The 460,257-nt window shown below is 46.6% G+C and overlaps 2 protein-coding genes across 5 annotated transcripts; both read left to right on the forward strand.

The window, feature by feature from the left end:
* Positions 1-40,857: 40,857 nt before the first annotated feature.
* Positions 40,858-44,092, forward strand: LOC115396533 (homeodomain-interacting protein kinase 1-like). Its single transcript, XM_030102437.1, has 6 exons — positions 40,858-41,010; positions 41,101-41,266; positions 41,430-41,561; positions 41,703-41,860; positions 43,221-43,399; positions 44,089-44,092. The coding sequence occupies exons 1-6, from the start codon at positions 40,858-40,860 to the stop codon at positions 44,090-44,092; spliced, it is 792 nt and encodes a 263-aa protein (XP_029958297.1).
* A 51,784-nt stretch (positions 44,093-95,876) lies between these two features.
* grik2 (glutamate receptor, ionotropic, kainate 2) lies at positions 95,877-351,821 on the forward strand. 4 transcript variants are annotated; one of them, XM_030101914.1, is made up of 18 exons: positions 95,877-96,051; positions 98,511-99,012; positions 167,750-167,917; positions 170,516-170,773; positions 192,804-192,985; positions 199,380-199,433; positions 203,760-203,933; positions 237,222-237,365; positions 241,816-241,923; positions 247,494-247,607; positions 260,680-260,886; positions 266,713-266,936; positions 272,853-272,971; positions 279,672-279,889; positions 297,239-297,464; positions 314,635-314,885; positions 315,103-315,130; positions 350,482-351,821. In XM_030101914.1, the coding sequence occupies exons 2-18, from the start codon at positions 98,895-98,897 to the stop codon at positions 350,733-350,735; spliced, it is 2,847 nt and encodes a 948-aa protein (XP_029957774.1). In that variant the 5' UTR covers positions 95,877-96,051; positions 98,511-98,894; the 3' UTR covers positions 350,736-351,821. The 4 variants fall into 4 exon arrangements, with proteins under 4 accessions (XP_029957774.1, XP_029957776.1, XP_029957777.1 ...); XM_030101916.1 differs by lacking the exon at positions 315,103-315,130 and having other exon boundaries at positions 350,482-350,736; XM_030101917.1 differs by lacking the exon at positions 350,482-351,821 and having other exon boundaries at positions 315,103-315,226.
* Positions 351,822-460,257: the final 108,436 nt, after the last annotated feature.

Raw genomic sequence — 460,257 nt, forward strand, 5'->3', positions numbered from 1 at the left:
CCAAAGCCCAACAATGTTCAGGGTTTTGAGCAGCTTTAATAAAATGACTTTTGTCTTTTTTTTAATCTAAAAAAATCTTTTATTGGCTTCCTCTCTAAAAAAAAAAAAGATATAATCTCATTATTTTGAACACTTTTTGTCATCAAGTTAATGAAATTCATTTAGATATCATTGAAACAGATTATTAAAATATTCTGCAATATTAAAATGTTTTATTTAATTTTTCTCAAAGCTTAATTTGATCATGATCACCTATTCCTGACTGTAGGCTTTAATTCAGTCTTCTCAGCACATTCACTGCAATCATTTTACTCGTAATTTAGTCTATTACTGGTAGAATTATCAGAATGAGCTCCACTAAAATGATGATCACACTGTGGGAGATAATATCGCAGTATTTGTGGAAAACATTCAGAGCTCAGTGACTTTGTTCTCCCTCACCTCCTTTGTCATTAATAATGTACCTGATGACGGAACAGAACAGGTTTGGACTTTTAATGTGTGTTCTCCAGCACATGACACACTCCTGCATGTATTCTGATCATGTGTGACATGGCGACTTCAGGAATCTGTAATCTTTCCTCATCAAGTCACAGCTTTGTGTTTATTTCTCTATATTGTTGGAAGCAGCATTATTTCTTCCCCAAGTCAGCATTTCCTGAGAAACAATAATAACAAAGCTGTGACTCCTCCTCAACCTCCTGGCTGTGCCTGCCGTGCACCGGGAGGGGTGAGAGAGGAGGGGTGAGAGGTGAGGGTGAGAGAGGAGGGGTGAGAGGTGAGGGTGAGAGAGGAGGGGTGAGAGAGGAGGGGTGAGGGAGGAGGGGTGAGGGAGAAGGGGGGAGAGGGGAATCGTGGAAGAGAAGAGTTATAGGGGAGGGGTGAGGGTGGAGGGGTGGGAGGCTAGAAAGGAGGGTTGAAGGACCCCTAAATGAAGGTACGTTGCCATGGTAACTGATGCTGAACACCAAACCCTCAGCTTCACCATAAAGTGGCAAATCAGGGTTTTTTTTTTTTTTTTTTGTACGCTGCTCAGAGCCAATGAAAATGGAACATTTTGAAAAAAGCTCTCAGGGTGGAACTTTGTAAAAACACTTTGACCTAGTGTCTGTGAAAATGGAAAAAGTAAAAAACAGTTTTTCTGCTGCTGTGCATCCTCACGATGGTCGGAGTAAAGAGTTCTTCTGCACATGCTCAGTAGGACAATAAGAACAATGTTTATCTCCACATCATCATGAATCCCAGTCCATATATTCCTGGTCCTGGTCCTGGTCCTGATTCTGGTCCCAGATGTGAAACCTTTCTGGAACGATGCCTTTTCAGTGGGGTGTTGTGGAAACGGGGTCCAGGTGTGAGACGTGCTTCGGGCCAGATCCACAGGATGACCTTAAACGCCTCCACCGTGTGCGTTTAATCAGACACTCTGGTTCTTAACTCACCTGCTGTAACTTTTACTAATGCAGCCGACGCCTCACCTGCTCTCTGGCTTCATTTGCTTTTTGATGTGGGTACGGTTTGTCCTCACGGTGGGGCCGGAGCCTCCATCTACCCTTTAGCTGCATGCATGAGTGGTGTCCAATGAAATGTGGCTGCGCCGCGGAGAACAGTGTGAGTGAGAGGATGATTCACACACACACACACACACACACACACACACACACACACACACACACACACAGAGTCCCTGGGACCACACTAAAGGGCAGGGCTTGTTGAACACAATGCATCAGTTTGAGTTTTATTTATATGAATTTCTCATGTTTGACTTGTCATCTCTGATTTCGTTGCTTCGCCACCGACCGCATTCCAAGTGAATGCTCCTCGGATGACATTACCACGGGCAAAGACAAAGCAAAAACAAGCCAAACGGCAATGAGAACCAGCAGATCTTAACACGGAGCGCACGTCTCGTGCGAACAGCACTGCTGAGAAAACCAATACCAAAGCTAATCGGCTCTGCAATTTGCTTTTAAATGGGAAACAAATAGTTGTAATTCTGTTTGGGGAAAACTTGATGAGATTTATTCTGCAATCGGGTTTTGGTACATTATATTTACATGTCATTATGCTAACACGTCTACTCAGTAAACCATAGTTTGCTCTGTAATGATGCATATTTGTATCTAATCAGGACTTGAATTAAATGTGCCATTAGTCACCATGGGGATTGTCGTGAAGCGAAGGAAAGCATTGAAGAGATCATGAAAGAATTTATAAACTGTCCTTTGACGTGCCGACTGTGATGAACTTCACTCTCATGAAGCCAAGCGTGGCATCCATCCCCGAGGTCGCCGACCCCTCATACAGCTCGCTGCTGGATGGACGGTGGGCGGAGTGGAGTGGAGGTGTGAGGAGGTGGAGAGCCACGGCACTGCAGCTCCTGTTCCACAGAGAGCACATCATGAACACTGATCAACCCGTCACACTTAATCTGACAACTCTCCAGCTTCCCGTCAGCGTTTTCATGGCTATGGACCAGTCCATCTGAGCTGCTTATCAAAGAGTGGTGTGTGGACACGGGCTCTCGTCTCTGAAGCACTTTATTCTACCAGTGTACAAGGAAAATACGGCTATGTGCACAGCGGTCCTCGATGCAGAATCATACATCTGAGCACTCTGAAGTGCCCTGCCAGCACCTCTCTGCTGCAAAATCGCTGTCGGGGAGGGAAAACGCGGTGCGGTCCCGGCGGTTTCTGCACAGGTGCTGCACTGCACTGCCGATCTGAAGTCAGTTTGAGCCTCGTGGACAGAAACACAAACACGTGGACTCAGGTTTTCGCCGCAGAGCAGCAGCGAGCTGACAGAACAACATCCTGGTCCCGGTCAAACAGCAGCGCCAACCAACTGCCCAACATGAGAACCACATCGTTTTCAGTGTTTCTGCTATTTCTACGTTCAGAGACACGGTTTCCACAACGCTGCTCTGCCTTTCTAAAACAACACAAACTATGTGTTTTCACCTCAAACGTCGTGTAAACGGGGCCTAAAAAACTGTCCGTATGTCTGTTTGCTATAATCTTCTCGACAGCAGGAGGAAGACACTACATTCACACCCTCTGAGGTGGGACACAGGCCTCATTCAGATGTGGAAATAAATCAGATGTGTGTCAGATATGCTCCAGTGTGACCATGCCACCAGATTTTCTTAACATAACATCTGTAACGTCATTAAATCTGTCTCGTGGAGCTAATTTTGGCTAAATGAGAAGCATGGAGGTTATGTGGCAGCAGGAGAATCCACGGGAGAGGTCACATGACTCAGTGGAGAGGAGGGGGCACAGCAGCAGATGCAGAACGTGGTTTTCTGGTCCTTTTCCTCGATTTCTGCCTAAAACTCCTGGTAATGTTTGGTGAACATCTAAGATGCGACATTAACTTCAAACATGTCACCATCCCGTTTTCTTTTTTTTTAGCTTTGCAGTTGGAGCTCGATTTGGGAAATGCTGGAGTTAATATCAAGACAAAAAAAAGCAGATTACAAGAGATGTTTCAAACAGGACGTAACAACAGACGATAAAATATACAAGAGGAGCTGCTAAGAATTTAGATGACTAATAAAATATGATTTAAAAAACAAAATAAAACCTTTACTAATAGAAAAAAAAACATGGAGTCAACAATCACAACTCATATTTCTTATTATAATTTGCATTAAAAATTCCCCACAGTCATTAACAAGATCTTAACACAGTTCATAAAACGTTTTCTGTGTTCAGTCTTGTAATTGTGTGGAAAACGTGCATTTTTATTTGTCAACATTGGATTTTTCTGTTTCTGCCACAAATGTTGGTCAGATCTTCTAATCAGATGGAGGATATCAGTGTTGGATAGGTCCAGGACATTTGATCATTTTAGCATTCTGCTGCAATAAATCTCTTAAAATACAATGTGTGTGTGTGTGTGTGTGTGTGTGTGTGTGTGTGTGTGTGTGTGTGTGTGTTATGTTGCGTGCAGCCCAGTGATTCGTCGGTGTCTCTGGACCCGGCGCCGCCGGCGCGGGGCGGGCCGAGCTGCATGTGGCACATTAAAGGAGAGTGAATTCAGCAGAGTTTAACGGAGAGACTCTTCTGGCTCTCAACAGAAACAATAAGCGCTCCTCGGCATCTCCTGTGGCATGCGGGGGCCATTTGTTTTTGTCAGAAGGCTTCTCAACACCCTGCTAATGTGCTTCCAGGATGCTGCTGCCGGCGTCTCCCTCAAGGCGGGAATCCATCCTAATTATTCACATTGTGAAGTGAGCTGCACGGCGAGGACCTGCTCCCACGGCGCATCCGCCGTCACACACAGCTTAATAACTCACCTCCCTGAAAGCTGCAGCCAGTCTGCTACACACACACTCAACAACTCTTTGCATAGCAGATCTAGTGTGTGTGTGTGTGTGTGTGTGTATGTGTTATAATGTTGTCTGAGTTGGACAGAGCGCGTCATCTCCTTCCATCTCTAGTTTGCAGTATGCTTGTTTGTGCTTATGTTCCCAAATTGGACACAATATTGATTAGTATCACCAGTATTTGTAACGAGTGTGTAAAAACATCCGCTAAACATCATTACATCTACTTCTGCTTCACGCTTCTGAAGTGCAGCCCCCCCGCTGTGAGCGAGCTCTGCCTGTACGTCGGTGTAATCATTGGAACAGACTCATGTAAATGAGTCGACCGTCACATCAAACCCACTCAGCCCGAATGAGACCGGCGCTCCTCATCCCACTGAAGCAGCCCATCAGGCGCCGTGTGCCGTTTAAAGCTCTTCCATCACACTCTGAGGAACAGGGAGAACTGCTCAATGTGGACACGGCGATGTTCGTGGACGGCGTTGGCGTCCATTCTGACACGGAGACCAGTCGGCCCGGTTGTTGAGTCGTTGAGCTGAAGCTTCCCAGCTGAGAACGGGTTGAAACAGATGTTGCTGTGTGACTGAACCGTGAGATCGGAGCTGGGTAAAGTCCGGCCCGTGGTCCAGTCATCTGGCTGGGAGGTCAGGGGTCATAGAATTACCTGATGCATGCGACAGAACTGCTTTGCTATCGTTCTTAAAGCCCCCAGATGGAAACAAGTGCATGTTCTCCTGCAGAGTTTGGAGATCGACTGAAGACAGAAGAGTTTTTCTGACAATTCATCACTTTGAAAAACGTGTGTCTCCACATGTGATCCAGATGTTGTAGTAAATGCAGTTTATTGGAGAAGCGCTGTTAAATTCAAGAGTGACCAGCATGCATCACGTTCAGCCACATACCCTGGCCGCAGTGCACGTGTGCAGAAAGATCTATCTTCACCCGTTACCATGGAGACGGATTCAGAACATTTTCTAAAAGTTCCACCTTTGGAACTGTTTTCAAAAGCGAGTTTTCAGTGACTGTGATCACAGCGGATACCCAGAACGCTACGAGAGCTTTTCCTTTTCACTTTTAACGGTGTCAGCTGGAGAGCCTTCCTTCACTGGACTGAACCAGAAACAGGCATAGAAAGCACTTCTAACTGACTTCCTGAATCTAAAATAAAATGTTGGGAATACGTCATGAGAACCTTTACTCCAAAAAAACCTGGTGTGAAACACACTGAAATACGAGAAAGCCCGGCCCTCCAGGTGCTGAGGTTTGCTGCCTGCAGTTTGCTTCGTGTTAGAAAAGTGACTCAGTGTGACTCTGATGCAAACGACGGTTTTTCTGGAGCAGATAACGAGACAGCTCGGCCTCAGTTTGCTGGACCAACAGCTGGAAATGGTGAAGTCCCCCGAAACGCGACAAGACACCAGAAAGTCACCAGACATGGAACAACATGGCAGGAACAGCAGAAACAGAGAGGGAGACAGAGAGAGAGCATGAGAGGCAGAGAACAGGCCAGGCAGACCTCAGGCTCTGTGTCATATGTGGACGAGGTGAAATGTTTGAGCTGCAGTCATCTAAAAGCATCTGCAGCAGAATGCTGAGTTACAACAAGGAATTGAAACCTTTATTACCGAAGTCAGTCATGGTTTTTTTAAGCAGAAAAAATGTGTGAAGTGACAAAATGTCAATAACTTTCAAAAGGAGGATAGTACAGCTCGTGAAGTCTGTTATATAACTTTGCTTTGTTGATCAAATCTACATGTTATGTTACACTTGAGATTTTACCATATTTCAGCTATATTCTATCTTGATCTGACTTTATCTGTACTACTGTTTTTTTTTTAAATAATCATTTTTACTTTTTCTCGCTGTTTCAACAAACTGGTGTTTTTTTCCTTTTTCCTTTTTCTAGATAAACAGATGTAACAATTCATTGCCATTCTGCAGTCTAAGCTACATTTTTTATGATAACTAGTTCATTTTGTATTTTTTTTCTTTTTTTTAATGAGTATTTTTGATTATCATTTGTATCTAAATTGATTCAGTTATATCCATTTCAGCTCTTTTATTTTGGAGCAAACCATTTGGTGTTTTCATTAAGAAGTGAGTAAAAAGACTTCAAGCATAAAAACACCTGAAAGAAAATTACACAGAGTTCACTCTGGGTCACACTGCAACAAAAAACAAAACATTTCCAATATGTTTCTGTCGGTACACTTTTCCACGAGGCTGCACCTCTCCTGTCAGGAACAGTGTCAGTCTGTGGGGTTTGGTCATTATCTGAGGTTTTCTTCAGACATGAAGCCTTGAAACGTTCATCAGGCTGAAGCTTCTGAGTCGTCGAGACTCATTTATCACTGAAACGGCAGCAGCTGGCTTTGTGCCGCTTCATTTGAACGAGCCTCCCACCTGTTTGTGTGCATTGTGCGTTTTCTATCTTGGCACCAAAACAGCACGAAAACAAACAAACAAACAAACAAAGTGAGCATCTGCTGTGGTTCAGCGGCTGAAGGCGGACGGGGCGGCTGCGCTGCTCTGGCCGCTGCTCCTCGTCCAGAGGCCGAGGCCAGCTGTGGCGGCCAGCTGCTGCAGAGGGCGGGAGGCGGCCAGGCTCACCGCCGGCACACGTATCGCACAATTCATTTCACTCTGCAGCAAGGAACAGACGGATGACAGCAGACCGGACTCCTTCAAGAGAGGGATCGTCAGAGTAACAGCCAGGAGTCATCCAGCATTTACATTCATTCATTCATTCATTCATTCATTCTTTCAGCTCTGACCTTTTGGTTGACTTCTGATCTTACAAAATGTTGGAAAATAAAACACAATAACTCTGCATTTGGAAAATTTATAGCCTCAAGGTAGAAAATCTAGAACAAGAAAGACGATTTATTGTTGTGTTTTTTGTTTTTTTTTTGGTGGAGTAAGTTTCATTGCTTGAATTATGAAGAAGCAACTGGTGTATTCTCGTTTCATTGACAAAAAGGAGTAGATGTCAGGTTTATGGCAAGAAAGACCATCCATCCATCATCCATCATCCATCATCCATCATCCATCACCCATCATCCATCATCCATCATCCATCATCCATCATCCATCATCCATCATCCATCCATTCGCCCTTCTTCTAAACCACACAGCCCTCTTCACACGACCAGCTTACTGTATCTGAGGACATGGACAGGTGTCCAGTCCATCAAAGGACACACACACACACACACACACACACACACACACACACACACACACACACACACAAACACACACACACACTCATATTCGCGCTTACAATTTTAATTCACTGTTTCTGATGTTATAATAAAATATTTTTTAAAAACCAGAAAAGAAGACGACAACTCCACTGAAACAACAGAAAACAAGATTTTGCTTATTATCCTGCTTTTTATCTGACTGTCTCAGTTTTGTAAACACTGCACTCGGAAATATTTATTTTTTTCCTGAAGGAATCCGTCTCATCTCATTAAAACTGAAACACTGATTCAATCCTCCCAACACCTAAAAATCTCTTAGTGCATGTTCATTCTAATAATGTCCCAAACACTGATTTGTGTGACTGAAAAGGATCGTTCCTAAATTATAGGACTTTGCATGTGGCATCCTGCGATTGGCTAATATACTTCATGCAAATCAGCTAGAGAGCTGGGGGTGGTCTCAAAACTGAACTCGGGATGGTCTGGACACCATGGGACCCTCCTCAGGTCAGTGTGACCTTTTGTTTCCAAGTTGTAGGACTTTTGAAGGTCAAAGTCAAGGGCTGGATATAACTAGTTATGTAAATGAGCTAGAGAGGCAGGTGTTGGACTCAGTGTGTTCTGTGGCTGCCTTCTAGACAGTGCAAGAATGGTTTGACCCTCTGGAGACTTTTTCACCTGACATGACATAATGGCAGCACCTGTATACACGTAAAGGGCTCGTCAGTTCAGAACTTTGCTTAGAAATGAGCTGTCGAGCTCGGGTTGGTCTCAAATGAAAGCAGGGGTCGAAGTAACTGCAATGACACCCTGGCTCAGTCAGTGTCACCACTGGCTGCCAAGTTATAGGACGTGTCATGTGGCATCCTGCGACTGGCATCTACAGTTTAGGCAAATCAGCTACAGAGCTGGGGGGGGGGGGCTCGAATGAAAGCCGGGGTTCGTCTAAGTGGTATAAAAGTCGTTTCGAGTTCTAAGTGAATTTTTGAAGATTTTAGAGGCGCAGTGCTGAATCTGTCAGTGGCTGACAGATTCCGACATTCCCTGACAGATTCTGCAACATGAGCGGTCAAATGACCTACGAAAGGCCTGGACAGCTGGTGTTGGGCTCAAATGAAAGCTGGGTGTCGTCTGAGTGGTGGAAAAGTGATTTCAAGTCTCTAACTTGATTTTTAAAGATTTTAGAGGCCCAGTGCTGAATCTGTCAGTGGCTGACAGAATGTGACATTTGCTGACAGGTTCTGCAAAGTGAGCTGTAAGTTGACCTACGAAAGGCCTAGACATCTGGCATTGGGCTCAGATGAAAGCTGGGGGTCGTCTGAGTGGTATAAATGTGGTTTCACATATCTAAGCTGATTTTTGAAGATTTTAGAGGCCCAGTGCCGAATCTGTCAGTGGCTGACAGAATGTGACATTCGCTGACAGATTCCTCAAAGTGAGCTGTAAGTCGAATTAGGAAAGGCCGAGAGAACAACGAGTGGTCTGAAAACATAAATTGGGATGGACTGAACAACATGGGACCTTCCTCAGGTCAGTGTGACCATTGGTTGCCAAGTTAAAGAACTTTGCATGTGGCATCCTGCGATTGGCTATTACTGTTTATGCAAATCAGCTAGAGAGCTGGGGGTTGTCTACGCCGTGTAAAAGTGGTTTCAAGTCTCTAACTTGATTTTTGTAGATTTTACAGGCGCAGTGCTGAATCTGTCAGTGGCTGACAGATTCCGACATTTGCTGACAGATTCTGCATCGTGAGCTGTAAGTTGACCTACGAAAGGCCGACACATCTGGTACTGGGCTCAAATGAAAGCTGGGGGTCGTCTGAGTCGTATAAATGTGGTTTCACATCTCTAAGTTGATTTTTGAAGATTTTAGAGGCCGAGTGCTGAATCTGTCAATGGCCGACAGATTCCGACATTCACTGACAGATTATGCAAATTGAGCTCGAAGTTGACCTAAGAAAGGCCTAAACAGCTGAGCGTGGCCTCAAAACTGAACTCGGAATGGTAGGGACAATATAGGAGCCTCCTCAGGTCAGTGTGACTTTGGGTTGCCAAGTTGTAGGACTTTTGAAGGTCAAAGTCAACGGCTGGATATAACTAGCTATGTAAATAAGCTAAAGAGGCGGATATTGGACTCAATGTGTTCTGTGGCTGCCTTCCAGACAGTGCAAGAATGGTTTGACCCTCTGGAGACTTTTTCACCTTACATGATGGCAGCACCTGTATACACGTAAAGGGCTCGTCAGTTCAGAAGTTTGCTTAGAAATAAGCTGTCAAGCTCGGGGTGGTCTCAAATGAAAGCAGGGGTCGAAGTAACTGCAATGACACCCTGGCTCAGTCAGTGTCACCACTGGCTGCCAAGTTATAGGACGTGTCATGTGGCATCCTGCGACTGGCATCTACAGTTTAGGCAAATCAGCTACAGAGCTGGGGGTGGGCTCGAATGAAAGCCGGGGTTCGTCTAAGTGGTATAAAAGTTGTTTCAAGCCTCTAAGTTGATTTTTGAAGATTTTAGAGGCGCAGTGCTGAATCTGTCAGTGGCTGACAGAATGTGACATTCGCTGACAAATATTAATTAATCAATATTTTTAATTACATTTATATTTATCCTTGATATAATACAACATATTTGTTTTATATTCGTTATTATGAATCAAATTACATAATTCCTGAAAAGAGGAAGCAGGATGAGGAAAGATGTGTTTTGGAGAGAATAATGACGCTTTGCTTTTTTTCTCAGTGATAGGTGTTGTTTAAACATGTTGTCCAGGGGCTCGAACTGGGTCACCAGATGGTCCAGTCTGGCCCCGTGATGACCTTTTAATGTATAAAGAAAATTAGGATCAAAATTTTAATGAAAGCTAGATTTATTTATTTAATTTTACGGTAGCACTTTACTTGAAGCCCCTCTTTATAACACATTATAAGTAGTTATAAACACTAATACATGATCACAATGCTTTATAACTCACTATACAGCAGTATACAGCATAGGATTAAGGTTAGGGTTAGGGTTAGGGTTAGGGTTTGGTCCTGGCATTGTGATCATCTATGAATGTTTATAACTACAGCTACACATGTTATAATGGCATTATAATGCTTTATGAATGTACTTATAATGTGTTATGCAGGGGGGCTTCAAGTAAAGTGTTACCAATTTTACTTACTTACTTATTTATTTAGATTTCCCCTGGTTTTAGAAACGCAGTGTGTCGGGTTTCCAGAATCTCACAGGTTTTATATCTGAGGGTGGATTCAGTGGATTGATGCATCTACAGACCATTAAACTCTAGTTCCCGGCTAAAAACTCAACATTCCTTAAAATCAAAGCTTTTTCTGAACTAAAAGCTTTTTAAAACCTTCAAGTTGCCAAACAGTGAATGTTTGAAATAAGAAAAACACTTTGACCCAACTATCGGTATCTGCATGCAGGTATCTGTAAGTATATAATGTGTATGAACTCATGTGGAGTTTTTTACATTTTGTGATTACATTTTGTAAAATGGGAAATACTGTATTTTAAAATCTTATTTAAATTAAAAAGGAAACTTCATCCTACTCTACTGAATGAACAATTAGAGTTTATTGAAATTGTTTGAATGTAATTTCTGAAAATTACACACACACACACACACACACACACACACACACACACACACACCTCTGTACACCTACACATATGGAAGAATGTATTCCATGGTGTCTCAGAGTTGAAGTGAATAAAATGCATTATGTAATGTAATATTACTGGAGAACACACACATTTTGTGCAGGAACGGCTCAAGTTTAGATGTTGAACAAAGTATAAAAGCAAAATGTTGGAGCTTCAGAGAAAAAGCGCTTTGGTGAGAACCTGAGCTCCCTGTGTGAGAAAACGTCCTGAGCTCAGGAAACACACGGGTGCTCGTTTGTTAAAGTTTGTCTGTAAAATCAGTGGAACAGGAAATATCCCCTTCTGACTGCAGAGAGCTCAAGCTCTTATTGTGGAGGGTCCAACAAGTCCGTCTGCACCGCTCTACGTTCACGTTTTCTGGACATTTCACTGCATTTTACAGCAGAAGGTTTCATTACAATTGGCTTCCCGTTGAGACTGGACTCATTTTCTGCAGGAATTGTTTGGTTTTCTGAAAATACAGACATGTTGATGACCTATACTCTACACTGCACCAAGGAAAGATTTAGATTTAAAGGCTGTTATCGCTCTTTTTTTTATGTAGCTCCTGAACTGAAACAAGTCTGACACCACCGACTGACGAGCTCATGTATGAAAATGCTGCTTTTAACACTTTAACCAGCACTCTAAATGGGAAAAAGACGTTTTATGAACGGATGCATGTATGGAGCTTTACATTTCTCTTTAATTCTGTTATTTTGGTCTTCAGGGTTTAAATGAATGAACAGTTTTTCTTCTTTTGGTTTGTTCTCAGCTCCACATGCAAACTGAGGCATGTTTCTCCCGGACAGAGGACGGTGTAACCTTGGTGCGCCGCTGCAGTCTTCGCGTTGCAGTCCAGTCGGAACAATAATTGTGATTGATAGAAATCCAATAGAAGAAAAAGAAGCCATTCTTTCAAATGAGCCTGTGTGTAATTGATTTTCAGCTGCGACAAAAAGCCTCACATCTCGCGTTTCTTTTTCCTTTTCACTCGTCTGAAGAGCAGAAGCAGCGCTTCAGCGTGTGTGACGTGAGATTTAACAGCACTGAACTTCTCAGGAGAAAATCAGTTTGCTTTCTCAGATGATCCGTTTGACGGAGGCTTCAACGGACAGATTGATTGGAGCCGGCGAGCCGCCAGACACCGCGGCGCTGATAAACTTCATCCATCAAGCGGCACAATTGCTTTCTTCGGCGTGTCGCAGGTGAGACGTCCTCCATCACCCTCCACGGAGAGAGCCGTCACGTTACCACGCGGCTGGAGCGCCGCCCGGCTCAGACCAACCCCCTCCATGTGAGAAATGAGCGTACAGACCTGTGAGTGCACGACTCCAGAACAATAAACTAAACCTTTCTGAGTCGGTTAGTCAACTACATTTATTTCTGCTGAACACATCGTGACCAAACTTGTTGGCCTGACTGTGAATCTGCTGATAATTTAATCCAATACAGATAAAAAATATCACCTTTTACATACAAAAAAAGAAGGAATTTCTTGAAGTTTTCAGAGGTAATAATTTTCAGTGACCTACAGCTTCTTTTCAGTGTAAACAAAAGGCTTAAAGGCATCGAAATGAGTCCTGTGCTGAACTGATGAACCACTCAGCCTATTAATGTTTCTTTGTCTTTTGGAAATCCAATTTGTATTAATAAAAAAAGTGTATTTTTTTTCATCAATTAATGAGAAAAATGATTCAACTGACCCGTTACATCACCTGAAAACGTTCCTTTCGGTTCCCAAAATAAATCATACTGAAACAATTTGACCATATTCAGTGTGGTCAGTGCTCTATATCCTGTTATTGACCTAAAGTACCGTATTGGCCCGAATATAAGACGATGTTTTTTTCCAGAAACTGCATCCTCAAAAGTGGGGTCGTGTTATAATCACGGACTTACGGTAGATGGTCAATACGCATTCGTGCCGCTAGATGGAGCCAAAGTATCACTGACCAGAGAGCGAGTGGAGCGATGGAATGAGATCAAACAATCTGATGAAAAATGGCGGATCATCTGGGACAAAGGGGCTGAACGCTGGACAACTGAGCAAACAACAGAGGCGAAGTTATGATACCAACTTTAAACTGATGGTGATCAACGCAGCAGAGTCATCAAACAACTGCCAAGCCGCCAGGAGATCTGGTGGAGCAGAGCCTTGTTCTTATTGGAGAGCACAGAAAAAACCCCTGTAGATGCTAACACTATGAGAAAAGCTTTCCGTGGTCCTGAGAGTGACGCTTCAGAGAGACTGATAGAAGGGTGAGAGAATACGTCTCTGAAAGACGGAATGCCCACCACCAGAGCCTGATTCAGCTGAAGGCGCTGGAAAGTTATTTACATCATTTATGCAGTTTGGACCCCTTGAGGTTCTTATTTTTTCATTTTATATCTCGTGAAATGTTATCTCAGTAGTGAGTTTTTGAGTTTATAATAATTGTATAATAAAAATGTCTTTTATGGGTGACCTTATTGTCTTCAGCATTTTTTTTTTTCACAAAATGATCTTTGAAAAATAGGGGTTGTGTTATAATCGGAGTCGTCTTATATTCGGGCCGATACGGTAAGTTCTGACTCTTGTTTCCATGGCTTGCACAGAGCTCAGCTGACTCTGTAAGTCTTTTTTTTTTTTTTTTTTTTTTTTTGTTTTGCTAAATTGTTGGATTTTTTGTTTTTTTAATACGATGAACACATGTAGTCTGGCAGCTACTTGGATTCCCGCCTCGCCTGTGAGGATATAAAGCAGAGTCTCTGAAGAGTCTCCAACAGTTCGGACTGGCTGCTCTGCCTGTTCGACCACAGGTCAGCTCACTCACACCATGAAGCCAAACCAGGAAACCTCCACAGGTCAGTGTCATTTCAGATCGTGTAAAATAGAAGATTCGTGCTGGGAGGATGAGGCTCGTTGTCCTGACGTCCAGCGAGCTGCTGTCACAAACACCCAGGAACACATGATGAAACTCAGCACTTCTGCTTTCTTTGATTTGTCTTCAATGTCTGTTGTCTTCTTTGTTCTTTCTGATGGTCACAAATGAGTTATACTGTAGGACACTGCCCCCGCAGGCCATGAGCGGTACTACTCTGCTCCACGGGCAGAATGCTGAACTGCATCCTGGATGGGCTCAGTGTGAAGCAGAAATGGACGTTCTGCTGCATCTGGCTGATCAAGATGCATCACTTCCACGTGCAAAGCTGCCGTCAGTGCTGCTGTCTGTCCGCCCTCATTAATGCTGCTCTGCTCTCTCTCTCTGTTTGAGTCAGTTTCTCTCCTTGTCCCTTGAAGATTTGTTGCTTTCTCATGTTTTCTTGGGTCAACATTCACGTTTTCCTAAGCAACCACGTATTGGACTTCCCTGATTTCCGCCGCGCTGCCATTCCTGTGGAGTTTCTATTCTGACGTTGCCTTGGTATTTGGCTCTGCTATTTCTGTCTCCTGTGTTGTGTTTAAGTCTGCCTTGACATAATTGGACATGTTTATCTGATCTCGCCGACTCCTGCTCATCTCTGTCTCTCTACATTAAAATATCTTCATTCTTACTAAAATCCTTTACTTTTTGAATTGCATCTGATTTTAACCGCTGTTTCACTTTGACACACTGAATGCTTCATCTATTTTCTATACAAGTGTTTTCTTCCAGAATGGCAGGAAGACAATTATCTTTTCTTTCCACCTTGGTTTGGGAATTGTTGCAGCTTGTTTTGTCACACATCTGGCCAGAGCTTTTTTTATGTGCATAATCGGGAAACTATTTTGCAATTGATCAGAAATTAGAAGTGGAGATGGTAGAAAAGCAGAAATATTGTCTTTTCTGCTGCAGCGGAGGATATACAGAGATGGATGTGTTTGAGGAACAGCTGGCAGAGGCAGTGAGGTGGATTAAAAATCACTATGAAAGTGTCAAATATATACAAAACGCCATGGAGTGGTACTAAGCACAACATTTCTTCTCAAAAAGAGTTTTCTTTTGGGAACCTCACCCAAACGCACATGTAACCCCTGACTGACGTTAATAAGGTGAAAGTATATAGACCGGTTGCTGGGTTCAGCAGGAGTACAGGAACAACTGAGGTTTGAGTGAAATTAAATGGCTGGAGGCAAGAAATGAGCAAGAACGAGTATAATATTTCAGGAAGACAAGCAAACAAAACTATATACAATTAACAAAATTCACAATAAGCCGGCATCTCAAAAATAAAATAAAATAAAATAAAACCCCACAAGTCTTTTCTGAGCTCAGTGTTTTGTTTCGTCCCTTTTAGTCGTGTAGTGGTGATTTATCTCAGTTCAGTTCATTTCCCGGTGTTGTGGTCGTTGTGTTGTTACCACTTGGTTGGAAGTTGTGAGAGAAGACTGATGCTCCTCGGTCCAAAGGTTGGTTCAGTTCGGGCTTGGCTCGCCATCTCTGTCCACAGAAGAATCCAGGTATCCAGCGTTCCAACGTCCAATCCGGAGGTTTCTTAGTCAAGCTATAATCCCTAGCCTGCACACAATAATGATAGTATTATTGTATACAACCTAACAGTGTTCATTATCATTTCTCTTTACATAGCTATGCTTTTTGTTTGTCTTCAATCAAATTATATTACCAATGTACCAATATTCAGCAATATAACATACATGCATGTTTTAACTCAAAGTATCTCTGTTGTACATAAATTGACTTTTTAACTCATGTAAGAAAATGAATTTATCCCTCTCACTAACACTGATTTAACCATGAATTTATGATTACTAGTGTATATTTTTAACCAATGAAATTATTGATTTTTAAACTGTTCTTTAATCTATTTGTAAATCAACAAATGAAACACAAGTTTGTTTGTTTTTTTTCTTTCTTTAGGGATACATTGCTGGAACTTATCCCTTGTGGCAGAAAAAGCCTTTCTGAGCTTCCACTTCAACATCACAAACAGCATTTCACAATTTGGAACAGAAAAAGTACATTCAAAATCAATATTACCAACACATTTACCAGAAAACAGTGCAAAATGAAAATAAAATACACTGTGGTACTACTATAAACTTAAATCTCCATTGGCAGAACCAAAAGTTAAACAAAAGCTGCATTTCTGTTGCCTTGAAACATAAAAAGTCTGCCCGCGATTAGCTTTAGCGTGTTGCTAATGAAGCTAACATGGCGTCTGCAGCAGCATAGTTCAGAACTCACCAAGATGAAGTTTTACTGCAAACACACGGTCGGGGAAACAGCCTCGTGGTCTCACAGTTTGTGCTCCCATCCACTAACAAAACACATGTTTGGTGTTATCATTTGAACAGCACAAATAGTTGTTTACAACGCCTGCTGGGATGGAAACTCACCAAGAGGAGGTTTTACTGCAACCACACGGTCGGGGAGGCAGCCTCGTGGCCTCACAGTTTGTGCTCCCATCCACAGGATGACCCGTGATTTGCTCTTGGACCCTCTGAGCCGCTAAACTAATGCGCAGAGGTCCACAGCACAAAATAATTTGTTTTCAAAATAAAATGACAAATACATTTAAATAAATAAAAACAGAAAATAGGTCATTTGTACTGGGTTACACACAGCTTGGCAACATCAGTGACGTCTGTACTTCCGTCCACTGTGATGCTGAGATCAGCCAACAGGTCCCGTCTGTCCTCTGATGTCTTCTGTTTGCCTCATTATTCTGGAATCAGAAAACTTCTGTTTGAAGATTGCGTCCTTGTTGGAGTGCGAACCTTTAGCTGCTTGCCGATGCTGAGTGGTGATATGAGTACTTATGAAAGGCCCCAGAGCTGAATCATTTCTCCATATGCTAACGATGCTACCCACCTCAGCACAGCCATGGTATCAACGCTACGTCACTTCCTGTCATGGTATCAACGCTGCATCACTTCCTGTCATGGTATCAACGCTACGTCACTTCCTGTCATGGTATCAACGCTGCGTCACTTCCTGTCATGGTATCAACGGTACGTCACTTCCTGTCATGGTATCAACGCTACGTCACTTCCTGTCATGGTATCAACGCTACGTCACTTCCTGTCATGGTATCAACGCTACGTCACTTCCTGTCATGGTATCAACGCTACGTCACTTCCAACAGCCTTGAAAGCTCCAGTATATGCTTCCAAAATGTATTGTGTGTGTGTGTGTGTGTGTGTGTGTGTGTGTGTGTGTGTGTATATATATATATATATATATATATATATATATAGTCACGCTTATTTGAAATAATGAGTTACAATCCAGTTTTACTATATCTGAATCGTAATGCATTACACTACTTTTCCATTACTTTTGAGTTACATTCACTGAAATAACCACAAAAATATGAATATAAATTCTAACTTGCTGAGATGTAGTTAATTGTAGCTGGTTAAAGGTTCAGTGGAGGTTCATGGCCTCTGATAATATTGATTTACTGATCTGTGCAAACTGCTGATTCTGCATACAGTCACCTGATTATCAAAGAGATTAACAAAATGAGCTGAGATAATATCTGCAGCAACTGAATATATTACATCAATTTGTAACATTTAAGAAAGACTGCTCAGTCTGTGTGACGATCCCAACAGAGAAAAGAGTCCAATGATTCACTGAGATGAGCATTTTTTCAACATTCAATACTTGAACCTGGAAACAGTGATCACTTGTCAGCTTCATCAGGTTATTCCTTTTCACAAAGCCACATGGCTTTTAAACATTTGCTTTTTGTGGAACATTTGCGAAAACATTACTGATATCTCAGATTAGAAGGGATGAAAAGTGCAGAACTAAATCAAAATAGATCAGCTGAGTATTCAGCTCCCACAGTGACCAAGTCTGAAGCAGCAGGAGAGTCATGTGTTCATAGTTTCTCCTGGAAGAGAACAGAAAGCTGAAACAATAAACACATTAGTTTCTCTGTTTTCTGCTGTTTGTGTTGCTGAGGTTTATTAGAACCAGCAAGCAGAGTACTTGTCAGGAATTAGTCAGATTAGAAGATTACTGTGACACACATCACAAATACTGTGATGAAATCAGACACTGAAAAGTTTATCTGCATGTACTGGAAGGAGAAGAAGAAGCGTGAACATCCAAAAGGGCTGGAGGCATCTTGGTTTTAGAAAATGCAAAGAGAAACGCTTGTTATTCTTGTTGACCTGACCTCGAAGACAAAAAGGTGAACATAACTGAAAAGCATTTTCAAAAGAAATCTATCGGTCCTAAGAGTAGTCGAGCTCCTGAGCCCAGCCTCTGTGGACACGGCGTGCCGGAAGAGGCAGCATGAGAAGCCTGTAGCTTCCAACCACGACCACCTGGCACTGCTGAGACTGGAGAAGTTGTTTGAGTTGTGATTAGAGCGTGGTAATTTAGGTAAGAGGATATTGCGCGTAGCATTTGCCCGGGGACGTTAGCTTTAGCATTGTCAAGACTCAAATAAACAGTCTGTGTTTGCTGAAAGGGCGAACTGCACCGTGTCTTAAGTGAGAGCGAGCTGCGGGAAACCGCAGAGCTCCGTTAAAGCTCCTGAAGGTGTCGGGGGATCAACCTGTCTCACTCACTGAAGAACCCAACAGACTCACAGAGCTAGAGTTCAAATCAATTCAATTCAGTTCCATTTTATTTCTATAGCGCCAAATACAACAGTCACTTCAGGCAAAAACAACAGTTCCACCTGAGCAAGCAGAGGAGACGGAGGAAAGGAAAAACTGTCTTTTAATAGGAGAAACCTGCAGAACCAGGCTCAGAGCAGACTTTCTGCTGTTCTGGTAGGTCAGGGGATCGAGGAGAGAGGAGTTCAGGACAGTAAGACGGACTGCTGGATCTTATGGGACCATATAGAGTCTGGCTGTTGGGGATTTTAGATTCTATCCCAGATTCAACAGGAAGTCAATGAAGAGAAAGTCACATCAGGGTGGTGTGATCTCTCCTGTTGGAACTTTCATTGCAGCACAACTACACAGAAGACAGATGGGAGGAGGTTCCCGCCTGATCTGAATGAATCAGCAGGTCACTCATTGTTCCTTTTTTCACACCAGACTTTACTTCCTTGCATACATCCTTTCACAAAGCACACACATCTTGTGTCTGTCAAGTTTTCATGTTGAAAGGGTGACTCTAATTTCAGTACTTGAGAATTTAACATGTTTTCTTTTTCTTTTCATTTTGTGCTTCCGTGGCTTTGGAGAAACAGTATTTGAGAAACTGAGAAGATCCCGTGAAGGAATCAGGTGAATTCCACATAGAAGTGTCCATAAACGGTCCAGGAGGCTGCAGACATTGTAAATGTTGAAGAATCATCCGTCCTCGTTTCCCCAGAGAGTTCCCCCTATTTTCAGTTTGAAACTTCAGTCTGACTTTATTCAAAAAACCGTAGGCTCTTCAGACAAAATCGCTTTCTTTTTCTGAACAGTTTCATCTGTTCTTGACTTCAAACAATGTTTTCAGATCACAGACTGAGCTGGTGAAACAAAAACACTCCTGAGCATTCATTATGCTCCGCGAAAATAACAACCAACTTTTCCAGACTGGCAACTACACAAGGAAAACTTTTTAAAGATTAAAAACATTTTAGTTTAGACAAACATTGGTACAACTTTATGCCAGATGTCCTTCCTGAAAAAACAAAAGGTTAGGACTACCTGAGAAATCTGAAAAAAGATTAAAAAAAACAACAACAGGAGGCAGCAGTATTCAAACCTCATCAAGCCATTTCATGACTGTGGAACCGACGGACGGTTTCTGCTTCAGCATCTCTCCTCCTCTGTGGTTCTGGGTCACCTGAGTTTTTCCATTCATGTTCACAAATCAATCATTTCCTGCAGAAATCAAACTGGAACATTCTGTCTGCTTTTCAAAGATGCACAAAGTTCTTAAGTGTGCCTTATATTATTTCTTTGAAACTATCAGATTCATTTTGAGCAGTCGTTTTCTCTGGTGTTTCAGTCAGGGCCAGTGGTCACCGAATAGCAACACCCCTCTCCCAAGCATCGCAGACATATGCTGCACAATATAAACACATTCTGAAATCAATTCAACAATACCTTAGAACATGTCAGCTGATCAACAAGCCTGAAGCATCAAGACACCAGATCTCCCCTCACTGCCCACTTCACAGAGTGGGACAGGGTTTTTCCTCCAAGAAGCAAAATCAAAAGCACATATTAGCCCAACAGAGAGAGAAATGAAACAAAGCCTGGCACTCACCACCTGATGAAATCCATCCTGCGATCCTTACTGATCAATCGCTCTATGGCGTCCTTATTAAATTCTGCACAAAGCCGTGTTTTCAGTTAGTTTTTTAAATTTTAGGATGTTCATCTGCTTGAAATTTAATTTTCTTTTTACAATCTGCTGCTTGAAAAAGGCTCCTGAAGCAGGTCCACAGTCGTATCAGTCGGTCAATCACCCTCCATCAAGTTTTCAGAAAAACAAACGGCGCTTCAACGTCAACATGAGCCAATTGCCCATGAGCCAATCAGAGAAGCTCATCTGAAAGACCCCAGAGAGAATCTCTAGAAACCTCAGCTGTCTGTCAAGAACATCCGAACCTGATTGGCTGATGAGACTGCCACTCAGTGAGACACAACCCGGCAGCATCCAGCTTGGATCCGAGTCAGCTGATGAAACTACAGCTGACCTCTAACCCCAGCTGAGGGACGGAGCTGTGATATGTCACTGACATATCACTGACACTGGACATTTGAGCTCTACTAAATATAACCATTTGTTTTCTGGATAAAGCTGCAAACTGAACAAGTCATTGACCCCAGGAACATTTCAGAATGAGCTTTAATGGAGAAAGAAAATCATTTTTGACGCCCTAACAGCACAACCCTGATTTTGAAGAGCTATTCTCGACCACGGACATCCGGGTAACTAGGCACGTTCGGGTATATGAGGTCCTTAGCAACCAGTGCGAGGGGGCAAACGATCACGGACAGTGCTGCAGGCGGAGCGCTTGTGTGGAGTTTGTTCTTGCTCAGTATTTGTTATAGATTGAGAGATATAGATATATAAAACTATGGTGAAGAATTGTTGTGTTAAACGGCACCAGCAGTGTAGCTCGACAGTCTCACTTGTCCTTTTATATGATACCAAGCGAGGCTCCTGAACCAGAAAGGAGGTGAAAGTGGCTGTTATAAACAGAACCGCCGACAGCAAAACACCGGGAAAACTGGCTACCGAAATCAGACTATACTACATATGTATGTTCTGCACACTTTGTAACAGGTAAGAAAGGAAAGTTTAGAGCTGCCATTTCTAGTTTCTAGACTAGCGTTATATGGGTGGATGTGAGCTGAGCCTGTTAGCCCGTTAGCCTGGCATGCCAGACTTTATGTATTACACACATATAAACCATAAAGAGATCCGTGTTTCCCCATGTATCTCTGACCATGGAGAGACAGTCTGGCGTGCCAGGATATGAGCCTGTTCCTTTAAGTGTAGTAACAAACAAGCGCTAGCAGGCGAGCTAACGCTAGCTTGTTAGCGTCCTCATTTTAATCAAACTGTGTTCGTCAAATACATTTTTTTAAATAGACACCTTTTATAGCAACATGTGTACTTACCAGGAGCTTTGATGAGGTAGTGGTTCACATCTGGGTACCCAGACTAGGCCATTGTTTTGGATTAGTTTATTTAGCCAGGAATCAGCTGTGTGCTGTATGGACGCAAATCCAGCCCGACTAGTGGTGTGTATCGCCTAGTATCTGGCGATACGATTCGTATCACGATTCATGGGTCACGATTCGATATATCCCGATATATCCCGATACCAATGTTCATGACGATTATTGCAATACTTTAGGAACAATAAATTTGTAAACTAGTAGTACTTCATGAGAAAACTTGTATGAAACACATTTTATTCATCCCAAATGCAACAGAAGCACTCAAGCAACTATATTTAACAGCAAACAAGTTGCAGGCTACTTTTTCATTTAAACAGTAAATAAAAATAAAGGCTACATATACCTTCAATAATGTAACATGTTTTGAGAAAATAAAGTGCAATCATTGTAAAACCTTGAACTGAATTGATTTGAAATTCCTTTATTTGTCTCACAGGGGGAAATTGCAATGAGGAAAAAAAAAAGAAATGCAAAATATGAGAATTTACAAGGTCCAACCATACATAGAAAAATTAACTATAAATTTAGGATAAATATAATTAAATAACAGATACAAACTAAATGACATAATTTAAATATAGTTTAAATATAAGTTTCAGAAATAACAGATGTACACTAACAGATATAAATCAAATATAAATTAAATATACATTTAAGACAGAACACATATGTAAGACAGAACACATATGTAAACTATAATATTAATAACAGATATGAGTTACATATTATTTAAATATACATATAGGACAGACACATGCACAATATTATAGAAAAATGTGAGAGACGTGAAAAGACAAATACACAGGAGTGTCATTTAGAACAGTGTGTGGTGTGTGTTTGGACTGGTTGGAGCAGTGCTGGCTGTAGAATCTGATGGCAGCAGGGAGGAAGGACCTCCTGAGGAGGCAACGCTCCTTCTCACACCTGGGGGAACGCAGCCTGTCCCTCACACTGCCCAGGGCCCTCAGGGTGTCCTGCATGGGGACATCCTGCTCAAATGCATGTGGGTTGGTGGTATTTCCGCGGTATTTGACTTTTGCAAAGCACATTTTACAAATGGCGTGGCTCTTATCTGTCCCTCCGTCCTTGTTGTAAAAGCCAAAGTGCGTCCAGATTCCGGCTTTATAAATATTTCTCGGAGCGTCTCCCACTTCCTCCGCCACGGGAGACTGTCGTGTGATCCAATTACCGCGAGATGGTAGTGTAAAGAAACCACCCGGGAGAGCTCTCGCGAGATGCTGTTCTTCCTCTGGCGGACTGGTGGCTCTGCAAAGCTCTTGGTGTGGTGTGCTGCCAACTAGTGGCCAGGAGTAAAAGTGCAGCACACAAATAGACACCTCAATGGATATTTGCCGTGTAAATACATAATTAAAAATCGATATGGACGTATTTTGAATCGATGCGAGAATCCCGTGACGTCATATCGCGATATATCACCGAATCGATTTTTTTAAACACCCCTAAGCCCGACCATGTGAAGCTTTGCCTTATATCTTGCTAAAAGCTTCAGGCTTCAGCCCATCCTGATACTGGTGAGCCACACCTGGCACCAGGGACCAATAATAAACTTGTTCTACAACACAACAAAACGCTTAAAGTTTTAATAACTGTGCAAGCCCTTACTGTTGCTACAGTCCCTTCCACGTTGTTTGCCCCCCCGGCCCGGTAATTAAGGAAGATCACGTGGTGCGTGACGTCACGCCGATATCGAGAATGGTCAACAACATTTTCTTGGTGATTCCAGTCCACCTTGTATGTTGTTCCTTTTATTTTACTCTGTGGATGTATGTAGACACGATCTGTAAATACAAAGTGAGAACATAAACATGGAACAAAAAAGCTGCAGAGACCCAAAACAGAGGGACTAAAGTGGCTCCTGTGGCTCCAGAGGGCCTCTTCCAGACCTCTGGAGGAGTGAGCATTCCAGCTTCCATTCAGGCATCTCACCGTCTGTCAGCATGGCGGCCGTCTTCTGAATGTCTGTTCACAGGACAACGGCGCTCGGAGCCACTGAAAAGACAATTGTATGAAAACGGCTCCCAAGGTGGAACTTTCAGAAAACACTTAGACGCCGTCTCCATGGCTACTGAGCAGAAACGCACCGACTGAGCATGTGTTGGATGGCCGGAGTAAACAGTGGTTGTGCACATGCTCAGTAGAGGGGCAAACAGGCAACGTTTTCCTCCAGAGTGTCTTGAATCCCAGTTGGTTTTCTCCTGGTTCCAGTCCAGATTCTCTTGGTCCAGGTCCTGGTTCTAGTCCAGATTCTCCTGTGAAGAGAGAAATAATAAAATAATATAATGAAATAAAAGCAGTGTTTACAATAGTAAACAGATAAATAAAGAGGCGTCTGATGTCAGCTTAGGTTAACATTTTAACACGAACATTGTCGGTTAATTAGTGTAATTAGGCTTTTATCTACTGTTTTGCAGGATAACAGTCAGCCTCCCACTGCGAGTCTAATTCAGATGAAGACGTGATCGGCGCCGGACTGACGAAAGATCTGCACTGAAGCTTGTTTGTGACTTCCATTACTGAACTCCATCAGTATCTTGAGCACGCGTGGGCTTTATCCAGCTGAGTCGGTGGGAGTTTGTTTCCTTTATATATTTAATGTAACTGCTGAAGTGTGTGGCGCAACGGAGGGGAATTTACAGTAGCTGTCAATCACAGAAATATCAATTTCAACATATCATTTGGCCCTCAGATATGTACACTGCTCCCGCCACACACCGGTGCAATATGAGTGACTGAACACAAGACTGAATTTATTTTGGATTAATAATGTCTCATGTAGCAACTGTCATGCATCGGTTGTCACAGAGAGTCTCCATCTGCATAAACAAAATACCGCTGCCAATTAGATAGACAACTGGCATTCCTCCCTGCAGCTATTCTGTGAAACCTCACTTCTTCCACCAACAGACAATATTTGAATTTCTCCAGCATGTGAACACTGTCTTCACATGACTCACAGGGCTGACAAATCTGAGAGACATTTCCCTGCATTAAAGCAGAGAAACAAATTCTTTTCCACAGCCTTGCTCCTGTAATTAGACGTCCGTTTTGTGTGGGATGAGCTATAATTGTGGATCGCAATGTATTTTTCTTTTCCACTAAATAAATAACGTGGCTCATATTTACAAGAATTGTCTGCAGCTTTTACAATATTATCAAGTGCATTTAATTATTTCCTCAGCTCTAAATGGCACAAGGTTGTGTTTACTGCACCTAATTCCAGCGTTAAGGGTTGAGTCCACCAACTGGGCCGTTAGCTTTAACCCGCTGAGGGTCCACCTCCCCAGAACCATGCCGCTCTCCCGGTGACCTGCCCCTGCATCATAAATGTTTAATGAACCAATTTACAGTTGTGTTACCCAAACAAAGCTTCTGTGTGTAGGTGGGCGGCTGGCCGAGGGGGTGGAGAGAGGAGAGCTGTGGTTTGAATTTGAAGTGTTAGTGGAGCTCGGCTCAGCTCGGAGTGACGGAGACCACAAACCCAACGTCTGCTGCTCACTGTTCAGCCGACTGTAACTGCAACAGGAGGGCTACGTCCTGAGTTAGACCTGAAGAAGCGTCTGCAGAGTGAACTCCAACACTTCGGAGCAGTTTGTTTCTTAAGACATGCACACGTGAGGAAACCTGTTATCCCCCAATGGATTGAGAACCCTCCAAGCTATTTTTAGAATCACAATGTCATTATCATTGCCGACTGTAACATGAGGCACTGTTCTGTTCCTTCAGGTGGTTTTTCCTCGGCTGGAGTCCAGCTGAGCCGACAGAGCGTGAAGTTTGTTTACAGAAAGAAGGAACCTTATTGGTACCAAGTGCATCACATGACATGATAGAAACACAGCTATAGAGCCCTCTAGCTGCATGGCTGTATGGCTGTATCTGTATAATGTGTGAAACATTGTTGCAAGCTAAATGACATCATCGTATAATTTGCATATCTGCTCATTTGCATATCTAGGTCAAATTAGATGGTGACATCATTTCAACTGACACATTGTTGCAACTCAGGAAAGTTCTAAATGACTCATCATTAAGAAAGAAGGAACCTTATTGGTGCAAAACCTAACAACATGACGTGACAGAGATCCAGACACAGAGCCCTGATCATTCAAGGACATCTACGTACTGACGTAAATCTATTATGTTTTATTATTCTTTTACAAATGCAGAAATGCTATCTACAGTCACAAATGAAATTTGATTGGTGTCTTGCCTCATATCATCACACAGAATTATCTGAATAATTTAGATTAATGTAGGGTTTCCTGTTTGCAATTTTTTCTGTTAAATGTCTATTTACTTAATTAACCACATATTCAATTTGATAATAAAAAAAAAATAGTTGAACATGCATGAATATTATAACTCAGTTACTAACTCAGTTACTTTTTTGAAGAAGTAACTATACCTAATTACTTTTTAAAAGTAATTTGCCCAACACTGCTGAGCACTGAACATGTGTTCACTGAGCCTTGTTGTCAGTTCAGAGCTGCAGTAGGCCACCCAATCAGAGTCCGGCGAATCAGGTCACACATGTGACACTCTTGTCATTAACCTTCCTCTCCTCCCGTCCACATGCATACGTACAAATGAAGTTTTTCCAAACTCCACGTTGCGGCCCTCACCAGCAGTAACAGGCAGTGGGAAGAACAGAGCAGCTTCACAGTGGCAGACTGAACCGATGAGCCAGAGGTAAAACCAGCCCTCGATCAGCTGTTCTCAATGATCTCGTCATGTCCAGGTCACCCAGGGTGCTGAGAATGCTTACAACTTGAACACACATTGCTCACATCCTTCAGTCTGTTCTCAGTCTGTTTTCAAGGTCAAGAGACCAACAAACCATGGAAGATGATTCAATCAAACAACAATAAAACACTCTGGTAAAAAGTTCGACACGCATTAAAATTCTTCTTTCATAAGAAGAACATGTGCTGGTAGGCTTTTTCACGTTGCACTAAAGGAGGGAATTCACTGTCAATATTTGTGCTGAGGTATTGCAGTCTTGTGCTATCTCTCCAACCTGATTATCTGTGATGACAGGTGCGATAGCAGAACACTTCGCCCTCAAATCAATCTGCATTTCTTTGATTTTTGACACAGTGAAGCTGAGAACAGGACTTATTGAACCACAGACCGAAATCTTAGAAGATGAGTGATAAAGCTCGATCTAGTCTCGGCTTGACTGGAGATGTCCAGGTCCGAGACATTTTACACGACTGTACTTGCAGATGAATATCCTTGAAAATGATCATGACATTCACAATCCTTCATCTAATGTTATTTTCTCCAGCCTTCATTCAAAACTCATGTTCCTGATTGCCATAGCAACCTTCTGTGTGGTACGATCACCTCAGCAAGGTCACCCGGGGTGCGATCATTGTGCTCGGTGCCACTTCTGAGTGACTCTGAGGAGGCAAATAAGATCAGAGGAGACTTTCTGCTGTTCCGGTTGGAGTTCATGCGATAGAAGGAAAAAACAGGACAGGACAGAAAGCAACACTCAAACAGACGTAAATCCCCCTGCTGCAGACGGGACGGAGGCTCAGACCACGAACTTTCAGTTCCACTGTCAAAATATTCAAATGACTCCACTTGTCAGTCCATCAGCGTTGCGATTCTGACCTGAAATATCCCCGATCACGCGGCTTGTCGGCTTGTTGGCCTGAAACCTGTGTTTGCCTTTAATGAGCTGCTCACCCCCGGAGCAAAGAGGTCTTTAATCCAAACAAAGCTGCTTCTCCAGCCAGGTGGACAGTCTCAGCTGAGTTCAGACACTCTGCAAGCCAAAGTTTCACATCGTGAGCAGAGGAGAGCAGCAGCTTTGAAGCAGCTTCAAACACTTTCATGCTGGACGAAATGGGAACCTTCGTTTTCTCTCAAAAGAATCCAGGGAGATCAGGACGCTTTGATCAGGGGCGGATGATAAAGGTTCAGCCAATACTTCATTGATCTCCAACAAAGCTCCAAGCTCAGAATGACCACGATATTACCTTGACTAGTGTCATTTACATCCACCGCCAGCATCATCAATGAGGTCCGACGCGTTTTCTGGAACATTCGTCTCACTCCTCTGATCGAAGACTCTCCCAGTGTCAAATGAAAACTGGAAAAATGATAAAAACCCTGCTAGACTCCATTTTTGATGACGCTGATGTAAAGGGTAACACTGTACAGCTAAAGCCTATACTATATTTTAACATTATATTTTCTTTTCAACAAAAGCCTTTAAAATAATAGCAGAGTAATTTTGCCTGTTAGCATTAATCACTTTTCTAAAGCACTTACTATTCACCAGAGACACCTTTCACAAATAAAGTTCCTCATCTTTATTTGCTTATTAATCAGGCCCTCCTTTGAAATGTTTGCATAACTAGAGGCCAATATAATCTGACACCGAGGTGGGAGTAATTTTAATTCTGAAGATTAATTGACGCTGAGGGCACAAGCTGTGAGTGATTGTCCACAATCTCACAACAAAGCTGCTGAAACTTCAGACGCTTCTCTCCAGTCAAAGCCTGGCGTCCCGGGAGAGGTATTTATTGAGCTGAAAGATGGTGCTTGTCCTATTTTTGGGCGGTTTTGTTTCCTATGTGCTGGCACTCTCTTGTGTTTTCGTGCTGCTGTGTTTTGAAGTCTTGGTGCTCCGTCTTCAGCTGTGATTACTCACCGTGGTCCCGGTGGATTCAGGGGTCAGGAGCCGCTGAGGAGCTGGAACCGATTCCTCACAAACAAACACAGGGATGTGCTGCTGAAGGACAAGGCAACTTCACTCTACAGCGCGTTTCAGCAACCGTGCAACTCAACGTGCTTTAAGGTACAGAAATGGAGAGTTTTCATGCCGAAGATCATGAAAATGGAGAGTGAAACACTGGCGTGGTGGTGCTGGAAAGAGAGTTCTGCTGGACTGAACGGCAAGTTCAGCTTTTAAAAACATCCAGGCAGTTCAGTGACAAGTCAAAACGTGACCTTTGTCAAAAGGAGCTTAACTATTACTGGAACACCTCCACCCTGACCTGATGACCAGCTCCACCCTGACCTGATGACCAGCTCCACCCTGACCTGATGACCAGCTCCACCCTGACCTGATGACCAGCTAAACCCTGACCTGATGACCAGCTCCACCCTGACCTGATGACCACCTCCACCCTGACCTGATGACCAGCTCCACCCTGACCTGATGACCAGCTCCACCCTGACCTGATGACCAGCTAAACCCTGACCTGATGACCAGCTCCACCCTGACCTGATGACCACCTCCACCCTGAGCTCCACCCTGACCTGATGACCACCTCCACCCTGAGCTCCACCCTGACCTGATGACCACCTCCACCCTGAGCTCCACCCTGACCTGATGACCAGCTAAACCCTAAACACAGAGCAGCAGCCATCGACCTTTCGGACCTTTCGTTTGGATGTGTGTGTGTGTGTGTGTGTGTGTGTGTGTGTGTGTGAGTGTGTGTGTGTGAGAGAGAGAGAGAGAGAGATGTCAAATGTACAAATCAGTGAGACTCCTTCATTTTAGGAAACCACAGAACATCGTCCAACCTGAAACAACGGTAAAATAACAGCAGAGGTGATACAAACGTTTACTGTCTGGAGGCCGAGGAGGAACAGAACATGAAGGGAAAGAGGAGAGAAGGAGGAGAGGGCAGAGAAGACATCACCAATGCTAATGCTAAGCTAAGCTAGCTAACGAATAACGAATCTGTGGGGATTTATTTGGTGCTTTGAGGAGAACTGGTCTCTCTGCTGGACGAGCCTCAGGAACATCGTTTGACCACGTTTAGTCTCAGAGGACTTGAACAGCCGACTGCAGCGCTGCCGTCTGCTCTGACATTTCAAATCATGGAGAATGTCTTCCGGTTTTCCAGCAAATCAAGCTTGAGATAATGCATTTTAGTCATACTTTATTTCCTGACTTTTGTTCAATAAACATATAATAGAAAATCTGATTTTCCGTTTCCTCAACAGGACCAAAAATGAAATTCTCTCTTTGTGTTCATTTGATTCCCAATTCAGACACTCTGGTAAGAAATGCTTTACATTACGGGCTTAAAACTGCCTTGAAATGCAAAATAACAGGATCTTAAACATGCAATTCAAAATGCAATTTATTGTGATTAACTATGGAAATGCGGCGATTATTCACGATTACATTTTTTAAAGTTTTGACAGCCTCAGTTAATACATTCCTGACATCTGCTTCGTCATATTGAGACGTGGAGGTATTGCAGACACATTGATCTGTCTCCAGGAAATCGATGGTCCTTCCCTTTCAAGTGGCATATGGACCTGGTAAATGGACTTTACTGATATATCATGATAACATGACTACAGACGTCAGTATCAGCGGCTGATATGTTTCTTCTCTCCCTCTCAAACACATCCACACATAAAGAAACGGAGATGAGAATCTAACAGCTGAGCTGCAGCCAGCCCTAATGCGCTCACAGAGGTCCAGTCTACAAGGCTGTAACTCATTCTAACAAAGGCACCTATGTCATTTGTGTAACATGTACAGACTACAGATCTTCCTCTGGGACAGTAAAAACCACTTTGAACAGATAAACACGTGGCCATCGTCTCGGCTTGACTTTCAGCGGAGAAATGTGACGAGTGAAAGGAAATCTATTGTTGTGGTTCATTATTCATTGCTCCTGCTCGCCCGTCATCTCCGACATGCCTGCTGTCGTTTCAGCTGAAAGCCTCAAAGACACTGTTTCCATCACTTCCTGAATGATCTAAAGACTATTTATTGGGCCTCTGTGTCATTACTCTGAAATAACACAACAGAAACGGTGACAGTTGTACAACATGGATCAAATGTTTCTGGATAGAAAGTCTTCACTAGATTCTCGCTGTGTGACTGACTTCAGGCATCTGAACAACATGAGATCATGAGGGAAACAGGAATATTTAAGCCCCAGCATGGAATCAGAAGTATGTGATTTGATAAAGACCTGTATCCCCTGTGCTAAATCTGAAGTCTGAGATATTCAACCATCTAAAGGTTCCTCCATTTTTAGTGATTCAGCAGTGTGTGTGCATATTACACTGGATCACTCCCATTCATCCATTCATGCACAAATGTACACGCCACTGTATCTGCTTGCCCGATGACTGACCAGTGATCTGTCCAGAGCATGTGCTCCCTTCAGTTCTGGAGGAAGTCTGGATGAAACGGTTTCAAAAGATGCTGAACGGTCTTTTCTGTCAGCCCATGTGTATTATCACTGTGAGAATGAACATTTTTATCACTTCTGACTGGAGAGTCAAAGCCGTGACTGACAACAAAAGTCAGTCAAGAATCAGAATCACAATTATTCATATGTTTGTGAGCTTGTAATTAACACACGAGAGAACCTATTCAGAGCACAAAAATGATTAATTCTGAATCTTTCAGCTAGATTGGAACCTGGAACATGATGCCACAGGGTAAGCTGTTGTTATCATCTTCCTCATCATCCTCATCTTCCTCGTTGAGAGCCCAACAGGGAAAGGGATGGGGTTTGAACCAGGGAACAGTAACATGTAAAGTTTCAAGTCCTTTTTATCCGTTTTTCATCGCAAAGTCCCACTCAGTACCTGTGATATGTTGAAAATGTGTCTTATACGGTGGTGTGTGGACATGTCTGTACATGTTGCTTTGAGGCAACAGTTCTTCAGTTATTCTTCCATTTCTTTAACCAAGCAGGATGATGGGTTTGGTGTTCATGCAGGTAATACTCCTCTAAAACCCCTAATCTTTACTACACTAAAGTGGCACACAGCGGTGGTGATGATGAGGCTGGAGACAAGTGTTGGCGTTCATATCCACCCCTGAAATCCATTTGGATATTCAAATCGGTGCCGTCACTCCACGATCTTGCAGAACACCGCTGCTCATTCAGAACCTCCATGACGAATCCAGCCCTCTTCCAAACAGGAACAACCTCTAGCCTCACCTATTAATGTTTTAATGCCAGGAACCACAGTCGAGGTAAGCATATATCTCTGTGCCCAGACCTTTTTAACAGAATCTTAATGGAGGGATGATAAGCACTTTGCGTGGTACAGCTCAGTGTGCACTAAAGCGGCCTCATCTCTATCAAATTTCACTCAGCAGTAAAGATCGCCTCTAATGAGAGGAGGAAAGCTGTGAACTGGACTAAAGAATTGCTCTCAGGTCAGGTGCAAGTCTTGGATTTGAGATTTGTTGGACATCACGGCTCAGTTTGCTCCTGTTTAATGGCATTAAAAGAAGTTTGGTCAAATGTACACAAAGTCATTAAGTGAGGTTCCTGTTGGCTTGCCGCCCCATTCTGAGGAAGTATGGACTTATCCAAACCTCTAAAAGAAGGTCCTGGCAGAGACAGTCATGTATTCATCCATCTTTATCAAGGCTGGGACGGCAGCGAGCGAGAGCTCATGCTAAACAGACGTATGGCACAGGGCAGGGTGCGCACGGGGAGGGTCACCCATCACTGACAAGAGTGATTTATCCTGTTATGACACCATATAGTCACAGTACATGAACGCTCTGAGACTGAAAACATCACTGTGAAATAAAAAGACGACTTTGTGATGTACTGGGTTGGGTAGCTGTAGACCAGTCAGGGTCTCACACATTATGAGTCCATAAAAGGAACTATATCGTAGTCACTTCTCACATCACACTGGATAAAAAGGATTACACTGTACGTCAGGGTGTCAAATCGTGCAACCTCTGAAGCTGTCGGCAGCAACTCGCTACAAAAGCATCGCTATTACAGTAATATTTTTTTCTGTAAAATCATTAATAACTAATAACATTTGGCCGACTGAGGGAGTAACATCACTAGCGGATGGTTTGGGTGACACACACACAAACACACACGCCCTGCTAAATACAATGAAGAAGCGCTTTGCGCTGATACAGACACAACTAGCACAGGGTCAGGGTAGATCTTGAAAATACAGACACATTTTTATCGACTGGAGCACATCTGAAATTTCCCATGCCAACACTCATGATAACAGGGAAACGTGTGGACTGTTTGGTTGATGCTGGTATTCCAAATTCAGTCTTGAATCCCAGATAATAAACACATAGCCTACAGTTCAAAGTTTTGTCATTCAATATCCGAATCCGGCCTCAGAACTAAATAACTTTTTCCACATCCTGTTAGCTGTGAAAGGCTCCACACTGGAACACGTACGTTCACTCATTCATTGCTATTGTCTAAACTTTGCCCTGTGAATCTGTTGGGGCAGATTTAATGATCAGATTGGGGATTGTGGTCACATCAACCCAAGACGGCACCAAAGTGACGGAAGTGTTAAATTCTGACATGATGTTTCACACAGCCATTATTTCTCCACTGTATGTGTATCACTGGCCCAGTTTACATGGGTGTTTATTCAAACCGAATGAAAACAATGGTGTTAAATGCATCTGTATACGTACATGGACGGCATACGAAGTGATCCACAATCAATCCTGGTTTACCAGGGCCCTGGGTGAAACGGCGTCCTGTGACAAAGTCTCTCGCGGAACTTTCAGGTCTTTTTTACCTTTGCAGCCAGCAGTCCTCAGCGCCGAGCAGAGTGTTTTTATCTGATGAATTTAACGTTCCAACATTTCCATGAGACGCTGCTCAGAGAGCGAGTGCTCCCCCGGCCGGAGTCCCGCCCCGCCAGCACATCCCGGTGTAAAGCACCGGGACTCCGCTCCGCCTACCGATGTTTCAAATTAAAGGTGCTGTAGGCAGGATTCGGTATTGGTGATTTGACCCATCTAAGATGGCGATTTGAAACCCAGCACAGCCAATCCTGTCCTGTTTTCTCTGACATCACGCCCTTATGCAAGTTAAACCCCTCCCACAAGAACGTGTGATGAACACTCCTCGACCAATCACGGTTAGAGGCTCAGGGGCTCTTCTGATTGGTCAAAGATACCTGGAGCTGTGGAGATTCCTTTTCAGCTCAGAACAGAGACAGATGGAAACGCTGCGCCCTCGCGGTAGTGCAATTATGCTACACTCCTAAAGGATTATCAGTGGATACTCTAACATTTAATCCAAAGAAAACACAGAAAAATTAGCATTGACTAGCAAAATCCTGCCTACAGCACCTTTAACTGGTGTCGGTGTTAACTTGTGACCAACAGATGTTGAAATACCGACTGAAACTTGCAGTCGTTCGAGCGAACGTCGGTTATCTACAGTTACAGTAAATTTATACGTTTAGATTCATTTGTGAGTCTTAATTTAACATCTGCTGTTACCAGCATGTGTTTACACAGATATCCGTCACTTGTTAACAAGGGAACCAGTTAATCCAGAACACCGGCTGGGCAGTCTGCTAGTAGTCTGCCTCGGAGCTCTTTGAGCAACTCGTTGTGATCTGCATCCATCTCTCCTCTCCAGTGTTTGTTCTCTCATGGTTTTCATTAAAAAAGTGTTTCTTAACCACCATCCAGTTCTTCTGCTTGTTTATGTTTTGTGAAGTGGATCCACTTGGATGTTTACAGTATATGACACATTTGCAACCCGCTTTACCTACAATCCCATTATACGGGGGATTTTTGGGCCCATGTAAATGAGGCCCGTTGCTTTGAATAAAATGAGCAGAAACAAGAAACACCTCATAAAATCATATTTCATGTATCTATTCGTAGCTGACACAAAGTTGCACAACAACAGGCCCTAAACACAAGATCAGTAGAGGCCGGGGTGGATCACACTGGACCAGACCCCAGGAGCAGACTGAGACAGGAAGCCCCTGAAACAGTACAGTACATCACAGCAGGGGGCGAGATGCTGGCAGGAAAGGCAGACATGGAACGCCATAACCGGGTTGACGCACAGTGTACAGAAACATCTGTGGTGAGTACGGACTGGAGAACCCAGAGTCTAGATGGAGAACACCCCAGAAAGTTACTCGTTATGAATAACTTACCAATACACTTTGCACTGAGAACTGTTCTCACTCAAAGCACTTTAAAATGCACACAGCACTTTTAAGGAAGCTAATTTGCACATAAAATAATTTGCACAATCATTGTCATTTTAAATTATTTATCTGTTGAAAAACTGTTTGTCTGTGGGTCCAGTCGAGGTACGTCACCTCGGACCGGCAAGACAAAGATGACAAAAATCTAATTGGGGAATGTGCAAAATATGTGCCTGTTTTTAATTGGCTTCTCTTTTAGGTGTTGGTGTGCATGCAGTGAATGTGAGGAGGTGCTGGGTGTGAGTGTGGTGAAGTGTGTGGTTTTTACTCACCTTCTGCTCTTGTGTCCAGGTGTGGTGTCCGGCCAAAAGATTCCCCGGGGGACCAGACGTCACTAAAGAAGGTTCCGGGCTGGACCAAGAGTGGGAACAGGCGGTTTCACAGATTTTAAATATGGCTTGGTTTCATTTATTTATTTGGACTATTTGGGCCCGGTCACACCGCCCGAACTTTGCCAGAGCGCTCCTTGAACGGTAGGGAGGGGGGCCGAACGCTCGTCACCGCGCACAAAATGGGAAAAAAATTGAAAACACGGGCGTTGGCTTAGTGGAGCAACGCTGAAGCCAGCGTTGCTTTAGCGCTGGTTTTGCGGTAGAGAGCTGCAGAGAGCGGTAGCGAGCGTTGGTATAGCGGCGTTCTGTGACTACGGAGCTGAACGGACCATTTTGATACAAGTTCTGATCAATTTTTGATAGAAGTGGATAGTTGAAGTTCATCATGCGACATGGACAAAAGAAGAGGAAGGCTGGAGAAGGAAAGGCAGCAGCCTCCAAGAAGATCATTCATTACTGGAGAGACAGCTGGATTCCAAAGTGGCTTGTGGCCGGCCACTAGGCGGCAATGCCATATGGCCGTTCTGTTGTGCCACAAGCCATTCAGGAGTGGCTTATGACAAGACCACTAGAGGGAGTAGTGTGTTAACGCTGGTCGTCTTGACAACCACAAATTAACTTTACGGTACAGGAAATTTGCGACGTGTTTTTTTTTCCTTTATTAACAAGAACGACTGGAACATTGTAAACATATGAGGAAATGTTATCATTCAATGTGCTTTTAAATTAAGTGGAAATGCGATTAAGGCTTGTTTCATTTTTTTATATCTCACACCGACATCTGTAGACGTATGGTCGCCGATGATTGAACAATTAAAGTCAAGTGACCGTCTGTGTTACAGTAGAGGCTATGGTGGTTGGGCTAACCGTTGCCACTGAAGTGTAGTGTGTGTGTGTGTGTGTGTGTGTGTGTGTGTGTGTGTGTGTGTGTGTCGTAAGACTTACACTTACCGTAGCTTACATATGTTTTTATGATGGACTGTGCATTATTTATAGTGTCATATTGTAACTATTATAGTTGATTACCTTTAAAAAAAAAAAAAAGGTCATAAAGTCATTATTTTACTTTTGAAAGCATCCAGCATATATGGGTGGCGGTGGTTGTGGCGTAAGGCAGTGGTCCGGGCGTGGGGGCGGGGGGCCAGTTGGGTGGCGGCTGCGTAGGGCAATACACCGGGGACCGGGAGGGGCGGTGGTGGCGGCTGTGTAGGGCAGTGCACCGGGGACCGAGGGGGTCGGGGGGTGTGGCAGCAGCGGCACTGGCGCGACCGGGGTGGTGCATATGGTATTACAGGTTCGCCACATGGCGTGTCATATTTACCATATGGCATCATTGGCTCGCCACATGGCGTGTCATATTTGCCATATGGCAACAGGGCTCGCCACATGGCGTGTCATATTTGCCATATGGCATCAGGGCTCGCCACATGGCGTGTCATATTTGCCATATGGCATCAGGGCTCGCCACATGGCGTGTTATATTTGCCATATGGCAACAGGGCTCGCCACATGGCGTGTTATATTTGCCATATGGCATCAGGGCTCGCCACATGGCGTGTTATATTTACCATATGGCATCATTGGCTCGCCACATGGCGTGTCATATTTGCCATATGGCAACAGGGCTCGCCACATGGCGTGTCATATTTGCCATATGGCATCAGGGCTCGCCACATGGCGTGTCATATTTGCCATATGGCATCAGGGCTCGCCACATGGCGTGTTATATTTGCCATATGGCAACAGGGCTCGCCACATGGCGTGTTATATTTGCCATATGGCATCAGGGCTCGCCACATGGCGTGTTATATTTGCCATATGGCAACAGGGCTCGCCACATGGCGTGTCATATTTGCCATATGGCATCAGGGCTCGCCACATGGCGTGTCATATTTGCCATATGGCATCAGGGCTCGCCACATGGCGTGTCATATTTGCCATATGGCATCAGGGCTCGCCACATGGCGTGTCATATTTGCCATATGGCATCAGGGCTCGCCACATGGCGTGTCATATTTGCCATATGGCATTTCATTTTTGCTACATGGGATTTCGTGTTTGTTGCATTGCCTTTCAGTTTTACAATGTTCTATTTCTGTGTAATGGCAAGACATGTGCTTGTACTTGTAGACCACTGTAAGGGTAAATACACATTTATTTGATCAGAAATAAACAACAGTTAAGAGATAATGTTGTAATCACTTCCAGATGATTGCAGAACCGTCTTGGTTTCCATGGTGATCAAGACGCGCAGTGCAGCATCGGAGAAGCTCCAGCTGTCTTCTCTGGTGGCAGATCATGTTGGAGCTATGCTCTAAAAAAAAAAAAAAAAAAATTCCCCCCAAAAACAGGTATGTTAGAACAGTTTTAATATAAAACTATTAATAATATACAGTAATTTGTAAAAATACAAGTACATGTCTTGCCATTATACAGAAATAGGACATTGTAAAACTGAAAGGCAATACAGCAAACACGAAATCTCATGTAGCAAAAATGAAATGCCATCTGGCAAATATGACACACCATGTGTCTGCTTTATTAATGCCTCAAATCAGGTTTTAAAATTTATTTAATTTTTACGGTGCGCATTTGCGCAGCGTCACCTCTCACACTCCGCACACTCATTTCCCTGATAAACACACACACACACACCAACACACACAAAATAGTTGTATTATTAACCGTCAATAATAATCAAGAAAATATTAAAATTAGTAAAATAAGTCTCCCCGGCTGCGCACCAGGACGGACACCTCCCCACACCGTCCCGTCCTTACCCTGCTCATTTGATTCTGGGACTGCAGGCTCCACAGGACAAAGGTATTTATTCAGAAAATATGTTCGTTCTAAAATTAATTTTTGGAAACGAAAAACACTGGTTTACTGTACTTTGATGGAGGATATAATATTTTACCCGAATCTGTAACTGGCACATCTGGAGACGCTGCAGTGCTCCAACTACCGTGTTCACTGTTGTGTTGAGATGAGATTTATTACATTGCTTTATTAATTTTTTTCACACCATTTTATGTTATTATAATTTAGTTGTAAACTGACAGTAGCCTACAGTAATTCTCTACCTGGAGGTGACGCCTGAGTGCTTTCATGCGCCACTGCAGGTTCTGCCTGGACTTTCCGACACGTCTCCGCCATCCGATTCCCCCTCACTGACCTCCTGTATCATTGCTAAAGCTTCTTCCACCTTGTATCTCTTAGGCCTCTTTTTATTGTCTTTTTTTTTGTTTTTTTTTTTGGGGGGGGGGGGGGGTCTTTTTGATATTTTTGGCCGTCTGTCTGATTGTCTGCTGTCAGAGCTCGCTCCCTGTTCAGATGCGCGCATATGAACCACAACAAATCAATCACAGAAAAAAAAGCAACGCAAAGTGCGTCTTCTTTATCTTTTGGAGGTATAAATGCTTTGTAATATTATGTGTGTCATTGTTAGGACCTCATTTGCTTCAGAAACCTTATTTGCTTCAGAAAAACATACAAGACACATATTTAGGAAAAGTCAAAGAGTTAGAGGACAGGGGAATTATTTTAACAGATTTATTTGAATTATAAAAACCCAAAGGGTCTGACAGAACGTCTTGGCTGTTCTGGTGTTGACAACTGTGAAAAAAATAGTTTTATATATATTACTTCAACCTTTTTCATTTATTATTCCATTCCACCGTTCCAGCAACCCCGTGTCCGCTCGTAGAACGCTTCCCACCGCTCCACCGACGTTTCTGCAACGTTTAATCGCCGCCCGGGCAACGCAGCGAAGCGGTGATGGAATTTTTTCACCGCTCCAGGGACGCTCCAGCACAGTTCGGGCGGTGTGACCGGGGCTTTAGTTCAGTTTATTCTTAAGCTTGGGTTTTGTTTTCCTCAGATGATTGTAATAGTTTTGTAGTGGAGGATTTTAACATAGCTTTAATGAACTAATATTATGCTTTTACACCTCTGGAGTTTTTAGGGTTTTAGGTGAATGTATTTAAGGGCCTGAAGACAGTCACTCAGGGCTTGTAGCTGTAGTTGGTCATTGCTGGGTTCTACGCTGCTGCTGGAAAAGCCACAGTCCTGTGAAATCCTCCTATGCACTTTTTTGCACTTTATTGTTGGAGAAGAAATTAGTTGAAAAATACATATATATTTATTTTCTGTACTGCCTTTGTTGATTTTAATTAAAGTCAGTGTCATGTTATCCATGTATCACTGTAGTTTGTCCATTCTGTCAAAAATACCATGAAGAAATATCATGCGAAATAAAAAATGTGAGGACCAAGCAACAACCCCAGGTTCTCCCCTGAGACCAGACCAAAAAAGTTATGTTCACCCCTGTTTATATAGGAAAGCAAACATGAATGACTATTTTTTACATGTTATACTAGTTTTCCTTTATACTCCTGGATATAAACATAACATATTTTTCTTTTGCTTGTTTTTGTTTTAATGGTATTTTATTTCTGAAAACATCAATAAAATAAACAAATGGAAAAAAGTGTGCATCCACAGAAATGGCCAGTGAACTCTTCTGTAAGTTCGACATTAACCACTTAGTCCAAACCAGAAAAGTCCAGAGGAACGTCTGTTGCTCACGAGTCACGAAGAGAAATCTAATGCTAAAGTAGCTAACGAGCTGAAGCTAACATCAAATGGTAGAACATTCTACACTCATATAGCTCTTTCTACGCTGCTACAGCAGAGCACAACGCACTTTACACTGTATTATCACGTTCACACAGACATTCACACAGACTCAATCACACACCAGTGGAGACAGCTGCTTATCAAGGCGCTCAGTCCATCCACTGGGAGCAGTTAGGGGTCAGGGCTTCAGTGTCTTGCCCCACGACACTCAGCATATGGACAGGGAGATGGAGACCGATGAGGTTCATTAGGCCTTTTTTTGTATTCATGTTTGATTCTTATAAACAGGCCAATGATGATCTTGCTTCGCACAGAATGTGAAAAAGAAACATCTAAAGCATGCACACGCTCCTCCAAACGACAGGCAGAGCAGGAACAGCTTAAGTCTGCCATTTCCGAACATTGCAAGAGGGAAAACCACCTTATGGACTGGGATCATGCCCAGATCATCGGCACGGAAAGCAACAAAGCTGGATCAGGGAGGCCATCGAGATCCGGAAACGCGCCCCCCAGACTGTGAACCGGGCGGAGGGGGCATATCAACTTTCTCACACCTGGGACACTGTGCTGAAGAAGTCGGACTGCAGATGGCGCTGTCATCCAACTGCACCCAGTAGGAAGCTGGTGCCAATTTCTGTATAAATCAGCTGACCAGACACGTCACAACAACATCACGTGACACTTCTGAGGAAGGCTGCAGGTTGACAGCCGAAACATGTAAAGGTAAGCAAGATCATCATTGGCCTGTTTATAAGAATCAAACATGAAGGGAGATGGAGAATTGAACCAACAACCTCGACTCTACCGGCTGAGCCACAGCCGCCCCAAACACTTGTTTCATATTCAGTCACATGTTTTTCTTCAACATAATTCACTTCAGCTTCAGTTTCATTTAGATTCAGCTGCTAATTCAGACGTTAGGTCTCAGTCAGGACTTCTCAGTCACAAATTCCCCGTTAGCTGAAAACAGACTTTTTTCTTCACTCTCATCAGTTGTTTTTTTGTGTGATAATCTTTTCTAACTGAGCCTAGAGCGACTTTAGCCTCAGTTTCATTTAGATTCTGGATGTTTCTATGTACTGAACTCTTCCCTTCACTCTGACCAACAGCACCTTGACCTCCATGAACACCATGTCCTCCTCCACCTCGGCGTACCGGGTGCAGGAGATCCTGGGCAGGGGCGGCTTCAGGACCGTCGCCCTCTGCAAGAAGAGGCCAACCAACCACCTGGTGGTTCTGAAGATGAGTAAAGGCGAGAAATCCATCGCTGCGTCTGAGAACGAGGTATCGTAGTAGAAAAATCCCTCACAGCTCACTTGGATTATCTCCAGAAACTCTGTGTCTAACATGAGATTTGATGTGATCTGGTTTCAGGCCACGTATCTCAGCAGGATGAGGGCGAAGGGCTCTCAGGACTCCAACATCGTCCGGTACATGGACTCCTTCATGGTGGATGATGTTCACTGTCTGGAGTTTGAGAGGCTGGATATCAGCCTCTCCCAGGACATTGAACATCATCGGCTCACAGTGAAGGAGATTCGTCCCGTCGTCCAGCAGGCTTGACCTTCTCATCATCACTAAAACTCCCATCATAACACACTTTTCATTTCAGAGTCAGAGGAATCATTGATCATTGATCCATGTGTGTGTTGAAATGTTTGGGGCAGGCAGGTGACTGTTGCTCTCGCTCTGTTTGCTTTCAGCTGGCCAAGGCTCGTGGTTTTCTGAAGCCGTCGGGGTCGTTCATGCTGACCTGAAGCCTGCGAACGTGATGCTCGTGGATCACGTTCTGCAGCCGCTCAGGGTCAAGCTGATCGACTTTGGTCTGGCTCACGGTGACCCTGAGCGGCGGACGGCTCACAGTCCTGGGACTCTTCGCTACAAGTAAGTAACCGGACTGCTGTGCAGATGTGGCCCAGCTGTCGGCACTGCCAGCTGACATCTCAGATTGTGAGTTCGGCTCATGTCTGACCAAGTCATGGTGACTAAAGTTAGTTTGTGTCCTCCTCAGATCTCCAGAAATGCTGCTGGGAGCCCCTACAGCCACGCCGTCGATACATGGGGTCTGGGCTGCATCGCAGCCGAGATGTGGCGTGGAACCAGCCTGTTCCAGGGACTCAGTGCGGCTCATATGGTCAGTATTACTTCGATGATCTAACGCAAATGTCCGTTTCATCCTCTTGGAGTTGCAGAAGTTGATTTTTATTGCAGCTTACCCTCACTGGTTTCAGCAGGTTAATGTATAAAAGTCAACTTCTGCTGATAAATATGAGAATCGACTGATCTTGAAATGAGAGCTTCTCGAAGTTGGAGAAAACATGAACACAAATAGTCTCTGCTCCGTCTTAAAGCTTGTGTCCGGAGTTTCCGTTCGTTTCCAATGTATGTATCATTTTTTAACAGAGCTTAAATGTGTCAGTCTGGTTCAATACTACAATATAATATTAGCATAAAGCAATATAAAAATGTATTTATGAGCCCTGCCTTCATCTCAGAGACCCCCATGTTATCCGAAAAAGCACCGGTCAGCGTCAGCCAATAGACTTCGAGCTTCCGCCTTGTCGCGCTGTCGATCAAAGTGGGCATGCAGCCAGAGAGCACAGCCACTCGCCCAGGCAGAGGAGAGTTAGCTCAGCAGCAGCCGCCCCGCTTACCTCGGATATATCCACTGTCTGCTGAACATCCACCGTAAACAGCTAAATGTAGTGGGCAGGAAATCCACAGTAAATTTAAGTTTATAGAAACTAATCCCCCCCTATTTTAATTTTTGTTTTAAACCAAAACCAGAACTGATCTAAGGCAGTCCCCCAAACATGTCAGTAGATGGCGCATGTGTCATTGAGGACCTCTTGAGAGGATGGATCGCTTCAGTTTTGGCTCAGTATTAAATGAGCACTTTTTGGAGCAACACCTTAACGTCTGTCATCCATCCTTTCGGTCCACAGTGCACCCTTGCCTGCGTGACCGTTTGCACCGGGTCCCAGATTCCCCTAGGTCTGGGGCCGGTAACATAAACATGTAGGATGCTGTAGGACTCGGAGGCTCTCATTTTCACCCGACAGATAATAGCGTGCACAATTAAAGGGGCGTGGCTTGGTCGCTCATGAAAGCAGAGGGAGGGCGGAACCTGAGACGTTGGATTAAAAAAAACCCTCTCTCTTTCAAAACTCCGGACACGAGCTTTAATGTATAAACCAGCATTGTGTTTTGTCCACAGTTGAGGGGTATCGGAACCAGCTCTGAAGGTACCGTTCATGATCTCTCTGTGAACAGTGTTGATCAGAGGAGATTGTTTTCTTTTCTGTGGATTTCCATCATCTACATGTGGACTCAATGAAATCTTTCCTGTCTTCAGTCAGCAGATGAGAGAAGGTGTGGTCCAGACCCCAGCAAGACTTTGGCTGAGCTTTTGGACGTGAGTGAAACCAACAGTTTTCCTGATTTGAACAACAAAGTTCATGTCTTTCCTGACTTGTTTCCTTCTGAACCTGCAGTTTTATGAAGAAACTCCACCAGAGTTCAAGGCGGCTGAAGAGTGTGACGTCTCGAGCTTCATGGATCTGGTCACTGAGATGCTCAGCATGAATCCTCGGGAGCGGATCACACCTTCAGACATCCTCCACCATCCCTTCCTGGAGCTCAGCCACCTGGACAGCAGCAGGCACAGCAGCTCGTAGGTGTCTCTCATAGGTTTGCTGCTTCATCAGTGTGCAGACAGTGGAGTTGTTGAACTAATGATTGACTGTCTTCCAGTGTCCAGAGGTCCAAACAGCTGATGAGGATCTGTCCTGACTGGCGTGTGGACGAGGAGGAAGATGCTTCTGACAGAGGGAAGAGCCTCTCTGGTCAGGAGTTGAGATCCGTTCCGTTAGATGGGAATTATTTCACATAAGCTTGATCAATACCCAACCCAAACATCTGTTTTGTTTTTTTTTTTTCTTTTTCAGAAGACGGCAGCAGTACAGTCAATACGACTGAGGACTGCCTGAGGAAGAGGAGGAGAGAAGAGACAGACAGAGAACCACAACCACGGACAGATCTCTCTCCACCAAAAAAAAGAAAGAAATCCTTCCAAACGGAGACAGAAAGAGAAACAATTTCCTCCCACCAAAGAAAAGAAGTCACTTCCTCCCATATCCACCAGCATGCCTGTGGAAAAGGAAGAGGAACGAGACAGAGACAGAGACAAACAGAGACATGCTCGTCCTCACCAAGGAAAAGAAAGCACTTCCTCCCAAATCCAGGAAAGTGTCTGTGGAAAAGGAAGAGATGATACAGAGACAGACACTGAGAAAGAGTTCATCGCATCCAAGAAGAGGAAGTAGAACCCTCTTCTAACCTCTTCTTGTGTTCTCTCCGCAGATAAGCCAACTCTTCTCCTATATCTTTGGCCAACTACGCCTCTCTCACCAATTATTCAGCAGTCAGCAGTGGTGGGAAAGTAATCTATTACTTTCACTGGCCAGTCTTGTGCACTCATTGACTATTACTTTTCATCCTAAAAAATGTTTGTGTTAGAAGTAGAAAATACCTTTGCAAGGGCGGCATTGTGACATGTCAGAATTGTATGTTTCTCACCTACTCACAATGAAGTTGACTATCCGGATGATGCGATTTATTTCCTCAAACTCTTGTTTTGACCCTCAGACCCATTATTTGGAAATCCTTCATTGAATCTATCATGTATAAAATCCAATGCACTGTTAAAAGATCATTTAAAAAGTGTATTTAATTATGACAGAACTGAATGAATCCTTAAAACAAGTTCATTATTTTTTTTAATGGACTGTTTGAAAAGATCGTTGGAGGCATTCTGTTGCTGTTTTAACAACAGTTGCCTCAGAAAGCAGTGTTAAAACCAGGGATTCAAGCTCAGTTTCATGTTCCTGAGGAACCTGCAGATCCTCATCTTTACTGGCTTTAAACAACCAGTAGAGGTCGAGTCTGAGTCCTCATGAGGAGAGTCCCCTGCTGGCTCTGACTCCTGGAGGTCATAAGGGGAGTTTCTGGCTGGTTTTGACTCCAGGAGGTCATGAGCGGAGTTGCTGGCTCGTTCAGATTCCAGGAGGCCATGAGGCTGGTTGTTGGCTGGTTTTGTCTTCAGGAGGTCATCATGAGGGGAGTCGGATGGTTTTCACTCCAGGAAGTCATGAGGGGAGTTGCTGGCTGCCTTTAACTCCACGAGGTAATGAGGGGAGTCGGATGGTTTTGAATCCAGGAGGTCATGAGAGGAGTCGCTGGCTGGTATTTGGCTTCAGGAGGTCATGAGGGGAATCGGATGGTGTTGACTCCAGGAGGTCAGACGGGGAGTTGTTGGCTGTTTTTAACTCCAGGAGGTCATGCGGGGAGTCTGCTGGTTGTGACAACAGGAGGTCGTTCGGGGAATTGTTGGCTGGTTTTGGCTTCAGGAGTTCATGAGGGGAGTCGGCTGGTTTTTACTCCAGGAGGTCATGAGCAGAGTTGTTGACTGGTTGTGGCTTCAGGAGGTCATGAGGGGAGTTGCTGTTTGGTTTTGACTCCAGGAGGTCACGAGGAGAGTCGCTGGCTAGTTTTGGTATCAGGAGGTCATGCGGGGAGTCAGATGGTTTTGACACCAGGAGGTCGTTCGGGGAATCGGGTGGTTTTGACTCCACGAGGTAATGAGGGGAGTCGGATGGCTTTTACTCCTTGGAGGTCATGCGATGAGTCAACTGGTTTTGAGTCCAGGCGGTCATGAGGGGATTCAGATGGTTTTGACTCCAGGAGGTCATGTGGGGAATCATTGGCCGGTTTTGACTGAAGGAGGTCATGAGGGGAGTGGGATGGTGTTGACCCCACAAGGTCGTGCAGGGAGTAGGATGGTTTTGACTCCTGGAGGTCATGCGGGGAGTCGGTGGCTGGTTTTGGCTTCAGGAGGTAATTCTGTTGCTGTTTTAACAACAGTTGCCTCAGAAAGCAGTGGCAAAACCAGGGATTTAAGCTCAGTTTCAAGTTCCTGAAGAACCTGCAGATCCTCATGTTCACTGGCTTGAAGCAACCAGTAGAGGTCGAGTCTGAGTCCTCATGAGGGGAGTCTGCTGGCTCTGACTCCTGGAGGTCATAAGGGGAGTCATTGACTGGTTTTGACCCCAGGAGGTCATCCGGGGAGTCAGCTGCTTTTGACTCCAAGAGGTCATTAGGGGGGTTGCCTGCTGGCTCTGACTCCAGGAGGTCATACGGAGAGTCGGCTGGTTTTGAGTCCAGGAGGTCATGAGGAGAGTCGCTGCCTGTTCCCGATGGAGCCTCCAGCAGTCACTCGGAGTTGTTTATCCTGGAAGAGGAAGCACAGTCAGTGAGTCCATCAGAGACAGCAGGGCAGTATTCCTGTGTGAGAAGACAATCAGACACTTACCAGGGTCTGCTGTGGAGGTCCTGATCCAGGTAGGACCTGGTGATGAAGGGGTGTTCCAGAGCTGCACGGGGAGTCATTCTCTGCTCCCCGTCCAGATGTAACATCCCCTTCAGAAGGTGGATGAAGGCCGTCCTGTCCTCCAGCTCCTCATCGTCCAGGTGTGGATAGATCTGGATTTAGAAACACAATCAGGTGAGTGGAACAGCTCTGCCACGGATCACAAACGGAGTGTCTGTTTACGCAATTACAAGTGAAATGCAAAACTTCTGTTGCATTTTAGATGTTTACAAGAAAACTGTCAAAATATTAAACTGAAACGCTGAATAGAAAAACATCCATCGTCTGCTTCAATGAACCACCTTAACACTTATTGTAATCATGAATTAATATCTCCTTTTTAAAATGGTCCAATACTCAAACTGATTTATTCTGACATCCAAATGTTCTGTAATTCCCCAAAACATCACAAATAAGTGTTTAAAGCATTTAAAGAGCTTCAAATGATTAAAAATGTATGAAATAGCTTGACATATTCCAGTCAGTGGCCAGAATATTTTCAGCAGTGAAGACATGTCACTGTATAAAACTCTGCCAGTGATGGTTGAGTGGCAGCATCTTTAAAGACCAGGATGTCTTGTAGAAGTGAATCAGAGAAAGTGAAGAAGACAGAAGCAGTGAAGCAGCAGAGAAGACTTACGTGAACGAGCTCATCCAAACTGCGGGGCTGCTGGAAGGACGAGTACCGCTCTCGAGCCGGTGTGGTGTTCACCACATCGTACTCTTCTGGTGTCTGCAGGAACAGAAATATCATGACAGCAGTTTTAGAAATATTCAAGCAGGGTGATTAAAGCAACTCCAGACAGAAACTCTGACATTCTTTCCCATCAGCCTCCAGTCTGAGCTGGCGTCAGCCTCCTCCTCCTCAGCAAAGAAAAACTTTGTGTCGCCTCCTGACCACAGCAGCTGGTCTGAAGGCTGACCCAGCAGCTCCACAACGCTCTTCACCTGCAGACAAAACACACACACACACACACACACACACACACACACACACACACACACACACACACACACACACGTCAGCTGAGGTTCTGACAAGGTGTCCATCCGTTTCAGGAAACATGTTAGAAGAACTAGACTCACCATCTGATGTTCACAATGGACCTGGAAGAGGTTGTCTGCCAGGTAGAGGTAGGCCAGGACACACGCCACCCCCCACACGTCGATGGCCTCGGCGTAGTCTAGGCCCAGGAAAACCTCTGGAGCCCTGAGGAGGAAACACAGGAGGTAAATCTGTGAAATCTGCTGGAGAACTGCAGGACTGATCGACATGGAGCCTGTGACGGACACAGGCAGTGTGGATGAAACCAGGATGTGAACCTACCTGTAGCCAATAGGCTGCAGCATCAGCCCAGGATGGACGCTGGAGGCTGGAATGGCTTCACCGAAATCGATGAGCTTGATCCCTGAGGGGCTGCCTCACTGCATCCACGAACATTACGTTGTCGGGCTTGATGTCGCCGTGCAGGATGCGCAAACCTCTCAGGGCGTCTAAAGCCACCAGGAGCTGCAGACAGAGCATGAGAGGACAGGTTAGAGAGGACCCACACAGTTCAATCTACTGATCATTAATAGATATCAATAAGACAAACCTGCTGGGCAATAACCCGTATCTCACTGGGACTGACCGGCTGGTACTGCCTCATCAAGAAGAAATCATATAGATTGATGTCTAGCATTTCAAACGCGAGACATCTTTGTCCCAGGCATTCAAAGTCCTCGTGGAACTTCAGCAGGTTGTGCTGGTCACAATCAAGGACCTGGAGGGTCTTTAAGATGGACAGCTAAGGAGACAGAAGAGGAAGATGTAGTCTGGATGATTCAAACAACCACCAACTGAACCTGGAACAAATTCTGAAGTGGACTAAATGTGAGCATGGACATGTTGACAGCTCCAAACATTTACCTCGTTCTTAATGTGCTGGTCCTTCTTCAAAACCTTCACAGCCACCGTGCCAAGGCTTTTCAGGTCACGGCACCTGAGCACCTTTCCAAAGCAGCCTTCACCGATTAGCTCCTGAATGGAGTAAACCATAAAGCATAAAAAGGCGAGGAGGGCAACTTTTGAGAAGACATTTTGGATGTATAGTTGATGCAGCTCACAACCAGTTTTTAAGCAATACATTATATATAAACTGCAGTTATGACTCAGCCAAATGTGATCCCACTATTAACACAATCTAAGAACTTCAGAGTAGTCCATGTTAAGTCATTCTATATGTACATAAAAAATATTTAAACATATTTGCCTTTGTAAACCTGATTATTATGTTATGAATTGTTATCGAAGGATATGTAATTTGTCAGCCTCATAAACCAGCCCCGCCCACTCCACATTTGGATTTAGTAGCTGGGGTGGACCACCCCAGCTACTAAATCCAAATGTGGATGTGGAGTGGGTGGGGCTGCTTCATGAGGCTAGTAATTTGTAACTCTGTAACCCCTTGAAAAAGAGGTTTTTAATCTCAACAGGACTTTCCTGGCTAAATAAAGGTTAAATAAATAAAAAAAATAAAATATATGTGGTATTAATTGTAATGATAGAAACCTTGAAAGAAAATTGATCTCGCTTTGCAAATAACACTGAAAAACTACATTATTTTTAAATTAAATGAAGATTGCAACTTGTGTACAAAATACAGAATCATTTTCGTATTCCCACTGAATTGACATTTGGTTAGAAAATATTCCGTATTAAAGGGAGGTTTTGAACTGATGCCAGAAGAAATGCATCCTAGGTTCTGAATAACCAAGACTGTCTTGATTAAAAGTCCATAATTCTAATGAAAGATTTGTTTTATATAACTTATAGGACAATGAAGACCCCGGCACCTACTTGACGAAGCGCCCTCTCTCCTGTCCAGTGCTGATTGTGAGTCCATGCAACGTTCTCCTGGCCGTGGGAGACGTGCCAGTGACGACGTTCCAAAAAGAGCAGGTCACCGAGGGTGCTTTATACCTCATGGTCTACTATTACGCTCTACACCTCACTTAACCCCAAGTGCATAGCCACACTGCTTTCCATCATACAAACGGAGGTCCTTCATGGCGCCACCCATGAGAAAGACCTCACACCAGTTACAAAAAGAGCCTGGCTGAATGGAAAGATTTTATTGGCAAATAGAGCAGAGCACCACTGTGATGGCGAGTTATTTGTGTTTGTAAATAACGAGCCACATGTTCAGACCCTGTTTTTTTTTTTCCCATTGATCAGAAAATTCACAATGTTATTTCATTCTCTGTTGTGCTGGGGTTTTTTTGTTGTTTTTTTATTACTGTGCAAAAAAAGCAAATTTTCAGTGATGTTCTATTCAAGTTATTAATAAAGTGTTGTTCTAAACGTGTTTTACATGGTGTTTATATGGTATAGTTATCTGAATGGGGTGTTAAGAATAATTTTTCAACTGCATTTTCAAACAATGGTATCTGAACTATTCAAAATTAACACTTTTTAATCTTGCTTCAGGCATTATGGAAAATGCATTTTTTCTCAACGTCAATTGGGGTAAAAGCAAATGTCTGTTTTTGAGTTAAAAACGCCTGCTTTTAAGCATAGCTGGTTTATCCTAAAATACAACTCTTCTGCCATAAAGTGACTAAATATAAGTATTTCCAGTTTAGTGTGATTAGACATTCAAGCTCAAAATGCTTAAAGGTGCATTAAGGAGTTTGCACGTTTTATGCGAAACAGCGCCCCCTGCAGGCCTTGGGCGTAATGCAGCTTAGTGAAAAACTCGTCCCTGTGGCTCGTGTGCACGAAAGAGGGGGACTTCGTCTTCGCTCGTTTAGTAGCTCAAGTAAGATTTAAGTTTCTTCTCCCTGGTGCAGTCTGTGTGGAGCTGTGGCAGTGCTAGAAGCCAGTCTGTTCTTACTTTCTGGAAGATCCTGCTCAGTTGTTGCTCACTAAGCATCTGGCGGAGTAATGGTGGACAAAACGAAACTGAACCAGCCGGAGCGTGCATTACGTCATTCCTTTCAAATTCTCCCCCAAAAAATTCTGGTGCCGGACCGGCACTGTGACTTTCAAGTGACAATTTAGCGCTGTTAGAGGTACTGGTAATGAATATGTCAGGGCACATTGTACACATCATTAAAAATGTGGAACATATTTATGGTGGAAAATAAGTATTTTTAAGGTTGTAAAACTCCTTAATGCACCTTTAAATGAATCATTGTAATCTTATTTCAACAACAAGGCAGTCTTAAATCTGGAGAAAGTGCCACATAATACAGCTCAAATTTAGTTTAATGTATCTCAAATGGAGAAGCTGAGACGAAAGTTATGAAATCAAAAATCTTTTTCTGAGTGAAAAAATACCTCTTTTTAGCATTTGTGACTTATTCTAAGATTCCAACCTCAAAAATTCTGATAAAATATGGCTTAAAGGGCCTGTATCATGCTTTTTTAGCTCGTCCAAACCCTATTATTGGCATTAACATGGTAATAATTTATTTTTGCCACTAAGGAAAAGTCATTTTGTGTGAAATAAAGGATTTTCGGAGGGTAATTCTGAAACGAATGATGATGCGAATCAGCAGCGTGCTGTTCAGAGGACAGTGCGTGTGTTGTCTGCGGGGTGGGGTGGGAGAAGAGTGGTGGGGAGGAGTTCAACTTTGTGACTTACTTAGCTTTGAAGAGTTTCAAACGAGCTGTTTTCTACCCGAAGGGAGGGGCTGCTGTAGAGAGCAGCAGACTGAAAGAGATTACTTAGACATGCGTGGATGAAGGCAAATAACATTTTGGGGGTGGTTTTTAAGGGAATTCAACTTTTGGGGCATGCTAAAAACCTTAAAAAAGTGGATTTTGCATGATATAGGTCCTTTAAAACAAGTTTTCACAGCTAATTTTAAGAGTTCATTATTCCGAATATCACATCTTATTCCAAGATATCTTACCAAGACAATTTTCACTTGTTCTATTGGCAGATTTTTTTCACTTATTTCAAGGTAAAAGTGCCTTGATATAGGTTTTTTTTTCTTGTTTTGAGAGGGGCATTTTTCCCAGTGAAAGCTTTTGTGATTTTTGAAGTGATGTCTGTTAAAAGGAATAAAACTGAATATGGCAGCACATAGGAAGTGTGTCAGTCAGTTCAAACATCACAGACATTCACGTGTTGCCAGCATCTTTGAATGTGTTGATCTCATTTCATCCTCCACTTCGAGTCTGTTGGAGATATACTGTCACTGCAAAAACAGCCCTACTAGAAATAAGCTAAACATTCTTAAATGTGGGCAAATTTTCTTGTTTTGAGCAAAAAAAAAAAAATCTGCCAATGGGGTAAGCAAAATTTACTTAAAAACTTCTTAAAACTAGGCTATAAATCTAGCCACTTTAAGACCATAATGTGTCTTAAAACTAGAAAAAAATCGTCCAAAATGTAAGAAAATTTGCTTATAACAAGCAAAGAAACTTTGTCATGTAAGAAATATTTACTTAAAATAAGTGTTCTGCTTTCTTGATGAAGCTGACTTTACGAATGTGTTACTTAATTTAAGAATTTCAATTTGTAGAAAAAAAAAGCTTGCAATATGACCCAACCAGGATGCGAATCCACAACATCCCAGTTGTGAGGCAGATGCTCTACCACAAAGCCATCACTCTGGTTCCTTGTAGTATGATACTAAAAACAAACTACTTTTCCTTAAATTAAGTCACAAGAAGCCTTGTTCATTTATTCATTTTTTATTCAAGCAAATCAGGACAGCTGGGAGCTTGACATCACTCCAGTCCAACAACTGCGTAATAAATCCAACTAAGACTCTCAAGAAGTGCGTTTTCCAACTATTCAACATAGTAACACATAATGCTGTCACTGCTGAAAATGCATGTTCCAGATATTTTAACAGGATACAACACTGCAACTCTCAAAAAGTGTGTCTTCCATTATTCTAGCAACATAACAATCGTATAACATTCCAGCTGCCAGTGTCAAAAAGGATTCCAGCACCATTTATATATCTGCTGGTTTGGAAAGTATCTCAGAAGAACTCAGTGGAAATGACACCAACAAACATGTGACTGACATTTGACTGACTTTTTTTGAAACATCTTCATCGCATAGAGAAGGAAAAAAGAAAAGAAAAGCTCACTCAATGAATGATTTCCACTCAGCAAGGGCTTTTTTGTAGGAGGGGGTTAGTGTCTAAGTGGCATACGAGGGGGTACCGGAAAGTTCCCGGACTGTGTTTATAAAATAAAAACAAGAATGATTTCAGATTTCTGGTCACTCAATCTCGCTACAGCATGTTCTTGTGCAGATCTCTGCAAAGTATCATCTCACAAAGTTACACAGAGAAAGCACAAACAGCGCTGACGTCAACACAGCGGGACCGCTTCTTCGGAAAAGCACAAAATGGTGGAACACATCACTAAACGCGATCAGCGCGCAAGCATCCGATTTTGTTTTTTGCTTGGAAAAACTGCATCGGAAACACTCACCATGGTCCAAGGAGGCGTATAAAGATGATGCCCTGGGGAGAACGCAGGTTTTTGAATGGCATGGGCGCTTTAAAAGGAGCGAAATGTCCACTGAAGACCAGCCCCGCTCCGGACGACCCGCATCCTCACGCACGCAGGAAAAGATCCGCGAGGTGGAAGCCGTGGTCCTGGCTGACAGGCAAAGGATGATCGGGGAGGTTTCCACCTTGACGGGGGTTCCGTGGAGTTCCTGTCAGGAGATCCTGTCCCAGGATTTGGGCTTGCGGCGGGTCGCAGCGAAGATGTTTCTGCGCGTCCTCACTCCGGAGCAGAAGGCGGCCAGCGTGGATGTGTGCCGGGAAATCCTCCAGCACGTTGAAGAGGATCCTGGGCTGCTGGGCAAAGTCATCACGGCGGATGAGACCTGGCATCACGCCTACGATCCCGAGACGAAGCAGCAGTCGAGCCAGTGGCGACACCCGGACTCCCCTCGGCTGAAAAAAGCGCGCCAGTCCCGGTCAGCGGTAAAAGCCATGCTGATCTGCTTTTTCGACGCAACAGGGGTCGTCCACAGTGAGTTTGTGCGGCCTGGGCAGTCTGTTAACCAGGACCACTACATCCAGGTCCTGAGGCGGCTCCGAGAAGCAGTGAGGCAGAAGCGTCCGGAGCTTTGGCGGGATGGCGAGTGGTGGCTGCACCATGATAACGCGCCGGCGCACTGAGTCCTGCGCGTAATGCAGTTCCTGGCGAAAAACGGGATGATCCTGCTGCCTCATCCGCCCTATTCGCCGGACTTAGCCCCGTGTGACTTTTTTCTCTTCCCAAGAATGAAGAAAGAGCTGCAGGGGCGGAGATTTGAGGACGTCGAGGAGGTTAAACAAAAATCGAAAGACGCACTGCACGGCATCATTACGCACGAGTTTTCAAACGCCTTTGAAAGCTGGAAAACACGGATGGAACGGTGTATTCAAACCAGCAGGGATTACTTTGAAGGTGACAGCTTTGAATAATTGTTAAAATAAAACAAATGAAAAGTTATGACCAGTGTCCGTTTTTTTTTCCAGTACCCCCTCGTATAGGGCTCATTCCACTTCTACAGATTGCCACAATGTTAGCACTCTTGGCATTTGGTTGTTTGGCACCTTTTATCATCCTCCAGCATTCACTTCCATTGACACTTTGTTTTCCGACTTGCTTTTAAAAGTTCAGATTTTAGATCTGACTTTAAGATGAGTGTACATCAGGTTATGGTTCTGTTCAAAATGTGACATGTGAAGCTTGTTGTCAGTGTTGACAGTGAATAAAACAGATGAATTCAGACTTTAATCGTGTGAATGCCTGAGGCATTCACACGATTACATTCCTCTTCTGACTTCTTAAGCCGTTTTTTGGCACGCTTCTCCTCCTACAAATTTTGTCCAATTTGAACCATTCAGATATCAAAATGTGCAGCTTTTTAAGGACATTCTGGCTATGTTCTGGCTTTTTAACATCTCTTAAACTTTTTGAAATATTTCAACTTTTGTGCAACTTTTTTCCCCATGTTAACGGATGGAGATTTTTTCAAACTTTGGAACCTTATAACTTCTTCAAATCTTAACCGATTTTAACCATTCAACTTTTAAAATATTCAACTTTTTAAACTCTTTCTTCAACCTTTTTTAAACTTTTTCAACTTTGTTCAACTTTTTCAAATATTTCAACTTTTTAAAATTATTTTTAACATTGAAGTCAATGGGAAAACCCTTCAACGGACCTTTGAACTCCTTCAACTTTGACCCCTTACAACTTTGTCATACTTTGACGTAGACACTTCATTTTACTTGCAAAATGTAGGCATTTTTGTCCTCTATTTAGGTATGTTATATCATGTCCACATCTTTTACCAAATTCAAACTGTGAGCCTTCAAGTACGGAGAGCATTTCAGCCGTTTTTGGAGTTTACAATGGGTGTGTATTGGAAAAGCTAGAGTGGGAGAAAGGAATTTAGAGTGCGGGAGGGTCTGGATTTAAACCAAAAAAATAATTCTTTTCTCGTCCCCCTGGCCACATTTCTGGCTCAATCTACACAATTACCTCTCTAAACGTAGCCACTTTTCTTGTGACCTGTACAATTGAGTCACTTGGTCTCTATCTCAAACGGTTCTCTCTCCAGCTGCATTTCTGTGAGGAGAGCGCAGGATTTTCTCCCATCCGCTCCAATGCATTTTGGAGAGAGATTTTCTCACTCAAATCCAAAACTTCTCTCATGTTCGCACCATCACGGTGGCTGAATGGATGATTCTACAGACATGATTCCTGCACCATTAAATTCATGAAAGGCTTCTGAATCTGATTGTGCAAAAATCTTTTTCAATGTCACCTCTGGGTTCTCGAGGAATGACATTTTCTCAACCATGCGCACTCCATAAGAACTGCTGGTTCACTGTCATGGCTGCTGTGCAGCTGGTCTCCAGAGCAACAGACACACCTGTTGTGCTGCTGCTGCTTGATTAGTCTGGATTTTTCCATTAAGACTGGAGCTCTATTGATCCTCTGTTACTCTGACACTGACTCTGCTGCTTCTTCAACTTTCTTAAAGTTTTTTCAACTTTTTGCAACATTTTTGAACTTTTTCAATCTTTTTCAACTTTTTCAACTTTATACAGCGTTTTTCAACTTTTTCAATCATTTTCAACCTTTTTCAACTTTTTGCAACGTTTTTGAACTTTTTCAACGATTTTCAACTTTTTGCAGTGTTTTCAAACTTTTTCAACCTTTTTCAACTTTTTCAACTTTATGCAGCGTTTTTCAACTTTTTCAATGATTTTCAACTTTTTACAGTGTTTTCAAACTTTTTCAACTTTTTGCAGTGTTTTCATTCTTTTTCAATGTTTTTCAATGTTTTTCAACTTTTTGCAGCGTTTTCAACCTTTTTCAACTGTTTTCAACTTTTTGCAGTGTTTTCAACCTTTTTCAACTATTTGCAGTGTTTTCAACCTTTTTCAACATTTTGCAGCGTTTTCAAACTTTTTCAACTTTTTTCAACTTTTTGCAGTGTTTTCAAACTTTTTCAACCTTATTCAACTTTTTCAACTTTATGCAGCGTTTTTCAACTTTTTCAATGATTTTCAACTTTTTACAGTGTTTTCAAACTTTTTCAACCTTTTTCAACTTTTTGCAGTGTTTTCATTCTTTTTCAATGTTTTTCAATGTTTTTCAACTTTTTGCAGCGTTTTCAACCTTTTTCAACTGTTTTCAACTTTTTGCAGTGTTTTCAACCTTTTTCAACTATTTGCAGTGTTTTCAACCTTTTTCAACATTTTGCAGCGTTTTCAAACTTTTTCAACTTTTTTCAAGTTTTTGCAGCGTTTTTCAACCTTTTTCAACCTTATTCAACTGTTTTCAACTTTTTGCAGTGTTTTCAAACTTTTCATCATTTTTACAGTGTTTTCAAACTTTTTCAGGTTTTTTCAACTCATTGCAGTGTTTTCAACATTTTCAACCTTATTCAACTGTTTTCAACTTTTTGCAGTGTTTTCAAACTTTTCATCATTTTTACAGTGTTTTCAACCTTTTTCAATGTTTTTCAACTTTTTGCAGTGTTTTAAAACTTTTTCAACCTTTCTCAACTGTTTTCAACTTGTTGCAGCGTTTTAAACCTTTCTCAAATTTTTTCAACTTTTTCCAGTGTTTTCAACCTTTTTTAAAACTTTTTCAACTTTTTGCAGCGTTTTCACCTTTTTCAAGGTTCTTCAACTTTTTGCAGTGTTTTCAAAGGTTTTCAACCTTTTTCAACTCTTTGCAGTGTTTTCAACCTTTCTTCTTGAACTTCTTCTGCATTACAGTTTAGCATTTTCAGCTCAGCATTCACACTTGCAGTTTCTTCAGGAACTGCAAATTTTTCTAGTTGCTGTAGTTTCTTGAATTGAGAAATTGTGCAATTTGTCTTTCTCTTAAAATAGCAAAAAAAAAAATCTTGTTCCCGTGCCGGGATTTCATGTATACCATTGTTGTAGCTTATTAATTCTAGGTCAATATTAGCTGTAGTATCTTATTGAGAAAATGTTTGATATATTTTCTTAAAATAAGAATAATTTTCTCAAACAAAACTTGCTTGTCAAGATTATTTGACTTTTTAGACAAAAAATAAGAATAATTTCCCTGAATTAAGACTTTTTTACTTTCTCAGAAATCCTTTTTTTGCAGTGGTATTTTTGAATAAATCAATTTCACATTCAAATAATGTCATTTTCTGGCTTTGGGAAAAAAAACGATTTTGACATGAAAAGGAATATAATGTGTATTGAGGTATTTGTAGAAAAAGCAGGACTTGAACACACACTGATACAAATCTTTAAATCCTAGAAAAGCAATATAAATAGTCACATATACACTGCCCATATGAAGTGGATGTGCTTGTGGTCAGAGCCGGCCCGTGGCATAGGCAGTATAGGCAGATGCTGAGGGCGCCGTCCATTAGGGGGCGCCAGCGCTGCCGTGCCTACAGCACAAATGGGAAAGAAGAAGGGCGAACTGGGTGGCTGCCTCGGGCGCATGGGGCGCAGCTGACAGGAGGGGGCGCATGCGAGTGCGAGGTGGCGGCTGCAGTCCTCCCCCCTGGCACAATCCAGGTCATCCAAGACCCTTGCTGAACAGGGAGCACATCAGGCACCGGAGAGGCCATTCCAACATCTCATGATAGATTTCATTGAACTTACTCCATGTGAGGGAAAGGAGTTTTGTCCCGTCATGGTGGACATGCTTTGAAAGTGGGTTGAAAAATTTCCCTCAAAACACAAACAAATATCTCCTCAGTCGCTAAAGCACTGCTAACTGACATCATTCCCAGATGGGGGATCTGGGAAAGACTGTCATCTGATAATGGGACACCACCTTCCTGATGTACGAGGGTTTGACCTCGTGCAACACTGCAGTTACCACCCTTGATAAGGTGGCGAAGTGGAAAGAGAAAATGGTACACTAAAAGGTAAGCTGGCTAAATGTTGTCACGAAACACAAGTTCCTTGGACAAAATGTTTAGCCATCGTGTTGATGTACATTTGCATGCTACTTATACCAAGACACGGTCTTTCACCTTTTGTATGGGCGGCCACTAAACACAGGTATAGGTCCTCCAGGGCCTCAAATGGATTCCACGCTGTGTGAGAATGATCTCTGAAATTACTGTCTACAACTGACCTTTCCTCTCTCTCATATCAGGAAGCAATTAGCACCGGTCTCCCACAGGCAGCTGACAGACATCTACACTCCTTCGAGCGATGTGACTTGGTGCTGACAAAGAACTTCCAGAGGAAGACCTGGTGACAGCAGTGTTGGCTTGGACCTTACCAAGTGCCTCTCACCGAGCACACCGCTGTGAAGATTGCTGAGAGTGCCGAGTGGGAACATGTATCACAGCGCAAGGTCAGTCCACAACCTGACGACTGGCCAAAGGTGGGGAGTACATCACACAATTCCCCTCCTATGAAGAAACACACTTTGATGAACACTGTTAGCTGCAGAGTGGTCGGGTGCTGGTAACCGACACTCTAGGTCATTGAAGAGCGAGCTATAGGTCACAGACATACCAGCTGGTCTCATCTCCACACACACTCAAGCAGAAGAAGAGGTGCCGGAAAAAAGAATGATTGGTGAAAGAAACACATCATTCCACCTTGTCACCATAGAGTGGCCCCACTGATGGCATCCGTTTAGAAAGCTAGGAATGTGGCTTGACAGGAGCTTCAGTATGTCTATTTGTAACAGCCTTGATCGTTGTTCTTCCCATTCTGTGGTACGAACTGTGGCCGATCTGTGAAGGACGGATCTGTGTTCTCACCCCTTCATCCGGGGAGGGAGCGGCGAGGCGCCGCGGGGGTCCAGCCGAGGGCGGGCTGTTCCAGCCGCGGGGGGGTCGGGAGATCGGTGACAATATTAAATACTGGCTATTTCCAGTCAAACATGAAGCCATAATCATGAAAGCATAATGACAGGGTGACACGCTGCGCTCTTGTCAGCTGATATTTGGAGCCGCATGGAGCTTATTCACACTGTAAAGAGACCCTATAGAACAGGATGCAGAAAAATACGAGTGGAGCGAAAAGCAGAGGAAAGAGTGAAAACCCAGAGAAGAAAAAAAGGAAATTAATCTCAACCAAATGTGTGTGAATGGCACCCAGTTTGATGAAATAGAAATGATCCATTGAGCTTTCAGTTTTTGAGTTCAGGTGAAACTACATTTATTTTGAATAGAAATGACAAAAAATATATATTTAAAAAACTGCTTAATAATTAGGAATGTAATAACTGCAATCAAAATGGCATTTTTAATGGGAAGAAAACATAAATACAAGACGAAAAACAGTAAATTACAAGAAAAGACCATGACAGAAAAAATATCCTTTTCAAGCTTTAAATAATAATTACTTATATTATTAATCATTTCAATGATTTGCCTTTTAAGTATAAAAACCTGGATATCAGGAGGTCAGTATATCTTCAGTTTGTCTTGAATACTACGGCTCTTTAAAGGTTTTCAGGAAAACATCAAGGCTGGTGGTGCAGAAACACTGAGGTCCAGAGCAGCAACCTGGGTTTTCAGCGTCAGCGCTAATTCTCAGCACCACGCTTCTCCCTGCGTTCTTACGCCATGCGAGCCGCTCACGACTCCTCCTGGTTGGACTTTCTGAGCCCAGTTGGCCTCCGACGGACTCTGTTTGGTTGTGTGGGCGATCTGATCAGATGAAACACTGATTTATTTTGTTTATCTAAAGCTGACATTTAATTCTAAGGTTGCACTCAGAAATCAATGTTACAACGGGGAATAACTTAGTAGCTTAGATTGTAAATTGTGGGTTTTCGCATATGTTTTAAATGCAGGTCATTTTTCCCATCTTACATATGATCCATCGTAAGTAGAATAAAATCATTACTCTGTATTGAAATTCTATTTTGTAGACTCTTTAAATGATTGTTTTCCTTTGTGACAGGGTTAGTACTGACAGGGGTTTTAATGCATGTTTCAATTGCGTAACTGCATGAACTAATCGATCTATTGTGTTTGAAGTTGTAGTTTTCAACAAGATGTTTCATGGAAGTATTATTCCCCACTGCCCCTGAAGGCAACAGACACACTCACCAGCCCCAAGCAGCCATCAAACAACAAGCAACAGGTGTCGCTCTGGAGGCCAAAAGGAAGAAACCAGAAGCAGAGAGAGACACTCAGACCATGTTTACACACAAAAAAATTACTGTTCTGCTTTTGAAAAAAATATTATTTTCCAAAAACCCACAAAAAAAAACTGGTTAATAGCTACTATTAGCGTCCCAGACCTACAGGAGGCAGTGACACAGGTCAGGGAAATGGACTGGCAGGGGTCTATCTTGGGCATGTGCTTGAATTTTTTAGGTATTGTATACTTTTACTTGTTTTACTGCAATAAATGTGTAAATGGATGTTGCTCTTAGGATTGTTTCTGAGGTCTTATTTCTACTGCCAGTGCAATGGGGCACAATTCTAATTCTAATTCTTTGTCCTTTTGTGTCACAGATTGGATCTACTTTTAGATGAAGTAAGCATATAAACACATGCGCATTCAAATATTTGGACATGGGATACAGCCCTCATTTATCTGAGAAAAAAAAAACTGATTTGTATCACTGTATATGATGTCTGGTTACTTCGGCGATCTAACAGCTTGAGAAAACACTGTTCATCAGTCTCCTCTGAGTCTGGTTCTGCAGGTTTCTTCCTGTTGAAAGACTGTTTCTTTTTGTTTCTGTTCTTTCTGTTTCCTTTTCTCCCTCTCCTCTCTTAGCTGATGTGGAATTGTCGGTTTTTCTCTGTAAAGGTGATTTGAAGTGACTCTGCTGTATTTAGAGCAACAGAAATACAACTGAATAGAATTAATTAACATGTAAAATTGAGAAACTTTGTGCTTTAATGAAGTCGCCATAATGTTTACCAGTTATCTACTTATTGTTTTTTTTTTTTTTTTGTATGATTTCCTTAAACTTTAAAGACAGATTACCTAAAACCCCAATAACCTCATTCACTAGTTTGCCATTTGACTTGATTTCTGTCCCCCGAATCGCTCAAATCACTTCTCTGAAGGGGCAGAAGTTGTGGTCAGCTCTCCTTTCAGAGGCGATTGACTGGAACAATCCTCCTTTTTTTCCCTTTTGTTTTTTTCTGTCCACCCCCTCTCTCCTCTTCCTCCTCCTCCTCCTCCTCTTCATCGCCCCTCTGGCTGTATCTCATCTCTGCCTGTCCGCGGCGTACACCTGAATTAAACATGGCTTCATATATTGTAAGAGGCGATTGCACCGGCCGGTCGATAGGCTTTTAATCCCTTTCCTGCTCTCCTCTCATCTCCATTCTGCCGTTTTCGTCTCCCAGCTAAACGCACAGCCTCTCATCTGGGCGTCCTTCAAGCCTTCTCTTTTGCACCGCCCGGGCCGGATCAGCACGGCCCTCCTTTGGTTCTGTCCCGGCCTCACGCCGTCTCCCTGCTGCTGGGCGTCCCTCTGCTGTCCGGAGGAAGCTCTTCTGTGGTGCTCTCCTAATCGGCCTGTGTGCGTGTGTGTGTGTGTGTGTGTGTGTGTGCTATCTGATCCAGCGTGTGGTTTCAGTCTAAAAGCTCTTCGGCAGGCTCACAATTGACCCGCAGTCCTTCTGCTTCCTGGACTCCCGTGTTTACTCGCCGTGTTTACAGCCGATCTCCGGAGCCGCCACCTGACTCGCTGCTGCAGCTAATCAAACACCCCCCTGGCCTTTCTTTTTATATCAAAGTTAGAATAAATAACCCTCATTTCCCCGGTGTGTGTTGTATAATGGTTGATGCGGATGCAGTCTCACTGTAGCAAAGGCTAATAACTTTCTACTTACCGGGCGGGTGACTGAAAAGGTTTCTGTCAACCTTTCTACTTAATGAAAACACTCCATGAAGAATTATGTTCACACTTTGAAAACACTCTAGGTTTGATGTATAAAAAATGGAAAGCCCTGCTGCAAAGACACTGTGCAGAGCACAAACAGACCAAATGCCAACACAGCCATTCTTCGCGTCTGCTGTGTTAAAGTGAAGGTCTGAGACATTTGGGGAAAGGCAGAATTTATCGCAAACAAGTCAACAGTTCACTCCTGCAGACAGCTTTCCTGTAATACAGCAGTCCTACACCTTGTATTTACTGCGAGAGATGCAGATCAAACAATGAGACTTCAGTGGGAGGGAGTTAGCGGGTTCTCCACAAGCTGATCAGCCTCTGGATCACATCCAGGCTGCAGCACCGTGTCTGAATCGGCCAAACTGGGGAAGTGATTCAACCGTTTTCAAATCTGCAGCAACATTTTTTCAATTCAGAGTCCCTTCCTGAACAATGTTTAGTTCTGCACTTTTTTAGTATCGATGGTGTGCAGGCCGTTTGCGTGTAGAAAGTGGGAGGCGGAGTTTAGCGTCATCAGCATGGTGTGTGACCTCTAAACAGTTTTCCAGCTAATCTGGCTTTTTGTTTCTGGTTAAACCGTCCGCTATGGTTTCCATGCGGGTTTGTGTAAATTATGTTTTTTGAAAACGTAAAGGTGAAAATAATTAACCGTGGTCACAGACGTGGGAGCAGGCTGGACAGACTGGTCAGGAATGTCATCTTATCGTATGTCACCAAATATCGTATGTAAACCAAAAAAAAGTATTGTGAGACAACAGGACCTGAAGGGATGAAACGTTAAAGCAACGCACTGGAGAAAGGACAAACCGCACACTCCACTCCATCAAGTCAATCTCGTCACCTGTTGCCTTTTACTTGCTCTGCTTGGACCAGTAATAAATCAACCATAAACAAAGCGCTTTATCAACGCTGTGCTGCCTTTCTGTTGTGCTTGAGGCCTTCGGGGTGTTCTGGTGGTTTAGTTCCAACCATTCGAACAAGAACTTGGTGCAAGAAGCACAGCCAATAAGTAAGTAAGTAAGTAAGTAAAGTTTATTTATATAGCACCTTTCACAGACACAAAGTCACAAGGTGCTTCACAGCATACATAAATAAAACAACAATTAAATACACATACATAAATAAGCAGCACTAAAAATGTGATCAAAACAGGCCCGAAAAACTAAGCAAATGCTTGAGAGAATAAAAAAGTTTTAAGTTGTGACTTAAAAGTGTCAACAGTCACAACTGATCGAAGAGAGAGCGGGAGATCGTTCCAGAGCCTGGGAGCAACGGCCTGGAATGATCGGGCTCCTCTGGTCTTGAAGCGGGTACGCGGCACCTTTAAGAGATTCTGGTCCGCAGACCTTAAAGCCCTCACAGGGGAGTAGGGTCTGAAAGTCTGAAAGTCTCATGCATGCAGAGTGATCAGCCTGAGCCCGGTTGTACTTCAAATCATACATAAAAAAACTGAAGCCAACAATGGCTGTGACTGAGAAGTGGGTCGACGAACAGCACACTGTTGCTGCACGTCCAGTTTGACAGTTAAACACTGAGCAGAGGTCAGGGCTGATGTATCACAACCGCCCACAAAGACCACATGAGTCACCGCAGCATGGAGCAGAGGAAGACTGTAACCTGGTCAGGTAAATGAGACCACACAGTCGGCCAGACCCTTCATTAGCCGAGGGAAGAACTGGAGGCAGGATGCTTTAACGACAGAAGGCGGTCCAGTGGAGGTTTGTTGTGAATGCCCACAGAGGGTACTCTGCATCACTTGACCCTGACATCTGTATAAATTACACCTTAATGATTGCACTGGGGGTAAACACAGAGGTGGCCGTGCACACGGATGATTCATAACTGTGAAACTACACACTAATGAATCATTAATTGTTTTTTTCTGTCATACAGTCTCAAGCACAACACCTCTTTATTCCACCTAGCCGTCGTTGGAGACCCAAACCTCCGCAATTACCTGTTGGCAGTGGCCTCCTTCAGCAGGGTCCTGCAGGCGAGAAAGATCGAGAGAAAGAAAGAATGAAGATAATGGATAGATAATAGCTTGACGACGTTGAGAAAGCATTAAAGAAGATGGCTTGGCCCCAAAGTCCGCCAATGCCAATCAAGTAAAGCTGTGGAATTTCCTACAGCAGTAGTTTGGCAGTGGAGGAGCACAGAGCAAACAGGGGATGACTAAGTTTAACATGCTCTGAGATTGTCAAATTTAGATTTACCTATGTCAGAAAAAACTGGAAACGTCTCGAGCTCAGAGCAGAAACAGTTCTGTGAGTATGCATGCCTTTAGCTTCACGGTAATGTTTTAGGAATTCAGAGATCTGACAGGGAAATTCCTCTCATTCAGGGTTGTGAGGCTGAAGAATTCCTTGTGCTGGAGGAAGTAGCCATGGAGGCCTCACCTCGTCGTCTTCAGGATTCGGAGGATGTGCTTTTGACTGACTGGTGTTGGACACAGCAGGGCTGTTTTAGAGGCTCACTGGAGCTGAACCGTCTTCTCATCGAGTCAACGGTAGGCAAATATGTTTAAATGTCATGACTCGAGAGCAGATATGTAATCAGACTCCAGGAGTTCAGCAAGGCAATATACCCGGCTGTTGACAGACTCAAACAGAGGCAGAATGAAATGACTGCTTGGAGTTTGAGCTGTTGAACTAAACTCTTTCTCGGATGCGGTGTGCAGAAACCTCACCTGTCTGCTGCGTCAACTCAACCTCAACTGATCCCAGGTCTGATTCTCTGACCTCCAGGCTTCCACCGCCCCTAAACCAACCACATCAACTATTCTAAAGGTGTTTAACAGACTTCCAAGATGGGCGTTACTCATTTTGGTGCAAAGCTGCTCCCTTTAATCACAAAGCTCATGTGCAATCATTGGAAAATGTGATTTACTCAGAGTTGTGTAGATTTGCTTTGAATGGAGTCGATGCATGCAATGAATGGAGGGATGGATGGAGGGATGGATGTGTAGAATGATGCAATGTATGTAGATCTTTAAAGAAACCAGTTCACTGTCCGATAATATATTTTGAATCAAGGTAAAATAAAATGATATGGTCTTGTAAATCAACAATTGTGACAAGCAATCTGTTTTTCTGCTATTGCCATTGTTGTGCAGAGTGATACAAATATATCTACACTTGAACTTGTCAGTTTAAGGAATGATCCCTGTGTGAAAAGATTGATTTTTTTCAGCGTGCTGTGGATTTGTAGTATGTTCAAGTTGTTACTGTTCCTTTGAAGTGCCAAAGCAAAGCAGAAAGCAAGGCGAACTTCAAGGACGGTTGAGATTTCAATACAGCTGTGACGTGTAGCTATAAGCACATTTTCAACGTTTTTTTTTTTCCAGAGGCTGTAGAAAGCATATTTTCATTTCCACTCAGAGCATGCTCCCACACAAAAAAAAGCTTTTCCACATTTCTTGACATATTTACTTTTTCCACCTTGCCGTATAGTGACCATCTGCATTGCTGCAGCCTGTCCCTCCATTACTCTTTACTATAGGTGTTATCAGAGACGTAATCTTTAGTTTTCCGTGGTATAATAGAGGAAATCAGCGGTTTCCACCTCCTCACACTGCAGAAGGACCCACATCATTAGTGTGAACACAGTCTGACTGCTTTCCTTCATGTGAGAAACCGTCTCGGGGGAGCCGCTTGGAGAAGGTCGGTCTGGAACAAAAGTGGAGAAATGGAAATGCCAAAGTTGGTGTGAGCTAACGACATGCTCTCAGCTCCGTGTCCTGCCAAATCCATCAGGAGACCCTTCTCACTGTCATTCCAGAATGTGTGTGAATGTGTCAAGGTCAGTTAATTATAAACCTGAAAAAAGGAGAAAAACTGATTCCTCACATATGAGGATGAGGAGAAGGGCACACCGCTAACAGCATCCCTTCCTTTATTCCTTCCACCTCCTCCTTTGAACCTTCTCCCACCTCTCTTCTATTACCGCCGCTCTCTCCCCGCCGCTCCTCATCCCGGCTGCTCGGTATTGTCGCCGGTGGACAAAAGCGAGGGCTGTGCGGCTGATCCGCTCTGGTATTTAGAAAGCTGACGTCAGATGCACAGCAGTGGCCCGCTGTCTCATTAAGATGGAACCGGCTGTTAGGCTTGAACCTCCGCCGGAGAGGAGCAGCAGTAATTGGTAATCAGAGCGGGATGGGGCAGGCCGAGGCTTGCTGGCTGTGTGACCTCTCCGTGCTGCTTGATGTCAATGTATGTCGACAGCTACACCTGGCTATGGAGCGCGAGTGAACATTGAGCTCGACAAGTGTCAGGCCGTGCAGCGACACACGCCTCGGTCTGGGTGAAGGATCGCAAAGATCCACGGTGGGGAGAACATGTTGTTCTGTGAAATTACAAAGACAAGCTTAACAGCCATAAAACACACTTCCTCTGAAGGTTGAGAGTAATATGAACAGTCTCAGGTGGATTTGCTTCTTCCGATCATTTTGTTGAAGGAAACTGAAGATACAGGTCACACAGGACGATCAGAACTGGACCAGAGCAGGTCTGAGGACTCAGAATTTGGTGTAAATACCGTGTTTTCTCAGATCCATCCTGCCCGGAGGAGATTTAAAGTCTACTTCAGGATTGTTTCTGGTCATGTTGATGGTCAAGGTTTCCAACACCCTCTTTCTTCTACAACGCACAAGAACTTCTGGCTGGAATTGGGATGAGCGAGTACACTTCTGTCTGTATCTGTATGTGTTCACCCATCCAAATGATTTGCGTCCATTCTGTTGTTGGGGTGGCTAAACAGGAAGTGGGCGTGGTTTAACTGGAAATGGTGTGGGGCAGAAGTTGATACACTATTTCAAGTCTGTAATTGATATGGATTGCTCTGAAGTTGCTATTAATTGTTTATTTGAAAACTATTTACAGGACACTCTCAAAGTACAAGTTTTTTTTCATTTTAGCCAGAACATGAATATTTTCAAAGTTATATAAATGATTATTTATTCACACAACAGCCTCAGAACTAAGATTTGAATGTTTTTGGTCATAATAGTAAAGGAACTATTTACTAAACAAGGGTTTTTTTTTTATGAGTCAGAACATCAATATTTTTAAGTGTATGAATTAAAGCTCGTGTCCGGAGTTTTGAAAGAGAGAGGTTTTTTTTTTTAATCCAACGTCTCAGGTTCCGCCCTTTAATTGTGCACGCTATTCTCTGTCGGGTGAAAATGAGAGCCTCTGAGTCCTACAGCATCCTCCATGTTGAGCTGTTTACGGTGGATGTTCAGCAGACAGTGGATATATCCGAGGTAAGCGGGGCGACTGCTGCGTTGCTAACTCTCCTCTGCTGGGCGAGCGCCGTGCTCTCTGGCTGCTCCACACTTTGATTGACAACACGAGAATGAGGAAGCTCGAAATCTATTGGCTGAAGCTGACCGGTGCTTTTTCGGATAACATGGGGGTCTATGAGACGAAGGCGGAGCTCATAAATAAATTTTTATATTGCTTTATGCTAATATTATATTGTAGTATCGAACCAGACTGACACATTTAAGCTCTGTTGAAAAATGATACATACGTTGGAAACGAACGGAAACTCCGGACACCAGCTTTAAAGGTGCATTAAGGAGTTTGCATGTTTTATGCGAAACAGCGCCCCCTGCAGGCCTTGGGCATAATGCAGCTTAGTGAAAAACTCGTGCCTGTAGCTTCCATGCATGGAAGAGGGGAACTCCTTCCTCGCTCGTTTAGTAGCGCTCGAGTAAGATTTAAGTTTCTTTTACCTGGTGGAGTCTGTGTGGAGCTGTGGCAGTGCTGGAAGCCAGTCTGTTCTTACTTTCTGGAAGATCCTGCTCAGTTGTTGCTCACTAAGCATCTGGCGGAGTAATGGCGGACAAAGCGAAACTTCAGGAAATCAGGTCAGCCGGAGCGCGCATTACGTCATTGCTTTCAAATTCTCCCCAAAAAAATTCTGGTGCCGGACCGGCACTGCAACTTTAAAGTGACAATTTAGCGCTGTTAGAGGTACTTGCAATGACAATGTCAGGGCACATTGTACACATAATTAAAAATGTGTAACATATTTATGGTGGAAAATAAGTATTTTTAAGGTTGTAAAACTCCTTAATGCTCCTTTAAGGAAAATGTTTTTTGTATTAAATCCGAACTTTGATATTTTAAGCGCATGAATGTATAGAATGCATGGAGTAAGAGAACGAGCAATTCTTATGAACTGACTTTCTGCAACCAGCCAAATAAATGGCAAGTGCAGCTTTAAAAAAAAAAACAAAAAAACAAAAAAAACCAGACGGGAGCGGAGGCAGCGACCGAAGTGAGACGAGTCGTTTACAGCTCTGTCCTGTCAAATGCACTCTGTAGATCTGCATTAATAGAAACGAGCAAAGAAAAACCTGACCGGAGTGGAGGCAGTGACCGACCAGACACCACCTACGCCATGAAACAAGTTCACCAAGTAACTTTAAATATCATAAAAACAAAACTAGAGGCGAAGTAAACAATACTGTAGTACTGTTAGCACCGTGAGCTCGAGTCAGGCCGAGCACGCACAGACAGATGGCGCTGTGACTGTCTGAGTGAAGACACTGCCCCTCTGGCTAGAGCCAGTCTGCAGGAGGAGGGCGCTGTGTGTGACTGGCCAATCACAGAGCGTCAGAGACTGAAGACAGTAGTTCTCGCCCAATGAGGGCTCAAGTACGAATAATGATGGACAATGCTAGGGCTGTACTCGGATTCGGCAAAAATGCATTATTCGTAACGAGTACTCGTTCAAAACGAGTATTCGGCTCACCCCTAGTTAGCAGTCTGGCCTTTTCTGTGTGGTTTGCATGTTCTTCCCAGTGTGTCTTGGTTTCCTCTCCACTCCGCTCCAGCACCCTACAACCCTGACCAGGACCAGACGACGGTGGATGAAAACCCAGACGGCTGTGGTGTGAAACAGAAGCAGGAATGGTGGCTCCTCACAGGAGGCCTGGAGTAAGTGATCTTACTGAACCTAAAGGTTCTGCAGAAACCTCTCGGTTGTTTGCTCTGAGTGCCAGTGAATGACACGATAATCAGCCTGTACACATGTAATGTTTCACTAACCTAATTACCGGTTGTGTGCTGTATCCTATTAAGCTGTGCTCATGCTACCTGGCTGAGAGGCAATCTTGTCAATCAAACTGGTGCCGGTGTAAGACTTTGTTGCGTCTCATTAACTTCCTGTGTGTCTGTTTGGAACCTGTGCTTGGTCTGTCATCTCTCTGAAGCTGGACGGAGTGTTTCACAGCCTGTAGATATTCCTTTAGCCCTGAGATGGAGTGACGATCTGTCCTGGATGTACCCTGCGTTCCTATTGTCAGCTGGAATTGATTGTAGTGCCCCTCGACCCTGCATGGATGGATGGAGAGATATTTCTATCAGCTGAAATAACTGCTTCCGTAGCTCAGTACTTCTATTGAAGAAATAAAATCACTTCACCATTATGTGACACAGCCAGAATCATACGTTTTACCAGGCGCAGACCTTTGAAACTGAGGCCTGTGTTTGAAAAACACAACAAAAGATGTGTCACACCGGAGGAAACTGTGTGTTTTCAGTGACGGTGACTCATCAGGTGAAATTCAGCTCCCAGATCGCTCTCCATTTGTCTGTCTCACCCTGCTGGTTTGCCTTTAATGAGGGTGTTGTGTGGCTGAAATGACATGAACCAATCTCCCGGGAAATACTTGTTGTCTGCAATCAACAGCAAGAAAAAATTGTTTATTTCTAAAAAACCTGCAATTTGACGTAATTATTTTGGCTAACAGGCCCGAGGTGCCGGCGTTGAGAGGGCGGCGGGGGCAGGGAAAGCTTTTCAACCTGATTTTGAGGCAGACGGTCTTTTCTCCTGCTCCCAGTGTTCAGGCCCTCCTCCTTTTAATCACCAACTCTGAGCTCCACGGCTCATTATCGGCTCCAGCAGGAGAGGAGGGATCACCACACCGACGTGAAGAAGGAACTTTTACTGCGATAGCACAGAATGTCGGAACTCTAACAGAAAATATCCTCCAGCTAAGGAGGTGGGGGGCTTTACCTGAATAATCCTTCAAAGATATTCTTCTTTGATTGATATTACACAATATCACACGTCTGGTGTTTCGCTCTGGGATCATCTCCTGTGAATGATTCCCTCAGTGTCTCTCATCCCTCCTTCTAAAGTCTGTTTGCCAGTTTGAAACTCTCATGTTAATGAGTGTGTAAATCCATCCATCCACCCAAATTCATCCATCCATCATTCACCCACCCAAATGCATCTGTGCAAATCACATTTACCCATTCACCCATCCACCCATATTCATCCACCCAAATCACATCCATCCACCCACCTATCCATCTAAATACATCCGTCCACCCAAATCCATCCACCTAAATCACATACATCCATCCGTCTATTCACCCAGATTCATCCATCCACCCATCCACATCACATCCATCCATCATCCTTCATCCATACATCCATGCAATCATCCAACAACCCTCCATCCATCATCCATCCATCATCCATCCATCATTCATCCATCTGCCCAAATCAGATCCATCCATCCAAATCCAATCTCTGATTCATGCACCATCCATCCGTCCATCCAAATTCATCCGTCATCCATTAATTCATCATCCATCCAGCCATCAGTTGCTGTCATGTCAGTGCAGGAGGCAATGCAGACGGATAAAGCTGCGTTCACACCACCAAATGCTTTCCGTTATTTTGCGTCAAAATACAATTGAAAACAAATGGGAACGCGCGTTCCAGTCGCGACGAGACGCAGCGCGTTGTTGCGACACGTCAGACACGTTTTCGCGGCGCGTCGGTGCATTGACGCGTCGGCGGCGCAATTTTGCAATGCGTCTGACGCTTAAGTTGGGAAATCTGAACTTTGACGCGTCGCGATTTTGCGGCAGACCAATCAGAAAGCGTGTCCATGGTGACGTAGGTCAGGGAGCGGGGACCGGTGAAGCGACTGTCATCCTGGCGCAGCTCCTGGAGCAAATAGTGAAACTCGCCAAACTCTGACCGTCTGTGGATCATATCGTGCATCCAGGCACGGAGTACTGTCTGCCAACGGAAATACGGCCAGAAGCCCCGTCTTCCCACCAGACGCTACGCGTTTGACGCGTTCGGTGTGAACGCGTCTTTTGGCCCTGCGTTGTTCAGCGTCGGACCTCAGAACTGACGCGCGTTCAGCTTCTCGCGTTGACGCGATTTTTGACGTAAAATCGTGTTCGCTGTGAACGCGGCTTAAGAGTGGACCCATTGCTCAGTGCCTCCACTGCATTCATTTTTATTGAGGTGCTCTTCACATTAGTAAACCAATCAGAACACGCTGAATGCACGGCACATGGCTTGGCTTGTGACACACAGCTGTGTGGGTAAATTCCTGCCAGCATTGTGAGTGTGAATGAGGTCCATGTGCACAGATGTGAAAGAGGGTATTTAACAAATAAATACCACTCAACCAGCGACATTAAATACTCCATGCATTAAACTGCCACTAAGGGGATGGATAATTAGCATGAAGCAACCTTCTACAACGCATGTCACTGACTCTGTTTTGACCAGGGGCCTCACACTCCAGCTGAGCAGGAGCCCCTGCTCACACTGCCATCTCAGTACAGTGTTTCAGCAGTCCAAAAACAATTTAATCTCTCAAAGCATGCTCTGTTATTTCAAATATTATATATTAATGCAAAATACAAGCAGTAGGTACAAACATTTTGCCATATTCCTAAATGTCTAACTGAGTCCTTTCACTGAATTAACATGGTGATATACATGGTTCATTTGGTCTGAAGTCAACTGCTTTCACGCCCTTTTCAGGATTCAACGTTGTTGGAGTTCACAGATTTCTGCAAAGATTTGTCTCAATGGCAGATTTAAAATGACATACAAGCTGGGGCGACCTCTATAAATGAGCCAGTGATTATGCTGGGGCACCGCTCATCTAAATTTATGAAGCACAGGACATATCTGGGGTCAGAACTTCCTTGGTGTGAGGACTGGAGCATCAGCTTGACCTGAGCCTTAAACAACAAATGCAATCGCAATATTTTTTACATGCGCTGCACTGAAGTGGAAGAAACTGTGCAAATTGAACATGATGGCACCCAAACTGTCCTCCTGCACCGGCAGCACTGACAGAGTGATTATTAGTCAGTCCATGTGCTGAGCCACTGCTTCTCTGGTAGACTTGACATGTACATACGTGCAGATCACATCCAGTTTGTGTCTCTTTCTCTAGGCACACTGTTAAATGTGCCGGGTAGCGACGGCTGCTATAAATAAATGACAGGAGGAGATCAGCTATTGAGTGAGGAGCTGGCTAACAGCGGGCTCCTCGCTCACCTATCATAATCATGTGGTTCTCAGCAGGTTGGAGTCATCAACAGATCCCACTGAGCCGTTCTGTTGTCGAGCGTAATGTGGAGCTTGTTGACAAGAGGCTCGGATTAGAAAATCAGCAAATCCAGTGTGTCTTTACATTGTTTCCTATCTTCAGCTGCAGCAGCGCATTTATTTTCATGTAAGAATGTCAGTATATTTGGTAAAATCACAGTAAACATAATCACAGCAGCACTGACATTCTCCTGGTATGTTGATGTGTTTGTAGCTACGAGTCAGAGTAACTCTGCACCAGAAGAGCTCTGCTCCTCTAACCAGGCCTCAGCGAAAGAGGGATTCACCAGTTAATTCATCTGATGGACAAATGGTAATCTGGACATGATGAGACAAGGTAGAGGACAAACTTCATCAGGAGGAAAAAAATTAAAAATCTGGAGAAATCACTTTATGGCGATGATGCAGTATTAAACTGGAGTCTGCATGACGGAAGCAGAGATGGAATCAGAATGTCAGAACCATCCAGTCAGCTTTTTGATCGATATCAATGCTGCAAATGAAAAAATAACTTCTTACCCGACAGGTCCCGCATTTTGAATGTTTTACATTTTGTCACATCTATTTGTGTCGATTGTGTTTGATTTAGGGCGTTTGTGAAAATTATGAGAATACATGGCACCACTGTGTTAAACTAAACTAAGTGAAATACCGATGCTGAATTCCATACTGGGCCATTCTGCAGCTTCCTACCAATCAATGTGTCTGATAGATGCTTTTAACTTGTTGTGAAACCACTGCAGTTGATTTCTATATATTTACTTTGTTATGATGGTTGTAATTGCTTTTGATATTCTTGAAGAATTTAACATATTTTTAAAAAATCATTTGCTTGGAACAAATCATTAAGTGTTGTCATGTGTGTACAGCTTTGATCAGATTTGAATATTTGTATATTTTGACTGAATTTGAAATGTTCAACCAACAAATAAAATGTAAACATTTGATCAAACACAACATTTTAGTTAGTTGCTAAAAAGTATTGAAACCAAATCCATCAGTAAAACAAGTATTTGAACAGTACCTTTGTTACGAATACCACTGCAGTTTAAAAACGGAATTCTTCCAGCTGTAGTTTAACTCAAAGTTAATGTGTGTTTTTGTTTTTTTTTGTGTTCAAACGGTCAATCTGTCCTAAAGTTTATGGTCTTAGTTGTCTGGTCATTCTCACAGTCAGCTTCTGCTTCTACATGATTTCTTTGATTATTTAATCATCCGCAGAAAGATGAGAAAAAGAGTCTTCTTCAGCTCTGAGGATAAGACGATGTGAACAAACCTGCAAAAAAAAAAAACTGTTAAGAAATGAATGAAAGCCAGGCCTCCTCTGACCTGGACTCTGCTTCTCCGTAATAACAACCAGAAGTTCTCTGATTTTTAATTACATCTTAAGGTCTCATAAAAATCTGTTAAAAAACTCAAACATCATGAACATTTAGTTCATTCTGATGGACGTGCTCCATTCCAGAACTGAATCTTGATTGTTCAGGTAACTCCAATATTACTCCAGTTCATAGCATTGACGACTGGCAATCACAAAGAAAGGAGTCAAGTGAGGATATTTTATGAAACATTAGCCATCAGTTTTTTGCCAATTTATTTTGTTTTCAATCATCCATACTTTACTTCCATAAAAGATGCCAGAACTCCTTCCACCACTGCACCTCTGTGTGGTTTTCCTTTAGACCTGACTGGGGTTTTCTATTGGAAGCACAGAGGACAATTATTAATCCTGTCTCAAACCAGTGCTGAAAATGTATATAGAAAGAAAAAAAGAGGCGTAAAAAGAAGTTGGGAAAAGTACATTTGTGTGTACCTTTGCCACAGTCTGCGCAGGCTGTCGTCTGCAATTTGCCTCAGCATGGAGGAAAGAAAAAACATACCAGAGAAAACACAGAAAACAGATGTCAAGAGGGCTGCACCTTCATGAAAATGACTGTTTCTCAAGTAGTTTATATTTAAAGCAATTACAGCCTGGAACAGCCCACAATGTGTCATTATACCTCCTGTACCTCTGCATTGATCCCAGGCTGAAGAAGGTCTGGCGTCAACACACGCTGACATGTAGGAATGAAGAAAAAAACATGGGAAATGGAAAAAAACTCAAGTGCTTTTTGTGTTTTCAACACCGTCAAGGCCTGGAAGTCATTTTCTGAAGCCGGTCACGGTGTTGTTTGTCCGGTTCGGCCCACTCCAGAGGAACCTGTGCTGAATGTGGCCTCTGAACTGAAATGTGTTTCCCTCCCCTGTTGAAGAGCTCCTGCATGTCATGACACCTAAAGTCACCAGATTCAACAGGTTTACAGCGACAGCATGTAGACCTCCATCTGCTCGGGTTTAACCCCGAAAGATACTTGTTTAGGTTTAGAAAAATGTAGGTTTTTGCTGTAAATGTGTTTGTGCTGTTGAAAGTGGAATTCGTCTTCAGTCATTATCAAGACATGTTGAAGTGGTCAGATTTTGTCACTTGTTTGATAAAAGGTTGATTATGGAGGTAAACACTCCTTCCGTATTTCACCAATATGGCCGTTTGATGAATCCCCATCATCTGATAACATGTCTAAAGACCAGAGAAACAGCGGGGTTCGGAGTCAGAGCTCACAGCCAACCTTCAATTGAAAGGAGGAAGTCTGCTGGAGTCCTTGAGCCACACACTGTTTCCATCTAAACAACATCAAAAACACCAACAAGAGCGAAGCTGAACAGAAAGCAGAGGATGGAAATCCTCGTTTCAAAGCAGCGAGATTTCTGCCCACTGTATCAGTGAACTGCTGAAACAGTGAAGCTGAACAGACGTTTCTTCTTCACACAGAGGACGGAAGAAGTACCTGCAGGCACTAAAAGATATGTTATTTATGCAGCGTAAAGAAAATATATCAGTGAGGAAGCAGGAATTTCAGGAAGTGCAGAGAAGATGACAATGTCTGCTCAGTAAAATCAAAGAACACGGACGGAGACAAGCTGATTTGAGAAAAACTGTCCTCTAAGTCGGTAAACAGTTTCAGTTATTTTCCCTGCCAGTGAAGGTTTAAACTTTAAAGCCTCTGAGCGTCAAAGTTGTGAAAATTCCAACAGGGTACTTTCCATTCACCTGCCCAGCGGCGGTAGCCAGATGTCCTCACTGCTTTCTACTGCTACATTTCTAACATGCAGGGTTTTTACATCTGGCAGCACTTGTAGGTGAGCGTGTGTAGCCGAGGTTAGCCTAATTTTAGCATGCTAGCGCATCAGTTCAATGTGAACGATACAACAAGATGTGGAGGATGGCTTCCACCTTGGAGAAGAGCATGGAGCTGAAATGACTGCAACGCCATTCGACTTCCAGCTTCTGCTAAAGAGTGAATCGGTCATTACTGAGCCACACAGCCTGACGGCTCACAGTTACTACCCTTATCTGTGTGACAGTCAGACGTAATTTGCTACCAACAAGAAATATATTTCATCCTTTAATCTTCATTAAGACTTCATCCAGTGGGGTCACGCGGCCCTGCAGGTCACATCTGGACAAGTTCTGGTCCATCAGGACAAACGAAGAGGGACAAGGTCGGGTTCTGCAGATATACGAGGACAGAAATGTCAAACTCATCTCAGTCCAGGGGCCACATACTGCAAATATCAATCTCAACTCGGCTGGATGATAAAATGATAACCCTCTAAATGATCAATATCAACAAGATGGAATATTTGTCATCAGTTTAATCTCTCAGCTGTGAGCATTCCTGACATCTGCTCCTCACTGTTGGCCTCAGTGTTGCGTAATGACCTCTACTCTAAATGGAACTATTTCTGCTGCTATTTCTAAACTATTTTTTTCCCATTTATTATGTACAGAGCCATTCAGTGCTTGATCAGATTTAACCTTACCAATATGTAAATTATCAGTGAAAAATCAGTGATACTGAGCTGAATTCCATCTGTTGAACTTCTTGTTAATAGAAATAATCAAACAACAACTGAGACATGTAGACATGGTCAAAAAAAAGCCACTGAGGTCCTGAAGAAGCATCAGAATGACAACAGTAATTTAACTCCACGGTTCCCAGAAAACAGTGTGGAAATCTCCAGTGACTGTAAAGAAGAAATCCTCCAGATGATGCCATGAATGGCATGAGGACAGAGATGAAAACATGACCACAAAAAACCTGGTGACAACCAATTCTGCAGGAAATCATCTGGAAACGCGAGAACAGGAAGTCCAGCGGCGGAGCGGTGATGTCCTCCGTGTGCAGTTTGTGTGTTTATCCTGTAATTGTGCGAATTCTCTCCAGGTAGTCCAGCTCCTGACCGCAGTCCAGACGTGCTCGTTAGCTTTAATTTATGTGTGTGTGTGTGTGTGTGTGTGTGTGTGTGTGTGTGTGTGTGTGTGTGTGTGGTTGTGCTAGCTCTGTGATTAACGGGGTGTACCCTGTCTTTCACCCGATGTTGGCAGGAACCCACTGCGAGCCGAGTCTGGATGGAGCGGTGAAAGAGGGAATTATGGGATGAATGGATGATTGTACGCCATCACATTCACGTCAAAAATACCCTCTGACGGCGAACTCATTATGGTCAACTGGTAGAACAATCACCCTCTCTTTCGCTCTTGTAATTAGCATTTCAACATTCAATTATATCAATCATGATTATATTTAATTCCCTCCAGGTCAGCGGTCGCCGGCTTTGTTTTCACATGATTTTCAAAATGGGAATTTTTTCATGCATTTCTGCCAGTAAGAAAATGTTTCTGAAGTTAAACCGAGGGGCAGGAATTACTTATTTTGTTGTATTTTAGAGGAATGTCATGAAACGTGTCGCGATGCCTCCGGTGTAAATTTTAAAGTTAATGTGTTCATAGAGAGTGAACACAGCGAGATGAAATGCCAGCCCGACAGGCGGACATCCCATCACTTTCAATCCGCCTTCGTTACTTCCTTCATTGACCGTGGCTGAGGACGTCGCAGGCCGGATGTATTTCAGTGAAGAATCCAGATCAGTACTTTGTGTCACTCCGTACTCCAGCAGAGTAACTGTGGAGTGGCTGCACGGTAAACACTGGCCGTGCCATTTATTATTACAGTTCTCCGTGTTTCCTTTTGGCTCTGCCTGCTCTGCTCAAGGCCTGAATCTTAAACTCTGACCCCAAACAGTTTGTAATTGATTAGTTTTACCCTGGCAGGAGAGGAAGACATGAGTTATCTGCTGTTAGAGATACTGAATCTGCTCCGTCCTCCCGGACGTGGAGCCCACACATCACTGAAAGTTACTGGAGTAGAACCATGTTTTGGATTATCAGGTCAACCGCATTAATAATCACCTCCAATCAGAGGAAACACATGAAAGGCCTCTCAGTTCTTACAAACAGAAATAATTCTGAGTTTCTGAAATTTAAGGGGTGATGGAGGGACTGCTGCTGCCATCCATGGTGGTGCTTTTATCTTTACATGTAGTGTTTTGTTAGAAAATGACAGTAAATGCTAACGACCCACAATGCTAACATAAAATGCCAGTAGATGCTAACATGTACCTACTTCAAGCTCCCCTTGCAAAATTGGCACCCAGAATTCACCTCACTTTTGAAGCCACGACTCCATCCAGATTCTAGTGGATCCATCTCCTCTTTGGGTGCTTTTCCTCCAAACACAGGAACGTCAGATGGGTGAGCGCTGCGGCGCATGCCGGAGATATTCCACCAGTCCGCGGAGCCGCCTGCAGATCGTGGGCGTGGGCTGCCTCTGCATGTGTTTTTGTGACATTGTTTGCTGGTAATGAAGCTTAAGATCTCAAAAAACAAACGTTATCAGCTGTCTGCCTGGGGATGCTAACTTCAGAGCTAGCTACACTCTCACCTTGCAGCTCAGCTCTAATAACTCCGGAGCGTCTTCTGTTAAGTCCTTGGCTGTTGTTAGAGGTCATGGGTACCTTTGGGGGGGGGGACAACACAGTGATGTTTTTCTACACCGGCAGACGACAGGCACCCTTCAGACTGCATTACACTAAACCCACAAACTATCAAAGCGTCATCTCTGTGTGGGAGGCTCTGAACAGGCCGCTTGGCAGTGAATTTGCAGTGACATTGAGAATCCCTCCCGAGAAGAAAGACACAGTTGTTTACCTCGGACTCGTGGCTGATTTGTATGGTCACTGAGTATTTGTTTCCCGGCTGATGGGCCTATAAAAGCTGATTGTCGGGGACAGTACAGTCTCGCCACAGGCACAGACGTGAGTGTCATCAGGAGCTTGCCGTCAGATGTGGGAACAGCGATCGGGGACGGTCTGAGTCCAAGGACGCCGTGGACGTTTGCTGGGTCGTCACGTGAGCCTCACCGGAGACGCTCGCCTCTCCTGACGGGCTGAAATACTCCAAAGTGTCATCATCTCAGCAAAGCGGACTTTGATGCAGAGCTATAATTGGCATCAGAGTCTCAGAATTGTTACTGGACTCGTTGATGTGAGAAGGAAAACAAACAAGTCTGACAGAACTGAAAATATCCCCTCTTTAATACCTGCATGAATATCGAATGACTCAGCCAGCAAATGTGCCTCATGTTAGTTTTTCAGATTTACCTTCAGCTAAATTAGGCTGCTGTGGTTCATGATAATGCCTTGTTGTACTTTACCTCGCAGAGATTCAGGACAAATTTCACCAAACAGCAGACGGGCTTTAAGGAGGCTTCCTGACCATTTTTTGAAGAGTCTTCACATGGTTTAGCAAACTTCATGTTTCTGATGAAATTCATATTTCAGTCATAACCACTGTTTCTGCAAGCTTGGTGATTTTGTGGTGAGTAAAAAGAGTTGCAGAGCCGCTGTCTCCGTGTTCCTCATGAAGAGATCTAAACCCCGGTTAGAGTGTGTGGTTCTGTTTTGGTTAAGTGTAGGATAATCAGGCAGGCTACAGCTGATAATGCTGATATACATGTCAACGATCCTGACTCTGCTGCGAGGGGAGAAAGAGGCCGTTTCGCTGACGGCTGTTTTATTTTAGCCTCTCTGCTTCAGTATTTTTTAATTTAAACTTTACGTAGACTGACTTATTTATCTGCTAATTCTCCTACTAATGAACTCCTCCACTAATAGCTAAGTTATAGAGCATCTTCATCACACTCTAGCTACATTTTTTTTGTAATTGCTATAAGTAACTGAGATACAGTAATCCTCACAAACTTAAATTACTCAAATGTACTGTTATCGTTACTCTCTTGAACCCATAGTTCCAGATTATTTCCTGTCTCCAGGGCAGAACCCTGCACAGCTCGTCCACAGGTCTGCTGGATCTTGAGAGAAGCTAAATCTGCTCAGTCTGATCTCGTGTCCAACACGACTGCAGCTCGGTGCATGTATTTCTGCTCATGTACGACTAAAGAACCTGTCAATTTCTGTCCATCACTCAAACTGTTCAAATAGAAAATCTATTTCCACACCTCAACATGACATCTTTCATCTGCAACCTGTCAGCTCTTTTGCAAATTTTGGATTGTGGATTTTTTTTTTTTTTGGTCGACGTTTCCTTTTTTAGCTGTGGTTGAGTCAGTCTTATATTGCTCGGTGAGCTTTTATCAGATTACATTGTTGCACCGTTTCCACAGATGAATGGGCTCTGTTGAACCAGGAGGTATTCAGTGTTCTGAAAGGACCGCTTGAGGCCTGACACCACAAAAGATGTGGTTTCTTTGCAGAATCTGTTATCATAGAGAACACTGTTCAGCCTCTACAGCCCCGTTCTTCCTCTTCTGATTAGTTTGTTGGTAATTCACAGGTTTTCATCAGATATTGAGACCCCATTAATGCACATTGTTTATTAATTTTCATGTCAAAAAAGTTTTAAAAACAGTGTCTGTTTCCACCGAAACATTGGAAAATTGGGAAAATGCAAACCCTAACCCATGTCCGGTGAGTGACAACACTTTGTGGGACGATTTCTATGTCATGATCTTCCACAGGTAAATGTCACTGCTGTTGAATCTGTTCACTGTGGGACCAGCTCACCTTCTTTCTGAATGAAAGGCCTCCTTCTTCCTGCTGACGCTCCCTGAATCCCCGCCTCCACCTCTCCTCATGAGAGGTGACCTTGCGATTTTTCTGCTTCACGTTTGTCTTGTGATCAGAGTGGAAGTGTCAGGAAATGCGTTTTCAGCGACTCGCTGCTGGAGATATGTTCTGAAGCATTGTGGCCGGCCTGTCTTGCAGAACGGATAAGCGATGCTGTTATCAAATACATCGGTGGCTCTGAGACACATGCAAGTGTCGCACGTCACTGCAGAATATTCCGATACATCCTCCTCACTCTGATTTCTGCTGCTTGTTGTTCCTCTGTGGTGAATTTATTGACGGTATCTGAGATGACTGATCAGACCCCGGGTATCACCGTTCCCTCCCTGTTTCCTCTATTCAGCCCCATAACTTACCCTCAGGACAGTTCTCCTACTTTTACTACGACTACTGTTTCTACAATTCTACAATTTCATTTAGCAGATGCTTTTGTCCTAAGCGACGTACAACACAAGCAAGAATACAGACATAAGAAAGAAAGAAACCATTAGTAAATGCTTCAATTGCGATTGGTCAAGGGAGTTGCCATCAAGTTGCAGAAGAGGCGCCGCTACCCCCCCCTTTTTTTTTTTTTTTTTTTTTTTTTGTGTGTGTCAACTTAGTCAGTGGTACATAAGTGCTGGGTTTTAGATCACCTGACCTACTCTTTCTAAGCCTTTTCATTTTCAATCTTTAGTCACAAACTTTGATGAATAAGACTGTATGTTCATTTTTAAGACAACTAATCGGAGTTAAAAGGTTGGTGAAAAGCCTACATCAGAGGTTAATTACAAACAGGCTGTCTGTCCAAAATAGCCACTCTGAGGAAAAACAGCCATGATGGTTTCTGCAGATCAACTGGTGGTTTACACCTAATGTCTTCAAGGGAAAATGCATTTTAGGGATCTGTTTGCACAACGATGGTGCTCAGAGTCCATGAAAACGCACCTTCTTGAAAACGCTCATGTGCACCATGACTACAGTAAACTGTTGTTCTGACATGCTCAGTGGAGAAACAATGAGAGGAATGTTTTCCTCCCAGTCCAGATTCTCCTGGTCCTGGTCCTGGACCTGGTCCCAGTCCAGATTCTTCTGGACTTGGTAGTTTTAGAGTTGACAGTCATTGTAATAATAATTTCCTACCCTGTACTTCTGCGGCCCGATGAGGTTTAGTGTTTGCCCTGTCTCGCCTGTTTCTGTCTGCTCCTCATGTTCTCCTGCCTCGTTATCACCCTAATGTGTGACACCTGTGTCTCCCCTATTTAGGCCCTGCTCCCCTCACTTGTCTTGTCGGCTCCTTGTGGGTCTGTCTGCGTGTTCCCACTGTGTTCCCTGCCTGCATCAGCTCAGCTCGTCTTTGTGTACCTTGTATTTGCAAATAAAGTTTTCACCTCTAGATGTGCTGCCTGCGCATGGGTCCTTCCACCGTGACAAATAACCCAGCTTAGTGTTCTGTCCATACGAATGTCTGTGTTCTCCATTGTTAATGTTTAGAATGTATTGTTCTCCCTGTTTTTGGAACCATTAAAGAACCATTAAAATCAAAAGTCTGAAAATCCCAACAACTCCTGATTTCGCTTTAGTTTTAGTGCAAGTCTAATATGAAACTTTTCACATTTTTTGCTCTTTCTACATAACCTATTCAGTTAATCTCTCTTTACAGGCATCACCACAGCACGTCGTTACAAGTTGAATCAGAGATGTGATTCATTTCATGCCTGATTCTCTTCCAACAGGAATTCAAACCACTCCAATCAGATGATGAATCCAAGTTTCGGTATTGGATTTACAGCTCAAATCCTCAAACATCATCTTATGGTCCTGAATGAATTAGTTAGAGGACAGGTTTTGTTCCATATTTGAAATCCCAGATGTATTTAAAGGCAGTATTTGACACTCCAGCCAGATGTACTGTGAACACTGAGCACTGCAGTGGTATAGATGTGACGGGAAGCGGTGGCAGTCTCCTCTCAGCAGGACCTGTTCAGGTAGAAGGAGGCGTGAAGTCGGCCAGCCACGAGCCCTCGCTTCATCCCTCAAACACCCACTTCACTTTGGGTGTGAAAACCTGATCCAGCAGCTCCAGCAGCACTTTGAGGAGAGAGCGTCAGGCGTGGAGTGTGTGATCCCGGATATCAGATGTATCAGCTCGGAGGCTGCAGAGCCTCACAAAGGACGGTTGAAGTTGCGTCTTTAACTCACTGTGTATTCAACTTTGAAATCTCAGCCTTTTTCCAGTGTGGGTCTCATCAGCATTATTTTTACAATTATGAATTTCAAAAACACTGATGTAATTTATCAGTCGAAAAATAACATTATTTCAACATCCAAACATCACGGATCAATTTACTGTTGAAAAAGTGTTGAAGCATCAACTCTGAATTACATGTTTGTTGAGTTGTGATAAAAGCAACACATCGACCGGCGTACCGAGAGCTGAACTGCCAATACCACGAGACAAAATGAGTTTGTACTTTATCTCTCAAAAAGATGTCAGGAAACGGTTCCAGTGGCTTAATTTCAATGCAAAAAGCCCAGATGAATGCATGTTTATGTGAATGTTAACCCCCGCCTTGTATTTCTTTTTCTTTGTCTCTGTCTGTAAGAGAGACGTGCAAACAGTTAAATTTAGTAGATCATTTGATAAAATGATGAACTGAATGGTGAATAAAACTAATATTTTACAAACCACCATTTTGTTTCAAGTGTGTTGCACCGTGTTTCAGGATAAGTAGTTTTCCACAAACTAATAATAATGTTCAATAATCTTGAAAAATTTTAAATGTCTCCATGTCTGCACTACACGTAGTTATAGTCAAAAGATGCTCTGTAATCTGGGTGTCAGAGGAGGAAGATGCTCTATAATCTGGATGTTTGAGGAGGAAGATGCTCTATAATCTGGATGTTTGAGGAGGAAGATGCTCTATAATGTGGATGTTAAGTCTTACTGAAGGAAAATGACGTGAACTAATGACAATAAGAAGAACCAAACAGCTGAGATAAACGGCTAAAACGCAGACAGAGCTGAGAGAGAGGGACGCTGACCCATTTTCGAGCTGCTAATCCATCACAGACACTGCAGATACAAGCTAATCATGCTAATGTTACTTATAGTGGCACATTTTTCATGTCTCTGTCAGGAGTTGAAATTAATGAGGTGTTCTGTCTTATTTAAACAGCTGTTTGGTTCAGTATTCCTGCTCCTGAGCGGAGACGACGCCCCGAATGCTCCTGCTGCTGGTGAAACCACGGCTAATAATGTCTTAGCAAAATATCTAAACAGAAACGGTGATAACGAGCAGACTTAATGAATTCAGAAAAGGCATTCTATTTCAGATAATATCTTTGAATTACTCCAGTTTACAGTGTTCTGCTTTGATCCATTCATCTTCCAGACTTTATCTTGGATTCTCTGAAGACGTTTGCCATAGAGAAACAGGCAACCACACACACACACACACACACACACACACACACACACACACTATTGGACTGGGAGGAAATTGGAGGAGCCCCACACATGCACAGGAAGAATATGCAAACTCTACAGAAAGGTCTGCTCCAGTTTTGAACCCGTGGCCTTATTGTTATGAAGTGAGACCACTATCCGCTGCACCACTGCATGTGACCGTATGTGGTCATTTTGACATTCATTCTCATTTATTTTTAATCAAACTTGATTGCGAGAGCTTTCTAAAACGTCCAGCTACATTTTCATGTCATTGTCATGTTTTTTTCAGCTACAGGTCGTGAACTGTTTTATGGCCAGGCAGGAAGGAACTGACGGAGGCTTTGGCTTAAATCAGGGACTCTCAGAGGGGTGAAGGATGAACGCCAAACCCACTACACCCTACTTCCAACACCTGAACCCATCCCCAACCACCCCCAACACCCCCTCCCCATGAAGAGTTCATTCAAAATGTTTTTTTTTTAATGAGAATCAGGAGGCAATCTGGGGGTCCAAGAATGGAGCCTTGCGGAACTCCACAGGGTAACTTAAACTTCCATTGATTCACTTTCCTTCATCTGTACGACAATTTTTATTCCCTTCCAATCTTTCTACCTAATTCACGGTTACATAATGGTCACGTTTTAATGTTTAAATCAACACATCCTCCTGGGGTGTACTTCCTGTCGTCTGGAACATTTATGGTTCTTATGGATCGACGTGAACTGGATAATATGCTACAAGCTCATTTTTATCAAAACTCTCTGTTTTTCCAGCAGCAGATATCATTGATCTTTGTGTGCAGTCAGCTGAGTTCAGGGACTGTTTGTAAATGGCGTCCTGCTGCAGCAGTGAAGACAGAGACCACAGAAATATCCACTAACGTCCACAGCAGTGTCACCAGAGCCGCTGCAGCCTTCGCCCTCCTGCTGCTGATCACCCCGACACACCTGGTTTCATATGAAAAAAGGCCTTTTCATGCTCACTGATGTTTCTTTTTTTTAGGCGACGTTTTCAGGTCAGTACACAAAACTTTGATCTTTGATCACAAAACTTTGGTCCGATCACACATGGAAGGCGCTCATAGCCTCTGAAAATGCAGCTTTTTGAGTCTCTCAATTTAAAAACTTCATCGTACTTCAGCATTTCTGCTGCTGTGGTGATAAACAGACATTATTTGCAAAACATTGCTGTGTAAACATGAAGTTTTCTTCACAGGAAAACGCAGTGTTTTCACTTGAAAAGTTGAGACGCAAATTGGGTTTTTTCGGCAGACTTTAAATCCACATTAACGCTGAATCCCATTTCACCCCTCAGCCCTCCCCCTCAGCCCTCCCCCTTGGCCCTTCCCCTCGTTTTGCGCGTTCACGTGGAGGGTAGGAGTGTCCCAATTGTCATTCTGATGTAGGGGTAGGGCCAAGCAGGAGGGCCAGTCACCCTCCAAAAGGAGATTCTCCCGAGGCTCACTTCAAACGGAGGGGTTTGATCCAGTGGCGGCCGATGGTGAGGGGCGCTTGTTTTGTCAGCCTACACCGTGAGTGGCGGGCGGGGTTAATTCACTTCCGCATTGGTGGGCGCGATCGTTTCCACACCCACGCATTCCAAACACAACAGATAGATGATTATTTTCAATAAACTGGTTTCTTCAACACTGCCCGCCTGGAATGTGCGGGTGGGAAACGAGCGCCCCCGCCAATGCGGAAGTGAACTAACCCCCCCCGCCACTCACGGTCTAGGTGAACAAAACAAGCGCCCCTCGCCACCGGCCGCCACTGGATGACAGATTTCTCAGAAAGCCTTCCAAGATCAGCAAGATGGCGGCGGCCGCAACGAAAGAATTTCATAAATGTCAGTATTTTGTCAATTAATAAAGTTTTAAAATGTAAGAAAAACATTCTTCCCTAAGTAAATAATTGTTGCATCTGCCGATGTCGTCGGCAGCGGCGACTACTGATGACGTACGCAATTTTCGAAGGGGTGTTCCAATTCAGAGGGGTTTACTTTCGGCCCTACCCCTGAGCACTGCATTTCATAGGGGTAGGGGCAAGGGGGGGGCTAGAAAGAGAAATGGGACTTCTCTACACACAAAGACACGCGAAAACGTCTTTTCCTGTTAGAAACTCACCAAGCGCAGACCCTTCAGACCCTTCAGACCCTTCAGACCCTTCAGACTCTTGCTCTTGCTTGACTGTTGCTTTCAGACGATGGTTAAAGTTTATCTCCGTAATCGGAGATACAAAAGGTGGCAACACTGATTGACGAGGGCCTGCGGGAAGGGAAGGGGGGGGGGGGGCGGAGTTCGGGGCGGGGGGTGTCCTCAGGGGAGCCATCTTCACCTATTGACGTCAATATGGGTTAACAGTCTGTTTTCATGGGTGCGGGAGGGGCTGCCTCTCTGAGCAGCAGAAACACGAGGAAAGCTCAGACACGCAGGCACGAAGGAAAAAACAAACGCTTTGGGGGTGTTTTTGGTGAGAACATAACTATATAACAAGGTTAAAACACACAAAAAGTGAATTTTGCATGATGCAGCCCCTTTAAGACAGGACTGATTCCTCTGTGCTTACATATGAGCTGAACGGATCCGAGTCCTGAAGCCTTTTCCCGTTCATCATCATATCGGCCTCATCGGCTGGTGGTGTGATCAGATTATTGTTTTCAAAAAGGAGAAAACTTGGCCAAGTTGGGGCTTCTTAAATGGAACAAGTCAAGAGCGTTAACCACTACATCCCTGTGAATCTGAGGCCACATAGCAAATCACCTCAAAGAACCTTTCCTCTGTGATGAAGAAGTGATTCAGAAATCTGTGGAATGGAGCAGTGACAGAAGTAATGCCAAATCCAAAGCAGTGTGATGATCAGTCTGCCTGGAAAAGTAATGAAAGAAGGACAATGTGTCGTTGTTTTTATTAGAAATACAGTTTAATGGGTTTTTTTTTTTAAAGTGTAATCATGAAAACAATCAAACAGCAGCCTCACAAAGACACTGAAATGATCTGCTCCTCACTCTTCATTTGATGTTTTTGTCAGTGAGACGCCGAGGTGGACTGCCACATGTGCAGGAGCTGCTCTCCTCTTCCTCTTCCTCCTCCTCTTCCTCTTCCTCCTCCTCTCAGCTTCCAGCTGCAGTGAAGCTCGTCTGAGATTCTGTCAGATTAAACACACGCTTCATGACGAACACCAGACTCATCAGTTCCTGTGGTTTTCAGGAGGACTGGAGGACGACGAGCTGCTGCTGGAGTTTGTTTCATCAGACGTTCAGGCAGAAACACCTTCATGTCATGAATGAACACGTCGTCTCCTCTGCCTCTTTCTCCTCACATTATTCTGTTTCTGTTTTCTCCAGCCGTAACACACACACACACACACACACACACACACACTGATGTGAAGGTCGTAACAAGCGCAGTGCTAAAATGTCATGATATAAAGACAGGAAGTGACTTTGTGTGTGTTGCTCATCAGTTTTATTGCGCGGCGTTATGACTCACTTTACTCCACTGCGGCCATGTTTTTTTTTTACAGCCCTGTTTATAGTAAAACATAAAGCGGCTCTTTATTCAGACACAGAACAGACAGTTCAGACATGAAAACGTCACAGACAGCATCGCGGAGAGACAAAGAAACAAATGTCATGCAGATTGTTTTATTGTCTCCGTTATAACCTTCTTGTACCGAACGTTTCTTTGTGTTTTATTCTCATTTAAATCCAGGTGAGTTTCATCCAGGTGCTAACGTGAGCACGTTATCGTTTTATTGTGAAATAATGTCTGGATTTATTAGAGCATTAGGTCCTGTATTTCCATCAAATCCATGTATATTTTCACCATAGAACACAGCTAATCGTGTTACATGATGACAGAAACTGTTTTATACCACCCTGTGCTGAAGACCATACAAAGAGAACCACTATGTAATGGATTCCACCAGAACTCCAGCCTGTTGTTGAAGTGCTTTGTACCAAATCCAGTGATTTGTTTTTCTCAACATATCACGTTCTTCAAGGTTCACAGGCAGATGACCACATGTGGCCACTTCCAGTCAATTTATGGTAAATTGATGACCTTTTAAACAGACATGACCAAGGCTGTGCTGCACCGGCAGTATTTCTCCACTCTGAGAAAAATAAAACTCCTTCTACAGATTTCCCGTATTCATGTTTCAGCCGTGACTTTAATTCCTGCCAGTCAGAGCTCCAGATGTCGGCGTTCTTCTGTAAACTCAGTGCACTTGTTTTTATGATTTTATTCTAACATAAAGTCACATCGAAGCGTGTTTACCCAGGGGGTTTATAAAGCATTATTGAAGTCATAAATCCTCAATTATCTGTTCAAAATGATGTTAAAAAACAACACTGGAGCTGTAAACGTCCACATTGCCTCAGACACTCAACTTTTCTCCTTTTTGCCCTTACCCCCACCTGGTGCACAAGGTCACCTGGGTGTTGATTACAACCTGATAAAAGAGAAGATTTATTTATTAAAGACAAATGACACTGATGCTGTGATTGTATTTTCATTTAAACTTTTGTTAATGAATTTAGGATTTTCACTAACTTCTTCCTTTCTGCCTCTTTCTTCCGATAAATTGAATAAAACGCTGCTGTGTTTACATTAGAAAAGCACCTCCAAGATATGAAGAGCTGTGACTGTGTTCAATAAACCCCCATCTGAGCCACATCGGGAGCCTTTTATTGCTTTTAACTCTTTACAGTGTCAGAAAGTAAACGTAGAAACTCTTCAAGGAATCCAGTGAGAAGTAAATCCCATCTAGGAAAAGAGAGAAAGCCTTCAAACTGAAGCTGTGAGACCAGAAAGGAGTGAGAAAAGTCAAACGGACTGTAAACGATGTGACGGGACATGAAGAGGAGGAGGAAGCTGCTGACAGACAGTTACAGAAACAACAGCAGGAACTGCATCAGCAGCAGAGTCAGAGCCGTGTTGGTCGTCAGTCTGGCTGATCGGTGAATCAGGAGGGTTTTACTCCCAGACATGCTACATGCTACATGCTACATGCTACATGCTACATGCTACATGCTAACGAGTGTCAGGACTCCCACATCTGGTTATTTTTATTTATTGTTCTAATATCGTGAGTGGCTTTCCTCTGGATATTGTCAGAGGGTGTGTGGAGTTGTGATGTCCAGCAGGTCTGATCTGGACCGCGGTCCTGGCCTCTCCGGCTCGGCTGGCGCTCACCACGGCGCCGCCCCCCGTGTCCCCCGGTGGGAGCCGCAGCGGCTGTTGGATCACAGAGCTGTCATTGACTATTTATTTGTAGCCCCCACAATTCAACTTTTCATGCTGCACACTGGAGGGGGGAGGGGGAGGGGGGAGGGGGAGCGAGGCGGGCAATCAAAGCCCTCTTTCATTTCTGCTCCAGCGTCGGGCCTCCATCACGGCGGGGATGTGCTCCTTCACCACTAAATTGTATATCTTGTTGCGGTTATTTCTGTGTGATGGCCTCACTCCGTCCCCTCTCACTCCTGATGCTGCATTTTGATTGGCCTTAAACGCCAGCCAAGCCCAAGAAGAAGCTATTGAAAAGAAGGCATTTGGAGAAAAGTGATTTGTGCAGAACATGGCAGATCGTTCCACCTGTTTCCATGATAATCAAGACGCATGAAGCTCTTTTTAATCCGGCTTCTGTCCAGATAGTGTCCCTGATTCCACAGCTCAGATTTAGCTCAGATTCCTCGTATCGATACTGCAAGAGGCTCCAATCCCAATTCTTTTTTTTTTTTTTTTTTTTAACCTCAAAACCTCAGAAAAAAACAAAAGCTTCAAATGATGCTTAATTCAGAAAGGCTGCAACAGTCCGACAGGGCGGTCCCAGAAAACCGAAGACCTGCAGCTCAGAGTAAATCCTGAAAGTCTCACATTTAATTCATTCTTTCAGAAAAGCAGCCAACCTGATATTTTCTTAAGTGTGAGCTGAGCTGGTCCTCAGCGCCTCTTCTCTGAACGCAGGAGGATTTCTGCACATTTCCTCCCTCTTCGGTGGCGACGCCGCTCAGTTAAGAAGCCGCTTCCTCTCTGATCTCTGGGCTTCACACGCTGCCGCCATCTGCTTCTCCGAGTCCAAAGTGACCAAACCACCAGCCTTCCGGCTTCTCTCACACTCCACAAGGTCAAAATGCTTGGCCGGGCTGAAGCCTTTTGCAGGCGGTCTGACGCTCTCAGCTGAACCTCTCTGGGACTCTGCTGGTCCAGATGGGTTTCTCTTAAAGAGATCAGCTTCACATCGGCGACACAGGAAGCTGCTCAGCCTCTGATCGCAGTCCACCATTAAAGTCCCGCTCGAACAACTTTATCAAGTGAGAACGCTTCGCTCTGGCATTTCTGTTTCAGAAACCACATCGTTTAGAAAGCGGTGTCTGTAGAAACCATGACGTCACCCATAGAGTTCCCAACCGCCGTTCTGAAGACTATACTATATACTATATATATACTATACTATACTACTATAGATTGGTCCAGCCTGTCATGTGACCGCATCACGTGGACAGAGGAGGCGCTGTGATAGGGCGATTTATGCAAAACTTTAACTCGTAATATAAAATCAACACATGATTTATGTGAAAATCAGAGTCTGGTGAAGCAGCAGGTTCTAGAAACTAGTGATACAGGCCGAAACGTGTTCTGAAACCAGGCGCTTTATATGTTTATTTGCACTCTGAAAATCGGCATTTTTTAATCAGTTCCAATGGGACCTGGGCTCTTTTTGAAACCAGCATGATCGCCCCCTGCTGGAATCTCTCTGGAATTACAGCTTTTTTGCAGTTCCGCATTATCTTCATGTTTTATGAGCAGAGGTTGACGCCTGGTGGAAACACATGAAAACCAGGCAGTAAGCATGCTGGTCCACTAGAAGGCGCTGTTGAAACCACACAGAGAAAAGAACACGGAGAACAAAACACTCTAAAGATTAATGATGGAGAACACGGACAGTCATGTGGACAGAACACCAAGTTAGACTGTTGTTACGGTGACTGGCAACCGTCAAAGTACCAAGTCCAGGAGAATCTGGACTGGAACCAGGACCAGGACCAGGAGGATGTGGACTGGGACTCCTGAGCGTGGCCTGGTGGACATTAGCAGTGGCAGCGTTTCTTAACAGTGGTGTTTTCCTCGGTTTCCATGGAGACGGGAGTCAGATAAAGTTTTGTTTTGTTCCCGTGGCTCCAGGAGCCGTTGTGAAGGTTTTCAGTCTCTGGTGGGCTAAACGGGCCCTCGGTCTCCAGCTCAGGCGTGCGGCGGCGGAATCTTGGTCTTTGGAAGAAAAGACGGCGTAGCAGCTGCACCAGGATGGTCAACTCCACACGGCCAGCGGCCCTGCTCAACATCCCGCGATCATCATCCGGACCGATTCAAAGCAGCTCAACAACATGAAGGACTTTTCCATATTTCTGCATGTTTCCTGCATTTGGCAGTAAAGCAGCCACTCCAGTGCTCGTGGCAGCAGCACTCGGTGTTTGGCGGTGTGGTTGAAGCCTGGTGGTGCTCCGGGCCGATCCGGGCCGATCCGGGCCGATCCGGGCCGGTCCAGGCTGATCCGGGCCTGGACCGTCTTCCCACAGGAGCTGTGATGGATCCGCAGCACTAGATAAACATTAGCTTCCCTTTGTGCAGCTTTCTGCCGCCGCCGCTTCTCGCTGTCATCCGTTCATAAATCCGTTTCCTGGGAGTGGCGGGGTTCTGCAGGACTGCCAGCAGCGGCGTTCTCCTGCAGGAACATGTGCAGCGGAGCGCTCCCTGCTATAACTCCAGATTTTAATGAACACTCATTAACTCTTCCTCAGGTAACTGACGAACATGCTCTTTGTTTTTACGCCTGATCGGCAAAATACAGAAGCATCAAGTCAGAGCATCGCAGGAAATGAACATATGTTCCCATTCACCCCGTTTACAGAACATATTCATATTAAAAACATTCTAAAACATGTGAAATGTGAATATTTTCTCTTCTGTTTCCTCTTTCCAGTTGATTTCATCATATTCAAACTGTATATAATGAAGACAATTGCTCATAAAACTGAATTCAAACAATGACTTCACATAAATATATACATTACATATTAAAATCTATGATTTTTACATTCTGGAGAGATAAATTTGACTAAAATACATAACTCACACATTAAATCCATACTTTCTTACTTACAGTTATGAAAAGGTTTGACAACACATTCAATCACATAAACCTTAAAATGCAATTAAATGCATGATATGCATGCATTTAATTATTGGACTTTACGGCTCAGTGACTCTTCAGCAATTTTTTTGCTTATTTTCTTTCATTTTGCCTCTGGAATGTGTGTGACTTTGTGACTTTTCTGAGTTTTGCGCTTTGAAATCGATGTTTTTATTTATTTCCAGTGGGTTCAGCTGGAGGAGCTCACTGTTCTGTTTTCATGGCATCTATTTTCAGAACAGGTCTGCTCACACAGACACACACACACACACACACACACACACACACACACACACACACACACACACAGGTAGCAGCTGCATGCTGCATCTTATCTTTAGGATAGAAGAGCTGCTCTGATCCAAACTGAGCTCAATCAGCTGATTTAAATAAAATCCTGAAGATGATTTGGTGACTCGTCTGCATCTTTCTGGGCTCGCTACTGCCCCCAGAGGCAGGGAGGATCAACCACGCCTCTGTCCTGAAAGACCCCAGAGGGTTTTCAGGCATTCAGAGGTTCATCTAAAACAGGACCTGCAGGTCCTGCCAGATTAACTGAGATTCAGTTATCTGTAGTTTGTTAGACCTCCTCTGAGCCAGGGTGGGCGGGGAGTCTTGATCGACCTCTGAATGTTTGTATTGTTTTCTTTTTTGCTTTTTGTGTTTATTTGAAAAAAAAAAATCTGGGGTGAAAAGAAAATTGTATTGCAAAATCACAAATTTTCAGTTGATATATTTTGCAATATTTAAGAAACAGCAAACATTTCTGTGTTTCACAGAATCTTGTGGTTGTGTTTGCAGATGCTCGTCTGATCAACCAGACCAACCGAACTGGATGTTCTGGGAATATGTGGTCATTACAGAAGAGTTTAGGTTCACAGAAGAGCTGTGAAGGAATACAAAGAGTGGAACTCTTCCTCAGGGTCACTGGGAGGGTTTACAGGACGACTCAGGAGGAGGCAAGAGGACCTTTTTAACATATACGCACACTTTGTTTAAAATATAAGTCTTAACATATGATGGAAATTCTGATTAGGTTTAAATTTTAATATGAATATAACTGATAAAAAATAATCATAACAACAATAATAATAATGAAAAGTCTAATTAGTGGAGTGTTTGAAATGATGTTTGAATGACAATAGATTTTGAGAAACTGTTGCCCTGAATGGAGATTTTGAAAAGCATTCTTTAATTCTTCTTTGTTCTCACTTTGTTCAGTGCTGCTGAGTTTTTCCATCCGATGCTGTTTTACTGTAAATAATTCTGATGACTCATTTGATGTTTTTGCCATATAAACCTGCTTTTGAGCTTAAAACTGTACTGTTTCTGCACTAATGAGTCTGAAATGGAAATACTTCTCACAGCTTGTGTCCGAGGTTGTGAAGTGTGGCAAGATATTTAGTGCAGAGGTTATGAAGAGGATCAGATGTGTGAGCTATGTAATAAATATTTTATTACATGTTTCAGACTCATTATTACATCAGACACATTTTTGAATGCAAACAAGGGAACAAGAGATGAGCCATTAAAGTGAGTATATGAGACAAAAGAATTCAAAATCCTTAATAAGTAGCACTGAGTTTGATGTGCTTCTCTCATGTGTTCTTATTTTGGAAGAAAGGAAGAAATGATCAAGTTTCCAAGTTGCCTGATTGGTGGTTATTCCAGCATTCCAATACCTGTCTTTTTACATGAGTAACTGAAACGTAAAGAGTAAAGAGTGTATTATCACTGCAGTATCTTCACATTTCCTACACAGGCTTGTTTTGAGGAAAACAGCTGATTTCTTCAAAAGTAAAAACACCAAGGTTTATTATTAATCTGGAAAATCTGGAAAAAGTTTAATGTCACAGAATTTAGTTTTTTTTTCATTTAATAAAATGTGTTTTTAATATGACTCAAAGTGAATTTGGTTTGTTTAAGGTTTGATTTGGTAAATATGACACTCCTAAGCTAAATGATGCATCTCACTTCTTCTGTTGTGTTTTTCAGATGCAGGATTGGTTCATATAGAGATCATTTAAGAGCCTGGTAAAAATTTCTTATGTGGAAATTTTATTTATTTATATTTATCCGTTTTTTCACATCTTGTGAAAAGTGGCACTAAAACAGTTTTCTGCAGATTTTTTATTTATTTATTTAATTTTATTTTTGGGTTTTGGAGAGGAAGTGGACGTTTTTCTTACATTAACATGATGCCAGAGGGTTAAACATCTCATTGAGTTGATTCTCTGAACTATGAATCTGTGGGACGTGCTTCGATCTGCAGGGGCTTTAGAGGGAATCACAGAGCGACGGCGAGCGCTGGGAACAGAGGAAGCTCGAGAGGTTTGTCTTCATGAGGAGTTCAGGGTCGTCAGCATTCAGTGATTTGTTTGAGCATGTTGATAACAGCCCCACCTTCGTGCTCTCAGGGGTTTTCTCCTGGAACTTAAAGGGCAACTCCGGTTTTTTGACACCTGCACCTTATTTCTAGGTGAGTCATGCTCATATACTCACTCAGACAAACCTCGTGCAGCTCGGAGTCCTCCAGAAGTTATTTAGATCCAACTGATTTAGCGGGGGCCACGGCAAGGAAGCTTCAGCGCAGACATAATCTCTGCAAAATCGCTTATTTCGGCTATATTTTTTCATCCATCAACGGGAGAGCTCAAGCTCCAGCCTGCTTCACGCGCCTCCGTGGGCGGAGACGCGCTCCGTGCCGGCCGCGGAGCGCGCGGGGACCCGCCGCATAACCACGGAGGCGCGTGAAGCAGGCCGCGGCTGCTGGAGCTCTCCCGGCGCCTCCGTGGAGCAGCTCCGGGCCGTTTACCCAATCGGCCGCAACTCGGCCCCTGGAAGTCAGGCACCCAGGCACCGTGACAGCCAGGCTGACTCAGAGTGCCTCTCTGCTGGGGAGAGGAGCTGCAACGTTCCCATCCGAGCTAATTGTGGCTAAGTTAGCGAAAACTGTCAGCTGACCCACCTGAAGACGGTAGACGAGCTGACTTTATGATAACACTGGCGATGGATGAAGAAATATAGCCGAAATAAGCGATTTTGCAAAGATGATGTCCTGCGCTGAAGCTTCCTTGCCGTGGCCCCGCTAAATCGGTTGGATCTAAGTAACTTCTGAAGGACTCCGAGCTGCACCATGTTTGTCTGACTGTGAGTACATGAGCATACATCTATAAATAAGGTCCGGGTGTCAAAAAACCAGATTTGCCCTTTAATCAGTTAAAGTTCTTTGTTTGTCTCTATCGGGTCCCAAACTTCTTTATGATGAATGCTTGAATTTAGAAGAGCAGTAAAAACCTGGATTTCGTACTATAAGGCAAAACATCCTTCATTCTTGCCAGACTGAACCTCTAATCCTGAGTCGATGGAATGAGGGCAACGTTTAGTGAATTATCAGCTGATTGTTGTTTTATCTCTTTTTTTAATTTTTACTCTATAAACTGTTGATTCTCACAGAATCGGTCGTCCCATCACACACACACGTTTTGTTCTCTGGTCAAAAACCTCCACAGATCACGTTTTTCCAGGAACCTTCAGGAACAAAAGACTCACTCGGTGTGTCCACCCTAGAAATGATCGAAGGAACACAGGACAAACTCCACAGAAAGACCTGGATAGTGTTTGAGCCGGGCTCGCCAGAAGTTCATCTTGATTCATTTTGTTATTCGTCATTTTTTAAAATTCTTTTAGATAAATTTGTTGTTCTAGGAGGACTTTGTAAACCTTATTTTTCTAAAATAAAAAACGAATTGTGAAACTGGATTAAAAATGGGGGGTTCCCTCTGTGTATTCTCTTGGTCCAGGTTGATTTTCCAGAGCTCAGAGTTTGGAGAAATGGTCACCTGGTTTTTGTAAAGCAGACGCAGCTTTCTGGAGTGAAAGGATCTGGAAACTCAGAGCCTCATTTTCTGTCCTCCACTTGGACCCTCCAGTTCTTATTGGCTCTCTCCCACCCTGCTCACCTTCACTCTGCTGAACCTGTGCAGGTGACGGCTCAGTCTTCTGTCTGATAAAGGTCATCCCTCCACCGCGGGCAGCAGGTCCCACACTGAGGCGCGCTTAATTGGGATTCCTACATTTGTTTCCAGCTGCATTATCATATCGGGGCTCACCCTGTCTGCAGCCCCGGCAGTCCCGCAGCCGCACGCCCGGTTGGTGAATCTCATTCTCAGACCGCTGTAATGTGAAAAGCATCATTTGTGCGTGATTTCGTTGCTGATGCGCGTAAAGGAGCACGACGCAGTGAGAGTCTGCAGAACCTGAGTTCTCCTGTCCAGTGTGTGTGTGTGTGTGTGTGTGTGTGTGTGTGTGTGTGTGTGTGTGTGTGTGTGCGCGCGCGCGCGCGCCCCCCCTGTTGCTTTAAGCAGTGCGTCCTGCCGTCCGACAGGAGGCGTGTCTCCCCTACGGCCGGAGCGCAGCGCTACCAGATGCGAGTGCGGGGGAGCGACTCGGCTCCTCCGTGGAAACGAACCAACTTCTTTGTGCTGCTCCGGTGACTCTTCCCCGCTCCAGCTCCGAGGTAAGCACATTTCTCTCAACTTTACATCGCTTTGCACATTCAACCTCGTCTTTTCTGTGTTTTGTTTTGTGCGCGGGGCGCAGCGTTTCCTGGAGGCGCAGCAGCGCACATCTTTGGACGCATATTTAAGTAAGGTCTGTTTCCACGTCCTTCCCGTGGATGGAAAAAAAAAACATTAGGTTTGAAGTTCGGTTATGATTTTTTTTTCTCTATGTCTTTGAGGGTCTGTGCTTAATCATCGCGCGCGTTCAGGCGAAGAACAAATCAGACGTCAGAAGAATCAGCACCGAGTTGTGCGTAAAAAGCCCGGAGAGACGTGACCTCCCGGTGTCTTTGCCCGACCTCTATCTGGAGATTATCTTTTCGGGTTCTCCTCCTGCTCCTCCTGGTTCTCCTCCTGCTCCCCTTCTTCCCGATGCCTTCACTTCTCTCCCCTTCTGTTCTGTGAGGTTGTGCGTAAAACAATAATAAAGAGGAATAGAAATGCCGGATCGCGGATAAATGTCTTTTCGGTGATCAGGCTTTATAAATGATCCTCCAGATAGCGTCTCCGGCGGAGGAGCGGCAGAGCCGAGCGGCTCATTTAAATCCCCGCTGCTTGATGAGCACGTTCAGCTTTTAAATCAACTTTATCATCTCTCGGCTGGAGGAGCTCCCCTCCGCTTCTTTTTAAAACGCCCCTTTTAAGGCGCACAAAGGGGCATTTGTAGAGCTGCTATCTGTGGAAAGGAGATGAATGTGAGAAAATCCAGACCCGTGCCAGCTGCTGCTCCTTGTCACCTCTCTGGCCGTTACGCACAGCTTTCAAAAGGCACGGCTTTGCGTTGGTATTAATAGCTGAGGGTTGCTACCCTTTTCCAATGACTTCTTTGTCATTTGAACTACTTAAAACGTTCATGAAATCCTTTCCACACAGACTCCATATTGAGAATATGATTAAAATAAATTAGGAAAGGCTGAAGTTCATCGCGACATCCTCCCTGCTCCTGTTTGCTGCTGTTTTAATTCCCAGCAGGACTGCGCTCTGCGGGTGTGTGTTGGCCACAATAAACCGGCGCTAATATGGCAGCAGAAGGTGTAAGGGAAACAATATTTAACCTTTTGGCTTAAACGGTATCATCTTGTGGCACGGGTCCAGCCGCGAGAAGCCCGGCGCTAATGAAGGAGGTGAAGGAGCCAGAGGGAGCTGGCACGAGGAGCCGCGAGCAGATGTGCGCGGCGGCGGAAGGCTGCGGAGCCGCGCGGCTCTGTCCGTGGTGCTGAAAACTCTTCACACAGCACATTTACTCGCATGGCCTCGAGTGCTTCAGGATCTTTAAAATCTAAAAAAAAAAAAAAAAAAAAAGCACTGAAGAATAATAAATCTAGAATTATAACCTCCTTGATTTTTAAAACGTGATTTAGAGAGATTTTTTTTTTTGTTCAGCAGCCATGATGACAATTCTTCCCTTTTTAACAACATCGTGTCAAGAAGTTCATAAAATGTACATCATTTGGCTCACTCTGAATTAAAACTGAGCTTAAGCATTTACAGAAGATGGGAAAAAAATATTCCGCATTTGAGGCCACGAGTCAAATGCTTAAATTCAGAGTCAATAATCAGGAAAAAATATTTCAACAATTTTCTAATTGCATTTTACAAATTCTCCCGGGACTTCCTCCCCACATCCCCTTTAATATCTTTACTTTTATGTAAAATAGTGAAGAATTCTGAACATGGGAATACCACAGAAGGTTAACTCTCCTGTTTTTCTCCTTTCACCGAACGGCGCGAGTCAAATAAGAAGAGAGAGAAGCTGCAGCTGCTCGACTGAGAAAGGAAAAGTGGAAACAGTCGTAATTCCAAAGATAGAACGTAGAAGCGCTGTGAAATCCAAACGAGGGAGTGAGAAGAGGCTATTCGTCAGACTGACAGGTCTTCCTCCCCTCACAGAGTCCGAGAGATCACTTCTGATTCACACACATTTTTTTTCTTATTTTTTTTGGGAGGGAAATCTGTATTTATGTGAACGAAGCGAACCGTGGCGCGAAAATGTGAGAGGTGAGAAGCGGGGGGTGAGGATGAGGATGAGGAGGGAGGGGGCACGGAGTGACAGTTTGAGGGAGAGGAGGAGGAGGAGGAGGAGGGGGAGGAGGGTGAAGATCAAAGGGCGAAGTGTGACCGGAGAGTCGCTGAGGAACATGCCCGATCCGTCCTGTGCGCTCGCGCTCCACTAGTGCGTGTCTTTGCGCGCGCGCGCGCTCTCTCTCTCTCTCACTCTCTGTGCGCGCTGTGCGTGCGTGTGTGTGTGTGTGTGTGTGTGCGTGCGTGTGTGTGTGTGTGTTGGCTCGACGTCAGCTCGCCTGTGCGGCAGTGCAGCAGGAGGAGCTCGCGCTGGCGGAGGTGCTGCTGCCGCTCCGCTCACTTCTCCTCCCGGTCCGGATCTGCCTCCTCCTCAGTCTCTGCCTTTGTCTTTCAGTAAATGGATTTCTTCAAGCCCTGCCCTGCCTAACATGGACGCCCCGCCACCTCCTCCTCCACCTCCTCCTCCTCCTCCTTCTTCACCATCACCATCATCATCCTCCCCAGCTGAGTCCGACGGCTGTTGTCTCTTCTTGGCGCAGTGATCTGGACACGCAGTGATTTTTGTTTTTGATTTTTTTCAAATGTTTTTTGGTTGTTTTTTCTTTTTCTTCCTCCAAATGGACGTGGGAGACGCGCCGCTCAGCCCGCCGGTGAAAACCATGCCGTGATCCCGAGAGCTCACCACGATTCACGGCACAGAGGAGACTCAGAGACTACAAGAGAAAAACAGAAACAATCTGGGGAATATACCGAGTCAGGGAATTAAAAACCAAGCACCATGAAGACTCCCTCCCGGCTGGTCTTGAAGGCGAGATGGAGGGGCTCCGTCAGGCTGCTGCTGCTGCTTTTCCACTGTGTGGGATTTAGTCATGGGATGCCACACGTCCTGAGATTCGGTGAGTCCTCTCTGCTCCTCAAACTTTCCCCGCTGCTGCCTGCCCCTCCCGCAGACCCGCTGGAGACCAACTTTCCTCGCAGGGCTGGAGTGTGAGGGTGAGGCTGAGCCGAGCTGCACTGGCTCTCTGGCTGCATGGGACTTGTTGCTATTGAGGAAGTTTTCAAGTGCAGGGTCGTAATGACAGCTCAGCGTGCTGAGATGCTGATCCCGCAGTGCAGGAGAAACACGTCTGTTTGTTTTGTGTTGCAGTGAGAGAAGTGAGATGTTTGGCAGAGAGAGGGGTGCATGATATTCCCTGCACGTTATCAACATGTTTCACATCTGCCATCAATATTTCATTGGGCTGTAAGAGAAGTGTGCAGGCAGCATTTCAGCCCCGGTTTGTCGGCGAAGCGGCTTCGTGGCCACACTGTAAATATCTTCCTCAGGCTTTAACAGCAGCGCTGCTTCTTTAAATTCCCTCATATCTTTTTTATACACAGTGCTTTTGAGTAACTCACTTTCTCTAATGCTTGGCACGAGGTGAAAGCAACCAGAGATGAGAAATGTGTTCTGACACGAAAAAAAAAAAAATCAGATAATGTTGTACTTTTATTTGGCTTGGCTTTTCAGTTATTGGTAAAATAAAAAAGAGAGATGAATCTGCAGATATTTACAGTTTTATTTGGATAGAAGAGAATAAAACCTGCAGCAACAGACACTTCTTTCTTTATTAATTTTGTTTGGCTGATGGAGCTCGGTTGAGTGTGTGTGTGTGTGTGTGTGTGTGTGTGTGGAGGAAGGCCCGTACTGCTGGAGTCCTCACACCCTGCCCGTGCATGCAGCCTGTTTGTCACCAGCTAGCGGCGGCTGCAGGTTTCTAACGCGCTGTGGAAGGTTTGGAAGGTTTTCTTGAGGGTGAAATGAGGGAGCGGAGCACCGGGTGAGTGAATCCTGGGAGATGCCAGCATGTTTTCCTCCTTCCACTCGGTCTGCGTCCTTCAGAGGTGCTACAAGGCGTCGCAGACCGCCCCCCTTCCAAGGCTAATGCGTCCTTCACTCTCTGGCAACAACAGATCCAGTGGTCGGATCCTTTTTGTGGCGTTCGGTGTAAAGACGTCCTTACTTTCCTGGCTCCACCACAACTTGCCTGTTCTCTGTACTTGTGTCAGCTGGAGGTTGCTTAGTGACAGGAGTTTCACTGCGTGATGCAACTGTGACGGCAGAAATCCTCCGGAGCCCCGGCCATCTCCTCCGAAGGCCGCGGCGCCTCGGCAGGCGGCTCAGTGTGGGGTTCTCACGCAGAGCCGACGGCAGGACGGCATCAACATCATGACGTGTTCAGGGTCTGAGTCATTCCCACGGTGGCGATCTGACAAGATCTCCAGGTCACTTCCTCGTCACCGTGGTGGAAGTTGAGCAGTCTGTCTCGGGTGTGTTTGTGCTTCTGTTAGACGTTAGAACCTCTTCCTCGTTTTGCTGCTTGATAAAACTTTCTCAACTTCCACAACACTGATGCGTGAAATGAGACAGATTATGGAATTAAAAAGAAAAGAAACCCATCTTCAGCACACACAAACACAATGACCTGCAGCTTTCAGACCAGTCTGTGGCTTGTTAGTTTTGATTTTCAGTGTGAATTAAATATTAACTCTGTATTGGACACATGACCGGCGCTCCCCAAAAGATATTACAGTTCTGTGTCATTGCCAGATCAATATGATAAATATAGATATGATACATGCTGTTTAATATCCATCTAAACTCTGTTCCTGCTCTACAAAGAGAAAATGAAAGAATTTCAAATATGAAGGAAAGTATTTGTGTTACTTGTGTGTCACTCAAAAAAAAAAAGTTGTACAACTGATTATTTCAAACCAGGAAGTCAGCAGAACACAATTCATGGAAAACTCACACACTGTAAAAGAGAATTTGAATTCAGAGAGCAAACCTCAACCTCATGTTACCGGATGGCTGTGGGAGAATTATCCCAGTGGAAGATATTCTGTATTTAAATATGTCTTCAGCACAAATACCAATTCTTGCAAGTAAAATGTCTTTAAGTGATATTTCTGAAAAAAAAATTATAAAACAAACAACATTAAGACAACTGCTGTTTTCTGCACTGTCAGTTATTTTGCTTCTACTGTCTTCAGAATTAGAAAAAAATTAAAAAGAAGTTCTGAAAACAGCCTTTAATGATAATTTGAAGGAGAGCCTTTAAAGGGTTTAAATGAATATTAACAGGTCAAATCAGAGTGTTTATGTACCACAGACTGAGAGTGACGCTGACAGGAGGCCATGTCTGTTGAACGTCTCCAGCTGGCCTGACAGACGAGCTGACGCCCATACGGCTCCAGTGAATCCGGTGAAAACAGATATTTCTGCTGCTGACCCAACAGGGTCTCTTAAAGGATCACATTCTCTCAGGAAGTGATCAGTAAAACCCTTCAGGTGATCTTCACTCTTCCCGTTTTGGACTGACAGACATTCAGGAGAAGTCTGAGGGAAAAACCGAGTTCCTGAGGAAACTGAAGCGACGAACAGGCTTTATCATGTCAGCCTCATCGTTCTCTCTGATTCCACTCCTCCCACAGCATTTCCCTTTACAAAGTCAGCTTTGCTGTTATTGTGCAGCAGCTTTGAGCCTGAAAACCGGCAGTAAAGAGCTCCATTAACGCCGTAATCCCATGATTGGGGTCTGCGGATGTGCTCTGACCGTTTGTCGGAGGTATTCTTCTGCTAAATGATGGAGCTCATTTAGAGCAGTAGATGGCTGAATGGAGCTTCTGTTCAGAAATCCAGTCTAAAGACGGAGAAACCAGCTTGAGTGAAGAATGTCCCAGGTGTTGTGAAGAAGAAAACAGGCCTTCCCTCGGCAGCCGGGCGCCGTGTGGCGAGACGGGACGAGGCGTGATAACAGAAGCCAGTTCTCAGCGATACAGATCGACAGAACGGACGGCGGCGGCGTGCGACCCGGCCCCGACAGACGCTCCGAGTTCCTTTAAAGAGCCGAGCAGCAGACAGGTGGGGTCGAGGAAATGGGATTAGCCGTGCGGAGGAGAAATCACACTGAGGCCCACTTCACAGGAGGATGTATTTCAATACCTTCACTTCAAAAGCTGCTGCTGGAAACCAGATGGCTCCCCCTCCTCGCTGCTTTAGAGCCGGTCAAGAGAAGCCATCCAGCTCCGGCCCCGGCGTGGAGAAGTCATGGATTAGCTGCAGAATTTCTCATCAGAGTCACGGAAACTCAATGCAATTCCTCCCGTCCCAAAGAAGCAGTTTGAGGCGGAATCTGTGTATCTATAACTGCATCAATTTATCGCGGCGCTCGGCTGCTCTGTGATCTCCGCCGAGTGGAGATTGAATTGGATGCGTTGGCGCCGGCCCGCCACGGTCGGCATTAGTATGAAGGTCACCGTCTAATGGGGCAGACGAGCTAAATGTTGCAGGTCGAAGCGAGAAAAACTCCATCTCTGGAAGGAAGCGGCTCCCCGGAAGCCGGCCTGTCAATATCCGAGCAGAAAAGTTGACATTATCCTCGGGGCGGCTCCGGCCTGCACTTCACTCATGACTTGTAAATAAGGAGCTTTGCAGGGAGAAAATGTGAAGCCGCTCAGAAACAATGTGTGGCTAAGCTGCTCGCTGCGTGGCGGAGAGCATTAGCTACCAAACGGGAGGTGGTAATCACGCCATCCTTCCATGGATACGCTCATTTGCCTTTGTTTTCCGCTTTATTGGTGGAGCTGTAGGTGGAGGTTGAACAAGACCACTTATATCTATTAAGGAATATTACAAACACCTGATTGTTTCATGGCTGGATATATGAAAACTGAGCAAGCCAATACTGGAAATGAACAAAATTAAAATCATTTCATTGATTCCGTGAAGGGAGCTTTAACAAAAACTGAAATGCAAGAATGTGGAGCGCCTGTGATGCTTCATTTGCTTTTCACTTCATTAACCTCATTATTTTTTACAATTTCGAATATTTTACAGCCTCAATGCAGCTCAGAAAAGGATTAACTTTCATTCCTCCTGGTATTTAAACCACTTTTAAAGCGTCTGATGGGAACTGGAGGTAAACCCAACACAATATCTCAGATTCAGTCGACCAATACGGAAAAAAACAAGATGGAAAACATCATGAAAGTATTAGTGATGTGAGATATCCAGACATTTATCAGTACTTTGCATTTGTTGACTGAAGTATGTGTTCGTGGTGTTTTCACAGCGTGGATGTGAATCTGATCCGTCTAGTTAAATATGCTAAACAACATCTGATGAATAACTGAATCGATAACTTGATTTCTCACTCAGCATTAAATGAAGGTGGAAGGATTTGGAGATGTGTTTTTTGGTATTCAGGCAGTATGAACTGCATTACAGTGAGAGTGTGTGTCTGTGTTTGGTTTGAAGACGATAACTGACTGCAGTACTGTTCAAAGATGTTTATGTGTCTGTTTTATTACCAATACCCTGATCATTTTAGGTTGTTATCAGATGGTATTAGTACACTTCTTTAAAATCCATACAATGAGTGGACAGTAAATGATTCTGGAAATTAAGCTGAGTTCATATCAGAACAATCTGCTGAAAAAAATAGTTTTTTTAGTTTGTGTTTTCAAACTTTTTGACAATTACTGCCAATCACATGAGATACAATTAATGCAGTATTCTGACGTTAATCTGTTTTTTTTTAAATACTGAAATAAGTAACATTTAAGCATTCAAACTGTTTTGTTTGTCCTTCTTTACAGTATGGCGCCACTGAGCATTTGAAGTATGAAAATTGTGTGAACGTATGCAGACGATGGCTTGTTGTGTTGAATGTTGGTTCACTCTCAGAGTCAAACACTGCGGCCACATGAAGGTTAGCAGTCAGTATATAATCATACATATGGATGAAGTGCTGAACCTCCGAGGCTGGAATCCTTCTCTCCTTCTTCGGCTTATGAGGGGAAATCTTTCAGTTTACTTTATGGCCAACGAAGCTATTTGCTTTGCAGCAAATGAAGCAGAATCTGCCAGAGTCTGGCAGTGACAGATGGTGGAAGGAGTGAAAGTCTGATTGAAAAATCACTCCCAACCAGCTTCTCCACTTCAGTGCAGACAAAGGAAGAGACAGAGCGGAACACATGCAGGACCCGGACAGCGGGGTTAAATACCGCAGATCCCAGAAATAACAGCCCTGATGCGTTCAAAGGAATCCGATCCCGAGGACAGAGTCTGGTCAGCAGTTCTGAAGAAGCAGCTAAATATATTCTCCTTCCTGATCCAGTCACAATGGAGTCAATGCTAAATATATCACAAAGCTGACTTCTAACCTGCTCTGACGTGAAGGAAGAGATGAGCTCGCTGTTTTCTTGACGTGCCACTCAGTGCATTGTGCCATTTTTTTCTCTGTTTTTTGGATGTTAAGACGTTCTGTGGTCTCGAGCCTCATGGTTAACGTTTAATGAAGTCAGACATCGCTCATCTGAGGAGGTTGGAGTTCTGGTTTTCACACTTTAGTCTGTTTTCTTAAGAAATAGTTCAATATTGCCACAAGAGAAGTTTGTGAGGTGACGAGGCTGGTGTCAAATTACCTGCACTGGGTGATGCTAATGTACTCTTTTAAAATGTCTTGTTTATGTATGGATCTGTGAGGGGTGATCAATATTTATCAATTTAAACTTCACAAAATGATCCAGCGACCCTGATTGATCCCTGGCAAACCGGTTTTGGGCCCCGGACCGTATGTTTGAGGCCCCTGACGTAGAGGAAGAGGAAGCAGGTGAAGAAGCAGTCCTGACTGAAGCTCAGACTTCACTGCTGTTCACACACTGGTCCAAGACGCCGGGAGTCATGGAGGAGTGTATAGTTCCGGCTGGCGCCTGGCGGAGGCGACGTACAGCAGAGCGAGCGCTCGGCCGCCGTGTTTACGGTCCGTGTTGTCGCACTTCTTAAATTTGCCACGCCACATGGGAAGCGGCGCTGCCAGCATCCTTCTCGTGTTTCCTCCCTCGTGGTCGCACGGACCGCCGTTCCCAGTCAGCAGACGCTGTTTACTGAAAACCTAATATGTCCCAAACACGCAGTCGCTCAAACAATAGGCGGGAGTTACGTAGCGGGGCGGGAGCGCGGGTCCCAGCGCAGCGTTTGCGAGTTTCAGCGGTTTCCATGGATTGATCTGTGTTCCCCTCCGGGTGTGTAGCTGCTGCACCAAGAGATCAAATCTTCAACACAATCAATAGTCATGATGGGAGAAAAAACAGACTGAAAACAAGAAGAGAAGCAGGTTAAGGATGCTGAGTCCGGTCAGAAAAGCTTACATCAAAGCAGATTGGATCATTTAGAGTCAGGAGGGCCTCGGCGCCGCTGATCAGGATGTGGAGACTCCGAGGGGATGCGATGGAAGCCCTCCAGGGTCCAGAACAGAACCCAGCAGAGGCGAAGCACCGCGGGGGGGGGGAAGGAAGCAGAGGATGCTGCTGGAAGCGTGACGTGAGCATTAGTCAAACATCTGAGAGCCACGGGCCCGTTGGAGGAACCTCAGAGCTGCAGCTCCGACGGAGGAACAGCCAGAATTCAACACTAAAAGCGCTTCTGAAGACGAGCAGCCGGCTGTGGTGGAGGTGAAGGCTCACAGTCATCCAGTCACTTGTTCTTGAAGCTGTTGACTCTCCTCATGGTGAATCTATAGAAATTATTCAGGAATTTTTCAATGAAAATGGAAACTTTCATTGCATTTTTTTTATGTCAGTTTAAACAGTGATGCTCAGATAGACGAACGTCCGTGTTCTCCACTGTTAATGTTCAGAGCTTCATTAAAGCCCAGCATTTTCCTAACTCTTTGACTGAGCAGGAGCGTTTTCTCCTGTGTCATATTAAAGTGGGAAGGTTTGGATTTCACTTCGATATATGGATGGAGGAGGCAGGGAATCGAACCTGCAGCCTTTGCGACTGAAAGATGACTTTTGATTTTTACCAGCTTCCATCGTGGCTCAAGCAGAGCGTCGTGGTCGCCGTCTCCATCTTTACGGGAGACGCTGACGCCAGGCGTGGAGGATGGCGGCGTGATTACCCTCGCTCTGGCGTTTCCTCCGCAGCCTCCTCTCGTCCTGTCAGTGGGAACAACAGGAGGAAACTGAGAACAGCAAACACAACCTGATCCTGGATCTGTGTTGACCTGATTTCTGCGTAGCTGCTTTGTAGAAACAGTCCAGTGAGTTTGTGGTTCCGTGTTATTGTCGCGTTTCCGGGAAGCGTTCGGCACTCAGCCTGATCTCCGGGAGGTCTTATCAACCCGCCACGGCCCCTTCAGTTGTGTAATTTCCCGACCTGTGATCTGCTCTCCTGAATTAGCAGATACAGTCGACGAACACACTCTTTTTCTCTCCTTAAACTCTTCTCGGCACCTAATTGTAGGTTAGCAAGAAATTTCCAGCACTGCTCTTAACTCTTCACCCCGCTCTGCTGTAACGCTCCTGTGGAGGTTAAACTAATTAGGTTTGGAGGTGAGCGGTGTACTTATTAACAGGCCGGCGCTCCTCGCTGCTCCCAACGACACCCCAACCGCCACTTTTATTTTCTCCCACGGCTTCCCTTGAATATGCATGCAGAGCAGATGGAGGCTGAGGCTGCGGACGGCGAGCTCGGTCTGTACAGTAAGAGAGGGACGGTGCCCCCCCCCCCCCCCCCCCCCCGGCTGATCTCACAATCTCCAGTCGCACTCCTGCTCCTCCAGCGACGGGCCCGAGCGCGGCGCTCCGCTCAGCCGGCGCTCGATACGGCAGATCTGCACGCTCAAATGGCAGATTTTCCGGTAATTTGTTTACCGGCTCCACATCTCCCCTACTTGAATTAGCGAGCTGAATAAGACGGAGTGTTAGGAGTCAAGGTTATCCGGCGCTGGCGCTGGAGCTATCATTTCAATTAGAAGCGTGCTGCTTGAACTGCGTTTGACCTCAATCACAGGAAACCAATCTGATTCGATGGAACCGCGTCGAGGAGAATTTCTTATTTTAAAAACAGAGAGACCTAAAAAGGGGAAATCAATTACCTGCCCCTATTTATTTATTTATTTATTCTTGTATGAAGCGATGGGGGAGTTTGATTCCTGAGAGACCAGCACACAGCAAATTAATTTCAAATTAGAGAAAGAGGGAAATATGCTGAAGACCTGAAGCCTTGGGCGGCCGCAGAGCGACAATACAATGATTTTCTTTTTCTGCTTCATTCAGTCAAATAGTATCTGACAACGATCTTGAGCTTTCTCTGCATTCTGATTATGGCGGATATGAAGTTGCACCCAAATCCGCTTCCTCGCTCCAGATTGTGCACCTATACAAAACCAATAATGCTGAGCGTGACGCTTTTGTATTTTTAGACTGAAATTCGCTGCTGCTCTCCTTCAAGTGCCTTTGTGTTCATTATCCCTCTCCGCGGTGGAAATGGAGTTTATATACTCCGCCATCAGCACTTCTCCCACCAGTAAGTGCTTCGCCGAAAAGGTCTTTCACTCAAACTCGCCGCAAAACGACTGGTTTTAAGAGTGTCGCCACATTTCTCTGCAAGCCAATTAACAGCAGGCGCCGCCGCGCAGGCAGAGGTTGCTGTGTTGACATTGGGGACGTCGACGTAACCTTTATTCCTCGCCGAGGCGCCGGGCGAGTGTCTCTGGACGTCATGCTGCAGCGGCGGCGGGGGATAAACCTGCTGTAAACCCGGACTCGGCCCTAAAGGCCCCGTTAGACCATCTGAATATGCATAATGACAAGGAAACACGGAGACTGCATGCAGTCGAGCACACAGCCGCTCTGGCACACGTTCAGATACGCTTCCCACTGCAGGCAGCGGCGTGTGATTAGAGCATTGAAACCTCAGCCAATGACGGCAGTTTACGGGAGCGGCTGGCATATTGCACGATGGCCTCGTCGCTCGTCCCCGCACACCCTGCATGGAGCACTAAAGATACAGGTTAGAGGAGAGTGACGGGAAACCGCTTGGAAGGCAGCCACAGGTCGACTGTCTGAACCGCTTCAGTCGGCGCTAAAGTCAACACACCTGTGTTTCCAGTCAGGAACAGCTGGGACGCTTAGACAAGTGCAGGAAGGTAAAGAGGAGCAAAGACTGGGACTATAAACACCAGAGTGGAGGCTTCGTCTGCTGCACATCCATCACGCAAATAGATGTGCAACCAGGTGATCTCTGCAGAGGAGAACTCTGGTTAAGGTAGAAAAACGTCAGAAGAACTGAGTTTATGTAGCGGACGCCACACCTGACCACATCGCGGCGTATCGGAGGGCTAGCTAATGCCTGGCTGGAGTCAAAGCCTCGGAGGCTGTAGTCCTTGGGAACCTGCTTTCCGCCGGTAGCCATGTTTGCTGAGACGGAAGGAAGTTGGCAACACTCAGCGTATCATCCTTCATTGAGGGCAAGCGGAGCGTGTGATGTGTCAGTGACTCTCTTTATGCCCTCGCCGCGGAGCAGGCCTTCCTCGGTGGAGGCGCTTCCCCTTCACTTGTTCTTCCCAGTTTACGATGATTTCCTACTAAGGAGTGCACTTTTACTGGCCTTATTTAAATAGATGTAAAAAAGTGTGCGGGGCTTTTATAAGGCTGGCGTTGTCGCCGCTCGTCTCTTTGTAACGGATGAAGTATAAAGAAGACACTGAAGCAGGGTTCACCCTTGTGCTAATCCTCCAGGTTCACGTTCTTATAAACACAAAAGTCCTTCGGAAAATTTCCCTGGAATTAGGATGCAGCGTGCGGCCCCGCCTCTGGAGAACAGCGAGGGTCGTGGATCAAGAGCAAACCACAAAATAATCCTCCAAACTCAGTCGAAGCAAAGTACTCTGTCATGAGCAGCTTCAATATTTCTACAGTCTGCTTCTTTAACGCTGCTAAAACAGTCAGCGTCAAACGGCCATATCAGGAACACTTGTTTCACTGGAGTATGTGTTAGCTGTTATGCGCAGGAATGTTTTTATCCCGATGACACCATTCAAAACACCGTTAGCGTTTCCTGTTGAAGGAGGACGTCAAAGTGTGATTTCTTCTGATGATTTCTGTTTAGTTATTGATGCTAATTTGCTAGATTTCTATATGCATTGCAAGAAAGCTTTTCTAATTGGCTGCCAAGCTGACAAACGGTGAAATGACACCTGGACGGGCTTGTAGACCGCCGAGCCGAGGCGTAACAGCCGAACGTCACTGATCACGTCTTTCATCACACTCACCACAAAGTCAACTTAACGCCCTCCTTTATTTATTTCACTGGTAAATTTCACAGCATTTCTCACCAAGACGCAGCAGTAACAACAGCCTAACTTTGACATTCGATTTATTTTTTCCTTCAACATATCCATGATATTGAATCAGTAGACATTTTTATAATACTTTGATCACTTAAAACAAAAGGTTTAATTGCTGTTATAAGGTTTTGCTGCACGCTGGCCGAGTATTTAGAATAGAATAGAACAGAACAGAACACCTTCCTTGTGTCTCATATAATGAAATTACAGCTTCTGCTCCTTTTTTGGATCAATATAAAAAGTGAATAAATTTCACACGCTATGAATTTTATAAATAAATACAGTTTTAAAGTGTAAAACGGTAGAGAATGAAACACATAATGAGGAGGTCAGGAACAGGATGTGATGCAGATTAAAACACCAGTGTCCATGTTTTTTAGTATTTTGAATGAATGTGGTTTTCGAGCCGCTCTTTCTGCGCTGCAGTGTTATCAGTCCCTCAGTGAAGAGCTCCGCGCTCACAAACACACACATCACTGGAATGGATGCTTTTCCGTGTCTTTGGTGTATTTCCAGCCGTCGCCGTTCTCATCCTTCTGTTTACCTCAGATTTCTCAGCGCTGCGTGTAGCTCTATTAATTTTCAAACCCCACTCTGGAGTACGAGCGTGAACGTCCTCAGATAGCGAGCAGAAAGGGAAATGACTCACTGCACTGGTCCGCCGGTTGTTTTTGTTGCCTAATTTCTTCTTTCTCCATGTTCTCTCCGTGTCTTCTCATATCTCTGCGGTTTTCTGTGCCGAGGAAATGAAATATTTTAGCTAAATGACTTTATTTGCCTTAGCGCTGTCAGTCTGAATTATCAGCTTTCTTAAATTGAGTTTAGCGGTGGTGGCTTTGTGAGCATTACACTGTGTCTTGGCCCACAGCCAGCACACTGCTGGTAAATATATTTAAATCAGTGCTAAGCTGCTTAAAATATTCACATTTCACTCATAGCTAGTTTATAGAAATTTGAAACTATCTCAAGCTGGCAAAATCAGTTACATGGATTTAATATTTATATATATATCATTGGAGTATTCTGGGGAACAAAGAGCAGAAGCTGGTGAAGCATTAAGCCCTGGCGCTGGGTGTGTGTGTGTGTGTTGTGAATTCCCGTGGCGGCGGCGGGCGTTCGGGGCCAGTGCTGCAGCCGTGCGGCTGTGATCAGCTGACGGAGGCTGCAGCTGGAGGTGACCCCACGGCGCCGGAGACGCTCTGTTCCCGCCGTCCCGCAGCTCGTCCGGGACGCCGGTGACCAGATCCCATCCCCGCATCGGTCCGGCGGTAAGACGAGCCGGGACGCCGGCGACACGCCGTCCTCCGGCTTCGTCCTGCTGTCCCTCACTGCTTCCCGTCACCCTGCAGGGCAGCGACTCTCCTCTGCTGATTCAGACTCACCTCTAAAGCTGATTGAACCTGCTGTGAATATTAGAGGCATCTTACTGGAGCTGCACTGAAGGTTTTGTGGGAACTGATCAGTCGCTGCTCCTCTTCAGTCCTGATTTACTGACACCCTGCACACGGCAGGCTAAAATGCAAATATCTCCCTGTGCTGCTCACCAGATCAGAATCACATGCAGTTTTCTTCAGATGATGGTTTTCATGTGTGAGCACCGTCTGGCGATTGGATGGAGCGCTGGCCCCCTGCTGAGCCGGACCTTCTTCAGAATATCACAGCAAATCAGTCCGTGTTCCTCAACGCTGAAGATTAACCGGAGTCTGTGGATAGAAGCGGTGGCGAGCCAGCCGAGCTCCGCAACAGCAGCGTCTCTGCCGAATTCACACCTCCTCCTGCAGGAAACACATCCAGTCTGTCTCCACATCACATTTCACATCACAGCGCTTGGTTTAATCATCATTAAATCATCATCATTAATAAGTCAGGAACTAAAGGCTTCACAAGTCAACTCGGGGTCTATATGTGGAAAACTGTCTCTGTTTCCAGCCATAATATTCCAAACAGAAAACCTTCTAGGAGGAATCAGTCACTGGTCTTTAAAAACTCACTATAAATTCACAGAGGAATCCATTCATGCTCCTTCATTAAACCATAAATGCTACCATTGATCAATAATCAATACTACTGTGGTTTAGCCACAAGCTGGTCTGTTCAAAGAATCATTTTCCTCGTTGAAAATGATCATTTGGTGTGAATGTTGACTTTCATCCTGTCGCCAACAGAACGAGATCGATGAATCCAGCTGATCCTCCTCCTGATCACTGATCAGGTCCTTCCTTCACTGCTGGAGGAATCTCACACTCTGCTGTCCCAACGTTTAAAGCTCAACCCCGCTGCCTCCTGATCAGAGTTTCCTTGAGGAAAGTGGTGGAACACATAAACATGGGTCTATTTTTAAACGTGTTTTTCAACCTCAGTGTAAATATATTCACCTCCAGCAGAACCCTGCGGTTCTCCCAGTGTCGTTCTTTGAGTTGAAGTCAGCTGCAGACAGTAGTCAGCTCCTGGAAAAGTCTAAATAAAGCAAAGCAGCCTGGAGTTCCATCCATCTAAACAAGCAGGAATAATAATGAGAAGAGGAAGACATGTTCTGCTGGTGGCCAGCCGTGGTTTTTTAATAGTGAGAACATGTTTGTTTGTGTAGGATTATTGATTGCGGCGGATCTCAGGGTTCTAGGGAGTTCCTTGGGATTTCAAAAAATCTCATGCATTGTTTTATTGATGGAAGCTGTGAGGCTCCTGGGTTGGAAGTATTGATCGGAAGGTTCTGCGGCCTGGTCCAGGTGTAAAAATCTCAACCAGCATCAGATGGAGAGCAGTCAGTGTTGTGGTGAAATTCAAAAGGTCCTCAGGGACCAAACCATGAATTCCTTTTGCGTCGTCATGCAATTAGAAAAACTGAAAGTTAAATGAAACGTTGATGTTTGGAGAAGGCTGCGTCTGTGTGGAACCTGGTTTGGCTCCTGTTGTTGTTATTGTGCGTTCCACCCTGTCCGTTATCGATCCCTACCTGGTCATGTGTGATCGTGCAGGAATTTGCATCTTTTTCCACATTAACATTTTTCTTCTCGGGTACTTTCAGGGCAATTTCTGATTCCTCTTTAAAGATGTGGCTCAGATGAATTACAACCTGTAGCCAGACAACAGAAGGTATTAAACCCTGAATGCAACATGAAGCACAGATTTGAAAACAATCTATTGTTTTAATTGTAAGTGAGTGTCTGGCCCGTGTTTCCCTGATTTGGAGAATTAAATCTGTTTTGTAGCTCCGGGCCGTTTGGAGCTCGGCTGCTCCGGACCGCTGGACCAGTGTAACAATTATTACACCCCGCTTGAACCTGGGAAGGCGCTTTCTCGCGGGCGAGATTGCGATCGTGCTCGCAGACTCCTGCACAGGCGGCTGTGCGTGAAGCGAAGCCGTGATGAATAGCGAGGCTGCGAGGAGGGCTGCTCCATCACCTGAAAGCAATCTCTTTCCATCTGAGCCTTCCAGATGTCTCTATCTGCGCCGCTCGGCTTGAGAGACAGGTGTTTGGAGACCAGAGCTGTGTATGTTGTAAGTAAAAGCCCGTGATTGAGAACGGCAGAGGAGCCTCTCCCAGTCAATAACTCATTTGGAGGGGGTTATGAATTAGAATGATCTTGCTGAGGGGAAGGTAGACTCTCGCCCGCATCCTGCCTCCAGTCGCTGAAGAAACTGGAATAATAATCCTGCAGGAAAATCGATGGCAGAACGCAGCGCCGCAGGGAGAAATAGCCCCCCCCCCACCCCTCACACCGACGCACCGACGACCCCCCCCCCCCCCCCCCCCCCCCCCCCCCCCCCCCCCCCCCCCTTCTCTGCATCACACAAGTCTTATCTGTCAATCGGTCCAGTTTCTGCTGATTCGCCATAAATCCAATTCTCTAAAATGTCATATTAAAATCTCCGGCTGTTCAGACGGGCTTGTGGATGGAGAGTGATGGCTTCCCTCCCCCGGGGGCCGGATTATCCGTCAATAAAGTCCTCAGTGCCGGGGCGGGCCTTTCATTAGCTCACATTTAGATTGAAGTGTCATCCCCGTCTCCAGCGCTGGCCGCTGCCGGGGGAGGTGGAGGTGGGGGTGGAGGTGGGGGTGGAGGAGGAGCGGGTAGAGGTGGGGCTGCTGATTCAAGAGTCCGATCAGTTCGGTGGGGGACGGAACCCGGAACCCGACCCTGGAGAAACTGGTTCTGACGTTTCCTGCTTCAGAGGAAAATCAGCTCCGAGCCGCTGAATGAGTTACGGTATGGATTTTATGGCATCCAAGATGAACTGCCGGTTTTCTACAGCGTGGCTGGAAGTTTAGAAGGTTAAGTGAGATTTGACTTTATTACTCATTGCTTTTCTGACCAGCCGTAACATTATGACCACCGGCCTAACGTACGGTCGCTTCTGCAACCTTGACTATTCATGAACATGAAAACAACGGTCGTTCTTTCCAACCCTCCTCTTCATTAAAAGTACGGTCCATAAGGTGGAAGTATTCCACTCCTGTGCACTGGGGGGCAGTAGTGAGTCGCTATTGGACATATGTCCTGCAGTTTGTTGATGAGAAAGAGCTTCAGCATTCTTTGAATTTCAGAGTTGTGGAATCTGTCAGCCTTCTTCTCTTTATAGAGTCCATGCGTGAGGAGAGGGAGAGTTGCATAGTGCTCCCCCTTGTGGCCCCCAGTAGTATTACAGGACTGATGAAGCAGTGGCTCGCTGTGGGAGTCGTTTCTGTACTTTCAAGCATGGGCTTCTCTGAACCCTGTTAATTAAGTTTTTCTCAGGAAAACAAGTAGAGTTACATAAACTATTTTCTTCGATTGTTTTTTTGTTCATGTCAAAAGTTCCAAATCCAGAATCTGATTTTATTGAATCAGCCAAGCGGCGACAGCCTGGTCAATACCCAGTGACTGCTGATGAAGTCGTGTTTCATCACATCTGATGTGTCGTTGTGGTGGGACATGGTTGCTGTCCTGGTCCGTCAGACGCTCTGCTGCCGGGAGCTCAGCATGTCGCCGTGCCGCCATAACCACAGTTAAATGCGTTCATATTATCTCAGAGGCGGCGAGTCCTCGGACTGAATCCCGTCCCGATCCTCACGGTGATTCCGGAGTGAGGCGAGCTCCGGGTCCTCGTCGTCACGGATCCGCGCTACGCATGCAGAATGTGGTGAAGCTCACGATCCCTGCAGGTGGCGCAGACGCTCCATCACTCCCTTCTTGACCAGCGTGTTTCATTTCTGATGGCCGTCATGCTCCAGCTGCCAGGGAAGTGCAATTTGTGGAATTCTGTCCGCTTTCCCCCAGAATAAAACCCAGAGCTGCTGCAGCTTTTCTCTGGGGGTATTATTAGGACTAACATTGATTGTTTCTCTTGGCCGTTGTTTAATTTCTCTATCTTTGTGCTATTGATCGTCACAACACATGAATGAGCAGGTTTTCTTTGAGATGCAAGCCGCAGCAGCTCATTTCCGTTCAAACTAATAAAGAAACCTAAATTAACTGTTGGACAAGACTTTGCTCTGGGTCATTTCTGTTTGCGGGGGTGTGACCGGCGAGTAGAGCAGATTGGAGGCTCTCATCTACATTAGCAGTCTGACCGAGATGCAGAAGCATCAGAGCATCCAGGAGGTAGTTTGAATTAATAAATCCGTTCTTGTCTTACTGTAAAACAGGGTGTGTGAAGGAAGCGAGACAGCTTCCATCGATCGGTGCGTATGAATACGCAAGAAAAAAATATGACAATAATACGCCACATTTGGAACGTCTGGATGTTAACTGAAGTTATGTGTGAGAAGAGGAAGATGCTCTATAATCTGGATGTTTATGCACCTTGAATGAATGAACTGACTGGACAGACGCCAACCTTTACACATTTTCAGACTTTACACTAATTCTTGTACGTTAAAATGAGTGTTTTTCTGGTCTTTCTCTCTGCGGCCACAGGGCAGACAGAGGTTTACTGACAGCAGCAAACGTGGTGCTTTTTGAGAAGACCACGATTTTCACCCTGGAGGCGGAGAACGAGGGCGAGCGTGTCTTATTTCCAGAGGGCGGACGTCGGCGCTTCACGGTGTTATTTCAGGGTGTGTGCCGACGCATCTGAGCCAGGTGTTGCCTCACATCAGGCCTGATGGGTCCCACGGTGAGCGAGGCTGAGCGTCTCGCTGCAGGAATCCGCCAGAGGCCCCGGCGGCACGTCTCCAGCCGGGCGCCGCGTCGCCGGGAAGGCCTGTCCCCGGGAAGGCCTGTCCCCGGGAAGGTCTGTCCCCGGGAAGGCCTGTCCCCGGGAAGGCCTGTCCCCGGGAAGGCCTGTCCCCGGGAAGGCCTGTCCCCGGGAAGGCTCCGGAAGGCCTGTCCCCGGGAAGGCCTGTCCCGGGAAGGCCTGTCCCCGGGAAGGCCTGTCCCCGGGAAGGCCTGTCCCCGGGAAGGCCTGTCCCCGGGAAGGCCTGGACGGGTGGAGCCGGCTTCATCCTGGTCTCCATCTGATCCCTGTGTCCCGGAGGTCCTGCTGCTCCGGCTGCGTCTGGACGCCTCCTGGAGATACACACACACACACACACACACACACACACACGCACACACACACACACACACACACACACACTCACGGAGGAAATACGTCTAACGTCACGGAGCCATCAGCTCAGTAAATATGCAAACAGAAAACGAGCACAGAAATCAGTCTGAGTGCAGACCCGGCCCCCCACTGTGGAATTTACCGATCAGAACCACGGCCTGACGGCTTCACAGTCACACACACGTCTGACGGCGGGCGGGAAGCGGCTGCTTCCAGGCACTTCCTCATTTTTCTTCGAGGTCTCTGGTTGCAGGTTGTTGCAGAGCGGTCTGAAAGGAAAGTTGCTGCAGACAGCAAATCCATGGCGGGGAACATTTAGCCGCCTTTAAACTCTCAATTTGTGCGTTTAAGAAGGATCTGTGCCTGGGCCCGGACTTGGCTGCCGTACAGCTCTCCGGCTGCGACCTTCAGCGCATCACCCACAAATGTATTTAGTCTGCCTCAAGCATGCATTCAGCTTCCGTCGCTTCGAGGACTCAGAAAAATACCGTGGACTCTCAGCTTCACGCTCCCCGTCCGCCCCGTCCGCCCTGACTCCAGCCGAACCCCAAGATTCGACACTGAAATCACCCAATATTGGACGATGCAGTTTAGTTTAAAAGCAGAGACTGGAGGGACGCTCAGCGCCGGGCGGCGCCTCCCCTGATGATGAGCAGTAAACCAGCTCTCTTCGACTTTCCCCTCATCAATCCTCCTTTTCTCTACAGCATGTAGAGATCAGTGTGTGAACAGTCCGGCTGCAGAAGAGAAATGGACAAAGACACCAAGCAAAAAAACCAAACAAGTCTTCTCTAACAACTCTGCTCTAAGCGTCTGATGAACGCTCACTGAGAGAAACCCTTCTCTCTGAGGTGCCGGTGGATATTCCTATAATTAATGTGAGGGTCAGACTTCAGCATTACAATAAAAATACTCCATTTAATGGAAAACATGTCAACAAATATCTTGGAAAGATATACGGCTTTGATCTTATCTAGATATAAATAAATAGAATAACAGTTTTGGGACAATGGAGCTAAAGGTGTGGCCGCTGAGCCTTGAACTTTTCACTTACATTTACATGTTGTTGTACTTTAAAGTGTTTCTACATTGACAAGTAAAATACAAGTAACAAGATCTGAAAATTTAATGAGCAAAACAGTTTTTTGAGCACAGCTAAAAGCACAAAACATCAGGTAACAAAACGTTACCTGACGTTACAGTTGTGACTTTTTAATGCATCTTGAGTAATGTAGGTATTTTCTGATTCCTCTTTTACTTTTGCCAGTGGTTTCAGTTCTATTTTTGCCATATTTACAGCTGCTTCAGATGACCAGTTCTACCTTTTTCAGATGCTTTCAGTAAATTAAACCACTTTTCCATTTATTTTTCTGAAGTTCAACGAGCGTATTCACCTTCCAATAGTATAATGTCTGTTTTCCTCTTGAACTTTCCTGCATTTGGAGTGAGTCCTGGTGTGGTTTGAATGGGATGTGCAGATGTTCGACGCGGACCAGCAGAGGTAAAGGCTGTTTCTCAGCTGGAGGAGCGGTCGCTGACACCTGAGCCATTTATTGGAATCTTCAGAGACTCTGATAACCATAAAAGAGTCTGGGCTGGATGAATGGATGAGATCCAGGGCAGCATGAGCGTCTGTGTTGAGCCCGGTGGCGTGCTGAAGCCGACACGGCGCCTTGAGGGAAGCGCATCCTGACCATAGCAGGCCATATCAGACAGGGACGGTGCGGGCAGCGCCGCGTTCACACAGGATGAAAGTGAAATGTGCTCTGTGAGGAAGTGTCTCACACACTCTGCTGACTGAAGAAGAAAAGAGAGACTCGAGGCGTTTCTTGGAAGTGCTGCGACATCAGTAGCGCCGGGATGACTGGAGTGGGAGGGTTTTATCTGCACGCGCAGCCCGCCATCGCCCGCTGATATCTTGTTATCTTCGCTCTTTGAGACTTTGCATGTGTGATTCTTGGCGTGTGTGTTTTGTGTCTCTTTTTCCGGGCGTTTGTCAGGTTTCCCCCCACTTCTTGAACTCTGCCTCTCCTGATCTGTCCTTTGTAAAGTCTGAGGGGAAATCTGTGGATCTCAAAGAGCCCCATCAGCTCACTGTAGCTCCTGATTGCCTGATTTGATTTGGAGTTTTCTCAAAGTGTGCGGCTGTGTGTGTGTGTGTGTGTGTGTGTGTGTGTGTGTGTGCCTGGCTGTGTGTACGCGGGTTTGAATTGGTACAGTGGGTGGGGAGCCGCTTTGATTTCCCAAGACGTCTCGGTCAGGCCTCATCGCTTTCAGACAGCAATCTCTACTTAAAGAGGAGGAGAAACGGGTGGAAGGAGGGAAAGTGCAGAGCGGGGCTGTGCATCGTTGCGTGTGTGTGAGTGTGTGTGTGTGTGTGTGTGTGTGTGTGTGTGTGTGTGTGTGTCAGAGAGGAGGACGGAGAAAATGGGATGAAGGTCAGTTGGGAAAAATTTGCAGAAAAATATAAAGACACTTTAGAGACGAGGGAGCAAATAAATAAAGGATGTTTTCTTTGAATTAAAGATGAGTGTAAAGCGGCGGCGGTGGCGATCGAGCCGGTCAACACGGCTCCAGCCCGCCGGGACGAGACGCTGCCGGCCAGGGCCGCCGCTCTCTGGTCCACGGCCTCCTGCTGGATGCAGAGTCGGTGGTTTGCGGTGCAGATGCGGCTGGCGGTCATTAAACGATGCTGTGGGCGCAGACCTGAGGCCAGCCGGCGTCGTGACATGGCGTCATGGCTACCTTTTACATGACAGTTTTAATCCCCCCTTAATTCAGAATGAAAATTAAATCTTCTTCAATGAAGAAAGATTGAAAATGACTGTGAACGCCTAATTCAGAATGAAGTGATGATTCTGAAACTCTGAAGTGAGCGGCTGGTTCATTCTGATTCTAACGCAGAACTGAATAATTCCTCCGTCATCTAAACCTTCACTCTGCTGCAAATTAATTCCAGTCGTAAGCATCGGACTGGAGCTGAGAATATTTATGTAATGGATCCTCAGAAGTGAGGGATGTAACGAAGAGGGGGATGACAGAGGCGTTGACATGAAGACCTTTTAAAGCTGCAGCGTCCATCCAGGGAGTTTGTTCGACGTGTCCCCCTCTGTCCAGTCAGAACCCCTGATATTAAGCAGAATTGGAAAACAAAAGGTGATTAAACTTCATTTCAGAATTCTTATTTGCTGTTGAATACTTTAATTCTGAAATCTTTGATTCATAATAATTCCTTCTGAATTCAAAAGCATCTTGTAACTGTGGTCATGCAGAACTGAACTTTTACTCTGGTTTTTTGGTTTTCTGGGTGATTTCCAGTCCAGGTTTTGCTTTTCTCAACGATTTTTCATTCCCTCCTGGCATGAATATTGAGCCTGAATGCAGCTTTTCTTCACATTATGAGACTGACTAATTAATGTCGAGATCCACGGGCAAATCGACATTATTCTGCTGTGCTGGTTCCAGCTGATTAGTTAGAAATCTGGTGAACAGCAGCTGTTTTCATACCTGTGGTTTAAGCACTGAAGTTCATTTTTCTGATTTTAGTTTGTTCAGGAGTCAAAATGTGTGGTTTCAGAGAATCAGGAATAGTTTTTATTTTCTTCTCAGTAGAATGGAGCCTGGTGTGAAGAGAATTTTTGAATATTTGCTAGATTTCCATCGATGCTATATTTGTCTCGCCCCCACCTGAAACACCTTTCCCTCAATGTTTAATGTTTCAATGATTTCAAATGGTTGTAATGGCAAAAGGAGAAGAGACCTGACATCCTGGAACGTGTTAAATAAATGTAAAAAGGTACGATGCCACAGAACGCAAGATTTAACTGGACTGGCGGTCCAAACGTTCTCTCGTGCCTTAATGTTGGATCCGACCAGCAGAAGCAGGACACTGTCGAATAAAGAAATGAAATCCTCTGAGGTGTTTAGGCTGCAGTAAACCTGAGCGCAGTACGGAGCGTCCAGGTTAGCGCTCAGTCAGGATCTATAGATGCTGAATTAAATGTCTGCTTCACTGCAGGAGAGCAGATTTATTCGTAACGCCGTGACATTTTAGGAATCTGAGACCAATTTTTTTTTTAATTCACGGGGAAATGAAGACTCTGGCAGTTTACTGGAAGACCAATTCTCCCGAACTGCCGTGAGAGTGAGACTGTGTCGGAGCTGAGGAGTCAGTGACGCTGCGCTGAAAGCTAGCGAGCTAGCATTAGCCTGAAAGCCATGCTGTCAGGGGGAGCGCTGCGCTAAAGGAGAAGTTCAGGGGACGATTAACTTTATCTTTAACACTAAAATTAGCTTCATGTTGAGATTGTAGTAACGTTAGTAACTAATATTTCAGATTTAGTTAAAGGTTGATGTTTTCTGCACCACAGTGAAGAAAGTGTTGAGGTATATCAGGGCTCCGTTTGTTTTTCAAGATTCAGCTGAGACCTTCGACAGAACCTCTAAGCCGGAGTGTCCTAATGTACACTCCGGCATTGTTATTCTCATCATTCAGCCCTCTGCGGTGGAAGCCGCTGCGCTGCACGCTCATCCGGCGCCGCGGCGTGGGGAAACCGCTCGCTCCTCTTCAAAGGCTTCCCGACTTCCAGGGGCCGCGGGAGGAAGTGCTGCTGGAGGTGCATCCTAATATCCTGAGCTGGAGCTCTGCTTCAGACTGACGGCCGGCTGTGAGCGCCGACACGCCGCCAGCTGCGCCATTTCAGCACGTTTTCAGTGATTTAAATCTGTGAGGGTTGTTCGACGCTAAAGTATATGGAAACGGCCTAATTTAACAAGCAAGCGGCCCATTTCCCCACGAGGATTACAATTACCTTAATTGAAAAAGCCGGACATGGATTGGAAGTGGCAGTCTAATTAATGGACTCTTTTACAAGCTTCCATGGAAACGACAATACTTACACACATGGCCGAGCCTATGCTAAGTTTGTGCATGCTTCTTTTTTAATATTTAACCAGCGTTTGTTGTTAACGGTGTGCAGTGTATTTAATGTTTAATTAATTAAAAATCCACACAAAAATCACTGCATCACTGTAATTGTGAAACAATAAAGAAAAAATAAAGAAATAAAAGTATACTGAGATGGTTTTACGTACAATAATTATTGCGATGTTGTGGCCAAATGCCTTAATCCTATTTTAAATTCTTCAAGGAGAAGTACTTGAAGCTAATGTCTCTGGGTGCTTTTAATCAAAATGTGAGTTAAAGTAATGTGACATTCCTTTATTGTATTTAACCTCATCCATGTGAATTTTAATGAATGATTAAAAAAAGACATTAAAGTGTCCTCACAAACAGTCTTAAATAAATGATCAGTTAATAAATAAATGAAGGAACGCTCATTCGCAGCAGCAACAATAATTCATCGTGTGGAGTATTTCACAGCCCACAACAGCAATTAGCCGCTGCTGCAGTTTTTCTTCCTGACTGTATCTGCTCCGTGACGATGGCTCAGCAGATGAATCTCTAAGCTGCTCTTCTTCCTTGCTGGAGGTTGTTTCAGCATCCTTCCCTCAGTCGCTGCTGTTCTTCGTTGAATAGAGTGAACTCTAATTCCATCAGTCAGCTGGTCCGGTTTCAGACATCAGAGACCAGAACCAGCAGAGTGGCATTAAAAACTCTTCAGTCCACCACAACATTCCCAAGCCAGTGTTTTTCCAGGTGAAGGCTCATATGCAGCGTGGCTCGCAGTCCAGCAGCAAACGGGCCAATAAAGCTGATTTAGTAGAGGACACAGTGAACGCAGCTCCGACACAAAGGAAGGGACGAGTTTCAGTGAAACACGATCTGGTCTGATTCACGAGGAAGACGAGCTGCTGAAGGTCAAACTGAAGAAAGCTGATTTCAGCCTCTTTGAACCGTCATGGTGGTTCATGGTCTGAGTGTTTGATCTGCTGGGATTTTCACCCACAACCTTCCCCAGAAGTCTGAGGAGTCTCCGCCAGAACTGGACCACCTGAAGGAGGTTTCTCCAGTCCTCTGGACCCCAAAGACCTCCGGAGCGTCAGATCCCGGTCCAGCAGGGCTCCTGTGGGAGACGGAGGAACAGGACGTCCACCTCATGGATGCTCAGCAGCTGTGTGATGCTATCATCTCAGTATCGATCGGATTCTCTCAGGCATGCTTCCAGCGCCTTGGTGGATCTATAACCACATCCTGCTGCGGCGCTGGACCTGAGGAGTGGAAACTCTGAGAGTGTCTGCAAGTAAGAATCCCAGTCTTAGGAATATTCACAGTGGAAGCACAGTAAAACAAAGTGTGTGTGTGTGTGTGTGTGTGCGCGTGTGTGTTATCAGTCCTCGTCTGTAAGCATCTTGCCCGTGCGTCTGTTTCTGCTGAACAGTGAGAGTGTGAGACGGCGGTGGAGCATTTACATATGTCTGTGACTAAGCTGGTTGGCGCGCTGCAGCGTGATGTGGCTGCTGCCGGTGTAGCTCTCCATGTCCTGGTTGTAATCCTCGGCGCCGCTGTTCCCCGGGGAGGCAGCCCGGGACGCCGGCGGCGGCCAAAAGGCAGGTTGCTGCTGGAGAAAACAGCAGGTCAGGCCGCCCTCCGTCCCCAGCGGCAGAGACAGCGCTGCGGCGGCGAGCGGAGTGTGGACAGCCCAGAGCGAAGCAGGGGACGACACCGCCAGCGTGGATCTACCCTTCATTCCCTCTGGATCCAGGGAAACACAACTTCCTCTGCCGTGCACGTGGATTTCCACTGACACAGCCGGTTGTGTTGATTAGCTGCAGAGCGCAGGAGGCTAGAATCTGTCGTGGCGCCATGCTGCTTCAACCGCAGACCGGATAAGACGCGTCTATTCCATCAGTCTTTCTGCTCACGCTTGAAACAAAAAGTCATTTCTGTTTTAATTCTGGAAAATTGTGTGTTTTGTCACTGGGATCTACAGGCGATAGAGACATCCTCTCATGTGAGCCACGTTTTATTTGAACCAGAGTGCAGAAAGCTCTTTTAACCTCACTTTGGTTCCGTCTTTCCGTGAACACGTTGCCAAGAAGATCCGATTGTTTGAGTTTTTAATTAACTCAGTGATTCAGTTCAGCGAGTCAGTGTGAACATTTCCCTCGATAACCCCGTAGAAACACAACAGACACAAAGCATTTCAACAGTGATGAAATTTATATTTATTGTAGACTCTAACATTTTCTCAGTGGTGATTGAGGTTTTTTCGTTGTGTATCTGCGGCGCCTCCATGATCTCAGCCTCCAGGTGAAGGTCTGATCACCGTCCACAGGGATAATAGAGATGTCTGACGTTGTTTGATGCCGTCTAAAGCAGCTTTAGCTGAAGGATGTTGGGTTTAGGATCAGAAGTTCGCGGTGTGGAATCCCACTGTGAACCCCTGAGCATGACCTTTGACCCTGTAGATCCCTGAGCGCTGCACCCTGGTGTATGTGGTTGAGATTAATGATCAAGGGGATCGGTTTCAAGCTGAAGAATGATTTCCCCGAGTCGATCAATAAAGTATTCTTTCTATATAACACTTTCCCCCAGAGTACAGCAGAACAACGTGACGCTTCTCTGGAAACAGAGTTCAACCACAGTTTGATTAATCCAGTGAAGCTGGTGACTTCTAATGAGAAAAACAACGTGATGTGATAATGTGAGTGAAGGGTTTTCCTCAGCCTGTGTGACTGTGGAAAGTCCCTGCCGCTGGACCGTGGCCCCGCCGCCGTCCCTCTGATGGCTCAAACCTCTGCCCTCCTCTCCGTGTCTTCCAGTGAGTCAGACAAGGAAGCGCTGCTCAGGTCGCCTCGCTCGGGATCTTATCTTATTCATTAGGAACATGGATGACAATCGGACGCTAAATTATTCATTCGGAGTTGGCAAGTCGGAGAATCTGTGCTATCTCGCTCTTTCGCTCTTACCCACCCTCCTCAAGTCGGCCGGTCCTATTAGGAAAAGCGATTAGAGCCGGTGAGAGGAGGAGGACGGCGATCGAGGCAAACCGCCCTGGGGACGCCGAGGCAGGGACTCGCTCGGGCTCCTTACCTCATTCAGAGGTGCAAATAGGCTCCGAGGATCCACCGAGAGACGGGAGTGTTGGCAGGTGTCCCGGACTGCAGAGTGCCAGACGACCCCACGCTGCACGCCGGACCCAACCAGCAAACACAGGACGCGCCAGCGTCTGCACAGTTCTGCAGGTGGGCAGTCCTTCTCTTCGGTCCTCATCACAAGACGGAAACAAGCCGGCGGAATGAGAGGGGAGCTCATCCTGTCCTCAGATAAACCCTTCAGCCCACAACCTTCAGTCCACCGTGCTCCACGGCTCGAAGACATCCATTCAGAGACGGCGATGCTTCAGTTCAGTGCTCACAGGCGTCATGAGGACACGTCTACCGGCTCAACAGATGCACTCATGATCGGAGAACGCATGGCGAAGATGTGGCCTACTTCCTGCTGGAAATTACTCCGTACATGTAATTTCAATTAGACAGAGAGACTAAATTGAACCTGAAAGGATCACATGACCTGAAAGATCCCGAGGATCCCCTGAGAAGATGGAGCAGATCTCCAGCAGAGGGATCGATTCTTTCAATACTGGGTGTCTGGATGATCAGAAGTCTGTGAAAACAAGAGATGGCAGAATTCACCTCAAGCCAGGTGTGTTTGTGAGAGATCTTTATTCAAGTCCAGCCTGTTGGGAGAGTCTCCAGGCTCTGAGGACAACGTGCACGATTACAGTCACCTGAACTCTTTCATTATGCAGCGCGAGCTAAATGACTGGAAGATGAGCTTTCATTATTCAATGCCGTCTTCCTCTTTTGTCTTCTGGATGCTCCATTAAAGCAAACTATCACCAACATTTCTAGACATGTTCCCAACATGTCCCGGACCAGGCGACCAATCAGGTGGGTCCGGGACCTTTAACAGCCGTCGCAGGTTTTTCAGTGGAATTCAGAATAATGACGAGTCTCTATGTGATGAAGTGGTGACTGAGATGTCTTCATCGCCCTCCTTCCTGGGTTTTTACCTCCACGACTCCGCGTGGCTTCTCCTCCTCGCCTCCTGCTCTGTAACCGAACCTCTGGAGGGCGGCGGGCTAAAAAAGGAAGCAGACGGTTTGGCTCTGGGCGCTTTTCTTTTTTAATAGGCCTGCTATTCCTGCCGGAGCAGCCGGGAGTTCACCTTGATGTCACGTATCAGCGGCGGGCTCGGGGCTCGGGGCTCGCCTTTCCTCCCCGGCTCACAGCTAAACTGATGAGGGGAGGGGGAGGGGGAGGGAGGAGGGGGGGAGGGAGGAGGGGGGAGGGGGGGAGACGGGAGTCGGCAAAACCTGTGACCTTCTCCCTTTTTATCTCATCCACTGTGAAGTGACAGTCGTTTCAGTTAATTGTATGCTGCTTGTGTGTGTGTGTGCGTGTGTGTGTGTGTGTGTGTGTGTTTCCACCGTCCCTCTCAGAGATCAGTCAATCAGGCGGCTCCTCGTCTCAGAGACTCGCGGGTCCTGCCAGCTGCTTCCTCCTCGCTCTTGTCATTCCAGACACAAAACACACAGTAGCATAATTCTGCGGCTCGCTGCTTTGTGAGATCTGCTGGTGACGGACCGGCAGAGGTCTGGCAGAGTCCTGCAGAAGTCAGCGCGCCACATTGATGAGTTAGAACCTCACTGGTATTACGTTTCAGACGTGAGGCAGCGGTGAAGGGACGGCGCTGAGGCGAGAAGACAGCAGCAGCTGTCGCTGCTTTCTTCTTAGGATTGTGAGATTAACAATAAAAACATGTGGAAATGCAGTGATGAGGATTGTTCACAGACAATGGCTCAGAAGTGTTCCAGAGTCAGTGCAGTGATTTCCACAGAAACAGCTCCTGTGCAGCGCTTCACTCAAATTTGAACTCCTTTTCTTGATGAAACGCTGCAAAGCGCCAAGGACACTGGTTTAATCCCCAGTCCTCCATTTCACTCTCCTGCTGCTCCTCTTCAGGCAACATTCTCAAACATGTCATGTCATGTCAACATATTCATCCATTACAACAGTTTTTGCTCAGTTTTGGTCGTATTTTCACTGATATAGAGGCTTTAAAAGTGACATTCTGCATCTGCATTTGACCCGCTGTTCCAGCGGAGCTGCTGGAACTGATGCAGAGTTTACTTTGGACCCATAAGAGGCGGTTACACTAAGTCAAACTGAGGTGAACCCGGCGGCACCGGGATCTCATACAGAGATACAGAAATATAAATGCAGTGTCATAATATCACGTACAGATAATGTTCTCTCGGTTTTGCTGGCGCTGAACTCGGCTGCCTCGTGCGCGTCGATGCCTGGTCAGATTCTTCCTGTCAGAGATCATCGCCGTGGGACTCTGTGAGGAGGAGTGTGGATGTACGGCTGAGGAAACCTCGACTTTTTTACCTCCCTGCCTCTGCATCCCTCCCCCTCTGTGTGATTCAGTCTCTTGCTGTTTGGACAAACACTTGACCGGAGCGTCCAGCGGGCCAGACAATCGATGGCGAATGCCCATGGCGAAATCAAATTACTTCTACTCGATTTGTAACCGGGGACAAAAGCAAGAAGAAACTATAAAACAGTGTTATTTCCAGGGTCAGGGGCTGTCTGAAGACACATTTCTCTCTCTCTCCGTCTGGAAATACGCCCGACATTAAGTCAAACTTGAGCTGAGTGGAGCAGATCAGCGGCTGGGTGAACGTTATCTGATGGCAGCAGAGAGCGGTGGGTGTTCGGCGCATCAGGAAGACTTTTTCCTAAAGTTCCTCAGCCTTGAGTCCTCATGAGTAATAACAGATGAGACACTCTTATGGAGCATGAGATCATGAGTCTGATTTGCTTTAAAAAAAGTGAACAAGAATAGAAGTACTGAAAGGATTGATGTGTTTTTTAGTCTCTTCTCTCTTTTTATATGAAAATTCAAACAGCATGAGTACTGGCCGTTCTGGCGTGTCTTCTTGTGTGTTTCTTACAACATGTGTCCCTACAATATCCAGTTTGTTTTTATACATGCAGACCTTATTTGGAAAGGTATTTATTTTCTTTTTAAGAAGTAGTAGATTTTTCTGAAGTTCTGTGACTAATTAGGTGCTGTTTCTGATGAGATTGATCACTCCTCCTCTTGCACCCCTTTCCCACTGCAACTAGCAGGTCGACCCGTGTCTTCGACCCGCTAACGATCGCCTTATTAAGACTCCTTTCCCACCGCCTGCAGACGCGGGTCTAGCCGCCTGCTGGCGAGCCGCGTCGCTGCGTTTTCCCGCGCTGATGGTGTCCCGCGTTGATGACATCATCAGCGCGACGGAGCAAAACGAAAGTAAACAATGCAGCGGAACACGGTCCCTGTTACCTGTAGACGGATCTCCTCTTCCCCACGGATCAGGGGAAGCTCTCTGGTCTCGCTATCTTGCTTTTGCTTTGTCATCTTGAGGAAGGAAATCTCACGCTGTGTCCAGAAACAACAACTAGCGCGCTAACATAGCCGCGCTAACGTAGCCGCGCTTCGTCGACGTCATCATGTAAGTCCCCGGATGTGTCCCACCCACTAAAAGCCGGTAGAAAGCTGACCCGGTAAATTCTCAGGTCGACTGCAGGGTCGAACGACCCGGGTCGAAATGCCGGTTAAACCCTTTACACTGCCAGGAGGAGCCGGGTGTCAGCGGGTTTAAACGGGTTTTTTGGCCGGTGGGAAAGGGGTACTAGTGATTTATTCAGAAAAAGCAGGTTTCACTACAATAATGTCAAGTTTCAGTTTCTGAAGCGGAAGCTGTCCCTCCCCTCCTGCAGCATGCTTAAGACACTCGGATGTCCTCCTCCATGTAGTGATTCCCGTTCGCCGTCCTGCTCCCCCCTCCTGTCCACGGCCCTCGCCCTTCGCCTCCAGCGCCACGTTGACGATCCGTGATGCAGGTGTCAGGCTGCGGATGCTAAGCTATCCATTTCCCCGTCTAATGGAGTTAGCGCCGGCCCGCGCTGACCTCTAAAGCGTTTGCGGTTGGGAAGAGGAGGCGGCCGCCGGCAGCGCCGTTATGTGACATTCTCTCCTCGCCGCCTGTTTGTTCTCTGCCTGCAGATCTCATTTCAGGGTGGACCGGCGAGTCTGACTAAAGAAAGGGGGGTTAAACGAAGGGGACCGGTCGATTTGCGTCGGGTTTGAGATTTGGAGTTTGTTGACATGTGCTGAGACAGATCTGGGTTTCCAGCGCAGCCCTGACCCCCGGGATTAGCCAAACCACCACCTTTCAGAGCGCCTCTTGATCTCCGGCTGCTTGACTCTCCTCATCCCGCTCTCTTTGGATTCATGAAGGCACTTTTCCATTTCCCGTATTGTCCTGTGAGGGCAGCCGTCGGGTAAATTGGGTCTGGAAATGTAGTCGTACGAGCAAACATGGGCAGGTCGGGGTTGTCAAACCAGCGGAGAATTTTAAAAGTCTCGTCAGATATGAAGAAAAAAACTGCTGCGCTGCCGAAGATCATTCCAACAGCTTTGCTCTATTGATCTCTTCAAACCAGCGGAAGAGCAGAGCCGGACACCCTGTGAATCATTCATCGGGGCTCGATGTGATCGACGCCGCCGTGTGAAAAGGCACTTGAGCAGAGCGTCGGCGTTCGGACCGGAAGAGAAGCCAGGTTTGCTCAATATGATCGATATTTGTTGGAGCGGATTGGTGGCTCGTATCGCGCCGTCGCCACGTATCCTTGAGACGTGACTGGCGGCGCAGTTCACCCTGCGCCTCGTCCTCCACTCACTTCTCTTCTGACACCGGGAGCGCCGGTTTGCAGTGACACCTGGGAACACGGTGACAAATGAGCTGTCAGACAATCAGACAGGCTGGAAACAAACCAGCAGATTATCTGAAGCACATTATTTAGAGGAGAAAGAGGAGAGGAGGAGAGTGAGAGCTCACCTGAAACACTGGCAACTGCTCGGAGAATCTGTGAACGAGCCATTCCACTGAGGCTGGTCGCAGCAGTTCCCTCTGTCCACACCTCAGCGGTGTCAGCATGACTTCCACTTCATCGACCAAGCATGATTTCCTCTGCTGGAGATTTGTTTATAGTCCTGATGGCTGATTTTAATACCAGTCGATCAATTTCATCTTATCCTAGCATGTCAACAAAGGAAAAAAATAAAAGTTAAAACCAATAAACATCTGAAATAACAGCTAAAAGCTGTAAATCTGGATCAGATCCCAGCTTAACACACGTTCAGAACTACTATTCAGATTTAATCTTTTAGCCATTTTTAGCAGTTTTAACCTTTTTCGCCTTCTTTAACTGATTCTGTGAGTTTGGCTGTTTTCACCGTTTCTTTATGGTCATGTTAGCCATTTGATCTGTTTTTGCTCCATATTTTCAAACATTTTGCCTTTTTTTTTCTTTTTTTAGCCAATCCAGGTTTGTTTCCCTGCAATTCTCCTGAAACTATTTTGTTTTGCTATTTTGCAGTTTGTAGACGTTTTATGGATTTTAACCATAAGATACTTACTTCAGGAAGTAAAGATGATCAGATGCAAATTGTTGCACCTATAGTCTTCGGAACGCTCCAGAGAGTCATTCCAGAGGAACCATGTGGCTGTGGACTCCGGTCCTACATGGTTCTGGTGGCGGATCCAGAACAAGTGTGGCCGAACATTCACGTTACACAACCAAAACGCCAAACAGCGGCAGGTTTTCCATCAGGACAATCAGGTTATGTAACGGCGGTTAAACGGGAGCCCTCCAGCTGTGATGTGAATTGGAAACTGGTCGGCGTCCCGTCTGACGCTCAGTGGAACGGATTCGCCGGCAGAGTGACACAAAGAGCCTCAGAATGATGATTTGGAGTCCTGGCGGTCGGATTTTCTCCTCGCTGCTCACCTGTGTGGCCGCAGAGCGGCCGGCGGCTGATCGTGTTATTCCTGGACTGCTCTGGCTCCGTCCCCGCAGGACTGCCCCGGTTCCCGGTTTTGGCAGCTGTATGTAATCCGTCTGCTATCTCTCCATCTCACTCCCTCACTGCTTCCATAATAACCATTACATGTTCTGTTAAAACGCCTTCCCTCCTCCAGCCTAATTACCACCAACCTCATTCTCTCGCTCTCGCTCCATAATGGATGCCAGGAAACATTAAGAGCTCCGGTGCAGGAATTAGCGCTTGACCCTCAGCCTCCTAACCGAGATAATGTCTGTACGCGTACAGCAGAGGGAGAGGGAGAGAGAAAGGTGAGGGAGTGGGTGTGTGGGCGAGGGAGACGGCTTGGGGTGGCGGACTCTGATCCCCTTCGCCTTCTGGCTGCTGTGGGAATTCAGAGATAAACTCAGAAAGCTCAGTGTCTGTAGAGCAGAGAGGGGGGGTCAGGAGGGAAGGCTGGGAGAGGGAGATGCTCTCTTCGTTCTGTTCTCCTGCTGATTGTCCACCATTGTTACCGTTAAACGCCTTCTTCCTCACTGCACCCAGGAAACGACGCCTTACACGTCCCAGACCAGCTCCAGTCAGAGCGGAGAGCTTAGTGACTTTAACAGGCCCGAAGAAACACATTTTATACTGTTTGAGCACTTTTCACTGCTTCAGCGTTAGTCACACTCGATGGGGCATTGAACCTGCAACCTTTGCGACTGACCTGTGGCCCAGCCCGATAGCATTGACTATTAACTGGAAGTGCCTGGAAACGTCCGCTCAGAGAGTCTGTCTGCAGAGACATCCGGCGACTCTTCTGCTGCTTTCTGGGCTTTTCGGGTCATTAAAGATGTGAAAATGTCTTTAATGATGTGCCTGGAGCGCACAAAGCAGCGACACCCCGGAACGATAAAGCACCAAACAATTCACCAAAACCTCTCGTTCGGTGTTTGAATTCGTTCACCGGCTTAGCTTAGCATTAGCATCAGTGCTCATTTCCACCATCTGGGTCTCAACCAGCACTGCCTTCTAAACCGAGCGTTCAAACCGCTTCAAAGCAGAATCAACAGCCTGGAAAATGGGCCGTGTGCGACGCTCCTCCTTCGGGAGCCACACATGTTGAGCAGAAAGTGTTATTGCACCAGTAAGGTTTGGTCTCATCTTACAAAACTGAGCAAAAAAATGTAAATATTCACATTTTGGAGCCGAAACTGCAGCAGACTTCTGAGTTACGTGTGTGTTCCACCCAGTAATGAATAATCACCACTTCAGTCTCACAGCGTCGGACGCTGAACAATAGAATCTGGATCATTCTCTCAATCCTGCTTTCCACCAACTGTGACAGTGAAGCGTGCCTATTATTTTTAATAGAGAGAGCGGCTGTGTTTACTGGGCTATTTTGGCAGTAATAACAATGCAGTTTATTTACACCAGCAGGTTTTCGACCTGCTGCTGTAGTTTCCCTTCAGCGCAGACTAAAGAATGAAAAGCTGGCGAATCGTGATTCAGTGCAGGTTCTGTTTTTTAGACAGCGTTCCCACCGCTTGTGGCCATTGCAGCAGAACCGACAGAAACACTGAAAACTTACTGCTAAAGGCTGATGGGAGCAGGCGGATCATTTTGAGGAGATGTTTATCTCGGAGCACGCTGAAAGCAGATGTCAGGTAAGCTGGTTCGTACTTATTATATTGTAGAGCATACTTTTGAACTGGCAAGTATGTGGTGGATACAGTTATAGAAAATGACAGCAATTTATTCAACAGAACATTTCCATGTTGATCAACAGTCTTTAAAAGCTGAGTAGAACTGAGTAGTTTTGCAGGTCACATAAAAGGATTTGCCAGAGCCTGGCCAGACCATGTGGAATCAGCTCAGATCTCCTTTCGAGACAGGATTATTAAACTCCAATGACTTTATCAACTCTGAGTTGAGAAGGTCAGCAGACAGGAAGCGTCCTCTCAAGACTCTCCCTATTTCTGCAATTCAGCTCTGAGATTTTCAGACATCTCGCTGCAGCGCGGCCATCAAAGACACCGTTTGACTTCGCCCCCTCCAGCTACTGGAGAGAGGCGCCCATTTACACTTGTGTGGATTCTGATGAGCATAAAATGACTTTACAGACGGAGAATTATAATACGGGTTTGTGGAGGCGGGAATGTTGAGAGGGCTTTCTTAAAAAGAAAGCACACATCCTCTCCCGTTTGACTGGGGGGCACCGAGCACTTCCTCTTCTTGGCATAATGATGTGAGGAGTCTGTGTGTCCATATGTTGGAGCTGGAGGCTTCGGATTTATCAGGAAGTCTTATTAGCATAGCGCTGGCTGCAGGACATTTTGCCTCTCACTTGTTTAAAGGTAATGAAGAATCATCTGAGAGAGCTGGTGGAGCGATCAGGCTGCCATCTGTTACCTGCTCACTCCGCTCGCCACGGCGGCGAGGAGCGAGAGCAGCGTGACGGCGAGGAGGGGAGAGAGAGAGCTGCGTGACGGCGAGGAGGGGAGAGAGAGAGCTGCGTGACGGCGAAGAGGAGAGAGAGAGAGGGCCGAGTGACGGCGAGGAGAGAGAGGGCGGCGTGACGGCGGGGAGCGCCGGATCGCTACTGTCTGACAAACTGAGGAAAAGTTTGCATCACAGAAACATTTGGGCTCCAGAGATTTGAAGCGAAGCTGGTTTGTGTTTGGAAGTTACCCGATGAAGGTCGGGGCTGGTCCAGGTCAAGGACGCCGTCTTCTTCCACTGTGGAACTGAAACCCGTCCAGCTCCAGTCAGGAACCCTGGAGTCGAGCGTCAGACGTCCAGCAGAGGGACAAGCAACCAGCCACCATTTGGAATGTGTTCTGCCTTTTCCGCCTTTAAAGACAGTCCCTGACCCTTCACTGCGCTCTCAGAACAAAGCTCTTGGGAAAATATCAGTCAGAGTGATTTCAGTACATTCAAAGTGTGAATGAATTCAGTTTTCTGCTTTAATTTATGATGAAATCTGTGATTCACAAAGTTCTCTCAATAGAACAAAAGCTTTGTCCTTTTGCATAAATGTAGCTGGACATTTGGTTTGTGTCCATGTTAAAGACTGTTCACTGATATATTATTACTATTGGATGTAGTGTAATTATTATCGGAGTCGCTAATTTTGCATTAAATTGAAGAAACAGGAAACGGTAAAAAGAGGAAACAGGAAAAGCTGTACCATGTGTGGAGGGAGAAGTGGTGAAATTAGATAAGCTGCTTCCTCCCTCCTTCTTGAGCGAAGTATTGGCTGTCTTTTGTTATTGTCTTCATTATAGTTTGAAATGTTCATAATGTGGATGGTTTTACCGGGTGAAGGCAAGTTTCCACATTACATGAAGGTTATCGGTAGTAAACATTTATAGGAAACGCACCAAGAAATCCTCTGAATGTTTCCTCTGAAGAAGAGAAGGACGGGACGCTGGGATTCTTCGACAGTAAACAGCCCTTTGGGATTCAGTCGATTCCTGATAAAACACAGATCATCTGGGACTGACTCCATTCCTGTCCTCGGTGTTGATCACGGAGCAAACAGGCTGTCATTCTGTTATTTTCTACCTCTTCACAAACATTTCTGCTGGAACTTTCCTCTCAGCATTTCTGCACACAAAAACTCAATTTTCCTCCGTTGGCTCGGTTAGATTTTCTGTTTTTGCTCGGAGACAAAGAGTTTATACAGAAAATAAAGTACAGTAATTATTTCTTTTCAACATTGGCACAATTGTAGCAAATAGAATTTCAGAGATGTCATAATATTCCAGGAAAGAAGAGGGAGCTTGAACTGTTATTACAGCTGAATCAACCTGCAGGCTTGTGTCTGAGCATTAGCCGGAGTTCCAGTCCTGTTTGTGTTTCACACACTCCGCCGCTATAATAAGAGTCTGGAATGAGGCGGCATGAAAGAGCAGCTCCTGACGTGTTAATGAGCAGGATTTTGTATGTAGCGCTGAAGAATCAATCTGTGGAAAGCAATTGGTTTCCAAACGTTTGTTTCTTCTGAGACTAAAATACCCCGAAGACGACGGCGGGAGAGTGCCAGCCATTCCTCATGAGGAGGCAGCGGCCGGCCGGGCAGTGTGGGGCTCGGCTGCTGTTTGCACTATCTTCTTCCTTGGCATGTCATTATGGTGGATCCAATTAAACCTGCTCCAGACATGAGAAATGAGCAAAAATGAAATCAATACCGTATTGAGTGTAACTTCTACCCCGCTCTATTCTGGTCTTCCTTCCTAACGTGCACGGAGCGGTGGGAGCTCAGACTGTTAGTTAACGGCCGGCCGGCCGGCATCGGGGCGGTGAGCTGGTGAATATTGATGGCGGCGGTATTGATCGAGGACCTGTAGGGTTTGTCTTCTTTTATCCAGCGAGCCTTCTTCCTGTCCGGCCGACTTTATGGAGCATCCTGTCCACGGCTGGCTGCACATTATGAGCGGTGTGGAGGAGGCCCATTAAAGGAGGCCGCGGAACACACTGCGTCCGCCTCCACGCTCCGCCCCGTTCAATCACAGCAGCACGCCGGCGTAACGACACCGAACGAGCCGCGGCCGGCGCCCCGCTCATCATATATTAGCCAGGGAACACGTCAGGCACTCTGGAACACCTACCAGCCGAAAAAACAAAAATCAGTACCGAACCTCCACGGTGAAATCTGCTTCACACCCAGCAGAGACCGGCTGGAACCGCTCAGCTGCTGGCCTTCTCAGGCTGACCGGTATTGTCTAAAAGCAGCAAATATGCGTCTGGCGGTTACTTGGTGGCCACCAGGGAACGATCAAGCCCCCACTGAGGAGCAGCCGCTGCTTTAAGCAGCACCTGAGTCCCACAAGGCGTCCGGCTAAAGGAGTCTGGGAGTTTGTTATGCTAGCAGTGAGCTGAAAGCACTGACTTGGTTAAATATGCATGTGTCTGTGTGATTCCCTCTTTTTAAGGGTTTGCTCACACTGGAAAATACATTTCAGATATTTATGGTTGGAAATCAAGGCCACAGTGACATTTAAATGTTTTTCTTCCAGTAATATCCTAATGCCTCAAGCGATTGCCCTCCAATTCGCTAAATTCGTTCACTGTTACTCAAAGATAAACTGATTAGCTTTCAAAGGTCAAGGTTGCTGTTAAGACAAGTATCTCAGGAGAGAATTTAAATATCTAATTCATTGCTGGAACTATTGAAGGGGAGAACATAGGAAACCGGGACGGAGGCCCTGCTAACCCGTCTCCAGCTGAGAATGTTAAAGTCTGATTTGTTGTGCGTGTTCAATTATACAACAACGGTGCTCAGAGTCACTGAAAACTCAACTTTTGTGAAAACCTTGGGCCTCCGTCTGCATGTAGACGCAGAGGTGCTGCTGTAGAGATGCTGTCCAGAGGGTCATGATTCCCAGACCATTCTCCTGGTCCTGGTCCTGGTCCTGGTCCACATTCTCCCGGTCCTGGTCCTGGTCCTGGTTCACATTCTCCCGGTCCTGGTTCCAGTGTTCAGAGTGTTTTGTTCTCTGCAGCATGTTTGTGTGGTTTCATATCAAAAACAAACCACAGCACCAACTAGTGGCCCAACATGAAAACGACATCATTTTGCGACATAGTTTTCAAGATGCTGCCGTGTAAATGTGAAACTTTTCTGAAACAAACAGGCTCTAAATCCCCATAATTCATTATGCTGGATAAAGGCTTTCAGTTTTAAATTCAGTTCAGCTCAATTCAGCTTTATTTATGGAGCAGCAGGTACAATCCAGCCATTTCCAGGAACTTTAACCGAGAAAGTAAAATCTGTCGTCTGTCAAGTCCTCGTCTGCAGTCAGCTGCTGCTGCTGTTTTCTTACTTTATCTCTCTCTCATTAGTCTTTCAGCAGATGCAGATGGACTCTGTTTGGACATTATTGTAAGCTTTGACTTTTCTTCATCCCTTTTAAATGAGAACGATTGGTTTGTTAGCTCAGGTGAGATTTAATGGGTAGAAGAGCAGACAAAAACAAATCGAGCCAACACTAAGATCAATGACAAATTAGTGGTAGGAGGAAGATGTACGCTCAAAAAGTGGGAAGCTCTGAGCCAGGAAGCAGTGTTAGGTCTGAGCGGCCGCTGCCGTCTGTGGTTTTTAGTGGGTTTTCAGCACGGCTCCATTATGAAGTGCTGTTTGTGGCCCTGTGGGTTGGAAGCCTCTGGATGTTTGAAGCCTTATATAACACCACCATTCAGCATTAAGTGGCACTTATTCAGATTAGTGCAGCGCTCGGCTGAATCACCTGTTTTCACAACAGCAGTACCCACAGAGTGGAAAGCATCTGGGCTTTGCCAAACACGCTTTACATTATCTCGCGATCTGTGATTTAGATTAGCTGTGATCTTAATGGCCATGAAAACCCCTTTTAGCATTTGTGCGTGTGTGTGTTAAAAGTGAAGTGTTTGTGTGTAGCAATTAAGTAAGTAATGTTAATGTATACCCTTCCAAGTATTCGCTCCAAAAGGGCCGCAGCCAGCTCCGCTTCCAACGTCCACCAGAGAACACTTTCACATCCACGTCAGGAACTGCTTTTCATATTTTTAAATCTGTCATTTTACCTGATCGATGCTGTGATCAATAATGTTTCAATAGCACAGTTTAAAACAAGCCTGAAGAGCCAATCAGATATGTTCAGTGAGGATCAGACTTGTGGATGTTTGCGTTGTAGAGAAAATCATATATTTCATGTTGCATTACATTTTTAACATTATTGTAGGCGTTTCAGCCATTTTTAGTTATTTCCTTTGAGCAGATTGGGTGTTTCTAACAGTTTTATCCATTAAAAGAAAATGTTTTCAAGTGGTTTTAGATGTTTTAGCCACATTTAACAATTCCATTCATTTAAAAAAACTGTTTATTTATTTCCTATTAGCAATGTTGTCAACTTAAAGCGGTACTTCAACATTTTGGCAAATTGGCCCATTTACCGCAATTCCTTAGTCATTTCGAACAGCATACTTACTTTTTTTGTGAGGGCGAGCTGTTGTTTATCCAGAGGTGAGTCGGGGAAGGTTTTCGGGACGGACACAATGGAAGCGGATGGTATTTTTGTTCCCCTTCGTCAAACTCATCAAATACACAATCCAACAACCCCAAAACACTTTGGTGGACACGTTATAATCCACACATTCACTACGCTGTGGAACACCAACAAATAATATTGTAGCGTTACGACACTGAAGCAAATACTGGGAACTACTTTTTCTTTTGAAATCACTACGCCCAGACGCCATGTTTAGTAAGTAGTTCCGTCTTCGCAATCTTCACATAAACAACTCAATCTGGTAATTTTGCGTTAAAATTTCACAGCGTAGTGAATGTGCGGATTATAACGTGTCCACCAAAGTGTTTTGGGGTTGTTGGATTTTGTATTTGATGAGTTTGACGAGGGGGAACAAAAATACCATCCGCTTCCATTGTGTCCGTCCCGAAAACCTTCCCCGACTCACCTCTGGATAAACAACAGCTCGCCCTCACAAAAACAGTAAGTATGCTGTTCAAATGACTAAGGAATTGCGCTAAATGGGCCAATTTGCCAAAATGTTGAAGTATCGCTTTAATATACAACCCCAAGAGCCCTCGCTCACCTTTGTCCATTAGTGGAATTTTCTGGAACTTTTTCACTGTTTCTCTGAGTGTATTGAGAGTTCATGTCAGCAATAATGAATAAAACTCAACCTCTTCAGGTGAAGCGTTTGAAAACCAGAAATCTCAAGATCATTAGAAGAACCAGTCTGTCGAAGTTGGTGTACCATCCATCCATCCATCCATCCATCCATCCATCCATCCATCCATCCATCCATCCAACCATCCATCCACCCATCCATCCATCAATCCATCATCCATCCATCCATCCATCCATCCATCCATCCATCCATCCATTCATCCCTCCATCATCCATCCACCCATCCATCCATCCATCCATCCATCCGTCCATCCTTCCATCCCTCCATCCATCCATCCATCCATCCTTTCATCCCTCCATCCATCCATCCATCCATCCGTCCATCCATCCATCCATCCATCCGTCCGTCCATCCATCCATCCGTCCGTCCGTCCGTCCGTCCGTCCATCCATCCATCCATCCATCCATCCATCCATCCATCCATCCATTCAACCATCAATCCATTCATCCATCCATCATCCATTCAACCATCCATCCATTCATCCATCCATCCATCTATTCAACCATCAATCCATCCATCCATCCATCATCCATCCATCCATCCATCCATCCACTCCTCTGTGAATCCAGCCGCTGCTCCTGCAGTGGAATGCGGACCGTCTCCCTTCACCGCGGCGTGTTCTTGGAGAGGACAGTGTGTTCGAGAGCCTGAAGGCAGCCAGAGCCCAAAGAGCCTCCAGAGGAGTGTTACTGCTGTAAAGCTGAGTTGGTGACATGGTGAATAACTGTGGAATGCTAAAAGAGTTGCAGCTCGGCTGTCTTTACCCGCCATATTAATCTGTATAAAAAAGCTGACATAGCTGGCTGGCTGGCTGCTGCGGAATGCCCAGAGGAGTGATCCATCGTCTGCTTAATACCACGAATGAGGAAAGACAAATTGTGACGGATTCAAAGCTCCATAAATAAAAGCTTGAGTAAAACTCTACCGCAGTAATGACACAGGGCTATTAAAAGTGGAGGCCTCAGGGGAAAGTGTAACAATCCTCGGCGTTGAGAGCTTCAAGTCTGACCGATCTGGTGATGTTTGGTCGCCATTTGCTGTGGTTGGTTTACTGCCTGGTCAAACATGTGCAGATGCTGAGCCGTTCAAGACCACACCAGTAAATCAAGAAAAGGAGACATCATGGGTCACTTGAACATCAACTTTAACAGTACTAGAAGTCTGCCTCTGTCACCAGAGACCTCTGAAACTTGAGTGGTTAGTAGAGGGCCGGATCTCTCCGCGATCTCGGCCCACTGTCTGAGGATGAGGCTGAGAGAGAGGAGTTAATTGGAGAACATGTTCACGCCCTGGTCCAGACCTCAGACCTCATTAACCTGCAGGAAGTGGGCCGAGCGGAGAGGGGACCCTCTCAGACCGCTGGAACAGGATGTAACCCGCCGTGCTCCGCCGGCTTCACTTCTTTTGAGATTCGCCGTGGAGACAGCCGGAGCCAAGCACAAAGGAGAAGCTCTCACGTTTCTCTTTGTGGAGGGAGAACGTGCAGCGCTGATCACCTCACCGCTTCTCCGGCACGTCTCGCCACCAGCAAGGTGCCTTTTACCTCTCTCTCTCTCTCTCTCTCTCTCTCTCTCTCTCTCCCTCTCCCACTCTCCGAGTTCTCCATCAATCCCCAGGTGTGCAGATGTTGTTTGCACGCTTTCCTCGGTAATGTTTTGTTTCCGCGCTTGCACTTCCTCCGGCGGCTGAACGGGGAAGAGAGCGAATCGGTAATAAAATAGTTGAGCCTGTAATTACTTCCTGAATTATTATAAGCACCTGATGTTGTTGATGATGCAGCCTCTTTGCGTTCGCCCCCTGGCTTCAACAGGCTCCGCCACGGAGAGAGGAAGTCGTGTGTGTGTGTGTGTGTGTGTGTGTGTGTGTGTGTGTGTGTGTGTGTGGATGCAGACGACGGAGTAAAAGTGTTGATCAGTTGCCGATCTGCCATCCTAAGAGTTGTGTAAATAATTAATGGACCCGTCGACGCTGTGTGATGCTGCTCAGGAGAGGGACATGAATATCTCAGGCTCAGCACTGCTCTGGGAATTTAAACCCACAACCTGTAATGTGCCGACTACATTAAACACTCACAAGAGGAGAGCGTCGACTTCAGTTCAATACCGGCGTATCCTGGAGATTTGAAGCTGCAATAAGTGAGATCTCAGTGAGGGAGTCCGGCGTCGGCCGGCAGCGGAGAGCTGCTGTTGCACTCCGTCTCCTCCGTCCAGCTCAGGTTCAGCAGTTTGCCTCAGCCAGGTAACTCTGCAGTGCAAGAAGATAAGCGTGACATTTAAATGAAAAAAGAAAACAAAATTAAGGCGAATTTGCTAAAATTATCAAAATTAATAGGACCCTTAAAAACAGCTGACCTGTCAGTCACAATGATCCTTCTGGACCTCGATGCAGCAGGATACAGTTACTGTACCTCAATAAATGTACTGTATGTTCTGGGTTATGTCTTCCTCCAGCGTTCACCATGTTCAGTGGCTGCAGGTGAATTTTATTTGGTAGGAAGTCGTTGAATTATAGCCACTAAAGACTCCTGTCCAGGCTGATCTGGTTTGGACCGAACCTCATTCACAGACATCAATCAAACTAAGATCATGGGACACTGGGGAAAAACCAAGAGTGTTGATGATGCTTGAAGCTTAAATCAGGTCTTTACTGCACACGTTTATCCCAGAAAATACAAAGAAAGAGACTTCCAAAGAAGCTTATTGGTTATTATGTTGTGATGTAGTTTGAAGTGTAGGAAACAGGCATCTGAGAAGACGAGAGTTGTGCTGAGAAAATGAGTTTGGTTAGATTAGCAATATATTCCAAAAAATATCAGAATAACCAACCACCTCAGACTACCTCGACCCCCCCGGTTATCCTGAATCTTCTTCAAATGACCTTGAAGCCTCTTAGATGACCTTCAGTCCCCATCCAATACCTTTGACCCCCACAGATTACAGTGAATTTCCTCAGATGACCTTGACTCCCCCCAGATGACCTTGAAGCCCCTCAGAGGACCCTGACTCCCCCCTGGTTCTTGGTTCTGGTGGTTCTGTCTGCAGTTGAACTTGTCCTCGGGGCTGCAGAGCCTCACTGGACCTTCTGAACTTCTCCGGCATTTTCTCTGCTTTTCTTTGCAGAGATCAAAGCTCCCATGAAAGCCTCTGAATGTGGGTTTAGTGAGACCAGCTCCGGCAGTCACGAGGCAGAGCGACCTGCTCTCGCTTCCCGTCTCGCTCCTGGACCACATTCACCGATCCCAGAGTTTAACTCTGAAACGGCGGTGAAGTGCCGGACGGCAGACGGTCATTTAGCTGCTTTACTTCACTGTTTTCTTCTGGGAGTAAAGACGCTGCTCTAAAACATTTTATCTTATTTGTATTTTTTCTCAATTACTTTTATCTCATGATTTAAAAAAGGCTTAAATATGAAATGGCACAATAAGAAAAAAAAAAAACTAAAATGACTACAATTTCTTAAAGGGGCAAATTCTTCAAAAAAAGCAAAACCTCTGAGAAAAAAGATCTAATGGTTCAAATCTTCTGTATTCCTGTCCCTCTAGCGCTGCTTCTTCTGAATACTTTTTGCTCTGTTTTGGTTGATTTCATCCTTTTGGTGATTGAATTAGCCCCATTAAGTCTTAAGCATATTGATTTCAAAAATTACACATTGGTTTTTTTATCTGTCTTATTTAGTATTCAACGTTCTGTCGTTTTGGAGCCGCACTGAAAGGAATTAATTAATTAATTAATTGTTTCTATTCTGTCCTCACATGCAAAAATGGTCTGTAAAATGCCATGAAAAAAAATTAAAATATGAAAAAAAGCTGATCATGCAATGAAAAGTTCACCATCCTAAATGTTATTTTAAAATTCGATGAGAAACCATTTTTGTACATGTCTGCAGTTTACTGTATACATGAAACCTTTGAAGCTTTGTTCGCTTTGTTTTGAAGGCTGAACGTGTTTTGTGGCTCCAGGTAAATTTGATTTGGTTGAAAAATCACAGAAAAGTCTCTTGTGGCCGTAAAGAGCTGCAGAGCAGCGAACTGTTCCAGTCAGCTGGTTCGGGTTCGGGTTCGACGCCGACCCGGTTGGTGATTCAGGTCTGAGGTAGTTGTTCAGTTCTTTCTTTTCTTTCACACACGTTTTCGGTTTCCTTCCTGTAACTCCAACCATCCAACTGTCTCTAGTCGTTTCTCTGTGTGTATCAGAAATCTGAGTGTTCCTACAAGACGCCCCGGTGGCGGAGATGACTTTTACGAGCATGTTTTCTGGGATATTAAGTATTGAAGACAGCTCCGCTCTTCCTCCTCCTCCTCCCTCGCCACATGCTCCTCGCTCCCTTCGCTTCCTCTCTGCTGTTCTGTGGAAGCGAACATGCCTGTTCGCCGGCTGAAGGAACCGTTTCACGCAGCGAGAACAAAGAGCGGCGGTCCTGTCTTCACGGTGACACACGGCGCTCCTGTCGATTATTTTTACCTCATCTATTTATAATCTCTCCTCTGTCCTACATATGTCTTAGACTCGCCTCCTGGGACGTCTTTGTCACCAAAAAGACTGCCTGCTCTCTTTCTGTCTGCTTCCTGTGATTAGGTCAAAGAGTACAGCACAACCAGGAATTAAAAAAAAGAACTTCTTCTTCTGCTGTGCTGAACGGAGCCACTGGAAAAGCAGTGATGAGCTCTGATGAGCCAGGTGATGGGGACGGCTGTCCTGCGACGTGGGGATTGTGCGCTTCATGGTGGAGGAGTGTGTTCAGCACAGTGTGGACCGAGCAGCACTAACCAGGCCTGTCCGTGACGGAGACACAACTCTGTACCGAACTGTGCTCTGTTCACGACCATGTCCTCAAACACGTCTCACTTCAGGAGTCAACAGCTCAGTTTCAGACCGCTTCAATAAGGTCACAGCGTTTAACTTTAAACTTTTCTTAAATATGTAGTTGAGCATCCATGGTGGACGTGTCTACATTTTTATACAGAAATCCAGTTTCAATGAAACCTTCTGGTGCAAAATTCAGTGAAATATCAGAGAAACGCCTCCTCTGGCTGTTGCATTCTGGGTGTTTCTCCGAACCTGACAGCGTGGATTTGAGGCCGGTTTGATTGCAGCCAGGTCGCTTTTAGCCTCGTAAACCAGCCCCGCCCACTCCTCAGTCTGGTAGGAGCCCATAGGAGGGGATTTCACTCGGTCGTGAAACGGCTGAGCCAATCAGCGTTGCCGCTTTTTGTTTTCAAATTTTTTTGGCGAATTCTGGTGGCTAAACCGGAAGTGACACCATCACTGCGAGTAGCGGAGATGACGGACTTTAACTTTTACCATCGTCTGAAAGCTGCAATAAGGAAAGTTAGAGCCAAAGTACCAAGAATTACAACAATCAAGCAAGAGCAAGAGTCTGGCCTGGTGAGTTTCTGACAGGAAAAGATGTTTTCGTGTGTCTTTGCATGTAGAGAAGCTAGAGCTAAAGAGCTAAAGCTAACCCTTAGAGAAGCTAACGTATTTTGATGACGTATTTGTTTTGAAGCGCTGATTGGCTGAAGTGCGCTGTCAGTCAAAGGAGTAACCGACGCCCCCGTAAGAAGTTTCTATGGGCTCCTATCCAGACTGAGCTTAACTCCAAATCCAAATGTGGATGAGGAGTGGGCGGGGCTGGTTCACGAGGCTAGGTCGCTTTCACAGCAGCATCTGATATCTCAGCTGGAGTCTCAGTGTTGTCGTGTCCATGACTCTTCAGAAGCTTGTTTAAGGTCTACTTCTTGAGCTGTGGAGCTCCTCAGGGACAGTGCTGGGCCCACTGACTCCCTGAACACACTGGGTGTCTGATTGAAATGCTTCAGCTCACAGATGGACTCTGGGGGATCTGGAGAGCCGCCGTCCTGCCCGGGTTCAGTGATCCTAGTGACTGCTTCATCATCAGGCTTCCTGCAGAGCTTCATCGTGATGCGTCCATGAAGCTGAGCTGCGTTGAAGCAGGAAGCATCGGAAACAGATCAGATGCATTCAGCGTCATCACATGGTGCACGCCTGCCAAAGTTAACTTCCTGTGAATAGTTTGGAAGAAAGCAGAGGAAGAGACTCATCTTCACTTGCCTGTTAAAATCTGAAGCATAATGATATGGATATCAGCAGGCAGCTCCCCTCTGAACTGGCTGTTACTGGTGTTTCTGTCGGTGTGTAAATGACTCACGGAGCTGAGCGGTTGCAGGGATCAGATGTGTGCTGCTGCCAGACTCTGGTGAAGTAGCTGCCGCTCAGGATGCACGTGTGTGTGTGTGGATGGATTCTGGTCGTTGAGGTGTGTGAGAGCTGTTGAGAGCTCCGCCATGAAATAGCAGTGGATTACAGGAGAGGGTGCTTGGCTGCTTTCATTGTGTGAGGCCTCCATTCAGCCGGGGGTCGTCTCCCCGGGCTCCGCCGCTCTGTATTGTTGAGCCACCTCCTCCCCCCCTCGCCTCCTAACGCCCCCCCCACCCCAGAGCTGCTCCCACCAGGAGCGCCGCGCTCGGCTGGCTCCGGCTCCCCTACCTGTAGACGTTCACGCCGCAATCTTCTCACTCTCAGCCATTTCAGGCGTCGACGCCTCGGCGAGGATGTGAGAAATATTCCCGCCGCATTCCCACCTCTCGCAGTAAAGCATTTACACCCCATCGTGTGTCGCTGCCGCTTCGCTCAGGCGCCGCTCGCACAGTGTGTGTGTGTGTGTGTGTGTGTGTGTGTGTGTGTGTGTGTGTGTGTGCCTGGGTATGGGATGAAAGTGTTAATTTAGCTATTAAGAAAGTGTGTGTGTGTGTGTGTGTGTGTGTGTGTGTGTGTGTGTGTGTGTGTGCGCGGGGGCGGCTGCAGTGCGGTGGGGGTGTAATGGAAGCAGTGGTGGTGTTAGCGTGGAGTGTGCGTGGGAACGAGCCTCCCGCTGGATCGCGGCAGGTGTTGCTGTTGGTGGCTCACGTGGGAGGCAGGAGCCGGTTCTGGGTGCGAGCCACGGCCGGGCGTGTGTGTGTGTGTGTGTGTGTGTGTGTGTGTGTGTGTGTGTGTGTGTGTGTGGGAGGTTCATCATGTCATCCAGACCGGCTCTCAGGGACTCCAGCTCCGGCGCTCCCCTCCCATTAGCCAGGTGGAGCTACATGGTTTTATTCTGATCACTGGTGCCTGGAAAAATGCCGTTGGCCCTCAGGTGGGCCAGAACATTATAACCACCTGTAGGTTCCCCTCTCATAGAGTCATGGACTCCATTAGACCTGTGAAGGCGTGCCGCGGCGTCATGGCTGACGTCTGGACCTCATCAGCTGCACCTCTCATGGGTTAGACTGACTCGGAGACCAGAGGGATGCATGTTGTTATGGCTCAGTGGCATTAAAGTCACAGCGTGGAATTAGCTACTGTTACTTGTGAATCGCTTTCAACTTCCTTCTTTCCAAGCGGCAGCCAGTCGGTGTTTTTTAACTGCTACTGAGATGGAACGGTTTTGAAGCAATAGGAGACTAACGAGACTAATAAAAGGGCTTCGTTATTAGCGGAGAGAGCACAGCTTCTGTGACTCACTGCAGATTTTATATCCTTTTAGTCTGTATGAATGTTTACACTGGCAGGGTGGGATCAGCTGAAGCTGGTCCAGAAGGCAGGTCAAACGCCGGACGCATCGCCAGTCGTCTGAATGAGTTCACCAGCTGAACTTGTTCCAGTATAAATGAAATGAAGTTAGCTGTAGGACAATCTTTTTAACATTTACTATATGGAATGCATTTGTGTCCTTTTTTTCAGAATAAGTTTGAATTCTATGAAAAATCTGTGCTCTCCTCTGTGCTGTTATCACACCAACATCTAAAGACTTCTCTAACAGCTTCAGAAAAAAAAAAGAAAAGTTTTCTAAGGATCTCTAAACTCCTCAGTATATTGTTGCTCTTTTGAAGAAAATGATCTGTAAGTAGTACAGATTTCTCACAGCAGCTGATGAGTCCACGCTGCAGCCGGAGAGATCTGCAGCTGGTTCTTTAACCCGTCTGCACAGCCACTGACGTCCCTGCAGGAGGAAATAATACCGAAGGGAACAGTGAACACGCACCAGGAAGACCACAGCATGGTGAGGACATGAGCAGCTCGAGGCGAGGACCAGATTCTGATGGTCTCAGGGCTCTTGTGAGGTATTTAATCTGCATGGACCGGTCTCCATCCAGAGTGGTCCGAGGAAGAGAAATATCTTTGACCAGGTTTAATCCAAACACCCTGATGGTCTGTTATCTCAACAGTCCGTTATTCTGACAGTCCGTTATCCCGGCGGTCCGTTATTCCAATGGCCTGTTATCCCGATGGTCCAGTATCCCAACAGTCCATTATGCCGACGGTTCGTTATCCCGACGGTTCGTTATCCTGACAGCACTGCTCACTGTTCTCAAGCTTTGACTCGTTTACTGTTGCCATGACGACTACACACCACGTTAACCGTGATCATTTTAACCTGAATAAGGCTTTCCTTTAACCTTACCAAATGGCTTTTGTGCCAATTCCCAACAACACCCTCCCAATAGCACCTAATCTGGATTTCTTGCTGGTAGCAGCCGTGTTGCTCATGGACATGAGGACAGAGGACGTTGAGACGAACTGTACTGTCAGTAAATCCAAGTAAAATACAAACTCTCCGGTGGATCCCAGGTCATTTTAATCCGCTGACAATAGTACATGAGACACACTGACACACATTTCCATGAAGAAACCACCCAGAAGGTTCCAGAGCAGTAAGTATCCGACACCAACATCCTGGTGCCAAATACAGCAGATAATCTTCACATCTGCAAAGCAATGAGCCGGTGTCTATAATGTCAGATGTTATATATCTTTCCATCTGTCGAGAGAACAAAAGGTCGTTTTAGCTCTCTAAGTCATCCAGCTGTTTTATTCATTTTTTTTTTTCAAAGGGCAAAAAGTCTTGAGTGTGTATTTGTTTGTGCATTTTAAATCTGCATAATTACTTCAACAAACATCCGAGTGAATCCCCCAGTGATCCCTTCTTCTTGTTATTCCGCCGCTGCTGTGGGCGGTGCTGCTAATGTTCTGCTGGTGGTGAAGCACATTAAACCTGGTCAGGTGATCGCTAAGAGCCGCTTTGTCACCAGAGGCAGTGAATTAAAAACCCCTTTCTGACAAAATGAGCGTAAATATTTATCACCGAGGTAAATACTTCAACTGTGCTTGCATTGCAGGGAAATAAAGCTGTGAAATTAACCATTTTTTTAAAGCCATTGGCTCCTTTCCAAGCTGGTTATTACTATTCCAAACATGCAAACAACAGAGAAAGTGAAGCATCTCCCAGTTGCACACATGAGAAGATGTTTTGGAGCGAATGTAGGCAGGACATAGATTTTTTTTTAATGATTGATTCAGTGATAATAGCTCGGCTTCATAGCGCTGCTAATGGAGATCCTAATGAACAAAGACAAGGCGGATAATGATGGTCGTGAATGCTGCAGCGAGCGCCACGAAACAGAAGCGCCGAGCTTTTGGTTTCTCCTCAGTGTCGAGGTGTTGGTCTGGAGGAGTCCATCTGAAAAAATTCAGCACTGGAAAGCCAACATGCATGGACCAACGTACAGGCTCTAAAGCAGGAGGTAAACTGGTGTGTGTAACAGATTGTTTTCAGCTTCAACAGAGATGTGAATGTGATTTATTCCTCCACCACTCAAACTCTCTGAATCCACCATGAGAATGTGGTCGGAGCTGTTCCTTTAAAGTAGAAACGCCGTTTTCAAGGGTTTTCCGCCGAACGCTGAGCACATTTTCCCCCAAACTGCTGCTGATGGTTCTCCCAGCGACGCTGTCCTGCTGAATTAGTGCCGTAATATGACTGGTAAACACTCAGGAAACCTCCGCCACCGTCATTACCAGCTCCTCCAAATAAACAACTGCAAGTAGACACACACACACACACACACACACACACACACACACACACACACACGCGCTCCCCAGCGGTGTGGCAGCTGGCTCTGTGTCCCAGCTAACTGCAGCCAGAAATACTAGTTCCCTCAAATGGGGAACAATTTCCTCCAAATGCATGATAATGTTTGAAATAAATAAGCTACATTATGCATAAAAGGGAAAATGATTACCCGCTTTTAAAAGCCTTTATGAATATTTATAAAGTGTTTCTGTCTGGGCTGATTTCCCTTCCCGTTTCGGATACCTAGCGAGCGGCGGCTAATAGAGCGGCCCGTGTTCCCCCTCGCTCTGTTTCACTGTTCACTCTGGACCCTTTTAATTCTCTGACTTTACATCAAAACACATTACCTTTGATTCAGCCGCTGAATTTTCATTCCTGGCTGCTTGGTTTCGGGGCTCGCAGACCTTTTGTGGGCGTCTTTTATCTGCAGGATCCCCGCAGGCTGTGCAGGACAGCGCTCTCTCCCCCCGCCGCTCTGATTGTCAGGGTTAGTTAACGGCACGGGGTCGTGTGTTCCCGTCGCTCGAAGGGCGGAGGGATCCGGGGTGGCGGACATGAAAAGGGAGAGGTGGCTCACCCAGCCATCCGGGGGGATTTTCACTTTAAGGCCCTCATCACAATCCCTCCAAATGAAACCATTATCTCTACATTTCTGCCCCGGGCGGTCTCACTCTCACTGTTTTGCTCTGTTCTTTTGCACATGCACACATCCTCGTGCCTCTCCTACCTCCACCTCCCCCCTCCCCTCCCCTCCCTGCACCCTCTTTCTTTTTTTCCCTGTCTGTACTCGGCGCAGTGTTTTGAAGGGAGATGAAAGACGGAGGGTGACAGTGGCAGAAATGGTGGATTTGTGGGAAGGGAGAAAGGGGAAGGTGTCAGGGGAGGAGGATCCAAGGGAGGAGAAGTGTCAGAGATGGAGGAGACATCGTGAGTGTGACTGGAGGTGACTCTTAATTCATCCAGGGAAAGCTGAGATTTGGTTTGCTTGTCATAACAGATGCCTCGGCCTGCCCGGAGGGAGAGCTGTTCTCCACCTGCCCAGATTCACTTTGAAATGTCTCTTAATGTATTATGTGGCCATAATGGATCCCATGGCTCATACCTGCAGACATGCCTGCCTTTTATCTCCCCCCACACACACACACACACACACACACACACACACACACACACGCTGCAGCCACCCACCGTTCCCCCAAAGGAGGGAAAAGGGGCCGGCCGGCAGAGTGAGTGAGAGGGGGCAGTGATCACAGCGTAACGGTGAATAATGGCACGGCCGCGGGACTCAAACAAATCACCTGTAGATGATTCCATTATGTGGAGCCACAGAGGGGCCGTTCGCTGCTCCACAACCTGCTTAGAAGCTGCTTCGCACTCAGGACGCCGGCAATGAAAAGGGAATTTAATTACGGCCATCATCGTCTGATAGGCATCGAATTATTTTGGTAATGCGAAACCCTGCGAGACTGAAACGTGGCGGCGCTCAGACACCCGAGGAGCCGAGTCCTGCTCCTCCGACGGTGGTCCAGACGCCTCTTATTCCTCCACTCTGACGGATTCTGGTGAATAGCAGCCGGCGTATCACCATGTACCCAAATACACCCCGATCAGTCCCAACATCACAGCCGCCCGGCTGAATACTAGAACATGGAATTACTGCTGTCAAGAGGAAGACAGCGAGTGAACACTCTGTTCTTCACGTTTCTGTCTGAAGACAGAACATTTGGGTGGATTTTTTGAAAAAGCCCTTTGGAGTTCCACGTTTCCAGAAGTAGCATCCTGGAAAGTATAGTTTTTGCAGAAAGTGTTGCGGTCGATACAGGAATGATTAAAGGCAGGGCTGCCAACGTCACTTCGCTCCAATCCATCAAACAGACCCGTTTGTGTAGGAGCGCTGCAACTGACAACCATCCGTCAGTGTCTCCAGACTGGACCGTCTGCTCGCTGCGTTCGGTTCACAGAGAAACAGGGAGCCTTCCCTCCTGTAGATGTTTCCACTACACACCTTCCATCATACATTTTAGCTCCGTTAGTGGACAACCAGAGACGGTGAGGAACCAAGAGGTTTTGGTGCGATTGGTGTGATGTTTGGTAAACCTCCAGAACTTCAGTCGTCTGTTGAGTCCAGGACTCAAACCAGTGGTCCACAAGAGGAGCTACGTGGCTCTGCTCCGATTGGATAGAATGAGCACATATGAAGGAGCAGGCAGCTTCCTCGTGGAGCCAAAGAAATCCCATCGTAGACGAGTTGATGGCCAACCATCCTCCAACCCAACATCAAGCAGGGACTAAAACAAATAATTATTCTCCTTTAAATACATGGATGCTTAAAGGTTCCTAGACCAATGTAAACCTTCCAAAAATACTGAGTTCAGTGTTTTTCTGGAGTTAAATGAGCTGTTATTGTTTCATGCTGCATGTCACAAATACATTTTCCAACCAGACTCAACATCAACCTGCTTCTGAGGCAGATGTGGATCTCAGTGATGGAAGGAAATGACCACTAATCATGGAAACGGCTTTCAGTCGATGCTGTGATGAAAGGCAGGGTGAACGGACGCCGGGCTCGTCCTAACCCGGCATGACGGACTGCAGCATCAGCATTAGTGCCGCAAGACCTTTTGGGAAAAGAGAGAGAATGAAGGAGCCGAGAGAGACCTTGGTGTTTCTGCTCGCTGTGAGTGTCCGTTGGCAGTGACGATCGTGTCTTCTCACTAATCTCATCAGATTTGACTAAATATCTGACGAGAGAACTGCAGCGAGGCGAGAATCCCGCCTCGCGCCTCATCTGTGCTTGACCGTCTATCAGCTGGTTGGCTGCGGCAGCCGCGGCGGTGCGGGGGTTAAATCCCCCTCCCCAGCCCTCGCCGTTCCATGTGGCGGATCAAATGGAACAAGTTCATTAGAGAGACGGGTCGGATCGTTCCACCGCATCCATCATCCCTCCATCAGCCGTTAGTTCTGTCTCCCGGTTACCCGGAGAACCTGTTGGGACCGGCGCAGACAAAGCAATCAGCCCGCCTGCTGCCTTTGATGGAGAATCCCACAATTCCGTGCAGCGGGCCGGGCGGTGACCTTGAGGCTGCGGCGTGATTTCATTACAGGGGATGTTGACACAATGGAGGTGAGGCGTCTGAGGAGTACCGGGAGCGGCCCGCTAAATGGAAAGTGCAGCGAAACATGATGATTTCATTGTGCTGGCACTTAGCGCAGCCGTGTACGGCGGCGAGAAACACAATGTGGGAGCGGCGGGCGGACTCGCACGGCGCCGGGCCTCACAAAGGACGTCCAATGGCCGATAAGATGCTGATTCAATAAACACAACAGTCCTGTCAATTCCTTCCAGGGAGAAACAGGCGTCCAGAGCTAATGCTCATGGCAGGCTGCAGAGAGAGGCGGTGTGGAGACGGCGAAACGCTGCCGCCCTCACGGCTGCAGCTCGGGTCCTGTCAGGAAGACGGTCCCTCCAGGCTACTGAAACGGTAGAGATGACGCTCACCGTAATGACAGTCCATCGTGGTCCTCTGTCCATAAAGACGTCCTCCCATTGCTTCTTGGTTAACGCAAAAAAAGAAGCACTTTAACTTGAAACGTGATGCAAACAGGACTTAGATTTCATGGGGAAAGATCCAGTAACAGACTTTTCCTTTTTCAACAAAGCTTTTGGGTAACACTTTACTTGAAGCACCCAGTATAACACATTGTGAGTTGTTATAAAAACTCATAAATAATCATAATGCTTTAAAACCCATTATACATCATAGGGTTAGGGTTCGGTCCTGATGTTATAAAGCATTGTGATCATTTCTGAGTGTTTATAACTATAGTTATACGATGCTATAATGTACCTACAATGTGTTATACAGGGTGCTTCAAGTAAAGTGTTACCAGCTTTTGGTTTTATTGTAGGATTAAAGTCTTATGAAGGTTCTTATCAAATAAGTTCCAAATATGCACATTTTAAAACAAAGTACAGTGTTTTCTAATATCAATTAATCAAAAATACAAAGACATCAACATTTTCTGCTGAAGTGTTTGCATTTATTGCAAATGATAGAATAAAATTAAAATACCATGTATTAGACGATGTCTGAAAAACTGTGAATTAAAAGAAAAATAAATTACATGTTTCTTTGGTTCTGACATATGTGAGATCCATCAAAATGTAGTAAAAGTTATGATTTTTCAGCTAATTGTGTGAAAAATAAAGAACAAAGCTTCTTAAAGAAAACTGCAATAACGGCCTTGTTAAACTCAGTGGCTGTTTATATTCTTCAGGAACTTTAACAGAGAATTTCTAATAATTATTAAAGAAACTTGTATGGGAGCCATTCCACATGAAACTGTGAAAATATTGTCTTTTTTTATAATAGTACATTTTAGTGGCCCTGACCGGAGAGCTGGGTGAATCCATGCTGTGCAGACATTGGGGTATGATGGGTGTTAAAGGGTAGAAAGCAGTAAAGACCTGATACCTGGGAGCTGTTCACACACACACACACACACACACACACACACACACTGCTGCTGCCGAATGCACCTGAAGGATGAAGCGGCCTTTCCTACAGAAGCCGGCGCCCCGTCCGGCCGCGATAAGCGATCCTCTCTTGAGTCCCACACCATCTGAATCTCCTGCTTTTTTTCTTTGACATTATAATTCGCTGCACACTCAGCGGCGATGCTTCCTCCCCTGCAGAAAATAGAATTTCTCCACATTTGATTTGCTCCCCTTTTTGTTTTCTCATTATCTGCAAAGCATGTTGTGTACCTCCCCACCCATCTGCGGCGCCGCCGCCGTATCGTATAGGAGGCAGAAAATGAAAAGTCATGCTCCGTATCTTCATATGAAAGTGCCCGGGTTCAATTTTCCTACTTCTCCACTTTTAAAAATGTTTCTAATAATAAATAGGTCTTGGCCGCAATTCGCCGGAAAACGAATCCGGAACACGATGATAAATGTGTGCGGAATAATTCTGCAGGTGATAAAAAGCAGAGAACTTCCCTTTCTGAGTTTCCACAGAGCGGTGTGCATGTGCTCTCTCCTGCCGGGGTCACAGGGAGGAAACGGAGGGAGGGAAATGAAAAAAGAAGAAAAATGGGGATGCCGGACATGAGGAAGGAGCCTGGGCGGTGTTCCACTCTGACGTGCACGTTTTAGATTCCTCCCTGGCTCAGCATGATCTGTGTGAAGTGAGCTGAAACACAACAGTTCAGCATCATAACATGTCAGCAACATGAGCGGATATCAGATCACAGTGTCCTCCCTCTCCAGGAACCGTCTCCTCTTTGTGCTGCTGCTGCTGATTCTCTCTGACGTTAGTCGCCCAAAATCAGTTCCCCTCACAAACAGATGTTATGGAAATTAATGCATGACTGCTGGAAATTGCATCACATCCCTGAGAGGAGCACTCGCAGTTAAAAACTCCAGACGCTGATAATAAACGATGAACTCAGATAAACCAGCAGGACGTGTTTCCACAGCTCATTGTGAGAATCGCTGTCAGAGACACAGTTGGTGGATAAGATCATGATTTAAGGAGTGAACCTGTGGGTTTGTTTCTTTCTGGAAGGATCCATTCAACCAGTGCAGATCAGCCACACTGAGGCGTGAGGCACAGGAACACACGGACCAGGTTGTTTTCAGCGGCTCGGAGCGGCGTTGTCGTGTAAATGACAGACGTCTACAGAGCGATCAGCAGGGTTGCTGAGGTTTGCAGGTCTGAGTGAACCTCGGGGTTCTTTATATTTGAATGATTTTAAATGAACTGATGTTTGGTGTGAAGTCCTTCTGATATTCGGCGGAGGTCGCGCCGGAACAGGGAGTCCGGAGGACGGCGGCGCCGGTAATGAACGCCGGCGACACCGGGTGCTTGAACAGTACTCTCGCCTGGCTGACATTTCGCTCTGGAGCCGTGCTGTTCGGAAGGACGGCGCTCAACAGCTTTCCTCTCTCTCTGTGAACACAAAGTCTTTGTTGGCTGTGAAAAAGTTTTACTGCTGCAGAATATGGCTGCTGGCTGCTTGACCCCTCTGAAGCCTCCAGGCTGTGCTCCATTTTTCAAGCTTTCACCGTTTGGTTTATCTCTGAAAGAGCTGCACTGGGACAAAAAAACATCTGAATTTACTCACTGTTATTTAACTTTGGAGCACACGCGTTAAGACTACCTCATATTAAATAAAGCAGATGCAATGCCTCAGAAAAGACAAACAAATGTAAGATTCTAATTGATAAATGTTCCACATTGGGGAGACTTATGGTGCAACAAATCACAGCAGGAACATGGTCTAAGCCACAGACATGGACACTGTTGATCAGTACTAAATGTAAAAACATCAAACAGACCATTAGATCATCGAGCTGAAGAGATTTAGGATTAAATAACACCCATCCATCATCGCCACTGTGCTTAAAGTTCCTGGGAATTCAGGTCTAGAACCACCATCATCCAGCAGCACAGAGGTGGTGCAACCGGGGGGTGGGGTGAAACATCAGGCCCGTGGGCCGAAACCGGCCTGCAAGAGGCTCAGATCCGGCTCAGTGGTGCCGCCAGGGGGCTTCCTGGTTGATCTCCAGCCGGCCTCAGAGCCGAGCTGTCCGGGGCTTTGGAGAAACCTGCAGAGGAGAAGCTCTGGAATGCTTCACTGCATTTTACACCTGAAGGTTTCATTCAAACTGGCTTCATGTCGAGATCGTAGTAAATGATTCTGAGTTAAAATACAGACATTTTCATCACTCAGGCTGGAACTGGGCCGGGTGCGACGCCATGTTTGACTCTGGTCCAGATCACGCAGAGCTCAGGGTTCACTTATCGCAGAGTCGCAGTGTGTTCCTGTAAAATGGAAATGACAACAACTGTCTTCTGGAAGGAGAACTCAGAGCACTTCATCTAATATCAGCTTTTACTTAATTTGTTGTCTGAGATTATTGAGGAAACTGAGAGTGCAGACTGAAAGCTAACTGAAGACGTATATCTGTGAAGTTGTAAACAGCCTGAAGGCAGCATTTACATATTTGTGCTTTATTGGTGGCAGGCCCTGATGATGTCGTGTCTGAATATGATAACTCTATCAGCCCACACTCGATAAAACCAACAATCAAAATGATTGTAATGAGCAAAAGTTGTTGGACCAGAATTAAACTTAGTTTTTGTGTGGAAGATGTGAGCCACAGACTCAAACCAGCCAGGATCCAGAGCGACCCTGTGACCTGAAAAAGAAGCTGCACATCAGCAGAGACGGCTCTGAGGGAACGTCGCTGTAAAGAAGAGGTGGACTTTCTGAAGCTCAGAGATCCGCGGCTGAATCGTGCGAACACGTTGATGATCGTGATAAATATGATTTGTGTTAAATGCAGGCAGCTAAATTGATTATGTAAATGTAGAGATTAGAGTTTTTTCTCCAGGTCTTAATTAACAGCAGCTGCACTCCGGCTTTGTTTTCCTCCATTAAAGGCGTCTTCGTGGTTCCTCCCAGAACGCTGTCACGTTCAGGACTTCTGGCCTCCAGGTGTGAAATAAAGCTGGTTGATGAAGCGGAACAGAAGATGTCCTGTTTGAAGATGACGCAGGCCCATAAATGATATTTTCTGAGGAATCTACTCAGTGTGTCACGTTTGATGTGTGCATTTCACATGCTGTTTGGTGAAAACGATGCATTTATAACAATGCTCCTTCACATTTTTCCAATTAGTCCACTGAGGAAGTTTTTAAATGTTGTTATCAAGTTGTAGCTGTCACAACTTTTCTATAAAGTGTATATTTTTAGATATTGATTTAATTCGCATTTGCTGTGAGTGTGATGCCCTGACTTGAAAGCAGGTTTAATGTAGTCGTCCACAATCACAGCGAAGAATCTAAGCTGATCAATAACCTGCTGGAGGGTGAGAGCGAGCAGCGCATTGAAGCAGCATTAGCATCAAAGCTACGGCGCCAGGGCGACTTGGTGGAAAACATGCTGAAGGCTGCAGAAATCTGGGAAACTTTTTCCTGCATGACTGTGAGGAGAAGCAAGCGGAGCCGAGACGAGTCCAGGCTGGTCTTCACGCTGCTCATGGTCGGTTTTCTTGAATGTTTCCGGGATGTTTCTTGTGTTTATTCACGCCAGAACGTCCCTCTGAGATGTTACCTGCAGGTTTAAAAGGTTAACGGAGATCAAGCGGGGCGGACGCTCCAGAGAAAGGTCCTGGAAGGGGTTGGAACGTGAACGGTGGATTGAACCGGCGGAGGAAGAGGCGTGTACGACCCGAGACCCCCGTGACCCGAGGAACCTCCATTCAGGGAATTAAAGATCCGGTATCGATCCCATTACGGCCGGGAGCGCTGTATAGACAGCCGGGATCGGCGCCATCGCGCAGTGTATACCTTAATTAATGGCAGGCATCGACGCCTGTTTGTGTTGGCCTGCGATCATCGGCCCGATGCCGCCTCCTCCGCCGCAATCAATGAGCGCGCCGAGGCCGCCTCACGTCTCATCACAGCGCCGACTGATCCCTTAAACGCACCGGGATTACATCACAATGGCGGCGGGTCAGAGGGCGGCGTGCCGGAGAGAACGGCCCCCGGGGGGAGCGAGCCGGCGACCCCTCGCCCGCCTCGCTTTACCCCTTTACTCCAGATGATATCGCACACTCGTGTGAGCGCGGGAAATCAATAAGCCTCGGCTAAGTTCAAAACCGCAGCCGCTCATTAAAAAGAGAGGGAGCGAGCGGGGCTGGGCCCGGCGAGGGCGAGTTAAGCTGCGGGGATTGTTATCATTGTTAAGCAAATAGATCCGCAGAGGAGGAGGCAGAAAGCGGGGAAATAATGAGACCGGCTCGGCGCGCTATTAGCGGACGGTGTTTCCTCGCAGGGAGCCCCCACCTCCGCCCGGCCCACCTCGGCAGAGAGGAAGCAGGAGGAAGCTCTGAGTACCTGCCGCGCCGCGCCGCACCGCGCCGCGCCGCCACTCGCCATCGCCGGCAGGAAGCAACGCCGCTCCTTCCAACGCTGGCTTCCATTTTCACCTCCCAATGTAACCTGGGAGTATTAAGAGTTTTTCTACTTTCCAGTTGAACTTCAAGTAAACAGATGTTTTTCCTTTCATCTCAAAAAGAGAAGAAAGCCACTTCCTCCTCCACTTCCTCCTCGTCTTCCTCCTCGTCTTCCTCTTTGAAGTGTCCGGATGCGCCCTCCGCCCTCGGTGCCCCCCCCGCCCCGTCGTCTCACCGGTGGCCTCGGCATATTAAATGTGTGTGACTCTTCCTCTGCGGGCGCCGCCACGGGTCAGGGGAGTTTTTCTGACTCCGCCGCAGATCTGTGGAGAGGGTCGGAGTGCGGCGCCATCCGGGAATCCGCCGGCCTCCCATTGTGGCTTTGCTCATTGACATTTCCAGATGTGAGCAGTTCACAAAGGCTGCGACTGAGGAGAGGGGCTGACATTTTGTGTCTCTGCGAGCGCTCCACAATGGCTGAGAAGCACTGACATTTGTGAAAGTGCCGAGCAGAGCACTCCTCAGATTTCCCATTATGAGACGGAGGGGGGAAAATTACACGTCGCACACTTTGTATCTGTTGCAGTAATTTTGAGCTCGGAGGGAAAAACGACGCGGAAAAGACGGGAAAAGGCGGGGAACAAAGTGCAGGAAGACGGTAGGGAAAAAAAGAAGGAGCTGCATAAAGAGCCCATGATAGAATAAATACAACAAGCTGGTTGCAATTCTCAAGTGGTTCCTTTGTGAGAGCGTCTTCAGTCTTTTCCTCCCCCGACTGCTGCAGACAGCTCCCTGAAGTACAGGAAGCCTTCTGCTGTTGATCTTGTATGAAAAAGGTACAAACTGTTCAGCACAAACAGACCATTGAATAATAACGGCACCGCTGTGGGAAACAAACTCGCAAGATTTGCTCAAGCTCGCAGAGGGAGAACGCAGAGCGAGCGAGGAGCCGAGTACAAATCGCTCTGCTGCATTATTAAACCGCACAATTAAAGACACCCAGGGCTTCAGTCGGCTGCCGAAAACACAGATCGGCGGCGTCCGTCCTGCAGGAGGCGGACCGGGAGGCAGGCCGTCACGCCGCGGCCGGGAGACGGAGAGATGGGACTCCGAACTCCAAACAGAACCCGTGGAAATGAGCCGGCGCGATGAGGAACGAAACCAGACACAACGGGACCGAGCAGAGGAGGGCGAGACCGGAAAACCTCTGAGAATCAAAGACGAGCGGTTCAAAACCCGAGACAAATCCTCAGAAATTAAAGAAAAAAATACAAAGTGCCAAAAATAAGAAAACAATTCACAGTATTGAAAAACAGTGGAAATGAGAACAAGACGCCAGAAATTCCTCAGAAAAATGTGAATATTTAAACTGACAGTAAATATTGAATTTAAAGATGTGTAGGAAAATAATGCTCCAAACCAAACTGAGAATAAGATTAAGATGAATTACAATTCAGAAATATTAGAGGGAAAATGAAAGAAAAGAACCTAAAACAACAACAATAATAATAACTGTATAATAATCTCTAAATGAAAACATCATCATCATTGTTGACACTATGTTGGAGAAAAAGTGTCAAAAGTCTTATGAATGGGTAAAATAAATAACTGGACCAAAAGAATAAATCAAAACACAGCACTTGAAAAACGTGGAAAATGGAATAATGAAAAACCAAAGATGGCCTGGTAAAAAAAAAAAAAAAAAAAAAAAAAATCTTCAAGAAAAGTTGAAAGTAAATGAACACGTCAACGAAATGTGAAGAACCGTGAAGATGAACGTGAGTCGGCCCCGGTGGTTTCATCATGTGGACACAACTGGACTCCTCCAGACCCCCAGCAGCCCCCAGCAGCCCCACACCCTGCAGCAGCCCCACACCCTGCAGCAGCCCCGCCCCCCCCCAGCAGGCCTGTCTGCTGCCCGGGAGCCTCGGCTGTGATAAAGATGGAACATGCTTTCGGAGCTCGTCATGCTAGGCTTGCCGTTCTGCAGCGCTGATATTCTGACACTGATCACCATCAAGCTGTCAGCGGCAGACAGAGACCGAGGCGCCGAGGGCGGCCGCTCCGGAGGAAGCTCGCTTTTCCTCATAAATAATTTTCACTGGACGGAAACGATGAGCTGAAGCAGGATTTACTATTAATTCACGTCTGTATTTTTTTTTAAAGAGAGAGCGGAATTGAGATGGATGGCGCCTGCTGTTTACCGGGCGCTGTCGGAGCGCCGGCGCCGCTCGCTGCCAAGGCCGTGGTTAAGTCACAGCCCGGCGAGGCGGGATTAGAGGGGGGGCCTTTCTTCACTTCATGGAGACGGATTAGGCTGACATGTTGCTCATGAACTCACTGGAAGGCTTCACGAGGAGTACAGAAGTCGCGGCCACATCCGCCGCTGTCGGTGGAGGGAGCCAATCGCGGCGGACGCCAGCTATTCATCCGTCCTTCGCTGTCGCTTTGAATCCCGCAGGAGATTTGTTTGCAATTTACTGTGACATCCACAGTATTGATCGAGGTGCCAGCAGCCATTCAGCTCGGGGGGGAAACTGTGGCGTTCGCGCCGGAGAAAATGTCTTATCTTTCATAGGCAGATTCGCTAAGCTACGGAAGTCCAGCACTGCGCGCCTGATAAAATCAATGGGAACGCGAGTGCTATGATATTTATATCCACATTGGGTGTAAATCTGTCTTTGAACTCTGCTGAGCCTCGGAGTGTGTCAGTCAGTCTCCGAGCACGCTCAGGAGGAGGAGGAGGAGGAGGAAGAGGAAGAGCGCGGCTTTTCAGCCACCTGAGGAGGACGAACGCCGCCACAAGGTGACTCGGCACATTGATCCAAACAGCCTCCTTCAGGCGCCCAGACAGCCCGGTCAAGCCAGGACCTGGATAACGTACGGCTTTCTATGCATCTGCTTCCTGATCTCAAAGGTTGGAAGGTGTCAATGTTTGAGCTGGAACTTTCCCAGCGTGCATTTCTTTTCTCCTGGTAAAAGATGAATGATGATTTTTACACAGAGGCCTTCAGGAAGACCTGGATTTACCCCGCATTTCAAACCCAAGACTCGTTGCTTCTTGTGTCTCAGGCGTTCTGTTACTAATTGAACGTCTGTGTTCTCCGTTGTTACTGTTAGAGTGTATTGTTCTCTGCAGCATGTGTGTGGCTTCATTACAGAACCCAACAACAGCACCACCTTGTGTCCTGGCATGCTAATTACATTGGTTTCAGTGTTTCTGTCGTTTCTGTGAAAACAGACATCATTTTCATAACTACAGTTTCTGAAATAAAAACAGAAAAATCGTGCAATCAGGAATAATGTAAAACAATAAAATCATGTCTGCAGTACTTACAAGGCTCCAGAGTGAAACTCTCATGCTTTATGCTCTTTAGATTACAAAAACCTGCTCGGTAGCCAGTTTAAGGATGTTTAAGCTTTTATTTTAAGCTTTAGGAGTCATGCAACCTGTAACCACCAGAGCTCAACCTGAATGTCAGGTCAGTGTGGTTTTATCCAGATACTAATTAGGTTTTTTTGTCATTTAGAAAAAAATAAAAGAGTTTTCAACTCTGATCCTGTTTCTGCACCGAGAGGAGGCGGAGGGTTTTTGCTCCCTGCTCTCTCTCCTTCAGCAACACTTTCAGCAGTACAGTCAATAACCTGATGTGGCCGTTGTGGTTTCCAGTGGCTGTAACCACGAGGAAACCGAGGATGTAGGATGGTTTAATCCATTCCTGCGGCCATCTTCTTCCCCGCTGTGGGCTGTGGCGGCGTCTCCCTGTCCTCCCTCGGTCTGTGAGCAGCCCAGGCTCGCTGGACGCTGGAATGATTGCGTTCGGTCGGCACAGCGTTGCCTCGGTTCCTGTTGCTTCAGTGGACTGAATGGAAATGCACGTTTTCTTGTGTTTGGAAGTCGACCACGTGCCTCACACCGTCCTGCTTTCTGCCGCATCTGAAGAGGACGTCCAGGTTTGCGCTGATGCTAGCAGCCGCCGGCGGTTAGCGCAGACTCCTCTCCAGCGTTGTGATTACAGTGAATTCGTCGGCGCCGTCGGTGTCGGAGCGGGAAAACGTTGGATGCATGGCCTGATTACGACTGGCTCACAGGACACGTGTCTGTATGAGCGGGACAGGGACTTAATGGATTAGTCTCGGCGGGGACGGCTGTGTCTCCGAGCCACCGGAGGCTCTCTCAGTGTACCTGTCAATCACAGGGTTTCCTGAATAGCACAGTAGAAACTCACATCCTTGTCTTTGTCACAGAACACAAACCTCAGCGGTGTCACAGCCTGGCTGCCGCCGGAAGAGACAAACAACCACTGATGTTTGCTGCATAGCACGCCAGAGCAGATTCAGGCCATTTTTGAACATGAACAAGCAGAGAAATGCAGAAATACTAAAACATTTCTGAACCTTCCTACGCTGGGTCAGCGGTAACTGAAACCTTTCAGGTTTTCTTTTCTGAGAGAGAGGAAGCGATCTACTAGGTAAGCTTGGGAAATGCACATGAAATAGGCATTGGAGATAAGTAGTTCTGCTTTCCAAGGCTTATATGCATGTTTTACACTGACCTGAGGTGAGTAAGGGCCACTTTTCTATAAAAGTATGTTATATATTTTCAGCATACGTATGTTCTATATCCGTAGATATGTAGACACATGGTATATGACTGCAGGGCGTAAACACTGACAGTGTGTCAAACATCTGGCCGGCAGGCAGTAAAAAAACCTGTTTCGGAGTCTTTTCCACATCAATGGGTTAATTTACAGTGTAGGAATATCAGAGAAGTGAGACTCTGATGTTCCTCTTGATACACTGACACCCGGCCAGCCGGTCTGTCAGTAAACCCTGTCCTGAAGTGAGTCTGAACACTGATTTAGCTGAAGGTCACTGGCTGATCAAGGACGTCTGGTGGCCTCAGTAACAAAACCAGACAAATGAAGGGGGGGGGGGGGGGCACTCAGTTAGCATGACTTTACATGTGGGAAATTCAGCTGTGAAAGAGAGGGAGAAGAGTTTCCTCCAGAAAACCCCGTGAGGCTTTAAGAGTAGAGGGAAGTTGACATTAAGCCTGAAAGAGAATTGAAATATGGTTGTTTGAACTCAGATTTTCACTTCACCTTTTCAAGCGGGTTGGTAACCTGAACTCTGGGAGGTTTGTTGGCGCCTGGATGCTGATTTACACAAAAGCATTTTCCAATAAAAACAGAAAACTTTTGTTCATTTATAACATCAACTGTGTTTTTTGAATTCAGAAATCAGAGCGAGGTTCCACAGTTTTTTTCAGAGGCCATCTGAAGAGTCTCCATGGGAAGAAAAAAAAAAAGGTTTGGAAGCACTGCATTAGAGAAATACTGATTAAAACATTCTGGGATCAGATCACTTTTATTCAACTTGAAATATGCTGGATGAAGCTAAATTGGTTCAATTTGAGCCAGAAGAAGCCAAAGTGAGCCACTAATGCGTGGTGATTCGAGCATTTGTGTCCTTGTGTTTATTGCTACATCACCTTGTCTGCTGTAAAGCAGCCATAAGTTACAGTGGAGTGTCATTCATGGGGATTTTTGTGGGCAGCTCCCTCCAGCTGGCCTCCTGCCTAACAACACCTCTTAGCATTTTTAAAATCACTGAGACACTCAACCCGCAGTGGCTTATTGCTTAAGTACTCAGTCTGATCAATGGGGAGGCTATGTTTTAATGGTGTGTGTTTAGTTTTCCTGGAGCGCTCCTGCTGGGACTGTTGAAGAAATCCTGGGGATCAGTGTGGAAGGTGAGCGTGTTCACCGTGGCTCTGGTCACCGTGGCACTGTCACTGGATCAGACTGATGGGTTTCTCTCTTGACTGATCGCTGTTTTGGAGCTGTGGGAAGGCAGTGGGCCTTCAGAGGACTTTTACTGGAGGACACACACACAGTCACACAGGAGCTGAGTGTGTAGAAAGCTCATAATTGCTTCTCTGTTCTGAAGGTGAGGCTGTTTTCTTAAGCACCTCAGCTTTGTTGGGACCGTTTGACCACTGGAAGCACGAGAGCATAGCAACACATAAATCCACGGCACTATTGATTGGGTTGCCTTGAGATGTGAAAATGTTTTAAAATGTAAGAAAAACTGGTTCTCTGTCAGTAAGCAGCTCACTTGAAAAAATACGGAAGCTCTGAAGTCAATACATGTCGCTCAGTTGAGTAAATCAGCGTTAGAATTTACAAATTTACAATTTCAAAGCATTAATTGTTACCTCGTTAAAAAATGTAAATAGATAAATGGATATTAAAATGTATTTTAGGCTCAGAAATACATGTTACGGTATGTGCTGAAGCAGCGTTTTTACACTCAAACTGTTTCAAAAAGTCCCACCTTGGAAGCCATTTCCAAAAAGTTGCATTTTCAGTGGCTCCAGCGTTGTCGTGTAAACAGACCACCAAAACACAACAAAAGTTTTTCATTTTCACTTGAAAGTGTTGTGGGCGTACGGAGCTTTACGCTCAGTTCATGGATACACAGTTCAATGTTGACCTCATAAACTGGGTTTGTGCGTGTTTTCCTGGGGTGAGTCGACTGAGAAACAGACACGAGTATTCAAATGAGGGTTTTCTGTGCGTTATTGTTTGTATTCACACTGAATGAGTAGTTGGAACACTCAGCCCCTAAAAACCCCTCTGCAGCCTGCTATCAGTGAAGAGAGAGACGATCTCTCACAGAGTCGAAGCTGCTGGACAAAGAAAAGTGAGAGAAGGGATTCAGAAACACCTGAAAGACTGAAAGGTGCTGTAGGCAGGATTCGGCATCTCCGCCATCTTGCTTAGGGTTACCTAAGCAAGATGGCGATTTGACCCATCTAAGATGGCGATTTGAAACGCAGCACAGCCAATCCTGTCCTGTTTTCTCTGACATCACGCCCTTATGCAAGTTAAGCCCCTCCCACAAGAACGTGCGACGAACGCCCCTCGGCCAATCTCGGTTAGAGCCTCAGGGGCTCTTCTGATTGGTCAAAGATACCGGGAGCTGTCCAGATTCCTTTTCAGCTCAGAACAGAGACAGATAGAAATGCTGCGCCCTCGTGGTAGTGCAATTATGCTACATTCCTAAAGGATACATATACATATATATGTTTAAATCAAAATTAAGCATAATTCTGTTCTAAAATGAACATGTAAACACCTGAAAACTTTGATCAAAATCAAGTTTGAATCTGAATACACCAGCCGGTTGAGTCTCCTTTGGGAGTAGAATTATATGCTAATTAGGCGCTTCATTCTGGTCGTTCTGCGCATGCTCCGCTGTCAGGGGGTTGCTGTCAGGGGGTCAAAGTTCACCCTGTCATGTTAACAGGACTTCAGTGAAAAATTAACAGGGAGAAAAAAACTGAGCTCAGTAAGACACACACATAACTTTTTCAGAACAAACCGACCTGCTGACACTACCGAAGTTGTAATCTGTCATTAATTTCATCGTTAGTCAAAAGCATTAATACCTCCGCTTTATAATGTGTTTCCTACAAGACGGCATGCAACATCAGATCACTATTCCTTTCCCGCTGTGGTTTGAGAGAAATTCCAACAAAGGGTTTATTCAAGGAAAACAAATAAAATACCCTGGTAATGCACATTTAGGACATAAATTCAGTAAACGGGGATCTTGTGGAGTCTTGCACCCTCCTCGTTCAGAAGGCATCAGACATCAGTAGCATGCTGCTCATGGTGGCTCTTCCATATGCGCCATACTGTTGTGGATTCAGCAGTAAAGCTGCCTCCTTATCTATCCTACTGCTGTGAAACTATCTATCTCCTCCTCCATCTCTCTGCCATCCATCGTGCTCCGGCTCAGGGTGGCAGATCATCTGATATGACCTTTTCCCCTCGGCAAATTGATAAACTTGTATTCCCAACAAGATGAATATAAAATCCAATAATTTGCGATTTGGAAACTAATCCTAATTCTGAAAGCCGGACCAACTCTAATTAAGATGAAAACAAGCAAAATGTCCCCACTGGAGGATTTTCTTTCTCTTCTCATCTCGCTCCTTCTGCTTCATTTCCATATCTCCGACTGCACATCCAGAAGCAAGAAACTTTCTCATTAGTCTCTCTCCTCATTCCTGTTCATACTTACCTTCTTAGACTGTCACTTCTGTAACGGAGATTCACCTTCCTGCCGCGATTCATCCCCACGTTCACAAGCTGGGCTCCTTTTCGGTGAGCGGCGGAGGAAAAGAGCGTTATGTGTCAATGCAGCCATTCCAAATGCTCAACTTTCCAATTATAGTACATCCCGCTTAACTGATGCTTATTAATTCCTTCAAACTCATTATGGCATGCAAAATAGGGCTCTCCCATGAGATGAATACTAATGAGGGTGGAAACTTCTCGACGGTTCGGCTGCCGTCGGAGGTCTTTCTGTTTAGATGCTCGCTTTAAGCTGCAGCACACAGACAGAATAAATCCCTGAGAATAAAGAGCCCTTCTCAAGATGTCCGTGGTGAAATGGCGCTGATGGAGCATTCATCAGTGTCCACGCGTCTCGTGGAAATACTCTGTGATGAGAAAGACCTCCGGTGCTGGCGGAGAGTTGTGCGTGGGTAACGTATAGGCCCTGCGCTCGCCTGCTTGTGCTTGGGAGTAAATAAAGCATGAGGTCCAGGTTAGCTCTGGCTGACACTGAGCCAGCAGGGCCAGGCCACAGGGCTCACCCAAACAAAACACTTCAATCTACCACTATTGCTCCCCAAGGGCTTGATTGATTGATTCACTGACCAATCACAGTACATTGATCAAAGAATTCAGCGCATGCCCAACCCCCAGCGCCCAGCCGAGCTCTCCCGGCCTCCTCTCAGTCCATTCATCTGCTCCCTGTCAGAAGTATTCACTGGAGGGCTGTAGCTGTGAAGGCTTTCACTTTTAAAACACTTCCATGGCTTTCTGAGGAGGGCGCTTCATACAGAAAACAGTGTGGTTATCAAATCCTCCCAGGAGCTCATTGATTTCGATGAGATGCTTTTGCTTTTCTTCTCATAGACTGGAACAAGTCTGCTCAAACACGCTAACATGAAGAGACTGCCTTTGGCTTTGTGTGCCTTTTGTTGGACATCAGCTGAGAATAATGTCGTTAGTGACGTTAACTCGAACAACAGCCACACGATGAGGGTTGTGTTTGCATCAGGTCTGTTCACACCACCACGGCCTGGAACTGGAGTCATTTCCATGTGCTTGAACGGACTGGATGTAGCACTGAGTTGAGTTATTATCGAGTGTTACAGCAAATACATCTGAGTTCAGAAAAAAAAAAACTCAATATGGTGGATGATCTGCCTCAAGGTCGAAGCTGTGAGAAAAAGAACATTGAGTCAAGGCTGCAGTGGAGGTCTAGAGACTAGAGAAACAAACCTAGCATCATGAGTTCACAGGCTCTGTACCCACAGTGGTTAGGGTACCACAGCTCGTCCCTGAGCAAGACCTTTGACCCCCATCAACTCCCAGGGTGCCATAATGTGGCTGCCCACCACAGCCCAGAAATAGGATGGAGGAGTTTCCCCAAGAGGATTGATAAAGTGTGTCAGTTAAGATCCAGAAAGGTGTAAAGTATCTTAACAAAAAGTGCACAAAAACAAGTCCTGAGGGGCCAGTTAAGGAAAAGCTTCTCTCCACAGTAACATCTGAAGGCTGCGTCCATCTGCAACAGACACATTAAATTAAAAATGAATATGATTTAACATATAAACTTCAGCACTTTGCATGGTTGGATCGACAGACTGATATTCCAAATATGTCAAAAGGAACACAGTAGTCAATACTTAAGAAGCCTTGCACTTCTGGAAAAGTTAGTCACTGACATTAAGCTTTTCCAAACATGCTCCTCGTGAAAGAAGCATCTTCAGGATGTTCTGTAACACCTGAAGAGCAGTTGGCCAGCTCAGCTCATCTACCTGCTGCACAGGCTGGAGAAGTATTTTCAAACCTAAAGATTTGGTGTGAGCCTGCAGAGATTTATTTACCCTCCACGAACACTCCCTTCAGTCCCAGCAGACGAAGACGTCTGCTCTGTTTCTAAATGAGTTGTTGTGCAGTTGGATTGAAGTCAAACTCCAGTCTGGACCAAAGGCTTCGTATTATACTGAGCACAGCATGTGAGCAGCATCAAAAGACTCGTGTTTCTGCTGCAGATTGGTTTATAAGCCATCAAGAACTCTCAGCTTGCATTTGACCAATAATCCCTCATTTCCCCAACGTGTTGTGAAGGTTGAGGAAATCTGCTGCATTTGGGTTTGATATTCATGAAGTTTGTTACAAATTAGTTTTCTTTGAAATTGTTAAACTTTGCTTCATGGTTTGGCTGCATTGGAGCCATTTCCGGGCTGAGGTTGGTTTAGTTGCTGGTTTAGTGGCGAAATTTTGGATAATAGAACATTTCCATGAAGTAAACGACCTCCACCCCCACCTCCACCCCCACCCCCGACCAAATGACACGTACGTATTCCCAACAGACCAGTTGGCTGTGAAGGCATTATATCCCAGTTTTTATCCCTTTTAAACCAAACTGATGTGAAAAATCAGCGTGTGAAACTGTGTAAAGCTGTTTGTCTAATACCTTTAATTCAGGCTCATCCTGCATCATCTAACATGGATGGTTTGATTTTATATGCTGTATTGCCAGCAGTCAGCAGGGTGCCGTGCAGTTAGTGACTAAACCTGCATCACAACTCTGCTGGAAACCAATAAAAAGTCAAGGTGTGTGAATTTTATAGTGCCATAAATACAGATTTTAAATTGTTTTACTTCACGAACGGGGGAGAAACACTGAGAGCGGGTGTAGATTGTGGCAGAATGACTGATGGGAAGGTGAGGCGGGGTGAAGATGGATGTTTCCTCCAAGAGCAGGAAATGTCATTTCATCCTCTGAAGTCGATGCGGCACTCAGAGAAATTGTGATTGTAATTTTTATACCTCATTATGCACATAGCGGGCTTGTTTACTGTGACTTGGCTGAACCGGTCATTTTTTATGTTTTTGTGGATTTAGTGAACAGAGGCGTCTGAGCTGGAGGTAAATCTGCTACTTTTGGCCCAAACAACACACTCGCTGGGAAAAAAACACAGAAGAAGAAAAACATTGACATTGAACTTTTCTGCAAACAGTGGATACATGAAATGTTAATGTCTGGTGAAATATTAATGAGAGAAGCAGTAAAGCATTGAACGTGCACGTGGTGCGGAGAAAGGGTTTTTTGTGCAGTCTGTCTCCGTCCTGGTGGAGTTAGAGGAAACGCTTCAGTGTTTGGACAAGACATTTTTTTTAAGTATCTCTATAAAAATGATGGACAACAATGAAATCAATGATTTTTCAACGACTCTTTGTTGTTGATGTCTTCATGAAAGGTTTGATGGGACAGAACTTCTTTTCCCAGCAGAGACACAAGTTTGCATGAGACGCTGCTTCCAGCAAATGTGCCACGTTGATTTACATAATCTGCATAATCTGACTTTTAAATCTGTGTAATTCAGCGTCATTAGTCTCTAAATCTTGTGTGTCTTTTTCCTTGACAGGGGGAATATTCGAGTCCGTTGAGAGTGGCCCGTCGGGAGCGGAGGAATTAGCCTTTAAATTTGCTTTAAACACAATCAACAGGAACAGAACCCTACTGCCAAACACCACGCTCACCTACGACATCCAAAGGATAAACATCTACGACAGCTTCGAAGCCTCCAGGAAAGGTATTTATGGACCTTTTATTGGAAACTGTGCCTGCGGTGCTCCTTGCCTGTGTGTACGTGTGTGTGTGTGTGTGTGTGAGTGTGTGTGTGACTGTATATCAATGCAGTGCCATGGCTGCTTTGCAATGTAAATGATACCCCGGTTTGAGGCGTGCGAGCTGCAGTGGCTTAGATTGTGACAATTATAATCAGGCGAGGGAGAAATGGCTGAGCACTTCAAATGTAAACAGAGAGAATTGATTGGTTCCAGGTAATGACTCAGCGGCAGTAATTCAAAGACCTGTTTGGCCCCCAGAGACAGCCAATAAAGTGCTATAATCTATCAGTTTTGTGTGTGCATCAGGCTGACATTTCAAGTCTCTTATCAATTACGGCCCATTATATCCTGTCTCAGTGATTTACCCAACTCCCCTATATCAAATAAGGTAATTAGAGTGCACAGCCAAGCTAATACAAAGATGTGCAGTTGTTTGCATGTCACCCCAATGCAGTTCCCTTTAAAGGGAGCACCGGCGGGTCCGGGCAGCTTCATGTTTTCCATTCCAGCGCTCGTGTTATGGATCTCAGTAACGATATTGACACTATAAATAGCTGCATTTATGGACTTTTTGTGACCAGAGGATCTTATGGTTTGGAAACTTATGACACAAACATACAAGATAATTGCAACAGAAGCAGAGTACCACATCCTGGACGGTGTCTGATCCTGGTGTTCTGATATAATAACAAGTCTGATTTAGGCCTCATTTACACGACGACGTTTTCAAAACAGATTTTTCAAAACACGTCTCATTGTGTTTTGTGTGTTCAGGGTTTCTGAAAACAGCTGCAGAGGTGGAACTTTCTGAAAAACACAGTCATCATGGAAATGAGGGAAAACACAACTTTCTGGAAACATTCCTGCTCAGTCCTGAGCAGACGGCAGGAGCACTCATGTTCAGGGGGGGGATGTGATTGTGAGTCAGTGTGATTGTGTCAATGTGAGTGTCCTAAGCGTGCGCCCTCATCCATCCACGAAAAGAGAAAAGAGGAGAATATGGACGTGGTCGTGGCTGTGACCATAAAGCATCTTTAGCCGAAGCCATTTAGCGCGAGCTGGTCAGCAGGTCTGTCCTTACTGCGGTGCGTCTGCTGTTGTAGGTCGTAGGTCGCAGCAGCAGTCATGATCAAACCAAACTTCTGACACTGTCAGAATTTTATCACAGGTTGACTTTACTAACGAGACAACAGCCGTCCTTGAGCCTGACTGACAGATCGACGCAGGACCATCGATTTAGAGCCAAGACCAGAGATCTCGCCACCGTTCTGCCTGCAGTGTGTCTCTCCTCGGGGATGGAAAACACACACTGTGCAGGAGCCTTCAGACGGGTTCCAGATCGTTCCGTCGGCCGTCCGCAGGCTGGATTCTGGTCTCCAGGAGACTGTTTTTCTTTCACTCCTCAGTGGGGGAAAAAAAAATCGAGTTTCTGGAGTTGACCTCATGCACAAGGACATGATCCCGCTGTAACAGAACAGAGAAAACAGAACACACTCAAATCAATACTTCCAATACAACCTCATGTAGGAGCCAGAAACAGGGTCGATTCCCCCCCGCTGTGAAAACAACACGTATTACCTTCTGAGGAGTCGGCGCGTCGGCGCCGCTGAACAACTCCAGGTCATGCAATGGTTCTCAACTGTTGGCTTCACGCTCATAAACATCTTCATTAGGAGCTCAAACAGCAGCACTTCAGCTTAAATTCACACCCAAATCAGATGGAGACGTCTGCATGAATTGATTACATCTTGAAGTTGTGTTTGTGATCATTTATCCTCCATCATCCGCTACATGGACACCTGCACCGTTCACCCACAATCCCTCACTTCTCACTCTCCCCTCATTCCTGCAGTCACAATATACATGAATCAGGCGTCACCTCATGACCTTGGACAAGCGAAGTAAATAACAGTAATTGTGTGTTTGTCACGGCACCTGTTGGAGGGCGGACTGTACCAGGAAGCCAGTGATCACTTTGACATCAGCGTTAATGAGATGGGAGCAGGAAAGCGGGCGATCGCCGGGACGCGCTGAGTTACGGCCGGCCGGCTCGGCCTCATCCACCTGATGAGCAACTGTAAGGAATTAATGCTGCTGGTGTTGGGGAGGCGTGAGGACAGGCAGCGTGGGGCTGTGTGGAGCCGCCAGGAAGCCCGTAATGACCCCTACCTCCAGCCACAGCACCGGTAATGAGCATGTGAGCCACACAACCGCACCACGGAGGACCGGAAGAGTGACCGGCTCTGATTTGAGGTGTGTGTGTTTGTGTGTGTGTGTGTGTGTGTGTGTGTGTGAGCATGATTTACCCTGGATTACATGGGTTTCATTATGTGTGGAAGGTAAGCTAGCTGATGCTGCGGTGAGAAATCACCCTGCAGCAAAGGAAGAAACCGGTGTGTGACCCCTGAAGCCCCGCCCCCCCACTGCCAGGTCCTGACTGAGGTTTCATTCGTCCCGCCCCCGCAGACCAGCCCCTCTCCAGCAGAATGAATCAACTCGTGCGTGGATGTTTTCATAGAGCGAGCGGAGTAGCTAAATGTTGAAATGTTGCCTCTCTGCAGCCTGCGACCAGCTTTCCCTCGGAGTGGCAGCCATCTTTGGTCCCTCACACAGCTCGTCTGCCAACGCTGTCCAGTCCATCTGCAACGCCCTGGGCGTCCCGCACATCCAGACCAAGTGGAAGCACCAAGTGTCGGACAACAGAGACGTCTTCTACGTCAGCCTGTACCCGGACTTCTCCTCCCTCAGCCGGGCCATCCTGGACCTGGTCCACTTCTTCAGGTGGAAGACGGTCACCGTGGTCTACGATGACAGCACCGGTAAGACCAGCTGTGGTGAAAACCAGACATCCGGGCATCGCTTTCATTCATTTTTAACGACAGCCCCCCCCGTCGAGGGCATTAATGTGAATCTGAAATCAGGTGTGTTGCATCCAGCACTGCCTTTTTATTTCCATCCACTGGAAGGAGCATTCAGTCCACTCTAAATCCAAAGTTCCACTGCAAATCCACTTCCTGGCCTGACACCCAGCAGAGGGTGATTCTGTTCAGAGAAAAGAGGAAATGGTCGCTGTCGGCATTCATACGGTCCCTGTTTGAATTCTAGGATCAGACTGATCTGTTTACATGAACACTGCTTGTTTATTTGCACCACGATGTGACCTGATTCATTTCAGTGGCTCAGTCCCATAATGCTTTGCACCGTGACGTTTGTGCACAGAATCTGACATGGAATTAGCTAACGTGATTAGTGCTTCTTTTTTTGAAATTGCGACATCAAAGGAGCGTTCTCTTGGTTGAAAATAGAATCGGGAAGAGACGAGCTCGGGTCGCGGCTCTGATTCCTCCGCTACCGATCCCAGCTGCCAGGCGAGACGTCGGCGTGTCCGCCGTCACGTCATGACGGTCCTGAGCTGAAGTCACGGACATTCACTCAAAGCTCGGGCCGCAGGACGTAACCAGATGTGGCGTTTACGGATCAAAACCCAGACTCCAGCACCTCCTGCGATCGGATCGCGATTTCAGTCCGATGGTACGAATAAAACCAGATTCAAATGTTTATATGATGGAAATTCAATCTGATTACTTTTGATCCATGGAGCCACAAACTGGGAAACATCCAGAGGACTTTTAGAAATACTGTATTTCCTGGATTTATTCAACGCTGACTGAAAATATTCCCGTCGACTTCCAGCGCTGCTAAACTAACTCCCCGTCTGCTGTTTAAAAATACAATAAATGTATTTCTGAACCAAACACTTTTACACATTTTTTTATCTTCCGACTTCAGATAGAAACATCATCTCCCCCGTGTTTTCTCCCCTAATATCTAAATCCATTTTCAGAACGTTACTAAACGCTGAATGCTTTCCTCCGTGTGCCTTTGTCTTCTCTCTCTTTGTCTGCTTTCCCGAGTGAAAAACAGAAAAACACACGTAGCCAACGAGGAACATATTGTGGGCATTTGTCGAGTGTGAAGTCAGAATTTGCAAAGGCAGCAGAAGACACGTTCTGCTCGCTGCTCTGGAAAGGAGTCCTTGTTTAAACCTTGCTGTTATTGCGGTCCAGGTCACCGGGTGACAAATCAGCCAGCAGGCTGGGAGTGTGTACCATATGCCAGAGGTCAGGGTGTGTGCCAGCCGGCAGCCCGGCTGCCAGGCCTCCCCGGGCGCCGTCCAACACACACACTGGGACCAGTATGGCCGGATCACAGTCCTCAAACACACAGCACTGTGTTCAGCTTTCAGGCCGCTGGCCGGACAGTAATGATCAGAACCGTTTAAGATGGAGAACACGTTCTGCACATTTCTCTTCTTCTGTGGCCTGAAATCAGGACTGAAGGCATTTTCCTTTGTTCGGTTTTCAGTCGGAGTGTGTTTGTGTTGTGATATTGTCACATCGGTGTGAGACAGAGGGACACTCACAAAATATTCACCCAGGAAGGAGGAAGCCTGAAAGCTGCTGCTGAGCACACACTTCCACCGAGCTCTGCCTCTCAGATGTGACTCCTCTCGGCGCTTTGTTTGGCTGCTCTGTAAACAAATCCAGCTCCTCTTCAGCATCTTCTTCACGTCCCGGTATGGATGTGACAGAGCTGCGGGCTTCATGCTCCCAGTGCTCTCTTCTCCCAGAATAAAGCTGTCGAGCCTCAAGTCAGGCCAATTCGGTGGTTTTCAGCCTTTTTCTCCCCTCTTGGTTCCTCCAGACTGGCTCCAGGAATGAATACAGAACAGACTGTGGTTTTCCAGAAACATGATGGTGAAGCCAGACTCTGGAGGACACGCCTCCTTCCTCCAGCGTGCTGAAGCAGGAACGATACAAATAAACCCTTTGATCGGGGGCGTCAAACTCATTTTTGTTCAGGGCCCAAAAACAGAAGAATTTCACCTTGAGTGGGCTGGACTCGGTAAAAAAGAGCTGTGAAAACGGTTTTCTTTGTTGTGTCGCAGAGTATACTGTATGTGATGAAATGTCAGTATTTCACAAACTACAGAAAATGACTACAATCTCAACATAAAATCAATTTCATTGATGTCTTCTGCTGCAGAATACAGAGAAACGTCCTTGAACGTTGTCCTGTCGCTGCTGGTTTGATAGCAGCCAGGTAGATTACTTTCAGAAGAGGATCACCAGTATCTCAGCTCAGGGCTCAGCGTTGTGTTGTTTCCACTACTCCTAAGAAATCTGTATTACAAAAAAAGAAAATCTGTTTTCCTTGAAATTTTGACCCACCGGCCTTAAAATTTCATAAAAACTGTATATATAGTCATTTTCCACCTCAAAACACTTGAAATACTTCATTCTAGTTTTATGTTTAGAAGCCAGGTTGAAAGATACTTCAAGTCTCCTTTTAGACACATTAGTTAAACAGTAATAAACTTAAGCCACTTTATGATTTTTTCATAGTGCTTTTTGCATCATATTGTTTTGGCATTTTATAATGTAACAGTTTCTTCTGTATTTTAAGGTGTGAGGATGAAATGGCTGGGTTTTAAGAAAACTTCATTTGTCTCCTGATGTAGTCTGTAGTCATCATTAAACATGTTCATGTGGTCTGATGTTAAAACAAACTAAAACGAACACAAAAATCATCGGAATCGACAAATCACAATTTAAATTGAACTTGATGCCCCAAAAATTAAAGGAAAATTGAATTGGGAAAGAAGCCTTTCATCCCAGCGCTAATATATAGGCAGGTATAATATAGACTGTTCAGTGAGCCTCGTGGTGAACTCTGCTCTCTCCTGTCTGACATGAAGGAAACCATTCATATCATCGGCTGCAGGATCCGATTAATCTCCGGACCGTTTACAGCTCAGGGGTCAAACACACTGCATGACCTTGTGGAAATAATGAAGAAAACATGAATTCTACAATAAAAGTGTGAGCTGTTTGTCCTCCAGTCACAGGGTTTGGGGATGATTGAGTGCGGAGTGTGGACGGGGGGAAGCTTGCTAACTTTGCCGGCATTACCGTCAAAGTCATGCTGGAGGGTAATGGAAGTGTGTGTCCTCACGTCTGTTCAAGTCTCAGCTCAAATCTGAGGAGGCTTTTGCTTCAAAATATATTCCACAAAGACAAAAGGGGGAATCAGGGTCTGAGTTCCTGTTTGGTGCGACTTGACTCGTCCTCATCCTGTGATCCTCGTCTCGTTACGGGGCGATGCGGACAGAACCAAAGCCTGACCCTAACTCTGCTTTCTGGGCTGATCCCAGGTCTGCGCAGAGCCGGTCTCTGTGGTGAAACTGATCCGGCGAGCGATGACTAAAAGCCCATGGAGGCGCTCTGGTTTGAGGGTCCTGTATTGTTCACAGCGGCTCTCTGTCACACTCTCATGGCTTAATGAGATACTTGGATAGAACAAAGGCATCATTTATATTATCAGCAGCACCTGTGCTTGCTCTGCCACGAGCAGGGGAGCCGCGACCTCGCTGTCATCAGCTGTAGCTACAGCCCTGAAAACATATAATGATCTTGTACAGCATAATGCATCATTACCAGATGAACTACGCAACAGGTCAGCCGGGACCAGCTTATGTTATTAATTCTGCACTTTCCACAATTATACTGTCGACTCTAAATTTCCTCAGAGAGGAGTGTGGAGTGGAACGCAGCTCTCTCTCTCTCTCTCTCTCTCTCTCTCTCTCTCTGTTCTTTTTGTCATTAATAAACTTCACAGCAGCTTTTCCAAGTCATAATCTGTGCAGACTGGAGCCATCTCCAGTGATTAGAACATCTTGGAGTTGGTCATTCCAGAGGGCCAGTCTGGTCAGAAGCGCTGCCGCCTGGAGGCGCTCCCGGTCTGAAGCCAGGCAGGCGGCGCCTGCAGCCGCCCATCTTTGGCTGATATTAGAAAGACGCCAGACGTCTGCCGGCTCTGCTGTCGTCGTGCTTTGAGAGAGAGAGAGCAGGAACAGAACAAAGAGCCGGCTGGAGTCAGTCGCCGTGGTTTTCAGTCTGAACAGGCGTAAACCGGCGCCGCGCTGGAGGAGGGGGGTCTGGAGCTTTACGTTCACAAGCCAGGTAGCTGTGAACCAGGCGGGACAGCAAGTCATCCTCCAAATCCCCAGACTGGAGGTTGGATCGAAGCGGCGAGGCCCTGAATGCCTGAGCAGCTCCTGGAGGAGGGTTCAGACGGTACCCGCAGTGAGGAGCAGTCGCATACCTGAAGGAAGCAAACCTCGGCTTTGGAGGATGAGACTGTCTGATTCTAACCTCACGTCTCTGGAATTGGAAATGGAGGATTCAGAATGCATCGTTTGGTCAAACTTCAGACACATAAATCACATGATGCCTCAAACAGAAGAGTTCTGACTCTGTTTTTAAAGTTCTGCAGAACAGATCACTCTGAGGGAGCCTGAATGAGCACAGCTCCAGCAGCTTCATCCCTTCCCTGTGAATGACCTTATCCAGGGCGGTCTGGCTCACGGACGGGATGATACGCTGTTTTCTCTTCATGTTGGACCGAGGAGCTTCACATCCACACGTCCTCAATCTGAGTCTGAAGCAGTGGGAAACGAGAGCAGGACCTCCGGCTCCTAAACGAAACAGGAAACTGAACAGTTCCGGCCTCGCGTCTTTACCCGGGTAAATTTTAGCATCATACACACACGTATGTACAGACATAGAGTGTGTATGCAAAATAAAACTTGATTCTCACACTGTTTTGTTATTTCTGTTGGAGTTTTTGTAGAATTCTAAGATTTATTTGCTGCATGTTTTTACATGGATTCATGGAAAACCCTCATTTCAATACGTTTCCCTCGATGTAATGTCACTGAATCATCTGGAAAATTCACCTTTTGCCTTAATTTCTTTTTTCATTACAATACCAATAATGCTGCCTTTGAATATTTGATGCACTTTGTTTTTTCTCAAAGCAAAAATCTTAATTTCCAAACAGATTTTCCAACACACACCCTGCATTCCTTCCTTTTCTCCTCGAGCTGAAATCTCTCTTCCAGTCGCTCAGTTTACTGAACGGCCAAAAAGTTACCCTGAATCTGCAAATTCCTTATTCACATACATCCCCATTTATTTTATTTCATTTAATCAATATCCTCAAGCTTTTTTATTTCCTCTGTCATGTGTCTATCTTGTCATGTTCTGTTTGATTTTGTAAAATTCTGTGCTGTTTGCAGTGTGCCGTGATTTCTATACACTCATAATACACACACTAAAAGAGCAATCTGTTTAGATAACTAACTAATCCATCCTCACTTCACCGTCTGTGAAAAAATACAATTCATTTCTAACATTTCCAGACATTTTGGGAAAGATGCGTGTGTGTGTGTGTGTGTGTGTGTGTGTGTGTGTGTGTGTGTGTGTGTGTCTTGCAGTCACCTTTCCAGAGGAATTGATTGCAGCTGCTCCCGGCACCTCTGTTAATTAAACGGTGAAGTGGACGTAGCTGGATCACCATGGGGTTAATAACGGCTTGATTTTCTGTCTTGACGATCGGAAATGAGATCCCGGCTCGACCCGCCGCGGCTTCGCCTTCCCGGTGTCACCGTTTACACGGGTGTCCTGATCCTGAGGGCAGATGGTGCTGATGGTGCTGGCGGTGCACGGTGGTGCACGGCGAGGAGGCTGGGTTGGCTGAACACGCCTCTCCAAGCCAGACTCAGCCCAGCAGAACATTTCCATGCATTATATTCTCCTCCTCATAGTTTCCTCTCCACCTCTGCTTTTTGGGGATGGGAGCTAAAGGGGGAGGAAACGTTCTCTCCCTTTGTGCTGTTTTTTTTTTTTTGTGCAAGCGCGAAGCAAACAAGCAAATCAATAACCATAATGGAACTCTTCTAACGGCTCAACTTTATACTAGCAGAAGTGAGATGGCAGCAGCATGTGTTACCGCTCTCCCAGCCGGCCATAACGTCCAGACGAGTACCTGGAACGGCGCTGCACGGCTGCTGCTGCCGCCGCAAACGCTGATGAGGCCATAAGGGAGAGCGGGCCGCGGTGCAATAAAGCACCGGGGACGAGCTGCTCCCAGGACCCTCGGCGCCATTTATCTGTTGGTGAGCAAACACACAGTGTGTAGCGGCTCAGAGTGAGTCACCTTAGGTCCAAGTGTGCGGACGGTTCCTTGTGTGCCTGATTAAAATCACAGAGCCGCCGCTCAGCTCGGTATTCAGATTTGTTCCTGTGCTTTTGGTAAACTGATCAGGAATAACATGAAGACCAGCGGGCGGTACAGGCTGCACATGGAGGCAGAGCCCACAGTGGTCCTGCTGCGTCCGTCCACCGCCTGTCCTCTGCCTTCATGTGTGCAGGATAACTCAGGATAAAGGTGTCCCTCCTTCAGGGGACTGGACTTTACGCCTTGATGGATTTGGGCCATTTGGCAGCGCAGCAGGGCCGAGACGGTATTGATCCGGCGGCCTCAGTCTCACGGCTGTCCGTTGTGCGTCTCTACAATCAGACGGAGACGACGCTCATTTGAAATGCATGAGAGTCCAGTCATCAGACGCTTTTCTCTGGGGCTCAATAAGCGGGAGAGCTCAGAGTAATCTGCTCCTCTCCCGCATGATTTCATTTTATCCTTATTTTTTTCCCACGCCGGGATTTGGAATCAGTTATCAGTTCTAACTGTAATGTAATAGTCAGCTGATGGAAACGCATTCTGTTGTGTCATTTGTTTGACAATTTCATCCTCAGAGAGAATGAAGCATTTGGTGAACATTTATTATATATTTTCATTCCTTTTGTCCAGATATATCAGTTCAGTTTGTTTTTTGACATATTATAGGAGTTTAAACCAAACCTCTAGGCCTTACGGTGGACCCAGACTCTTAAACTGGACCAGCGTCAATAGTCCTGGATCCTTGAAGCAATCAAAGTTTCCAAACATTTCAGTGAGGTTAACTGAAAGTATGAGCATCAAGTTAAAGGACTGAACAGAGAAATTCTCACTGTAATGGACCACACAAGAAGAAGAAGAAGAAGAAAAAAAGGAAAAAAAGAGTTTCACTTAAAGCAGAACTATGCAAGATTTGCTTTAGGGCTCCCCCTACTGGTCTCCTGTGAAAGCTCACTGTCGTAAACGTCCTCCACATCACCCCCCACCCCCCGTATGCAGAGAACGTCCCACTTCCGTTTCCTTTTTTCCGCTCGTCAGAAAGTTTTTTTCTGTCTTTTTGTTTCTGCCGTCCGTGAGCAGCTCAGGGTGGCGTTGCCAACGCTAGCGAGGGTTTCATGTTTGTTTTACGCGCTTTTGTTAAATCTTCTGCAGCTGCAGTTCCTCGCGCTGCCTCCTCCGGTTCTCCCTCTGTCGTAGACATGCCTGCCTCGCACACTCAAACTTATAGGAAAACAAACACACTCAGACATGCTGCTTTTAGCTCAGTGCAGAACTCACTCGCGCTCACGTCTACCAGAGGAGGCGCCACTCCTCTTTATTTTTCAGTTACCAAACGGAAATTAGAACCAATCAACACATCATGCAAAGATCGTCTATTGCAACACAATGACAGATGTCGCACTCCAACAGCTTTTATACTTGTAATCCTGTATGAGCGCCGTAAAGCAGGTTTGTTCTCTCAGATGTAGTCGGGTCGATCCTCTGAAAGTTACAGGCGCTGTTTTCAGGACACAGACCCCGGGGGGAGTGGAGGGACAGGCGAATCACCGTGACAAGTCTTTGTTTCCCCCCACAGGGATTCTGAAACACATTTATTGAGGTAAAAACATTGCATAGTTCTGCTTTAAAGAAAAAGTTGCTGAAAGCCTGGAGGGGGGTGGGGGGGACTGCCCCTGCCCCTGCCCCTGCCCCTGCCCCTGCCCCTGCAGCATTACTCATCACACACTTGCGAGTGTTTCCGTGGTGCACGAGGCGAAGGGCGGCTCTCGTACCTGAACATGACAGCGACACTCGCTGCCACCTCCTCCTCCTCCTCGGACGGCAGAACGGAGACATTCAGCCCAGCATGAGCTTCCATGCTTGTTTTCACACAGTTAATCTCAAACTCAAGTCGGTGTTCTGCTCCGTTTGCCGGGAAGTGTGGCTGATAAAGGTCAGCATGTTGACCAGTGGTACTGGAAATGTGTGTGAGGTGTGTGTCGCTCTAAAGCGCTCATTAGCAGGAGCTGAGCTGGTTCTTCAGAACTCAACATGTCAGACCGTTGTTAAACCCTGGTTCTTCACTAACAGGAAGGGAAGACGTGAGAAAACATGAAGTTCTGCAGTGAATTTAGAGAATCACCTCCACTGATTTCTCACACTGCTTGTTGTCTGAACACATCCTGACTGAAGGATTGGATCTAATCGAATGCAGAAGCAGAACTAATTTTTGTTAGTTCATTTTTATTCATCAAGCTCAATAATAATGTTCATGTAAACGATTCCATGATTTGCCAACATGCATTCAGTTTACTGTAATCAGGGAGGTCCAACATCTGGTTCTGGTCTTGTCTTTGGCCTCGAGTGGTTTTCTGAAGTTTGGGGAAATAGTCTTCAGCTTGATGGCTCCAGATTTGTAATTTAAATTTAGTTTGCAGAGTATAGACAATGCATTTAGGGTTGTCTTATTGGCTTTATTTAGTTATTTATTTTTAATTCCACATTTATTGGAAGCATCCATGATATAATTGTACAAAAGGGAAGAAAAAACATCCACTCTGTTTTCGGCATCTGCAGTGAGAACTGAAAATAAATGAAACAATAAATGAAAAATAAAAGTCAAGCTGGTCAGTTTGGGCAGTAAGAAAGATCCACAAAGATCCACCAGGTTGAAGGTCTCATCACTCCTCTGCTCTGCCGAGATTCTCCTTTACTGACTTATCTGACCACCTTTCACAGAGATGAACGTTTTGGTAGAGTTTCAAAATAAAAGTGGAGCTCAGCTTCCAACTCTCCCTTCATGATGGTTTTTTTTTTTTAAAGTCTGGAAATATGGCATGGTGAGAAAAGACCTTGCAATAGAAATCCATAGAGAGCAGTGAGATCAGTGAGTTTGATCAGACCGACCCTCCAGGTAGTTACTGTTCATCACTTCATCCTCATCACATGAACACATGATCAGTCCTGATATGAAGGAAAACTGTGTGAATCAGACACACAGTGGAATCTAAATTCCCTTTTGTCCTCTTATGGTGTCGATTTATATAGAAATATATCACCCAGAGTAATGAATAGAGAATATGTACAAAACATATCAGCCACAATACAATCAAAATGAGGAAAATAGGACATTTAAAATATAAGTTTATAAACAGAAATGTGCATTCTGTAATACAATATACCCTAAAATGTGCATATTCAGGACAATATAGCTCTGATATGGGCTGCATGTGAGACATTATACCCTGAGTCCTGTCCTAAGATGAGCAGAATGATAAATACAGTCCTTCTGACATATTCTCTTGCCAGGGAAGGACTTCTTGAAGACTTCACATCCTGATAGAAACAGTATCCCAGGATATTTTTATTTTTTAAATCATTACTGGGGGAAAAATCCTCTCTATATGTGTAATTCTGAACGATAGAAACGAGATTTAAAGGTTTACTCGGCCCTCTGAGAGGAGCTTCATTCAACCTGTACCACTTCGATAACCGTTTCTTTTCCCTTCCTCACTGTGCAGAAGTGGGATTTTTAATTTAATGGAACATTTACTGCATGTCTTCCAGAAACTCTGAAGTGCTCACTTTCTGCTTTTCCTGTTTCATTTAGTATGAGGCTTTACTGTCAATTGCTAACCATAAAAAAAGCACTCCAAACAGCAAGGCGTATCGGACATGACCCTGTTTCACTGAGGGTGGCGATGCTGTGGAGCACACACAGCAGAATGTCAACTGCTGTTTGACTGACAGTGTCTTAATACAGTTTAAAGAATTAGAATAAATAGACAGGTTTGGATTTAATTAGACAGATAAGACAGCAATTGGCAGGATTGTTTGAAGCCGTCGCTCTGGATTGTGTTTATTGCTCATGGAGTGGGTAGTTGCTGGTTCACTTGGCCTGGTTAGTCAGCTGGTTGGTTGATTTGTTTTCTGTTTTACAGTCAGTTTGAGGACTCGTTTTAATGAGCCGCATCGATGAATTAAGGGCCGATCTACATATCTGAAATCTGAAAATGAATCTCAAACTGTGAGCATTTATCAGACCTCTGCTTCACTCCAATTACAAACAGAAATCCAAAATATCTTTGGCCTGTGAACAGTTTTGACCAACAGAATATTTTAATACTTTTCTCTATTAAATCAACTTGCTAAGCGCCACTTTTAGACAGGTGGGCCTCAAGTATGCTGTATTGTAATGTTTTTAACCCTGTGCTTGTTTTTTTTAACCCTGTGTCTACTGTAGCACTTTGAGATTTGGTTTCAAATGTAAAGTGCGTTACAAATAAAACCTATCATTATTATTATTATTATTATTATTATTATTATTATTATTATTATTATTATCATTATGTCTGAAACTTGAGCATTAAAATTAACTAGGTTGCTTGTTTGGTTCATTTGGTGGGGTCTTGGTTGTTTGGCTGGTGTCTTGGTGGGTCAGTGGGTCGGTTGGTTGTTTGATTACTGTCTTGGTGTGTCTGTTAGTTGGTTGGTATCTTTGTTTGTTTGTTGGTTGGTTGGTTGGTTGTTTGGTAGATTGGTTGGATATTTGGGTGGGGTCTTGGTGCGTTTGTTGGTTGGTTGGTGTCTTGGTGTGACTGTTGGTTGGTTGGTGTCTTGGTGTGTCTGTTGGTTGGTGTCTTGGTGGGTTGGTTGGATGTTTGGGTGGGATCCTGGTTGGCTGGTATCTTGTTTGGTTGTATTCACATAAACCTCACTTTAACCTTCAGCCATGTGGCACGTTTGGACCGCACGCCTCTGAAATATCTCTGAATAACAGTGGTTCTACACCGGCACTGCAATAAGCTTGCCGTCTTTGAAGAGCAGCTTGCAGTTCACTGTCCCATCCAAACCACTTTAACTCATAAACAGGCTAAACCAGGGATCAGACCTTCAGCCATCGGATTCCAGAGCAAACCACTGAACCACTGACCATCTGAGCCACTGGGCTGCTTTCTCTGCACTTTCTCAAAGTGATGAAAACAAGCAAGTTGAGAATTTACACTGACAAGTAAAGCATTATAGAAGCAGCAGTTTGTGTAATGACAGCATATTCCTGCCTGGTGCTGGAGTGGGAGCGCTCGGCGGACCTCAGAGTGAGTCCCAGGACCTGGCTGGTAATCACTTTCAATTTGATGTGTTTGTGTAAGCCTGTACACCAGCAGTCCCAGTCCTATCATACGCTCCACTACCACTCAGCAGTGTGCTTAAAGGAGCCCGCTGACTCCTCACCATCCACTGTGCTAATCCCTCTTTGTTATGTTTGAAATTTAAAGGCAAACGCTTTTGTTTCCGGGGTTATTTCTTGTAATTTTCTCAGATTCTTAGTAAGCGGAAAATTGGATAATCACGTCAACTGCATTTCCCAAATGTTAAATAGTTCAAAAGGTGTTTGCAAACAAAATCAACTGTGATCATACCATAATGGCACAGAAGTTAATTAAAAAAGACACTGAGAGGCTGAGAAATCACAGAATTGCATCATTTGTGGCACAACATGAACAGTTGCTCGGGGTTCTGGGATGTTCTCCAGTGGAAAAATACAGAAGAGAGCTGCAGAACTGTCCATCGCTTTCCTGTAGAGTGTTCTTCTTGTCACGATATGGCCTTGGTGTATCAGACATCAGAGGAGGGATCTTTGACCAATGTGGGGGCCTTAAAATAAAGGTTTTCAACCACTGATTTACAACAACAGTCAGACTTTGTGAGATATTATTATTATTATTATTATTATTATTATTATTATTATTATTATTAAGTGTTAAGCTGAACGAAGACACATTAAATCCTTAATCATTTATAATACACTCAATGTGCTTGGAAATTAAAAAAAAAAAGTAACCCTGATGTTGTAGAAGGCTTCATATTTCGACTTGACTCTCCTGTAAGAATCAGGAACAAAATAACAATTAAATTGAAAGTGTACGTAATGAAAAGGTGACCGAAGACTCACATGTTTAAAACTTGAAAGTGTCTCGTCATTTCATCATAAAAAGCAGAAAAAAACAACTTTTGTTTTGCTTTCGGTGCACAATTGGAAATGTTTTATGTGTCGAAGCACATGATGAGAAGCGTGAAACAAAAGTATTCTCGCAAGTCTCATCAATTCCTTAAATCCTGCACAAGTTGAAGCTGCATGCACACTTGGAGAAGTGATAAAATATGTTGGCTGGACCTGTGTGGAGGTTCAGCATCAGTTTATGTTGGGACTGTTAACAGACGTGTTTGGATTGGAGGAAGTGAGACGATGCAGGGAAAACACACACAGGGACATGGAGAACATGCAAACGCAGCACAGAACAAGACTGCAATAAATGAAAAGAATAAAAACAGAAAAAAACACAGTTATTTAAAGGTACTTTTACGTTGGAATAAACAAGTGAAAAAATCTGCCAGTGGCAAAATTTGAAATGGTTTTAAAACTGTATGTAGCTGGAATCTGACGAGTGACGTGAATTTATCTGAAATCAAGTGGGTTGACACATTTTGGACTAAAAACAAGACACACTTGGTAAAATGTTGAGTTTTTGCAGTGAAAGCAGCAGCAGGAAGCTCTTCGCTGCCAGGCCACCTGTGGAGGAATCTGAAGTCAGCTGAAAGGTTATTTTCTCATAACTTCCTGATTATTTTCATTTGTGTGTAAACTCTGTGCTTCTTGTGGATGAATGATTCCTTGTGTGAAGAAGCGTTATTAATTATAGTAAAACAATGCTTTAATGAAATAAAAAACAATATTTTAATCTCATTGCAATTTATTGTGCATTTTTATTATTGAACTATTGAATCTGACTTTTATTTTCTTTGATCAAACTGCAACAACATTAATCACTAAAAACAGTTTCTCTTGTCTTATCAACATATTTTCCATACTCTAACTGTGACTTGTGTTAAAATATAGCTCTAAATACCATCTGTAACCACTAGATGTCACTGTGTGACCACAGAAAGCTGCTAGGGTACCGCAGAAAAACCTCCTTCGTCACTGACAAGAATACTGGTCGAGAACCATGTCTCCAAAAATAAAAAATGTCCACAGCAGAATTTAACGTATCAGTAAAAACCAAAGAGTTCCGAGTGTCAGAAAGGCAGAGAAGCTGTTGCTGTGGTGAAGGTTGATCGTGGGCTGAAAGGATGACGAGCACAGGTGAGGATCTAATCCACAGAAGGTTCAGTTACATCTGGACACAGAGAAATTACAGCTCTGATACAGCGGTGCGGCTTTTATGTTTTTCCTTTCTGTGGAGCTTCTTTTGACAGATGTGTTTTATGCTCGGGTGTATTTACTGTTGGTGAACTCCATGCATTAGATTAATTTGAGATGACAGAAGTGAAACGTGTCTGATCTTCGTCGTACTGTCGTTAGATTCCTGCAGCACCGTTTTGGTAGTTTTCACCGTTCGTCAGCAGGGAAGCAGAAGTCTTTCTCTCCTTTGTTCCGTCTCATATCCCCCTTTTCTTTGAGCACCTCCCAGATCTGACACAAGCTGCAGACTCTCTCTGTATGTTACATCAAAGCCATCAAATATGGTCTCGACTATAGAGGACTGGCTAATTGTGGTTTTCTTTGACATCTAATTTTGACAACCTGAAGTTGATCAGAGCGCCGGGCGTCTCACTGCCCCGCCACCCCTCAGAGTGGTCCTGGACTCCAGGAGGGGGGCGACTGCTTCATCAGATCTGAGTTTTTTTTCTTTGTGAACTTGGAGATTATCAAAAAGACCCCTGAAAGCCCTTGTGTATAATCTGATATCCTTATCTGTGTCTCTTCCTGTGCCCCTGACAGGATCTTTAAATAGAGAATATGATGTGCCGGTTTGCCTTTTAGCTGCCTTTCGGTGTTTACGGTGACACTGCACTAATGAAAACAACATCTGCATGGAGTGCTGACAAGGTGTGAAGACAACACCGCGGCTGCCAGATGCCACGCTACAGTGGATTAATGAATGTGGCTTGTCTCACAGCTTCATGCACTCGTGGAGATACGTGGCTGCCGGTCATTAAAAGTGGAGAGCGGTCTGCACCATATGTACGCTGTAGTGTGAGAAACAGGGAGATTACACCATCAAAACCAACATTATACAATAACAGCATTATATGGATGGCTGAAATTGATTGATTATCCATCTGTCAATCTACTACCAATAATGGTAACAACAATAGACTTGCTTCACTTGTGTGGATCCAGCTGACAAATTGAATTCATCATATTTTAAAATAAATTGTGGGTCTAATAAAGAAGGAAAAAATAGATGAAATTAAAGCTCCAGCTGGGGATGGGCACCGTTCAGGTTTGACGTATCGATCCCGTACATAACTGAACTGTGTTCAGGAACAGCTTGGGAAATCGCCCACTCTTCCACTCCCTCACAGTCGCAAGGATGTGTTCAGGTACTAAAACACTGTACCGTTTGATTTTGCGTGAATCGGTACTCGGTAGTAGCGGCGCTATCCGGTTGGTACCTATAAAAGTACCGAATCTGGTACCCACCCCGACTTCCAGCAGCCTTGAACGGGTCCTCGCTACCTGTGGGACTCTGAATGAGACGGTCAGTCGTCACAGTGATACCATCAGGGCATCGGCAAACCCAGGCTCCACTTCCTGTTTCCAGCAGGTGGCGCTATGACTGACTGCGCTATGACCGTTTTTGCCATCATTCGGCTGTGATCAGATCCAAACTGTACTGCACGGTGTGAAGTTTGACCCAGATCGCGCCTCGTTGAAGCTATTCACACTCCACTTCCTGTTTAATGGCGAGTATCAAACTTGGTGTAAAGTTTATGCAGGAGTCCGGATGTTTTTTTTAATCCATATTGAACGGCAGTAGTGTATGTTACTCTCAGGTTGTGTGCCAGCGACTGATCATTTGTCAAGAATCTGTTTTGGTTTTTTGGACGGCGCTAATGAAAAGCAGTTACCACGCTGTCCTGAGATCAAAGAGATGCAGGTTTGAACAGGAGCTGTTCTCTCTGTAGCTCCGGTGAATTCCCGGGGGTCCTTGGACCGGTGTGAAGGTCTGAGCGTCTTTAAACCCCTGCAGGGAGCCTCCTCATCCGCTCGCCCTCACGGTCAGCACGCCGCCGTGCGTCCTTGTGCGTGACGCCGCATAGTTTCCTCCGTCGTCACGACGACCCCCACTGCAACCGTCCCCAGTGCCAGATGAATGTGAAATGTGCTTTTGGAGTCTGGTGTCTTTGTTTGGGAGCTTCGGGCGTCGTTTTAATTCACCACTCCTCAAGTCGTCACGGACAAAACGTCCACTTCCAACGAAAACCCCGCTTTCTGTTCGCTTCAGCCTGAAACGGCCCGAACACGGTGGGGCTGTTCAGGTGGATGAGACTGCTCGTTTGGCCTCACTCGCGGCACGGTGTGGTTACTGACCCTCAAATTTTAATCGCAAACAACATATACTCCATCAACACTCACGAGACGGAGGGGGGGGAGGGAGGGCAATGGGGTCTTCTGCGCCCCCGTTTCCGGATTCCTTCTGGTGGGGGGTGGGGCGGGGGGGGGCTGTTGTTTTCCCCACAGGCCGGGGGTTTGGAGCGGCTGTGGTTTGGGGAGCTGCTGGCTCAGGGGGGTGCATACCTGTCTGCGGCGGTGGGGTGGGGGGGTGGGGGCGGCAGTTGTGGGTGGCGGGGGGTCCTGGATGTGGGGTTCGGTGTTCCCTTGCCTTCTGGGGGTGTCTCCCACAGGATGTGACAGTTGGATGACGCGGGAATGTGAGTGTGTTTGGGGTAGGATGGACTGTGTGTGTGTGTGTGTGTGTGTGTGTGTGTGTGTGTGTGTGTGTGTGTGTGTGTGTGTGTGTGTGTGTGCTTGTTAGCGTGTGCGTGAGAGTGTGTGAGTGTGTTGGAATGTGAGTGTGTGTGTGTGTGCGTTTGTTTTAGGGATGAGTGGTTGTGTGTGTGCGTGTGTGCATGTGTGTGTGTCAGTATGAGTGAGTGGGTATGAGTGTTGGGTTGGGGCGGGGGGGAGTGAGGCGGGAGAGGACAGGGGGTGGGAGGGGTGGGCCGGGCGGTGGACGGGGGGGTGGGTTCCGGGTGGGGGTGGGGGGGTAGGGGGGGGGTGATGCCCTGGATCTCGGGGTGCATGGCCGGAGCGCTGGGGGGTGTACTGGCCTGGGGTGGGTAGCCGCCCATGTGGGCTGGTTCTCCCGGGTGGGTCATGGCCCTCCGCCTGGGTGGGGGGTCGGCTCCTGGGCTCTTGGGCCTCGGGCGCTCGGCCCTGCCCGCCCCGGGCGTCCGGCGCCCGGGGTGGACCGGCTCCTGCCGGTCGTGGCTCCGCGGGGCCCGGGCCCCAGGAACTGCCGGGGTCCCCGGCCGGGGCTTTCCTCTGCCCCGTTTCTGGACTGGAGCGTGGGCGTCTGCCTGGGGGGGCGGCTTGGATCCGGGCTCTGTGATGTCCGCCGGCTGTCTGGGCTCTGAGGGCCTCTCTGGCCTGCTTCTGGCCTTCTCAGAGGTCAGAGGTCATATATGCATGATCACTATCACCATCACTGTCACCATCATATTCACATGATCACGTTGATCTTTAATCACTCTTCACACACTCGGTTACCTTGTCTTCTTGTGGTGGTTAGAATAATGGTGATCTGTAGCAGACCTCTCTTGATGCACGCCCCGAGTTTACTACTAGTTACGACTAGCTATATTCAAAAAAAAAAAAAAAAAAAAACGGTTTGTGGTGTCCTTGCATTTCCTTCCTCCCCTACACCTCGTTTTATTTTTGTGGCCTGGTCTGTTCACTAATATGGTTCGGAAAAAAAGAAAAAAAAAAAATGTATGTATGGTTCTGTAATTTTCTGTGTTGGTTGTCGGCTCTGTTTTGGTGTTGTCTAGATTGGGGGTTTGGGATTGTTCTAGGTTGCGTGTGGTGCGTCGACAACACTGTTTTGTATTGTGACTTTGTACATAGGTTGTGCCCCCCCCCCGTTCTCCCTCTCTTTATCTTTCTCTCTTTCTGTCCCTGCTCTCTGAGCATTTCCGTCCCGGTCCTGTCCGGCAGCCATGCCGGATGCCAGCTTTAAATAAAGGCAGCAGCAGGAGAAGACTCAGTCTCGTCCTGCTGCTAACATTAAAATCTGTTCGAATAGTAAAAGGTTACAATCATACAATATTGCACGCCCCAGCTGCCGAACAGGACAAGGGAAAAAAAATTTTTTAAAAAATGAAACGGCCCGAACACTTTGACCCGTGCTGGTGATAAAACTGGGCTGCGTTTGGTCCCTGAACCTAAATGAGTTTGGTTCCTGGAGCTGCCCCCCCCCCCCCCCCCCCCCCCCCATGGGCCACCTCTGTTATCAAGCTGGTGGTTTGTGTCAGGATTACTGATAGTTCCTTCAGAGTTTTTGCTCCCGTTTGCAGATGAGTAACTGAGACGGAGCTGATTCTGCGTCGGGCCTCGTTCTGCCTGCATGTGCATGAAGCCTGGACTTAATTGCAGAACAATAAAGTGGCGCTTCATGTTCTTTTTTTAAATCCCAGTCCGGTGATTTAGAGGTGGGTGATCTACTGGATAGGAGAGAGCGGTTCCTCTCCCGCTCCTGGCCCACATTCGCTGGCGGCTGTATTTATAGCGGGAGAAAGCGTCCACGTTCTGCCGCCGCGTTCCCCAACAACCGCTGGAACCTCTGACCGCCGCCCTGCTGTAATCTCTCTGCAGCATGTTCCCTGCATTTAATAGATCATAAATAAGGCTGCCAGTGTAACGGGGGTCACATTAACCTTGACCCCGACAGTCTGCAGCTCAGTGACTCATCAGCCGTTACTCCCATCATGCAGCGCTGCCGATCAGCCTGTCTGGGGGAAATCGCTTCGCCGTCTCCGCGGCCAATGATGATTGAGCACCTCGGTAGAAGGAACCCGTCTTCCTTGTCGTGGCGTGGCGCTGGATGGCGGGTCGGGGGAGGGGAGCGCCTGAGGGGCCGCCCCCCCCCCCCCGGTAGGGATATTTATCACAGGCGGCCCGATCTGTTTTACGCTCAGGAGACTCCCAGACGGCCCCGTAATAAACGCTTAGAGGGGATGAAATATTCATGCGGAGTTAAATATGGATCCTGGAGTAGTCGCCGCGCATTAAACACCGTCAATACTGATCAGCGCTGACACCCCTCCCCTCCTCCCCTCCTCCCACGCCACGCCGCTCCTCCCCGAGCACATTCCCCGGCGGCCGGGCCGACGCGTCTCCGAGACGTACGAAGGGGGACGCAGCCATGCAGAAAGGGAAGCAGAGACATCTGAGCCGCGGCGGTCCTCCGACGCCGGTTTATGAGGAGCAAGTGCAGCAGTCAGACGTGTCAGGCTGCCTTTATCGATGTTAACTAACTAACCGGAAAACCGAGATTGCTGCTGCAGCGGCGGAAGCTGTTCCTCTCCTCAGACAGCTCACGCAACATCAAGCGCTCGCAGCAGATTGGACTGCAGTCAAACACACACACACACACACACACACACACACACACACACACACACACACACACACACACACACAGAGCAGATTTTCTTCTGCAATCGCATGAATGCAGATTAGTAAAGGCGGAGTACGGTCGGAGCACCGTGGATACCGTGGAGTGCCAGAACCTGTTGACCTTCGCTCCTTTTGCTTCGTGAGTTCATGAGAACGGGCGAAGAGGCTGAAGGGACGAGCGCAGGTCCATCTGCCCATCTGTCTGTCCGTCCATCTGCCACATGAAGGAAATTAGACACTGCTGACTGGAGGCTGTGCAGATTTAACGACCCAGAGTGTGCCGCTCCGTTGTTCCTGTAGTCCGGGTTTTAAAGTGAAAGGCTCCGGTCCAATGTGTCCGTCTTACAGCGCGACCGACGTGAACGAGCTCAAAGAAACAGTCAGCAGGAAGTGAAGACATTTCCAGCTGACAGCGTCAGAACAGTCAAATCCAGACCATGTGTACGTTAGAATATCATCAGAAATCTACATGTTTGAGGAGAAAGACTCTAACGTGGTGCTGTGAATGAGAAGAGATGAAACCTGCGTCTGTCCGTGAGTGGAAGCCTCATGGTGACAGACGGCCTGGAGCTATGGACACGTGGACACAGAAACATGGCTGTCCCCCCATTAAACCATATAGAAATAAAGCTGGATGCAGGTTTCCACATCTCATACATAAACTAATGCCCTCAGTATATTAATGAAACCTGAGCTGTAGATAATATTGAGTTTTGTGATAACCGAACGATTCTGGACAAACACACAAACTGTACTTTTACATTCATTTATATATTGATTTTTGCTCTTAATTTACACCAGCTGTGAAAGGCCCTTTTTTAAATTTAATTTTTCATATCATCACATATCTGAAGCAGAGCAGTTTGTTGATCTTGAATATTTTTTAAACCTGCCCTGCAGCCATCAGGCATAAGTGGGGTTTTAAAATCAGATTTTATCCATTTTATACGATATGTTGCTGAGTTACTCACTCTAACATGCTCAGCAAAATCCTGTCATTCTGAAACTTGGAATTTTGTATATTGTACATTTTTAGATAGTAATATTGATCATTTTGCAACCCTGTATGTTGCTTCAGGCTGGGTTATGTCTTGCTCCCTGAATCTGTGTGCCACACCGTGCACACCGCGCCACACCGTGCACACCGTGCACACTGTGGACACCGTGCACACCGTGCACACCGCGCCACGCAGCGCTTGATTCCACCCACAGCAGCGAGCAGCCGCCCAGGCTGCAGCAGACCGCCGGCTGGTCTCCCACCGCGCCGCCGCACTCATCTGGAAGCAGGACGTAAACAAACAATGCCACAGGCCAACAGCTGGGGACACACACACACACACACACACAAACACACACATATACACACACACACACACACACACGCGCGCGTGCAGGAGGCTGTGTACAGTGTCTCTGTGACCACTTTGATTATTTGTGGTCAGATTTGTTTCATTTGATCGATCATTCTTTGTATTTTTGGTTATTTTCTTAGTTTTTTTTTCAGGAAATAAACCAGAGAACAGGTCGTGTGTGTGTGTTAACGGCAGCGATGCAAAGGAGGAGGCCATGAAGCCACATTTGAAATACATTAAATTAATTAATTAATAAACATCACACTGGTTCATTTACAATCCTAAACCTCACTGCATTTGATTCAGTCAGTTTAATTTACATTCTTTCTGTTTCTGGAGAATCAGTAGCTCCAGTTCTCTCTCTATCTCTCTCTCTCTCTCTCTCTCTCTCTCTCTCTCTCTGTCTTTTTTTTTTTTTTTTTTTTTTTAAACAATTTCATGATAATTAGTTTCTTTTAGACAGAATCATATTTTTGTGGCCCTCACCACTTTCTGGTCGCTGTCTCAGAGTAATATTAATATTTGGGTGTATCAGTGTCATTAGTTGTCATGTAAAAGAAAAACAACGCTTCTTATCCATTTTGTCACTGCCTGTAAAGTTCAAAAGCTAAGGTCTTCAAGTAATAACTCAATTCTTCAACATTTATGAATAATCCTGGCATTTTTTCCAAAAACATAACATGCATTGAATTGTCATTATTTTTATTATTAATATTTTTATAAATTATACATTATCTCCAGTAAAAGTGGTACTGAAGTTAATCTTATTTTAACAACTTTTCTGGATAAAAAAACGTTGGGCTGGTATTGTTTTGCTGAATTTATTTAAATGTTTCTTTCCGTTATTCTTTTCATGAACAGCCAATCTGAAAACGGCACATAAAGTGGTTGACACACAGTGAAGGTCCAAACGGGGATAGGAATGTATTTTACTTTCAGTAAAGGACTTTATCTATTGTTATTTTGTGACAGAATAAAGAACAGGACTGTGTAACAGTATTTATGTGCTTTTCAAAGCACAGTTGGTGGCGATCTCCCGTCTGTGTGGACCGGACTGTTATATTTAACTCTTCCTTACTGCGCTCATTAAAATGGACCCGTTTTGACATTTGACAGCAGAAAAAAAAAAAAAATCCTCAGTATAATTCTTCTTCATGAAACTTGACAGCTTTTCATAAATTCACCTGAAATACAAAAACCCCTCATTCCAAGCTTTCTGTTTGGTGCTACTGATGCTGGTCAGGATCAAATCGTCACATCAGCTGTTCTGTTCTCATGTTTTCCAGTAAAGTCTCCTGTGGAGGCTTGGGAATGCTGGGAGGGGATTCTTGACGACCTGCTCCACAGTGAAGGCTTTAAAACTGAACGGACGGCTTGAAAACAGGCTGCCGTGCACCTCCGGGTGTTCACAGTGAAGAGGAAAACACTCTCACACACAGAAGCGTATTGATCAGTTCCTGAGATGCTTTCTGAGCGCCACAGCAGAGCATCCTGGTCCAGGGAAGGCCTGTCCTGTGGACGCTGTGTTCGTCCCTGCTGGAGCTCGCAGGACCCTAACCCTAACCCTAACCCTGTACTCTGGGACGAGGTTTTTCCGGTTCGGCCGCCTCTGCAGCTCAAACACACTTCGGGAAGGACGAAGGAAGAGGAGAGAAAAACTCTGGGCTTTAGAAGTGAAACCGAGCAGGAGAGGAATGGGTTTCATTAGAAATGAAGTGAGGACAGAAATACATCCCTGCAGCTTCGCTCTAATTGTAAGCAGCACTGGCCAATGAATCAGGAGTAGTTGTTGCCTCAATTACTGTGGAAAGATACATATATTTGAAACTTCCTTTTAGGAAACGGATTGCTCTCCTGGGAGCCCGGCTGGCACCGTTTGCTACTCGGCTCATTTTTCACAAAGCAAATGACTCTTAAGGCGAAATAAATCATTAAAATGTATTTGTTTTCTTTGTGTTTTTTCCCCCGCAGGTCTGATTCGCTTGCAAGAACTTATAAAGGCGCCGTCCCGCTACAACATCCGCTTAAAGATCCGGCAGCTGCCGGCGGAGACCAAGGACGCCAAGCCGCTGCTGAAGGAGATGAAGAGGGGGAAGGAGTTCCACATCATCTTCGACTGCGGCCACGAGATGGCGGCCGGGATCCTGAAGCAGGTCCGTATCTGTCGTTTAACGTCTTACGCAGATGACACACAACTCTATATACATGAGGGATAACAAGTCACCACAACCTGGACCCAGTACGGTACAGTCTGGAGCAAAGAGGGCGGAGAACACACATCTATTCTCCATTCATGACCAATGCAGACACTATGACAAATATCAGAGTGCCATCACTGTGGTTTTTTAAGCTTTACTTTAAATTCTGCTGTGTAGATTTTTCTTTTTGGAGACTTTTTTCAGGCCAACTCAGCAGTAATAGAGGTTTTCCTGTGGTGCTGTAGCAGCTTTCTGTTGCCAAACAGAGACATCTAGTGTCCATAGATAGCATCTACAAGTCACTTCCTAACATCAGCCACATAAAACAACAAATCAAGCCAAAGTGAAGGCTTGACTCCAGTATCTCACTGCTGTCTTGGTGTGAATCTGACAAGAATGGAACAAATGTTGAGACACACTGACAGGACGGTTAGAAAAATGGACTTTTAAAATATTGTTTTGCCATTTTTTTCAGTTTTGCACATATTTTGCTGTCAGTTTGATCAAGTTCCATGACGTTGTGACGGGCCCTGCTAGCGTTAGCATCCATCACCCCCTGCTGTAATTGAGAGGAGCAGGACCATCTGTGTGCGTTACACTCATGATGTTCTGCTTGTTACTGAGAATACTTTAGAATTTCAGCTTCGAACCAACAGCAGCCTTTAGAAAAGAATTTTTTCCCCCCATGTTTCTCTTGGTTTGCTGGAAACCTCGCAGTGCTGACAAGATCTGAGCGCCTAGATTGCCTTACACAGAAAATCTAACTTTCACTTTGAATGTGCAGGGCTCGGCCATTTTCTCTGGAAGTGGAGGAACTCCATTAACAAGCCTTCATATTTCTCCAGCCTGGTGGATGATAAAATATTAAAGACAACATGATTCAGCCCCAGAACTCTGTCACTCTCCCGGGGTTTTTAATCAATGCCTGGATGGTAGATTGCAGGGGAAGGTCAAGGACACCTTTCATTAATAATGTCAGAGAGGAACCCTGCTAATGGGAAGTAATGAAAGGCATAAGTATCCTGCTCTGATGTTCTCATTATGTGACACACCAATAAGTTAGCGGCTGTAAGCTCTCTTCATTAGCTGTCAGCCGAGCCCACCACATCCTGCAGAAACAGGGGGAGGAGCTCTGCTCAGGCGGCCGCTTTTAAATCACGGTGTGTGTTTGTAGCGCAGTCAGGCTGTTCGGGATTGACGAATTCAGTTGCACCAGAAGCCAATAAAGTGACGGGAAAGTGACGGAGGGAGATGTGACTGGCGTAGTTAGCCGAGACATGACAGTGAAGAGCGCAGTTTGCCTTTCCAGCAACACGCAGAAGCCAATATGACAGAGACACAAAGTGAGCCGAGCAGTCCGAAGCAGGAAAGGTCAGGACTATTAAAGCACGGCGTGCAACTCTTCAGGGGAGTGCTCATGTCCGACCGCCGCTCCTGAAGACACATCGGCATCTCAACTGCTCTGACCCGGCTGGGAATTCTAATCCTGCTCCACGAATCACTCATATGAACCAAATAATGCCATTTCACTTCATCAAACGGAGCGGTCCCCGTGGAAATGTCTCCTCTGATCAGATACCTGGAAAGAAAAGTTCAAATTCATTGAAATGTCACAGAAATGAAGCTCCAATCAGAAACACAGCAGCTATTGCCGTTTCACACGTAATGAAGCTAATAATGTATTAAAATGATGTTTTAACAACCGAGGAACGGTCTGGACTGCACAGTGGAGCAGGGGATAGTGCTCTCACATCACGGCCAGAAGGTCAAAGTTCAAATAAGGCTGGGCCTTTAAGTGTGGGGTCTGCATTTCTCAAAAAAACAAAAAAAACAAAAAAAAAAAACCTTTCATGTGAGGTTAATTGGTGACCCTAAATGGCCCCAAGGTGTGTGTGTGTGTGTGTGTGTGTGTGTGTGTGTGTGTGTGTGTGTGTGTGTGTGTGTGTGTGTGTGTGTGTGTGTGTTCTTGTATTTCTATCCTTGTCGGGGCCAAATGTCCCCACAAGGATAGCAAAACGTGGAACGACGTGCCTTGTGGGGACCTTTTTCCGGTCCTCAGTAGGAGAAACAGTGTTTTCTTGACCATGTTGTTGTTACTGAAAAAAGTAAAAGTGCAAAAACATTTCTTTAGGGTTAGGCTGTGTTGTGGTGTGGGTTAGGGTTAGGGTAAGGGTCAGGGTTAGGGGCTAGACATGAATGGGAGTCAATGGACGGTCCCCACAAGGATAGAAATACAAGACTGTGTGTGTGTGTGTGTGTGTGTGTGTGTGTGTGTGTGTGTGTGTGTCCTGTGATGGTCCTGCCCACACTGAGCTGGGACTGACTCCGGCGCCTTGCGACCCTGAACGGGATTAAGTGCTACTGAAGATGGATTGATGGAAAACCAACAAGTCCAAAGAAAACCCAGAGAGCCAGAGTCAATGAGCTGACGGGGGACTGATCACAGCAGCAGGGCCAACACAGACGACCGGGACGAACCTGAAGCCACAAGGAGAAGACTTCAGGGGAGACCAGCAATCAAACAGGAGGAGGGGAGGCCGAGCCTGATGCCAGGGAGGGAAAACACAACCTGCTGCGTCTAAACATCCACTGAATATAGAGGATAATCTGGACCAGGACCAGGAGCAGACCCAGGTCCAGGGCCAGGAGCAGACCCAGGTCCAGGGCCAGGAGCAGACCCAGGTCCAGGGCCAGGAGCAGACCCAGGTCCAGGGCCAGGAGCAGACCCAGGTCCAGGGCCAGGAGCAGACCCAGGTCCAGGGCCAGGAGAATCACTGTTCTTATTGTCCGTCTACTGAGCATGAGCAGAAGAGTTGGTGCTTCCTCCTTCATGGCGTTCAGGCCGAGTGTTGTCGGCGGCTGGGAGTCGCTGTGTGAACACATCGTGTTGACGGGGTGAGAGCCAGAACAAAAACAGACCAAACAAAACGGGAACCGCGACAGTCCTCATGCAGGAGAGGCGTGACATGTGTGCAGTGTGTTGTGTTAGTGTTGGGTCTTTTCATCTAAAAGCTGAAAAAAGAACCAACGTGGATGTATTTAGGCCGTAGCTGTGGTTCCTGACCGTGGCGAGGCAGTGAGGCCCTCTGCTTTCTGCTGCTCGCTGTGATTGACGGCCTTTGTTTACCTGCACACGGGAGCGTTTCCACTACTCCTCTTCCTGCAGCCTGCGTTCACCGGCCTGCTGTGTCACACACACTCCAGCTGTTGACTGTGTGAAAAGAGACATTTGCCTTCACTGGTTTCTAAATATGACTTTCAGCACTGAGACACAATCAGGGAGACCTTTTATTTATTTATTTTTTCTTTCTATGTTGATAAAATCTGTGATTTCATTTTAAAATGTAGGAGCCGGGCAGACTGAGCAGGGTGTTGAAAAACGAGCGCAGCTGAATAAGCCGTGAGAGGTTTCTGTGATTTCAGAGGCCAGGAGTGTGTTTGGAGTGAGTCACCAGTGAGTGGGCCGCTGCTCAGACTCAACATCTTTCCCAAGGTTTCCCACCTGCTGCCATCCTTTCTCGGCCGCTTTAACCGTCCGCTCTGCCCCGTCCTGATCTGGGACTCATATAGGTTCAGCAGCAGGCTGAACTCAAGCAACGCCGCTCGGCGCCATGATAGGATGGCACGGAGCCAGGGCGCACTCGCAGTCTGGATGATAATAGAATATCACACAGCAAGGTGATTCCGCTTTAACATCTCGTCTCCGCGGCGCGTTGCTAGAGACAGATTGTCTCAGTAATGGTGAGAATGCGAACATATTCCCGTTGGTGAACTTACTGCAGCTGCTCAGCGGGTCCAGGACTCCACATTTGACTTGTGCAGATCGCATCAATCATTTTAAACACCTTTATTTGTTAGTTTCTACCATTGTCTTCGCTGTAAAGCTGTTGCACATCAGAAGTTGGAGACTGAGCCTCTCTCAGTGGATCTCTGGGGAAACAGTTTGAGGGGCTGTCCAGGTCTCCTCAGGCCAGGTGGGACACATGCAGGCTCTTCCTCAGTTCAGCTCACCATCCCTGAAAATGATCAAGCTCAATGTTTCTTTCATGTCGGCTGAAATGCATTAGCTTAATCAGCATGAATAAATTAGACACTAAGCTGGTGAACCTGCACGACCTCATAGTTAGGAATGATTATTTTGCATGCAGTCTCTCAGGTAATACATTTGTTTGTCGGCAGGAGTGTAAAACGGTCAATTGAAACAATCAGACTTATTAAAGAAGTAATGTCTCTGCTGGCTTCTGATGCACGGCCTGTCCAGATCACCCAGCAGCGTCCTGAGGTGACTCCGCTGTGACCACACTCTGTCCTGCAAGGCGCTCCGTCAAACATTAATGCAGGAAAGCAAGCAGCTCGGAGGCGTGGGGCTGAACTGAGACTTTCTGCAGAGGCTGTCTGCAGTCTGAACACAGGTCTCAGTGTTTCTGCAGGACTTCTCAAAGAGGAAGCTCCAGCACTGTAAAAGTTCCTGACAGAAGCAACTCTACTAGCACAGCATGAAGGAATCCTAGACATTCCTGTGCTGCACAAACCAGCCGCGCTTTTCTAACATTCAGCAGTTATTGATTGAAAACACACAAACCCATGAAACACATAGCAAAAGAAACTGTATAAAAGTAAAAAAAAAATCCATCAGACTGTTTCTAACTTTTGCAGTGATTATTAGCTTGAATTCAAGTGCAGCAACAGGAAATACAGTGATTTCCTCGACAAATTCAGCTGGATTAGAAGCAGCAGATAAAGACGAGTCCTGCTCATGGATTCCCGTCAGCGCCGCCGGACCTGCAGCAGGTGGCGAGGGCAGCAGAGGCGCCACAAACCGAACACTTCAGGAACATTTACACAGAACGAGGGGGATGGTGACCTGAAGTTTGGAGTATTTCCACCAGAAAAATAGAAAAATAATAAGTGACTCTTTTACCTTTTTCTCCAACACCTCAGCTTTGTCCCGCTTTAGAGAGCAGCGTGACGCCGTTACTGAGGATCTGAGCTGACAGTCACTTCACTTTTAAAGGAAAGACAACCTGTGCTTTATGACGTTTCAATCCAAAGACGGCCTGTTTACACATCTTCGTGTTGAAGTGAATAAGATAATGAGCTCAGAGTCACTGACAGCGCCTTCTAATGGCGACTTTTTGAAAAAGCCTGTTCTCCGGGGAAACAGAGGAAAATTCACCTTTTTTGCAATAATGCCGCTGGAGTTCTTCTGCACACGCTCAGTAGATGGGCAATAAGAACACCGTAAACCCTGACAAGCTCATCGATCTCAAGTGTTTTTGTGGAACAGATCACGTGATAATGTTTTTAGTGATGCTGTCAAAACTTTTAAGTTCACTTGACTTAAAAATGTCTGTTTTGGAGAAGTTTTTAAATTATGCGAACTCAGTCGTTTTAACAGCATCACTAAAAACTTTTTGTATATCTTGTATATTTTGAGTTCTGTGAGGTTGTCACGTTGGCCGTAATTCAGAAAGACAGAAACGCAAAAATCCAGAAAAAGATTTTGAAAAACCACAAGGACAGAATGTTTTTTCACTTTAAGTAAAAATAATTTAGAAAAGAAAGAAGCTAGAATAAGTTCGTGGCGGAGCTGTGTCCTGATCGTGAAATCAAGCCTCCACCACTTTCCCCGCTTTACATTCTGCTTCTTAGTTGAAAGGCGCTGCTCCTCCTCGCTCTGGCTCTGAACGATCGGTATACTGCACAATTCCTCCGGCGCTGTGTGAACGCGTCCATCTGTGCAGCCAAACAGACGCTGGCACGCCGTCCGCCTGCTCCTTTACATCCGACTCTGCTAATGACGAGCGGATCTTTTACACCTTTCCCAGGAAAGTCTGTTCCCGGCAGAAACACTCCGGCTCGGCGTATTACATTTCATGTTTGTGTTTTCACACGAGGATCGCGCCTCCCGAGCTGATCTGTTTTTGCGTTGGTCGTCTTCTTTTTTCGGTCGAGGCCAGTTTAGCCGTCTCCTCCTGAACGATCAGCCACAGCAGCTCCGGTGTGGCGCCGCTGTCCCGGTGGGAAACATATGGACGGCACGGAGCCGTCTCTCGTCCTTCCTGACGACGAGCCTGAGCTGCTTCACGTGGCTGTTTGTCTTTTTTGGGGTGGGTGTTTGTTTCTTATCTGGCAGCCTGTGGCTGCAGCAGTGCAGCAGAATATCTGCCTCCTCACATTACACGCTGATCCTGCCAGCCGCACAAACAGTCGCAACGCTCTGCGAGTGTGTGTGTGTGTGTGTGTGTGTGTGCAGAATATGACAAAATATTGTATCTGCCTTCCTATTCATTTCTAAATCTGCCTCCTCCTGTCACTCTCTCCCTCTCTCTCCCTCTCTCTCTCTCAGGCCCTCGCCATGGGGATGATGACGGAGTATTATCACTATATCTTCACCACGCTGGTAAGTAGAGGCAGACGCTGTGCTGCACAGTCGCTTTGTCATCAGGTCCGACTCACACTCTCATTTCCACATGAAGATTTCTCGCCATGTCCCCGAAAATGAGACGGCTCTCATCATCAGTCTTCATTTCTTCCAGTCATTTATTTTACATTTATTTCTTTGGATCAATCTCTTTTTCTGATCTTCTTCTGATGTGTTATCCAGAGAAAATGATGCCGCGCTACTTTGTGACATCAAGATAACTGGCGTTATTTTCTTTTTACTCTTTCAGGTCCTTCTTTTACTTTCAGGTTTCTTTTTGCCTCTTCATCTTCTCTTATTTTGCTCAGTCTCATTTTTTCCTCCAAATGTGATCATTCTTCCCTTGTTGCATTTGATCAACTCTTCTTCATGCTTCTTTTTTTTCCCCTGCCTTGTATTTTGCCTTCATGGCTGTTTTAGACAGTGTTCTCTCTTGTACAGTTTCCAAAGCCGAAACAAAAAAAAATATTGTATTTTCATCCAGTTTGCTTTGTATTTACAAAGCATATTTGATATATGATTAAAAAAAAAAGAGAGAATAGAGGGCGGGAGAGGTTGCCTTTGAAAGCTAATTAGGTGAAAAAATAGAGAAAAACTCAGAAAATTAAGCTCAGTTTATATCTTTCTAATATTGTCTTTAAAATACATCCTGAGTGTCCAGATACATTTTTAGAATTTGATTCCAGTCCTCAACAACTCTATCACACTTTGACATCTCCTAAAGTTGGATGCATTTTCCTCCCTGCAGTGATCTGGATGTTAGCATTTAGCATTTAGCATTGTCCCTGAACCCTTAATATCACTCATAAACCTCCTGAAGCCTTTAAAGATGAAATCAGTGAAATGAAGCTGATCTTTGAACTCATTGTGGCGATCAGCACGTAAAACTCCCCTGAGCATGGCTAGCTAGGAGCTAATGGCTAGCTAGGAGCTAATGGCTAGCTAGGAGCTAATGGCTAGTTAAGAGCTAATGGCTAGCTAGGAGCTAATGGCTAGCTAGGAGCTAATGGCTAGCTAAGAGCTAATGGCTTCATTCCCTTTCCGGTTAACCCTAAAATAACCTTTTCAAATGTGTCCTGGAGAAGCTCGGCAGCCTTTTTCTGTCAAAGAACTCTCCACACCTCAAAAGAAAAGCGACTCTCCGATGCAGGACCGTTTGGTGACGGAGGTTTTTGGTGAAACAGCTGTGAAGGAGCGGTGGCGCACGAGGCACTGAGCCCAAGTTGGCATCCAATTTGTGCTGCTTGCTTTCACTGCTGGAGAATAATGAAAAATAACTACTGCTAGGAAATTTGGTAATGTCAGTCATTAATTCATAATTATTTTAATTTCCCAGTTAGTGGGCTGCTCTGCTGCCAGCTGGTGCGGCTGCTGCCTGGACTGACCCGCTGTCTGTTGGTGTGGGAGCTTCTTTGTCACGGCGTCGACGGTTTGAAACCGAAGCCAGCCGTCTCAATTCACCACTCGGTCAACACCAGAAGTTTTTAAATGTATGAAGACATTAAGTGGCTGAATGCCTTTTCCCAGTTCCTGCATTCACACTCCAAAGACCAAAACAAGAACATTTAAAGATTTTCACAATCTTTCCAGTGTTTTTTTTTTTTTCAATAAGTGCCCTTAAAGATTTCTGAAGGGATTTTATGTGTGCCAGTGCAGCATCGCTAAATATTCATCAGGAGGAAATAAAACTCTTCAATCAGATCTTAAAATATCAGCCCAATTGTTAAAAACAATTTCAAATCCAGAAAGGAAATCAAAACACTGTGAGAGTCCAGTAATGTGCTCCTGAGCCTCCACTCAGTCCCTTTGGACCTTCAGAGGTGTTGAAGAATCAGTCGCCAAAATAAATGAGACTCGTTGGTGTTTATTTTTCCCACAATGAACATTTTTCATCTGTGGATTTTGGCTTCTGGTGCAGCCAGCGGGTTAGCGCTGAGCTACAAGCTAACTTCCTGCACGGCGTCGTCCAGATTAACGGAGGTGTGCGAAGAGCTGTCGACGCTGCTCGCTGCTGGGTTCGACCCTCTGAGCCTCGGCCATGCTTTCCTGTTTCTGGAGCCCCTGAAGGTTTTGTGGAACAGTGCATGTAAAACCTTAACTCACTGAGTTTTTAGCAGTCCTGTAAATTCTCAGCTCCGTACAACATGAACTTCACACGCTTCCTTCACTGAAGCAGTCTTGACAGGTGTCACATGAAAGGCTCCGTGAGGGGGAAAGAAAGAAATGAACCTGAACCGTTGTGGTTTAAAAATAGCCGTGGTTTTTCTGTATGAACGGCGGCAGAAGGCGGAGCGAGCTGCTCCTCCTCTGACGGCGCCGACTGAAGACGTGAAGGCCTGAAACGCTGGGCCGAGAGAAAGGGCACTGTTAATGGAGGAACCAGCTCAGTGGTAGCTGGCAGGAGGGTTCCAGAGGGTAGAGAGGCAGACGTTCACAGGTTCGATTCCCACAGGGGTAGTTCAGGTTACCTGGTTTAAATAGATGTTGAGCTGAGACGCCTGCGAGCAGCACCGAGAGGTGAAGCGTCGGGACGCTGACGGCCTGCAGCCTCGGTCCTCGCCGCGCTCTGAAAGAGCTCTGCTGGGAGAATGTTTCTGCATAATGGGCTCGTTTTACTGTGCTCATGACAAAAGGCCAGACACACAAATGTATGCAGGGCTTCTCCTCCGGCTTTGTCCCGCGCTGCCTCTCTGCCCTCACTTCATGTTTCAGGTCAGAGACGTTGCCGTTGTGAAAGCCGCGGCCCGCTGTCCAGCTCCTCACGGTGAAGAGGCGGCCGCCGCCGCTGTCTGGGATCAAAACCTCCCCCGTCCCCCCCTCCTGCTACTTTCTTCATGTCAAACTTCTTTGAAATGCGGATTCTTCAGCTTGTCAGCTGCCTGTGCTTTTCATCAGCGTGGCTAAAAAGGGATCATTCTGCAGTTTGAAATGAAGCGTCTAAATATGCAGGCTTTCTTTCCAAATCCATTCAGCACGGCACAATTTATGCGAGATAATTAAATATCCCTCTGGTGTTGTTTTTTTTTTTCTTCTTCAGGAAGATGAAATGTAAAAAAAGCCGGCAGTGAGCGAGGGAGGGGCAGACGGGGGGCGTCTTGTCAGCTCCCACTGTTGTGTTTGGCAGACGGAGAGTCCAGTGCTGACAGCCTAATTCTCCCAGCAGAGCGAACAACACAGCCATACTGAGGCCGCATATGGCAGCCATTTTCCTGCCAGCCTTCTTTCTACTCTTCACTTACCTTGTGTTAACCGCGCTGCCTCAGACTGGGAGGGAGGCTGGGTTCGAGTGACAGCATCAGGCCCGGGATTACAGTTTAATCCAGGACCAGCGTTCAGCAGAACGCTGCAGCTTCAGCTAATGTGGTTCACGTAAAGAAAGCCGGAGTTGCAGCTGCAGACTTTCACCTATCTATCTATCTATCTATCTATCTATCTATCTATCTATCTATCTATCTATATATACATATATATGTATATATGTATATATATATATATATATATATATATATATATATATATATATATAAATATATATATATATATATGCCTAATAATTCAGGAATATAGTTGGTACAAGCTGTAAGGATGACTGAAAGGAACATGTCATCAAAAAATAAACAGCAGAGCTGAAGATGTGAACCACGTTTTCTCTCTTGACACAGTCTGGGAGGTTTTTAGTGTCGGTCAAGTTGACCTTCTATGGATGAAATGACCACAGGGCCTTTAGAAAATATTTGTAAATCGTATTTTTCAATAGTTTTAAAGCAGAACTATGCAACTTTTGTACCTCAATAAATGTGTTTCAGAATCCCTGTGGGGGTAAACAAAGACTTGTCACGATGATTGGCCGGTCCGTCCACTCCCCCCGGGGTCGAGCGGCCCGACTGCATCTCGCGAGAACAAACCTGCTTTACGGCGCTCATACGGGAGGACGAGGATAAAAGCGCGTAAAACAAACGTGAAACCCTCGCTAGCGTTAGCAACGCCACCCTGAGGTGCTCACGGATGGCAGAACCGAAAAGACAGAAAAAAACTTTGTCTGATGAGCAGAAAAGAGGAAACGAGAGTGAGACGCTCTCTGAACACGGGGGCGGTGGAGGGGTGGAGGGGTGGAGGGGTGGGGTGGGGGTGGGGGGGGGTGCAGAGAACTTTACGACAGTGAGCTTTCACAGGAGACCAGTAGGGGGAGCGCGAGAGCAAAAGTTGCATGGTTCTCCTTTAACAAGGATTTCTTCCCAGTTGTCAGATGTTCAGTATTTCCAAACCCCCTTGAGCCTGTCTTGACTTGCCGTCCCTTCCTCCCAGGACCTGTTCGCCCTGGACGTGGAGCCGTACCGGTACAGCGGCGTCAACATGACGGGCTTCAGGATCCTCAACACCGAGAACAGCCAGGTGGCCTCCATCATCGAGAAGTGGTCCATGGAGCGACTGCAGGCCCCGCCGAAGCCTGACTCTGGTCTACTGGACGGCTTCATGACCGTGAGTCTCACCGACAGAATCGGTCCATCAAATGGCTTCTTTCGTCTCTGCTCGCCGCACCTCCTCTGATGTGTTGTTTGAAATGAGTTTCGATGATTTGGCATTTCCTGTCAGATGACTGTTTCTCCTCCACTTCGGTAAACGCATGCCTTTCTACCTCCACGTGATCGACTTTCCTCCCGCTAATGTCCGTCTGGGCGGTTTCTACATGCCTGTAGGGAAGATGTGAGACATTCTGAAACGCAGCTCTGACGATTCCCGGCGTCGGGCCGGAGCAGTGAAGGAGTAAAGTGGGTTCGCGACATGACATTCAAGCCTCCGCTGAGATAATGTATTGTAATTGTCTACATGGAATTGTAATCTACTGCTTGAGTGTAACAGCAGCGAGACACGACTTCACAATCACATCGGAGGGGAAATCGGCCTGCGTGGATTGATTGGGACTATTTCTGGCTGGTGTTAGAGAAGTGTTTAAACGAGTTATCCTGCTGTGAATCATCCTTTGTGACCATTTCTGTTGGAAACACATTTTCTGAGCAGTCTGAGCAGTCAGTCCAAAGCTCGCTTTCCTCCCTCCCGTGAGATTTACAGATATTTAGTGAGCATTTTCTAATCCCATAGTTCTTAGCGTCCTGGAGCTGGATGTGGGGCAGTCCACCAAAACCAGAGTTTCCGAACTTCACTGTGATCTAGCAGCCTGGATTTAGCAAACGTAATGTCAGTGATGGAATCTGGCGCCGCTCGTGAGCCGGGCTGTGGTGAGTAAGCAGCGGCTTCTCTTACCTCGACTCGCCAGCCGTCCTGTGGGAGTCAGACCTCGGTGCCCTGAGCTCCGAAATGAGTCTGGGCCGCGATAAGAAGAGCCGCCGTCACTGTGATCTGAACCCTCTGTGATCAGAGCACACTGCCTGTAATAACAGTTCCTCCACACTGCTTTCATACCACTCTCTTATCTGGGAACCCTGCCAGCAGCGCCAACCCACCAGAGACACGGGAACGGGAAGAAGAGAGCGCTCCGGAGGAGGGAAGAGAAACGAGAGCAGGAGGATGAATGAAGAGAGGAGGGAGGAGGGAGGAGGACAGGCAGTGGGAAGGCTCAAGTGGAATCACAGCCCCTGTGTTTAATTCCCTCAGCGACTGTCGGGGTGTTAAATGTTAGACCGGTGTAGCTGCTTGGTCTGATTCCAGTTGGAAAGCGGCGGCGGCGGCGGCGGCGGCGGCGGCGGCGGCGGCGGCGGCAACATGTCGGTATCTGATTGAAAACAGCGGCTGGCCTCTGGGGGTCGCAGACTCCTCCTCCTCCTCCCTCCGTCTCCTCCAGGAGAGCAGGACCGGCTGAGTCACGCCGCTGGATGGATGTCGGAGTGGGTGTTACTCCGTCTAAAGCCCCTTTTGTTAGATTTGTGGCTCAATCAATAGTTTCCCACTTGAGACCTGGAATGGACTCTGCTTGTAATAACTGGAGGTTTGTTTTTTTATAAAACACTGAACGCTCGGCGCGTCCCGGAGTCGGGCCGGCGTCCGCAGTCAGCCGAGGACAGGACAGTGGAAGGTCTCCGCGACCGTGTCCGGTCGCTCTGCGGCGCCGTGCGGGGCCGCTCCGGCCCGCCGGTTATTTCCGGACCGGAGACAGCGGGAGATTAATGCGTGTGAGGAGTGCGCCGTGACCCCGCTCATCAGCGAGCTAATGGCATAGGAGTCTGAAGGTGGGGATTGATTAATTAGACAAATGGCAATCAGTCAGCGGCTAATGCATATTGACATGGTGAAAGGTTCCGTAAACGTTTGATTAACGGCTTCATTTGTGTGCCGTATTTACGGTTTTGTGTGCTTAAGCGGCGAACTGCTGATGTGCTGTAACTTATGGACTGCAGATCGTGATGGATCGCTCTGAGGGAGAGCTCTGCCGACGCCGCTCGCTCACTGAGCTCCGGCCCGTCCTGACTCCGACTCTCCACCGTGGAGACGCAGTCAGAGAGATGACGATCATAATCAGAGTAATGTTTGTGTTCCAGCTGCCCTCATGAGAAAAGCTACATTCAGCCGCAGCACCGTTCATAATCACAGCAATTCAAAGTGCTTCACAGAGAAAGACGTACAGTGATCTTTGGTCTGTCTCCAGTCCTGGAGATCAGGACGCCACCTGTTACTGTCCCCTCCCCTCAATCAATCAATCAATCAATCAATCAATTTTATGAAACTGCGATTAATCACATCATTTGTGAACTTATTCTCAAAATGAAGAATCTAATCCTCATAATTCACCTTGAACTGCACAGAGGTAACAAAAAAAACAACGTCCCAGTGACAGTAAGATGAGTTTTATCATCTGTTTCTTTTCTTCGAGCCAGTTAATCAATCGCAATCACCCTCACCCCCTCACCCCCACCTAATTCACCCTCTGTGAATTAATCACAATCAATAGCAATTAATCACGACACTAAACAAGACTAAAAACAAGATATTCAGAAAATAAAGGAGCATTTTAAAGATGAAATCCAGGAGAATGAATAACTGAAGTCTGTCTTTTCTCTGAATCTGTCCAGTTGGTTTTGGTGCAGGAAGCTAACGCAGCCATATCAGTGCAGCTGGAATTTATTGATAAAGCATCTATTAGCCTTCTCAAGTACTTTTACAGAATAAGAACCTGATAATCTCACATGAGTTAAAGCTCCTCTTTTCCACCACAGATCCAGACTCACAGGTTTTTTAATTATTTCATTTAAACAATGAAATTCAGATGAAGGTTAACAGGATGGAAGCATTCTTTTTTCTTTTTTTCGATAGGAAGATCTAGTGTTGTTTGTTTGTTTGTTTTTAATTTCTTTACTTTCTTTAAGTGTTACTTCATTATGTGAGTGAATCAGATGATTGATATTTAGAGAGTTACCTCAGAAAAAAGTTGATTAATTCACTATTAGTCTCAATGTATTGATCATTTCAGTGATGCAGATTTTTTTTAAATTGACATTTTAGTTTTTCTATATATTTTACCTTTTTCTTTTTTAATGAAGAGAGCTGTTCGGTGTTTGGAAGCAGAAGCACGGCGTGATAAGCACTAAAGAGAAAATGGCTGCAGGCGTTTGAGCTGAGTGAAGCTGCTGTAATCAGGAGTCTGACGCCGTCCTCTTGTTCAGGTCAGGTCAGATTTCGCTCTTTCATTGGTCAGTTAGCACCGAGGACTGGCGGCTCTCCGTGATTCTGTGGCGTCGGAGCGTTCCTCACGTTCACTTCAGGCCCTCAGAAATCAGCTGATGACTCCGGAAGACGCCGCCCCGCCGCCTTTAATTTACTGTGATTTGTCGACCCTGCAGACGTGCTTCGGTCTGAGCCACTGAGACGCCGTCCCTGAGGTTAGAACGTGATCGGCTCATTTCGACGTATCTTCTTTGAGCTTGTCGATCGTGGCCTGGATTAGCTGCTCCGGCGGTTAGCGGCTGCTCACCCGACGGCTCAGCCCGGCCCGGGCTGCGGCCCGCCGCCCAGACATGCCATGAAGTTGTTTTCCTCCTCCGCCTGAAGTCTGCGTGTGACAAATCACGTAAACCGATTCTGCACCGCGCTCCTTTATGCCGCCTTCAATTAACGCGGCGGCGGAGAATCCCTCGCCCTCCGCCGCGGCTTAACGCGCACAACCGGAGTGACCTTACAAGCTCGGGCGCTCATTAGCATAACGTCTGCCTGCTAATTGCCCGAGCTGCTGTCTGATTCATTGTGCGCCCTGCAAAATCGAAGCAGGTTGAGGAATAAAAAGAAAGCGTCTGTAATTTCTCCGTTTATCTCGTTGCTGGAAGTTGGAAGGCGGAGACGTTAACTGGCGCCCGACCCCGCGCTCGTCAAGGTCGTCCCTTTTGTTTGTGGCTGCGGCCGAGCGTTGTTGGTATTCCAGAGGCGCAGCGGCGCCGAATCGTCCCGGCCTGGCCGTGAGATAAATACGCTGCACCTGTGGCTACATTCAAATGATGGAAAGCTATTTCCCTTTTCTGACAGATATCATTTAGAGTCTGATCCCAACCAGAGGTAGATTCAGGAAAAAATAAATAAAAAAGTGTCACCGCGACATCAGACACATTCCAGCAGTCGTATCGCCGCATATCAGGCTGCATGCGGCGGCCTCCGCGTGAGATCGGCTGATTTCTACCAGCAGAGTGTTATTAAACACCAGGAAACTCCGGCAGGACGACAGAGCAGCCCAAAACCTGTGAAATGAATTCAGAGCCACAGACGCTTACTGACACGCGCCTGCTGCTCATTTCTCAGATTCATTTCACCAAGTGATCAGGTTTTTTTTTTTTGTCCGTCAAAAATTCCAAACTTAAATTAGATCATGTGTTCTGCTTTCAGCAGGTTTTCCATCCATCCTCCGCGCTGTTTTTGGCCCACAGGCCTTATGTTTGCCACCCCTGGTTGATAATATTCCTTCACTGTACCTAAATAATTTGTATATCTGCCTGCTTTGATTTTATGCTTGAGGACTTTTCTTTTGCCCCCACACCCATCCAACGACCTGTGTTTATGTAAATTACGGACATGGAGTTGCTCCTCCATGTGAATGTGTGAGGTCTGTGTGTGATTGGCTGTCTGGAGGATAAAAACCACCAAAATTAAAAATAAAAAAAAAAAGCTCTATTGAAAGAGAAATTCAACTTCATCTGTCATTTAGATAATTGTTATAGTTTTACATCTTAATTGGTTTAATGTACATTTCAGTTCAGATAATCAGAAGCCACAGCGCCAATGAAGTGAGTGTGTGTGTGTGTGTGTGTGTGTGTGTGTGTGTGTGTGTGTGTGTGTGTGTGTGTGTGTGTGTGTGTACACACTCCTCCCGAGACATCCTCATTAAAACAGAAAGCCTCTCGCGCTGGAACAAGATTTTAACAACACTTCATTTCAATTTGCAGCTTCTGCAAACTAGTGGAAATAATGCAGAAACCTGTGTTTTTGTTTTAAAGAAAGATCTTTGGATCCTCAGGATCCTGGACGAGCTGCTGCTGCCGCTGCGTTTTCACACACACTCTCCTGTGGAACAGCGAGGTGTTCGCTCCGTCCTGACGGAGAAGTGCATTGTGAAGGGCTAATTTATTTGTCCACAGACATGTGTGTGTGTGTGTGTGTGTGTGTGTGTGTGTGTGTGTGTGTGTGGCCTGGCAGAAAAGCTGCTGAGTGTACCGGAGCGGGGTTCGGTGGGGGGGTTGAGAGATGGGCTCTCGGTCTCGGTCCCGCCTGTTTCTGCTCCAGCCTGTCAGTCCTCCCGTCTCCATGGAGACGCCCTGACTGATGGAACGGGCTGGAGCGCACGGCCCCGGCCTGCTTCCTGGTGGGAGCCGGAGCACCGAGAACCCCCCTGTTCCCGGCGGCAGGGTCCACCGAGGGCGCTGACCCGGGGCCTCGGTGGCGGTCCGGGATCAGGGGCCTCGGTGGCGGTCCGGGATCAGGGGCCTCGGTGGCGGTCCGGGATCAGGGGCCTCGGTGGCGGTCCGGGATCGGGGGCCTCGGTGGCGGTCCCGGATCAGGGGCCTCGGTGGCGGTCCGGGATCAGGGGCCTCGGTGGCGGTCCGGGATCGGGGGCCTCGGTGGCGGTCCCGGATCAGGGGCCTCGGTGGCGGTCCGGGATCGGGGGCCGGAGCAGCAGAGCCTCGGAGGTTTGTCATCCAGACCGGGCTCCACTCCGGCCCGGTGACATTCCGGTTCGGTGGCTCTGAGAAACTTCCAGAGGTTCCGAGCGGAGCTGAGCTGAGTGAAGCAGCCTCATCAGGGACGAGGCTAATATCTGGTTATTCCAGGTCTTGGCGGCGCCGCCTCCCCCCTGGGGCTATGGGACGGCGCCGCTGGACCGTGCCCTGCTCCACCTCTCAGATGAGGCTCCTCTCAGCTTAGTTTGCTCCATCTGCCTGTGTGCGTGTGCGTGTGTGTGTGTGTGTGTGTGTGTGTGTGTGTGTGTGTGCGTGTGTGTGTGTGCGTGTGTGTGTGTGTGTGTGTGTGTGTGTGTGTGTGTGTGTGTGTGTGTCTCTCTCTGGCTGTGACTTGGACCTGGCGCCGGTATTGTCCACATGCTGGGGAAAGGAATTTGGCGGCGGCGTGTTGCAGGGACGTGGCTCTGGCAGCTGGGCCGGGCTTTGCAGAGGCAGGGCGGCGGCGGCGGCGGCGGCGGGGTGGAAGGCTCTTCCTGGCAGCGGCGGCGAGGTTGAGGCTGAGGCGGACCGGATCCAGCTCCACAGAGTTCACCCAGAGAGCCACTCGGTGTCTCCCGTGGTCCCTCTGAACCCAGAGGCCGGGTGGACACACACACCGCTCGGGGACGGGGTCAGGACTGGGACTGTCAGCTTGAATCTGCAGAATAACCCAAACGCAGAACTCAGTTTCCTCTGCAAGGGAAACACTGGACAGACTTCCTAAACCGCCGACAGAACCACTGACAGCACTCTGATCATGGCGGTGCAGCAGGACTCTTCACGTCTTCTGGTTCCTTTCCAGCAGTGAGGATTTCTGCATCATCCTGTGTAAAGGCGGCGTGTGCAGCGTTCAGGTTCCAGCGGCGCATCCCGCTGCAGTTTCCATGATGAAGGACAGTGAACGGTTTCAGTCATTGGCTCTTTCATGTGGCAGTTAAACCTCGCCGCCGTCCGCGGCCGCCATGCTTCAGGCGCCTCAGGCTACGTCAGACCGCGGCGTTTAAGAAGCGGCTCAATCGCTGCGACCACCATAATTTGTGCGGGGTTGATGTGGATGGCGCAGTGTGGATGTTGGGCTCTGGGCTCTGCGTGGCGGCGTGGCGGCGTGGCGGCGCGGCGGAGTGGGCTGCAGATTAGAGAGCATTCAAACGGGATTCAGCACAGCGCCGGGTTTTTGGCAGGCCTGCTGGAGTGGCTGCTCGCTCTCTGAAGCCTCCACGCCGCTCCGCGAAGAAATAAGAGGCAACGTTTTAATTTGCAGCTTCAGAGCAGCGGGTACAATACGGTGCTGCTGTACGGTGACCGGCGGCTTTTCACTGAGAGAACAAGAAACCAGCAGCCGCCCGGTGGAGAGTGGCTGTGCTTCTGTTCACCAGTGTGTGTGTGTGTGTGTGTGTGTGTGTGTGTGTGTGTGCCTGCCTCATCAAAGGTCATGGATTGAGTTTCAGTCGACTCTGACATGATGAGAATAGACTCACGTGAACGCTATCAGCTGAAGGTAAAGGTCAGCTTAACTTCCTCTCTGAGGACGGAGGAAGTCCCGCAGACGGACCCTGTCCAGGTCTGGACTGATTAAAGACGCTGCGATCAGCCGAGGCGCTGCTGGTCGAGGATAGAGACGGCAGATAGAAGAGACCTGGGCCTTGAAGGACAGAAGGACCTGCTCTGACAGACACAGGAACTTCAACCCAGCAGGGTTTCCACCTTCCCACTGGAATTCTGGGAGAAAGAGGAGGAGGAAGAGGCGGTGTGTGGGTTACTCTGCTGTCACCTCCAGCTGGATTAATGGCTCTGGGCCCCCCGGCCCCCCCCCCCCCGGCGTCCTGCCCTCAGAGGAGTGTCCCCAGAGAGACGGTCCTGCACAGAGGGACGTAATGTGAAGGTTTAGAGACGAACCAGAGCTGCCACTGTGAGCACCCCCCCCCACCCCCCCCCTGGGATGGTGGTCTGGCTCTGGGTGGTCCTCGGTGTGAGTTCCGTGTCCAGCAGAGCTCACAGGCTGGGTCCTCCGTGTTCTCATCCTGGTTTCATCACGGCCGCCGTGCAGAAGCTGAAAACCCGCCGTGCGTTCTCCGGCCTCGGGTCTGACTGGGTCTTTGTTGTCTCACCTGCAGCGAGCAGTTTGAAGTGTGAAGTCCTGCAGGAGGACTTCCGGACCGTAGTCTCCGTTGTCACGTGTTTTTGGCACAAAAAGAAAGGAAATGCAGCCTGTGCTTCATGACTTGACCAGTATGTTTACAACATGCAGCTAATTCCATCATGTAATGAGGAACTGAATTGTTAGAAAAATCTTATAATGCTCATGGTTCAAAGACCTTATTGCGCTGCTGGGGAGTTCTTATATTCTGGGCTTTATTACGTCAAATTAGATCATTAGTACCTTTAACCTGTGATCGTAGACTAAGACATTTCCCCGTTAACCTTGATATTTCTGGAATGATCATCATGTATCTCGATCTGTGATCACTTCAGGCTCTGTTTATGTCTGCGTTGGTATCAGAGGTCAGGCTGACGCTGTAAATATCGATTGAATAAGTTTCCTTTTGGCATTTCGGGACCATTTCAGATTTTTCTTTACTTGCAGTTAAATCCTTCGGACCGTTCAAGAACATAAAATAGAATTGAAAAATGTGAATTCCTTATATAATAATCATCATATTTGGGTTTTCATTTCAGAACAGTTTGACGTTTACATGGGAATGCTTTGAAAACAATATCCACTGACAACGGAAACAGCAAAAACGCAAACAACAAAGTACAGGTAGTTAGTTATAGATGTCAGTAGTGGGCGCTCCCTGTCTCCAGGCCGTCCTCGTGCTCCCGCGGCCCGTGGCTTCGCAGTCTGCTCACATCCAGGCTCTCCTCGGCTCCCCTCGGCTCCCCGCCGTCCTGCGCCGCACACGCCATCCACCTCCCGCCCACCCACAGAAAGTTAGCAGAGTACAAAGTGGCGCTCGGAGGGTCCTTCCAGCAGATCCCGCTCTCTGCTCATTATCTGCTTGCTGGGAGAAACTCATCAGATTCACTTGAGTGTTAAGACCATTAGTCCTCCTGACAGTGTGTCTTAGTCACGGGGCAGTGGATTCTGCCAGGAAAGCAATATGGCAGCGCGGCGCTCACGCTCGTGTGTGCAGTCCGTTCAAGGCCGGCCATTAGTATTCCTGACAGGCTGGGAGCTGCTTTTGCTTTTAATTAGAAAACCTTTGCTTAAATCTCTTTTGTGTTGCTTTGAGGAAGATCAGAAACAACAATGGCCGTTGTGCTTTGTGTCTGTGCGCTTTGAGGGGCGCTCGCGCTCTGACGGCTCAAGGACGGCAGAGCGATCGTCACAGTGAGACGGGGCGTGGCGCCGGACTCATTACGGAACGCCGGGCAGAACTCGGAGAGCAGCTCGACTCCGGGAACATGAGACGCTGCGCTCAGCGGGACTCTGGGAGGAATCTGTATTTCAGCATGACAGACAGACAGGTTTGATGGAGAAAGAGGAAAGAAAACTGCTCAGCAAACTTTTTTTAATCGTTCTTGGACCGTCTCTGATCTGCCAAAGCATGACAGCGAAGCCAGATGATCCTCACGTTCACAGACCTGCTCCGTTCTGTGAATCAAACACTGAGCTCATGCTGTGGAGCAATGCTTTTTGTTTCAAACCACCGAAAAGCCTGATTATTTCCGTTATCTCCAGGGTTTTCAGAGTAGATTGATTCAATCTTTAGAACCATTCAGCTCAGCTGTTCATCCCACAAATGCACAGCTGTGGATTTATGAATCTGGACACATGTCATCTGTATGCTGTTATGCTGCAGCTTTAAGACCTGCCAGCTCCTACAAACAAAAATGTTTTTTTTCCTTTAATCAGGACTTGTATTGTCTATAAAATTTAACTTTTTTCTTAGTTCAAAGTATATTTTGCCCAATATAAAAATTAGCATAATATTGTAAAGCATCATTTATTATATTTTAACATCAGCCATTGTTGAGACCAATGATATCAACGTGGGAACCTCTGGTCTGGTGCTGATGCTTCTCTTTAAAGGCACAGCAGGTATGGATTTAGTCCAACGCAACTTTAAAAAACGATCTTTGTGGTGTAAATTGATATGCAGAGGCTAACCCGCTAGCCACAGGCCAGCTACACCGATAATTCCACTTTTTACCTCCAGATGGTGCAGTGAGTCATGTTACCTCTGTTAACGCAGTTCGAAAAAAAATGTGTTTCTATAAAACAACCCGGTAACTTCAAAAAGACATGTCATGTTTGTTCATTTTTCTTTCTTTTCTCGTCTGTTTTTCCACCTTTTTTTTGCCACATTTTTAAAATATTCACTGTTGTTTTTAGCGAAAAGAAGTAAGGTCAAACGCTTTGACCTCAAACTGTCAGCAATCGAGGAAATTGTCCCGGCGGTGAAGTCCTGTCACGGACTGGAGCAGCAGTCTGAGCTGTTGTTCACCTGGTGACCTTTGACCCTGGAGGGCTGGAGGTGAACGGTGACGGCGTTGGCGGTGGGTGGGGAGAACCGGCTGTGCCGGTGCAGAGCCTGAGCCTGCTGCAGCAGCGCTAACGTCCGGCGCTCTTCGTTACCCCAGTGGAGCGGTGGCGAGGCGGCTGCTGTTCTGAAGGAGGCCGGAACCCGCGCCGAGTTCCCTGCTGCTGCTTCCCACCCAGAAATCAAACAGAGCTCAGTTTAAAAAACAGGACATTTTTAAGCATTCAAGCAGATCTGATTCATTAAGATGTTTTAAGAGAGCTAAACCGCATGTTAATAGACTCTTAATGTTAATGCATGCACACTTTCGATGTGTACGTTTTGAGAATAAACCCAGAGAGGAGGAGAGAAATGAGGGTTTTGTGAACATTGTTGTAACCATAGAGTGAGTGGAGGAGTGCTGAGCGCTGGAGGGAATCGGTACACATCAAAAAAAGGATACGTGCTGAGAGAATCTAGATAAAAACACATTACAGGATGATCTGTCACTAAATCCAAGCTGAGAAAAAACTGATTCATAAGGTCTAAGAATGGAGGAGTACAAGACAGAGAATATCTAAACGGCCACTGTGAAGACTGCAGAAATGTACATTTATGCCCTCTGAAAAGCCGACAGCCTCTTCTTGTGGCAATTATTACGTTGTGCAACCTGGTGTGAGTCTTTTATTGTAATTCTTGTTATCGTCCACATCTTCTATTTAAATATTCATGACATTTTAATATTTATTATTCTGTTATTAATGTTTAATGGGATTATTACAGTCTGTATCTGCTGTAAATATTTGAAACTGCACTTTAGTGTTTATGGCTCTGTAGCCATTAGAGAGCAGATTTTCATTGTGACAATAAAGCTTAATCTTAATATCCTTATTTTCAAATGGTGTGAGCGCCGTGGAGCTGTCCAGGCAGCCGAGGCCTGGAGACACAAAGCTCTCCTTCTGAGGAGCAACTTTTTGAAAGCGGCTCCCAAAGTGGAGCTTTTCTCAGAACAATCCGACTCAGCTGAGCAGAGAGGACGTGGAGGCCGGGCCGGCTCGCGGCTCCGTGATAACCTGGACGAAGTGTGACAGGGCGTTTCAGAGAGAGCCTGAGGCGGCTGCTCCGCTCAGCCGCTGGGATGAAACTCGGCGCCGCGGTTTGATTTTCCACTGTTGTGAAAGGCGGGGCGTGGCGGTAAACCGTCCCGGTGCTGAGAGAAGGTGTTCCCATGAGGCTGGCAGATGTAAATATCAGGACACATGATCGGTGGAAACCTCTGAATGGAGTCTGACAGCTGCCAGTCCCTCCGTCCCGGCTTTGGCTGGACTGTTTCCAGCGATGGATCCTTCCATTCGGCTGGATTTCCTTTGTTGTCACAGATAAATCAGTGTCAGAAGTTAGATAATGCGAGTGACTCTGGGAAGTTGTTGACATCAAGAACAACAACTTTACCCTCTCTTTTTCTTTCATGAGGTATTTTTAGTTCATGTGTGACTGTTGAACCGTCGCTCTCAGTCCACAGTTCCCTCTGTCACCTGGGAAAGCTGACAGAAGCCTGAAGTCGTCTTGTTGTGCGCGATGCTTGATTCAGGAGACAGTGCTGCTTTTGTTCTTGAAATTGTGTTGAATACGTGGAATAAGATGAAATGAGAAACGCCGCCTTTTGTTGTGTTTGTGTGAAGCGATGCCATTCAGAAGCTCGACTCGGAGTCCGGCTGTTATTTCCACCACTTCCCTGAAAGCAACGCCAGAGTCCGCAGCAGATCAATTAGCTCCTCTGAAAGGATGAGCGCCGCCGCCAGCTCCGGCTCAACACATCGATGCGCTTTGTGCCGCAGACTCTTTAACGGTCGTTGCTTAATTCAGCTCCGCCTTAGAAAAACCAAACGGAGCGATCACAGATCGGAGTGTTTTCCTTAAAGCCACAGCGCCTGATGGCTTCCTCCATGACTGCAGCCATTAGGCCCGGCTGCAAATGGATGAGCTCATCTGGGCAGACTTCGGACCGACGGCGGCAGCCGAGACGGCCCCGCGGTGTCCGGGATAACCGCAGGACTGGATGGAGGGACGGCAGACAGGCAGAGAAAGTGAGAGAGGGGGGTGGGTGCACGGAGGCTCGGAGGGGGGGGGGTTTGGACCGAAATGAGAAGTGGAGGTAAGGAGGCTCGGGAGGGGGAGAGAGCAGTGAATGGAATAGCGGAGCGTGGCAGAGAGGGAGCGGCAACGACATTAAATCTGTGGCTGAAAACAGATGATTTCCCATTTAACACTCCATTGGGTTCGCCGTTATCCCGGGTCCTGCCTGGCACTGCGCCGCCGCCGCCGCCGCCGCTCCCCTTCTGTCGCGCAATAACAACCCCTCAAACCAGCCGCGTGCAACAACAACAACACACACACATCATGCTCCGCACGGCCCTCCCATTGTTCACCTACTGTACTGCTCAATATACCCACCGCCGCGGCTTCCAGGACAATATTAGACGGGCGGCAGGAGGCCGGCGCCGGAGACGGCGGCCAAATAACAACAATCTACCACCCACACCTCTCTCTGTAGGCAGGCTAATGGACCACCGTGGACGCCGCGGGAGGGACAGTCAACACATGCTCTTTCTCTTTCGTCGTGGTGAGTGGCGAGGGGCTTCTCAGGACGTTTCCACAAACACAATCACATCGACGCACAACACCGGATATACGGTGTTCAGCAAACCCCGGACGGGCGCTGGCGGAGGGTCGGAGACTCCGTGTGCTGGTGGTCATCGAGTCAGAGGGGGACGGCTTCTGAGAGTCGGTCAGCATGTCGGTCAATCAATCACTTTCTCAACCCTGGTTCGGTTTAGAAAGCAAAACTATCAGACTCAGTCAGTGTACGCTCGCACAGTGACAGTCCACAGAAACCCAGCAGTGCTTGGCATCGATGATGGACCGGGGAGGGAGGGGGGTGAGAGAGAGGAGGTGGGCTTCAGGACCCAGATGACCTTGAGGACAAAGGTGGTTTGTCTCCTCAGTGTGAGCATCCACGTCTGTCCTGAGAGAGTCCAGTGTGGAAGCAGAGAGGTCCTGAGCCGAGCTGATCTGGATGATCTGGCTGGAAGCAAACGGATCTGGAAACGCAAACGGTATCAAGTGGGAGTGCTCGGAGACTTTCCTTTTTCTGCATTATCCATCGCATTTGTCGGAATGCTCTCTGGGGAGCTGATCGGGGTCAAATGCCACGCAAAGCGCTCTGTAGAGCTCTGGCCACAGACCGCTTCAGGCTTTAGGCACCAAAGAGACCTGGTTCAGATGAAGAACCGAATCCATACTGGGTTGTCGTTTCATACCACCTGCGCAGGTTTGGACTTGGAGAAAAACCTGGTATTGAGAGAACCTGGTCACATTTTGTAACTTCAGTCCATTCAAAAATACAAGTTAAGCCATTTCCCATAATCCCGCTGGAACCTGTTTTAATCTGAGGAAAGTGAACCTGGATTCTTCAGCCTGAGATCAAAGTGTTCAGTTCATTCAGCGCTCATCAGTTTCCGGGATGACTGGACGGACATTCACACACCGGAGGTTTCATTATGTACAGGAGTGTGTGTGTGTGTGTGTGTGTGTGTGTGTGTGTGTGTGTGTGTGTGTGTGTGTGTGTGTGTGTGTGTGTGTGTGTGTGTGTGTGTGTGTGTGTGTGCAGACGACCGGCTTCACTGGGTGATTTTACCTTCATCACAGGCTTGTTTTTTCTCACTTTGTTTCCCGATCATGAGAAATGTGTTTGTGCAGTAGATCAGCGCGGTGGCAGAGCCAGATAAAACCTGAGGGAGTGGGAGTGTGGGGCGAGGAAGAGGAGGAAGAGGAGGACGAGGAGGAAGGCGGCGGCCAGACGGAGGGATGGTAGGAAGTGGCTGGGCGCTGACACCATTCTGGGTGTTGGTAATGAGACACAGTGGCAGTCTCGGCCTGCTTTGGGAGTGTTTGCCAAACAAAAAGTGTTAACTCAATTAAAGGCCATATTTCCCCCAGGAAGAAGGGAAAGTGAAATTATCCCTGCTTGTTAAACCTGCCACTTAATTCCACTCAAATTATTACTTATGATCCCGAGGACCCCTGGGCTAATTGTTTCTCCCGCTGCCGCCGCTCCCCCGTCCCGCCGTCTGCCTCGTCTGCAGTGGCGGCGAGACGCCGCTAAATGGCCTCATCGGGGAGACGCTGTGAGCGCCCTCTGCCTCGGAGGCTGTCGTCGTCGGAGCGGCGTCTCCGCCGCTGTTATACGAGCTCTGAAGCTGGGAAGCGTATTATGTGTTGAAGCCACAAATCAAAACGATCACCCGAGCGCACACAATATGTTGTGTATCACTTTGCCGCGCCGGTGTCTGCAGACGCCGGCTGTGAATTGCTTCCTCTTTGCAGGAGGCTATAGGGAGAGCATAATGGAAGGGATGAGGCAGAAATTGCCTCGTGTTATCTATGGCGGTGGTTCCCTACCTATTCTTTATTCCTTACCGTGGAGCCCCATCCTGCCTGGGAGGAAGGCTGCGGACCCGTGGTGAACAGTACAGGCAGGGCAATCTGACCCTGACCACAGAACTAAAGCATCAACCTTTAGAGAAGGAGCCGGGCGCTTTCTCAGCTGTTCTCCGGATCGCAGACCAGGGGAGTGAAGGCTTTGGATATGAAAGATATTCAGATCATAGTATGAACTAATGGACTGTATTGTTGAGTTCCAGCTGCATGTGGTCAAATCTTTTATCCTGCTGAAGATGGAAATGATGTCATAGAAACCCACCGTGGTCTGTAAGCTGCTGAACTGAGGCAGAACATTGTTGAAGCTGCAGTTGTTTTATTCAGATTTCAGGTTAGTCGTGTCTCGGTAAAGGTTAGTTTTTGTTTCACTGTGTTGCACTAAAGCAAAGGCAGAGATTTAGTTCTTTACAGATTCTAATGCAGTCATTTGCTGGTCCGTCCCACTGCAGGCCTCTGTTCAGGTTTACACACTGATCTAAAGCAGTCTGCCGTCTTTCTGTAGGTCAAATGTTGTTTTCATTCCTGGCTTCACAGTGGGGGCAGATTTTTTCCATTTGCTCCTCCCTTCATCTCTCAGGTTCAGTGAGTCCTGTGGCGCCAGTGTCCGGCGGGATGGAGACGGCGGAGCGCGGACATGATGGACACCGAGCAATTGTTCGGCTCGGCTCTAATTAAAAGGCTCGCTAATTACGTGCGGAGGAAGTGGGTATGAGATGGCGTGATGAAACGCGTCTTTGACTTTGAAAGAGACGCTCGTCCTGATGAAACGCCGCTCCGACATTGAGAGAAAGGCCTCTTCCCCAATGTCACCCGCAGGACACGCCTTCACAGTAAATCACCGTTTCAGCAGCCGCGACTGAAACGGCGGGTTGGAGCGATTCTCACGAGCGAGCAGGGCCTCACGTCTGTCCACCTGCGGCTGGATCACCCACAGTTCACCTTGTTTCCACGTGTTTCCTGTTCCTCACGTCCCAGATGTCTCCGGAGCCTCGATACGCCGGCGCACCAGCAACCCGGCAAGTCCTCAGTCTTCCCGCCCCAAGGAAATCTCCAGCGGAGGATTAACATTTCCAATTTGTGCATTGAAACTCACATCATTGTTTCTTTTTAATCAGCCAATTGTTTCAACCTGAAAACATTTTTTTTTAATTACACAAAGAGGAGGCAGTGGGACTTTCTCAGTGTGAGAAATAACAAATACTGTAATTCAGAGTGGTAGCAGAGCGGCGGCTGCAGCCGTCTGACAGGAGAACGAGCAGAGACGCTGCTGAATGGAGGCTAAATCTATTAGGCTCCGCTAATGAATTTAACAACTGCGAGATTTATTCTTCAGTCCAGGCAGACACGCTACACGGGCACAAATGTTCATTATCTGATAGCTCGGCTCTGGTTTGACTTGTTTCTCCTCTAATCTGCAGCAACTTAGAAAGAAAAAAACAAGTTTTAGCTAACTAAGCTTCTTACTTGAGCTAGCTGGTGTGGATGGCATCCAGCACGATTTGTGAGGAAACTGTGAGATCCAGACTTATCTGCTAATTATACTCATCCCCCTGATGGAACACGGAAAGAAAGTAAAGCTTTGGTTAACTTAACACCTGAGTCGGACTCTGTCTGCACCGTGTGTGTGTAAGAGTGTGTGTGTGTCCGGTGTGTGTTTCCTGTGACTCATTCAGGAAAGAGTTTCCTTCCCTTCACTTGTTCGACTGATCGGTGACGTTTCGCCTGATGAACACGTCTCACAGGCCTTTCCTTCACCTGAGACGGTTTGATTTTATCCACTTCCAGAAAAGCCTTGGATGAAATTATTAGATTTGACGCTCAGTGGAAGCAGATGCTTTAATGTCTGGTGGATCTTCAGCTCTGACAAGGATTTCTAATGTTCAGCGTTAACCCGGCCTTTGATCCGACGACACAGCCAGCAGGGAAGGAATAAAATCTGGGTTCTAATTGATAACAGATCCCTTCATCTTTTTGCCATCACCTCTGCTGAACCTCTGATATTGTCAGTTTCTGTAGGCACCTGTGGTTCAGTCAGGAGAGCAGTCGTCTCTCAATCGGGAGGTTGTTAGTTCGATTCCTGTCTCCCCCTGTCTGTGTGTCAAAGTGTCCTTGGGCAAGACACTGAACCCTGAATTGCACCCAGTGGACGGACTGGCTTGCATGGCAGCCGCCTCCACTGGTGTGTGAATGTGTGTGTGAATGGGTGACTGAGATAATACGGTGTACAGCGCTTTGGGACCCCTGCAGGGTGAGAAGCTCATCATCCTGAATATGAACTGGTATTCTCAGCTTCTATAAGCCTGAGCCAGCTCACCACACAGTGAGCACGTTTACATGGACCACGTATAAGCGGATTGTACGTGGAGCGGAGTGTAAAATGTGTCATGTAAACGACCGAGTGGATCCGCTTCACTCGGAGCGGATTGTAATTTGGAGCCGATTGTATGAGGTGGTTGACGCCGATGACAATCCGCTCCGTGTCCCTTATAAACGAGTCTGACAGCGGAGCGTTTGTGGTGTTTTGGGAGTGTTTGTTCTGCGCATGCGTTCCCTCATAGGTAGTGACGTGTGACACGCTAGTAAACGGGAAGCAGCACAGTCAAAAAAACAGCAGAGAACGCCACGGTGGTTGAAAAACACTTTTTTAGTAAAAAACCCCGACAGAAAAAACATTGGTGAGGCGAGATGGAACCAAATCGCGCAATAGCGAGTTGTATAAAGAGCTCTATAGCAGAATACAAGTGATCGCCGGCTGGTGTTATGGATTAACTGGTTCCCGTGTTAACGAATGACTGCGGAGGTCTGTGTAAACACAGGCTGATTACAGCAGTTGTTGAAGTAAGACTCACAAATGACTTTAAACGTATACACTCACTGTAACTGTCGATAACCGATGTTCGCAAGAACGACTACATTTTTCAATCATGTATTGGTCACAAGTTAACACGGGCACCAGTTAATTCGAAACATCGACACGCGGAGCAGAGGCAGAGCTCACAACGAGACGTGGCGCTCGGTGCAGCGGTGCTGCAGCCAGGGGAGCAGCCGCTCCTTCAGCAGCGTATCATGGACTTTTGGGACATTATTTGAGCAGATATTAGCAGATAAAAACTCTCTGCTCGGCGCTGAGGACTGCTGCTGCGGAGCTAAAGACCTGCAAGTTCCTCGTGAGACTTTGTGCGCATGTCACAGGACGCTGTATAATCCGCTTCACCAAGGGTCCTTGTAAACGAGGATTCATCGTGGATCACTTCATGAATACACTCCGTTTAATACGATTGTTTACAGTCCGATTGAAAAAAACACCCATGTAAACTGGGCCAGTGACTTATTCCAGTGTGACGCTGATAACGCTGTACAGCGTGTCGGGATAACCGTAACAACCAGAACACCAACGCCGTCATGAGAATGAGAGTCAATGTCACGAGAGACTCATGGAGTTGTTATGGAAGTGTGATGAGAATGCAAAACCAGCAGATGGAAATATTGCTGAAGCTGATTCATGTAATTTATTGAACATCGGAGGATCCTCAGAGGCCTCGTGCAGGTTTGTTTAATCAGACACGAAGGGATCAGTGTGGATCTCATAAGACTGATACGCAAAGAATGATCAATAATATTCTAAGTATTCCATGAACAACAGTTTTGATTCGTTTCCTTTGTTTTTCCACCTGTTTCTTTGGTCAGTTCTGGTCAAAGTAGATCTGAACGGATTCCTAAAAGTCATCAGTATGACGTAAACCTGGCAGCGTTCACCTGCCGGTCAGTCTGGTCAGATGTTCTGGTCTTCATGTGTTCACGGCGTGATGTCAGGCTGTTTGTTGAAGGTCGGACTGACTCGTTTCCCAGAGAAGTCGGAAGCAGTCTGCTGTGTTCTGATTAGTGTGTGGCTCTTCCTGTCAGAAGCCCCACTGCATGCTGGGATGGGTAGCAGGCTAATGAGTGACGCTTGAATCCGTTGAGCTGTAATCTGTCCGGACACGGATCTGATGCGATCTGCCCGTTTGCCATTTCCAGCACCGAGCTGCGAGCCCCGCCGGCTCCCGGCGCCGCCCGGCCCCGCTCGCCGCCGCCCGGCCCCGCTCGCCGCCGTCTGGCTGTCGTCGCTGTCAGTCTCTGTGGCAGCCGGCAGTCATCCTCAGGACTCATTTCGCGGCGTGGGTTTCGGGGCGTGTGTACTGATGGGATGTGGAGAGACACATATTGTCATTACAAAGGAAAGTCGACCACAGTAATGATTCGGTTTTACACAGTCAATTTCCCCTCCTATTGAGGCACATTATTGTGCCGCGGCGCCGCAGCCTGAATGGTGAAGTGCTGTCGTTCTCCACCCATTCTCACTTCCCACCATTTTTTTGTTCTTTTTCTTTTCTTTTTTCCTTTTGACTGAGCAGTTTCTCTCCCCGATGCAAAACAGCTTTTCATTTAGCAGATTTCTCTACATGCAGCCGGGGAGTGGCGGCCGCAGCCACCGCTGAAAGCACGAGCGGTTGCCATGGGAAAGATTTGGGGGAAAACATTAGATTTGTGTGAAGTAAAAGACCCATCTGGAAACCTAGCCGCAGGCAGAGCTGCAGAAATAAACAAGAGCCTGGAGGCAGTCCTCTCTGCTCCCATTTCACTGTCTGCTCTTTTATTTCTAAAAGGTTTTATGTTTGCTTTGCAACTTGATGGTGTAGAAAGGCTTTGAGAAATAAGAGCCCTTGAAGGGTGATATCTATATTTCTATTTGTGTCGGTGTGTGTGAGGTGCTGTTTCACTCCCAATCAGTGAAACTCAGCGTTGGACCACAGCAGGCAGACCTCCTGACGGCAGAGACGAGCCGCTGTCCTCAGGAGAGCGGAGGTTTGTGGAAGTGGGAAAGAAAAGACGCAGCGCCGTGATCTCCATCCTGCTGCCTCTCAGCGCTTCGATCTGTCACAAAATGAACTGACAGTTGCGGAATCCTTGTGTTGATCCGTTTCCTCGTCTTCTGCTGCTGCGTCCAACACAATGGAGACACACCAGAGTAGATCCTTCCTTTCTGTTCTTTGTTTGTTTACACAAGCTCTCCAGACCAGATTCATCAAACCCACGAACCCCTTCATGCTCCCACATCCTGGAGAAAGTCACATTTCCACCGTATTCTCATGAGATTCACTGGTTTCGTGTCTCAGAGACACACTCCTGTCCTCCTGTCCTCCTGTCCTCCGTGTGGGACATCTGTGATGCGCTGTGACGTGAGGCTGGCGCCCGCCGGTGGACGGCGTGCAGAGAGCCGCTGACGACCGGCGGAGGTTCAAGGATGAGCGGACGTGAGATTGATTGATGGATGAAGGGTGGGAGTCTGTGCTTACCCATACGTGATGAAGGCCAACGTCAAGGTCAAGCTTCTCTCCGGAGGTTTTTAAGGAAAATACTCAGCTTGAAGGACTGAAGTGACTCTGAACGGCCTGATTCAGACTGTTACCGCTTCACTTCGGCTCTGAGAATCAGGCCAGCAGAGCGTTTCCCCCGGCGGGCAGCGAGCAGAGGCGCCCTCAGCTCCAGCCGGCTCACACCGGACCTCCAGCAGGGGTGCTCAGCGGAGATGCTTTTATTTGTTTGATTGTTTCCCATTCGTAGCTTCAGTGGAGCTCAACCTGCGGCTCTGGGGCCTCACGAGGCCCCTCAGCTCCTCTGGAGAGGCTTTCAGGAAGCTCAAGCTTTCAGGAAGCTATCTGTGGATAATAGTCCTCTTTTCATCTTTATTTTATTTATTTATCTCCAGATAATAACAGCAAAAAAAAAAAAAAAAAAAAAAACAAGTACAATGGCAAGAACATCCAGGATGAATGGGATGGCGAAATAAAGGACAAAGAAGCTAAAACTACTTCAGAAAGAAAAACAGCTAAACTAAAATGATTGAATTTGTTGGTATAGCTTTTTTCAGGGAAAGAAAAAGATGGAACGATAAGAGGAAAAGTAAAGGTGAGTTAAAGGGAAAAAACAAAACAATTTGTTGAAGAAAATTAAAGAAAGAAACATAAACAGTTTAGCTAAAACTGCTCACAGTGGCTAAAACAGCCCTGATTCATAGCATTTCTAAGGAGGAAAAAAACTGTCCATTCAAAAAACAGAAAAAAGATCTAAAAAATCGATGCAAAAGTTAAAAATCTAATGAAATCTGTGTGAAGTGAAGTAATGACACGTCATTAATGTGACCTTAATAACGTCGTTTCCCGTCCTGATGACGAGTTGCAGCAGTGATCCAGGATTCAGACCGTCAGACCGTCTGCTCTTTCTGAAACACAAACAGTTCAGTCCAGCTGAAAGCAGCGACTCCTGGACAGACGAGAGAGAACAGAGGTTCTCCTGTTTCCTTCGTTCTCTCGCTGATAGAACCTTCTGCTCTCGTCAGACTGAGAGGAAAAGCCGCTTCACAGAGAACCAGGACGATCTCGCTGAGGAGACTCGGACCGCTGCTCCTCCGTCAGAGCTCCGGGCCCAGCCGTCTGTCTCCCCCTCTGACCTCTGACCCCTCACGAGGGAGGCGCTGTGAGCCCGGTGACGCTCTGTGGTGAACTCCCGTGAGGCAGGAGCGTGGCGGAGCGTTCGGAGTTCTGAACCGACGAGCCTCGCCCGGCGCCGCAGCGCCGCACATCTGCTGAGTTTATGGGACAGCTGCAGGACGGCGCCCGGGCAGGGCGGGCTGCCTGACCGCCCTCGCCATGCGACGCCGTCCAGAGCGGGCACCATTAATTTAAGCACCGATTAATGACATTAGCGTTGTCTCGTTATGTGGAGAGCCAGGCAGGCTCCTCGGGGAGAGGGACGCCCCGCCCCCTCGCCGGCGCCGTCCCGCGGCTCGTCTCGCCTGCTCCGGCGCCGCTGACTGACAGCTGCTGCTCTGTCACCTTCACTTGTCTCTTTAGCTGCCGAGCAGCGGTGACGAACTCTCCGAGTGGAATCCAGCTCCGCCTGCGGACCACCTGGAGCAGGCCTGAGTGTGGACTGCTCCAGGACCCAGTGGCCTTATCTTTACCCCCGTGTCTCTGAAGCCGGGTTGTCTTGAATCGGTATCGAGCCGCCGGGTGACGCTCGCTGTATACAGTATGCCATTACCGTGTCTGGATTCCACCAGCAGGACGGTTTCCTGAGTTTAACCTCACTGTCAGAATGAGACACTTCCTGTTGACGGTACAAAACAACTCCTGCCTGGCTGTAATGACGGCGGGTGGGACTGTGATCTGGAGACATTATGCCTCCGACCAGTAATGATCGGTTCCTGACAGCGACGGTCGTTTCCTTCAACACTGGGTAGTTTGAGGACATCAGCTGTTCTTCTCTCCCTGGATGCTGTTCAGGTGTGTTTTCACTCAGGCGAGCGCCGCGGCCCCCGGATCCGCCTCCTAAACTCTGGCACAGCGCTGGGCGTGGGGGGGTGGGGAGTGTGAGGGCGTCCAGCCCGGCGCTGGCTGGTGAGAGCAGATTTTAATCAGGGAGGCTGGTCTCGGCGGCAGAGCGGGGCCCCCGGGGGCCCGGGCATCACATCACATTACGGCCCAGCCCAAACACAGGCGCCAAAATGGCCCGGCCCGAAATAACAGATCACCCTGCCAAATCGCATCAGCATCCAACCCGCTGCGGTCTTAATCTGCCTCATCCTCCCGCGCTAATGAAGCTAATGGAGGGAATAAGTGACACGCTCTTTCTTCTCTCTCTCTCCCTCGCTCGCTCGCCCGCTCGCTCACAGTCAGTGTCATCTCTCTAATGAAGTCGCGGCTCACGACGGAGAGAGAGGGATGGGAATCCGTTTCGCCTCCTGCCTGTATTTATTTTGGGGTTCGAACATGAAAAAGCAGAATAAAATCCAGACGAGCGGCAGCAGAGATCTGGGTCGGGTCTGCTGCTGCCGGGACGTCACAGCAGATACCGAGGAGGCAGGTTTTTAATCTTCAGGTTCAGTCAAAAAAAGGAAATAAATGAATAGAACATGCAAACTCTCAGCTGGAGAGGTCGACTTGTGGGGTTTTCTTCCAGAAACGTTGGAGCTGATGCTCCAGTCTAAACACTAACCATGGGAGAACATGGACGTCCTAATGGACAGACTGATAAACCTCGGTCCTCCTGACCCCGGCGGCCCGGCGGCCTCCTGACTGCGTCTCTCCACTGGAGTCCATGTTTCTGTTCCCGCCTCTCCTCCGGAGTCTCCGGGCTTGGCCGGTTCCTCCCTCACAGCCCGACTGCTCAAATATTGACACGTCCTCGTTCCGACCGGCGCTCAGACTCCTCCGCTGCCATCGAGGGCTTTAATTGGGACTAATGTTCTATGAATTGTGAATAAATGAGTGTTTTAAAGCAGAAGCACAGATGACCAGGCTGCCACTTCACACACCGAGTGTGTGTCTATCTGCAGGGCCTACAAGCATCACATCATTTATAAACCGATACAGATACTTTAAAGTAAAAATAAATGAAGGTTAAACGTAGTAACGGTCTAATTTAATGACGTCTTTTGAGAAATGAAAGCCAAGAAAAAGAAATATATAAGATTTTAAAGTTCAATGATTCCAACATATTTCATTGTCAAAATAGAAGCTAAGAGATGCACCAAAGCCAGAGTTCAAAGGTCATTCATGATTCATGAGTATTGTCTCTGTTTGATCCGGCTGTTCCTCTGCTCTGTCGTCCTGACCCCGGTCAGAAACCTCTGGAACCTGAACCTGCTCCCAGAAAACCCTGAACCTGCACAAAGGAAAAGAAGAAAGACAGAAAGGTTTAAGAAGTGCGGCAGCTTGATTAAATCGTTCCATTTCCTGTTTTCTTTATGGCATCTGCTCGGGCTCAGTCGGTCGGAGCGGCTCGTTGGTAACTTTTATCGCTGTGCTCGTGCATTATTGCTCTCGGGCTGCCTCCGGTTTATTGCGGCAGTTAAAATGAGCAGAAGTGCCTTTGTGCCAGATGATTTTAGTGCGTGTGCGCCGCGGCGATGTGCTGCTGATTGTGCGACGCGTGCAGCGGCAGCTGCTCGCCGTGCGGCCCAGACACAAAGACTCCATCACCCCGGCGCCGCTCGGGAGAGCAGGGAGGCCCCGGACGGTGGGGCCCAGGACGGTGGGGCCCAGGAAGGCCTCTGAGGACGCTGCAGCCTCACTCTGCTTCCTCAGTCCGAGTCTCCGGAACGTTCAGCTTCCAGCTGCAGCTCTCAGAATTAATCCAATGAAACCAGACGGTTTCGTTCAGAGAGCGACGACAGCACTTCTCGCTGTTTGACAGGTGGAGAGGAATTAAAGCTGTGAGGATTTCACTTTAAATGCTTCAGAACAGCTGAAAGGGCTTCAGCAGATCACACAGGTTAAACTGTTCAAAATAGATAAACATGTAAAAACAGCTAAAAGTGAAAAAGAAAGAAAATAACTGAAGAAAAAATGATTTAGAAAAGATAATAATATGCTTAAAGTGTATTACAGTAATGCACCAATTAAAAAAGTTTGACTATAAACAGTCGAGTTAAAATTGAGACATGAATAAGACGGTTTAGTGGAAGTTGATCCAGGTTTTGGCTGATCCAGATGGTTCCGGCTGAACGGACCAGGTTTCAGCAGAGTCTGCTTCATGACGGGAACATTAAATATCATCAGAGAGAGAGCTCTTCTCTTCTCAGTGTCTTGATGAAGCTGATGCTTCCTCCTCTGACGGCGTGTTTGAGGAGGAGGAGGAGCTGGACGGCGAGCGGACGGCTCGACCGAGGCGGGCTGCTCCGCAACTCTTAGAGAAGTAACAGTGATCGATTCCCGGCATCGATCACGGCTAATGAAGACGATGAAAGAGAGAAGAACCGGGAGCGTCTACCTGCAGCTCATCCCAGAAAACACTTCTAACGAGAAAACCCAACATCTGAGGGCAGCAGGCCCTTCAGAGGAGCAGCTCGTCAATACGGATCACACACACACACACACACACACACACACACACACACACACACACACACACACACACACACACACACACACACACACCCTGCAGTCGTGCAGGGCGACGGCGGTGCAGCCGTGCGGAGCTCTGCAGGTGCTGGGGCTCGCTCCCCACCCGGGTCGGGCGGGGGCAGCGGCCGGGGTCCCGGGGTCCGACAGGAGAAGCCGGCGCTCATTAAAGAGCGACCCGCGGCTGAACTCCCGGCGTTTTGCGCACGTGGCGCTCGCTCCCGTCCACGCGGGCGTTCCCGCTCTAATTAAACACACGAGAGTCGTGTTGTTGTGAAACAGGAACTTTGTTCCGTGTGAAAACACTGGAAGGTGAGTGTGATTCTGTTTTGGCGTCCGTCCAGGCCGTCCTCAGCCCGACCAGCATTATAGCAGCGTTACCGGATTTACATTAACTGAAAGGATAACGTTGTTAGCTGTCATTAAATCTCTGGCTGCTCCACATGAAGTACATTGGAAAAAGATATTCTAACTTTGATTTTATTGATAAATGAAAGTATATTGGTTTTTTTAGCCAAGGTTTAAAAAGATTACTTAAAGGAGGGGTATTATACAAAATCCACTTTTTTGAGCTTTAGTGTCATTTCCCCTTCAAAAAGACGGGTGGAGTTGCTTCCTGAACCATTCACACATATTAGAGCAATCCCTGAATCTCCCCCTGGCAGCCATGTTGAGAGCTCATGCACAGCTCCGCCCATAATGCACAGCCCCGCCCATAATGCGCAGCCCCGTCCATAATGCACAGCTCTGCCCGTAATGCACAGCTCCCCCCATAATGCACAGCCCCACCCATAATGCACAGCTCCACCCATAATGCACAGCCCCACCCATAAGGCACAGCTCCACCCATAATGCACAGCCCCACCCATAATGCACAGCTCCACCCATAATGCACAGCTCCGCCCCAGCTCTGACATAGTCTGCGCAGCTCCTCCTGCACAGCTCGCGCTCCCCCGCCCCTGAATACACGCTCTGAGGGGGGCGTGTCTCTAAGCTGAGGAGCTTCTTAAAGAGACAGGGACTCATTTCCAGTGGTTTGAGGCAGCCTGATGCAGAGGAACATTTGATTTAAGTTGTTTTTGACACATGCAGCTTTCACCATCCAACTTTGGGCAAAGCTGTTGCTTGAGTGTGCTGTAGATTGATACTGAAGGGCTAAAAAACATGTAATCCCCCTCCTTTAAGTGCTTTTACTATAGTTAATTTGGATCGATCAGCTTTAACTCTCTTTGGTCACATTGTGAATACACACACACACACCTTTTCATTTTTGTCTTTAAACAGAGCTGTGTGTGCTGGATGAGGTTGTATCTCATCTGATCTGAGATCAGTCTGACACACACTGCATCCCTTCACCACTGTGAATGATTAACTTCTGATTTCACGTTATTTGTGGTGAAAGAGCTGCTGATGTCCATGTTTCCAGGTAACCTGCTCTCTCTCCCACTCTCTCCCTCTCTCGCCCCTCCCCTCCTGACATGGAGAATGTAGCAGCATGTTCTGGATGAAATAATTCATGACATATCAGTGCAGCGTGTGTGTTGGGTGCTGAGAATAGCAGAATGGCTGGTGGCGGCGAGTGACCCAGTCATGACTAAGGCTGGGAGAGATTCCAAAAGAGTACAAAACACGCTCAATTTTTAATCCCTGCAAGGAGCTGAGAGGAGGAGGAGGAGGGAGGGGGTTCCGAGCCGCTTCAGGTCGAGTGTTAAAGCTCCCTCCCACACACACACACACACACACACACACACACACACACACACACACACACACACACACACACACACACACTCCTCCCCTCCTGCGCCTTCATCTCTCCAGGTGTTTATGTTTCAATCAAAGCAGCCAGAGCGGCGTGACCGGCGCTTTCTGCGTGACTAGCGGAGCCGCGGCCGCCGCCATCCTTCAGTGCTTTAGGAATCGACCATAAAAGCAGCGCTCCGGCGCCCCCCGCCCCCCTGGACTCCCCGTGCCCGCCCCGGCCTCCGGTCCGGCTCTGCAGAGGGGAACTTCAGGATAGATCCGTCACCGTCGCCCCGTGGAGGCGTGGACGTCGACCTCTGTCTGTTTGCTTCGGCTCTCTCGGCGGCCGTCATGCAGAAGACGAAGACAGTCCGCCGCTCGCTCTCTAGACCGAATTCTACTGTTTCTCATGTGGATTCATTAACAAATCTGCAAAAACTGATATGATAGGAGGAGGTCGTGTCTTGTCCCGCCTCCTCTGAGCTCCTGCTCCAGAATGTTACGTACATATCCTGTCCCTGGATGCTGATCTGACCAGAGCTGACCACTCCCATCTCAGGGAAATATCATGGCTTGTATTTTTATTTTTATTTTTTTTCGCAGGAACAGGAACATTGCGGACACAGAGTGCCAGTAATTACATGTCATTATGCAATCTCTGGAAAGAACGGTCTCACTTCAAGCCTTCACAGCAGTTATCTTTCTGAAAAGTACCAGAGTGATGGTTTTCTCCATCATCCAGCCTGCAGCTAAAGCAGTGGGCTCTTCTAAAAGTGGAATTTCAGACCTGAGATCTGACACAGTTAAAACACCTTCAAGAGCTTGATCGTGGCTGAAAATCCGCCTGCTTCAAGAAACCGTGAGTTTATCAAGCGGTCTGGAGTCCGGCTTCGTTCAGAACACACACCGGCTCTGCTGAGCCTGGACCCTGTTCTGGACGTTTCCCCGAGCCGGGGGACTTAATGGAAGAATCACCTGGCCTTGGAAAGAGGAAAGAGCAGGAAGGTCCGAGAAAAACGCTGTTTACTTCCTGGAGACGTCACTACGTCACGGCCGCCTCGTCCAATCAGAACGCTCGTTTTTCAGCCTTTGGGATGTGCTCATTGGCCACACGTCCTGCAGCACCAGTCAGGGTTCTAACATGATACACCTGGCAGTAAATCCAGAAGAGCTCGGTCGGGATTTGGCAGTGGACGTAAATTATGTTTTAACCATGATGGCGGCGCTAAAGAGAGAAAATGCTCCTGTTCCGAGCTTCGTGTCGAGCCCGGTCCAGGCCGCCGCTCATTCCTGATGCTGGCTCGTTGGTATTGACGGCGCCGGGGCGGAATCAGACCTCAGAGGACGGCGAGGAGCCTGGCTCTCCACTCAGCCCTGCTTCATGTGTGTATTCACCAAGAAACAAGAACCCTCCGAGCCCCGGGCTGCCGAGAGGCTGGCCGTGCCACTTTGTTTCCATGGCGATGCTGATGAGCTGGATGGGTGGAGGGAGGAGGGTGGAGGTGGAGGGTGGAGGGAGGAGGGACCTCTGCAGTCTTCAAGTCAGGTCTGGGCACTTTAACAATTCATAGAAGTCTTGAAATCAATCTGAGCTCAGGAGATTTAATAAATCTCTCTCTCCCACTCTCCGTGAGAGCGAGCGAGCGAGCGAGCGGGCGAGCGAGAGAATGAGGTGGAAAAACAGACGGCGTCAGGGGTAATGCTCATATTGGCTGACACAAGGGAAAAGCAGCTTTTAAAGCGTTTAGCTTTAATTTCATTCAGGAGTGACATAATTGATTTTAATGAGATGTTTATAGAGTGAAGTGCCGGTGTTGCTAAATCATGTGCGAGTCTGCCTGACGGGTACTTGTGAGGCTCGCACCGGGGAGAAGGCAGACCTGGGCTGCCAGAACTCCTCCAGCAGGCCCCCGCTCCCCCGCTGAATACATTAACGCCGCCTCTTTTAATTAACGCCATATTTAATTCATGAAAGACTTTGTAGAACTTTGACTGAAAGGCTTCAGCCTCGCCGTCTCTGTGTGGATTTAATACGTTCAAACACTGCTGAGCGCCGCCGGCCGGAGCGCCGCCGGCCGGGGCGCCGCCGGCCGGGGCGCCGCCCGCCGGTGCGATGCCCGCCGGGTTCTCTTGTTTGCAGGATGTTCTCCCTCTGCCGGGTTCCGTCCAGGTTCTGCCTTCATGCTGCTATTAAAAGACCTGCGGGGGCGACCGCCGCTCCGCTGGAGGACCAGTTGTCTCTCCATCGCTCGGTTGCAGGTTCAGTTCTCCATCTCCACCCGTCGACATGCCAGAGTGTCCTCGAGCAAAGCTCTGAGCTCCAAATTGACCTTTGGCTAAGCCCCGCCCCCAGATGCAAAGGAACCAATCACATTCAGTGTAAAACTCCAGAGAGGACCGGTGGCCACACCTCGGTTGTTTCCTGGTCCTGTTTTGTCTGTTTTTCTTTCCCCTCTTTTCTTTCTTCTCCTTCCATCTCTCTCTCTCTCTCTCTCTCTCTGTCTCTCTCTCTCTGTATATATATATATATATATATTTTTTTTTTATTTTTTTTTTCTTTTCGGTTTTTGTGCTTTTGACTTCTGGACTCTTGTCCAGGGTTCGAACCCAGTGTCAGGTCCCGGTGACACAACCAACAGCAGTGAAAGGTCACACTAGCTGCTGAAGCTAACGATCCAACAGGCTAAGCTGATCCCCAAACAGCTCCGGCAGGCTGCTGTGAAGCTCACGTGGTTCAATCTGTGAAACTGAAAACATCCAGAATACTCTCATTAATAATAACATGTAAACATGATTAGCATCACAGCATTGCTAACAGCGCTAGCATATTAGCTTTAGCGTGTTGGCGCTAGCTTTAGTGGTGCTAGCGTAATGTGTGTAATGTGTTGCTGTTTTCCGGGGTTCTGATTGGCTGGGCTGGCTTTGTGCTTCTGGTCACACCGCCCCCTGCTGGCCTGTCCTGCTCACTGCACGTCTAACAGGCTTGTCATGCTGGTTTGTGGGAACAAAGACGAATTTTTAAAAAAACGCAGAGCGAAATATGTTTTTGTAAATACCGAAATCCAAAGTCCCTCCCAGCGAGAGTCGATATTTTCGATAACACGTAGATTTAAATGTCTTCCTGGATGCAAACGTTCAGCAGAGGTGGTTCTGTGTCTCACCCACCTCTTGGATTCTCTCCCTGCTGTCAGCTTGTCTCTGGTCATTGTGACAATAAGGTGAAAACAAAGACACGGGCATGTTGAGCACACGGATCCCTGACAGCCAGAGATCCTCCGGGATCAGTAGAACAAGCGGTCCGACCCTGGCGAGAGAGACCAGAACGCCGCCGCCAGCCAGTCTCGATCACATCCTTCATGTCACCATTGTTTGACACCTTTATCCGCTACACAATCCCACATATTGGTGTAATCCCCCTCCCCGCACGCAGGCTCCACTGCCTGGTTTTGACACCCACATAGCAATAAATTCACACTCCCTTTTGCTTCAACACCTTCTCCTAACACAGATTATTAATACCTCACACTCCCCCGGGCTCGCGCCGAACCGCGCTCCACATTCCTGGAAGGAGAGCTCATTGACTGTGATTGATTCGGAAACATCTCTGGATATCTCCCAGTTTACACACACACACACTCACACACACACTCGCTCACAGCAGAGCCACAGTGGCGTGTTAAGCTGCCACGTTGCCGATGCTCAATCAGGACTGAAATGGGGAGAAATGACAGGTTCGGGAGTGTTTCTTTCCGGCAGGACAAAGCTTTCTCAAGCACCCCAGGGCCTGATTTCCATGCAACAACTGTGGAGGGCTGTTTTGATTGCTTTTCAATCAAGCGAGACAAACACTAATTCGATTTTTTTTTTTTTTTTTTTTTTTTTTTGGGAGGAACTGCAGAATTAGGCTTCTTTGGTGGAGCGTGGATGACTGGCACTTCTCTGATAGCCCTCCCGTTTGCAGCCGCCACCACCGCTCCCACACACCAACACACACACACACACACACACACCCGGACTGAACATTTTACCAGCCGGCCTGGAGGGAAACGCGTCGGCCTGCACGGCGCTCCACCGCCCCGCCGCTCCAGGTTCCGAGGCTGGAGACACACCGGCGTCCGGCGCCGTGCGCGTGGATTTACCGAGCGGAGAGCGAGCCATTATATCCGACACATACTTCACCGCGCTGCACGCACATATTTTTACATGCATTATGTCTTTCTGAGAGGCTTTTAAGAGCTGGCGGCCGCCCTTTGTTTTGCAAATGAGCGGCGCGGTTGGACGTGCGCGCTGTTAAATCACAGTTTTATGGAGGGTGGGCTGTCCCGGGGGATTAACATGCAGAAATGTGCTCTCCGGCTATTAAGGGCCCTAAAAGTTACAATAGGTGAACAAATTATCTGATGGAAATGCTTCAAGCTTTCCACAGAAATGTGGATGAAAAAGGAGCCTGTGTTAATGCGCTGTGGCGACGGCGCGGCTGCAGCGGTTTGCGCTGCTATCACCTGTCAGGGGGAAGAGCGGTTTGACTCCACACTGATATCGTTTCTCTGGGTTTTCTTTGCATTGTGTTTACATGAGAAGCATCTCAATCACTTCTTCCCATGGAATCACCAAACAAAGAACGATATCGTACAGTTACTGGGAAAATCTGAAGCTGGTAAAACAAAGGAATTCTGCAGCATGTGAGGCGATCTGTCACTAAACAGCTGCTGAAGGCATTTTAAAGTTAACTGATCAAAGTCACGAGGGGCCAGCTGAAGAAATGTCTTTCACCATTTACTGCTTTTCCAAAATATGTTGAAGATTTACAATCCTAAAAAAAGCACAAATGTTTACTGACACTGGAGTCTCATTCTGTGCTGAACAGTAATCCACTGGCATTAATAACTCCCAGTGTTTTGCACGCTCTTGTCGACACTCCACTTTCAAGCAAACGCTCTGAATCAGGCCACATGCAGCCCAACGACGCATTAATATAGCAATAAGAAGCTCACTTTCATTGAACTATTATTATTTTTACAAGCAAACCTGAAATCTCAATAAAAGAACTGCACATTCAATAAGATCATACCTCAGTTCAGTTTACAGCTTCCAGACCACAGCGGAGTCTTATGGCACCACTTCCATCTTTAAAGACAGGAAACATGAAGCCAGAACTCACAAATATATAAACTACTTCATGTTATCATGAGAATAACTTGTCAAATTCCAGAGGGGATCTTTGGTGTCGACACATTTCTGCATCTGTGCAGTGATCCACCTCCACAGCGCCCCCGGTGGTCAGATCAATATGCTGCCGTCTTTTCATCCCGGGCAGGATGGGACGTGTTATTTCGCTTCAGTGCTTCTTGTTAATTGAGCAGCGTCCACATGTGTGACGTCTGCCTTTTTCACACTGAAGGGAATCATTACCGGGACAGACGTGAGGCTTTGTTTTAAAATTCTATTTGTCAGTTTATGAAACTCAGCACCGGTGAGAATGTCTTCTCCCACACCAGAAGAAGATAGCGTCTGCTAGCTTTTCACCCTTGAGTGTTCGTTCCTGTACGTATGGAGATAAACGTGCTGAAGCGCCTCCTGTCTCTGTCGTCTGCATGTTAAGGTACCGATCAGATGTCGTTTTCTCCTCATCAGAGACAAACTGCTGCCGTTTGGCAGACATGCCGCCTTTAGGCTTCCCTGATGTATTTCCTCTGATTAGACTCAAAGCAGACTCGTTCTGAGCAGAGAACGGACGTGAGTCATTTCTACTTTATTTCTAAAGTGTGTTTAACTGTACTGACTTGGTGAAGTTTATTTCTTTCATAAATTCTTTGAGTTTCTTTACCTTTATGTTTGTAATCCTCTGTGTTGGGATGACCTGCTGTGATTGAAGACTCTTGATCTGAATCATTTATCACACGAGAAAAGTGGGAAAAAGTTGAAGGCAGATGAATAACTCGTCAGTCACGTCACTTTGATGTGTTTGTGTTGAAGTATGTTGGAAAGTACATTTTTGAATGACTCATCCATTTTTTTTTTATTTAGTTTTAAATGACTGAATGGGAATCTTTTTTTCTTTTTTTTTGTAAGAGAAACTTGAGAAATTGAAAGCCTGTCTGTTTTGGACCCACTTGGTTGGTTCCTGTTTTGAGTTGAACATCGTCACCAGTGTTTTTGTATTATAGCTTCATTTTGTATTACAGTTTCATGCGATCAGTGGAAGTTGAGTGGTTATCAGCATGCTGGCTGCTGGGAAATGGTCTGAGCTCCTCGGTGCACAGCTGGAGCTCTCCTGAAGTGAACCTGGAGCTGGTTCACCCATCGCTGGAAGTTCAGCCTCCAGACTCGGGGAAAGAAGCTCCACTGAGCGGCTCGGAGAACAAAGTCTTGTGCTGGACTAACAGCTCTTTAAGATAAGATGAAGCCTGGTTATTAAGGAATCTAATCTCCCCGGCTCGATCCCCGCTCGGCTCGGCTGGAGGCTTTCTGAAGAATCGCTGCTCTCTGATTATAAAGAATTTCAATCGCCCAGTAATGAAAGAACTTCACTTTTTATTTAGTTATTTGATGAGAGTGAAGTGTTCACACCTCTATTCCACCGCAGTGGAAAAGCTTTTTCAGCTGCTGCTCTGCATGGTATCGTCTGTAAAGTAAAAAACACAGCCGGACCAGCGTCTCACTCAGCTTCCAGGAGTCTGCAGACACATTACCAGTCTTCATTTTTCACATTCATACTTTTAAACACAGCCTAATCTGTCCTCAGGAGCGTCATCAGGTATTCCTGCTGGTGTCTGTAGCATGAAAGATGCAGCTCCATACATCCGGCTCTGATTCAGCCATCAGGATAATTGATATTTCTCTGATTGTGCACAGATCCGCGCTGTCGGGCGGCGCTCGTCTGCCGCGCCGCGCTCCATGCTAATGCCCTGCTGTTTCCTCACCCAGCCTCTGTCTCTCTTTCTTTTTGTGGATTCCCCGTTGCAGACGGACGCCGCGCTGATGTACGATGCCGTGCACGTGGTGGCCGTGGCTGTGCAGCAGTCTCAGCAGATCACCGTCAGCTCATTGCAGTGCAACCGACACAAGCCCTGGCGCTTCGGGAACCGCTTCATGGCCCTCATCAAAGAGGTAGACGCATGTGTACCTGCTGCTACACCCCACCACACACACACACACACACACACACACACACACACACACACACACACACACACACCCGTCCCGGCGACCCTCCTCCACACAGAAAACACATGCTCCCAGGGAGGACGGCAGAGCAGAATGTAAATCAGGCCGATGCAGCTGCGCTGACGGGGGACTGTGAATAAATCGGAATGATTTATCAGTGTATTTATTTATATGGAAATCATTTTTCCAGCCTATGTACATATGAACTCCCCCCGAGAGAGAGGGGTGGCCATCTTGAGCCTCCTCTTTGTGTTTCAGCAGTAATCACCCATGCAGAAACAAGAAAACACAGCATTAGCTACATTTTGGGTAATTGCCCTCCGGTTCGCAGCGTCGCCGAAGCCGCAGCATCTAATCCACAGCGCTCTGCGTGCGGAGAGGGCCCGGGGATTAGGAAACCTATATTTAGGGCTCTCAAACCCTCTAGTCCCCTTTAGTTTGCAGAGATCATGGGAAGACTGCTCAGAATTAAAGTGCACAGAGAGTGAGCGAGCTGACAAGCCCAGATTGAACCACACAGATTTGGATGTATTTATATTAAGCGCAGAGTTTTTTTTTTTTTTTTTTTTCACCATGCAAATCTCATCTCTTCATCCCGGCCCTCCCATCACTTCCTCTCTTCTTTCCATCTGCTGCTTTTCGGGGGGCTGCTTGCTTTTTGTGCTCCGACTGGAAGCTCTCTAAGCCTATAGAGTCGCGCAGGAGGATGCCAGCAGTTAGGAGCTGAATGGCTTCGGCTCAGAGCAGTCAGTGGGAACACTTGAGGGGCGGCGGTGAACTCTACACGGAGCGGGTCTCATCATGTGTCCTGAGCTTTCAGCAGCCTTACAGGAGCACGGCTGAAGCCTGATCTGACCTCTAGCCGTGCATTCACAACCCTGACCGGCCAGAGAGGTTTCATGTTCAGCAGCGTTTTACAAATGGCAGCTGTCCACAAGGAAATGGCAGAAAACCAGGAAAAAAGGTGCAGTTTGCACGTGAGGCTGCTGGTTGCTGCTGTGTTGTTTGCAGTTCAACCACCCACATGTATGAACACAGAGAAGAGCAGGAGAAACACACTGGAGCACCTTGAAACAGTCTTTCACTAGGTGGGTTACATGGACCAAACTTAATCTCAGTAATGTCAATCAGATTTCACTAGTGCCATTTAAATAATTTAATCCAATCATATTTTCCCCATTCAATTGAAATTCTGATCTTATCAGAAGGGGTGGTAAGATCCCCACGATAAGCGTCCCATAGGAGGAGCCCCTCTGATGAAGCCAGCTCTGGAATTGTGTGTGCAAGTCACAACTTGTAAACATCCCAGTGCAGAGCATCATGGGATTGATCAACTGAACTTAATAGAGTCTCCTCCTGGCAGATATAAAATGGCACAATCTCCAGATTACTTTATTGATTGTTCATGTAAAGAAGCCGATCAGATCCTCTAATCAGAAAAAAAAATCAATCTGATCAACATGAAAGTGAGCATGTAAACACAGTGTGTCTGCACTTATGCAGACGACAGTGTGGTAAATGTACAGAGCCATTACTCTGGGATCTGACCTTATTCGTGTTGTCAGTGTCTCGTCGTGAAGAAAAGCCGTTTTCAGTTTTCTATTTCAGCCAGAGATGAAGACCAGTGGCCGTGGAAAAAGTGTTTTCTCAGTGACTGCAACACAAAAAGCCCAAATGAAACAGAAGTTCGCTGTTTTCACTTTGCAGCATTTTTAACAGGACCTCAGTGTGTCCATTTATGGACGTGTGAACGTTTACAACAAACAAAAAGACGAGGAAAGTAGTCCGTTTCCAGTCCAAGTGTAGATGTCTGCCAAACACACCTTAGAGCTGTGAGCAGACCTCAGATATTATAGACTCGATGTTATAGCTTTCAGAGCCGCTCCTCACTGTGAGAATTCCTGCTGCTGTGACTCCTCTTCACATTCGTATCGGCTGGCGCCGAGTTCCTCTGATAAAACTTTCATTGTGTTGCTTTGTGAGCTTTGCTGTGGAACTAAAAGCAGCCAGTCTCTCGTTCAGTACACCTATGAAGAAAAAACATCAATCCGAAGAGTTTAAATGAAATTTTAGAAAATAATAATAATAATTCAGAGCAGGACAATGTGCACAGACACTGTGTTCCAGAAAGCATTCTCTCGCCTGCCTTCTCCTGAAGGAAGGGTTTCCGCAGGCTTTAGGAGTGTGTTCATGGGAATTTCGGGCCATTAGTGAGGCCAGACCCTGATGTGGGAGGAGCAGACCTGGCTCCAGTCTCTGTTCTGTCAGGTTAAGGTCTGGACTCTGTGTAGGACTAAAATCCTGACGTTCTGCTTGACGCAGCTGAAAACCCTCCATGAAGCTCGACCCGCTGTTCTGGAGTTAGCCTGAAGATCTCATGGCGTCTGTTGCTTTTTATACACCTGTGGCCCTGGAAGCGACTGGAATACCTGAAATCAGCGACGTGGAGATCTGAACAAATACGTTCACCAATAAAGTGTATAAATGATTAAAAAAAAGAAAGAAGAATTTTTTTAAAAATTGCGGGGAGAATAAATTTGATGTCAGAAAGCTCAATAAAACTGAAGGGAAAACACAGTGAAATAAAGTCGGACATATGATGTGGCTTCAACAGCTGACCATCCATCCACCCCGTGCTCCTCCTCCTCCTCCTCCTCCTCTTCCTCTTCCTCCTCCTCCTCCTCTTCCTCTTCCTCCTCCTCCTCCTCCTCCTCCTCCTCCTCTCTCTTCCTCCTCCTCCTCCTCTTCCTCCTCCTCCTCCTCCTCCTCCTCCTCCTCCTCCTCTTCCTCCTCCTCCTCCTCCTCCTCCTCCTCCTCCTCCTCTTTCTATTCAAGCACAACTCCAAACCATAACTCTTGTTTTCATTCTATTGTTGCTTTTGCCTGTTTCTGTCTTTACATACAGCCGCATTTATTTAAATCTTGAAAAAAAAAAAGCAAAAATATGTTTAGGAAACTCAGTTGAGATGAGTTCGTCAGATTCCAGTTCCCATCAGCCCCTCTGAGCAGACCCGGGTGGTGTGAAGCTCCGGAGGCGAGCTGCGTGGCTCGCCGCCGTGCATTAGCCATTCATTGCTCTCAGCTTTGATCAGGAGCTCTGCGGCGGCTCGCGCCTCTCGCTCCTCAGCACTTGAACCGCGGGGTCGCTCAGCTGTGTGCATCCAACAATTGCTTTTCAGGGGTTACGCCGTCGGCTACAGGAAACAAAGGAAAAAAGAAAATAAACACAAAAAAGCCAGTGTGCTGAATTTATCGTGACTTGCCGGAGTGAAGTCAGCCGCTCTCAAGTCAAGGTCACCCTGAGCCTGTGATACGGCGGGATGCTGAGCTTCATGTTCCTGCTTTTACATCCCGCTTCTCCCAACATCGTCATCTGGAACCAGGCTTTTTCTCTGACATGCCCTTTTTCCTTTTTTTTTAATCCGAGCACAAAGGAGAGATGATATGACACCCATGCAGAGCAGAAAGGTCTGGTTTAAAAGTGCAGCGAGAGATTAGTCTGCCTGCAGCGGCAAACCGCCGCCCGGTGAGACGCTGTGCTCAGAGTTTTCCTCCTCTGGGGCGAGAAAAAAGCTTTTTTTTTTTCCCAGAAGAATGACCTTCAGTGTTCATGGAGAATTGTCCTGAGGACGGCAGTCTGAGCTGGATCACCAGCCAAGCAGAGCGGCGCGCTCGCCCTGCAACCCACGGCTGCTGAAAGGCACACACACACACACACACACACACACACACACACACACACAAACACAACTGCACATTTCCCCTCAGAACAACGCCATGGGCTCCTAGTGACGAGATGTTCAGCCTGTGTGGAGGAGCAGAGGCAGGTTTTCCTCTGGATATGTCCCTGAGCAGTCCGACCCGACCTGCAGGTTGGTGTGACAGTCGCTCCCTCCTGATACACTAATCCTAATTCATGATAATCTGCAGTGGAGTAGCACATCCTGGTGTCTGAACAGCGCTGCTGTCAATGGAGAGGCACTCAGACACTGAGTCAAAGCGCTATGACAAATGCTTCGGAGCGGCGGAGTGAGTAACTTTCAGATCTGCGACTCCCACTCATCCGACTAAAGATAGGCCCCGAAGTCCCCGGCTTCCAGCCGCCGCGGCGCTCTGATGATTCGCCGTGCCTGAGCAGAAAGCCTTCCCCGCTCTGAGCCACTTTCATGCTACATTGTATGCTATCACACCCTTAAATATCTGTAAAGATTGGGTAATTGCTTCCCCACTGTTCCCGATGCAGCCTCAGAGTGAGGAGGCACCTTGATGCCGGGAAGACTGTGCAAACAGAGACCGAGTGGGGAAAAGGGAGAACTGTGGCTTTTCCTCAAACACCGACACCAGACAGTGGCGGCGCAGTCAGCTGAGCGTCTCTGCCTGTGTCTCTCTCTAGGCTCACTGGGACGGCCTGACCGGGAGGATCACCTTCAACCGCACCAACGGCCTGAGAACCGACTTCGACCTGGACGTCATCAGCCTGAAGGAGGAGGGGCTGGAGAAGGTGTGTGTCCTCCGTCCTTTCTGTACAGTTCCTGGATGTTCAGAAGGACAGATATCGTTTCATGACGGTGAAAGCGTGGTATGAGGGGATGTGTGGTGCTGAAAACCAGGCAGTGCAGTGGAGCTGTCGTTAGCATCCGACCAGTCAGTCATGTAATGCAGAAACGTGGCTTTTCCCAAATGCTGCTTGGAGAAAAATGACTGTTTCATGCCTGAGCAAAAAGAAATGCTGCACTCTCCTCGGTACTGATCCTGGAGGGAGGAGGTTCTGCAGATTTCGCAGATGATCGATTCCCTGCTGCAGACGACGGCTTCAGACAGCTGTGTGGTTCCAGAAGGTTTCAGAGCTTTTCTGAGACTCAGCAGTCTGCGGTGGCCCTCCAGCTCCAGACGGGTGTCTCTCAGGCCGAGCAGCTGGATTTCAGACCAGCAGCAGCAGCATTTCAGAGGTTGGAGAAGGGTTCAATCCAGCAATGATCACGGTGGCACAGTGCAGGTTTTCATGGCTGCTGCCTGTGCACCGCCAGTCCTCTCCAGTGTCTGTCTGACCTGGTTGCCAGGAGGTTTGCGACGCAGCCACAAAGCCTTGTTAAGAGCAATATTCTGTAAATGAAAATAAATTGGATTCATCCGTCCAGGGAGTGTGCGAGGATCGACCCGGCTGTCAGCAGTCTCCCAGGAACTTTACCAAAAGTTTAACATCGGTTCAAAGCAAATGTTGAAGGCTGATTTTACATTTTGTTATGAGGTTCAGGTTTAAAATGAGAGTTTGTGACACGTAAGAAAGAACCAGATTGAAATTCAGCACTACGTATTAGTGAAACACCCCGAGCCGCCAGGCCGCACTCAAATGTCACATTTAAATTATGAATATTTTTATCCAAAATGACACCCAGTCTGCATTTTGACAGGCAGCATCGAAGTGGACTTTTAATGAGCATGTTGAAGACAGATTTTATTAATTGAACATTTGATAGCATATTGAAATGAGTGTGTTTTATCAGATGCGGGACACCTTTCACGCTCCCTGTCAGTGAGCTGGATAGCTTGTCACTGACTTTACCAAAGTGGCACAAAGATTCTGAAAAAATGTGTTCAGAGTCAAGCAGTTCTGGTTCCTTTAGTCTGGACGAACCAGGTGCTTTTGTTCATTGTCAGATGAAATAGATGCTGTTTTGTAAAGAAAATACATCTGTGAATGAAACAGTCTGCTGTGAAGTACCACAGTACAGTAACATTACTACTTTTTCACGATTTTGAAACAGTCATTTGGACAAGTAAACCTTCAAGCGTTTTTATTCATCACTTTGTTCATGACTGAAAGAGTCGCACAGCTGCTGTCTCTTTCCATCCCATTCACTTAACTTTTTCTCGGAACCAAGATCATGTTACAAGTGAGAACACATTGTTTTTGTGTGTTTCCATAGCAACAGCAGAAATCCAGAAAACCATGTGGTGGCACGCCAGGCCGCCAGGTGGCGCTGCAGCTTGTTTTCATAATAAGAATACTCACACGTGCACGCAGAGAGCGACAGGCTGTCCATGGCTTTCATGAGGACAGAGCATGAACTGGATGCTAATGGCGGAGATTCTCACCCTGCAAACAACCAGATTAATAAACTGGAATCCAGACTGGGAGTCTCCCGCTCTGCCGGCCGCCGGGTTTATCACTCCAGCATGAGCAGAGCAACCAGAGAAGTTCCACCTTACAGCCAGCTGTCGAAAAGTTGTTTATTTAGAGGCTCCGAGCCCTGTTGTCCTGTAAACAGACACCCAGAATGCTGCCAAGGTCTTTTATTTTTAAATTCAGACAGAAACATGAAAGTGAGCAGCATCATTAGCATCATTAGCATTAGCATTAGCATTAGCACTAGCCTCCACAGCGGCTGAAGCTGATGGGTGTAGAGCAGAGGTCGACTCCGTCGCCACCTTTCAGCCCTTCTGGTCTGGAACACAGCAGCTCACTCTAAAAGCTGTGTACGTTTATATTTCTAATGTTTTGTTTCACAATAGAAACTCCAGTTGAAAAGCGTGACACTAATATCAGAACTACTAGTCTTTTTTATTTGAAAGTTTATAATGAATTGATCTTAATCAGACTAGTGGAATCAGACTGAGAGCAGAAACGTGGTCCCTGCAGCAGTTCATTCTCCTCCCTGTCCTGCCAGCTTCACCCCTCACTGTGAAATCACACTATATGAACGTTTTTACACACCAGTGTGACAAGTTAATGTTTCCTTCTCTGTTTCCTTTCTGAGAGCACAGCTGGTGATATATATCCCAGATCTGATTGCAGCCATATCCCCATGCGACTCCAGAAGCGTCAGATTGAATGTGAAGGAGGATTTTAGTCTGAGCTTTTCGAGTGAATTTGACATTTTATGCGACACAAATAGCTGGTGACAGCAGACATCAGATCCATTCAGATAACAACACGCAGATTGATTTTAAAGCTTGCCAGCAACTCAAGCTGTTTCTGTTATTTTAGTCAGAGCTCTCAATAAACTGTAAAAGAAAAAAAAAAAAGAGAGGAATGGATGCATAAAGCGAAGTGTTGGAAATGTATTGCATTAGTTAGCAGTAGGGTTAGGATTAGATATAAGAGGGTCAGGTGGGGGGGGGGGGACACTGAACCGGTCCAAAAGCTAATGGAAGAAGAAAAATAGTCAAAGACAACTGCAAAGCTATCAAGACAAACATCATTAAGCCAGTTCTATGTGCACAGCACCGTCCAGACACGAGGCAGTCCACAGGGTTTTATCAAAGAATGAGAGAACTGCATTAAAGAAAGCAGTTAGGAATCTTAACCTTGAGAGATTAGGAGTATGGAATTCTTAAAAAAAATATCTCACACTCTAATCCTTTTCATTTGATTAACTTTACCCATGTGCTTTATCCATATTGGTATTTTTCGTGCCAAATCACCTGCAAATATTGCGTCCTCTGGTCAGAGGAGTCTGCACGTCACGCTGTTCCAGGCTGTTCCACACGGTTCCCTCACAAACAGTGGACTCACTTTATACGTCCAACGTAGAAATATTCCATCTCCCCAGGAACGGAGGACGCTCTCCACTGCAGCACTGTTGTTAATTTCAAGGAACAAATTTCAGCTCGATCAGTGTTCCAGTTATGATTTAAAGGGACAGACGGCATAAAGAGGAGGATATTTAAAGTAAGAGCTTTATTAACATAAAGCTAATAAAATAAGTACATCTGTTGTCTATTGGAAAGCCTGTGCAAATAGCATCATTTTAGACCCTGATTTGAAAGGAGAGAGTGTGTCAGCGGTCTTCAGACGTCCAGGAAGCTTGAGGAGCGGAGAAACTTAAACGCTGCTTCACTTTGTTTCATTTTGACTCTGAGACAAAGAGACGATGTTAGAATCGACGCATGGTTCTCAGCTAAGTTGTGCTTAATGGTGATGCTTTTAATTTCACTGAAATCTCAGACAAGAGCAGAGAAGACTTCCTTTCTTTACTTAACAGACGACGTTCAATAGTTTTCCACCTTGCAACATTATTCTGCACGCGAGGAAACAGCAAGGCGGCGCCGCGCCACTGCCGGTGGTGTTATCTGGAGCTAGCCGAGCTGCCATGCCAAGCTGATTAGCATGCTAGCATCATAAGAAGCCACCCAACATGCAGCCTGAAGCCATGAACCCGAGAACAAAGAAAGCAGCCGCATCACCAGCCTTCAGATAACCAGCACGCCACTCAGCTCGTCAATCCAACGCACACGCAGGAAGCTTCCATGCTAGCGCCGTTTAGCTGACACGGTGTTCAGCACTGAGCTCTGGAAAACCCCCGGGTGTGCTCATCTCTGTCACGCCGCACACACCCGGCCGCGCTCGCCTCCTCGTATCAATAGGTGCGCCTCTCTTTCCAGGAACGGCGTCTCTCCGGCGCTCGGCGGTCCATTTAAGATTCATGAGATTACCGGCGGGTGGAGAAGTCGCTAACTCTGCCGGTACAAACAATATTCGAGCGTGCGAGAGAAAAACACTTCACAGCCCCGCATCCTCGCCGGGCCGGCCTCTCAGCAGCTCCTGACCTCTGCTCTGCGCCGTGTGTGTGCGCCGGCACCTCCATGAATAATTTACTCCATTAATAAAAACCCCTTCAGAAGCCCTCCAGCGTCATGAAGCCGGAATTAAAGAGTTGATTTGCAATTACAAAGCCTATCGGAGGAGCGGCTGTGTCTGGGCGCGGTGTGAGATGGAGTGTTAGTGGTGGCTTGGAGTGATGCTCAGAGCGGAGGCGCTGGCTGGAGTGTTCAGAGAGCAACCTCAGGCGTAATCTGACGGCTTCGCCGTCCTCTCCGGCGGCCCCTGCGCCTCCCCTCTTCGGGCCGAGGGGTCGACCGGCATCCCGGATCGTCTCCTCCGCTGTGGGCTGGGGCTCCAGGAGGCAGGGCTCCCTGTGACGGCGCTCCGGGTTCACACGGCTGTCAGCGCCGTCCTCGGGGTTCTGAACGTTGTTCTCCGCCAGAATGGAGAGTCGGTGTTATTCTGAGTATGGAATATATCTGCACTGCAAAGCACATGTGAAGTATGGCTGCCAGCGCAGCGTGGAGGGAAAACAGCCTCACTGTGGACTAATCCACAGCATGGAGCAGAAACCACTGCTGCTGCAGGAGGAAACCGGCTGGAAGCCCGCCTGTCACTGACGCAGTACAACGTCAACGTAGGGAGGGTTTAGGGGGGGAAGTTAAGTAATAGAGTATCTTCTATCAGCTAAGTAATCTGAGTAACTTCACTGAGTAACTGACAACACGTTGATAAACCTGTCATCCATAACATGACAGATAAAACATATCAGGCAGTGGAACTGGGGTGTTCAGCTGCTTTGGAAAGGTGTTCGCTGTTTTTAAACTGTGCAGCTGTGGATTCCAAAAAAGTAGGTGCAAACTGGTGAAGTGGGTCAGTGGGTGGGGTAGGGCTGGGGAGGGGAGTCAGTGGGTGAGGTAGTGCTGGGGAGGGGAGTCAGTGGGTGGGGTAGTGCTGGGGAGGGGAGTCAGTGGGTGGGGTAGTGCTGGGGAGGGGAGTCAGTGGGTGGGGTAGAGTTACTGCAACCAGGAGACTTTGGCTCTGTCAGATATAAAGATGGACCAGAGTCTCCTCTGGTGTGGAATAAATAAAGAACTCATAAATATCATATTTCTGAAGGTCAAGTTACAGTAAGCGTCACAGTAAAGACGTTTCATGGAAACCGCTGCAGCGCTTCTGAGAAAAACCACTGCATCCACAGACAGTTAAACACAAGCGTTCAAACACTGAAAAAACAAATCCATTATTCTCCTTGTTCAGGTTGTTTAATGTTTTCCTCTGTTGTAAAACAAAAAAGCAGGAGAAATGTAAAAAAAAAAAAAGCAAAAAAAACCCCCAAAAGTCTTGTAAGTAAAACTATTCATCTCCTGAATTGAATTCCCTGCTGCAGAGGAAGTGAGCCGAGCGGTGGACGCTCGCTGTGAACCTGCGGTGGATTTTTCCCTTCAGCTCGTTTGACTCCCGGCTGTTTGCTCTGAAGGCAGAATCACGAGAATCATGTGACTTAAAGGTATTTCCTTCCACAGATCGGCACCTGGGACCCTCCCAGTGGCTTAAACATGACGGAGAACCAGAAGGGGAAGACCACCAACGTGTCCGACTCCCTGTCCAATCGGTCCCTGGTCGTCTCCACCATACTGGTACGTGCTCTCCGCAGGGAGTCCGCCGGCCGGTCTTCATTCACAGCCAGGCGTCTGCAGGCTCCCATATGGCCGTGGCCTCTATGTGTGGCAGTCCGCTGTGGAGCTGGAGACGTGTTGAGGTGGGAGTCGTTGCCTCTGTATCCAGTAGGCGGTGTTGTGAAGCCCTCCCGTGATTTACTGAATTGATTTGCTCGTCAGCATCAGAATCTCAGTTTTATATGTGGATTAACAAGTAAAGCAGGCGACTGCCTCAAGGCCTTCAAAGCACCGGGGCTGTTGTCCGGCAGTTACCTTCCTGGTCTTTTTTGTGAATATTTCAGTGAGATTCACAACACTAAAGCAGAATGAAAATGGCTAATAAGGTCCTTTGGGTGGCTGTTGTAAATCCACGGTGACTCATTAGCTTAAGATAAATCGCACAGTGAACCAAGGCCAGAGTCCTCCCACACAGCCAGCAGCAGGCCGCGGCGTGGACATGCTCGTGTGACTGTAGTTCCTGGGCAGGACTGTGTGACTGTACCTACAGGCGGAGGCAAAGGCCTCATGTGGGGGAACAAACCACCAGCATGAAATCAACATCCGTCCATCCGTCCATCCATCTGTCCGTCCGTCCGTCCTTCCATCGTGACAGTATGGTAACCTCATATATCCATGTTCATATCTTTAAAAAGTAAAATTTTCTCATTTCTGAGTGCTCAACAACAGCCAAATGTGTGGTCAGGGTCATGTCCAAAATGACTTTAACCTGCAGTTTCAATCTGAAGACGTGGAAGTTAGGATGACTGATCAGTAAAGCTTCACTGGTTTCTCATGATTCAGAGTCAGAAATGCAGAAAGTGCTGAGATGAGCTTCATCAAACATGTTATTTTTTACTTACAACCGTTGAGTTTCATACGGATTCTAATGATCCAACAGCTAACAGACAGTACTCAAAGCAGAATCAAAGCTAGATTCAGTGATCAAGTATAATATCTGTGAAAACGTCTTAATGATGCCATATCTCATAAAATGCTGCGACTCTTTGCTGCCAAGAATCTTCCAGAACAGGAAGACTTTCCCTTTTTGATGGAGGATTCTCTCCGTTGCTGTGTTCCTCCTGTAGGTAAATGATAACTCTGAATACTCCCTCCGCCTTGAGAAAAAATGAAATCGAACAGACTTACCTCTTTGTGCCATTTTGGACCAGCAACATGCAAATCAAATTCCTCAGCTCTGAATGTCTGTTTATAGTCAAATCAAATTGTAATGGTGCTTTATGTGGGACCAATTATAGAGGGCTCGAACAGCTCTCAGCCATAACAGACTCTCTCCAAAGATGTCATTATTTTTAAGCTTTTCCTCTTGAAAAATCCTTCAGTGCTTTGCCTGAGCTGCCCTTTCTTTTTAGAGCACTTTCTAGGGATGCAGCTCTCCGGCTCAATTGAAGTAGAGTACCCCAAAGCACTGCACTCCCAAATTGCCAGTTGACTTCACCACGGTGGAGGACTCCAATTTGGGGGAAGCAGGCTCAGGCAGTGAAAATTGACTGATTGATTGTCCAATAAGATTTCATGCTTTACGGCTCTGCTTCCTGCGGAGCCATTTATCAGGCACGTTGTGTTTCTGGCGCTCAGTGCCGTCGGAACCGCAGGACTCTCCCGGAATGTGAGGGCGCCGCGCTTTCCGACGTTTGCACAGGTGAATAACTGCGTCAGTGTTAATTCAACCGGCTGCAGGTGTCATCAGGAAACGTTTCCATATGTCCAGCTGCGAGTCTGAAAGCCTGAACAATCCACACCTCTGTGGAAAACTGTGATATTGATTTATTTAATTTTGCTTTATTATAAATGGAAACACAAAAACAGGACCGATCTGTTCTCCATTATAACGCTGTTTGTCCTCTTGCTCCAGAGGTTCAAACCAGATCACTGTTCTTTCTCTTTCCATCACGTGTCTGTAGTTCCAGAAGAGCAGTTTGCTGATTTTACTCTTTCAGTCGTTCTCCTTCTGCCCTGTGTCAGCCCGGTAGGAGCTGCTTTGCGCTGTCCACCAAATAAAATCACTCGCAGAGGAAAATTCATACAATTTTAGGGAATTAATCACTTTTATTTATATTTGTATTATAGTATATTTATATTCATTATTTATTGTCATTTTGAGTCAACAAAGCATGAGCAATATATTGCGTGAAAGCTGAGAAGACGGGAGTTCTCAGAGCGTCTCAGAAGAAGCAGCTGCCGTGTGACATGTGCCGGTATCTGAGGGAGGGTCTGTTCAGTCCGTCAGATCAGCAGAAAACTAATAATGCAATGAAACTCCTGTATCTGGTTGAATTATCTGGAGCTGCTGTGTCTGGATGTCCTTCTCTTTGTGTTTAGCTTTCAGCTGAAGCTTTTGCATTAACAGTGATTGTTTCCCTGACCTCCGGTTTGCTGCACCTTGAGCGTCTCATTGATCCGTAGAGAACCGAGCTGCTGTCTGGAGCTGCTGGGATCCATTAACAGACCTTCATATATTTGCTCTTTTTTCCTCCTTTTATTCTTTTTCATGTTTTATTTCATCCCTTTCACCGGTTTTAGTTATTTTATCATTTTTTTCCAAGCAATTCCAGCTTTTGTGGCACTTGTAGCTGTTTATATCCTGGAGAATGAGCCGTTCTATAAAATTGAGTTGATATGCAAAAATAAATAAATAAATAAATAAAATGATTATTTAGAACTTCACACACTGTGCCTGAGACATTCAGCCCAGAGCCAGCAGAGGGCTGCAGCTGGAGGCTGGCATGACGGCTCAACCAGAAAACATGTGGCGTTACTTATTTATCACTCGATTTGTATTATGCAGTCGACAACATAGCTCCGGCACACACACACACACACACACACACACACACACACACACACACACACACACACACACACACACACACACACACACACACACACACACACACACACACACACACACACACACACACACACACACGTTGTGTCCCTGATGTACACGCTCCTCGCCATGTGACAGCCGTGGTAATGGGGGGGTGGGGGGGGGCTGAAGAAGCAAGCCAAATTAAAGCCACTTATGATCCTGTTATTGAGGAGGCAAGCGTAAAAATAACAATATCAAGTAAATTGCGGGTTGTCATTATTTATCGTGGGCCTTCTTTCCTTCCGCGCGTGCTGTGAAGTGATTGGATTGCAGTTATTAGCAAAGACTCTCGCAGCTGTAATTGCCGTATCAGGATTGAGTCATGGGGAGACGTGTGATGGCTGTGAGCAGCGAGCAAAAGGAGGGAGGGCTGACAATAATTGGGTTTGTTACATTTGATTGATGCACACTTTCATCCGGCTTCTCATCATTTTCTCAGGGATTATGTTCTATAAAACATGATGTAATTACAGTGGAGATCTTGGCCTATCAACAGTTTATCTACTTTGGAAATCGCTGCCCTAATGCTGCGGTGGAAATGGAGTACCTTTAGGCTAATGGCTGAAGCTGCAGATAATATAGTGTGTAATGTCCCGCGGAGAGCAAGGAGCAGGCCGGCCTCCACCTCCAGGAACAAGCAGCGCTTCATCAGCCGCCGCCGGAGACCGGCCCTCTGAAGCACCAGGCGATTCAGGACGACACACTCAACATGCGGGCAGAGTGAAGGGAAATCCAGCCAGAGGAGCTGGCCCAGTCCAGAACCAGGTCCAGGAGGGTCTTCTGTACCTGTTCATGATGATTCTGTGCCTAAAAATAGGAACAGCAGCTCAGAATGTACCAGAAGGACCAGGTCCACTCTCTGCACTGCTGCACCATGGGACATGTTGAAATGTGTGTTTGGGGGGAAAACGATGGTCAGGAAGGATAAATGCTGTTTGCACAAATCCTGCAGGTCATCACTGAAGATATCGTTGACGTTTGAACTTCATGTGGCATAAATCTTTTTTTTCTGTCTCCAAACGACTACATTTACTGTTGTTTAGCCCAGAAATACTAATCTGTTGTTTATATGCAACAATTTATCCAGTTTACTGCATCAGTTTAGTGATTAAACTCTGATCCTCTGTGATTAGACTCATATCTTCTGTTATTACATTATGCTATAAAACGTACTGCTAGAAATTGTTAAACGTCTGAATTCGGTGATTAAACTTGTTTAAATTCTGTGTTTACAGTGATTACTTTAAGGTCCTGAAAAAAAAACATTTGCCTTGTAAAAAATACTCTTTATTTTTTATTATATCTTAATTATGCTGGGATGAAAATGTGCAGAGTTGACACGCTCCCCCCCAGAAGCCTCTGCTGATTCAAGGCACGTCCGATCAGGCTGCAGCCAACTGGGCCGCCGTGTCGTCTCTCTGTGGTTATTTTATTAATGTCGCCATCAGATCCCACGTGTTAGCATGAGCTACAATAACCACACAGCAGAGACGCTTCTTGTGGAAAAGCAGCAGCTGCGCTCTCAGCTCATGACTGGGAAACAGAGCTAATAATGTATTTCCCTCCACTTTGGATCATCTCAATCAATTATTGGGGTTTGCGGCGAGCAGGACAGTGGAACCAGTCATTTGGGACATTTGGCTGGAGAAATGAGGCGACCTTTAGCGAGGGATCAGCCCTCATTATCGCTCGGCTGTCAGTAATCAGGAGGAGTGCTCCTGGATGAGAGGACAGGCCGACGAGCCGATGCCAGAGCTCTCGGGCCTCCACAACGTGTCACGTTCACCGGGAGACAGATGTGGCAAAATAATGAATGAACCGGGCCAGTTGCAATAATTACTGGCTCGCAGTGACAAATAAGTACTGTAAAGCTCCATTAAGCTAAATGCCGGCGCCATCAAACATATGTTGTTAGCGTAGCAGATCCCGGTGATTATCTGCTGTGTAATGCATCTCATTTTTCTAACGTGTCTCTGGGAGCCGGTGTAGTCCGATCGTCCGCAGGCCGGCTGCATGCGGATGCAGAACACACACCTTCACACACAGGTTGTTCCCCTGCCCTCCAAACAGCAGGTGATCCCCGCCCGGCACTCAGCTTCCAGACCATAACGACAGGATCAAGTCTACCAGCATGCTGCGTTTCCTGTTTTACTGACACCAGCAGTGTTGAAGGATTTACAAACTCAAGCCTGATTTTATCGCAGTATTTTCAAGTGACAAAAGGATTTTTTTTTGTTTTTCATACACTCGGACTCCGTCTCCATGGAAACGGGGAAAAAAATAAACTTTTGACAACACTCGGACTCCGTCTCCGTGGAAACAGGAAAAAAAAATAAACTTTTGAAAACACTCGGACTCCGTCTCCGTGGAAACGGGGAAACTTTTCAGAAAGGCTGCCACTGTGCTTGAGCGTCACCGTCGTAGTAAACACTTCCTCTGCACATGCACGGGTAACAGCAATGCTGACAGAAGGTCAGAGGTCATCAGTGGTGATGATCCGGTTGCTCCTCGAGTTGACATGGAAACGGTGATTCTAATGGTGCGTTTCTGCATTTTACATTTGCATTTTTGTTAACGTAGACATCATCAGGACAGTATGGAGATACGTTGATGCTGAGCAAACTATGTGCGGCTGTAGAGACTGTGCTTCAGTGGCCACAGCGTGTCTGCCGCCGGTCGGCGCTGCAGACGGAGCCGGACTCTCCGCCAGCGCTGATACAGACCGGGCCGCCGTCGACCCACACGACGGCGCCCGCCCACTCTGGGACGCGGCGGTCAGGCGGAGCGGCACGCCGAGTGCAGAAGTCGATCCGCAGGAAGCCGCTCCGGCCCGAAGCCAAGAAAGTTTCCAGCTCCTCCGTCGGCGCCGGAGCCTCGGTCGATAGACGGACCTCTGTCAGCGCCTCATAGCCGCTCCGTTACTATCATTTAGACTTCCTCCTCCGGTCTGCGTTCAAACGCCACCACTTCTGCACACAACCTCTGTTCATCTGAAAACTTTTTCAACAATTGATCTGAAGTGTTCATGAACACATTTATGGATTTTTCCAGGAGCATCAGTGAACATCTGCAGGAGGACATATTGTTCAGTCACAGCTATTATTGAGGTCATAAACTAAAGAAGTAGTTCATTTTACATTTACTGAGCAGCGACATGACCCACTGTTACCTGGATGTTCAGATTTTACCCTTTTTGATCTCTTGCCATCTTTGACATGATCAGTTATGAATCATCTGATCTCATAATCCTCCCATCACTTGTGGGAGCAAACGACACAAGATCAGCATCAAAAAGACAAGTCAGGGTCACTGAGTGTGTCTGGAGGACAGCGTAACACCTGGAGGAACATGCAGACTCCCAGCACAGACAGCAGCGAGTGCTGCAGGCAGCGGAACCTGACCAGTCCTTCCACTTTCCTCCCGTTCGGCCCGAAGCCGCCACAGCGTGGCTGATCTGAGCGCAGCCTCACTGATAGGACTGGTGCCTTGCTCATGGCCACACATGGCAGCAGCACTTTCCATATTTTTATGTTTAATATTTGAGAAGTGAATGCATTAATGTGTTTCTATCATTCAGAGCAGCTTCCACCCCGCGCTCTCTGACTCTGACCGTCGCTGAACTCTGTTAATTCACTCAGCTGCTGATGGCGAGATGCCGCTTTGACCAGATTATTTTCTTGAAAGAGCTTTTCTAATCCCGTCCCGCTGACGTTCAGACGCTCCGTGTTGATGGCTTCCTTCATTCCTCTGGAGCGTGACCCGGCAGACGAGCCTCCGCTGCACCGGTGCACCATGGGAGCGCCGACTCACCGGCTGCATCGCCGCGCTGCACAGAATCAATATCGCTGAAGTAAATGTTTAAAAATGACTCAAATGAGGCGGTATCGTTTGTTTTCAGCCAGACACTAAATCTATTGTTTCTAATCTGCTGGCGGAGAATGGGCCTGGATTTGTGTTTAAGAGAGTCTGCAGAGAGGCGTGGAAGTGCTGGAGCTTTAATTAGGTTTGCTTTACTCCCCCCCTTCTCTTTAATTAAAGATGCACCGTCCTCCGTCTGCAGCCGGCTCGCTGCAGGAGACACAGGGGGAGTAGGTGTGTCTGAATACACAGAAAAGTTGCTTTATTCACAATATGCAACAAAAACAAGTTATTTTAATTATTTTCCACTATTATTTACTGGGGGAAGAAATGAATTAAAGATATTTTGTTTCCAGTGAGCTTGTGTGCATAATATAACCAAAAAGTTCAAGTGTATTAATTTAGAAAGTCTTTAAAAGAGCAGGGGAGAGAAGACGTGAGGTACGAAGAGACGCCGACCCCGCTGCCTCTTCATGGATCCCTCACTGCACAAAACCTGGATTCTTCCTCTGTCAGATGCGAAGTGAAGGTGTCTTCAGAGACATGTCCACGGTAAACCTCTTCCCCTGCCGTCACCGGAGAATGTCCCCTCCTGACCAGGGAGGTCTGAGTGGCGGCGAGGCGATCCGCTCTGCTGATCAACAGCTGCAGCTCGCCTCCTGTTCATTGACGGCGGGCGTTGATAGGTGGAAGGAGGCGGCGGCGGCGGGACGCCGGGCGGCTGGATCCAGTCCAGACCACTGGACTACTGGTTTTGTGTGTTTATGTCGGAATAAATGTAAATTTGTTAATTTATTGCTTGCTGCGGACGATGACTTGCTAGTGGGTCCTAGCATGCTAACAGTGCTGAAGGCAGTTGTATCGGTAGATCTGAGGCCGGTCGCTCCTCAGCCTTGAGATAAAAACTTCTTCTTCACCAGGAGCTTCCTCAGATTAGAAGTTTTCCCGCCACAGCAGCGTAATCTGCATCGCATTTTGAAAAGTGGAGCCGTACTTTCGAGCGCTTGCTAGCCACGCTTGTTTGTTGACATGCTAGCTGCTGACGGCATTATGCCCCTGAGTGTAACGCTGTGTTCAGGTCCAGTATGGAAATCTGCCAACTCTCCCTCTACCTCTGAGTCACGATGCGTTCGAGTACTGGAACACGGTGCCATTTTTGATTTTAGGTGAATCAGTAGTAGTACCGACAGAATTCCATCAGTACCTTTAAAAGTACTGAATTCAGGACCCGTCCCGACTGTGACTGTATATTTCTAGACTGAAAACCTTTTTTTTTTTTAATAATACCACTTTCTAGTAATATATTTACACACACACACACACACACACACACACACACACACACACACACACACACACACACACACACACACACACACACACACACGTGTATATATATATATATATATATATATATATATATATATATATATATATATATATGTATTTGTTTCATTAGATAAATTAAAAAATATACATGTTTATAAATCACATATAAAACTTCATTATTTTCAATAATTCAAATTACTCCACATGCTGACATGATTTTACATTCATTTTAAAACTCGATGTTTTTACTTCACATATATTTTGTGTAGATTCACAGAAGACGATTTATTCCATGAAAATACGCCGGAACTCCAGCCGTGGTGATCTTTGGTCTGAACGCCCTGGAAAACAAAACAGAGCAAGACTTTCAGTGTTTGTTACCATTAAAACAAAACCGTTTGATCAGAAAAAAGAATTAAAAAATTCATTAAAACTGAAAGTAACTGACTGTTAACTGGTGACTTTTTTTTTTAAGTAAAAAATAAAATTTGAAGCACAGAAGAAAATGTGTAATTTGAGATAAGCTGACGAAGTGGCGCTGCCCTCCCCGTTCCTCCACCGTCAGTTGCTGTGTGTTCAGGCTGCATCATGAGCATGTGCTGCGTGCAGCCTCGCTGGTCGGCGTGTGCACGAGTTCGAGAGTCTGCGTTAAAGTGATTATTGAGGCCTGAATAACAGCCGCAGAGCAGCGGCGCTCAAATCAAACCACGCCATTAAGAATTCCTTTCAGCCGCGTCTCCTTTTGAAGCTTAAATTCATAAAAAGAGCCAATTTGTTCAGTCTCTGCTGGTCTGAGTCTCACCACACACACACACACACACACACACACACACACACACACACACACACACACACACACACAGACACACACTGTTATGGAGTAATTCCAATGAGTGACCAATAATCCCGTTTTGGGGAAATGTGGCGTGAGTCAGACTCTTCCTGGTTCTGCACCCGGAGCTCCTGAGCTGCAGGTAGCAGAAGCTGTGAGGCTCCGGATCCGGAGAAACCTGCGAACCGAGGAAACGAGCCTCAGGACCACAGATGGAAGATAAAGTCCACGAAGCGACGGCAGGTATGGCTGCCCGCTCCGCTGAGAGCCGCTCTTTGTTTACGTGCCCGGCGACTGTTTATGATAATTAGCGCCTTTCCCAGTCGACAGCGGGTCGGAGGTCACAAGCTGCTAATGGGCTCACAATCGCTTCTTTGTGCTCGACATGCTGCAACAGTTGTTCCTCCAGTTAACATGGCAGCCAAGAGACAGCGAGGGGAAACGCTCCCGTGGCACAGAGCGGCGGCGAGTCGCGCTGCAGCCTCCATGCAGTCGGGAAATCCCATTTCCTCACAACAAGACAACGATGTCTGCGCCGCACTGACGGCGTTTAGCTTAAAGTCAGCTCTACCGAGATGAAATCCACTGCTGCGCTTCATCTCAAACACATATCAAACCAGTACAGTCGAGAATCGTGTGTCCTTGAAGGCAACCTTTTCAAACAGAAAACCCTTCGTCGTGTTTTAGGGAGCTGTTCACGGGACGGCGCTGCTGTAAATGGAACGCCGTCTCCATGGAAACGGGTTTCATCGATCACCGCAGACTCACAGTGGAATTCTGTTCACGTGTTGTTCAGCGCCGGATTCCAGTGTGGTTCAATGAGCCAATCACAGCCTTGGCACTGGAACCGCAGGGATCCAGAGGACTGGCTCCTCATTGGTTGGTTCTGTCGTGACGATCCTGCCGCTCCTCACCTCTGACAGGAAGCACGCCGGCCTGTAAACACGGTTGTTGTTCACTTAGCGATGAGAATGCGATGCTGGGAGCGAGGCCGCGCCGTCCGATCAGCGTTTTCCTCCACTTGCGTCATGTTGTCATCACTTCTCAACAAACTCCCACATCAAACGCTCGCCGCAGAAGGCCGACCCGCGGCTGACCTCTCGGTCTTTACGTGGAATCTTTTACCGTCAGATGTTCCCTCTTTGTGTTTGAGCTCCAGATTCAGTTACATCAAACAGTGGTCCTGAAACAGAGAGAGTCCTCTCCCGCGGACTGATGGGAAGGCGCTTCAGCCGGTCCAGCAGAAGCTCTCCAGTCCTGAGTGTGACGGGGAGCGTTCTGCTCTCTGAGCAGGACTCCGGTCGGACGAGCAGCAGCAGAATAACGATGGAGGAGAGAGAGAGAGAGAGAGAGAGAGAGAGAGAGAGAGAGAGAGAGAGAGAGAGGAAAAACCCCTTCGCCTGCTCCCTTCATGCTCTGGCGGTATCGACGAGAGTCGTCCTCCTGCTCAGTCCTGAGGTCCAGAGAAGCTACCTGGACACACACACACACACACACACACACACACACACACACACACACACACACACACACTGGAGGCAGTGTTTCAGTTACCATGGTGACGGTGGGGCGAGGAAAACAGTACCTTGGGTTGTTCGATTCAACCAATTGAAAAACAAAAAGCTTCTTTATGCGCTCCCATCACCTCCCATCCTCGCCGTTAGCGTTAGCGTTAGCTGCGTGTCTCCAGCCGTGGATCCCGCCCGGTGTTCCACAGCACAGGAAGAAGCCGCGTTCCGCCCACTTCACCTTCAGCTCCGGCGCGGCGGACGCAGGAACCCCGCCGCTCGTCTTGACATTGCGGGCGCCGCGGTATCGATCTTCATGTGGACGGCACTTGCTGCTCTTTCATCAAGATTACATCAGTATCCCGGCCGTCCTGCGGCTGCTGAGCCGTACTGTACCGGGCACATATACCATGTTGTGTAGCGAGCTGTGTCAGCAGCCGTGGGATTGATGGCTGCGGCGCCGGTAAAGCCGGGTTACAGCGGCTCGTTCCAGCCCGGCCCTGCTTCAGGGAGGGACACAAATAAAAGATAACGGCGACGCAACGGGAAATAAAAGATCTGCACGGGTTGTTTGTGTGTCGCCGTTTCACAGAAGGTTGTGTTGAATCGTCTGCCGTCACCGTTGTGAAGGACTCGCATTCAGATGTGAGTCAGACGGTGAAAAATGAGTCTGGCCTCTCAGGCTTCACCGTCTCTTACACTTTTACTGTAATCTCTCTATCAGCTCATGAATATATGGGCATCACCCCAGACCGAGCCGTGGCCGCTCACTGTGTGTTTCAGAAAACTGTTGTCATGTAAACAGACAGCTAAACACAACAGAGCGTTTTCTGTTTCCACATGAAAATGAAAACAGGACCTTAAATAACTGACTAACTTCCTAATATCACCAAATACCTCAGTCTGATGAAGTATGACGGAACAGAAGATGAGAAAATAACAGAAATTCACTTTTTTTTTCTTCTCAATTTAGCTATAAAGTCCCAGGAAGTATCGTCCCATGATACTTAGTGCTGAAAGGGGTCATGTTGGTCTGAGCGAGTCCGGACGCTGCTCCTCTCCCGCCACTGGGGTGACGGCAGGCCGTAAAACTGGCCGGTAGACTTTATTAGCCTCCAGATGGACGGTGATTTAGCATCGAGCTAAAAGTTTAGCGCCGCGCTGGAGGTTTTGATGGCGCCGCGTCGGTTGACATGAGCGCCACGTTTTCACGGAAGGACATCAACTTTTTAGCTTCGCCTTTTGATTACAAGTGTCAATAAAGCCGTCACGCCGCTCTTCCCGCTTCTTTATGTGGCTCGCAGTAATTTTCTATCATCACAATGCTGCGCGGGGAATTGATTGCAGCAGACATCTGTCTACTGCAGCCACGACACAGCACATTTATCACGTCCTGTAAACGCCATTGTTCCTCCTGCCGCTTTGCTTTTTCCCAGAGAAACGACCACCGGACTGCATTCTGTTAGCGCTGCTGCCAGCGGAATGTGCTAAAGCTGTTAGCAATCTTTAATGAAACCTTTTTTTTTTTTTTTTTTGTTCTTTTTGTTTCAGTCGTGGCACAGTTATACGATAAACAACACCTGCTTGGAGATATATTTTGGGATTTATTTGTCTGGTGAGAGACGAGGGAGTCGTAGAAATGAGGGACGTGCCGCGAGATCGAGCGTCTAAGGCTAACAAAGACAGATGGCGTGCGGAGCAGAGGCAGAGGGCGGAGGGAGGCGGAGGAGAAGGACACGGCCGGCAGAGGAAGCCGTCTGAAAAGAGACATTAGTAATCTCCCCAGCTGCCGGGGCGCCGCTCCCGCTCCCCCCTCGCTTTGTGTCCGACTATCAGCGTCTCTTATCTTATTGACAAAGCGCGGTGGAGGTGGAGGTGGAGGTGGGGGTGGAGGTGGAGGTGGAGGTGGAGGAGGAGGTGGAGGTGGAGGTGGAGGTGGAGGTGGAGGTGGAGGTGGAGGTGGGGGTGGAGGTGGAGGTGGGGGTGGAGGTGGAGGAGGAGGTGGAGGTGGAGGTGGAGGTGGGGGTGGAGGTGGGGGTGGAGGTGGAGGTGGAGGTGGGGGTGGAGGTGGAGGTGGAGGTGGAGGTGGGGGTGGAGGTGGAGGAGGAGGTGGAGGTGGAGGTGGGGGTGGAGGTGGGGGTGGAGGAGGTGGGGGTGGAGGTGGAGGTGGAGGTGGAGGTGGAGGTGGGGGTGGAGGTGGGGGTGGAGGGGTGGAGGTGGAGGTGGAGGTGGAGGTGGAGGTGGGGGTGGAGGTGGGGGTGGAGGAGGTGGGGGTGGAGGTGGAGGTGGAGGTGGAGGTGGAGGTGGTGGTGGAGGTGGGGGTGGAGGAGGTGGGGGGGTGGGGGTGGAGGTGGAGGTGGAGGAGGTGGAGGTGGAGGTGGAGGTGGAGGTGGGGGTGTCCTGGCAGCGGCCGGGCCTGAAGCCAGCTTGCTGCGCCTGAGAAGAGCAGCCATTGATACAGGGGGATTATCTCTGATTATGGTCATGCCTCACTTTGCACCAGCCTACATCACAGCACTGGGACTGCTGACACACACACACACACACACACACACACACACACACACTCACACACACACACGGCCTATCTCCGCGATCGGCCGGCCCGTCACCAGCCTTATCTGTCGCCCGCAGGAGGAGCCCTACGTGATGTTCAAGAAGTCGGACAAGCCGCTGTACGGGAACGACCGCTTCGAGGGCTACTGCATAGACCTGCTGCGGGAGCTGGCCAACATCCTGGGCTTCACCTACGAGGTGCGCCTGGTGGAGGACGGGCGCTACGGCGCCCAGGACGAGAACACGGGCCAGTGGAACGGCATGGTGAAGGAGCTGATGGACCACGTGAGTTCAGGCTGCGGGAGGCCAACACAGTTCATCACACGAGGGAACTTCCTGGAGAAACGTGACTTTTCTCTTCTAGTGGTCAAACCTGTCAAACTACAGGCCTGTGAGAGTCGCAGGGATAAATACACTCTGAAAGTGAATTCATGTTCGTTAATGACTGCAGTTTAGAAACGTCACAGCACACAGATGAGCTTCAGTGCTTCTTCTTTTTGCAGAAGCTGAGATGAAAGACAAACACTGAAGTGACTGATACGTTACAATAAATTAACATTTAAACATATTTCATTAATATTTCAACAAACTTTAGTTGATTTGTATATATTTGAAATGTATAACGTCAATAATTCTTATGTTGAAGGATACTACTTACATCGGGGTTGTTAAACCTGAGGCCTGTGGGCCCAAAGTGGCACACATGAGAATCTAATTTAGCCAAATCTCCCAGAAAATTGTAGAAATTTCAACGAAAACATTAAACAAGTTCCTTCAGCGTAGCAGAGATGTGAGCGGAGATATCAGTGATACCAACCGGCCTCAGAGCCCTGCTGTCAGCGGCGGAGGAGGAGCGGAACAGCGGCAGGACAACTCTCAAGGGCATTTCATGTATTTTAGACTAGAAGGTTTTATTAAAATTGGCTTCTTCTTTTGTTTTTTATTTTTGCGATTGGGGTCATTTTCTGCAGTAATTGTTTGGATTTTCATCATTGTCCTCACATTCACTCTGCGCCACAACAGAGAAAAACTTAACAGTTTAGATCTGGAGGTTCTGATGGCGCTGTGGTGGACGCTGCATGGAACTGTGATCAATACATTATTTCACCTATTCCAAGACATTTCATGGCTGTGGATTATGGCTCTAACTGGGAGGATGTGTTGAAGTAATTGATGAAAAATGGTCAACAGTTGACCTGCGGTGAGAACGAAGAGGCTCCAGACTCGGCTCTCCGTCAGGATTAGAGGAGCGAGCTCCTCCCACAGCGCCGGGCGCTGAGATCAATGCGTCTGTGGGATCGTTGCAGAGGTAGTTTAACCAGCAGAGAGATATTTAGTGTTGCTTGGAACATCTTTCCGTCAGCCTCTCACTCTCACTTTTTAATTTAGTCCCTGCAAATGGTTTGCAGCTGTGCGCGGCTCTGACGTTCCCCGGTTCTCTGTGGGGCGACGGCATGCTCCTGCATTAGCGGTGCACTCAGGCTAAAGTGGTCTTCAGTCTCCGCGCCGCAGCGTTTTAATTTGATCTCTTCTCCACACACTGCCTGTGTGAGGGTTATTGAGTGTCTCACTGTTCTGTGAATTGGTGAGTTGTGTGGTGTTCGTGAGGATCGTTCCAGGCGGAGACCGAGGCTCCGGGTTTCAGGGTCCATGTGGCAGAGCATTCTTTTTAGGTTTTTAATTGAAAAGAGTTTCACATTTACACCGTAACGTTAATTCTATAGAAATGATGTAGTAAGTACTCCAGTCCACTAGTTGGAGCTGTTGGCTGTTTCTGTAACGAAGCCACACACATTCAGCAGAGAGCAACACACTGTAGACATGAACAGCGTTTCAGATTCACACTTGTTTAAAGTAAAATTCTTCCCGGGCGTCTCGTGGACTGACGTCCAGGACTGCAGCCTTTCTGAATGGTCCTGTTTTCAATCAATCAATCAATCAATCAATCAATTTATTTTTGTATAGCCCAGTATCACAACAGCAGCTGCCTCAGAGGCTTCAAGATGTTACATTGGTTGGTAAAAATAAAAACAGTGAATAAGCATAATGTTAATATGTGAAATTCACAGTAACGAGACAAAACGAAGCAACCACCGCCTTAGACCCTCACATCCGGCAAGAAAACACTCCAGAAACCCAGTGGGAAAAGAAGAAATCTTGGGGAGAACCACAGTATGGAGGGATCCCTCTCCCAGGGACGGACAGCTTTGGCAACAGCGAGCATGAAACAACAACAAGTAAAGCCTAGGACGATGTTATTTTCAGTGGCGCCCAGCACCAAGCGACGCCACCGCTCTCATGTGAAGGTTTAGGTCCGTTGGGGAGCATTGTGGAGTCTCGGCGGGGGTCTGCAGCTTTTCCCCTGAGCCGAGGACGACTCTGACACTGACAGTCCCTCACCACTGAGTTCGGAGGCCGTGGGAAGGACGGCTCTACTGACGAGCTCCATTCCAGGCGGCGTGATCTGCGTTTTGCTCCAGTCAGAAAGAAAAGTCCCACACGCTCCACAGGGGGTCATTATTCTCTTTCGGCGTCGGACCCAAACCAGAATGAGGCGCGTTGGTTTGTCGCTGTGAGCAGCAGAGGAATCGCTGCGACTGTTTCAGCTCCGTTATTTGCTGAAACAGCCACCGCAGAGGCACTGATGAGGTCTCAGATGGTTAAAAACCGCCGCAGCAGTCCGCTGGGAGCGTTCAGGTCAGCACTGCACTGTGGGTAGTTTGTGGTCATATTTTCACTAAAAGTCTGCTTTTGTCAGCACTGTGAAGCCGGAGTGTGATCACAGGAGCGATCAGTGGGTCTCCTCTTCAGCGGTTCCCTGCTCTCAGCTCAAACCAGGCTTTCAGACACGTTCAGAATTTAACTCCGTGACGTGTTGATGACGCGTGTCCTGCAGCCGACACACTGCTGTGGGACATGCGTGTGGGAAACTTACTTTTCATAGCATGTTTCTACCGAGTTCAGACGAACTGGGTCTTACAGTAACGCGATCTGAACCAGCTGGAGACAACCACGAAGTTTATGGTTGGCTTTCCAGCTGACGAATCCAACAACACACCTGGAATAGATCCGACATATAATATTAGCATATACGAACTACATCAAGTTCTTCATGTGATTGATGGACGTCAGAGAAATATCTTTCTTAGACTTCGACTCTGTTCACAGGACAAAGTTTCATGTTGACATGGCAGCATTTTGAAAACGATGCTCACTTTAACAGAGATGACAAGCGCTAAAAATGGTGTAGCTAGCATGTCGTTAGCAGGCTGAGTTTATACTGAAGGGCTTTTTTTGTTTTGTCATGTAATCACACACAAAACAGTGTTTCCCTCCATTTCCGCGGCGATGGAGTGGAAGTGTTTTCAGAAAGTTCCACCTTGGGACCCGTTCTGAAAAAGCTGCTGTCATGTAAACACAGAGGCTGTGTTCGAAACCGCATACTGCCTACTACATACTTCCATACCCATACTGTCCATACTGCATACTGCATACCCAGTCCATCAGACAGTATGCAAAGCGTTCACACTACAGCATACTACAAAAGCTGATTTCACTTTAGCTCTAAACTCTTCAAATGTAGAACTTTATCAAGATTTTTTTTTCAAATTAGGCGACAAAGTGGTGGTTTAGAGCCGAGTGTGTTGTTTATTTGTCCGAATATCAGCCGTTTATGATTTTGTTCGGAAGAATTCGGCGAAATTTAAGCGAAGCGCAGTGAGCAATGATTATTTACTTCTGGTTATTTTCACCAAAATAAACCACCCCTTTCCCTTTCTCATGCAAAAACACCTCAGTGATAAATCTGTGCTTTTACTTTGAAAACAAGAAGCCAACCTTTCAGCAAAATATCTCGCTTAACATCACCGTTTGGACCGTCGTCCCGTTAACGGAACCGACGGAGAGTTTTTTCAGCTCTTCAACGAAGATCGACTCATCGGCTCCCGCTGTCCGTCGCGTTGCATCTTGGGTAATTTCAGTATGAGCAGCAAACCCACGATGTATACTCAACATTTGTGGCGAATGCAGTATACATCCGGGAACTTCTCGCATACTCACAAACCGCATACTGCCAGTGTAAACACACTGCATACTCAATAAGTTAGTATGAGTAGGAGGTAAGTGTGCGGTTTCGAACACAGTCAGAGACATGAAACTCCAGGAAAGTTTCCCTTTGGAAACGCTTTTAGAACGGGTGAAGACTGAAGAGAGCCAGGACATTTGGCTGCTTGGTGGAGCTTCCTGTTCGGTATCGACCCTGCAGACTGGAAACGATGCTTTTATCACTGATTGGAGTTTTGTTGAATAATAATTACCAGCAGATCAAAGCTGGTGCACAGATTCTGTTGTTCAAACTGTACTGATGGAGAATGTGCATCACAAACAAGAACATTTATTAAATAAAGCTGAAGCGCTGGAATCCCAAAGACACGTTTCCCAAACGGGCGGTGACGGTTCCTGTTTGAAATCCGGCGAGTTCAGATGGAGAGCGCTCGCTCGTATGAAGAAGAATCGCAGGACGAACGAGCAGCGATTTCTGCTCGCTCTTTTCCCGTGCCGTGGTTTCGTGGCTTTTTAAAACATGTTTTGCTCCGTTATCGGTCAATATTCTCAGCCGGAAATGTCCTGAATGAGACGTAACGAGCAGCAGAGTCACACAAAGAACCGACAGCAAGGACGCAACAGAGGAGGGAACAACCGGCAAATCTGAGAGCACAGCGACGCCAGGAGAGCATGGATTGTGTCGTGAGTTGTTTTCCCCCACAGAGCTTATTAAAACACACACACACACGTACGCACACGCGCACGCACACACACAGTCTGCTCACAGTGTAGATCATTACACCCGACAAAGTCCCGGTCAGGATAAAGTGCCTGGGCAGAAAACGAGCAGGCGCTGCGTGGCGATCGTCGATATCTGACCTCATTAGAAGCGGCGCCCACAAGGGGTCAAGCCTCCCTCCACTCCTCCTCGCTCGTCCTCCTTCCCCTCCTCCTGATCGGCGCTGTGATTGGCCGCCGTGACGGACGGTCAGGTGTTTGCAGGGATCGTCCTGCGATCGCCGGATCGGACAGACGGAGCAGGCCCGAAGAGACGAGGAACCCCGACATGCCAGGACGGCTCCACGACACGTGGACGTACGGCGGCGTGCGGCGTGTGGCCGTTATCTGTGATTATCTGTGAGGCTTTTCATGTGTCGCCGCTTCCTGTGATGATCTATGGCAACCTTCCTGAGACAACAGAGGAGACACTTTTGAGAAATGAACCACTTGACCTTGCCGCGAATGTTTAGCATCTATAGTCACAACGCCGCGGGAGATTTATTAACTGTCAACAGCACAACAAGCTTTCCCGGCCCAGATATGAGAACACGACTCTCCGGGGCCGGCCGGTGAAATCACCTCGCCGTATCTCTGGAACGGAGACGCCTTCATGGCGCACGGGATGAAACTCACCCCGAGCTGCAGACGCAAGGTCCGCTCAATTAACACCGGTACATGCAGAGAGGGAGCGGCTGGATTAGCTACACTGCGTGTTAGCATGTTAGCATGCTTCGTTTCTCAGAGTGAAGTCCTCCTGATCCACGGATCAGCTGAACATGGTTCTGACTCTGCTGGTTGAAGTTCCTCTGCTGGTTAGGTTTCGGGTGTTCCATCGCTCTTCCTCCTCCTCTTCATTTTGTCAGAACGTCGTTTTAATGTTGTGACTGAATCACCAAGAGAACAACAAGGCAATGAACTGCTGTATTAAAAACAATACGTCTGGTGGGAACCTTTAACTTCACATGTTCTGAATGCATAATTTAAAGCTTTCATTAATGTTATTTGTGCTCATTTCCTCTGTGAAACCGAGCTGTCCCGATCAGCTCAGCAGACGGAGAAAACAGGAGGCAAAGCAACGCTTTGATTTAGGTTCAGGAGAGAAAAAGGTGAATTTAATAGCTGGGGGCAGAGAAAGAGAAGGAGGACATTAAATTTCCTGCTAAGTGCCCCGGGACAGACTCTGTAGTGTGTAAAGACCCTGTTTTCTTAATTTGATTGCCTCTAAACGCCTCCTGTGCACGTAACTTACGGCCGGCCGCTCTTCTCTTTTATGCTTGCTGTCGACAGAGAGCTGATCTGGCAGTGGCTCCCCTCGCCATCACATACGTGCGCGAGAAGGTGATCGACTTCTCCAAGCCCTTCATGACGCTGGGTATAAGTATTCTGTACCGCAAGCCCAACGGGACCAACCCTGGGGTCTTCTCCTTCCTCAACCCCCTCTCGCCCGATATCTGGATGTATATTCTGCTGGCTTACTTGGGTGTCAGTTGTGTGCTGTTTGTCATAGCCAGGTAACATGTCACTCCCCAACACACACACACACACACACACACACACACACACACACACACACACACACACACACACACACACACACACACACACACACACACACACACGGCCATCGCTCAGCCTCGCCCATCGCACCACTAACAGACGGGCTCATCGCTGTAACTGCCGCTCCGGCTCGTGCACGGTGCCGACACTAACCAACGTCACGCTCACCGTGCACGCTCACCGTGCACGCTCATCACAACAGGCCACATGGACACACACTGGGAAAACACACGGGAGCGTAGATGGAGACGTCGCAGACGGTTCAGGCCGGTGTGCTTGCGGGAAGGTTGCGTGTGTGTGCGTGCATGTGTGTGTGCGTGTGTGTGTGTGTGTGTGCGTGGGAGATGTGTCCAGCTCCGTGTGGACGGCTGCCGCCCCTCTCTCCTGCCTTCCCCTCACTGTCTCCAGTGTCTCAGAGCTCTGGCTGTCTGGCTTCTCTTCCCTCCGTCTTCCTTCGCCCTGCTTCAAAGCGTGACCCGGCCCTCGCCGCTGCTCTCCCCGTCCGGTGGATCTGAGCTGATCCAGCACTGTGCAGGGCTTGTCTCAGAGCATGTCCACACTGCTTCAAGCAGGGGTGAGATACGACTGCAGGTATGGGTGGACCTGGACCCACCTGACCTTTCTCTTCTCATTGCTTTAAATTCTGCAACACGAACCTGAAAAAGCTCCGAATCTGTTCCCAGAAGCCAAAGCTGAGTAGGAAGCTCTCAGGTCAAGCTCACCGTGGAGGGAGTTATCTGAAGACGCAGCGCTCTTTATTCCCTCCTGTGGGAATCAGATGCTTTGAACACTCCAGAGGAAGAATGGATGAACGAATGAATCAATCAATGAAAGAACGATAGACAGACGTCAGCTTATGATGCTCAAAGTATTTTAAAAGGATGTAAGTTACACGATGAGCTCTGAATCAACACAGTTACTGGTTGAAAAGGGTTTAATCCAGGGGTGTCAAATATAAGGCCCCTGGGCCTTATATTTGGCCCCCCTTCATATTGATTTTTGGTAGTAATTGTTTTGTTTTTGCAAAAATTGAATTTAAAGTTATTCGTGGCTCCATTTCACCGGTCCGGCCCTCTGAGGATGAGGTTGAGCTGCCTTTGACCTTTGACCTGAAATGTGTTTGAACCCCTGGTTCAGGTTCTAATCAGCGATTCAGGCCAATAAGTGTTCCAAAATGTAGAAATGCTGAACAGGCATGACATACTGAGGGATGGTTTCATACCAAAAGTTCAATAAAATAGTTTCGATGTGCTGGAGCGTCTGAAAAGGCGCACTATCCATCTTTTGAGCGTTTTCTCATCAACTCCCAGCAGTCAGGCTCTCTCCTCTCTCAGGATGGATGTTTTAAAGAATTTAAAAGCTTCATTGAAACAAGCGTGTGGAAGTGAGTTCCGGGATGCTCGGGGAGCAGCAGCAGTTTGTCAGTCAGACTCCAGAGTTTAGCTCCTCCGGTCTGAGTCCGACTCCAGCAGAACATTCCTCTGAGGACGGCTCCTCCCGCTGCTCGCAGAGGCGGAGCTCCGGCTCGTCCCTTCGTTCGCCGGCGGTTTCTGTTTTGAAGCACGGTGGAGGAGAAAGAGAAAGAAAAGCCGATGTTAACAGTAAAACTCCCGGGAGGCCCGGCAGTCTTACCGTTAACGCACGTGTGTTTTTCTTCCGATGTTACTGGCGATATGATCACACAAGAGAATTTCACAAAGCAGCAACTGTCATCTAAGTTGGCTCAGAATATGCACCTCCCCGTGTTGAGTGGCGCTCAGTCCGTGTCTGGGTAAGTTGGATAAAGCCCCCCCCCACACCGTGACCCCTCCTGTCCCGGACACGCCGCAGCATGCCGGCCTGCCGCCACGCCTGCCGTCAGACGGTCTCACCGGCTTTCATGAAATGGAGCTGCGAGGAGGAGATGTGGAGGCTTCAGCTCATCGGCACTGCAGCATCAGGGCGGTAGATCAGACGGCGTTCAGCCGCATCGTGAGGACGTCAGCTGATGTTTACAACAGGGCGCTGTGGCTTTCAATCAGCGTTGAGAATGAAGTAAAGTCACTCTGTGAAGCAGTGAACACCATGAAGCCCTGGAGCAGTGACGTTCTGGACTTCCTGGATTAAATCCAGCGACTTGTTGGGTTCCTGCATTCCCAGCTGGCATCAGGTGATCATGTGCTGTCTGGTCAGAAGGCAGTACGCCCTTGTGTTGAGAATCTGTCTGTAGATGTTTTCATTCCAGCTTTTAGCGCTAGCTGCAATATCATTAGCATGGTTAGCATTGCTTTAGCCGGACTGTAGCATTAAGATGCTTCTCAGACCAGAGAGTTGTTTTCTGCGTAAAGCTACAGAGATTCAGCCTCTCCAGGACGAGTGTGTGTCTGACCCTCCTGCGGCGGTCCGAAGCCCTGCTGGTCCAGCGGTGCAGTAGCCCCGCCTCCTCCTCACACGCTGCTTTTCACACATTTCACCAAAGTTTGTGAGACCAAATATGACCCAGAGTCTACATACGACCTCAGCAGGCCAGGCCTTCAGTGTTTACTGTGTGTGTGTGTGTGTGTGTGTGTGTGTGTGTGTGTGTGTGTGTGTGTGTGTGTGTGTGTGTGTGTGTGTGTGTGTGTGTGTGTGTGTGTGTGTGTGTGTGTGTGTGTGTGTGTGTACATTCATTGTATCTCTGTATGCTTGTGTGGCTGGCGGTGTGTGTGGGGGATTGTGGACAGCAGGACCTGATCGCTCCTCCCAGGATGCTCTCTGCTTTAACGACAGCTGAAACCACACAGCGGCGTTCCCTCCGCCTCACGTCTTGGTGTTTCAGAGAAAACTTTTTGGAGAGCTAATCGTGGAGAATCTCTCTCATGCAGAATACGCCTCATCTTCCTCAAAAAACACAAATTACTCCTCACATCATTGACATGTTATTCTCGCAGATCTCTTCCTAAATCAGATTGCGTCTCTGTTTGTGCCCAGCAGATGTTCCTTCACGTCATCCTGCGTCCTCCGTGCTCATATTAAAGGCAACGTCTGTCTCTCACAATCCCGTTCTTAAAAGTGCCACAGATCTGCTGCCTGCTGGATGGAAATCACAAGACTTATTCTCAGGCCTTTGTAGAATTAAATCCTGGAAACAAACAATAAAGAAAGTTTCAGAACACATCCGTCCATCCATCCATTCAGAGCTGTTTCTCTTTAAATAACAGCTCAGTGTGAATGTGGTGTTAGCTTGGTAACAGCGCAGTAGCCTTTGAATCTACGTGGACCTCCGCTGCTAACGCGCCTGGTGGCAGGACTCACGTGCCTGTGGTTACTCAGATACCTGCCTTTACATGTCTTCTTTCATCAGTCTGAGCGCTGCACAAGAAATAAGCTTTAATCTCTGGCTTTAAGGTCACGTTGTGTGAAAACGCTGCACTGACTAGAATTCACTTTTATAGCACATTCACCCTTTCACACACACACACACACACACACACACACACACACACACACACACTCACACTCACACACTAATGGCGGCAGCAGCGCGGGGCGCTCCACTTCTCCCACCCCGGGGTGACTTCCTGCCCCGCTGCATCCATGAGCCACAGCGTTCTTATCTCTTCTCCACCGTCCAGGAAGAGATGGCGTGCTTCAAAACCCGACTGGTTATGGTGGCTGAGCTAACAGCAGCCCGACGCCGGTCGCTAAGCTAACAGCTGATTGACGCTAGGCTCATCCACATCCGCATGAAGCCGGGGTTATTCCTCGTAAATCCATGTCTTCCTCTCTCTCATGGTCGTTTTCGTCAGAAGGGGTCAGTGATTCCCCTCAACAGAGCTTCACTACAGACCAGACAAAACCCGTCAGTCCGGTCGCTCCGTCACGTGTCGACAGACATGGCGGAACGCTGTGAACTTCCAAAAGGAAAAGATAAACAGAAGGAGGGATGATATCAGTGAACGTCTGCATCAGAATTCAGCAGGAAGCAGTTGATTCATCTTTCATGCACGAACGTCGGCGCTCTGTCTTGTTTTGTCATTAATTGACTTTTCCACTCCGCCCTCTCTCCTCATCACGGCCCGCGGCGCCGCTGCGACGACAGCAGGTGTGTGACTGAGCGGCGGCGTTCGTCTCCCCTGACATTGGCGTTATCGCGGCGATCATCCCTGGAGTTTTGTGCAGGACGACCCTGCCCTCCGTCCCCAGATAAAAGCCTGGCATTGTCTCTGTGCTGCTGCCCCCCCCCCCCCCCCCCCCCCCCCCCCCTTATCTCCGCTCTGACCTTGCTCAAAGTTTCTCCCTCTCCAGCGCAGATGACCTGAGATAATGTAAGGGCAGGGTAATTGGATCAGAGCGACAGCGAGCGGGCGCGGCGGCGGCGCTGCGCGGAGAGGCAGGTTAAGCTGCGCTGCCTCCTGTACGCGGCGCCGGTTTAGCATTCCTCCCTCCGACCCGTCCGGCGGCGGCGGCGGCGGCACCGCGCCGATGACAGCGGAGCTCATCCATGTTCATGGCGGACGGTAATTGGCTTTTGGCGACGTGATCGGACCAGACTCACTGGGAGGGCGTCCGTGGTGGGGGGGGGCGGGGGTCACACACACGTATTCACTCCTGCAAGGTCGCAGTTCAGCCCAACTCAATTTGGCGTGGCAAATTGACAAGCAAGCAAATCTGGGGGCGAATTGAGCGAGCGGACAGATTGATTTAAGGCCAAGGATTCTCCGGGAGCGCAAATCAGGCGGACGTTCAGAGGTCCTTGAGCTACACTCTGCAATATCCTCCCGAGTGTTGTAGGGGTGAGAAGGAACGCCAGCGCTAACCACATTATAATGGCAAAGCCCATTAGTCAATGACAAGGTGCAGTTATGATGCTGTCGTTTCATCGATACCGCCATACATCTTCATATAGCGTCCTGTATCGCAGTCCTCACCCGGCACCGCTGCACTCCACCCGGAGGACGGCCCATTAAAACCCCCGTCGCTTAAAACCGTCCCCGCTTCGCTCCGTGCAGACAGTACATCCACTCCTGGTTATTAGTTTTTGACTTCCAGCTGAGTTAAAAAAAAAAAAAAAAATCCCAGTGCTCTGGGACAAGTCTACATTATGCATTTCAATTTGATTAGTCAAACCCTTGTGTCTGTTAAACAGCTTGAGTCAAGATGGGGCCCCTGGTCGCCGCCGCCGCTCCGCCACAAACCAAATCAGGTCAGGATGCTTAATTGTAGACCAATCAACCTTCACTAATGTAATGTCACTTTTATTTAACATGAATAAATGAGAAATCTCTCTGCTTGAGGAGCGCTGAGCGAGCGGCGGCGCCGGGGCCGGCGTGGGCACGACGGGAGCGAAGCGTTTGATCTGCTGAATATTAATGCTCCTCCAAGATTATAAGGATTATTAGTTCTTTTCTCGGCTGACAATGGAGTTATTTTCAGAAGCCATCGATTAAATTACTGAGGGAATTGCCTTTGATATGAGCACGCCCACACGAGGAGCCACTTTTGGATTATGAGTGGCGCTAATTCGAGCCCACTCCCCCGACCACTGAGCGTTATTATTCAAATTGAAAAAACACACAGGAGAAATCCAGATGAGCAGCCGCTTTTCTTTAGGCTTTAGCCCGAATAATGGAATTCTGAGCACCGCAATCCTAATCAATGCTGTCATAATTCATGTAATAAACTTCTAATTTCCTCATCCGATTAACAGCGCGGTAATCCAGGGCGTGCACGGAGAGGCAGACTGACGCTGGCTGGTTCGGGACGACTCACTAACCTTTGCTTTGTCTCCCTTGTCTCCCCAGGCAGGACCGCCTCTCTTGGTATCTTTTTGCTTGTGCATCTGCAGTAAACCTCTGTGTGTGTGTGTGTGTGTGTGTGTGTGTGTGTGTGTTCTCTGTCAACTGTCGCAGGTTTAGTCCCTACGAGTGGTATAACCCCCACCCGTGCAACCCCGACTCGGATGTAGTGGAAAACAATTTCACCCTGCTAAATAGTTTCTGGTTCGGAGTTGGAGCTCTCATGCAGCAAGGTAGACGCCTCTGCCTGCACCTCCCTCTCTCTGCCAGCAGGGGTCCCACTCTTTTGCTGGGGGGGCAGCCTTTGCTCTTTGAAAGCCAGGCCCATGACTGTGCATGGGGGCGCCTCTGTGCATGTAGCTGGACGCTTCAGGGGGGAATCCAGCGGGAGGGGCTGAGTGGGGTTTGGAGCCATGCGATGAATGAATGAACCAGTGAATGAATGCATGCCCCTCTTCTCCCTGCACCCCCCTCCCCCCACAGCCGACGGATCAGGTGAGTGACCCCCACCCTGAGTGACGTGAGGCGGTGCGGATGGAGGAGTTAGTGGAGTCGGCGGCTCACTCCTGGTCCTGGTCCCTCCCGCCAAACCGACGCCACATCTTCTCAACTCGCCATCTTCAGACAGAACGAGACAAAACCGAACGTTAACGGCAGACTGAACGTCTGCTCAGCGTTTAGCCTCTTTCCCACCGTCCAGGAAGTTCACATCGAGCCTGGCGATGTTTGAGTATAAATGAATTATTCAAACCCGCTTCGCTAGTTGGGCAGCGGCTAAGCTAACAGTCGGCTGGTCTGTTTTCTGAAATGATCTGAGTAAAGCTGGATTTATTTTGTTAGAACGATGAAGAAAAATCCTCATTTAAAAACCCAGACACAGGAGGCAGTTTGCGTAGTTTGGCTGAAGAGGAGGGAGGTGGGGAATGATCTGTGTGAAGTGACCCTGAAGCCGTGAAGACGTCTGACGTCGGCTCCTGGACGCAGCCTTCCACGGCTGCTCACTAATTCTCCTGAACAGCTCCTAACCTTTTCACACATGTCGATTCATTTGCTCATAAGCTGTGAGGAATTAAACCTTCTTAAAGAAAATGAAGACTGATCTGGTGGTGCTCTACCGATAAGACGCTGCAGACGCCGGGCGTCGTCTGCCTGCAGTGGTAGCAGCTGGACGTGGATGTGGGGGGGGGTGACCAGTTGAGAAGATGTGGCTGAGGGTCCGGACGGGACCGGACGGGACCGTGCCGGTCTACACTGCAGAGAGGCTCCCCGTGCCCAGTGGCCTGCCCCGCCCCCCAGGAAAGCGTGGGCCGTGCTGCGTGGTCCTGACGTTACCTTGGGTACATGACAGTCAGCCCCAGCCAGGCTCTGTTTGGGTTCGACTCCGCTCTCTGGGCGGGATTGCTCCTTGGCTTCTGCTCAGGGTTCGGAGGTGGAACCGGACAGGAAGCTCGTTCCACCTCTGAACCTGCGCCGTTCGCGAGTCAGAGACCGTCAGCTGTCGTTAAGCCCGACGTGTGTGATTTCCCGTCACCTGGAGCCGTGTGGTGTGGAGGACGGGCAGAGTGGACGGCTGCTGGACGTGTCTGCTGACAGTGTGGATCACTTCACCTGAAGCCTGAATGTACCAGCAGCGCATATTGATCTGGCCAGAGTGTAGCATTTAGCATTTAGCATTTAGCATGTAGCATGCGACCAAAGAGGAAGCAAAGTCTGCATGATGCCCAACATACCAGAACGCTGCACCAGTCTGACTGCTTTGGAACAGTCACCCTCACCTCATGTCTCTCTTATTTTTGGTTCCTTTTGTCCTCATGGCTCAGTCAACGTACTACAGCTGCTGTGGAAAATCCTGCATCACATGAACACCAGGCGATCCAGCTCATGAAGGACTGCAGTCTCACACACTCTGCTGTTTCCTGCAGATCGTGTTTTGCTCTCGCTCTGCTACTAGATTGCAAGTTCTTGCAAACTACCATTTATCACTAATTTTAATTGACTTAAGCCGAGCCTGACTGTGCAAACAGCAAATCAATTCATGTCGGGCTCATGATTTAGTGTGGTACGCAGTGAATTCTGTGTCTCTGCGGCTCAGCGAGCATCCTCCTGTTAGTGGAACCAGTTAATTCACCTTTAAATTCAGGTTTCCATCGCGAAAGATTCACACGACGCCCGTAAACGAGGATTCATGCTGAACACGGTTCAGCCCGTCGGCTGTCGTTCCAGATAATAAGCATGGGAACGAGGATGCCGGTTCCTGCTGTAAATGGCTGACTGTACAGTTTAGGAAAACATCGGTGGAATGAAAGACGTCAGCAGTGCTGATTGATACATGCTGGAGGCTGACCCAGAGTCAATGTTTCCAATATAGCTGCATAAATCTGTCAGGCCTCATGTAATAATTCATACAGCGTGCAACGCTGATATATAATTCATCATTAAGCTAGAGGAAGCATGTAGGTCAGAAATCGGACCTTTCATGAGCTCTGCAATCATTCAGGCTTCTCTTAGAGCAGCTGTGGAGGCGAGCAGGTGAAGCGCTGCAGCTGACTGTTCAGTGATTCCACTGCGTTAGGAAAGGTGAGGATTATTACTGCTGACTCGGGGAAACTTTGGATTTCAAGTTGAATGAAGAGGTCTGGCGTTTTAATTCACTTGTTGCTGTTTTAGGAGCTTGCTAATGCCGTCATCAGCACTTCTCTGTTTTCACCTAATTGCAGAGGAGGATCCGGTCTTTAACGACAGCGGACTAAACGTGATTATCCTCCAGGACGGCTGACGGTCCACTGATGGACATGAAGCTCCCCTTCATGTCTGTCTGACTGAGGTCCACAAACCAGATTATTACAGTACTGATATCATCAGTGTGCTCACATTTCATTAATCGCAAGACATATGGAAAATGTCAACATGTAAGTCAATGCAAGACTGAAAAGGTAGAATCTTTCTAAATGTGATCCTTCATCACTGAGTAAGAGTGAAACGCTGCGCTCCAGCCTGGAGCTCCACCGGGCCGGAGCGATGGCGGCAGGCCGGCGAACTCAGGGCTGCTCTGAGGAACTTCAGTCTTCACTTTAACCCACTTCGTCCACACTGCTAAACCAACGGAAACTAAAACACACTTTGGCCCCGTTTACATGTCAGTGTTTCAAGAGAAAACACTTTGTTTTTGCATTTTCATTTCAGAAAAGTTTTGCTTTTAAACAACGTAAGTTTTCACAGAAACACCGAAAACGCTGTGGTGAGCGAGCCAGGCCAGGGGCCGATACTGCTGAGTGTTGGATCACTGATTCTGCTGCAGCAGCGGGACACGTCAAGCCTCAAGTAGAATGCACTCAGTGAAAATACTGCACTTTATTACAATGGGGGCTAATGCTAATAGCTAGTACATATCTACGGCCTTATATCGGTGCTTGAATGCGTTCCAGATCGTTCCTCAGCCGGTGCAAAATGGCCTTTAAAACGGAGCGGCTGCACTACCATAATGATGCTTTCTAAGTGAATACGCTCTGTTGTGTTATGGAGTCCGTTCACACGGCATCGGTTTTTGTGTGAACAGACATTTACAAAACGTTTCCCTGTAAATTGTGAACCTTTTCTGAAACAACAGGAAGAAAGCATTGTCGTCTAAACGGGGCCAGAGATCAGCCCTGAACAGCGGACACCACAGAGAGATGTCCGGAAAAACGGCAACTTTTAATCAGAACGTCAAGCTTTTCCAGACGGGACTGCAGAGTCTGGGTGTAAAGAGAAATCTTCATACGGTTATCAAACAGGGCAAATCTGCAGAACGTGGAGTCTTTCTTTTTTATTTTGGGACTTTTTGGCTTCTCTTCTCGTACGCAGAGCGAATATGACATGAGATGAAAGCTGAGTTCTTTTCATAGAGGTGCGGCGCCCCAGGGCGCTCGCCGTGGCTGACGCGGCCCGGACCGCCGACGCTCCTGAGGGGAGCGTGAAGCACCTCCAGCCCGCCCTCGGTTCTGCGCTGTAGTATCTATAGCAGCGGCCTCGCTCCGCCGTCGGCTGTCATGTCTTGGCCCAGCATGCTCTCTTTCTACGAGACAGCTGACTCTGGGGACCGCGAGAGAGAAGGAAAGTTTGATGAAAAGTGAGAGTGCAGATTGAGGCGCTCACAAAGGGAGTTCTTAACCTCCTATCGCTCCGACTCTTTATCAGCTCCCCCCTCCGAGTGAGTGTGCAGAAATCCCCGCTTTCAATTGCTTAAGCCTCTTCAGGAGAGCAGTCCTGGTGTGACCCGGCCCGCCTCCTTTCACTCAGACAACGGTCCAGCCACCCACTGGCATGTTCCTCCCCGCTCCGCTCACGATCCACGTCTGTTCTCGCTGAAAGGATGGGCACTGAAGGCTGACCTCCCCAAAGATGGCAGTGTGAGGGAGAAGCCACTGCATGTGGATGAGGTCAAGTGTGTTCTCAGCCTCCTCGGTCACAGATCGGACTCTGAATGCAAACAGAAGTCAGCAGAGACTTTTTTTTTTGGGTGTACAATCTTTCAAAAGCTTCTACACAAATTTAACGAATCAGCTTCATTTAAAACCAGCTAATCCGTCCTTCATGACTGTTTGAAGCATTCAGCAGGTAACGTTTTCAAACAGAACAAAGTTTCATCACAGTCCGACACGGCCATGGTGTACTTCTCCAACATCAGCAACTGACAAACAACTGTCTGATTCCATGCTGTGTTATTTTTCTCTCTCTCCATGAATAGGACATCAGCTACAGAGTTTTGACGATCTGAGTCCAGAGACTTTAAACACTGACAAGATTTCCTTTAATGTATCTGATGAGTGTTGATAAAACCAGCAGTGGTCGTTCTTGGGAAAGGGAAAGGAACTCCATGGTGTCTCGTCTCATTAGTAGTGGCGGAGCAGGGAGATAAACCGTCCAGGAGAGACTCGGGCCAGGGTCAGGGCCGGGGTTCCGGTGTCGGGTTTAGAGTCAGACTTTCTGTTAGAGTTTGGATTCAGGTTTATTGTTTGTGGTTAGAGTTGTGGATTATTGGTGAGGTTTAGGGTTCGGGTCTAAAGTTTGGGTTTTAGTTTCTCTTTGGGGTTTTGGGTTAGTGTTTGGGTTTAGGTTCAGGGACACGTGTAGGGTTTGGGTTTATCGTTCAGCATTAGGATTAGATTTATAATAATAATAAAGCCACCACGACCCTTATAGATCAGCTGTTGAATCTCGACATAAATGTCAGAGAAAGTATTCAGTCCATCCCAGGCAGGGAACCAGTGAAGAGTGATAATGTTCGCAGAATCAGCCTTAATAGCAGCACTTCTAAAATTCTTCTGCTTAATAGGATTTTTCACAGCAGTAACACAGATGATTACTTTCAGGTTTTTCTCTCTTCTCTGTTTGTCCTATAATTTCAGAAGAAAATAACACCCTGCTTTCATTTCAGTTTAAATTTGCTCCTTTTGGTAGCGATGACTGTTTCAACCAATTACTTTTTTATTACAGCAAAACCAGTGTTTTGTGAATGTTTAGGCTGCTGATTCTGCATGACTTACTTTTAGTGGAAACAATCAAGGACATTTGCCAGAAGGTTTCTATGTTTATTTTATACTTTCACATAATATTAGCACTGAGGTCATTAGACCATTGTTATTCCTGAAACACTTCTGTTTCTGTTCACATCGACATGAATTTTGTTCAGCTGCAAAGGCGTTTAGTCCTCAGCACCGCCAGTGTTACTGCCATGCACGTCACCTGCTTCCTGCATGGATCCTGCGTCTCCAAGCAGCAGGGTGGAGCACATGCTGACTGCTGCAGTCAAACTACTTTTTTATAGCAATGGAGAATACTGCTAGTCTTACACAAACCTTACTGTGACTCGTCTTTGTGACTGTCAATACGCCGAGCGTGTTCTGAGAGGATTCAGGCTGACTGTCCCAGTTTCAGTCAGAGGACCACCTATTAGTCCACATGGTCAGATCTTGTGATTCACTGGTTGCTCTGATCTCTCAGGGAGTTTCAGGGAGTTTCACACCAGCCCGGCTTGATCCAGACCAGAGTTCCCTTCAGGGACTTCCTGTTGAAGTCGAAAGCTCCCTGAACCCTGATCCGGATCAAACTGATGAACTCTGGTCCTCTTGAGGTTTTGGTTCCCTTGCAATCAGACTTTCGAGTGGGTTCAGTGAGAGGACATGATGTAGAGTGCAATGCATTGTGGGTAACAAAAAAATGAAGCCAACAGCGTTAGTTACAGGAAGTAGACCCACAAAGAAAGAGTTGAAAATGTCCGGAGGTCAGAGGTCAGCTGTGGAGCGTTGAGGAAGAGCAGGAGCTCCTTGATAGACGATCAGAACACCAGATATTATGGCTAGCTGCTAGCAGTTAGCTGCTAGCTGCTAACTGCTAGCTGTTAGTGGCTAGCTGCTAGCTGTTAGCTGCTAGCTAGCAGGATGGGACTTCTGTTTTGGTCCAGACCAGTCAATGAGCCGGGTTTCTTCTTCGTCAGGCTTTACTTCCTCTCTGGTCAGTGTCCGTTTTGGGCGACAGCGCCCCCAAACCAGCAGCTGTTGTAACTGCAGGACGTCGTCCAGGAGTTTGGTCTGATCCCTGAAGTAGAGTCTGAAAGCAAAGCAAACCAAATGAAGTTGTGAAAACTCTCAGAATGTGGACAATCCCTGAAGCAAACTGTGGTCTGGACCGAGCAGCGCTGGCGTGAAAGAAACCTGAGACTGAAAATAAACCAGGCTACAAAACATCTGAGCTGTTTAGCAGAAACAAACAGTGAGCGCGAGAACTGTGAAGACCGTCCACTCTGTCCACTCTGTCCACTCTGTCCACTCTGTGTTTGAGTCTGACTGAGAACCGGCCCGCTCTGGCCTGGTCCCACCCGACCCGGGTTCTACCCTCTTCCTCCAGCCTCAGCCCAGCTCCAGGTCTAACCCCCCCTCTGCTCCTCCCGTTCAGGATCTGAGCTCATGCCGAAAGCCCTCTCCACCAGAATTGTAGGAGGAATCTGGTGGTTTTTCACGCTCATCATCATCTCCTCCTACACCGCCAACCTGGCGGCCTTCCTCACCGTGGAGAGGATGGAGTCGCCCATCGACTCCGCCGACGACCTGGCCAAGCAGACCAAGATCGAGTACGGAGTGGTGGAAGACGGCGCCACCATGACCTTCTTCAAGGTGAGTAACGAGTGGTTATCCCTAAATCCCCTGCAGCCCGGTCTCCGGTCAAGCTCTCCCAGTTAGAACGACACATTCTTATTTCAAAACAAGACAAACCAGAAGTTCCTGCCTGTCAATACACAGTTCAGTTCAGCTGAGATTAACGCATTCATCCTCCTCGTCTTGCTTATTGCGTATTTACTCCTGACGCCACAGGGCAGGAGTTCACTGTGTGTATTTGTGTTTTACTGAGCCGAAGCTTCCGGGGATTCTCAGTGAGGCCGACCTGCCTGCTAGACCCCGGCTGCCCCAGACGTCTGTGACCTTCCGGCACCTCGTACTGCAGGATCACAGGATCCACAACTCAGTTTGTCATCGGCGTATCACCTGTAGGACTCTCCCCCTCTAATTTACCTCCACATGTAGACCAGGCCTTTCCAGCCAGCCTGGATTCAAACCCAGGGTCGTCTTGCTGTGAGGCTCGAGCCACCACGGCATTAAATGCAGCTGTACATTTTGCTTGTGTAATAGCCTGGAACCGTGGAATCGTGACAAGTTGGCCCTGCCCGGCCCCTCCTCTGTAATCCCCTCAGGGCAGGATCTCCTGCAGTCCCCGCTGCGTGTCCAGGATGTTGCATTAATCCAGCCACGTCTGAAAACTCGCCTACTTCAGGCGTCGCTTCCTCGATCTCCCAGCCACTAGATTTAAGATTCCTCCTCTTTTTCCTCCTCTTACGCTTCATTTCCATCCATCTGTGCAGAAAACACACACACACACACACAAACACACACACTCACATTCACATTCACAGGTAGCGTTCGCACACAGGGGCAGCAGTTGTGATTAATATGTTTACGTGTGTTTGGTGTTCACACCAAAGCGCTGCGGCGGTGATATGTGCTCAGTCTCTTTATCATTTCACTGTAAAGACTGATAAAAACAACAGTTGGTGGAAGAAGCAGCATATGTGCTTGTTAATCATCAGATCTGCGCTGAGGTCCCCGTGCAGCTGTAATTTATCGCCTCAGGTCAGACGCTGCCGCTTCCATTCGTTCCAGCTTTACGGAGAAGGTGGCTGTTCGTACAGGGCGACACACACACACAGGCTGAATGCAGAGTGTGTTGGCTGTTCAGGCGCACACACACACATTTTATAGGAATATTAGCATGAGCTGACAAATGTGCAGAAGCAATGACGCCATGCTGGAATCGTAGCTTGTGTTTTGTTTTCCTGGTTGAGGGCTAGAGGACAGACAGAGGGACTAACAGGCTGAGAGGAAGCAGGACAGTCATCCAGTGGCTGCAGATTCAGGAAATCTCAGAAGTCCAGTTTTACTGGCGGGAGGAGGAAGGAGGAGACAGGAAGGAGACAGGGAGAAGAGAGACAGAACCCAGAGACCAGCAGAGACAGAGACAAGCATCGGTGAGTCCCAGCAACATGGAAGCATCACTGCATGACGCAAAAGCCAATACTGAGGGAGGATTGTAGATATTAGAACCAATTCCTGTTTTCAATTTAACTTTTTTATTAAAGGATGGAGAAGAAAAGTAGATTTTTTTCAGTCTGTCCTTCAGAGACACTTTCATGAATCTTATTAGAATTTTACTTAACAGCATCAAACACATTCATGGATTAATATTGAAGACTTGAAGACTTGGAGGGCTTAACATGAACGTCCTGAAGGGTATCAGTGAATCCTGGAGCTCTCCTTAATGCAGACATAACCCCATGACCTAGGTGTAGAATCCCACAGATGTATCTACTGTAAACTGAAGAAGAAAATCCAACCTGTGCTCTGAACATTGCAGAACACACTGATTCAACGGGAGGAAAAGTTCCATTTCCTTCACGACCGCCTGCCAGCGAGCTGCCAGACTCAGAGCCTCGCTTCTCACCTTCCCTTCGGTGTTCAAACCATTTTGAGCCTCAGAATATCCTCTTCTTCTTTCACTGTTAAAACGGAGAAACTTACAAGATTTTCATGTCTGACAACTTTCATAACTGGAAAAGACAAGAAGACTTTCTGACTGATTGCTGTCAATTTCAGAACACGTCACTCTGTCAAATGACTACCGGAAAGACGAGGCTGTGTTAGGTTCTCCCTCCCTCTCGCTCTCGCTCGGGCTCTCTCTCTCTCTCTCCCTCTCTCTCTCTCTCTCTCTCTCTCTCTCTCTCTCTCTCTCTCTCTCTCTCTCTCTCTCTCTCTCTCTCTCTCTCAGCGTTTGGTTCACCTCCCTCCGTCCAGTCTGCATCCAGACGCTGAACCGTCGGACCGGCTGAGTCAGCGCTCAGCGATCACGTGTCTTCCTCCGGGTTCGATCCACTTCACTCTCGTCTGTTGTTGTTTGCAGACGCGTCTCGTCTCCTCCTCCGTCTCTCCTCAGCCTTTTGTTCTTGGCGGAGTTGATTCTCTAACGGTTGGCGTTTCTTTCTTTCGGGCTAACAAAGCTTGATGTATTGATCGTTTGGCGGTGTTTTCACTTCCTGCTTCGGATGCAACTCATCCAGATTCTACAAAGAGCTGCCGGCTCCGGCTCCCCGGAAAGCCTTCAGCCCGGCCGCCCTTTGACCCCGCAGTCAAGCTGCTCTTTACTGTGAATAACAGAGTCCACCCTGACGCCTGCAGTCAGCCTGAAGTCCTGCTCCTGCAGCGCTGGAGGGAAACTTGAGGCGCAGCGGCGTTTCTAGCAGGCCTGACGAGCTGAACGATGGAGTCACACTGAGCTTTTTTTATCAGTATCTCTGATGGCTACACAGCTGGCCTTTATCAGCTAACCAGTGCTGTGATCATCGCAAAAACCTCAAGAATTAAAAAAAGAAAGTGTTTTAATGAAGAGGAATACAGTTAATTCGATGTATTATTACAGTACAGGCTGTAGTTATTTTATTTCCAAATCTCATTGATTAAAATATATCATTACCCAACACTGTCACTGTTCAGTACAAAGGAAAACCAGCACTCAAACACTACTTCAAGAACAACTCAGACTACAGCGTTACGCTAACTGGAAAAACGTTATTCATAAACAATACTCTGTTGCAGTTGTGATACGGTTCTTATCACTGATCATCACCAGGTACAGCAGAGCAGATTTGAAAGCACTGATGTGTCCTGGTCTCCCTGGTCTCTGGCGGCCTCCCTGCCCTGCGGTGTCTGATGTAACACCCAGGTAGAACATGCTGTTCCCACACTGAGAGGCTTCCGTCAGGTTGGAGCTGGGAAGCGGTCTGCTGTTTGGAGGTAATCCCGGTGATCTCCAGCCCCATCGCCCCGACGGTGTTATTAAAAGCTGATGAACAGCCATTAATGGAAGACGTCGGAGCAGTTCCTTCACTGTGTGTAGCTCGCTGCTGTTGGGCAGAACGGCGGCGCTGATTCGCTCTGCTCTGTTTTTATTGAAGATTGATGAGCGCGGGCAGATGCAGAGGACATTTGTCCTCCGCTGAGTAAACATATTCCGTCCACACAGCCGGCCCGTGATGATGGATGGAGTGTTTTGACCAGACTTATCATCAGGCCGCTTGATTCATGGCGACACGCCCACGGATGATGTGCACAGGCATCGTAATCGCCACTCAGACCCGAGGAGGGGAAAAAAAGACAAAATACTCACTGTTTGGGTAATTATTGTCTCCTGCTGTGAAATACATGTCTAATGGTGGCTAATTATCCAAATGTCTGTGCGGGAAAGTCTCTGAAGCACTGATGCGTCCTCCAAGCAGAGGCCGTCCCCGTGGACCGCCGCCACAATAACACTGAATAATTTAATGAGCAAACACACGGCTGCAGCGGCGGGCTTGTTAGCTAATAAAATCACATCTTATTAGAGGCGCTGCCGGCTCCTCACCTCGTGTGTGTAACGGGAGCGGCGGCTCTGCGCGGAGGTGGCCGAGGCCTGCCTGTCCCCCGGCCGAGGACACGTCCAGCGTGGACAGTCGACCAGGCAGGCAGAGCTGACCGGGGCGGTGGGCTGAGACCGGGGGTGCCATGTTGGACTGCGGCTGAGGAGCCTGGAGGGACATCAGGACGGTCTCTTGACTGGTTCACGTTTGCTGGTTTGAGGAGTGATAATGAGTCTGGAAATCGGCTGACCCCTGCGACCCCTCTGACCCCCACGTTTATGTTTTTATGCACTTTAAATGTACAGTTCTCTCTCTCTACTCACTGCCTCGTTCTGCAGTTAACACCATCTTCTTTGCTGCAGCAGGTTCTCCACAAAACGTTGAATATTAAAGCACCTGCAAACAAGTTTCGAGGTTCAACCACAGGTGGGACTGGTCGTCGGGGTTTATTAACACACAAACTGTTCCTGTGTGACGGCTCAAATAGCTGCACTCAGCACCGTCTGCTGACTTATTAAACTCCTGATATCACTTCCTGTTGTCGTGCATGTTAGTGAGACATAAATATTTGATAAACTCCTTCATCCAGTGCAGGAGAATACTGCATAAACACAGGAATCATGCGCTGTGAAGCACACACAGTACGGTGAATTCTGAGCTTATGGCACAGCTCTGATTGTGGATCAGTCAGCTGTTAGACCACGCCTGCAGCTTTCTCTCCTTCCTGGGACTTCCTGTTGCTCTGCAGTTTTCCTCTGAACCCTCCACCCTGACCCTAAATCCAGTCTTCCTCTCACACAGACTGTCCCGGATGTGTGTTCAGTGAGTCATTTCCTTCCACTCCACCTTGGAAGTAGTTTTATTTGTGTCTTTTAAACGGCCCTCCTGTCTTCTAATCGCTAACCTGTCCTCTGGCTGAACGGTGTGTGTTGCTGTTTCCGTGGATTTCCCTACAAGCACGGGTTCATGTGGAGAGAGACTGGAAGGTGCATCACGATCTGATCAGCTCGCTCAGGCTGGCGAGCAGCTCACCTCCGCAGCAGGAGATGTAGGCGGAGCTCTCTTTCTTCCTTTACAGCCACTTGTGTTTAGTGTCAACAGCGTATCATAAACAGCGTGTGTAAACCGCGGCGTGAGAGAATGCTTCATAAAAGCCGATGTGCTCGTGCTGACAGAAAGCGTGGCGCCGTCCCCCTCAGCTTTCTGGATTCTTTTGATTAGGGCCCTTTGAAAAATATGCAAAACACTCTGGCGAGCAGCGAGCGCCCGATCCTGACAAGGACCAACAGTGTGTCTGTTGTTGATGGCAATCAAGGCTACGCACACACACACACACACACACACACACACACACACACACACTCTGAGTATTGCACACACAAAAGCTCCAGCGCGCCGTGTTCTCGTTCAGTGACTGAATTGAAATGCAGAACGCCGTCTCCAGCCTCCCTGCTCGCGGCGCTCCGTCTCCTCTCTGCTCACATGACGAGCGCAGCGCCGCCGTTTCGTTGGCCAGGATGCTGGATGTCTGTCGCGTCCTGATCCTGAAATGTGAACATCCACGACCACAGACGTCCAAAGCGCCGAGACTCCACCAGTCTGCGGGCTCACATTAACTCTCAAACCTTCAGAATTCTGCATCTTCTGTTGCCTAATTGACGACAGCGAGGATATAAGATTAACTCTCATTAATACACTGAAAGCCACAGAAGTATATTAAATAAAACAAACTCCAGCTAATTGGTTATCAAAGCTACCCAGTGTTAATCACTTTTCTGCTGGAATATTCAGTTTTCATCTCATTAAAATCTATTAAAATGATTCAGCTTGTCCACAAAATAACACGTAAAACCAGTTTAAATAACATCCGCAGCCGTTAAGATCTCTGAAACCACATAGACTTTAATATTTAAAAGGTTGATTAAGTTTTTCTGTCTGGCAGTCTGGAGAGTTGCTTCTTTTGTCCCTTCACCTTCTATTTAACTATTCTAATATATCTACTATTAAAATAACTATTCAGTCACTTTATGTTCTGCTGAACCTCTGTCTCTCCTCAGTGTGGAGTTCAGATTATGATCCTGTTATATGAGATAAGACCAGTGGAGAGATTGTAAAACTGGCCGAAGCATTTCCTTTAATGATTTCACCGTGTGTGACTGGGATGTATTTATGACCGGGCGTCAGGCCGTTAAATGAGGCGGCTGACCGGGACCGGCGTCTCCACATTTACAGAGACGGTCATTAAATATGGTGGCGTCATTTTTATTGGTCCGTCAGGTGTTCAGAAGACGAGCATCAACCAGGTCAGCTTGTGAAACAGAAGCTTTTCAAGGAAAAGAAACCCGTCAGTGTTTCTCTTCATGTGAGACGCTCCGTCATTATTTACTCCGAAAAATTCCATAGAATCACCTTTCTTTTCTCTTAATGCTTCTCTTTAAATCAGAGTTAGAAAAGGTAGATAATATGCTTTATTATGAATTAAATAATCTCTCCTTGATCAATATTTATTTAGACAGTTTAGTAATCTCTGGAATAAAGAACCACTACACCGTAAAACAAAACAAGTTAAAAACAAAAATACATTTTCTGGTAGCTGGGGCACCGAAAGCTACTGTGAAATAACTGAAAATAGCTTTCTTATAAAAATACAGTTATTTTCCATTTTATACTTGTAATTTTCAAAAGATTTAGTCTTTTTTGAAGTTTTTTTTTAAATGTTAAATTGGAAACATCTCCATGTTTTCAACCACCTTTAGATATGTGAGATAAATATTGACCCGATCCGGCTTGAAAATGAAGTAAAATATTTCATTTAATTGAACTAGAAGAACACAACGAAACACGGCAGACACGAACGGAGGCCGAGGAGGAGTGAAATACCAAGCAAGAGGAGGAGGAGGCCGAGGAGGAGACGGGGAGGCCGCCAGGCTGCACTGCACACTCTTTATTTTTTATTCCATCATGTTGATGTAATGGAAACGTTTGCTAAATTGTTTTACAGGATTAGTTTGAACTAATAAGATCTATTCCAGTAAAAACCACTGCATTTTGGTCATGGATATAAAATTTTATATAATGAGTTATTTATTTATTTAGTTAAAGATAATTATTGTCATTTTACATAAATTTGACTGTAATTTAAGGAGCAGAAAAGATGAGGTATAATGATACAGTAGTTTTTCCATTTAAAGAAGGAGAAGCAAACCCATGTCAGTATTGGTATAACACTCCAAAAATCTAACGGTGTTAATTTACAGATAATGAGGATTTGTGTGTGTGTGTGTGTGTGTGTGTGTGTGTGTGTGTGTATCTTTAATGTACAAAAAAATACAAAATATTAAAAAAGTGTGATTTCCACATGATCCACTGACAGGCTGTCCTCTGATCGATCGGTCGGTGTTTCTGAGCTGAACGAACGTTTGAATCCGTCTCTGATCAGATTCTGCTTTATTGTGCAGAGAGACCAGAATACCTGCAGTCAAAAGGTTTTTTTTTCTATTTCAGTTTTATTTTAACGTCGAAACTGTCTTTAAACGGTGTGGCTGAGGGCTTAAATCTGATGTGAGAAAAATCAATGCGTCCCCTCATTAATTCTTTCACGTACCTATTTTATATTCCACAGTAATGACTAATAGCTATTTTTTTGAACATGAATTGAAAGCTGGTGGTATGCAGGCCGGAGGCAACATTTTTAAATACCACAGCATTAATAAGCTCTGAGGTTATTAATTTTCTTCTTGTTTTTTTTTTTTTTTTTTTTTTTACTTTTTTCTGTATTTAATTAACACTCCCTCATGTGGAGTAACTGGGAAAGGAGATAAATGGACGCTCTAATTTTTTCCTCTAAATGTACATTAATTTTAAACTTGCAGTAATTTTTAATGTTTATTGTTACAGTTTAGTTTTCCTGTGTTCTCTGATGCTCTAATCAGTTTTCATTAAAAGTAATGTGATTTCTACCCAAACGAAGGAGGGAAATGAGTATCATCCAGTCGACATGACAGCAAACTGCTCTGCGCTCTGTGGTGTTCTCGATTTAATGCTGGGAGTTTTCCTCTCGATGTGTCGGGTTCAGATATATTTCAGTTTATACATTTTTCTTTATATGGAGCCGAAAACTGCATGAAGGCACTTTTATTGGAGTGAAACCCAACAAATCAGTCCCGTCCACCCACCCTGGAAGCAGGCTGTGTTCTGTAGGGCCCACTGTGTACATGCAGTGTGTGTGTCGACTGCTTGATGTGTTTGTGTGGTCTGCTGGTCAAGGAGTTTTGACCTCTGGGAGGCAGATCGATTCAGTAGATTTATAAAAAGCAGGGAGGAATCAGCAGAGGGTTGGGTCCGCCGCATGGAGCCCCACTGACCCCCCCGTGAATCACACCCTGCAACAGCCAGTCCAGTTCCAAAACAGCTGAATTCCCAGAACAGCCGGTATCTCCTGACATGTCCATCAGTACAGCTGTCAGGCTGTTTGGTAACACGGCCAGGACGCCACCCTGTCAGCGGCTCGCTGTGTCTCTGTGGAGATGATGAAGACGAGATGATGAAGGTCAAACCCAGCTGATTTCAGAGACTCTGAACCTCCGTGGATGTTGGTCCGAGTGTTTGATCTGCTGCGATTTTCACTGCAACCATCTCCAAGGTTTCCAGAGAGAACCAGACATCTGCAGAAAGAGGTCAGAGGTCAAACTGGAGACGACAGAAAGACAACAGGAAGTCTGGGAACCTCTGGTTCCAACCAGCAGTGAGCAGAAGAACACCAGGGAGCTGATGAGGATCGTAGAGATGGAGGAGATACACTTTAAACAGTACTAAACACCCTCAGAACGGCAACAGTGACCAACGCCGTGCCTCTTGGTTTTCTAACGGTGTGTAAAGATCCGCTGGAGGCTCAGTCCGAGGGTGTAGAGTCCAACGTTTTCTCATGAACTCACACAAACAGTTTAAGGTTTTCTCTTAAAATGCTAATTTAAGTCAACTGACATCAAGTCTGAAAAGAAGCCATCCGTTGTTGAGATCGTTTCTTAGTTATTTTTCATATCAAACAGCAGTTTTCAAAGGTGATGGAAAACAAGCCTTATCTTTCATTTTTAAACTGTGCTCAGCTGACATCGTCTGCCAGGTCAGAAACTGTAAATGTTGAGCCTTTATTCACCCGTCACAAAGCATCACGTTTAGTCCCCGATGTCCGACCATTAGCATCTAAAATATATTCCTTCTGACAGACGCCTCTTCACATCTTCACCTTTTCAGAGTCGTTTACTTGTTTGTCTGTCAGCAAACACAACTGACCTAATTTTCCTGAAACGTGCTAAAAGGGTGGAGGAGGCGCCGGGAGAGGAATTTGGAGTGAATCTGGCTCACGAAGAGGATCCACACATTATCCGCTCCTTTATCAATATTAAGGCACATTTTGGGCATTTGGCCCAATAAACGCCAAGAAAATCACAATCCGATGTCAGGCCCTACGGTCCACTACCTGCATTTCACTTTAATAATCAACCACAAGTTAACTTCTCAGGTTAAATCCAGATTTATTTCTCTGTGGTGAAGGTACAAACAATATATGTTCAGATTTGCATCTTGCTTGAACATTTCAGCTTTCTTAATATGTCTGACTGTATTTGTTCAGGTTAGTTTGAAGACATAATTGCTTTACAGAAATTGCATTTCCTTCATGGAGGTAGGTGACACTGGATCTGTGTCTTTAAAGAAAATGTAAAACTGTCTAGACGAAGTTTCCACCAGCATCAATAGTCCCAGAAAAGTGCTTCGAGTAGCTGTTCCTTTCTTTACAGCCAACACATCCCGGCCTCCAGCAGCCAGTGGATTGTAACTGACGGAGAGTGGACGAGATTCAGGCCTCATTACAAAAACGTAAAAAACAACAGCGCCCACTAGAGGCTCCACATCGTTTCCAGTGTTTCTGTCCTGTCCGCGCAGACAGGCGTCACGTTCACAACGTTGTTGTGTCAATGCAGAAGATTTCTGGAACATAACGTTTAGAAGGTGATTTAAAGTGTCTGGAGGTGTAAGACCTACAAGACCAACTGGAACTGGGGTCTCAGACAGCCTGAGTCCACGTCACCCACAGAACACGAGGGTCAGGGGTAGGGGGTCAGGGGTCAGGGTTAGGGGACAGCGTCGATTTGATAGGAATCCGGAATTCCAGAACTGAAGAAACCGGATCCGGAATCTTCAGTTTTGGATTCTGGAATCTGGAATCTGGATTCCAAAACTGAAAATTCCGGATCCGGTTTCTTCAGTTCCGGAAGCCCAATTCCGGCTTTTGACCACTATGTTTTGAGCGCTAGAGAGCCATCAAAAGTTAGAAAAGCATTTTAAAATTCAGTTTTCAAGTGGCTAACCCATGTTTTTCACCAAAATGACTCTAAATAAATCAGAGAACCCGGCCATGTGGGATTTTCACCCGAAATGCCAAAAATGTTGGGACGAGCCCCAAAACACACAAAACAGACAGTCACGCCCCCACAAACGCGTGGGTGGGGGTCCCGCCGGTCCCCGAGGGGTCAAAAATTTCACGGTGGAAATTGACCCGACCGACCCTGAGGACAAAGAAAGCTCATCGGCCCGGATCAACGCTAGAGAGCGGGGGCCGATTGGTGAAGTCAAACATTTCTAGAGGTCCTGGAGAGATGACACCCCACCACACCTGTCAGGGACCTCCCTAGCCGTCAGTGGAAGCCAATCCCAGTCCTCTAGCTACTTCCTGGGCGGAGTTATCATTGCTTGACCGCATCTGGAATCCCATTCCAATCTGGAATCTGGAATCTGGAATGTGGAATCTGGAATCAGGAATCCCAAGCTGGAATCTGGAATCTGGAATCTGGAATCTGGAATCCCAATCTGGAATCTGGAATCCCCTTCCAGATTGCATCTTTGAAGCTCAAAGTGTTTGGATCAGCCCAAAAACACCCAAACAGACAGTCACTGCCCCGAGAGACACGTGTGCGGGGTCGTTGCCAGTCCCCGAGGGGTTCCAAATTTCATGGTGGAAATTGACCCGACTGACCCTCAGGACACCCAAGGCTCATCCCCACCGATCCAACCACATAGACTATGGGCTGATTCATGAGGTCAAATTTTTATCCAGGGGGTAGAGAGATGACACCCCACCACACCTGTCAGGGACCTCCCCAGCTGTCAGTAGAAGCCAATCCCAGTCCTCTAGCTACTTCCTGGGCAGAGTTAGAGCAGATTCCAGATTTGGTCATTGGTTGACCTAATCTGGAATTGCCTTCCAGAATGTGACATCGATTTTTAAAAAGTGCAGGTAGACACTTGAAACTACAACCATTGCACTGCTGAGGCCCTAAGCTTTCATTTGATGCCAATCTCAGCCCTCTAGCTCCTTCCTGAGAGGAGTTATCATTGCTTGACCGAATCTGGAATCCCCTTCCAGATTGCGTTTTTGACCCTTAAGATTGCAGGTAGACACGTGAAACCACCACCATTGCACTGCTGAGGCCCTCAGCTGTCATCTGAAGTCCAGCCCAGTCCTCTAGCTCCTGCCTGGGCGGAGTTATCATTGCTTGACCGAATCTGGAATCCCAATCTGGAATCTGGAATCCCCTTCCAGATTGCGTCTCGGAAGCTCTGAGTGCCTGGATCAGCCCAAAAACACCCAAAACAGACAGTCACCAGCCCAAGAAATACGTGTATGGGGTTGTTGCCGGTCCCCGAGAGGTCAAAAATTTCATGGTGGAAATTGACCGAACCGACCCTCAGGACACCCAAGGCTCGTCCCGTATCAACACATATCCAACTCCCATAACCCTAACCCTAATATTTATGGAACTAGGGTTAGCTTATCGTTGACTGCTAGGGTTAAGAGGTTCCCAGAGGGCTGAAAATGCACCTCATCAGCCTCCCAATCCATCCATATAGACTATGCGCTGATTCGTGAGGTCAAATTTTTACGCTAGGGTTAGAGATATGAAACCTCAACAGACCTGTCAGGGACCCCCCGGGGAGACGCATATCAAATTTGCATAACCCTAACCCTAATCGTTTGCGAACTAGGGCTCGATGACCTTTGACCCCTAGGGTTAGGAGGGTCCTAGAGGGCTGAAAATCAACACAGCGGCTCTCCCAGCACCCCCGATGAACCTCCCCGAGTTTCGTGCCAATCGGGCAAAGCGTTAATTTTCACCCCCTATGACAGACTACAGATCCTCTAGGGTTACTATGCCATCAGCCTCCCAATCCTCTCTGAAATGAGATTTCGCTGAAAAAAGTGAAAAAACATGATTTGAAGGAGATCCAAAGGTCCGATCGGGATGCCATCGCACACAAGTGTCGGGGACCCCACTGGAAGTCAACTGTTCAAGCCACACCCTCCTAGCCCCTCCCCTTCCGGAGTTATTCAATTAAACGCGCTCCTGAGGTAAAAGGTCATTGGGCGGGGCTAGGAGGGCAGCAGAGGGATGAGGTCCTACATACAGGTCAGGGACCCCCCAGGGAGTCAGCTGTTAAAGCCACACCCTCCTAGCCCCTCCCCTTCCAGAGTTATTCAACTCCAAAGTCGTTAGCAGCGGCTAATGCTAAATGCAACAACCACGCGGCTTGTGCACGCGCTGGAGGGATATCCTTTTACACACCCATCAGGGACCCTCTCGGGAGTCATGCATCCAAATCCCATCCTCCTAACCCTAATCGTTTAGGAGTTATTAAAGCTCAAAGTTAGGGTTAGCAGCTAACGGCTAATTTAAGCTCCTTCTCAATTTGCGCAGTAATTCTACGCGGTGGGCGGGGCTGCCCCATATCAAAGGGTGCCTAAGGTCACCACGCACCCTGTGTGCGAGTTTGAGCCGGCTAGCTATCACCGTTTGGGAGCTATTAACGAAAATAGCGAAATTAGCTCGTTTTTTAGCCACAAAACGTTAGCATTTGCCTATTTAACATACTTCTACATGTCCCGGGAGGCTGAAAATTTTACCACAGGTGCAGAAGGGGACCCCGAGGCAACCCTGAAAGTCTCAGCCCTCCAGCTATTACCGTTGATTTTTAAAAAATAAAAACGTGAAAACGCGAAATGCAGAAAGTAGCTTTTTTCGGGTATTTCCGTTTCAGCTACAACCACCGCAGCCGGCACACATCAGCGGGGTCTAGAGACGGTCATTTTGATGCCACTTTGACCTCGTTTGCTCCAGTATTTCAAAAATGGCGCACAAAATATGTTCGGTTAAGGCGTTTTTGAAAACGAGTGCCTTCAGCTCTCCCGAAAGAGATCCGGGTGGCCTAGAGGGATGAAATCGCACACATTGGATGTGCTGCCAGCCCCGATGCATGACACCGAATTTGAGCTCCCTGGCTCAAGGCCTTATGGGAAAGGTCACCCCGTTGACCTTTGACCCATAGGGTCAGGAGGGTCGCACAGGGCTGAAACTTCTCACGATGGATACCCTGGCTCCCCCGATGCAGGTTCCCGAGTTTCGTGCCAATCGGTCAAAGCGTTGAGGGATTTTGCTATGATTCAGTCTTTATTTCGGGCCTTCTGCAGGGCAAGTGAAAACGGATGGATTTTTTTGGAAAAAAGTATTCTAGAGAGCTGAAACTTCACAGGATGGATGCCCTGGAAGCCCCGATGCAGGATCTAGCGTTTTTTTGTCTCTAGCTCAATGCGTTGTTTTCACCCTCTGGGGGAATCCCTTAGAGTGATGAGGGGATCCCTGACCTCACATGAGGTATGTGTGCGGGGGTCCTGCCGGTCCCCGAGGGGTCCCAAATTTCACGGTGGAAATTGACCCAACCGACCCTCAGGACACCCAAGGCTCATCCCCACGGATCCAACCATATAGATTATGTGCTGATTCATGAGGTCAAATTTTTCTGCTAGGGTTACAGAAATGACACCACAACACACCTGTCAGGCACCCCCCAGGGAGACACATGTCCAATTTTCATCACCGTAACCCTAATAGTCGGCGAACTAGGGTTGGATGACCTTTGACCCCTAGGGTTAGGAGGGTCCCAGAGGGCTGAAAATCACCACAGCGGCTCTCCCGGCACCCCCGATGAACCTCCCCGAGTTTCGTGCCAATCGGGCAAAGCGTTAATTTTCACCCCCTATGACAGACTACAGATCCTCTAGGGTTACTATGCCATCAGCCTCCCAATCCTCTCTGAAATGAGATTTCGCTGAAAAAAGGGTTAGGGTTAGGGTTAGGGTTAGGGTTAGGGTTCGGGATTAGGGTTCAGGGTTAGGAATCAGAGTTGAGGGTTGGGGTAGGGTTCAAGGTTAGCGGTCAGAGATAGGGTCAGGGTTAGGGATCATAGTTGGGGTAGGTTTCAGGTACATGAATGGTGTAGAGGTCCCACTCTGACCTTTCCTAAGAGAAACCAGCGCTGGTAAAAGGTTCCTGGGTTCAGACTGAAGATGGGGGATGCATACGCTATCTCAGCTCCAATCTAAAGCAAGCAGGATGATGGGAGTTCTGGACAACAGGCCTCCAGGGGTCGGTCCGTCCAGCCGGCGGACAGGAGACTGCTGGCAGAGGTGCAACAGCTTCAGTCGTCCCTCTGCTCACATTCAGACACACAACAGTTCCTGCCAGTGTACTGTCATCTCAGTACAAGTCCAGGCGCAACGCTTTCCTCCACCGGTCTAAAAACATGTGGTTGAGTTTAGCTGCTGGCATTAAATGACCTCAAGGTGCTCAAGGGCACGTCAGTACATGGGTAGGATGAGGTGGGGGTCAAACGGTCGACCTCAGGATGGGAAAATCAAGACAAGGGGACCTGTTCATCAGCTTCAGCTGGTTTAATGTACAAAACAAAGTGTGTATACTGGTCACACCCTGCTGACATAACATGCATGTTTCTCTAGATATTTCCATCAAGAACTCATCCAGGATCAAAACCCAAAGTGAAACAAAACCTTCCAGATCCATTTATAAAACCAACAGTACTCGACAAAATGGGACGTCCAGAGTCTCATTTTGAGCAAAAAACTTTCTTTGGAAAAAGAAAATTCTTTTCCAGCAGACAATGAAGAATGGCTGGGTGACGGTTTCTATTTAAAGAGCTCGGTAAAGGTTCACCATAACTCAGACCGCATCAGGCCGGCCTCTCTCTGATGAATTCTACAAGGTAAATATAGGTTTGTCCCTCCACCAGCATTACCATGTTAAATGAGTCTGCCCTCCTTAAGTCTGCGTTCTGGTTCTACACCACCGGGATGATTACTGTGCACTTTTAGTTTCCTGCTCCCAGAGGCCCTCCAGCGCAGCTTCAGTCTGATTTCTTATTTTTGTTGACTGTGCAGCGTCGGCCAGAAAACGTGCTCCTCGGTTTCCAGAGCAAGCCGCTGAGCGCCGTTTCAGGACTTGCTGATCCAAACGCTCTCCCAGATTTCCCTCCACAGCCCAGGATTTCAACAAAAGGCACAATTAAGGCTGCTTTTCTTTTTGTTTTTGACAAGAAGCTGAAGTTTGTGTGGAGTGTTTGTGAAGCGATCCGGCGGAGCCTGCAGGGGATTTCTCTGTGAGTCTGAAGCAGACGCTGGCTGTCTGTGAGGAATTTCAATGATCGCGTTCTGCATGAAGTAGAAACTGAGTAGAATGCTGCGTCAAAACCTTGTGACCCGAATTCTTATTACAGCGTCTTCGCTGCTCAAGTTGTCTGAAGGAGAGCAGGCAGTGAGGACACATCCAAACAGACAGGCCAAGGTCGGGTGAAGACCAGGAGCAGGGAACTGATCAGCTGCTACTTCAGCATTTCACTGTAGAACCGGGACAGAGGTCCTGACAAATGAAGAGCGACTGCAAACTATGACGTGGTTACATGAAGGAAAACGGAGCATGTGGTTCAAATCAGGCCCAGTAGGAGAAAGATGACAAAGACATGAATAACATGCGTGTTCAGCTTTTATGAATCATTTTATGGCTCTCGGGAACATTTTTCATGTCTGGTGTTGAACTAAAATGGTGCAGATCAAGTGCTGATAGAGATCTAATGAATTCATTCAGTATTATTTATGTAGTGACAAATATGACGGTCATTTCAAGGAACTGTGACACAGAAAAACCGAGAATTCCACATCCGCACGGATAAGTAGTGACGGCAAGGAAGACCTGACTTTAACAGGAAGAAACCTGCAGAACCAGAGACTTCCTGCAGAACCAGAGACTTCCTGCAGAACCAGAGACTTCCTGCAGAACCAGACTCAGAGACTTCCTCTCTGGCTGTACTGTCCTCACAGGACAGTGGTTTAAGATATCAGACTTTAATGGTTGTTGAACTGAAACGGAATGCGAGCAGGAAGGTCTGACTTCCATTCATCGGGTTCAAGTTAACGAGAGAATCAGTCAGACTGAGCCACACAGAGCTGACGGCTCAGCAACACGTCAGCCTGCTCACTGTTAACACGCCCCAATTAGGAGGGTTAATTAGAAGTAACAGTGGAGTTCCTCTCCCAAGTAACATGTTGTTGATTTAGCAAAGTAAAAGCAGTACTCCTGAAATAGGACCAGACCACAGAGGCCAGCTCTGCCATGATCCGTATTCTGCTTCCGTTCTTCTAAACTGAGCGTTGTGGGGTATTTGCAGCCGTTTATTTGCTGTTCCGGTCTTGACGCTCGTCAGCTGTGCTTCCTGAGCTCTCTGCTCTCTGCTCTGGGGGGGCTCCGGGAGGGCCGGCCTCGGCTCTCCGCCCGCCGCGGAGCCTCGGCGGTTATCTGCCTCGCCGTGTATTCACAGCCACGGCTCCGGCCTTATCAGCAGTCAGAAGCTTGCATGCTCAATCGCCTGATTTGTCAAGGGTGACTCCGAAAGATTCTGATAGGCACTCCGCAAATCACCCAGTTGATCTAAAATATCGACCAGCCACAGAAAGTCATTACACACAATAATGGCGGGCAGGACCTTGAAGATGTGACTTAATTAGGTTTCAAATGGCTTCAAAAATGCCTTCAAATCTGCTCCCCTGGAGAGTAATGCGCTCCTGGATTTTTCTCAGTGATTACAGGTGTAGAAAGCTCGGCGCGTGGCTACTTGACAATGCCGCCACTGCCGCTGCTGCCTGTGAGGCGATAGCGGCGGCACAGACCTCGGCGATGTACATTACGGTCATACAAATTCGCCCTGCTGACACTACTTAGCATGCTCGCCCGCCCCGGCCCATATTCCCTCATAAGCGATAATGACTGAGGCCGACGGAAAGCGCATCGTGCTGCTGGAGCTGCAGAAAAGTTCTGCCGGAGCAAATGACATGTTTTCCTAATGAAATTTGGAAAGTAATTGAATGTAAATGGGTCTGCAGGCCTTGATAGAGCTGCGAACGCTGGCGGTGTTTCAATGAGCGGCGTGAGCGCTCTGCCCGTCATTGTTTCTTCCACACTCAGAACTTTATAATTCCTCATTAACCTCCAATCAGGAACTTTGCAATCATCAAAACACACATAGCTTTTACAGCGAGAGAAATGTAGCGTAACTGAATCTGAGTGTGTTCGGCTCAGGAGTGTTTCCCGCCCTCACTCTGAGCGCCGCTCCGTCTCCGCAGAAAACCAAGATCTCCACGTACGACAAGATGTGGGAGTTCATGAGCAGCCGCCGGCACTCGGTGATGGTGAAGAACGTGGAGGAGGGCATTCACCGCGTGCTCACCTCGGACTACGCCTTCCTCATGGAGTCCACCACCATCGAGTTCGTCACGCAGCGCAACTGCAACCTGACGCAGATCGGAGGGCTCATCGACTCCAAGGCCTACGGCGTCGGCACGCCCATGGGTAAGAACACGACGCCACGCCACCATCAGCGCCGCCCTGCCGGCGCAGGACGGCCTGAACACCTGCTGCTCGGGTGAAGTGTGTGTTCAGTCCATGCCTCATCATATAGAGGAGTGTTCTGATCAACACGTCAACTAAAGATTATTTCATTAAAGGTGCTGTAGGCAGGATTTTGCTAGTCAATGCTAATTTTTCTGTGTTTTCTTTGGATTAAATGTTAGAGTATCCATTGATAATCCTTAAGGAGTGTAGCATAACTGCACTACCGCGAGGGCGCAGCGTTTCCATCTGTCTCTGTTCTGAGCTAAAAAGGAATCTCCACAGCTTCAGGTATCTTTGACCAATCAGAAGAGCCCCTGAGGCTCTAACCGTGATTGGTCGAGGCGCATTCGTCGCACGTTCTTGTGGGAGGGGAGAGAACAGGACAGGATTGGCTGTGCTGGGTTTCAAATCGCCATCTTAGATGGGTCAAATCGCTATCTTGCTTAGGTAACCCTAAGCAAGATGGCGGAGATGCGGAATCCTGTCTACAGCACCTTTAATATCTCATAAGAAAACACTCCATATAAAAAACTATTTTTCTTTGTGGAATTTCTTGTCTACCAAGGTTAGTGTGATCAGCTAAACCACACCAGACTCAAACCTTTGGTCCCTGGAAAGATTAAAACCATCAATCTTTATGTTCGACAACCGAATTGGGCAAATTTGATCAATGTGATGGGCACAAAAACATGATCATAACATCACTCTGCCACAAGTTCATGTGGAAACTATGACGACTAATTTATTAAATTACTTTCTTTATTCAAATAACTAAACTCTTCACTAATCAATGGGGAAAAAATCCATTTTTGGATAAATTGCTCATTGCCATTTGCCCACATCTGGTCGACAGTAAAAGACCAGACTCCAGAAACACTAACTAAAGAGCTCTCTTGTAAATGAGAAAATGTCTCTCAATGAGGTTGCCTGTACATAATAATTATCGAATGAATTCTATTTGAATCATGGATTTTCTGAAAGGGATCAGAGAAGCTCTGTCTTTCAGCTCCTGGTGATTTCAGACCTTTGATTTATTAACAATGGTGCAACGAAATTTGCATGTGAAAATAGAGAAGTGCAGGTTTGGAAATGTTTTCATCTCTAAAATGAAAGCAGTCGTCATGCAGGCTGCAGACTGGAACATCAGAACCGCAGTCGAGCGGCTCTGCTAGCCTGCGTGGAACCAGCTGCTGCTAGCGGAGCTAGCGGAGCTAGCTACACGGGTTAGCCAGAGACGCTAGCGTCACAGCGAGTCAGAGTGTGTGACAAAAGGTTAAAAAACAGGTTTAAAAAACACTTTTTTCAGACTCTGTTTAATACATCTAACTAGAAGTTGTGCAAAATATTGAGAAACAGTCGTTTTATCTTTTAATGAAAAATGTGCATCGTCAACAGAAAAGCTTCAAGATGTTTTTCCTGTTCAGTCGACAAACAATGATGCTGATGTCCTCTTTTGGGGATTTCTGTCATTTTTTGGTCATTTTTTACACCGTCGTGACTGTTCTGTGCTTGCATCGATGCTTTTGAGCCATCGGATCGTCTTTCCTGGTTTGGTGCCGTTGTCATCAGGCCTGTTGAGACGTCGGGAGACTGAAGTGAACTCGACAATCTACAATTTCACTTAGCAGACGCTTTTGTCCAAAGCGACATACAACAGTTGGGGGTATTTCAGGGTTCAGTGTCTTCCCCAAGGACACTTCGACATGCAGACATGGGAAGCCGGGAATAGAACTCACAACCTCCCGATTATGGGACAACTGCTCTCCCCACTTAACCACAGCCTCCGCCTCCCCCTCCCCCACTCGGAGCTGTTCTGTGTCGACCTGCATTTGGTCAAGGTTGTTGTCTGGATGGAGATGTTATTGTGATACTTTCTGCCGCTGCTTCCCACAGTTCTGCCACCTTGACAGCGAGCTCTTCCTCTGTCGCTGTAGCTCGGACGTGCACACCCAGCTGGATCCAGACACGTTGGCATATCTGCGCTGTTTGTGTTGCACTGAATAGTTGATGATATTTTCCAGTTACACATAAAACAAAAGATCTTTCTGTGCTTGAGCTCCGTCATATTGACTCATATTTACCTCATGAATGCTGCAGAAGTTGACTTTCTGGTTCCACTGAGGCTCAATAAACACTTAGCTGCCATTTTGTTTGTGTGACCGTTTTCTTATGAATAAAAACTTTTATTTTTTGTTCAAAAGTCCCAATTATAATGTATCACTGCATCTCATCTGCATCCTCCTCTCTCTCTCCATAACATCCTTTTCTCGCTCCTTTACTACTTTGAACCCCCCCTCGGTGTTTCTGCTCAGTCTGGAACCTGAAGGGTTCAGAACCAGGACAGCGTCGTAAACAGGCCTGAGCGGGGTTCATGCAGAAACCAGACAGTCAAATTTAATGCTATAAATGCCATTTTAATGGTTTACTGTAAAAGTTTTAATGCCGTGACCATCAACTCAAGAAATATTACTCAGGTCCATTTCTTTTCTTTTTTGTAGCGGAGGGTTGTTTTTAATTGAAATCTGTCAGCAGAAACATTTACCAGCATGGCTCTGCATGTTTAAGCAGATGAACACATTTGGTCAATCACTGTTCAGAATCTTTCTATTATTTCTGTTCTGTATTAGTGTGACGGCTTGCTTACCGTCTGCAGGGTCCGCCGCAATGATGGACGCAGCCCACGGTCGGCTCAGACTTTTTATTAGCAAAAAAATAAAAAAAAACTGGACCTTAAAAACAAGCCCAACTGGAGGCCGACTTCAGCCCCCAGCTCCCCGGCCTGCAGCCGTCCGGCGCCGGACGTCCCGTCCATCCATCATCCATCCATCCGTCCATCATCCATCCATCCATCCATCCATCATCCTTCCATCCATCTGTCCATCATCCATCCATCCATCCATCCGTCCCTCCATCTGCAGCCTCCAGGCAGAATCTGGATCATTTCTTTGAGTCTTCGTTCTGAACAGAATTCTTTCCAGCCTTCTTAGACGGCGGCTCTGATTCGTCCGCTCTGCTTCAGCAGCAGATGTGATGAAGACTCCTGAGCTGGAATTGACAGTCTAACAGCAGCTCCACGCCGCGGCCCGGCTGCCTCCAGGTTCCTCCTCCAACCACGTCAGTGTTTCCACCATGAGCCTGATTTTCTGCCGCCGTTCGGCTGCTCATCCAGCCCCAACCCCGCCACGTCACATCCCTGCTCTAGCTGGAGGGTAACTCGTGTGGAGGAATACTTAACGGGGAAAATCCCGGGGCTATCTCCAGCAGGCGGAGGGATGAACGGGGAAGGGCGGCGCATCGCACGCAGCGCGAGCGGAGGTGCAACATTTGATTACCGGGCTCAGCGGCAGATTGTCATAATCCTGTTACAAACGCAGCCATAAGAGACTCTCTGGTTAAATACCTGCCGAATTACAACCGGCAGACTACTTAAAATGATGACCCCGTACGAAAAGCCCCTCTTAAACTGTATCGCTTTCATTCAGGGAGAGCGGGGATTCCACAGCGCTTCCCTGGTACAAACAGGAGGTTTCACTGCTGCATTGCTCAGAGCAGGCGACTCACAGGACCTCTTCTGACAGCCTGAGTGACGTTTCTACAGCCAGACCTGCCGTCCTGCAGCCACCACGAGCACAATGCATGCATGAAGAGGGAGAGTCCTGTTAGACGTCGTCTGATTGGTGGGAATTCAGTCGAAAAGAGCTCCTATAGCACAGATGACTGTGTTATTCCAGATGAGGGACCGCAGGATGAGTCCCGCCTTTGTTTCACGTGGTTTGGTAAAAGTTTGGCAAAACCCAGAGCGTATCCTGAGAATCCCTCTCATTGGGTGTTTCCTGATCTCCGAGCTGGCGTGTCGGCGGCGCTGCCCTTCCTGGTGAGATCCAGCGTTCCTCTCATGAAGCGGGGCCGTGCCCTCTGGCCGAGCGAGTGCTGCCAAGGTCGCCCGCTGCTGTTTGTGTATGCTCTGCCGGCCAGCCGCTCGCCGTAACGTGAGCGACTGTTTAGCTGGGTGTGAAAACACTGCAGCTGGGCTCTATTTGCTTTGGCTGATTGCATCTCCTGACTGATGTGCTGTGCTGCGTTTGAAGCTTTGCCGCCGTGTGCGTTCGCTTCACGACTCCTGCATCGAATATATATACATATCCCCCTGCTCTCTGCGCGTCTTTATGTAGGTGAATAAACGTATTCATATGTGAGGGAAAGAGAGAGCGGAGGGGAGGGAGGGAGGGAGGGAGGGAGAGTTGTGGCCTGTGGCAGCTTTGTCCACACTGAAGGAAGGAGGTGTGTTAGCATCATTACTCCCCAGCCAGCCATTCACACACAGTCACAACAAGCTATTTAAATTGCTAATTCTACCTTTTAGCAGCCTTTACCATATGTAGCCAGTATTCCCGTACGGCCGGGCCGTTTCGCATTTCCCTCATTGGTGTGAAGAGAGTGGGTGTCGGAGCCGGCGCTCTGCGCTCCGGGCCCGTGGCGTCTCCTGCAGCCCTGCTCCACCTCTCAGCCAGAGCTCAGACTAATGATGTGTTTACTGCAGGAAGCCTCCTCCTGCTGGAGGACAAGGCTCAGACACAGCAGCCGCTCTGTAAAACAACAGGAGATCATGACTGGAGGAGTCGACGCTTCCCAAAAATCCACGAGAACTTCTTTCAACCAGCGACTGGCTGATGTTCCGAAATGACCCGTTTCAGTATTTATAGTTAAAATCGATGAATTCCAAAAGGACTTGGTTCGGTTCAGGGGAAAGTGCTCAATATGATGCTATTTTCCTTAAAGCCAGGTTTTTCTTGCTACTTGCTCCTCTCTGGACTTGTCCCTGATGATTTTCTGCAGATTTCTCTCAGAAGAATAATGTTAATGGCCTTTGAGAAAGCTCCGCCCCCTTAGTTACTAAAGGCTGGTCCGCTTGGTTTACTGTGGTCCATGTGATGTGAAAATGGCCGTCTGCCCTGTTGGCGCTGGTTCATGTAGATCCCTCCACAGTGGACTGTGCGGCCTGAACGTGTCAGCCTCACATGCTTCTGGAAAGCTTCTCCCTCTCGCGCTGGCTCGCCATTTTGGTTCTCCGTGCTCATGCACGCAGCTTGTGTGTCAATCAGGATAGTGGCTAACGTCAGGGAGCTAGCTTCAGGATGCTCACGGCCGCTAGCGTCCTGTGACTGATGCTATCCAGCTAGCTTGCTCATTGCCTCACCCTGGAGCTAATGCAGAGGCCTGTGTCTGGCTGTGGAGTTGAGCTGTGGAGTGTTCTGCCACAGACTCACACAGGAGGTTTGTCCAGGTTCTGTTTGGGTTTTAGGGATGAGTTAAAGCACTTCCTGTCGTCGATCCCTTCAGGATACCTCGTATCGCTGCTGCACATGGTTTGACCTCTGTTTGCATCTTAACTGAATGAAATAGGGCAGAAAACAACAGAAGTGTTTCCGTCTTTCATGGTTCTCTGTGACGTTTTACTCTCAGAATGTCTGAGTGCCCGGAAGAATCCGATTGGTTTGTTTGCATTTTAAGGTTAATTTCAGTGAAACTGTAGTTGTTGTCTCAGAATCTGTGAGAATCATCAGTGAGAGGGTTTCTCAGTGAAACCTCCTGCAGACAGAAAGGCTCCAGACTAAGACCAAGACTCCAGAGGAGCTCCAGCTCTGGACGTCTGCAGCCGAAACCTGCATTCAGGCTGTTTGTTCCCTGGAAGCACCAGACTGCAGATTAAGACGGTGCTTGATGGATGGATTCTTGGTTAACTGTTGTCACCTTGAACAGCGACATTGCTTTTTTTTTTCTTCTAAATTTTTCATTATTTATTTGTTTGTTGTTTCTTGTAGTTTTTCTTGGTTTTTTGGCTGTTTCCACTGGATATGATGCAGCGTTAAATAATGAAGTGAGATATAATCTAGAGCAGTAAGACTCCACCTGCCTTTGACTGAAGAAGTATGGGAGCATTCCTGTGAAGTGGGACAGAATGACATGAGGCATTTTTAAAGCATCCTAAATTCTATGCAGGCTGTCGTGCTCCTTTTAAAATAATGTCAACTAAAAATACCAAAGTAACCTTACCTGAAATAGTTACTTCAGTTAAGGCATTCAAATCTATGTTCTTTGTTGGGATTAAATTATGTTGTCTGGAAAACTTCTTATCGTTGGATAGTATTGTTGAGTTGAAATGTGCTCTAATTTTGAAGAATCCCTGGAAGATCTGGCAGAAGTGCCTTTATTTAGCCACCAATAACTCCCCCGCTGCGGATTCCTTCACTGTTTTATTCCTCCTCACCTCATTTTCTTCAGTTGATCCCCTCTGTGTGGTCTTGTAATTCGAAGGAGTGAAATCAATAAAAATAATAGGCTCCTGACGTTAACACTCAGCTGGCTGAATTTACAACGGCAGCGTTCGCTGGCGGAGGAGTCTGGCCTCTGAGTGTGTTTTTCTTGAACGTTGTCTGGACGGAACACGGCCTGCAGTTACACATGGTTTCTATCACTTCGTTAACATTCCCAGATCTGAAATGAAGTCTAAACTCCCGTCTGCGGAGCTCGGCTTGGTTTCTGCTGCTGCTTCCATCCTTAAACCAAAACCTGAAACTCAATTTTTTTTGAAAAAGAAAAAGAACTGAATTCCTGTCACCGAACTGTTGTTTTAGAATCAACACCAACCGACCTCACTCTGAACTGTTCGCACAGATCCTTCTTTAATTTAGATCAAGGATTCTTTATTACATTGAATCCTCGACCTCTGCCCTTTCCAACGTTTTACTTCTTCCTCAAAACATAACTTTCAAATGTTGGTGTGATTCCTGCAGCTGTGGGAGGAAATGACAGAACTCTGAGAGAACTCATCCATGCTCAGGGAGAACATGCAGACTCCTCACAGAAAAGTGAATCACTACTGCAGCCACACATCATCAGCAGGGTGAACCTGTCTCACGACGTCCTAAACCAGCTCACGGTCCCTGTTAGCGCAGAACCATCCACCGCCTGCTGAATTCTGCTTCACAGTGACAGGAAGAGCCGAGATCCAGGGATCAAAACCAACATCGCTGTGAACGCCTGGCCGCCAGCCGGTTCTCCCTGTAGGAACTTCACTGACACCTCCAGCTTAAAACCCAGAAGCCCAGATTCAGAGAGCACTGCTGTGTCACGTGTGTCTTGTGTTGAATTTGAATCGGAAGTGCTTCATTTGTCCCTCAGGGGGAAATTTACAGCAGCTCGTAATTTGAATATAAATTTAGGATGGATACAACAGATAAACTGACGGACTGAATATGACTGACTAAAATTAAATTATACTGTATGTCATTTAAATACAAAATTAAGACGGATATAATTAAGTAACAGATATAAACTAACAGATATTAAATATAATTTACATGTAGATCTAACACAGATATAATTAACTAAATAACAGATAAACACTAGTAGATACAAATGAGATATAATTAAGACGGACATGATGTATACTATAGTAACAATAACAGATATAAGTTAAATAAACATTTAAGACAGACACATATGTACAATGTAATAACGGATATAAGTTAGATATAATTTAAATATACATGTGTTTAATGTATCTATTGTATTTATTTATCAATGTCTTCCTATCACTGAAGTGTTCAGCCCACAGGAGAGAAGTTGACAAACCCCCCCTCACTGAGTGTCCGCGGTGGACAGAGACGCTGAGCTTTCTGAAAACGCTCCGAGACGAGTCCATGTCCATGCAGACGGAGAAGAGCTGCTTCTGATCTGAGCTCCACCATCTGAGCCACCGCCGAGGTCATGATGATCATATATTCACCGAGCCAGGGAACCCGGTTCAGTCCAGATCTCTGTCTGAGCTGTTTTCTGGGGAGCAAAGCCCAGTTTTCAAAGCCCAGCAGTGTCTGGACCTGCAGCTGCAGCGCAGCAGGCGGAGCAGGGACTCGGCCGTTGAAGAAGCCCTGCTGTTCCTGCATTGAAGAGTCAGCGAGCCAGACCCTGCACCTTGCAGGCCCCGTCGAGCGCGTCCGAGCCTCCACATGCTAACCAGGCTGGCACTTCATAGACAGGCCTGCTGGGGCAGGTCGTACTCCCACTGCAAGCGAGAGCAGCTTCCTCCACCTTCACAGCCCGTCCTGCAGGGTCGGGCTGACGGACGGCCGCCGTCCACCAGGCGATGAGGTGGAGGCTGGCGCCCGCCGCACGGCTGCAGGTTGGAAGAGGAAGGCATCGGGTGAGAAGCTGGAGCTAACGCTGAACGAGGAGACGTGCTTCCTGCTGCCGTCGCACAGAAGAGGCGCAGCATCCAGGAGGTCAGCTCACGCCATGGCGGCGCTCCGACGGCCGAGACGTCCGGCTCAGGAACTCTGACACCTGATCCACTGACGGAGTTCCAGCAACATGACGACCACATTGTTTCACTGCTGTCTCCGAATGAAGAACATCGTTTTCAAGGCTGAAAGGAAAGTAGAGAAACCAGGGATTTTTGGAAAATGTTTCGTCCTCTTTAGTTCACACATTCCCTTCCAGTCACAGTCGGGAGGAGAACGGATGTCTGGAACCTCTGATCCCTGCAGACGAAGCAGCAAGGAAGGAGAACTCCACCTTCACAGGGATCCACTTCTTTGTGTGATTAAACGCCTGATCATCAGTTTGTCGCCTTGAGCCTCATCAGAACCAGGAATCAAATCCGCCCACAGTGGAAAAATATCCAAATTCCTTCATTTCCAAATGTTTTATCTCAGTTCCCTCCTGCATCAGAATCTAATTCCATTCAAACAAAACAAGGGGTGAAGACCGCCGGCACCTGGACGTCCACCTGGCGTTGGATCAGCTGTTTGAGCTCGCAGGTTAAACTAGATTAAACTGCTAGAGTTGTCTGCACATGTTCAAAGAAATGAACCTGACTTCCAGTGTTAGAACTACAGACCTGTAAATCCAGTGTCAGAGCAACAGCGTTAAAAAACAGATCCTGATAATCCACTCAGACATTTGTACTCATGCTTTTATAGATTAAACAAATAACAACAAAGCAAAACGTACAAAAAAGTGTTTTCCATCAAGACTATTAAGATGAAAAATCACTCTTTCGATTCATCTCTGCAAACAAAATCTCTGAGATGTGTGTGAACAGGAGCTGGATGGCTGTGGGATCCATGGGGATCCATGGGGATCCATGGGGATCTGTGAGGGCCTGGTCTGTGCAGCTCTGTGCCCTGTACGGATTCAGACGGTGAAATAAATATGCAGTTTGTGGGTTTTTCCTCTCACAGTCTGCCGTTTTTGTGCGATTTCACATTAAAGAATCATTTAAACGTGGCCTTCGGAGCTTCCTCTGCCTGTTCGCGCTCTCCGTGTCTTTTGGAGCATTATGGGATATTTTCCCGTTCTGTGCGGCCGACGCCGTTCTCCACACCACCCAGACCTGCCAACCTGTACGCATTTTGCGTAGCAGGTACGCAATTTGACATCAAAATACGCTGGTACGCTCCGCCTCATTAAACTACGCAAAAAGCTGCAGACGTCTGTGAGCGCTGTTATAAATGTGGACCGTGGACGTTCTCATGTCTGACAACACGATGCAGCAGCAGGGCTCTGAAGCGTCACGCATTTCGGTGTGTTGTCACACATTCACGGCACACATTGTATTTGTCACGCTGAAAAAAAATACCAGTAAATTAGGCTGGTACGGCGCAGCTCTGGAACCGGGAGGAAACACGTGCTACCCTCGTAGTGCTGCGACGTTCAATGAACGAGTCGTTCGTTTGAACGGCTCTTTCAAGTGAACGACGAGAGCCGGTTCACAGCTGTCTGAGAGCCGTTCCTTTGTGCAAACTGTCCTCGCTTCCTTCACGTGTCTCCTGAGTCCAGCTGTCACCGCTGATTTCGTGTGAACGACCGAGTTTCACTTTTCCGCAGCAGCTCTAGTCACCTGAACGCAGCAGCTAACTAGCGGAGGAGGAGTGTCGCGAAACCGGAGCGGAGCCGATGTTTTGGAATAACTGAGTCCCTTTTAACTGGCGACTGGGTTTCTTTCACGTCCCTTGTTGCTGATAGATGTTAAAAACCAGACAAAAAGTCGTGTCAGACCTTTTATGAGTCTGATTTCAACATCTGCGGCTACTAGCAGCAGCAGCAGGAAATGCTAAAGGAAGTCGGTCACCAGGTAACAAGGACACCAGTAAATTTGAAACACCGTATTCACGACTTTATAAAGGTTTTAGTAATGGAACACACACGCGCACGCATGCGCACACACACAGCAAAAAATGCTTAGTTAAAGGACATGTAGCAGCATTTTGAAGCTCATTTCTGGGGACAACGTGCACGGTCAGCCGCAATGTAATGTGTATCAGAAAAACATCTGTTAAGTCTTTGCCAATAAACAATTCAAAGAACCACATGAGAACTTAAACCTGACAGGCCCCCCCCCCCCCCCGGTCGACAACTGTTCCGGCAAGTGGTACTCAAAAAATTTCACCAAGGTTGGCAGGTCTGCACCACCTGTGCTCTTCGTTCTTCTCCCGGCGCTTCGTTGGACGGCGTTAATCGCGCGGGGAGCGGCGGGTCGCTGGAGCCGCCGCTCCCTCCTGGCGTCTGGATCACTGAGACGCCTCCTGAACAGGAAAAGGCCTGAGATGGAAGGTCTGAGTGAGCGGCGGCGCCCCGCCTCTCCCTCGACACACCCGGCACCTCCTGACTCTCCGGGCCTGAGCCCGATCGGGACGGCCCGGAGAAGCTGCTCTGGATCAGGGAAACTTTAAAAAACAAGTTGTATTTCCAAATTTCATGAAGCTCTTATGTGAAAAAGCATAAAACCGACCTGTAGTCTATCAGGAGTGACCACCTGTCCAGCTCTGTCCTCGTGGATCTCTTTTCCCCCGTCCAGGAAGTTCAGATCCTGCCTTCCTGTCCACACAGGGAGGATCTGCAGTGAAATCTCCTCCAATCAATTTATCAAGTCCTTCTGAGTGAAGCTCGGCGTGAAGAAAAACAATCAGAACAATAAATCTGTCCTGTAGCTTCACAGGCCTAAAGTTCTACTGTTTTTTTTTCTTTGTTAATATCGGAAGAATGTAATCCTGTTTGAAGAGTTAAAATGTAGAAGAGATCTGTCAGCGCCGCTCACAAAGAGCGGCGCTAAAAATACGCCAGGCACATCGGAGGCTCTCTCCTCCTGGCTCAGAGACAATGCATTAGCGATCGCGCGGCTATTACGGCGCTTTGATCTGGCAGATTACATCTCTGTGTCTTCTTCCCCTCGCAGCGCGGCCCGTCACTTCCTGCTCCGGCGCAGGATTACGCTCTTCTTTTCTGAGCGCCTGTTTTCAGCTCGCAGATGAACATGTTTAGTTTCACGGCGGCGAGGATCACAAAGCGTCCTTTCACGTCGGCCGAACACGCTCGGCAGCAAAGCCTCTCGTCTTTTCCTAGTTGTGCTGAGATGTGATTGACGTGGCGTCGCTCCGCCTCTCACCTGGTTTATTAGCTCAGCAGAGAGGCAACATGTTTACACTCACACACTCAACCAAGACGAAGATGGTTTACAGTGCACGCTGTGAGCCGACGCCCCCGGAACGTGAGAACTACCTCCAGAAATACTGATCAGACGACTTCCTCTGTGGCTGGAGAAACTGGCTCCTGACTGACGGACCAGCGATGGCAGTTTGGGTTTTGTGGCGTCTTTATTCACCTGTAGAGGATACGTATGTCCACTTCTGAAAGCTGAACGTTCACAGACCGAACGCTTAATGATGTGCAATTCTGCTTTCACAATGAAGTGGTTACATTAATATATTCCAGCATAGATTCAAAAATGTAAATATCAATGTTAAAAAGAACAACAAGACGAAACTCAAACTTAATTAGCATTTATTTATGGAATTATAAGTAATTATAGGCATTAATCAATCCTATCTCAATGTCTGACACACAAACTAACATATTCCAGTTCAAACTGATCCTGCCAGTTAAACCACTCAATAATAATAGTGACAGAACTTCTCACAACTGATTCATTAAATGGTTTTTTTATTCCTTCTGTGGAAAGTTGTGTGTAGTTTAAATCTAACAGTAGTCAACTGGTGGCTGCATGGTTAGCATTAGCATTAGCTGTGAGTGGCAGTGGGGTGTTTGGCAAAGTGGATTACGTTTGAGGTTAGGTTTGATTCTGTGTCTGATCACATGTTGAAGTGCCCTTGAGCAACACACCAAACCCCAAACTGCTGCGGGTGGATGGACTGAGCCCCTTGCGTGGCAGCCACGGTGTGTGTGAGTGTGTGTGTGAATGGGTGAATGTGATTACCAGTGTGAAGCTCTTTGGGAGCTGCTCCGCCGCAGCAGGCCCGCGGCGCCCCCTGCTGGCAGCCGGCGTGTGTCCAGTGTGTGAACAGTGAAACTGCTTTATGAATGCGAGGTCTTCCAGCAGCTCTCCGCTTCAGAACTCCATGTCGTTTGTTTCCCTGGAAGTGGAGCTGCTGTCCCGAGGCTCCTCTGCTTCAACCTGGTTATTTGCAGCCGAGCGTTTGGTCTCGGTCGAGCTCTGAAGCCCGCCGGCCAAGGCCGACCTCGGAACGCCATCTGGTCCCGCGTTTGAACGCCGAGGCAGATCTGATGCTGTGAGCTACATTTTACAACTCTTCATATGAAAGGCTGAAACAAAGCCGGCGCAGTCGGCCCGTCCTCCTCTCTGTGCGACAGCAGGCTTCAGATTTTAAGCCCGTTTCATGCTAGTGTGTGTTACGGTACGAGCCAGGAAAGCCGGCGCCGGCGCCGCGGACCGCAGGTCTGAACGGCACGGCGCTCCTCGTCCTCCCCGCTCACGATATCACAGCCGAGCGCCTCTCGCTCGTTTTGATCGGGCAGAGCTGGGAACACGCTCAAGGATAGCTCGTCTCTTTGTGGCGAGCGAGCGATCCGTGCGGCGCGTGCTCGCTGTCCACGCCATATCCACCGCAGACCGCCACCAATCACAGGGGCCGCGTTCCGCTTGGCCGTCGCCGTGCTGGTGGATCCTTCTGAAGCGTGCTGAGACGAAGAGGCCAGAAGCCTCCGGGCGAGGATGAGGAGCAGACGGGGGGTTGGAGAGAGAAGTTGTGACGACAGAGACTTGAATCTTCTGTTTTCTCTCCTTGAGGTCCACGACTGAATCCTCCAGCTCGGGAAAATCACAGGCATCACTGCAGCTTGATAAACTGATCATATTCCCCTTTTAATTAGCCCGCCCCCCCTCGGTGCTTCAGGAAGAGCTCGCTCTAAGTGTCTGAAATAATGGCTGCTATTAGTTGTGTAAATGATGAGCGTCCTGATTGCGGCGCGTCGGCTGAGCTGAGCGGCGGTCTGACGGGGCTCGGCTGTTTGTCTTTCCTGCTGAAAGGCTTCCAGCGCTCCGGTTCGGCCGGGGACCGGGTTGTGCGGCTGCTTCTGGTGGGAAGGAGAAGCCGCTCCTCGGCGGCGGCGGGCGGAGGCGCTCGGCAGACGACACGCACGCCGGCGGGAGCGTTTCAAGGCTCGCTTTGGGGACGTTAAGTTATTATGGCGAGAAAACAGCTCACAGTGAAAACATTAGCGCAGATTAACCGCGGCAACTGGTTTTAATTAGGCAGCCGTACAGGTAGAAAGAGAGAAATATGAGCCCCGCTGATGCTTTTCAGCGTTATTAGTTTAGTGTTGTGGAGCCTGTGGGGACAATGAAACGGTAACGCTGTAATTTACTACAGTCAACACCCAGCTTCCGCTTTACGTGCAGAGAGCGATGTCTTAAAAACATTTCATAAAAAGGAGGCATTAAAAGCTACAATATCAACCTGAAATAATACTGAAAACTGTAGGAATGTAGAGAAACTGTGTGTCTTCAAGGTTAGCAGTGAAAACCACAAGAACGGCTTCCAGACAGCATCACCAGAGCGCTGAGCAGACGCTCTCAGGCGTGAAGCTGATCCTCCTCTCAGGATGAGAACAACCTCCAAAACTGGTTCAGAGGCCACACCTCGTCCAGTCGACCTTCAGATAAGCCCCGCCCCCTAGTACAAATGAACCAATAGCATCCAACCAAAGGAAGAGTTGACGGACGCTCCGGAGCAGAGCGTTAGAGTTGACGCACTGATGTTTAAGACATGATGTGAATGAGACTCATGGAACACAGACTCCAGGGGGTGTCAAGGGTTTGTTTTGTTTTTAAATGCTAAAACAGTGTGTATTCCGGGGTCAAGGGTCATGCTCAGGGAGCCACAGTGGGATTTCAGCCTGGGCAAGTCCTCCAGATAAACTCAAAGCACTCAGCTTTCAGGATGACTGGCAAATATGAGGGGGGGCCCAAAAGAAACTGGAATTTGGTCATAAAATACTAATAATAGTGAGTTTTGACTTCTGGCTGTCAGACATGCTACAGGTTAGCCTCGTGCACATCTGTGACAAATCTGAGCTCCCAGAGTGACGCTGACGCCTTTCAGGCGCTGTTTATAGTAACAGAGTGCCGCGCCCCTCTGCGATTTCTCCACACTGACTGGGAAGCCAGAGCAGCGCGCGAACATCAAATTCTGCTTTTTGCTGGGAAAAAACAGCAGCAGAAACACTCAGCTTGTTGCAGCAAACCTACAAGGATGATGCTCTGGGGAAGAATCAGGTCTATGAGTGGTTCGGGCGGTTTGAGAAGGGCCAGATGTCCACTGAGGATCAGCCCACATCAGGACGACCCTCCACCTCCCGCACAGCCCAAACTGTCGGGGAAATGGAAGCGGCTGTGATGGCAGATCGACGCCGGGGCGTTGGAGAGGTGGCTGATCTGACGGGGGTCTCCTGGGGTTCCTGCCAGAGGATCATAAGCCAGGATTTGGGGCTGCGCCGGGTCTCTGCCAAAATGGTGGCACACGGCGCCGCGCGTCACGCAGTTTCTGACGGAGAATGGGATGACTCTCCTCCCCGATCCGAATTATTCGCCGGATGTAGCCCCATGTGACTTATTCTTGTTCCCCAAGTCGAAGAAGCAGCTGAAGGGACGGTGGTTTGCAGGCGTGGAGGAGGTGACAGAAAAAACGCAGCAGGTCATTAAAGGCATAATTACGCACAAGTTTGCCGACACATTAGTGAAGTGGGAGACACGGCTGGAGCGCTGCATTAAAGCTCGTGTCCGGAGTTTTGAAAGAGAGAGGTTTTTTTTTTAATCCAATGTCTCAGGTTCCTCCCTCCCTCTGCTTTCATGAGCAACCAAGCCACGCCCCTTTAATTGTGCACGCTATTATCTGTCGGGTGAAAATGAGAGCCTCTGAGTCCTACAGCATCCTCCATGTTGAGCTGTTTACGGTGGATGTTCAGCAGACAGTGGATATATCTGCTGCAGAGCTAACTCTCCTCTGCTCGGCGAGCGACGTGCTCTCTGGCTGCTCCACACTTTGATTGACAACACGAGAATGAGGAAGCTCGAAATCTATTGGCTGACGCTGACCGGCGCTTTTTTGGATAACATGGGGGTCTATGAGACGAAGGCGGGGCTCATAAATACATTTTTATATTGCTTTATGCTAATATTATATTGTAGTATGGAACCAGACTGACACATTGAAGCTCTGTTGAAAAATGATACATACGTTGGAAACGAACGGAAACTCCGGACACCAGCTTTAATGCGAATGGAGATTATTTTGAAGGCGACGGTGGTGTTTTATTTTGAAATGTAAGAAATGAAAAGTTGCAACCAAATTTCTGTTTCTTTTGGGTCCACCCTCGTAAAACCAACAACCACCACAACAACGCTGCAGAGGCTGCGTCCCACAGCAGCTTCTCCAGGAGTTGCTTCATCTTGTGTGAGACGGATCTCTGGAAAAGCTCTCGGTTGATGATATTCGTTATATTTGGCTTTTTTCTGCCCGCTGGTTGTGATTTGAGAGCAACCAAGTGAGATGAAATGTCTTTTTAGAGGTTTGAGGCAGGTTTGAGTCACTAATGAACAGTGTCATAATTGTTCAGTAAACTATTTATTTTCTCTGAACATCAAGAAATTAATATCAGAAAATCCAGTGTCGTTGACTTTCTGTTAGTACAACCTATGGCCAAGAGGTGGTGCTGTTCTTCTAGGGTTTTTTTTGTTTGTTTGTTTGTTTTTTAAATGAAACCACACATGTGGTGAAGGTCCCTGAATGTTTCCTGTCAGTAAACAGTTGCTTCCATTTTCACTTTATGGATTCAACACAGAATTCTTCAAAAAAAAATTATACAACTTAAAATTTGTGTGACCATTAAGAAACGCTGGAGTGCATTAAAAAGCTAAAAAGCTAAAACTGCTGAAATATCCAAGATGCATAAAATCAATAAAATAAATAAATGAATAAATAAATAAATAAATAATAGATCAATAAAAAACGTGGCTAATGCATGAAACATCAATTGAAATAAAGTGAATAAATAATTAAAATTGGTTTAAAAAAAACAAAACAAAATACATAAAAAATAGATAAATAACAAGATATATCTAAATTGCAGTGATATAATGAATGGAAATAGTTTTTTACATGTTTTAGTCGCTTCGTTCATCCTTTATTTCAGAAAACGGTCACACATTTTATTTGGGAAAAATGGCTAAACCCCCCCGGGCGTAAAGCCTATGACTCACCTATAAGATTATCTAGTCCCAGGAGAACCAGGACCAGGACTAGAACCAGGACAACATGGACCAGGACCAGAACTAGAACTAGGACCAGGACCAGGAAAACATGGACTGGGACCAGGAGAGGACCAGGAGAAGGAGAATATGGACCAGGACTAAGACCAAGACCAGGAGAACATGGATTGGGACCAGGACCAGGAGGATATGTACTGAGACCAGGACCAAGAGAACACAGACCAAGACCAGGAGACCATGGACCAGGACCAGGACCAGGACCAGGAGACCAGTTCCAGTTCTGTCATTCAGTCTTTTCCATGGAGCCTCTGGGGAAGTTGTGTCTTCAGGGTCTGAGCTCCTCCAGAGTCCAGTCCTCTCCTGGAAGGGGGTCTTGGATGAGGGTCTGGAGGTGTGAGGACAGGGTCCTCCAGAGGAATCCTCTGTTTGAGTGTTGTGGTGTCAATGTGAGGCTGAGTGTGTGTCTCCGGCCCGGGGCCGTCTGAGTCCGGAGCTGGGGGTGAGGGGCGGCGTCCGGCTGACTGGCTGTGTTTCGGTCCTCAGGCTCTCCGTACAGAGATAAGATCACTATTGCCATCCTGCAGCTGCAGGAGGAGGGCAAGCTGCACATGATGAAGGAGAAGTGGTGGCGGGGCAACGGCTGCCCGGAGGAGGAGAGCAAGGAGGCCAGCGCCCTGGGCGTGCAGAACATCGGCGGCATCTTCATCGTGCTGGCGGCCGGACTGGTCCTGTCCGTCTTCGTGGCGGTGGGGGAGTTCCTCTACAAGTCCAAGCAGAACGCACAGCTGGAGAAGGTAAGAAGCAGCCCGCGGCGTTCGCCTCTTTCATATTCAGATGACTGAAAGCAGAGTTTGTGACCACGTGCGCGAGAAAGGCATGGCAGAGGCAATGATACGTCCAGAGAAATGCTAAAGTCAGACTAGCTCTATACTGGCTGCTTGACACTTTAATGACCGTGCTGAATCCTCTACAGCGAGATAAGGCTTGGTTTCTTTGCATCTATTCGTTTAGGCCCAATGGCGACAACGAGATAAGAAACGTGAGGAATTCTGCTGTCACCACGGATCCAAGCTAGACTTTAACCACCATCTCAAATGACCTCCAGAACACCCACACACTCTTTCTGTTGTAATCTAACATGGGCCCACACACTCCCCCAGCTGTTTCTTGTTTTCCTTTGCCCCCCCCCCCCCCCTCTTTCTGCCGGTCTTGTTCGGACCCCTCCCCAGAGGGAGCGGGGCTCAGACCGCTTTAATAAACCAAGTGGCGTGCTGGCAGTGACACACAGCTGGATCACATGCACAGGCCCTGCTGCATGACCCACATCCTCAGCACCGCCAGCCGCCACCTCCTCCTCCTCCTCCTCCTCCTCCTCCTCCTCCTCCTCCTCCTCCTCCTCCTCCTCCACCCCTGCCTCCGCCTCGCCGCCGCCGCTGCCTCCGCCGCTCACCCCCCTGAAACGCCCCGTCCTGCTTCCCGCCAAACCGCTTTGAGCTCACACCCAGCTGTAGACGAGCGTAGTGGCGAGCGTGGACGGATGCCGCCTCACACACTCACACACTCACTCACACACACACACACACACACACACACAGATGTAGCGTCTGCATCAGAGATGGCGAGGAGTCAGCATGAGGGGGCGTGGCCGCCGAGGCAGGGGTTAGAGAAACGACTCAGGAGAGGTTGTCTCAGAGCAGCCGGACGAGGCTCGTCTCACGCTGCGTCCTTCACTGGACAGCGAGCCAGAGCGGCGAGCAAGCTCAGAAATATAGACAGTTATTCTCACATGTACAGAAAGATTATCACCCTGCGACATATTCCACTTTAAAGTTAAGATTTACTGTAACTGTGCACTTTGTCTGTCTTCATCACATAGCATGTGTTTATATACATATATATATATATACACATATATACATATACATATACACACACACACACACACACACACACACACACACACACACACACACATATATATATATATATATATATATATATATATGTATATAAGAGCTAATCTAATTAATCACATTTTAAACCTCATATCTGCTTTAGGTCCCGAAATAAAGAATTCAGATTCAGGGACTTCACAGAATTGCAGTGCAGGACTCATCAAATGAAAACACCGAGCAGAGATGATTTAAAATCCACATTTTCATTGATGATGAATGAAACCTAAGTCTGGGCATCTTGTCCAAAATAAATTCTGGGCCCAATCAGGCAACTCAAAAAACACTTTCAGTGTGTTTCATTAATGAAATTCAAAAGAAGGAAAAGTTTAAGTTTATTACATCCCAGCAAACCAGTTAGGCCTGGTGCTCTATTCAAAAATACAGTAAAAATATAGATATAGATTCTGAAATCAAATAAGGCTGAGTCTCAAATAGGCACTTTGGCAAACTAAATTCAAAATGAATACTGAAGCTAACTCAATACAGTGATTCAGAATGAATACTCCAAGTAGAACATGCCTCTAAATAAGGCACCTCGCAATTCAATTCACATTACATTGTCACTCAAGTGTGCTATAATTAATCCTAGGTAAATTTTTTATAATGTGTTAATATGCGGTGTGACTAATTAATCTAGTTAATGCATTAAAGTGACAGCCCTAATTATATATATATATATATATATATATATATATATATATATATATATATATATATATATATATATATATATAGTATATGTATATATATATATATATACACACACACACACACACACACACACACACACATATATATATATATATATATATATATATATATATATATATATATATATATATATATATATATATATATATATATATATATTAGGGCTGTCAAATGATTAAAATTTTTAATCAGATTAATCACAGCTTACAAATTAATTAATCATGGTTAATCACAAATAATCACAATGTCCAACTATGTCTGAAATACACCCTTTTTTCCTGTATTGCATTAACAAAAAAACGACAGGACGTGATTATATATATTTAACACGTGATGTGTTTTATATTTAAGGCTCCAAATAAAATAAATATTCAAAAAACTGAAACATGCACACCATCACATAATGTGTGTGTGTGTGCAGTGCTCCCTCTGCAGTCCCTCTAAAGTTGGCTTTTGGCAGGAGTTACATTTTCAGGTCTGTAACAAATGTAGTACCACAACAAAAGTACAACTAAGAAATACCACGCCAGGCCTCCTCTGCCTCCTGTCTGCTGCCCGTCCAGCTTCACATGTCCGCGTGGGTGTGCGTTGGTCCGCGTGACGTAAAAATCGGCATGAATTCCTGTCCGCTAGGGTCCGCGCAGACCGATCCGCGGACGTCCGCGCAGCAGACAAAACAAGACGGTAAAGAGAGAAAGCAGACGGAGCTCCAGCCTGATGGCTCCACTTAAAGACACCGAAAGAGTGAAAAACTCGTGGAAAGAGAGAGAGACTCTGTCTGGAGGGAGGAGAAGGTCTGCAGACACAAGAATCGCTCCGGCGCCGCCCCCGCCATTCAGAAACAGAAAAAAAGGCTAAATAAACTTTAATACTTAATAATAATGTACTGACAGTGTATGTGCTTAATTTTCTCTAAATAATCCGTAATAAAGGAGCAGATAAACAGTCTGTAGAGCCGGAAAAGCTTCTTGATCAGCCAAGGCTGAGGTGAGGCTTCTTCTTCTTCTTCGGTTGCTGGCAGCTTGCAGGCAGCTTGCATTCCATGCGGGTGCACTACCGCCACCCGCTGGTAGAGGTGAGGCTTGTCATGATGCGCATGCGTTAAACTGCGTTAAAATTTTTAACGACATTGATTACATAAATTAATTAACGCAATTAGCGCGTTATTTTTGACAGCCTTAATATATACATATACATATATACATATACTGTTTATATATACTGTATATATATATATATATATATATATATATATATATATATATATATATATATATATATATATATATATATATATATGTATGTGTGTGTGTATGTATGTATATATATATATATATATATATATATATATACATACATACATATATGTGTGTGTGTATAAATTACATGGAACTCCAACAAAATGCTGTGTGATGAAGACATTTGTATTTTAAGAAACTTTAATGTGTTCATTTGTTTACATTTTAAGGTTAAAGGTTATAGAGACCTTTGATTAGCTCTCACAGTATGTTGTGAAACACTGAAGCAATATTTCCTGATGAAATATGAGAAAACATCTCCTCTAATCAGATAGCAGGAGTGTGTTCCGGGAGGAAAGCTGGACATTTCTGGGCGGTAGATGATTATTTTGGAGGAGGTAACGTTTCTCCTGGCTCGGGAAGACGTCCTGCGGCGGCAGCCATGAGCTGAAGCCACTGAGCACCCGAACCGCAGCCCAGCTCACATTGACGACAGGTTTTCACACTCCACCGCCACGTCAGGCCTCAGCGGTGTGGCACAGATCACTTTATAACGTCAGACAGACACATTTCTATTATGTAACTTTGTATGTATTATATTTGTAATGCCAGTAATGTAACTACAATGAAGGTTCTATTTATTCCAAGCTTTTGTATGACTGGATGTGTTTGCATTAGCAGCAAAGTGATTTTTGTACACAAATACACACACACACACACACGCACACGCACACACACGTAACAGGATAACATGCGACGTCAGGCTGTCACTCCATGTTCATGGTGACGGCTCAGATTTGACTGACGGTGCAGGTGTTAATGCCCCCGGGGCAGCTGGGTGGGTTGAAGCCGTTTTCAGGCTCCTGACAGAGACTGTTCCTGACGACACACTGCAGGAGTGTTTTCACACAGCCCGGCTGCCTCAGCACGGGGGTTTGGGATATTTTTCCATTTTAATAATTAGAGTTTCACTGAAGTGCTGCATGTTTGTGTCTGCATTCATTTAGTTTTCACCCTCCACGTTTTCATTTTGATTTGAAAAGTTTTTAATCAAGAATCTCCTCCTGGAAACATCCTCATTTAACTGAAATCCCCATTTCTGTGAACCTTGAGGATCAGAGCCTGCAGACATTAACATGAAATACTGGAGACATTTCATTCATTTCTCCTGAACTCCCGACTGGATCGACTGTGGTTTGTGGTTCCTCGTCAGTATTCAGATGAAATCAGGGCCCGTTCTCCTGGAGCTGTGTTTCCAGTGGTCTGGAGCACCGTTGTGGTGGATTTTTCATGAGGATATTTCCTCAAAGTGAAAAACAAAAAGTCTTACTGGACCGAGAACAACTTGCTGTAACAACTGTTCGCTGATCGGCTTTAATCTGAGGATTTGTAAACACTGCTATTATGATCCATACCCAGTGAAAAGGCTTCTAACGAAACGTCCTTCATGTTTCAATGAAAACAATCCGTCACGTTTGAAGAAAGTGAGTGATCAGAGTGAAGCTTGGAGCCGTCTTCAGCCTGAAGCCGTGGCGGAGGAGCTCCGGGTTCGGTGATAATGGCTCCTCTGTCAGCTCTCCTCGCTCCGGGGAAATGTTTTTACAATTAGCAGATGAAGAAATGCAGAAATCCTCCAGCAGAGCTCTGCGTGTGGATAGGTCGAGAGTGCAGTGACGCTGGAGAGGCCGCAGTGTTCAGGATTAATGATGTTATTTAATCAGCGGAGTCCTGCTGCCCCCCTGCTGGTCGGTGTGTGTGTGTGTGTGTGTGTGTCTGCTACCTCCACACACCGCTGACAGGGAGCGTGAGCAGGGAAACCCCGTCAGAATGAACCGACGGCGGTTTGAGTTTCTCCACTGAGGCGGAGGAGTGAGAGACTCCCAGAGTGCCGTCTGTTTTCACAACGCTCTGTGAGAAGGAAGATCCAGCTTCAGCAGGAACCCGCTGAGCAGAACCTGGTCCAGAACACCACTAGGAGGCGTTCTCTCTGACGTCCAGAGGACGAACAAACCCATCGCTCAGAGACAGCCCAAACACGCCTTCTGAGGTGTGACGGGATTGAGGATCTTAAAGGCAGCGTCTGTAGAAGAGCTTTTATTTTGTAGAGTAAACCAAGGGAGTAAATAACCACAGCGCTGGAGGAGGGAGAGCTTTCTTGCAATTAATACTTGATAAAATCAACTTAAATTGGAAGAGAATTTGATTCTGGTTTAACTGTCCACCTTCTCTCAAGTGAGCTGAACTCGTTTTACTGGTATGAACTCGTCACAGTGAAAACGACAGTGTTGGTGTTTCAGTCTGAAGCTTCATGGAACTGAACTGGACGTGAAAACGGCGTTGAAAAGACGTCTTTGGGACGTGTCTCTGAGCGGAGGGTTTGTTCTGGCTCCACTGAGGACGTCTTCTGTGCAGAGAGGACGCCTTCGAGACGTGTTCTGGACCAGGTTCTGCTCAGTGGGACGTCGTGGGGATGATTTACCAGCTGGTGGTGTTTGTTTAGAGGGTGAACCAGACGCTCCAGCAGACATGCTTCATTCAGTCCTGTTTTGTGTTTGGAGCTCATGTCCTCCCTGCGTTCACTCCCATCACTCCCCTGTCAGGTTCAGGAGGGACTCAGAGTGGATCGTTCTGATCCGGAGATCTTCAGCAGCCTCCCAGAAACTCAGTCCAAATCCTAATTTCAGTCTCTTCAGCCGATCCTGTCAGTCTGCCTCCTAAACCAGCAGCTGACCGTGTGGAGGTCGGAGGTCAGCGCCCTGATTCTTCACATGATTCCACAGATGGACCAGACACCACCTCGACTGCTGCACCTCTCAAACTCAGGAACCAGCAGATGATCCCTCCAGCTCTCGTTGTTGAATTGTCGCTTTGTGCTGCAGAATGTCCAGCGTTTCTGCTGAAGCTGGTTCAGGTGTCTGGAGCTCATCTGCCTCTTAAAATACAGTTCTTTCTTACATTTTTATTTTTATTTGAATATGACAGTGATTTTCTAAATAGTAAAATTACTGGACTTGAAAAAGCTGAAGAACATAAAAAAGCAGAAACAGGTTTGCTAAAAGTGAATGAAATAGATAAAACACCTAAAAACACAAAGAGGTTAAACTAAAATGAATGAAACTGATCTAATCTAATCTAATATAATTTTTTCATGAAGCACAAAAAGCTAAAAAAAAAATTAAGGAATCAAGAAAAATGGGTAAAATGAAATTAAAGAGGAAAAAATTATAATCAAACTAGTACCGTATTTTCGGCACTATAAGGCTCACTGTATTAAAGGGGCTGTATCATGCAAAATTCACTTTTTGTATGTTTTAACCTTGTTATATAGTTATGTTCTCACCGAAAACACCCCCAAACCGTTTTTTTCCTTTGTGCCCGCCTGTTTGAGCTTTCCTCCTGTTTGTGCTGCTCAGAGAGGCAGCCCCTCCCACCGTGAAAACGCTCTGTTTTCCCACGTTCACGTCACACGGTGAAGATGGCTCCCCTGAGCCCCCCCCCCCGCAGGCCCTCGGCAAGCAGCGTTGCTGCTTTTTGTAACTCCGATTTCGAGGATAAACTTTGACCATCGTCTGAAAGCAACAGTCAAGCAAGAGCAAGAGTCTGAAGGGTCTGAAGGGTCTGAAGGGTCTGGAGGGTCTGGAGGGTCTGAAGGGTCTGAAGGGTCTGAAGGGTCTGGAGGGTCTGGAGGGTCTGAAGGGTCTGAAGGGTCTGGAGGGTCTGAAGGGTCTGGAGGGTCTGGAGGGTCTGGAGGGTCTGAAGGGTCTGGAGGGTCTGGAGGGTCTGCGCTTGGTGAGTTTCTCACAGGAAAAGACATTTTTGTGTGTGGAGAAGCTAGAGCTAAAGAGCTAAAGCTAGCCAGCGTATTTGTTTTAAAGCTCTGATTGGTTGAAGTAGCTGTCAGTCAAAGTCCACAGGGGGAGAGGCGGGACTTCAGTGAAACAGAGCGTTTTCTCTTCCGGGTTTCAGAATTAGCCCCAGAAAATCTTTTTTTTCACACAAAATGACTTTTCCTTAGCGTCAAAAATAAACTATTACCATGTTAGAGCCATTTCTAGGGTTTGGACGAGCTAAAAAAGCATGATACAGCCCCTTTAATAGGCGCACAGTCAATGAATGGCTTTTATTAAAAAAAAATTCATACATGGGGCACACCACATTTTAAGGCGCATAGGATGTATAGAATAGTATGAGAGAAATACATATTGGCAGTCTAGGTGGTTACATTCTCGGTTGAAATGTGTGAGTAAAGCGACATATCAGAGCGAGTTTGACTGAGGATCGCTCCTCTTCACGGATGTGCAACTCAGAGCGGCCGCGACTGGTCAGCCAGCTGCCGTCTCCTGAGTGAAGCGCCCCACCGACAGCTCAGCCGCAGCCGGCAAGCCGCTCCCGGCGTCCCGGCGGGCGGGCTGCCGGGCGGGGGCCGGCCGTTCTCGTAGTCGCAGCGTGCAGGCTGCCGCCCGGCGTCCAACCGCTCCCCACGTCGGCCGGCTGTGCAGCCGCGTGCCGCGCTCCGCGGTTGGAAGAGTGGAGGACGTGCCTGAAGCTTCGTGTGCCGCTCTGTATAAACTAGCTAGCTTAGCAGCTTAGCAAGCAGGGGTTGTTTGCTCATGTGATCGGGGTGATTCCCGTAATTGCTGCAAAAAAGGTGCATCGAATTATAAGGCGCTCTGCTGGATTTTGAGAAAATTACAGGCTTTTACGTGCGCCTTATAGTGCGGAAAATACGGTATTGCAAAAATTGCTTGAATAATTAGTAAACAAAAAGCAGCTGTAAACAGTGACATACATGAAGCAGTTAAAATAGAAAAGATGGATGAAATAAAAGTGGAAAAACCCTTTAAAAAAATACCAATCATCTCTTAAAAAGGCTGAAAATGTCATGAGATCTGTTCATGTTGTATCGGAGTCACTTCATGAATCCACCCGCAGGGTTTCTGTCAGTTTTTCATCGTTCTAGAAAATAAACATGTCAGGTGGAAAATCCTGAAATGGATCTCTTGTTCCTAAAGGTTTTAGATGAGTCAGCTTGCTTCTGCGACGTCTGCCATGTTGAAATAAATTTAAAAAGGTCGTTTCTGAGTTTTGAGGACTGCAGTGTCAGTCCCTGCAGCGTGCTTTTATTTTGGTGAATGTTTGTCGTCCCTGCTACGTATCAGAGGATAGGACACTGCCCTGGTATCAGAACCAACACTTAGCAGGACATTGTTAGCATTTATTCCTGACTATCGTCACAGAGAGCGAGACACTGACTGCATGAGGAGGAAGGAGTTCAGCAATGCCTTGCTTCAAGGACCTACTGACATTAGCTTTCACACGTGTTCTTCCACTGCTGCCTCCTCAGCAGGCTAATGCGTTACTTCAATACTGTAATTCAAGCTGGTGTGTGTGTGTGTGTGTGTGTGTGTGTGTGTGTTTCACTCTCAAATACAAAGTGTTTGATCAGTCAGGGATTCTTTATGGAGAAAGTTCAGTCAAAGAAAAGTCTCAGAATTTGTGTCAACAGTTTAGCGGCCGTGTGTGTGTGTGTGTGTGTGTGTGTGTGTGTGTGTGTGTGTGTGTGTGTGTGACGGTGTAATGAGCAAATAGAGCCGGGTCTAATGGAGCTGGAACATCCGTGGCGTGTTCCAGAGAGCTCCACCGCAGCATTAATCCCCGAAACAAGGCTGTTCGTCTGCCCAGAACCGGCCTAGAAAGACAGAGTGAAGCCGGCAGGCGACTTTTCCACACACTCCTTCAAACACAGCGTCCCCTGCTTCACTTCAGCCGTGCACTGAGGCCTGTCCCGTGCACAAACCTCCCCCCTGCCGTGTGTTCTGCACCGTGCCGGCCGCCTCACTCCCACCTGCTGGCTGGGATGGGTGTTGGTTGGATCACTGGACTGGGATTAGGATTAAACAGGATTCCATGAATCCTTTCACTTTTTAAACACATGAAAACACACCCTCTGTAGGGAACACACACCGCTCACACACTCACGTGGAGCACGTTCACTCCTCAGTATCAATAACCTGGAGCTCAGTGGAGGAAGCACTTGATGGAGCGCGGCGTCCACAGAAAGCAATGTTTGACATCAGGTCCTGTTCCCGTTATTGACTGCTTGAAGAGAACCGGTGTCACCGGGTCAAAACCAGGACGAGACACACGGACAAAAACCCATTAAAAACTCTGAATTCAGCTCGGAAAGAACTCGACAGCCTCCAATCCCGGACGCTGCTGATGGAATTTATCAGAAATAACATGTGAGTTGCTGGTGATTGCTCTTTCTGGGAGCATTCATCAAATGTGCTTTTGACAGAAATGACAGTCGGAGCAACAAGGCGAGAAATAAGACCGGCAGATCCGCAACAGATCAATGAGGAAAGAGAAACGCAGAGGATCTGGCGCCTCGCTCGCAGATGTTTTACCCCCGCTATGCTCTGGCCACGCCCTCTGCGACGTCTCGCCATCAGACCCCCTTGCTTCAATATTAACAGACCCGGCGCTGAGGGGAGTCAGGCTTTTGAAAAGCGTCCTCCGACTGGACGTGAACTCATTCTCAGTGTTCCAGGAGTGACGGAACTCCTCAAACCCTCAGAAAGACGCTTCGGACTCTTCCAGTCAGTCTGAAGTATTGATCTGTACTAACAGGCTGTACGTACTGAACCACTAACACACAAACAGCCACGACAATATTAACCTGCACTTCTGCTGATGAAGGAACTCCAGTCCAGTTCTATCAGTGATCCGCCTCTGAAACAGCTGTGAAGCAGATGAAGTGAAGAAAAGTGGCTTCATAACAACATGAATTTTAAAATTCAGTCGGATCAGGGTTCCTTCATGAGGATAACTTCTATCTTGGCAGATTCCCTCTAAGTTTAATATTCTTTGCAGCACTGAAGTCGATCATGCTGAGGTGTTTGTGCTTACAGATAGTTCCTGCTAGCCTGGCACGCCAGACTGTCTCTCCATGCTCAGGGATACACGGAGATACAGTCTGCTACGGCGCCAATTGAAGCTGACTTCTGCCCGGCAAACTTCTGCCGGGCGAATCACAGCCCACGAGAGGCGGGAGTTAGCGATGCAACATAGTATACCCCCCCCCCCCCCCCCCCCCCCGGAAAAAACAATCATGGTGGCGGCCGCAACACAGTGAGGCTTTACCACAGCTCTGTTTGAAGTTTTGAACAAACTGAATTTGGTACTGAAACCACAGCAGGAATCTGCTCTGAAGGCTTTTCTTTAACCCCAAAAAATTCCACCGGACGCCAAAGCGCCGCGCCGCGTCCCAGAAGCGCCGGTGTTACGACAGATCACCAGAATGGAATCGCGTGCCACAGCGCTGGTGATTCGCTTTAGGTCGCCGCCTCTAAACGGCGCAGCGCTGCACTGCGCTGCAGGTGTGCGATGACTTCAGGAACAAGACGCCGGCGTGACGCGGCGCTTAAGCGTCCGGTGGAATTTGGGGGTAAAACGGACGTAAAGCTCCACGCCATGATCCCATGTTTTGGACTACAAAACTACTACAACGGAGCGCTGCGTATGTCGCATTGTCGTTGCCTTACAGCCTCGTTTCTTGGATTGGTTCTCTCCGCTCAATAGTCCCGCCTCTCGTCAGCCTGTTTGAAATGAAGCCCCAATGGCGCCGTGCCAGACTGTCTCTGTGTGGAACATATGAGGTCAGGCTGGCACGCCAGGCTATGTTCCTGCCATGTAACACAGCTCCTTCTCTTTCTCTTCCTATAACTGGACCCTGATTTTGTTTCCCCCGTCACATGCACATCTCAGACACAGAGCAGTGGTTTTGATGTAAATTTATTTAAATTTTTTGCACATTTTCGATAACATAGCCAGGGATAATTACTATTTCACTTAAAATGGAGAATCGTTTCATTTTAAATTTGAAGAGGATGAATGCACAGAGCTCATAAATAGTCTGGATGTTGATAAATCTGCAACACACAGTGATTGGAGGATCAGTCTGACTCCTGCAGTCTGCATGCCGACTGTCCGGGACCCAGAGCTTCCTTTTGGGCGCGTTTCCACAACAACGGTGCTCAGAGTCACTGGACACGGAACATTCTGAAACTTTCTGAACAGCCCTAAAAGAGTGTCTGATGCCTGGTCCCAGCCGGTCCTCCTGGAGGATCGCAGCTGCAGGCATCAGGTGAAAACCAGCACGTCCCGGCCCGACTGTCCCCGTCCATCCAGTCCAATTAATCACCGTAACGGGCGGCCCGTCCAGAGTCAAATAGCATCCCGCCGGTTTGTGAAAACGAGCACTTTCCTTTGTTTATGTTGTGAATAATCAAGCATATATTTTGTTTCATTACTGCTCTCATAATAGACGGCCGCCCACTCCTCCGCCGCGGGGCTGTTTTGTCACCGTGATGCTGAACGTGTCAAGTTGAAAAATGTGGTGCTAAGCATCTCTTTGTTGTGTTTCACATGCTTGACAGTGCACACCCTGCAATTTGCATTTTATAATTACTTCTGTTCTGTAACATTAGAAAGGGGCAAAAATAGCAGTTAGTCATTTATATGATGGGATGAGCCGTGCAGCCTCCCCACCACCGAGGGCCTGTTATTAGTGTTCCTGACGGGGAAGAGACGTGCTAATGCTCCCTGTGTGGTTCCGAGACGAATGCATCCACGAAACAGATTGTAAAACCACCAGAGAAGAGTATTGTCACAACGTATTACACACTTGTTACAAATTTTAATAAAGCGTAAATAAACATTTGATAACTTTTCAAACCGTAGACCTCTGTAGGCTTTTTCTTTGGACCCATCTTCTCAGACTTTGTTTTTTTTCTGTGCCTTTCACATTTCTCAGTGCATTCCATCATCGCAGCTTGTTCAGTGTGAAGCAGCCATCCAGAGGTTGGGGAGTTATGGTTGTTTATAAGGAATAAAGCGAAGCATCGAGGCGAACTCTGAGAGAGCAGGAGAAACAGTTTCACCCAAATAAAAGTGAAAAGAAAAGCAAACAACTCCACTGCTGACTTCAAAGCTGCAGTGTTTGTTGTGGGAGATAAAACTTCCCTCATGTCCTGCAGAAACTATTCAAATGCTTCATATGTCAAATTTTATAGTAATTTGGGAAAACTTCAAGCTTGACTTTTCAGTCAATCTCAGTTCAGTTTTATTCCAGTAGTACCAAATACAGCAGGGTCACATTAAACCGCTGAGCCACGACAGAAAAAAAGCAGTGAGATGACTGGATGCCAGTGTCTTCTAAGCTGTGTTCACCCTTCAGAAGTGTTCAGCTGAATCAAGTCAGAAACCTGCATGGTTTATATCCATAGTTCACGGCGGTCCTCACAAGACATTGTCCTCCACTGGTCAGCTCTTAATATCTCACCTTAAAGCTGGTGTCCGGAGTTTCTGTTCGTTTCCAACGTATGAATCATTTTTCAACAGAGCTTCAATGTGTCAGTCTGGTTCGATACTACAATATAATATTAGCATAAAGCAATATAAAAATGTATTTATGAGCCCCGCCTTTGTCTCATAGACCCCCATGTTATCCGAAAAATCGTCGGTCAGCGTCAGTCAATAGATTTCGAGCTTCCACCTTGTCGCGCTGTCGATCAAAGTGTGGAGCAGTCAGAGAGCACAGCCGCTCGCCCAGCAGAGGAGAGTTAGCTCTGCAGCAGATATATCCACTGTCTGCTGAACATCCACCGTAAACAGCTGAACATGGAGGATGCTGCAGGACTCGGAGGCTCTCATTTTCACCCGACAGATAATAGCGTGCACAATTAAAGGGGCGTGGCTTGGTCGCTCATGAAAGCAGAGGGGGGGGGGGACCTGAGACGTTGGATTAAAAAAAAAAAACCTCTCTCTTTCAAAACTCCGGACACGAGCTTTAAACTGGAGAAAACACCTCATCAAATTGACCTCAAAGGAAACAAAACCCCACAAATCAGTGAGCTTTCCCAGCAGACGGCCCACTCTGCAACCTAAACCTCGAAAACCAGCGGAGAGCGGAGATCCTGACTCGGAGCTGCACCACAGAGCAGTCAGCGTCTCCATGTTGACCCGTCTCGGTCTTCAAATGTGCAGTGATGGACGGACGGACCAGAGGACGTCCCGGCCACAGGCCTGGAGCAGCGGCCGGCAGAGGCAGCAAGGTGGACACCTTCCTCAGGAACGGCGGACGCGGTCTTCAAAGTCCTGATGTCTCAGTCCAGGATGTGCCGGAGGGTCACATGAGCAGAAGAGCTTCCAGGACCCTGGCTCAGGTCCGAACGGTCCCACTCATCAGACCCAGACCTCGGAGTGGCGGGACAAGGTTCCTGGAAGACAAATCACACTTTCTTTGTCTGGTTTAAAGGACAGACGCTTGGTGGAATCTCCGTATCACAACCTTCATCGCGTCAAAGTCACACTGTGACGGCGGATTGGTAAAAACATGCGATTGGAAGAGTGACAGCTTTTTAAAGCCTCCTGAAGACAAACTCAGCAGCACAAAGCATTTCAGATGTTATTGGAGCGCCGTATCACAGCAATCCGTCACGTTTCTGGATGCAGTTACATCCAGCGAAAACATGAGCTTGAAATGGACCATGTGGTTTTTGGGAATTTCTCAGTTTTGCATGAGAAGACTCAGTATCAGGATGGTGTTCACAGCCTTCCATCATCTGCATAAAAAGACAACATGAGAACTGTCAGGATTCGTTGGGTTTGTTAGGAATCACCGTGGTTTGCTGTTGCTGGATCACACCATCATCCATGAGAAGCAAACCTCCCGACTGTGAACACAGCTTAGAAGCTCTGCTCCCATACCTGCAGCGTCTGACCTCCTGCAGACGTCTCATCCCGAACAGAGCAGCTCTGGAGTTGCTGTGATTGAAGCTTTTTTCACGAAGCCTCAGCATCGCTTCCCGCCCGTAAACACTTGGTGAACCTCGAAGTGAGAAGTCTGCCCGTTTAATTTCCAGGAGCTCTCTTTACATCTGGAGCACGCTGAGTGCCGGATGTTGTTTTTAAAAGTTGAAGCACTTTCTGAGGGCTGGAGGGTTTGAACCTTTGCTCTGATAAGGCCTGCTTCAAAGAGAAGCTCAGCCGAGGGAGAGCGGACCTCGCGTTACCCGGAGAAAGTGTCAGTCTGGGTTAAAATATGCTCCAGAAAATTATTCCTGTTAATTTAACCTCAGTTAAATCTCTCAGAAAACTGATTCGGGACACATAATTTTCCACTAAATCACACGCTTCATAGGCTTTCAATGGAGCTTTTCTTTGTCATCTCCATGCTGGTCTGTCAGATTTCCATGATTACCATGGTTGTCCCCTTCCTCCCTCTCCTCCTCCTCCTCCTCCTCCTCCTCCTCCTCTTCCTCCCCCCTCCCAGCTTCTCCTCCGCCTCCTCCTCCCACTCCTCCTCCCACTCCTGCTCCTGCTGCTGCTTTTCCCTCTCTTCCTGCCTGCTGCTGAGGCTTCCGCAGACTAACCGGGCTCTCGGGGTGCAGAGACCACCAGCTGTGTGTGAGGAAACCATCTCATCAGCACACACACACACACACACACACACACACACACACACACACACACACACACACACACACACACACACACACACACACACACACACACACACAGACCAACAAATAAACACATGCAGAAAACGAGCAGACCGACGACAGTCTCATGCTGCAGGTGAAGTTACAGTCCAGGTTTTTAAAAAACCAGAACTGGGTTAGGGTTAGTGGGATTACATGGAGGAGAAAAAAACATGTTTTTCAAGAGTCTTTTTGGACTTGGGAAGGAGCCTCACTGTATTTTTGTACCGGAGTTTCATCATCTTAGCGCACAGTTTGAAGTTGCAGAAGTGATGATTTTCACATTTGCTCTCAGATTACAGGAAGATAAAGTACACCACAAGGTTCACACCATTTCAGGGAAGTCAGAGAGCTCCCTTACATCGGTAAACGGCAGACATGGAGTATGACTTGCTTGTTAAAAAGCAGTACAAGCAGAGACCAGGGGAACCATTAAGACAACACTGCCTGATGGCAGCACTTGTTAGCGGGTGGGAAAGGTCAGGCTAACATTTCACCTTGTGTGGTTTTTGTGAATCAAACCAGCTCCAGTGGGGTGTTCCTGGTTTGGAATTATCCAACAAAGGAAGGGCTGATGGGCCGTGAATGACAGGAGTGAAGACTGGCTCTTATTTTCCAAAGTAGACAGTTAGTGAAGTTCGGAGTGCCAGGTACGGGTCCTTGGTTCTGTTTTCAAGGGATCAGGTCAGTTAGTCACTTTCAAAACCAATGCCAATTGTAAGTATACTTTAAGTGTTTTAAAACTGAAAGTATCTTAGGATAGAAATGATCCGTCAGTAAGTTTAAAGACACACTAACCAAATAGCTTCTTGTGTTAAACTACTGGCTCCAAGTCTCCTTCCTTTATGGCTGGAACATTTCGGCGCTCTGCAGAGAGAAGCCATTACTGTGGCTCTCAGCACGATCAAAGAGGCCCGGCCGTGACCGACCCCGGTAGCATCGGCCCTTTCCAGAATGCCACAATTCAAAGATGGACGCCCAGCTCCCCAAACACCTCGACCCAATCAGTGATGTTTGGGGTGTGCCGAACTAACAGTCCAGTCAGTGACGGCTGCCCCTCAGAAAGTACACAGAAAAACAGCAGCGACACGGAGAAACAAAAAAAGATAGTTGTGCTGCACTTGCTGCTCTTGCACGCTAGAGTCAACCTCACTGGTTGGCCTGGATGTCGAAGTAGAGAGTCCAATAGCAACCATGGGTCTGCAGCTGGAGCTCATGTCTAATTACAGTATGCTGGAACAGACATCCCTGAATCCATCAGTTCCAGATAGTTTGATGTCTTATTGCAGATGCAGTGTTCAGTTCTCTCAACAGCGCTTCAACTGAAAGCATTGTTTCTGAAAAGTCTCATGCTTATGTTGGAATTTTCTGAAAACTTTGTCCGTTTACACGACAAGGGCAGGAGCAGTGAAAACTGTGGCGTTAGGATGCCAGGACACAAGGTGGGGCTGTTGGTTGTTTTAGGAATTAAACCGTCCACACGTGCTCTAAACATTAACGAGTGAGGACTAAAACATTCAAGGACAAACCATCTATTATTATAAATCTACCAGGTCCAGGACATCATGGACCAGGACCAGGAGAATCCGGACTGGGAGTCATGACCCTCTGGAGGAAAACAGTGTTTTGTCCTTCCATTCATCTATTTACTGCAGTGGTGATGTGCGTGCAGTCGCAGCGCCTCCGCCGTCTTCCTGGGACGGAGCCCGGGCATTTTCAGAAAGCGACGTTTTCGCCCGTCTACACAATGACAGCGTTGAGCAAAAAGTTCCACCTTGGGAGCTGTTTTCAAAAGTGGAATCCCAGAACCATAACAGCAAAGGCTTTACGTTTTCACTTGCGATCATCAGGCTGTGAATGGGCCCTAACCCTGTCCTGCATGTCCCTGCTCCAGTACTTCTGAGTCTAGAGACTGGAGCAAGAGCCAACAAGTCCCTGAGGGGGATCAGGTGTGTAGCAGTTGGTGGAAACCTAGAACATTCAGAACAGAGACCCTCCAGGAGCAGATTTTGAGACTCCTGAGCCCTGATTACACAACGAAGACGAGTAGAACCGTCAGACTTTTGTCCCGCTGTGGCTGTTCAGAAGATAACGGTGCTCCAAGCCTCTGCAGCCGAAACTTTTTCCAACGGCTCCCAAGGTGGAACTTTTCTGTAATGGTCCTGACACTCCGTGGAGAACCAGCGGGAGCGCTGTCTCTCTGCACATACACCCCCGCATGCACGTGTACGAGGACAGTATCAGACATGGCGGCCTGTTGAGAGCAATGACTCCCAGTCCATAGTGTGGTTTTCTGGTCTGTGTTGGTAGTTTAGTAGTTGAGCTTCACTCCTCATAGCATCGAGGCAACATCAGCTTCTCTCCATTCTTAATGTTTATAGCACACTGTTCTGCAAGCATGTGTGTGGACCCATTACAAAGACCACCAACAGCGCCACCTGATGGCCTGGCATGCTAGCCTCATCACTTTCAGCGTAAACTGAGGTCTTTGTTGCCACGTGCACACTAAACTGAAACCAGCGAGGCGCTGAAACTTGGCTCTCATGAGGATAACTCATAAAATAAAAGACTGCAATCACCTTAGCACTAATCCAGGACTGCAGGTTTGGAGATGGTTTCTTACAGATGTGCAGTTATGAGCCCAGAAGTTCTGAGTTAGCCGAGCTTCATGCAGCGCAGCGCCCTGCAGGTCGAGGCCTCAGTGTGAAAGGAATGATGCTGTCAGTGAAGGAGCGTTCTTTAAGTGTCTGCAAGCAGCCCAGGTTTCCCATCAGCCAAAGCGCTGCGCTGCCTCCACCGGCATGCTTTCTCCACATGCTGCATTCTCATGATAAATAATGCACGTGAACACCATCGATGCTTTACCATAGAAAAACAAAGAACACATTCAACTGGATGAGGCTGCAACCTTCCATTGTTAGAGTCGTCATGATGTCCACGAGCTCACTTTAAAAGGCGGCAGGGCTCAGCACGGCCACTCCGACCGCTCTGCAGCCTCCTGTGGACAAAGCTGTGGTGCACTGTGTGTTTTCACACCCTGTCAGGACCACGATTACCTCTGCTGACGATAAAGTCCCTCTCCAGCCGGATCAAACCCAGTCCCTGACACACACCTCGTATGAGCTGCTTTATTGTAAAGTTCTTGACTTTTCTAGGTAAGTACTGACAGCAGCAGACTCAGAACACAACCTGAGCCGCAGCTGTCCACAAGATCCAGTCCGCTCAAAACTGCTGTTTGGCTTCAGACAGATTCCCTAAGATCATGCAAACCGTGACTTTCCAGGAACACAGCATTCACCTCCTGCCAGTTTAATGACAGATAACATTTAACATGTTCTCTTTGAAACCAGAGCAGAAAGAGCCAATAACTGTCCTCCTCCCCTACTGAATCCAGGTTGTACAGTATGGAGAAACCACTTAGAGAACAATATGGCTGCCACGGCTGAGGGACCAACTCTCATGCACTCATTCAGACGTCTCATTCAGCTCATGTAATCTGCATCCTTGGACTGTGAAGGGAAGAAAGCCAATGCAGACTCAGGGAGAATGTGCAAACTCCCATCAATTGAAGATGCTGTTGGACAGTTTAGAGACACCAGTGGACAGTTAAGAGACACCAGTGGACAGTTTAGAGACACCAGTGGACAGTTTAGAGACACCAGTGGACAGTTTAGAGACACCAGTGGACAGTTCAGAGACACCAGTGGACAGTTTAGAGGCACCAGTGGACAGTTTAGAGGCACCAGTGGACAGTTTAGAGACACCAGTGGACAGACACACCAACAGACTGTTGAGAGACACCAATGGACCTGGCATGCATGTTTCTGCACAGTGAAGGAAAACTCATGCATGCACATGGAGAACATGCAAACTGTACACAAAAAGGCCATTTTAAGTCATTTTACCACCAAAATAAACCCTGAAATTCAAAAGCCAGGTCTTGATGCAGGCAGCAGCTCGCTCACAGCCGCGGTTCAGGCTGATTCAGATTTCTTTGGCGGTTTTGTCTGATTAAAGATGAAACAGCGTCACTCACAGCTGTTCAAGCTGTTTGAATGATGGAATACAGATATATTTATTTTCCTCTGGCATGGACGCAGTGGAAGACATCTCAAGGGTCTGTCACTTTTTCAATTCTCCACACTCATTTCAGGACACACACACAGAGAAAATATTCACACAGGTGCCCAGGTACACAGAATTTAATGAACAAGACTCCAGTGAGGCTGCAGTGCAGACCGCAGTGCGCCAAGCGTGGACGGCGGCTCAGACAAACCGTCAGAGCAGCGAGTGGTTTAGCGCCGGCGGGGGACTCAGGGAGGATTGCAGCGCAGCCATGCCCCCTCATCCCATCTGCATCACAGCTCCACATCTGCTCCTCCTCCGCCCAGCTCCACAGTCCATCCCTCCACTCTCACAGGTGAGGACATCCTCCGCCACGTTCCGACCTGCAGCAGCAGTTCATGACGGTCAGAGCGGAAGATCTGACGGACTGGACTGATTCGTTCTTAAAGAGAAACTTCCTGTTTGCTACAGACTGACCCACACCTTCAGATACATTCTGTTGACGAGTTTCTAGCAATGTTGACAAATCCAGACACCTCATTCAAATGTTTATATTTTCACACAAACATGGAGTTTTTTCAATCACATCTTTATTCTTTTTTTTTTCTTTTTTTTGAAAACGTGAAAACATTTGAAAAACCGTGGCAGCATGCACAGCGACAAAACACACGGTTGACATGTTTGGGGGATGAATAAAATAAAACAACATGAGGATATAACCTCAACCTGAGACACAGTGAAACATATTCATATTTAGAGATATCCTTAAGTCATAAATCATGAAATATCTACATGTTTCATTTGTATTTTCTCAGAGTTTCTGATAAATAAATGGCACATTGATGTTAGTTCATTCTCTGATTGACTGAAAAACAATTTTTGTGTTCAATGTGAGCATTGAAAAATCCACCAAACTCATTTATTGAGTGTGAGTTATAAATGGATACTCAACTTGCTCATGCTTTATTTCATTTTGAAATAAACTCAGTAATAACGGGCTTTTCTCAGGAGATTTACCTGATTAGAAATGTACAAGAACCGGTTAGACAGACTGACGTGTTTATTACACTTTTCCGAGTTGCTACTCGTAAATTAAGCAGATAAAAATTCTCTCATCTGCAAACAAAGGAACCTTCTCCAGTGCTGACTGTTACCCTGGAGGACGGTTTCTCTCAGAAGCATCAGAAGATCTTCTCCCTGACGACACTCTGACAGCTGCAAACAAACTATCCAAAAAAAGGTCCAAACCGTGATTTTTTATTTGAAGAAGTCGACATTGAGACGCAGCTGGTTGTTTATTACAGGCTGAAAGAGACAAACGTGCACGGACTGCACGACGGCGAAGCTATTTATATGGACAGCATCGAAAACAGTTTCAGGAATTAATACCAGATGCCGCGTAGCAACAACCGATCACTCATTTTCAAATAGTCGTTCAAAAGAAAAGAAAAACTGAATTTCTCCTCATAAAAAAGAACTGAAATCATCTGTGAGACTCTCATCATGTAGATGGCTCCGTTATTATTTATTCCATCAACAGAAAGTCGTAATTAAAGCTTCAGTGTTTTCTTTTTTTTTTTTTTTTTTTTTAGAAATCATCAAAATTATAATTATAGTGCTCTGACTTGCTGAAAAATGTTCAACATAGTTTGTTTTTGTGGAACGTGGTGGCAAGTCCGTGCATTTCTTGGAATTTATTTGAAAATATCCATAAAAATCAAAATGTTAGATAACAGAGAATGACGTGTGAACAGTCTGCAGCTGATAAGCTAAACTCCACTGCGGTCTGTGCCGGTCGCCGTGACGACGGTACCGGAAAGTTCTGCTTCTTCTCAGGTGGTTCAACCACTGGTTTAGCAGATGTCAAAGTCCAAAAGTTATCAAGACCCAAATCCTCCCGTTAATCAGTCGTACTGATTCACAATGTGAACGTCGTCTCTAAAGGACTAATGAGGAATTCTTGTTTGGACAGTTTTGGGATTTACATTTCTTCATCCTGCGAAACTGCAAAAAGAAACACCAAAAAGTGATGAGTTCTACTAACAGTCTCCAACATCATTGAAATTGAGTAAGAAAATGTTTAAAACGCATGCAAGCTTGCTTAAATAAGACATCTGATTTAAGAAAAAGTAGCTTTCATTCAGCTCAGAATTTAACCATTCGTTAAAAAGTTCCCTTTACCCTTTGGGAGTGTAACATATAAAAACAATGAAGATCAACAACTTTTCTCCATCAGGATCTCTAAATAGTATTATAATTAGGTGATAAGTTGGTGACGTAGTGCTTGTAATCATACAGTTACCGATTGCCTTGAATAGATGAGGAAACATTGCATGCTTTCGTGTTTTCATTGTGTGTCAGCGACAGCAGAGAAAGTTTCTGACGCTGAGGCTTGAAGACGTATCTCACATCGAGACTAATTCTGTCGTGCTGAGTTCAGACGTTTTGAAACGTCCCACTTTCCCAGTGGGAACTTCCCAAATATTCTGTGCACAAATTTATCTAAACTTCCATGTTGAGAACCGGCAGCCATCCTGACATGTGGGTCACCCGGCATGCTGGGATTTTTAACCCCGTCACTCTGAATGTCTTTTCGAGCGCTGGCGGCTGGACCCCAGTTTAAACCTCCTGAGGATGAGCAGGTTCCTGCATGGTGAGGATTCACCGGAAGTCATGTAAAGCCCAGAGGCGGCACCCCCGTGCTTTTCCACTCTGCATGCCATGAATTACCTGTCTCTGACTCCTCCTGGTCAGCTGCACCCATATGATCCACACCGGAGTGAGGTTGAACCAACAGCACCTCCTGGTCTCTCCCTGACACTCGCTCTGACTAACCGTCACTCCTTTATACGCTTTAAATAACCACACTCACTAAAAATACCCTCTTTCTTTCAGTGCTGGATTGAATGACCTTTTCATTCTTTCCACCCGCCTCTTTGCTCCCAGATATCCCACAATGCTCGGCAGCGGTACAGCTGCGGCTGATTGTCAAGCGTCATAAAAACTCTGTAATCCAATGACCCTAAGCAGCCGCCATCAATCCAACACGCCACCGGCAGGCAGCCATGATGGCGATGCGTCCCCGGAGAGCGAGCGGAGCGGGCCCGGTGTTCCCGCAGCCCGGAGCTCCGTGGCTGTTAGTGTTCGGAACGCCGCCGCCGCCGCGCCTTTTCATTCTACTGGGGAGGAAAATCAATATCCATGAAGGGACTGCTTCACAGCGGCTCACACACTTTGCTATTGCAGCGTGAAAAACACACGGAAAACAAAACAAAAAAACACACAGATATCTGTAGCCTGTGTGAAATGCAGCAATGACCACCCTCCTCAGTGCTGCCAGATCAGGTGGACCAGTCAGGACATGGACTCCTGAGGTAGCTCTCAGCACGCCGCCTGATGTCCAGGATATTGAGACGTGAGGTCTGTATGGACTGGACCTCCTCCCCGGGCCCGTCACACAGCTGCTTGATTGGATTCAGGCTTGAGGAATCAGGAGACCAGGGCAACATGTCCAGCTGGGTGTTGTGTTCGTCAACGCTTTCCTGAACGAGTTTGGCGTCACAGTGCCTGCTGGTGCCGTCTGTCCACCAGGTAAGAGACGCACACGAACCCGGCGATCCACCGGAACAAGAAAACGTGAATGATCAGACCGGATGACCGTCCGTCTGAGTTCCATGGTCCAGTGAAGACGCTCACTCCCCACTGAGGGTGCTTCAGGCGTCCTTTCCGGCCGGCAGCGATACAGGAACTTACAAGACGAGCTGATGAACTGGACATTCTGAAACCTTCCTGTCAGAACCAGCATGACCCAACAGACACCAAGACGCCTTGAAAAAGCTCACTGCTTGTCCTTTCTTGGACCGCTTTTGATCAACATTCACCACTGTCGCCCAGAAACTGCCCTCAAGCAGACTTCCTGGAGAAAGACTGACACAGCTGCTTCCCCATCAGAACCGGGTCAGACCCTTATCTTTACCTCTAGAACACACCTTCAGGACCCAACGAGATGCTGAATCCGTTTGGTTTGAAAGTAAAAACAAAACAAGGTAGCATGCTTGCTCCGTCTGTTGAAACTGAATTCAAAACTGACAAAAAAATGTCCTCAACCGTTTGGAAAGCTGAGATGGTAACAGAAGGACGCCTGCTGCTGCTGCTGCTGCTGCTGCTTCATTTACACAGAGACACTGGGATCCCCTCAGATCTAGAACAACACGGGGAAAACAACGCTGGGATATCTTGAATACATTTAGCTACATTAGCTAGTGACAGTTTTCTGTTACGCTTACTGTAAATGTTTGCTTAACAGAAATGAACCACCAGAACCTATCAGAACCTATTAACCAACCAAACACAGAGGAAGGGATGTCAGGCAGAACAATGTACCAATAATAATAATAATAATAATAATAATAATAATAATAATAATAATAATAATAATAAATAGGGATGTCCCGATCAGGTTTTTTTTCCACCGACTCCAAGTCCGAGTTCTATCATTTTGAGTATCTGCCGATTCCGAGTCCCGATCCGATTCTTTTCGAATATAATGAAATATGTACATTATCTATTCAAAAAAAACTGAAAAACTTATGAAAAGTTCTCCTTTTTAATTGTCTTAACGTCAATTCAAAACAACACTTAGTGCATTTCTGTGACTAAAAATAACAATCAGAAAATAAATACATTTTCTCTGTAATTACATCTTTCTGTAGCTCAGAAAACCTAAATACATCTCATTTAACCCTTTAAAGCCGGGCATGCATTCCCGCTGAAGCATGCTTCAGTGTGCAGCAGTGGCCAGAAACCTTCAATACAGAGTTAGGAGGCAGTGCAGCAACACGATCTGGACCCTGAAACAGGATCAGTCATGCATGTGCGCAAGTTTGATGCATTTCATTTCCCAAGAAACAGCTGATTAGCGCAAAGAAGAAGAACAAAAGACCCGGTGTCAACAGTAGAACTGTGCAACAGCGCTTCCGGGTTTATGATAGAATTGCGCAACAACGCCACTACCGTAACTGTGTCCCGGCTTCAATGGGTTAAAAAGGAAATTAAAGAAATTAAACATATGTACCCAACCAAGTCCAAATCGGGAGGGAACTTCCGATCCCGAGCGAGTCCGTAATCACGTGATCGGGGCCGATTTCCGATCACGTGATCAGATCGGGACATCCCTAATATTAATAATAATAATAATAATAATAATAATGATAACAATAATAACAATAATAATAATGATAGATTTTATTCAGAATACACTTTACATTTGATTCCAAATCTCAAAGTGCTACAAGATAAAATACAATACATCAGTCAAAGAAATACAAAGATTCATGCTTGCTGGCGACACATCCGAGGGGAAGCAAGTAGATGGTGAAGAGGGCGGGGCCGAGCACGGAGCCCTGGGGGACCCCACAGGTGACAGTGTGGGGGCGGGACTTAGCGTCCCCCAGGACCACGTGCTCGGTCCTTTCTGTGAGGCAGGAATGAAGCCAGAGAAGGGCGGAGCCGGAGAGGCCGATAAGGCGCTGCAGGCGGGGCAGGAGGATGTGGTGGTCGATGGTATCGAACGCAGCAGAGAGGTGGAGGAGAATGAGGAGGGATGTGGAGCTGGAGTCAGAGGCCATGAGGAGGTCATAGAATCAGAATCAGAATTGTCTTTATTGTCATCGCCACAAGTTACCGAAGTTACAAGTGCAACGAAATTGCATGGGTTTTTAAGATGCCCAGGCAGCCAATAACGGCGCTCCGTCTTGAAAAGGAAACAGAGTTAAAGAAACTCAGACAGAAATTACGGGAGGGGGCGAGGGGGGGTGGTAAAAAAAGATACATCAATTCAGATCACGGTTCCGAAGGGAGTCGTGATTAGAAGTGAGAGACCAAAAACAGCCAACCTGCGCACATACATAGCAAAAAAACACGAGACAAGTCGCTATCAGACTAACGGATCAGCAGTCGCAGCTACATCAGCGCAACACGTCATCACCACTAGTCGTCAGCAGAAAGGTGTGGTGGAGACGTTGAAAATGGGGGAGGGAGTGTGTGTGGCATGTATGTGTGTGGTCACTGACATTGGTCACTCTGATGAGAGCTGTTTCAGTGCTGTGGGAGGGGCGGAAACCAGATTGGAATTGTTTGTATAAACTGTTGGTCTTGAGATGGTTGTGCAGCTGATGTGAGACTCTTTCAAGGATTTTGGAAAGGAATGGAAGGTTTGAGATGGACGGTAACTAGAGAGGGGTTCAGGGTCGAGAGTGGGGTTTTTTTAGGAGTGGTTTAATGTGAGCTGTTTTAAAGGAGGTTGGTACGGTTCCAGAAACAAGAGAAAGATGAATGATTTTGGTTCTGAAGGGACTGATGGATTTGGAGTGAGTTTTTAGCAGAAGGGAGGGCAGGGGATTTGAGGAGCAAGTGGATGGTTTTGAGGAACGGATGATCTTCTCGACCTCCAGCTGCGTCTTGAGAGAAAATTGATTTTTTTGCTGGGTGTGGTTGGGGCGAATGGGGAGGGGTTGGATGTAAATTAGAGTGTGGAGCGGAGATTGTGAATTTCTGAGGTGAAGAAATCCAAGAATTTGTTGCAGTTAGTTACTGTTGTCTAAATAAATGAAGTCTGGATGCTTTGCTGAAGAACCCCGGAACCTACAACCAAAACTATAACATTCAACTGTTTAGCACCAACATGCTATTTTCACTAAAGCAGCTTTTGATGTAGATTTTAACACTACACCCAAAGAGTCATCATCAATGCAGGGACCGATTGATAAATCATTTACATTTGTCTTGAGAAACATTTTTGGGTCTAAGTTCAAAGTTTATTTTATCACTGGGCCTGAAAGTCTGGATTAAAGTCCTGTGTGCTATTTATCGTCCTCCATCTCCAGAGAACAGATTTCTCATTCAGACAAGCCCGCATCAGATTGTATTTTTTTCTCTTTACTTCAGCAGAGATCAATTAAGGTTAAAACACTCAACAGCAAGGTCAGAATCACCTCACATGAAGATGGACAGAAAAACAAACACAAAGCTCTTGTTAGATAGGGTGAAAGATATAAATGGCTACTTTTTGTCTTGACTTCAGTGGTTCTCAGACAAACCTGGATATTGAAGGCTTTATTTGTTCATGTTTGCAGATGAGACCCGGTTCTCCGTTGAGCTCCCTGTTGCCTTCAGTCCTTAGCAGAGTGTTTGGCTTCTCCTCATGACAGGCTCACATCTCCGGTTCTTGACTCACCGGCTTGTTTTGGGTGTCCCCGGGGTTTCTTTGCCTGGTGGTGTCCAGCTCGCAGTGTTTTGGATGGTCTGGCCTCCACTGGTGCTACATGGCCTGGACTTCAGATGTGCGATATGCTCAGAGATGGTTTGGCTTCTTGTGACTTCTGTTGTTGGAGATTTTGTTCGGACACAGTTGAGGCATCTGTTGTGAAGATTATCAGACCTCCAGATAGGCTGGACTAGGCCTGTGCCTTGTGTCTTTCTCTGCCTACACTGTCTTCTCTGATCAGAATGCCAAGGTAAGTGAAGTCCGTCTCAAACTCAACTGATCCACTGGATCGGTACTGTGACGGCTGAGCTGGGTTCTTGTTTGAAATGACGGTGTGTATTTGGCATGACAGAAAGAAAACTGAACTGAACCCATATACTGGAGATATATCTAGCTGTGCTCGTGTTAAGACCAAGACTTGTCTTGTCTTGTTGAGGTTGTGGCTTTAGAGCAGGGCGATGAATCAAGTCAGAATCAAACTGCTGGGAGACTGAACCTCAGGCCTCTCATGGTCCGCTCTGTCTTCTGCCTGCCTGGTCTACCTGCCTGTAACAGCCAGTAAAAGCATGGGAGAGGTGAGATCTAGTTGAAGTGGTTGTGGAGAACACTGTGCTGGCTGCAGATTAAGGAGTGGTTCCTCTCCACTTATCGCCGTTTCGGGATTTTGACGGTTGTGTTCTTGCACCGTGTTTCATGAATTGTGTGACCACTGATAATGTTGTGTATTTCCTCTTCCCATCAAGTCTTTGATGAAATATGTCCTTCTGTGTTCACACTGCCATTATTCCCATCTTCATTTCAAAACATTGACTGAGAATAAGAAGTGCATAGTACTCCTTTCACACTGCAGCTAGCGGGTCGACCCGTGTTTTCGACCCGCTAATAATCGCCTTTTGAGTCCTTTCCCACCGCCTGCAGACCCAAGTCTAAACCGCCTGCTGGCGAGCCGCGTTGCTGCGTTTTCCCACGCTGATGGTGTCCCACGTTGATGACATCATCAGCGCGACGGAGCAAAGCAAAAGTAAACAATGCAGCGGAACACAGTCCCTGTTACCTGTAGATGAGTCTCCTCTTCCCCACGGATCCAGAGCAGCTCTCTGGTCTCGCTATCTTGGCAATGCTGGGTCATCTTGACGGAGGAAATCTCACGCTGTGTCCAGAAACAACAACTAGAGCGCTAACATAGCCACGCTGCGTCGACGTCATCACGTAAGTTACCGCGTCGACTTGCGTCTGCCTTTCACACTCCCTTTCGACCCGCTAAAAACCCGGGTCGATTGCAGGGTTGAAAAATGCGGGTCTAATGCCGAGTGAACACTTTCACACTGCCATGAGGAGCCGATTATTTGCGGGTTTAAACGGGTTTTTTGGCCAGTGAGAAAGGGGCTTAAGTTCTAATAAGTTGCCACAGAGAGCAAGGTGGCATAACTGAAACAGAACCTGGGTGGTCTAAAACAAAATGTGCCTGAAAAGTAAAAGTTTTACTCATACTTGTGCAAATGTGAAGGTGTGCTGGTAAACTGGCTGATGCAAGTTTGAATTCATTAACTGACGATGATTCAGAGACCAGTATTGCCTTTGCTTATCTCAGTCTATCATTATCAATGTCTCCGCAACCAGATGTCCATGTTCTCATTTTCAAAAGAAAACCTCATTCATTCATTCTTTCCCTTTTCTTCTGTAATGGACGTATGAGTGTGAGATTTTTTTTTTGTTTGTTTGTTTTTTTGAGACAAATCTGGCGTTCATTGAATCCCATTTCCGTGTTGCTCATCTCCACCGTGGTCCTGCCCCCCGCCGCTCAGACTGCCTGCAGACTGGATAATCAACATGTGAGGAACTGACAGGGCAGAAAACATCTCCTCCGCTCCGCCCGGTCAGTGACCCTTGACCTGCCGCCGGGCAAAGAAAACAAACAAACAAACATAAAGATTCTTTCCCCAAACCAGACTGCTGGCTTTCATCAGTAAACTCCCATAAACCCACTGGAAACACCCAGCTCCACACAGCCTGTCCTGTCCTGTAGCAGCTAAGTTTAACTGTCACTTCTCTGCGATTGTTTTCTGCACACTTTTGATTCCTTTCCACTGATTTTATTCTTACTAAAGTGAAACTTGCGTCTAACATTTTACCACCTTGAAAAACAGAAGCCACTGCTAAGAAAATGCAAAATATGAGCAAGCGGCACGGCCTTTAACGGTGTATTAAACAAAACTAATTGTTTGAATAGTTTGGAAAGTATATCAAACTGTATAACTTTTGAGCAGCAGAACAATTTTTCACTATTGAATCAGATTAAATGATGATAGCAGCTGCTGTGCTTGAACACAATGTTCCAGCTTCTGTGTGAACGAAGCTCTGCTCAGGTGCAGCAGAAACATACTGAATGTGTTTATGGGAAGAAAACGTCTTTTCACTGTGGTCTGTTGGCGGTAGACTGCAATTAAAGACCAGTCGTGTTAGATTGACAAGAGAAATTAAATTGTAGCTTTCCAAAATGTGGAATTCCTACTCGTCACATTAATGAGAAAGTTGCAGTGTGTTGAGAGTAAAGTTTCCCTGCGGCGGCGGCGGCGGCGGCAGCCCTTGTCCCGCTGACAGCTCCTGCAATGCACAGGCTGCAGCATTAGAAGCCCTGTCAGAAACCCAGGATGCACCGTGTTCTCTTCAGCAACTCCGAGTTCATAAGTCACAAACCGGCTCGCCAGACGCCAGACTGAATCTGAATAGCAAGAATCCGGTGAGCCGCCGCCTCCCGCCCCATCTCCACCTCCTGCCTGCCACATTCTCACAACCGGAACTCAGAAAACACACAGCTTCATTACGATGGCAGGAGAAGAGATGGCAGGAATCGTAGATGCACCAGTCAGCAGTCGTACTTGATTCAGAGATATTTATAACTTGATGTACAGCACTTAGTGCTGCTTTCACCTCAGACACTGACAGAGCTGCAGGAAGACTGAGAATTTAATCTGTAAAACAAAACTCTGCTCATAAATCCTCAGTGAATGTCAAGTTAAACTGTCTTGACCCCAAAAAGCAGTGAACTTTATTTAAAGACTTGTATTGAGCAGAAAGTGTGTGTTTCCTCCTGCAGGCTGTTTGAAGCTGAAACGTTATTATGAAACCCGGGTTAGGAGTCTAACACACACCAGAGCTTTTCAGACTAATTAAATGTAGTATCCATCAAGACCCGTTTAAAGTGATGGTTTATGTTCAGAGGAAAAGGATTTCTTTTGCCTGAGCCACCTCTGGCAGATCAGGTCACGTTTGACCATCTGTGTCCTGTTTTCAGACAGTGAGGAGTATTTTTAGAACATTGTGGAAGAATACATTCAGACAGATTGTTGACTCAACGTTCAATCAATGACCAGCAACTCAGCATTCAACTCTAGACATAACTTCACGTCAAACATCAATAATTTGGGCAAACTGAAGGTGTTTGTTTAATGCTTGAAGGAATAACTGTGAACCATCTTAAATCATTTCTTTTAAACATTTAGATCTAGATGTTGTTTTGGAAATTCTGAATAATTGGAGAACCTTCCATAGCACAGGGAGAACATGCAGATTCTTCTACAGGTGAGAACCTGTACTGGTCTGAACTTTGACAGGAGCCTACATGTTTCACTGGCACAGCCTGCTGTGAGCCCTATTCTTACTTTTAACGTTCAAATAATGGCATCGAAACATTTTCATTCGAAGTGTGGAAGACACTAATGTCAGAACATTCCTGAGAACCAATCAGCAGCTCCGCTGCCCGCTCTTTAAGAGCACTAATAACTTGCAGCTCGAGGTTTCTACATGTTGTACGGCTCCTCTTCTACCATTGCAAACTGTTTTCCACTTCCTGTTGCATCTCTCTATCTATGAACGGTGTTATCAGCGGTCACAGAGGAAGACTAACGGAGGCGGTAATGATGGCCTTTAGGTAAGTGCCTTAATTAGCCTCCGAAGGATTCTAATGCACACCTGACGCCCAATCACCTCCACCGTGTCGTCTTCCCACTCCTGTGTGAATATAATAAGGATAAGTGCATGTCAGGCTGCAGGCTAATGATTGCTTTCAAACCCAACGCAGTGTTCGTTTAGCGACAATAAACTCCCATTAGCGCGCAGAACAAACGTGCAAATCCCCACGCCTGCCCCTCCGCAGTCGCCTTTCACGCCCTGGATGCAGATTCCACGCTTCCTCTGGAGCAAAGAGGAGGAAATATGAAGGAGCGGCGGTTTAATCGGGCGTGCAGCGGCGCAGCGGCCCATTGTGACCAGATACAGCATGCATCAATAAGTGATGATGTTCTCAGGGCCTGTAAACGCTCAGCGATACCGTGTTCACACACACACACACACACACACACACACACACACACACACACACACACACACACACACACACACACACACGAGGAGAGGCTGTGGGTTTATGCCTGCTGGTGGAAGCCTTCTGAGATGCAGCCGGTGTGTTTGTGGGATGAGCTTCAGCGTCAAACAAAACTGTTCGGACTCTCGGTTCCATGCTAGCTTGCTGCTCGCTAATCATCAGCGACCCACCAACATAGAGAGCCAATGCAATTCTGAAGTGCCTCTGAGCAAGAACATGATCCCGGGTGGATGAGGAGCACTTGCTTCTGGCATGGAGATTAGTGGAAATCTCTAGTGTGTGTGTGTGTGTGTGTGTGTGTGTGTGTGTGTGTGTGTGTGTGTGTGTGTGTGTGTGAAAAGCAAATTGATGAGCAGAATCATGAAAAGCAACTTGAGTCTTTGTCTTGTAGTTACCATTGAGCTTTTCTTCACTGAGATTCTTCTGTTTAAAGGTTGTATAGAAGATCTTTATTACTAACAAAAATGAATTAAAGCTAAAAAATGGCGTTATTAAGCTGGAGCAGCCTTGTTTTTATCGTGATCAAAAAAAAATCATAAACATTAATCAACTCCGGAGGCTGTAAAACCAACATTACTTTAGCCAGTCAATAACGAGGTAGCCTCGTTATCTATTGGTTTTCTAACGTGTCTATCAACCTCTCTACATTTGTAGCGTAGCGGTCAGGCTCCTACGCTCTGTTCGTCCCCCCTCCCCTACGCGCTCCACCCATGCTAGGCTCTGCTGCTGCTATCATCACCTATCGACTTGAGACAGTTTTTCTTAATCATAGCTACAACGTGCTGCCATTTGGCGAAAATGTATGTTTAATCTTAAAACAAGACTTGTATGAAACAGTCCGGAGAGTGAGAGGAGGAGGGGGGGTTGTTTAGCCTGCAGGCTGCAGCCACACAGATCAGCTGTGAACTCCGAGTGTCTGCTCCAGTCCTGCAGCTCCACACAGACCTCCCCCGTCCTCCTCTGATCCACCGAGACCAGGGACGGCTCAGGGACAGGGTTTGGCGAAAGTGCAGGATTTTACTCATCTTCGCTGTGTTTTGTGTTGTTCAAAAGGACTCGTTGGTAGCTATGTGTTAGCGCTATGATGCTAAGTTGCTACATGCTACTTTCTGTGTAAGGAGGAGGCATTCCTCCGGAGAGAGCAGGGGAGGAGGGGTGTGGGTCACGCATGTGCAGCATTTCAAAAAGGACTAACTGTCACTGGATTTCTCTCTCCATGGAAAATCCTCCATACAACCTTTAAGGCTTGTTCAGCTGCCTTTCGGATGCCGTTCTCTATGAAGGTGCAGAAATTAAGAGATTATCTGGACGATACAAAACAAGACCGGAGTGCAGAACAGTCAGGAAGCAATGAGCACAAACACTGAAATGAATGACTTCTGGAACGTTTTAAAACCTGATGCTCTGGGTTTGGAGGCTAAGAGGCCGGCTGAGGTCTTGCTTGGTGTGCCTTGATCGTCTCGTTATGTGAACATTGAACCTGGACACTGCAGTGTTCATTTTTGGTAATCGTGTGAGATTCCATGTTTCCTCAGCTTACATCAGGCCTTTAACTGGTCGACCATGGCTGGGCAGAGAAGATGAGCCTAGTCTGTGGGCTAACAGCGATTAGCTCATTGATCCCTGGTTGAAGTTCCTGTGAGCATGACCTTATTAGTACCGCCGGCGTCAGGTACACAACTTTTCCTGTGATTGATTATTCCTCTGAGCCCCGTGTGGGCCGGTCACAGACCGCCGACGGGCCGGATGTGGCCACGGGCTTCACCACGCTTCGTTTAAACAGAAAAGGCAGAAGGTTTTCAGGAAGCTTGTGGGAAAATGTCATTGAACAGAACCGTGGGTTCTGCAGCGTCTGTGCTTCTGCCTGATGACGTGGCCGGTTTCTCAATGCCGTGGCCTTTAAACGAGTCTCACTTCACTGGATTTTTGCAAGCGCAGACGTTTCGATCCACCAGCAGAGACAAAGAAACCTTCCACAGACAATCCCGTCTGTTTCTAAAGTGCCGCGGAGCGACCCTGCAGCTCAGCTGGACAGGAAAACTTCCTCATCAAGCGGTTCGCACCAGGCCAGACCTGCCGGAGATGGAGTTCCTGCAACGGCAGGCCAGTGAATTGTCACCTCCTCCGGTCCTGTGAGAGTTTATTAAACACACAGCTGACTGTGGAGGTTGGACGACGTTGGGCTCTTGAGCTGAGCCGCTGTAGAGTCACTCAAAGCTTGAAGTTCATTCATGAAGAAGCTGTTCTGTCACAGGAGTTCACTAGTAAACATCACCAGTTCTACAACTTTCCACAGCAGTTACAGTGTCCATAAGTCCAGCCAAAGCAAGTGATAAATTAACAGCAGTGTGTGTGTGAGCTGTTCAGTCGTGGATATCAGGAGTGTGACGTCGTCTGATCTGTTGAGTTCAAACCAGCCAGATGTTTCCTTCGACGTCGACTCTTCCTCTCAAAGAGAAGCAGAATTCAGAGTGTTGCTTTGTTCACTAACGCAGATCAGCTTCACTGACGAAGCTGCAAGAGGAAGGCTTTTAAAAATATCACACCTTCAGACTTTCTGTCGTTGTTCTGAAAACTGAAGCAAACTTAAATTTGAACATTTTATGAAATCTGAATGTCTCATAAGTCTTGTGAAGCAAAATCAAATGTTTACCTTTAAAATGTGCATTTATTTAGTGTAAATGACAGAACAGCCTGTTCTGTAGCTCTGATTTAATTACAAACATGATTTTCACTTTGAATTCTCTCTTGCTCTTTAACTTGTTCTGGAACTCAGACGTCAGTTTTCACAGTTTTTTAAGTCAAAGCCTGTTTTGAGTCAGCTGAAGTTTCGCCCCGGCTCAAAGCACTGCTGTGCTCCTGCAGCTGAACAGAGGTGGAGGGACACTCCAGCGCTGTAGGTTTTCTGGGTCTTTGAGTCGGCGCCTCATTTAACGATCATCAGTAAATGTCAGCGATCACAGATTAGAAAACCACGTCCAGACCGATTCCTCCCAACTCCCAGGTTTAACGACGTCTGTCCGCTCATTTCAGGCTAAATTTACCTCGATATCAAAGCACTCGCGCTATTCTCCTGCTTCCACGGGACGTTGTGAGGACACTGCAGACTAATCTGCGTTCACGTCTCACACAAAGAAAGCAAATCAGCCACACGGCGTTCGGGTACGTTTCATTACTTATACATGAGTCTCTGCATTAATTACAGATTCCTGTCATTTATCTCCAGTCAGGCTCGACTCAGAGGACGAGTGTGGCGTCGTGTCCAGATGTTCCGCTGCAGCCTGATCATCACAAAGCGCCGAGCGGCGCCGAGATAGACGGATGTGCAGGACGGCCAGCTGGGAGGTTCCCCAGGGCGGGCCGGGGAACACGGTCGCCCTCCCGCTGCAGACTCACTGGCTTTATCACATTCTCTGGGAGAATTCACCAGCGGAATGTAATAGAGTCTGTTTAGCGGTTTAGTATGAAGAGTTTAAATTCCAGCTCCGTGCTCTGGATCGCAGAGGCATTTCAGAGAAGTGTGTGATCAACAAAACCACTCAGCAACCGGAGTTTTGCTGGTTCAGGCTGAGAAAGAGCAGATGTCCACCCACACCTGGCATCCTCGTAACGCCACTGTTATCAGACAAGACGCGTCTGATTTGATCTGGATAATAAAATGGGAAATTAAAAATGTAGCTTAATTAGATAGAAATCCTACAGCCTCACTACAAGTTCAGTCTCCTCTCACATCAGATCTTCATGCTGCTTCTCACTTCAGAAAGTCACTTTGAGCTCCTGATCTCTCTTTTTGTCCTTGACTGTTTGGCAGCAAGCCTTTGTAGTTTGACACCTGCCTCACTCTCTTGCCTGTGTTTTTTTCAGCATTCTAAGCAGTTTGAGATATTCTAATGAGCTATTTCAGACGAAGTAAATGAGACTTTTATGGAGGCAGATCATAAATCTGCAGCTTCTCACTGCCAGATTGGCTTCAGCACTTGGATTAATGAGACGTGAGTTTCTGGCCTGGAAGGGTCAGCAAACAGGTCGCTCTCGGTGTGGAGATGAACATACTCTCTGCTGTAGTAAAGAGAAGCTGTGGGTTGCCATAGCAACCCGCAGGTCGGGCTGTATTATTACAGTAATATTGCTCCTGCGGTGGCAACTGAAAGAGGTGTTTTCAAGGTCAAGAAGCAATCATTTCATATTTACACAGTGTCGCTCCAACAGTGCTTGGTATATTTTATAGCAAGAAGTTTGATGAGTTTTGTCTTTTGAAAATGAAATAAAAATGAAAATAGACTACTATTCTCACAGTATTGGTAAAAGTTTTAAAGCTAAACAAGACCTGAGCTGTTTGACATGATTCTTTACCGCAGCTTGACTGAAAACACCGGGCTGAAGGGTCTTTCCACAGCAGAGCCTCTCTGCATGGCTTCACAGTGTGACGTTCAGGGTCAGCTCAAAGTGTGGTTCAACACCATCTCAGGTGCTCGCTTTTCATTTCTGTCAGTGGAATCTGAAATCGGCAAAGTTCAGGTTGAACGCCTGACTGTTTTTTTTCTTTAGATAAAGCAATAATAATGAAACGATGTCAAGTGAAAGAATATTTATTTCACGTCCTGTTTATCCGTCAACACTCCCCTTTGTGCAGAAACCATGAAATATGAAGACTTGTACACTGAATAAGCTCTGATTGGAGCCTTGTGTCCACAGGAGGTCTGCAGACGAGTTGTTTCCAACAGTAGTTTACTAGAGAAGCGGACGGGTTCAGACAGGTGACCTCTGACCTTTGACTCATGACACACAGTGGAGTTACGTTCACTGTGAACAGGATGGACTGAATCGTAAGCCATTCTTTCTTCATCTTCCACCAGAAGAACTCAGCTAATGTGGGAGATTTTATGGCGCTCTGACAGCACTGTACTGTTCATGTAGGAAAGTCCTGCTCGGCTTCGGATTCAGCTCGCATGCAGACACAGCTGCTGATCCGCTCTGACAGAGTCTGCACTGATTCCCCGCCTTCACACTTCACACTCCACCACACAGCCGCCGGACCTGCGCCCCCCCCACCACCACTCCCCCCACCCCAGCCTGCTGCACTGCTCACCCCACACACTGCTGGAGGGCAGCGTGGCGCCCAGAGGGCGGAGCCTCCCCACCAGGCTCGCCCAGAGGACCACAACATTTAGTCAGGCGGAAAACGGCCGAACCCTGACGCTGACCCTGCCTCTCCTCTCTGCCCCTCCAGAGGTCCTTCTGCAGTGCCATGGTGGACGAGCTCCGGGTTTCCCTCAAGTGCCAGCGCCGGCTCAAACACAAGCCCCAGCCGCCGGTCATGGTGAAGACAGAGGAGGTCATCAACATGCACACTTTCAACGACCGACGACTGCCAGGGAAAGAAACCATGGCCTGACATGGGAGTCGCAATCTCTCTCTCACCCTCTCTTGTGTACTGAGGTGGTGTGCAAAGACTCCGGGGAAAAGGTCTTGGGTAAATGGTGAGGCGGGGGGCGGTGGGGTGTCGCGGACGGCAGTTGTGGGGTTACTCTGAAGATAGAGCAGATTTGTTTTGCAGTATACTGATATGTCATTCTTGTTTCTTTATTATTAGCTAGGGATAAGAGATTCAACAATATTTCCTGTGGAAATAACTTGAACCTGGGTGAAATTTCAGCGAGTTACCTCATTTACTCTTACCACCTTGGCAAGGAAGTGAACTACAGGTGCCAGGTTTTCTGAACCCAGGAGTCGAAAGGAGATGGTCTGGAATCGAGCTTAAACGTGGGACGGAGGTGCAAAGGTGGTCCCGCAGTGAAAAAGGAGCGGCCCTTTCGTCTTTGGCTGCTGTCCACTCAGCCTTTTACCGCATAGTTCAAGCAGAGGCTGGCTGGGCAGCACCAGCAGCCTCCGGGGAGCCGGAGTGGATCGGCAGATGCTAGAACTGTGCGACTCGGGGAGACGGTGTGTAAAGGTTTGTTTATTTTCAAATGTTGTGAATAGAAATGACCACACAGTCTCTCGACTTAATCAAACCCAAACACTGAAGACCACGGCGAGCCCAGCGCTCCCCAACTGTACAGAGAGGCATTGCTTAGTCAACATATGATATTGATTGACATCGAAAATGGATATACTGTATATCATCCATCAGGCAATAAGTGATATCATTTATTTGTGTTTCAGAGTACTAACACTTTTAGTCTTTATTAAGGGGGCGGGGGGGTCGGGGGAGATTTTAGAAGCTATATGATGACATTCTTGCAGAGTCTGCAGTAGTTGGGGCAATATAGCGAGCTGTTGATGTCCATGTTTCAGCCAGTAGTCACAAAGAGGATCTTATGGAGGAACACACTCCGAGGGGTTTTTTCAGACGGCGAGTGTTTGTTTCCATTGTGGCGTCCGTGGTTCAAGGAGCCTCTGCAGCCTTCACTTCTAGAAACACACTCATGCTGTTATCACACAACGTCATCCATTCACAAGAACTGACTCACCACCGTCGATCTGTCATACGATCAATCAGCCAGTGTCCACGAAACGAAGAACATGGCGCTGTGGAAGCTCACCGTGACGACAGGAACTTACAGGGACCGGGTTTTCTATGACTTCTTTCTCTCAGTGCAGCATGCAAACCCAGACATGGAGTCAACACAACCACTTTGCCACAATTCATAATCGATACCCTCTGAATAATCTAAGAATCTAAATCTAAAACCTGATAAAGCAGTCCGGCACCATCCAAACTGCAATGTGCTCAGGAGCTCAGAGAGTCCAGACAGAAATACACAGACCAGACCCCGGGAACTCCAGATGGTTTCTGTTCAGGTAGAATCCTGCATGTGGGTCCTTCTGCCTGACACTTGGTCAGTGGCACTTCCTCCAGCTGCAGTCCAGATGCTCATGAAGCTTCGACCTGTGGCCCCGGCTGCAGATTAAACTGCTGCAGCACTTCAGATGTGGATCCGCAGGTATCCAGCAGATCTGCCGGGCCGTCCACTCGCTGTGAGCTGATAATCCAGCGAAGACGCCTGTGTGGAAGCAGGTCTCTGTGCGTTTCTAGATCATCCGGGATGGAGGTATCTCTAAACTTCTCAGATCAGCTGGAATCGGCCAGATGTCTTGGAAGATGGCTTCCTCTGTGTAGAATTGAATTTGTCAGCTCATGCTGTTCCCTTGACGAGACACGGTTATCTTTCTGGAAGGTAACAGCTTGAACTGATGAAATCTATTTGATAAGGTGCAGCACACCTTCCAAGATGAAGGACCAGCTTCAGTTAGCCAGATTCAGCTGCTCTTCCCGGAGCAGTCCCTCATGCAGGAGCAGGATGTTTCCTCAATCTGGACTCCAGCCGTGGTGAGACTGCGTCTTGCTTCTGGATCTGACCGTGGCTGAATCTCAGACATGTGCAGCCTCCTCTCGTGTGGGTAATCAGTACTCTCCTTCCAGACAGCGTTCATGAGCACACGTTTCCAAATAAGTGACCAAGGTGAACGGCGACTGGCACTCAGACATGAGACGGAGAAAGTTTTGCTAATTAGCAACATCAGTTAGCTGCACTTAACAGGTTCGACTGAGAAGACCTTTAACAATCCTTCCCGCAGTAGCTTCCTCTCGGTGGTCTCCGCGGTTGCCATGGTCACACGGGAGTCAGCCGTTTGACACTGAAAGCAATGAAGACGTCCTCTCGCCGTCTGAACAAGCCTCAAACGGAGGAAGGAGCCTCGGAGCAGAGTGGGCACAGCTCACCAAGTCCAAATTCACACAAAAACTCTATTTATTCAAAGTATTTATTGTTTTTATTTATGAAAGTCTTTATTTATATCTCTATGGACTGGATGTTCACTCCTGCAGTGAAAACACCTCACTTCAGCTCTGTATGGGTTCACTCTTCAGTTTCGGCCATCCGCTCAGTGTCCAATCTCTGATTTCATTCCGTATCTCCGTGGCTTTCTTTTCCTTTGTTAGCAGCAAAGCTCCACATTTACTTGTGCAAATGCAATTTCTATAAAAACGTGTTTTTGTACGAAGAGAATCAAAATTTTGTAATGATTTTTATCAACACAAAACACACTTAGGAGGAGCATCATCCATGGCTGAGTGGTGGTACCGATCGTTCTGGAGGCTTTCCTACGACACGACACAGAGCTGACACACACACGAACACACACACACACACACACATCCCCGAGAGTACGGGATGCACCCATCCTCTACAGAACAGAATCAATTAGCACTCTGGTCTCCAGCTGAGATGTAAATGTGACGCTGACATGCCACGCTTTTGGAGAAGAAGAAAAATGAAACTATTTTTATCATGTAAAGGAATCATATTTAAAAGAAAGATATTTTTACTTCACATGGAAGAAGAGTTGGTTTGAGCAAAATATATTGAGTACACACACACCCACCCACCCACACACACGCACACACACACACACACACACACGCATAAACACACGTACACTAAGAGGTATGGCGGGAGTTTTCCAGCGATGCTCATCATTCTACACCCCCGATTACTGATAGACTGCTAGAATCCAGTGCTGAGCAATTGTGTGTAAATGGTTTTAAAAAGGAAAAGATGTATTTAAAAAAAAAAAAACAAATCAATAAAATGAAGAACACTTAACTAATTTTGAATTGTTGTGAAAACAAATGGCAGTGCACACAGTTTACCCTTTGAAGTTGATGCACAAGTTTAAAGAAAATAAAGTATTCACAACTTTTACCTTGTCTGCTTCTTCATTCTCGGCATGAAGGAGTCCCGGCAGGGTGTGGTGTCCGGAGGAGCCGGACGCGGCTGCTCAACACTGATTTCAGGTCTTCTCTCTGGATTTGGGCTCCATCGAAAGCTTCACAGTGAAACAAACACTGCTGGACATGTTTGCTCTCAGCAGCATGCAAGAGAAATGTGGTTTGTATATTCAGGACAGTATCAGTCTCTTCAGGTTATGGGAAGTTATAGTGGATTAAATTTCCCTGTACTGGTTTTATGCTGAGAACAACATTTTCAGTTGCTTTATAAAATAAGCAGAAAATAGAAACAACAAGATCTTGGAAAATCAATTGTTTTGTTTGTCTTTTGACACACACACACACACACACACACACACACACACACACACACACACACACACATATATATATATATATATATATATATATATATGTGTGTGTGTGTGTATGTATGTATATATATATATATATATATATATATATATATATATATATATATATATATTTCTAGCCCGGTGTGGTGAGATACATGTTGTTGTGGTTCTGTTGACCTCTGAACTGAAAGCTTTGTTTACGGCGCCGCGCCATGTGCAGTACGGCCCGTTGTTTCCGGGGCAACCTGAGGCTACACAACTTTCTTCTTCCAGTTTAGTGCAAAATGGACGCATATCTATCGGATGAAGATGTGGACGTGGACGAGTGGCGTGAGCGGACCATGATGAAACTCATGAGTTTTTGGACAATTAAAGCCGTTTTAGGAGCGGCGTTACACATGCCCCGTCTGCTAGCCGCATACAGACGTCCGCCGCTCGATTTTTGATCTAAATTTCTCCCAAAGCACTGTTGGGATCAGAAAAGCCTTCTGGGTGAGTATATTGTCCCTCTTCATTCTATAAACAACGTGAAAGCTGTTTAAGCTGTACTTTTCTTTAAATTAAAGCTTTACTAAATAGAAACGGTCTTAAGCTTGACCTTAAAAGCAGAGACTGAGTCAGCCTCCCTCACAGACACTGGGAGCTGGTTCCACATAACAGGAGCCTGATGGCTAAAGACTCTACCTCCTGTTCTACTTTTAGAGAACCGAGGAACCTCCAGCAGACCAGCACTCTGAGAACGAAGCGTCCTCTTGGGATAATATGGGACTAAAGCTCTTTAAGATATGATGGTTCCTGGTTGTTCAGAGCTTTATAGGTTAAGAGAAGGAATTGAAATTCTAATCTAGATTGAACAGGAAGCAGGTGAAGAGAAGCTAATATTCTTCTCATGTGTTCTTTCCTGATGGTTCTTGTTAGAACTCTTGCTGCAGCATTTTGAACCAGTTCAAGCCTTTTTGGGCAGTTGTTGGGGCCTCCTGATAACAAGGAATTACAGTAGTCTGAGAGCAGCAGTGTGGCAGGGAAACAGCACCGCACAAGACAGGACGGCCCGGGTGGTGAAAACAGCACAGGGGATTGTGGGAAGTCCTCCGCCACATCTGGACGGCAGCTGGGTTTGAAGGGGGGCTGGTGGTGTCGCTGCAGTAATTGTATTTTATTTATGGAAAAAAAAAAATTCTGCATCCTGGGAAATGGCCTGTGAACTGAGACACAGCCATCTTGTCCTGACTGTGACATCATGCGGCTGGTTGCCATGGTGATGTGATGTCATTAAATCGCCTTATAATTTCTCTGGCTGTGTCCCACTGTCCACTCTATGCCCTCACCCCTCAGTCTCTACACAGTGCTGGACTACATAGTGGACTTTATAGAGCCCTAAATCCGTTGGCGATTCGGACATCAGCTCCCTACTTTTTCCCTCAGCACTGATCACGTGACCCCGGCCGGTACCATGGTAACCAGACGCATCGGCTCGCCAAGACGTAATTCCATGATAAAAAAAATGTGTATTCTTTTAGTGCTGTCAGTTTTAATTGCATTGATCGCAATTTAATCGTGATTAACTCATGGAGAACTGTCAACAATTAACTTTTTTAAAGTTGAGATTAATCGCAATGAAGAATCGAATCCTCATAAATCAGTCCCAATGTCAGGAAAAAACACTATTATTATTATTATTGTTATTATTAGTTCTTTTCTTTGACCCAATTGGCAGACCTAAATGGATTAATCGCGATTAAAATTGACAGCACTAATTTTTTTTTAAATGTGCTCTTATTCTGCATTTTACGTTCCTTGTCATCTTTTTAATCATTGAAGAAATTCAATTCATACATTCATAGATACATAGATGTGCAATGCACAATGAGTAATATTGAGCCGTCTAGGGACCATCAATGCTCACTACTTTTCAAGATGCATTGTAGGAAATTTCTAGGGCCCTTTTTTGCTATCGGGACATTTGGACAGCCCTCCAAATAGCGTCTTCACTATGTAGTGCCCTCTATCGGGAGTAGTGTGGACATTCGGACACAGCCTCTGTGACTGTATTTCCCCCTCTCACTCTTTATGACTGACGGGACCAGAACCTGGGTTCTGAAGGTACCGTTCATGATCTCTCTGTGAACAGTGTTGATCAGAGGAGATTGTTTTCTTTTCTGTGGATTTCCATCATCTACATGTGGACTCAATGAAATCTTTCCTGTCTTCAGTCAGCAGATGAGAGAAGGTGTGGTCCAGACCCCAGCAAGACTCTGGCTGAGCTTTTGGACGTGAGTGAAACCAACAGTTTTCCTGATTTGAACAACAAAGTTCATGTCTTTCCTGACCTGTTTCCTTCTGAACCTGCAGTTTTATGAAGAAACTCCACCAGAGTTCAAGGCGGCTGAAGAGTGTGACGTCTCGAGCTTCATGGATCTGGTCACTGAGATGCTCAGCATGAATCCTCGGGAGCGGATCACATCTTCAGACGTCCTCCACCATCCCTTCCTGGAGCTCAGCCACCTGGACAGCAGCAGGCACAGCAGCTCGTAGGTGTCTCTCATAGGTTTGCTGCTTCATCAGTGTGCAGATAGTGGAGTTGTTGAACTAATGATTGACTGTCTTCCAGTGTCCAGAGGTCCAAACAGCTGATGAGGATCTGTCCTGAGTGGCGTGTGGACGAGGAGGAAGATGCTTCTGTCAGGGGGAGGAGCCTCTCTGGTCAGGAGTTGAGATCCGTTCCGTTAGATGGGAATTATTTCACATAAATTTGATCAATACCCAACCCAAACATCTGTTTATTTTTTTCTTTTTCAGAAGACGGCAGCAGTACAGTCAATACGACTGAGGACTGCCTGAGGAAGAGGAGGAGAGGAGAGACAGAGAACCAGAACCACGGACAGATCTCTCTCCCTCCAAGAGAAGAAAGTGCTCTTTTCCAAATCCGGCAAAACGCCTGTGGAAAAGGAGGAGAGATGAGACTGAAGCAGAGACCAAAACACTTTCCTCCCCACCAAAGAAAAGAAGTCACTTCCTCCCAAATCCAGCAGCATGCCTGTGGAAAAGGAAGAGGAACGAGACAGAGACAGAGACAGAAACAGAGACATGCTCGTCCTCACCAAAGAAAAGAAAACACTTTCTTCCAAATCCGGTAAACTGTCTGTGGAAAAGGAAAAGAGATGATACAGACAGAGGCAGTGAGACAGATTTGATCGCATCCAAGAAGAGGAAGTAGGACCTCTGCCCTGACACCGAGAATAAAAACATGTCTGATTTCAGTTTAGTTTGATTTGATTTAGTTTATCTAATTTATTATAAAAATACAAACAAATCAAACAAACAAAAGAATACAAACAAAAATGGGGTTTAAAAACCTGGAATACTCCTCCTTGAAAGGTAATTCTAAAGGAGTTGCTGTCCTCTTGCCAAATAGGATGAATTTCCAATTTTCATCTCAAGAATGTGACAAAGAGAGACACTACATACTGATTAAAGGATACACAGACCACAAGGAAGTGACATTATTAAACGTGTACAGGCCACCTCGCAAAGACAGTTGTCTAATTAAGACAATTTTCAGCCTTATGGCTATAGAAATATCAGGTGTGCTTATTTGTGGAGGCGATTGAAATGTCTGTTTAAACACAATTCTAGATTCCACAAGTACAATAAAAAGAAAACAATCTGAAGCAACACTTGTTACAAAAATGCTTAAAGAATTTGGAATCGTAGTTGTATGGCGAGATCTGTATCCATCAGATAGGACGTATACCTTTCTTTTTTTCACATTCTCACCAGGTGCATTCAAGATTAGATCTTTTTTTATGTCAAAGAATGACAGACACATGTAACCCAGGCGAGAAATGGGTTTTTCCCCTTAAAATTTCCTGTATTAATTTCCCTAAAAAGAAGCACTGGTTTTTATTTATATGTTTGATTGCTTCTCCGGTAATCATGAATAAGATTACGCACTTTAATGCCGGTTTGTATAATGCTGATGTTTGTACTGCAGCCCAGCTGATCACTGGGGCTGTCTGCACTTTACTGGAGTCTGTGATGTTCTGCACTGAATATCTTATTCTGTATTTATTCAAATAGAGTTTTAACAACAGATGATATGTTGTACAGCATGGATTATTTGTTTCTATTTATGACTGGTCTTGAACGATGTGCACAATGTGAACTGACTGGACCTGTTTTAATGCAGGCCAGGTTGATGGCGGGCCAATCGGCCCTGAACTGAAGGCTGGATGTATGCTGTATGATGCACATGTAGCAGGGCATGCTCACATTTTCTGGAACTGTGTTAAGCCAAGTCCCTACTGGACCATGGTGAGAAAAGAAATTAAAAACATCACAGGACTGAATCTTGACCATGACTTTTCAACGCCATATTTAGGCAATCTCCTTCAACAACAGAAGAGATCAGACAAAATACTGTTTGTCAAGACTTCTGGCAGGAGCAAAGAAAGCCATAACAAGAAAATGGTTGTCCAAAGATGTTCTCCCTAAAACAGACTGGAAAGACATTATACTGGAAATTTATGAAACGGAAAGACTAACTCTTACACTAAGGCTTGCTTCAGAAAAATGTACAAAATACTGGAAAAACTGGAACAAATATATAGAACAAGGAACAATGTGCTTTATATGTTAATATGTAAATTGTAACATGTACCTTTTGTAATGCCGCTCACGTAAACTTGGTGCTCTGTGTTGTTGTGGTCTGTCGTTGTTTTTGTTTTGTTTTTTTTAATAAAAAATGAAAACTTGGTAAAATAAAATATATAAAAAAATACAAATAAATGAATAAAGAACTAAATTTTCAGTTGTTTTGAATAAAATAATCAGAAGCAAGAAACAACATCTCATATTATGATATATTTTGTGTTTATGTATTAGTAGCTGACACAGGAAGCTGCACAAGAACAGGCTCTAAACAGCAGACCAATGGAGGCCGGGGTGGACCACACTAGACCAGACCCCAGGAGCAGACTGAGACAGGAAGCCCCTGAAACAGTACAGACCATCACACGTTGTTCTGTACAGTATACGTGCACCATCTTGGCCCATCATGATTATTGTGTCTGGATGAGAAGGATATCATTTTTTGGAAAACAACTCTCATATAAAGTCATTAACAGCAGCCTTCAGAGACACGAGCAGGAAAATGAAGAATGTCTACTTTAAGTATTCACTCTTGAGGAGGGGGGTTCCTCAGTTCCAGAGTAAAAAGCAGGTCTAGAAAGACCTGAAGGATCCAGTTCCACTGTCCTGCACAGAGTCCAGACCTGAACCTGACAGAACAGAGACTGAGAGCCAGGACTCCTCCTCCCACAACACTAATAGTTCAACACCTTTAACTTAAAGCTGCTGTAGGCAGGATTCCGCATCTCCGCCATCTTGCTTAGGTTTACCTCAGCAAGATGGCGATTTGACCCATCTAAGATGGCAATTTGAAACCCAGCACAGCCAATCCTGTCCTGTTTTCTCTGACATCACGCCATTAAGCAAGTTAAGCCCCTCCCACAAGAACGTGTGACGAACGCCCCTCGACCAATCACGGTTAGAGCCTCAGGGGCTCTTCTGATTGGTCAAAGACACCTGGAGCTGTGGAGATTCCTTTTCAGCTCAGAACAGAGACAGATGGAAACGCTGTGCCCTCACGGTAGTGCAATTATGCTGCAGTCCTAAAGGATTATCAATGGATACTCTAACATTTAATCCAAAGAAAACACAGAAAAATTAGCACTGACTAGCAAAATCCTGCCTGCAGCACCTTCAAACAGAGACCAAAACTGTTACTAAGATTAATATAAATAACTGGATAAATGGCACTTTCTCTTCAAAACACAACAGAAACATTTTTTATCAAAATAGCACATTCTCACTTTAATAAAATGAAATAGTTGTAAACAAAAGCAGACTATATTGAAACAGATATCAGTGCCCTTGTAGTGAAAAGGTTAACACAAATGTAAACAATCCAATAATAAATGTTTTTCTTCAGCAAATCAAATATTTCACACAATCAGTGTATCAGTTTCACCGTCTTAACTATTTTACCAAAATAAAGTCTGCACCCCCTTTTTAAATTAAAAAAACAAAAGAGCATGAGGAAAAGAATCACAGATCCACTCGTGCCGTTCCCAAATCACATCTTATTCAAACAATTAAACATATTATACAATTCACATTAAGTGCTATTCTTCTGTCCAGTTTAAGAAACTGATTGAAAAGGATTGACAAACAGACCCACCAGTTATTTTGATGATCCACCCGGAACTCAAAGCAAATGGGAAATCCTATTAAGGATGCACAATATTATCGGCACAATACCGATATCGGTATCGGCTGATAAAAGCTTAAAAACACGTTTATCGGTATTGGCAGATATGAAAATTTTATATCGGCACAGCCGATAAGGTGACGCAGTAATTGGGCACACGGTGACATTCATAGTGCTAAAAAAAAAAAAAAAAATTGAAATGGTTTTGTTCTTTATCCTCATTCCGTATACTGAAATGGACTGGCATTTTAGGTCTGAGCTAGCTAGATTAAATTTTTGCACTGCTTGTTTTTGTGTTCAAGCACTTTGTTAGTATTATTTCAGGGAAGCACCCTGCAAGTCGACTGTTCAGGCAGGATTGTTATTGTTTTCCATCTGAAAAAGCTCCTTAAATAAAATGTAGCACTTCATTCATTTGCACTGCAGAGCTCTGTGTCTGTCCCCAGGTTGTTACAACAGCTCTACAGTCAAATGCAACTTGGTTATGTTTAAATATGCATTGTACATTTAAAGTTCATGTGATTTAAAGAAATTATTTTTCTGTATTTCAACACTGAATGTCTTGAGTTTGAAAAAATAATGCATTTCTTATTAATGGTAAAATCAACTGTTTTTTTGTTTTTTCATATGTGTGTTTCTTACACAAATAAGACTGTCACAATAAGAGTAACATGTAAATTCCAGTACAGGAGAGACTTAGCTGTCTTTACAGTTAAAAAAAAAAAAACACACAAAAAAAACCTGTGATTATCGGTGTCAGTATCGGTATCGGCCAAAAGGGGGTTTCGATATATCGGCATATCGGATATCGGCAAAAATCCAATATCATGCATCCCTACATCCTATATTACACCTTTTAGCACAACACAAAATATACCTCAAATATCAAAAAACATAAATCATTCTTTTGTCTAAGCAAACAAAGCACTAAGGATTTATCAAACAAATAAATTAAAGTCAAGAGTCCCATTGTATTAATTTGGAGCTATAAAGTGCAAAAAATACAATACCGTGGAAAACACATGTCTGGCATGAAGCCCACAAACTCACGCGATAACACACCTTTTAAAAACATAAAAGGCCTGTCTTCCATAACACTGGATTTTTAAATTATAAATAATAATACCATGACGTTTGGTCATAATAACAAAATAATATCATAATGTGGTTGTGTAGCGGTCTTGACTTTATGTTGTGTATTATTCAGTCCAACACTGCTCCGACGTATCTTTATTACAACCAGATCTGGTGTTGAACACAAAGACAATAGTTCAGGTTTCACAGCCACAGTCAGGGTCAAATAACTGAAAGAAAATAAATTAACATGATTCATGAGGACACCGCTGCGATTAGCCGCATGCTAACCTGAAGCTAACGAGGCTACCGAACGGCAAAACAACACAAAACAATCATGTAACACAAAGACAGTAAACTGAATCAAAAGCAGCCTTTTCATAGAAGACGTTCACATTCATCAGGCAACTTAAAAACTCCTTTTCGTACATAAAACAGAGTTTTAGCACCAGAGCAAGCTAACAGCCAACCATGCCGTGCTTTCCATAGCAGACTGAAGCTGAGGCACGGGTTGCACCGTCATGTCTGCAGGGGCTCGGGAGTGGCATTCAGGTGCAATCGGACAACCGAGAACTCATAATGTAAAGTGATATGTGAAAAACCATAAATAAAATAAATAACACACTTAATTAAAAAAATACACAGTGAATGGTGGCAAGTGGAATCACTGAACAAATCACTCCTTACAGTTGCACATTTGGGTGCACCACAGAGGCACACACACAGCGATGCACCTTGATGTCCTCACCAGGAACCCTGAGCATCCCTGGCCGCTCAGAGCGCCACCTGGCTGTTGTCCTCTGGTTTCCAGGTGTTAACTGGCTGACTCCGTGACCAAAACAACCCGGTTTTAACAAAGTCAGTCTTACTTTAAAATAAAATAATGTTTTCTCTTTTTTGTTCTTACATCACAAAATAAAACATTCCCTTTTACAAACACAATTTAATTTGAATTTAACATTTTTTTAAGCACAATATAAGCAAATGATTTTTAACAGCCTCTTAACATTTTGTTTTTTAAATCAACCATGAACTATTTAATTTAAATGTATTTTAACATTGCAGCAGGGTTACGCCAGTGAGGTGGAAAATGAAAGTAATGAGCTTGAAGGCCTGCAGTCGTCGTCCATCTCCTCTATTAGAGCGCTTCACATGGACGACGGTGGATTATAATCTGACTCGGCTGTTGTTTCATTCCTTCACTCTACAGTCTTGTGATTTCAGGTCGATATTTTCTTGTAATTTACTTGTTTTGTGTTTGATTGCGACATTTGGGAGGCGCTCCAAGCATACGACTCTCACGCCACGGCCGCTGAAGGAACAGGAACTGGTGTTTTTCCAGGATTCGGACTGGCTCATTTGGCTTCATGCTTCTGGTTACACTGCCACCTACAGGCCTGTCCTGCTCATAGCTGATCTTCACCAGGTTTTAATGAGGGTTTTATGTAAATAAAAATCCTTTTGAAAACATGGTGGGAAATCTCTGGTTTTGTAAACACTGGGCTGTGAGTAAACCTGGCCTCAGAAAACCTTCGAACTGAGCAGGAAGTCAACCGCTGCACACGGTCACGGCATAACCAGCCCCCGACCTCTGTCAGCGCCTCCGATCGCAGCTCGCCGGTGACTCAGCAGACTGGCAGCCAATCAGATTACAGCCCCGTCCTCCTCGCCCTGACCCCGAGGAGAGGAAGCAGTGACAGATTACATCTAACACATTTGTATTTGCTGCCTGGCGTCCTCGCCCGCTGCAGCTTTATCTGACCGACCTCCGCCGTGACTCCAGGGACTGACCCCGGCATGAACGCTCCGTCGCTCGGCGCTGTTTACATCTTGAAGCGCCGGCTGACCTCTGTGGCAGACGGAGCAGAGCTGCTCAATCAGCCGCCACGTAATGAAGCAACGCCTCTGTCTGCCTGCCGTCCACGCTCACACTCCTAACACTCATTAGCTCGTGACTCCTGTTGACGTTTAAAGAAATGTCAATGCCTCGCTGGACTGCCGTGTTGATAAAATAATGCTGTGAGAGGATGAAGGAGACGTTTCTGTCAGCGTGGCAGCTTCTGTTAGTCCTGAACATCCCGGCAGGTGAGGCAGAACTGTTCAGACTCAACAGGGTGTTCAGCAGCAGTGAACTGCCTGAGAGGATCCTCACAGGACCTCACCCTTCTTCTGTGGTCTCATCTGGAGTTTTCTCAGATTGAACTAATGTTTTCAGTTCAATGGAACTGAAGAGTTGCTTCAGAGGGTATTTAAGGTAAGGCGATGATCACTTCGGAGAGACATTTCCACAGAAAAGTGAAGTTCATAGCTTTATATTTAACATATATATAATCAAACTAGGTTATTGTACCAATAAAGAAATGTATCAAAACCATTTCATCTGGATGGGATTATGGGTAGGGGCTAGGGGTTAGGGTTCGGGGTTAGGCTCAGTATTTTCAGGAACTTCTGAATGTTTGCTTTACAGTGACAGTCACCAGCATGTTGCAGGTTTTCAAGTGAATGATTTGAGCGACTCTTCCTGGTGGATATTGACACTGATTCTGCTCTCATTAATATGATCTTCTCTCCACTGGAGCCTTTTCTTGTGTTCCTGATCATCCAAGGAGGCCAGAGCTCCTGCAGATGAGCGCTAATGGGCTCCACACTTGTTTCTAGTCGTCCCTCCATCTTTTACCATCGGAGCCCCTCGCTGGCTCACACTTTATTTAATCAAAGAAGCACTTAATCATTAAATATGTTCCTGATGGATTACTGCGCTAGACTCAGCTTGTGAGCTCTGCAGAGCCCTCTCCAATCTCTTTAGAAAATTGCATTATTTAAAACTTATAACACTCTTTTGTTGTTGATGTATTTCCTGTTATGTAACCAATTTTAAAGTCGGCAGATATGAAATCAATTAGTCACAACAAGCCACATAGGTTTCAATATGTGAGTACCTGCCTGCCTGTGTTTTCTGACTTTTCTTTGGTCCTTTCAGTGGATTTCATAACGTCTTAGTGGATTTTTGGGAACTTTTAGTGGATGTTAGAGTGCTTCTAGTGGTTTTTATGCAAGATGGGCAGATTGATTGACACTTTCACATTGTGTTTTACTTGTTACAATCATAATAAATCGATCTATCTATCTATATACATAACATTTATACATTTCCTCTGTGACTTTTCTTTGTTTCTCTTCCCCTACAGCTGCATTATCTGTGAGATGTCCACATTGTGAGAATGACCAGGCTGCAGTGGCGTGAATGTGGGGGTTGTGTGTCGGTTCCCACAGCCGGCAGAGCCAGCAGAACCCGGAGAGAGAGGCCGGTGGAGAACACTTGTCCCGGCTGGGCGGACGCTGGACAGCTGCTGTGATGTTCTGTCCTCTGTGGGTCTGTGTGTCGCTGTCAGGCTCTCCATTATCACACCCACACTTCCACAGGTTCACTCAGACGGGATGTTAATCTGTGTTCTCCAGCTGGGTTGGGGGAACCGATAACCACACACACTCACACACACACGCACACACACACACACACCGGCCTCCATTAACAGGCTAATTATCCCGGCTGGGGGGGAGCTGTTTTGATGTGGATATCGGCGGCCAGCCGAGCGCCGTCTCCCCGGCTGCAGCTCCGTCTCCTCCGTTATCTGCTGTGGATCAGGTGAGCCTCTAATGAAGCCCTCAGACTGAAGACGGCAGAGCGCTCCGGGCTCCGTGTTCTCCGGGCCGGGTTAAAGGACTCGTGCAGCTGTCCGGGTTCTCCTCAGAGGAACTCTCAGTACATCACTGGGAGTCTCATGAAGTTAGGCCACGTCCACTTTGTCTTTCTGCTTCATTTTGATTTGTTTCCTGTACTGTTTTGAGACAGTTTTGTAAACTTCCTCTCATTTCATTCCTTTGCAGTCAGCGTCGGATCGTGGTTCCCTCTCCCTTTCTTCATGTTGATTAGCCTGCATCCAGATTGTTCTGTGTCTTGCTTCCTTCTCCTCGTCGGTGTGTGTGTGTGTGTGTGTGTGTGTGTGTGTGTGTGTGTGTGTGTGTGTGTGTGTGTGTGTGTGTGTGTGTGTGTGTGTCCATACAAGCTTTCCATGACCTGGTTCTTCAAATGTTTTGTCCCTTGTGAATTAAAAAACATGAGGAAAAGCCTTCCTGTTCTTCCTCCTTCCTGTCGGAGGAACGCTGTATTCTCAGAGCCGCCACATGAAGCACTCATGTAATAATAGGTGTGTCGGATCATGTTCACCTCATTTTTTTCTCCGTCGTGCTTTGTTGTGCCAGATATTGTCAGCGCGCCTGCTGCTGCACAGTTGCTTGGATTACTTAGTGCCCAGAAGAAAATTCATGTGAATGTAAAATGAGTTGTCACTGCTAATGCGATTAAATAGTTTCACTAATTTCTCAGTAAACTAGCAACAAAAACGAAGAATTAATCCCCCCTCCTCCACCCAGGAGGCAGGGTCCACCAGGCCACCAGTCCGCCACACACACCAATCACAGTTTAAATCACATGCATGTTTGTGAACTGTGAGAGGAAACTGACAGATGCTCAGGGAGAACATGGAAACTCCTCACAGGAAGACCCCATCAGAGTCTGAGGCCTTTTCTCTACGAGCCTGTGTAGGTGCAGCATATAATTTCATTTAGAGCGAAAAAATGACAATGCTTTAGTTTTTTCTGTATCTTCCATTAAATGCATGGCCGTGGTTCAAGCTGAATGAAGGAACATTTTACTTGAAAGAATTCCGTAAGAGTTCTTTTTCTTAAGTATTTCCTCAAGAGTTAATCGACTAAATAAAAGTTATGCTCTCTGAATATAGCTAAAAGCAAACTTAAACCATCGTCCACTAATTGTTTTCTTTTTTATTCAGATTTTCAAGCAACAGATTAGAAGGATTTTCTTTGCAATGGGCCATCCGAGTTCTTTCTTCTCACACCTTAATGACACACTGCCCTACACTCCAGCAAGTACCCAGTTGCAAACCAATAATCTTTTTCTTTTTTTTAATTAACTCTGGAATTCCAAGCAGATTTGTCATTTAAATCCTTTCAGATAAAAACTGCATTGTCAGACAGTATTGGATCAGTATTGAAAGGACAGCAGTCATGTGTGTTCATGATAACAGTGAGCTCAAAGGCATTCAGTGTGACATGAATAAAGCTCGGCTTCGTGGAAAAGTTGTTATTGTCTTCATGAATTCCATGACCCGAGACTGGCGAGGGAGGCTGAATGGATCCATGCCTGGTCTGTGAGTACCTGAGCAGAGAGAGGCTGATTTCCAGGCATTGGGGCTCATTTACAATCAGACCCAGAGGAAGAGTTGCATTGAGCAGTTTGCACTGTGGGAGTCCGTCAGAGGTGGCAGAATGACTGGGCCAAGGCAGAGCGGCATCAATCAGGCCCCAAAGTGGAACAATTACTCCGGCGGTGCCGAGAAGACCAGTTAGCCGTCCAGGTGGACAGACGCGACGTCTGGAAAACAAACTTCCCACAAGTCAACTTTACCTCTGAAGGCAGGCTGCAGGAAATGCAAAGTGCTGCTGCTGTTTTCACGACCAAGACAGATCCAGTACAACGGTGAAGAAGAGGAAAAGTTTCCAATGTGAAATCCATCCATCCATCCACCCATCTGTCTCTTTATCTATCTATCTATCCATTATTATTGTTGTTAACCACACATGATGACAGTTTGATGCTTAGCGGCTGCTGTAACTGGTGGTGGAAATGAAGCTGTTGTCTGTCATGTGAGCCATAATAAGCAGGAAGGTGTGTATGAAGAGGAGTGTGAGACGACTTGTTTCATGTTTTGTTAGCCTGTTTGTAGGACGCGGTGGCAGTCACTTTAGGGAACTGCTTGGGGTCAAGGGTCACGCTCAGGGACTCACAGTGGTCTTATCATGAACGGCTAGTTTTGGTGTCCAACCAGCAACTTGCTCCTGCTGGAGGAAAAGGTTGGATTCTGCTGTTTCAGCCCAGGGTTGTGGGGGTTTTCACAGTGTGAGACGCTTCGTTTATTGCAAACTCCACTGAAAAGAGCAAACTGTTCTGGTACCAGTCTGAGGTGTTTTAGCTCACGAGAAACTTTGCAGTGTAAGTTCACAGCACGTTATCTTTCACTTGTTTTTACATCCCCAAGTCAGAACAGCATCAATTACTGTCCAAAATTCTGAACTAATCTGATCTGAACGAGTTATTTGATGAGTCTCCGGCAGTTCTCAGCTGATTGAGTCAACATGATGGGCTTAACTTAGTGTCCAAAAAGGAACAATCCTGATTTTATACAGGATTTATGATTCTGATTCTGAGAGAAGACCTAAAGAAAACAGCAAAGCGCTCCAACTCAAAGGTCTGCAGTGGCCCACAGCCGTGTCAGGGTCGGCTTTAGTGAGAAACAGATTTGATCTCTGGTGGAAATCAGAGCCGAGCGTTCAGAGGCTACAGCAGATCCGCTCGTCAGCACCGGATGTTTGAAATGAGGTGTATTTACATGTGCTCATCCACGGTGAGAGCAGTGGAAATAAAACATTTTCTCCCCCTCGGTTTTCCTGAGAAGTGTGAGAACCAGTGGAAGTGAGCGCTGCCATGCTGATGAGTGTGGAGGCTGCTGTGGGCAGTGGGAGGGATTTGGCCACAGAGACGTGTTCTGAAACAAAGAAAAACATACAGTATCGGAGAATCCGCAATGCGCCGCTCAGTCGTAGGTAAAGTGCACCGAGGTCTCGCCAAACCTCTCATGAAACAAAACAATGGCACGCACCTTGGACCGTGTCAAGAAGAGGCGATGGAACACGCAATCCAGCAAATCCTGACAGAAACACATGCTTGCATAGCTGGAAGGGATGAAACAGGAGGAGGGATCAGAAAGAAATGAAAAATCTCCCCATGCGGAATGCGATGCTCAATCAGATGACAGTACATTCCTTGCCTGTGGTGGTTTTTTTTTTTTTTTTTTGCTGTTGTTGTTGTTCAAATCCAGCTCTGAAAAATGAAAGAAAATAGGGTTTGTGATTCTCGGTCTGTACAGTATGGGACATTATTGGCTCGGCAAACACAGGGCTGAACGGTTGAGGGGAGCAGCGGAGGGAAGGGGAAGTCACAGGCGTTTATCCGCCTCTGATCCCCACCACAGGAGCTTTACCGCCATAATCCCAAATTACACTGAAGGAGAATCACCCGGGCCTTACAAGCCATGACCAGATTACACAGAGCGAGACCCGCGCAGGACTAATGGAGCATGACCAGATTAGAGCGTCCCAGATCCACCTGAGGACGGTGTGAGGAAGACCTGCTGTGGACGAGGAAGCTCTGCAACAAAACTCCTGGTTCCTCTGTTTCTATAAGTGCAAGAAAATCTGCAGAATCAGAGAAATCTTCATATTTAGTCAGATGTTCAACACTTCTGCCCACGCTCAACGTCCCGTGTTATTTACCCATGTTAAGAAGAGTAAGTCAAATATTTGTTCAGCTGCTCAACTTCCTTCATTTCATGAATGTCTGATATTTACACCCTGAACACTTCACATGCTCACTGCCTTGCTCATAGACAGATCAGGACCAGCTCTGAGCTGTGAGGAAGCCAAAATAGCTCAGGGAGATCATGCAAACAGAACGGCACCCATCTTTCTCGCAGCAGCTGTGGCTGCATGGACCAGAAGTAATCTGATTAAGAGTTGACCAGATTAAACTTGCACCCTGTAAACGCTTCAGTCTGATTGTATTTACACCGTCCAGTTGAAATTCCAACAGCATCGTAGGAGGTGGAGCAGATCAGCGTTCAGTCCATCGTTCAGCTGGACTCAGAACTGAAAGATCAGTGGAAGACGCCTATCTAATAGCGTTAATAATGAATTCACTGTGTGGGTTTTGGAGCCTTAGACATAGTTATTGTCCGTCTTTACAGTTGCAATTCTTTTATCTTAATCTCAACGTGACTTGCCAAGATATGTATGATTTTTACTGGTACCACACAAACCAGAATGTCTGGACTGATTAGAGCCTCTGGAAGAGGAAGTCGAGTCTTTTTACAGGTCTATGATGGCGACACAGCCACACTAACCGTAGGATGACAGTACACTGCGTATGTCCCACTGGGTGGCATGAACTGTGCTGTACAGCAGCGCTGCATTGTTAGTTCTATTAGCCAGCAGCGGCGTTACAGGCAAAGCTGCTAAAAATGGGAAATCCGTGTGTAAATCACTCCTTCATAATCTGTTAGTGCAGCAACGAGCTCAGTCTGCCGCCGGCTGTGAGCTGAATGAAAACAAGCCAGAGCCATCAAGGCGCCTCATCTGTAATCCGTCCTCAGGATGCAGGGAGAAGAAACAACTGAAAAAACAAATATGCTCTCTTTTTCAATAGAAATCAGTAAGACTGCCAAACAGTATGTAATACTGCATGGTTTAGCTGTGAAATACTGACAGCTGGGTTCTGAGTACCGGACCAAACCGAGGGGCTTCGTCACAAGGAGACACGCTGTGGAGGGTGAGTGAAATGTTATCAGGGGTTCAATAAGTATCGCAGCTCTACAACAGCTTTGCCAACGACAGTTTACAAATGTAAAAATATTGATAGATTTCTCAAAGGCATCTCGGAGACACTGCTGTAGTGAGAACAGGGTGAGGAACGGAAACCCTGAAACATGTCGACCCTCGCCCAGGCCCGCAGGAAGAAACACCCTTCAAAGTCCTACATCCATTGATTTTCATCACTAAAAGTCATGAAAACACGTTCGTTCCTCCTTCTGTGGTTGTAAAATCAGCTAAGAGGACAAACAACAGAATCTGTGGTTGGACTCTTGGTCACTTTATGTGTTGATGGAGACAGATCCGACTGTAAGGACCTCAGATGAGCAGAGATCCATCCTGGACGCCTCTAAACAGCTCCGTCACGTCAGGCGGCTGCAGCCTCCACCGAGGAGGAGCTGCCCTCCAGTCCAACGCCACCGGCCAACAGAACCAGCCCCCGCCCCCTCCCCGGCTGCTTTCTGCGTCAAAGATAGAAACTAGAAACCTCATGACCCGTGACTCCATGACTCAAATCTAAAATTAGCAGTAGGTTTTTTATTTTATAATGATTCTGCTTGGTTTTAATTAGTTAATATATAAAGCATGGAGCATTTTTAATTAATTTCCCAGCCAGGCTCTCCATTGACCTTGGGGCTCCAGATATATAAAAATACAATCTACAACTTCATACCTGAGTCAGTAAAGCACGCAAAGCAAAGTGAGGCGGCGGCGTTGCTGCATCTTCACCCGAGCAGATAAATAAAAGTGAGGAGCAGTGACAGGCGGGATAACTCTCATAACTTTGATCATGCATTATGAATTCTGGATGTATTATTCATGTGGGCGGAGAAGCACAGCTCAAGGATGTGGCCTTTTCCCCCTCTCCCTGGCGCTCGCTCCGACATGAGGTAAGCCAGCCTTGGTTTCCCTCTGCGGCCTCGTCCCCAACTGAAAATCAGGAGATCTCTCGACCATCCAGCAGGAAGTGACGGTCGGGCCATCAGGACAGACGACATCTGCTGCTCTGTGATCAGGCTTCATTCATAGCAGCTGGATTTGAATGAAAATGAGCCAGAAGAGGAACATTTGAGCTGACGGACAAAGGTTTACTGACACACATCGACCTGGACATCATGCTCCAGAGAAGAGGACGAGTTAGAGCTGTGGCTGCCTCGTTTTGCCTGCTGTGACAGTTTCCCTCCAGATGACAGAAGAGTCTCTCTGATCTGATGATAACGATGATTTTGGACTGTCTAAAATTTTAGAGGGGGGTTAGAGGGGTTGTCGCTGATGTTAAAGGAATACTCCGAAGATTTTGGACCCACACCCTTTCCCTATCATCGACAAAGTGAGATAAGCTCATAAATACCTTTTTTGTGTCTCTTGTGTCTCCAGTGGCTGGATCCCAGCTGTTAGCATCGTAGTTAGCTTAGCTCAACTGCTGGAGGTGAAGAGGAGACAGAGCCGGACTGACGAAAGTGGACAAAATCCTCCTTCCAGTGGTCCAGGGGACGGCGTATTAGCACGTGAAGCAAATCCAAATGGTTATAAAACATTATAAAAGACGTGTTTTCCTTTCAATCTGTTACGTTTTGATACACACAGACCTGTGCATGCGCAGCGCTCCGCAGAAGGATATACCGGAGCACAGCAAGTAGAAGCCGTAGACTCAGCCGCTGTGCGCCGGTATATCCTCCACGGAGCTTGCTGCAAAGATGAGAAAATTTTGAAAAGAGGAGTGTTGCAGTGAACAGACTTGTTTGTAGTCTACATAGTATCTCATTAAATTTGCTGACTTAAACAAGTCTAGTCTATGTTTTGTCTTTCCCTACATTTTTTTCGAGTGTAAATATCTTCTTTATCACAATGCAAGCTCAGAGCCCCCCCCCCCCCCCCCTATTTTTTTTCAGCTGAAATCAGAATTTCCTGTTGCCATGTATGCTAAGTTGAAATGAGACAATACAAACTTTTCACGGAGACACAGCTGCTCACATTCTCGTTTCTGTCCAGGCTCAGCCTCTAATCTTGACTTGCAGGTCCTTCATTCAGCCATCATTCAGAGATGCTAGCAGGAGCAAAGCTCCGCGGTGCTGAGGACAGCATCCTCTGATGTATTGTGTCTCTGCCTCTCTACACAACGGATCACATTATTCATCACTTCTTCTCCTGCCGCTCGTCAGATTAGTGATGGAGAGCCTCATCTCGGATTTCATAATAACTGTAATTTGGGGCCACAACAACTGTTTGGACTAATTTGATATTGAGTGTGGTGGCACTTCTCCGCAGTCCGTCTCTCCGAGGGGAAAGCCTGTCCGTGAATCAAAGAGCCCCAGATGAGTGTTTCATTTTTAACAATCAAATAAAAGCAGACCAATTAAAGATGGATGTTTTTGATCCTAACAAGTGTGTCCATGCTGAATTAGCTCTGAGGAAATGTTCGGCACGGCTGCCTGGAGACTCTTATAAAAGACTGAATCCTATGATTAACAAGAAGAAGCAAATTCAGATGTTTGTTGTTAGAAGATTAAGATCGCTAGAAATCTGAATTATGACGTTTATACCAGTAAAATATAGTGAGATCTGCTATTTTTAGGATCTAAAGCTTGTAATTATCTCAAAGTCATGGCCTTAACCTCAGTGGAAAAGTTCAGCAGTGATCACCTTCCACTGAACGGAGGCTGTAATCAGAGAGGACAGCCGTTCAGTGCTGGAACGGCCAGACGAGATTCTGCTTTTCTACGTTCTGTTTCTGAGAGTAAACCACCTTCAGAGAACCTCCAGGCTTCACAGACCAATAATCCATGTCGTCAATAATTCTAAATTACATGGCATTTAGATGTGCAAACAGCCATCACACTCTGTCATATTGTCACCTGCCAGGTAGGAAGCGCCTCAGAATGAAACTGACGCATTCCAGGAGTACGCACCATGCTGAAGGTCCCTGAACAACAACCACCCTACAAATGCTCGGCCCAGCACAGAAGACCTGGATCTTCAGGTCCAGATTTGATAGTTCAGTCACACTTTAAGGAACAGTTTCAAGAGTTTGAAGACAGAAATGTCCACATTCTGGACTGACCAGACAGATGGACAGAGGAAGAGATAAAAACATGAGGTGTTGAGGTGCTGACCACAATCTGTCCTCCTTCTACAACACTGTTTTTGCTTCAGTGCTTCAGGCCAATCACCGGTGACCTTCTGAATGCCATGTGACCTCGTGTGACTCCAGTGACCACAATGAAACCTGAAACACCCGTACCTGTTTGACCTGAGCTCCAGCACCGAGTCAGAGTCCAGTCGAATGAACACATGAACTCATGAAGTCACTCCTCACAGGAGAGAAATGTGTTCAGTGAAGAGGTCCAGACTTGGCTGACTTGCTTTGAGACGCCACAGCACAGTCAACATGGATGACCAGATCACGTGACTGGTTTAGTCCTGCCTTTACTGTCGCTGCCCTCAGCTTCCTCCACCTCGAGCTGTTGGATTTGTTTTTCTGCTCAAAATGCTCGCCACGCTCTACATCACTCTGTTTGGTTCACTTCCTGTATTTGCTCCACCTGGTATTCTGCCAACATTCCTCAAAGCAAACAAACTGCACCAGAGTTCAGCTGTACCAGAACCGAGGTCCACCTCTCCAAGAGATCTGGAGTTGGTTTGTTCGGACTGTACCAGGACGAGGATGAACTTTCCCACCTGCAGAAATGGAGCAGACATCTGAGGGAAGTGCTAACTGCCTTACTAATAAACCATACTAACTGCTAAACTACAGTTAGCTCTCAGGGTATTTAGGTTTTTTCTTGCATGGAAACACACCACATCTAAAAATCACATGCTTGTTGGGTGTTTTCTATCAGTAACCATGTAGCCACCCTGTCAGCACCTGATTGGACAAAAATGTCCACTCAGAGACTGTCTGCTGCTCCTGGAGTCAAACCGGACTAAGATAGCCGATCAGTCACAAACTTTCTCTTTTACTCTTAAACAGATCAGCGAAAAGTATTTCTCAAAATATTTGATGCGAGAAAAAAAGCCATGCAGTCTTCGTTTTGGTTCCACTACAGCTGGTTTAGACATTTTAGCAGTTTCGTGAGGCGTCGGACCTGCGTTCCCCCGGCCTCATTTACACATGTCGGGATGTGGGAAACTGACAGATCTCGTAGACGAATAGCAGAACTCCAACGATGCACAGCAGGAGGGAGGTGCAAATAGAAGATCCAACGAAGACATGGATTCCAAACTGGAAGAAGAGTGTGGCGATATCGGTGTGGAGTTGAACTGCTCCTGGATACGTCCACAGCTTCTCCCTACAGGTGCCTAGTTTTCCCTCAGCGCTCAAAACCTTGACTTTGAGGTTATTTTCTGTGTGATTGTCAGCATTACTGCCGGCTCCTCCCAGTTTATGCTCCTGCCTGCAGTACCTCAGATCTTGGAGCTCAGCAGGCCTCCTGCTGGAGAAGTGCCAGCCACACTCACATAGTGCTGACTTACAAGTATCCGAGTGTTCCAACCTTTTTGGTATCTGGCCGATAAAATAATACGAGGTGCTCTTACACTCCAAACACATAATTCTTGGCCAGTAATGAGGTTAACTTGTCGGCACGAGATGAGAACATTCGCTGCAATCCCACGCGTCTGCTCGCTCCGAACAGCCGGAGCCTTTCAACTGTTGCCCAGTTGCATCATCCACACACCACTATGAAACCGCCGCTGCCGCTGCTGCCTCTGCTGCCTCTGCTGATGCTGCCTCCGCCACCGCCGCCACTGCCGCCGCCGCTGCCGCTGCTGCTGCTGCTGCTGCTGCCGCTGCTGATGCTGTCTCCGCCGCCACTGCTGTTGCTGCTGGCCGAGTCAGGTCCTGGAGAAACTAACCAAAGAATTCAGTTTCTCACTCCGTCAATCGATACTAACAGCGTCGACACCAGCGCCGCAAATATAGAAGTGCAGGGAAAGGAGGGGAGCGTTTGGAGTGGGAGGAAGAAGCATGGCCGGAGGGACGGGAGAGGAAGCGATGTGTCAGATGGTCAAAGAAAGAAAAGACAAAGCAAATAAAGACAAGGAGCGCGGGGGGATGGGGAGGGTGGGTGGAAATAAGCCTAAAAGCGTGGAAAGGGTAGATGGAAAGGGAGTTGATTGCGTCCTATTGAAGTTAATCCCCATTCAGCGAGCGGCCCTACAATTAGTGGCAGCTGTGGCTTCAGCCATCATCTTGATATTCACTAACTGTCCTATAAACACAGTCATTAAATTGATGGATCCACCTTTCTGCACAAGGTTTGCATTCCACTCAGAGCCGATCTCCGCTGTCGTTCGGGGGAAGGAATGTAATGATGGGAGCAGTGCTGCAGCGGCACTCTAACCCCCCCACCCCGTTCCACCCCACGTCCCTCCACAGAGGTGAGCACAACCTTGACAGAGGAAGCCAGACTGATTTGTTTGGCTCCGTCATGCACAAAAACGATACAAAACTCCTGCAATTGCAAAGCGTTTATAGTCATGGGTCATGTGTTGGGTTTGTGAAGGAAGCAGGCTGCTTCAGGATGAACACCGACTTCTTCTTCTTTATGTGTAGACCGCTAAACGTCACCGCTCCACCCCTGAGCTGTCTGACTCCAGCAGCTCTTTAGCCATCCTCTCACATTCTTGATGAAATGTTCTGTACATTATGAGCTTCATATATTATTATTCAGCAGTGATCATCTGCAGTCAGCCCCTCATTAATGTCTCAATATTGCCGTTTGGGATGCGAACATTATGGAAGTATGGCCTGGTTCGAATCCCTCGGAAAGAATAATAATTTTCATCCCTGGAGACAGCCCAATAAACCTGTTCACTTCTTTACAATAGGCTGAAGGCAGATAAATGTTTTCTTACTCTCACCCACTCATTGTCTTAAACAGTGAAGGATGAAGTGATTTCTCTGATTCGAAGCTCAGACAAATTGTCAGTGAAGCCATCTAATCCGTCCTAATGTACTAAAACCTATACGATCAGGCTGGGAATAATAAAACGAGTCTTTTAAAATGAAGTGAGCCTTTAGCATGTTTGCCTTCCTGAGTATGGAGCATCAGGTGTGTGTTGCACATGAGTGAAGTAATAATGTGCATGTGGTCCACAACGTCTGAAAATACGTTTCTGTTGTAAAATTAGAAAAGGAGGAGCTCATTGTGGCGAGGGGCTGTTCTGCAGCTGACTCTCCGCCTCTTTTACCTGCAGACACTGAACCAACGTTGTTTCTCTTCCCTCAGTCCTTCTCTTGCACATGGAGCCGAATTGAAAACACCCGGACATATTTCCTGACTTCCTCCATGTCTTGAAATCCTGCTGCTGATGACCTCTGACCTCCGCAGGAATACAGATCACTACCATAACAATCCCAGGACTGCAGTTCTTCTCGGCACACAGTGCTGTAGTGGAGCTGTGGAGAGATCCGCCTCGGCAGAAAGCTCGGTGTGTTCCTCCCGTTTCCAGCTTTTCAGGGCACAATGTTAAAAAAAGTGTCTCAATTCGAGCCAGACTGCGGCGTGACTCCTCTCTTTCTGCTGCCTTTGCCAGACCAGGAAGCAGACATGTGAGGACAAGAGCAGAGATCACAGCTGTGTGATATGAAACGTTCCTGCCTCCTTTTGATACCCATATCTGACGGCGTGCCGACAAACGGAACACGTCCACACAAAGCAGGGAATCTGGCGACGCTCCCGCAGCAACTTGGGGGAACAAACGACACATTAGTTCTGGAAACCCTCTGGAACGCCGTGGAACACACATCAGTCTGTCCTGAAGACTCCTCTGTGATCCTCTGGAATTCCTCCCCGCAGTGAGCATTAGACTCTTGTTTTACTGAGGCAGGAACAAGTGATTTCAATAAAACATTTATGGCATTGTCAGTTTTACTCTGGCGTCGGATGTTTCACGGCGGCTTTCTCTGCAACGCCGTGCTCTCACTGCGGAGCAGACTGGAGCGCTGCTGCTCCCTCCTCACCTCTGAGCGGAGGCCGAAATCACACAAATCACACAACAGACCAAGAAACGCGAGAAGAGCTTTGAATGATGGGCGTCAGGAAGTGGCCCGAAAAGAGCAGAATTCAAAACATTCTTCTTTTTTTAATCTGTGCTGTTTGTACAGAGTCACATGGTTCCTGTTTTGAGCATTAGACAAGTTAAAAATGCATCCAGGGCCTCATCCATCCTGTCCCCTCCCTTGTCTTCCCTCACACTCCTTTCATTTCTTCTCCCAACCTTCTTTTTTGCCGACTCACTTCTTTTCTTCCGTCCTCGTCCTTCTTCCTCCGCCCGGCTCATCCCTCTCCACGCCGGCTGTCCTCCGGCCCTGCAGGCGATGCGAATTCTGTCCCAGGCCGACCCGACCTCGCCCGTCACCTTCACCTTCATCGCCCATCCTCCTCATTAAGCTCATAAACTCACGCTGTCATCACGCCGTCCTTGCTGCTTCACCACAAGATTTCCTCTCTCTCCTTCAGCGCCGGGATTTATTGCGGCCTGCTTCATTTTGACCAGCGTTTATGGGCTTTTTTTGTTCCGTTAAAGGGCAAACCTCACGGGGAAGAGCCAAAACCCAAGGAGAAAGAAAAAACTGAATGTGCTGAACCCATTCTTTCTTTCACATTATGTATCCTGCTGAAGAAAGGAGCGTTTCCATTCAGAGCGTTTACCTGTTATCAGCCCTGTCCTCCCCTGCTCTGGCAGCGATCCACAGTTATCATTGCTGAGAAGGGAAATTACAGCGCTATCATCTGGCCGAGCGGCCGTGTCGGCCCGCCCCGGCCGAGACCTGCACCGCCACATCCCTCACTGCCGCCCAGCCGGCGCTCATCCTCACCGCACAGGTGGTAGGCTCTGAAAGCTGCTTCACAATTAAAACTGACAGATCAGTTTCCTGCCCTGAGAGTCAACGCAGGTCAGCAAGGACGAGTCCAGCACAGACCAGCTCGGCTCAGCCGATTAGCAAGGACGAGTCCAGCACAGACCAGCTCGGCTAAGCCGATCAGCAAGGACGAGTCCAGCACAGACCAGCTCGGCTCAGCTGATCAGCAAGGACGAGTCCAGCACAGACCAGCTCGGCTCAGCCGATCAGCAAGGACGAGTCCAGCACAGACCAGCTCGGCTCAGCTGACTGGACTGCTGAACGCTGTCAGTGCTGTTAGGACTGACATGACTATTGATTAAGCCAGAAAAACTCTAATACTAAACCATAACATCCTAAACATGCCTGTGCTTCATTTTATATAAATAATCTGCAATTAAAGAGCGGACAAACAACGTATGGTACTGGGAAAGCCGCTCCAAGGAGGCGGGTCTTCGTAGACATTCTACCAAACAGGAATCAACAATTCAAATCTGTTTTATGTTGTGTTCAGTTCAGACACCCCACATTTGTTTATTTGTTTTCAATTTTTTGGTGTCCTTCTATCACGTCTTCATGTCTGTTAACATGAATTTCCAGTTGTTGTGTTGACTCCACTGAGGTACAAGCAGCTCAGCAGAGGCTCGGTGGGCGACAGGAGCTGCCGGTCAGAGAGCTTTTCGGTTCAATGTTGCCTGAAAATACAACTTTTGCTGAAAAGACAGTCCTGCTGGTCGTCACTGCCCGGAGGAGCGGCGACACAAACCCACTGACACCGAAGAACCATGAAGCCCCCTTCTAACTAGTCTAACAAGAATAAGACCAAAATGAGCTTTAAAGCTTCCAACATTGAATGAAGAGGGACTTTGTTCATGTTCTGCTCTGATTTACTTCAACACCACTAAAATACCACAAACTGCAGTAAAACCTATTTGTCAATAAGGTCAAATCTCATAAAAACTCATTTGAAATCCAAAGGCCCGATTCAAGAGTTTTCCTATAAACTCCCCTGCAGCGTTTTATGAACAACCTAAGCCAATAAACTCACTGTTCAACCGACTCACACTGAGTTTGAAAAGCCAATATATGGTGTTTGTCTTCTCTTTGAGAGGCGCTAAGCTGAAAACACAGAGCTGTTTGACTGCGCTTCTTTGTGTTTTGGATGGAAGTCAGTGAATCCTTGATATTTTCAAATGACTCAGCTCTCCATGCGGAACACAGAAGGTTATCCAGTCCTGTCTCTGTGCTGAGATTCGCTTCCACACAACTGACTGTCAGCAATACCTGGTATTTTTCATGTTCTTTGCTTTTTATTTTAAACATTTCAACAAACCTGGGATGTCGCTGTTTGGCCTAATGCGATTGTTTTGACTTTAATGACTTTTACTCTGGGTCCATGGCCTTTTCAGAAGGGGGGGGGGGGGGGGGGGGGTAAGTAAGTATAGGTCCTTTTATTTTTACTCAAATACATTTTGACCAACAAACAGGACAATAACAGACAATCTGGAAATGAAAGTAAATTTTAATGTTAATGAACTACTTCTTGACTTTTCCTTGAACAGATTTGTATGTTGCCACTTTTACTTCGACATCGGTAGAATTTCAGTAAAGTAAAGTCAAAAGGTCTCAGTGACAGTATTTCCATCCTTCCTGCTGACTGGCGGCGTGTTGCTGCAGCAGTAATGCTGCTGCGTGTCACAGCTGCTGTGATCACGACAAACTTAACGTTGGCCTGGTAACGACAAGCACGAAGCCAGGCGAGCCAATCAGAACCCTGGGAAAACACAACACACACCATGTGGATGACACACTGCTCTTCAGACATCAGACCTTCTGAGGTTTGTATTGAAAGTCCTGCTGAATGTCGTGGATGCCCCAGTCCTCCACTAAGCAAAGGCCCTGACAGCTCCAGCCAGGCAGAAACCCCGGTCTGGACCAGGACCAGGACCAGGACCAGGACCAGGACCAGGACCAGGACCAGGACCAGGACCCGCTGTGGCTTGGACTCAGCCGTCTCCAGACTGTTCCCCAAAACATCTGGCAGCTGAAAACAGCTGTACTGCAGTGGGCCAGGGCTGGCCAGCAGACATGGAGGCTCCTTCCAGGACATCATGCTTCAGGTCCGACTCTCAGGAAGCAGCCAGGCGGTCACTGCAGGCCACGGAGCGCCTGTCAGACAGCCCTGGGCTCCACTGGACCTGTTGCTGTTGTTTGTGGTTCTGCTCGACTTCAACACGGGCCTCCTCTGGCAGCTGTTACAGCGCCGTCTGCATCCAGATGTGTGATTTAGATAATAATGATTATTTCAGTCACTTTCCCATCATTTACAGCTGGTACGTTCTGTTCATTGAGCCGTGCCACACACACACACACACACACACACACACACACACACACACACACACACACACACACACACACACACACACACACACACACACACACACTCAGCACGAGAGAGCAGGTGGAGGTAAATTAGGCGTGATGCTGCTACACAGGCCAACATCATCTGTCAGGAAAAAAAAAGGATCTTTCCCAACTTCAGCTGGGCCAATCGGACGCTCTGCTCTCTGAGGGTCACAGTCGACTCCAAACCGGCGGCCTGGAGGCTCTGCTGAGCTTCCGCTGCTCTGAAAGCAGATTTGTTAACCAAAAACCACAGACACCAAGAGCGTAGGTTTCATTGTAAAGCTTTCTTTTCTTTTGCATTCAAGTCAGATTAAATTCCTCATATTTTCATGACTTTATTTCATTTTTTGAAATAATATCCAGGGGTTTATTTATCATTAACTTATGATTCTTTTCAATTACAATTTTGGAAAGCAAAATTAGAACAAAAAAATAAAGCACCTTTAAGTCACCAACTGTCAAAAACTGAAAAAGACTCAATATAGAACACAGCTCTGTTTGATTGGCATCATATGAGGAAATGTGCTGCAGTAGCGTCCTGTCAAATAAAGAAACTGTCCTGAAGGGCTGAAGGGAACCTCTCTAAAGTTCACTGGACTCATTTGATCTCCTACATTTGGTCATTTTTGGTCACGAGCAGGAACATGTTTCTGTTATTAACTTGCTTTTTCGGTAATAAAGCAACTTGGGACATGTTTTTAAAACACTTCACATTAAAAAACCTGTGACAGATGGGATTTTAGCTCTGTGAAGGGAGCTGGATCAGGAGGAGCCGACTCGTTCCTGAATGTCACGTCTCTATGAACCATACGATCAGGAACTCCAACCAAAGAAGGTTTGCATTGTCGAAATGTAACTGTAGTTTCATAACGGCTGTTGAACCAGCAGCTTTCCTCCAGCTCCTCTTGGCGTTGCAGTCAGCAGTACAGTGCAGAGTTGGGACCATGTCGCTGTGGGTCGGGTAGAAGTGGAGCCGGGCTGGAGTCGGCTCATTAGCAGTGGTCAGTGGGAGGGCTTATCACAAGCTCTGGACACTTCAGATGAAAAGCTTCAACAGAAGAGCGACACCGTGGAGTAAGCTGATAATTAAAGAAAGAGAAGGCTGAGAACAGGGGCTTTTATGAGCCTCAGTCAGTCTGCTTCACTCCATCAGGCTCCTTCACCTCCTGCAGGAGCAGCCGTCAGGCCAGCTCCACACATGGGTCTTTAAAAACCAATCTGTAAGAAGTTTTTCTCTCGTGAGAATGAAATTTTCACTGATTATCAGAAGTGTGTATAATGAGACTCATCCCTGCCCGCACTGCAACGATCTGAGCTCCACAGCGTGGCTGTAGTGTTAGCATTCCTGATTAGTAAAACTTCTCATCAAAGCAAGTAGCCTGCAGCATTTATCTGGGTCAGGAGGCAAAAGAAACGATCGCTCTGGCGGTATTGACTCTGCTGGAGAGGCGTGAAGTTCAGGCCGCTCTGGAGCAGGAAGCACAGACCGCCAAGTTTAGAAAGTTTCTCATTGTGTCGTCAGTGGAGGAATATCAGGCTCGGCGTCTGCAAACGAAAGTCAGAACAAAGGGTGAGGAGCAGGGAGGGCCGCGGCGACTTGCCGAAGGGCATGTCAGCAGGACAAGCGCTGGCTGCTGCAGTGCATGCTGGGATCAGGCCTCTTCGTGCGCGGCGCCTACCTGTTGACCGGACGACGAGCGCAGAGGGCTTGGAAGGATTCAGTGCGGCGGCGGACCCGGCAGCAAGGCCTTCCTCTGAACCCAACGAGCGCCGTGCTGGAAAACATGATTTACACTGAATTAAATGCGTCAATAAATCAGGAAACACACGGCTCAAAGTAATGTCAGCACGTCGATGTCCGACACTCGCAGCACGATGAGTACAGGGCAGGTGGTCTCTGTCTGTGGAGAACAGCGATCATATTGTACTTGCAGGAGCTTCATAACGCCGTTCCTGTTCCTGGTTTCCTCACTGAGACAGTCTCCTCCGCCGTACACGCCGGTTAAACGTGCACAGAGGATTCCTTCCAGCGTGGAACCACGTCGGCGGAGAACAAACAGCCGTCTGGCTGACGGCCTGGCTTCTCCCTGCCTTCATCGCTCTCATCAGGTGGAAAAGCTGAGTTTAACAGGCGATGGGTGGGAAAGCATGAGCAGCACAAACTCTCCCTCGACGCCAGTCTTCTGCGTTTTAAGGCAGCCGGACTGAGCAGAGGCTGTTCTGCATCCCGGCGCTCCGCCCTCCGCTCTGGCCTCTGAGCCGCCGATTGATTTGTGATCCCAGCTTGTTTTGGGGATTTCGCGCCTCCTGCGGGGGCTGCTGGGAGATTAGACCTCCGACACCGCGTGTGTCCTGTCTTGTTTGTAACGCAGACGGTCAGACAGGACACGTCCAGGTGGGAGTCTTCACTCTGATGTGCTCAGAGCGGGCGGGACGGGCTGAGCCGGATTACTGCTGACACTCTGCTGAAGGAGAGGCCAGTCCGGCCGGGCTCTCCTGACGCCCATCACCCGTCCATCCATCTCACTGAGGGACGGCAGCCAATCACAGCTGACGCTGGTCGGACAGAGAGGGGGTCACATTGACTCGTCCCTGGGCTGTCTGAGTACCTGACAACCCTCCAACCAACAGGGAGAAACACGTAGAGACTAGCTCAGTCTGGATGAGAGGCTGCTGAGCCGCCGGGTCGGATAGGTTAACGCCACCTTCTGCTCGGTTGGTGGCGTCTTTCAGAGTTATCCATCCTAACCATCTCTCACACCAACTCACTCTGCTTTCGGTTTATAGAGTCATCGGGAGTTTTTGCTGCCATTGTAATTCCAACACAACTGAGTCGACTCTGAGACGTTCAGAAGGAACATGTGACACCAGTTTATCTGCAAAACCGACCGACAACACGCCGTTTTGACCTTTGCACACTGACAGATGTCCAGCCTCTTCAGCAGTCATTATGGCTAAACAGTGCAGGACGCGCCCATGAGCTTCTCGGTGGAATCTGACCCCAGCATCCATCCATCCATCCTTCCATCCCACTGACCTTCATGTGTGAACTATGATACATCCTTTCTTCTTCGGTCTTCTTCCTCACCCCTATGACTCTGTATTATTTTCTGCGATCTGTTCGACTGCTTTGTGAGACATGAAGCTGGTCCAGTTTCCAACATTTAAAGGAGATGTTGAACAATATAGAGAGGTTTTTGAACTTTCTGTAAATAAAAGAGTGTGTAGAAGTCATGATATTGGTATGTGAGGCTGTGGCTCCCATGCTAAGGTCTGGGACCATATTGAAAGGGTGTCAGGGACAGAGCAGGTCCAGGCTCTGCCTCATCAAGATAAGATCTGAACCCCTAAGAAAACCAGGATAAGAAACACTTCGGATTCCTTTATGACTTCCTGTTTTTTTCCTCTACATCTGACAGATGGGCATTTCCATCAGCATGTGGCTTCATGTTCCGTCCAATCAGAAGTCAGCTGTCTGCCTGCGAGAGGAATCTGAGGCAAAGTAAAGAACAGACCACAGCGGTCTCCCTCTGAATCGGAGGTCACAGACGGTTTTCTCTCCTCATACCTGCAGCGAGTCAGACGGGTCCCGGGCCGTCGTTACTGCCTGCCCGCCACCACGGCGCCGCCTCCTTCATGATCGCTGCTGACGTGTCTTTATTGCTGCCGCTCACCTCCATCACGCTAATGGAGCAGCTGCAGCCCTAACAGCCCTTCAGCTGACGGCTGCACATTACAACATGCAAGGTGCTCCTCTCTTTTTCATTACCGCTCCATAATATTGCGTCCGACACCGCGCGCAGCCAAACACATGCCCCCGCCGAACATAAACACACGCTTTACGGTATGTGCGCGCCACGGCTCCATCATCAGCATAACGTTTGCCCCGTCCTTGGGGAATCTGACCAGCTCGGAGCTCATCTGCGATGGAGCAGCTCGCCGCAGCCAGTCCGTCAATATGCAGATTTATCATCGCGTTCAGCAGCGGCTGCATTAATCAGCTGTCAGGACGGCGGCCGCTGAGCCCGCGCCCAATGCCTCTATTTGTCTTCCACATATGACAGAGAGCTAAACACGTCTCGCTCTGGATGCACACGCTTGCTACTGCTAGCACAGTCTCATCCAACGCAGTGTAACTCCTACCTTATTCCACAAATCTGGTCATTTCGGGGAAACAGCTCTGGAATGGTGAAATGGTGTTTTCTGGTACATCAGGTCATGTGACCACATGGCTGCTGATTTTCACCTTCAAAAAAAACCTGGTGGTTATCCTCCTGTTCTCTGTGGGAAATGTTGTATTTTGAGGCAGCTTGTCTCCTTAGCTTTGTTTTGATATCTTTTCCAGTGAGAACTGGCATGATCAGGTTATGTTTATAGATCTCCAGGTTCTGACTAAACGACTGAACAGCTCGACAGGAGTCACGATAACTCCATGTTCTAATGTGGGAACGGTAACACCACTCCTAAAAACCCAAATGGACGAAACCGAACTCTTTAATTCAGTGTAGCGTTTGAGTCTGTTTCCATTGATTTCTGACCGTGATTACTGTCCTGCTCCAACAGGTGCCCGTTTAATCCTGCTGAATCACACTACGTTCAAATAAAATAGTCAAACACTGCATTCAAATTCATACTTACATTACTTTTTCTCAAAACATTCCATGAAGTCAAAAATTTACATTTACATTGAAACATAACCACGTCACGAGTTCAGAGCTCTTTTAATGTTTCACTGTAGACAAACAGTGTTTAGAGGAAGACTGAGTTCTCTCATCACATTGCTTGTTGCCGTTTCAGTTCATATTGTAGACTTTGCTTCTGATATATCCTACATTATCAGTCTCACTCAGGACTTACAAAAATGTATTTAAAGTGTTTGCTTTAGCAGTGCAGGGCGTGTGACCTCTGCCGCTGCATTTCCACTCGAGTACAAATGGATATGTGAGAGCGTTTGGTTGCTGCTGATGGGAAATGTTGAACTTTAACAGGATGCTGACCTGATATCGTTGGGCGCTGTGAAGATTCACTGTGGGTGACCTGCTGTTTAAAATGCTTGCAGCTGCAGAAGACATGGGCGTCATAGTAAAAAAGTAAAAGCCTAGAAGAAAATACACCTGCCGATGTGAAGGATGAGAGTTTTCACATCGACTCTCAGACCAGACGGTCAAGATAAGGTCTTTGTTGTGTCCCGCCAGACAGGTAAATATGTTTTGTGGTAAGTTAGCAGGCTGACAGCACAATGCGCCGATCTCAGGCTGTCCGTCAAGCTGACTGACGGCTGTTGACATATGAACTCCCCCTCCAGAGGACAACGCTGCAAAATCTCACTTTCCCACTGATTTGAAAGGCCGGCTATAAGCTGCATGCTGGTATTTCCATGGTCTAATGTGCAGAATAACCTGCTCACACAGATTTTACTCGGACTTCAGCTCCACATCTCAGATTAACAATCATCATTGATCAGTTTTAATTAGATCCCATCAGTTGCAGGTATGTTTCCAAAAAGTCTCCATCTGCTGAAGCTGCCAGAGTTCTTCCTCTGGAGCTGAGGCGTTTAGTCCAACTCCTCAAAAAAAGGCTCCAGACTGGAATCCACAAGCCCTCCTGTGAAGAAAGCGGGTGAACGTACAAGCTTGGCCTTCCTTTGTGGAAATAGTTTTGTCCGGCTCCAATTTCCTCCCACAATCCACAAACATTAAATGTAAGTCAACAGCTGACCCTCAATGTCCCGTAGACATAAAAATGTCCGATGACGGACTGACAAACTGGCCTCATGCATTTTTAGCTGCGACTGTCTCCAGCGCCCTGTAAGGTGCGTTGGATGGATGGTTGTTTGGAGCATTGGCATTATTTATTAAAATACCAAGCACACCTGAGGTGGCGAGCCTGGCAACTTTTCAGATTGAGTCTGACAACGAATGACCCCTGAAAAAGTTTTCTCGGATTTCTTGGAGGTCAGGTATGAAGCCGGGCTCATCAGAACTTCAAATGCGGCAGATAAAACAGTCAAATCTGGATTGTAAAACTCTCAGGTAACCGGTGAATGATGCAAGGATTGGTGTAACGTGTTCTCATTTTTCAAATGTCTCTTAAAACTCTCACTGTTGCATTTTGGATAAGCTGAAGAGTGCAGACAGAATTTTTACTAAGACCCAACAGGCCGTGTGTGTGTGTGTGTGTGTGTGTGTGTGTGTGTGTGTGTGTGTGTGTGTGTGTGTGTGTGTGTGTGTGTGTCACTGCTGATAAATAATAAACAATGGGAATTTATATATCTGATAAACTTGACACCTGAATAGTAAACTCCAGGGATTCCTTCCTCACTACATCCGTCTGAAGCGACATGAGTTCACGTCTGATCATGACTGAAAAGCAGTTTTCTGCAGCGGACAACATCGTCCACATGGCGGCTCAGGCTCAACGATTCGTCCAATCACATGCTGGCTCACGTTAACGGGACAGGTGAGGACAGATTTCCAGGCTGGGAAACTCGTGTTGCTGGACACGAATCAACAGATTCAGTTTCATCATTATATCCCAGAGTGCCGTGGGACTGGGCTGCAATAGACGAGCGTCCATCACTGGAAGAAGAGGAGGATCGTCTGCAGCTTAACGATGAACCTGGACGGGGCGAAAACCCCTCAAACTCACAGAACACTCATTCATTAAAGATGAGCCTTCATTAGTGGGCTTTTCATTCTTTTTCATAAAACCTTTTCAGGTGAGGGGAGCACTCAGCGGACTGATAATAACTTACTTGGTGGAGGAGGGAATGGACACTTTTACTGAGCAGCTTGTTGAATAATAATAAAAAACTGAAACTTCTTTTATCAGTCTGATTACAGACTTCAAAATAGTCCCGGATATTAAGTCAGAGACTTAAATATGTTCCACCTTCAGTCATAACACGACCCTTTAACTCAGGAACGACGCAATTATAAAGGAAGTGACATGATCTGGTGAAGCTACATGGAAAGAACTTAGACACGTCAGGTCCAGGTGGAAAAGTTCTTGATTTGATGAAAGAGTTGGTTGTTCCTGTTTCTCTCAGAGGGGAGGAATCCCCCAGGAATCCAATCCCTGAAAATCCCTGTTTCAACAGTTTGTTCACTCAGAAGAAGCTCATGGTGTGTGTCTACACACACACACACACACACCACATCTGAAAGTCACAGGTTTGGTGGGCGTGTCCTGTCAGTACCTACGTGACCTTTCAGACGGCGCCTGGTTGGACCGACACCTGGACTCGGGCCGTCTGCTGACCCTGGAGTTCAAACCAGTTCAGGGGAAAATATTTCTTCAAACAGCTGAGGTGAGAAACACACGGTGCAGTAGCGCCATCTGTCCTGGGTTTGGTTCCACTGCAGCCAGTCCAGATTCAGTTTTATGCAAATGAGCTGAGGGCAGCTGTCAGAAACCCAATGGAACACACCCAGCATGCACTGCAGTGCGCTTCACATAGACAATGAACTGAGCGCAGGAAGTGAACGATCTGATGGACACAAACCATCACTAAGACCTCGTTCAAGTGGCAGCAGAGTAAAGTGCGAATGCTCACCTTTGTGTTTCGGGTGTGTGTTCACTCAACAACGGTGCTCCGAGTCACTGAAAATGCAAGTTTTTGAAAACTGCTCTGAAGATGGAACTTTTTGAAAAGGAGCGATAACGACGCTTTCATGGAAGGGTTCAGGCTCTGCAGAGGTGGAGTCACTGGCACTGGTCCCACACTCCAAAGGCGGAGTGAACAGTTCTGCTCTGCTCAGTAGGTGAAGAACAACAGCAATGTTTTCCTCCAAAGAGGGATGACTCCCTGTCAAGATTCCCCTGGTCCTGGTCCTGGTCCTGGTCCTGGTCCTGATCTCAGTCTAGATTATACTGGTCCTGGTCCAGATTCTCCTGGACTTGGTAGTTTTAGAGTTGACAGTCACCTCAGTCACAGTCTGACTTGGTGTTCTGTCCAAATGAATTTCTGTACAGATGCAAAGCTTCAATGAAGCTTAAAGGCCAAAACGAAGCGTTCGATGAGGTGTAAACGGTCCTGAGGGAAGTGTGTGAAGGCTGGAGCCAGTCTGGTGTGTGTGAAGTCGGTCACTGGAGCAGGGAGATGGAATAGTTCCACATATGTGGCCGAGGAGGTGAGAGAAGTGAGTGTCCACGGCAGGCCACTGACCCCCTGCTGCTCCCCACAGCGCCACTGCTGGACGCTCGCTTCATTCAGAGGCGTGCTGAATACACACAACTAATGTGTGAAGCTTTGTTCTTCCACTCCATTGTGCAAAAAAAACCAAAAAGCAGTGAGTCCTACTGAATCACTCTGCAAACCTTGAAGGAAAGCTTTAATCCTGCCGTTCAAATCAACAGAGCAGCGACAGCGGCCATTTATCCCGGCTCCTCATACATGCCGTCAGCCTTCTGTCCTCCCATCATGCATTGCAGCTGAGAGCTGTAGTTGTGTGAGTCACAGCAGCGAGTCTTTGATCCCGGCCAGCGACCATTTCAGCTCCGTCGCCACACTCGCCGTGAGCTTCACTTCACTGGTGGAGCAAATCAGAAAGGGTTTTAATGAGTGTGTGCGCTGGTTCACCGCCGCCTCGCTCTGACGCTGCGAATAATCCGGATGACTCCGCAGAGTGCTGACTCAAGCAAAGACAAGGCGTCTGCCCCGTCCTGTTAGCTGTTGTTCGATTCCACATTCACAAGGTAAATGTTTGCTTGTTATGAGAGACACGGAGGACGTATTGGATGTCTGCTGGCAGTGAGATGATGAAGCGGTCCATCTCCAGTGACAGTCCAACACGCAGCATCGCATACTGATGACACAGCGGCGCTCAGGTGGGCACGGATACAGACGCTCCTGGAAAATGTGCTTGTTTGTTGCTTTCAGGTGACTGATGGCTGAGTTGTGTCTGAGCGTGCCGCTGAGCCACTGCAGCATGACAGGGAACCGGCACGAAGACAATTCAGCCGTCATTCATTCATCACAGACCTGAGAGAAAAGACGAGAGGGCGGAGGGAAGGTGGAGAGCCACAGAGCCAGCAGACTTCGCCGAGGTTCCCGTGCAGATCGCAGCCTACAGTGTGTGTGAGTCAACGTGGTCGTGCAAGAATAAAATGTCATAAACGTGCGGAAAAGAAACTAGTGGAGCATGAACGAAACCTTGGCTCTTGTGGCATTTATGTGTTTGGAGAGAAATCCCAAGAAAAGCATGACTCTGTGGCTCAGAAGCAGGGACGCCAGCCTCACAAAGGCAGCTTGAAGTGAGTCCTGGAGTCATTTCTATTGGTTAACTAGTGTCCTAGCTAGTCTCCATCACCACTGATTCTCACACTGTCAGGATTTTAACTCTCGCTGTCTTTGGTCATAAGACCACGGTGACGGTCGTCCTTGAACTGGTCTGACAGTGAGACGTAGGAACGAAGACTAAAGACTTCGCTCCAGTCCTGCGACGGCAGACATAACACAAAGTTAACACAAAGGCTTTGTGTGTAGTTTTCCACTGAGAGTAGAGGGACTGTTTTCAAGGCGTGAAGCGACTCTGTAGCTGGGTTACATCGCGGGACAGTTCTTCTCCTTGTGGATCCATTGAAGACATGTTTTATGTCCAGTAGCGCTGCGGTGCTAACAGCTGGCACGCACAGTCAAACCACCAGGTCCTGCCTCAGGATGCAAGGTGACCGGTTCCCTCCGAATGTCCAGACCTGCTCTGAGGACGCTGAACGGAGTGGGTCTCATGCCGTCCAGCCAGGATCAGCCAGGATCCTCTGCCGCTGGCCAGAGTCCATGCTGTGGGAGGACTATGGGATGCATGAGGCAGCTGTGTCTGGGCTGCGGATCTGAACCGTCGGAGTCGCTCTGCGGTTCTGTACGTTGATGCTGAGTCGTACGAAGCCACGGCGCTAACAGACGACCTCCGCTAACCTCATTAGCATCGCACATGAGAGTGAAGGTGAAGTGTGTGAGTTTCTGGCAGGGTAATTGTCATTCTTTGAAAACATTGCGGCTCTTTATCGAGCCCCGGAGCCACAAACAGAGCTGTAAGAACCAAACGCTGTATTTGCATATATTTACTCTAATGCGTTTTCCATTAGGATGAAACCCTCATCAGCATCATAAAACCGCTCCTGCGGGAAGCCGATCGCTCACATCTGGAGAGCAGCCCCAGCCCGAGCCGGGGAGTCCGGATCACCCAGGCCCGCCGCCGGCTCCGGCAGGGGATCCAACCGTCCACCGTTACCGGCGCAGGGCCAGTGGGACGGCTGGAGCTACTGCTGAAGACTCCAAGGGTCCAACATTTCAAACAGCTGAAATGGCTCAAACTACTGGAAAAACTACAAACAAACACTTTTTATAAAGTTTCATTTTAATCTTATACTAAATTATATGATTTTATTTAATTGTTTTTTTTAATTATTTGAAAATAATAAAAACTGCTGGAATTAAAATATGTTAAAGTATCAAAAAATTTCCAAAAGAAAGCAAAACACAGCTAAGATGGCTGAAAAAAGCTATTTCAAAAAATGCTAAATGTGGTTAAAAATTTAAACAAATCAGGCACAATAACTAAACAGCTTTTAAAAAACTAGCAGTAAAACCGCATAAAAAACCAAATGCAGTTAAATAAAAGCAAAAAAAAAAGGTTAATCAACAAAGTATTTCATTATTTTATAATATAAGATCTCGGCTAGAGGTCACGATCAGCAACACTAAAAACGAGCATAAAGGCCCGTCCATGCTTCACATGTACGCGTTTCCGCGTCCGCTTTGGAAGGTCCGCGCACCACCGATGCGGACGCGCTTCCTCCCATGCTACATTTTGAGCTCAGCTGTGCGCGTCTCATGCAGGCGCGGCGATCCACGCAGCCTCGACAAGCTTTTCCGGCTCTACAGACTGTTTATCTGCTCCTTTATTACGGATTATTTAGAGAAAATTAAGCACATACATTGCCAGTACATTATCTTTAAGTATTAAAGTTTATTTAGCCCTTTTTTTCTGTTTCTGAATCGCGGGGCGGCGCCGGAGCGATTAGTTACTTTTTCACTTCTGTCTGCAGACCTTCTCCTCCCTCCAGACAGTCTCTCTCTCTTTCCACCAGTTTTTCACTCTTTCCGTGTCTTTAAGTGGAGCCATCAGGCTGGAGCTCCGTCTGCTTTCACTTTTACCGTCATGTTTTGTTTGCTATGGCGCTCTGGCGCAGGCGTACACTTCCGCGACCTGCGCGCAATGCGCAACGCGGTCTCAAATTCTGGCTGCTGCGCGGACGTCCGCGGATCGGTCCACGCGGACCCTAGCGGACAGGAATTCATGACGATTTTTACGTCACGCGGACCAACGCGCAACGCGCACCCACGCGGACATGTGAAGCATGGACGGGCCTTTAGTGGGGTGGGGGCCCTCTGGGGGACCACAGGGGGGGTCAGGGCCCTCCCGGGGGGCGGGACCTCTGGGACCACAGGCTGAGGCCTCCACCAGGAAGCTGCTGCTCCTGCCTCCCGGGGAACTGACGGGTCTTGAGCTGGTTTTGCTGCCGGTGAAGACGATGAATGAGTGACTCCACATGAAGAAACACCGTCTTCCTCACACACGTTCATCCCAGGCCAACTGTAATCCTCCACAAATCCACCTCTCACTCATAAATACCAATATGTTTCTCTTTAAAATAAGCACTTATTAACTGCTTTCAAGTAGAACAAGTCCAAATTTTCCTGATAATATATAATTCACTTCAAATGACAGAGGGGCAACGTGTGCAGATAATCTTCTACTTCTCCATTAAATATGCATTAAACGGAACCAAATCAGACAAATTCGACCACTTTAACCTCAAAAGAAAAAACCTTGAACACCAGTTTGAAATTATATTGCAATATATGATAAAAAAATATTAAAGACAATAACACCCTGACTTATAGCCGTCCCTGACACATCTGAAAATCATTTTTCCTTTAAAAACCAACAGAGATGCGTTCCATATGACTGTGTTATCATAAATCCTCTCATTTATCTTCATTCATAATGAATGCAGGAAGTTTTGGAATCAGGTAGAAATGGTTTCATCTCTCTTTTATCAATATCATTTCTTTTATCTTACACTTAAAGAAAAAAAACCCTTCCTCCTGAACATCGTGCCGAGCAGTGATCAGAAGCTTTGAAATCTTCTCGTCTTTCTGGTCTAAGATTAGTTTTTATCTAATTATGATGGTGACTGAAAACTCCACCAAAGGCATACATCTGAAACATCAAAACTCCAAACACAGGAAGAAGAAGAAGAAGAAGACGGTGGCGTGTTTTTCTCACTCTTCATGAATCAGAAGTGCACGCACAGTTTCAATAAATCCTCGATTCTTTCTCCAAAAGTTCAAAGTTTCATTACTTAAGTGCAAGAATATCTGCAGCGAACTGCTGAAGCGACTGAAAAAGGTTGGTTGTGTCAAACGGGCCTGAAAGTCCAGGTAAGCAGGTGGGGCAGCGGCCCAGCACTTAGCCAGCCGTCAGGCTCATTGGACTGGGAGCGGGGCGCCGCCGCCGCCGCCGCCGCCGCCGCCACCGCCGCGCTCAGCTCAGCCCGAAGTGACAGCTGGAGAGCACTTTAGTCCCCCGCTCGGCCACATGCAATATTAACACCAGCTTAGTAAGCAAGCGCCACATGAAAAATACAGCTGTCGCAGCCTCGGCCGGCCCAGCGGCATTCACATGCAGGTCAGAGAGGAAGAGGAGGAGGAGGAGGAGGAGGAGGAGGAGGAGGAGGAAGATGCAGTGTGGAACAGACACGGGTCCTGCAGGAAGCACCTGTCGGTCCTGCTGGGATCTCTGCTCAGACGCAGTGGAAAGATGAAATCATTCTGAACCCGAGCGGCGAGAAGCTGGAAGTGGGAAAAAAAAAAAAAAACCTGTCAAACTGGACATTTCCCACAGGCTCCCAAAAAGCAGATGGATGGCGCCTCGATGGCGTTTTGTTGATGTGAAGCAGTGTGATGTCTGCTGGGAGAGCGGACGCTGCCTCCATACTTCCTCCTGTTAATGTTTTAACTGTCGATTGCTCAGTTGTCATGTTCTCTGGATGCACAGCAGGGATGGGTCAGGATTCCATGATGTTATAGTTACCAACCGAATTCCACATAAAACCAAACGTTTCCATGTTTCAGTACCTGAATGCATCCTTGTGACTGTGAGGGAGTGGTAGAGTGGGGGATTTTCCGAGCTGTTCCTGAACACAGCGTTGCACAAACAAGAGCGTAATTAGATAGATTGATGGATAGATAGATAAAAACTTTATTAATCTCCCAAGGGAGAAATTCAGGTGTCCAGCAGCACACAGATCATTCACATGCAAATAATAAATAACAACAGTACAATAAATAAAAGTGCTCGTAGTGTACTTAGTTTGGCTCAGGCACATCTGTTATACAGCCTGACTGCTGAGGGGATGAACGACCTCTTGAAGCGCTCAGTTCTGCAGGGCAATGACAGGAGCCTGTTACTCCGCTCACTTTTTTGAGCTGCAACTGTGTCGTGCAGTGGATGTTTGGAGTTCCTCAAGATACTCTGCATTAGAGCCTCATCCTCCTCTCCAAGACTGCTCCAACAGAGTCCACCTTCCTCCCCATCACAGACACACACCTCCTGATCAGTCTGTCCAGCCGATTGCTGTCTCTTTTTGTCATACTGCCGCCCCAACAGACAACCCCAAAGAAAACAGCACTTGCAACAACAGACTGGTAGAAAATGTACAGCATGTCACCACACACGTCAAAGGATTTAAGTCTCCTCAGGAAAAACAGCCTGCTCTGTCCTTTCTTATACAGGGCCCGAGCTGCTCTGACCAGTCCAGTTTGTGGTCAAGGTGCACACCCAAGTATTTGTAGGTGTGAACAACCTCAATACTCTCTCTGTCGATGATGACAGGTTGATGAGAGGGCTTCCTGCCAAAGTCAATGATCATCTCCTTCGTCTTAGAGGAGTTCAGAATAAGACCATTGTCCCTGCTCCAGGTGGTGAATCCCGCAATGAGCTCCCTGTACTCCTTTTCATCCCTACCCTTCACACATGCCACAATTGCAGTGTCATCTGAATACTTCTGCACATGACACGCAGCAGATCTGTGAGCAAAGTCAGCAGTGTACAGTGTGAAGAGAAAGGGGGATAGTACAGTCCCCTGCGGTGCACCAGTGTTGCTCAACAGGGTCCCAGATACACCCCCCCCCCCGAGCTGGACGTATTGTGACCTCAGAGTCAGGTAGTTGTGGATCCAGCGAACAAAGAGAGGATCCACTCCCATCCTCTCAAGCTTCCCCTTCAGTAACTGAGGCTGGATGGTATCAAAGGCGCTTGTAAAGTCAAAAAACATCAACCTCACATAGCCTCCAGCTCCCTCCAGAAAGGAGAGCGCCCGATGGACCATAAACAAGACCGCATCGTCCACTCCCATGCTGTCCTGATAGGCGAACTGAAGGGGGTCCAGCCCCCCCTCCACTTGAGGTTTGAGCAGCCGGAGCAGCAGCCTCTCAAAAGTCTTCATCACCACGGATGTTAGGGCCACTGGTCTGTAGTCCTTCATCCCTGCAGGCCTTGCCACCTTGGGCACTGGGACAAGGCATGAGGTCTTCCACAACGCAGGGACACGTCCAGTCTGAAGACTCCAATTGAAGATGGTTTGGAGAGGCACAGCCAGCTCTGACGCACACTCCTTCAGCAGCCGTGGTGATATCCCATCAGGCCCTGCAGCTTTCCGTCCATGGAGCTTCCCCAGCTCCACACGCACCTCCTCCACAGTGAAGGTCGGAGTCAGCAGAGGTGGAGCAGCCGCTGGGTGGAGAAGAGGAGCAGGTCACAGCAGTCGAGGTGGAGTGGCCGCCGGGTGGACATCCGTTAGTATGTGCGTGCGTTTGTACAGAGTCAAACCGGTTGTAAAAACGGTTGAACTCATCCGCCCTGTCCACATCACCAGGAGCTACACATCCCTTCTCTTTGAAACCAGTAATGGTTCTCATGCCCTTCCAGACCTCTCGGGAGCTCTTATCCTGCAGCTTCTTCTCGAGTCCTGCTTTGTACTCCCTCCTGGCCCGTCTCATGGCCCTCCTCAGGTTATGTTGAGCAGGTTATTTCTGACCATGCGCCAACTGCGGTGGCAGCAAGTCCGAGCAGCGCTAGTGTTTTTGTGTTTTTTGGTGGTTGTTCTGTTTTGGAATGTGCTTGTACAAGTACTCGAGGGATGAGCTCCTTGAGTTGAGGCGCACATAGAGGGGAATCAAGCATCCGATCCCGCGCAAGATCAAGAAGCCCTTCCGAGGATGCCGAGCCGGCGCTAAGCTAAAAGCTAAAAGGTGGAGGTACAAGCCCTTTGTGCCATCTATTATAATGGGTAACGTAAACTCTATGCTCAACAAGCGCAATGAGCTGGAAGCCCCCTTCCGCCGGTAGCTAGCACGTCAACAAACAAGCATGACGAGCAAGCACTCCAAAGCACGGCTCCACTTTTCCAAATGCGATGCAGATTGCGCTCGCTGTGGCGGGAAAGCTTCTAATCTGCGGAAGCTCCAGGTTCAAGGCAAGATATTTTTCTCAAGGCTGAGAGTTACACGGCTTCAGATCTACGGCTAATCTAAATCTAAATCCTGCATTCAGCACTGTTAGCACGCTAGTGGGCGCTGGCTTGCTAGCATCCATTAGTGACTCGTCATCTGCAGCCAGCAACAAATTAACATTTATCAAGACATAAACACACAAAAGCACCAAACACTGGCACCGTTAAGCACCGGTAGCGACTCCCAGGTACTGGGTATTGGTACATGTGAACGGTACCCATTCTTAATGCACAGTGGTTTTAGCGTGAAATTTATGAAAGAAATGTGGTTTACTGGGTTGGTTGAAGTCCACAGGTGCTTTGGGCCAGCTGAGGGGCCTGCAGGGGCCTTGCAGGGTCCTCAGGATGCACAATACTCGATGGACGTCAGGCGAGAGCATGTGCATTAAACTTTCAAACCCATGAATACCTGAAAATCATTGATATGACTGAGTGTACAACAAAAGAAAAGATATTTCCTCATGATGTAACCAACAAACCTGGTTAAAAAGAGTCCGGCTCCATTAGACTAGCCTGTGTAGCTAGGCTAATGGACAACAGCAATATCAAACATGAAGAAGGTCATCGATGAAATTCACTTCACAAGCTTAGCTTCATTCTTGTAACAGCAAAGAAGACGTTTATTTAAAATCAACACCTCCAACTGGGAAATGGGACTTTCCCAACTGGAAAACGTCTTGCTTCATAAATGGCTTATGCTTGAGGATGTGAGTTTCATTACTGGTGTTTTCATTCTCACATCTGCTCACGTCTCTCATTGGGGGCTTGATTATCGGACATTCTTGTGAATCTTTGTTTACGTCAGAAGATCTCCTCAACCCTGGAGGGGAAGACATGTTTAAAGAAGCTCTCACTGGCCTAGGCTCACATCAGGGTCAGGATTAGAGTCACGCTGGGTCAGAGAAGTGGCAGCCAGACTCTACAGTAGGTCAGAATGGAATGAAGGTAAGACTGAAACCTGAAACCCCATCGCACTGAGTGAGACCGCGCAGCTGGGGATCGAAATATGTTTTAAACATGTAAGCTTTAAGTTAAGGCTGAAATGGTTGGATTTGGAGACGTGGCCGAGATTTGAGTTGAGGAACTGGTCCAGTGAATTCAGTTGATTGTTGGGGCTGTACAGAAGAATACAAGAGAAATACAGTTTTTATCCAAATGGTAAGTTCTGGATTGGTTGAAGGTTTGGGGAACAATAGTTACTGTTGAGTTTCAGAAAGTCTGCATTATATGTTTTATAAGTCAAACAATGTGGAGTTCGAATTCAAGTTTTTTAAAAAGTAGGTTTAATTCCCGTGCCTTCACCACTGGATATTTTCAGCCATAATCATCCTTATTTTTTTTTTTTTACAAAAAAGTTAATTTTTTTTTTCTCACATAAACTCCTGAACAAAGACCTCCCGCTGAAAATGTGAGAAAATCTGACTCATGCTTTGGCAGATCTCACCAGTTGCTCACACAATTTGAAAATAACATTAACAGATATTAAAATATTCATTAAAAAACACAGGATGGATGACAGCACACAGGAGGATGAACCCCCGACTTCATCCCAGTTTCAACAACAAGGCAACAAACCAATTATTAACTCTCCTCAAGTTAAACCCTTTCTTTTATTCAAAGTGCTTATTTAAGTCACGCAGCGTTTAAGAAGCAGATTTGTGTTTGCTGAAGAACCAAAGAAAGAGGTCACAGACACATCAGGCAGCGAGTCCGTCTCTGTTAGAAGTTCTTCCGTCACCTCGGCTTCACCCTGAGGATGACACATCGATCACATCCACTCTCTCCTTTTTCACAATTATATTTTATAGTCTGTGTATTCATATTCGTCATTATGTGTCATGCGACTTTGCGCGCCACGACGGCCTCGTATCTCAGAGGAAGTTATCTGAGCATGAATCAGAGCGCCGCCGCATAACCGTCAGCTGTTTGACCTACACAGGTGCTTTATTGTTTTCCATCTGTAGGCCTCCATCGCAGCTGTTACCAGGTTCTCACTTATCTTGGTTGCATTTCTTTTACCAGCATTTGATTGCGTGTACGTTCCACCACTGAGCAAGGACGGCAAGTCCATTCCAGAGTATTGCGTCAGTGTTAACAGCCTCATGAAGAGTGAATGAATGTGGATGAATGTGAATAATAGAACTTCTTTAAGTTCTGTTTTAGTCAAGCATCTTCCAGCACAAAGTTAGCTGACTTCAATGACTGTAAAACAATTCAGGTTGCTAAAATGGCATCAAATCAATGTCAGACGGACGGACAGGTGGGTGGATGGATGGATGGATGAATGGATGGATGGATGGATGGCAGACAGGTCTTACTGATCAGTTACATCCAGTTGAGTGGATCGAGGGACACGTGATGGAGGAATGGATGTGTGGATTGATAGATTATTGGTCATGTTATATGTGAGTGAATGGCTGAACGGTCAGAGGTGGATCGACGAGCAGATTGGAATGGATGAAAAACATGAATGTAAAATAAATGCATTAATGAGCAAATGTTTGAACAGATGTAAAGCTGTGAAGGATGAACGGACAGGCAGACGGATGTGTGTGTTAATAACTGGATGATAGATGGAGGGATAAACAACGTGATGGATCGATGCGTGGTCTGATGACAGACTGAAGGGTGAATCGACACACCGGGAGATGAACTGATGTTCAGATGAATCAGTGGTTTGATCACTGGACACACCAATACACGGCAGCTTGAGAACATGAAGAAAGGAGGTAGAAATGACAGACATACTGATGACTGAACACGTTCATGAGGGAAAACAAGGAATAACAAATGAAGCCTAACAAAAGAACAGGAACATCATGCAAACTAAACACAAAAATACATTTAAATCAAGTCAGAGTAGCAGCTTTTTTCTTTCATTAAAACACCCCACAAACACACAGCAGTCCCATCAGAGGGGGGTGATTTTATTCACCAGTCACACTAACAATTGAGACCACTGCATTTATAACTAACAGCATAGAAACCCAGATATTGATGGGTGATCAGTGACCTTTTGAGAATATGTGACTGCTACACAAACAAGCTGTAGTTGTGACTGATCGCACCAGTAACACACAAAGTATAACTGGGTTAAATTTCTAATCTCTACGTCCTTTGTTGCTTCTCTATCAGTGCAGTAATAGTAAGATTACTGTTATTGAATCAAACTGAATTAGTTTAGGGGGGCCAGATGGGAAGTCTGAGTTTGTGAGGAGCTCAGGAAACAAAATGAAGGAGCTCAGTTGGACAGCTGGTGTCCGGGTTTGACAGTAGATGTTCTGTTCCTTCATCTGTGGGAAAAATATCTGATCAACATGTTTTTTAGTCTAACAACCTCAAATCTTAATTTTTTAATAATAAACCTTTTGTTTTCCTTAAATCTGGACAGTAAATTAACTCGTCAGTTAATCAATTGCATCGATCCAATGTTTTCATTGTCAGAATAATTAAGCTCAGACGCTAAGAATGGATGTGCCTGATGGATGTGCCTGATGGATGTGCCTGATGGATGCTGTGGAGTTTGGCGTGTAGATATGTGTGGTTTGGTGCAGGAGAGGAGAGGTGTCCGGCTCGGACCGTCTCAGGCGAACAGCAGGCCGTCCGGGCTGAGAGGAGCTGCGAGGCATCAGCAGTCACATCACATCACTGTGTTCCAACTGCAATTTTCAGCCGCTGAGCATTGGAGAGTGCCGGCTGAGAGAGGCAGGGGGAAAATTACAGTAGTCACCTCTGATGCAGCCTGTCTAATGGCATGGTGTGGAGGCAGCAGACACGCCCGCACGATAACCCCGAGAACCAAGAAAACACGCCGCGGCCGACCGGCGGCACAACAAAGTCTGGATCAAGGCGGCGATGACTGACAAGGAAGACAGAAGCCGGAAAACAATCATTATCCTCTTCAATGTCAGATTGCCTTAAAAAAATAATGAGTCTGTGGGCTCGAGCAAAACAAACAGATGTTTCTGGGGGAGTTTTCAGGGGAAGTTTAACGCCGGTTGTTATACCTTGAGCAAAATTATCTGATAAGTAGTCGTTATTGAGAATAAAATCTGCAGCCTTCCCTCCTCCATATAGAAAACTTTTCAGCCTCATGTAGTCTTTCCAACTTTTGTATTCCAATAAATACTGTCTATGTGGCAAACAGAGGAAACTCTTGTAGGTGTGCTGCTATGAATTTGGCCTTTCAGAAATGCAGAAAACAGAAACAGATCCGTTAAAAGAAAGCAAATCACAGACTTGGAAACTTTCAGCATGTCTGCAGTGGGAATACTGAATGGACCTTCAGTCATTCAGTCATAAGACAAACCTCTCCTGCGGATGAAGCTGCTGTAGCAGAACCCTCCATAGCTTAACACCACGACTAGAAACAAAGACGTCTACTTTTGTTCCGGGGTGAGACAATGTCCGGGAGAATCTAAGCAAGCTAGTCAGATAACATCAGTCACAGAACGCTAGCAGCCATGAGATTCCTGAAGCTAGCCACCTGATGTTAGCCACTGCCACTGGTATCAACACCGCTAACTATTTAAGCTAGCTAGGTGGTTAACCACAGGTAAACTCGACGAGCAGCCATCAGTGATGATGGAAGTTAGACGAAGCTTCTCCTTCTTTCTCTGGGATCTGAAGATCTGTGCCTTTCTCTTCTTCCTGCAGTTTAAAGTTTTTCACATAGCCCTCCATCACACAGCAACTCTGAATGCAGAGGCGATAGCTGCCCTGATACTGAGGTGGCGACTGGGAAATGAAAAGCATATCTGATGTTCCAAACAGTGAAACACTGAAATTCAAGGGACGGGGAGCCAAACTGATTCAGGTGGAAAGGGCTGAAGAGACTCAGCAGTCATTTTTAGGTATGCAGCGACAGAACAATTCGTCACCTGAGGACAAAAGAAAAGAAATAATAGGCTCGTTCAGAGTTTCCTCATCATTTAGGTCTGTAAACAAGAGAAAAATAAAAGATGTGAAGAGGTTTAAAAGCCCAAAAGATGAACCTTGTGAAATGTGTCATGTTCAGGTTTCTCGTCAGACAGCCAGCATCATTACTGATGAGGTGTTCAGCAGTGCAGGAGTTCCTCAGGGTGCAGTACCCTCTCCCCTCCTGTTCTCCCTCTACGCACCACTCTCCAAAATCTGAAGCAACCGTTTGCTGTTATTGGTTCAATATTGGCCAAAATCTCTGAGGAATGTTTCCAGAACCTTGTTGAACCTACGATACCGAGAACCGAGGAGGTCCCACCCCGTAGTACGAGATGTCTATCGGAAAGTGGCCAATGACGACACAGATCATGACAGTGAAAGTGGATACAGGTTATGTGGTTGGACAGTTTGATAAGAAGCATTTGAAGAGACCAGAGAGTAAACAATGTTTTATTTATTTAAAGTCAGAAATCGTGACAATATTTAACAGCAAGACAAACGGACACTGGCAATTTTATTATTGAACCAAAGATGAGACCACGGTCACCCAGTCATGTAGAGGTTAGCCCTCTGAACTCACAGCCAGAAGACCCCGGTTTGATTCCACTGTCACTGTGGAAATGTACATTTTAAAGGGTTATTTGATTCTTACCAATCATATGTAAGGCCAACCGTCCACTGCCGTGTGCTGTCTGCAGAAGATGGATGACGAGATGGTTAGTGAATTATTTGGTATTGCTAAATGATGCAGTATGCTGCACTAAACGCTCTTGTACGATTGCTGATGGAGGTATTTTTACCTGTTGACAGCCCCTCTTAAAGGGACAGTTTGGGATTTTTGACATGAATCTGTATGGCATCCCAGTCAGCAGTGTTGTGCATTCACACAGACTGACCCCTGACCCCTGACCCCTGACCCCTGACAGCATCCAGTGAGCAGAGATCCTGTCCGCTTTAGGTCCAGAGGAAAGTAGTCCGGCAAGTTTGCTGGGGTCCCGTGGAGTGATATGAAGGGAGAGGAAATAATGCCAAGCGTTTACGCGGTCTGACTTTTTCGCCGACAACGGTTTGTGATGCAAATATATCACTCTTCCGAACACATATTTGTTTGAGAAGAAAAACGCTTTATTTTCGGGACCCCAGCAAACTTGCCGGACTACTTTCCTCTGGACCTAAAGCGGACAGGATCTCTGCTCACTGGTCGCTGTCAGGGGTCAGGGGTCAGTCTGTGTGATTGAACAGCACTGCTGACTGGGATGCCATACAGATTCATGTCAAAAATCCTGAACTATCCCTTTAAGCTCGTGGAAGTTGTAAAGCAGTCAAATAGCAACATTTTGGTGTGAAGACCAGGCATCTACTCACACCCCTTTCACATCCATAAGCCTTGACTGTGCTGCGGTCACACCTCAGCCAGGCCAGTTATCTGATGCTGCAGGGTTCAAACAGTCGATCACACTCCCACAAAAAACAAAACAAAACACTGCAACAGAATCCAGTTTAATCCAGCCAAACATTCCAAATGAGAATATATCCTCAGGCGTCATCTGAGGCTGTGTGTGCAGCCATTGTGGGATCGTCTGAGGTGTTCAGCTGGCCTGTAAACCGGAGAACATCCAGGTGTGTGAGAAACACTGGCAAAATGCCGAACCAGGCAGTGTGGAGCAGAGATGGCGATCCTTTCAGCTCTACCCAGCATGCACCATCAAGCTAACATAGAATTAGAAAGGTCAAAAGAATTGTTTTCAGTCAAAATGACAATCAGTGAGTAGAAGGAGTTTTTCCGACGTACAGGACTTCTATTCGTTCATCAGATGTTTGCTCACAACAGTCATAAATGTTTCATTTACACACTGAAGGATGTTTTCAAATGAAAACAGTAAACTATGTAAGTGTTTCAACTGTTTCTTTACAAGACAATGACTTTACAAGTCTGTGAAAATAGCTTCCAGTTTGGAACAATATCGGCTCAACAGGAAAACCACTCTGAACCGCGGAGCACTGATAAGATGGTAACGTGCACTACGGATGTAGTTTAAATGCTCATGAGAGGAGATGAACAGTAACGATACAGAATTCCAGCGTGTATGTTCTGCTCTTTGTTTTATTACAGCACAATATACATTTACAATAATTTATTACACCATCGTCTGCATATAATGAGACACTTGACCTACATACACCACGAGGCATCCTGTTCTCTGAGTGCATGCATGATGGTGTTATAGAAACGCACCGCCATGCTTACTGCAGCTATTTATTTATTATGTGTGATTGATCGCTATCAGAATGTGACCACCTGCATGTAAACATTTCTGGAGTCTTAACAGACAATGAAACTATTCTGTCTTCAGAAAATCCTTTAAGATTTTTTTTTTGTTTTTTTTTTAAACTCATTACCAGATTCATTTGATTCACTGTGAAGGACTATTAGATCACAGTTATGAGCTCCTTCTTTAAAAAGAGCTGGAAGAGATATCTAACTGTGGGTCAGTCTGCTGGAGCTCAGCTGAAGTTACACAACTCTTGGTACGTTCATGTTATTTTGGTCTGTTTGGAGCAGAAAGTCACTGTTACTGTCTGCAGGTGATCCTCTGAGAAAAATACATGAAGTCCAAAGCTTCAGCCAACAGAGACAGCAGTTCCACAAATGTTTTAACATTTGGCAAAAAAGTAGAGATGTGAACCTCAAAGAAACTTTAGTAATCACTGGTGTCGTTTATTTTTATTATATCAATCAGTCCAGAGTGTGTTCCCGGTGAGGGAAGTGCTGTTGCAGTGTTTCTGTGTAATGCTCATCACTGAAGGCAAATCTAAAAAGCTATAATGAACATAATGTCCTGTCACAGGCTGTTGCTTTCTCTCCTTCCTTCACCTGACCGCGCTCTCTGATAGCAGACGCTCTCTGGCTTTATTCGAATGGACTCTCGACGCCATGTGCAATTTATTGCGTATTGTTTGTGCAGCAGATCAATGAGGCTCATAATGGAAGCTGGTCTTCGCCGCTGTGAAAACTGGATGAAATAATTACACTGGAGAGAGCGATCACAACAAGGAGGAAGGCCTGCACCTCTCCGGGAGCCGGGTGTGTGTTGATGTATATAGCAAACGTCAGATCAAAGGTGTGGAGGAGATGAGTGATGGAGGTTACAGAAATCTCAAATGACTTGCAAATGTATCAGGATGCAGAGCAGCCAGCTGTGGAGAACCGGCTTTGATTTACATTTTGGACCAACGAAAAACGAAAAACAGAAAACAGAGGACAAGGCATGTTTCCTCCACAGCCAGAGCTGCTGTGAGTAGTATTGTATTGCACATCTTTTGGCCCGTTCCTTAGATTTAGAATGTTTCACCCTGATTCAGACCGTCTCGGTATACAAACAAGAAGAATGATGTATCTTAAGTGAAGTGTGTTTAACTAGTTCAGCAAAAAGAATGAAGCCTGAGGGAAAAGCCTCTGATAGCTGAAGCACAAAAAAAAAACAAAAAAAAACACGAACCTTATAACAGTCTGTTTCAGGAGACTAAAGACAGCATCTGTATTCTGGACTCCAGCCTCCAGACTTCATCCAGCTGTCTTACAACAACAGCTGCTGACTCTTTCCAGCTCTCATGGCTCGTTATTCCTATAGACTAGATGGCTGACCTGATGTTGTCCGGATCATTCAGTAAGACCAGCACACAGCTGAGAAGTCATTTAATGCTAAAGACACTCGAAAGTAACTCTAATTTTCTCCTTTTGCGGAACTGTGTTGTGGTAAAAGATAAAAAGATGAAGGTGTGTGGCAGATCGGGTCACTGTGTGTGTGTGTGTGTGTGTGTGTGTGTGTGTGTGTGTGTGTGTGTGTGTGTGTGTGTGTGTGTGCTCTTGTTCTGCTTCACCATCCATCCATCATCCATCCATTATCCATCAAAAGCAATACTTTTATTTTGAAGGACAGCCGAGCTCCCAGCAGTTGGTGGCGTTAAAGCAGACTCGTTTGTCCACTGAAAGGCCTCCACGGGTAAAGACTGGTCTGATGAGTCAGAATGTTTCCTTCAGAACTCTGAGTCTTTGAGGAATGTTGCCGTGTGTTTGGTTTGTGTTTTGTAAATGACAGCGACGGACCAGATTAGTAAATAATTCTATGGACTCGATGCAGCGCTGAAGACAGTATACCAACGTTTTTACACTCAGCTTCCTGTAAGCACCTGTATTTTCTTTGGTTTTTGTTTTTATAACTACAGCTGACTGCAACATGTTCGTTAGATAAACTAAATGTTTTTTATTAATATATCTATAACCAGCCCCAAAAATTCTGAAGCCACAAGAACACATTAGTAACATTACAGTTATTCCTGCTGCTGTTGAATAATTGTTGAAAAATCTGTTAAAGTTCTTTGCAACAATCTGCCATTAGTTAAAACTGATGAACAGCTTCTGAGGGATTCAGTAGGTCTTTGTATTTGAGTCCCAGTAAAGTAATCCAAACTGAAACCCACACATGAAGACTGAAAACTATAAAACTGCATTAGTGGATTAAAAGTCATGATCTATAGCAAAAAGCGCTGTGGACAAATGTTTGTTTTTATTGTCCTCTAGCAGTGGCGTGGATCTTCCAGCGGTGGTTTCTCAGGCAGTCCGTGATTTCAGCTGTACGCTGCGACCAGCAGTTTGTAGTAATTAAGACAGCGGTGAAGACAGGGTGCAGAAAGGCATTAAGGGATGAATAATGATATAAACCATTCATGCTCGCAGTGAGACGGATGCACTCAACACATTTATTTTGTAATTACACCATCGAGCAGACAGCATACTGGAATAACACAAACCTGGTTCTTCAGTCCAGAATCACACTGAACTCCCAACAGGAGTTCATGACCAACTCGCTTCAGCCAAGGCGGAAGAAGAGGATGAATCCACACTAAATCCTTTGGAAACATGGGGAGGAGGCACCATACCCTCATCCATCTACTGTTTAGCCGTCTTTATCCAGCTGAGAGTGGCGGGGCGCTGCAGCCAATCCCAGCAAACCGCAGTCGAGGACAGGATTCAGTCCAGACTGATCACCAGTCAGTCACAGGGAAAATAACCTGACGGCTGTCAGTTATTGTTAGGAGAACTATTTTAAAAGGAAAGACATTCAAACAAAACATATTTAATCATTATTATCTAAATATGTTGATTTGATCAAATGTATTTCTTGACCAAAGCGTTATAAATACAGATATCAGATGTCATAAGTCACGGTGGAAAATAGTCGACCTCCATCACACCCTGTAACGGTGACGAATCACAACTTGAAGGAACCTCATGACCAAAACAATGAATGAAAACACTATATTATTGTGCATTGACGAGTTTCTTGTTCTGATGATACATTTTTAATAGACGGGTCATTTTGTACAGTTTCAAACTTTTCTTTTCCTTTTTTTTAAAATTTTAATCAGAAACGACACATTCAGCTCTAACTTTTCTTTTAAACCTTATTCTGTGAAATTCTCTTGGTACTGATTCATCTTCTTCTCTCGCCTGCTGCTGACTTTGAATGCTAACCTTTGTTCCACCCTCTCATATCCCAACCATACTGTCAAACTTTCAATTAGTCATTTCTCAAACACTTTTAGTGCAGCTGCTTATATTTACTCACTTATACTGCTCCCCCCTCGAGGGGGTCCGGCCTCCCCGGCTGGGAGTCACTGGAGAGGCATATTAGACGGAGCAGGAGACACGAACTGGAGGCCAAAGTTGTGAAAGTTTGAGTTTTCTGAAAGCTGAACAGGATATGGAGAGAAATGGAGAAGCGGCAGAGACCGGGCAGCAGAGACAGAGACAGATGAACGCCGGGAGGCTGCAGGTGAGGAGAGCAGGGCGGAGAGGAAATGAATTAGAGCGATGAAGAAGAAACACACGGAGAGAACGGCAGACGTGGTCGAGTGATGAAGAGACACATGAAGTCATGGAGACAGCCCAAATATTTGGACAAACTAGGACCGTCCCGTCGGGGCACTCCAGGCTCCAGGTTTGTTGGCTTCTGATTTATTGTCTTTCTTCCACTTTAGATGTACTCGGCTTGTGAGTGTGCTCTGTGCTTCGGTTTTCAGATCAGGTTACCACTTCATCTTAGACTCTCTGCATTAGTCGATGATTCCTCCGTTTCCAGGCTTCCTTCAGCTTCGCTCTGCAGTCTCCTCAGCCTTCCCTTCATTCCTCTCGCCCTTCTTAAGCAGTTTGTTTACAGGCCACCCATCAAACCTCAACCCACGAGTCCATCCTGCGGGCTGGAAAACACGGTGGTGGCACCATCAGGCAGTGGAGGCTGCTTCTGTTACAGGAAATTCATCAAACTGAGGAACGAAAGGAGACAGTTTACAGAGAATTCTGTGAGCCACAGTTACAGAACTAGATTTGGTTACCGTATTTTATGCACTATAAGGCGCACATAAAAGCCTGTAATTTTCTCAAAATCCAGCAGAGCGCCTTATAATTCGATGCGCCTTTTTTGCAGGAATTACGGTAATCACCCTGATCATATGCGCAAACAATCCCTGTTTGCTAAGCTGCTAAGCTAGCTAGTTTAAACAGAACGGAGCACGGCACGCGGCTGCACAGCCAGCTGACGTGGGGAGCGGTTGGACGCTGGGCAGCAGCCTGCATGCTGCGACTCCGAGAACGGCCGGCCCCCGCCCGGCAGCTCACCGCTGGGACGCCGGGAGCAGCTGGCCGGCTGCGGCTGAGCTGTCGGTGGGGGGCTTCACTCAGGAGACGGCAGCTGGCTGAACCCCGGTGACCAAGGGAGTTCGACCAGTCGCGGCCTTTAAGAAACGGGGCAGAGGAGAGCCCCGGCCGGGGACCCTGGCAGCCCTGGGGCCCGGGCCCCGCGGAGCCACGACCGGCAGGAGCCGGCCCACCCCGGGCGCCGGACGCCCGGGGTGGGCCGAGAGCCCAAGGCCCAAGAGCCCAGGAGCCAACCCCCCCACCCCAGGCGGAGGGCCATGACCCACCCGGGAGAACCAGCCCACACGGGTGGCTACCCACCCCAGGCCAGTACACCCCCCAGCGCTCCGGCCACACACCCCGAGATCCAGGGCATCAACCCCCCCCCACCCGGAACCCACCCCCCCATCCACCGCCCGGCCTACCCCTCCCACCCCCTGTCCTCTCCCGCCTCACTCCCCCCCGCCCCAACCCAACACTCATACCCACTCACTCATACTGACACACACACATGCACACACGCACACACACAACCACTCATCCCTAAACCAAACGCACACACACACACACTCACATTCCAACACACTCACACACTCACACGCACACGCTAACAAGCACGTGCGCGCACACACACACACACACACACACACACACCGTCAACCCTACCCCAAACACACTCACATTCCCGCGTCATCCAACTGTCACATCCTGTGGGAGACACCCCCGGAAGGCAAGGGAACACCGAACCCCACATCCAGGACCCCCCACCACCCACAACTGCCGCCCCCACCCCCCCACCCCACCGCCGCAGACAGGTATGCACCCCCCAGAGCCAGCAGCCCCCCAAACCACAGCCGCTCCAAACCCCCGGCCTGTGGGGAAAACAACACCCCCCGACCCCCCACCAGAAGGAATCCGAAAACGGGGGCGCAGAAGACTCCATTGCCCTCCCTCCCCCCTCCGTCTCTTGGGTGTTGATGGGAGTATATGTTGTTTGCAATTAAAATTTGAGGGTCAGTAACCACACCGTGCTGCGAGTGAGGCCAAACGAGCAGTCTCATCTACCTGAACAGCCCCACCCACGACACAGCGCGCCAAGACCCCCTGACGTGTGTGTTTGTATGTATTTGGTCGTGTTAGATGACTAAGTGCAATTAAGACTGAGAGGCGAGCCACTGAAGGGTGCAGTGATTGGGGCCACTTAGATGGCCCCCTCCACCACACCCAACCTGATAAGCCCGCCTCCCAAAGCCCTACGTGTGTGTGCATGAGAGCGGGGGGAGAGGGGGGTCCGGGGATGCCGCAGCACCCCCGTCACCCAGGAGCCCCCCGATGATGAAGGACAGGGCCAGGAGCCCCCCCCCCCCCCCCCCCCCCCAGGACCAGGGCGGACAGCGACCATGGCCAGAGAGCCACCGACCCAAGAAGCACACACCCATCATGCATCAGGAGGAGTGAAGGTGAGGACAGACAGGGGGCAGCAGGAGGACCCAGACCCAGGGCCCACCGCCCCCAGGCCCACCGGGGCCCCCCCCCACAGGACACCGCACTCTCTCATACATAGCTCCAATCGCCCACATATATACACCCACACGTACAGACATACATACATACTTACAGATACACACCCTCACACACATACATACCCCGCTCACAGATACATACCCACACACACATACACACTTACACATACATAGTCACACACATACACATACCTATCCAGATACACACCCACACACTCACATACACCTACATAAATACCCACACATACAAAAACATACATACATACTCACACATACATACCCACACACATATACACATACACGTACACGCACCTTCCCCAACCCCCTAACCCCCACAGCCCACCACCCCCCTATCTACCCCCCCATCCACCCCGCCCCATCCCCCACCACCCACCCACCTCCCCCGCCACCCCCACCCCCCACCCATCCACCCCGCCCCCCTGTCCCCCACCACCACAACCACCCACCCCGATGCCCTGGATTCCGGGGCAGCAACCAGACACCAGGGCGTGCACCGACCCAGGCCGCGGCAGCACGCCCGAGCCGACCGGCCCCCCCAGCCAGGTCGACCCCCTCACCCTCACGGAAGGGGAGAGCCCCCAGGCACCAGGGCCCAGGGCCCCCAGCCACACCCGCCCCAGGACACCCCGTCCGCCCGGACATGAACCGGCACCCGCCGACCCTGGCCCCCCGGGGCCCCCGCCCCACCGCCGCCAGACAGCCCCAACAACCGGCGGCCCCCCCCACCCCCAATCCAAACCAAACACGAAGACAGCCCCCAGCGAAGCAGCCCAGATCCCGACCCCAAGACAGTGCCAACCACCTGCAGCCATCAGGCCCCCCCCACCACCCACCGACCCTCAAAGAGGAGAGGCCCTCATCTTCCCCTTACATTAAGTGATGGAGCTAATCACAGGGGACCAGAGGGAACCAGATTCAGCTGATTGATCCTCTGAACAGACAGACATTGTCTCCAAGCTGATATGATCTAATAGAAGATTCTTAAACTGCCTGTTACTCAGATTATTTCTGGATTTCCAATTTACAAGGATAGTTTTCTTTGCGATGCACAAGATGGTGAGAACCATGTAGACAGAGTTTATCGACATGTTAATTTCACCCAAATCACCTAAAAGGCACAGTGTGGGAGTTGCAGGGATATTGCATGTGAACCATGCTGACAGGTCTTCACACACCTGAAGCCAGAACCTCTGCACTGGTGTGCAGGACCACAAGGCATGGAGGTAGTTTTCAGTCATGTTATCATTGCAATGTGAACAGATATCAGATTGTGATAGACCCATCCTTCGTCCTGTGTAATGAATTCTATGCAGAATTTTGAATTGTATTAGTTGTATATTTGAATTCTTTGTCATTTTGAAAGTATTTAAACATATATGTGACCACGCATTTTGGTCAAAGTTGTTAGATAAGTCAGCCTCCCATTTTAAGGTCGGAAGGAAGATTTCATCTTCTACCTTTGATAATATTTTATATATCTTTGATAACAACTTTGGGGAACTGAGGTTTAAGAATTCTTCGACCCCAAGAGGTAGCTTTCCCTGCAGTTGATTAAAGGTATACTTTTTACCTATGATAGATTTAAGTTGATGATATTCTAAAAATGCTGTGCTGCTGATTCCATATTGTGAGATGAGAGTATTGAATGATAGAAAGTTGCCACTTTCAATGATATGTTCAAGCTGGCTGATTCCTTTATTTCTCCACTGAGTGAAGTTTATCATCTTTTTGTTTTGCAGGATGTCCGGGTTGTTCCAGATGGGTGTGAGTTTACACAGGATCAGAGAAGATTTCATTTGGAGATATATTGCAGCTTGCTGGCTATGAAGTAATTACTGAAGTTAGGCAAGTCTAGTCCACCTCTGTCTTTAGTCTGTTGTAGCGTCTTTAAACTGATACGCGATGGTTTATTTTTCCAGAGAAATTTAGATATGTATGAGTCCAGTGATTTGAACCAGCCAGACGATGGTTTGGTTGGTATCATTGAAAAAAAATAGTTAACCTTAGGTAAAGTCATCATTTTAATGGTGGCAACCCTCCCCATAAGAGATATAGGTAAGCGTCTCCACCGTAAGAGGTCATCCTCTGTTGACTTCAGTAACGGAACATAACTTAGTTTTAAAAGTTCTGATATCCTTGGAGAAATGTTTATGCCTAAATATCTAATGTTTCCAGACTGGATTGTAGCATTGGGTATACTTTGTAAATCACAGTTTATAGGCATGGCTTTAGTCTTAGACCAGTTGATAGAATAGTCAGATATTAGTGAAAATTTGTCAATAAGTGTGATTGTCTGGGAGATAGAAAATGGAGAGTTCTGCAGGAAAAGCAATACATCATCTGCATAAAGACTTATTTTATGTTCTATCTTATTGTTAGCCAGGTTCCCTCTGATGTCTTTATTTTGTCTTATAGCAATCAGTTTTATGAGCACAGTTCCTGGTGAATGCAGACAGACAGCAGATACAGTTCCACTGCAGTCTGTTTCACTGGGATCCTTCCATCACGCTGCTTTGTGTCGAGTTTCTTCACGTCTGTTTTCAATCAGCACATCCTGAGCTCCGTGTTTCCTGGTGAAAACTGCAGTCGTCCTTTCCAGGTCCTCACCAAACAAGCTGGACCTGAAATCAGCCAAACCCATTAATTGTAGTTTCATCTGACCACAGAGCGGACGGCCAGCAGTGATCAGACTCTGAGGCCATCTGTTAATAAGACCTGACCCCGTTCAGAGAAGAGGTCACTTCATTTCTGCAGCAGTTATCATCCTGTGGGTCCAGTGGGGAACAGTCACTGATCCACCGTTAAATCAGCGTTCGGATCTGGACCGGGTAAAGGAGGCAAACAGGACTCATATGAGAAAGATGCTAAAAGAATAGAGTGCTGGAGGTGACTCTCAGATACAGCACAGATGTTTATATATTTCAGATCGTCACTCTGCGGCTCTGGAGCTCTTCTTGAGCGACTCCCTGAATATTTCCCTACAGTACACTGTAACAGCTCCTGTTACAGACGGTGATCCATTCTTATTGATCCCGATAGTGACTCATGCATGTTGCTGTCAGCGATCTCCTGATTTGATCTGTAAATCATTTTCTAAAACCAGTTCAGTGCAGCACCTGTCGGAGCAGACTATCTCCTGCTTTTCCTCACTCTTTATTAAAAGTAAAGCCTCTGAAGGTTTTACTCAACCTTTCTTCACATGCTGATGGACCGCAGCTCTTCATGGCTTTGTGAAATGAAACATCTGAAGCCCTGACCAAGTGCTTCACAATAAAACCCTGAAAATAAATATTGAAAACCAGGAACCAGCCTGAAAGACATCCTGCGCGGAGAATGAGTGTTTTAGCATGAGTGTTTTTGGGGGTTTCACCCACACTGACACTTCAGTGCTGCTAATTTGAAGGTCAGACCCTTTCAGTGTAAAAGGAAATGTTCATTTAACTACCAGCATCGCTAAACCACTGCAAAGTAACTCAGGGTAGAAGATCAGGCACTGTGAGCTTCATCAGTGTGTTAAACCTTTTCATACCGTCACAGTCTCTCTGGACGAGTTGGTTTATTTCACCTTTTTCATCCAACCTACACGTACTTTGTAATTTGATTGTAGCAGCCAAAAAAACAAACATGCTAAACCGTGAACATCTGTCAGGATGAATGTGGAATCCACCGGATGCGGCTGTGACAGGAACATTTCTGACTCCGTATAGATTTTCCATCAAGGCAGGGATTACCAGAGTTAAACTACAAAGGAATCTAAAGATTAGCACATCGGGATTAGCTTTACAGTAACTAACAGCTTTATGATCCAGTTCCACATGCTCCCTGTTTCCCTTTGAGTCGATCATTTCAAGTGGAAATATTCAGGACAGTTTTAATCAGCGGAATTAGTCGGGGTACTTGGTAATTATTTTTTGTGGTGTTGCAAACCAAAAGACCAGATTTATCTTTGCTTTGCAAGGTTTTTTTTTTTTTCTTTTGATTAAATGTTGAATGGGTCTCAAGGCAGGATTATCTTTCTATGGTCTCCATCATTGCCGTGAGACACAACCAGAGAGTGAACAGTACCGCGGCAAATAGTTTTAGAAAATGGAAATAAGCTGGGACAATGAATTCGGATTCCTGTGTTCCAAGGTCAGTGTTTTTTAGGTTTTGTTGATGGTCCTTTAAACAATTGTCACTTTTTATTTGATTAAGTGTAAAATTAATAAAAACAAGAGATATTGTCACTCATGCTTTTTGAAGGTTTTCCTTGTCTTTAAGGACATGAATGAGACTGAGAGCCTAAATAGAACCGCTATTAAATCCAAGCATCATTTTATCAATAGTAGTTAAAAAGAGAGAAACCGTGAACGTACCTCCATCCTGACATGAACAAACATTAAGCTGTTAATGAATCACCAATATTCTAATTTCCCGGCTGTCTATGATTGATTATGAACTTCAGTCTGTGTTCACCGGTTAGTCAAATTCTCTCCTCTGTTCAGTTAACTGCACAAAAGTCTCACAAATGTGTGATCACAGAGCTGATTTTACACCCACAGACCCACCCAAGAACCTCATTTAAAGGAGCTGAGAGTAAAGTAATACATTTACTGTGAAAATAATTTAAAAAGTTCCCATTTGTCACCTGGTATGGAAGAAACATTCCCTTTAAACAATCTGTCTTCTCCACCAACAACGTCTCAGTCAAGTTTGTCTTCTTTCAAACTGGGAGGTATGGGCTGGAACAACTTCAGTGGGGGGGGGGGGGGGGGTTCTCTTTGTGGATTCTTATTTGGATTGCAGTTCCCATTTGAAACAGTAGGAGTCAGTGTTACTTATTTCCTCATTAATGCCTTTAAAGCATGTAGGAAGGGGTCCAGCACGACTCCCTGGGGGTTTCCATTGGCTTTCCAACAGATGATTTTGTTTGGAAGGGGTCCTAGATACCAGCCCTGTGGGACTCCTCTGCACTGCTGCTTATCTACTTTTCTTCTCCAACTTCTTTAACTACTTCCACTTTCAGGTGTCCTGATTTTAACTTGAGGAATTCACAGTTTAAAGGATGATTTGAAAAAGGCTCAATCACCCACGACAAACTCTGCTCTTAAAAACAAGATCTGCTCTGACACCCGGACCGCCGGTTCTGTTCACACTCTCTTAGCTCCTCTGTCCCGACACATGAAGTCTGAAGTGTTGTCGCCACTCAAATGCCAAGTTATTTCCTGTGATGCAAGGCTCCAGCCAAGGCTTCATTCACACCCACCCGCTCGCGATCACTCTGCTGTCAGACCTGAAACCATGGCAACAGGCAGCCCACTCCGCCGGCGCGCTCCAGCTACGACGTAGGATTCATTAAAATGAATTTACAAGCGCATTAGCATGACTTTATTCCGGGATGAGCCTGTTCCAGCCCTGACTGAGCAGGTAGAAAACATCTCCAGACTGCTGCGCCCGTCGAAGCACGTCTGATTGGTAATCCCATTTTTGTCCCGTGGCGTTACTGTCTGCAGCGTACCGGTGTGTGTTTGGTGTAAACAGGCAGGATGGTCACTGCTGCTGTGCTTCCACTGGGGAAGCTGAAACTACCGGCACAGGAAGTGATAAAGACATGAAGACTGATCAAATCAGCGAGCGACGGTTTAAACTACAGCTATGCGGTTGACGCTCACGCAACAATTTCAAGAAAAAAGCTGGAAACTTTCATTGTGCTTTATGGGTTCCTTTACACAACAGTCTACTCCAAGGAAAGTCACACACAGCTGAGGGTGGGGTGTAAACCATCACTCTGTACAGCGACTGCATTACTGTGTCTGCCAGAATCACCATGTCATCATTTTATTTCTTAAATTAGCTTGTACTTGAGGCCTTGTTACCTTTGTAATATTGTTATGCTACTTCTTCTGTTCCATTTTGCTGCATGACACTGCCAATTCCCCCTTGGTGGGACTGATAAAGAGTATCTTGCAATACTCCTGTCAGAAGCAGGAGAGCATGGCATTGTTGATTTTCTCAAATATTATACGGGTGTTCTCTTGTTGCCTCCCAAATACCTCGGCATGATTGATTTTTTGAATCTATTAAACCCACCAGCGCTGCAGGTTTATGTGGTTACCTGGTATTACACTACTTCATATTCCCACTGGAACGCACAAACATCCTGAAAAGGTGATGTGAGGACGTTTTTTTAATTCCCACCGGAGAGATGAGAAAGGCTGGAAGATGGATGAGAACCAACAGCTTTACTACATCAAATGATTTTCCCTCTCACCCTTTTTAACTCCCCCTCTGTCACTTGGTCCTGGTGCTGGGATGCAAAAGATTCATGCATATGCTGTGGGGGAAATGAAATACAGCACCATCCTACTCTCTCTGTATATTTAGTCGACTTTATGCACGATACCACGGTGAGTTCTTTGGGAAAAAGTCTCTTTGCTGCTACACATTGAGTTGCCTGGAGATTAGTCTTGTTTTCCATAATATGTGAGAGAGTGGAGGCTTCAAAAACACTCAGTCTTCAAACGAGTCAGTCCTCAGTGCGGCGTGCACGTTAAACTGGAAGTCTTGACTCACACTGAGTTGGACCGTCCGACAGACGAACCCTCAATCACCTGAGTCAGTAGATTCCACTGCCTCCAATCCTCAACTTCATGCTTTCATTAAAGCGGACCTATTATGCTATTTTTCAGTCACGTCATATCGGCCACAGAAGCCCAAAAACATAGTATATACGTTTTTTTGCCCCAAATTCATCTTATGTTCTGAGTTTGAGGGTCTAAAAAGTGGCTCTGAGGAGCCCTCCTCTGAACAGCCTGATTTTCACAGCCTACTTTCCAGGATGCACTTGAACGCATCTGGCCACGCCCACTCTCTCACACACGGTGGGGGCACAGTCAGAGGCACGTCCCTTCCACCGGTTCAGCTTAAGTTTCAGTTTCATTTTCAAAAATGTGGTGAAGCGAGACAAGGAGAAAAAAGACCATTTTCAAATTTGAGGCTACGTCAACATTACTACTATAACCACCTATCTGGGGGCCCCTGGGGGGGGGGGGGGGGGGAGTGGCTGTTCCTCTTGATGATGTAGACAAGAGTAAGATTTCTGAATCGCATGTTTGAGTGTATATTTCCTTAAAAGTGGAGTGCACAATTGAGGGAGGTGACTGAATTTTTCACTTCTGGGGGATCATACAGAGGCTCTGGGAGGTGATATGACTGTAAAAGTGAATTTTGCAAAATATGACTCCTTTAAACGAAAACCAATTTGTGTCTAAGATGTGCTTTGATAAATGAACACATTAGTAGGAAGTGTTTGTGACTCTATCGTGACTTGATTTATTTGTGATCATTCAGTCCCAAATCTTTTCTAAAATAAAGTATTTAGGGTTGCAGACTCCGGGTGTTGATTCCAGTTTCACAAAAGGCAGGAAACATTCACTCCTATGGACAATTAGCGATTGCCACTTTAGACAATGTCCTGCACGTCTTTGACAAGACCTTCAGAGGAATGGAAGGATGTGAAAAGCACCAACCCTGAGCGAGCCACATGCTGGTCTGGATCGAGGTGAGGCTGATAACCTTAACACCACCTCCTACCCTCTGAACAGAATACACCTCATTTTGTTTGCTTCTAAGATGAAATATCAAATGCCAAGTGAAGTGAAATTGGTCGAGGAATGTAAACTTGCTGGACAGCGGAGTGTGTTACTTGGAACAAAACGCTGCGCAGCGTATTGATTTCCTACATGTCTGCCCAGATCCAGGTGTGTTGATTAACCGTAGAGATTCGATTGCTGGAAGAGTGCTGGGTGAGACTTCTGTGGCTCACTACCTGAAACTGGGGAGCATGACCCTTGACCCTCAGCTGATGCGGCTGCCAGTGCGATGGGGAAATGTGGAAAATGAAGCGGGAGGGAGACCAATGGCTCCGTCCAGTCTGACCCAGTCCAGACCTCAGAGCAAGCAGGCTCCGGCAGCAGATGAAGCGGGGAAATGTTTTCTCCTGTTAGCTTTGGAAGCTGAATCAGTGGAAACATGAACGTCGATCATGCTGAGAGGCGAGAAGCTTCAGATCACACAAAAGACATTTCTGGTCTTTTGTCAGTGGTTTTGAGAGCTTCTCAGAGGTGCTGCGGTGGAATAAGCATGAGCCTGGAGTGTCACAGGCTTTTGTTTGAATTCTCCGATCAGCATAAAGGATGAATGTCTACCAGACAATACGGTGACAACAACATGACTGCACAGCTGAGGTGAACCTGAGCCTGAGAGGATGCTTCCTCGAGCTACCACTGGATCGGAAAAAGGACATTTAATGGGAATAGTTCCAAAATCTCTTTGTGTTTGCATTAAGCAAAAGAAAAAAAGGAGGATTTATCAGACCTTTTGTTTTAATACACTAAACCGTTCCTGGTGCGATCCTGTTAGAATCAAACAGGTTTATGTGTTTGTGGCCTGGAAACAATTTGACATGAGCCCGAGGAGCATGAAAGTGATGGAAGTGTCTGGTTTTTACTCATTTTAGGAATATTTGATGAATCCTGTCATGTCTGAGTTTTTAAGTTTGCTTCCCTTCATTTAAAGGTGCTGTTTAAATGGCTACAAGTGATTCTGATGAGTAGTTTCCTCCACATGCATCCATCTTGATTTAAATTCTTATTTCTAAGTTCCTGTTTGCACTTGTTTTCACACCAGACATTGACGTTGGTTGGATTCCCTGTGAACTGGAAGAAAAGAAACGTCACAGGTGATAGTATTTAAAAGCTATGGATGTATTTGCTTTTTTCCTTTCCCATCCTGCCTTTGTTCTCCTCACAGAGGAGACGGAGAGTTACATTAAACTGGATTAAATGTTTTCAGAGTACATTATACAAAGCCTGAGTCATCCGCTGGAGCCTCGCAAGATTCATCTGGGTTCAATAATAATTCCAAATGCCACTAAATTACTCACACAATGTGAGTGCAGGGCAATATCGACAAGGGGGGTGTTTAATTATGATAAGCAAGGAAAATCAAATTTATCGTTTTAGAATTTTAATTGATTAATTCAAATCATTCCTCCTCTCTTTGCTGTCAGAGATAGAAGAAGGCTGCTGAAAGGAATATTAGTAGAATTATGAAATGGAAGCTCTTGCATTTGAAATGAATGATGTATTAGTTGAGATGAGATTGCGAGACGTCCTTTGTCCTCACAGTTACCGGCAGTAATTATGCCGCCATCTTCCTGACACTCCCGCTTTCCGTTATCGTCGTCTGTTTGCCGTCTGCAGAGTCAGACGGGAGTCCAGATTCACATTCAAATGTATCGACGCCCGACTCGGAGACGACAGAGGAAGAAGAAAGTTGTGGAGCGGTCCTGCCGTCCCTGGAGGATTTCCTCATTAACATGGATTCTGATCAGGACCCAGCTTCCCGAGAGGCTCTCTCCAAGAGAAACACTGACGCTGCGGGGAACTTATCACTCCGTGACACACTGCGCACTTTAAACTCACTCTGCCTTTATTTCACTCCGCTCATTTGGCAGCGAGAAGTCAGACTCAAAGTTTTAAACCCTGCCAGCTTTTCCCTGGAGGCTGGAACGATGTGAACGACCAGCAGCAGTCAGCAGCTGGAAGGAGCAAACATCTGCTCGCTTGACCGTTTCTGTTGTTACCCTGAGCTACTCTATTGTCGGTGCATGTTTTAAATAAATAGACCGGCGCTACGCGCTGCCTGTGGACACGGCGGACAGTGAGGCTGATGGAGGAGTGCGGAGCTCCAGCATGGAGGCTGTATGGAATGCTTCACGGCCTTGCAGAGCCTTCACCAATACTTGATGCATGGGCATGACTTGGGTTTTGTCACATGTAATGAATATTCATATCGGTGCTCAGTATCAGCAAATCGCTGAGGTTTATCAAGCACACTGGTACCTGTCCTTTAGGAAGTGTTGCTGGTGAGTCGTCCATCACTTTCGCCATCGGTCTCCATTAGACTGAGGAGACAGTCGATCTCGGCTGACATGGGACAAAGAGCTTAGAGACCCTGGACCTGACTCCAGCCCGCCGCAGGGACACAGCTGCAGCTGCTCTGTAGAGCTGAACTGAGCAAACAGGGACAATGAATTATCTCAAACTGTAAGAAGTCTTAGAGTCCTCATCGGAGGAACAGTGTGATTTGTTACGGCATTAAACTGAAATCTGACATGAAAGCTGCCCAGACTGCTAATAAAATTATCTTTCTCACCAGTCCTCCAAATCCAGCTTGTTGGCACCGGAACCGGGTGCACTAAAACTTCTGTGAAGTCCCAATGACAAAAAAAAAAAAAAAAAAGAAATCATTGCCAGTTGGAGTGATTCCAGATCATTGAAAAGAGAGAGTGAGATATGTGTTGATGTGCAATCCCCGTCTTTTTAAGATAGCAGGCTGTCGGCCAGATACATATTGTATAATTCAGATCCTTTTTCATTGGAATCTGCTTCTTGCTCAGGGTCTGAGGCAGTAAATGTGCCATCTGTCTTGCTTGGCTGTGATGTTTTAATGTTGTGTTGCTCAACAGAGCAAGCTCGAAGCTGTGACTCTGACACGGCTGTGTTGGTTCTCAAAGCCATAAAAGAGTGTGTTCAGGAGCTCTGAGTGTTATTAGCCACAGTCTTCAAGCTGATTTACTTTGTTTCCTTTAGAGAAAAGCCTCACAACATCTGCTGGCGCACTTCAGAGCTCAGTGTGAAGGTTGTACCGAGGTTTTTACAGCATTTCAGCCAAATGACACCAGCTAGAAAGAAGCAGGGAAAACCACAGGGATCAGCTTCCAAACGCTTCTCCTGGTCGTGAATGTCTGCGGTTACCAACCTTTTCCCCTGGAGCGCGCTCACTTTGCCTCCAGCAGAGACGGGATGAGGGTAAGGGAGAGGGTAAGGGTTCAGGGTTCAGGCTTCAGGGTTTAGGGCTGGACCCTTTCGCTGTCATGCTTTTGAACTGGTGGTCCTACACTGGCCTCAAGCCCATTTCTAAACAATAATACAGGGTTTTCCTCAGAGGTTATTGTTTGATCATGGTCATTTTAACAATGTTTTCATCACACAGTAATAATGATTTTTGTATTTTGGGGTTTATTTTAAGTTAAATTTTGAAAATAAAGGCTTGTTTCCACTGCTCAGAGCGTTATGGCAAAGTGTCCAGACCCAAATCCAGAGAGCGCGGCTGAACTGTAGGCTGGGTTGTGAGCGGCTGCCGTGGTCCTTCACTCTCCGGTAGTCGTTCCTCAGCGGCACCGTTCAGGCCTCAGAGCGACGCCGTGAACCTCCAGCCTCTGTGAAATAGACTCCTCCCATTGGACGATGTGACAGGATGGCGGTGAATGACGGGTTCCTTCCGGGAAACGTCTCACTAAATAAGCGGAGGTTGACCGTTCAGTAAAACAGTGTTTATCTCACCACTTCAGAATCCCAGAGATGAAGCAAAAATATTTGCAAAGTTGAAAAATGAATCAAAACAAAGTATTCACAGAGCCAGTTGGGGTTTCGGTTTTTCCTGAGCTCTTCCAGCTCCGTCCTCCAGACAGAAGAACGCCGCCGAGACAGTCAGGTCTCCGGTCAGACAAACCCTCTCTGGGCCTACAGTCATTCTGCTGACCTTCTCTTACTGACCAACTCTGTCAAAAACTGTCTATCTTCATCTCTGTTCCTCTGTAACTCTGCCTCACTCTACAAAAATCTCAGAAAGACTCACGTCAACAAGCCAAAATGGCTTCCTTATAAGCCCCTCCTACTGGGCGTAACCGATCAAAACAATAAACACAAGTTATATTTGTGGTCATTAAACAAGCAGAAAATCACATGAAACACCCACGGGATGGAAATAAAGCCCCATTCATTAATATGGCGCCTCCCCCAGATCAAAATACACTCTTTAAAGAACAGAAATACACACAGTTGGTCAGTTCATTCCCCACGCGCCGATGAGGCTGAGTCTGGAGGAGCGGCTCTGAGGCGGCGGGGAGACAACATGGCGTCTGGGGAGTGTGTGTCGTCTGGAGTGTAAATGTTTGAGAGATGATGTGACGGAGTTGGACTGTGGAGTGTGAACCTTCAACCGCACGACGAACTGTTTCAGGGAGAATGATTGTGAGGCGTGTGTGTGTGTAGGTGTGTGTGTGTGTGTGTGTGTGTGTGTGTGTGTGTGTGTGTGTGTGTGTGTGTGTGTGTGTTCACTGTCAGTGACGGGTCGCTCTAACGGACGTGCAGCAGCCATGTTCAATGTTTTTTAGGAATCTCTCTCTGGGATTAAAAATGATTGTGTTAAATCTACGTATCTATTGTTTCTCCTCGGTCAGCATTTTGTCCTGGTAGTGAAGAATGTGTCCTCATCGTGATCATAGCTGCTTTAACCAGAAACTAGAAATTTAAACTAAGAAAACACTGATGAATGTAGGCTTTGATCTGTCCACAGAATGTCAGTGAAGCAGCAGTTTTAAACCCAGCACCGAGCGGACCGAAGCTCATCCACAGAAGGATGAAATCAGCTGCTCCGGCTCCACTCCGCTGAAATCTTCCTGTGGGTGTGTTTGCATTGTTCTTCTTTCATATTTCCCCAGAACTGTAAAAACAGCCGGATCCCAACGTTTTGAGATGAATTGCATCATTTAAATACTGTAGCTAATAATTCCATTAGATATGCTGTTTTATTGGGAATAAACTGTATCTTCAGAGGACACACAGATTAATAAATGCTGCTTCTCAGGCACATTATTGCCACCTTATTGTAATTGGGGTTATAAATATTATGATATTGTGACAAAGCACAGTGTGTTGAATCACCACTGTACTTTTGTGTGTTGGATCATCAGATTCTCCACTGCACAGGCAGTATATTAACGGCTGAATAACATTATCATTTCGCTAAACTGTCTCACTGCAACTCATTACTCACGTCTGTTTTGCTTCAACAGCTGATGTAAATGGTGCTCTGTGTGTGGAAGCTGCACAATTTGTCATGAATTTGTCGAGATATCAACATGAGCTATGTACATGTTGCAAAGGACCGACTGAAATACCATAAATTATGTTTCCATGCACTGTGCATTCATGCACGGCAGCATTTAAACATTGAAGTCTGATTGTTTTAAATAAAGTTGTGTTTTCAGTGTCTGCGACCAACGCTGTTGTGTAAACAGGTAAACGGGTTGACAGGTTGTTCCTCAGTTGCACGCCAGGGCTGCAGTGAAGAATTATTTTGTTTGTTAGTGCTTAAAAGACTCGATATAAAAATCTCCCTGAGGAGACGCAGCGCGCAGCAACAGCAGACATGGTGCAGTCTAATGTCTGCACCGGGTTAGCTTTGCAGGCCATTGATCACATGTGAGATCTGGGAAATGCCACCTGCACAGCAGCAGAATCACAAACTCTGAACAACTTACCAAGCCAGGCGAGCTGAGAAAGCCAGCGCTTGAATCTGCCACTGTTTACCTTTCCCATATTGGAAATGAAAAAGACTTTGCTCGCCAGCAGAGAGCTGAACAACATTCAGGCAATCAACTCTTCACAGGGGGAAGACAGACTCCATAGCAACCGCAGAAAGTTTGAGAAGTGGGGCTGGGAGCGGCGGCGGCACAGCTCGTGTTGAGGCGTTGGACTGGAACAGATATACGTTAATTGGAAGTAAATCTGACAGCTCTGAGGGAGAAATGAAGTACGGCGAGAAGGGGAGGGGGAAGCAACACCATCGGCAGACACCTAGACCCAGGAATGCATGAAGCAGTGCGATGCCAGATCTGAAGAGGGTACTTCAAACATCTTGTCCTCATTATGTATTTATTGTTTGTATTATAGCTGATATTTCTCCCTGTTTTGTACATTGAGTCTGAGGAAGAAGCAGGGGGTGCACCCGAGGTCTGCATGCGTAATTATCTCCAGACAGGGCTGTGTTTCCACCACACACACACACACACACACACACACACACACACACACACACACACACACACACACACACACACACACACACACGCACAAAGAAAAGCAATGAAGTTTGTTTGCCTTAACTTTGAACTTCACAGACGGCTGGTGATTCTAATCAGGCACAAACAGAATGCATGAGCGATGCTTTTAGACAAAGAAGGACGGCAGTGTGCTGGTGGTGAAAGGTGGGCTGTGCAGGCTGGGACTGGGGGGGGCAGGAGGAGCCGGGGGGAGGGCAGGATGGAGGGATGCTGCTGAATGAAAGAGATGCTTTAGAGTTTTCAGCTGGAGCTGGGTGTTTTTGAAGTTGACAGCTTCCCCCGCCATCTGAAAGCAGCGCGGTGGGAAGGGGGGGTGATATGGGCTGTGAGAGCGGGAGCGGCGGCCCGCACTGCAACCTGCTGCCAGCACAGCCCAGATGAAAGCACGGCCAGGTGAAACGGAAACAGAAAAGGTACGAGGATCTTATTGATGAACTATTTATTGAAAAGAATTTATAAACACGTGACAGCAGGAACTCCACTGTACATGAGAGCAGAAACACAAAGACTTCCATCGAGGTGCAGTCCAACAGAAACCCCCTGAGCAGGGGCCACTGGACACACCGCTGAAGAGGCTGTTTGAAGATCACACAATCTTTAGGATTTAACAAGCCTAATGAGCACCAAACGAACGAAGAAGTCTGAAAGAGTAGCTGTCGATGTTTCCTGAACTCTTTTCCGTCTGCACTGCTCAGTACCTTCCAAAAGTTGTCCAAGGAAATGAAAGTGGATAACTGACCGCGGGGCCGGTGCGGCCAAAGCGTCTGATTGCATATCTGAGAACGAAGGCAGCCTTCATGACGGGACGCTGTCAGAGGACACAAATCATCCCGGGGTGATGGAGCGGCGGCCGTGCGGCCAGAGCCTGACGATACCGGCCACGTCTCGGAGATTGGCGGACCTCACACAATGAAACCAGACACTGTTCTCAAACTCAGGCTGTTTGATCACGTTGCTGATCAGTGCTGATCGAGATTTAATCCCAACATTTTGCATTTAGGATCCACTTGGTCTGCTCAGGAAACGGGTAGCTTGCTCATAAGGTATTGGCTGAAAGAAGACTGCAGGATGGAAGTAGTTGAAAAAAGGTGGATCGGAGGATGAAGTGGTGGTACGACACGTTTCTCTTTTTAGCGTGCGGGGTGATCTCCATGCCTTGCTGAGCCAGTCTCAGGTCATCTGATCCAGGTGTTACGTCCCGTCCCTTCAGCTGCTCCCATCTTTTAATCCACTTCAGCAGCTGATATTTTGTAGAAGTGAAGCAGTAAAGATTTGTTTCTCGATTGTGTTTTACTTCCTCCCCTGGTAATGGAGCTCCGAGGCTGTAAATGGACACAACGCTGCTTTACTGCTGAATAAACAGCCGCTCCATCTGAATAATTGTTTGGAGGCTCCTGTAGCGAAGTGAGAAGGAACCGTGGCGTCACAGGAAACACGCGGCGGCGGCGGCTGTAACGCTGGAGCTCACACTCCGATGTGCTGATCTCCATTCCGTGGTGGCAGCGACGATCGTACCTCATCCTTTAATTAGAATGAATTCCTCAGCATTTCATTAAGAGCTGAATTATTCGGTCGCACAGACGATGCAATCAGAGGCTGCCAGTCAGCCGACATCGGGAATGTCACACAAACACACACACACACACACACACACACACACACACACACACACACACACACACACACACACACACACACACACACACACACACACACACACACACACACACTTTATCTGAGACGCTAACCGGTGTCAGAGGAAATGTGTTCCACTGCAGGTTCGCCGCTCCTTTAGTTCATGTGAATGTTTGATGGCAGATATGTGGAGCGCCAGTTCGCCCGTGGTGTTTGTGTTTGTTTAGCTGCCATGTGGTTCTGCACAAACACTCCACACATCCAGACAGCGCTTGGCAGCTTTGACGTATCCTCCTAAAGCGAAGAAAAATTTGCACTGCGCCCTGTGTCAGGATACATCTGCCAATTTGTTCTCAACGCTCCAAAAAAATATTCACTTTGACCTACTTGAAATATTCATAGCGATGCTTTCTGGCTGCACATATACACAAATAACGACATAGATCCAAGAGATATGAGGACTTTATTTGTTTGTGTGATTTAAATCTGACTTTGGAAAATGTTTTTTTTTTACTATGATGACTAATTCAAGCTTTACGTCACATGACCTCATATGAACAGGAGCACCGAACAATAAGACGGAATTAGAATTTGGTTGGTGAATGCCTCCAGACTTCAGTCTCGTGTTGTTTTGGGGAGAAAATACAGCGTGAGAACCATCTTCAAGTAAAGACCTAAAATATTAGTTGAATCATTCCATTGATGACGGGCCTTTGAATGAACTCAGTGAATGTCAGCATTTGACACAAAATGAATTTCAATGCCTCAAAATGGGACTGACATTATTGCAAAATTGATTTTTTTTTTCCTGGTGCATTGAACTAAAGCATTAAAAAGAGTAAAAATAATCATTTATTTTTTCTTGAATGCATGTGCATTATCTGACCAGATCTGACTGAAGCCAACAGCCCTAACTTCTACTGTACAATCAGAGAACTTCATACGGTTTCACGTTTAGACCAAACTCCTCTGTTCTGTCTTGTTTTGGTGGAACCTCAGACCTCAGTGTATTCTTAGTTGTAGGATAGTTATGTTAATCGCTGTTAGGATCCGAAACCACGGCAGTTCTCACTCCTCAGCTCTGACAACTGATACAAGTTTGGTTTCTACTGACGCTCATTTCAGAGTTTTATCATCAGATTCTGTCGAATTAGCCTGGTGTCTTCCTGGAGGAGAGCACGGTGTGACTGATCAGCACAATAAGAGGAGGAGGACTCAGCTGCTCCACATGCAAACCACACAAACAAATGGAATGAAGGAAGGGATTAATGGCGGCAGGGCTCCGGCTAAATCCACTGTAAACAAATGTAAGACACTGGAAACTTATTCACAGATCCGAAAATGTCACGAGGACACGAAGAGCCGAAGCTGAAGCACTGTCAGAGAAACACTTTTATCCATAGTTTATGTGAGGAATCCAGAGAAAACACACAAGCACAGGGAGAAGATGCAAACTGCACGCCAGCAGACCCTGAGAGTTGAACTGAGGTCTTCCAACTGCAACTTCAAGCTAAGTACAAGAGCGATCTGTGGCCCCGAGAGCAATACAGAGAGTGAAATAACAAAAGTGCTTTTCAAGGCATTTGGTGTCACTCTTTTGGAGACTTATTACTCCACAGACGGGGACTGAGGCGGATTTATGTGTGTGGCCGCAAGGGAGACGAGAGCGAGGTCAGAGAGTGGATCTGTGCAGTGTGTGTGTGTGTGTGTGTGTGTGGGTGTGTGAGGCGTCTCCATGCTCCAGATAAAAAAGAAGAAGGGAGAAAAGATGATTTGTTTGGGTGTATGTTGGACTGAAAGGTCAATCTCTCAGCCTCCATCGGCAAGAGTGGCTCTTTAGAGGAAAAAGCCAAAGGTTGTTAATCAATAGTGCCTGAGATTGGTCCCAAAAGTCTGCTGTGAGTCTGGAACATCGCTGCCATTTCTGATTACCCCCATGATTAATTAAAACTTATGTAGACTGCAATCAAAGTGAGGCCGGTCGATACCGGCTAAACCGCCTGTGCAGAGCTCATCTTTCACACTTTCTCCAGCAGATATCACATCTAAACTTTGCTCCCGCCGAAACTCTCCTCCCTCGCCGCAGGTAAACGCAGAAAGCCGCTACGCTTCGCTCTCATTTGCAGAGTTGTGGTGACACAGAGGAGAAGGGTAAATAAAAAGACCGCTGACTGCTGAGTGCCGAGTCCACTCGTCCTGCTCTAACAGCTTCATCCACACCCCGACCGAGGCTCATGCTCTTGACTCACAGTGCGGAGAATATCACTGCTTCTAATCAGCTGGAGGACCTTCCTGAGTGGAGCTTGCATGTTCTCCCCTCGGGTTCTCTGAGGACACTCCAGACTAGGTTGAAGTGAGAGTGTACGGTTGTCTCTCTCTGACCAATCATCATCTTGGATCGGTTTCTGAACTCTCTGATCTCATTTCTCATGCAGCGCTTCTGATTGTTGGAGGAACCAACAATCCTGGTGGAATCCCCCAGGAAGAACATGAAAACTCTGTGTAGTTGAGCTGGATCTTCGGCCAGAGCCTCACCCGTCCCGTCCTCGCCAGTCGACTCGGCTGTGATGATACGATGTCGGGTCAAAAACAGGACATCTTGTTGGGAGCTTCCAGTTCACAGTGAAGGTCAGATAAGTCGTTTTTAGAAAAATCTCAGCTGTTTTTGAAAGACAATCTTTACCTGAATGTGTCACAGACGTTAAAGGTGCTGTAGGCAGGATTCAGCATCTCCGCCATCTTGCTTAGGGTTACCTAAGCAAGATGGCGATTTGACCCAACTAAGATGGCGATTTGAAACGCAGCACAGCCAATCCGGTCCTGTTTTCTCTGACATCGCTCCCTTACACAAGTTAAGCCCCTCCCACAAGAACGTGTGATGAACGCGCCTCGACCAATCACAGTTAGAGCCTCAGGGGCTCTTCTGATTGGTCAAAGATACCTGGAGCTGTCGAGATTCCTTTTCAGCTCAGAACAGAGACAGATGGAAACGCTGCGCCCTCGCGGTAGTGCAGTTATGCTACACTCCTAAAGGATTATCAATGGATACTCTGACATTTAATCCAAAGAAAACACAGAAAAATTAGCATTGACTAGCAAAATCCTGCCTACAGCAGCTTTAAGTGATAAACCGAGACAAATGAGAAATGTTCAAGAAAAAAAGAAAATCATCACTCTGGTCTTCTTCCATGTTAGAAACAAAACTAAACCACATCTTCCAGATTCAGTGTTCTTGTTTCTTGAATGAAATCCAGCATGCCAGAGGATTCCTTCCTGTTATTTATGAGGAGAAACAGCCCTCTGTGACTTTACACTGTCAGCCGTCTCAGCCGTTACGCTGTAACAATGTTACTGATGACGGCATGAATAATACAAATGTACAGGCTTTGATTTCAGTTTACTGTTAATGAACACAACAAATAATGATTTAAACTGACATAGCTGGCTCGGAGGATGAATAATTCAAAGATGCAGATTTTGTCAGTGTTGATCTCCCAAACAGCTTGCCTGGGGATACGAGCAGCGCGATGGAAGATAAGCAGGTTGTTTTTTATATAGCGATCACTCGTCAGTTCACCGTAACCACTATTAAATAGACGCACTATACTCTGTGTTTACAATCTACGGATGCTGATAGCTCAATAAATGACTCACAATATTGAAGATGGCCCAGTGTGTTCTGGTCTGTCTGAATATAGTTTCAGGACAACATATTGAATTATTTTTGTTTATTGTAATACAAGTGATGAGAAGGTACAATGCATTTCATGAAGTTCAGCATTTATCGTTTAATTTGATGTGAAACAGCAGCAGTCTGTGACGTTTTCAACACTAAATTCTCATATTTCCTACATTCAACCGTCTGAATCCTGCTGCTTCTAAGACGTGAACATGCTTGAAGGAGAATTTACCGCTCATCTGAAAGTCCTCATCAGACTCAGCGACTCCTAAATGTCAGGCTGTGGGTTTATTTTTCGCACTGATGAGGCTGTGATGGAGAATCTGATGCAGATTTGACTGGTTGTTTTCTTTCGTGCTGAGAGTGGATCTTTAATTTATGTTTCACCAATTATTTAAGTGGCTGTGGTTGAAGCTGATTAATATTGACACTTGTGTTTTGGCAACAGGGTCAGAAGTGCTTTTCATTGCACTTGGTTGTCTGTTATTGTGATTTTGCTGTTTTCAGCTTCAAGCTGCATGTTGGCGGCGGCCGAATCACAGCAGAGGCTTTATAAATGCGACTGGACGGCGTGTTTGTCTCGCTCTCAGCTGACATAGCAGAGGCTGTGAGCAGCGCGGTACCTGTGTGTTTATTTCTCCCTTTCTATGAACTTCGGAATTAAGAACATGTGATGACAATGAAGACATTCAGCTCAGCTCAATTTGATGCTCAAGCTGTGGCCTGTGAGCGGAGCGGCGGCACGTCAGTCCCTCCCTGCAGCGGCCGGCCCGTCGGGTCGGCCATGGTCGGATGGCTGCTGCTTAGCAACAGCTGAGGAGAGGAAGGAACACCGTCCCGGCTCTCCTCTGTCTTACTGGAAGCTGCGAGCAGTGTGCGCTCCGCTGTGGGGAAGAGAAGTTTCACCTTGTCTCGACAGCACAAATGGGAGAGGATGAAGGTTTCATGCAGTTCCTAAAAACTCAAACTGCAGGAGTGCATCATGAAAGTGATCTCTGAGGGCTCGGGGCTGATTTCTTTAGGATGGGTTCCTGACTGAGTCGTGACTTGTAGGTCTGGACGCCGAGCACCCAGGTCTCGGTTTTTGCTTTTTCTGGTGATCAGACCGACCTGTGATCATGTGAGGGATGAATCTCTTCTAACAGAAGTGGTTTGGACTGTGCTCAAGTTGTATTATCGTCATATACAGACTAACAGAACACTTTAAAATACCTCCAGTGGACTGACAGCCAAGCTGTAGCCTTCATTTTAAAACAACCCTTCCTATATTGGAATGCTGTCACTTCATACATCCTGGAGTTCATGAAAGTGAATCAGAATCTCTCCCTCAAGCAAAAACACTGTTCAACATTAAGTCATCTCAAATATTCAATGCAAGCAGATGGAGGTATGGATTATCCCCTCCAGCCTCAGGACATTTATTAATGCTCTGAGAAATTTCCAAGTCAACAAGTCAAGCTGGTTGTTGTTTCTTCGACCACCCTGAAAGAGGAGGGCTGCATCAGGGCTGGCTGCTCCCCTGGAGACGGTTCCCGCTCTGAAGCGACGCTGAGGCCGGCTGTACCGATCACAGCCTCTCTGATATGGACAGAAGCCAGTGTATGTGATGCATTCTGGATTCTGGATTCTTGGACACCAAGCGTTGGATTGTTCACCCACTAATAGGGAACGTGAGCTGGGATTAGACCGTCGTGAGACGGGTTAGTTTTACCCTGCTGATGATGTGTTGTTGCAGTAGTAATCCTGCTGCAGGATTACTATTGCAACAACACATCATCAGCAGGGTAAAACTCAAGAGAAGTACGTTTGTATGTTAGAGAAGGATATCCAGTATGTGTGTGCAAGTAAGTATAGTGAAAAAGGAAGTTCATCATTTCTTGCGCTGTGATTGGCTGAGAAGCTCAAACAGGCGGGTCTTGTTCAGATCAGTCAACATGAAGGTGTGGTGGAGTCTGAGCGCTGCTACAAGCCACTGGAGGATTGGGAAATATTTTATCATCCCCAGAAACAGCCTGATCCTCATCCTCATGGCCTGAGCAGCAGGTGACAGCTTCATCTGCTCCAGACTGGACTCACAGCAGGGTGCAAAGTGTGAAACTCTTCAGACCTGCTAATGTCGAAGTGGCTCAGCAAGACAAGCAGCTAACGCTACACGACATGCTAACACTGCACAAAGCCCAGCTGGAGGATAGGGCAGTGTTTTTCAACCCCTGTGCCATCGCGTAAAGAGTGAATGATGCTTTCCGTACAGACACGATGCCTTAAGACACAGTAAATAAACATACATTATGGAAAAAAAACTCAGCTAGCTTAATGCTAACATCTATGGAAAAAAGAATGGACATGCTAACAGTTAGCATAACAGTCACAGAACGTATTGGAACAAATTAAACTGAACATTTCACTTACTCAATACAAAGAACATAAAGAACAAACTCTGGTTACTTAAATAATAACTGGCATATATATTCCTCAGTCAGAAAAGCACGGACAATAATAAAAATACTGAGATAACACACAGCAAATAGCTACGGAAACCCGAGAGGCTCAAAACGCAAATCACAAATTCATTGAGAATTTACAGATTCTCATCACTGTTCGCAAAGAGAATATGTGTGTGTGTGTGTAAGCATGAGAAGCATATATGTATGTGAAAGGAGAATATGTGTGTGTGCAAGGAGAGTGTATGTGTGTGAGAGGGCCAGAATGAATTATGTCTTGTACGGCCCTTCATACCTGAAGACAAAACCTTTCTCCTCATCCAGCCGTCCTGCACAGGTGCATCCAGGAAGGCGTGAATCTTGTTTTATTGATGCATTGAATGAATGAGGGCTCCAGCGCTCTGTGACAGGATGAAGCTGTAGAGAAGAAGATGAATGGATGGTGAATGAATCTGCTATGTAGTCATATTTGAACTGACATGTCAGAGGAATGTCTTGTTCGGAGGAATCCAAACACCGTGGGTAGAGCGTTTTGTTCTGATGGACGTTCAGGGATGGCATGTTTACACCACCAGAGTTTAATGTCAGGTCTTTATCTACATGTCTGATGTTTGGAAGTGAAAAAAAGCTTCCATATCAACAATGATTTAGCAGTACAGTAAGAAAACAATGATTCCAGTGAAAGCACGGGGTTTGTCTCGCCTTTCTGAGGACGCCTGCCGTCACCTTGCTCAGTCGTTTCATTTGCCGGCGTTGGTTTAAAGCATGTTGAGGAACTTCCTCGAGAGCGTTGCATTAAAAACCTGCAGTTTCGCTCCTGAAAACCCTGGAAGGTGTTGCATTGTGATGCGAGTTAGCAGTGTGAGGATGATTCAAGACGAGCGGCTCATTCTGCCGCGGTGGCTGCAGGGCGGCTTCTGTTTACTTTGTCGGAGGCTTTCACAGATTCACACGCGCACTCCGCCGCGCTCGGTCGCAGCATTATAAATAAAGCCAAATGACAGCCAGCGCGGAGCGAGGGGCGCCGTTCTCTTCCAGAAATGGCCCCCTCCTGTTTGTGCGGAGGAATCAGACGCCATCCATCAAAGCCCGATCTGTGTTTCTATCAATAAAAACCCTCATGCATTTTTCAACATTCAAATACCTTGCAGCTCGGGGGACGGATGTTGCGTTCCTGTCTGTCTAGCAGCTCTGCCACAACAAAAGAACGATTCATAAATATTAGAGCGGAGCATTCTGAGCCTCCTTTTCCACTCATTGCTCTCCCTTGATTTACTTCAGAACTATAGAGTTACACAATTTCTCTCACAGGGGCTTTGTTGGGTTTTATAAAGCTTCTTCCCGGCTGTCTGCTGCTGCTGCTGCTGCTGACACTTCCCCTGAGGCTCTGCCTGCATACTGTATATTTACCATTTCTTTACTGGCAGGCTTTCCATATATCTCCACAGAAAGCTTCACATATGGCTGCGCGGCATGCAGAGACGAATCCATACAGCACTTTAAAAACATGAGCTACAAAGGACTGAGCAGAGGCAGGTGAGTGACAGAACAAGGCGACAAAAGTCCCAATTATGAGCCGGAGGACATAACGAAGCGCTTACTGTTAACAGAGGAAACAGAGATACGCGAAGCCTGGAAAGTGCATTAAAAAGACAGCACTGCTCCCATTAAAGACAATAAAAAGTAGATTAATGAAGTAATGTGGCTGTGGCTCAGTGGGAAGCACAGTTCATCCTCTATTCCTGAGGTTGGTGGTTTGAATTCCCTTGCTGTCCCTAGACATGACACCCAGGCCCTGGTTCAATCAAGTCCTTTATAGAGCGAGCTAAGCCATGAGCTCATGCAGAGACATTCTGGTTGCTGTGATTTTGGCTGTGAATGGTTCAGTGAGGAACACACCTGGAGCGGCATCAAGCGCCAACAGAAGAACTCAAATGAGAGTTTTGTGTATTTTAGGTGGAGTTCACATGAGAGCGCTCAGCTGCCACCCGCTGCTGCCAAAAAGTCAAAATCTGATTTAAAACAGAAAATTTCCTATAATGAAGTCTATAAATAAAAATTGTGGCGAACCAGCTGAGAAAATGGATCTTCTCTCAATGACGGCAGCTTCCCCACTTAAGGCTGAGCAGAGAATCCCACACACACCTCTACCTGCGTCCTCGCTCTGGTTGTTTTTGTGGTTGTATTAGCCAGTGAACTGCTAGCTTAGCTACCGGCGTCAGTTAGCAGTTAGCTGTTAGCTTAGCTGTTAGCTCAGCTGCCGATGTCGCTGAGCTGTTTTCTTACTTTCTCACAATTTAATTCTGAACATTACTTCAGACTGCAGCCTCACTGGGCGCCTGAGACAGGACAGGACTTCGTCCAGGTCTTTCGAGGCAGCAGGAGTGTGACGGACGCTGCGGTGCACTGGTGGTGCGTTCATGAACCAAAATAAAATCATGTTCCTTTCAGAGCAGAAGACATTAAACATTCCTAAGTCTGCCTGTCGGCGCTTCTATTAGTTTACCTCAAGGGGAGAAAGAGCCGTACAAAACTATTAACAGTATGAAAAAGGGCAAAATAACTTAAGGGCTTTTTTTTAAATATATAATTTACTCTACATTTCACATATCGATGTCTTAAAGACAGTTTGTGTAACAGATTGGTGATTAAAGACAGCGGCCACATGAACGCCAGGCTGCTGTTGTAACTTTTTTTTTTTTGTGGAGCAGTAGATAAATAGGGTTGCCAACTCCCAGAGATTGAAATAAGGAACGCCTCTCGCGGGCAACTGAAAAAAACAAGGTTTTTTGGGGGTGAAAAACGCACATATAACAGCATGTTGCCACAGTTATACCTATTACAGACTATAAAAACACATTAGGCTACTGCATTACACCTACAGTGGCAAGACTGCAATAACTCATGATCAGCTTGATCTGTTTGTATTTGAGGCCTGCAGTTATCATTCAAGTATCATCATTGTCATGGACAGCAGCTCTCAGCCACTGCACCGGACGCTAGAGCAGCTCAGCAGCTCCTTCAGAGGAGACTGAGACCCTCAGAGCAGGAAGGAGCTGCCACAGGCCTCTCATCCCCACCGCTGTCAGACTGTATAATTCTACTGTGCAGAATATAACCTCATCCTGGACATTATAATATCCTGCACCCGCCCTTTCAGAAATTCAGCGACACTTTATCATCCATTCACTCTGCTAAAACATATTGTACGTATTATATCATACTGCATCATATATTGCATATTGTATTGTATATATTGTGTGTATATATATATATATATATATATATATTGTATATAATATATATATCCTGTTACATTTTTAAGATCCAGGTTGTACATACAGTTAAATCTTCATTGTCTTTAGCTTCTATTGTCTATCCTAGTATGATTTGCACTATAACTTGTTAATTATTGCACCGTGCATTACTTTTGCACCCCGCTGTGTGTTCTATGAGCCTATACACCTGTAAATTTCTCCACTGTGAGATTAATAAAGTCTTCTATTCCTATTCTATTCTATATTTGTTGCTAAATGTGCAAAATAACAAACAGCTGCTGTCTCTTCTGGATTTTAACATGTTCTTTTTTTTATTTTCAACTAAAAAAGTGCAAAATCAAAACTGAAAAACCTTCTGAACAGAAAAACCAACAAGGTTCCGTTTCTAAACTGAAAACACTCCACAGTCTGCAGCAGCAGACACAAATCAATGAACTAAACATGATATATCCGATATGGAAACGGCACAAACTGACATGTCTCTGGAAGCCATGCTGCTGCTGTAATGTTGTGATTTACTTCCTCCCATGCGCTCTGTGACCAAACTGACTACTGGCCAATGAGCTGCCGTGGCCTCCGAGGAACGGTCTTTTTTTGACCAATGAGATAAGAGTGATTCTGTGTTGTCGAGCCATCTCTGTCAGCTCATTGGTCACAGAACGTCAGAGAGCCGGTGAACAATTTACCGTAAGTTTTCAAAAAAAAGCGCATGTTCCATTTCTCACGTTTTGACTCTCACAAAAATACGGAACAAAGTGCGTTCCTTTTCAGCTCAATACGGAACGCACACTTTTACACCCAAATACGGAACGATTCCGTTTTTCAAGGAACGGTTGGCAACTCTAGAGATAAAGTACTTTTTAAAGCACCAATTTCCATCATTCTTTTTTGTTGAAAGTTATTTTCGATCAGAATAAAAGCATTTTTAGCATCAAATTCCACGGTGCTTTTTATATTTTGACTTAAATATTTTAGTGTTTTTTTTTAAATATTTTTCTTCTTAAATAAGAAGTGTGAATGATTCAGTATGTCACTGTGAAATGCAGCTAATGGAGTTAGCTTAAATTCTGGTGTAAAAAAACTAAAAATAACCATCTGAAGCATCCACCTTTGATGGTTCCCATGTCTGAAACATCCGTCTACCCACAGTGCATTGCTCATTTCAAAACTTTTTTTATCCCATTGTTTGTGAACAATTGGAGAACATTGAAAAAGCCACAATGACAACAACTTCAACCTTCTGAACACGTCTGAAGTCGCCACAATGAGCGAACCAGCCGCTGACGGTGTCCGAGTCCCTGACGGCCGCTGGGCCAGAGCACAAGGCTCACCTGCAGGAAGGGTTTTCATCTTTTCAAAGTCAAGAAGGCAATTCAGAGAATAAGTGAATAAGACTGAAGGGGAGCGCCGGGACGGGAGCCGTGTGGGGACAATTCAGCCGCCGTCTCAGCCGACAGGAGAAGACGCCGTGTGGACGTTGGCAGTTCCAGAGCGATGAGCTGACTCTGAAGACGGCGAGGAGATGGCGGAGAGACGGCGAGGAGACGGCAGCAAGACGGCGAGGAGACGGCGGGGAGACGGCAGGGAGACGGCGGGGAGACGGCGGGGAGACGGCACGGCGTTCCTCCTTCAGCTGTTTAGATTCTGCTATTTACAATGATTCATCTCCACATCTCTGGAAGAATACTGCATTTTCCCCTTTGTTTGGGCGAAGTTAATCACACATACACACGCACACACACACACGCACACACACACACACACACAAACACACACACACACACACACACACACACACACACACACACACACACACACACACGCACTCCGTCCTCCGCTCAGTGTGACACCTCCCTTCAATTCCCGGGCTTGAATTTGCAGATGCAGTCAGTATTGTTGTGGATACAGTGTGTTTCCCCCGTAGTGATTATGATGAATGGGTGTTTCTCTCGCACTCCCCCCCCACCCCCCACCCCCACCCATCCCCCCTCCGCCCGCCCCAGCCCCAAGCCCCACCCAGCCAATCACACGGGAAAGATCACAACACAGGCTTTTAAAGAAGCCACAATGCAGGGACAGCTCATGCATTCAGCCTCGAGGGGGCCGTGACAAGGAGAACACAAGGGCCCGATGTTTCTATCTCCCAACACACACACACACACACACACACACACACACACACACACACACACACACACACACACACAATCTGTCTCATATCACACAATGTCACAGGAAGTGTCTCCGTCCATACGGGCCCCGTCCTTTTTGTTTTGCTGATGATGGCTTCTGGCAAAGTGAGTAAATTCCTGTCACACAGAGTGAGGACACATTGAGAGAGAGAGACGCTTCTGCTACCTCAGATGGTGACTGATGTGCTCGCAAAATGCTGACTGGACACACACATGCACACACTCACACACACACTCACACACTCACGCACCACGAATGACAGACGACGGTTATGGACACGCAGTTTCAAAGTAGCTCTGGATCTGAGTTATTAATAGCCATTCAGCTCTCAGGTTGCTGCCTCTCATGCTGCGTTTCTGAATGTTTGGGTTTGATTTAAACAGATAACAGAAGAGACTTTCTCACAGTGACGTCAAGCAGAGGCCGGCGGTGGCTCTCTGCTCCATCAGGCGAAATGTAGACGAAATGACGGAGCTGATCTTCCAGCATATTTTGTAACTTGGCGGCAGCCCGGAAGCAGCGGGCGCTCATCGACTCTAGATCTACAGCAGCTGAGGTCAGAGGACGACAGCGGACTGACCCGCCGGGACTGGGGCCTGTGGTGGAGTCTGGTGGCCTGAGGGCCGCGGTCCTGACACTGTTTGATTATGTTCATCTATGTGCTTATTTGTTGTTGAGCAGCTCCAGTGGGTTTGCTGTCTTCCTGCAGCATCATGGTGAACTGCAGTAATAATGCAGACCGAAGCATTTCAATTCTCCAGTTTCCGTGTGACGTCTTCCATGTTGTCGTTCATAGATGCTCACTTCAAAAATGTAGTTAAATGTATGAAAATAAATAATTAAAAAACATGACAACCCTGGAATTAATAAAACATTTGTATTCTATTCCTATCATAAGGTTCCAATCTGAAGACCTTTGAGTTCAAACACATGTAGCAACAGAATCAATACTTTCGCACACCGGCTTCATTCCTCATTTCAGTTAATCGATCATAATTCAAAACAATCCAAACTACAACTGATTCCTTCAGTGTTTCTGACACGATTTCTGACCATCAGCTCTGGAGACATGGGCAGTCAAACACACTGTGGTCCTGTTTACCGCCACAAAGGGACGGAGCCGTGCAGGAGAGGTGTCAGAGGCGGTGCACGGCCCTTCTGGCTGTTCTCAGGAAAACATGTTCTCAGCACCATGTGTTCCTCCGGGAGCGTGGCAGATTTACAACATGTGAGCGTTTCACCCCGACTTCTGCTGCTCTGTCAGCGCCCCTCTGTTCCTGTGAAGAGAAAACATTTAGGAACGCATCAAATGAAGAAAGTGTGTAAAAACGAGAATCCAGCGACCGCTGAAGAGCAGCGACGCGAAGCGACAGCCTGGAAACGAGCCTCACGCAGATGAAACTCCAGAGACACCACGGCGATCAGCAACAAGCCCGGTAAAGCTTTAAAATCAGAACCTTTTGAAAAATGTTATCAGTAAAAGTAACAAAATGAAAGTACTCTGTTTACTTTAGTAACAACAAACATATAAATAAAGACAAGACAGTAAAGGAGGTTGGTTCACTGTCCAGTTTATTACCTTCAAGAAACATGTTGCTTCAACAGAGACTCTGACGCAGAAGCCACTCTTCAATCAGGGATCAGTTTTGAAAAGGAAATAGATGAAAACATGAGGGTCAGAATGAGTTTTTGATTGGAGGACTGAACAATGAGTCGAGACGGTCAGACGAGGTCAGTTTGATGGGGCTGAGGACGGCTCTCAGCAGGGGATCAATATTTCCATCATGCTTCTAGAAGGTTTTCATCACATGTCTGATTGTTGTGCTCCTGTGCCGTCAAGCGTCTCACTGTATCCATAAAGTGGATTTGAGTGTTGTGGATCGATGTGGATTTTAAACTGTCGTCCTGATCAGTAACCCCTGTTTGTTTAAAAAATATGGGTAATCAGATTACAGATTTCTTCCCCAAATTACATTCACATTATGTTTTTTATTGCTTGTCCGTTACTCCCCGAGCCTGGTTGTCACTTTTTTGATCCAATATTTAAAAGACAAACCTCTTCAGGCATCTGAAATCGCATTGATAAACGACACACTGGTCTATAATCACAAACCTCTCAGCATTTCATGAAATCTGGTCAACCTGCACACGCTTCCATATTTATGAGAGAAAACATTCTCCATGGATCGTCAGTCTTACTCTGCACATCTGTCAGACAGATGATGACAATCGTTGGTTTGCAGCTGTTGGAAGACTGTAGTCCTGGAGGGAAGGTGTGTGTTGTTGGGTTTTGAAGGGCTGTGGTGTATCAGACACAACGGTAGATTTCCAACAGCAACACACACACACGCACGCACGCACGCACGCACGCACACACGCACACACACGCACACACACACACTTCCTAACACAAGCAGTGAGCAGCTTCCCGCTGGAGCGCCAGACTCCATGAAGTGTTTTATTCCAGTTTGCTTTGATATGTAAATCCACTTTTCACATCATCAGAATATGAAAAAAACAAAAACAGAAAAGTGTCTCTGATTTGAGCGTGAATGGCCAGACCTGCCTGAACTGTGACGTTTCAACTTATTTTTAACAGTCATTAATATTTGACCAGCTGAACGCAGGCAGGTTATTTCCAGCCGTTCGTAAGAAACGAGCCCAGTTTGAATGGCAGCCCAACTAAGTTTCAGTCGACTGTAAAAAGAGTGAAATCGTCGGGTTTCTCTTTCTTTTCCACAGGAAATCGCTTCCTGTCACTTTTCGCTTTCAGATGAGAAATACTGCAGACAAGGTTGTTTTCCTCTTTGAATAAAAGACAGAGCTGCTCTGAAACACGGGCCCATAAAGGAGAAGCATCCATTTGGTGTGTGTTCATAATCACTGTCAGACGGCTGTGACCAGATGGCAGAGATGCTACTTTGGACAAACTCCAGAGCCACTTCTGTTCGCCGAGGAGATTTCTCCCTCTGAAATCTAACCTTGAATCTGCCAAAGAATTTTCCCCCAATATCCACATATGCCCACACGCACACACACACACACACACACACACACACTTAAAAAAAAGTGTCTGGTTCCTTTGTTGTTTTGCTTTCAGGATCACATTCTGAAAGTCATTCACCTCCAGTGATCAGCTTGAAAACCTGCCACTCTCTCACCACAGGGCTTCTGTGGACCTGCACACGAATCCAGAAAGCCGGCGCTTTGCTCAGCACATAAAACAAAAAGAAAATGCATTTCAGACAGAAATAAGGAGAAATGCATTCAGCGGCAGATTGCTGACATTCAGAGAGCAGAGTTTTTTTGAACAGTTTTCCCCCCAAAACTTCTTCCATTTGTCATCAAGTGATATATCCTAAAATTGCTCCAATCTCACAGCCTGTTTTACACTCCAGCACAATTCCATCTGCTCTGAATGAGGCTCAGAAATCTTCAAATCAAAGAGGCTTTTCTCAAAGGCGAGCGAAGTCAAGGTTGTTTGGAATGACTTATTATTTTGATGACGCCTCGCTCTCTAAGTGACGTCGTGACAGGGTTTCATGCCTGTCCTACAGAGTCCTTGATTAAAGGTGCTCGGAGAAAGCAATAACAGCAAAACTGTGCTCCAGCATTAACCCCGGTGAATTAGAGCGGAGCAGAGACAGACACCGCAGAGACAGAAGGCTTATTGTCACATGCAGCCATGTTTAGCATTCAAACGGCCTTCCTGCGACAACTGTTCGCCCTCTCCGCCTGCCCAAATGTTCTGGCTCCACTCAATATATCTGGTTTGCAAAAACATAGAAATGAAGGAACGCAGCATATTTCTTCCAGCCGTGTGGGACGTACACTTGTTGTTTTCTGTCACAATGCTTCTTTAGGGAAGACATTTTCTTGTCTGCATTCAAAAAGCAAACTATGTAAGGTTGAATATTGGTGTTTGTCAGCAATGGGCACCGCTATAGAGGACTGCAGAGTTTTTAAATATACTGTGTAGTATAAAGGCCATTGTGATTGCCTAAAGATCCCTCAGTATAACTTTGCTTCTACCTTCCCTGTTTTGCTTGGAACTGAGCTACTGCAGAATCGAATGTGACGAACATACCGAGAACCAGGAGAACAGAATTTATTCTGTTGTAAGGCCCATGATATGACAGCGGGTCTTGTGTGGTTGGTCAGTAGAAATGTCTTGGAGCTGAGGTAGTGGTCTGTTTCTACCCTGTTCTGCCTCCCTCTACACCTGCTGCTGGTCCTTCCTGTGATCTGTTTAGGACAAGATTTACAAATGTAACTATGCTTCTGTGAATTCCAGATGACCGCCAGTAGGCGGTGCTGGAATAATTCAGTCTTCCCCTTCTTGCATGTGCAGTTGAAGCATGTATACCAGTAATGTCACTTGAGACCCCCCGGGTAACACTAGAAAGGTATTACCGTATTGGCCCGAATATAAGATGATATTTTTTTCCAGAAATGGTATTCTCAAAAATGGGGAGGTGCTATAAATGGAGGATTAGATGGAGCCAGAGTCCCGGTGAGCTGTACTGCCTCTGCTCCATGCAGTGGCTCCACCCCCCGTTAGGGGGAGCTAGTGAGCTGGACAGAGTGTCAGCCTGCAGCAGTGTGAGAAGAAGTCTGAGCAGTGTGGCTGCTGTTTGCCTTTCTAAGGTTCATTTTAAAAAGCGCATCGAAAATATCTGGCTGTAAGTACTCGAGTATACTTAGTTGATGTTCAGGATGGAGGTGAAACTGATACTTGTGAGTTTGTCAGTTTGTTTTGAAGTTTCAACGCAGATGCTAATTCCGTTAGCATGTCAGTGGCATTTCCATTAATAGTTAGCATTGAGCTAGCGGCTTGGATTTTAAATACTTACTTGTTTAGTTTTTAGACAGTGATGTGTGTTGTGATACATCTTGTGTATTTGTTCACTTATATGTATATCTGGTTTGTTTCAGTTTTGCAGCCTTCAGGAGAAAGTAAACGCTCAGACCAGCTGAAATCTCCTACTTTCTTTCTGAAGAACTGTTCTCTACAGGCCAAACTGAACCCAACATTCACAGAGGGCTGAATTATCAATGTTCATGAAGTTGAACAGAACTTGAATTTGATGGTTATAAAGTTATGTACATCATAAATGCAGTTATTGGACCTTTGAGCGCCAGCCCAGTGTACAAGATGGGGCGGCCGGGCGGGGGGGGGGGGGGGGGGGGGCTGCAACAGCGGCGGCGCAGATCCAACATGTTCAACAACCTAAAAAGCACAAATAGTAACAAAACAAATGATAAAATAACCAGCTCTCACCTTTAGTAGAGCTGGAGTCTCCTCTTTTTTTTGGATTTTGAATAGCACAACACTTCATATTGATTTGACCAAGCCAGCAGAGTTTGCTGTTGTTTTTTTAAGCACATAATATACTGAAAACTTTAATTTTTTAATGAAATACTGGACTTTGACTGAGGGGGTGGGGGAGTCCCCCCCCCCTGACGCCGGGTCCACTTTTGAGGTACTTACCTGTTGCTTATTTTGAGAAAGAATATATTTTTTATTTAATACTGCAGTAATATTTTTTGATCTTAAATCAAATGAAATGTTATCTCTGCTGTGAGTTTTTGAATTTAGAATAATTGTACAATAAAAATTTATTTCATGAGTAACCTTATTGTCTTCAACATATTTTTATTTTCACAAAATGATATTTGAAAAATAGGGGTTGTCTTATAATCAGAGTCGTCTTATATTCAGGCCGATACGGTAAGTCCGGTGTCATCCCAGGTTCAGCTCCGAAAAAACCTTCTGCTGTGATCAGGAGGTTTCTGAGTGACAGAATGCTCTGGGGGCCATCCGGGATTCATAGAACCATAGTTACAGCTGTAACTTTCATTCTACTGTATTTCATCCCTCCTGACTGCCAGAAGGCGATGCTGAACGCACTGAAGTGTAGTCACAAGGAATCCCAGAAACCAACCTCACTGAGCAGCCTCTGCAGAGCCAAGGAGGGGAGTGGTGGTGTTCACACTGTACAACCTCGAAAAATATGCCCAGCATGAGGATGCCCCTCAGGGCAGTTCAACATATGCACACCACTCTGATGGAGTAGCAACACCCGATTGTAGAGGGCGGTTTACCACCGGACAAGAATGGTAACTGGTATCCATGATCCAGAGGGATAAGCACTGTGTGGACACAGCAGAGCCACCGTCAGGGCCTCCATAACAGCTCAAGGCTCAAGGCTGTTCGGTAGTATGAATTCACATAGAAGCATCAATATAGCATCCCAGAGCTCTTCCTGGGTACAACAGTTCCTCCCTGTCTCCAGGAATGTTCAATGGTGAGCCACATCATGCGAGCCATATAGGCTGACTAGCCTGTAGACCTGGCAGCACCTTTAGGAAAAGGACAGCGTTCGGTCGTAGAGTGGCACCCCTAACATTCAGATGGCACTTCAGGCATAATGAACTGAAGGGCAAAGTGTGTACCCCACCCACGCATTCTGCCAAGGCAATGTCCAGCAAATTTTGGCGTCTTGTGTGGCACTCACTGTAGCTCCACTGTTTCCAAGGGCTCATAGAGAGGCTGTCACAAGCCATCCAGCATTAAGTGCAGGTAACACTGTGGGGCCCGTGGGGCTCTCGGGGGACAAAATCTCAGAGCCCCGTTGAGAAGGGCGACACCAGGTCATGGCTCCCACTGTGGTACTGTGGCATACTTGAACTGGCCAGCTCACAATCACCAGCAATGGCATAAGGCCCTTCTGACAATTTTTTGGGGAGTGTCAGATCAGAGGACCAGCACATCTTGGTCCAGAGGCTGGTGATTCTGCTCAGGAGGACCCAAGCGGACAGTGGATCAGTTCCTCTGAAGCAACCCTAAATTGTACACACTGGCCCGATGTGGAAGCACCACTCCCCAGGTGGGGGATTCTAACAGGTGAGGCAGTCCACTAACGAGTTCAGGCCCCTGCAGATACAGGACCCACAGGCTGCCTAGGAGATGTTGGATGGCCTGCAACAACCAGAGGGACCTGGTGCCACCCTGGTGGTTGATGTGGAAGACAATCAAGGTGTGTTCTGGCTGTACAAATATGTGCCTTCCCCTAATACATGGCCAAGAAGTATTTAAGGGTCAGTTGTACTCGCATCTCATGCCGATGTGATCTGTGCTGCTCCACACAGAGCACTGTCCTCGAACTGCTGTATGTTGTCAAATGGCACCCTACCTCGACAGACCGGCATCCATAGTGGGCCAGGACCACATCCAATGGGACTCGCTCGGCAGGAAGTCCTGTCCTTCCATGGGCTAGGGCCAGGAGACGCTATTGTGGCATCCTGAACTTCCGGCGGTGGTGCCATCTGACATCCAAGCAAGATCAGTCCAACCACCTCTTCAGGAGAGTAACAAAGACGTCCAGGGATGTAGGTCTCTACCCTGCAGTCTAATGACAGGGACAGAGCTGTGATAGATCAGTGTACGAGAGCTGAACAGCCCAGCTAACATTCAGCTACTGAGCAGTCAGTACAAGTGGGCTGACACTAATAGTAAGAACAACGTTGATGCAATAAGCTGAGGCGAGGGGGCAAACACTGCCTACACAGCAGACGCTAACCTACCAAGCCCATAAATTCCCACTAGGGCTACTCTCAGGAGAGGGAGGGGCCACACGGTGGCTCCCTCGGACCGGCAGGCAGGTCTGCAGGACCGAAAATAATCAGTTAATGGAAAAAAGGCTTGGCGGCCTTCACTAGCGGCAGCAAGCTAATACTTGCCATGTAGCTAACGGCCATGGTAGAGGCCCGATAGTCAAGCAAATTCCAAACGTGGCTTCACTGCATGTGACGCACATTATCTGAGTTTTCAACCAGTCCAAGATCGTTACTTCTATTCTCAAACCGGGCGAGCGACACACGAACAGCACCTTCACGTGGCAAAGCTAACACTAGCATTGCTAACATGTGGCCTGCATGTCAACAAGCCTGGGAGAGAGCAAAGCCACTGTCCCCCATCACTCAACTAGATTCATTATAAATTCATCAAACTTACCGTCTGCCAGGAGGTGACCTGAAGGTCACCTGAAGGAGACGCCATAGAGGCGTCCATCCGTCTTAGGCAAAGGTGACAAAGGGGAAGCGGCCCTCGCAGCCTCTGGAGGGTGAATTCACTGCTCCGACCAACACGGTCACAAGGCTACCAGCAGACAGAGCTTCATGATGCCAAATAGGCCCGTACCATAATCTTCAAGCTGTATTCGAGAAGAAAAAAAGATGCCGAACCTGGGATGAGACCAGAATTAATGCCTTTCTAGGGTCACCCTGGGGTCATAAATTACATTGTTGGTGTACATAACTGAACTGCGGACATGCGAAGGGGAACATTCAGTGCTTTCAGCACCACAGTCAGGAGCAATGAAATAGAACCTGTTCTGCCCCCCTCACCACCTGCTGCAGGTCGTTCCCATGGTCTGTTCAAAACCAGTTCTGCTTCCCTCACCACCTGTTGCAGGTCAGCAGACATGATACCAACAGGGATTGAGCAGTATCACATACACATTTCCAAATCTGTTTATGTCTTTTTTTGGAGTTTTCTTGTCCCTAATCATGCTTTCACTTTATTTACTGCCTTTAATACCGTATTGGCCCAAATATAAGACAATGTTTTTTTCCAGAAATTGTGTCCTCAAAAGTGGGGTCGTGTTATAATCGCGGACTTACGGTAGATGGTCAATACCCATCCGCGTCGCTAGATGGAGCCAAAGTATCACTGAGCAGAGAGCGAGTGGAGCGATGAAATGAGATCAAATGATCTGATGAAAAATGGCGGATCATCTGGAACAAAGGGGCTGAACGCTGGACAACTGAGCAAACAACAGAGGCGAAGTTATGATACCAACTTTAAACTGATGGTGATCAACGCAGCAGAGTCATCAAACTACTGCCAAGCCGCCAGGAGATCTGGTGGAGCAGAGCCTCGTTCTTATTGGAGAGCACAAAAAAAGCGCCTACAGATGCTAACGCTATGAGAAAAGCTTTCCGTGGTCCCGAGAGCGACGCTTCAGAGAGACTGATAGAAGGGTGAGTGAATACGTCTCTGAAAGACGGAAAGACGGAATGCCCACCACCAGAGCCTGATTCAGCTGAAGGACCTGGGAAGTTATTTACATCATTTATGCAGTTTTGACCCTTTGAGGCTTCTTATTTGTTGCTTATTGTTTCTTATTTTGAGAAAGAGAATATATTTTTTATTCAATACTGTAGTAGTATTTTTTCATTTTATATCTCGTGAAATCTTATCTCAGTTGCGAGTTTTTGAGTTTATAATAATTGCATAAAAAAAAGTTGTTTTATGAGCGACCTTATTGTCTTCAGTATTTTTTTTTTTTTCACAAAATGATCTTTGAAAAATAGAGGTCATGTTATAATCGGAGTCGTCTTATATTTGGGCCAATACGGTAATTGGGATGAAGCATACACATAAATTCAGTTCAATTGACGATTCTTTGTCTATATGATTTTTTTCACATTTTTCCCTCAACAAAACAATTTTCCAGACAAGTTTGGACTAAAATGTTTTGATAAATTCTGTTTAAACCAACACTGTACTTTCTCATCTTCTTTTCAACACTAAATCAAATTAGGCTTTTATTCCCGAGGAAGGTACAGTGACTGGCAGGAAGGCACCAACTAAGGCAGATTTATTTTCTTTGTAAAAGAATTGCTTCAAATATCTTTTGTCTTAACAAAAATCAAATAAATTAAAACTGTATTTTAAAACAAATCGGGCGTACTGTAAAATAAAATATGAAGAAAATATCTTCTAAAACAATCTAATTGCAATATTTGCAGATTGTTTTGGTCTTGTCTGTTATTTTCTCACCACTTTAATTTTTTGAACTCGGAAAGCCAAAATGCTGCCACAGCTCTGTGTCGAAACCTCCTGAGGACACAGACAGAAGTCTACTGTCGTCTGCACCGGTCGTCTTGCCTCAAACAAACAACATCAAACACGTAGCGAGGTGGGACATTTTTCAAGGAAAGGCAGCATTCATAAACTCTGCCGTCTGCATTGTAATGTATTTTTTTATCCCACCAATTTAATTTGCACTAGTTTGTACTGATTTTGAACTTTCTCACATCAATGGATCGTTACTGCCCAAGTAGACACTGGCTGAAAACTGTCCAATGGTCAGTTATCCTATAAAAAATACTTTAAATGATATAAACAGTTTAATTTCAGTTGTATCGCTGACAGCAGCTGCTGACAATGTTGTGTTTTTACAGTCCTTCGTAAATTTAGTGTTTCACAGAGTTGAGTATAGTTGGATTTGAGAGATACATAACGATAATGATGGATAAGCTTTATTGATTCTGAATAGGAAATTGTGTGGCTACAGCAGCAACATACTCAAGAGACTACAAAATAAAGAAAAATTAAATGCCCCACAAAAATGGCAGTGTGCTTGAAATGCATTTCTCTGCAAAAACGTGCAACTATGCCAAGATAGTAAATGAATATGAGCATTACAGAGTCCAACGGCTGTAGGTTGGAACGGCTTTGTGCTGTGCACAGTCCAACACCAGAGAATAATGAGTGTTCAGCTGAACATGTTGTGTTGAGGTGCCCTCAGTACACAGAGCGTCTGTGTTCGGCTCTTATGGGTCAGAACCTCAACATGAAACTGCCACAAGTCAGATCAATCAAATAAAGTTTCATGTCAAAGAAATTCATCGTATGAAACCAACTGCTTTCCATGTCTGCAGTGTCAGAGTCCATTTTTAAAGCCAAATAAATCAAGAAAACCAAAACAAATATTGCTTTTTGTTGGATTTCTATTCCAATAACTTGGTTGCCACAGTAGCATGCATGCTGCACGTCACATTGTGTTTCAGGTATTCGTCACTGGTAAAGCTGAAGTGACGGACTGTGATGATTCCTGTTGTCAGGCTGGCTGCGTTCTGTGTGACCGGTGAGCTGTTTGATTTTCCTCCACTCGTGTTTCACAGAGCGCCATGTAGATGACGGTCGTCGGAGGGGGCAGAGCCAGCCGGGCTGACAGGAACAGGACCGTCTCTGTGATAAGCAGTCCTCATGAATGTGGCGAACAGAGAGGCGACTCGGGATGCACGGCACGTCTAACCTTGAGGCAGCAGATAAGAGAACCATGTCGGGGTTCCACTCCTGTCAGCCAAGAACTGAAATCTGAGGCTGCAGTGGCTGCTGGGAAAATGGAGCCAGGTCTATGAAGCCTGATTTCTGCTGAGGCTGCAGGTGGTGGGTCACAATTTGGCATCTGCAGCACAAATCTGTGGACTCAACCTGGCTCATGTGGCCAGCCCAGCCTGCTGCTGGTTGTGTAATAGTGTGAGTGTGTTCTCGTTCTCTCGGTGCATTTTGAATGTCTGATTCTATCAGCCGTCCGGATCAGAGTTGCTGCAGACTTCATGTTTCATTTTAGCACCACAGTTTGTCATATTCTCCAGTTTGTTCAAGTAAAATAATGGAGACTTGTCTCAACAGGCACAGCCCTGGAGGTGAGGGTAAGCGGCGGGGTTTGAAGACACAAAAAGGGAATGTTGTGACATCAAAATCACGCTTGTGCCTTCAGTCCGTCTCTTCAAACACTGGACTGTGTGAGCGTCTCATTCTGATGCGACCCCAGCAGAGCACCTTCGGGAGGCGCTGCAGCAGCACACCGGCAGGCTGGATGTGCAGCTGACAAATCTCCACAAGCCATTTGATGCAATTATGTCAACATGGTGCAGAATCTCAGAGGAAGGCATCGACCATCTGCCGGAGTCCACAGCGCCGAGAACCCAGGCCTGCATCACAGCGCCGACGCTGGGCGACAGTGTTTCTGCAGCAGGAACACCATGCAAAGGAAAGAAGAACCTCAGCTGCTCATTTTCTCATATGCTGTCAATCGACTAAAAAAATCATTTGTAAACTTGAAATCAACACATAAAATCACCAGTGTAAGGCACAAAAATATCTTTACCTGAATCTTTAACTTCAGTGAAGCAGTTTCACATCAGAAAACACAAATGCGGAATTGAACCATCCAACATTTTACAGTTGAGCTGCTCAAGGGAAGGACAGTCCCATTTTCTCTTTCGGTGTAGAACAGTCCAGCACATCAACGCCACAGGAGGATATTTGAAACATTTTCAAGCTTCAAATGAAGAATCTAATCCTCGTAATTCACCTGAACTGCACAGAAATGAAAAATCAGCAAAGTCCCAATGACAGGAAAATGAGTTTTCTCTCCTATTTCTTTTCTTTGAGCCAATTCCTAACCCTAACCCTAATTATGCAATTAAACACAATTTTAAAAGATTAATCATTGACACCCCTCCATCAGTTTATCGTAATTAATGCCATTAACACTAACAGGCTTAATTAAGAGATATTGTGAACTGCAAAAAATGGTCCATAGTTATTTCATTCCTCAGCAGTGGATGCGTCTCATTATCTGAAAGTCTGAATTCCTTTTTAATGTTCTCAGACTGAATACTGTGCAAAGATATATGATTATCCTCTTCTTGAAAAAAAAAAAAGAATGAAACAGGTTAGTCCCTGACAGCCTGCATTTTCTCTGGTTATCAACCACCATTAGTGAGAAACGCAAAAGCTTCAAAAACCACAAGTGGAGGAGAAGGTGCCATGTAGAGAAGGTTTGACCACACTGCCTGACCGCCCATCCATCTGTCTTCTGATGATCCAATGAACGGCTTTTAAAGTTATGGTATTAAGAATTTAAAATGCTGCTTAATAAGAAAAGCTCATGAAGTCAAAAAATGAATCTGAAACCGTTGTTTTAGTTACGGACTTAATTTTTTTAATGTAATCTAGAAGTTCTGGAGGTGCTAAATGTAAAATCTCTTTCTGGATCTGGAGCGTTGCAGTGCACTCCTGTAACCAGAGTGAAGAAAGGAAGACCACTGGTTGAGTTTTGCTGGCAGACTGTGGTGACCTGGGTGGCATCATGGAGAAGACCCTGACGGGTGAAGCTCGTTCTCCCTCCGTCTCCTGCATGATTCACACGTCTCACTGCTTCAGCACACCGAAACCTAACTCAGCAAAAGAGACCTACAAGAGAGTTTCACAGTGTGCAGAACTGAATGACTTGCAGCATGAATGGATGAGAGTTCAGTCGAGAAGATCTGCATGTTTGCTTCAGCGTTTAGACACGTACTGCGTGAAAGCAGATTTTTGTTGAAGAATAGGTTTTAAACAAACTCCAGATATCGTCACGTTTCTGTGCAGTCTGCAGCTTTGGGTCAGGACAGTTTACCAAAGCAGCACGACCAAATACTGACTGATTACTTGTCCATATTAGGAGTAATAGTCTCTGACAAACTCTTAATGAACAATTTCCTTTTTCCCATGTATTTGACAATTTATACATCTAAAGAGATTTTTCACTTAAAATCTGTTTTATTTGTAGTCAGACAACTTCAGCATCTTTGAAAGTAATGTTAGAGGGGAAATGTTTCCTGACTGACTTCAGTTCAGGTTCAAAGAGCTCAGTGAGGTTTGGCTCGAAGGTTCCCATGTTCCCGGTCCTCCTCTTCTTACTCCTGGCTAACCTTGTGATTGGCTCCCAGCGATCTGAAGCCCTCGGCCGGCCCGGTGTGTGTGCTGCAGGCTGTCTGAATGGAGGAATCAGCCGAGCCCTCGGAGCTCGTCGGTTTCCTGTTGTAAGTGCGATGGTGTCGCTGAAGGACGTCGGTCAAGTGATTCAGGATTCAGTCCTGGCTGAATATTTCTCCGTTTTTAGTCTCTTCAGTTGGGTGTTTCTGGCAACAGAGGCTGGGGTTTGGCTCTCTTCGGGTGGTGAAAACGTGATCCACCCACTGCCAGACACAGTTGTTTGCTAGAATGTTGAACCCAAGACCACTTCTCAAATCAATCAGTGAAGAGACTTTCCATCAGTTTTTATTGTCTGACTCACCTTCAAACAGCAGCAGTGCTTCAAGTGTCCGTCACAGCTCATATCTGAGAGCAGCATCCTGGAGTCCGCAAGCCTATTACTTGGATAAACATGGCACCAGCTCCACTACACAGCAAACCTCTGATTAATATGCAAATGTTAGTGTCCAAAGCAGCCGCGACCATTTGGCTCATCAAGTAACTGGACGGCTGCTTTCTGCTTGTGCTGCGATGTGTGGAGGGGAAGATGGAGGCTGAAACAGCTCTTTTCCTTTGTCTTCTCTATGATCAAACAGCCATCCAAGCAAGAAGCAGCTAATGATTACCATAATCACTCAGTCCCCAGAGCACTCAATCACCTCCAGTGGCAGTTTACGATGCAGAAGGGCAGGCAGCACCGAGGAGTTTTCCTAGCCCATAATTGGCAGTAAATATCAGATGCACTGCGTTGCTCTGTATGTTTTTTTCTTTCTGCATGTAGCTGTGCAGACAGAAGCGTATGTGGAGTGTAAATATGTGCAGACAGAGGGAATGAGAGAGGAGTCGCCATCCTGTTGTTTCCAGGAAAGATGAGTTCTCACTAAACAGGTGGCGAGGCTGATAGATGGTCCCGGGGGGAAGCAGGCGCACATTTGGGTTTAATAGCAATCAGATTACACACTAAGAGCCAGGAGATGTTTGTGGAGGAGCTGAGGTGTGTGTGAGTGTAGCCTCAGCATTCACAGTATTAAAAAACAACATTAAAGTGAGGAGAGGTGTTAGATTAGATTGCACACTTTTTTTTTTTTCTGGGATCAGCTCTGAGGCTGCTGCCGACAACATTTGTTACGAGTTCTTTCTAACAGGGAGGCAAATCTATCTGCTCCCCCTCGCTTCAGCAGAAATTATCACAACTATGGGAAAATTACACATTTACAGTCCCACAAGTCTCAAATCCACTGCAGAGCCCATGTGGGTGTCTGTGAAGAGACGACATCTCCATGATCAGCTTCCTTTTTTAGCTTTTGAAAGTCTTCATGGAGGGAAATTCAGTTAGGAATTAAAGCTGGTGGAAGAAATGCCAGGAAACCCCTGAAACGGTGCAATGAAATGGCCTGAAAATACACGTTTGCCTTTTACATCTGTTTAAATTGGAGGAGTTTGTTGAACGCGTGCCTGAGACTGAATCTCCGAGGCGTCATGTGAACCAGATGGAGCTGTTTGGTTTTAACCCTTCATCCTCTCACGAGTCACTTCAACCGTCTACTTTTGTTGTCTGTTCTCTGCTGGACAGTAAACCTGATAGAAATATTCTGCAGACATTTAATTTGTCATTGAAAAACAGTGTACAATAAAAAATTACATTCTACAAAATTAAAACTGTTATAGTTTGTTACAAATAGCCAGAAATATTTCAACCCCTCAGTGTTACTCCTGTCTGTTTAAGTATAGAAGTCATAAAAATACTGAAACTCAAAATATTGTTTAACCAGAGGGCATAATCACCACAATGCTTCAAACTCTTTGGCTCACATATTGGACGTCTATAAATAAGTGGCAAAATCATTAATTTTCCACAAACTGCTTTTCTAGTCAATCCCTTTTTTCAGAATCTTCTTTGTTGTAGCAGAAAAATAAATTAGTATCTATTCTAGAGGGGATATGAAAAAACAAATTCACACCAGCACATTTTAATTAAGAGAACACAGAAGATAGAAAAGTGCTGTTAGACTGAAAACAGAAAAGGACTCAGTGAGGAGTGAGTCCTCCTCCTGGACAGACAGAAGCTTCTGGTCTGGATCTGAGTCCCACCTTCTCATTCCTGTCTCACTGAGCTGCTGCCGGGTCTGTGGAGGGTCAGCAGCTGTTCGGCTGCATCGGATCAGTGCTGCAGACACACAATGAGGAAAGCTTTGCTCCTCAGCTCTGATGAGAATAGAGCTTCTCCATTTCTGGCGTCTTATAGGAAAATAACTGAACCAAGTGCTACATGAAGTTTTTAGACTGAACCCGGAACTTTTGGACTTGATTATTTACTCTCATGATGGGTTAGACCTCTCAGACCAGACAATAAATTGAGAAGTGAAATACAGTTTATCGTTCCAATATTCCCGGAAAGGCAAAATATTTTCTTGTTTTTGTATTGTGAACTTTTAAGTTGAATGAATATGTGTGATGGAGCAGGCAAATACTTGTGGAGTCGATGAGCATGTAATGTGAACAGACCGAGTGTTGCATTATAGTAGAATGAAATGATTTTCAGATGACTTCAAAATGACTTTCCTGAATGTGCTAATGTGCGTAAGAACCATGTTATTATAAAAATGTTCCACCATTTACTTGACACTGGTCCTTTCCATTCAAAAAACAACAACAAAACAATAAACTTTCAGGACCTGTTTGAAAGTTCATCGCTAAACTGTCGATAGCAACATACTCTTTTCCTCACTTTTGTCAGTGCAAACTTCAATACATATTTAAAACTATTAGATTTTTCTCCTTTAATTAGCAGTAGCTCATTGTACCTGGTTAGCTGATGCTAATACACACTGTAGTAACTCAACACATTAGCCAGCTGTCCTGCAATCATGGGTCCACCTGATGGACATTAGCAGGAGTGAAGCAATCTTGTTAAGGTAAAAGTCCTTATCCAGTTCCTCTCCTTTGTAGGGCCAACTGTGATACATTCAGAACACAACAGTTAAAAAAAAATCTTTGAAGGTTCAGCACCATGGAGAGCACCCTGAAGAGCTACATCACTGTTCAGCACCATGGAGAGCACCCTGAAGAGCTACATCACCGTTCAGCACCACGGAGAGCACCCTGAAGAGCTACATCACCGTTCAGCACCACAGAGAGCATCCTGAAGAGCTACATCACCGTTCAGCACCACAGAGAGCATCCTGAAGAGCTACATCACCGTTCAGCACCATGGACAGCATCCTGAAGAGCTACATCACCGTTCAGCACCACGGAGAGCACCCTGAAGAGCTACATCACAGTTCAGCACCACGGAGAGCACCCTGAAGAGCTACATCACTGTTCAGCACCATGGACAGCACCCTGAAGAGCTACATCACCGTTCAGCACCATGGAGAGCATCCTGAAGAGCTACATCACCGTTCAGCACCAGAGAGCATCTTGATCCTGTAGCTGTGCAGACAGTGATGGAAAGTGTCATCTTCCAGTTTATAAACAATTGCATTTATTTTTATCACAAGGAAATTTGACATCATCTGATGTTTGCCTGCAAATTGTTACATGGAAACTCTGTGCTATTGTTTATTATCTCTAATCAAAGCACCTGCTATGCTAAGACTTAATGTTGTCACAAAGGTCATAGAAGAGTTTTTACATGAAACAAAACCTGTAAAATTACACACACACAAAAAAGGGAAGCAATTTCAACACCTAAAAACATGAAGTGTACATCAGTATTCTTAATGGGACTTGAAGATTGCACATTATTTATCACTCCCCCTGAATCTAATGGAAATCTAAATAATGCAATGAATATTACAGACAGGGCCTGTTTTATCCACTTTTGTTAAAAAAAGATGCACATTTCTTATTCAGAGCTATAACAGTAATGTTACTCAACACTGCCACCTAATGACAAAGATTGAAACAGGAAGTGCAGCCTCAGCAGCCTGTCCCTTAAAAAATCTACTTTACATTTTACTCAGGTGACTAGACAGTGTGTAACTTTAAAGAAAATCACCGAACAAAGATGGAATGGATTGACATTTAAAGAATAATAAAACTGCCTGGACAATTTCCGCTGTGGTAAACAGCAGCAGAGAGATGAGGCTTATGGGAAGTGTGTTAGATGTCAGCTTGTATCCACATTCCACCATCATTAGTGTTAATGTCAAGCTAATGTCCCTGAAATATCCTGCTTTGCCTTATTTGACATTTTCACAACCACATTTGATGTCAGAGAATAGACGCCTGAGGATGCATCAGAGAACAATTCCTCACAGAAATGAGCAAAGTGGGTTTTTTTTTTTTTTCGGTCCCTGTGGAGAGATTTATTTATACAACTGTCATCCACCACTGTTACAAACACACCACATCACACAGGCAGAGGCTGCTGCTTGTCAATGATGACCAGCCTCCTATCTCCAGAGAGAGAGAGGGAGGTCATGATCCCACTCGGTCCTCCAGGGAATCACCAAAGACAAAACCGGGTGCAGCTTCCACACACTCTCCAGCTGCAAATTAAATTCAGCCGAGGGGAGAGAGGAGAGCTGCAGGAGCCCTCGGTCCCTATGTGAGAGGGAATGGGAATGTGTAGCCGGGCAGGGCGGCGGGCTGTCGGTCGCCTGCCACTCAGTCGTCAACACCGACTCAAGGACGGTCTCGCACCTCGGGCCGCTCGCAGGGACTCGCCCCGTCCGCAGACGTCCGGGCGCGTGGCCGCCGCTCTGTGTGAAACACAAATCAATCACACCTCCGAGGCTGAGACCACATCGCAAATGACGGGCGACTTGTCAGATGTGCAGTCTGGAAGATTAAAGAGGGGATCTGTCAGGCATCAGGCTCTCATCAGCTCTGCCCACTTGATCTCTCCTTTCTTTGCTTTTTTCCTTTTTGAAATTTGCCGTCACGGGATTGTTGTTGGAACCATTTGTGAAGAGCAGCTCATCCGTAAGAGCAATGTGAAGCGAACACGTTTCTATTATTGACTCAATGAGCTTGTCAGCAACAATCCAATATAGAATTGAACCACAATTTAAATCAATCAGCCATAACATTAAGACCACCTGTCTAATGATCGGGTGCGGGACTTCATAAAGACCAATCAATACAATTATACGGATCCTCTAAATCCCTCTCCTTTATCCTTGTCGTGTGACGACCAACACTGCTGGTTCCTATAAAAGCCAGAGTGGTTTGACAGGAAGCTGGTAGGAACTACCACGCTGTGCCTTGTTGCGTTTGGTTTTGTTGGAATAAATGTCTCGCATTTCTTTATAGGCAGCAGGTTCTTCATGGTGAGAGAGGTAACCATCATCTGACTGCAGACCAACCAAAGTCCTGCACCGACACAAAAAAGCTTCCCTCTCAGCAGGATGTGGACCGAGAGCCGCTCAGTCATAATCCCACAGATGGTGGCTTCGCTACATTGACTCCTCAGCCAAGCGCATACACCAAATGTGTGAACCTGCAGTTGCTCTGGTACTGAGCAGAATTACTATTGTAACAGCACATCATGGTCAGAGTAAACCCAGCTCACATGGACGGTCCAACACACACTGAGAGGACGAGCACAAATCCAAGAATCAAGAAGCGCCGTCGCCAGCAACGCTTGGCCGCCACAAGCCAGTGACCCTTGTTCTAAGATTTTTGACACCATGGGTTTAAAGACGAGATAGTCAGAAGGATGGTGAGGCCCCGCCTGTATTCATCCTGAAAATCAAGATCAAGCCAGCTTTGCCCTTTGCTGTGGGAGGTTCCTGTCCTCCCTGAGCTCGCTTTAGGACACCTGTGCTCCTGTTTGGCAGGTGAACCGCCCCAGTCAACCTCCCCACGGCCCCACGGTCACGCTCACCGCAGGTCACACCAGGCATGAGGTGGAGCCCCCACCTCCACCTACCCCCCAGCTACCCCCCACCCACCAGGTAAGTGGAAAAACAATAAGAGGAGTCCTTTCTTTGACCTCACGGTAGGACTGCTTTGAAACAACACTTCTCCTATTGTCTTTTATTTCATCATTTGAAAACAGATTTCAGCCCCTGACTGAACCACAGGCCCCAGATTCAAGAAATGCTCATATCCAGCTATGGTAAATGAATGGAAACTCACTGAAACTACAAATACTGAATTTACATTTGAGCATCTTCATCCTCATACTACTCGTGTGTGCGCTTTATTCAGCAGCATACTGAAAAATAAGAGCACCTTCTTAAAGACTCGCTGTGACTCTGAAGGTCTCTGTTGGTAGAATGAGTCCACTTGTTAGTCTTTGTCGTCTTTCAGTGAGGAGTGAAGCGTCCCCTCCTCTGCGCCTCTGTTTTAGTGCTGTTCAAGGCCTCCTTTTCTTTTTCTACTCACCTTCTACTTTCGTCCTCGAACGTGTTCTTTCCTCGTCTCTCTCCGAGTCAATTAACAGCACGGCCGCCACACACACACTGATCAATGCTATCTGCCGGCTGATGAAACAGGAGCGTGCTCGCCCATGGATACACTGTTTAGTTTCTGATTAGCATGTGAGCTAGCGCTCCCTGTGGGGGGTCAGCTTCATCGGCTCTGACTCAAACTCTCAGCGGTAACCGAGGGGTGGGAGAGGCTGTCGATGGGATCCTTTGACGGACCCGCTCGGCTCGCCGTGATGAAATATCGTGGCGCTCGGGATCATAACGGCTCCCTCCCGCTAACACCACTCCACACACCTCACGGTCACATTAGAAATCCGGAGACGGTACGGACGCCGTCGTGTCTGTCTCGCTGGAGCAGTTAGCTCCTCCTTCACTTTGGCTCCCACGGGGAATTGACTGAAAGACTAATTAGCACAAGTACGCCACGAGACACACTCACACAACCACCGCTTACAGCCTCTCAATGCCTCTCGCCTCCACCGCGCTATATTTAGATATTTGATGGTTTGCACATGTGACGGTGTTGGAAAACATGAAGACGACTGTATGCCCACTCCAATATGTGCAGGGAAGAAACTTGTGACTTCTATAACAGCCTGTCTGCTCAGCCATCAGGATCCTCCTGTCTGTCTGATATTTCACATCCAAGATTACACAAAACATCACTACAAGAAGGAAAGCAGCAGACTGGGAAAAAGAGAACTACAATAGTATATATATATTCCAGATGAGCTTGGGTTCCCTTCGGGTTCGGGTTCGGGTTCCCTTCACTCACCTGCTGTGGCGTCAGCAGCTTCTGGAGTCGGCTCAGCCTCTCAGCTCCCGTCTGGCTCCATCTGTGGACCCGAGGCTGTTGTCTTAAACTTCTGTCCCGCTGATGGTTCCAGTCGTTTCTTTGTCTCCGAGCAAACCTTCCATCTCTGCTAAACTAAATCAAACATATTACATTATTTCATATAATAAGGCTTTCGAGACCGAACTGCAGTGTTGCAGTTCGGAGTCTCGCCTCAGTGAGAAACGTTCGGTTCGGTTCGGTTCAGGCCTTCAGGAATACGGTTTACTCTTTAGTTATAGTTATTTAGTTCAGTTCGCTGCGTCTGGACTCAGTCCCCATGAATCCATTGATCACGCCTGTGTTTCAACACTCTGGTCTGTCTCTGAGGTCTTTTTCAGAACATTGATAGAAAAACCACAAAACGTTTCTGAAACAAACTGTGACCTGAAACGTTGTCATGTAGACGGGGCCGAAATAGATGGCAGATCACCACTCTCACTCTCTCAGTTCACTGGGTTTAAGCCCCACTTCTTCAAAACTTCAGGCAGAAAACACAGAGACTCCTTATGGGCTGGAAACGCTGCTGCCATATAAATGTTTTTTTTTTTTTTTTTTTTTTTTTTTTTTTTTCAAATGAAAGGTGTGTGCAGGACGACATTCTGGATATTTTTTTTCATAATGATATCACTTCTCTTTATTGGAAAAACAAAACTTTTGATATGAAAATGTCTGCAGCTTAATTTCGTCTTTTAACAGTTTTAGTGCTCCGGCTGCATAAAATCCATCTTATTGAAGGCATATAAAGCACTGAGCCCAGACAAACCTTGTGACCTTTTGGAAATAACACTCCTGCTTGCTCCCTCTCAGAGTCTCTGCGTGACGGAATCAGATTGTCTTTTCTGAGGGTTTAATGAGGGTTTAGGGCGAGCAGAGCAGCGTCGTCCTCCTCCAGCAGGCAGCTCGCAGGATACAGAAGCCTATAATTAGAAGTTTAAACATGGCCATCATTTACTCTGCCTCTGATGTCTCCATCTCTCTCCACCTTCCAAACGCTTCCTCGCCATAAGCAGACTAAATCCATATTCTTCATCCCCTCGTATTTCCTGGAAAGCTTTTGGACGCGTTATTCCTACACTTGAAAATCTCACACCGCGCGGCCTAATTTGCAGGAACCTTCACTTTTATATTTGCTGCTGAATTTTGAGTGTTTTGTCTTGCTGAACAATACAAAGGAGGAGAAAGGACGAAGAGGTCGTGGTTGTTAGCGCACAGCTGCTGCGGCTTTATGTCGGCTTTTAGAGGCTTCTCAGTGGCAGATTGCAGAGGAAGAGGAGAGTTGACAAAACCATCACTCTTATTTACAGTGAAAGCCTTAAAGGTGCCATCAGGATTCTTCATGGTGAACTGGGGAGCAGTTAAGATTGCCAGAAAGACAAGAGGCGAGCAGTCCATAAAAACAAAGGATATGAACCCGCCTCCAAATGTCCATTATCGTAGCGAGGGTAAAGGAGTCAGTAAGCTTGGAGCACAAAGTGCTGGCTGAGTGATCGAACACTCCTTCACGGCGTAGTAAATGGGCCCGGCGGCCGCAGACGAGCTGTCAGGCCAGGGCTCGTCCGTCAGGAGAGGCAGGTGTGAGCGGAGCAGCTCTCAACGTGTTCCCCATGTCACCGTCTTCACCGGCAGCTGCTTCAGAGACTGATTCTCTGAGACGGACTGTTTACCCCACCCCACCCCACTGTTTACCCCTCCACACCCCACTGTTTACCCCACCCCACTGTTTACCCCTCCACACTGTTTACCCCTCCACACCCCACTGTTTACCCCACCCCACTGTTTACCCCATATCTGTAAGATATATGTATAATATTTGTATTTTTGTATATTTGTAATTTAAACCATAAATGATTGCTGTAACATTTTAAATTTCTCTTCAGGGATCAATAAATCTATCTATCAGTCTATCTGGTGAACATCAGCATTGTCAGTATTTCTGTTTACAGTGGTTTTTTTCCTAAATTTTCCTGAATTTCCCACCTTGGAAGCTGTTTTAAAAAAGTTGTGTTTTCGGTCTGTTGTCATGTAAATGGACCCCAACAGACCAGAAGTTTTGCATTTTCAAATAAAAACGTTATCAGGAAAAACGTGACCTGAATTGCACTCTCCTGAAGCTCTGCTGAGGCTCGGGATGAATTCCCATCGTCTGCGTTCGTTTCCTCAGCCTCCCGGAGACGAGAGGCTGTGGTCCAGTGGCGCAGTACCAGCGGCGGCCATGAGGAGCAGTGCTCCGATCGCAGATGGTGGAAACGCTCGGCCATGTCAGATCTGAAGTCCCCTTCAGTTATTGTGAACCTCCTTGTTTTTCCTGTCGTCGTATTTGATGATCACAGATGAACTGTGCAGGGTTCAATGCTTAATTATTATTCCTGGGAATTCTAAAGGCAGTGACGTTTACACCATCTGAAGCCTGTGTGTTTTGCTTTCTTGCATACAGAAATCTAACTCAGTCAGTCACATAAACGGTTCCTGGTAACAGCTCTGAACCAGACTCAGAGGAGACCTCCAGTAGAACCGGTTCAGGCCCAGTTGTACTTTCACACTGAGTCTCTGTGGACTGTGTTGGACCTGTACGCGGACTGTTGCGGAGGTTGGAATCGGTCTGGTGATGTTTTATAAAACCAGAGAGCCGCGCGGCGAAACCCTCCTGGACTGAGATCTGAAAAGCTGTGGGTGGAGAGGAGAACGCCGATACGGCGTCAGTCTCTGTTAGCGCTAGCTGCAACACGCGTTCCGTTCGGCGAGGTCTCGTATTGGCCGACAAGCGCTCGGCCTCCGAGGGATCAGCATGGACCGTCACACACCACGGCTGGAGATGATTCAGCTCACACAGGCCCACGCCATGCAGACACGCCCACATGCAGGAGCAGACGATCCTTTACAGAAGGGGGAGAGGCAGAGATGAGAGGACAGAGACAGAGATCCATTCAAATCAAATCACAAAACTTTATTTGTTCCCAGAGGACAGTTTGAGGCGAACAGAGCAGCACTAAGATAAGAACACAGAGCAGCAAACCACAGACCGACATCAGCCAGTCAGTTAATCTGCTCACTGCTTCACAGTCGTCTCACGAATCTTTCC

Source organism: Salarias fasciatus, chromosome 11 (genome assembly GCF_902148845.1).
Source record: "Salarias fasciatus chromosome 11, fSalaFa1.1, whole genome shotgun sequence".
Taxonomy (NCBI): Eukaryota; Metazoa; Chordata; class Actinopteri; order Blenniiformes; family Blenniidae; genus Salarias; species Salarias fasciatus.

Coding starts and splice junctions, on each gene's coding strand:
- LOC115396533 (XM_030102437.1), top strand. CDS start 40,858: ATGTCCTCCTCCACCTCGGCGTACCGGGTGCAGGAGATCCTGGGCAGG. Junction 41,011..41,100: donor TCGCTGCGTCTGAGAACGAG/GTATCGTAGTAG, acceptor ATCTGGTTTCAG/GCCACGTATCTCAGCAGGAT. Junction 41,267..41,429: donor GCTCACAGTGAAGGAGATTC/GTCCCGTCGTCC, acceptor GTTTGCTTTCAG/CTGGCCAAGGCTCGTGGTTT.
- grik2 (XM_030101914.1), top strand. CDS start 98,895: ATGAAGACTCCCTCCCGGCTGGTCTTGAAGGCGAGATGGAGGGGCTCC. Junction 237,366..241,815: donor TCATGGCCCTCATCAAAGAG/GTAGACGCATGT, acceptor GTCTCTCTCTAG/GCTCACTGGGACGGCCTGAC. Junction 247,608..260,679: donor TGGTCGTCTCCACCATACTG/GTACGTGCTCTC, acceptor TGTCGCCCGCAG/GAGGAGCCCTACGTGATGTT.